The following is a 572,277-nucleotide window of genomic DNA, read 5'->3' on the forward strand; positions in this document are numbered from 1 at the left end:
AGCTCACTATGGGCACAAAGACGAAGCTTTGGGTGAAATCCACGTTCTCAGGCAAAACATAACGTTAGCATTTTAACCCAAAACATGGCTCTCTGAGGTGGATTAATGGGCGTGAACTACTGAAATGCACAGATGTTTGAACTGTATAAGTGCTTTTGGGGGACAGCCATTTTGGTGAGTTCAATCATTTTATCTTTCACATTTATTTATTTTTTAATCTTATGCCATAAATAATATGAAACCAATGATAACCGATGATATTACATTAAAGTGCGTCTGACACCAAAAAGCATGTTTATCTCATATTTAACGCGGTGTTTTATGCTCCTGAATGAAATGGACCGCTTGGATGTGTGTGGAAGCAATCGTTTTATATATTCAATTTTTAAATCCCACCCCATGAAAATGAGTGACGTCCGGCTTCAGTCTCAGGTTTAGGGCGAATGCGAATGTGACGTCACCCTAGCAGAAAAACACGCCGTAATAGGAGGCATGTACGTAGCGGTAATGTGCAAACACGACGAGATGACACACAATATGGCGGCTCCAGTCATGGGGGCGGAGTTGTGACGTCATGTGATTGGGGTCTATAGACCCTCCCCACAAGACGTCACAACTCCGCCCTCCTGACTGGTGCCGCCCAATTGTCCGTCAACACATTGTGTTTACCTGTTACGGCTACGTACATTCCTCCTATTTACGGCGTGTTTTTCTGCTCGTTAACATTAATAATCAAAATGGTGAAGGCGTGTGTGGCGGTCGGTTGCAATAACAGAGAAGATAGACGGAGAGACTTGAAGTTCTACCGGATCCCGAGAGACCCGGAGAGGAGAGAGCGAGATGGGCTGCTGCAATTCGACTGTTAGGTTTTGTGTTTGGTTTCTCCTTGTGTGACTTGTCCCTGTGATTACCCATTGCTCTCACCTGTGTGTGTTTTCCCAGTGTATCCTGCAATCTACATCCACCTGTGTTACCCAGCTGTTCCTCGTCTCGTTACCCCTTGTCTGCGTATATAATGACCCAGTTTCTTGTCACTCCTTGTTGCGTCATTGTCTATGTCAATGTCTGTCTGTGTCAAAGTCAAGACCTCTCCAAGCCTTCGTGTACCAGTCCCTCCGTTTAAGTAAGTTTTGTTTAGAACCTTGCCTTTTGATCCCCAGTCCTTTTGTTTGTACTTTGTGCTTTTGTTAGTTATAATTAAAACCATTTTTTGAGTTCTCTGCCACCTGCCTTGCGTTGTTGTTTCCTTGCATTTGGGTCCACACAACCTGCCTGCCCGTGCGCTCCCTGACAGAATGACGCAACCACTAGTGGACCCAGCGGGAAACAACCGGCACCGGCATGCTCGCCGACGGCTTTCTGCCCGTTCCCCCGATTTTGTGTTCCCTCGGCATATATTTTTGGACTCTGATTCTGACTCCGACCTGGATTTTGATTTCACGCCCCGTTTCCCCTGGTAATTTTTCTTTCCACCCGTCACACTTTGTGTCCCGTTCTGAAATCTTGGCCAAAGACTCCTACCTGGGATCCCGTTGGGCTATCTATCGGGGACCCCCCCGGGGTGGTCTGCAGGGACGCCCAGGCCCACTGCGGCCTAATGGGGCTATTCTGCCGCCCCTGCCACCTGAAGGCACTCAGCAAAAGCCTCGGCGTGGCCGTCAACGCCGACGGCGTGCGGCGGTGCTGACGTCGTGGGTTCCCGAGGCTCCCGCGCCGGCTCCCCGCAGTCAAGTTCCTCCCGCGCCGGCTCCCCGCAGTCAAGCTCCTCCCGCGCCGGCTCCCCGCAGTCAAGCTCCTCCCGCGCCGGCTCCCCGCAGTCAAGCTCCTCCCGCGCCGGCTCCCCGCAGTCAAGTTCCTCCCGCGCCGACTCCCCGCAGTCAAGTTCCTCCCGCGCCGGCTCCCCGCAGTCAAGTTCCTCCAGCGCCGGCTCCCCGCAGTCAAGTTCCGCTCTCGCCGGCTCCCCGCATTCAAGTTCCGCCCTCGCCGGCTCCCCGCAGTCAAGGTCCTCTCGCGCCGGCTCCCCGCAGTCAAGTTCCTCCCGCGCCGGCTCCCCGCAGTCAAGTGGCTCCCGCGCCGGCTCCCCGCAGTCAAGTGGCTCCCGCGCCGGCTCCCCGAAGTCAAGTGGCTACCGCGCCGGCTCCCCGCAGTCAAGTGGCTCCCGCGCCGGCTCCCCGCAGTCAAGTGGCTCCCGCGCCGGCTCCCCGCAGTCAAGTGGCTCCCGCGCCGGCTCCCCGCAGTCAAGTGGCTCCCGCGCCGGCTCCCCGCAGTCAAGTGCCACCCGCGCCGACTCCCCGCAGTCAAGTGCCACCCGCGCCGACTCCCCGCAGTCAAGTGCCACCCGCGCCGACTCCCCGCAGTCTTGTGCTTCCGCCAGCAGACTCCTGCGACTCCGCTGCTGTTCCGCCAGCAGACTCCTGCGACTCCGCTGCTGTTCCGCCAGCAGACTCCTGCGACTCCGCTGCTGTTCCGCCAGCAGACTCCTGCGACTCCGCTGCTGTCCCGCCAGCAGACTCCTGCGACTCCGCTGCTGTCCCGCCAGCAGACTCCTGCGACTCCGCTGCTGTCCCGCCAGCAGACTCTGGCGACTCCGCTGCTGTCCCGCCAGCAGACGACTGCGACTCCGCTGCTGTCCCGCCAGCAGACTCTGGCGACTCCGCTGCTGTCCCGCCAGCAGACGACGACGACTCCGCTGCTGTCCCGCCAGCAGACGACGGCGACTCCGCTGCTGTCACGCCAGCAGACGACGGCGACTCCGCTGCTGTCACGCCAGCAGACGACGGCGACTCCGCTGCTGTCACGCCAGCAGACGACGGCGACTCCGCTGCTGTCACGCCAGCAGACGACGACGACGACTCCGCTGCTGTCACGCCAGCAGACGACGGCGACGACTCCGCTGCTGTCACGCCAGCAGACGACGACGACGACTCCGCTGCTGTCACGCCAGCAGACGACGACGACTCCGCTGCTGTCACGCCAGCAGACGACGACGACGACTCCGCTGCTGTCACGCCAGCAGACGACCCAAAAGCTGTCCCGCCAGCAGACGACCCAAAAGCTGTCCCGCCAGCAGACTACTCCGACTCTGTTCCTGGTCCGCACGACGATTCCGACTCTGTTCCTGGTCCGCACGACGATTCCGACTCCGTTCCTGGTTCGCACAACGACTCCGACTCTGTTCCTGACCCTCCCCCCGACGATGCTGCTCCCCGTTTCCTGCCACAACGTGGCGGTATGGACGACCGAGCACTACCACGTCTGGGACGCCCGCCTGATCTGCCCGTGCGGTCACCCAATGTCTGGCGCCCCGAGCGCCCTCCCGATCGACCCGTGCGATGGGCCCACGTCTGGCGTCCTGGATGCCCGCCTGACTGGCCGTGACGGGCTGGTGTTGCTCCCTCCTCCGAGCAACCTTCTGACTTTTTGTTTCCTCGGGACGTCTGGGATCCGTCCCTTGAGGGGGGGGTATTGTTAGGTTTTGTGTTTGGTTTCTCCTTGTGTGACTTGTCCCTGTGATTACCCATTGCTCTCACCTGTGTGTGTTTTCCCAGTGTATCCTGCAATCTGCATCCACCTGTGTTACCCATCTGTTCCTCGTCTCGTTACCCCTTGTCTGCGTATATAATGACCCAGTTTCTTGTCACTCCTTGTTGCGTCATTGTCTATGTCAATGTCTGTCTGTGTCAAAGTCAAGACCTCTCCAAGCCTTCGTGTACCAGTCCCTCCGTTTAAGTAAGTTTTGTTTAGAACCTTGCCTTTTGATCCCCAGTCCTTTTGTTTGTACTTTGTGCTTTTGTTAGTTATAATTAAAACCATTTTTTGAGTTCTCTGCCACCTGCCTTGCGTTGTTGTTTCCTTCCATTTGGGTCCACACAACCTGCCTGCCCGTGCGCTCCCTGACATCGACGAGAAAACTGGGCTCCAAACGATTACCACAGATTATGTAGTAGTCATTTTATATCTGGTAAGATGCATTTAATATATATTTAGAGGGTTTTGGGCTGACAACCACAATTAAGATCATTGCTAGGGTAATCGCCGACAACATACACGTATGTATGTAGTGAGAGTGCTATCGCTAAAGCATATAAACATTAAAAGCCCTAGCTCCATTGACAAATGACATGAAATACATTAGACTTGACAGTGGATGTTAGCAAGAACAAAAGATTTTGAATTGAAAATTTCGTAACTCACCTTCCGAGCACAAGATTCCTGCCGAATTTTCGTGTACGTGGACCTGTTTCACCCAACCAGCAACGAAGTATTTATAAGCCTCCAAGCTCTTAAAGTTTGTCAAACTTTCGTGAGAATAGGCTGATTTTGTGTGGACAAGATAGTTGTAAATATCAGGGTAGCTAGCAGATGTCAGGCAAAGACGGTGCAGACAGCGGGTCGAAAAACATCGATTTAGGCATCAAATATGGATCTGGCGAATGGATAAACTGAAGCTTTTCCACATAACGCCTTTTATGCAACGCATCCAGTGAGTTTACGGCATCCGAAAGCACCGGGTCTTCCATGAAATGCATTATAAATTACTCGATCAATTGAGACCATTGATAATACAGACACAAAATGACGGACAAGGGGGCGGAACAATACAGTGATCACGTGATTTTGTGACGTCGGTGGGTAGGGTCTATACACAGGCGGCAATCTAGTCCACCAATTGGATGACGTGCTTGCACACCGGGTGCACCAATAAGAACCTCGCGTTGATGTGTCAATCACGGTGCCTCCGCCAGACCCCGGTGACGCTACAATATTCTGACAAAATAGCCAACGACGTCATCAAATCAAAAATCAAATCAAATTTATTTATATAGCCCTTTACAAAACCCGAAAGGTCCCCAAAGTGCTTTACAACAAAGACAAACATGGCACATAGTAAATAAAAGGCAGGAAAGTATTATACAATGACATTAGGAAGAAAAGAAAAGAAAAAAAGAAACGAAACATCGCATCACGATTAGTCAGACAGCAAACAAAACAATAAAACAGATAAAACCCGAAAACATTAAAAACCCTAAGGAAATAAAACCAGGCTAAACTAATCTTGGAGAAAGGCGAGTCTAAAAAGGTGTGTCTTTAAACGAGATTTAAAAAGGCCCAAATTTGTAGTGGTGCGGATCTCCGGGGGAAGACTATTCCATAACCTGGGTGCAGCAACCGCAAAAGATCGGTCTCCCCACTGTTTGAGTTTGGACCTTGGGACTTGCAAATGAAGTTGGCCGGTAGAGCGAAGAGTCCTGCCAGAGTTACGGATGGTTAAAATTTCTGATAAGTAAGAAGGAGCCTGGCCATTAATAGAATTAAAAACAAACAGTAAAAGTTTAAAATCAATTCTAAAATGGACTGGAAGCCAGTGGAGCGATGATAGCACGGGGGTAATATGTTCACGTCTAGGTGTATCTGTTAAAAATCGAGCAGCAGCATTTTGAACAAATTGGAGACGAGAAACTGAGGACTTGGGAAGACCAACATAAAGTGCGTTGCAGTAATCCAGCCTCGAGCTTATAAAAGCGTGAATTGCTTTTTCCAGGTCGTGGCGAGTAAGAAAAGGCTTCACTTTGGCCAAGAGACGGAGCTGGAAAAAACTTGCTCTTACAACAGAACTAATCTGTTTTTCAAAGTTGAGCCTGCAATCGAATATCACTCCGAGATTTTTAACATGTGTTTTAGAAAAGGGAGCCAGAGTGCCAGGGTTGGGCTCAAGGGCATTTAACATAGAAGGTGTGCCAAAAGTAATATATTCAGTTTTGCTTTCGTTAAGATGTAAAAAGTTTTGCGCTAGCCACTGCTTCACATCGGATATGCACTCCATTAATTTAGTGAGAGCAGTTTGTTCGTTGGGTCTCAGGGGGAGATACAGCTGCAGGTCATCAGCATAAAAATGAAAAGAGATATTATGTTTTTTTATAACTGATCCTAAAGGTAGGAGATAAAGTGCAAAGAGAACAGGCCCTAAAATGGAGCCTTGTGGCACCCCACAAGACAGAGAGGTTTGTGAGGAGGAAAATTCCCCAATCATTACTGAGAAGGTCCTATGTTCCAGGTACGATTTAAACCACTGTAGAGCTTTACCACGGATACCTATAAAGTGTTCTAGACGAGATACAAGGACTGTGTGGTCGACTGTATCAAATGCTGCTGTGAGATCTAGTAAAACAAGGATTGCTGGGTTTCCATTATCTACAGAAAGGGAAATGTCGTTGTGCACTTTTAACAGTGCTGACTCAGTGCTATGTCTGGACCTGAAGCCTGATTGAAACTTGTCAAGGATGGAGTTTGTCTCTAGAAATGTTTGCAATTGAATAAAAACAACTTTTTCTAAAACTTTAGAAAGGAAAGACAAGTGGGAGACGGGTCTAAAATTGGACAGCACGGAGGAGTCGAGATGGGGTTTTTTAAGAAGGGGTCTGACTACAGCCTGTTTGAAGGCAGCTGGGACAGAACCGGTACTGAGAGAGTTATTTATAAGAGCCAGCAGACTTGGTCCGAGGCAACTAAAGACTTCCTTTAGAAGGCCAGCTGGAATTATATCTAACGGACAGTTAGTGGGTTTCATGCCACTAACTATTTCAGATAGAGATGACAATGAAAGGAGATCAAATTGTTCAAAAACAGTGAGCAGTTCTGGAGGATGTAGATTATCTGATGAGATACCCGAATTGCAGACATTTTGCCTAACCGAAGAGACTTTGTTTTGAAAGAAAGCGAGAAACTCTTCACAAGTGGCACCTGACACATCAGTTAAGACAGTGGGGTGCGGGTTTAAAACAGAGTCAATTGTGTTAAAAAGCAGTCTTGGATGGCTGGAGCTGTTATTTATAATAGAAGATAAATAATTCGACTTGGCCTGTTTTAGGGCCTCCTGATGCATTAAGAGAGACAATAGCTAATTAATATGCTCACTCGCCACCCTGTGGTCTGGGGTGTGAATTGCAACCTGTCAAAATGACGGACGGACTTCAGTTTTTTCCGTCACCGTTTTAAAAAACCGGTCAACGACGGAAAATATTCGGTTAACGCGACCCCTGTTCCCAACGCAGAGAAGATATATCAATTGGTAGCACTACGCACAGTCATGGTTCCACTTCCCATCATGCATTTGGGCATGGCTACAGTATCATTTACTGAAAGCTCAACAAATACACTAGATGGCAATATTTAGTCACAATATACAAAGTCACAAGTCTTTCTATCCGTGGATCCCTCTCACAGAAAGAATGTTAATAATGTAAATGCCATCTTGAGGATTTATTGTCATAATAAACAAATACAGTCTTATGTACTGTATGTTGAATGTATATATTCGTCCGAGTTGTATTCATTTTTTTTCTTAATGCATTGCTAAAATGTATATGATCGGGAAAAATTATCGGGAATGATTGGAATTGAATCGGGAGCAAAAAAAAAAAAAGCAATCGGATCGGGAAATATCGGGATCGGCAGATACTCAAACTAAAACGATCGGGATCGGATCGGGAGCAACAGAACATGATCGGAACAACCCTACGTATTATTACAATATTTCAATACTGTAGGTCATGTTATAAAGTGGGCCAGTCTGTGGCATGAAACTCCCAAGCTGAAAATGAGTCCCAATCCGGCCCTAAACATAAATACTCTTCACCTCCCCTGCCAGCACTTCCCATGTGTGTGTGCATATGTGTTTAAACAGATTCGTGTTTGAAGGTGAAGCGTCTTCCAGAAGGTCTATCCGTAGCAGATCAGCAATGTGTTATGCTAATGTGCTCCTTTATTCATTTGTATTCATGAGCACCCCGCTAACCCACATGCTTGCGCCCTCTTTATTATTGATTTCTTTCATTCTTCTTCTTTACTTCCTGTCGCTCATTGTCTCTCACGTCCTCTTTTTGTCTTCACAAAGAGACGAATGCGCGCGTGTGAAAGCAGAGAACATTCCTGAGCATTTGCACAAAAGGCAGCGCTCCATTAATCTGACTGTCTGGAAGACCGTTGGGGGTTTAGCGCCCACGCGGGGATGAAGGAAGGTGTGAGCGAAGAATACGCGCTGCAGGTCATGACTCGCAGAGAGAGTCACATGATAGAGATGATGGTCCTTGCTTTCAGTAAACAATGGAAAAGGTGCTGGCTGTCGGCTATTTTAATTTAAGCTTTAATTTGCAGAGTTCTTAGAAGTTTGTGCAATGACCTTTGACCCTGACCTGATAGCTGAGCTGGTCTCCTATGTTCTAGGTGTGACATTTGACCTGCACCCAAATCACACACATTCCACACCCAAGGTCAAACAAGGGCAACTTCCATGTTTTGTCACAGTAACTTGCCTACAACTTTCAAACAACACCTGATTCACTTTCTCTTTCTCACACACACATATGTGTGAGACATCAGTTTTAGTTTCAGCCTCTCAGTGATCAGAGGCGGGTAGAGAAGCCAAAAATTATCACTTCTAAATGAAATTACTCAAGTAAAAGTCATCCAAAAATGTACTCATGTACAAGTAAAAAAGTATTCATTGAAAAGAATACTCAAATAAGGAGTAGTATTGTGAGTAACAGCTTACAATGTCTGATTTTTAAAAATAATTGTGGTTTTTTTCCCAGCAAAACTTCATGGATATGAACTGTTAATATCATTACACTGTACTATAACCTATTACATGACCATTTTAGGCCAAAAAGATGACACAAAAATCTTAAAATTCAGACCACAACAACACAATAGCCCCTTTCACATACACCAAAACACCATTTAAATCAGGTCTTGTATGTGAAATGAATTTCCCGGGTCGACTGACACGGAGATTACGCGGACATTTAACGGCTCGCGTCTTAGTATAATGTCCGGCACTTTCCCAGGACGATTTGTATGTGAAAGCAAGTGTTAAATTCCCAGGTCACAGTGCGATGGCTGATGACGTAAATATCATGGTGGGCCGATTGTCACGTCCTTTCTTCGCAGTACGACGAAAAGCGGTAAACAAACATCGTAATTATCAACATAGCAAGCTGGAAATAACTCAATTAAACTGTAAACATAATGAAATGAAATTGCCACTGGATCGTAGAGCTGAGGAAGAGAGTCCATCTTCCATCTTAGGAAAGTTGTGGTTTATTTTGGTGCCGATTTTAGGGTCTGCAACTGAGGAAGCAAGGCTATATTTCAAAGCAAAAAACAACAGAGGGACGCTTTCGAGGGTTTATTAAATACAAACAAAAATACATACGATCGTGGAAAAGGGGGAATAACACAATGGGTCCATGACGGTAGGGGATAAATAATGCTAACTTAAGCGGTAGGCAGAGAACTGATAAGACAAAACAAATACACTCAATTGTGGCAGACAAACAAGCTAGCCAATGCATGCATTTTGAGAGTGCAAGTGGTTCAACGGCGCCCAGCAAGTTAATATCTCGGCACCGTTCTCTTGGGTCGCCTGAGCTTAAATACAGTCTTGATGAGCTCGAATTGGCTGCAGTTACGATGTCGGGAACGTTCCCACAACCGGCTCTGTAACAAAACAGGATTTGACCAACATTGTGACAGCAGATGCCAACCAAAAATGACGTAATGAGTCATGTGGTTATTGTTGTAACGTCTCATTGGTGAAATTGACATAGCACCCTCGGCATCTCTGGCAAAAACAAAATACAAGTATGCATAAGACAGAGGAAAAATGTAACGATTCTAGTGTAGCCCAAAACAACGGAGTAAGAGTATTGTTTCTTCTTCACAAATCTACACAAGTAAAAGTAAAAAGTATCGCGTGTTTTCTCAAAAAGTTACTGAAGTAAATGTAACAGAGTAAATGTAACGCATTACTACCCACCGATGCAAATGATTGTTGGAAATTGTTGTTACTGTTGCACCGATACCATTTTTTGCTCCGCGAAACCCATTCTGACACCTGGCTGTGTGGTATTGGCTGATGCCGATACTATACCGATACCACATTTTTTGAAAAAATATACAAAGTTTTTTTTTTTTTGGAATACTATATTGCTGCATACTCAAATCTAAAATAATTACGATTGTGGCTTGATCAGACACTGCTTAAAAACCTTTGTGAAAGAAGAAAAAAATATTAACACCAACTTTTCGTATTAAGCAGACATAATGCTATTATACCACATTCATACATTAGCTTAGCTCATGTGCTATTCACTTTTGCTAGGAGACTACACAAATTTGGTAGTCTACATTTAACTTCTTCTGACAAAGCGAAAATCTTTCTACATGCTCTTGTCAATGTCAGTGTTTATAAAACTTCAAATACTGGCTGGTATTACCATTTGCCATGTACATTTACACAACATTTAAACTCTAACAACGAAAAATGACTTCAAAATGTTCTTGGTTAAAAACCCTATCATTTTTCCAAGGGCGTAGGTTTGCATAGGGACAGTAGGGACATAACACTACCAACTTTTCAGGATGCTGAAATTGTCCCCACCAACTTTTAAGCAACCTTATTTCCTTTACATAATCAGTTCAGTTATATAGGTAATTTAGATTGTCTTCCCAAATGTTGTAAGGATAGAATTGATCCTACCATTATTAAGTGAATCATTTTTATTATGTTCAGACTTACATTCACCCCTTTTCACTTGCTGAATGAGCCGGTTCATTCTTCCCCCTCAAACGCACCTTTGATTGGCTAATGACTTGCATTTATTTAAAATGTATTTATTTTTGAAGGGAATAGTAACTCTAACACAAGCCTCTATTATAATCAATCAGGGAATAGTATCTTTTCTCGTATTTACTGTTTGACTGTTTGTATTACTCTAACACACCCAATATAAAATAATCAGCATTTATATCATAGTTTACGAAAAACAAGCATAATATATTTGATATTATGAACAGTTGGACTTGAAATGATTTGAACTTGCAGTGCCAACACAACGGGCAGATAAGTACAGAAAGACACAGGACGCCTTCTGAGCACGGAAGCCCAACGCGCGCATTATGCAGCTGACTGAGCAAGATTGATGCTGAGAACCAGGTGATAGGCAAGACATCTACCAGCCCATGTCTGCACCATCAAATCCCGCAATCAGCTCTTTAGGACAGTCCAGAACAAATGGCGGGACATCTTGTCTTGTCACAAGGAAAATCTGATACGGAGGAACCCGCAACCGAGAAGTGAACACTCAGCACTCACGTGGCGCTGAGGATGGCAAAATTCTTAACTCTCGTTGCCCTGACAACAGTAATGCCCGAATCCTCCTGTCCAATACACAAACAGACAATAATCCTAAACAATGCCTGAACACACACTATTTCCAGACCACAGCCCGCCTCACCAGTGCCTTTAAAAGACTAAATGATTAACTAATCATTGTCATTTTTCTCGGTAATCTTTTGTTGACTTGTGATATGGTGACCCTGGATCTAGTTTGCCTCCTTGCCTGGGTCTCTCTATGCTGTATGATCACTGTCGACCTATATTAAATTGTCAACTGGCGTTTCGAAGCCTTTTCCAGCTTTCTAAATGGAGTCAGTACAAGGGGTTAAGACTAAGACTACGTCTACACTAGGACGGAAAATGGCCTTAAACGTGTAATTAGTTGGACTATACTGCATGTCGGCTACACTAGTATGCCTATTATCCAGATTAGTTGTTAGACGGATAAAGTAGGCGGGTAATGTTACCGCCGCCTACGCGCCACCTAATATGGACTGCTGTCACCGGCATTCGGATACTCGGGAATGGACGTCATGCCGTCACTGTTTTTAGTGCGGCATGACAGCATCGTAAACAATGGTGGGGACGATCACGACGTGGCATTCCTGCTCATTTCTTTTCCACACATTTTTCTTGAACCTTGAAACTACATCTCAATAATATGCTTAAATTCAGTGCCCATTTTGGGTCCTTCCATCGCGGATGAGGTGGAGATGAGCGTTTTTTACAGAGCTCGTCTCCCGAGTTGTTCCCGATCAGCCAGCTGCTGGGCTGGCCCCTCCCAATTCAATGCCGACCGAACATGAGTACTGTATATAAAAATGCATAGAGGAAAATTAAACCCCGAAAAGTACCCTGCTTAGTACCTCCAGTCAAAGAGGGGCGCGATGAGTTTTTTTCCCAGACATTTCTGCCTGTCAAAAGTGTTGCCACTTCCAGGATAGCCACTTTTATGCACAAGCAGTCCTGGTTGCTGCTTCCAGGAAATATACTCAGCGCCATACGATATGCTTCTATTTGTTATTTTCCAAGTGGTGAGAGCGCAATTGAGCATCGATTGTAACATCCCAAATAATGATGTCAGGCTTCCGTGGTTTTATAAAGATTTATTTCGATCACAACACGGTGCCTGCTCGTAAAAGCAGAGCGTGGGCTCCCTTCCACTCTTTCTCCTGTGTGATACGTTCAATTGCGATCACGAAAAAAAAACAGTGATCACAAAGTAATGACAGTCTAGAAGGTGTAGTAATTTTGAAATTTGCCGCGGGCTAGGAATGAGTTTCCGTTTCAGAGGTAAACCGCGCGGGCGATGACGTAACACATGAGGCTTCACCTTTTTACGCATGCGTAGTTTGCGCAAATGCAGGCGTACCTTGCAGAAGCGAGGAGGCCCTTAAATGCACCTTAAACGAAGTGTGGACAGGTATAAAAACAGTCGGCAAAATACCCTGGAGAAAATGATCTGTCCTAGTGTAGACGTAGCCCAAGGTGAATGCGCGGAGTTTGGTCTTTTGGCCGGGTTGTCGGGTTCTGCCGACCCGGGCCATTGGAATTGCGCTAACGTGGTTCCGGCGGTTTGGCTGGCGTGATTCCCACAATCTGGCTGAAAGATCGGATTCCTTCATTTTCTACACTATTTATTTAAAAATATTTATATTTGCAACCTATGCAGATATTTTTTCAGATAATCATACATGAATCATGGTCGAGGTAAAAAAGTTTTTATTTTTTGTTGATTTAAGCTGTGCTTGTGGACAAAAGCAGTAGTTTTACGTAAAGGAAGGCTCCATTTTCATTTTTGTTATACCCTGATTATGAAGTCTTTTCAGTTATATTTATTTATTTATTTATTTAGATAATGTTGTGTGTTGCGTTGGTCTTACGACAACTGTTTATTTTTTGCATTAAAACCCTGGGTAGTTAAGAGATTATGAACAACTGTGTATTCATTGTGCATGTTAATAAAATGTATGTTGAAATATTGCAATTTAATTTGCTAAACAATACAGACATTTATTCTGGAAAATTTCCAAATGTTTTTCAAAGGCTTGATTCAAATGGTGTATCACCTGAACCAATGCACATGAAAGTTAGTACAAGTCAATACAGATTTATTTTGCACTGATCATTTAGCCTATCGATTAATTAGGTCCATATTCTTAAGAAGTGTAGCCCTGACTCCCAATGACTCAATCTGTATGGTCTTTAATTAATGTTCCGTCCCCAGCAAAAAGTGTACATGCAGGTTATGCTGTTATATCGTCTCTACCAATGTTGAGACCAAACCTACGCCCTAGTATTTTTCCATTTAACAAATAAAATATTCACCGACGCTATTTTGTCTACTTTTAGTGCGTTCTTCGTTTTCTTCATTGTATTCTTCAGAGGTGTTTGCAATCTGCAGCCGTCGACAAGCACTGATTCTTTTACGGCAGCATTCGTAACTGGCGGCCATCATGGGGAGGTCAAAAAGTGTTTGGAACTTACATTTCAAAGAGTACATATTGCGCAGCATTGGTGCATTATTTCTTACCACTCGCTGATACCGAAACCTGCATTTTAGTGCCATATTGGGTCCCCTCCCGATACTTGTATCGGTATTGGTGCAACACTAGTGGTCATGGTGTCACCAAGTGAAATGATCATTACTCATTTCAGAAGGGCTCTAAAAAGTCAGTACTTGAGTCAGACCTTGTCATTTCCAAGCTAGCTGGTCGTATGCTAAAAACAGGATAGGGGCTTAAGTTAGTTTGCCCCCTCCACCTTTTGTCTTCTGTGGCAGCCATATTGAGTCAGAGCTCTCAATCAAGTGTAACCAGAGAAAAGGAACTCACCCCATAGAACACCCCTCATTCCCCACGTTAGGCCTTTCTATTATTAGCCCGTCTGCCGCCAGCCCGGCGAGCGACGAAGGACGAACGGACCGACAGCTGAAGACTGTAAAAATAAACACGTTAGGGGGAAGGGGACTTCGGTGACAACACGAGACAAGAATAGAAATCACAGACCGCGCGAGCGAGTCTATGATATGTCAGTGAGTAGGAGTCTGCTCAGTGTTCTGAGTCGCTCGCCGAGTGGCTTCAGACTTCGCCAAGGCTGTTCGCCTAGTGTTTGAGTGTCTATGTATGCGTGTGTGTATGGGCGCGTACGGGTTTGTGAGAACATGTGTCACCGCAGGCCCAGCATGCATTTGTGTGTCACTGGGTGTGTTTCTGCATGCCTGAGTGTGTGTTACTGAGGCACAATAGCTTGTCGTAAAAACACCAACAGGCTGGGAGGCGTTTACGGTCTCAGCTTTTTTTTTTTTTTTTTTTTGCAAACAGATGTTGATCAAACTGCTGCACGCCTTCAGGGTTGTGGGACGGTAGCCGGGATGAGGGGCTATCTGGGGTCGGAGGTCAATACGAAAAAGTCCAGCATCACGCAAACACAATTACGGCTGAATGAAACCAAAAAAAAAAAAAAAAAAAAAAAAAAAAAAAGGACTTTTTGGCATGAGAGCGGCCTTTTTGGCCTCTCTCATTGGAGCATCAGCCCTTTTGGAAATTTGGCCATCTCTGAAATGTGGTCTTTTCATGATCTTTTTTCATTTCTGAGCAGAATGTTTTTTTTCTGACTCTTCGTCAAATCCTTTTGGGCGGGAAAATCCCCTTTCATTTTTTTCCCATTACATTTTCAAAGAGTGTCAAAGATTTGCGGTCTGTCAGGCCCGCGTCCCGTTACTCCACACAACAAGAAAAAAACCTTGAAAGCGGGTTAAATCAAAACCTTTTCCAGTCTCGGTTCTCCGACGCCGTATTTGCGGTAGGCGTCGCAACATGTCAGCTCAACTATCCAACTTGGATCACAAACCGCTCTGACCGCCCAGAAACACGGATCTACTTCGTCTACGGTCTTTTTTACATTTGGCACAACTTTGTATTTCAGGGGATTTAAGCTCTGAAAGCTAGAAGGATCGGAAGCGGTGAGGCGCTGGTTTTTGTTCTCGAACACGAATCGTTCACGTCAATGACAATTTGCATCGTTCGTGGCAGCGTATGGTGACACGCTCTCGTTCGTGAACCCCTGCCTGACCGAGGAGCAACTCATCAAAGGCACGACGTCGCTCGTCGCTTTGGGATGGCTGGAATGCTTTCGGTCGGCCAGCTGCCCCGGGCACAGCAAAGAATCAGAGCATACGCTTTCTTGTCTCCATAGAAAACTGGCATTTCTGTCATACAATGTACATTGAGGGCACTTTAACCCTTTAAGGTCTGGGCCTATTTTGTCTGATTTTGCATGCCTTTGAAGTTGCCTTTATATTTCAAAGACAGAATTGTTTACGATGGCCTGGTTTGGTCCCTTTTTTTGTGACACCTTGAACTTCATGTCCAAACTGTTGTTTCCTTCACTGACCAATTATAAATCATAATTTTGGGCCCAAAAAGACCAAAAATTCCAAAATCGTTTTGTCAAAATTTTTAATATTGATGTCCAATTGACAACCAAACATGCGTAACGAACCGTTTTGAAACTTTGTAATATTTATTCAACATGTTAGGATGAACATTCAACCCAAAAAATTTAGAATAAATAGTCTTTTATTTGACAATTCAACATAAACAACAGGTATAGCCATAGGCGTTTTTTGCATTTATACATGCTCTAGTCAAAACAGGTTATATACAGCAGACCAAACAGTGAAGAACAGTGAAAAAATATACCATCTAACACAAAAAGTGTTTAGAGGCCATCTCTTTATGAGTTTAGGTATTGCGGCCCATCACCTGATGAAAACTATGTACACACAATCAAGCTTCTTGAACACACATTTATATACACAAATTGAGAAGACTGATTGTGGGAAAAAATATATATATATAACATTGGGGAAAAAAGTATTTTCAAAAATATTTACAATAAACAAGTTAAATTCTTTTCAGGCATGCCACTCCGAAAAGCAGTTTCGTCCTGGAATTAGACACAGGGCTACATCACAGCCCACACTTCCATGGGGTGTCGGTCCTCTTTCCACCCTTCCATTTTCATTTCACTTTACTTTCATTGTCACTATAAATGTACATGAAACAAAAGTCAGTATTTATGAAAATAATAAAGTATAAAATAAAAATATATACAGCAATAAATAATAATGGAAATCTATATGTATGACAATAGAAAGAATACCGTAGCTGAATATGTGCTACATCCCTAATCTTCATATAGAAAGAAGACCACAAATTATACTTTGATCTGATATGCACATTTTATTATTACAAACACAAACACGCACTTATATTGCATCAAAATTAACTTTGTCTTGCAATATCAAAAGAAACTTTTACAGCATTAAAAAAATAAATAAATAAATAAAAAAAGTGAGTTGGCTTACCTCTGCTCGTCGATGGCGTCACCCACGTGTTCAAATCCGTCACTATCTTCACTCGAGGACTCTTCCGAAGAAGACGATGATGACGAATTTGGACCACCCTCTTCCTCAAGTTGATCAAAAAGCACAATTGCTTGCGCTAAATTTAGTTTTCCGTTCATCCTCAAAGTCACACAAAGTCGCTCGCCCGCTTGCTTGATTCAAACGGCCGTCGCTCGCCCATCGCTGCGTCAGAACACTCCTGCCTCTCGTTCGGTGGAACCTCGCACGGCAGTTATATTTATAAAAAAAAAAACGCATTTTGTGGTTCCACTGTGACTTCGAAAGGGTTCGTTTGATTTGTGTTTTTTTCATGGAGCTTCCGTTTTGAAAAAGGACAAGAAATGATGGAAATATAGACATAAACAAATGATCCATGCAGCGTTTTAATGTTTTTTTGAGAGGACAATAAAACTATAAAACTTAAATGACAATATCTCACGTTTTAGTTGGTCGATTGACTTCAAATAACAACGAGAGTAAACCGCAACTTCCGCACTTTAAAACGAGACCAACCAACGGCATGTGGGTGACGTAATTAAAACGCGAGGTTGCTTCAAAGACGACGTGCGCTGAGGACGCGCCGGCGCGTCCTTCGACTCTCAAGGGTTAACTCATGAGTGGCCTCATTTTGGTTAGGTTCGTACTGCAGGTCTTAATGCACAATTCTGATTTTTTTAACAAATGTTTTTTTGGCGTGCCTGTTCAGACTGTCTTTGTCCATTTAGCCCATTCAAGTATTACGGATGCGCACTAATTCGCCGTCCGATACCCGCTGCGCAAACCGACCCGCATGCGCAGAAGCATCAAAACAAATAACAACGCACTGTGCATGTATGACACACACACACATAAAGCCTTGTGTGTGTGTCAGTTTTCCCCAACTCGGCCATGTAAGCAATACTGAAAGGCGCACAGTAAAAAAACGAGCTTTATCAGGGTTGTCTTTTTCTTCATTTTATTTTTTTCTGACTGTGGTCAAGCCCGCTCCCTAAGTAGTAAAAGCTGAGTTAACGCTAATGCTTGCCAGCTGCTCTCGCTCTTTGACGACGTAATTGCTGAATGAATTCCGATTTGGGAGACTTGACAGTTCAGACCGCTGCTACATTCTGGAAAAATGTAGCCCAGATTGGATTAAACCACATACGAAAGTGACTCAGATCGGATTTGAAATGGTCCACTTCTATGCGACTCGTCCCGTTCAGACCATCAAGTTAATGCCTCACCCGAGTTCAGGGGCGCTGCCAGGGATTTTGGGCGCCATGAAAAGATATCACTTTGGGCCCCACCACCAGTGCCGGGGACACACACACATTTAGAGTATCAACTACGTAATTTCCTGCATTCTGGTGAATCTTTACACACTAAATTGTACATTTTCTGCATTAATTTAAGATGAAAATATATTTAAGTAAACATACAGCGTATAGAATAATAATGAATAGACTGATATCATCTATAAGAAATGTACTGAAGGTCATCTTTTACAATCTAAATATATTTTTATTACAAATATTCTCAAAGCAAATACTATAATGAATGACTTAGAATAAATATTTTGTTTGAACTTAAAGTTACTACAGTATACAAACAGTATACAGTGTACAACTGTATGAAGAGATTGCCAAGGATTTGCCTGCTGTACAGATTAAATGTAAGTTAAAAGTGGAGCAAACACTAGCTAGCAAACAATTACAGTATTTCATTATGGAGTAGGCTTAGTCTCATCTGGAAATTTGCGATCTCCATTATAGGCTACAGCTCCGAAGCGAGGTCCCTTGTTAACAAACTAAATTCAATTGATGACAAACTAAATTTAATAAATTCTTTGCAAAGTGGATTCAAGCCGATTTAAAAAAAGAACATTTCCACACCAACTTTCAACATCTGTACGATACCAAAAAATGCCGTCATTATTTGGAATTCATGTTTTTGAATAGGTGCATGTCGCTCATTGAGGCCGGCAAAATCCCGGATTTCTTATGGAGTGAGCTCGGACCTCGGTTCGGAGCTCAGATAACAGGTTAATTTTCAGCACTACACTGACACAAGACACCAACCTCCCTTTATGAAGTACTTTGTCACATCATGTTGGCCTATTCTACCCATCTCCTGTTTTGCTTTCTTTCCTTCCCTATTATGAAAACCCGATTTTTGTTTTGAAAACATTTCTACAGTACTATGCTGTGCGCACTTTGAGTCATTGAGTGTTGTAAAAGTAAATGCGCACCACTATGCTCCCGGTCTGATCGAAGGAGGGGCGGACCAAACCATTTAATGAAAATTTGGGGGGAGGGGCCTGGCAATAAATATGCTCTCTAGGTGTTTACTTTTTGCCAAAAACAAAACAAGAAAATGAAACCCTTTATTTTATTCCTATTAAAATGATAATGATTCATATTTAAATTTGCAAACGATTACCTAATGTTCTAATTTTCTTTGTGCCCCCCCCCATCAGGGCATAGGCCCTTAGAATCAGTCTCACTTTTCACACCTATACGGCGCCCCTGCCCAAGTTGGAAAAACACAAAAAAAAATCGGATTCATGCATTAAGACCTGCAGTATGTACCTAGCCTGTGACAGTTTGGAGTTCGGAACACAACACGCATACTGTCAGCCGCAGTTGAAAATAAAGTGATTTCATTGCAGGTAAACAACAAAATTTAACATTATTTTACTCATTAAACCAAATATATCAACAAAAATGCATATTCTAACTGAGGAAAAAGTTAGGACATCCTACCACATAATAGCTAGTGGTAATCCCTTTGGCTGAAATGACTTCAGTGAGACGCTTTTTGTAACCATCTACCAGTCTTTGAAATCAATCTGACTCAACGCAGAATACTTTCAGCTGTGAGCTGTTTGAGGAGTTTCTCGCATGTACAGCCCGCTTCAAGTTACCCCACAGCATCTTAATGAGATTAAGATCTGAGCTTTGACTCGGCCATTCCAGGACTCTCAATTTTTTTCCTTTTCTGGGAAGAAATGATTTACTTGTATGTTTTGGGTCATGGTCATGTCAAGGTCCAGTTTCGCTTCAGCTTTAATTTTTTGACAGATGATCTCACATGTTCTTCAAGCACCTTCTGATACAGGATAGAATTCATGGTGGATTCTATGATGGTGAGCTGGCCAGGTCCTGCTTTAGCAAAACATCCCCAAACCATGACACGTCCACCTCCATGCTTCACAGTTGGTATGAGTTTTTTTTTTTCCTGGAATGCTATATTGGGTTTACGCCTAACGTCCTCTCTTCTGGTGTCCAAATACTTCAATTTTAGATTCAGCTGTCCAAAGAACATTATTCCAGAAGTTCTGGTCTTTGTCTACATTCACTTTGGCAAACTTCAGTCTGACTTTAATGTTCTTCTTGGAGAGCAAAGGTTTTCTTCTTGCACACCTCCCATTAAGGTTAATCGTGTGAAGTCTCTAATTGTAGAGGCAGGCACTTTCACATCAACAGTAGTAAGGGCCTGCTGTAGGTCCCGTAATGACATTTTAGGGTTTTTGGAGACTTCTTTTAGCATCTTGCGATCTGCTCTCGGGGTGAACTTGCTTGGACGGCCAGAGCTGGGCATGTTAGCAGTTGTTTTAAATGTCCTCCACTTGTATGATATTTTCCAGACAGTGGAATGGCTGATTTTACATTCTTTTGAGATCTTTTGAAATCCCTTATGAGACTCATAAGTGTCTACAATCTTCTTCCTGAAGGCCTCAGACAGCTCCTTTGATCTCACCAGCTCCTTTGATCTCACCATGGTGTTTTCTCTCACTTCAACAGTCAGGGGCACACTAAACTAAATGTAAGGTTTAACTTAGGCAAGCCTCCTTCGAAACATTGATTTTAGCCATTTTGAGTGCGACTGAATGTGGGGGTGCCCTAATTTATTCCTCAACAGAAATTGCATTTATTTAAAATGACATTTTACAGAAAGTGTAAAAAAAAAAAAAAAAAAATCTCTTTTCAGTTTGAATTGTTAAGTTGTATTACTTGAATCTCTCAAAATTATTAAAATTGATATTAAATATCCATATGACCAAATGTTAGAAAACACACAGGCTTCCATAGGGAGTTAATTTTTCACATGAATATTTGTTTTCCTATGTGTAACAGTCATTCGTACAAGGGCGTAGGTATGAATTGGGACGGTAGGGACATTACATGACCAACTTTTCAGGATACTCAAATAGTCCCCACCAACTTTTAAGCAACCCTATTGCATGATATAATGACTTCAGTTATGTAGGTAATTTTGATCGTCTTTCCATTTGTAAGGATAAAATTGACCCTACCATTATTAAGTGAATTATTTTCATTATGTTCAGACTTACATTGACCCTTTTTCACTTGCTGAATGTGCCAGTCCATTTTCTTTCTCCCTCAAACACACGTTTGATTGGCTGATGACTTAACACACACACTTACTCACAGCCCCGACAGAAATGCAACATGTCGACAACGTGCCGCTTCCTCCGCCCCTTTCCGAGAGGAGGGATATTTGAAAGTTTTTCTGCCAGCAGCAGCCACTGTAAGTAATGTAAAAAGAAGTCAATGCTGTGGAGTTAGGGAACACACCACTAATTTTGCTACTTAAAGTCTGACCTGCATCAGAATTAGCATAACATTAAACTGTGAACTTGCTAACCTGCAAAATTCAAGTAGGAAGCTGCTTAGAGAAAAGTGTCCTGCTGTATGTGTTTTCTACTATTAACTTTATGTAAATTGTGAGAAATGTAGTGAACCGAGGTTCAGCTTCTTCACACCAATTTTGATTTTTATTTGTCTTAAAGCAGCCCAATTTTATGTTGAGTTTGGCTGTTCCTGTTAACACAAGGAGTAGTGTTTTGCCTGAAAGAAGGCTCCATTTTTATTTATTAATCCATTTATTCTGCAAGTTTTCAAAATGTTTCTTTGGTAGGTTTTTAAAACAAAGGTTGGAATCGAACGGTGCATCACCTGAACCAATACACATGAAAGTTGGTATAAGTCAAATCAGATTTATTTTGCATTGATCATTTAGCCTATCAATTAATTAGGTTCATATTTGGGAGAAATGTAGCCCTGACCCCGATTCACCCAATCTGTTTGGTCTTATTATTGTCCAGTCCCCAGAAAAAGTGTACATTCAGGTTATGCAGTTATATCGTCCCTACCAATTTTGAGACCAAACCTACGCCCTTACTGCTGGTACTATTACAAATGCAAGGGCGTAGGTTTGGTCTCAAAATTGGTAGGGATGATATAACAGCATAACCTGAATGTACACTTTTTCTGGGGACAGGACATTAATAAGACCAAACAGATTGGTTGACTTGGGGTCAGGGCTACATTTCTCACAAATATGAACCTAATTAATTGATAGGCTAAATGATCAATGCAAAATAAATCTGTATTGACTTATACTAACTTACATATGTATTAGTTCAAGTGATAAATCGTTTGATTCAAACCTTTGTTTTCAAAAACTACTAAAGAACCATTTTGAAAACTTTTTTTTGTTTGTTTAGAAAATTTAAATTGCAATATTTGAACAGAATTTAAAATATATTAACATACACAATAATCTCTGAACTCTCCAGGAATGCAAAAAATAAACAATTGTCATAAGACCACTCAACATTGTCTGTCTATAAAAAGAAATTAAATACAACTGAAAAAAATGTCGTAGTTAGTGAATACCAAAAATAAATAAAAATAGGATCTTCATTCAGGTAAAATACTAACGCTTTTGTCCACAAACACAACCAAATTCAACAAAAAAATGAAAGCTCCTTTTGGCTGCTATAAAGACCACATAAATAAAACAAATAAAATGACAATTGGGGTTAAACATTGGTTCACTACATTTCTCACAATTAACGTTAACAGTCTAAAACATACTGAAGGACACGTCTCTCTAAGCAGCTTCCTACTCGAGTTTTGCAGGTTAGCAAATTCATACAGTTTAATGTTATGCTAGCTCTGATGCAGGTCGGACTTTCAGTAGAAAAAATAGTGGTGTGTTCCCCACCTTCACAACATTGACGTCTTTTTACAATAATTACAGTGGTTGCTGCTGCTGGCTGAAATAAAATTCTAATATCCCTCGTCTTCGACGGGGGCGGAGGAGGCGGCATGTTGTCGACATGTATTTCTGTCTTGGCTGTGAGTGCGTGTGTGTGGGTGGGGGTCATGTCATCAGCCAATCAAACGTGTGTTTGAGGGGGAAAAAAGTGAAAAAGTGTCAGCCTGAACATAATGAAAGTCATTCACTTAATAATAGTAGGGTCAATTCTATCCATACAACACATGGAAAGACAATCCCAATTACGTACTGTATGTAACTGACCTCATGACGTAATGCCAGTAAGGTTGCTTAAAAGTTGGTGGGGACAATTTGAGCATTCTGAAAAGTTGCAAGTGTCATGTCCCTACTGTCCCTATGCAAATCTACGCCCTTGACCAGCAATATTTATTAAGGATTTAGTGTAGGTTTTTGGGCTGTGGAACGAATTAATGGAATTACAATATACAGTATTCTTATGGGGAAATCCTACTCGAGTAACTGGACATACGACAATTTCAATTTACAAACAAGGTCTTGGAACGAATTAACTTCACATGTAGAGGTACCACTGTATCCATAAAACGTTAACCTACTAAAAAAAACAGCCACTCTGCCGCCTGTTTCGTGCCAACATCTTTCTTCCAACAACAAAAACACAAGAGCGGCAGACGGAGAATGCCGACGTCATCGCGCGCACGCGGCGTGGAAATCACGACGTGGAAGCGTGAAAAAAAGTGAGGAGGCGAGTGAGAAGAGGGAAGGAGAGGAAAGGAAAAGGTGGGCGGAGCTCCTGGGTGGTGGCCCCTCCCCTTTCTTTTCCTCTCCTCTTCTCTCTTCTCCCCTCCCTGGTTGCTGCCTCTATCTTCAAGCCTCTGCACGTATTGCTCCATTGTGGCCGACGTTCAGAGCGAGCGAGTGAGCCAAGCAGTCGTCGGGAAGCCAGAAGGACAGCGAAAATTCCAAGGGTCGCTGGCGACCGCTCCGACCACGACGCGCGAGCGACGAGACGTGACGTGACGCGACTGCGCGAGCCTTCTTCTTCGAGGGGGGAAAAAAAGCATTCGGCAGGCAACAGCAGCAACGACGTTGACGGCGGTCAGTGGCTATGCGCGCGCGCGTCCCACCGCTGGAAGGCGAGAGCCGTCGTGCACGCGCGCGCCGGCAGGCAGGCAGCCACGGAAGGCGACGTTTAACGGGGAAATTCTTTGAATAAGCGCCCGCCCGCTTGGCCTGTGCGCGTGCACGTCGGACTCCCCGCGCTTGTCTGTCTCGCTTGCCAATTGAACAGGTGCATGGAGGATGCGTGCGCGTGTGCTATTCCTGTCCAGCTATAGGGGCCAACTCGCTGTTTGACCTCGTGCACGCGCGTCACAAGGTGCGTGTGTGTGTTGCTCACCAGCCTGCTTGAGATTTTCTGCGCGTTCACATACACACACAGGTGTGAGGATGACGGTGTTGACCCCCTTGGTAGATCAACACAGCTGAGCACACTGACGTCAACAACTGTTTGTTGATGAAAATATGCAAATCAGGCCGCATTTTAACTCGTTTTGTGCCCATGATAGGGATAAACAATCCATTTGAATCTGGTGGGGGGGAAAGGAGAGGACATCTATGCCCGTTCACTGCCCTCTCTCCGTTGTTTAGATGAGCTGAATTTTCAGTCTTTTTGACCATTTTTGAGGTATTCCCCCAAAAATTTGTTTCAGTTCCGCCCGTCTGCAATGTCCGGGCGACCGGATTCGCTAAGCCCACACGCCGAAGAATTCCGGCGGCGTCCGGCCAGAATGTTCAAGCGTCGGCAGTGAAGGTCGCTCCCGCTGTGGAATGCTGACCTCTTGTCGTTAAATGCTAACACGCTAAACAGCGTGACCGAGAGGTTGTGTTGCCCCATAGACTTAACCCACCCGAAAACCTCCCGAAAATCTCACCATCATCTCAGTGAAACACCTTGATGCGAACAGCTTCTTGAAACTTTTTCAGGGTCAGGTTTCTGCTCACGATAGACATTTAGCGGGTTGCTTTGAAGCAAGATGGCCTAGTGACTTCCAGTCTCTCTTTGGGAAAGGCTGAAACTACTTTTGGGGTTGAATTTTTTGTCGGGATGTCCTGGTTGATTTTTATTCAACTTCCGATCGGATTTTTCCGAGAAATGTTTTGCCGATGGGATTGGATACCAATCCGATTCTGATCTGCTAGGTATATTTTTCTATGAGTAAAAATAATCCAACTGGTGCATGATAAATCCTATTTTTTTTGTATCAAACAGTCTGCTGGTTACAGCATTATACGGTTACTGTAATTTTCAGACCTTAAACCGCTACTTTTTTCCTTTATTTTGAATCCTCCAGTTTATAGTCCAGTGCTGCTTATTTGGTGATTTATTTGGGTAAATTAACACTTTATTTGACAGCGGCGTCATAAGACCGTCATAATTAAGACACAACACTATCATGGGCATTACTGAATGCTTATGTCATCAAGTGTCATCCGGCAAATTATGTGACTAACTCCATTTACATCCAGCTTGGATCTTTTACATCCATTCAAAAGTGATATAATTTGCCAGATAACACTAAATGACATCTGTTATAAGCATTTATTAATGCTCATGACAGTGTCATATCTTAATAATGATTATCTAATGACAGTCTTATGGCACCACTGTTAAATAAAGTGTTACCAAATACCATAACTAGCAATTAATGAAACAACTGGAACAGTAACTGAAGAAATATTTAGCACAGAACATGAGTTTTGATTGTAATATACGTCTGTAGTAAAGATCGATCGTGTCCGATCACGTCATTTTCAAAGTATTGGAATCGGCGAAAAAATATCGGACATGCCTTTCTTTAATATATATATATTTTTTAATTAAATCGTTTTCTAATTGTATTTAATGTTACAGACAAAATGTCTTAAAATCATCCAGTCATTAGTTTTGCTTAAAGTAGGGCTATCAAATTTATCGCGTTAACGGCGGTAATTAATTTTTAAAAAATTAATCACGTTAAAATATTTAACGCAATTAACACATGCGCTGCACGACCCACTCACGCATTGTCGCGTTCAATCTATAATGGCGCCGTTTTACCTATAGATAGAGCTAAAAGGCAGCGTAAAATGAGTAGAGTGAATTTTGGCAATCTTTGGAGCCTTTTTTTAAATGGCTAAAGCCTTACAATCCCTTTCTCAACAATTAGAAATATCGTGGGAAGCAATGTGGGGAAGAAAGGTAGTAGTTGATCTTTTTCTTAACACCCTATGTTATTACACAACGCAGAGAAGATATCAATTGGTGCCCCTACACACAGTCATGGTTGCACTTCCCATCATGCATTTGGGCAGAACAGTTAAATGGCTACAGTATCATTTACTGAAACCTCAACAAATACACTAGATGGCAATATTTAGTCACGATATACAAAGTCACATTTATCCTTTAAGAATTACAAGTCTTTCTATCCGTGGATCCCTCTCACAGAAAGAATGTTAATAATGTAAATGCCATCTTGAGGATTTATAAAAAATACAGTACTTATGTACCGTATGTTGAATGTATATATTCGTCCGAGTTTTATTCATTTTTTTCTTAATGCATTGCCAAAATGTATATGATCGGGAAAAATTATCGGGAATGATTGGAATTGAATCGGGAGCAAAAAAAAAAGCATTCAGATCGGGAAATATCGGGATCGGCAGATACTCGAACTAAAACGATTGGGATCGGATCGGGAGCAAAAAAACATGATCGGAACAACCCTAGTCTGTAGCGCTGCAATGTATGCTAGGAGGCATGTTGAACAATAACAGTGTTGACAGCAGGTGGCAGCAGAGGTTGACTGTCTCCCCCAAGGGAGCAGTGATGGCAAAATAAAGCTTCTTAAAGCAATGAAGCTTTGCAGCCAATTGGTTCAAAGCTTCAAGGTGGTTCATTTGGTCTTATGACAGTCGTATGATGCCGCTGTAAAGTAGAGTTTTACTGGTTAATATCTTTTGGTGTCAATATCCCATATTACAGCGAGGACAGCTGCGGCTTTTAGTCCAGTGCGGCTTATCTATGAACAAATGCTGTTTTCGTGCCACATTTGGTGGGTGCCGGCTTATATTCAGGTGTGCTTTATAGTGCGAAAATTATGGTACTATCATTCGTTTGTAAAGAGAAGTACTGTAGTTCCTCGCAGCGGATGTTTGATTTACTGTAACCGAAAAGCACAACGGTGCTAAAAACACACATGAACACTGAATCTGATCCAATCTCGTGACCAAATCCAGCACTCAGAAAATAGCCGTATTGGGCGCCGATACTGATAATATCGGATCGTAACGCTGCAAATTTTCAGGCCCTAATGGTTTTTGAAAGACTCCTAGAAATGATGTCATTGCGCTTATAATCTCTGTTTGGAACTAAGATGGCAGACTTCCCGTGACTTTATAGCCTCGGCTATTTTTTCCTGGGTCTATTTGTGATGGACGCGCCTACCAAATTTCATTTGGCCAAGTCAAACTGGCTTCGGAGACTACTGAAGCCAGTTTGTTTGATTTACTTTCATCTCAAACAACACGAACAACCAAGTTACGGCAGTACTCGCTTTTACGTGCTTACGGGAACATGAAATTTCCAGAAAAACGAAGAGGGGGTTCGTGTCTAGTGCCAGCCAGCGTGTCGCCATATCCCCCCACTCCCCTGCCTCAATCGTTCAGGTTTCAGCCTGCTAAGGAATGTTTCTGCTCCCTTGCAAACATCCCCAGTCGCCGTGGCGACCACTCCTAAGTCAAATGCTCGCCGACCCGCTGGGACACGCGCGCAAACAAGAAGACGCTCCCTAAAAATCCCATTGGATAGTGCTTATTTGTGTTTGTGCGAGCGTGTTGGGGGAAAGCAAACGAGGAGAGGCGGGAAGTGTGAGACGTTGACCTGTCAAAAGTCACATTCAAACATCGGCAGCTCTGATGTGCGTGTGCAAAACGCGCGTGCCAAGTGGCTGGGGAATGCGCACAGTGGGTGGAGCAAACAGGTGTTTGACAGAGAGCAAGTGAGAGAGAGAGCGAGATGAAGAGGAGACCCAGACAGGCAGCTGTCATTTTGCTTCATGTATTTTTTCTTCTAGGGACACGCACCCACATATGCAGGCATGGGTGGCAGCTGCTGCCACCTTTTTTGCTGGTGGTCCCCATTCTGATGCTATGTGTTGGGAGTTGGGACTACGCTTGTCACCATACTAAAAATTTCAACTTCAAAAACACAATACTCGATACTCTGTTTGATGCTAGACATAGACTTCATAATTTATTGACGGGACACGGGGCGCAGGGCCGATTCACAGGGGGCCTATCTCCATCAAAGCTGACCCAGTGGAAACGCAAAGAGCTTTTTCGGTTGAAAATTCTTGTGAATAAATGCTTAAATCCCTGAATTCTTTATAGATATGGAGGTAAAAGAATATCGATTTTTGGATTAAAAAAAAAACAAAACAAAAAACGTGCAGGTAGCATTTATTTTACGTAAATATTGAGAACTATGAGGCTAGTCAGTAAGGAAATTAGCGGCCGCCATATGTAAACAAAGAGTTTTTTCCATTGAAAATTCTTGTGAATAAATGCTTAAATTCCTGAATTCTTTATAGGTATGGACGTAAAACAGTCTCGATTCTTGGATAAAAGCAAAAAAAACTGCAGGTATCATTTATTTTATGTAAATATTGCGAACTATGAGGCTAGTCAGTAAGGAAATTAGCGACCGCCATATGCAAACAAAGAGCTTTTTCCATTGAAAATTCTTCTGAACAAATGCTTAAATCCCTGAATTCTTTATAGATATGTACGTAAAAGTCTCGATTCTTGGTTAAAAGGCAAAAAAATGTGTAGGTAGCATTTATTTTACGTAAATATTGCGAAGTATAATGCTAATGCTGTAGCGGCTAATTCCTCCCATTGATTTTTTTCACAACATTTCAAAATGCATGCCAGGTACGAAAAATATAATGTTTACCTTGAATCCTCGAACAAATCCCTCCCGAGACAATCCTTCCTGTTTGTATGCAGTACAGCTTTCGTATTTTTTCAACCTAAATCCGGCGTTAGATCGCTGACCAACTCCTAATTAATGAAGCGGAGTGTGGGACGGCCCCCTCAGGGAAGGCGTGACGCAGTGAATGGCGAATGTGTCACGTCAATACATTATGAAGTCTACTGTATGTACTACAGCAATCAAAAGCCCTAAATTAAATGCCATTAACTCTTTCAGTGTTTCTCCGTTGGTGGTCAATATTGACAAAAAAAAATCCTCGAATTGAAGTAACCCAAAATGTACAGGAAGTGACCTGGGAATGCCCCAAAACCAACAAGAAGTGGCCCCAAAATTAACAGAAAGTGACCTAAAATCAACTGGAAGTGACACAGAAATACCCTAAAGTAAACAGGAAATTATCCAAAAATGTACAGGAAGTGACCCAGTAGAAGAAAGTAAGCCAAAATGCTCCCATCAATCCATTTCATTTAAAATGGGAGGAGTGGCTATGAATGCTCACCTCTCACTGCCATTGAGGGCGCTATACATCCAATTAATTTGGACTGAGAGGGGCCAATGAACAAATGTTCTTTACAGCCAATAGCTTAACAAGAAAAATGCCAAAATATCCTCCATTACTTTCAAGAGTGTTGCAAAATCAAATTCACCCCATGACAACAAATTTGACTTGTGCTAGAGTAAAAACAAATCAGTGAGGATTGATACTAGTGCTGCAATGATTAATTGATTACCTTGATTATTCGATTACAAAAAAAGATTCGAATTAATACATTTTGCTGCTTCGAGTATTTGTTTAATTATTGTGGCGTTGTCATGGTTTATTTTGAAAGTGTTTGCAATCAGTTTCATTGATTTGAGTGGATACACGGCCCTCTAGTCTGCCTCATTTCACATAGCTGAATCCAGCTGCTCCATGTTAAGACCAACATAAGCTAAGTTTTTGTTTGCACTACTGTTTTTTTTAATGCAGTTTATGGGTATATTTAGCAGTTTTTTGTGGGAATATGTGTCTGAACCATTTGTTAAGAGCATTGTAAAAAAAAAAAAATTTTTTTTTAAGTTAGTGTTCTATAGCATTTAAGCTAGCGGACTTTTGCTATGTAAGTTAGCCAATTCTTCTTTTGTTGTACATAGAGCCTTATTTCATTGTTTTGTTTTAATACCGTTCGAGGCTCAGCTCAGGTGTTTTAATTTTTCATGTTACTTATCCGATTACTCGTTTATTCGACAAGCTAGTTCATCGATGAATCAACTACTAAAATAATCGATAGCTGCAGCCCTAATTGATACGTTTGCAATCAAATATTGTGTCCGTATACAAGATTTCGGATACAACACTAAGTGTGACAGTAGGACAGGTGATGAGAAAGACAAACACAGCTTAGGTTGTGTTCATCCAGTAGGGAGCGTGATCCCACACATTTAGCCTTCTTTTTGTTTGTTATGGCTAGCAACATGGGTTAGGGTTGGTCAGGGATGTTTGCAAGGGGCGAATCTTGAGCACCTCACCTCACGGGACGGAATAATAAACGGAACTTGCACCTGACGCAACACGACAAATCCGTTCTAGTCTCAAGCTTTTTTTGCCTCCATGATGTTGTTTTTCTAAGGAGGGTCCGTAATGTTCTTCCGACCCCGTTTGAGGAGGCGGGGGTGTCGTCTCCAACAAGGTTGCTAAGGTTACCGGACGGCGTTCGCAGCGTGAGCCTTGGCAGACGTCTTAAGCAGGCCTCCATTGATGTGTAGATCATTTGTGGTGAAAGTAGCTTTGGCTTGCTTAACTAGTCGTTACCAATACGGCACTAAAATGATGTCATTGGTATCGGGGAGAACTATTAAATAACATGCTGATGCTAAGCAATATGTACTTTTCCAGATCCAATTTACAACTGTCGGCCGCCCACTCAAAATGGCTGCTAGCTTCGCATGCAGCCGTAGAATAAGGAGCACTTTTTGCCCCCTCCGCGATGATAGCAGTCCAACTGTGTGGTGTCCAATCCTTCATTTGCTGTTAATGTCAATTATTTTAATACTAGCAGACGTCCAATCCATTTGATGGGGGAGGGTTGGCAGCTACAGAACAAACGTTTATTCGCCAGCAATGGTAACCGCTGAATAAATACCAGATTCTGACCAATAAGATGAGAAATAAACTTGTTATGTCCTAATTTTAATTTCAATGCATTGACTTTGACTGTTTGGGAACGTCACCTAAGGGCGGCCATGTTGGTAGGGGCAATTAAAAGGTCTTTTCATACTTCTGTCATGAATTAAAATGAGTTTATCACTAGGAAACGTCCAATTTGAGTACAGTTAGCAGTAGGGATGCAACAATACATTTAAGTCACGGTTCGGTACGATTTTCAATACGAGGGACACGATTATCGATTCGATTCAATACATTTAATTCCCCGAAACAAAAAATACAAGTGTTATTTATTTTTTTATGTTTTTTTAATTTTGCTTGCAAGCAATAATAACACTGCCATCATATAAACATGCATTTTAGTGGACAATATTTATGTGCTTAGTTCTTACTGATCTTAAGAAATGTTGTATAAAAGTCCTGAAAACAATCTTTACTATTTGTAAAGTGAATCGGAACACAAGTTGATTGCTACAGCTCTCTTAGCAGCTAGGTTTACCACATGAGCAAAATATCGTATTTGTGGTCCGAGTCCATCTGTGTCACGTACTGAATTAACATTATTTGGAGCATTATCTATAGTCACTGGTATGGATTGATTTGGCCTACTTAACTTCCATTCATTCACGGCGGTTTTTAATTCATCAATGTAGTGTATGGACTACGTGTCGCATGATCAGTCTCTGCTCACGCAGCCAATGGCATGGGATCTAACGTAGCACATCTAGGTTGCTATTTGATGATATCTAGTGTGTGCGCGAGTGTTGTCGGAGCATTAAAAAAGTTAAGAAACGCCACAAAGTCACGTCTGCTCATTACTGATCAACACCAGCATATGACAATCGACTTTCATAAACAGGACGAGTTTGAAGTACAGCGCTCTTAATCATTCATTGTACAACAGATCTGTACGACGTTGAAGCTGCCCCCTTAAGCTTTTGTCATTCCTCGCTAGCAATGATCCTCGTGTGCCCTAAACAAAAGCAGCTCCCGCCCAGTTCTGTGGAGGAGGGGAGGGGGCTGCTCGCAGGGAGGAGCTCTTTCTTTCTTTTTTTTAAGGCAAAGTGGACAGCTTGGCCTGCGCGCCGGTTATTATAGCAGTAGCAGGAAAAAAAAAAAAGTTTGGAAAATACATTTCGGGCTTTTCATTTGGATCGAATGTTTTTGCGTATGGAATCGAAGAGGGCGTATTGAACTAGCCTGGTACAACAGACTCACCGGTGTTCCAGCTATTGAGTCTGGCGACTGTTGAGCAAAATTTCCAAGGCGGAGCAAGCCACAGCAAACAGACAGCGGAGTGGACCAGTCGGCGACGGGCGGACGTGACGTTGGTAAAGCGACAAGAAACTAGCGCGAGCGGAGAACGGAGAAGTTTATTCAACATGGCTAGCGCAAGACAGACTGTTGTCAATGGCTTGTGTCGATGTGTTTTTGGTCATTTAAAACTGATTTTACCGCAGATTGGAACATATTCTCGGCTCTCCCGTTCGCCATCTGTGTTGTTATGGAGACGACTTCCGACGCGCAAAAGTGACGTTGCTCGTTAAGGAGACGTCACGCAAATAATCAAATCTGATTGGACGGATTATTTGGTTCGGTTCGAGAGGCCATTAAAGAGCTGGGTCCTAGACTATTCTCACAGTGTTTGAAAAATACATGGAGAACAGTATGGCCGTGCCAGGCAAGTATCGAACGGTTCAATATAAAAACCGAGTATTGTTGCATCCTTAGTTAGCAGCGAATGAATAGAATGGAAAGCCTCGATTGTTTGAGATTGAGAATTAAAGCTTCACCTTAACATGCACTACAAAAGGCTAATATAAAAAAAAAAAAACACTGGTGAACAAACTATGGTGAAATTCGCAGATAATAAATATGGATCCTAATACAGATAAGGAAGTTTGTGGAGTATTTATTAAAAAAGACAACCAAGGGAGAATGCCAGAATGAGCGGATAAAATACAAACAAAAAAGGCACAAATCGATTCGGCAAGAGAACCAAGGGAAAGGCAATAATGGCCAGAAAAGGCAGAACAAATAATAGCAAAGTCCAACAAAAATGCTAGCACAACATCAAAGTGATAACAACGAATACAACGGTAAGCAGGCTGGACAACTCGAGATAACGCACACAGCCGTAAGCGAGCAATAGTCCAATACTTGCAGATGGTTACAGGTGGCAATAATATCGAAAGTGGTATCAAAAAGTGGTATCGGCCAGTGTTGTTTTCATGAACGTTGATGACAACGAAAATATTTCGTCATGAACAATTTTTTCATGGCAATGACGAGCTAAAAAATTGTCAAGGGAGACTAAAACATAACGAGATGGATGCCAGTTTTCGTCCAATGAGATGAGAACGAAATAAAAATTGGCCATTGTTTCCGTCATACATTCACAATGTGTGACATTTTCTTATCGTATGTGTAGTTAGCACGCATTATAGCAGTGTTTCGTTGTGTCACTCGTGTGATGTGCTGCACCCCGCCCAACACGTGTACTTACCGGCCGGTGAATAAGCGTGTGTCCTCTCCAGGCTCCAGACTTTTTGAAACACATGTCAGGTGGTACTCGGTAAATTTAGTTTCCTTACCTTGGCTATATATGCCATGGTCCTTTAGCCTTTAAAGGTCTGTGCTGAGTGATTATCACACACTAAATGTAACTTGTAGTGTTAGCATAGCATTTGCGTTAGCATTTGGCGTGGTTAGTTTCGTCTTAAACTCTTGGGAAACTTTTTTCATACAGTTGGTGGCATCCAGATGAGTTTAATAAATTAAAAATAATGTACTGTTTTACTGGTGTTAGCATGAGTCGATACCACCAGTGGTGCGGGAAGTTTTTTTTTGTGTTAAAAATCAATAAATAAAACATCTCGAAACAAAAGTGTATTTTAACTTTGAGGATAACATATTTACATTGAAAAAGTTTTTTTTTTGTTAATAACATAGTAACCACCTGACACCTTGCTGGTACCAGGTCAAATTGAAGGAGGCGCTATCAGTGTTGTTAATAACAGCGTTAGAATATAACGGCGTTACTAACGGCATTATTTTCTTCAGTAGTGAGTAATCTACCGATGATTAATTACTTTTCTCATCTTGGCAACGCCGTTACCGTTACTGAGGCGGAAAAGCCGTGCGTTACTATGCGTTACGATGTTGGTTGACTGACGTGAGAAAAAACTGAAAAAGACGGGACTCACGGAGACGAGAGAGCAGAGCAGGAGTGGGGAGGAGGCAAGGGAGTGTGACGCCGTTGCAAACGTGATGCTGTTATACTAGGTGGCTCCGAAAATACCTGACTGTAGCCGATAGCCTACAAATTACGCCCACATGATGCTTCGGTAGATATCACATACATACAGAACTAGATGCTAATGACAGACACGGCGGCATTCGCAACATGTATAATAAAGAACTAGATGCGTTAGTAAACAGCCGCCATCTTAAACTTCTCAGGAAAGCTTTGTTGTAGAGAACCTTCCTAGTGAACCTAAGTAACTTTTTACCTAAAATGCTCCTAAATCGGCAAAACTTAAATGATCTTAAATGATCTTTAAATGATGAAACTGTTTTAAAACTTACACACGTCGAAGATAGACAGAAGGTAACTAATGCAATAACGGGAGCAATTTTAACAACTTTAACGGTTGATTCACAACATTAAATGACTTCCACAAATAGCAAAGGTTACTATCTAGTTATCACAATATCCGCAATACCCCTGTGTCTAGTTATGTGTACGGTAAAGAATTGGGCTAAGGCCAATTGTCCCAAAAACCCTTTAAACTTCACATTGTGTGACCTGTTTTTAAATTTTATTTATTTATTTATTTTTTTCTGAGGGAAAAAAACATGAAAATTATCACCAATTACTTTGCCAAGTAACTAATTACTCTAACATTCAGGTAACTGAGTTACTAATGCAATTACTTTTTGGGAGAAGTAATTTGTAACTAATTAATTACTTTTTTAAAGTAAGATTAACAACACTGGGTGCTATTGGAACGGAAAAGTTTGACAAAAACAGCTAAATTTTGAAAAATTTAATTTGAGGTTGAAAATGAAGATGATTATGATAGTTTATAATTGTGCCCAGCAAGGAAAAGTTAGCTGCAGATTTAGACCGTGGAGAACTTCAAGAAGCTTGCATTGTAGCCATAATATTGTTAGTTGTTGCTGTTGAGGTGCCGCCATGCAGAGCGCTGTTGGATATTAGTGTGCAATTTATTTGAATGTTGTGAAAAGTGGTGTCAAACCAACCGAGGCTTATTGGACCTTTTAGTTTTCAAATGTGTTTCTGTGTCATTGCACCACCTAGCTGCAGGGATTTGTATTACAATACACAGGCGCTTTTATTTCCAATACAAAAACTCCAACACACACTGTAGTTGAAATAGAACGCTGTCGTTGTCGTAGCCTAGTAGTAGTAGTAGTGTGTAAACCATCCAGAATGCATGTGTACCGCCATTGTGCACGCCTTGTATGGAGAAGAAGTGCGAGCATGACAAATTTGGACCAAAACGGCTGCTTTTGGATGTGAAAAACAAAATAAGATCCTCAGCGCTCCCTACTGTGAGTGACTTCCAGCGCCCCTGGATACCACACATCCGGGTGTTGGAATCAGTATCGGGAGCCAAAAAATGGTATCGGTTCATGAAGAATTAAAGGGCCATCTTTTGTGTGGCACAAATGCAGAGTTGCCTGTCAGCGCTCGCATCTCAAGTCAGAGTAACAAAGGATTTCGTCCCGAGCGACCTTTCTGTTCGTTCTTCAGTCGACTAGCAGCGTTGCCGTGAGCGCCATTCCCACGACGCCTTAGTGAGCTTAAGTATGTTTGAAGTCCCTCCTGACCGGGAGATTTTTTGCATCTTCTTGTTTTCATGTCAGACAGGCTTACACCCCAGTCCCCCTTTGAGAAAGTGCCGGCCGGCTGGCGGGGTCCCGACCGCGCCCGCCAAATATGTGGCCTCGCCATCCCCCGATAGTGGAATAAAGAAAGGACACCCACAATAACACAGTAGTGAACGGCTGTCGAGCACATCACGGGGGTCAGCCGAGGGGCTTGATTAGCTTCAAATGCCGACAAGTAATCAGATTACTTATTACTAATTCACAGACTTCCCAGCTTTTTTCTTTTGTTGTTTAGATGAGTTTTTGATGAAAAGTGAAGGGGAAAAAAAGACGTGAATATGGAAAGAATGTAGAGGGGGCGGGGCCACGTGGATTAGCCCACAAAGAAGAGCACTCAAAGCTCGGATGAATGAATGCGCCCTTTCCTTTTGTGCGACGCGACAGCGCAGGGGGTTGTGCGCAAGTTCTTGTGTGCCTCTCATTTTATGCTAGGTGTGTGCGTATTCACATTTGTGTGAGAGTATGCATGTCAACATGTGTGGATGTGTACAAAGTTGTCTAGTGTGTGTCATTTTGTGTGCTGCACGTGTGGGTTTGTGCATATATATGGTTGTTTGTGCACAGTAGTGTGTTTGTATGTGTAGGAGTGTAAGAATTTGCCTGTATGCCATGTAGTGGGCAAGTGTGTAAATGTGGCATTTTAGTTTGTGCATATTTGCGTGTGTGTGGGTCTTTCAAAGTTTGTGATATAGTGTGTGAGTGCATTTTTATGTTTGTGTTCAGTGTGTCGCCATACCATTGCCACATTGCCCTGCCTTCTCTGAATCAGCGTGTTGTTCTTTCAGGTTGTGGGCGTCGTCCACCATGACGTCCTGCTGAGTACCCGGAAGTGACACTGTCAAGGGGCGGGGCAAACCGGGACAGAAGAGGAGCCCCTCCCCCCTCGGTGAGAGGATGCCGGATGTGGGCGGACTGGGCGCGTGGGCGGGGCTGATGGCCCTCCTGGCCACGGTGACATCAGGCGGGGCCGATGCGGACACCCCGATCGGCCAACTGGAGGCGTCCATGAGCTCCACCCTTCTCCGAGATTTCCGAGATGCTGACGCTCGCCGCGACTTGCCAGATGCCTGGGTGCCCGTAGGGCGACTTTTCCGGATGAAAGTGCTCGCCGAGATGGATCGACGGGTGCTGGAGGTTAGCCAATGTCCCTTTCAGTCCGTGTTGGTTTTGGTGCTCTGTTAGCCGGTACCCGAGGGACTGAAAACAACTCATTCATCCATTTTTTTGTTTGTTTCTTTTGACTATTTCTTCATCACAGATGCTTGGGAACCCTTAAAAAAATCTTTAAAACCCAATCTTTTCACCCAATCGCAATCTTCTAAAAGTGACATCATCCTGAGATCGGACTGAGGATATCCCTTTTTAATATATATATATATATATATATATATATATATATATATATATATATATATATATATATATATATATATACAGTGCCTTGCAAAAGTATTCGGCCCCCTTGAACCTTGCAACCTTTCGCCACATTTCAGGCTTCAAACATGAAGATATAAAATTTTAATTTTTTGTCAAGAATCAACAACAAGTAGGACACAATCGTGAAGTGGAACAAAATTTATTGGATAATTTAAACTTTTTTAACAAATAAAAAACTGAAAAGTGGGGCATGCAATATTATTCGGCCCCCTTGCGTTAATACTTTGTAGCGCCACCTTTTGCTCCAATTACAGCTGCAAGTCGCTTGGGGTATGTTTCTATCGGTTTTGCACATCGAGAGACTGACATTCTTGCCCATTCTTCCTTGCAAAACAGCTCGAGCTCAGTGAGGTTGGATGGAGAGTGTTTGTGAACAGCAGTCTTCAGCTCTTTCCACAGATTCTCGATTGGATTCAGGTCTGGACTTTGACTTGGCCATTCTAACACCTGGATACGTTTATATTTTAACCATTCCATTGTAGATTTGGCTTTATGTTTTGGATCATTGTCCTGTTGGAAGATAAATCTCCGCCCCAGTCTCAGGTCTTGTGCAGATACCAACAGGTTTTCTTCCAGAATGTTCCTGTATTTGGCTGCATCCATCTTCCCGTCAATTTTAACCATCTTCCCTGTCCCTGCTGAAGAAAAGCAGGCCCAAACCATGATGCTGCCACCACCATGTTTGACAGTGGGGATGGTGTGTTCAGGGTGATGAACTGTGTTGCTTTTACGCCAAACATATCGTTTTGCATTGTGGGCAAAAAGTTCAATTTTGGTTTCATCTGACCAGAACACCTTCTTCCACATGTTTGGTGTGTCTCCCAGGTGGCTTGTGGCAAACTTTAAACGAGACTTTTTATTGATATCTTTGAGAAATGGCTTTCTTCTTGCCACTCTTCCATAAAGGCAGATTTGTGCAGTGTACGACTGATTGTTGTCCTATGGACAGACTCTCCCACCTCAGCTGTAGATCTCTGCAGTTCATCCAGAGTGATCATGGGCCTCTTGGCTGCATCTCTGATCAGTTTTCTCCTTGTTTGAGAAGAAAGTTTGGAAGGACGGCCGGGTCTTGGTAGATTTGCAGTGGTCTGATGCTCCTTCCATTTCAATATGATGGCTTGCACAGTGCTCCTCGAGATGTTTAAAGCTTGGGAAATCTTTTTGTATCCAAATCCGGCTTTAAACTTCTCCACAACAGTATCTCGGACCTGCCTGGTGTGTTCCTTGGTTTCCATAATGCTCTCTGCACTTTAAACAGAACCCTGAGACTATCACAGAGCAGGTGCATTCATACGGAGACTTGATTACACACAGGTGGATTCTATTTATCATCATCGGTCATTTAGGACAACATTGGATCATTCAGAGATCCTCACTGAACTTCTGGAGTGAGTTTGCTGCACTGAAAGTAAAGGGGCCGAATAATATTGCACGCCCCACTTTTCAGTTTTTCATTTGTTAAAAAAGTTTACATTATCCAATAAATGTTGTTCCACTTCACGATTGTGTCCCACTTGTTGTTGATTCTTGATCAAATAAATTAAATTTCATATCTTTATGTTTGAAGCCTGAAATGTGGCGAAAGGTTGCAAGATTCAAGGGGGCCGAATACTTTTGCAAGGCACTGTATATATGTATATGGCGGAAAACACTCAGGTGGCTTGAAGTTCCGCTCTGAGATCTCCAATTTGGCCAAATTTCAAAATTTCAAAAATCGGTAGAAAGCATAAATTTTGAAACATTTTGAGAAGGAGGGCATTTGACAAAAAAAAAAAAAAAAAAAAAAAACCTAAACCCTAACTTGAGGTGAGAGCATGAGAGAGCATAAATAAAGACACCAAGATTTTAACGAGATATTATCGCGTACTTAACCTTATTTCAATCCAAAAACTCGTGTAGCATGTATCACTGTGTGTCAAAACACAGCTGTGAATGACCACAGCCAGATTTTTGGGGGGTTTTATGGGTGAAACACAGTAATATAACAAGGGTTGCAATGCAGAAATTGCAGACATCAAGGAGTGGTCGAGATTTTATTTTTCAAATATTTACCCTTCTAAACGTTTTTTGTTGTTGTTTTTTTTGTTTTTTTGTTTAGATAGATTATTTACCATTTAAAATATTGGGGAAAATGCGACAGTAACCAAAAAAAAATACAATTAAGTGAGGTAGATATCCGTGACCCATTTATAGACACTATGTTTTTCATTGTGACGTAATTTGTTTAAAAGTTTAAAATATGCGAGTGAATAATTTTTTAAAGTCATTTTTTTAACTAAATATCAGATATCAATGAATGATTCTAAGCTTAAAATGATAACCATTTCAAATAATAAATATAAATATTTACCTTCTTTTTATTGCTGGGTTGAGAACAAAAGCGGTTGTGCGGTGTCTGTAAACGGGGGTCTCCAGGGTAAAACGGACAAATTAAAAATAGTTCAGGGGCTTAATGCGCCATTAAAACTGCTATGGCAGCATATTAACATATTGTTCTATCGAACACAACAGTTTTTTTTGTCTTAAAATACAGCAGTATATTTTACAGAGGGGTGCAAGAGCATACACTGCTTTTTCCACCTTGTCTGCGTTTTTTGTGATATACGGTGTGTTTTAGGGATGCCCCATTTGCATATTTTTGCACCGGAGTCAAGAGTCCGAGTCACCTGACTTTGAGAATCTGCCGATTAGAGCTGGGAATCTTTGGGCACCTAACGATTCGATTACGATTACGATTCAGAGGCTCTGATTCGATTATAAAACGATTATTGATGCACCTCCCTCCTTTTTTTTTTTCTCTTCTTTTTTTTAATGTTTTGTACATTAGTTCCAAAATTGTTCAAAAATACTCTCAGGCTAAACCACACTACTATTTCAGTATCAAGTTAACATATAGCAGTAAACAAATATACAAAAATAACATTAAATAAAAAGCTCCAGTCCCCATTCTGTATCAGCAGGTTTAAACTACATTCAATTAATTTAATGTTGTGAATCAACTGTTAAATTTGTTAAAATTGCGCCCGTTATTCCATAATTTCCCTTTTGTCTACTTTCGACATGTGAAAGTTTTAAAACTATTATAAAGATAGATTCAAGTCAATATTTTACCGATTTAGGAGTATTTTAGATAAAAAGTTAATTAGGTTTGCTTGGAAGGTTCGCTACAACAGCCTTGCAGGGAAGTGTACTGCTTTAAGATGGCGGCCGTTTATAACGCCCGCATCTAGCTTTTTGTAGATGTGCTGCTAACACTACCAAATCTATTTTGCATCTAGTCCTATATAAATGATATCCACCGTAACATTATATGGATGTACTTTGTAGCAGCTTTTCGGCAGCAGTCAGGTATGTTGTTGTGTTTTTTTATCTCGTTGCATGAGTTGAGCTAGAGCCGTGAGTTGAGCATTGGCATTACCCGAGGGGCCGGGTAATGGGAAGCATGATGTTTAGCTACTCTCGCTCCGTTCCGTCCCGAAGACTGCGCGGCGCGCTGAGTGTTGTGTACTTCCGCTTTACTTCGCATATTTCAATAATCGGAATTTGGATGTTTGTGAATCGTTCTCGAATCTTCCACGGCCAAATCGCGAATAATCTAAGAATCGGAAATTTTGCACACCTCTACTGCAGATACCAAGTCCCGATCTGATACCGAATAAATTTTATTTGATAAAAAGTTCCAAACATGTTATAGTCCTATAATGTTTATAGTACTTCCTCTTCCGCTTTTTCCGGGAGTGTTTTGGAGTTTAAAATGTATATATTTCTATTTCCTTTGGCAATGCCATAGCATTTATGGATTATTTTGTTACTTTGTGGCCCTTAAAAAGTATTTATTTTTTAGAATTAAAAACCCGATCCTTTTCACTCTGGTTCTCAGAAAAATGGCCCGATTTCCGCGTGATTGGATCGGGGACATCCCTTCGTATGTTTTATACTTAATATTAATACTTGTGAGACAAACAAAATGTCCAGTCACAGCTAAAAATTCATGAAAAATCCCAACCATGATAGCTCAGTTTTATTACGTTATATATATTAACATTATTTTTGAAATGTTTTAAAAAAACATTTTTTTTTAAAATTTAAACATAATTTGTTTGCAACCTTATTGCGTGCCGCACAACAGATTTGCCAAAAAAGGATTTGTGTTTTTTTTTTCTGGTTTGTTGAACCTGTACTAATAACCCCTTTAGATGGATTTAATGTTGGGATAGCTTTGTTCAATTTGGAAAAAATGTTTCCCTCTTAAATACATTTCCGAGGTTTCGGTTCGAGACTTTGCATCGACAGATCCTTAAAATCAGGTGACTTGGACTCACTTGCACACATATGCGATCGGGACATCCCTACTTCTGCCAATGTTTACGTCGGCCTTGTCGGAACAACATCTTCTGCCGGAACCGTTTGAAAGCTTTACTCAGAAGTTTCTATTTTCCAAAGGTAGTAGGTAGCATACAAGTACAAAAGTTCAAGTTACCCTACTTGAAAAGTGGAAAGTTCAGCATGTCTCCGAGTCGCTGGCGAGGCCTCGGGCGTCGGTCTATTGCGTCATCGGGCGGCCGTAAAGCCTGCGACCGCACCGCCATCATTGACCATAATTACATAGCGACTGGTCGCCCCGATTCAATTGCTGAGTGTTTTGGCGCTCCTCGGAATGATGTGATGGCGAGGAGGATTTGTATGGCCGCTTGACATATCGCAGCTTTCCGGCTCGTGTCTTCCGTGACATGGCGGTCGCGTTTTTTGTTGCTTTACATCTGGCTGGAAACATTCACCGCTAACATGTGTGTGTCACTCACCACAGGCACGCATGCATACGGACACATACGCACACTTGTACATACAAACAGAGACTTCTACATGCCGTGACGGGCTCAAACATACATGCTATTAAACAAGCCTCCCTCTTTGCACTCCATTTTCCAGCACAGCCAAGGCCAGGAATCCCCAAGCCCCCCTTCTTCCTTCCTGTTTTTTCCACATGTTCTATTTTCATCTCGTGTTGTTCTTTTCTTTCTTCAACAATCACTCGCTTGTGTGCGTACATCCATAATTGAATGGTTAATGAGGTAAGTGTGCGGGGGCAACTCCGATAAATTGAAAGTCACTCAATGAGTGTTGCACTGATACCATTTTTTGGCTCCTGATACCCATTCCAACATCCAGCTGTGTGGTTTAAGCTGATGTTGAGACTGTTTCAGTACCACATTTTTTGGAAAACATTTACATTTTTTTCTTTTAATAGTAATTCACACTTACTGTAAATGTACAGTAATTGCTATCACGGCGTGGTCAGACACTGCTTCACTTATTGTCTGCTAGTGTTGGCGCTAAACATGCAATCCATTGCAGGGCTCCAGACTAACATTTATTACTAGGAGCACAATGGCCCATAAGCGGATTTTAAGGGGGGGACCAGTGGCCGAAAAGTGTAATAGCATGAAATTGACTTTCCTATATATAAAACTTGTAACGCAATAAAACTGCAACAAAAATGAATGAAATGAACAAAAAGATATATTTTTATAATGGTGTCAAAATTATTTTTCGAACAGATCATGTGAATGGCACCTTAGACGGTCATTTGCTTTGCATATAATTTTCAACAACAACAACAAAAAAAGGGCAATTTTATTTTTTAAATGATTTTTTTCTTTGATTGAAAATATTTTTTTGTGATTTAAGCAACTTTTTGGGGGATTGAATGATTTAGACACAAATGTCCTACCCATAATATGGCCCAAACACAAAAAGGATGGCTTCAAACAAATAAAACTTTTTTCAATGAAAAATCAAGTGTTCTAATGCAAATTTTCAATCTCAAATATTTTTTCGCATTCAAAAACGTTTTCTATGATTGAAATTTTTCTTTTTTTGATTGAAGGTATTTTTCTTTTTGAAAATATTTATTTTTTGAAGCAACTTATTTTTTGACTGAATAAGACAAAAACGTCCAAGCCAAAATGTGGCCCAAACACAAATCAACATTACTTCAATCAAAAAAGTTGCTTAAATCCCCAAAACAATTAAATCACAAGTTTTTTTTGAGTTTCAAATTGATTTTTGCATTCAAACACATTTTTTTGGGTAAAGCGACTTTTTTTTTTTTTTTGATTGAAGATATATATGTATTTTTATTGAAGCAACTTTTTTTGGGGGATTGAATAATAAAGTCACAAATCTACCTCCATATGGCTCCGCCCAGGGAATACAATTTTTGACTGGGGTAACTACATTGGCACGACACTGGCGGCGTACCATATTCAATGGTTGACGATCTTGGTGAAAAGTATTGCCTAAGCAGCCTGATTTAGAATTCCCCTCAAGCATGATGGGAAACAAAAAAACGCTCATTGTCAACTTATTATTCTTGTATGTTAATTTTATTGCTGACACTGCATTTCGGGGTCATCAACATGTTGTTGATGACATCAACAATATGACCATTTGGAGCATCTGGAGCCCTGCATTTGAAGTGGGAGGGTTGGCAGCGAATGATCGGACAAAATGATTGGATGTCTACTAGAAATAAACTCCTTTCAATTGACGGCATAAACATTAAAGTGCCTGTGACACGAAAAAGCATGTTTATTTCATAATACACGCGGTATTTTATGCTCCTGAATGATATGGACCGCTTAGATGTGTGTGGAAGCGATCGCTATATTTATTTAGTTTTTTGAATCCCGCACCAGGAAAATGAGTGACTTCCGGCTTCGGTCTTGCATTAAGGAGGAGGCTGCTGTGACGTGTATGGTAGAAGACGTCCTCTTCACGCTACTGTTGTGTATGAGGACGAAGGATTCAGCTGATTTTGCGGATTAATACGTTTATTTTTCGCATCACGCCAGCCAAACGGCTGCGGAAAAATCATTCTGTATGAGGGAGAGGCGTATGCGCCTTTTTGGAGTTTCAAAAGGTTCCCATTCACCGTGGATATTTACTGTGGGACCATTGGACTTACGATGAAGTGAGTAAACATCTTGTTTTGTATTATGTCAAATACGAATACAGCGATTACAAAGTAAACACTACAAACTTCCTTTAAATGAAGGACTACTTACGTTTGATCGTTGATAGGCATGTAAAAAGCTCTCCTAATGCATTAGCAGCAGCACATTAGCTGCGTTAGCTCCAGCCACCCTCCTCCGGGGAACGAACTGTAAATTGCTCTCCGCCGGGCGGTTTGCCGATCCAATAAGACATTCGACAACCGGGTCGTCATGTCAAATAATCCAGGATAGCTATGTGTGATTTTCCGCTTTGAAGACTTTGAAACATCACTCGGTTCTGGTTAGCATGTCGGCTAGCTGTCACGCCTTCTGGTTTGTTTACATTCTCCGAAGCCGGGGAAGGGAAATGACATATGTCCGATTTAGGTGTCATAAAATATCGTTCGGGAGGTGCGACAGTAAAGGTAAAGTCGACAGTTTTGACCATTATGGAGTAATTTTGCCATGTCGTCCTGAATAAATGCATTTTTAATATTTCATATTCCATTCAGCACAAGACTGTTATTTGTCATGACCATGCCATTTATTTAGCAATTGGGGAAAATACTTGGATAAAAAGAGTATCCTGTAAAAATATTGAAGTAAAGAGACAGAAACAATGACATTTTGCCGCTCTCTTCGTCGCGTTTTCCTCGTTGTGAATAGTTCCCCCTCAACGGGCTGACTGGTCCTTCTCAAGCCGTTTATATAGCTATTGGGGAAAAATACTTGGGTAAAAAGAATATCCTATAAAAATATTGGAGTAGAGAGACTGAAACAATGACATTTTGCGGCTTTCTTCGTCGCGTTTTCCTCGTTCTGAATAATTTCCCCTCAATGGGCTGAATTGTAAAATCGATGAGCCAAGTCTACCGCTGACGTCATCCACCTGTTGGGGACGCTAAAGCCCTATAATGGTAGGCGTGGCTAACCGGCAGATTAAAAGACTAATTTCTCGTCATCTGTGCTTTGCTAAATTGTTGTATATAGTCGAATCGTCTCAAAATATGATTCTAATTCACATAATAATGACATTTTAGACTTTTTTTCTCGTGTCATATGCTCTTTAAAAGACCTTTCATTGCCCCGACCAACATGGCCTCAGGGCAGCCATGTTGGTAGGGGCAGGGACCACGGTCCCATTGAAGTCAAAGTCAGTGTAATGACATTGAAATAAAGTCATAACTAGCCGTTTTGATAATATTATCAATGTAAAAGCTATTTACTCAATGGCTGCCAATGACGTCACCTTACGTCCGATCCCTTTGAAGTGGGAGGGTTGGCAGCAAAAGATTTGTTCGCTGCCAACTCTCCCACTTCAACTGGATTGGACATCTACTGTCGATACATTCATTGAAATTCACAGCAGAAGGATGACTGGACACCACATGGTTGGGCACCTATCATCATCTTTGGACGGGCGATAACTGCTCCTTTTTTTATTGCGGCGTACATTGTTGGTAGCCATCTTGGGTACGGTGACCAGTGATTTGAAACTTGATCTGGAAAAGTACCTGTTGCGCAGCGTTGGCATGTTATTTCTTAGTTTTCCCCGAAACCAAGGATGTCATTTTAGTGTCATATCAGTACCGATACCAGTGCAACACTAAACATAATGAAGCAGTTTGTCTCAAAGTGCCATGGTAGCGAACGATGTTGTCGGTCAAAATAAGCAAGGATGATAATCAAGTCCTCTTTTTTTCAGATGTCCGAGTCCGAAGAGGGCGTCCTTCCGTCTTGGCTGGATTGGGACGCCCCCAGCGGGACACTACAGGGCCTTCCGCTGGAGGAGGACAAAGGCGTCCACTACATCTCGCTAGGCGTCTCTGACGAGTCATCCCCGTGGCGGCGGGACACGTTTTCGGTGGAAGTGGGCCCCCGAGATACTTCGGAAGTAGAGTTTCCCGGGACGTTGTGCGTCGGCCCGCGGGATTGGACATGTGGCCCAGAGGAATCGGTCACCGTGCTGACGGTCGTCCTGGACGCCGACTTGACCAAGATGAGCTCCCACCAGAGGGTGGCACTGCTGGACAAGATGAGTGGCTTCTCGGGGGTGGAGCCCCAGCTCATGATGCTCCTCCCTGTGGTCAACAACAGACTCTTCGACATGTCCGCCTTCATGGCTGGACCAGGGAACGCAAAGAAGGTCGGTCCCGCTTTGTCCTTTCTGTATTTCTATTTCCTTTTTAAATTGTTTTCATTTATAACTGAATTTTGTGTGATGTAAAGCACTTTGAAGTTATCTTGCCTTGTCTTGGGTTCAATCAACATGAAAAATGTCTTCACCTACAAATAGTCCAAGTTAAAGGTCAACCGATATATGGATTTTTTTTTTGATCGGCCAATGGCTGCTGTCACTACTGATATACACGGTCTCGTTGATGATCTTGATTATGATTTTGCACAACCTAGTGGCCAGTGTTACAAAAAGAAGGAGAAGAAGGAAAATTTGACTTTGAATATGTACATTTATAAGTGTTTCAGTTGCCTTTCATTATCAACATGTTCCAAACAAAAGTATATCAGCTTACAAAATCAACTTTAGACATCGGTAATTGGTTGAATTATCATTATTATTATTTCTATTATTATTTTTCGGCCCATATCAGTCGATCTCTGGTCCAAATATTATGCGTGGCAAGCAGCAGTTTGACCCAAACACCTCTCGCTGGAGGAAGGGGGTTTCATTTCTTCAAGCCACGGCATTCTTCGTGGAAAATTGTTTTTTGTCAGGCCCAAGCGAGGGGGCGTCCCTAACGCTGATCCGTGTCTGTCCTCGCAGGTGGTGGAGAATGGCGCACTACTGTCGTGGAAACTGGGCTGCGGACTGGACCCCGGCGGCGTGCCCGACCTGTCTGGCGTCCAGGGTCCAGCCAAGGAGGGCACCATGTCTGCTAAGCTGGGCTACCCAGTGGTGGGCTGGCACGTGGCCAACAAGAAACCCCATGTGGCGAAGCGCGTGCGGCGCCAGTTGAACAACGCGCCCACGCCGGTTCTGACGTCGCTTCCGCCGTCCTCGGTGGCAGAGCCGCCTGCCCGCGCCGTCCCGACGCCGTCATCCCCATCTGTTGCCGAGCCCCCTCAGAGCTCGGCGGCGCCTGCCCGGGGGCCGGTCCCGCTGCCCGTCAGACCCACCGTTCGAGTCCGAGACTCCGTGGGCCGCACGCCCACTCCGGAACCTCCGATACCCACTGAGGTGGCGGGGAGCACCGTCTCCGTGGTGCCCACTGCCACCCGGCCCATCTACGTAGAAGCCACCCCCACACTGACCGCCCCCACGCGAAAACCCACCAAGAAGCCGAAAAGGCCTAAAACAACACCGGCGCCCAGTGAGCCAAAGACCACAGTGGCTGAGCTGCCCCGACGTGCAACCCCTTCACCGGGAATCTTCCCAGATCCGTTCAACGAGAAACCAGTTTTGCGCAATCCTGTCGACCAGGTCAACGCTCTGGTGGGAACGTACTTTGAGGTGAAGATCCCCTCCGACACATTCTTCGACAAAGAGGACGGAACCACCGACAAGCTGCGGCTGAGCTTAAGGAAAAACCTGAACGAAGTGGTGGGAGAATCTTCCTGGATACAGTTTAACAGGTGGTTTAATCTTTTAACTTTGTACTGTACAGTCGTGTTTTTGTTGTCGTCTGACGTTGCGCTCATTCCACAGCACCAGTCAGCTGCTCTATGGGCTCCCTGATGCGCAGCATGCCGGCAAGCACGAGTACTTTGTGCAAGCCAGCGACAAAGGTGGGCTGACTGCCGTTGACGCCATCGAAGTGCGCGTCCGGCGCTGGCCCGCCAACGACAAGAACCCCGTGTTGTTTGCCGCCCGGCTGGAGGGAGACCCACGCCGGCTGGCCAACAACGTTCATGAGAAGATCCTCCTGGTGCGCAAGCTGGCGGCCGCTCTAGGAGACCGCAACAGCAGCGCCATCAGCCTGAGGAACATAAGCGCCGGTTCCATCCTGTTGGAGTGGAGCAACGGCAGCCTTCCTGACTCGCCGTGCCCCAGGGAGGAGGCGGCCGCCCTCAGCCGGATGCTGGGTGATGCCGACGGCCGGCCGACACCGGGCTTCCGCCGCGCTCTAGCGCCCGAATTCAGACCGCTGGGCGTGACGGCCAAAGGCCGCGCCGCCTGCCGGAGCTACTCCTTCATCCCACCGGGCGAGACGGAGCTGGTGCCGCCGCCGGCCGTCACGCCAGCCCCAGGCACTGGACGGCGGAGCGCCGACGAAGTCTACCTACACACTGTGGTCCCGGCCGTGGCGGTGGCAGCCGTCCTGCTGCTGGCGGGCGCGGCGGCCATGATTTGCTACCGGAAGAAGCGCAAGGGCCAGCTGAGCCTGGAGGACCAGGCCACCTTCATCAAGAAGGGGGTCCCCATCATTTTTGCCGATGAGCTGGACGACTCCAAGACGGCCCCCTCCTCCGGCGCCCCCCTGGTCCTGCTTGAAGAGAAGCCACCGCTGCCGCCTCCCGAGTACCCAGAGGCGGGCCCGCCCGAGATGGCGGCGCTCCGAGACGAGGACCCCAACGCACCGCCCTACCAGCCTCCGCCACCCTTTGCTGCACCCCAGGAGGGCAAAGGTTCGCGCCCCAAGAACATGACCCCCTACCGCTCGCCACCGCCTTACGTGCCTCCCTAAGTGCAGCTGGGGGACGGGTGATCGGTACCCGGGGAAGGACTACGGCTGTAGCCGGATGCCAAGTGACCTTCGACCCCACTTTTTAGTTTTTTCCACCTGCATTTTCCACATTTTCTAACCCAGGGGTGTCCAAACTACGGCCTGATGCCAAATTTTGATTGGCCCGCAGCAAATGATGAAAATATCATTGAATATGGCCTGTGGAAGAAGTTTGTGTTCGGCCTACAATGTTGCACTGCTGGGATTCAACACTAGATGGAGCTAATCACTTAAACAGTGCCTCTCCATTTACTCGGGGGTCAAACCCTGACATGTTGAAATCAACGTAGAAAAGTGAGGAATTTCAGTACTGTATTTAGTTTTACATAAATTTGTATAAAAAATAGTCCAATGTGTTAAAATGAGCTATGTTGGTTATGAATTTCTTGACCTTTTTGTCATCTTAGGACATTTTCTCTTTGTTCTGCAAAGTTTCAGTCATGTATATACTAGTATATATTCTAATATCCTCATAGTTGTGGATTATTTTGTTGCTTGTTAACTCATTCACTGCCATTGAGAGTTTTCAACATCAAATCAATTTCAACTAATTATGTTGTACTGCCATTGTCGGCGATAGATGCCCAATCCAAGTTGACTGGAGGGTTGGTAACGATTGCTGCCAGTCCTCCCAGTCAAAATGGGTTTACCATCTACCGCCATCAATAGCGGTCAATGAGTTATTACTTCAAAATAAATAAATTTTCATAATCCAACCTTTCTTATCTGATTCCGATCTTCTGAAAATGACGTGATCAGGCCCCATTTCTCATCATATGATTGGATCAGGGACATCCTAAACATACATATATAATTACATATACAAAACATACATACATACGAGTGCTAACGTCGTTTAACAATTGATTTCAAGTTGCATCCTTTGATTTTTCTGGAAGCTGCCCTCAGAGACAAAAGTTTGGACACCCCTGTTCTAACCAAAACGTACGACGCACTACATACATCGCCTGCCCACGTGTGAATATTCGTTGGCGCGCGTACGCACGTTTGTATGGACTTTTAGCTGCGTGTGAGAAGTGCTCAGGTTGTCTTGGTAACAGCGTGCCTGTCCATCTTAGTTTGAGCAAACTCATGTTTGTCTTTGTTTTCACGTGTGAAGCAATCAATGTTTGTTAAAAAAAAAAGAAAAAGACCTTTGTGCTGAAAAACGGCGACATTGGCAGGTGCTAAAATGCCGGGGTCGGGCTCGGCAAATATTTTTGTAGCAGAAGGGGAGCCTCGGCATTTTTGCTACAAATAGGAGGAGAGCGGTCCACGAGCGCCACAATTGGGAGACTCCTCCAGCTTGGTTTGTCTCTTTTCTTTGGACGACTTTTGCAATAATGATGCTAACCGGCTTCGTTTGCTTTCCACAAGAAATAAAGAATAAAAATATTTTTGCTACCAAGTGCCGACTCGCCCTCCTTTTTCCAAACTTGCGATGTAGAAACTAATGTTGCACTTATACCGATACTAGTACTCAGTGCCGTGCAGAGACCGATGGAGGGGCAGGTGCTCATTGATTAAAAGGGGCACATGAACAAGTATTTAATACACCTTACGAGAACATAACTTCCAGTTAAACCAACTTTACAGTATAATTGGCTATGACTGTGACAGTCTCTAATTGGTAGGGGGGAAAAGGTTAAAAAACTAATAGCTAAATTATATATTTATAGCTACAGTGGGAAGAACAAGTATTTGATATACTGTCAATGGACCATTGCCAGTGTATCAAATACTTGTTCTCCCCACTGTATTTTATGAACATAATACAGACCCATGGACGTGTAGTCCAGTCAATACACACACGCAGTCGGCTATGCGACAAATAAACATGTTTAGAAATTACCATCAATACAATTGTCGTTGACAAATTGTTATTCTCACTCTATTATTATCCTCATTCAATGCTCTAGATTGTACGCTAACACTAAACGAAATAAACTGACAAACAATTCAACCAGCATGTTTTCAAATGCAGCAGTTAAGAACTACATTTCCCATAATGCCTAGCGTGGCTTAGCTCACTGACAGCCACCCTATTAACGAACACCAGTAGCCGAGCTTTGTTTGAGAATTACGCCACGATAAAGCCAATCTGTGACTGCGCACACATGCGCAACTTGGTATCCAAAGTAGGATAAATAAATTTTTGACTTAATTATTCTTTTGGGTACATTAGCATTTGCTTATATACCTGTTGATCTTAATAAAAGTCTTAACAACTGGGCAGGCTCTCTGGGAACACATCACAGGTAGCATAGTATTATGTGCAAAGTGTCAGTCAATTTCAACACAAGCTAATTGGTCCCGTGAAAAATAATGAAAACCCAACATTTTCATGAATTAAAAAAAAAAAAAAAAAAAACGCCGGACGCCATGGACAGGATGTATAAAGTGGACATGTCCGGGCATAAGAAGAAGTTTGGTCACCCTATTAGGCTCGAACGTTTACGTCACAACAGCACGGGATCATGCGAGATTTGCGACAACGCAGCCATATTGGAAGCACGTCTGCATCACGGGACATTTAAACTTAACGGCAAATACAATTCAACTACGAGTGCCAAAGATGGAAAAAAGTAAGGAAAACATGCCAGTTCGATACAGAGACAAACTTGTTACCACGGCGAAGGACAGATATGTGAGCAAACTTAAGGATGTGAACAATCCAAGCAAGGAAGCCGAACACAAATAGAATAAAGACATCGACAAGCTTCCACCACTACGCGAAATGGACATCATGCTGTATTTAGTGTTTGGTGTAAGTTACTACACTCATCAGCAATTCCGAAACTACAAATCGCTACAAAGGTACGAACAGTTTTGCTGCGGATTGGTGCAGGACCTGCACATTATGACCGTAGCAAACGGTAACACCATCGTTCTTGCAAAGGTAGGCAATGTGTGTTTACATTTTCATTGTCATGAACATCTGAATTTGTGCTGTGCTGAGCTGTGATAGTTAAGTGACAAATCAATGCTGTGTTTTAGAAAACAGATTTGTTGCAGACAATGTAGCCTGTGTACAAATTCTTTACCACTATCTCACGGCAACATGTTACAGCTTTTTCATTTTTCAGAAACGACAGGAATTATGTCTTATGAAGACAATGCACATGTATGCATCTAGTTGTTTAGCTGTAGCTATAGCTAACAACAGACCGACTTGGGGCATAAAGTTACTGAAATTTGCGTAGACAAACGAAATTAACTTACCGGAGTGGAGGTGCATAGAGCAAACTCTGTGTGTAACTGGAGAATCAAACGTTATGCCCTTCCTACTGATCGAGGCAACCCATGCCATTCTTGGACGTTTAGTAAGTTCAGATATCAGCTTTCCCTCGCTTTTTCTCCATGTAGGGATCCGGAAGAAACTCAATGGGGTTCCGTCGAGCTGTACATTCTCCTTTCTATTCAATCGGAACCAAACAATCCAAACAATAATTTCCAATCATTTTTAACGAGAGACCTGAGTCGAAATGCCTCACTAGCCACGTTTACATGCTGACTTTTATTCATACCGATTCAAATAATTCTGAATGGAAATTTCAGATCAGCTGTTTACATGTCACTTCATCTATTCCGATCCAGCGTTTACATGTGTCTGCCTTTATTCCGAAAGGACGTTTGACAACTGCCGTCTGACATGCGCAGATTAATCAAAACAAAGCGTCACGTTGCAAAACATGGAGATCGATCGTCAGATCAGCTACTGTTTTAACTTTTCGAGTGGAAACAAAACTTCAGAATGACACGCCGTTCATTTAAAAAGTTGTGTGGACTGGTGGAGGGATTCGTGGATATAAACTTTCCGCCGGACTCCAATTAGGTGCGCTGTGCGTGTGCTTGGAAGCCATGTTGCAAGTGACGTTACTTACGTCACCACGTCAGTACGGAGCATGTGCAGAAAGAACGCAACCAGACACCATTCCGCTTCCCTGTTTACATGATATAATTTTACTTCTAATCGGTTTGGGAAAAGGAATATTCCACCCCTGTGAATCGGAATGAAATTCCATTCAGTTTGGGCCTGTTCATTCCGAATGAGGTGTTTATATGGAACACATTTATTCGGTTTGAACATCTTAACCGATTGTAATTGGAATATTTGGCTCCATGTAAACGTGGCAACTGTTTATGTTTCCCGGAGTTCTGACACCGAACTTCCTGCTTCCAACATGGCGATAGGGGCGGAAACCTCGCGAGTGCCACGTCATACGCTCGAGCCTAATTGTAGCCCAAAGTAGTGGCGTAAGAGAGTAGTGTATCTTCTTCACAAATCTACTCAAGTAAAAAAAAGTATAGCTTAGTAAAACTACTCTTAGAAGTAAATTTTTCTCAAAAAGTTACTCAAGTGTAATGTACCAACCTCTGCTCCCAGAACCGCCCCCCACTTCATTTTTTTTTTTCTTTTAACCTGCCCGCCCCCCACTTCAAATAGACTGTATGTCTAATGTCTTCAATGGCAGCCATTTAGTTAAGCAGTGTCTGACCATCTTATGATGCAAATACTTTACACAAGTATGGAGATATATAATAGTAAAAGGAAAAAAAATAATTGGGAAAAACACAAAGACAACAACAGCAATAAAAGAAGCTGGTTTGACCTGACCTGTGCAATTGCGACTCGTCCCAACGGCAGCAGGATTTGTTTATTGACTTTGGAAGTTCAAAGGATCGTAACTCGGCGGAAGGAAAGCACTGCCCTCTCCTGGCTACTTTGCTAACTAGCGCTCATTTGGTCACTACCGAAATAAATTTCCTCGTGGCGTGAAACTGGACGGTACGGCTTGCTAAGGCATGCCCAAAACAACGGTATCCTTCAATTTTCTGTTTAGGCTTTTCCCAAGGCCCAAACCAACACCAAGGTGCAACGCGAAAGGGAGCCGTCCAGCACCGCTCGCCATCTTGGAACGGAGAAGACAGCGCCATCCGATCAGGGCCACCGGAAGTAAATTATCGCTGTTCTTGGGGACCAGAAGCGACCGAGGGGTGGGGGGGGGGCGCTAAGTTGTGTAAAAAATTTTTTGTATAGTATCAATAAGTGTATATAATTCCGCATAAATTCATTTTATTATACGAACATTATAGTTTGAAACATGTAAATAAATTGAAATAATGTATAAATATTATAAGTACGTATTCATTCTCCCTCATGTGTAGGTGTATACACATACATAGATGTAAATAGTGCACATAAATGTCTTTAGAACTCTTAATAATATATATTTTTTTTACATCTGCCATGCAGTGAGGGTGCAAAAGTTGAGCCGCAAAGTAGCAAGGGATCAATGCATATCAAACTAGCCTGCCTTTCTTACAAACAGGACTTCTCCCCATTATATTTTATATCTTCATCAAAAGCATTCTTATTCATTTTAAAATTAAAAAATAGTAAATCTTTTTTCAATTAGTCCAAAACCAAGTTTCATTGTTAAAAGATTTTTAATGACTTCCTATTTTTTTTTTTTTGTATACATAACATTGAAATTTAAAAAGTCATTTTAAAGTAAAAACGGAACAAACTGTAAAAGCTCTTATTTTTTCGACATTAAAAAAAAAAAAAAAAAAACTCTTCAAATTGTTACATAGCTACTCATCAGATGGATATGACAATATGTTAGAGGACCTGTGTGTTGTAGCGCTTGCTCAGCGTTTTGGGAAGGGGACTGTGACTTCTGGCTGATGAAAATCCAAAAGGAACGAAAAGCAGGTTCAGCTTGGACATTACAAAATAACTCTCCAAAAACTATCAATATAATGAGTCTCATTTTGATTAGGAGGTTAAAGGTTAGAAATTTAGAATGTATATCACATCACAATGTGACACTTGGTGGTATGTGAAACTTATTCAAATTTAAAAGATTGAACCACATTAAATGTTCCAACTTCCGGAATAATGAGACTGCAATTTATCACGTAAAAACTGAACCTGTGGTTTTCAAAATAGGGGCGCAGGGCATGGACACTTTTAAATATTAAGTTACACCAGAAGAATTTTACTAGTGAGCTCCTTAACCCTTTATGGAGCACTCACTGGCTTCCATTGACGGCACTAGACGTCCATTCTGACTGGGAGGGGCGATGAACGTTGGTTTATTTGCACCTGCCAGTCAAAATAGATTGGACGCCTATCGTCGTCAACAGCACTAGAATATGACCATTCACAGCCAAAACACTCGTCATATAAAGGGTTAGAATGACCACCAAGGGAGGGCTGTTAAAAAATGTAAATACAGGAAAACATTTTACTACTAGGATAGACAACTGTGTATGTATTGGGGCAGAAAATGTTTTTGTCTCCTAAAAAGGGACACTTTTTTCTTCCCAGTGTGTGTGTGTGTGGGGGGGGGGGGCACACTTTCGTTCAGTTTTGAGTCTGAAAATGTCATTTCCCAAAGACAAACCAGATGTTGGCTGCGCCTGAAAGCATATTTGCTGTATGTGCACCTGGGACACGTGCAATGATAATTTTATTTTATTTGATAGAGAAAATTTGTGCCTCTGAGCGATTGTATTGCTAATCAATGAGCTGTCAATTTGCATGCAACTTTGTGTGTGTGGTGAAAAAAAGAGAGGGAAGCCGGCATAAAGAGTTCACATTTCTTTTCAACCAGACAAGGACCTTTAAAAGACATAAAAAGAGCATTTGAAAAGGGAAAGGACATTTTGGCCCGAAAGCAAAAACAAGTAGGAAAAGTTCATCGCCATTTTTGTAGTGTGAAAGTCCCAGAGGAGCTGGCGCCTGGTTCAATTGGTGTCGTTGACCACCACCACCACCATGTGCTCCTCGTCCAGACGTGTGGCCGCTTTTTTGGCTGCCTGCAGGAAGCGCAGGGAGAAGTCACCGGGCGGGAAGGCGTACAACATGGCGCCCGGCAGGCTGACCACGCCGGCTGCCTCCTTGTTGCGTAGGTAGGCCACTAGGTGGCGCAGCAGGCGCACCTGCGGGCCCCCTTCGGGGGCGGCCGGACGCGGGGCCGTCGCCGGCCCCTGCAGGGCCAGCAGCACGGCGAAGGCGTCAGGTCGCCCCGCCTTGATGCGGCGTGCCACCTCGTCCAGACGGCTCTGGTCCATGCGCAGGCGCTGCGCGATCTTCAGTGGCTCACCGTTGCGCCGCATGATGGCACCAAAGAAAGGGGCGCCCCCCTCCAGCAGGTAGAGCTGGGCCGGGAAGCTGCTGTTCTTCAGCGCGAAGACGCCGCGCCAAGATTTAGGCAGCGCAGCTGCCGCGAACTCTGACAGCGAGCCGCCGGCAGGGGGCGGGGGCGGCGAGGCCCGGACAGCCGCCTCGCCCCCGCGACGGTGGCTCTCGGCAGGCTTGCGCTGGCGGGCAGGCGGCGACTCGGCCTCTCTGGCATCGGGAGTGTGATCCCGCGGCTCGGTAGTGGAGTCAGGCGCCCGCACGCTGAGCTCGGGCGATGCGCGAGGCCGCCCCCGTGCCTTCTCCCGCTCGGCTGACAGGCTGCGGCTGCGCCCCCTGCGGGCTCGCTTCTCCTCACGCTCCTTTGGCCAACGCTCGCGACTGCGGCTGCGCCCCCGCCTTCCGAAGGCCTCGGCGGCAGCCGCAGACCTCCTCTCCTGAACCCCCCGCGGGGGGCTGGGGGCAAAGGACGGGGACGCGCGGCGCTCTAGGCTGGCTCGGCGGCGTCCGTAGGCCTCGCCCGGCGACTCGTAGTGTGGTGGTGGCGGCGGCTGCGCCAGCGTGAAAGGGCGGCCGGCGCTCTCCTCCACCTTGGCAAAGTCCACGCGTAGGCGGCGCTCGGCCCCGCCCAGATGGAAGCCCCTCATCTGCGTGCAGGCCGCCTGCGCCGCGTCCAAGCTCTCGTACTGCACATAGGCGAAGCTGTCACCTTTGACGTAGTCGATGTTGCGGATGCTGCCAAAGCGATCGAACTCGCGGGCGAGGGCGGGCAGCGAGTTGGTGGGGCCGAGGCCACCCACCCAAAGTCGCGTGGTGGGGTTGGCCTTGCCGTAGCCGATCTTGACGGGGTGGCCGCCCACCAGCCGGCCCTGCATGGCCACCTTGGCGCGGTGGGCCATGTCCAAGTTCTGGAACTTGACAAAAGCGTAGGCGCCGCCCTGGCCCCGTGCCGGCCTCTTGATGACCACGTCCTCGATAGTGCCGTACTTTTCAAAACCGCGCCTCAGCTCAACCTCGGTCACACCGCCGTCCAGGTTGCCAATAAAGAGATTGCTGGTGGCGCGCTGGTCATCCTCGGGTTTGAGGTCGTCAGGCGGTGGCGGTGGGAGCAGGGGCGGGGTGGGCGCAAGACCGTAGGGGCGCCCGCGCTCGTCCAGCATGCCGTAATAGTCCAAGAGGCGCTCGCGGCTCAGGCTCTCCAGCGCGTAGTGGCGGGCGCGCAACTCCCGCAAGCTTAGTGAGGGTGCAGGCGGCGACAGTGACCTCTGGCGGTAGGGCGGGTAGTGCGCCTGCGCGGCGGCAAGGTAACCCGGGTCCGGCGGGGTGACGCTCCTCCGCCGCACATACACCGGCTCGATCTTGAGGGGCCGCTCGGCCAGCAGCAGTCGCGACGTACTTTTGGCGCGGCGCGCCTCCTTGGCATCCTCCGCGTGTCGGAAGTTGACGTAGGCGATGCGGCCCATCTCTGGTGTGTGCGACAGCTTGACGCTCACGTCGCCAAACCTCTTGAATTCGTGGAACAGGGCGTCCTCCAGGTCGTCGTCGGGGACCTGCGGGCCCACGTTGCTGATGAGCAGCGTCTTGTAGTCCCTGGCTGGGGCCCGCAGGCCGGCGGCGGCGGGGGCCCGCAGCCCGGCTGCCACCGCCGCCGCCGAGACGGCCGCCTTCTCCCGCTCCCGTTCCCTCTCCCGGCTGCGGCTCCTCCGCCGATGTCCACGGCCGTCGGCCAGCAGCAGCGCCAGCGGCGGTGCCAACTCGTCCCGGCGGACGCTCTCCCGCTCTCGCTCGCGATCCCGGTCCCGCTCCCGTAGGCGCTTGGCGGCCGCCCTCGGTGGAGGCGGAGGGGAGCTCTCCCTGGCGGCCTGCCGCTTCATGTCGGCCCCGGACGACGTCAACGACAAGAAGAAAGACGAGCGAGCGCGCTCCGGTAATCCTCGGCTCCGCTAAAGTGCCACTTCCGGCCCGCGGCGCCCTGGACGGAGAAGCCAAAAGCGGCTGGAAAAGGAAAACATGTCCGTCCGTCAGCGACGGGCGAGGAGCTACCACGACGCCATCTTGGACAATAGGAATGTGCGCTCTCTGCTCGGGGGCGGAGTCGGCGCCCGCCGTACGTCGTTATGTCATCACGCTTGAGCTGGCCTAACGCGCGCATAGGCGGCCATAAATTTGGGGCTTCCAAACAGCGGAAATGTAGTCACTTTGCCCCCCCCCCCCACACCCCAATTTAAAAGAACTACAACGAATGCCTTTGTTATTTATGTTAAATAAAAAATAATCGAGGAGACAGTTTGCCAAACAACCGACACACTGTAAGTTCAACACCTAGCCCATTTATGGCCTGGCGACAGTCGGATGAAAAGTTACGGTTTCTAATATACCCATTTAGCGGAGGTTTCATAACTTTGGTAAATACTAGGACTGGATACAAATATTGACTGGTTAAATCTATATGGATCAAAACAAGATGTTTTAGTTTTGTTCAAAACATTTATTTTTCATTGCAATGTTTCAGCAACAAAAGCTTCCAAATTGTTTTGAATTTATTGCTGGAAAGGATTTCATCCATACATTACAAAGATCGATGGTCCAAAATGTGTCCCCTACGCAGGATAATATATATTAAAAGCCATTCCTGCAACAAGTCCTATTTTTTGGAATGAACCTTTCCTGTCATTTACCTTAAAAGTGTGCATGGAATTTTTATGGTCCGTAAAAATGATGAATTTTGACCACAATATAATCCCAGGACAACTTGACCAACTTCAGTCCATTTCCAAACAAATGTTTCAGAGTGTGTAGAAAAAAAAAACTTTACTAAACTTGGAACGTTTTTCAGTAATTCAACTCGAGTCAAAAGGACTACATGTGCTAAAGTAACAGCTGGCCACACTGGCCACATGACTAAAAATATTGCTAGGCAAAACATTTTGGATGCCATATTTTTCCTCCAATGACACCCCTCAAAGCAAATGCAGTGTAGTAGCCCCGGAAAAACTGCCCTTTCTCCCCACAGCAAAGTTACAAGAATGGCATATTTATTAAGGTCGTCGTTCTTAGAACTTTCCAAACACCTTTCGTCTCTACAAAAGTGGGACTATACACTCAAAAGATAAAATCTTGGTTGGTTTTCTCAAGGTAAAGACTTTTAAGTAACATTTAAGGAGCAGACGGTTCCTGCTTTTGATTGGGCTAGACTAGTGAGGGAGATGAGTCATTGCTTTTGGATGGTTTATTTGCACCCCTTCCCAAATATACTTAGACTTGTGAAAAAACATTTTACAGACCCGTCAGGGAACCGATGAACTAAGGCTCTTAAAAAAAAAAAAAAAAAAAAAGTGTCTCCAAGAAAAAACAAGTGACACGTGGTCAGTCACGGTAGGCGGAGCCGGGCAATGGTCCACCCGTCTGCCGTAGTCCCAGGCTAGTCAAAGAAACGACATCCCAATGTCGCCCCTCTCACAGGTCCGTCCGCGCGCCGGCGGCAGCGGGGGCATACTTGGGCATCAGCTCGGTGATCTTCCGGATGAAGTCGGACTTTTCAGCGCAGCCTTTGCATGACTCGCCCCATTCTTCCAGAATCTTCTTTAGATCTTTCACCTTCAGCTTCTTTAGATCCACCGAGCTCAAGTCCACTTGCTTGTCTACGCGCAAAAAAGATGAATGGGAAAATGGACTCACTTTGACTTCGTCTCCAACTCATCAGCTGCCGTCGACAGCGATCAAGTTTATTTGAACCAGTAGGCTTGTCAGTGGATAATTTTTACTAGTGTGCCACCATTACTATTTTTTTTTTTAGACTCTTGATTTTTTCCCCCTCTTTTTTGTAGTTGATAACTGCATACACCATTGTGAAATAATCACTATAATGGCCTGGTTAGACAGTGGTTATTAACCCTTTGCACCTACTGGGTATGTTTTTTGTTTCTTTAATATTCATTAAATTTAGTATCAAGCCTTGTATTAAGTCCAGTCATTACATCACTTTAGTACATTAGCTTAGCTCATATGCTAATCACATATAGTAGCAGAGGACAAGTACGCTAGCCAGCTTTTTTCAGGTTTCCCGACTTCTAAACAAAGTTAACATCTTTGTGGATACTCATGTAACTAGCAGCCATCTTGGCAACTTGTGTTTGAAAACAAATATCTCAAAGAGAGCAGCCTCAGCACGTTTTTTCTTAGTATTAGACGGTACCTATGCAGTCATATCCGACCTCCTTTGGGTTAATAGTATCTGTACAACACCAATTTATATGGCACATGAATGAATAAACATATTTGGTGGCAAATTCACCCCGCTCTCCTGCCGGCCAAGACCGACCGGACGTCTTGTCACCGGCTGCCAATTGAGTTCAGAGCAAAAAAAGCTATTGAAAAGGTACCGTATCGAAGTTCGCAGATTTGTCCGTCCTTCTTCTTAAGCTTCTCACAGATTTTGTCAACGGGGACGTGGTAGCTGAGCGGCTTGGACACCTCGTTGATCATCTTTGTGGCGGCGTCGCTGGTGGCCCCAATGTAGTAGCACTGCACGTAAGCGCACGTATTAGAAACTGCGAGAGAGCTAGCAAGCGAACGTTGAGCGGGACTTACGAAGCGGTTTTCTTTGCCTTTAGCAGCAGCGCAGCTCTTAAGGAGCGCCTTCTCCACGGCATCGCTGCTCATGTCGGCCTTCTGCTCCTGAAGGGACGTGTAGAACTTGCCCAAAAACGTCACACACACTGCAACAAATCCAAAGGACAAGCGTTGTGCTTCGCTTGTGTATTCGGCAACATGTTTTTATTTCAAGCATTTAAAAACATTTAGTCATTTCAACCTTATAACCACTTCAACACATATTTATTTCCCGGGGTTTCTAAAATTCAAATTGTTGCTTTGATTAGAATAGAAATGGACAGTGATGTTTTGTTGACACAGAAGCCTCTATAGCCCCTATCACAAACATATCCCGGTAAATTCCCGTGTAAGGTGGCGTAGGAGTTACTCGCATCTTGCTTTCACGCATGTAGAGATATCCCGGGAATGACGCGGGCTGGACACTTTCACAGACTTCATCACGTGTTGCCCTCTGGCACTCTCTGTGCGGGAAAGGGTGCTGGCACTATTTCATTACCCGGACATTACGTCATTTTTGATCGGCATCGGCTGTCACAATGTTGGTCAAATCGTGTTTTGTTACAGAGCTGGTTGTGGAAGCGTTCCCAACGTCACACCTGCAGTCAATTCAAGCTCATCAAGACTGTATTTAAGCCCAGGCGATCCAAGGGAAAGGTGCCGAGATATTAGCTTGCTGGTCGTCATTCGGCACTTTGTATTCTCGACTCTCGTGCATTTGCCAGCTTGTTCGTCTGGCACCCTCGTTTTGAAAAACCCTCCCTTGTGCTGGTATTTGAGTATTTGTTTTGTTGTCTTATCGGCTCTCTGCCTACCGCTTAGGTTAGTATTATTGATCCCCGTCGAACTACTGCCACGGACCCATTATGTTATTCCCCCCTTTTCCGCGATCGCGGGTATTTTTGTTTGTATTTAATAAACACTTGAACACATCCCTCCGTTGTTTTCTGCTTTGATGTACAACCTTGTTTCCGCATGTGCGGACCCTAACATCAGCAATAAAATAAATCACACAAGATGGACAATGGCCCGTCTCTTTGATGCAGTTGCACTTGAATTTCTTTACGTTTTTAGTTAAATTTAGCTATTTCCAGCTTGCTGTGTTAATAATTGCTATGTTTGTTTACCGCTTTTCGTCTTACTGCGAAGAAAGAGGAAGTGATGATCGGCCCACCACAATATTTCGTCATCCGCCAACGAACTGTGACCCGGGAATTTAACGCTTGCTTTCACATACGCCTCGTCCGCAGAAAGTCCCGGACATTATACTAAGACGAAACCCGTTAAATGTCCACGTAATGTTCGTGTCATTCGACCTGGGAAATTGCTTTTACAAGGCCTGCCCCTTTAAATCCTGGGATTTAAACGGTGTTTAGGTGTATGTGTAAGGGGCTCTTGGCTTCTTCTATTCCTATTTTTGGTATATGTGGTTCATCTGCACATGTCAAAATAATTTGTTAGGACTGAAAGTGTGACGCCAGCCCGAGTGTCCATGAAAACAGTGACTCCATTGAGCCAAGCATCCAAAAGTGAAGCAGCTTCCACACCAACAACTCAAGTCAAATGAAAAGCAAGGCATCGAACTATTAGCTCCTGTAGAGGGGCGTCTTGTGTCGTGAGCTTTCCGATGACAACTCGCTGGCTTCGTTACATTGGAAGCTCTCTAGAAGAGGGAAAAAAGCACATTTCCCTTTCTCGGAAGATAATCTGCCACTTTCTGGATTCTTTTCGGAGTGTGATCACTTGACACGAGAACAAACTTCTATTAATGACGTTGCTCGTTTGGGAATGTTTGACGCCGGCGGCTGGCTAGCTTAGGCTAGTCACGGCCAGGGCCACGACTCGACTTACCTTCGCAGTCTCCTTCCCGGAGTGCCTCGCCGGTCGCCACTAGCGCCGCAAGCAGCAGAGCCGCCGCGCCCGCTGCCGGCAGGGCGCCTACACTCCACATGGGGGCCTTTCGGACACGACACTCGAGGAATTTGGGACTCGGAACAGACTGTAAGCAAGGAAGAGCCCGCTTTGCTTCGTTTCCTTCCCACTTGCCGGTAAGCGACGGCAACACGCCTCAGTAGGGCTGCGTCACGGAAAACTCGTTGTTTTATTGGCCGAGAGCAGCGACACTCATCGCCATCCGCCTCGTGCTTTGCGCCCATTGGACGAAGAGCGGACGGCCCGGGGACAAGGTCCAGTTGGCGCCGTGTGATTGGACAAACGGCGTTATACGCCAAACGGCAAACGTCACGGCACGCATGCTTGGTGTGTGGCGTGGCGCCCGCCCTGTGACATTTCACTGACGTCCATTGAATACGACATCACGTTACGATTAGGAAAAGTAATGAATTACAATGGAGGCAGATGTGTGTCTTTATTATTCACCATTAATCTTGAAACATAACATTTGCAAGTAAATAGGCGCTCGGTCCCAGTGGGTTCCAAATGTGGCACAAAGGGGGCGCTAAACGCCCGCCGTCCAAAACTAGAAGAAAAGTCGCGCGCGCGAACAAGACACATGCAGTCACGTGGTAAGTGACGTCGTACTGGCTTGTTTTTGTCCGCCTTACGTCAGCGGCGCAGCAGCTGTAAACGAGCGCAGTCACGGTAAACGTCGACGACACCCTCACTGCGGGCGCCAAGTTCTCATTTAGGACGGTTAATTTCTTCTTTTTATTGCCCTCATACTCCGACGCGAGTAGTTTTGTCCTTTGGAAGCAGCTCTCGAGCTCGTCGTCGTGAGCTTTAGCGTTGTCGGCTAGCCGCCCGCTGCTCGCGCCTTGTCGGCCGACTCTATGCGCGCTCCCGATCCAGACGGCTCGGCGTGGACCTGGTAAAGAAGCGTAAGGGATATTTTTCCTTTTAAAATTTTAAGTCTTTTTAAAATATCTTTCACCTCGTTTGTTAGCCAAAGTGATGGCGACGACGAAGAAACGTGTTTGTTGCCTTCGTTAAAGACAAGTCCACTTCCGGTTGTTAGCACTTGATAAGTTACACCTCTCATTAAAAACGACATCGCAACAGAGTCCTTGATTTTTGGGCTGTCACGAGACTGCTCACCAACTTGTGAAACCACATAAGTTATTCTACGTAGCCTCGGATTCATGAAATGTAACATGAAGCCATGATTGTGCAACGTATCTTTGTGCGACAGCTGGGGGGCGCTCCAGCATGGCGGCAGGAGGTCCCGAGCGCGAGGAGGACGAAGTGCTGCAGACGGCCTTCAAAAAGCTGCGAGTGGATGCCGACAGGTAACGACCCGCCGCCCAACTGATTACCCTGGTGCTGACCTCGCGTCTTCTTCCGTGTTTCGCAGCGCACTTCCGGTGCCCGGAGGTGGGCCCGAGGTTCCTCCGGCAGCGGCGCGGGACACAGGTGCGCCCAAGTCCAAACACAGCGCGTCCAAGGACAACTGGCATGGGTGAGCACCTCACTAAAATCATCTTAATGCAAAATTTCTTCTTCATGACGTGAACGGTCATCTCGGACCCGATCAGATATGATTGACTAATGACAATGCGTGCGGTGATTCCGGGATTTATGGTTACATAGGGATCAGTAACATTGTGCCGTTTTCGTGGCAAAACAGTGTGACGTCATAGACAAGCTCTCGGACATCGAAGTTGTTGGCGTTGGTAAAATTATATATCGTCTGGTGCAATATTTAGCACACCTTTTCGACCGGTGCTGGGCAAACTATTCCACAAAGGGGCACAGGTTTTATTTGAATCGATCGAGAGGAAATTCACATGGTGTCTTCCAAATGTAATCTGTTGATTGCAGTCAGGTGTTGCTTGTTTTAGCGGTAACCTCATTGCTTCAACTATATGCGCTGGATAGTGTCGGAACAAAAACTTGTACCCGGACCTTTGAGGGGCGCTTTACCCAACCATTTTACACCAAGCAAAATACTCAAGTACCATTGTTAAAATTAGGGGTGGGTTCATACAAAGGTGTGCGAAATTTCCCGATTATTCGCGATTCTGCCATGGAAGATTCGAGAACGATTCACAAACATCCATATTCCGATTATTATAATATACCAAGTAAAGCGGGACTAAAACACAGTGCGGTCTTTGGGACGGAGTGAGGAACAGACCGAGAGTAAACAGCATGCTCAACTCATGCCGGTAGATAAAAAACCAATAATACATGACTGCGTCCGACAGTTGTTACAAAATACCCCCACATAATGCTACGGTAGATATCACATGTATAGAGAACTACAGTGGGGCAAATAGTATCTAGTCAACCACCAATTGTGCAAGTTCTCCTACTTGAAAAGATTAGAGACGCCTGTAATTGTCAACATGGGTAAACCTCAACCATGAGAGACAGAATGTGGGGAATAAAAATCACATTGTTTGATTTTTAAAGAATTTATTTCCAAATTAGAGTGGAAAATAAGCATTTGGTCACCTAAAAACAAGCAAGATTTCTGGCTGTCAGTAGGGCTGGGCGATATGGCCTTAAGTACTTATCACGATAAATTGAGCAGATTTACCTCGATAATGATAAATGACTATAAATTTGCCCAAGCGGACTGTTATATAATTTGAATCAATGCATGGAATACAAATTAACCGTTTCTCATTAAATTTATTTACCAGCTTTAAATTTAGCAATTGCACATGCAGTCTAAACATTAAGTATAAAAAAATATTGTAAACAATAAGAATTCTAGTATGAGCATTTATAACAGCTTGTATGACTTGAAAAATGTACAACATTATAAAAATCAATATGACTGTGAAAACATGTAAATGTAACACAAATGACTTGCAGCTTTAACAGTACACTTCAGAAAACTTATTGGTAATGGCTGTTGTGACATAACTATTCAACACACGTGTTTACATCAAGGTTTCAGGTTTTTTTTTTCCCCCTGAACATTTTTTAATACATGCACCCTCCACACAGACACAACCAGATTAAAGCTGTATTGCTCTGATGCCAATGAAACATTTAAGATTTTATGATGGCAGAATAAAGCAAACACATACAGAAAAATAGCTGTGGCCATTAAACTGTCATATTTTATATAGGCTTCACTGTTGGATTATACTTTATGACGAGTGCTTTACCATCATGAAAGCTTTCAGAGAAATCACACAGAGATACCAAATAACGCGACATAATGATTGCTACATGAAGTCCGTGCCCAGTCCACTCATTAATTTCAGCCGTTTCAAGAAGGTTAGAGCCGCTATCCGACTCCATCACATTCATTTGTACTGTTATACATTTGTGCTGTTAGCCGCTAGCTGTGGCTTGGCTGCCAGAAGAAAGCACTAAAAGCATCCTCTCCTGAAATCGTGAGAACCAGAGAGGACAGCGGGTGAAAGCCTGTCTGGAACCTGCCAAGAGTTTACTTAATGTCGGGTGAAAGTTTGGCGAAGCGCCCTTAAGCCCGACTCCATCACATTTACTTGTAGCGTTAGCTGCTTGCGTTAGCCTACTGGGCTTCTGTTTGTTTGGCTTCCTGAAAACCACGTGACTCCATAAGCACACTGACTGCTTTCTTAAAGGGGAGTGAACATAGCCAAACAACACAGAGTCAAAGCGGGATGAAAAGACTATATTTTCTTGTTTTATTAAATTACCCAATTTATGGACATGGTCAAAATTATGTCGGTCATCGTGAAGAATTTCGGTAACGGTAAATTTTCGGTTTACTGCCCTGCTCTACTGTCAAAGAGGTCTAACTTCTTCTAACGAGGCTCCACTCGTTACCTGTATTAATGGCACCTGTTTTAACTCATTATCGGTATAAAAGACACCTGTCCACAATCTGAGTCAGTCACACTCCAAACCCCACTATGGCCAAGACCAAAGAGCTGTCGAAGGACACCAGAGACAAAATTGTAGACCTGCACCAGGCTGGGAAGACTGAATCTGCAGTAGGTAAAATGCTTGGTGTGAAGAAATCAATGGTGGGATCAATTATTAGAAAATGGAAGACATACAAGACCACTGATAATCTCCCTCTATCTCCATGCAAGATCTCACCCCGTGGCGTCAAAATGATAACAAGAACGGTGAGCAAAAATCCCAGAACTACACGGGGGTACCTATTGAGTGACCTACAGAGAGCTGGGACCACAGTAACAAAGGCTACTATCAGTAAAATAATGTGCCGCCAGGGACTCAAATCCTGCACTGCCAGACGTGTCCCCCTACTGAAGAAAGTACACGTCCAGGCCCGTCTGCGTTTCGCTAGAGAGCATTTGGATGGGACTGGGAGAATGTGTTATGGTCAGATGAAACCAAAATGGAACCTTTTGGTAGAAACACAGGTTCTCGTGTTTGGAAGAGAAAGAATACTGAATTGCATCCGAAGAACACCATTCCCACTGTGAAGCATGGGGGTGGAAACATCATGCTTTGGGCCTGTTTTTCTGCAAAGGGACCAGGACGACTGATCTGTGTAAAGGAAAGAATGAATGGAGCCATGTATCGAGAGATCTTGAGTGTAAATCTCCTTCCATCAGCAAGGGCATTGAAGATGAGACGTGGCTGGGTCTTTCAGCATGACAATGATCCCAAACACACAGCCAGGGCACAAAGGAGTGGCTTCGTAAGAAGCATTTAAAGGTCCTGGAGTGGCCTAGACAGTCTCCAGATCTCAACTTCATAGAAAATCTGTGGAAGGAGTTGAAAGTCCGGTTTGCCCAATGACAGCCCCAAAACATCACTGCTCTAGAGGAGATCTGCATGGAGGAATGGGCCAAAATACCAGCAACAGTTAAAAATCAAACAATGTGATTTTCTGTTTTTTTTTTCTTCCACATTCTGTCTTTCATGGTTGAGGTTTACCAATGTTGACAATTACAGGCCTCTCTAATATTTTCAAGTGGGAGAACTTGCATAATTAGTGGTTGACTAAATACTTATTTGCCCCACTGTAAATGCGAAATGACAGACTCAGGGGCGTTAGCACATGTGTAGAAAACTAGATGCGAAATGACACTCGCCGACATTAGTAAACAGCTGCCATCTTAAAGCAGTAGACGTCTCTTGAAGGCTGTTATAGCTGTTATATACCTTCAGAGCGATCCTAGTTAGCTTTTTATCTAAAACACTCCTAAATTGGCAAAATCTTGACTTGAATCTATCTTTAAATGATGAAACAGTTGTACAACTTTCACATGTCGAAAGTAGACAGAAGAGAAATTATGGATTAACAGGAGCTATTTTAACAACTTTAACAGTTGATTCACAACATTAAATTAATTGAATGTAGTTTAAAGCTGCTGTTACAGAATTAGGACTTGAGTATTTTATTTACCGTTTTGAACTGTTAACTCGATAATGAAATAGTACCGTAATTTCTGGACTGTAAGGCGCACCTGACTATAAGCCGCCAGCCACCAAATTTGACATGAAAACGGCATTTGTTCATAGATAAGCCACACTGGACAATAAGCGGCAGTTGTCCTCATTGTATTATGGGATATTTACACCAAAAGATATTAACTGGTAACACTTCATTTGACAATGGCACCATAAGACCGTCATGAGACCAAATGAACCACCATTAAGCTTTGAACCAATTGGCTGCAAAGCCTTACTGTCACTAAAAGCTTCATTTGGCCATCACTGCTTCCTTGGGGTAGACAGTCAACCTCTGCTGCCACCTGCTCTCAACACTGTTGTCATCCAACATTCCTCCTAGCATGCATGGCGGCGCTACAGATGTAAATAACAGTCATGTTCTGTGCTAATTTTTTCTTCAGTTACTGTTCCAGTTTCATTAATTGCTAGTTATGGTATTTGGTAACATTTTCTTGGATAGTGGTGCCATAATACTGTCATAAGACAGTCATAATTATTACATGACACTGTCATAAGCATTAATGAATGCTTGTAATAGATGTCTGTTTGTGTCATCCAGCAAATTATCTCACTTTTGAATGGACGTAAAAGATCTGAACTGGACATAAATGGATTTCGTGACATAATATGCCACATGACCCATATTGACATCTGTTATAAGCATTCAGCAATGCCCATGATAGTGTCATGTCATAATTATGATGTTCTTATGACAGTCTTATGATGCCGCTGTTAGATAAAGTGTTACCCATTAACCCAAATAAATCAACAAATAAGCCACACTGGACTATAAGCCGCAGGACTCAAAATGAAGGAAAAAAGTAGCGGCTTATAATCCGAAAATTAGGGTAGTTAATTTAAGCCCGAGAGGATTTTTGTACAATTTTTGTAACTAAAGTACAAAATATTAAAAGGAGCTAATAGCTGGGGGGCGAGGGGTTGCATCAATAATCCATTTATAATCGAACCGTAGCCTCATAATCGTCAATCGAATCGTTAGGTGCCCCAAGATTCCCACCTCTAATGGTTGACAAACTTCCTGGTCGGAATGAACCAGTTCAAATGGATTGGATATCTAGCACCATCAATTGCAATTGATGAGTTTACACTTTTGTTGTAGATTTCACTAGAAACCTGCCGATTCCTTTATTTAATAGTGACACCCTTTTAAAATTATATCCGTTCTTGGGGCGGGTGCACGTCGATATGGATACAAAGTTTTGTGATATACTGTATCACCATATCGATTTATTATCACACCCATATATGCTTCCTGGCATTCATTCATTGATCCAATATCAATAAGATTAGATTATTTCATGGAAAAAGTTTGTGTCTCGCCAACCTCCATGACCACTTTTGTTTTTCTTGGAACAGCTGCGTGAGGAAAACGGCGCGAGGAGCCAGTCGGACGCCTCGGCGGCGGCGCTCCGAGTCACCTATCCTGCACCCCCCAAGGTTCACCTACTCGGCCCCCGCGGGCGGCTCCGAGCAGCGCACTGAGCCCGCGCCAGAACCTCCCGCCCGAATTTGGACCCTCCACCTTGGTGGGAAAGACGAGGAAAGTTCAGCTGCCGTCAGAGAAAAGGACTGTGCCCGGAGTGATGACTTTGGACTTTTATCCGAGCGGTGCAGCGCGGCGTCGCTGACTACTCGGGCGTACTCCTTCACGGGAGCACGCGACGTGGTCACCGAGCGACGCAAGGGTGCCCCACCCTCTCGGAGTGGTGGTCCCACCCCCCCGTCTGCCTCTCCGCGCTCATGTTCCTCACAGGCACTCGTCTCTGTCGACGACGTCACCATGGACGACCTGGCGGGCTACATGGAGTTCTATCTGTACATACCCAAAAAGATGTCGCACATGGCTGAGATGATGTACACATGAGTCACTTGTTTGCTTCCTTCTAGTCCCGCTCCAATAAAGTTACTTTGAAATTTGTCCTTTTTTGTTGTTCCAAAACAAGATGAAGGAATTTGAAAAACCATAGAATGGTCGCCGGGCAGTCACACATGTTGACTTGCACGCTTAGGAAAATGACATGAAGAGAGAAGTTCCCATGGTTTTGATTGGGACAAACAACATGTTGATGTTGTGGCCACAGCAACACTTGGTTTTGGCCAAAAGTTGCCAGATGGGCGGGTTCCTGAAAATTTTCAACGACTGAGTGGGAGTAACTTGCACTGGCGGCTTGATCAAATTTTGGTAACTTGAAAAATGGCACTTTTTGAAGGAATCGTTTTGATTTTAAATTATGCACCAGGGGTCTCCAAATTATTCTACAATGGTCACAGTGGGTGCTGGATTTCATTCCGACTGAACACCAATCAGGTCTTAAAAGTATAAATCAGTTGACGGCAGTCAGATGCCCTTCTTAAACTGCGGGACCAGTTGGAATAAACACCAGGACCAATAGCGGCCCTTGAGGACCCTTGTGGCATCAATTTGAAAATCGGCTACATTGCTGTACATCAGCATCCATGCTCTAATTATATCTGGCATTTTTGCACTTTACAACTTGTGGAGCTGTGAACTAGGAGTGGGAACCTCTTGGTACCTCACGATAACGATACACGATACAAAACTCAAGCTAACGATATGGCGATACGATTATCGATACATTGGTCAGGAAATCATTCTCGGATATTCCGCGAACAACTAATAAACAGAAAAACAAGCTTCTGATGTGAATTGGAATGAGTTTATCACTAATAGACGTCCAATCCATTTGAACCCACTTCAAACGGATTGAACGTCTATGGCTATCAGTGGCAACCAATGCCAGGCAATGAGGTAATTTTTGGGCCATTTAAGATCATTTACCTGTTGATTTTGGGGTATTTTATGGGTCACTTCCTGTTTATTTCGAGTTACAGAACAGGAAGTTCTGTAACTCAAAATACAGAACAGGAAGTTCTGTAACTTCCTGTTTGAGGTACAGAACAGGAAGTGACCTGGGAATCACCAATATGAATAGGCCGTGACTCAAACTCAACAGAAAATGACCTGTAAATGCCCTGAAATGAACAGCAAGTCGCCTGTAAATGCCCTGAAAATCGGACAGAATGACAGTGAATGCTCCCAGTCTAAATGGATTGGGTGTCGAGCACCATCAATGGCAGCCTTAGGGTTAACTGAGACACTATTATGGTGGAAGAATTTGGTAGCAACTTGTTGGTTCCTTAAAAAAAAAAAACATTGACACCTTTTTAAAACGATATCTCGATTCGAGGCAGGAGCATATCGATAACCTTTTGGGATATGAAGTATCACGATATATCACCATTTCGATATTTTGTCACACCCCTACTGTGAACTACATGTCGTTCGTGATTTGGAGGAACAGTCATAGCCTTGCAAGGACGGTTCTGCATGATTCATTCATCATACAGTATGACATATGAAATGTATTCATTGCAGATATATGGAACAACCAACAATTGTGCCAGGTTAACATGGTCAAATTTTTAAAAATGACGTAATATGTTACATGGTCTTTTTGTTTTTCTGGTTTCAAATCAATTCCTCCTAACGGGTGGATTCTCTTCTGCTTTTGACACCAATCTAGATATAGTTCCCAAAATGCAACTTGACAGATTTCTATTGACAAACATGTATTACTGACATATAGGCTACAGTTCTTAGTGTTTACCGAAATTAAGTTTTCTTTTCTGAGAAGAACTACATCCCCCATGATCCTTATAGGTGAAAAAGCGAGGATTCTTCTAAAATGTGTCCCCCAGTGTTGATTTTTTGTTCTTTTTATAATGTCAAAAATAGATTGAGTTATTTCAGGGAAACATCTCGAATGTGAGATTGTCATTTGGGCGTTTTATTGATCTGGGCTGCTTTTATGCTGCGATTGGGCTGGAGACTTTCTTAACTGGCAACCCTGGCAGTGAGTCATTTGGGCGTTTTATTGATCTTGGAGGCTTTTATGCTGTGACTGGGCTGGAGACTTTCTCAACTGGCAACCCTGGCAGTGAGTCACTAATTTATGCAACAATGCACATGAAAATGGGCTTTCACCCTCTTTACTACTTGAGCAATTTTCTTACTCTCTAGTCATTCTTTGAACCACTATTCTTAATATTTTCTCCACACTAGGATAATAGTACTGCAGTTAACATTGATGTACGGACAGATGTGAATAAACCAAAACTAAAAATGGGGAAAAAAAAAACATTTTTGGGACTTTTAGCCTTATATAAAATGGATGGGGTCATGTTAAAAACAGCATGTTTATTTGAAGTAGTGAAGATTGCATTTTGTGCACAATTTGTTTCCACAATAGACACACAACCTCTGACCTTGAGCATCGAGTCAACAAAAATGGAGGTCCAAGTTGAAAGAGTATGAAAAACAAAACAAAATAAAACGACAGCTGTGACTTTTTCCACCCGACGACAAGCAATTGGAAATATTTGGTTGACGCGTCCGCACGTGCCGATAGTTCCCACAAGTCTACAAAAACAAAGTGGAAGAAAAAAAGTACCGTGTCGCCTGCCCCATCACAAACTAGCGAGGGTAGTGAGAGGAAATGGATGGGGCTGAAAAAGGTCACCCATCTTCAGTCTTCACATGGACACTTACAAGCCCCCACACTTCCCGTTTGGTGGTGCCATTTGTTACGGCCAAGCAGCTAGCCAGCTGAACCCGCCCTTAGCATTAGCATGCTAACTAGTAGCATGAGCAAAAGTGCGCCAGGTAATGTCAAATTGCTCTCCCTTAACGCTGGCAAAGTGTGCGTAGTGTATTTGTGTCGCGTGTAGAGATTAAAGTCCGTTTTCGTCATGACAATTCCACAATGGGAATCGGAAGGAAAAAAATGCTTTACATTTGAACGGGAGACAACGTGTCATCATCTCCGAGGCAACGTCAGCAATACAAAAATAAAAACTATATTCAAGTCGGCGTCACGCCGCTAACATTAGCTTAGTTTGTGTGTAGTGAATAAATAAGGGGAGCGAGGGAGGGAGAAAGGGGTTAGGTTTAGGCATAGATCTCGGCGCTGGGGGCCTTAGTGTAAATGGGTTTTTTGCCTAGCTCGTAGCTCCCTTCGTCTTTCTTCTTCATGCGGTGCAGCAGCAAAAGAACCAGCAGAACGGCCAACGTCAGGCCCACGCCGCCTCCGCAGATGAGAGCTGTCAAAGAAAAGTCACCATGTCAGACCCACGCATGGCAAAAGAAAAGCGCATCACACCTTTACTCACCCGCGAGGACCTCAGTCCTGGCCGGGCTGTCGTCGCGTCCGGCGGCAGCATGAGACATTAGCACGTTGGACGGGGGCTCTGCACCTGCACGGGACGGCGGTCGTCGAATCTCGTTGCCGTTTTGCACCGCGTACGACTCGTCTTGGTCGTCCGTGGCAGATGGAGACGGGCCGGCCCACTCTGGGATCTTGTTGTCCATGTCGGGACCCTGATTGAGCAGACGTAATCTTTGTCACTCGCTTTTGTTGCCAAGGCCAATGACAAGCCAACCTGGGAAAAAAGCCGCACAGCTCACCTGAGGGGGCGATGTCACTTCACGTCCCGGAGAAGAGGGCTCGCTTCCTGTGGGTCAAAACAGGAAAAAACAACAACATTGAGTTCACGCTTCAATTTTTTTGCGTCGCTGTACTAACGTCCACCGACCTGCACCGTGGCCAGACCCCGACACCTCATATTCATTGTCTTCGTCATCGTCATAGTAGAAATAGTCATCATCATCGTAGTCATCGTCGTCGTCCTCCTCTTCTTCGTCTTGGTCATCTGCGAAGCCGAAGTCTCCCGATGACTCGCTGTGCTCGCTCGCAGAGGAAATGGCGTGGACGTCCTTCGGCGGCATCCATGTCTCGGTCTCACGCACCTGCTGGCACATTGGCCGCCGATCATTAGTGCGCATTTTGCTCGCCTGCACAGTGTCATCCTTATGCATGACCCAGACTACACGATTTCAGCCCGATTCTAGCCCAACGGACACGTCGTGGAGTATCAGACATTTCAAGACAATGATACAAGCCTTGGCAAAAATTATGGAATAGCTGGTGTCGGAGAGACAGCTGACTGTGAACAACTAACATTTTTCGCAAAACTGCATGATGATTTACTTTAAGAAGTTTGATAATTAAAAAAATTATGAGGTGATTGTATAGTTTTATCTTTAAAATTGATTCCATAATGTTTTCCTTTAGCTTGGTCTAAAAAAGTAACTGTTACAGACTACCACGTGTTTTTCTAGATTTCTTTTAGTGTTTCTTAGAGCCAGAAAGTTGCCATTTAGAATGACTTTAGTTTTGTGCACTGCATAAACATGCTCCGAGACTGGTGATTCTGTAATTTTTGCCTGGTGTTGTAGACGTCCAATTATGTGATTTCCAATCATCCTTCTGCTGTAAATTGAAATGAGTTTATCACTAGCGAGGTCAATAGCACTGACCAAGTTAAACAGGTTCTGACACCAATGACTTAACATTGATGCAAGAATGCAATAATTTAGTATTAAAATAAAAAATGTGTTTATATTTTTTAAAGAAAACAACAACAACAAAAAACCGCAGCATCAGTACAGTATCGGATCATACTACACAGCCATGTGTATCAGAATCAGAAGCTGGAAAAAATGGTATCGGTGCAGAGCTATTAATCGCAGAACTATAGCCGTGCCATGATTCTTTGACGTGACCTCGTGTAATATAACACCGCATTGTGTGCGGGCGAGCCCCGCCTCCTTCCACCTCTTCCACAGAGAGGTAAAGCGGCCACATGACCGAATGTTGACGACACAGGTGAAAACAAGCTCTTAAGGCACAATTTATCAAGCTCAATAGTGTCCGTTGTACGAGTCGAAAGTCGTAGTCATTCTGACGAGGTCGGTGTTCTTTGTGCGTGGGTGAGGGGGGTGCCCCTCGGGAAAGTGTTCCGGGTCCATTGAGAGGCTCCGCGCAGGTCCATTGAGACTCTTCCAAGTGTGCAAAATTCCCTGGAGGGCCGCTCAAGGTCAACGGAGGTCACATTCCACAGGAAGGAACAAGAAAGACGAGTCACACCCCCCACCAAAAAAAAAAAAAAAAAACCTGGAAAGGGGTAGGAACAGATAGACGGCCGCTTGGAGAGAGCAACAAACACGCATCTCCCTCCCTTCACAGCCACATCGGTCTTCTTTTCCCTTCCTTTCCTTTTAGGTAGCTGACCAACAATAGCATATCCGTCCCACCATTTGACCTACTGCGAACTTTGCTGTTATTCCGTCTTGCACAATGTTTTATTACAGACGAGACGAGATGCAGAAGCTATGAGGAAACCCTGATAAACACCCGACTATAACACACAGGTGGCCACCAACACTAACGCTCCTTCATTCTCAAACAAAGTGACGCACACAGTTAATGGAAACACTCCCAAACAAACGTCAACTGCCATTTTGCACACAGTACAACAACAGGAGAGTGATGAAACTGACTGGCTGTCATTGACTGCGCAAGATGTCTAATCCATTTGAAACGGGAGTTTCGTTCGCTGCCGACTTCCCACTTCAAATGAATTGGACGTCTACTAGCGACATACTCAGTTCAATTCACAGCAGAACCATGAAGATCTTTCATCTACTCCACCAAACATGGCCGCCCCTTAAAGTCCATGTATAGACATTCAAATAAAGTCATGACTACCTTAATTCTCAACTTATTATTTTATCAATGTCAAAGCATCTGCTATTTACTAATTGTGTTCCATTGACGTTAATACACGTCCAATCAATTCGAAGTGCTTCAAATGGATTGAACGTCAACCAGTGATAAACCCATTGGTGGGAGGTTGTATTTTGACCTGAGGAATATCAGATTTTTTTTTTAAACTTGCTGGCTGCCACTGACGGCGCTATACGTCTAATCCGTTTGAAGTGGGAGGACATGTGTTGACTCGCTGCCACCCTCCCACTACATTATGGATTGGGCATCTACTGGTGATAAACTCATTAAAGAAGGATGAAAAGAACTCTATGATTGGACGTCTATCATCGTCAACAATGGCACTGAAGGAGTTACAGAATTGAGTCGGACCCAGCCCGCAACCCCCTCGGGGCCCCTTCCACAATAATAGCAAAAGCGGGCACGCGCACGTCCAAAGAAACATGTCGGAACGAGCAAAAAGTTGTAAAATTGACTTGAGCAAAAGTCCCTCGACACGACGACGGCTAAGTTTACCAAGTCAGGTTAGGCAAGTTACTTAGTTAGATAGCTTGTTTTCGTCAGAAGGTTAGCATGCTAGCAGTTAGCCGGGGGGAAAAGTTTGTCGCGGTTGGGTGAAGTTTCTCGGGCCAGTCGTCGAGGACGAAGACGCGCCAAAAAGGTGTCGAGAGTTTGGGACACCGACCACTTACCGACTCGGAGGCGACCTGTGAGCAAAAAGTGGCCAAAAGTGCCACCAGGACGAAAACCAAAAACTTCGCCGAACTTCCAAAAGGTGACATGTTGCTATCCCAAGACAAAAAAAAAGTTGTGCAACTTGAGCTCGGCGAGTTGCTGAAGCAGAAGAGTCGAAAAGCCGACTTGTTGTTTTCCGTAGGTCCGTGAAAGTCAGACGGTTGTTCGTCTTTTTGCTCTCCTCTCGCTCGTGCCCTCGCTGCTCTCCGCCAATGAGCGGCCGGCACACCGATGATGTCACCAACACATTCCCGTAAATCCGCCACGCCCCTCATGGTCCCTTTACACAATAAAGGCGTTATTTATTATATTTATTTAAACCCTTACAGGGCACTCATACTCATTTAACTCTTTTTCTGCCATTGACGGCGCTAGAAGTCCTATTCATTTGGAGTGGGAAGGGCGACCCTGCCGGTCGAAACGTATTGGACGTCTACCGCCGTCAGTGGCACTAAAACATGAGCATCCACAGCCAGTCCTCTCGGTTTATGCAATGCGACAAATTCTAAGGAAAAAAAAAACCCATAAAGTAAAAATTCACTATAAAAATTATACTCAGCGCCGTAACCTGTGTGTATATTCTGTTTTCATTTAATTTTATTTTAATGTAGTTTCACATAACATTGTAATAATTCCTGTATATTTATAATACATATAAATTAGTGCTGTCAAGCGATTAAAATATTTAATAGCAATTAATTGCATTTTTTCATGTTAACGCGTAGTTAACTCGTATTCTTTTGGGAATTTTTTTCTGGCCCATCATTTTATCAAATTTTAATACTGATGCGTCAAGCGATTAAAATATTGGTCACATGCAGTTAGTAGTTAACTTGCAATTAATCACATTTTGTTTGAATTTTTTTTAAATGCAAAAATGATTATATATTTTAGGTTTTAAACACGCATATTAGCACATGAGTTGACAAATCTGCTTACCTTACATAATTCAAATTTAAAGAGCATACGACACCAGAAAAAAAGTCTTAAATGGCATTATTATGTGAATTAGAATCATATTTTGAGACGATTCGACCATATACAACAATTTAGCAAAGCGCAGATGACGAGAAATTCGTCTTTTAATCTGCCGGTTAGCCACGCCTACAATTATAGGGCTTTAGCGTCCCCAACAGGTGGATGACGTCAGCGGTAGACTAGGCTCATCGGTTTTACTATTCAGCCCATTGAGGGGGAATTGTTCAGAACGAGGAAAACGAGACGAAGAGAGCTGCAAAATGTCATTGTTTCAGTCTCTCTACTCCCAATATTTTTACAGGATATTCTTTTTATCCAAGTATTTTCCCCAATAGCTATATAAATGGCTTGAGAAGGACCCGTCAGCCCGTCGAGGGGGAACTATTCACAATGAGGAAAACGCGACGAAGAGAGCGGCAAAATGTCATTGTTTCTGTCTCTTTACTTCAATATTTTTACAGGATATTCTTTTTATCCAAGTATTTTTCCCCAATAGCTATATAAATGGCTTGAGAAGGACCAGTCAGCCCGTCGAGGGGGAACTATTCACAATGAGGAAAACGCGACGAAGAGAGCGGCAAAATGTCATTGTTTCTGTCTCTTTACTTCAATATTTTTACAGGATATTCTTTTTACCCAAGTACTTTCCCCAATTGCTAAATAAATGGCATGGTCATGACAAATAACTTGTGCTAAATGGAATATAAAATAATAAAAATCCATTTATCCAAGACGACATGGCAAAATTACTCCATAATGGTCAAAACAGTCGACTTTACCTTTACTGTCACACCTGCCGAACGATATTTTATGACACCTAAATCGGACATATGTCATTTCCCTTCCCCGGCTTCGGAGAATGTAAACAGACCAGAAGGAGTGACAGCTAGCCGACATGCTAACCCGAACCGAGGGATGTTTCAAAGTCTTCGAAGTGGAAAATCACACATAACTAGCCTGGATTATTTGACATGACGACCCGGTTGTCGAGTTTCTTTGCGGATCGGCAAACCGCCCGGCGGAGAGCAATTTATTTACAGTTCGTTCCCTGGAGGAGGGTGGCTGGAATTGTTGTGTAGCTAACGTGCTAACAGCTAACTGCTAATGAGCGTGAGGATAGCTTTTCACATGCCTATCAATGATCAAACGTAAGTAGTCCTTTATTTACTTTGTAATCACTGTATTCGTATTTGACATAATACAAAACAAGATGTTTACTCACTTCCTTGTAAGTCCAATGGTCCCACAGTAAATATCCACGGTGAATGGGAACCTTTTGAAACTCCAAAAATGCGCATACGCCTCTCCCGCATACAGAATGATTTTTCTGCAGCCGTTTGGCTGGCGTGATGCAAAAAATAAAAGTATTAATCCGCAAAATCAGCTGAATCCTTCGTCCTCATACACAACAGTACACTGTAGCGTGAAGAGGACGTCTTCTACCGTACACGTCACAGCGCCCTCCTCCTCAATGCGAGACCGAAGCCGGAAGTCACTCATTTTCCTGGCGCGGGATTCAAAAAACTAAATAAATATAGCGATCGCTTCCACACACATCCAAGCGGTCCATATCATTCAGGAGCATAAAATACCGCGTGTATTATGAAATAAACATGCTTTTTCGTGTCACAAGCACTTTAAGCCTCATTAGAAACAAGAGTTGAGCAACTTTAGATGAATTGAACATCCATTTTCCTCAAACAACTCACAAAAAAAGCAGCATGGAGGAAGAATATTTAGTACATCCTTTTACCTTTTTTTGGGTGCAATCTATAACACGGGTATTTTATTGTACATATATTTCTTTTATATGGCTTAAATTTCTATATACATGTATACTTTAATGATATATATCATTTGTTATCATTGTTTTTTACAAAAACACAAATTCCCCAAATAATCTGCAAAATAAGATAAAATGATTAACTCACCAAAATGCTTGTCTTCCATAGCATTTATATAGTTCATCTGTGCATTTTAGGATAGTTTGCACCTGTAAATCCGCCTCTGAGTGCCACATTTCGATTTAAAATGCCAAAGTTATGCTTTGCCTGAGAATGTGCATTTCATCCCTATTCTTTGTGTCCTTGTGGCTAAAAATGGTGGGCTTCGGGCAGCCTGGTGAGGAGCGCGAGCCACCTGGAGCCTCCATGCTGGAGGTTCTCGTGGTGCACGAAAACGTTCACATTCCTTCATTCTGCACATTCATTCAGTTTATTTGCGCATTGCAGCTCAATAAATGACAATAAATACCACAATCCGTCTCAGGGTGCCACATTGTTGGCTAAAAAGCCAAAGATACGCTTCACCTGACACGGGGATTTCACACCGATTTTCTGTGTGCTTTTGCCTGCATGTAGTGTGTCTCGCGCAGCCTGAGAGCTGCGCAGGGCACAAGGTGGTTCATCACTGTATTTTCATCCTAACATGATTAACTGATCGGGTGGCCCATAATTAATAATTGATGACGTCAAAGGGGGGTTTGCATTAACGCCGTTATTCACACGTTAACTGACAGAATTAAAATATATACAGTAACGATTAATAATTATATATAATAATCACGATAATTGGTATTATAAAAACATTTTTAAATGAGCAAAAAATAAGTAGTAGTTACCAATATTCCAGAAAGCGTTCAAGAGGAAAGACAAGCTATTTCTAAATAGAAAATTAAACAATGTTGCATTGTTGCACTGTCGCTGAAAATCTGTAATATACTTTTCTCATCTTCACAAAATCTGAGAATATTTTCCTGCAACATTTCTGTAGATAAACACAGCAACAAAATATTGCAACATTCTTATGAACGAACAAGTGTCTTCCTTAACGCAATGCCTGCCATTGACAAGGATAGACGTCCAGTGCATTTCAACTGGGAGGACTGGTTTTAAATGCCTATGAAGGTGCTGGACATCCAATTCATTTTGGATCGAAATAAACTGGATGTATACTCCTGTCAATGACACTCAAATATGAACCAGTCCTCTGTCTACTGTTGTCAGTGGGGAACAATGAGTTAATTTTGGGTCACTTTCTTTTGGTTTTTGGGTGCTTTGTGCAATTTTTGTTGATTTTAGGTTACTTTCTGATTACTTTCGTCGCATTCCCAGGTCACCTCTCATTAATTTTTGGGTATTTCGGATCACTTTCTTTCGATTTTGTGGTCACTTATGTTTTCACATAGACAAGATTTTTGAAAAAATCCAAGCAAACTGTTGATTCTTTTATTTAAGATTAAAAAATATATATATATATATGTATATATACAGTGGGAACATAAGGATACCCTATCAGGATACCAAGTATCGTAATATGTAGCCCTATTGATATATTTTCACACTGGTACATTCAGGGCTGAAAGAAACACAGATGGAGAGGAAATGTAGAGGAATTCAGCTCCTCTAAAAAGCCTTCCACTCAAACAAAGCCAGTCATGTTAGACTTGTGTGTACTTTGCATGCACTTGCCTTTGAGGGATTACGATCAACAAAGTTTCGCAATATTTCAATTCGTCATCAGTCGTCATGAGTCAGTTGCATTTGCCTCGCGGCCAGTTTTATTTTGGCAGGAGAGCAGCAGATGTCCTACGAGGGGAAATTCCTCAAAGTGACGTCACTTTTTAGTCAAAACTTTCCCTTTTTTTCTTCTCTCTTCTTTGTCTTGTCAGCGATGGAAATAACGGCAAAATTACAATATTTTCATGAGGCAAAAGCGCGAATAGAAACAGTAAATGAGTGTGTTGTTGAATATATCTTTTTTCTTCCTCTTGGGCATTTTGCTTATGTTTTTGTAGGTGAGTCGGTGGAGCAAGAAGAAGAACTGCTGCTTCTTTTTCTTCTTCTTCCTCCTGGGGAAATTCAGGCATCCTAAATGTCAAAAGAAGTGAGCCTTCCTTAAATTGTCAAATTGGATGACTTTCTCCAGTCAGCCAACTTTATTACAGAGACATCTAAATGTGAATGACCAAATTGTCAGATTAAAGTACAAATTTTCCAATTCAGCCATTCAAAATAATGATGAAGGTTAGGGTCATCAACATTAAAATTCACCCCTGCTCAAGGCCAAAATAAATACGAGTGAAGGTAAGTTGGTAACCAAAGGAAAGTCCTTTATGTTCACCAGTAAACATAGAACGTGGCTAAAAAGGACCCTAAGGGGAAGACTTCAATCAATAGGTACAAAATATGTAATGAATGGCAAATTCTTGATTCAATAAAAATAATTCAATGATTCAATAAAAATGAAAGCAAACTCCAAAGTTTCCTGGTCCAGGAAAGGCAACTGACAAGTACAATAACCCGACGAAGCCAGCCAAAAAGGAACCAAGCAACTAAAGCAGTGGTTCTTAACTGGGGTTCGACTGAACCCCAGGGGTTCGGTGAGTAAGCCTCAGGGGTTCGGTGAAGGTTGTGAAAGGCAGAACCCTATTTTGTACGCTGACTAAATCTAGGCAAAGTAGTGTTTTTAGACCAAGTTTTGGACTGGTTTGCCCTCAATTTACAGGGTTTATTCCATTTCTTTCAACAGCTAACCCTCTATCTAATGGGGGGAGAAATCAGTTTGCTCAGTGGAAGGTTGACTGACACTCGGTATGAGGAAGTATAACAGACCTACAGACAGCGTGAACTTAATTTAAAAAACAAAAAAGCGTCATTTTACGTAATGAAAATAGTATGGATGCAAGGATGTGACAATAAAATTAGAATGTAGACATTAAAACAAAAAAAGGAACTGTGTGAAATGAAATTAGTTCCATTTCATTTACCAATGTGAAAATCTGAAGCAAAAGGCAAAATTATTTGTGGTAAATTTGAAATCTGGAAAAAAAATTGGATCAGGAATTCACTTATACGTTAGCTTTTTTATGGCTTTATTATGAAATGCCGAAGGGTTCGGTGAATGCACCTGTGAAACTTGTGTGGTTCGGTAGCTTTAGCAAGGTTAAGAACAGTTGAACTAAAGCAAGGAGAAAACAAGCAATACCTGGGGAACACCAGAGTCAAGGCCAAAGCTCTGCCCCCAAGTGTTTGATTCGTCACTAAGTCTGCAAAAGAGCAGTGTGCATCAACACTCCATTCTAAATGGCACAATTTCACCATCAATAGATTGTAAAAAAAATTAAAAAATTTAAAAAAACACACACACCTACAGTATTTTAATGGTGTGAAGGTATGTCCCGTGAAAAAAATATCATATCTGAGTTGGCCATCTCAGGTAAATGAGGTTGGCTCAAGGTTAGATGTTTAGATATATAGATAGATAGAATGAAACTTTCCATAAAAAATGTTACAATTTCAAGTTTGTATTAGCTAGACTTCTGTAACAGATTACATTTTTCTCCCAAAAAGCTACATTGTGCCTCTATATTGCTGCGTCCCCCATTCCATGTCCAAAACTAGGGGCCCTTTTCTGTTAAAAATGAATAGTGTTGTTTGCTCACTTTGTCATTTCTTCATTTCTAGGTTCACATAGACCACAATCACATAAAAGTTGATCAAATGAAGGTTGTCGACCAGATTTTGGCGAAACCATTTGATACTCTCCTTTACAAAGAGTAAATTACGTAGAATCAAATGTATCAAGTTGAAGGGGTGAGCACATTTAAGAGCCATGAAGTGTATCAGGTTATTAAGAACTTACCAGTTAATAAATCCATAAGTATGGACTCTGCTGAACCTCTAAAGCAGAGGTCCCCAAACTACGGCCCGCCTCCACATTTGGTCTGGCCCCCTGAACAATAACAGAGAGCATTTTGAATTTTTTTTTTTTTTTTTTTTAAATTCTCAATAGTGTTATTTCCTGGCCTTTTTCTGTGAAGAACTCAGAGAGTGTTATTTGGACAGAATGACTGTGAATGCTCATGGATTGGGCGTCGAGCACCGTCAATGCAGCCTTAGTTACTTGAGACTCTATTATGGTGGAAGATTTTGGTAGCAACTTGTTGGTTCATTTTTAGTTTTTTTTTTAGACATTGACACCTTTTCAAAACGATTTGGCGGAAAACACAGGCAAGACTGAAAAAGCAGTTTCTGTTCTTGCACCCCTCTTTAAAATAAACTGCTGTATTTTAAGAAAAAAAGAACTGTTGTGTTTGATAGAACAATATGTCTATATGCTGCCATAGCAGATTCATGGCGCACTAAGCCTCCAAACCATTTTTAATTTGTCCATTTTACCCTGGAAACACCCGTTTACAGACGTCGCGCAATCGCTTTTGTTTCAACCCAGCCATAAAACGAAGGTAACTAATTATATTTATTGTTCAAAATGTCTGTCGTTTTTAGCTTGGAATCATTAATTGATGTCTCATATTTTGTTTAAAAAAACGACTTTAAAAAATTTTTCATTCACATATTTTAAACTTTTAAACAAATTATGTCACAATGAAAAAAATGGCGTCTGTAAAAAAGTCACGGATATCTACCTCATAACTATCGCTTAATTGTATTTTTTTTGTTACTGTCGCATTTTCCCCGATATGTTAGATGATAAATAATCGAGCCGAACAAAAAAAATGGGAAAAAAATGTTTAAAAGGGTAAATATATGAAAAAGAAAATCTTGACCACTCCTTGTTGTCTGCGATTTCTGCATCGCGACCCTTGTTATATTACCATGTTTCACCCATAAAATCCCAAAAAAATCCGGCTGTGGCCATTCACAGCTGTGTCTTGGCACTCAGTGATACATGCTACATGCTAGTTTTTGGATCAAAACAAGGTAAGTATGCGATAATATTTAGTTAAAGTCATGGCGTCTGTAATTCTGCTCTCGCGTGCTCTCACCTCCAGATAGGGTTTTGCTTTTTAAAAAAAAATAAAAAAATAAAAAAAGCCCTCCTGTTGAAATGTTTTCTTCCCCCAGAAAATGGAGATTTTAAGCTTTCAAATGATGTATCACACATACATATCGGGCAATTTTGAAAGTTGGCCAAATTGGGGGTCTCAGAGCGGAACTTCAAGTCACCTGAGTGTTTTCCGCTATAGCTTGATTCTTGGCAGGAGCATATCGATAACCTTTTTAGATACAAAGTATCTCAATATATCGCCATTTCGATATTTTGTCACACCCCTACACTGAAAACAAGGGAATTTAACGTGTTTGAAGGAAGTGTGTTTTTCAGTGTGGAAGTGCTTTCGCAAATATAATGAAACCATTTCATCATTTGTTTACTCAAATTAAAAAAAAAAAATCAATACATCTATGATGGAATGAGCTTCCCCTCTTTATGACCAGCAACCACCCACTGGTTGAATCTAAAGAAAGTCGAGAAAGAAAGCGTGATATTAACGCTCGGCCGGGGCAAGGTGGCGGAACTTTTCTCACGGCGCCCTTCATTTCTGGTCGGAGCAAAGTGCGCGCGAGAGTCCGTCTCTTGACATTGCAAAAGCTAGCCAGCGAGCAACGCACAGTGGCAGTTAGCCTTCGCCTGCGAAAGCCAAGTTTCCGTTTGCCTCAGCTCGGCTCGGCCCGGCCGGCGGGTCATGTGGGCCGTGCGGCTCGCGGCCCGGCGGCCGCTACACATCACCGCCGTCAGAGGAAGAGTCGGAACCGGCAGGACCGACCTCCTCCTACGCCATAAGGTTAGCCTAGCCTAGCTTCGTGACGTAACTGGTTCTCAACCGGTTCATTAAAATCCACAGATTAAAAGACACTAGTCGGATGTCATGAGGTCACCAATTGTGATTTTGATGTAAAATGTAGCCCAATTTTAATCCCAATTTGTCCTCAACCGATGATTGTTGGCATCCTCGTCATTTTCGGAAATGTTCATTGTTGACACCTCTAACTGTAAACCAGTGCTTTTCAAATTTTTTTTTTTTGCAAAGCCTCCCTGGAAAAGGAAAAAAAAAATACTATGCGCCACCCCCGTTCCCCACTGTGACTATAAAAAATTAATATCAACAAAAAATGTAAAAAAAAAAAAAAAAAAAAACCCTAAAATTGTATCATTGTCTCATACACAACTTTAACAAAAGATATAAAGCTAAATAAATCAACTTTCAACAAATATGAACTATATTTTGACACACAGTAAAAACTGTTATAGTGAAAAACAAATTACTTGAACCAAGGGCGTAGGTTTGGACTCAACATTGGCAGGGACGATCTAACCGCTTAACTTGCATATACACTTTTTGCTCGGGGTGGGACATTAATAAAACCAGACAGATTATTGAACTGGAGTCAGGGTTACATTCCTCAGTGATAGGCTAAATTAGGGATGCTCTTTATGTCAATCACGAACAACCAGTAGATCCAGTGGGTAGCTCGCGGCATCAAAAAAAAAAAAAAAAAAAAGTGTACATAGTCACTTTTTTTTTATGTACATAGTTAATTATGATTTTGTTGTGTTGTGTGAGCAACATATGAGTTTATGCAGTGCCCTTCTCTCTCTAAGCAGCTTCTTGCCCATGTTTTTCTGGTTCTATAGTTTCCAGCAGAGTTCACTACATTTCTCACAGTTTAATTAACATTAACAGTAGAAAACACAAACAGAAGGACACTTCTCTCTAAGCAGCTTCCTATTCGAGTTTTGCAAGTTAGCAAGTTCACACAGTTTAATGTTATGCTAACTCTGATGCAGGTCGGACTTTCAGTAGCAAAATTAGTGGTGTTTCCCACCGCCACAACATTGGCGTTTTTTTTTTTTCAATTACTTCCAGTGGCTGCTGATGGCCGGAAAAAAAAACGCTAATATCCCTCGTCTTCGAGGGGAGGGGGGCATGTTGTCGACATGTATTTCTGTCGGGACAGTGTGAGTGTGAGCATGCGTTTGTGTGTCAGGGGTGTGTCAAGACATCAGCCAATCAAACGTGCGTTTGAGGGGGGAAAATGGACCGGCGCATTCAGCAAGTGAAAAGTGGTATATGTAAGTTTGAATAAAATGAAAATAATTGACTTAATAATATTAGGGTCAATTCTTTCCTTACAACATATGGGAAGACAATCTAAATTACCTGTATAACTAAACTCATTGTATAATGCATGTAAGGTTGCTTAAAGGTTGGTGAGGACAATTTGAGCATTCTGAAAAGTTGGTAGTGTTATGTCCCTACCGTCCCTATGCAAACCTACGCCCTTGACTTGAACTTACAAAAATATGTCATTTCTTAGCTCCTCAGCTGTGGCTCTGTTTTTGACATACCAGTATTTACAGATAAGCAAATCCTCACACAGGGAGTTTGTCATGTCAAAATGCACATAAGAGATAAATAAACAGTCTTTGTTGACGCTAAAAGTACTCGCTGGTTTACCTACCAACGTAGTGGCCGCAAAGCGAGATGAAGGTTGGATGTACTCCCCATGTTTTTGCTGGAAAAACTTCAGCGACTTATCAGCGTGTTGGGGATGTAATGTCTGTAGGTGACGTCTTAATTATTTGGCCTCATGCTGTCTGCTGCTAACGCTTTAAGACACAGCAAGCACGCCGGTCTTTCCTCGTGTCCCACTGTATTTACAATAAAATCAAGCGCCAGATAAGCATCGTATCTCCTGATTTTAGCTTTTGGGAGACTCCTTTATATCTCTACCTCCGTCTCTCTCCGTCTTTTCCGTGACTGTTAAATATGTCTTCGTGTTGTATCTCGTGGAGTTTTGTTAGATTGCAATGACAATGGCCTGAGGACAGCTTAATTTTCATATTGCCGATGTCAGTCACCGCTAAAGTGCTGTAAGAAGTTTGACAAGCTTAAGCCTATAGTTGCTGTCCACACCATGCAGTCCCCCATTGACTGGAGGCGCATAACTGCACTACCTGCTGCCATGGATGTTTAATTACTCTATACCTGGCAAAAGCAAAGCCTGTTTCACGGGCGTCATACGCGGGTGCGCCCCACTATTTGAGAAGTACTGCTTTAAACTGTTTCATAAGAATATCAAATTCATAGAAAGAAAGAGGTCGTTAAATGTAAACGTATTGGCACAATTTGGAGTTGTAGCCGATGTTGCTTTTCACAGGGTTTCTCAAAATCAAAATAGTATTATGACGAATACACACACAAATCTGGACATCAGTTTTTTTTTGAAAATGCTGTAAAAATCTAACTTGCATTATGAGAGCCCGGCAGAGGGGAAAAAAGATTTGTTAGTTCATTTCTTGGGAGTGAAATGACAATTTGAAACAAAATCTTGTTCATCTGAAAAATTGCTTGTTTCCCAGCAGATCTCCTCCCTCAGCAGACCTGGTGCGCTCCACTTGACGACTACTTGCCGGCGTACGCTGCACCTGAGCGCGCAGGTGACTCATTTAGCATCCATGTGGGGAGCGACGGTAACGAAAGCTTTGATGCGGCTTGTAAATGGAGGTGACCGTGTCGTGTCAGGTATGCAGCGTGAAGGAGACGCCGGCACCCGCGGAGGAAGAAGTAGGAGGCTTCACCAAACTCATTGAGGCTCTGGGCTTCACCGGACCCCTCAAGTACAACAAATGGGTGAGCGGTGGGTGGGAACGAGCGTGTGTGCGTGCGTGCCTCACCTCGTCCTTGACAAATCAAGCCGTTTTTGCTTGGTGCAGAAAATCAAGATAGCCGCATTGCGCATGTACACTTGCTGCGTCGAGAGGATCAACTACGACGACTTCTTTGACCGTGCGTACATTCTGTCTCAGTGACCGCCAACGGAAAGTGACTTAGCCTAACCGCCCGTGATTTTGTCTCAGGCTGCTCACTGCCAGACACGCTCAACTCCTGGTTCCTGGTGGCGCAGCTGCACGTGTGGTGAGAAGAAGACACAGCTCACAGACTAGAGTGTTACCGCGACTACAAGTTGAATCAGTTCCATGAGCAAGCTTGCTGCACCTGTGTATCAAATTGGTTTTCTCCTGCCTTGCAAATTGATAATTCAAGTCAATTAAAGTCATCAACATGCCCTTTGCCCGAGAAAGTTCACACTTGCTTGGTAGTGGTAAAGCAGTACTTTAGCATCCCCTAAATTTTGACAAATCATTTTATGAATTGTCACTCTTGTGCAAGTTGGAAGTTTGCCTGCCTTGGCTGTGTCCTACCAACACAAAAAAAGTTTTTTTCTTTATTTTGAACTGGAACATGTTGGCACGCGGGAATATTTTAATGGCGGTCTTTGTGGTGTGTGTGTGTGTTTGAGGATGTGCCTGGTGCGGATGCGTCAGGAGGGCCGAGCAGGCAAGTACATGTGTCGCTACATCGTGCACTCCATGTGGGAGGACGTCGAGCAGCGCAGCAAGATCATGGGGGTGAGTCGGGTGCGCATCCCGGGGACACCGTCACCTCGCTCATGGATATGCTCGCTTACTTTTTTGCAGATCGACGCCATCCATCGCAAAGAAGCACTGAAAGCCATGACTGAGACCTTCTACGCGGCATTGTTCGGATACGATGAGGTCCAACTCCCGGCTCGGGCGCATCCTTTCTTGAACACCCGTTGAATTTTGCCTCCGCACAGGGCATCCTTTCGGGCGACATTGTCCTGGCCGCCGCTCTGTGGAGAAACCTCTTCAATTGTCAGTGTGAAGACTCTGCCCAGCTGGAGCTCATGGTGGAGTACGTGCGCAAGCAGGTGACACCCAAAACCCCTTTCCCACCATGACCAATGACTTGACCACTTTGCATAGTCCTGATCTCAAGCCAATAGAATACATTTAGGACAAATGAGAACAAAGGAGAATTGGGACTTTCATTAAATCAGGGGTGTCCAAACTACTGCAAGTTGCCCAGTTTATACTGGCCTGCAACAATTGATGAAAATATTGAATATGGCTCAAACAAGAAATAAATTAAGCCTACATTATTTTGCACTTCTCAGCTTTATTGGTAGGTGGCGCTAATCACTTAAACTGTTGCTCTTCATTTCTGTGGTCAAAACCTTATTAGATGAAGTAATTGTAGGAAACTAGAATTTCAGTATTTTGTTTTAAAATAATAAACTTAGAAAAAAGATCATTCAAAGTGTTAATTGAGCAATCTTACCTTAGGATTAGGGTTGTTCCGATTAAGTTTTTTTGCTCCCAATCCGATCCAGATCGTTTTAGTTTATCTGCCGATCCCGATATTTCCCGATCCAATTGCTTTTTTTGCTCCCGATTCAATTCCAATCATTCCCGATAATTTTTCCCGATCATATACATTTTGGCAATGCATTAAGAAAAAAATGAATAAAACTCGGACGAATATATACATTCAACATACAGTACATAAGTACTGTATTTGTTTATTATGACAATAAATCCTCAAGATGGCATTTACATTATTAACATTCTTTCTGTGAGAGGGATCCACGGATAGAAAGACTTGTGACTTTGTATATTGTGACTAAATATTGCCATCTAGTGTATTTGTTGAGCTTTCAGTAAATGATACTGTAGCCATGCCCAAATGCATGATGGGAAGTGGAACCATGACTGTGCGTAGTGCTACCAATTGATATATCTTCTCTGCGTTGGGAAATAACATAAGGTGTTAAGAAAAAGATATAATGCTACCTTGCTTCCCCACATTGCTTCCCATGATATTTCTAATCGTAGGGAGAGGGATTGTAAGGCTTTAGCTAATTAAAAAAAGGCTCCAAAGGCTGTCAAAATTCACTCTACTCATTTTACGCTGCCTTTTATCTCTCTATATAGGTAAAACGGCGCCATTACAGATTGAGCGCGACAACGCGTGAGTGGGTCGTGCAGCGCATGCATTAATGCGTTAAATATTTTAACGTGATACATTTTTTAAAAAATTAATTACCGCCGTTATCGGGATAAATTTGATAACCCTACCTTAAGCCTAAACTAAAGACTTTGGATGAGTGTAACATATTATGTCTGTAACGTTAAATACAATTACAAAACGATTGAATTAAAAAATATATATTAAAAAAAAAAAAAAAAAAGGCATGGCCGATATTTTTTGCTGATTCCGATACTTTGAAAATAACGTGATCGGACCCAATCGATCGGCAAGGATTCTCTTTTTCCTGTGCTGGACATTTTCTTTTTGTCCTGTTTTAGTAGTAGAAAATATGTTTTGCAATATTCATAAACATCTGATTTAGTTTGGTGCTTGTTGATCCTAACTCATTTATAGCCACTGACAGCAGTAGGCGTTAATCTATTTGAACTGGTATAGCTAGTACTGGATGATCATGTTTCATGATCGAACAATCGCTGCCAACCCTCCCTAGTCGAAATGGATTTGACGTCTCACCGCCAGTGGCAGCCAATGTGTTAAAATTAAGTATATTTTAAAAAGTCGATCTTTTTTTTACCTGATTCTGTTCCTGTGTGTAACCAATGAATATGGAAGGATTTCAAGTTGGTCCTCTCTTGCATCCTTTGATTTTTCTGAAAGTGTTTAAAAGTTTGGACACTTCTGCTCTAATTTCTCAAATGTGAGTTTGAAAAACAAACTGCTAAACCTTGTAAAAAGAATTCCATCCACATTGTTAAATCAATGCCAGTTGCTTCTTGTAACACTTAAAATCCACTTTTTTTTTCTTTACATGCGATGATAGTCGATGTATTGAAGTAGGCCAAATGTAGCACCTGGGGCCAAATGCTGACCGTGTCTGCGATGTTTTTCAGATGCAGTTCATCGACTCCCTGGATGGCGAAGACTTGCTCCTGACCGGTGAAGTCAAGTGGCGTCCTCTACTGGAGGAGAATGCTCAAAGCATCCTGAAAGTGGCCACGCCCACGTACAACGACGCCGGACTGTGAGTTCCTGTCTGCGTGGGAGCACCGACGACAAGCGTCCGTGTTGGTCGGTTATTGAGTTTCCACGCACACTGTGGCATCCTCATACTCACAGGAGTGATGCCATTATGCTGATGTGCTTTTGAAGCCAATTGTATCCTATACTTTTTACCAATCTTTCTTTTGTCTTTCCGATTACTATTATTTACTTGGGAACAGTTGTCATGTGGAATAAAAAGTTCAGCTTTCAATAAACTGTGTGGCTGCCATGTAATCACCTATGTTTAGCCTCATTTGGAACACAAGATTTGAGTTATTTGGAGTCAGAACGAATGCTTATGCTAGCTGACTTTTAAGACTCGCCGCCACTTAATAACCAGACATTAAATGGACTGGTCACCAGTCAGTTACAAAGCACTGAAAGACAAATGGTAAACCGTGAATGACAAGGCACTAAAGTTGTCAGCCTAGACCAGGACTGTCCAAACCACAGCCTTTTGCGCAGTTTTCATTATCCTGCAGGAAATGATGAAAATATCGAATATTGCCCGCGCAGGAAAGGAAGGAAGGTTCAGCCTACATTCTGTTACTTTTGTTCTGTAAAGATTGTTTCAGTAGTATAAAAGTTTATATATTGCATTGTCTTTATTCCTGTGGATAGTTTTGTTGCTTGCAGTGCTTAAAATCCTCACTGCCATTGCCGATCATAAACACTGCTATCGGACAATGTGTGTGTTGGGGGTAGGTGCAAGCGGACATTTTTTTGCTGGCCCTTGGCCGAGATATTTTAACATTTAAAACCAGCTCTGTCAAGTGATTACAATTTATCGCATTTTTTATTTCTGTCCCATTATTTTATCAAATTTTAATTCTATTGCCATCATGCGATTAAAAGATGAAATGCATGCAGCCTGATGTTAACTTGCGATTAATCGCATTTTGTTTTCATATATTTTAAATGCAAAAATTATTATATATTTGAAGTTTTAAATACACACCAATTACATGACGAGTTGACCAATGTGCTTACCTTACATAATTAAAATTTAAGCATCATTAGAAACAAGATGGGCAACTTTACATTTACATTTGTAAAGATGAATTAAACATTCATTTTCTCCAAAATACTTCAAATAAAAGCATGTCGGTGCCGAGATCCAAGGTTCAAACAACATGTCCTGCGTGGAATTTCCATTTTATGTTTTTGGTACAATCTATAACACGTTTATTTTCTATATGTTAATTTTATATACCCTCCATTTCTATAATGAAATATAACATTCGTTGTCATTGGTTTAATCTTATGAAATAAAATTCCCCAAAAACTAAAAAAATAGCTAAAATTAACTCACCAAAATGCTTGTCTTCTAAAGCATTTATTTGCTTAATCTGCATTTAAGAGGGATTTGCGCCTGTCAATCCACATACGAAAACCACATTTTGGGTTTAAACACCAGAGATACATTTTGCCTGAGAATGTGGAATTCACCCCAATCCTCCGTGTCCTCGTGCCGGAAACCCGTGAGTTTCAGGTGGCCGCGAAAGTAGCGTGAACTGCCCAGCACCTCCGTTCTGAAAGTTCTCGTGGTTTCATTCCACATGTTTATTCACAGTTTATCTGCGCATTGCAGCTCAAGAAGCGACAATGTCATAATCTGCCTCAGAGTGCCACATTTTGGGCTAAAACAGCCAAGGTTAGGTTGCGCCTGACAAAGGGGGATCCATCCCGATCCTCTATGTGCTTTTGCCCATGTGTAGTGTGTCTTGGGGGGCCGGAGACCTGCACGCACACTGTCATGAAGTCCAAACTAATGAGTGGCGTGCAAGGCCATAATTTATCACGCGTTTAAAAAATTGACTGTCAAAGGGGGTTCGCGCAATTGCCGTTAATAACCTGTTATCTGACAGCACTACCTAAAACACTATACACTGATCCCTTGCTACTTCGCGCTTGAAACTTCGTGCCCTCAGTCAATCAGTTTTTAAAAAAAATAAAATTAAAAAATACATATGAGCTGTCCCGAGCCAATAATGTAGTCTCTCTCTCCTGCTGTTCTTTTTGGGTAAGGCAGTGCACTAGAGTTGCCTATTAAAGGTAACGATGATTGACAGACGTTTAATGTCTGATCTTCCCACAGATGCTTGGAAGCTGAAGCTTCAAAGCGCCACATGTGTTAATCATCATTTAACTTGTTAACCCTTAAAGACCTGCAACATGAAGCAATTATCAGAGAATCCCAAAATTTGCAAAATAAGGTCCTAATGAAAACTTTTTTTCAAATTTGTAAAAGAAATGTCAAAATTAATATGTGTAATAAACGCTCTAATATCTATAACCCTAGCTAAATCCAGGTTTTTTTTTCTGATGGAACCTGCGGATGCATGTGTTGACTTGCATCCATCTTTTTTTTTTTCAAAAAGAAATGTCAAAATTCTGAATTACTCTCAAAATCATGAAATTTTAGGTGTATCAAATGTGATACATTTGGCAATAAAGGGTTCAACAGTTGCTGCGGCAACTCATTGTGTGTAACTGAGCAGCTTGAGTGGATTTTAGTGGACTCACTCAGTAAAGCATTTAATAAAGACAAAAAATGTTCTACTTGTTTAAAAATAATTCGGTGGTACAGTAACATGTTTAAAAAAGTATAATCATAATTACATTTGAAGTGCTTGAAAACATTTATTAATATATATATAATAGGGCTGTCAAACGATTACAATTTTTAATCGAGTTAATTACAGCTTAAAAATTAATTAATCGTAATTAATCGCAATTAATCGCAATTCAAACCATCTATAAAATATGCCATATTTTTCTGTAAATTATATATCTGTAAAATAAATTGTTGGAATGGAAAGATAAGACACAAGATGGATATATACATTCAACATACGGTACATAAGGACTGTAGTGGGCATTTCACTCTACTGTCATTTAAATCTGTCTATGCTGTCCTCACTCCGAAGCGTCCACTTTTTCCAAAGCTAGACAGCTAGTGAACGACGCCTTAATAATTAGACTTCTTCCTTTTTCATCTGATTTATTAATAAAATGGCCTCAAACCACTGTCCTCTTTAGACCGTCGCAAAACTACAAAATAAAAGTACACAAGCATTGCATTAGCAACAACGTTAGCTTAGCACGCTATACAGGTTCACTAAACATAAACAAAAAGCGTCTCATACAAAAAATCTAACATTTCGCTTACTAACATAATATGTACATTCTTTACAACAACCATACTTACGGACAAATCTTGTCCAAGGATCATATAAGCACAACATTATCAGCCTGAGACGTCGTGCAGCCATAATGAAGAAAGAAAAGAAGAAAATAATAAACCATGTCGCAAAGCGACCACAACAGTTCGCTGTTGGACAGCGCAAAAAGCCTTGCTGTAAAACTTACCAAAAGGCAGAATACTTTCTGAGCGGGACATGTGCGTTAATTGCGTCAAATATTTTAACGTGATTAATTTAAAAAATTAATTACCGCGCGTTAACGCGATAATTTTGACAGCCCTAATTTATATATACATCAAGTTTTTATTTTTTAATTATACTTTGGGGAAAAAAAGTGAAAAAACATGTCTTATATGGATCTCTTCCCAATGCTAAATCTGAATATACACATTGAACACACAATTAATTGGTGGTGGTGGTGGTGGTGGTGGGGGGGGGGGGGTTACTTCGCGGTTTTTCACTTATCGCGGCGGATTCTGCTCATTAACCACAAAAACGAGGGATCACTGTACTACAGCTCTGCATATTATCTTACCTTTCTATTTGGCCCTCCCATCGGCCAACCAAGCCCACTGAAGTCCAGGCCCTGGGTGTGGTCGCACCCCCACCACCGCCCAAGTTCCGCCCATTGTCTAGTTCTGGAGGGCCCCATCCCAGTCAAAAAGTGTTGGACGTCTATCGCTGTCAATGGCAGTCAATGAGTTAATACTTAAAACGTCTTTAGTGATGGATTGTGTTGATTCATAGGCAGTTATATTTATCAAAAACAACAACAAAAAAACTCGAAATATTGGGCCAATTATGTGACGTTTACGTTTTGTGACGCTTGGACGTTGTCGCTCCTGACGCGAAAAGTGCGTCTCATTCCCAGCGTCTAGGGGACGGAGGAAGGCAAGTTGTCACAAAGGAGGAGCGAAGAAGAATTGAAGCCAACGAAGAAGAAATCCAAGCCGGAAGTTGGCTTGTTCTTTCCAATTGTCTATTTTTTTCTTCAATCTTTTACTCGGAGCGCTCCAAATGGTAAGGAATGATGAGCTATCACTTTTAATGCTGCATGTTCATTTCAGTTGTGACGTCACGAGCGCAACTAATATCATTTGTTGTCACGTAAGTGACGTTTTTGTTTGTTGCTGCTTGGGCGTTTCCATGCTAGCTAGCTAGCGCCAAATTAGCATTCAATTGTTAACAAGCAACATCGTTGATTTTATCGTGGCAACCTTTCTACTACAGTACTTTGGACAAGTCGGCCAAAGTCGAATAACGTCATGGCTTGGCTGCTGTTTGTTTTTTAGTTGGCTTGACCCATTTCTCACAAATAAGAAAGCCTGATAGTTTGTACATACAACAGTTTCAAAATGCTTATCACTATGGCGTGAAAGGTGTCCATAAGTCTCGTGTGTCGGTGCTGTGCTTGCACATTTTTTTGTTTTTTTGTTTAATTGTTGTTTAGGCTGAAGTGGAAGAGACGCTGAAGAGAATTTTGGGCCAAAAAGGAGTCCAAGGCCTCATCATCGTCAACTCTGATGGTGAGACAAAGTTCTTTTTTGTTGGCCTGGCCAACAAAGTTAGCATTCTCTCACTCAAAGCTCCCTAGGGCATCTCAATACTTTTTTCCCAGTCGGGATTCATGAAGGATACTGATTATTTTGAATCATTCCTCATTTCTCCACTCCCAGAGCATTTAAGACTTAAACCAGACTGGACTAGAAGAGAATGCCTTTTCTTGCCACACTACAAGGAAATCGGAAGAATCTTCAATATGGACTGTGTAGCTCAAAGGATAAATAAATTCAAGCGGTGCCTTGAGATTGAGTGAAATTTGTTCCATGACCATGCTTTCAAAATGTACCTATCAAAATATGATCATCAAAACTTTTTATTCATTTGGTGCAGTCTGGTTACAAAATAAATAAAAAAATGACCACTGGCTTAAAAGATTAATGGATGCTAATTGGAGTTGGTAATTTCCTTGTGGACCGAAAGGCTAAGCTAAACATTTTTTTTAACTAGCAAGGTGTTATTGTCTGGATTTTCCTTTAAATTTTAGCCGAAACCTATTACAGAAAAATGAACCTGTCCACTGGCACCACACAGCATCCATATCTCAAGTTTTCGCCAGTGAGCCGGTTCGAAATAATTGTCCCGATGACATTCAACCTGCCCTTTTCTCAAGGCTGTGTCTTTTAGGAATTTCCGGTACAGACTGACTTCTGACATTTTTTTTTTTTTTTTTTTGTGCGTGTCAGGAATCCCGATCCGCTCGACTCTGGATAACACCAGCACGGTGCACTACGCCGGTCTGATCCACCAGCTAGTGATGAAGGCACGCAGCACCATACGCGACATCGACCCCCTCAATGACCTGACCTTCCTGCGGCTGCGCTCCAAGAAGAACGAGATCATGATCGCACCAGGTGAGTCGCCGCTCTGTGTCGCAGCCCGCGCTTGGCTTGGGATCAAACTCCCTCCCTCCCTTCTTCTGTGCAGATAAGGACTACTTCATGATCGTCATTCAGAATCCGTCAGACTAAAGACCCATACGTGGGCATGTGCTCGAGCGTCACCACTTCTTTTGCTCATTCCTCCTGTTTTGTGTTGTCAACAATGCCACGCATTGCTAAATTATTGTCAAATCTTTCCAATAAATGTCATTATTGTTAAATGACATGTCTGCTGACCAGCGCTCATTTTTTCATAATGTGGAATAGACTTTTGATATTCAGGCAAAAAAAAAAATCACTATCAGTTGACGAGACCGCTCCTATAGATACTGTGCCACGGCTTCCCATAAGGGGCCGGGTCAGGCACAGCGTTGTGGAAGCTTTCACTGCAATAAACTCAAAATACACACTGCATTCTCGAAACAATTAAAGTTTTAGTGCATACGAGCAGCCAGGAGTGTCTCAACAGTGATTTGGTTGAGGATTCCAGGCAATTATTAGATAAAATATCACCATGCATGCACTTTGAAACATGAAATAGGAAAAAAATTGGCGTAACTTTAGCTTGAAATATTTACATAAAATGAGTAACTGCCTGTTTGTTTTTTTTTTTTTTTTTTTTGGCTTTTAACCAAGAATCTAGACTTTTACATTCATACAGTATCTATAGAAATTCTGGGATTTACGCTTTTTTTTTTTTCCAAGAATTTTCAACTTAAAAATCTGTTTTGTTATGGCCGCCATGTTGGATTTTGTATCCAGTGTTTCCCAACCAGGGGTACGCGTACCCCTAAGGGTACGTGAGAACATTGCAGGGGGTATGTAGAAAAATTAAGAATTTATTTCCAAGATGATAAACATTCTTAGTCATTTCATATGTCCATCAATTAAATGATACGTGTGCGCTATGATTTGTTTCCCTGGGGAGACAATAACCTTTGGCACAGCCATACTAAAATCAAACAGCCGGGAACCTGTTTACCTGCAGGTAAACATGGATAAAAGGCTGAAAAGTCCAGTTGCTGTGGATCCACGAGGGGGAAAAGAGCCCACTGGCAAACGCAAGAAAGATTCCAAACCTAAACCAAGGCAGTATCGTGAAAACTATATTTTATACGGATTCACTTCGACGTCTGCGGACCCACCGCAGCCTCAGTGCTACTTTTGCTGATAAGTCCTGGCTAATAACTCCATGAAGCCAGCCCATTTGGATGGGTGATATGGCGGTTAATATTGTTGGACAAGTGGTGAAACAAATGAAACATGCCGGTCAGTGATTTTAAATAGTATTCTTGTTCAGTGTTTTGTTCGAAAGCCTGTTTAAAGGGGACTTATTCAAAGAAGCTGTTTTGTGCATTTTGTGGTAAATATCATAAAAGTTATAACAAAGGCAGGTTAATTGTTTTGTATTTATTTTTATTTTTTATAATTTCAACTTTTTTTCTTTAATAACAATATAGTAAGAACATATCAGTATTAATAATACAAACATTTACAACAATATTCAGGGGTGCACATAAGTGGTCCGCATGCGCGCATGCGTACTGGACGTAGACAAACGCGCTGGCCCTCAACGGCTTAGATACGCTTTTGCGTACCGATGGCTGACCACTGTATTTGCAGCGGACACGAGAAAATAACTTCTCAAAATGTGGAAGAGGCAGGCCACACTGAGTAATTACTTCCGTGTTCCCCCACCCCCGTCAAAAGACAGACGACAGAGATGTCACCGGAGCTACCGAAAAAAAGGACTTTTGCTGAAAAGTGGCTACAGGATGTACCATGGCTAGAAGCAAATGATGCTCGTACAGAAATGCGGTGCAAAATGCCGTGAGAATCCCAATGTCGCCGATAAGAGCAGCGCATTTTATGTTGGGTCAAAGAATTTCAGCCATCCAAACTTTGAAAAGCACGAAAAAACAGAGCGCATGTGGCAATTACGCAAAATATCGATGTCAAACAGGACCCCACTCGCCCTATGGACAAGTGGCGGAATAAAGGTAATGAACAGCGAAATGCCCTGACAAACGTGTTTTTGCTCGCATTTTACAAAGCTAAACATGCACGTTCAATGAGGTCTTATGAGGAGGACATCCCACTTTTAAAAAGGCTTGGAGTTAATGTGGGAGCCGCATAATGCCCTTTATTTTGAATAGGTGCTTTTTATTTCTTTACATTTCACTTCAAAGTAATGGCAGTTTTGTTGTGCCAGTTGATTTTAATCAAGCATTAATTGTTAATATAATTAAAGTTAATTGGCTCTAAGTGAAGCTTGTCATAAATTTATCGCATCGGGCGGGTCGGCTCTCAAGCTCAATGAGGACCAAGTCACATCTCCAGGTCCTCCTCCGAGAACCTGGGCAAAAAAATTATGTGCACCCCTGACATTATTTCTTATATTTATTTTTTTGCCTTGATGGCAACATAATTTTATGTTTGAGTTAAATAAGAACATAATGCCTGAATATTAATTGTTCAGTTTAAGAAGATGAAATGACTTGCTCTGAATATTCAGTTGTGTTATGTTCTACTTTTGGAAAATCATGAACACATATGAGTTAGGGGGTAGTCAGGGTATGACAAAAAGGCTCAAAGGGTACACGAGACAAAAAAGGTTGGGAACCACTGCCATACACAATAGCGTAACTTTACATTTGAATACCGGTTAATCAGGTCATTTTCGTCCAACTGCCCGTTTTTTGGCAAAAAAACCCCTCGTGATTTAGACATTTCTGCGTCCATTCAAAGAAAAATTCTGCTTTTACCGGTTTTATTTTATGTAACATTTCAATCTAAAGACGACGAGGGCCAGATAGCCGGCAAGACGTGCTGAGGCAATAGTGACATCGGAATTCAACCTAAGTAAGTTGTGATTGTACATAGAAAATTGCAAATTTTGCTTTTGTTGAGTAAAATTAACATGATTCTGCATACTTTCCTCAAGTATAAAGTTTCAAATGTAAAAATTGTGATTTATTAGCTGTTGAAAACCGATGTCGAAATTGCACCAAATTAAAAAAAAAAAAAAAAAAATTGCTATTTCGGGCAAAAACATGTTAAATATTGCTATTGATCCTGAAAATATACTTGTAGATGACTCTGCATTTGGTGATTTTTGTGCATCTAGCGTAAAATCTGAGAACTTTATTGCCATTTTAAGTTTATATAAAAATAATTGGTATTTTATTAGGGAACGCTCATACCCATGGAGACTCATATATGCCTAAGGGAGGTGCCTGTTTTGGTTTTAGGTCGCTTTGGTTGTGAAAATATTTGAAATTTTTAAAAATAGGCCCCCTACAGAGCAGCCCCGTCAACTGATAGTGAAGTCTATGATGCACTCGTTTTTTTGTTGAAGGAATAAGTGAGACGTCGAGGAATACCTGCAGAACTTGTGCCGAGAATGCTTTCATTTTGGGGACGACAAATACTAATACAGTAGCTTTTTGCTTGCATGGAATTTTACTTTTGAGCGTGTGAAGGTGAGCAGGAAGTAAGACTGCCTTTTGAATAATACCAAAAGGCTGACTTTTCTGTTGTATCTAATGTCAGTTCTTTACAAACCAAAAACTTGAAAGATGTGGCCTTGATGTTTAATGTTGTAAATACAATGGTACCTCTACTCACGAACGTCTCTACAAACGTTATTTTCAGGTTACGACACGTTTAAACGGGAAAATATTGCTTCTTGTTAAAGAAATTTCAGGTTATGAGAGGCAACAAAATGCCCTGCTGCCCTGTTGGTCATATTATCCATCCCATCCCCTTCAGTATGCTGCTTTCCTACTGGTCTATTATTGATGGAGTTTAAATTTGTGTGTCACAGTATGATGACACGCAAAGGCGCGACTCTTTTATTGTTGTTACAGCAGTTCGATATCTCATAGGTCTCCTCGCGTTCTTGTGTCACAAAGTGATATAGGCGCTAGGCACCATCGATCTTGTGAAAGAGGACATTGCCTCACTTGAATTGAAAAATGTTTTTGTTTGCATTTTGTTTTATTACGTAATTACAGGTATTAAGGGTTAGGTACATGGAATGATTCAAATTTGTTGGGCTGTTGTTTTACCCATATTATAAAATTTAATGTGATGGGTCAGTAGTGCTTGGAACGGATTAGGGCATTTACATGTAAAACTCGTCTCTATTTACGAAATTTTCGGGTTACGAGACTACTTCCAGAACCAATTAATGTTGCAAGTAGAGCTACCACAGTAGCAACGCAAATGAAAAGTTGTCTTTTTGAACATTTTATTGTCATCTTATGAGGACTTAAAAAGCCTCGGGAGGAGTCTTGACAGTTTGGAGGCGCGTGAAAAAAGGACGTGAAAACAGGTCAGGCGAGACATTTTTCTCACAATCCAAAGTCAGGTCAATAACCTTTAAAACAGCGGATGAGACGGCATCGTGCAACCCAGCCTTGGTATCCCGAGACGACATATCTTCCCGGGCCACGTTGCTTCTGGGTTTGGGTGTGGGGAGCATCTCATCGATCGTCCACGGTGTCGTCATCTTAGGCCATGCTAAACACAAGCACAAGAGCGAGGTCACTTGCGGTTTACCGTTAGCGAGGTGGCGATAGCACGTGCGCGACCTGTCAATGAGTGAATCCCTCATGGCGGTGGTGATGTCGGCAGGCCGCGCTTGATCCCCGAGCCCAAACACGCTTTCAATGACGGACATCTCTGTGCTGGTGGTGTCTAGTCCGCAAAAGGCGCACCAGTCATTGACTGCCAGGCCTGCCGCGATCACCTCGCTACCCCGGTTAACCGTGCCAGTCTGCGAATACGTCGTGTCAGAGAGGCTCTCGAGACGAGGCGGTGGAGTCGACAGCGGCGAGCGCTCACCACCAAGGGGACCTGCAGCAGCGACGAGAGCTCATCCTGGTCCTCCACCGACGTCTTGGGGTGTACCAGGCCGCCCCGGTTGCTGAAGGCGCAGTACGAGCCCACCAGCACGTGATCGGCCACAGTGTGGCGGAACACCTCCACCTTCAGCGTGTCGCTCAGAACCTCCTCTGTCTCCTAGGGGGGACCCAACTGGATCAGCCGGCGAGGAGGCCATGCCAGCGGGCGGGCGCACGTGCGCAATGTCTCACCCTGTCTAAGTCTGGGTGGACCAGCGCTACATAGTCGTTGCAGGCGATGACGTTGCCCAGGGCCGACAGACGCTCTTCCACTCGCTGGATGCCGACCGAAGACGGGAGGCAGTTGCGGATGTGCTGCAGCTCCTGGTCCGTGGTGTTGTTAGGGACCAGAAGCCCGTGGCGATTCCCTGGAGGAAAAAAAAAAATTGAAAGGTCGCGGAAAGTGAGGAGGCTGGGCCCGGCCTGGTCAATCACTTACCCACACACATGCGCCCAATGATGCGACAGCCGGCGATGGAGGCGTGGACCACCGGGATGCTTTCTGACAACTCGCCTTCGAAGACGCTGAGGAGCGACAGGTGACGTCAGCCAGGCAGGCCCGCAAGCTATGACGTCAGTGCTCACCTGTAAAAGTTTTCCGCTCCGCCGATGGCGACCAAACAGTAGGTGTTGGTGAGTTTGGCGAAGCAGCCGATCTCGTTGTTCTTCTCGAAGCACGCCCGGACCGCCATCGCGAGAAGCTTCAAGCGTAAAAAACGGAGAAAAAAAATAGCAACGAGCCAAAAGAAGGCAAAAGTTGAGCGTTGCTAGCTAGTTAGCTAGCTAGCGAGCGTGAAGCGGTGGACGCACACGGCCACGCCAAGTGTTGCGCAGAGGGCTGGCTGAAGAGGACGGACTGGACAAGACAAGACAATAGAAAAACGCACCCGAGAGCCAAAGTCGAGCAAATGTTATGGTTTTCTGGCTTTCTTCCGATTGACGCGCTCGTGCCTTCCGCGACCTCACGTGTTAACTTCCGCCCGACGCCTACGTCGTGACGTACAGACAGTCGCACGTCATGACGTATCATGTCCTTTAAAATCTTTAAAATTTGAATATGTTCCATTTCCTAGAACCCATTCCAAACAAGATTATTGTATTTAAGATTTTAGAATAGCCCTGTATCATTCATTTCTTCCTATCAATTTTAGTGTTTTACTTAAGCCACAAACCCATGATTTCCATCGTCTTCGTCCACCCCTCCTTGCTATCCTATTCAAGACAATATTTTCTGCAAACTCGTCGCCAAACTGGTCTAAAACTAAAAGGCAGCAGGTGACGGTTCGATTTTTGCCTGCCGAGCCCGCCCCCACTCATTCATTGAATCAAAAACTTTATTTAATAAATTAGGTAACCAAAAATTGGACTCAAGTATGAGTAGTGTTAAATCTAAATTACTCAAATAAAAGTAAGTAATCCAAAATTGTACTCAAGTAAAACTGAAAAAGAATACTCGTTGAGTAACATTGTGAGTAACTACTTACTATGTCAGATTTTTAAAAAAATATTTTTTTTTTTCAGCACAACTTCATCAACATAAACTGTTATCATACTGTACTGTAGCTTATTACATACCATATTAGCCCCCCCAAAAAAACACCAAAAATAATGGAATTCAGACGAGAAAAATGAATCATCACCCATCTAAAAAGCATGAGTGCCCTCTAGTGGAGACTAAACATTTTTACCTCTGATTGGAATAATGAGTCATGTATCGTATTTTTCGGACTATAGGTCGCACCTGAGTATACAGTGGGGCAAATAAGTATTTAGTCAACCACCAATTGTGCAAGTTCTCTTACTTGAAAAGATTAGAGAGGCCTGTAATTGTCAACATGGGTAAACCTCAACCATGAGAGACAGAATGTGGGAAAAAAACTGAATATCACATTGTTTGATTTTTAAAGAATTTATTTCAAAATTAGAGTGGAAAATAAGTATTTAGTCACCTACAAACAAGCAAGATTTCTGGCTGTCAAAGAGGTCTAACTTCTTCTAACGAGGTCTAACGAGGCTTCACTCGGTACCTGTATTATTGGCACCTGTTTTAACTCATTATCGGTATAAAAGACCCCTGTCCATAACCTCAGTCAGTCACACTCCAAACTCCACTATGGCCAAGACTAAAGCACTGTCGAAGAACTCCAGAAAGAAAATTGTAGACCTGCATGAGGCTGGGAAGACTGAATCTGCAATAGGTAAAATGCTTGGGGTAAAGAAGTCAACCGTGGGAGCAATTATTAGAAAATGGAAGACATACAAGACCACTGATAATCTCCCTCGATCTGGGGTTCCATGCAAGATCTCACCCCGTGGCTTCAAAGTGATAACAAGAACGGTGAGCAAAAATCCCAGAACCACACAGGGGGACCGAGTGAATGACCTACAGAGAGCTGGGACCACAGTAACGAAGGCTACTATCAGTAACACAATGCACCGGCAGTGACTCAAATCCTGCACTGCCAGACGTGTCCCCCTGCCGAAGAAAGTACACGTCCAGGCCCGTCTGCGGTTCGCTAGAGAGCATTTGGATGATCCAGAAGAGGACTACGAGAATGTGTTATGGTCAGATGAAACCAAAATAGAACTTTCTGGTAGAAACACAAGTTTTTGTGTTTGGAGGGGAAAGAATACTGAATTGCATTAGAAGAACCCCATACCCACTGTGAAGCATGGGGGTGGAAACATCATGCTTTGGGGCTGTTTTTCTGCAAAGGGACCAGGACGACTGTTCTGTGTAAAGGAAAGAATGAATGGGGCCATGTATCGAGAAATCTTGAAAGTAAATCTCCGTCCATCAGCAAGGGCATTGAAGATGAGACGTGGCTGGCTGTTTTTTTTTCCCACATTCTGTCTCTCATGGTTGAGGTTTACCCATGTTGACAATTACAGGCCTCTCTAATATTTTCAAGTGGGAGAACTTGCACAATTAATGGTTGACTAAATACTTATTTGCCCCACCGTAAGTCGCACCAGCCATAAAATGCCCAACGAAAAGGGAAAAAAAACTTATATAAGTCACACCCGGAGTATAAGTTGCATTTTGGGGGGCAATTTACTTGATAAAATCCAACACATAGAACAGATGTGTCCTCTTGAAAGGCAATTTAAAATAAAAATACAATAGAGAACAACATGCTGAATAAGTGTACAGAATGATAATGTTACATGATGCATGAACAACGAAATGCGAACGTGGCCGGTTTGTTAACGTAACATAGCTATTAAGAGTTATTTAAAGCATGAAGAACATCCTAACAAGTTTACCAAACCATCAGTGTCACTCCAATACACCAAAAAAAACATGTGAAATAATATAATGTGTTAATAATTTCAAACATAAGTCGCTCCAAAATATAAGTCGCACCCCGAGCCAAACTATGAAAAAAAACTGTGACTTATAGTTTGAAAAATACGGTAGTCATTGTTGCGATGTCTCATAGGTAAAACTGCGGCAGCTACTGTTGGCATCTCTGACAAAAATAAAGTCAATTTGTAGAATAAAGAGCAAAAATGTAACGATTCTCGTGTAGCTCAAAGTAGCAGGGTAAGAGTAGAGTTTCTTCTTCACAAATCTTCTAAAGATTATTGTGTGGTAAAACTACTCCAAGTACATTTTTCTCAAAAAGTTATTCACTGAGTAAATGTTAAAACACGTTACTAACCACCACTGATTATACAGAACATTATACACATACAAACAGGAAAAATACAAAAGTAGGGCACTGCTGTCAAACCAATTCCATTCAGGGCCAAGCGGGTCCTGGATTTCGTTCTATCCAATGACGAGGACACCTTTTCACCATTCTGATCTATAAGTGTTATCACTTGGTTGCAGTCAGGTACGGCTTATTTCTTCAGAAAATGAATAGGTTAAACGGTCTGCGCTGTATTGGTTGGAACGAAATCCAGGACTCGATAGGCCCTCTGTGGAATTGCTTTGACACCCCATCTCTAGGGGAAATGAAAGTGGGTTCAGGAGGAGCCTTTCTACACATTATAACGTGCACTAACATTTTTTGTCGGCTCTGTCCAACATTTGGAATGTTGCAACAACTACAGTAGTTTGCATGGCAGAAAAGCAGCTGCAGATGGCAGGCCATCCATCGCGGTCCTCACTAAAATTAGAGGCAGGCCAGCCGAACGTCCTCCGTGGCAGACAAGCCAGCATCCCTTCAAGGGCCATCTTGGAAGAGGCCAAGTCAAATTCACTCTTCTTTTGAATTATTTTGCTTCTACAGTGCTTAAAAAAAATCCATAAAAAAAGAATAGCTTTCACATGCATTTTTTGAGTTTCAAATTTATTTTTGCATTCAAACACTTTTTTTTGATTGAAGCAATTTTTTTATTGAAAATATATATTTTGATTGAAGCAAAATTTTTTTTAATTGAAGCAACTTTTTTTGTGATTGAATAATAAAGACACAAATCTACCTCCATATGGCTCCGCCCAGGGGATACAATTTTTGACTGGGGTAACTACATATACATTGGGACGACACCGGTGGGCGTACCATATTCAATGGAAAAGTTTTGCCTAAGCAGCCTGATTTAGAATTCCCCTCAAGAATGATGGTAAACAAAAAACGCTCATTGTCAATTTATTATTATAAATATTCTTGTAAGTTAATTCAATTGCTGACACTGCGTTTCGGGGTCATCAACATGTTGTGCCCCCCATGCCCCAAAAATCAAACTCCGCCTATGTTTAGCATCGTTTGGTGAATAAGGCATAAGCGGATTTTAAGGGGGGGGCAGGCTCCCCTGGTGGCCGAAAAATGTCATTGCATGTAATTGACTTTCCTATATATGTATATATTAGGGCTGTCAAAATTATCGCGTTAACGGGCGTTAATTAATTTTTTAAGTAATAGACAGTGCTATTCAGACCAGCTAACGTCTGCATCCAGTATTCAGTGGCAGTTCTCATAGCCTCATCACACTGTTTGTGTCTAATGCATGCATCGCTTGTGAGTTATATTCCTCCTTTGTTTATATTCATGAGCATTAGATAGTTATTGGTGATGTGTATTTGAATTTGTTCACATATATGGTGAAATGCAGTTACATTGTTAGATGCTTGTGAGCTAATTGGCTAGTGCTACTGCTCAAATGGACACGTGTGTGTACATTTTATGTTATTTTGTGATTTATGCAAGTTATTGACACATTGCCTTGTTTTCAGTTTTACAAAAATACAAGAAACGTGCTCCTGTCAAAAAGATGACTTCAGTAAAGCCCATGCAACTTTGCCACACCGTCTGATTTCTTTTTGGAACTTCTTATGTTCGCTATCTGTCAATTTGTGTACTCACACACATTGAGGACAGAACAGGGCTACTACTTTATTTTTTGCTTGAAAATTTTACAAATTTTATTAAAACGAAAACATTAAGAGGGGTTTTAATATAAAATTTCTCTAACTTGTACTAACATTCATCTTTTAAGAACTACAAGTCTTTCTATCCATGGATCACTTTAACAGAATGTTAATGCCATCTTGTTGATTTATTGTTATAATAAACAAATACAGTCCTTATGTACCGTATGTTGAATGTATATATCCATCTTGTCTTATCTTTCCATTCCAACAATAATTTACAGAAAAATATGGCATATTTTATAGATGGTTTGAATTGCGATTAATTGCGATTAATTATGATTAATTAATTTTTAAGCTGTAATTAACTCGATTAAAAATTTTAATCGTTTGACAGCCCTTATATATATATATATATATATATATATATATATATATAGTATATATATATATATATATTTTTTTTTAAATCGAGTTAATTACAGCTTAAAAATTAATTAATCGTAATTAATCGCAATTAATCGCAATTCAAACCATCTATAAAATATGCCATATTTTTTTTGTAAATTATATATATATTCTGTAAAATAATTTGTTGGAATGGAAAGATAAGACACAAGATGGATATATACATTCAACATACGGTACATAAGGACTGTAGTGGGCATTTCACTCTACTGTCATTTAAATCTGTCTATGCTGTCCTCACTCCGAAGTGTCTACTTTTTCCAAAGCTAGACAGCTAGTGAACGACACCTTAATAATCAGACTTCTTCCTTTTTCATCTGATTTATTAATAAAATGGCCTCAAACCACTGTCCTCTTTAGACCGTAGTGAAACTACAAAAAAAAAAGTACACAAGCATTGCATTAGCAACAACGTTAGCTTAGCACACTATACAGGTTCACTAAACATAAACAAAAAGCGTCTCATACAAAAAATATAACATTTCACTTACTAACATAATATGTACATTGTTTACAACAACCATACTTACGGACAAATCTTGTCCAAGGATCATATAAGCACAACATTACAACGTAGGCGTCAGCCCGAGACGTCGTGCAGCCATAATGAACTGGCAAGAAAGCAATAAACCATGTCGCAAAGCGACCACAAGAGTTCGCTGTTAGACAGCAAAAAAAAAACCTTGCTGTAAAACTTACCAGAAGGCAAAATACTGTCTGAGCGGGACATGTGCGTTAATTGCGTCAAATATTTTAACGTGATTAATTTAAAAAATTAATTACCCCGCGTTAACGCGATAATTTTGACAGCCCTAATATATATATATATATATATATATATATATTATATATATATATACACAGTGCCTTGCAAAAGAATTCGGCCCCCTTGAACCTTGCAACCTTTCGCCACATTTCAGGCTTCAAACATAAAGATATAAAATTTTAATTTTTTGTCAAGAATCAACAACAAGTGGGACACAATCGTGAAGTGGAACAAAATTTATTGGATAATTTAAACTTTTTTAACAAATAAAAAACTGAAAAGTGGGGCGTGCAATATTATTCGGCCCCCTTGCGTTAAGACTTTGTAGCGCCACCTTTTGCTTCAATTACAGCTGCAAGTCGCTTGGGGTATGTTTCTATCAGTTTTGCACATCGAGAGACTGACATTCTTGCCCATTCTTCCTTGCAAAACAGCTCGAGCTCAGTGAGGTTGGATGGAGAGTGTTTGTGAACAGCAGTCTTCAGCTCTTTCCACAGATTCTCGATTGGATTCAGGTCTGGACTTTGACTTGGCCATTCTAACACCTGGATACGTTTATTTTTGAACCATTCCATTGTAGATTTAGCTTTATGTTTTGGATCATTGTCCTGTTGGAAGATAAATCTCCGTCCCAGTCTCAGGTCTTGTGCAGATACAAACAGGTTTTCTTCCAGAATGTTCCTGTATTTTGGCTGCATCCATCTTCCCGTCAATTTTAACCATCTTCCCTGTCCCTGCTGAAGAAAAGCAGGCCCAAACCATGATGCTGCCACCACCATTGGGGATGGTGTGTTCAGGGTGATGAGCTGTGTTGCTTTTACGCCAAATATATCGTTTTGCATTGTGGCCAAAAAGTTCAATTTTGGTTTCATCTGACCAGAGCACCTTCTTCCACATGTTTGGTGTGTCTCCCAGGTGGCTTGTGGCAAACTTTAAACGAGACTTTTTATGGATATCTTTGAGAAATGGCTTTCTTCTTGCCACTCTTCCATAAAGGCCAGATTTGTGCAGTGTACGACTGATTGTTGTCCTATGGACAGACTCTCCCACCTCAGCTGTAGATCAGTTCATCCAGAGTAATCATGGGCCTCTTGGCTGATCAGTTTTCTCCTTGTTTGAGAAGAAAGTTTAGAAGGACGGCCGGGTCTTGGTAGATTTGCAGTGGTCTGATGCTCCTTCCATTTCAATATGATGGCTTGCACAGTGCTCCTTGAGATGTTTAAAGCTTGGGAAATCTTTTTGTATCCAAATCCGGCTTTAAACTTCTCCACAACAGTATCTCGGACCTGCCTGGTGTGTTCCTTGGTTTTCATAATGCTCTCTTTACTTTAAACAGAACCCTGAGACTATCACAGAGCAGGTGCATTTATACGGAGACTTGATTACACACAGGTGGATTCTATTTATCATCATCGGTCATTTAGGACAACGTTGGATCATTCGGAAATCCTCACTGAACTTCCGATTGTGTCCCACTTGTTGTTGACTCTTGACAAAAAATTACAATTTTATATCTTTATGTTTGAAGCCTGAAATGTGGCGAAAGGTTGCAAGGTTCAAGGGGGCCGAATACTTTTGCAAGGCACTGTGTATATATATATATAAGTTGTGAAACAATAAAACTGCAACAAAAATGAAATTAATTAAAAAAAAAAAAAAAAATTATAATTGGTCGAAATTATTTTTCGGGCACCTTAGACATTCATTTGCTTTGCATGTAATTTAATATATATATATATATATATATATATATATATATATATATATATATATATATATATATATATACTGGACTGTCTCAGAAAATTAGAATACACAATATTCTAATTTTTTGAGACAGTCCTGTGTATATATACAGGACCGTCTCAGGAAATTAGAATACACAATATTCTAATTCCCTGACTGTCTCAGGAAATTAGAATATTGTGTATTCTAATTTCCTGAGACAGTCCTGTATATATACACAGGACTGTCTCAAAAAATTAGAATATTGTGTATTCTAATTTCCTGAGACAGTCCAGTATATATATATATGGCGGAAAACGCAGACAAGACTGAAAAAGCAGTTTCTGCTCTTGCACTCCTCTTTAAAAGAAACTGCTGTATTTTAAGCCAAAACAACTGTTGTGTTCGATAGAACAACATGTCCATATGCTGCCATAGCAGATTCATGGCGCATTAAGCCCCCGAACTATTTTTAATATGTCCGTTTTACCGTGAAAACCCCCATTTACAGACGTCGCGCAACCGCTTTTGTTTTAACCTAGCCATAAAAAGAAGGTAAGCAATTATATTTATTATTCGAAATGTCTGTCATTTTTAGCTTAGAATCATTAATTGATGTCTAATATTTAGTTTAAAAAAAGAAAACGACTTTAAAAAATTATTCACTCGCATATTTTAAACTTTTAAACAAATTACGTCACAATGAAAAATTTGGCGTCTGTAAAAAAGTCAAGGATTTCTACCTCATAACTATTTTTTTGTTGTTGTTTTTTCGCATTTTTCCCCGATATGTTAGATGATAAATAATAGATCCAAACAAAGAAAAATTGAAAATTAACGTTTAAAAGGGTAACTACTGTATATGAAAAAGAAAATCTCAACCACTCCTTGTTGTGTGCAATTTCTGCATTGTGACACTTGTTATATCACCATATTTCACCCATAAAATCCCCCCAAAATCTGGCTGTGGCCATTCACAGCTGTGGCTTGACACTCGGTGATACATGCTAAATGGAGTTTTTGGATCGAAACAAGGTAAGTATGTGATAATATCTTGTTAAAATCGTGGTGTCTTTAATTCTGCTCTCGCGTGCTCTCGCCTCCAGTTAGGGATTTGCTGTTAAATTTTTTTTTTTTAAATGCCCTCCTGTTCAAAATTTTTCTTCCCCCAGAAAATTGAGAATTTAAGCTTTCCAATGATGTATCACACATCCATATCGGACAATTTTTAAATTTGGCCAAATTGGGGGTCTCAGAGCGGAACTTCAAGTCACCAGAGTGTTTTCCGCCATATATATATATATATATATATATATATATTTTTTTTTTCCGGTTCCGAAGTGGAACAACCCTTAGTCACCTCCTCTACATGGATGACATCAAGCTGTATGCCAGGAACGAGCGTGACATCGACTCCCAGATCCACCTCACGAGAATATACAGCAATGACATCAGGATGTCTTTCGGACTAGATAAGTGAGGGCGAATGGTATCCAGAAGAGGGAAGGTGATCTCAACTGAATGGGCTGAACTACCTGAAGGTAACATAACAGATGTGCAGGACAGCTACAAGGACCTGGGGATCCCACAGTCAAATGGAAACCATGAGGAAGCAACTAGAAGGACTGCCACAACCAAATACCTACAGAGGGTGAGGCAGGTCCTCAAGAGTCAGCTGAATGGCAAGAATAAGATCCAGGCCATTAACAGCTATGCCCTACCAGTAATCAAATACCCTGCTGGCATCGTATCCTGGCCACTGGAAGAGATGCAGGCTACCGACATAGAGACAAGGAAGCTCCTTACAATGCACGGAGGGTTTCACCCTAAGTCCAGCATCCTGAGGCTCTACACAAAGCGGAAAGAGGGAGGCCGAGGGCTAGTGAGCATCAGAGCCACGATCCAGGAGGAAACTACATCCCTCCAAAAGTATATCATGAAAATGGCCCCCAGTGATGACCTGCTCGGTGAATGCCTCAGGCATCAGAAGCCCAATAAGGAGGAGGAGGACCCTGAGGAGCTATCGTGGATGGACAAGCCCCTGCATGGTGTGTACCGCCGACAAATTGAGGAGGTAGCTGACATGGGAAAAACATTCAAATTTTTTTGATTGAAGTGATTTTTCTTTTTTTTTGAAGCAACTTTTTTTTTTGATTGAATAATAGAGAAAAATGTCCTAGTCAAAATGTGGCCCAAACACAAATCAACATTACTTCAGTCAAAAAGTTGCTTCAATTAAAAAAAAAAACTTCAATCAAAAAAATACATGAAAATAAATAAAAGAAAAATAGCTTTCACGTGCATTTTTTTGAGTTTCAATTTATTTTTGCATTCAAACACTTTTTTTTTTTTGATTGAAGCGACTTTTTTTTTTTGGGATTGAATAATAAAGACACAACTCTACCTCCATATGGCTCCGCCCAGGGAATACAATTTTTGACTGGGGTAACTACATTGGCACGACACAGGCGGTACCAAATTCAATGGATGACGATCTTGGCGAAAAGTATTGCCTAAGCAGCCTGATTTATAATTCCCCTCAAGAATGATGGGAAACAAAAAACGCTTAATGTCAACTTATTATTTTAAATATTCTTGTAAGTTAATTTTATTGCTGACATTGCATTTTGGGGTCATCAACATATTGTGCCCCCCCCAGCCCCAAAAGTCAAACTCCACCTATGGAATAAGGGCCATAGAAATAAATCAACTTGACCAAGTAAAAGAAAGGAGTTAAATTTGCCATTCAAGTTACAAGAAGTCCAAGGACACTCACATTTGATTTTATTCGAAGTAGTACAAAAGCCAAGCAAATACAAAATTTAATTCCCATTCTTTCATTATTTCTGGAGATGGAAATGCAGAGAAATCAAGGTCCAATATCTATATATATATTTTTTTAATACAAAATGAGAATTTTCATTGAAATGTTTTCTATGCTAGTGAAAAGAGCAAATAGAAAAAATGTGGGAATGTTGCCATTTTTTCAAAGATGTTTTTGTATTTAAAAGAAGGTGAGATTTGTAAAAGATGCTCAAATCAAATTAGCTTGGGATAAAAATATCCCCTTTCGAGTCAGCGACACAAATTTCAGTGGCAGCACGGCTCAGGTGGTCATCTCTGACCAAAAAGGTTGCGGGTCATCAGTGGCCAAGTCGGGCGTCAGTTCAACTTGTAGAAAAGCGTTAAGAGTGGAGGAAAGACGGCCATTTTTATCCCACTGAGGACTTAAAGTAGAAATGCATATTTGCATAGAAGCTATATTTGCATATAATACAGCGTAGCAAATATGTATGCGCGACCCCCGCCCGCCCGTGTCAAAGTGCAAGGCCTCTCGTGTGCGGGATTTCCAAAAGGAACTCTTGTCCTTGTGCGAGGCCTCGGCAAAGGTCCGCACCCTTCCGCTACATTTGCTACTAATGGTCAAAACTTCATGCCTGGTACCTACTGTGTAGTAGCAAGAATCCTTGTGAGAACATTTTTGTTTTCAAGGCTGTAAGATGACTCATAGGGGAAACTTGTGCTTTAGGCTTCCAACTGCTTGCTTGGCGCCGGTCGATATTACCGCCTAAATTGGAGACAGGTAGGATTTGGACCAACTTAAGAAATGGATCATTCTCATCCAAACCAAATGGATTCACTTTATAAACCAGAATATTTACTAAGATGATGGTGTATTGTTAAAAAAACATAAATGATAAAATATCACAAATGCGAACACTGCAGGAACGTTTCTAAAAGGAAAGACTCATGCAGACAGGCTAAAGTCTCTTCCTCCACGGTAACCATTCGACTCTGCCCTTCTTCAGAACAAGCTGTCAGAGCAGCAAATCCTTCCTTTTTCCAATTTGAGTTTTAGTAACATACTGTATCAATTCTATATCACATTTCGGCCAGTGCTAGTCGACATTAAAAAAAAAAAATCGTGTAGTCGCTCCTTCAATACACTCCATCATCGTTTTGTCACAGGTGGAAGCATTTGTTGGTGGCAGTTTACATTTTTCACCCTGAAACAACCAGAGTTGACAGTAGAATTTAGTCACAGAATCCCACACACGGATGCCTTCAGTAAATCGGACACCGGGCAGGACCCGGGGTCAGGAGCTTCTGGTCCCATTTGGTGTTTTGCATCCACTGTCGGAAGTCAGCAGGTGTCATTCTGCTGAAAATAATTCCACGGCAAAAGGGCAACGTCATTACATTTGCAAAATGTCTTTGCCGGGTTTGCCCAATTCCTCCGGGGCAAAAAGAATGAGAAATTGACAATTTGAGAAAACTTCCAGGCAGTCGACAGAGTCTGCAAGAGTTCACTGAGAGCTCTTTAGCTCAAAGCGACTGTAAACCTGCTTAGACTTCATCTTGTTGTACTGGTTGACCAGATCTAGCTTGCTGTGGCCCAGAGTCATGCGCTTCTGGTCATGCCGGTTGATTTGCTCATGCTCGCCGGTGCTTTGCTCCCGGCTGCCCGTCAATGGGGGCGGAGGCGGCGCCTGCCGGCTCACGGGTTCGTTCTGGGAGAGGTCGGCCCCCCCCCATGCCACCGTGCTCTGAGGTGAGGCCGACCTAGCCAAGTGGTCTCTGCCCACCGCCGCCGGAGGAATGAAGAAGTCTGGCAGTTTGTGGAGGAACTGATTGGACGAGCTCCTGTGCTTGAGGCCCAGTTTGCCGTCCTGGACCAGTGGGGGCGGGGTGTGGCTCCGGTGCAGGCGTGGCGGCGGCGCCGTGGCGTGGAACATGTGGACTTTATGCTCATACATGCCCAGTTGCTGGAACTTAGACGATGGGCCCACGCGGTGGGACCAGACCCCCTCGACCGGCAGCTTGGACTTGCTTCGATCCAGCCCGTATATCGGAGCGCGTCGCTCCAAGTGTGGGCTGCGATGGGTTCCGCCATTGGAGGAGGGCCGCGGCGTGACCGGCTTCTGGCCCCGGAGGGAGTCTGGCAGCTCGGCTCTCTCTTGGCCCCGGGTCACCTTGTAGACCGGGTTGGAGGTGGCAAGGGGCGCCGCCCTTACACTAGACAAGCTGCTGCCTGATTGGCTGCTAGAGTCATCGGAGGCGGGCCTCTGCCTGTCGGTTAGGAGTGACCAGAAGACAATTATACTCATTGAAGCGACTCAAATTCTCTTTGGTTTCTATTGACAACAATAAATATCCAATTCACTTAAACCGAGAGGACTTGCTGAGAATGCTCATACTTCAGTGGCATTGATGGTGCTAAATGTCCAATACATTTGAAATGTGAGGGTCTACTGAACATCATTCGCCCCTCCCAGTCCAAATTTATTGGACGTCTAGCATCGTCAATTTCGTCAAAATGATTTATTTGGCCAAAAATAAACTGGTCTAGCCTTCATGAGATCCAATTGCCATGAATGTGGCCTGTGAACCAAAATTATTTTGACACCCGTGCTCTTGACGCACTGACAAACAGTACGGTACGCTCACTCTGGAACGGTACCTCGCACGAGAGACCTACTTCTCAGAAAGCAGGTTGGCCTTGACGAGCGGCGCCAAGGGGATCAGCGGTGCCCGGTACGCCGGGAAATTTGGGAGCCCCTCGTCATCTTCGTCGTTGTAAAAACACTCAATGATCTGAGAGTCGGCGTACAAGCAGCGGAACTCGCGGTCGAAGCTCTCTGTGATACAGCCCGAGAAGTGCAGAACCACGTTGCTGTGGACTTGTGACGCCAACCACGTGAAGCTGGGCACACAAACACGCACAATAAGACATTGCGTTCGACATGAGCGGCAAACAATAAACACCCCGCCAAGACAGCGTCAGCATCCAAGCCGCAGCTAAGGTGGCGTCAGCCCTCGGGTCGGGAGCGAGCCTGCGGATATTCTTAGCACTCTTTTTGCGACGTTATCACTTGAACTTTATTAGCCCGCTCAAAGATATTAGCGTGTAACTGTGGCGTCGAGCGGACTGGCCCACTGCCAGCGCTCGTCCGCACCTGGAACAACCGGTAAGGCGATGTGTCAATTTTGGCCCATGCTTCAAATTCTCGAATTGTTCTGGTGATTGCCAGCCAACACAAACTCATTAACTGCAATCTCCATACAGTATTACTACTTTGTATCGAGCCTAGAATAAGACAGCACTTGAACTCAAAAGCTCATAGGTGCTTCTTTTCCGGATGTTTTGACACTGCGGGGCTTGGCAGCAACCGGTCTTCCCAGCCCCAGGCCTATCACGCCGCAGCAGATAAGAAACAGGCTAGCGCAGGGGTGGCCTGTGCTACTGTGGGTCCTGGTTTTTGTTCCAACCAATTAGCGTAGACAGTTGAACCCATGAGGTTTGTGCTGAAAGGAGCAGCACCTGACTGCAATCAACCAATTACACTTAAAGACACCAGATTGGTGAAAAGGAAAATGCGGAATAGGTTGGGCACCCCTGTGCTAACGCTTCCTGGGTAGGGTAGGGAAGGAAAATAAGACCTTAGGCTACAGGTGTCAAACCGATTACATAAAGGGCCAAGTGGGTGCTGGATTTTGTTCCAACCAATAACGCGCAGAGAGTTTAACCAATGAACTTCCTGCTGAAACAAGCAGCACCTGACAAAGTTTGACTGATTACACATGTAAAAGATCTAATTGGTGAAAAGGTGTCCTCTTCATTGGTTGGAAAGCAAACCTGCACCCACTTGGCCCTTTCTGGAATTGGTTTGACACCTGTGCCTTAGGCAGTACATGAGCAGCATAATTAGTGTTGCACCAACACAATTTTCTGCTCCCAATGCCGATGCTGTACCGATGCCACGTTTAAATATATATATGTACAGTAAAAAAAATAAGTATTTAAACACCCTACTATTTTGCAAGTTTTCCCACTTACAAAATCATGGAGGAGTCTGAAATTTTCATTGTAGGTGCATGTCCGCATTGAGATATAATCTTTAAAGAAAAATCCAGAAATCACAATGCATGTTTTTTTAAAATAATTTATTTGTGTGATAAAGCTGGAAATAAGTATTTGAACACCTGTCTATCAGCTATAATTCTGACCCTGAATAACCTGTTAATCCACCAATTAAAAGTCCACCTCCACTCCATGTATTATCCTGAATCAGATGCACTTGTTTGAAGTCGATGGCAGCATAAAGACACCTGTCCACCCCATATACTGTAATCGGTAAGACTCAAATTTATAACATAGTCAAGACCAAAGAGCTGTCCAAAGACACCAGAGACAAAATTGTTTACCTCCACAAGGCTGGAAAGGGTTACGGAGCAATTGCCAAGCAGCTTGGTGAAAAAAGGCCCACTGTTGGAGCAATCGTTCGAAAATGGAAGCTAAACATGACACTCAATCTCAATCGGAGTGGAGCCCCACGTAAGATATCATCTCGGGGGACCTCAGTGATCCTAAAAAAAGGTGAGGAATCAGCCCAGAACTACACGACAGGAGTTGGTAAATGACCTGAAAAGCTGGGACCACCGTTTCAAAGGTTACTGATGGTAAAACACTAGACGTCATGGTTTGAAATCATGCATGGCACGGAAGGTCCCCTGCTTAAACCAGCACATGTCTTAAGTTGGCTTATTACAATTTGGGTCATACAAAGGAGTCATTGGAGCAGGTTAGGTGGTCAGATGAGAGTAAAATAGAACTTTTTGGTCATAATTCCAATAACCGTGTTGGAGGAAGAAGAATGATGAGTACTATCTCAAGAACACCATCCCTACTGTGACGCATGGGGGTGGTAGCATCATGCTTTGGGGGTGTTTTTCTGCGTATGGGACAGGACGAGTGCACTGTATTAAAGAGAGGATGACTGGGGTCCTGTATTGTGAGATTTTGGGGAATAACCTCCTTCCCTCAGTTAGAACATTGGAAATGGGCCATGACTTCAACATGACAATGACCAGAAGCACACAGCAAGGAAAACCAAGGAGTGGCTCCGTAAGAAGCATAACAAGGTTCTAGCACGGCCTAGCCGGTCTCCAGACCTAAACCCAATAGAAAACCTTTGGAGTAAGCTCAAACTGTTTCTTAGTGACAGCCCAGAAACCGGACTGATGGGTGGGCCAACATCCCTACAGGAAACGTTTGACCTCTGTAATTGCAAATAAAAGGCTACTGTACCAAATCTTTACATTTGTTTTCTCAGGTGTTTAAATACTTATTTGCAGCTGTATCAGCAAATAAATTTACAAAAATCATACATAGTGATTTCTGGATTTTTCTTTTTTGATTAATTATCTCTCTCACAGTGGACAAGCACCTACGATGTAAATTTCATTTCCCTCCATGATTTCTAAGTGGGAGAACTTGCAAAATGGCAGGGTGGTCAAGTACTTATGTTCTTCACTGCGTGTGTATGTGTATATATATATTTCGGTACTTGGCGTTTGGTTCGGAACGGGAGTGTACCGAACAAGTTTCTGACGTAATGTAACCCTTACTTTTCGAGGCTGATTCGATCGGGTTACAGTTTCTTTGTGTAGATTATATTTACTCCGTCTTCCCTACTATAATGAGAACCAACACGGTAGGACAGTAAGAAACGTCAACGCCACGAGAACGCGGCCGTTAAAGTTAATCAGCGAATGCACACCAGTCGCAGTGCGGCCGAGTGTTGCGTCCCAGAAGTGGCTCAACGCGATGCATGCGAAAACAACGCCAGAGTTTATTATTTGACACGAGACACGGCCCTCCTGCATCAATACTACTACCGGTAGCAGACCGGGCAGACCGGAAGTCACTCGTGTAAAAATACGGTGGATCCGGTCGATTTTCAAACTAATATGCAATCGTAACCCACTTTTTGAGTCAATCAGATCGCTTGAGTGGTAGATCGGGGCACAGTTGACTTGTCTTTGTTGATTTACAGTTGTCTTCTCTGCTATAATAATAACCAACACGGCACCATATTCAATACAAAACCCTCCTACCACAACAAAACAAGTAGGAACCAATATTCACATAGCAATTAAAGTTATACAACATAAAATATACAATATAAAAGAATACTACATCACATTTGTGAAATACAAACACATAGTAAAATAAATAATAGCCCATTTAAATAAAATAAATTGAAATGAGCTCAAACATCTGTATTTAAATAATAAGAATAATATACAGATCCTGCTTCCACAATTAAATTTATCAATTTCTGTGTGGCGCTTTAACTTGAGAAAATCCACCAATAAAGCTTTTGAGAACCGTTCATAAGGAAAAAAAATTCATTGAGGCATTTCATTTGTAAAATACATGTTAAAATCTTTGTCATTGGGATTGCTTTTCTCTTTAGCACAAGACTTTTTTCTTCTTGCTTTCAGAAAGAAAGCTGACCAATACGCGGGGTCTGAAAGGCAAATTGTTGTTGGATTATTATCTTTAAATACCCGCTACTTTTTGAGCAGAATTCTAACTTTGTATAGGCTACTGTTCCTATTGTTGAAAGCACAAAAGTGTGTAATAAACAACTACCACATTTATATTTTGCATTTTGTTTTCTTACTGTACCGAAAATGAACCGAACCGGGACCTCAAAACCAAGGTACGTACCGAACTGAGATTTTTGTGTACCGTTACACCCCTAATATATACACAGTATATGTATTTAATACTAAATAACTGCATACTCACTTAAATGTAAAATAATTACTATCATGGCTTGGTCAGACACTGCTTAAAACCTCTGTGTATCAGGAACAGACTAGTGCAAACTGTGTGTTCACAGTCAGTGTTATCATTCAACATTAGTATTTACGTTATCTTAGCTCATGTGCTAATCCCTTTTGCTAAGACACTCCACAAAGTCGCTAGCCTACTTTTCCCCATTTTAGAACCGAATCAGGATCAATTTACGTCAAATCAGGAGGCACTGCATTTCAACATTTTCGTAGTAAAAACCCTCATGAAGGTGTCTTAACGTACGGTCTATATGTAGAACACGTTAAGGATGTGAAAGTGATTGACAGCCGCACCCAGCACGTCGAGTTTTACATTCCTGACAGCGTGGAGGAGCCCGGTCGACCTCGCCCTTCATTCCACCAAGCGTAAGTAGCATCGCACCTCGCGAGCTAACTTAAGTCGGCTGCCAAACAGGAAGCGGGCATCTTGCCGGGACAGCACCGCGGTGACCCAAGGCCTCCTGAGCGGAGCTTGCCACAACCGGGACGCTCGCTCGCTTGCATTGCAGCGTCAGCATGTTCAAGACGGGCGTTGTTCCTACAGCTTGGGAGGGCTGTCGCCACGTGAGCCGTACAGACACTTTTACAGATTTGGGCGACGTAATCTCGTGTCGAACGGAGCCGACCCTTGTTATATTTGAATTAGGGGGGGAACCACTGGCTACCTCAAGATACGATGTGATTTGTGATACAAGGCTCATGATAACGATCATCTCAAGATGCAACAATTATCAGGGTCAGGAAATCATTCTATTATATTCTACGATATAACTAATCAACAAAAGCAAACTTTATTCGTTTCATTCTTCTGTGAATTAAAATGAGTTTACCACGAGTAGAGGGACAATCCATTTGAATTGGGAGGGTCGCAGCTCTGCTAAACCTCCGACTTTGAACAGATTTGACATATATGGCCATCAATAACAGCCAAGTAAAGTTAATTGTTGTGGAATTTGAAGTCATTTCCCCTTGATTTTTTGTCACTTCCTGTTGATTTTGGGTTACTGAACAGTAAATGACCCCAAATTAATAGGAAGTGACTCAAAATGAACAAAAAGTGACCTGTAAATGCCCTAAAATGAACAGGAAATAACCTGTAAATTCCACCAAAACCTGGAAGACTAGCGTTGAATTCTGTGGTTTCATTGCCATCAACACCGCAAGACGTCCAATCCATTCTGATTGGGAGGGGTGAATGAACGAATGTACATTCACCCCCCTCCAGTCAAAATGGATTAGATGTCTCGGGCTGTCAATGGCAGCCAATGAGATATTACTGTTCTAGTGGAAAATTTTGGGAGCCCCCCCCCCCCCTTTTTTTTTTTTTTTTTTTTTTTTAAAACAGTGACACCTTTTAAAAATGATATATTGATTTTCAGCTCAAACATATTAATAACCTTCTAAGATACAAAGTATTGCGATACATAGCCATTTCGATATATTGTCACACTCCTAATTTGAACGAAGATACGTTTTAGAAATGACATGCGCTTTCCCTGGAATCCTGCATTATGGCATCGGATTGACACGATATGTATTGATTTTCCAAGGTTGTGGGTTTTGTGGCCCGGTGTCGGTGGATGACCTGTAAGAGCCGGCGATGACCTCCTCGCAGTCAATGATGAGAAACTTTTCCATGACTCGCCCGCTGAACTTCCTGCCGCTCTTGGCGCAGTACGTGTCGCCGCACACGCTGCGGATCCGCATGTTCTATGGAGGCGAGGACCACAAAGTCAAGTGTCTCGTCGCCAAACGCTAAGCTAACGCCGACTGGTGACTTACGCTCAAGTTAACGCTGTGTACGTCGAGGGTGGCACACATGTCCGTGAAGAGGTGAAGCTTCTTGTGGTCCAGGAGGATGTAGACGGGCACTCTGCGCTTGCTGGACGCTTCCATCAAGTCACACAGTAAATCTACGTCGCTGAACTCGTCCATGACTAACGCGATCACCTGCCACAAACGTACTTCTTCAGAAAAAGCCAAATCTTGCTATTCTTCCTATCAATTCAATCTATATTCAAGCACGTTGTGGTTGTATGTGTGTATCATTTTGAAAGTTCCTAGTGTGTATCATTTTGAAAGTTCCTACTGTAGTTTGTTAGGTGCGAAAGATGACCAGTTCATTGAGGTTTTCAATATTTTCTGACAGATGTGGAAAAGGATGGCAAATAACTTCTAGATCAGACGTTAGTGAATGAGAACATTCTACTCACAATGAGTCAAGTTGGGTTTTTCAAATAAAATGTACATTGCAAAAAATAAAAAAAATAAAATTTGGCAGGACTTAAGAAATGTAGTCACTTTAATTTTCAGGTTTTGATGGAAAACTAAAACAACTTATTTAAAATTCTATATTATTTGAGGTCAATGTGACTTCTGTTATCTAGTCAAAAAGGTTTTACAATATTAACTGAGTCGGTATTCCAGATAACAGACAGAATAAACGTTGATTTTCCATCAAAATCACCAGTCTGGTTGACATTGGAATTTTCGACGTCAAGTGATGTTGAAACAGTGTTGTTCTATGGTATGTCAGGCGATGGTTGGGTTAACATTGTTTATAATTGATTAACTAATGTTGACAAATAGTTGATTTACTGTATGATTGACCAGGAAATATGATTGAAAAGTCATTGAATTATGGATGAGCGGGCGTTTTGGTTGAAAACATAACATTGATTCAGCATTTTTCCAATATTATGAATAATCAAAATGACGTTTAGATTTTGTAAGGATTTCAACATTGAAACACCATTAATTGAGGTTGCAAAAGTAACGTTGATTCAACGATATAAGATCGACAGCGGAATGTTGATCCCACATCTTTTCAACGTCGGTTTGCTATCTGGAATAACAAGTTACTTTGAATTCAGAACAATAAATTAAAGAAATTCAGTTAAGTCTACTTCAAATCTTAAATGACTCATGGTTAACTTTGAGTTTTTTACAATGTAGATAAATATTGGTTATAAGTCACACATCTGTGAATGAAAACATTCGTTCGTAGTATTGTTGATATTGCACTCTTTTTGTTATGTTTTGGTGTGACTGTGTCATTATTTGCACTCTTTGTCATGTATTGCTTATTAGGCCTGAACTAATTTGACAACACTTAAGAGACATTTGTCTACGTGCGTGCGTGCGTGCGTGCGTGGTCACCTTTTTGGCCTTATTGATGAGCGAGCGAATTCTGTCTTTGACGTTGACGCTCTTGTCCCGCTGGAAGTAGATCTGAGTTTCCGAGGGCCCGTACCTGAGCGGGGCTTCCGGCCAGCCGAGTTCCAGGACGGGCGGCTCCTCGTCGGTCATGGTCGGGAAGTAGGTCCCGGAGGTCAGCTCTGACACGACGTCGCCGGCGTCGCTTTGACCCGCTTCGGCCTCGGCCTGTAGATCGTCGCGGTCGTCGTCATGACCCTCTGCAGGCAGCAGCGGGCCGCCGGTCCCGCTCGCCCCTCCGATTTCGGCGCCGTTGCTGTCGGGGTCCCGAACCCGCTCCGGGTCCGGGTCTCGGTGACGCGCGATGTAGCCGATCTCGTCCTCCGACAGAAAACTGAGTTCTCGCTCCTCGGTAAGGACGCGGCGGTACTCGACCTCGCCGTGCTCGAGCAAAGCGTCGGTGGCCAGGCGGGCGGCCTCGTTGTGGCTGAGCTCCAGCGACGACACCTGCCTCCACGGACTCTTCAGCTCCTCCAGGCGCGCCGCCAGCTTGCCCAGCGGCTTGCGGCCTGCCGGGGCCGGACGGATACTCTCCGACCAACTCATGCCTCCTCCTCCTTCTGCTGCTTGTGCTTGTGCACCAGCAAACTTTCATCCGACTTCTCCCAAGGCGCAATCCAACCGACAACAGTTCGAGGAAGCAAAAGTAGAAGAATAGCAGACGACTTTCCGGTTATTGCTTGGCCAACAGGTTCCGGATCACCTGTTGATACCTTAGCTGTCACTCAGCTGTCCGGGCCCCGCCCCGTCTTCCGCCCGCGCCCCGCCTCTCGCAACACAAACAAACTCCTCTCCCAAGGGACTTTCACAACAAAAGGCTGCTCGCATTTGCAGAACAATCCATTTGACGAAGCCTAGTCCCATTTATTAGACGCAACCTTCGAAAGAACGTTGGAAAGGCTAAGCCTCGCTTAATTGAGTTCTATTGCTGCCGAGGCGCCAGCGTCTTGCCAAGTTGCCAGCGTCTTTCCATTTGACGAGCGTTCCAATGTTGACGCAGTTCTTGGTGACAAAGCGTGGGCCTTTGCGCAGGGGTTTCAAACCTGCAGCCTGCGGTGGGGTGTAGGCATCATTCTGTGGCCTCTATTTTACTTCAAAGTATATTATTAGTTTGCTCTGTGCATATATTGTGCCGTGAGTATTAAAAAAAAAAAATAATAATAATAATTCATTTGAAAATAAATACATACAGAAATTAACACTTTCATGCACGAAACGTGACTTTTTTTTTTTTTTTTTTTTTTTTTACCCGTACTGGACATTGATTTAACTAAATGGCTGCCATTGAATTTGCTAGACCTTTAATCCAAACCCATCCATCCATTTTGTCAACCCTCCCAGACTCCCAGTTGAAATGGATTGGAATTCTAACACCATCAATGGCATTCAAACGTGAGCATTCATAGCCAATATTCCTGGTTTAACCACATAATGCCTGCAACATGAAGCAATTGTCAGAGAATCCCAAAACTTAAAAAATAATGTCCTAATGTTACTTTTTTCAAATTTGTAGAAAAAGAAAAATCAAAATGAATATGTGTAATAAGCACTTTAATATCTATAACCCTAGCTAAATCCAGATTTTTTTTTTCTCATGGAACCCACAGATGCATGTTTTGACTTGCAAGGCAAGGCAAGGCAAGGCAAATTTATTTATATAGCACAATTCAACACAAGGCAATTCAAAGTGCTTTACATCACATGAAGATCATAAAAATCACATTTAAATCAATACAACGTAAAAACCAAGACAATCAAAATCGGAAATAAACATTATACATAAAGATCGCATTTAATCACAAATAGAATAAAAATAAATAAATAAAACAAAAACTACTACTACTAACAATAATTGAAATCAGCAATGGAGATAAGCACAAGAGGAATAGAAAGCAAGTAGATTGAAATATAAAGACAGTTATGGATATGCAGTGCTAAACAAAAGCGTTTTTAGCCCTGATTTAAAAGAGCTAACAGTTTGAGCATACTTCAGACGTTCAGGTAACTTGTTCCAGAGGTGAGGAGCATAATAACTAACTTAACATAACTTGCATCCATCTTTTTTTTTTTTTTTTTTTTTTTTAATTTAAAAAATCTAAATTAGTCTCAAAATAATGAAATTCTGAGTGTATCAAATGTGATACACTAGGCCAGAACGGGTTTAAATAAATTAGACATCTATTGCTACCAATAGCATAAAATGAAATAGTATGAAAAAATACACAAATAATCAACTTTAGAGTGTTACTTGGAGCTGTAACTTGTGTCTACTAGCAATATGGCCCGGCGTTGCTCAGGTTTGTGTAACGTGAACACAATACAGTGATCCCGTGCTACTTCAAGCTTCAAACTTCGCGCACTCAGTCTATCGCAGATTTTTTTCAATTAAAAAAAATATATATATACAGATGAGCCGTCCCGACCCCACCCCGTCTTGCTGCTCTTTGTTGGTCAGGCAGTGCACTGGAGTTGCTTATTAAAGTTAACGATGATACACACGCGTTCACAGATGAACTCCAACAAAAAGTAAAGCAGTAACAGAAGAACAAACCATTCAATATAAATAAAGGAGCACCACCGCATAGTGGATGTCGCGAGGAACACCATTTAAAGAGTTGACTTACAAGACGTTTAATCTTCGATTTTGCCACAGATGCCTGGAAACCAAAGCTCCAAAGCGCTGCGTGCGTCAATCACCGTTTAACTTTTTAAACAGTTGCTGTAGCAACTCAATGTGTGTAAGATCTGAGATTTGAGTGAACTCACTCAATGAAGCATTTAATAAAGACTAGCATTTTTATACTTTATTCTTGTTTAAAAATAATTTGGTGGGACAATAACATGTTTAAAACGTATAATTATTACATTTGAAGTGCTTAAAAACATTTATAAAAAATATATACCGTATAGGCCTATGCATAATTTTTTAAAAAAATTATACTTTGGGAAAAAAGAGAAAAACTGTCTTATATGTATCTCGTTCCAATTCTAAATCTGACCACAAACAAAAAAAAAAAAAAAAAAATGGGGAGGGGCCTCTACTTCGCGATTTTCACTTATCACATCCCTTGTTTTTCGTGGTTAATGGGGACCGCCCCCCCACATCCCCATCAAAAATTGAAAATCATCAAAGTAAAGGCAGCGTTTTAAAAAATTGTTAGTTTTTTAAGTTTTTAAAAACAACAATAATATAAAAATAATTGCCGATATTTAAGTCTGTTAAACTAGCAAAAATAGTCATTTGCTCCATAAAGGTTTTGAGTGGCAACTTTTGAATAGCTGTCCACTAGTGAACACTGACCCTGAAAGAGTTAAAAGTGGCCCTTTATATTTTGTTTTGTTTATTTCTCTTATTGCCTATTCTATGTCAATCTAAAGATAACCATAATTGATGTTTGTCAACAAATTAGTCAAAGTGATTTAGCAACATTAGTTCTATATTTAGCCTTTATTTCCAGCGGCCCCCTCCGCTTTAAATTGAGTTGGAGACCTCTGGTTTTAGCGGAAGGATAGAAAGCTGAGGGGCAATCGCTATTTCTCCCGAGGTTCCGACACGCCGGCTCGCTAAAACTAGGGCATTTGGGGGGCATGCTAACCATTACGGTGAGGCTCGCTGTCCAGAGTTAGTACGGGAGAAATAACATGCGCAGTAGCTAGTTTGGAAGCAAGGTTTGAAGACCAGATAAGGCTTTCAAGCCAGGTTTAGGCTCCCCCCAGCTGGCCAGCTTCTCCCAATCCTTTTACAATAACTTGCAGCGTGTCTGTTTGCTCTTCTTTGATCATGCAAATGAAGAGTACACGCCAAAATGATGACGATGATGTAAGTCAGCGTTCCTCCTCTTTAGTCAACACTGAGTCAACGATCATAAGGATGTTGACGTCAAAACGCCAGGGTGTCCTACGACAGGCAAACACGTGTAACAACATGTACACAAGCTTAAGGCGTTGAAAGTACTCTGCAAATTATGTTTTAAGTCTGAGCAATGCAATGAAAAGTAGCCCGTCAAAATCAAGTAGAGACTGCCAGGATTGGGATTTCATTGCCATGAAGAGGACTTGAGTTTGGTAGGGAGCAAGTAGATGGAGGATGAGTAAACCATCGTGCAGCGTGGAGTCTTTTCCTGTTTGATTTCCGTATGGCCCTCAGGAACATCCTCACAATCACAGGAAGTCAGCATTGTACTGCTTCCTGGGAACATGCCTAGCGTGTCTACAAACAACAAGAAAAATGCGCTAACACTCAGTGTTTACCTCTTTCATAATTTAAACTTTTTGTCAAGGATGATCCCCCCAGGTCCCTGTGCCCAGGCCTAAAACTCAATCTCGGTCTTGGCCCTAGGCCTGGATGGCAATAGTGAGCTGAATTTATGTCAAGTTATAAACTGTAAATGGACCTCTTTGTTGGAAGAAGAGCAGCAAATACAGATGCCAAGACCACCCACGTACGCGGCCGTTAAAAGAAAGCGTCTTTTCATTTCATGGCCTTTTCCTTCTGTGCATGCTAATTAGATCATAACAATGGCGATGTTACAATTGAATATAAATTATGACGAAAAGTCTTGTGTCACATGTTGTGAATTTAGAATAGGTTTGCGAGTTCTGAAGGTCTTTGTGCGTATTGAACAACGGCATTTGGAATCTAGTCAAAGCAATAAACGTTTGCAGACAAATTGCAAAGAAAAAAACCTGAATCTGTCAAAAAAAAAACTAGTAAATTTTAGGGCTGTCCAATGATTAAAATTTTTAATCGAGTTATTCACAGCTTGAAAATTAATTAATCGTAATTAATCGCAATTCAAACCATCTCTAAAATATGCTATATTTTTCTGTAAATTATTGTTGGAATGGAAAGATAAGACAAGACAGATATATACATTCAACATACTGTACATAAGTACTGTATTTATTTATTATAACAATAAATCCACAAGATGGCATTACCATTATTAACATTCTTTCTGTGAAAGGGATACACGGATAGAAAGACTTGTAATTTCTAAAGGATAAATGTGAGTTTGTATATTGTGACTAAATATTGCCATCTAGTGTATTTGTTGAGCTTTCAGTAAATAATACTGTAGTGACTTAACTGTTCTGCCCAAATGCATGATGGGAAGTGGGGCAACCATGACTGTGTGTGGTGGCTGCATGTTGTATATCTTCTCTGCGTTGGGTACTATACAGGGTGTTAAGAAAATGATCAACTCCTGTCATTACTCCCCACGTCGCTTCCCACAATACTTATAGTTGTGGTGGAAGAGATGTCAAAACTTTAGCCAATTAAGAGCACGGTCCCAATGAATGCTTGTATCTACTCCACTCACTTGACGCTGCCTCTTAGCTCTCTATATAAGTAAAACGCCGCCACTGTAGTCTGTTTGCGGCAATGCGTGAGTGAGTCATTCCGCGCATGCGTTAATTGCGTGAAATATTTTAACGTGATTAATTTAAAAAATTAATTACCGCCCGTTAACGCGACAAATTTGACAGCCCTAGTAAATTTGGATGTGTGCTAGCTAAGAATTCTAGTCCAGTTTTGTTTGTACAATGAGCGCAATCAGCATATTGGATATTATTGACAGTAACATTGACATCATCAAACAATATTGAATTAGAATGCAGCCAAAACATGATGACCGGAGAAGCAAACAATCAAACTGTTCACTATTTTAATGTAAAAACACGAGAAACCTGTCAGTATTCATTTGGCTGGAGAGTATTATCTTCTTTTTTTGACAATCAAATAATCAAGATTGATGGCAACCCCCAGTTTACGTCAATCAACACTAGAATTTGGACCACAATTGACTATTCATTTATTCATTTTCCAAGCCGCTTATCCTCACAAGGGACAAGGAGGTGCTGGAGCCAATCCCAGCTAACTCTGGGCATTAGGCACCTTGATTTAGTTGCCAGCCAATCGCAGGGCACAGGGAAACAAGCAACCATACACGGGCACACACTCATACCTAGCGCCAATTTAGAGTGTTCAATTAGCTTATCATGCATGTTTTGGGGATGTGGGGCGAAACCGGAGTACCCGGAGAAACAAGGGTGTAGATTTGGTCTCAACATTGGTAAGGACGCTATAACAACATAACCTGCATATACACTTTTTGCTGGGGACGTGACATTAATAAGACCAAACAGATTGGGTGAACGGGGGTCAAGGCTACATTTATCAGAAATATGCTGATGTGTTGCCTAAGTAAAAATGAAAAAAGTTAAATTTATTTTCAAGGGGGAAATCCCACCTTCTTCATATCAAGGATATTTAGGGTGGTTGTGTAAGTTGTGTTTTGTGTGTGTTGTTTTTTTAAAGAAATGTCTGCATATGCTGCAAATAAAATAATTTTTCAATGAATGATGGAGAAAATAAATAAATATATTTTAATCAGTGAATCAGGCATGAAAATGGGTCAGGGGTTAAAAAGGTGAGAAAGGTGTGGAGGAAATATGTTCCGGCGTTCTGCCAAAATGTCCTCTGTCGGCGAATTTGACCATTTTAATTTTTCACATAAGGCTTAATATTCAAGCGGGGGTTTAATTAGTTGAAGGAGCTGATTTCAACCACCATTGACTCGCACTAGCTTAGCCACTCCGGACCCCTGAAACTAACAAATAACTGGCAAACTGCACAGAATTTGTTCAAATCAACTCCAACGACTAATTAAACCCCGGCTAACTCAAAGATTAAGCCTAATGTAAAAATTCTGAACTTCCCCTTTAAAATAAAGACCATTGAATATGGCCATTAAAATGTTGTCTATAAAAGTTTTAGAGCAATAAAATAAACAACAAAAATGAATGAAATGAACAAGAATCCTTCAAACTATTTCATAATGGGTCCAAATTATTTTTCGAACAGATCATGTGACTACAGCACCTTAGAGACAGCCGTTTGCATTGCTTAGCCAAAACTACAGCTGAGGAGGCAAGATGGATATTTAGAATTTCTTTAAACCTAAGCTTTCAAAACTTTCAACAACAACTGAGCTTGAAGTGAACCGAGGATTGAGCACGAGCAGTATCAAAAAGTCCTGGCTTTCGTGTTACCTGTTGTGCTGTAATTCCAAGTGGTGCTTGAATTGGATGCTTATAGACGTCGACAGTCTTTTTGAGCCAGCGCAAAGTTCGCAGCGCACGGAGATATTTTTGTCATCTTTACTGGACAAAAATGTGACGTAATGGCTGTGTTTCCAGTGTGCAAATGCAGCCGTTTGTAGTATATCTCCTGCCTATTTCATTGCATCCTGGAGGGGAAGCAAGGCTGTGTTGTTTTGGCCGCAAACTCCCAGCGCTCACGGCTCACGCATCATGGTAATACACGTGACCCTTTTTTTTCCATCCTTGATTAGAAAATGTGACATGTGATGTCACTCCCATGACTACAGTATTCTTCATTCTACATACATTATGGGGCAATAACAAAATAGTAACGCACAGGCATCAAGGAAAGTAATTTTACTCAGATTACTGATTTAGAAAAATGAACGCGTTAGATTGTTCTTTACTGAAAGAAAGTAATCAGATTACAGTTACGCATTACTCACATAACGCGTTACTGACAACACTGCTTTTATATTACCGTTAAATACACAAGCTTGACGCTACCTTAACGGGAGCTATTTTTTCACTGGACGCTCTGGCAGTGTTCATTGCAAGCTGTGACAAACGGCAGTAACTTTGTCATACCGCAAAATATGAAAACGATTAAAACCATTTCTCACCAAATTCAATATGCTGGCGAATGCATTCATCCAAAAAAAAAAATTGGGAGTGAGACCTCACCTCGTCCAGCGAACGTGAATTTGTTCTTAGGACAAGATCATCTGTCGCAATTAGCGATCTTTGACGCTCTTTTTCTCCTCCCCACATACAAACTTGATTCTCTCTCAGCGGCTGTGATTAACCTCAATGAAGTTACACTCCTAAGTAAGCCTTGCCTATCATTCGTCTTTGTAAGTTTTTAGTAACTTTGTGTATTGAATTTGAAAGGAAAATGTGTGTTTTGTTTTTGGCGAACTTTTTCATGAAGCTAAACTGTTGAAGCGACTCACACGTGGAAAAATACGATTGTACAACGTTTTAAATGTATTCATTTGGTATATTTCAGTTACCACGATTTGAGAGATCAATAAATTGAAGAATTTACGCCTTGCGTTTGGAGTTTTTCTTTTTGGGTTTGCTGGAATAGCGTCACTGACACTTGCACCATCAAACAGAGGAAGGGGTAAGTGCTGCCGCGCCAAGCCACTTCTGGCTGCATTTTCGACACATGAAAAATAACGAATACGTACTACTGTATGACGGAAAATTTTAGTGGTTTTGTAACCGCCACGTTTTCATAGCATGGTAAACCGTGAAGGTAACCGGCACATGCCTACACCCGAACCCCCCCCACTCCCCTTAAAAGTTTTCTCCTCGTATCTACACGATTCACGTAGGTCATCCTTTTTTGCTTCAAAACGGCGAATTTCGCCGAAAGGTGAGAGATTTTCATGCCTGAAAATAAATGCACAGTTGAATCAACGGTAACGGTAGAAAACACATACATTACAGGAGAACACTTATCTCTAATTTGCTTCCTACTCGAGTTTTGCAGGTTAGCAAGTTCACACAGTTTAATGTTATGCTGACTGTGATGCAGATTGGACTTTCAGTAGCAAAATTAGTGGCGTGTTCCTAGGGGTGGGCGATATGGCCTTAAACATGTATCACGATAAATGGAGCAGATTTATCTCGATAACGATAAATGACGATAAAGTCGTCCAAGCGGACTGTTATATAATTTGAAAATCTGAATCAATGCATGAAATACAGATTAACAGTTTCTTGTTGATTTAGTTACCAGCATTCAATTTGATATATTTAACAAATGTACATGCAGTCTAGACATTAGGTTTATACAAATGAATTGTAAACAATAAGAATTCAAGTATGAGCATTTATAACAGAGTGTATGGCTTGAACAATGTACATTGTCAAAATCGATATGCCTGTGCAAACATGTCATTGTAACACAAATGACTTGCAGCTCGAACAGTACACTTCAAAAATACAATTTATTGTTAATGGCTGCTGTGACATAATTATTCAATACAAGTGTTTACTTTATGGTTTCAGGGTCTCCCCCCCAGTGCATTTTTTAATAAATGCACACATACATGAACCCCCAAACAGACAGACAGACAGACAGACACACATTAAAGCTATATTGATCTTCTGCAAATGAAACACTTAAGATTTTATGATAGCAATAATGACACAGAATTAAGCACATACAGAAAAATAGCTGGGGCCATTTGTGTTTTATGCTGAATGCTTTACCATCACAAAAGCTATCAGAGAAATCACACACAGTCAGATACAAAATAACGCGACATAGTAATTGCTAGATGCAGTCCATGCCCAATCCACTCATTAAATTCAGCCGTTTCGACAAGCTATCCGACTCCATCACGTTCATTTGTAGCGTTAGCAGCTAGCGTTAGCGACTAGCGTTAGCCTGTGGCCTGGCTACCGGTAGAAAGCACTGAAAGCACCATCTCCGGAAATTGTGAGAACAAGGGAGGACAGCTGGTGAAAGCCCGTCTGGATGCCACCAAGAGTCTATTAAATGTCGGTTGAAAGTTTGGCGAGCCTCCCTTAAGCCACACTCCATCACGTTTTGCTTGTAGCATTAGCTGCTAGCGTTAGCTTACTGGGCTTCTGTTTGATTGGCTTCCTGATGATCACGTGACTCCCTACGTAAGTACATTCACTGCTTTCTTAAAGGGGAATGAGCATAGACGAACAACAGAGTCAAAGCGGGATGAAAAGACTATTTTCTTGTTTTATTAATTTACCGAATTTACCGACATGGTCAAAATTACGTCGGTCATCGTGAAGAATTTCGGTGACGGTAAATTTTCGGTTTACCGCCCAGCTCTACGTGTTCCCCACCTCCACAACATTGACGTCTACTTACAGTGGCTGCTGCTGCAGCTGGCCGAAAAAACATTCTAATTTCCCTCGTCTTTGAAAGGGGTGGAGGAAGCGGCATGTTGACATGTATTTCTGTCGGGGTTGTGTGAGTGTGCGTGCGTGTTAGTTCTAGTCATCAGCCAATCAAACGTGCGTTTGAGGGGGAAAAAATGGACCGGCACATTCAGCAAGTTAAAAGGGGTAAATGTAAGTCTGAACATAATGAAAATACAGTAATTCACTAAATAATGGAGGGGGTCAATTTTATTCTTACAACATATGGGAAGACACTATAAATTATTATCATTAATAATTATCATCACTGCGATTGGCTGGCAACCAGTTCAGGGTGTCCCCTGCCTACTGCCCATGGATAGCTGGGATGGGCTCCAGCACCTCCGCGACCCTCGTGCGGAAAAAAGCAGCATGGAAAATGAATGAATGAATGAATTATCATCAATTATAATCATTATATAATTCAAATAAAGTTGCTCAAAAGTTGGTGGGGACAACTAAAGCATCCGGAAAAGTTGGTAGTGTTATGTCCCTATCGTCCCTATGCAAACCTACGCCCTTGCGGAGAAAACCCACGCAGGCACGAGGAGAACATGGTAACTCCCCACAGGAAGAAGGGGATTGAACCCTTAATTTCAGAACTGTGAGGCGGACGTGTTAACCACTCTGCCACCGTGCTGCCCCTGTGTCTTTATTATTCAATCAAAAAAAAAAAAAAAAAGGTGCTTCAATAAAATAAATAGTTTCTTCAATCAAAATATATATTTTCAATCGAAAAAAAGTCGTTTCAATCAAAAAAAAAAAAAAGTGTTTGAACTGAAAAATAAATTTGAGACTGAAATAGCATTGAAAAATATTTTTCTTTGAAACAACTTTTTGGATTGAAGTAATTTTTTAAGTTTGGGCCACATTTTGGGTTGACACATTTTGTGTCTTTATAATTAAATCAGAAAATAAGTTGCTTCAAACAAAAAAAAAACATATTTCAAAAGAAAAATCACTTTAATCAAAAAAGATTTTTTTCAATCATAGTAAAAGATGTTTCTATGCAAAAAATATTTGAGACCCAAAAATTTGCATTTGAACACAATTTTTCATTGAAAATGTTTTCAATCCTTTTTGGATTTGAGACATATTATGGGTAGGAAATTTGGGTCTAAATCATTAAATCCCCCCCAAAAGTTGCTTCAATCAAAAAAATATTTTCAATCAAAGAAAAAAATCTTATGTAAAAATAAAATTGCCCTCACCTAAAAATAATATTAAATATATATTTTTTGAAAATAATACTTTTATTTGAAATTATATATTTTGAATGAAGTGTTAAAAGTTTTGAACTCCCTTTTTTTCAATTGAAGTGTAAAAACTTTTGAACTCCCTTTTGTTTGATGGAAAAAGAAAGGCTTTTGCTACTTCACAGTTTTCGCCACTCAGGTGAGACGAGGCGCTAGTGCGTTGTATTTTTTTGGTTGAAACCATAGAAGAAGAATTTGCAACGAAGAAGAGAAAGCCGATTCTGAGAGCGGTTTCCTCAAGTGCTGTTTGACTTTTGAAGACAAGATAAACTTTTGGACGAATTTCTCATTATCTTGGAAGACGCGCAAAAAGTTGGTGACGTTGGCAACGATGACGTTTTCTCACATAGGAGCAGTAATTTGTGTTTTGACATTCTCGCAGGCTAGTAGCTAGCTTTGGTGCGGTGCTAAACGCTGTTTTAGTAGAAAAAGTTTTCTTTGCGGCCGACCGGGAGCTCGTCATTCGAGATTTTCAAAATGCCTTTTTTTATTATTATCGTATTTGCATAAGTGATAAGTAGGCAGCGTCTAACGCGACAGCTTAGCATCTCATTTGTCAAGTTGTGACTTTACAGTATCTACTTTGATAGTTTGATCCCTAAACGGCTTCATTCCAAATTGTCCCGCAGCCAGCCAAATAGGGAAAGGGCGCTTACCAATATTGTTGTTTCTTGCTTTAAGTTGTCTTTTCTACTTCCAAAGACACGTTGGCCAGAGCGTTCTCAATGGCCGCCCCGGGGTTGCAGCATCCCGGCTTCCTCCTGGTCAGTTAGATCCCGAATGGATTCTCAAATGCGTTCTCGTCGATTAATCGATCGAATGACTGACTTGATCCATGCTGTTTTTAGGCCAACCTGAAAGTGGACTCGCCCAGCAAAACTTTGACTCAGCGATGTCAAGATCTGGTGAAGATCATTGACGACCATCACGCCAAGGTACAACTTTTGAATGGAGATTGATTGGGAGAAAAAAAGCTAACAGGGCGTTTCTCTTCTGCATCATGGAGGACCTGCACGCTATTTTCTCCTGGTTGACGGAGAACATTTTTGGAAGTCTGGACGGTGTCCTGGGAGGTTGGAACCTGCGCCTCCTTCACTCGCGATGCCCCGACTTTGCCCCTGTGGTGGATTTCCTCATGCCCAGGTGAGCGTTCTTGGCCACTGTTGCTCTGCGTTTGAGCAAAACCGTGAGCTGATGTTGTTTTTTGCCTCGCCAGTGGGCCCGTCATGAAACTTGTGTATAAACTTCAAGCTGAGGAATACAAATACGAAGTACCAGTCAATTATCTACCAGTAAGACGCCTTTGAATCTCTTGCTCCTTTATTGGAGGCTCAGCGTCGATGCGTCGGGCGGCTTTTTTTGACCGACAACGCCTTTGCGCAGGCTCCGGTGAGGACGTGCATTCAGGAAGGCGTCGTCCCCGATTGTCCGCTCTTTCACAACCGGACGCACTTTCCCATGTCAGGCGTGCTGACGCCCAACTTAATGCTGAGTATCCTTTGCGCCTCAGCTAGCCCTCGCCGGCTTTGACACTGGCTCGACTCCAGCCAACTTGGTCTTTTCCTTAATGTTGTGCAGATCCTTTTGAATTCTTCATGTTCTACTTTGCGTCCTGTCTCATTACGCCAAAGGTGAGAGAAGCACATGCCGGCATGCAGGCTAACCCGAAAGCAATGGTGTCAAACAAACGGCCCACGGGCCGGAAGAGGACCACCAGGAGGTCCAATCCGGCTCGTAGGGTTGTTCTGCCTGTAGCTTATTTATACTGTACATATAGAATCACATGCTTTTATTTTGACTTTGGTGCCGTAAAATTGGAGATTTAAGATTTGTGGGCTCGAGTGCATGCACAACTGTCCATAGCTTACTTTTGTGTCAGGAGTCACATTCCTTCATCTGCCCATCCCAGTCAAAATGAATTGGATGTCTAGCGCCATCAATGGCCGCCAGCCAGTAACCCAAAAGGCCCTAAAACAAACAGGGAGTGACCAATGAATTGGAGGATCCTCATAAGTGCCCTAAAATCAAGAAGAGATGACCCAAAATTTACAGGAAGGGACTGGTAAATTACACAATCTAACAAAGTGAGCAAAAATGCCACAAAAACCAGTAGGAAGGGACACGAAATTGAATTGAAAAAAAAAATGTGACCAATAAACGGTAAATAGCCCAGAAAGACCCTAAAATTAACAGGAAATGATCCAGAATATACATTGCGTGACCTGTAAGCACCCTAAAATTACAAAGAAGTGATGCAAAATGAACTGTTTGGCTTCCATTGAAAATGATCGATGTCCAATTCACTTAAACTGGGAGGACTGGCTGTGAATGCTTATTTAAATGCCATTTTGGCCCTCCCAGTAAAAATGGATTGGACGTCTAACGTAGTCAATAGCAGCCAGTGAGTTCACTTATTTGGCCAAAAATAAATTGGTCTAGCACACGAGATCGAAGTTCCATGTATGTGGCCCGCAGAGGTGGATAGAGTAGTCAAAAAAAGTTACTCAAGTAAGAGTAGCGATATTTCAAAATAATAATATTCAAGTAAAAATAAAAGGAGTCATCCCAAAAAAAATCACTCAAAAGTATTCATTGAAAAGAATGAAGTAATGACTACTGTAACTGCTTTCATGTTTTTTTTAATTTTTATTTACAAAAATTTTTTTTAACAAGGTTATACAGTGATCCCTCACTACTTCGCGCCCACATTCCATTGCGGAATTTTTTTTGCAGTTAAAAAAATAAATACAGATGAGCTGTCCCGAGCCGATCGCATACTCTCCCTGTCCCTGCTCTTTGTTGGCAGTGCGCTGGAGTTGCTTAGTAAAGTTAACGATGGTTGACGGAGGTTTAATGCTTGATCTTGTTAGAGAAGCAAACTTCAAAGCGCCGCATGCGTCAATCATTGTTTAACTTGTTAAACAGTTGCTGTGGCAACTCGTGTGTAAGTGATCAGCTTGAGCAGATTTGAGTGGACTCACTCAATTAAGCATTTAATAAAGCCAATATTTTTTTCTGCTGTCTTTATTCTTGTTTAAAAATAATTTGTTGAGACAATAAAATGTTAAAAACTTATCAGAATTATTACATTTGAAGTGCTTAAAAACATTTATTAAAATATATATGTACATAAATGTTTTTTAAATTATACTTTGGGAAAAAATGTGAAAAAGTCTTCTATGTATCTCTTTACAATGCTAAATCTAAATAAATACATTGGACACACTCCCCAAAAAAGTTTTTTGGAGGGGAGGGTTGGGGTGCTACTTTGTGATTTTTCGCTTATCGCGGTGGGTTCTGGTCTCCATTAACCGCGAAAAACGAGGGATCACTGCATATTTTTTCAGGACAACGTCCCTAAAAGCAATTAAATGACCATATGACACCAAAAAAATCCACCCAAACTGAAACATTACCCCTCCCAAGAGCATGAGTACCCTCTAGTGGGTAAAATATTATTACTATGAAATGAAATAAAGATTTTACTATGCGTGCCAAATAAAAACTAGGACAGAATTTGAAATGTGTGCTTTCAAAGCTATATGAAATTGTGTATTTGTGAGGGAACTTTGAAGACGTCGCGTGATTGATCACCGGACTTGGGGTGTCTTGCCATGGCAAACTTTTGTGTGGTCGTGGACTCTATTGTTACATTTGATTGGTATAATAGTCACATGATTGTTGTGGTGACATCTAATGGCGTACCGCAAGCAACACGTCTCTTCCGCCCATTAATATTCATAACGTTAGCTACTGTTGCTAAGGGGGGGGGGGGGGGGACACGCAACCGTTTGTCCCCAATAGGAAATGAATGGAAATCGTGTACGAAGAAGATGTTTCCAGAGCTAAACCTACAAATTCTCTCTGAAAATGATGTCCCTGTTGCCAAATTCACAGGCAGATTTGGAAAAACATAATAATGTTCAGTCAAAGAGATGGCTTGAGTGTCGAGGGCTGAAAAAGGTGGTTAAAAAAAAAAAAAAAGAGCCGACCTAAGCATAGCCTTAGCTTTTTTATCGACACCTTTTTCTTACGCGGCTGACAATGACATTCTCCTGTTTCAACGCCCTATCCTTTACCACCAGCCCAGTCTTTCTTATATATTATATCCTCTGGTTGTCCTACGTCTCTGACCGTTCTTGGGGGTAATTTAGTTAGTTTTGTGTCGCGATCGCAAATGCTTCTCAGTGACAGCCAACGAACACTTTTAATTTTTCATTGATTAAAATTTTAATTTTATAATTTATTTACACTTCCCCCTTACGTTTTTTTTTTTTTTTACAACAGAAAAGGTAACTGGCAGTCAGATACCATTTTAATTCTTTTCAGGTCATTCATTGTCAGACAGAAGCAGTACGGTACAATGTCACGCTAAAAAATAAGTTAAAAATATCCAAATGGCTTGCCTCTTTGTCCTCTGAAAGACCATGCCAACCCAACAAAATGTTTACTGCATATGAAATGTGAATGGGTTCACCGAGCTGCCGTTAAAAGTCCGCGCAAGTTGATTCATTCTTCACATTTTTTTACTTTTTGGTTTCGGGAAACGTATGAAGAAAACATCCTTCATATGTCGAAATGTCTAGTCATTTCTACAAGTTCCAAAAAAGCAATGTGTGATCGGCATATTCGCTTTTGAAAGATTACCAGAGAAAAGTAGTAGAATTAACATCGTTTATATGCAAGGGCGGTTCTATAATGTCCCACTTCTGCTTTACTTCCGCTTTACGATGCGACGTCACGGTTTAAAAATAGCATGCGTGGGGTATGCCATTGGTAAAACTGGTAGAGACACTTTGGGCATTTGGCAAAAATATAGCCACTCTGGTGCAGGCCAAAGTATCTGAGTAAGAGTAGTGTTTCTTCTTCACACATCTACTCAAGTAAAAGTAAAAAGAATGGTTTGGTAAAACTACTCATAGAAGTATATTTTTCTTCAAAAGTTACTCATGTAAATGTAACTCGTTACTACCCATCTCTGGTGGCCTGCTAAGCAAAATGAGTTTGACACTCCTGCTTTAAACCTGACCTGGTCCGGACGATGTTGCAGAGCTTCCCCTCGGGCCAATACGGCGGCACCGCTGACAGCGCCTACTTTGTGTTGGTGGACATGTACCTGAAGTACTTCCTGCCTACCGAAGGGAACGTACCCCCTTCCCCCTTTTCAGACAACAGGGGATCGGTCAGTGCACCTTCTCCGAGGTAAGCGCTCGCACCTGCCTGCCCGTCACCGCTGCACAAAAAAACGCCAGATGTGTCAAGGCGCGGGTTTCGCTGTTATCTGTAGATCGGCCAACATTTCCCTGGCGGCTTACGGCGTCCACAGTCCCAGTTTGCTGAAGCAGCACATATTCCACCAGCCGTCGGTCAACGCCGACCCGGCCGCCCAAGAAATCTGGAGATCGGAAACGTTGCTGCAGGTGACGGACGCAAAACGCCGCTCTAGCCAAGTAAGGGACTCCTTCAAACGTCTTGAGTCTTTGTGCGGCAGATTTTCGTGGAAATGTGGCTGCATCACTACTCTCTAGAGATGTACCAGAAGCTTCAGTCTCCTCAGGTGAAGGTAAGCGGATCTCACCGACTCCTCGTTCACTGCACTCGCCTTCACCAGCCACCTCGGAAACATTGTGCCTTTGTTTCGTCTCCTGCGTCGCGCCTGGTGTTTCCGTCCCTAATTCTAACCTGAAGCTGGCGGCTTTTGGTCCTCCGGCTTTGCCCCGCCTGCACGCGTTGTCGTGCGGTCCAAAGGTCAGCCTGAAGTCATTCTACTTTTCAGAGTGGATCAAACAGTTTGAAGCTGGCCTTTGATCTAAACAGCAGGCCTTAAATGGTGTCCTCTTTCATTTAGCGGATATACAATAATAACCGTAACCAGTGATGTAGCAGTGGTCTGGTTTTAGTGCGGGCCAGATGAAAGTCCAGAGAAGGCTGGCAATCATTGAGGCTGTCCACTGTCAACACGACAAATGATTGTCATCTTTAGCAAATTTTTGTTTGAAAAATGACAAGATGTCAAGATTTGTTTTTTGTCTCCATGTAGCTTTCTTGTGTTGTCCTGATTGTCCCTTCTCTGGCCTCCTGACTGACTCACCTCCTGCTTTTCCTTCTCCTCTTGTCATTCTTTGTGCCGTCCTCCTTCTCCTCGTCCGTCCCGGTCCTATCCCTGGGGGTTTGCGGGTCAACAGCTGGCGCTGCTCCAGTATCGCCTGAGTATGTCCAGCATGCCGTGCCAACCCCACAGCCCACCAGGCTCAGGGACCCTCCACACCTACCAAGTACTTGAACCTTCTCGCTTGCTCGCACGCTCACTCGCCCCTGCCCACTGCAGCCACTTCTGGTCCCGCTTTTCCCTGCCGACCCGAAGGTCCCGCTCGAGGCTAGGGCTGAGTAGTATGGAAACAGGGCCCGCCTCTCGGTCCCAAGTTTCAGTACCTCGAGGATAATGGCGTTAGGGGTTCACGTAATTGCACAAGTGGGATAAATAAACGTGTGAACTCGTGCATCTGTGTTAACATTGAGTAGCGTAACCACACGTCTGTTTTTTTCCTGAAAGAGGGCTGTTAACGTTAACCACAGATTCACCCAAAGTGCTTAGAGATATTGTTTAGCTTTAGCAGGGAGAACTTTAAAAGTACCTTTTCCAGTGTCCCAAAGTTTGGCAAAATTTAATAAACTCCATTTATCAAGGCTTAGTCCTCTGCCTTGTCAGTATACGGCTGCCAAAACAGCAGGTTAGCAAAATGTCCCCTCCCATATTGCCGCCTGCTCTTTCCGCTCTTGTGAAATCATTCGGACTCCTATTCCACTAAAATGATTTATTTATTGCAGTCCTTTGACTATAACACGTAACAGCAAACACATGATAAACCACAATTGATGAGTTTGATGGATAAACGGCTGATGATTGCCGACAGACGACCAGAAGTAAAGCGAAATTAAAAGCCACGTTCAAAGATTACTCGCACAATCGGACGTTTCAATATCAGGCGGAAAACGTCATCCCTTAACTAAATGTCTATATAGTTTAACTAATGTTGTCTTTCTAACTCTCTCTGCTATGAATGTGACAAAATATTGAAATGGTGTGACATTGTGATACTTTGCATTCTAAAAGGTTATCGATACACTCATGCTAAGATTCGAGATATTGTTTTAAAAAGGTGTCAATGTTTAAAAAAAAAAAAAGCAACCATCAAGTAGCTACCAAAATCTTACACCATAATAGTGTCTCAGTTAACTCCGACTGCCATTGACGGTGCCCGACGCCCAATCCATTAAGACTGGGGAGGGCGAATGAGCGTTCATTCATTCCAAATCAGAGCATTCCTAGTCACTCTTTATAATTTTCAGGTCATTTAAAGGTCACTTTCTTTTCATTTAAGGGCATTTACAGGTTTAGTTAGAGTACCTGCCTATTCATTTGGGAGATTCCTGGGACACTTCCTGTTCTGTAACCCAAAATCAACTAAGTGACCCATAAAATGCCCTAAAATCGACAAAAAGTGACTCTGAAAATCAACAGACAATGACCTGAAATGCCCCCAAAATTACCTCGTTGCCTGCCACTTACGGCCATAGACGTCCAATCCATTTTGAACTGTGAGGGTGGCAGCGAATACGTCTACTAGCGATAAACTCGTTCCAATTTACAGCAAAGGTTTTTTTCTGTTTATTGTTTTGTAGATTATTTTAGCATGATTTCCTGACCAATGCATCAATAATCGTTGAATCGCCATATCGTGAGCTTTGTATCGCAAATTGTATCATATAGTGAGGGGTTCCCACCCCTACTCTCTACATTGCGGATTTCACGTACGTAGTGTCGAGCGTTTGGAGACACAAACCAGTCACCTGTTTGCAAATGAACTTTGGCCCAGGAAATTCTTCATTGCCAATTACTTCTGTTGCTCGGGGCAGGAAAATACTCATCTAAAAAATGAAACACAAGATTTTTACTGTAACGTCATTTCCTTTTTGTAGGGGTTGATCTAAAAAATTGGTCTCCAAAGAAATACCGTTCAGGAACTGGTATAGATATTGGTAGCCTTGTGGAATTTTTTTTAAATCAATACCCAGCCCTACTCGAGGCGGTGTCTCGCAGACCTGAAGGTCCCTCTTAAGGCTTCAACTCAGAGACCTAACGGTCCCGTTCACGGCGACGTCTCGGCGACCCAAAGGTTCCACTTGAGGCGGCGTCTCGACGGATCCGAAGGGCTTGCTCGAGTCGATGTCTCGGAGAACCGAAGGTCCCGCCCTTTTTAAGCCATGTCTGGGAGACGCTGAATTTGAGCTTTTGGGATCTGTAAGCCCTAACCAGCAAAATGACAAGAAAAATGAGCTTGAAATCATTCCTTCTGTGACATGAGTCTATACAAAATGTCCCAAAAAATTAAGATATTCCCAACATTTGAATTTATTCCTGACGTGTCCTTGACAATGCAAATGATTGAATGCGCTTTGCTTTGCTTGTGGGTTCATTTGAATGCTGCCTTCTGTCGTGTGAAGCAAAGGCTGGCAAAAAGACGGCGGTGCATCCCCGGCGTCCACCTGCGGCCGGCAGCTTCAAAGCCGTCCGGTTTCGAATGTCTTTGCCAGTGCATGAAGTGGAGCGATGCTATGGCGGGTCACGAAGCGCTGAGGTCCCGCTTTCCTTGAACCGCTCCAGGGTTTTTTTTGGTGTTTTTTTTTTTAATTTCCTAAGAACGATTGGACGGCGTAAGACCTCGGTTCTCCGGCGCTCAGATTCCGTCAGCGGTAGTGAGGCCGCTGTCCATTTAAGCCGGCGCGGTCACCAGTGTCTGACTCTGTCCCTTTTCCCTTTAGGAACCGTTCAGCCCGAGCGAGGAGCACGTCCTGGCGGTGCGCCTGCTGGTCAAACATCTGCACGCCTTCTCCAACAGCTTAAAGCCTGAGCAGCCCACGTCCTCGCCGACCCACTCGCACGCTCACGCTGGCCCCCTTGAGGAATTTAAGAGGTGATCTGTTAGATGAGGATTTGTTCTGGAAAGTTGCCAAAATTTTGCTTCCGACGTCTAAATCTCAGAGGTAGACTTGGGGTCAAAGACTGGCTCGGTCTCGGTAGTTGCAAAAGCTTTACTGAAGATGTGTCAGAAAAATTAGATGGGAGACATTCAAAGGGAGCAAAATGAAAAAGCCGAGGCGCTCCTGGAAATGTATTCATAGTCCAGCGTGACCTGACGTGTGTGACTCAGGGTTGCACTGCAGCGGTTCGTCCAGCAGAAGCTTTTCCTCTTCCTGCAGCACTGCTTCGGCCACTGGCCTCTGGACGCATCCTTCCGAGCGGTATGTCCCGTCTCCTAAACGGTGTCAGGTGGGATTGTCTGCCTTTGAGCCGGCATCTGCTTTGCGCAGGTCCTGGAGACGTGGCTTAGCTTCGTTCAGCCATGGAGATACGCTGACGACAAGGACCGGGGGGCCCGCTGTGGCGGAAGCGACCCAGAAAGATGGTGGGTTACCCCGGCAGCGCTTTTTCTGATACGACCAGTTGGACCCGAACCTAACTTGTAGCGCACTGGCAGGGAGTCCTTTGTTCAGGAGAACCTGCTGGTTTACACCAAACTCTTCCAGGTCTTCCTCAACAGAGCCGTGCGCACCGACCTGGTCAACGCCAAAAATGCCCTGATGCTCTTCAGAGTGGCCAAAGTCTTCTCTCAGCCTGACCTAGCAGACATCATTCACAAGGGTAAGACAGTTGGGGGACGGACACTGTTCGTAAACTAAACAGGTATCAGTCGTCCGTGTCTCTGGTAGCGGATAAACAAGACACTAGCGGTGGTTAGACCGCTTGCTGTGATGGATCCTGCAACCTCAAAATTTTCCTTTTGAGCAGAAAGTCCTCAAGGCGATTGTTTATCCAGTTACTTGTGTTCCGCGGCAGGAAGACCGTCCGGAAGTTATTTCATCATTTCTCTAGCGTGACCTCAACAGGCCCTTCAGGTCTTACTGATTTCAAACAAAATACTTAATTTTATTTGCCGCTGCTAAGGGTGGTCTGACCATCCGAGAAAAGTCCAGCTGCGATCGAATAGGGCTGGGTCATTTTGATGTCTGTTTTTTTCCTTCTTAAGTCTCATGACCACTGATCTAATGTTTACTTGGGCTAATTCTCTCTAATATCTGCATGTGCTTGATTAGCTTACCTTTATTATTTGGGGTATTTAAAAAAACTGCAGCTAATATTGCCAAGCAAATCAATATTAGGATAGATAACCCAAATTGATTAAGTGACGCTGCGGGTTTCGGTATGCAGCGGAGCAGCTGTTCCTGGAGCCAGAGCTGGTTCCGCACCACCGGCAGCCGCGAGGCTACCTTACGCCCGGCCAGGGGGCTGGCTTCCATTCAGCCCGCCAACGCGCTGCAACGGACGCAGTCTTTCGGGTCAAGAGTCACGTATACGCCTTAGAAGGCCAGGACTGCCGCTACAAGCAGATGTTTGGCCCCGAGCTGCGAAGCGAGGTGAGGAACGGCGAGGCGCCAGCCCATCCCTCGCTTAGTCTCCGATCCACCTGACGTGCTTTTTCCTATCCGGCTCAGGTTCTGAAGTTGGTCCAGGTCATTGCGAGAGCCAGACAGACGGCCAAGCGCGTCTCAGACCGGTCTGGTCACGCAGCGGCCAACAAGTCTTTCCTGAGCTGGTTAGCAGCACCGACCTCCGATTCTGACAATGGCCTCTGCGGTGTCGAGACGGACGATGGCAGCGAGTGTCTAAAGAAGACTCACGAGTTCCTGGACCGAGCGCTGGAGAATTTGTGCACTGTTTTCAAGGTCTGTCCAAACGCAGATTGCCCCTAAGCATTAGCGCGCTAAGTTGTCTTTTGAACATTATTGTTCTGGAACCTTTTTCAATTGGTTTGAGAAAAGTTTGGTGGCTGCATGAATTGCTACTTGATGGGAGTGACATTTCCTGTTTTGTTTTGTAGCTGAACCAGGGTCAGCTGACTCAGCTCATCGCCAACGCCACCTCTGATCAGGACGACGGCGAGTCGGAGCGGCTGCCCGATTGTGCCATGGGAGAAAACGGCCCGGTCCTCACAGACTTGGGAAGGATGCAGGTGCCGTCCTAGACTATTTGCTCTTGGTGGGCTCGCTCGTTAGGCAAAGTCATATGTGAAGCTTGGCGTGCCAGACACCAAAGTAGAGCTTCCTCAGCCCTGCGAAGTGCCTTAGGGTTAATATGTCCTGGCCTTGAAGAGTAACTACTGTATGCCAACAAATGTAATTGCTGAAAAATGCAATGTGCGCCACGTCGCCTCTTTCTGTTTTTTTGTACTAGTACTGCTACTTTTTTCAACTGTTTTGACATTTTGACACATGTGATCCGCAGATGATTAACGGCCTGCGCCGTTGGGACGTGACGTACCGAGGCGACCCGGAGCTTCAGCCCATCAGGAGCTACGAGAACGCCTCGCTGGTACGCCTCCTGTACCGGCTGTCTTGTCTGCTCAATGCCAAAGTAAGACTCGTCCCGAAACGGGTCGACCCCGAGCCCAACCGCCCACTTGAACCCCCTTTCTTCAGTTCGAAGGTCAGATGACCGAACTGTGCTCGAGGCCAGATTTGGCCGGCCGTCTGGGGCGGCGCTACCTGGGCGCCGGGAATCCCGCGGTGCGTCGAGCGCGCGTCAGCTTGCGTCCGCTGGCCAGCTATGGAAACATCCTGGCGCTGGGAGCCTGTTATGCCGCTGGCGCCCTCTTGTCCTTGGGCCCAGTGGCCAGCACCTTCCTCATCCTCGGCGCCATCCTCCTTCACGGAGTGGCTGTCACGCTGTGGGAAGACAAGTGGAAAATGCACTAGATAGCGGAAGGAAGGCTGCTTCCTGTCAAAATCTTCTCAATAAAATGTTTTTATTCTTCTTTTGCGGTCCAGTTTTCCTACAGTGCACAGTGAATGTTTGTGCTCATGACAAATCCTGGCGCTCTCAATTTCTGAATCTCCTGGGTGAAATCCCCTTTAGTCGGCGCCTGCTCAGTTGAAATTTTTGACAAATGTTTAAAGCTGCCTTTTTTTCTTCTTCAGCCCGCTGGTTAAAAAGTCAATACAGTACCGCAAATTGGATTAATTAGGGATGTCCCGATCCGATTATGTAATCATAAATCGGGCCATTAAATTGTTTTGGGTTGATTAAGGCACATATGTAGATTAGGGCTGCATGATAACTATTTTGTCTGTACCTTCGAAACACTTCCAGTTCGTATATAATGCTGAATTAAGTGGTTTTTTGTTTGAGCAAGGCACATGTGTAGATTAGGATTGCATGATAATCACTTTGTCTGTACTTCCTAAGCACTTCCAATATGTACACAATGCCGTATTAAGTCGATTTTATTTCAACAATGCACACGTACAGATCAGGGTTGCATGATAATCACTTAGTCTTTAAGAGTCACGCATGTCTCACACTACACATTTCTGTACTGGCGCTCATATCTTTTCTTTTTCTGGGTTATTTGTCTCACCTTTTCCACACCGCTGTTTTCAAACACACACTAAGTACACGCTTTAAAATTTTAATGTTTAGTGATGATGCTACCCATGTATTTAATCCTTCTAACAACGTCTTAATGTCGTGTGAATTATGCCAAGCGGTTTACAAAAAACCTCAAAAGACCTTCATGCAAGAATCACATCTAGCCAAAGCCGAAGAGAAATATCTTAAACACTCAAATTTTAACTTGATCTTTTCAGCCAGCTATAACAGCAGACAAAGAGGAGTATCAATATTAATAAATAAAAGGATCTCATACACATTAAATAGTGCAATTGCAGACCCGGAAGGTAGATTCATAATAGTACAAGCTACCATAAGTAATAAACTGTTCACATTAGTGAACATATATGCCCCAAACAACGAGGATACACAGTTCTTCCACAATATCTTTGGTAAACTGAGTGACATGTCAGTGAACTCAACAATTATTATAGGAGGGGACTTTAACACTACACTTGATCCAAGTATAGATAGCTCCAATTATAAACTCACTAAACAGTCACAAACTGCAAGAACCATTAGGAAATATATGGACGATTTTGGCTTAAGTGACGTCTGGAGAGCAAAACATTTAACAAAAAGGGAATATACCTTTCAATCCCTAGCCCATGGTTCGTGCTCAAGAATTGATTTTTTTCTAGCGAATAATTCCGCTATTAATAATATTTCGCCAAGAATACATCCAATAATCATCAGTGATCATGCACCAATTTCTTTAGCCATTAAAACTGACTCCCGCACGATACCCCACGCAACCTGGCGCTGTAATGATTCCTTATTAGATGACCCAGCATTTGATACATTCGTTAAGAAAGAATGGAAAGACTTTATGGAACTTAACAATTCCCCAAACATCTCACCGTCATTGCTTTGGGAAACAGGAAAATGCGTAATTCGAGGCAAGATTATCTCATATTCATCATATAAAAAAAAACAAGAACAGAAGTTGGAAAACGAATTAGAAATGAAAATCAAACAACTGACGGAGGAATTCGCCAATAATCCCACAGACAATACCACAAAAGAACTTTTCAGCGCTAAAGAACGGCTCAATAGTATTCTGTCTAAAAAAACTCTGTTTCTGTTACAACAACTACGATATACCAATTTTGAGCATAATAACAAATCCGGGAAATATTTAGCAAACCAACTCGAACGTAACAAAGAAAAAACATTAATTACAACAATACAAAATTCAGCCGGCATAATAACACAATCACCAGAAAAAATCAACGAAACTTTCTATAGCTACTACAAAAACTTATACTCGGGGACAAACGGTCATAATGAAGACATTGACCTATTCGTTAATAATCTTGACATCCCCCAAATAACTTTAGAAAGCCAACAATTGCTAGATACCCCACTTACCCTCGCTGAATTATGGAATGCCGTAAAGGACATGCCAATAGGTCGCGCACCGGGGCCCGACGGGTTCTCGACATCATATTTTAAACACTTTTGGAATATGCTGGCACCACTTTTCTATAGAATGGTTCAAGAAATCAGTGCCAAGGGTCAAATTAGAGACAATATGAACACCGCAGTAATCAAACTACTGCCAAAAGAAGGGAAAGACCTAACCCAACCAGCAAACTATAGACCAATATCCTTAATGAATACAGATATTAAAATTATTGCAAAGGCTTTAGCTACTAGATTAGAACAAACTCTTCCCACTATAATTCATAAAGACCAGACCGGCTTTATTAAAGGACGTAACTCTACAAACAATATAAGACGCTTGTTAAATCTTATTAATATTGCACAGAATTATAAACAGAAAGCAATTATCCTCTCTTTGGACGCAGAAAAAGCATTTGACAAAGTCAACTGGTTTTTTCTCTTCAAAGTTTTGGAAAAATTTGGCTTCGGTGAGCCATTTATCCGCTGGATAAAAATATTCTACAACGCCCCAAAAGCCACTGTAAACACAAACGGGGTCATTTCACAAAGTTTCTGTCTTCAAAGGGGAACTCGACAAGGCTGTCCACTCTCACCCCTATTATTCGCTCTATTTATTGAACCATTAGCAATTGCAATAAGACAAAACGCTAATATCAAAGGGATCTGCTCGCACACATCGGAACACAAAATTAACTTATACGCAGACGATATACTTTTATATCTAGAAAAACCAGAATCCTCCCTACATGAGACTTTTGAACTAATAAAGACATTTTCACAAATATCAGATTATGCTATAAATTGGTCAAAATCAATTATAATGCCCTTATCAACAAACTCATGGAATCCTGCAAATCAAAATCACAATATTCCACTAGGGAATATAAAGTATCTTGGAATCAACATTTCACCAAAACTTACAGAATTAACTAAACTAAACCATACACCCCTCCTAGCAAAAATATGTGAAGATTTGACACACTGGAATAATCTACCCATCTCACTTTTGGGCCGGATAGCAACAGTCAAAATGAAAGTATTACCACAAATAAACTACTTGTTCTCAATGATCCCCTTTAAACCCACTCAAAAATGGTTTCAAGACCTAGACTCAGCCGTCACAAAATTCTACTTTAAAAACAAGAAAAACAGAATTAGCCTTGCCAAATTGCAAAGAAATAAACCAGAGGGGGGTCTAGAGGCCCCTAATTTCCAACACTATTATATAGCAAATCAAATACAATATCTTATTAGGTGGTTATGTCTTAACACTGAACAACAGTCATGGCTAGAATTAGAGCAAACAGACTGCAACCAAATACAATTGGCAAACCTCCCCTTTATTAGTTCTAGTATTAAGCACCATAGCTGCTTCAAAAACCCAATGATAGCATGTACCTTGAAAGCCTGGTGGAGAGGTATGGAAATTACGCAATCACAACAAGCCCCGTGTAAATTCTCACCAATCTGGCACAACCCAGACTTTGGAGTTAATAAAATTCCTATTTATTTCAGCACATGGGATGATACGGGAATAAACCAGTTACAGCATTTGTTTAAAGATAATACATTCATGTCATATGAAAAAATATTACAAGATTTCCAGATCAAAGGGGTCAATTTCCTTCAATATAATAAAATCAGGGCAGCCATCAGAAGCAAATTTCCATCACTAACGGGTACGTTAGACCCACCACCTTTCGTAAATAAAATAATAAATATACATCCTCAACAAAAAAAAATACTTTCAAAAGTATACTGTATATAGCCCTCTCATGTAACAACTCTACTTGCCTACCAATCGAAAAATGGAATAACGAACTTTCGGTAACATTAGATAATAACTATTGGTCCAACATCTGTAAAAATGCATTTATAATGACAAAGAATAAGAACTTTCAGCTTATACAGTTCAAAATACTGCACAGATGGCATATTACTCAATCTAAAATGCACAAAATGGGGTTCTCCCAATCCGATAAATGTACAAGCTGCAACGAAGATACTTCAGATACATACTTTCATGCTCTTTGGCAATGTAAACCAATACAAGATTTCTGGGCACAGGTAACGAAGAAACTCTCTTTCCTATTGAACTGCAGGATTCCATTGTCTCCAACTCTTTGTCTGCTTGGCGATCTGAATACAGTGAATATCTCTATCCATCAAACCCGTCCACTACTAGCAAGTCTAACGATAGCCAAAAAAACAATATTGTTGAATTGGAAAAACAAACAAAACATTAGCATTAACCAATGGCTAAATCTAATCATATACATTAGAGAAAATATCTGCCAAACAGACAAATAAAATGGTCAAATACGAACAACAGTGGGAAACGGTCGCAAGAATGATGAACATAGAATAAGGATTCTCTCTCACCTGCGAAGGAATGCCACAAAAATAATAGAAATGTATACATAAATGGATGTATGCGGGGTGTCCAGGGAAGTTGTATGCATCCTTCTGCAAAAATTAATCTAGAAATGCAATGGCATTGCCAAAAGATAAAAAAATATATACGTTTTATAGTCCGCAACACTCCCGGAAAAAGCAGAAGTACTGTAAAAAATACAGTACTGTAAAATGTTTGGAACTTTTATTCAAATAAAAAAAATTGCAGTACCCCCCCCCCCCCCCCCAAAAAAAAAAAAAAAAAAAAAAAGTTTTGCCATACAAAGGAAAAAAGTAAAGATTTTATCCTGGCCATATCTTACTTTCTCAAATGTTAACCCATTCATGCGTGAATAAGCACCTTTATTTTCTATTTATTTTTTAACCCTTACCAGGCGCTCATTTAACTCATTGGCTGTCATTGACGGTGCTATACAAGAACATCACAATACAGTCCACACCTCCAATGCCACTCAAACATGAGCAATCAAAGCCAGTACTCCCATTTGATAGAGTTGGACGTCTATTGCGTTCAATGGCATGCAATGAGTTAAATGCACGGGTGAAGGTGGCTAGAATTTCTTGCCTGGCAAAAAGTTCGCCACGGAGCAAGATTTCTTTTATTCTGGTTTAAGGGGGATGGGGCCAAACCTCCTAAAACCATTGAAATGCAACAGGAAAGAACAGGTTTACACATGCATTATGCTACTGCATTACACTTACAGTAACAAGGCATAAGTGAGAAACCGATTTTCATTCAAAATTGGTATTTTAAATACTATGACGTGAACAAAATAAGGACAAATGACTTAAATTATGCACAGTGAAATTGGATATATTTTGAAGATAACACAAACATTGACTTTTTTATATTTTAAGGAAATAAGTAGCCTAACATAGGTAAATGAACAAAAATAAGTCCAAGTCCTTTTTTCGGGATCAAAACACCGTCCCGCCCTTTTCCGGCGCCAAATCTCTTACCGGAACGACGTTCCAGACCGTTCCGGCCCACTTTCACCCCTGGTTAAATGCTATGAAAAATGTGTTTCTTTGGGCTGTAACGAGAGTGTTTTTGTTTGTCTTTTTTGCAATTTGAATAATTTAGCTTTGATTAACATTGTATTTATAAATGTACGCTATAACAAAAGCTCAGCTCGCTCTGTTTTCTAGCTTTGCGTCCTGGTTTCTTGCCTTGACCGTTTGGTAATGCGATGATTGAAGGCGGTCGGCAGGTGGCGTCCTCCTGCCTTCTCGAAAATTGCAGTTATAACCGAATACTGTTCCAAAGAAAAAAACTACATTAAGACTCAAACTGCAAATGAGTTGGATGCATGACTTATTTTTATTGAACTTAGTTATTTCTGCGCTCACTCCTAAGTGTGACGATGCTTCAAGTGATCTTTTGATTCGGATTCCGAACTATAGGACCCCATACTGAACGTCTACACCCCCCTCAACCTAATTCGCGCTTCTCCCGTTTGTGCGCATGCGGTACAAGCGCGTCCCCGATGATCCTCTTATAGACGGTGCGCGTTCACGTCGACCATCGGGATTGCGTGTTGTTGATAAAGAGGAGGATGAAGATGACTGCTTGCTGGGACCAGAGATCCAAGATGATGACGATGCCTTAACTTTTCATCTTCGCCGCTTTTTCAAGTTCTGGACATATCCTGACGTGTTTTTTTTTTTACGCTTCTTTGAAGACTTGACTACGGTTGGGCTGTGACGTCATGTGGACGCTGACTGAGGACGAGAGGTTGGGAGTGGGTGAGTGCGCTCGCGCGCGTTCTCTGACAAAAGTTTGTGTGGTGCCGTTTGAATGTTAATGCGAGAACATCTTCCTTTACCATGACTTCATAGGCGGATTTTGACTTTTGGGCAGGGGGGACACAAAATGTTGATGACCCCGAAACGCAGTGTTAGCAATAAAATTAAATTACAAGAATATAATAATAAATTGAAAATGAGCGTTTTTTGTTTCCCCATCATTCTTGAGGGGAATTCCAAATCAGGTTGCCTAAGATACACTTTTCGCCAAGATTGTCATCCATTAAATATGCATAGGCGGAGTTTAACTTTTGGGCCAGGGGGAGCACAACATTGTTGATGACCCCAAAACGCAGTGTCAGCATTAAAATGAACTTACAACAATATTTATAATAAGAAGTTGAAAATGAGCGGGTTTTTCCCCCCCCCATCATTCTTGATGGGAATTCTAAGTCAGGCTGCTTAGGACAGCTATACTTTTCGCCAAGATCATCATCCATTGAATATGGTATGCCCGCCGGTGTCGTGCCAATGTAGTTACCCCTGTCAAAAATTGTATCCCCTGGGCGGAGCCATATGGACTTAATTTGTGTCGTCATTATTCGATCAAAAGAAAAAAATGTATTTGACAGCAAAAATAAATTTAAAACTCAAAATAATGCATTAGAAAGCTATTTTTCTTTGAATTTTTTTCTTGATTGAAGTAATGTTTTGCGTTTGGGCCACATTTTGGCTAGGACATTTGTGTCTTTGTTATTCAACCATAAAATAAATTGCTTCAAACAAAAAATATATATTTTCAAACGAAAAATCACTTCAATCAAAAAAAAAAAAAAAAAAATTTCAATCATAGAAAAAGTTTTTGAGTGCGAAAAAATATTTGAGACTCAAATATTTGCATTTGAACACTTAAATTTCAATTTAAAAAGTTTTCTTTGATTTTAGCAATCCTTTTTGTGTTTGGGGTATATTATGGGTAGGACATTTGTGTCTAAACCATTAAATCCCCCCAAAATCAAATCAATCAATCAAATAAAAAAAAATTCAAACAAAGAAAAAAATCATTTGAAAAATAAAATTGCCCTCCCCCAATTTTTTTTTTTTTTTTTGTCTAAGGTGCTAGTCACATGACCTGTTCAAAAATCATTTTGATCCATTATAAAAATATCTTTTTTTGTTCACTTCATTCATTTTTGTAGTTTGCTTTATTGCTTTACAACTTTTATCTATCTATCTATCTATCTATCTATCTATCTATCTATCTATCTATCTATCTATCTATCTATCTATCTATCTATCTATCTATCTATCTATCTATCTATCTATAAAGTCAATTACATGCATTGACCCTTTTCGGCCACCGGGGGGGCTGGCCCCCTGCCCCCCCCTTAAACTCCGCTTATTTAAATATGGTACGCCCACCGGTGTCGTGCCAATGTAGTTACCCCAGTCAAAAATTGTATCCCCTGGGCGGCGCCATAGCGCTGCACTGATTTGCTTGATTTTCGTGTTTTGGTGATGTAGTTATCCTGTATGGAGTTTCTCCAGTTTAATACACGTCGATGTCCGAAATGTATAACTGTAGTTCTTTTCTGGCTAATTGTTTAAGTCGACATAACTCATAACTAATGTGTGTGTGTGCACCCGCGGCCAGGGGACACAATTTTTGACAGGGGTGACTACACTGGCAAGACACCGGTGGTGGCTCTGTTGTACAATTAGTGCCTTTAGTGGGGCAAATTGAAACTCCGCTCACTATTTTCACAGTGGTCTCTTGTGTTCCATGGTCAACATTTTCAATCTTTTGGTTTTTGCTCAGTGGTTGTTGTTGCTTTTGAAAGCTTGAAAAAATTTCGAACATCCATCTTGCCTCTTCGGTCCTCGGGTGGTTTTGGCCAAGCAAAGCAAATGACCGTCTGAGGCGCTAGTCACATGATCTGTTCGAAAAAATAATTTTTACCCATTATAACAATGTCTTTTTTAGTTCATTTGGTTCATTTTTGTTGTTTGTTTTATTGCTCTACAACTTTTATAGACGATATTTTATCGGAAAATTCTTAATTTTAAAATCATATACTGTATAGGAAAATCTATTACATGCAATGACACTTTTTGGCCACCAGGGGAGGCCTGGGCCCCCTGAAAATCCGTTTATGAATTGACTACTATGATCCACTATGTTGTAATGGCCTATTTAAGGTGCGAGGTTTGGTGACGTCATTCTGTCAAGTTGATGGCAACTCTTGAGGAGTGATGGGTAGCTGACATCATCCGTGCAGTCAAATCGCACAAAACTCACTTTCAGGGACGATTGAATGCGTGCATGCCTTAAGAGTGGTCAGAGTCATTCGGAAGCACACATAATAGAAGCCCTGAATGCATCACGCACGCCACTGAATACGAATGAGATGTTCCAATGATGAAACATCTCAAGCGTTGAGCTGCTAGAGCGCAACAACCAAAAGTTGTGCGTGCGTGCGCCTGTGTCCAATTCAGCGGGACGTTTTGTCCGGGTTCTGCTGTTGCTATGGCAACGGACCGACTCCAAAGCCGGCGCGTGAAATTTTGCCTGGCCAAGATGTCTCCAGTCGTGAGGTCACAACGAGTCGGTTGTTTATTTCTCCCTGGAGAAACTTTTCGCAGTGGTGGATGAAGTACTTACTTTTTAAAACATTTTTAAATGTTTTTTAACTTAGGTTAAAGTACAGATACAAGTGTAAAAAAACACTTCAGTAAAAGTACAAAAGTACTTGCTTTAAAATCAACTTCACAAGCAAAAAGTGACATTATTTTCTACTGATGCAAAGATGTAAAAAATATAATATACATACATACAGTGGGGCAATTGTCAACATGGGTAAACCTCAACCATGAGAGACAGAATGTGGAAAAAAAACAGAAATTTTAAAGAGATTTTTAAAGAATTTATTTCCAAATTCGAGTGGAAAATAAGTATTTGGTCACCTTCAAACAAGCAAGATTTCTGGCTGTCAAAGAGGTCCACTATGGCCAAGACCAAAGAACTGTCGAAGGACACCAGAGACAAAATTGTAGACCTGCACCAGACTGGGAAGACTGAATCTGCAATAGGTAAAACGCTTGGTGTAAAGAAATCAACTGTGGGAGCAATTATTAGAAAATGGAAGACATACAAGACCACTGATAATCTCCCTCGATCTGGGGCTCCATGCAAGATCTCACTCCGTGGCGTCAAAATGATAAGAAGAACGGTGAGCAAAAATCCCAGAACCACACGGGAGGACCTAGTGAATGACCTACAGAGAGCTGGGACCACAGTAACAAAGGCTACTATGAGTAACACAATGCGCCACCAGGGACTCAAATCCTGCACTGCAAGACGTATCCCCCTGCTGAAGCTAGTACACGTCCAGGCCCGTCTGCGGTTCGCTAGAGAGCCTTTAGATGATTCAGAAGAGGACTGGGAGAGTGTGTTATGGTCAGATGAAACCAAAATAGAACTTTTTGTTAGGAACACAGGTTCTCCTGTTTGGAGGAGAAAGAATACTGAATTGCATCCGAAGAACACCATACCCACTGGGAACCATGGGGGTGAAAACATCATGCTTTGGGGCTGTTTTTCTGCAAAGGGACCAGGACGACTGATTTGTGTAAAGGAAAGAATGAATGGGGCCATGTATCGAGAGATTTTGAGTGAAAATCTCCTTCCATCAGCATGGGCATTGAAGATGAGACGTGGCTGGGTCTTTCAGCATGACAATGATCCCAAACACACAGCCAGGGCAACAAAGGAGTGGCTTTGTAGGAAGCATTTCAAGGTCCTGGAGTGGCCTAGCCAGTCTCCAGGTCTCAACCCCATAGAAAATCTGCGGAGGGAGTTGAAAGTCCGTGTTGCACAACGACAGCCCCAAAACATCAGTGCTATAGAGGAGATCTACATGGATGAATGGGCCAAAATACCAGCAACAGTTTGTGAAAAGCTTGTGAAGAGTTACAGAAAACGTTTGGCCTCCGTTATTGCCACCAAAGGGTACATAACAAAGTATTGAGATGAACTTTTGGTATTGACCAAATACTTGTTTTCCACCATGATTTGCAAATAAATTCTTTAAAAATCAAACAATGTGATTTTCTGTTTTTTTTCCCCACATTCTGTCTCTAATGGTTGAGGTTTACCCATGTTGACAATTACAGTCCTCTGTAATATTTTCAATTGGGAGAACTTGCACAATTAGTGGTCAACTAAATACTTATTTGCCCCACCGTACACAGAACTAGAGGCAAATGATAGACATTAGCATTAGCAACATGTATAATAAAGAACTAGATGCGTTAGTAAACAGCCGCCATCTTAAAGCAGTAGACCTCTCAGGAAGGCTCTGTTGTAGAGAACCTTCCCAGCGAAGCTAAGTAACTTTTGATCTAAAATGCTCCTAAATTGGCAAAACCTAACTTAAATCCATCTTTAAATGATGAAAGTTTTAAAACTTACACATGTCGAAAATGGACAGATAGGTACTAATGCAATAACGGCAGCAATTTTAACAACTTTAACGGTTGATTCACAACATTAAATGACTTCCACACATAGCAAAGGTTACTATCTAGTTATCGCAATATGCGCAATACCCCTGTGTCTAGTTAAGTTTAGGGTAAAGAACTGGGCTAGGGTCAATTGTCCCAAAAACCTTTTAAACTTCACATTGTGTGACCTTTTTTTTGTGTGTGAAAATTATCACTTGTTACTTTGCAGATTAACTAATTACACTTACATTCAGGTAACTGAGTTACTAACGCAATCACCATAGGCGGATCTACTATTCAGGCGAAGTAGATGATCGCCTTATGCCCCCATCCAGTAGGGGGCCCCCAACCAGCTGCCCTTACCCGAACGAGCAATGGCTTGGGCCACCGGAGCCAGCAGGACCCCCAACTATTCGTCATGTATAATTATGTCTACATACCAAACAAACAAATAACAAAACAAAAAAGAAAGCCATTTGAATGCTGCATTTAGATTATCTCTCCCCCACACACACACACTACAATGGACTGTTCCACGACGACGGACTGAGTATCAGTCGCTTAGCTTCATTTAGCGCCGTTTAGCATCGCTTAGCTCCGCTTAGCTGTTCGTTAGCTTCACTTAGCTCTCCCACGGTTTTCACGCCACTAAGCTCGCTATTTTTACAGCTCACTAGCTAGTTTGCACGTCGGCTATCGTTTATTTCGAACACATGAGCGAACGTGCGCTCCATGAGAGCCAAAGTGCAGTGAGGGAGAAGTTGAGAACAGGCCTCTAATGTTTTTTTAACTTTCTTCTTCTTCTTTTTCACACCGAACATAAAATACATGACGGCACACCCTGTGGCGAAACAATGTAGTACAGTTCCAATCAGTCATACAATAACACTCAACAGCTGGTTAACAGCAAAAGCACGTCATGTTCGTCATATAAATAATGATTTCTGGAGTTAATCCCACATTCTTCAGAATTAATATTATAATATGTTGAGTAAATACTACATAATACAGATTCTACACTAAGAATAGCTTTCAAATGACACTCTTCATAAGAAATATGATTGGCAATGAATAATGATTATAATTATTATACTACTATTATATATAGTAGTACACTATAATAATATTGCTAGAATTCTTTTTTAAGAATCGTTTTGAATAATGTTGGAAAGGCAAAGTCAGTGTTCTGAATCTGTTTACTTTCCATTCTTTTGCACTAGTAAATGCTATCAGCATTTAACCTAATTGTTTATTTGTGATTAATTATTGTTATTTACATGATTATTTGTACTTTAATAAAGAATGTAAGTGTTCCAAAATAGTTTTTCTGAATTAATAAGCATCAACAAAGATTTCATCGCTAAATTAGTAAAAAAGAGAAAATTATTAGATTAGTCGATTAATCGTAAAACTAGTCGGCTGACTAATCAGGAGAAAATTTGTCGTTTAGGACAGCCCTAGTGTACCAGAACATATTTCCTCCACACCCTTTTCACCTTTTTAACCCCTGACCCATGAAGAGGGCCCCTGGATATGTTTGCCTTAGGCCCCAAAATTGCCAAGTCCGGCACTGGCAATTACTTTTTGGGAGAAGTAATTTGTAACTGTAATTTATTACTTTTTTAAAGTAAGATTAACAACACTGCTTGCGAGTCATCATGAAAGCAGAAGCACACTAAAGGGACGCTCTGGTCAGACGTTTAAAACAACTGGCCATAGGGGGCTTAAACTGACGTCGTTGTCTTGCTAGAATATTTCATGCCAAGACTTTGGTCACATTCTTCTGATTGGTGGAATCTTCTGATTTGTTGTCTCCTTCTTCTTCGCGGGTCAATGGTAGTTGGCAAAGCAAGCAAATGGCGTGTTCGGGTGTTCGACTCGAGTTAGGCAATTACCACAACTCGGATCACAGCTGCATGGTGATGGCCGAAAAGGCCCCCTTTCATCCGCTTAAGTAGCGTTTCTCCAGAAAGTCTCATCGAAGTCACTGTCGGAAGGCCCCGTCGTAAGTAATTGTCGTGAGTCGTCGTCTCAAGTCATCGTAGAGAGTTGTAAATTACATTCAGAAGTTACCGTGAGTCACCACCGTTCATCTACTCGTTCCAAGAGATAGTCCTCCTATTCCACATTTGACCTGGAGACGCTTTCATTTGCCTCTTCAATATTTCATCTTTGCGCGTCCTCATCAATATTTCACTTACAGATGTTCTTTGCGCGACATGAATATTTCACTGGGAATGATCAATATTTCACACAGAAACAGAACGACCGCATCAGTATGGTCAGTGATGTCGTGGCAAAAAAAAAAAAAAAAAAAAGGCTGGGTCGCATGTTTCTCGTGGCGTGACTCTTTCGCGCCGTTTTCTTTTTTCTTCATTGACCGACCACTTGTCTGTTTTCAACAGAAGTGCCTTTTTGTCGCTATCCAGATGGTCAGACACTGTGAAAGTAGAGCACTGGGCTAAGCCACTTCAACTCACATTTGTGTGCGCGCGACCCGGCACGTGTCTACAACACAACAAAGTCCTCAGTGAGTCGCTGGAGGGAAGTGTCCATCCCTGTCTGCCACACAACGTATGCGTGCTTCGTTCTTAAGGCAACATCTTACAAGTAGCACAATGAAGGAATTTCAACATATGCTTTTTTTTCTTTCTGCGAGCTAACACACACATCCTCTGTCACGCGCACTCACACAGGCGTATTCAGGTCACTAAGTTGATGTGATTACATTTTTTTAACAGTCGCCTGAAGCGCCCGCTGACTTATTTTTTTCTCTTTGGCTTAGCAGCTGGCAAACAGGATGTTTTTTTCCCCCCTCTTCGCTTTCTCTTCAGATCTCCCCAGAGATGAGCGCACCCTCTAAACCAGGCCAGCTAATGCACACGAGCAGTTGATGCAAAGGCAAGGATAGGCTGTTGGATATACAGCGCGTTTGTTCTAGCGGTTCAAATGCCAGTCTCTCATTTAGGTCGGTGAGACAGTTTGGCCTCTGTAGACTTGATTTGTTGCCCAACAGACATTTTTCTATCATAAAAACATCGGTCTTGTCCATACTATATTATGTGGTGCAAAAAAAAGGTCATTGAATTCACTTTTTGTCTGGCAAAAAATTATGTGGATCACCTCAACAGGTGCATCACCTTAACAAAGAGTTTTCAAACTATGTATAAATTTTCCAATAAATAAATTGGAAAAGTTACATATTCATCTGCTTGATGTGTGATGGCACGGTGTGGATTCTCTGTTAAGCTTGTTCGGACAGAATATTAATTTAAAATGAATGAAAACTAAATACTATTGAATATGTTGAAGCGGTATGCAATGTTAAGAGTCTTGTTCGCTCGAATTGCTGTGTCCAGCCGCTGTAGCTCTGCTGCTCTCTGTGAACTCTCTATTCAAGCCGGAACGCGCGCGGCTGTTATGTGTCTCTGTCACGTGACTGTGTCGTAGCCGCTAACGCGCTCGGCCAAAGGGACACACAAGTACGGAAGGTGAATTATGCCAAACAAAGGGTCACCACAATGTCATTATCATCATTTTAAAAATTTAAGTGACGGGTAAAAATAGATTATGACCGGATTTTTATGACCCTGTCAGTCAAAATGACAGACAACGAAAAAGTCTAGCGCAACCTCTGCTGGACACTGAGATAACACAGATTTTTGCTGCTCGGAAACATGTAGCCTTGTTTTGGATCCAGAATTGTCCCTCCGTCGTCTGTTTTTGCCTTGTTTTTTACCATTGTTGACGAATAACTTGTCAACCTGCTTTCAGCGAGTCTTTTTCAAACTTTTGGAACATGGAGTCAGTACAAAGGGTTAATGTCAGAGAGAACGCGCGAAGTTCTGCCTTCCCGGTTGGCGCGCGCGGGGGCAGCATCGGCAGAGCGGCACTTTGTTCGGCTCTCGCTGTTCCCGTGCGCCTTGGCCGGGGGGGGGCGAATTTCAACATCGGATACACTAATGTGCCTCTTATCCGTGCAAGAATTTACACAGATAAGTTAGCCAGCTAATATTACCAGCCGCTTAATATAGACTAGTATCTCTGTAAAAATGGACAGTAAATAGACAGTACTTATATAGCACATTTATCTACATGTTTACCATGCCCAAAGTGCTTTACATTCGCACACATTTACCCGCTCACGCGCACATTCACACACCAATGGTGCTGCTGCAATGCAAGGCGCTGCCAACCCATTGGGGGCAAATTAGGGCTCATTGCCTTGCCCAACAACTTCGACAGTGGGCAGCCGTAGCCGTGAATCGAACTGCTGACCCTTCGGTCCGAGGACAACTCCACCTGCGCCATGGCCGCCCCTCGGATACAAGGAAGTTATGTCACGGAGCGTGCCATCACCATTTTTAGTGCAGCGGCATGACGGCATTGTAAAGAATGGAGGCGGACGATCAAGACGTGATATTCCTGCTCCTCTATTCTTTTCCACAGACATTGTTTACAGTACATCATCTAGAGCAGTGGTCTCCAAACCAGTCCTCAAAGGCCCACTGTGGGTCGTGGTCTTTGCGCTTTCCCATCCAGCACAGATAGTCTAACCAATGAGGTTTCTGCTACAACTACTGCGGTCAATGCTATTGCTGGAGTGCATGTCAGCCTCGACAAGGCCTGTGATGAACTATTACAGGTGAAGAATGACCTGGCGGCATCCAACACTGCCACAACCGGAATGGTAATGAAACTTACAACGAAGTAGCGGTGTGACAAAATATTGCAATGGTGATATATCGTGATACTTTGTATCCCCAAAGGTTATCGATATGCTCTTGCCAAGAATCGAGATATCGTTTTAAAAAGGTGTCAATGTCAAAAAAAATAAAAATAAAAAGGAAACAACAAGTTGCTACCAAAATCTTCCACTATAATAGTGTCTCAGTTAACTCTAAGGTTGCATTGACGGTGCTTGACGCCCAATCCATTTAGACTAGAAACGTTCGTTCATTCGTTCATTGTTGCTCCAGCCTTCACCGTGTACAGACGCACTCTCTGAGCTCCTGAAGCACTCTTATCTTATCTGATAAGTGCTCAGGGCCAGCAAGCACGACTCCCAGTATGGCTCCAAAAATTTGAAACCTGGAGACTTGGATGAAATAAAATTCTCAATACAGAAGTTGGAGGTCTCCTGGACCACAACTTCTACAATAGCTGGATAACTGTAAATACTACACAGCGGACCAGTATAACAACTCGTGGATGTGGACGGTAAGCTGAAACTTAAACAGCAGGAGTCTCTACAAGAATCTTGAACACATTGAGGATTATCTACTAAAGATAACAAAGGCTCTGACTTTAGTTTACCGAGTATATGGAAAAGATACTGTATAAAACGAGTAATAAGCATGTTTTTCGTTGTCGAGACATTAATCTTGGGATAAAATATGTACAACATATTTGATTTCCTCATACATTCATGTCTGATGAAACTGTTACAGTGATCTTTGAGTGCGCACACTTTAGCAATGTATCCTGTTAAGAGACTTATAAGAAAAGCATTTTGAGTCGCTACTCACACCAGCTGTGATAACACATAATCACTTTTGCCACACACATAGCCACAACAAAATGTTCCCACAGCAAACAGATGCAAAAATGACAGGGACATGACGAAGCCATAACCTTGTACGCCCTGAAATTAATCGAGCTGCTTGACTGGACGCTGAGTTACTAAACCTAAATTGTTGATTGAGTTATTGTACAGTTTTGTGGCCATCTGATGTATGTACCATGTCTGAATGTGCGTCTTTAGTTGTATGGGGACGGGAAACTGATAAGCATATGCTTCCTCCCGTCCCGTCCGCCTTTGTCGTCTTCTTCGGTTCCTTCAGGCAAATTATATCACATTTTGTAATTGTCAATGATTGTCAATGATACAGATGATGATGATGACAATAAAATTTCATTCATTCATTTCATTTCATTCAAAACCACAGCATTTGCAGTCACTCTGTCCGATTTTCAGGGCATTTACAGGTCACTTGCTGTTCATTTTAGGGCATTTACAGGTCATTTACTGTTGAGTTTGAGTCACTGCCTAATCATTTGGGTGATTCCCAGGTCACTTCCTGTTATGTAACTCAAAATAAACAGGAAGTGACCCATAAAATACCCAAAAATCAACAGGAAGTAAGTGAAAATCAGCAGGTAAATGACCTTAAATGGCCCAAAATTTCCTCATTGCCTGGCATTGGCTGCTACTGAAGGGCATAGACGTTCAATCTGTTTGAAGTGGGAGGGATGGCAGCGAGTGAACATTCGTATGATTTCCTGACCAATGTATCGATAATCGTTGTATCGCCATATCGTCAGATCATCGTTATTGTGAGCTTTGTATCGCAAATCGTATCGTATCGTGAGGTACCAAGAGGTCCCCACTCCTACTACGAAGCTGCTTAACCTTGAGATGAATGTTCGTCGGAATGCAGCAAGGAATGGAAACAGCGACGATGATTAAGTCGACGAAAGGGGGGTGGTGGACACGGCCTGCCATCGGTCCTCAGCTATTCCCTATCTTCTGGATCGAATCAACTGAATGAACTAACTTCTGAATTATCAATTAATCTACTGGATTTAATCAACATAACAAGCACATCGCCACGATCGACAATGGACTATTGGGAAAATGAACAATCAATGGGGATGGGAAAAAAAACAAAAAAATCCTTGAAATCACTACGCAATCTGAATGTCAAAAATTTTTATTCGATATTTTCTGCGTCCTTTTCTGCGGGATTCAATAAGCTTCGACTTCTCCCGTCTGCCCTTTTCTTTTCGGGTTGAATTAATTGTAAACACATATACAGTAAATGCTGTATGTGTTAGGTTTTGTGTTTGGTTTCTCCTTGTGTGACTTGTCCCTGTGATTACCCATTGCTCTCACCTGTGTGTGTTTTCCCAGTGTATCCTGCAATCTGCATCCACCTGTGTTACCCAGCTGTTCCTCGTCTCGTTACCCCTTGTCTGCGTATATAATGACCCAGTTTCTTGTCACTCCTTGTTGCGTCATTGTCTATGTCTGTCTTTACCAAAGTCAAGACCCGTCCAAGCCCTCGCGTACCTGTCCATCCGTTTAAGTAAGTTTTGTTGATCCATAGTCCTTTTGTTTGTACTTTGTGATTTTTGTTAGTTATTATTAAAACGTTTTTTGAGTTCACTGCCTTGCTGCCTTTTTTTGTTTCCCTGCATTTGGGTCCACACCACCTGCCTGCCCGCTCATTCCTGACAGTATGTTTGTTTGGATTTGTCATGCCTGAAGGGAAAATAACGAAAGAAAGAAGAAAGAAAACAAGCAGCACCTGACTGCAATCAACTGATTTGACTTGTTAATCACCAGATTGGTGAAAAAGTTTTGTCAATTTTCTGGTTGGAATCAAATCCTGCACCCACAGTGGACCTTTGAGGAACGGGTTGGAGACCACTGATCTAGAGTGTAGAACAAGTGTCGGGATCCTATGTCTTCGTGAGTCATTTCTGGCTCTTTTGATGAGTGCATCTGCCTCTTTGCCACCCATAAATTTAAGTGTGGTACCGACCACTCGCTCGCTGGATTTGAACGAGCTGTGAAGAGCTGATAATGCATTCACACATTTTCTTGAACCTTTAAACGTACGTCGTAATATATGCTTCAATTTAGTGCCCATTGGTGGTCCTCCCCTCGTGGATTACGCAGGAATGAGCGTTTTATTACAGAGCTCGTCTCCCGCGTTAAGTCTCCAATTAGCCATCTGCGCCCCCCCCCCCCCCCCCCAATTCAATGCCGACCGAACCAGAGTATGTAAAATGCGTAGAGGAAAATGAAACCCAGAAAAGTGAAGTGCGTGGTATCCCCAGTCATAGAGGCTCTAGATCAGTTTCAGTTTTGATGACATTTCCACCTGTCAAAACTGTCGCCACTTCCAGGAGCGCCACTGTTATTCAAAAGCCCTCCTGTTTGCGGTTTTCACATCCAGGAAATATACGCAGCGCCACACCATATGTGTCTATTTGTTATTTTCCAAGTGGTGGGAGCGCAACTGAGCATCGATTGTAACATCCCAAGTAACGATGTCAGGATTTCATTGTTGTTTTCGAAAGATTTATTTCAATCACAACTTGCCGACTGCTCGTAAAAGCCGAGCGTGCCCTCCCTTCACGCTCGGGTGATGCGTTCAATTGCTTTCACGAAAAAAAACAGTGATCACAAAACGGAGCTCCCGACCCCTGGCCTAGAAGATATAGTAATTTCAAAATTTCTTACTGGCGAGTAATGAGGATAGCGACCCCCACGGAAAAAATGGATGCAACTCACTGCGGAGATGCATCCATTTTCAAACAGGATATCACTCCAATATTTCTGTATTTTAATACAGGACCAATAGCAGTGTGTAAGATCACCAATTTCTGTCTTACATTTAGGACAAACAGGAGAATTTTCCCCCCTATATTTAGAGAGCCGGTTGGGATCAACATGTGCTCGATGCAAAATATTTAATTGAATCGCTCTTGTTCGGTTACAGACAGTTATTTTTCTTGCGTTTGTCCAAATGTTGTCCCATATTTCCCCAGCTATTTCAACATCAAGTTCCCTCTCCCAGACCCCCCTCAGTGACTCATTTCCCAGAAAGCACATTTTTAATACACTCACAGAATTAATACATTACAAGTTGACAGATTAATCTGCAGTAGTGGAAAAAATCCACCAAAAAGGGGACACAAAGACGATATAGTATCAGTTCTCTCTTATCTCGCTTTCCCTCAGCTGTGTGTGTCTTGATCACAGGATGGTCAGCGCGCGTGCACAGTAAAGCGCACACAGCCCCCAGTAAACATTCGATCACTGTTAGTCTGTAAATGAGCCTAGACGTCGCCAGACAATGTGTTGTCATGTTTCAGCGCGGCCACAGAACGGGAAGACTTTGAAGAAGAAGCTACGTTTTCTCACTCACAACAAGCACAGAAATAAGTCCATGTCCGCTTCACATGACAGACTGAAGACAAATGACCAGTGTTTGACTGACCCCTACGTAAAGTCCCGCCCCAGACTGTAGCTCTGCACTGTTTCGTAAAATCACAACGTTTTTTACAAAGCCATCTTACTTATTTTCCACTCCAGCTTGCTGCAGCTCACAAAGAGATGTGTAAACTGGCTTGTGAGAAGTCCATAACAAATAACTTGGACATGGATATATTTGTGAGAGGTTTTGCAAAGGGAAGTAGGACACTGTTGTTGTAGACTGGAGTGGAGTGGTGTGAAGGAAGGAAGATTTTTTCAACTGTTTGGTTGCTAACAAGAAAAAGCCGAAAAGATGAAAAGATAAAGTGTTCTGTATTTTATATCTGTTGTGTTTTATTAATTAGTTTGAGAAGTATATTTTTTTAAATTATTATTATTCATGAGACTACCTTTCATAGTTGTATTGAGTTAATTTTGTCTACACTTATAGATAAGTTGATTTTTTTATTTTATCCCAGACAATAGTTATAGGGTGTTTTAATTACCTGACATGTTTCAGCGAACACTTCCGCCTTTATGAGAGAGTCACTGGTGTTGGTGTAACGCGTCTTTATCAGCTGATGGATGAAGGCGTGACTCACCTGTCAGAATGACAGGTGAGTCTTCGCGCTCTGCTGACCATTCACTCTTCCAGGATGGTGGTCCAGGTAGTAGAGAGCGTATAAGGCCGCTTGCGGATCTCAATGGCCTACCTGATCCAGCGCTGATCTTTGTTTTCTTCGTTGTGAATGACTCTGGACTTTTCCCAGTTCATAATGTGGTTTTCCATTTTGCAGTGATCGGTGATGACTGACTTGTGATCTTCTGTTGTGGTTGTTCTTTTATTGCCCTTGTATGTCTTATTTTTGTCTCCTTCTCACTATTTTTCTTGTAATAAAGCTCCTCCCTGTCTCCCAGATGTATGATTTATTGCATGATTTGCATGGAATTTCATATATGGAGTTACATTTGTTTTCTGGGTGGATTTTGTCCTTTGGGTGGACCAATATCTTTCGGAGTGTGTGTGGTTTGACCGGTGTGTTTGTTGTATTTTTTCATGACTCTTTGGATACGTTCCGTGACTCCTCTCACGTCACCATATCTCTGTGTTGTTAGCTTTTTCTTTCCCCCCTGTGTTGTGTTTTTTGCCCACTGTAGATACTGACACCTTTTAGTGCATGCTGTATGTTTTTTTCTCCTGTCCTCTGTCATCCGGGTCCGTGATCATTGTCATACGTTCACGTATCAATGACGAAAATGCTGGTACTATAAGCACTGGGTGGGGGGGCATGATGTGTACATATGATGCCTCCTACACATTTCTGACTGCCCCCTCATACATGCCTGCCTACAACTGGCCCTGGTGTGCGACAAAGTCCAGCTGTTGCAGAGAAATCTGTTGTTTTTTTTAAATGGCAAATGATGACATTCCAAACCATGTCATCTGCCGGCCACACCACAACACGCAGAACTTGCTGCCCAACGATTTTGCTTCTTTAGATACTGTTTTAGATGTGAGAAATATGACAAAAGCATTGGGCAGAGTTACTGTGTGATGGATAATCCAATAGGAATTGGGCCTCCCCTGCTCTAATCCGTTTTTTGCCCAAACGGTGGCAGCAGCGGCAGATGCTGCACGCAGATGTGAAAATCAACAATTGAGTGGAAACCTCCCGACAAGGTGCCATCATGTGCCCTCCGATCGCTTGGAGTGGTTAGCTGGGTTAGATTGTAGGTTTCAGTTGAAAAAAAAAAATTGTTCAGTGCATGTATGCAACACGTACAGTGGGGCAAATAAGTATTTAGTCAACCACGAACTGTGCTAGTTCTCCCACTCTAAAATATTAGAGAGGCCTATAATTGTCAACATGGGTAAACCTCAACCATGAGAGACAGCGTGCGGAAAAAAAACTGAAAATCACATTGTTTGATTTTTAAAGAACTTATTTGCAAATCATGGGGGAAAATTAGTATTTGGTCAATACCAAAAGTTCATCTCAATATTTCGTTATGTACCCTTTGTTGGCAATAACGGAGGCCAAACGTTTTCTGTAACTCTTCACAAGCTTTTCACACACTGTTGCTGTTTTTTTGGCCCATTCCTCCATGCAGATCTCCTCTAGAGCAGTGATGTTTTGGGGCTATCGTTGGGCAACATGGACTTTCAACTCCCTCCACAGATTTTCTATGGGGTTGAGATCGGGAGACTGGCTAGGCCACTCCAGGACCTTGAAATGCTTCTTACGAAGCCACTCCTTTGTTGCCCTGGCTGTGTGTTTGGGATCATTGTCATGCTGAAAGACCCAGCCACGTCTCATCTTCAATGCCCTTGCTGATGGAAGGAGATTTTCACGCGAAATCTCTCGATACATGGCCCCATTCATTCTTTCCTTTACACAGATCAGTCGCCTGGTCCCTTTGCAGAAAAACAGCCCAAAGCATGATGTTTCCACACCCATCCTTCACAGTGGGTATGGTGCAGTTCAGTATTCTTTTTTCTCCAAACACGATTTCGGTTTCATCTGACCATAACACATTCTCCCAGTCCTCTTTTGGATCATCCAAATGCTCTCTAGCAAACCGCAGATGGCCTGGACGTGTACTTTATTCAGCAGGGGGACACGTCTGGCACTGCATGATTTGAGTCCCTGTCATTGTGTAAATGTTGTTACTGTGGTCCCAGCTCTCTGTAGGTCATTCATTAGGTCCCCCCGTGTGGTTCTGCTCACCGTTTTTGTTATCATTTTGACGCCACGGGGTGAGGAGGGAGTTGAAAAGTCCGTGTTGCCCAACGATAGCCCCAAAGCATCACTGCTGTAGAGGAGATCTGCATGGAGGAATGGGCCAAAATACCAGCAACCATGTGTGAAAAGCTTGTGAAGAGTTACAGAAAACGTTTGGCCTCCGTTATTGCCAACAAAGGGTACATAACAAAGTACTGAGATGTACTTTTGGTATTGACCAAATACTTATTTTTCACCATGATTTGCAAATAAATTCTTTAAAAATCAAACAATGTGATTTTCTGGGTTTTTATTCCACATTCTGTCTCTCATGGTTGAGGTTTACCCATGTTGACAATTACAGGCCTCTCTAATATTTTCAAGTGGGAGAACTTGGGAGCACAATTAGTTGTTGACTAAATACTTATTTGCCCCACTGTAAATGGCGGGGTATCAAAAAAAAAAAAAAAAAAAAAAGGAATGGGTGCAAGAAAAAGCTATTTAAAATCAAAGCTATTTATTGCCTTATGGGCTGTAGACAAAGCTGCTCTATGTGGGGACAACAACTCACCCCGACCCAAATGGAAAAGACAAAGCCCGCGCACGTTGATTCAATTATTCAAAAGCTAAATATATGAGGATTTGACGTGATCATCATCTTCTCCCTTTGTTCGCAACTCCAACCTTCCTTTGGGGAGGATAGAGTTTGTCCCGGGTGACTGTTTCTACTAAGAGGTGGACCCTTAATGGCTACCGGCTAAGCACATGCTGACAAACGACGGAGTGACGGCCCGCCAGTGGCGCATCCTGGACAAGAATGCATTCCCACGACATTTAGAGAAGGGGGCTGTCAGCTTGCCCCAGCGACCGCATGTCCACCTGTGTAGGCCTCAGGCCTATTCTAAAACGAGCTCCGCAGTGAGATGATTCCATTTTTTTCGTGGGGGTCGCTATCTTAAAAAAGCTATCCAACCGGCTAACTCAGAACCTACAGGCAACATTAAGTCTGTAATTAATTCATGTCATTAATCAGGCCTGAGACAGAAAATAAGAAATTGGGCTCCGAGGATTGATGCGTATTTCCCGAGACTATGTCTACCAAATTCCAATGTGATCTATCTGTAAATAATTGCGTAATTAAAACATTAGAAAGTCAAGGGAGCTTAACCCCGTGGTTATGTTTTCGCGCATGAAGTCATTGGCTCTGAATAAATCTCACCTGTGTGCGTGCATGCGCCTGGAGACGTCACGTTTGTTTCTGTTGAGTCAATTTTCACTGGACGTACATTTATTTGAGAGTCGAAAGAGGTCACTAAACCCCAACGGAAACGTCTTGATATTTCCACCTCGGTACATCTCGACCTCAAAATATGATGACGGCGAGGTCACCCGAGTTTCTAACCGCTGTCACTAGCGGCGTTGATGCTCGCTAAACGGACACCTCTGACTTTACGCTATCTCATGTTCGCTACACAGCCATCTTCACCTTCCGGAGCGGTGTCCCTCACTCCTTGACGTTGGAGCTCGGCGAGAGCGTTCACATCTTGGAGAAATGTGAAGGTAACCACAACAATTTGCATCTGACCTCATGTTGCTACTTGGAACGGAGAAAACATGTCCCTTTTGATGTCTCGTTCAGGATGGTTCCGAGGATTCTCCGGCAGAAGGACAAATGTCAAAGTGAGAAAGTGACAAATAGAAATGAATCCCTCAGGTATTTATTCGCTCATTATTTATTTCCACCATGTGTGCTCTTCTTTTCTCTTGTTGCAGGGAATTTTCCCGTGTAGCTACATTCACGTCAAGAAATGCACCGTCACCAATAAAGGGTATCGTACCACCACTATTACTGTATAGCCAGACTAGCAAGTCACACTAATACCATGACTATCACTACTACGTCTAAACCGATATCGATAACTTCCTGCTCCTCAAAGCCGATACCGATAACCGATAATAAATATATAATTTTGAAAAATGTATAACCTGAGTTTTTGAACACCTGGAGGTTAAAAAAAACAGTGGTGTATTCAACATAGATTTGCCTTTGATCTCATCAGATTTTTTATAATGACATGAACAAAACAGTGCGGTTCACTTCTGCACTGCCCGACAGCCAGCTAAGAATGAATGCACTTCCATAAACCACAAGGCTTGGTCTTTCCTTGCCTTTATGGGAAGACACTCGTCTTAATATTGTGAAAGTATAACAGAAAAATACACATATTCAATACTCAATATACAACAAACTGCACAATAAACTTATATACACAACTATTATATGTATAGCATAGCACACTAGCTTGAGCTACTAAAGCATTGGCTGGCTTCTATAACACAATTTAAAAAGTTCTGTACATATGACCCTTCACCACAGAAGTAAACATATATTGCACATCCATATGTTATAGTAAACATAAAATACTTACATATATTTCCGAGGTGGAAACGTAACAGAAAGCATTCACGACTGTCAATGCTCCCGCTAGACACCGCAATGTGTAAGTGATTGAACCAAACTACTGTTACAAAAAAAAAATAGATGCAGTGAATTATTCTGACCAGCAGGTGGGAGCAATGGCCCGCAAATGGTCAACTGATTTCCCACACTAGAACCTGTAAAGCCAGAACAGTACATATTATCGGTCCTATTATAAATGTTATTGGATTTATCGGGATGATGTCATAATACCAATTATCGGACCGATAAATATCGGACCAATAATTATCGTGCACCAGTAGTTCGTACTATTGCTGCCAGGGAAAAAAAACTTTTTAAAAAAAAAATCTCTTCTGGCCATCTTGTCAAGATCCCAAAAGTGACAGAAATCAAAAGCTATAATATTCCAACAAAGAAATGTGACATGTCACATCACAAGCAACAATACGAGATTTTTAGATTGTCTTGATTTTTGCATGCAAGTCAATCAACTTGCTCCTATTCATTCTTTTCGTCACATTTTCTTCAAGTGTATTTCAAAGGCCTTAAGGGCTTCTCTCTCCTTTTTTTGTTCAGACGGCGGCATGAGTCGGCGGTGCCCGTCGAGGATGCCACGGTGACCGAGGTGACGTCCACGCTTCACGAATGGTCGTCGCTGTGGAAACAACTCTACGTGGTGAGCGCCCCTTTCAAACATTCCTCCGAGGCCTTTTTAAAGCTTTCTTGACACACCGCTCGACTCATCGGCTGCTGTTGACCAACGTTCGTAGACGTCTGATTCATTTGAAACAGGAATTCCGGAATGGATCTGACGTCTACTCATGACCAGAGTTATTTTTGGCAGCCATTTTAATTTTCGTCTTAGTCTTTTGGACAAAAATACTTATTAGTTTTAGCCATATTTAGTCTTTTCGAATGTGTTAGTCTTCGTCTAGTTTTAGTCAACAAAACTCAGACAAATTTCGTCTAGTTTTAGTCGACAATTCTCAAAATGTTTTCGTCTATAAACTTCAAATGTTTTAGTCCATGAATAAATAATTAAAGGTTTCCAACAATTTCGAATTAACATGACAGACGAGCACATAACTGTGTGTTTACAAGGACATCACCATTTTTATAATGATAATACACACGCAGCAAGAAAACAGCACATTATTTGCAATTAATTAAACTCACCTGGATGCCACGGACTGTACAGCGGGTATGAAAAAGTATCTGGACCCTTTCGAATTTCTCCCACTTCTGCATAAAATCACCATCAAATGTGATCTGATATTTGTCAAAATCACACAGATGTAAAAAATGTCTGCTTTTACTAAAACCACCCAAACATTTATAGGTTTTCACATTTTAATGAGGATAGCATGCAAACAATGATAGAAGAGGGAAAAATAAGTAAGTGAACCCTCTGCTTAAGGAGACTTAAAGAGCAATTGAAACCAATTTTTACCAAACATTTTAATGAGTTGTGTAAACCTGCCCTGCCCACTATAAAACACACACCTGGCAAGAATTGTTTTGATGAGAAGCATTGTCTGATGTGCATCATGGCTTGGTCAAAAGAGCTGTCTGAAGACCTGGGATCAAGGATTTTGAAATGTATAAAGCTGGGAAAGGATACAAAACCATCTATTAAAGTGTGGCTGTTCATCATTCGACAGTCAGAGAAGTTGTCTACAAATGGAGAGAGTTTGGCACTGTTGCTTCTCTCCCAAGAGGTGGCCGTCCACCAAAGATGATGCCTAGAGTTCAGTGAAGAATAGTCAGAGAGGTAAAAAAGAACCTTAGAGTGTCTGCTATAGACTTACAGAAATCACTGGCACAGTCCATTATCTCTGTGCACACATCAACTATATGTAAAACTATGGCCTAAAATGGTATTCATGGGAGGACTCCACGGAGGAAGCAACTGCTGTCTAACAAAAACATTGTTGCTCGTTTAATGTTCGCAAAAAGGCACTTGGACACTCCACAGAGGTTTTGTGGACTGATTAAACCAAAGTTGAATTATTTAGGAGCAACACATAACGTCATGTGTGGAGGAAAAATGGAACAGATCACCAACATTAACACCTCATCCCCACCGTGAATCATGGAGGAGGGAGCATCATGATTGGGGGCCGTTTTGGTGCCTCAGGGCCTGGACAACTTGCAATCATTAATGGAAGAATGAATTCAAACGTTTTGCAGGAAAACCCGAGCCCGTCTGTCAGACAGTTGAAGCTAAAAAGAGGATGGATGCTGCATCAAGACAATGATTCAACACACAGAAGTAAATCAACTTCAGAATGGTTTCAGAAGAACAAAATAAACGTTCTGAAGTGGCCAAGTCAAAAATCCAGACTTGAACCCCATTGAGATGCTGTGGCATGACCTAAAGACAGTGATTCATGCCAGACATCCCAGGAATCTGACTGAGCGACAGCAGTTTTGTAGAGAATAATAGGCCAAGATTAGTCATGATCCATGTGGCAGACTGGTCTGCAGCTACAGGAAGCGTCTGGTTGATGTTATTGCTGCCAAAGGGGGGGAGGGGGGGCACAAAATATTAAATGTGATGGTTCACTTACTTATTTTTCCTCCGTCGTTGTTTGCGTGACACGACCAAACACTCCTAAATGCGTTGTAACTACACATACAATAAGAACATATCACTGTGATATCATTGTGAATTTATGACGGAAACTATGGCAAATTTTCAACTCGTTCTCGTGTCGTCAGATGACAACTGGCATCCACCTTGTTATATTTAGTCTCCCAAGACACGTTTTCAGCACGTCATTGTCATGAAAAAATTGTTTGTTGTCGTCATCGTTGACGAAAACAACACTGCTCATGACACATTTCTCTCATTTCTCATGAGCTAGTCGTCAGATAGGAAACCTTCGGGCCGACTTTTCGATTATTAGATTCTTTCAGCCCCGTGTCCGCACGTGGCGTTTTGTTGAATGCGGCGCAAACGTAACAAATACTAAAGACAGACTTTTGTCATGGTTTGTGTTTTGTTCATTCAAGTTTGTGTGTGTTGTCCTTGTGATGACCTACTGACTTCACCTCGTGTTGCCTGCTCCTTGTGCAACTTCCAATCAGCTGCCTCTCGTGTCACCCACCTGCTTTTCATGGTCTCATAACCCCATGTCTGTGTAGTTAACGTCACTGTTGTCACATACTTGTTTTGGTCACTCGAAACAATTTGCACCTATGGCCATCTGCCTCGACTTCCTTGCATATGGGCCAACCCTCCCTAGTTCCTTGCGTGTTCGTACCCGGCTCCCCTGACAACTTTTATGTTGCCTCCGACAGAAAGACAAGGTGGATTTGTTCTTGAAAGTGGCTCACGTGATGTCGGAGCTGATGGAACTCAGGAGGCAACTGACGGTGTCCCAGCTCACGCCGGAACAGAAAGGAGACGTCAAAAGACACGTGACCGCCAGGCTGGACTGGGGGAACGAGTGAGGACCCCCGCCACCTCTCCTCGACAAATTCATTAAGTTAATTGACCTCGTCTATTTGTTCAGACATTTGGGTTTGGACTTGGTGCCCAGAAAAGACTTTGAGATGGTTGACGAAGATCAGATCAGCGTCGTCGATCTTTACAAGATGGTGAGTTAGAGCTGCCGACTTTCACTATAGGCAGGAAAGATACGTGCGTTCATTGAACCCTTTTTTCCACAATAACCTCAGTTAAGCGTTTAAATGACATTTGTTCTGTTCTATTCTCTTTGCATTTACGCAAGGAGCATTGTCGAAGGATATCGCAATGTGTCAATAACGCTGCATGATTTGACTTGAGTGTTTACCAGGATTTTTTCTTCGCAGCATCTCAGCAGCAGAAGCAACGTTCAACACAACTCTCAGGTTTGTCACCTTTGTACAGACATCCTTTCAAAGGAAAAATTGGGACATCAAGGTAAAATGTACTTAAAATGGAAGAGGGTGGCCAAAACACGTAACTCTTTCAAATCACAATGTGCAAAAACCTCAAATCGTCCTTGATTTCCTTGCAAAAAAGTTCATCCATGCACAGTACAGTATGTAAAGATTTAAGAAAAAGACAGTTCAGTGCATTTAGCAGAATTTGTTGGCAAAGTATTATCTGTTAAATAGTCAATTACTATTACTACTACTGTTAAATACTCCAAAAAGCTGGAATGATAACCTCATTCCAGAAATATTCATCTCAGAAAGACGACATTTGGATTGCTGCTGTCGCTTTGAGTTGACATAGGCTCGACTGTCTACAGCAGGGGTGTCCAAACTTTTCGCAAAGGGGGCCAGATTTGGTGTGGTAAAAATGAGGGGGGCCGACCTTGGCTGACGTCCTTTACATAGAACAATATATTTAAGCAAATTTTAGCAAGCCATTATGTGTGTCACATTTTGTTTTTTATTTTTTTTCTAATGAATAATTTCAACAATCTCACAATTAGCCTTTGTGGCATTGTCTTTCGACTCTCGGGCTCTTGCAAAATACTGCTGCTGTGAAATTAAACTAGCTTCAAGTTGCTTCAATTTCTCGCTACGTATCTTCCCTGTAATCTTGTCGTACATGTCAGCGTGTCTTTGGTAATATCGCCTCAAACTGAACTTTTTAAAACAATATCGCCTCAAACTGAACTTTTTAAAAACAGCGACTGTCTCTTTGCAAATGAGGCAGACACAGTTGTTGCGTATTTTAGTGAAGAAATAGTCCAATTTCCACCTATCCTTGAAGCGTCGGCTGTCGCAGTCAACTTTTTGTTGATTGTCGCCATTTTAGAAAATTGGGAGTAAAGGGTAAAATAGGGTAATGTTGCTTAGAGTGCTGCTTCCTTTTAGTGGGTAAATGAGGAGCAGCGTTTAGTGTGTAAGCTACTTCATATGCTGGTAGCAAGACTACTGACCAATTTATAAGTGTGCGGGCCAGACGTTATTGATTTTATGACAGAGGCTGGGGCCCGGATGCAATTTGACCACGGGCCGCATTTGGCCCCCGGGCCGGACTTTGGACATGTCTGGTCTACAGTATCTTGAAGTTTTGCAGATGGGAATATACAGTCATGGACAAAATTATTGGCACCTCTGGATTTTTTCCAGAAAATACAACATTTCTCACAGAAATTAATGCAATTACAACCAGGGTTGGGCATCGAGCATCGATGGGAGCCGGTTCTAACTAGTGTTGCACCGATACCATTTTTAAGGCCCGATACCGATACAGATACCTGGCAGTGCAGTATCGACCGATACCGATACCATTCCGATACCACTCTGTTTGCAAAATAAATAATTTAAATTTAAATAAAAGCTGTCACTAACCACAAAGATGGACAGTTAAAAATTTAAAGGGTATTATAATACGAAGGGGCTGTGAGATATCAATAGAACCGTTATGTGGCAAGATAACAAATATTAATAAAGTTAACAAAAAAATAAATCACATTCATGAGCAATTATCGAAAATAGATCGAAAATTACGAACATTTCCGAAAGTATTCCGGAAACAGCCGAATGTGGCTTTGACGTCACAGAAAGGAAACAAAAGGTCGAGGCAGGTGCCATCGTTGTTTATCGACGAGAGAGTTGCGTTCGTGTTTTATCAAAAAATCGCTAAAATGGTTCAAACCTGTCATGCTATGTGGTGTACAAATAGCCATTTGTCGCAATGTAGTATCCACGAGTTCCCAAACGCGAGAAAAAGAGCTGGACTATGCAGACAATGAGTAAAGTTCGTCCGTGCTAAGAGGGGTAATTTTGCAGACCCAGCCTCCAGCACGGTTTTGTGTGGTGCACATTTTACACCTGAAAGCTATTCGAACTATGGACAAATGAAATCAGGTTTTGCTAAGAAATTTCTGCTGAAAGCAGATGCGTTGCCCACCATACACGCGCAGCCACCTAAATGTCCCGAGATATCAAGAAAGAGGACGATGACTGGTTTTGATGAGACCACCCCACCACCCCAGGCTAAGAGAAGGAGGGAAATGGCCAGAGTGAGTACTCTTTTATAATAAAAAACATATCACGCATTGGATATAGGACTGGACACATGTATAAATTATCGCTCGTAAAATATATACAACAAATCCTCTAATCCCATTCATATTTGTGTCTGTTGGCAGAGCGAAAACCTATGATAGCACAATAAATGATAATTATTCTATACTTTATTTTGCGGTCACGGTGTATCAGCTTCACAAAAAGAAATGCAAAACAAACCATTCGGTGTTTCCCCACACGATCTGTTGCCGGTGTTTCATCAGTGTGATTGCGCCCCTCAATGATCGTTTCATGAGGCTGCATTGGCTTTCGTTTGGGCTCAAATTGATAACCCAAAACACCAAAGAAAGGTTTATAACTCTCCTCGTCACCATTAGAAGAACGTTCGTTACGTCGGATTCGTCGCTGCAATTAGAAACAAAATTGTCAGCTATCATCGCCGCCTTTCAGTACTAAGCACTGAGCCGGGTGTTTCCTTGTTGTGACGTCACACACATAATATGCTAGATTTCCGGGATCTCGGGCGCCGTCTTGACAATTGATCCAAGTTTCTATCAGTTTCTTGGTGTTGCGATGTGTGTAATTATACAAAGTGGCATGATATGAATCCAAAAGGCATGCGTTTATGGATAAATGATGAAATATTACCATTTCCCCAGGTGTTGTAATACTCTTTAAAGAAAAAAAAACATAAGAAAACATTCCAAAGTGAAAATGAAGAAAAATGAGGCTTGACGTAAAAAGAACTGGCTGGGAAGATACCAAAGAGTTCAATAGAATTTACTTTTTCTGAGCTGTGGGAGGAAATAAATGATTTGCGCCGACTAAATTCATCACATGACAGAGGCGCGATGGCACTGCTGTCGAGGCTTGGAGGGTGCCGGCGGCGCACCACCTGCTGGTCAGTCTGAAGAGTTTTACCAATAACAACATCGGTGAGGAAAGCGATATCTTCTTCTGGCTGTACGACTTCAGGGAAGCCAAAAGCATCAGGTTAGTTCCGGCCTCCTTCTGTGACCACCCCGTCTGCAGGAGTGCTGTCTCAAGAGCCGTCTGTCTGTGCCTCGGGTTTTTGCCCATCTCTTTCGCAGTGAAAAGTTTCTGGTGAGACTGGACAAAAACGGAGGGACAAAGAATTCTGGCGACATGGAGGGGCTGAGCGCTCTTTTCACGGTACGTACTTAGTAGTTAGGGTGCACCTCTGCTAACCTCCTGCTCAATCTGGGCCTTTGCGTTCGTATAGGATTTGAGCAACAAAGACATGAAGAGAGATCTGTACATCGTCTCGCAAGTCATTCGCACAGGTAAGAAAATGTCTGTCAAAGGACGGACGCCACGTCAATGACCGTCAACAATTTTCAAGGACACTCTCGCCATCGCAGGGCGAATGTTGCTGAACGACCACAAGAAAGGTCCGGCTCACGTTCGATACAGACGCCCTTACGCCTGCGCCGTTCTGGCCATGAGTGAAGTCCTGCAAACCATTTCCGAAACCAGAGAGGAGAAAGACTTTGTCCTCAAATTCTACACGTGAGTCTCTCTCCGTTACACACATTCGGCTTTAGAGGACACGGATGGGCTAAAGTTCAACCCTCAGGTGTAACAACGAGAGCGAATGGTACCAAATCCATGAAAACATCATCCGTAAGTCCAGTGCCAAATACTCATCGCCTGGAAACAACTACGGTAGGGCAGTCAACTGTCAGACAAATGTTTGTTTTTCTCTGGGGTATGTTAGTCTTGCTCATGTCAATGCGGCGGTTATCGTCTCGCAGGTCTGCTCATTTCCTTGCAGTTACTGCGCGGCGACCTGGAGGAAATCCGGCGGCAAAACAAACGTATGCGGTCCGGAGGCGTGGCCGTGACCCGCAAGCTCGCCTTCCCGGACGTCATTGTGCCAGGTGAGTGTCGTAAAAACGGTCACACCGGCCGACCGCTTCGGTCTCACTTGTCGTTTCTAGGAGATGTGCGCAATGACCTGTACTTGACACTGGAGAGAGGGGAGTTCGAGAGAGGAGGAAAAAGTGTGCAGAAGAACATCGAAGTGGCCGTCTATGTGCTCTATGCTGATGGAGAACCCGTTAAGGTGATCAAGCTTGCTTTTTCGATCTCGTGTCGTGTGTCGTCAAGGACACAAGTTCGATCATCTTAATAACCGGCTGATGTTCTAACTTCTCGACAAAGTTTTCGCTTCATACCTCTGGATTTTTTTGGCTTTAGTCTAAACATCACAATCGTCTTGCACTTTGTACTCTAATCATAAAAAGCAAAAGCGCTACTAACCAATAGGGAAATAATTAGCATTTCAAAACATTACAATGAAGGTGTTAGGCGAAAAAAAAATGATGGTAAAGAGCAAGGAGCCAGATCAATACAGAGAGGAATATCTAGTGGCTAAGCTTAAAGGTAACCACAGACAGAAAGACTTGTAGTTCTTAAAAGATAAATGTTAGTATGAGTTACAATAATTTGATATTCAAACCCTTCTTAATGTTTTCATTGTTATAAAATTTGAAAAATTAGTTTAACGAGTAAGTCGCCATTGTTGTTGACGACACAATGCGCTCTGGGCGGTAGTGTCACTGGGCGGCGCTGCCATACTTCCACATCGTACTTCATATCTCTTTGCTGTGTGCTCTCGTTTGGTTTGGTGGCGCCACTGCCACCCACTGAGTGGATGTGCAATTACCCTTTATCCAAGTACGGCAAAAAAGTATGTTCCCCCAGGTCACATACACCACACCCGGCATTGCTCGGGGGGGCGCCCCACTATTTGACAAGTACTGCGTTAGAGTCATGATTTTCCTCCTAAAACTACCGCAGCCCAACGGCGTTGTCTGTCTCTGAACCTGAAAGGGGGAACGCAACTGAAAAGAAAGTTTGGCTGGCTTGACCGCAGAATTAGAAAACATGGCTCACTTCAGACAGCAAGCAGACAACAATAACATAGGGATTGCGTAAAAGGGTTTATTGAACACACAAAAAAAGGGGAACAAAAAAGGGTCCGTAACAGTAGGTCGGATCAACAACAACAAAAAACGTGGGAAAACCGCGATGAGAGGCAGACAAATGAAAAAACAAGGCAATGATGCAACTAGCAACGAAGGGATATACAAACTGTCAAATGGCAGCAAGTCAATATCTCAGCAAGCCGCCTAGGATCGGTTTAAAGACACTGCTGGTGAGCTGGAATCGGCTGCAGGTACGACGCCGGGAACTCAGCCCACAGCTCTGTAACAAAACAATCTGACCAGCAGCAGAATGAGACAAAATCATGCCAGTTGTCATACTAGCTCCGTTTGCTAGCTAGCACAGCTATTCTCCCAGTCCAGCCCAAGGGCATCATCACCCCCAGCAAGCATTGCAAACATGCAAACATGGTGCCCCCCATAGGTCAAAACATGTACTAAATATTAGCAATTTTTAAATCAATGGCATTAATATGTGTTTCTAATAACATATTTTAGTAAAAGAGAACAATTGTGACTTATTAGAGCCTAAGTTTAAGAGCAGTAAGTTTGCATGTGTGCCTTCCGCTCGAAGGTCAACATCATCCAGTCTTCAATCGTGGCACGGTTAGGACTCAATGAGTCAAGCTCCGTTTATGAGTCTGGCCCTTGACGGCAGGCGGGCGAGTGAATGTGGCGAGTGGCGCTCTGTAGCGAGAGCGGGAATTTTTTAACTTTGAGGCTACGGCGTAGGACTGCGTGAGCCCGGGTTGTGGCGAGCCTGATGCGACTGAGCATCGCTCCTTGGTGCTCTACCACAACAACGGCCCCAGATGGAGCGAGAGCGTCAAAGTCGCCATTCCTGTCGACCGATTCCGAGGATCTCACCTGCGCTTCGAGTTCCGCCATTGCTCCAGTGAGGATCGGCCTGCGTGCCGGCCAACTTTCCACCTGGTCCTTACTTTGTCTTCTGTTTCATCAAGCCAAGGACAAAGGAGACAAGAAACTCTTTGGTTTTTCCTTCACTCCTCTGATGAGGGAAGATGGGAGCACACTGACAGATCAGAGCCACCAACTCTTTGTTTACAAGGTGAGTGTGCAAGCCAGCAAGTTGTCCAAAATCCAGCGCGGCAGGTTTAAATTCTGCATCTGACGCAACTCAGTGTGACGAGGACGGCGGCTTGCGAGAACCTGGCCTTTATCTGGGACTGCCCTGTTGCAAAGAACACCCCGATCCGGGCCTTCTGGACACGACCTTTCAGCGCAGCGCCAGGGAAAACTTCTGGATCTCCACGCAACTGTCGTCCACCAAGCTCACCCAGAACGGTAGGCTACAACTGTTGGCTTTTCTGCGTTCCCGGCGCGGCGTCAAATGTTTCTCCGTCTTCCAGCGGACCTGCTGGCTCTGCTCAAGTGGAAAGCTCATCCTGAGTGGGTCGGCGACATTCTCGCTCGTGTACGCAATGTAAACGGAGAGGAAATCGTAAAGGTCCGTCGATGCCGTCGTTCTCATTCAATTCTGAGATTTGATCAACATTTGTGTCCATTTGGAGATCAATACTGGCAGGTTGACCTATATTTCGGTAATACTAGAACACGTTTTCTCTTTGAAATGCTAAACCGTCAAATAATCAAGCAAAGTATCCTGGGAATAAATATGGACCTAAAAAAAAGGCCAACTGATGAAGCAGCATTAATTGCGCTGTTGTTTATTTCAGTTTCTTCAAGACATTCTGGACACATTGTTTTCTATCCTGGATGACAACACCGATAAATATGGCCCGCTGGTCTTTCAGTCTCTGGTAAGGTGAAAACAAAATCTTACTTTAGACAAGGAAATCAACATTTGCTTATGTATTTGTTTTTGCTCTTAGAAAGTAATTGTCAATCAGAGGTGTTCACATCCTCATTGGTGTTACCTTATGCTTTTCAAAGTGGTCCACTCTTGTGGAAAGTCAAATGTTTACTTTGAAGAAAGGTAGACATGATGCAGATAAAGTGCATGAGGCGAGAATAGAAAAAGGTCATCTGACTGTTTTTTTGGATGCAGGTGGCGTGCTGCCATAGCTTACCTCCTCCTTGATAAGTCTTTGGCTGACAGTCAGTGAATTGTTCGGAGAATATTTCCGGACATTCCAAATGCTACAATTTCTGCTACTAATTCTTATATTCCCTTTTTTCAGGTTTTTGTCATCAATTTGCTGAGGGACAGCAAATATTTCCATTTCCGGGCAGTCATGGACACGTACATTCAAAAACACTTTGCTGGAGCGTTGGCCTACAAGTACGTCTGCACTCCTTTAAAGCGCACATAAGTCGAGCAGTCACATGCGTTGTTGAACTACTCTAACTGTGCCCCAGGGAGCTGATCCGATGTCTCAGGTGGTCTGTGGAGCGTTCCGCCGAGGCGCCGCGACAGGATCACATCCACGATGTTGTGCGAGTAAGGCATGGTTTTTTTCTAGCGCTTCATCCAAATGTATCCTTGGCAAAGGTGCATTCGTTTAAAATGAAGTCATTTTGGATCCACTGATGTATGAACAAATAAAAAGGTGGCAAATACAGTGGGGCAAATCAGTATTTAGTCAACCACTAATTGTGCAACTTCTCCCACTTGAAAATATTAGAGAGGCCTGTAATTGTCAACATGGGTAAACCTTAACCATGAGAGACAGAATGTGGAAAAAAACCAGCAAATCACATTGTTTGATTTTTAAAGAATTTATTTGCAAATTATGGTGGAAAATAAGTATTTAGTCAATACCAAAAGTTCATCTCAATACTTTGTTATGTAACCTTTGTTGGCAATAACGGAGGCCAAACGTTTTCTGTAACTCTTCACAAGCTTTTCACACACTGTTGCTGGTATTTTGGCCCATTCCTCCATACAAATCTCCTCTAGAGCAGTGATGTTTTGGGGCTGTCGTTGGGCAACACGGACTTTCAACTCCCTCCACAGATTTTCTATGGGGTTGAGATCTGGAGACTGGCTAGGCCACTCCAGGACCTTGAAATGCTTCTTACGAAGCCACTCCTTTGTTGCCCTGGCTTGGTGTTTGGGATCATTGTCATGCTGAAAGACCCAGGCACGTCTCATCTTCAATGCCCTTGCTGATGGAAGGAGATTTTCACTCAAAATCTCTCGATACATGGCCCCATTCATTCTTTCCTTTACACAGATCAGTCGTCCTGGTCCCTTTGCAGAAAAACAGCCCCAAAGCATGATGTTTCCACCCCCATGCTTCTCAGTGGGTATGGTGTTCTTCGTATGCAATTCAGTATTCTTTCTCCTCCAAACACGAGAACCTGTGTTTCTACTAAAAAGTTCTATTTTGGTTTCATTTGACTATAACACATTCTCCCAGTCCTCTTCTGGATCATCCAAATGCTCTCTAGCGAACCGCAGACGGGCCTGAACGTGTACTTTGTCAGCAGGGGAGACACGTCTGGCAGTGCAGGATTTGAGTCCCTGGCGGCGCATTGTGTTACTGATAGTAGCCTTTGTTACTGTGGTCCCAGCTCTCTGTAGGTCATTCACTAGGTCCCCCCATGTGGTCTTGGGATTTTTGCTCACCGTTCTTGCTATCATTTTGACGCCAGGGGGTGAGATCTTGCATGGAGCCCCAGATCGAGGGAGATTATCAGTGGTCTTGTATGTCTTCCATTTTCTAATAATTGCTCCCACAGTTGATTTCTTTACACCAAGCGTTTTACAAATTGCAGATTCAGTCTTCCCAGCCTGGTGCAGGTCTACAATTTTGTCTCTGGTGTCCTTCGACAGCTCTTTGGTCTTGGCCATAGTGGAGTTTGGAGTGTGACTGACTTAGATTGTGGACAGGTATCTTTTATACCGATAATGAATTAAAACAGGTGCCATTAATACAGGTAACAAGTGGAGCCTCGTAAGACCTCGTTAGACCTCGTTAGAAGAAGTTAGACCTCTTTGACAGCCAGAAATCTTACTTGTTTGTAGGTGACCAAATACTTATTTTCCACTCTAATTTCAGAAGTAAATTATTTAAAAATCAAACAATGTGATTTTCTGTTTTTTTTCCACATTCTGTCTCTCATGGTTGAGGTTTACCCATGTTCACAATTACAGGGCTCTCTAATCTTTTCAAGTAGGAGAACTTGCACAATTGGTGGTTGACTAAATACTTATTTGCTCCACTGTAGATGACAAAACACCAGATATGCCGTTGTCTTGTCTCTCTCCCTCCCGGCAGGCTCTGGACTATCTGTTCAAGTTCATCGTTCAGTCCCGGAGCCTTTACTCGCGCGCCACCTGCGGAATGGAGGAGGAACAGTTTCGCGCCAGCGTCCAGGAACTCTTTCAGTCCGTCCGCTCGGTTCTAAGTCTAGACCGGCCCAACTGTGAGACCCTCGTCTTTACTCAGGTGGGAAGAACAAAGGGCATAACTTTTCAGAGTGACAACATGGCGCCTGCAGAACTTTGAACGAAAAAGACCTGAAACCTCGACTGCGGATGGCTAAAGACGGCAGATAAAGTTTTGCATCTGCATATCGTCCTAACCTTTTGCAGGTGGCCATTTTAAACTCTTTGCCCGCCGTCTTGGATGAGCTACTGCACCTGTTTTCGGTCCGAGAAGTGGCGGAATTGGCACGCGGTGCTTTGGCCAGTTTGCCGTCCTCGCTTCATATTTCAGGGCATTCCGTGGACAACGTTAAGCTACGCTCCATTGCTCGGACCGTGGACGGCGGCCTCTTTTCTTTTCCAGGTGAACGTCCGGATCGAAAAGCGCACTAATGTGGCTTAACGGGCTCATCATGGTTGATAGCGTGCTCCGTGCTTCCCCAGAGTCTCGAAGGATCCTGCTCCCCGTAGTTCTTCATCACATTCATCTGCACCTGAGGCATCAGAAAGAGCTGCTCACGTGCTCTGGAATTCTCACTTCTCTTTTCTCCATCATCAAGACCAGCTCCTTGGTAACAAGTGCTTGCTCACCCACACATATGCATGCACCAACATTTCGACACGTGAAAATGTCCAATTCTTTTGGAAAAAGTCTAACGCATTACTTTCAGGTGAGGTAGATGACATAACTCTTTGAACAAAACGGGACCGCGTCACTTTTCAGGGACAGAAGAAAAGATGACGTAGTGTGAAATTTTTTTTTTGTCCCAGGACGCGCCAGTGGCGGAGGAGGTGGAGATGATGGTGGAGTCACTGCTGGATGTACTTCTACAGACACTGCTGTCAATCATGAGCAAGAGTCAATCAAAGGAGGCGGTAAGAGGTCACCGCTGCCCGCAGTGCACCGCAGATATCTCTGTTAGTAACTAACCCTTCAAATCTTTTCTTACTAGTTGCTGTCAGTGGGCGGGCGGGCGGAGCAAAATGTGATGCTGTCAAACCAATCAGAATGAACTTTTCCTTCTGGGGAGAAAACAAGTGTAATACCGCCGTATATTGGGCGGTGTATAAGCTATTAGTGTTTTTGTCCTATTTAGTATTCAAATGAAAATGACCATTTTGCGCTGTCCGTCCATCCGTCGCATTTCATCCTAAGCCATTTTGGGCTTCTTCTTTATTTTCCCATGTTAATTTCACTTAATCTGCTTTTGCACTCTATGAGAATGACATGCATGGAAGCCCTCCAGTTACGTTTGGAAACAAAATGTTACTTTTTGATATGTGATCAAGTTACAATAAAAGCCACGCAATGCTAAAACGCTAACTAGCAGTTTCCGTCACGTTATCCACAGCATATCCTGTCCGTCAAGCGCTTCCCGCCGTCCTCGGGTCTGCTGACGGACATTGCGCTGCGTTTTACAGGGGGAGTTTGTGTCCTGCCTTCTATCTCTCCTCCGTCACATGACCGACGCTCACTTTCGACACCTGATGGAGAACTTTCCCAGTAAAGAAGTGCTCAAGGTACATACCAAAATCAAATATTGCCTTACGGAGAACTTTGAAAGATACGTCACCGGTCCTACCGAAACTTGTTTGTGAAAAATCTAGCACAAGAGTTGTGAATGGGTGGCTCGTGAGCCATATCGGGCTCTTTTGACGGGTTAATGTTAGGCACTAAGCAGTAAACCATTAATGCATAATGCCCTTTATTTTGAATTAGTGCTTTTATGTTTATTTCTTTACATTTCACTTCCAGTGTTGTCACGGATTACTTAAAAAAGTAATTTAATTACTGATTACTGATTACACCTGAAAAAAGTAATCTAGTTACTTTACTGATTACTTTATTATCAAAGTAACTAAGTTACTTTAAAAGTAACTTATCAGTTACTTTTTACCAATTTTTTTCCTTTTGCTGCCTCAACATAAAAATAACAGAAAAATGTCATCGCGTGTAATTGAGTTTTTCACATAAGGCTTAATCTTTGAGTTAACGGGGGTTAGTCGACCACCATTGACTCGCCCTTGCTTAGCCATTCCGGAGCCCTAAAACTAACAACTAACTGACAAACTGCACAAAATTTGTTAAAATCAACTCCAACGACTAATTAAACCCCCGCTGACTCCAAGATAAAGCCTAATGTAAAAAAATCTGAACTCCCCCTTTGAAATAAAGACCTAGCCGTTAAAATGTTGTTTCTAAAAGTTGTAAAGCAATAAAACAAACAACAAAAATTAATGAAATGAACAAAAATCCTACAACGTAAAGTTTTCATAATGGGTCAAAATCATTTTTCGAACAGATCATGTGACTATCACCTTGGAGACTATCCTTTGCTTTGCTTAGCCAAAACTACACCAGATGAGGCAAGATGGATATTTAGAATTTCTTTAAACCTAAGCTTTCAAACGCTGCCAACAACAACAACTTGAACAGTTGATTGAACTCGAACAGTGTCAAGATGTGTGTGTATATATATATATATATATATATATATATATATATACAGTGGGGAGAACAAGTATTTGATACACAGTCAATGGGAAAACCCATTGGCATATATTAGGGCTGTCAAAATTATCGCGTTAACGCGCGGTAATTATTCATTCATTCATTTTCCATGCCGCTTTTTCCTCACGAGGGTTGCGGAGGTGCTGGAGCCTATCCCAGCTGACTACGGGCAGTAGGCAGGGGACACCCTGAACTGGTTGCCAGTCAATCGCAGGGCACAAGGAGACGTACAACCATTCACGCACACACTCATACCTACGGACAATTTAGAGTGCTCAATCAGCCTACCATGCATGTTTTTGGGATGTGGGAGGAAACCGGAGTTCCCGGAGGAAACCCACGCAGGCACGGGGAGAACATGCAAACTCCACACAGGAAGGCCGAAGCCCGGGATTGAACCCTTGATCTCATAACTGTGAGGCAGACGTGCTAACCACTCAGCCACCGTGCCGCCGCGCGGTAATTAATTTTTTAAATTAATCACGTTAAAATATTTGACGCAATTAACGCACATGTCCCGCTCAGACAGTATTCTGCCTTTTGGTAAGTTTTACAGCAAGGTTTTTTGTGCTGTCTAACAGCGAACTCTTGTGGTTGCTTTGCGACATGGTTTATTGCTTTCTTGCCAGTTCAATATGGCTGCACGACGTCTCGGGCTGACGCCTACGTTGTAATGTTGTGCTTATATGATCCTTGGACAAGATTTGTCCGTACGTATGGTTGTTGTAAAGAATGTACATATTATGTTAGTAAGCGAAATGCTATATTTTTTTGTATGAGACGCTTTTTGTATATGTTTAGTGAACCTGTACAGCGTGCTAAGCTAACGTTGTTGCTAATGCAATGCTTGTGTACTTTTTTTTTGTAGTTTCACTACGGTCTAAAGAGGACGGTGGTTTGAGGCCATTTTATTAATAAATCAGATGAAAAAGGAAGAAGTCTGATTGTTAAGGCGTCGTTCAATAGCTGTCTAGCTTTGGAAAAAGTAGACGCTTTGGAGTGAGGACAGCATAGACAGATTTAAATGACAGTAGAGTGAAATGCCCACTACAGTCCTTATGTACCGTATGTTGAATGTATATATCCATCTTGTGTCTTACCTTTCCATTCCAACAAATTATTTTACAGAATATATATATATAATTTACAGAAAAATATGGCATATTTTATAGATGGTTTGAATTGCGATTAATTGCGATTAATTACGATTAATTAATTTTTAAGCTGTAATTAACTCGATTAAAAATTTTAATCGTTTGACAGCCCTAATATATATATACATATACATATATATATATATATATATATATATATATATATATATATACATACACACACACACACACACACACAGTATTGGCCAAAAGTTTGGAGACACCTCAAAGGTGGATACTTTGAAGAATGTAGAACACAAAACCTGTTTTCAGTTATTTCACTTTTTTTTTTTGCCATTCCACATGTTCGTTCATAGTTTTTTTTTGCCATTCCACATGTTCGTTCATAGTTTTAAAGTGTGTCCAAACTTTTGACTTTCGTTTCAGTCTTCAACATGCTTCTCCCCCCAGTCCCACAAATGTAAAACTCCACCTATGATTACAAACTCTAAGTATAAAATGTACATAATTACACATATTATAAAGGCTGGTTACAAACTGTAGATGCTGGCTGTCTCGTTACCTGTCGGCTTTTTTTTCGCAACGTTGCTGTAATTCCAAGTGCTTCCTTGTTGAATTGGATGTCGAGTATATAGCGGTCGACAGTCTTTCTGAGCCAGCGCAGAGTTTGCAACGCACGGAGATATTTTTGTCATCTTTACTAGACGGATATGTGAAGTAATGGCTGTAACTCCAGTGAGCAAATGCAGCCGTTTGTTGTATCTCTCCGGCTTCTTTACTATCAGCATCCTGATAGGTAGCCACTAGCCACTATGTTGTTGACCGCCGTGGCAGACGGCGCGCGCACAGGCAGCATGGTATTACACGTGACCCGCCCCCCCCCTCCCCATGAGAAAACGTGAGATGTGATGTCACTCCCAAACTCAAGCGCAGTATTTTCTTTTCAAATGCTCTGCGTACATGACTACAGTATTCTTCATTCTACATACAGTATGGGGCAACAACAAAATAGTAACGCACAGGCACCGAGGAAACTAACTTTAATCAGATTACTGGCTTGGAAAAATAAACTCGTTAGATTTCTCGTTACTGAAAGAAAGTAATCAGATTACTCTAACGCGTTACTTAGTAATGCGTTAATGACAACACTGTTCACTTCAAGTAATGGCAATTTTGTTGTGCCAGTTGATGTTAATCAAGCATTAATTGTTAATATAATTAATTCAAAGTAATTGGCTCTAAGTAAAGCTTATCATAATTTTATCGTATCAGGCGGGTCGGCTCTCAAGCTCAATGAGGACCAAGTCACATCTATAGGTCCTCCTCTGAGAACCTGGGCAAAAAAAATATGTGCACCCCTGATAATAGTAATAATAAACAATTTGGTACCTGTCGAAATCTGCTCGTTCCTCCAAGATTGGCGTTAGAGCTCACCTTCTGGGATGTTTGGTGAGAGCGCTCATAGCTGGCCAGTGGTGGAGCCGATTGGAGTGTATGCTCGGGTCCCAGAGAGCCAGAGTGCGCAACTATTTTAACATTCAACCCCTTCTGTTTACTAAAGCCCCTTTCACATATACCTGAACTCGGGTTAATTCCCGGGATTTAAACGGGTCGCCCTTATGTGTGAAAGCCATTTCCCGGGTCGACTGACACAGAGATGACGCGGACATTGACCGGGTTGTGTCCTAGTGCAGTGTTTTTCAACCTTTTCTGAGTCATGGCACATTTTTACATTGGAAAAAAATCTTGTGGCACACCACAAATCAAAAATATTCCAAAATTACATTCTGTACAGTATATTTATAATTACTCAGTTTGGAACTTGAGCCTGTTTAGATGAACACAAAGCCAATATTCTGACAACAGCTCTCAGTCTCGCTGTTTTAAATTATTATTATTATTTTTTAATAGCAGTTAGGCTTGAAAACCTCAGAATTATCAGACAGGGGGACTCTAGCAATGTTTTTAACCAGATCAGGGCCGAACAGCTCGCTGACAATGGCTTTGCAGGCAGGTAGCATTAATGTCTCTGCCACAGGGTGGGAAGTTTTGGAACTAGCAACAAGGTAACTGGCTTTGAGGGCTTTCTCATTTATCTTTGTGGTTCTTCTCAAAAAAGTTGCCTGTTCCTCTGTGTTTTCAAGAAGGTGAAAAAAATAGTCCATCGACTTGTTTTGAAGCAGCGGGTGTTTTGTTTGGAGATGACTTTTAAGCTTGCTCGTCGCCATGCCGCTGTTGGAGAGCTGCTCGTGTCGCATTCAAGAACTGCTCGGATTTGTAGCCACCGGCCGTCCTCGACAATGTGTTGTAATAAAACACAGGGGGAGGATTGACCGTCGTCACATGTGGATAAAATGGAAAGGAAACTTTTGTGTATATCAGCACTTGACGAGTTAAATGATGTACAGTAGACGAACTGGGGTCCACATTGTCGCAGACGGCAAGGTGGCTGATGGCTAGAAATTTGAGCAGTTCTTGAACACGACACGAGCAATACCTTGCTCATCTGTGCACGACCGCAACCTTCTACTTACTCCTTCCTTCCTACTGCAACTCCACCCGACGACGTAAAAAAAAAAAAAAAAAAAGTGATATTGGATAATTTTTCGCGACACACCTGACGATCTCTCGTGGCATTGGCACACTGGTTGAAAAACACTGTCCTAGTGTAATGTCTGTGACTTGCCCGGGACGCGTTATGTGTGAAAGCAGCTGTTAAATTCCGGGTCACAGCGTGAAGGCTGACGACGTAAATATCATGGCGGGCCGATCGTCATTTCCTCTTATTCTCATAAGATAAAAAGCAGTAAACAAATATCGCATTTATCAACTTGGCGAACTGGAAATTGGAAAATTAAACTGGAAACATAATGAAATTAATTTGCGACTGGATCGTAGAGCCGAGGAAGAGACAGCCTTTCTTTGGAAATCTGTGGTTTATTTTGTTGCAGACCAAAAATGACCTAATGTCTGGGTTATATAATCGCACCAGCTGCCTTCCCGGCACAGAGGACTTTGAGTCGCCATTACGGGAAAAGTCTGAAAGTGTCCGACCCGGGTAATTCCCGGGACATCTCCTCATGTCTGAAGGCCATGACACGTGTAAATCCCACGTCACCTTACACGGGAATTTACTGGGGTATAAATCTGAAAGGTACTTTTTAAGTCAACGCAGGAGAGCTACATGGCAGCGACAACCAAGCGAATTAGCAATATTATATACAGTATACACACACATTGTATGGATCTAGTGGAATCACTTTTTTTTTTTAAATATGGGGGGTTGGCCCGGCTCAAAGTTTCCCAATCCCGCTCGTGGTCTGAGGTAAAAACACATTTAAAAAAATATATTTTTCTTGTCTCAGCAGGAGTTTATGATGAAGATTTGGTGCGTGTTCCGAAACCTGATGAAGCTGAGCATTTTTCCACGAGACTGGAACGTGATGAGACTCCTGACGAGCCAGTAAGAAGTTACGGCCGGCGGAGAAACGGAAAGACGCCGAGGTCTCTTCACCTCACCTCACCTTTGTGCTCTTTAGCATCATCCTGACCACGGTGCAGCGTCTGGCACCCTTTCAGCTCAAGAACTTTGGAGGAGCTGACTTTGACTTTAAGGTACTTATACTGTCTGTACTTTTTCTTTGACTGTCAATTTTTCTTCTTATTCAGAGGGTTCTCACTTAATGGTCCCAGTGAGCCATTCGGCCCATTCGGTGTGGCGCACTGATTAAGTTTAATCCTTCCGGATCTTGGCTTTCGCCGCCTCACAAAAGCTATCTCTGCTAGAAACGCAACCTAGCCTCCAAAGTATCTTTTTGAGTTGGTAGATGGGATGCTGTCAGTTCCCTTGGTCTTGCTCTGCCAATTGTAGCAGGTGGGACAATCATCTTGCATCACTACATTGCGAGCATTGCCAACCACTCGGCAAACATTGGTCAAATTTCAAAACTGTAATCATGAGCCGAAGAGAGAGCGGTCAGCCAAGACTGAGCTTTCTCTTGTCAGGATAGCCACTTCTTCCTCATCGGTGCAAGCCAGTTTTAGACAGCCGAGTGCTTTTCATATCGTGAAGATAAGATGCATTTGTGAGCTTCTGAAAGCAGGGTGTTTTGTCTCAAGCCAAATTGGCTTTACTGCTTAGATTTCATGTTGGCCGCCGTTCCCTTTGGAAATGAGCGCTCAGCCCCACCCGTGACTATGGTCTGCCTAACTGTGTCTCTCCGCAGGTGTGGAGCTCCTACTTCAGTCTGGCAGTTTTATACATCAACCAGCCCAGTTTGCAACTAGAGAACATGAGTCCATCAAAAAGGAAGAAGATCTTTGACAAGTAAGGAATAAGCTTCTGCAACGCCACATCAAAGTTGGCTGTTGAGGTCGTCGTGATTTTCAAGCGACGCTTCCTCTTGCTAACCAAATCATCGAGCACTTGACTTTCTCATTTTGGTTCCTCTAACATAAATGGAATATGTTTGCTCCATACAGTTCCGATTCTGAGCCAAAGGAGAACATGATTATTATGTCTGGCTAAAAGACTTACTCTGTAATGTCTGTGATGAGGTTGAATAACTAGGACACGATAGGGTAATAGAAAACAATGAGACGGATAGACATACCAAGGCATAAATGAATCTATTCCGATGGCGTCCCTTCCAAGTTTGTTCGAGTCATTGGTCCAACCAGTATTCTCCCGTAGCAGAAGTGTGAGACTGATTAGAGCTTTCTATATTTGTCTCCTTCTTCTAAGGAAGGAGAAAGAGAGGAGCCTGAGAAGAGATAGAACATCACTGAGACAAATTAGATGAATTTGAGAAAAGCCTTGTGAAGTAGGAGATAAGGATGGGACAATTAACTCATCTCTTGTTCTTGCTAAGAAGTCATGTAGAATGACATGATCGCAAAATAAGAAAAAATATGAGATGGTGTAATTGGTACCCAAGCAATGACAATATCAGACACGTGATGTCCATTCACTGTGTACAAAACAAGACGAAATGAATGAATGTCGGAGGCTTAAATGCAAAAAAGCGAATCAAATAACGATGCGAAATGTAATTGCAGGTACGGTGATATGAGGGTGACCATGACATCCGAACTCTACAGCATGTGGCAGAACCTGAGTAAGAGATCGCCTAATTGTTACGCTGGACTTCGAGCATTCGATTGAGAAAGTGATCCGTGTACTTCAGACGAAAACAAGATCCATTTTATTCCGGGGATGATCGGTCCATTCCTGGGAGTTACGTTGGTTCCTCAGCCGGAGGTCAGGAATATCATGATACCCATCTTCCACGACATGATGGACTGTGAGCAACGCAAAAACGGAAACTTTAAGCAGGTTGGCTCTGTCCGGCAACTTAAGAACGTAACATTGTCTCTTTCGCTCGCGGAACACTTGTCTGGTGGGTCTTTTAGCAAGCGGGCCACAGCGCTCATTGGCATGATTCCTTTCTGATGTGGCAATGAGGTTGACGCGCCTCTTGAGGATCAAGACAAAGACTCAGGGTTGTCAACAGTCCTCGATTGCGTGGGACATCCTGGAATTTAGGAAGTTCTGATTGGTACCGATGGCGGCGGTAAATTCTGGGTTGTCCCACCCAATCCGCGACTGTTGACTCGTGCTTGACCGTGGTTTGGTACCAACTACCCTTGTGGTTTTGTCGTTGTTGTCTAGGTGGAGGCCGAGCTGATCGACAAGCTGGATGGTTTGGTTTCGGAAGGCAAAGGAGATGAGAACTACAGAGAACTCTTCGGTTTGCTGTAAAGCAAAAATTTTGTCTGATTTCAGTACTTCGTTGTGTGTCTTGAAACGCACGTCAAGCTTTCTTTCTGCACACTAACGCCACTGTTGTGCATTTGCTTTTTTTGCTACGGGGATTAGAACTCAACTATTTGGGCCGTACCCCAGGTAGGAATCAATTAGCGCCTGTACTAACATCTCTTTATTTCTCTGCCTTTACTTGCTCTTTGAATTGTATTCATGCTCAGAAGAAACCACAGAGCAATAGATGCCAACTACAGTAAAAAGCTGTTTTGCGGGGCGGGCGGTTAGAGCTCGGGTACCTAGTCAGGGCTCCACGTGACGTGCCGACGTTTGATGATGTGTGTGTTGTGCATGAAAAACTTGTGCGGGTGATCCGAAGAGTAGAACGGAGGGCTGAATGAGTTCATCAAATCCACTTGTTGTCTCCTTGAAGCCTCTTGGAAAAGATTGAGCAGGAAACGTGGCGAGAGACGGGCATCTCTTTCGTAACTTCTGTCACTCGACTGATGGAGCGGCTCCTGGACTACAGGTGAGACGGGCTGATTCATTCATTGCAGACCTATTGGTCCCTGTGTTGCCTGTAGATTACCAGTTACAGTGGGGCAAATAAGTATTTAGTCAACCACTAATTGTGCAAGTGCTCCCACTTGAAAATATTAGAGAGGCCTGTAATTGTCAACATGGGTAAACCTCAACCATGAGAGACAGAATGTGGAAAAAAAACCCCAGAAAATCACATTGTTTGATTTTTAAAGAATTTATTCATCATGGTGGAAAATAAGTATTTGGTCAATACCAAAGGTTCATCTCAATACTTTGTTATGTACCCTTTGTTGGCAATAACGGAGGCCAAACGTTTTCTGTAACTCTTCACAAGCTTTTCACACACTGTAGCTGGTATTTTTGCCCATTCCTCCATGCAGATCTCCTCTAGAGCAGTGATGTTTGGGGGCTGTTGTTGGGCAACACGGACTTTCAACTTCCTCCACAGATTTTCTATGGGGTTGGGATCTGGAGACTGGCTAGGCCACTCCAGGACCTTGAAATCCTTCTTACGAAGCCACTCCTTTGTTGGCCTGGCTGTGTGTTTGGGATCATTGTCATGCTAAAAGACCCAGCCACATCTCATCTTCAATGCCCTTGCTGATGGAAGGAGATTTTCACTCAAAATCTCTCGATACATGGCCCCATTCACTCTTTCCTTTACACAGATCAGTCGTCCTGGTCCCTTTGCAGAAAAACAGCCCCAAAGCAGGATGTTTCCACCCCCATGCTTCACAGTGCAATTCAGTATTCTTTCTCCTCCACACACGAGAACCTGTGTTTTTGCCAAAAAGTCCTATTTGGTTTCATCTGACCATAACACATTCTCCCAGTCCTCTTCTGGATCATCCAAATGCTCTCAAGCGAACCGCAGATGGGCCTGGCGGCGCATTGTGTTACCTTTATGACTGTGGTCCCAGCTCTATGTAAGTCATTCACTAGGTCTCCCCTGTGTGGTTCTGGGATTTTTGCTCACCGTTCTTGTTATCATTTTGACACCACGGGGTGAGATCTTGCATGGAGCCCCAGATCGAGGGAGATTATCAGTGGTCTTGTACGTCTTCCATTTTCTAATAATTGCTCTCACAGTTGATTTCTTTACAACAAGCGTTTTACCTATTCCAGATTCAGTCTTCCCAGCCTGGTGCAGGTCTACAATTTTGTCTCTGGTGTCCTTCGACAGCTATTTGGTCTTGGCCATAGTGGAGTTTGGAGTGTGACTGACTGAGATTGTGGACAAGTGTCTTTTATACCGATAATGAGTTAAAACAGGTGCCATTAATACAGGTAATGAGTGGTGCCTCGTTAGACCTCGTTAGAAGAAGTTAGACCTCTTTGACAGCCAGAAATCTTGCTTGTTTGTAGTTGACCAAATACTTATTTTCCCCTCTAATTTGGAAATAAATTCTTTAAAAATCAAACAATCTGATTGTCTGTTTTTTTTCCCACATTCTGTCTCTCATGGTTGAGGTTTACCCATGTTGACAATTACAGGCCTCTCTAATCTTTTCAAGAAGGAGAACTTGCACAATTGGTGGTTGACTAAATACTTATTTGCCCCACTGTATTTGTTTTAAGAATCTCCATTGTCATATACGAAACTGCCGTAACCAACTAAAATGCTTTCAATATCACAAGAGTGGAAAGTCCAAAGACAAGTGATGAGATGTGGCCATCTTGTTGTCAGGGATTCTATGAAAGGAGATGAGACAGAGAACAAGAAGATAGGCTGCACGGTCAATCTCTTGGTAAGATGCAGCGGCGTTGAGAATTACCATTGGTAACGCATTCGATGATGGGTAACCCGATGTTGACGCTCAGAACTTCTACAAATCGGAGAGCAACAAAGAGGAAATGTACATCCGCTACCTTCACAAACTGTGTGACATGCATCTGCAGGCAGACAACTACACCGGTACGACTCACGCGCACTCAAATACGTATGCATGCCGAGTTAACTTGGGCATGCGGGTGATGTTTACTTACAGAGGCGGCTTTCGCGCTATTGTTGTATTGGGAGTTGCTGCATTGGGACGAGCGACCTATCAAAGATCTTCTGCATTATCCCGCTCAGTCAGAGTGGCACCGCAAAGAGGCGCTCTGCCGCAAGATCATCCACTATTTCAACAAAGGAAAGGTAAAGGTCATCCAATTTTTGGGTAGGTCGTGCCAATGATCGACATGATCATGACGACGATGCAAAAGCAATTTTATTGAAGGGTTGGGTGACGGCTGGTCTAAATAAGCTTGATGTTAAAGACGTTTGCTCAAAATATTAGGTGGACAGTTTTTTAGGGTCCTCTAAACTCATAGAGAAAATCATGTTTAAACCATACTCGGAGATTAAAGGGGGGCTGGGGAGCGGCATTGCCATCCCCTGGTGGCCATAAATGTCATTGCATGTAATTGAATTTCCAGTTTATTAATTTAGAATTAAGACTTTGCCAGTAAAATATTTTCAATAAAAGTTGTAAAGCAATTAAACAAACAACAAAAATGGATGAAATGAACAAAAGTATTTTTTTTATTATGGGTCAAAATTAATTTTCGAACCGATCATGTGGCTAGTATCTTGGAGACTGTCATTTGCTTTGCTTAGCTAAACCCACCTGAGGACAGAAGAAATAAGATGGCTATACATAATTTTTTTCAAACCTAAGCTTTCAAAAGCGACAACAACGAATGAGCGAGAACCAAAGATTGAAGATGTGGACCATGAAACGCCAGAGAGCACTACCAAAATGGTGAGCGGAGTTTCAGTTTGTCCCACTAAAGACGCTAACTGTACATCAGAGCCACAGCCGGGCATACCGTATTCAGTCGACGACGTCCTTGGCCGAAAGCATAGCTGTCCTAAGCATTTTGATATAGAATTCCCCTAAAAACTGATGGGAAACCAAAAACACTCATTTTCAATGTATGATTAATAACCCTAACCCTATTGAGTCAAAAACGATGCCATATTCTGTTTTGCCTGCCTATGCAAAAATCGGCGTCTACATCTCCCAAAAAAACATACGCTCACACACCCACATAGCTGGGATGCCTTTATTAACGCGCATGGGCTAAGCTACTAACCAAGCATATATCTTGTAAGATAATTTTATTGCTCACACCGCGTTTTGGGGTCATCGACATGTTTTGCCCCCCCGCCACAAAATTCGAACTCCACCAATGGTTTAAACCTCCAAAATTACAAGTGGCTGTGCTTTTTATTTTATTTTATTTTTTTTTTTACATCAGTCATAGCCATGCACGTTTTCTCTTGAACACTTCAAACTCAGGTGGGGGTTGAGGGCACAATCTTTCAAAGTTCATACTCCAGAACTTTCAGTAGGCCTATTGTCATTTCAATTGTGTTTTTATTTTGTGATTTACAGGTAATTATTTCATAGGCCTATTACCCGTATTGGCCCGAATATAAGACAGTGTTTTTTGCACTGAAATAAGACTGAAAAAGTGAGAGTCGTCTTATATTCGGGGTCTAGACATTATACCCATTCACGACGCTAGATGGAGCCAGATATCATTGAAGCGAATGCTGAACTTGAGGAGTAATGTTCTGTCATGTCGGATCTTAGCTACTCTCAAGTTTAACAAGTTTGCATTATTTTATTGCAATGTTTTTCCTTATTCAGATTTGTTTCAAGACTACAGTTACAGTTAGACCTCACTTTGATGGTTAATGCAGTTATTATTGTATATTATATATTATATTATATATTGTGATCGATCGGGTCCGATCACGTCATTTTCAAAGTATCGGAATTGGCAAAAAATATCGGCAATGCCTTTTTTTAAATATATATATATATTTTAATTAAATCGTTTTCTAATTGTATTTAACGTTACAAACATAATATGTTACACTCATCCAGAGTCTTTAGTTTAGGCTTAAGGTAGGGTTATCAAATTGATCCCGATAACGGCGGTAATTAATTTTTTAAAAAAATGTATCACGTTAAAATATTTAACGCAATTAATGCATGCGCTGCATGACCCACCCACGTAATGACGCGCTCAATCTGTAATGGCGCCGTTTTACCTATATAGAGAGATAAAAGGCAGTGTAAAATGAGTAAAGTGAAATTTGGCAGCCTTTGGAGCCTTTTTTTAATTGGTTTAAGCCTTACATTCCCTCTCCCTACGATTAGAAATATCATGAGAAGCAATGTGGGGAAGCAAGGTAGCAAATTATCTTTTTCTTAAGACCTTATATTATTTCCCAACGCAGAGAAGATATATCAATTGATAGCACTACGCACAGTCATGGTTCCACTTCCCATCATGCATTGGGCATGGCTACAGTATCATTTACTGAAAGCCCAACAAATACACTAGATGGCAATATTTAGTCACAAAATACAAAGTCACAAGTCTCTCTATCCGTGGATCCCTCTCGCAGAAAGAATGTTAATAGTGTAAATGCCATCTTGAGGATTTATTGTCATAATAAACAAATACAGTACTTATGTACTGTATGTTGAATGTATATATTCGTCCGAGTTTTATTCATTTTTTTCTTAATGCATTGCCAAAATGTATATGATCGGGAAAAATTATCGAGAATGATTGGAATTTAATTGGGAGCAAAAAAAAGCAATCGGATCGGGAAATATCGGGATCGGCAGATACTCAAACTAAAACGATCGGGATCGGATTGGGAGCAAAAAAACATGATCGAAACAACCCTAGTTATAATCATTTGTTTCAGATGTACTGTAATTATTTTTTGTATAAATATTAATTTGGTGTTCAAAAAGTCTTTTTACAAACTTGAGTCTTGAAAAAGAGGGGGTCGTCTTATAATCAGGGCCGTCTTATATTCGGGCCAATACGGTATCTTTTAAAATCCCCATGATTGTTGTTCTGCTTTAGTTTTGAACTGTAAATGGACTACTGCTCATTTCTTTTTTACCTTGAAGTAAAAATGCTGAATCAACAAAGTGCATAATCAATGCCTACTACTCATTGGTCCCTGTGTCTAGGCTAGATGGTCAAAAAGGCCGTCCACCTTGCCGGTGGTCCCTTGGTCTGAGTCGTACCATTCTATGATACAATAAAGTTGTCAACTATCCTTTCAAGTGTCTCTCTACAGTTACGTTTCAAAGTGTTCAACCAGAAGTTTAAGTAGTCTTTATCTGTGTGTGTATGTGTGTGGGTGTGTTGAGTGTTGGGAGTTTGGGATTCCTCTGTGCAGGGAATTGGCCTTCCAGTACGAATCCTTGTACGACTACCAGAGTCTCAGCTGGATTAGGGTAGGTATGAAAAAGACGGGACGAATTCGGCGTGCCGTTCTGATAAACGTTGTCTTCTTGTGCATTTGAATGCAGAAACTGGAGGCGGCATATTTTGATCACATCATGGAACAACAACGTCTGGAACCGGAATTCTTCAGGGTGGGATTCTACGGAAGAAAATTTCCCTTCTTCCTCAGGGTTAGTTAACCCTTATTCACAATTGTGCTTAGCAGTTGAAGAATGAAGACTTTAGAAGCACGTAAGACCGAACCTGCTCTCTGAGACATGTGCAAATGTTAAGTCTTGGACTTTTGGCTTCATTCCCACCAGAACAAAGAATTTGTGTGTCGCGGTCACGACTATGAAAGACTTGAGGCCTTTCAGCAAAGGATGCTGGGAGAGTTCCCCCAAGCCATCGCCATGCAGCATCCAAACCAGCCTGATGAAGCCATTCTTCAGTGTGATGCTCAATGTATCCTGCTTGTACGTGTGCGCGCAAGCGATGCATGCTGCTTCTTGCGGGCGTTTTCTTTGACGAGCAGCGCCCAGACCTTCAGATTTACGCCGTCACACCAGTTCCCGAAGCAGTCGCCATCCTACAGTCGGACAGAGTCCCTGACAGAATCAAGAGCTTTTACCGCGTCAACAACGTTCGCCGTTTCCGTCACGACCGACCTTTCCATAAAGGACCCAAAGATCGGGACAATGAGTTCAAGGTTATAAAATATATGGAATTTACACATTGTATTGATGTCAAAGTTCAGGTGTGTCATTCTTCAAAAATGGATGTCATCATTTATCAAAGGGTAAGCACTATCCATCACTTTGTTGCGAAATGTCTTCCAGAGTCTTTGGATTGAGAGGACAACTTTGATCCTTGCCCATCCTTTACCCGGAATTTCACGCTGGTTTGAGGTGGAAAAGAGAGAACTGGTGAGAGACTGACTGACAGAATGATTGAATGATGTGCACACGTTGAAATGTATAGTGGTCCTCAACAGGAAATTGGAAGTTCACGGCCAAGTTTTTTTTTTTTGTGTGTTCAGTGTTGATCAGGAGCAAATGTTTGTGTGGTATTCGATCCTAACTGTCAACTTAACCCTTCCAGGTGGAGGTGAGTCCGTTAGAAAATGCCATCAGTGTGGTGGAGAACAAGAATCAGGAACTGCGCACCTTGATCAGTCGCTATCAGCTCAAGCAGCCGCACAACAACATCAACCTTCTCAGCATGACGCTCAACGGGGTCGTCGACGCCGCCGTCAATGGCGGCATTGCCAGATACCAGGAGGTACTAGCAATATTTTCTTTCAAAGACAAAGATGCCTTTAGCATCGTGTACATTATATATAGGTAGATTAGTCCCCCCAGGAATCCATGATTGCCAAATTTACGGTAGTTTTGAACACCATCAGTGGTAATCAAAAGAATGTCAGGCAAATTGCAAATGCCAAAAAGAAAAGAAAGAAAGAAAGTAAACCTCAACCATGAGAGACAGAATGTGGAAAAAAACAGAAAATCACATTGTTTGATTTTTAAAGAATTTATTTCCAAATTAGAGTGGAAAATAAGTATTTGGTCACCTACAAACAAGCAAGATTTCTGGCTGTCAAAGAGGTCTAACTTCTTCTAACGAGTTCTAATGAGGCTCCACTCGTTACCTGTATTAAAAGGTATAAAAGACACCTGTCAGTCACACTCCAAACTCCACTATGGCCAAGACCAAAGAGCTGTCGAAGGACACCATTAACAAAATTGTATTGAATCTGCAATAGGTAAAACGCTTGGTGTAAAGAAATCAACCGTGGGAGCAATTATTAGAAAATGGAAGACATACAAGACCACTGATAATCTCCCTCGATCTGGGGCTCCATGCAAGATCTCACCCCTTGGCGTCAAAATGATAAAAAGAACGGTGAGAGAAAATTTCCAGAACCACACGGGGAGACCTAGTGAATGACCTACAGAGAGCTGGGACCACAGTAACAAAGGCTACTATCAGTAACACAATGCGCCGCCTGGGACTCAAATCCTGTACTGCCAGACGTGTCCCCCTGCTGAAGCCAGTACACGTCCAGGCCCGTCTGCGGTTCGCTAGAGAGCATTTGGATGATCCAGAAGAGGACTGGGAGAATGTGTTATGGTCAGATGAAACCAAAATAGAACTTTTTGGTAGAAACACAGGTTCTCGTGTTTGGAGGAGAAAGAATACTCAATTGCATCCAAAGAACACCATACCCACTGTGAAGCATGGGGGTGGAAACATCATGCTTTGGGGCGGTTTTTCTGCATAGGGCGACTGATCTGTGTAAAGGAAAGAGTGAATGGGGCCATGTATCGAGAGATTTTGAGTGAAAATCTCCTTCCATCAGCAAGGTCATTGAAGATGAGACGCGGCTGGGTCTTTCAGCATGACAATGATCCCAAACACACAGCCATCGCAACAAAGGAGTGGTTTCGTAAGAAGCATTTCAAGGTCCTGGAGTGGCCTAGCCAGTTTCCAGATCTCAACCCCATAGAAAATCTGTGGAGGGAGTTGAAAGTCTGTGTAGCCCAACGACAGCCTCAAAACATCACTGCTCTAGAAGAGATCTGCATGGAGGAATGGGCCAAAATACCAGCAACAGTGTGTGAAAAGCTTGTGAAGAGTTACAGAAAATGTTTGGCCTCCGTTATTGCCAACAAAGGGCACATAACAAAGTATTGAGATGAACTTTTGGTATTGACCAAATACTTATTTTCCAACATGATTTGCAAATAAATTCTTTAAAAATCCAACAATGTGATTTTCTGGTATTTTTTACCACATTCTGTCTCTCATGGTTGAGGTTTACCCATGTTGACAATTACAGGCCTCTTTCAAGTGGGAGAACTTGCACAATTAGTGGTTGACTAAATACTTATTTTTCCCACTGTACAGTATTTGATGTGAAAGACGATATAGAATGGATCACGTAATAACTAGGGCTGTCAAACGATTAAAATTTTTAATCGAGTTAATTACAGCTTAAAAATTAATTAATCGCAATTAATCGCAATTCAAACCATCTATAAAATATGCCATATTTTTCTGTAAATTATATATATATTCTGTAAAATAATTTGTTGGAATGGAAAGATAAGACACAAGATGGATATATACATTCAACATACGGTACATAAGGACTGTAGTGGGCATTTCACTCTACTGTCATTTAAAACTGTCTATGCTGTCCTCACTCCGAAGCGTCTACTTTTTCCAAAGCTAGACAGCTAGTGAACGACACCTTAATAATCAGACTTCTTCCTTTTTCATCTGATTTATTAATAAAATGGCCTCAAACCACTGTCCTCTTTAGACCGTAGTGAAACTACAAAAAAAAAAAGTACACAAGCATTGCATTAGCAACAACGTTAGCTTAGCACGCTATACAGGTTCACTAAACATAAACAAAAAGCGTCTCACACAAAAAATATAACATTTCGCTTACTAACATAATATGTACATTCTTTACAACAACCATACTTACGGACAAATCTTGTCCGAGGATCATATAAGCACAACATTACAACGTAGGCGTCAGCCCGAGACGTCGTGCAGCCATTTTGAACTGGCAAGAAAGCAATAAACCATGTCGCAAAGCGACCACAAGAGTTCGCTGTTAGACAGCACAAAAAACCTTGCTGTAAAACTTACCAAAAGGCAGAATACTGTCTGAGCGGGACATGTGCATTAATTGCGTCAAATATTTTAACGTGATTAATTTAAAAAATTAATTACCGCGCGTTAACGCGATAATTTTGACAGCCCTAGTAATAATAGTATAGAATTACGTTAAAGTACCTGAGTTACTAACTCAATTACTTTTTGGGAGAAGTAATTTGTAACTGTAATTAATTACTTTTTTAAAGTAAGATTAACAACACTGGCAGTGACGTCACATGGTTACACTGCCGGGTTTCCAGAGTATAACTCTAGCGACATAAACATGGCATCTGTTCAACCTTTTCAGTTTGAACCCGAGAGGAATATTAGTGAGCATGACAGCACTGTCGATATTCCACAAAATGAGCAGCAAAAGCAAAATGAACAGGAAAGACAGAATGAGACGAGAGTAGGAAAAAAAACGGTGTTCTGGCAAAATGTGTCAAGGCAGGAGCTATTGATAGAACTGACAGTTCCCTGGGAGGAGCGTATAGAGGAGGCGAATGAGTGGAAGTGGTCAAAGTACCAGGAGCTCATTGAGCAATACCAGAGAGAAGGCTGGAAGGCACACTGTGAGCCCATTGAAGTGGAGTGTAGAGGGTTTGTGGGCCGCTCACTATGCAAGGTGATCGGACTTCTGGGCATCACAGGCGCTAAGAAAAGGAAGACCATCAAGACCACCATGGAGGCAGCAGAGAGAGCCTCTAAGGAGGAGCGAGCTGTGGGCCAATGCAACTGAGACACAAGCCGGGGTCTGATCAACCCTGGTTGGGTCACCTGAGTGAGGGGGTATGATGTTGGAAGACCCGAAAACCCCGTTGATCTCAGGCATATCACTGATGATGTGTCCCAGTGCATACTAGGATGTACAGTATTTTATAATCAGAAAAAGTCATCCACTAGAAATTGTTGTATCACGTTAACTGCGAACATTATTATCCATTAAAGATGGTTGTAGCCCTGATGTTAGCCGCTAACTGCATGCTGCAGCCAGAGTCCTCACAAATACAAGGAAACTGGACCACATAACACCCGTTTTGAAATTGTTACACTGGCTTCCAGTGAGTCAAAGGATAGACTATAAAATACTACTGCTTGTCTACAAAACACTTAATGGCCTTGGACCAAAATACATGCTTGATTTGTTAGATTCCTATGAAACATCTAGACCCCTAAGGTCGTCTGGAACCGGTCTCCTGTATGTTCCAAGAACAATAACCAGGCAGGGTGAGGCAGTATTTAGTTATTATGCTCCTCACCTCTGGAACAAGTTACCTGAAGGTCTGAATTATGCTCAAACTGTTAGCTCGTTTAAATCAGAGCTAAAAACGCTTTTGTTTAGCACTGCATATCCATAGCTGCCTATATATTTCAATCTATTTACTTTCTATTCTTGTTGTGCTTATCTCCATTGCTGATTGCAATTATTATTATTATTAGTAGTAGTAGTATTTGTTTTATTTATTTATTATTTTTTTTTTATTGTTTTATTCTATCCGTGATTAAATGTGGATTTTTATGTATAATTTTATTTCCTATTTCGGTTGTCTTTGTTTTTACGTTCTAATGACTTTAATGTGATTTTTATGATCTTCATGTGATGTAGAGCACTTTGAATTGCCTTGTGTTGAATTTTGCTATATGAATAAATTTGCCTTGCTTCACGTTAGCCAGTCAAACTTAAGTGTGTTCTCGCTTCTGCTGTAAGCAGGGTTTAATGTCTGCAGCCCAATCGCACCGTAAATCCAGCACAGTTCAATAAAAAATAGCCTGAATTACAACCTCCCGTTCAAGATAAGATGTTTCCTTTGTACAACTCTGTGTATATTTTTGTGTGACAATATTAACATTCATTTACATTTTACAGTGTTTTAGTTTTGCATTAATTTGCTTCATAATCGGTTGATTTAGGTTGTTTTTTAAACGCTTGCCGCAAAACAACCTTCAAGCTGCAGAATCAAGAATTGCTCTCTGCAGAATTCAGGATTAGCTATCCTCCGCTGAATCATCACATTTTCGCCGCTGATTCCTGAGGGGGACTGATAGATGAACAATAGTAAAGAAAAGTGTCATGATTTGAATCTGTGTGGCTTGGTCCTCTTTGATTGTCTGTGATCATCAGGCTTTCTTTGGCAAAGATTACGTCGACAGCCACCCTCAGGACAGCGACAAGATCGCGCAGCTGAAACATCTGATGCAAGAGCAGGTGAGAAGGAAAAAAAAGTGCATCAAGTCCAAGTCTTGAGTTGTGTTGGACTGACGTGCCGTGCATGGCTGGAACAAAAGTCCCACGTGTGATGTGGCCAAATCTGCTTTTGTTTCAGCTTCACATCCTGGCGGTTGGCCTGGCTGTGCACGACAAGCTGGTGCATCCTGAAATGCGTCCCCTGCACAAGAAGCTGATGGATCACTTCCAGGTGATGAAGAGTAGCCTCTGCCAAGTAAGAATGTCTGACACACAAAAATGACATCTTGCCATCTCAGCATCTAAACACTTGACAACTTCGCTTTGCATTGAAGTGTCACATTCCAATTACGCAGAAGCACTTTACTGCGGTTCAGGGTCGGAGCGGTTCCATTATTTAGCGAGTGTTGATAAGCATTCAGATGTTCGAGGCAGATGAGAACTTGATTATAAGGTCAACTTGCCACTTCTCCCGCTAACTTTCTGGTTTGTGTGACGTTGTGGTACGGCAGGGCCTGTGCGCTTCTGACCAAGCAAACCCCAGCAGAGGGACGGCCAGTCCCGAGAGCTTCAAAGTGCACCGACGCAGGTTAAAGTTGTCCGCGAACGGCATTCACCACAGTCATGCAGTCACATTTGCCCGTCAACCTTTCTGGTTTATTCTGTACCTCAATAATTTCGCTTCTCTGTTTCCTCGTTTTCTCCCTTCCTTTTATTTGAGTTGCTCCACCATTTTTCTTCTTCTCGCTCCTCCTAACTTGCCTTTTTTGTCTCGTCCTATATCCATCTCCAGCGAGGCGGGAAATGTGGGAAACCTGCTCATCCTGGCTGACACCGAAGAGTTCTACGGTGTTCAGGTCAGGAAAAACAGAAGTCTGTAAAAAACAGCATTCATGAAATGGTGGAAAACGAATGTTTTCACATTGCTCAAATGAATAATAAAACGAAACAGGATTTGGTTTGCGTTTGAGCTCTTTTGATGGAAAAATGGCAACAAAATCTTGACTTTCTTTGTTTTTTCTAAAATATTTGGTTGCAGGCAACACGGTCCTCCACAGTACCCTCTCACTTCATCAGCTCGGCTTTGTCGACACACAAAGGTCGATACTTTGGAAATGGAAAAACAGGCTTTTCATTGTTGGGGTTTGATTTCTGTAAACTATCTTCATCTCCTTCCTCTTGTTGTTTTTTCGTGGCAGAAAAAAGAAACAACAGAGAACTGTTGATGCTGTTGCCACCGCAGCGAGAGCGGCCAAACAGCTTCATGTACCAAAACTTCATTGAGGGCGGACAGGTCAGCAGTTATTCTCTGTATTCCTAACTCAGTACTGTACTGTCAAACAAAGTACAGTGGTAGAACAGAATATAGTCACCCCTCACTCCCCCAAAAAATGTCAATTGTCATGAAAAAGTAAAAGCATACAAGAAATACACTCCCAAGTAAGATCTCTAAATACTTAAAAGGCTCACTGTGAAGTTAGGCATGTGCCGGTTACCGGTTTCAAGGTTTACCGTGGTTTGAAAACGTCATGGTTTCAAAACCACTAAAATTTTCCGTCATACCGTAGTACGGTATGAAGGAATTCGGCCCCCTGACCAAGCCGCGGAAACAGCAACAGCCGAATGAAATGGTGTTCCGCTGGCACCGCTCCTGCAAGTCGGCCGGGAGGGGCCAAAATGCCGCGCGTTCACTCCGGTGTTAACCCTTTGTGCTGACTCCATTTTGAACGGTTTAAAAGAAGCTCACCGAAAACAGGTTGACAATTTATTCGTCAACAATGGTCAAAAACAGGGCAAAAACAGACGACGAAGAAACAATGCTGGATCCAGGGTCGGCAAAACAACGGCTACATAGGAATGTTCCCGGGAGTCGACAGTTGTTATCTAAATGTTCAGTCCTTTTGAAAGCTGTGGTGGAGTGGGCCGGGCGGAAGGCGTGCCGGGGTGTTGTCTTGGGATCATCCCTTTTTGGCAGGTTTGGGCGGTCAAGTTCGTGCGTCATCCTTCATGGCTGGGACGTGGTTGCCACGGCAACTGATGCATGTCTTGACGTCTCAGGCGCCGAGCTATCAACTTGTTATCCTGGTTGGGCGAGGGTGTTCTCCGATGTTACTTGTTTTAGGACAGAGCGCCCTGCTCTTTGTCCCGGAGTTCCCGGGAGAACTGATTGGGAGAGTTGGTGCGTCAGTCTTGCTCATGACGTCCACATTGAGCTTCTGTGATAAGATGGCGTTGTGTATCTTTTATGGCCTCTATTCTGCTTTTCATTAAACTATGGTGTAAGTGCTATTTATTTTATATTAGGTGTGTTAAAGTAATACAAACAGTCCTACAGTAAATATGAGAAATTATACTATTCCCTGATTGATTATATTACGTGTGTTAGAGTAATGCAAACAGTTAGACAATGCCTACGAGAAACGGTACCATCTCCTTCGTCCTGACCCCACCGTGGACTTGATGACGTTTTTTCTTCACTTATCAGTCGAGGGCTGATAAGCCGGTCAACTTTACTGTGTCAAATAGCATGTAGTATCATCTCCCTAACTGCTTTACTATAAGGAATGTGTTAGACTAATGTAGACAGTTATATGGTGTCTGCGAGAAAGGTACCTATTCCCTTCAGGTATTAGCTATTTTTTTATGTCCCAAAAATGGCTTGGAGCGGCAGCGCTCACCCCTCCGGTTGTTGCTGTGTCTGTCAGTGACACTATTCTGTCTGTGCTGTTGCCTAGAGTTGACACAATGGCTGAAAGTGGCAAAACTTCACTTGAGCTTTTACCCCCCTCAAAAAAAAAAAAGTCGCAAGTACTTCGGCTACTGAAAAGAAATAGACGGCTGCGCTAAAAGAGGAAGGACAGCCGACATGCAAGACATGTTTGCGGAGGGTGGTTGCAAGGGGAGAGGCAACACATCAAACATGATTTCACATTTACGTGACCATTATCTGTCATTTTACACAAAATTTAAGGTAAGTAGATGCTGTCATGAACGTTTTCCACCAGCTACTAGAGTTCAATCCAGCTTCTTTAGTGTGTCTAGCGATGGTAAAACAAATACTATAACGTAAGCTTGTTATTTTATTTATTTATTTTAACATTATATTCTTGTTCCAATTTGCATATCTGTTGTGAAAAATCAAAAATCCTCTTCAATGAAAAAAAACCCCATACATCTTAAAATAACACATTTTAGAGCTATAATTGCAATACTGTGATACCCTGAAACCGCAGTATTTTGTATAAGGTTACCAGACTTTCAAAATCTCATACCGGCACATGCCTATACAGTGAAGTATGCACTGTACAATATCCTCAAGCATGGCTAGCGAACTGTTGTCAAATCCAGAAGTTCACAGGTGACAAAGCCATTGTGGGCTGTGCTGTGTCAGGGTATAGAGATGCGTACAGGAGCCTAGTCAGTGACTTTGTTGCCTGGAGTCTTCAGCTTACCACCTCACTAAGGACGAAAATTAGGACGAACAGACTCAGAGACTCTTTTGTGCCCAGCAAAGGTCACAACACTGTATTTGGCAGGAGCGGGAGCAGGAAAAAAGTCACATGAATACTGTGGTGCTTGATTTCCTTGAATAAAATTTGTTCAATTTGCCACTCTTTCCTCCTTCAGAGAGTGTTTCTCCATCAGCTGACCGGTCCAACTTGTAAACCGTGCAGTGACCCCAACCTGTCATTCACCGACAAAGGTAGGTCGCTGGACTGTGACTACGTATGAGTGCTGGGGATGAAGCGGGCAAATATTACAGAGCTCGCTTTGCTTCTAAAGTTGTCACGAGCACGCCCAGCAGTTGGAGTTTGGACAGTGGTAGCCGAGAAGTCGTCCCCGGTCTGTCCACTGGCGATGTCGCGGCGCCTCCCGTTCCGCCGCGAAACGCCCCACCGCAAGGTAAATCTAAACTGAGTGTAAAGTGACCTTTATCTTATTTCTTTCCATCATTCATGAAACACTCAAAAGAAATCCAAGTACAAAAGGATTTGTCTGCTTTGAACAGCCTCGACCCCATCCTAATCCGACCCCCCACCCAGTCCTAGCTCTATCCTCATCATCGAGTTCCTTATTAGCTTTCCTCCTCATGTCCAACTGTTGCCCCCTGTAGGCCAACACCTGTCGATGCACTATGATGCGCTCCACCACAGCGAACTCCCTCCTGCTCTCCCCCTGAGAAAGGTACCTCATCCTCTTCTTCTTGACCCCCTCCTCCTATTCTTATGCTCCACCTCATTCCCATTTTCCCTCTATCCTTGAGCTCCCTACCTCCCAGGACCAGTTTGCCAAGAAAAGGTTGAGCATGTGTAACAGTCGCATTATATACAGTCATACAGTAGACTTCACTATCAGTTGATGAGACAACTCCTACAGACACTGCGCCGTGGCAGCTTTTACTGCGATAAACTCAAACACATGCTACGTTCTAACGCCAGATTTAGGTAAAAACTAAAAACAGGATGAAAGTTTAAGTGCATTCAAGCAGGCGTAAGTGTCTCAAGTGATTTCGTTGAGGATTCAAGGTAAATATTAAATAAAATAGCACCATGCATGCACTTTGAAGCCGTGTGAAAAAAATGAATGGAAAATTAACGTAAAGTGAATGATAACTGCCCGTTTTTTTGCTTTTAACCAAGAATCTAGATTGTTATATGTTGATATCTATAGAAATTCCGGGATTTAAGCATTTTTTTAAGCATTATTTACAAGAATTTTCCATTTAAAGGGGAAAGTTCAGGATTTTTGACATCAGGCTTAATCTTCTAGTTAGCGAGGGTTTAATTAGTTGGTGAAGTTGATTTCAACAAGTTCCGTGTAGTGTAGTGCGTGTAGTGTAGTGTGTTAGTTTCAAGGCCCTGGAGTGGCTAAGCTAGCGCGAGTCAATTGGACCATCCTAGCATGCCAATAAAAAACAACAATATGCACACATGGAAATCATCGATGATCCATGCAATCAATAGTGTTGGCTATGTTTTCAGGATAAAGTTATTTAAACTTTTCCTAAACTAAAAGTTACCAACCTCAGATCTGGAAGAAATATCATTGGAACGCCTCCACTATTTGATCGCTTATGAGATGGCAGGTTTTCTGGAGGTGAAATTGTCTTTTGATGGCCAAAATAAAAAACAACTTGTTGCTGATCTTTGCTGTTTACATTCCCTTGGAACGCTTTGAGTGGCTGAAGCACTCCCCTCAATTGTGGTCGTATTACGCATCTAAAAAATATAGTCCTGCAGAATGAAATGAATAACGGCAGTTTGGTGTGACATTGTTTTGGCCGCGTTGGTATTTTGGAACAATGATCTGTGATTTAAATTCATTTGACTATGTTGGTTCTGTTCATAGATCTGTATCGTATTTTTATTGGCATGCTAGGAAGGTACCATTGACTCGCGCTAGCTTAACCACTCTGGAGCCCTGAAACTGACAAATAACTTGCAAACTGCACGGAATTTGTTGAAATCAACTCCACCAACTAATTAAACCCATGCTAGCTTGAAGATTAAGCCTATTGTCAAAAATTCTGAACTACCGCTTTAAAAAAGCTCTTTGTTTTATGATGGCTGCCATGTTGGATTTTGTATCCATACACAATAGCGGAACTTTACATTCAAATAATCAGGTAATTTTGGACCACCTCCCCGTTTTTTGGCCAAAAACTAGTAATTTAGACATTTCTGCGTCCATACAAAAAAATTGGCTTTTGTGTGTTTTATTTTATGTAACATTTTAATCTAAAAAGGACGAGGGCCAGATAGCCGGCAAGACGTGCTGAGGCAATAGTGACATTGGAATTCAACCTAAATACGTTGTGATTGTATATAGAAAGATGCAAAACTTGCTGTTGTTGAGTAAAATTAAGATGATTCTTCATGCTTTCCTCAAGTATTAAGTTTCTGATGTGAAAAGTAAGTGATTTATTAGCTGTTGAAAACTTCAACTGTCAAAATTACACTAAATAAAAAAAACTAAGTCACTTTTTCGGGCAAAAACTTATATGATATGTTAAATATTGCTATTGGTCCTGAAAATATAGGTGATAATCTCTGTTTTTAGTGATTTTTGTGCATCTAGCGTAAAATCTGAGAATTTTACAGTTAAAAAAGTTTTGTTATACTTACCGTATATAATCGGGATTTTATTCAGGAACGACTTTGAATTTTTTTATGCCTCTGCTCATGGAGACTCATAAATGCCTAAGGAAGGTGCCTGTTATGGTTTTAGGTCTCTAGCGGCTATGATTTTGAAAATATTTTGAATTTTAAGTATTTGAAAATAGGCCCCCTATGGAGCGGCCCCGCGCCCCGTTTCCAGTCAACTGATAGTGACGTCTATGATACAGTACTTGAATGGGAAACCAGTGGGAACAAACAGTGTGACCCCGGGTGCTTCGAATCCATTGTTCGTTTTTGAAAGGGTTTTTATTTTCTGCAAAAGGTGGCAATTATTTGTCCTTTCAGTCTCGCCCGCAGTATACACTTGCCTCGCCCACCGGTCTGGCGAGCATCCCGAATGGCACTAACTATGCCTCGTTGGACGGCGGGGGCTCTGGGGTCTGGTCTCCAAACCAAAGTAACTCAACAGACGCCTCTGAGTCAGCCGGCAACCGCACCAAGCGGGGGGACCCCTTCTCGCCTTTCCAGCGGCTATGTTACAATGTCTCGGACCTGCCGTTTCCGAGCCCCTCCACTCCCTGGCCTCGGCGCTCGGGCGAAGGACGCCCTCCGCGCTGCCGGCATCTCCACTACATCCCCGTGCACTCGCCTCTGGACCGGCCCTCCGAACCACCCCCCGCCATGCCTTCTGTTAGAGAAGGACTCGTCCCAGAGGAAAACCACTGCGTACACATGCCAGGTCACGGGTCACGACCGCCTATTGCTGTCATCGAGCGGGACCAAGCCAGAGCGCCGTGGACATGTGGCATCACTCAGGAGTGACGTCATCTGCTCTTGTCTGAAAAGTGCTGTTTTGCGCCACCGCTGACGATTGGCGAATATAGCCCCCCTCACTACAATGCATTGGATGAGATCAGCTAAAATAACCTTCCAGATTTCTTTGCCACATATGTGTATCTGTTTGTGGAGGATCAGGGTAAATATTTATTGGGAAGTCAAGATTTTTTAGCGCCGTGCACGCCGTGGTGAATAAAAATCTTTAACCTGTAGGATCTCGGTCTCGTGTTCGGACGGACTTTTTCCTGTGCCCAGAACTGAGCACGGCTAGCTGGACCCTGGTGCCCTCGGACCGACTTTCCATCATCTGCCAGAAATAGCGGCTGATTGACTGCTTCAGCAGTGCTAGGTGATTGGAAAAAGGAAGAGAATCATAAAAAGGAAATCAGTTAAGACAATACTGTACTAAGAGTGGATGGGACTCCTCTTCAGCCCTGGAATTTCATGCCACAGACTGGCCCACTTTATATCATGATGTACTGTATTAGAATAATGTAATTGTCACATACATGTTATGTACCATGTTCTCTAAAGCCCTGTGATTCCCCTTTAAAAACAAACAAAAAAATCCAATTCAGTGCAGGTATTGGTTGTTTCACACTATGGATTAATATTTCAACTTGAATGCAGATCACCACCATTATTCTTTGCAAAATAATATCCTTTTCAACAAATTAAAAAAAATATGTAAAATAATACATGAAAAAAATAAAAGTATTGAAAGCACTCCGATGTTTTTCCTACACTGCAGCAAAATGTGCAAAAAATTAGTAGTGATGTAGCTAAAAGCTGCTATTTCACAAATAGACTATATGAATGTCCTTTTCTGCAACAGCAATCTAAAGTCTATGCATCACCCTAATTTGAACCCACTAGGCTGGAAGCACCTTGTATAGCAGCAGCACCATTGGTGTATAAATTAGTACATGAACGGTTGAATGCATGCTAATGTAAAGCGCTTTGGGTATAGTAAAAAAACAAAAAACTAGATAAATGCCCTTTAAAAGTACTTTTAATTTACCATCAAATACCTAGCAAATTAATGCTCACAGATACCTAATTCTTAAACATAAACATATGTAGTTTCAAAGAAACATGGCTAACCCTAAAAAATTGATAAATAGCTGAGCAGTGCACTGGTCTCTGCAACTTTATTTTCGTATCATTGATCAAAAACAAGAGAATTTTTTTTCTCAGTGTACATGAGCATGAAGTTTCTCATGAATCAAAGTGAGAAAGAATCTTTGTGTGGGCATACAAAAGAGCACTATATGCAAGAAATGAGTCACTAAGTGATATGAACAGGCCAGTATGGTGACAGTTGATGAACACCGACAGATCCTCGATATATGATAACGGACCGACAGAACGTTCTAAACTGACATCATGCCCGGCTGAAGCTGACAGAAGATAATCAGCGTTGCACCGACAACAAGAACCACAAACTCTTTTGCCCAATCTGATGACACACCTGGTCAACACCTGGACTGCCCACCCAATCCGACTCCCTGCCTCCCGGCACCTCCAAAACGCTGAACATTTCTGTCAGAAGTCGGCCTTTCTCTGGAATCTGGATGCCTTGGAGCCTGCTGCTAGAATGGGACCTTTGGCCCAGTTTTCTCTCTGTTTTCCTGACAATTTTCCTTGTTGAAAACTTGAAAGGGTAAATGGATTGTTTGTCAGCCACCGTCAATGGCAGCCATCGAGTTAATATTTCGAAATAAATACATTTAAAAAACCCAATCTTTTTAAAAATCTGATTCCACTCCTGTTTAACAAAGAAAGTGGAAGAATTTCAAGTTTTCAACACCTGTGTTAGGCTAACCCTTACCTGTGGGGAAGAAATCTCCAGTGTTGTTTTTGGCAGCCAATTTAATTTTCGTCTTAGTATTTTGGACGAAAATACTTATTATTAATCTTAGTCAAATTTAGTTATTTCAAAATGTGTTAGTCTTCATCTGGTTTTAGACAACAATTCTCAAAATTGAGGAAGAGGGCTCTGCAACGTGTACGGAGGAAGGAGTCCTCTTCACTATACAGCCGTACTATTTTATGAGAATGACTAAGGATTCAGTTGATTTTGCAGATTAATACGTTTATTTTTCGCATTACGCCAGCCAAACGGCTGCAGAAAAATCTTGCTGTACGAGGGAGAGGCGTGTGTGCCTTTTTGGGATTTCAAAAGGTTCCCATTCACCGGTGGATATTGGCCAAAACAAGCCCTACTACTGTGGGACCATGGGACTTACGAGGAAGTGAGTAAACATTGTGTTTTGTATTATTTTGTATTATTATGTATAAATACTGGGATCATTTTAATATGTAGGTGGCTTGCATTTTGTGGCTGACATGCTCCTTGTCCCCTCGGCCGACGACCGATAGCTTGTCGCACATGCCCCGCCGGGAGAGCACTATACTCGGCTTATTGCCCTCTTCATGTGCCGGGTGTTCCGTCAAATTTTCTGACCGATCAGAAATTGGAACTTTGTGTTAAAAATAGCCGCGAATACAACGATTACAAAGTAAACACTACAAACGTTCTTTAAATAAAGGACTACTTACGTTTGATCATGGATGGGCATGTAAAAAGCTCTCCTCATACACATTAGCTGCACATGTTAGCTGCACAACAACTGCAGCCGCTCTCATATGACTCTCTGTTTACGTCTTCGTCGTGTAGTAAAGCATTACTTTGCCATATTTGTGTTGACGATTTGGCAGCTACACGCTCCTCCGACGTCGGCCGGTTTGTTTGGGGGTCATTGTCCAGCTGCTTTCCCGGTGAGCAGGGGAACGAGATGTAAATTGCTCTCCGTTAGGGATTAGGGTCTATAGCCCTATGATGGTAGGCGGGGCTAACTGGCAGATTAAAAGACTAATTTCACGTCATCTGCGCTTTGCTAAGTGGTTGTATATAGTCGAATCGTCTCAAAATATGATTCTAATTCACATAATAATGCTATTTAAGGCTTTTTTTTTCTCCTGTCGTTCACACTTTAAAGGCTAAAGCAACATCTAGCCAGGATAAGAAAGCAAAACTTACCAAGCAGCACATGACACATATGTTTCACAAAAGGATCCTGGAATGGGTACAGCCTTACTTACCAGCATGTGTGTGGGGCCGGGGAAAGGCGCAGTACGTCACACGAGTGACACGGCTAAACACTGCTAAATGCGTGCTCACTACACATACAATAAGAAAATACCACACTTTGTGAATTTATGACGGAAATCATTGCGAATTTTCATCTAGTTCACGTAGTGTCAGACAACAACTGGCATCATCATTGTTAATAAAAACAACACTGCTTAGCTCAAGTGTAACCGTTACAAAAGGAAAGATTTCAAGGTTAAACCTTGGCAACTTTACAATTCGAATTTTCATTCTTAAACCAGAATCACATAGGACATTAGAAGAAGTAGCAGACCACAAATTCAAGGATAAAGAAGAAGAAATAAACGTTTGTGGAGATTAAGATCCTCCCTGATGTTGTAATAATAACTTTGCCAAGCTTGTTTATATTTGACTTTTATTGCAACATTGCCAGAAGGCTGTGATACCACTAGATGTGTTCAGTTGGCAGGCTTGCGGTGGCGGGACCTGCGGCGGTACTCGGGCAGGTGGTGGAGAATCCAGCCTGCCGGTGCAAGCGTGGCCACTGCAAACACCGACATCACCAAAAAACTTTGCTGTCACACAACCACAAAAAAGAAAGCAAACACTTGTTGACTTCCACTTCCAGAGGTCATATTAGGTACATTTTCTCAGTTAAAGGAGCCATACAAAGCTGGTATCAAAATATCAAAGAGTACACCATCTCCTTCCCCTTTGGGTTGCCAGAAAAGCGCTTCGTAATGGAGAATAAAGCTACGTTATCATACCGTTGTTAAAATTTCAATCCGAAAAGACAGAGGTTAAAAAACTACACACTAACGTCTGCAATGAATAAACTGAACATACAGCATTTTAAACCTCCAACCAAAACATATTGAATGAAATAAGTGCATGCTAGTCTTCAAATGTAAAGGTTTAAAATTACACCGGTGTTAAGTTGTTGCATGAAGAAATAACACAAAGGTAAAAGAGGAGAGTTCCAATCTCCAGGTTAGTTTCGATCAACATGACGGGAGGGAGGGCTACTTTGGGAACTACTTTTTTCAATATACTAGTATAAGAACACTGGTAAAGAAATATCCACAAAGACAATTTTACCCCTCAATGCATTTTTAATTTCCTTTACCTTCTAACCGGAGGTGGGTAGTAACGCGTTACATTTACTCTGTTACATTTACTTGAGGAACTTTTAGAGAAAAATTTAAGAATAGTTTTACCAAGCCATATTTTTTACTTTTACTTGAGTAGATATGTGGAAAAGAAATGCTACTCTCACTCCGCTACTTTAGGCTACACTAGTTGTTCCATTTTTCCTCTTTGTCCTACATTTTAGATTTTACTTTTTTTTTTGCCAGAGATGATGCCAACAAAGGCTCTACCAGTTTCACCAATGAGATGTCGCGACAAAAATCACATGACTCCATTACACCAATCAGACTCAAGCTTGCCATTCTATGAAGACGCCGGCCTGTTCAATCAAGTGATATCCCTAAAGCACCGTAAAAAATTAAGTATTTGACTTACAGCCCTGCCGTCAACATGACTCGAAATTGCGGATTTTAAACTCTCTCCCAGTTCTTATTTGGCACCGATTGACCACGGAAAACTGGAAATACGATTCTTTTAATTTCCCAATACGAAACGTTTTCTCCACTAGAGCACTCATGCTCTTTGGACGTATGATGCTTTATTTATGTAGATTTTTTTCTCTCTCACCGGAATTGAATGATTTACTATTTTTTATTTTTTTTTCTCTGGCTTAGTGTGGTTATTAAATAGGTTGCAGTGCAGTATAATAATAACAGATCATATAGATAACTTTGTGCTGAGAGAAGAAATACCATTGTTTAAAAAAATCCTAAGCAGTTACAATGTTACTCATTGCTTGAGTATTCTTTTCAACAAATATTATTTTACATGTACCTGAGTAAATTTTTTGGATGACACTTTTAATTTTGTAATATTATTTTGAAGTAACGCTACTCTTACTAGAGTAAAAAAAATTTTGGCTACTCTACCCACCTCTGATTCCAACATGTGTACACAGGTAAAACGTGCATGTAGCACAAGCATTCTTTGTTCATATTCCAGATGTCAGTTTACCATACGATAAAATAGTATAGCAAAACCCAAAAATACTTGTCAAAGAGAAAGTGTGCAACTTTAGCGTCTGTTGTCAATTTTTTCCTTGTTTTCATATGTACAGTATGTAAGCTTGTTTATTTTGGAGCTTGACAGACCATGCTTACTTAACAATGGTTGCTAGGATGGAGGATTGGTCAATGGCCATTCGGTAGGCGGATGTTTGTGAAAGGTGAATTGGCTGATTGGTGGAGGGCGGGACATCTATGATTAACACAAAATCAAAACAATTACTTTTACAGGCTGACAATTGACTTTTACAATCGGAAAATTTAGGCATTACCATTGAGAGGTATGTTAGAGATATTTGCAAAAAAAAAATTTTTTTTCTTTTTAAATATTAGAGCCTTTTAATGAATAATTGAAGTGCATTTCTTACATATGGCTCCTTTAACCTTTATGGCTAAAACATTAGAATTTTGGATCGATCAATGCTGTGGGTTCTGGTCTTACCGCGGCTCCGACACGGCACCTGGGAGGTTTGCTGCATACGGACGCCACGCTGGCCTTCATCAAAACCGCCTTACGAGCGCCTGCAAAATCCCAGGCCTCCATCTTCGTCGTTGCCATCCTCTTTGTCTTCAGCATCGCCATCCTGCTGCACAGTCGGTGCCACGACAAACAAGTGAAGACAACTTCACTTGATGTTGACAGAACAAGAGGAGGGTAATGGAAGGTGGGGGGGATGCCAGAGTCAACAGAACAGCTGATTGCATTTGGTCCACAGGAAGAAAAAGACATGATGTGATGGAAATGCCTTTGAAGAAGCACACCACACTGAAACAACACGCACATTTCGTAAATCTGATTTACCAATTTGTATTTTTTAAATGAATAAAGCAACCAATACAAACACATACACACATGCAAAACAAAAGATCCAAAACTACATGACACATCAGTAGCTACTAGGGTAGTCAAGTTATGAAAAGTATCAAAATTTAAATTTGTATCCGGGTATGATATTTGATTGCAAATGTGTATATACTCAGTTAATGATGGTAGCTTTGCATGTAATACATTATATAAACAGTGTATCACAAAAGTGAGTACACCCCTCACATTTCTGCAGATATTTAAGTATATCTTTTCATGGGACAACACTGACAAAATCACACTTTGACACAATGAAAAGTAGTCTGTGTGCAGCTAATATAATAAAGTTAATTTATTTTCCCCTCAAAATAACTCAAAATATAGCCATTAATATCTAAACCCCTGGCAACAAAAGTGAGTACACCCCTTTGAAAAAAAGTACATCCCTAAATGTCTAAATTGAGTACTGCTTTACATTTTCTCTCCCTCCCTCTCAGCATTGCTGCAGAGATTGAAGAAGTGGTGGGTCAGCCTGTTAGTGCTCAGACCATACGCCGCACTCTACATCAAATTGGTGCGCATGGCTGTCACCCCAGGAGGAAGCCTCTTCTGACGACAATACACAAGAAAGCCCGCCCGTCTCATCGGACCATAGGACATGGTTCCAGTAATCTATGTGCTTTGTTGACATGTCTTCAGCAAACTGTTTATGGGCTTTCAATCAGGCGTGGTTTTTAATGATGCTCGCACCTTATCGGAAAGCCACAAAAAGACATACAGTGGGGCAAATAAGTATTTAGTCAACCACTAATTGTGCAAGTTCTCCCACTTGAAAACATTAGAGAGGCCTGTAATTGTCAACATGGGTAAACCTCAGCCATGAGAGACAGAATGTGGGAAATAAACCCAGAAAATCATATTGTTCGATTTCTAAAGAATTTATTTGCAAATCATGCTGGAAAATAATTATTTGGTCAAAACCAAAAGTTCATCTCAATACTTTGTTATGTACCCTTTGTTGGCAATAACGGAAGCCAAATGTTTTTCTGTAACTCTTCACAAGCTTTTCACACACTGTTGCTGGTGTTTTGGCCCATTCCTCCATGCAGATCTCCTCTAGAGCAGTGATGTTTTGGGGCTGTCGTTGGGCAACACGGACTTTCAACTCCCTCCACAGATTTTCTATGGGGCTGAGATCTGGAGACTGGCTAGGCCACTCCAGGACCTTGAAATGCTTCTTTCGAAGCCACTGCTTTGTTGCCCTGGCTGTGTGTTTGGGATCATTGTCATGCTGAAAGACCCAGCCACGTCTCATCTTCAATGCCCTTGCTGATGGAAGGAGATTTTCACTCAAAATCTCTCGATACATGGCCCCATTCATTCTTTCTTTTACACGGATGTCGTCCTGGTCCCTTTGCAGAAAAACAGCCCCAAAGCATGATGTTTCCACCCCCATGCTTCACGGTGTGTATGGTGTTCTTTGGATGCAATTCAGTATTCTTTCTCCTCCAAACACGAGAACCTGTGTTTCTACCAAAAAGTTCTATTTTGGTTTCATTTGACCATAACACATTCTGCCAGTCCTCTTCTGGATCCTCAAAATGCTCTCTAGCGAACCGCAGACGGGCCTGGACGTGTACTGGCTTCAGCAGGGGGACACGTCTGGCAGTGCAGGATTTGAGTCCCTGGCGGCGCATTTTGTTTCTGATAGTAGCCTTTGTTACTGTGGTCCCAGCTCTCTGTCGGTCATTCACTTGGTCCCCCCGTGTGGTTGTGGGATTTTTGCTCACCGTTCTTGTTATAATTTGACGCCACGGGGTGAGATCTTGCATGGAGCCCTAGATCGAGGGAGATTAAATGTATTATTATTATTATTATTATTATTATTTTATTCTCAGTCAAAGCAGTCATGCGTTCACATTCTTCAGTAATAATATAAAAAAAAAAAAAAAAATTAAAGCCCACTGCAAATATTAAAATATTATGGTATTAGAATTTAACCCCTACAATTCCCTTGGAAATGTTTTTTCTTTGCACAGATTAAAGTCAAACCAAATCAAAAATTGTATGCAGCAAAGTTATCATTAACTATACAGCTAACTCCCCGTTTAGCCATGTTCATTTACAAAATAAAACACAGGGGCCACAGGGCTAAATTAAATCTACATTTACTCACAGACCAATTTCCTTTATTATTGTACATCCACACACGTCTTAGTGCATGCATATTGATTATCAAAGACTTGAGTAGACAAAGGGGGATCATCTTGAAGCGTTCATTATTATGTTATGTACCAGGATGGGTGTCCAAAACCATTTTTTAAAATGAAAATTTCAAAGGTTTCAAAAATGTCTGTTTTCAGTCACCTGATTTGACCTACTTTTAAGGTGAAAAAAATTGTCCTCCTGTTCAAAAATGTCTCTTATCCCAGAAATGAGATATTTTAAGTTTTCCAATGATGTATCACACATGCATATAGGACAATTTTGAAATTTGGCCAAATTGGGGGTCTCAAAGCGGAACTTCAATTCACCCGAGTGGTTTCCGTCATATATATATCATACGTATATACAGTGCTGGCCAAAAGTATTGGCACCCCTGCAATTCTGTCAGATAATGCTCAATTTCTCCCAGAAAATGATCGCAATTACAAATGCTTTGGTAATAATATCTTCATTTATTTTGCTTGCAATGAAAAAAACACAAAAGAGAATGGGGGGGAAAATTAAATCATTATCATTTTACACAAAACTCACAAAACTGGGCCGGACAAATGTATTTGCACCCTTTGAAAATTCATGTGATGCTTCTCTAATTTGTGTCATTAACAGCACCTGTTACTTTCCTGTGGCCCATAACACATGGTGGCAATAACTAAATCACACTTGCAGCCAGTTGGAATGGATTAAAGTTGACTCAACCGCTGTCCTGTGTCCTTGTGTGTACCACATTGAGCATGGAGGAAAGAAACAAGACCAAAGATTTGTCTGAGGACTTGATAAGCAAAACTGTGAGGAAGCATGGGCAATCTCAAGGCTACAAGTCCATCTCCAAAGACCTGAATGTTCCTGTGTCTACCGTGCGCAGTGCAATAAGTGTAAAGCCCATGGCACTGTGGATAACCTCCTTAGATGTAGACAGAAAAGAAAAATTGACGAGAGATTTCAACAAAAGATTGTGCGGACGGTGAATAAAGAACCTCGACTAACATCCAAACAAGTTCAAGCTGTCTTGCAGTCCGAGGGTACAAAAGTGTCAACCCGTACTATCCGTCGGCATTTGTCCAATACTTTTGGCCAGCAGTGTATATTATATACATATACAGTATATGCACATACGTATTAGACAGGTATTATATATATTTACAGTGCCTTGCAAAAGTAGTCGGCCCCCTTGAACCTTGCAACCTTTCGCCACATTTCAGGCTTCAAACATAAAGATATAAAATTTTAATTTTTTGTCAAGAATCAACAACAAGTGGGACACAATCGTGAAGTGGAACAAAATTTATTGGATAATTTAAACTTTTTTAACAAATAAAAAACTGAAAAGTGGGGCGTGCAATATTATTCGGCCCCCTTGCGTTAATACTTGGAGCGCCACCTTTTGCTCCAATTACAGCTGCAAGTCGCTTGGGGTATGTTTCTATCAGTTTTGCACATCGAGACACTGACATTCTTGCCCATTCTTCCTTGCAAAACAGCTCGAGCTCAGTGAGGTTGGATGGAGAGTGTTTGTGAACAGCAGTCTTCAGCTCTTTCCACAGATTCTCGATTGGATTCAGGTCTGGACTTTGACTTGGCCATTCTAACACCTGAATACGTTTATTTTTTAACCATTCCATTGTAGATTTGGCTTTATGTTTTGGATCATTGTCCTGTTGGAAGATAAATCTCCGTCCCAGTCTCAGGTCTTGTGCAGATACCAACAGGTTTTCTTCCAGAATGTTCCTGTATTTGGCTGCATCCATCTTCCCGTCAATTTTAACTATCTTCCCTGTCCCTGCTGAAGAAAAGCAGGCCCAAACCATGATGCTGCCACCACCATGTTTGACAGTGGGGACGGTGTGTTCAGGGTGATGAGCTGTGTTGCTTTTACGCCAAACATATCGTTTTGCATTGTGGCCAAAAAGTTCAATTTTGGTTTCATCTGACCAGAGCACCTTCTTCCACATGTTTGGTGTGTCTCCCAGGTGGCTTGTGGCAAACTTTAAACGAGACTTTTTATGGATATCTTTGAGAAATGGCTTTCTTCTTGCCACTCTTCCATAAAGGCCAGATTTGTGCAGTGTACGACTGATTGTTGTCCTGTGGACAGACTCTCCCACCTCAGCTGTAGATCTCTGCAGTTCATCCAGAGTGATCATGGGCCTCTTGGCTGCATCTCTGATCACTTTTCTCCTTGTTTGAGAAGAAAGTTTGGAAGGACGGCCGGGTCTTGGTAGATTTGCAGTGGTCTGATGCTCCTTCCATTTCAATATGATGGCTTGCACAGTGCTCCTTGAGATGTTTAAAGCTTGGGAAATCTTTTTGTATCCAAATCCAGCTTTAAACTTCTCCACAACAGTATCTCGGACCTGCCTGGTGTGTTCCTTGGTTTTCATAATGCTCTCTGCACTTTAAACAGAACCCTGAGACTATCACAGAGCAGGTGCATTTATACGGAGACTCGATTACACACAGGTGGATTCTATTTATCATCATCATCGGTCATTTAGGACAACATTGGATCATTCAGAGATCCTCACTGAACTTCTGGAGTGAGTTTGCTGCACTGAAAGTAAAGGGGCCGAATAATATTGCACGCCCCACTGTTCAGTTTTTTATTTGTTAAAAATGTTTAAATTATCCAATAAATGTTGTTCCACTTCACGATTGTGTCCCACTTGTTGTTGATTCTTGACAAAAAAATTAAATTTCATATCTTTATGTTTGAAGCCTGAAATGTGGCGAAAGGTTGCAAGATTCAAGGGGGCCGAATACTTTTGCAAGGCACTGTATTACAAAATTCTTTTCTTTTTATTTTTCAGTTCATTCTGTTGTCACTTCTACATATTCCAAAAATTCATGCCTTGCGGGCTTCTGCTCAGTTTCCCCCCTAAAATTCAGTTCTTCCAATATTTTCACTTTCTTTTACCAAAAAAAAAAAAAAAAAAAAATCAATTGTTTTCACCTGTGGTGCATTAAATATTCCAGCTTCAAAAGCTTCCCGTTTTTTTTAAATGAGTGTGACGGTCCTGGCCGTTTAACTTTTACTTTGAAAAGCCTCTAGTCAGCTGATCGTTACCTCCGTCAGCTGGCTGCCTCCCCTCCCACTGTGATGTAAGCTAATCGACGCCGGACGGACAGACAGTGGATAGTTCATGCGTCATTTCCTTGGCAAAATGCAGCAACAGACATTTTAATCAAGTTGGCAGAAAAGAACGCAATTTTTCTTTATGTTTAAATAGTCTACATATTTTTATCATCATAATAAATGCATGTACACAACGAAATAACGCTGGATAGGTTTGTTAAATATATTTCTGTGTGGGATATTGTGCTCTCATGGACGCACCTCTCTGACAAGGAGAGGAACAGCAGCATATACAAAAATAAACTAAAATACTTTTAAATAACATTCTTTATTTTAATGACTCGCATCAGAACAAACAAAAGAACAACCTGCCTTAAGGAGCACTGAAACAAAATAAGAACATTTTAAAGAACACCACGAAGTCCTGCTTTGCATAAAGAGGTGCGGCCCTCGAAACAAATGACAATAAAGATGTTTGACTAATATCATATCCATATCGAAATTCGAAGAGGAAATATCACGATGCAGAGTTGCAGACTTGCGGAGAGCCCCAGAGCCTTCATGTGCGCAAACAATGCACTGGTTTACTGCGGCTCATGTTTGGGATTACCACAGCGCTCTTTCTCTTTTTTTATCCAGTGTGACCGCACACGAGGTAGGCCTGGCCAGGAAGGAGCTTGAGACGCCAACGTGTCCAACCAAACAGTTCTTTAATCAGAAAAACAGCGGGTTTTCCCCAAAAGAAAAAGGCCGAAATGTGGCACAAACAGTAACACAGTAAACAATCAACTAAAATGTCTCAAAAATGGCAACTTAGGTCTGTTCTCATCAAAATTCTCAAATGTCTTAAAATGGCAACTTAGGTCTGTTCTCAAAATATTTTCTTCCAAATCTCTCTGTCAGTCTCCTTCCGCCCTCCCCTTCGCTTCTTCTGGTCGTCTTTTATCTTGTCCTCCAGGCCAGCTGCAATTAGGTGGCTTAAGCAGCCACACCTGGATGCGTTGTGCGGCATGCTGGGAAGTGTAGTCTTTGGGCTGGCAGCCATTTTGACTTGATTCTTCAGCTCTGCAAAAGGAATGTAACGGCCCTCCACTACCTGTCCCCGCCTGATGTCACACCAGTTTATTTTATTTTATAACAAGTATTCCTTAGTTTGACTTCCATATACAAATATACATTTATTCTAAAAAAAAAAAAAAAAAAGTTAGGGAGAAGAAGTCCGGCCCGACCCGACCCGACCCGAACGTAAATGAGTGACATTTTGGGCCCGACCCGAGCTCAAGATCTAGGCTCTACTTGAAAGAATGATTGCTTTATTTTAGACATTGACATATAAACAAGGAACAAGACACACATTTAATTCATTTTTATTGAGGAAAACTTTCCTAATTTCCAAAGTTTTTGGCTTTAAAACGGTTTCATTTTTTTAGATAGGATTTCTCCTGCTTTTGAAAATAGTCTTTCGCAAGGGACAGATGAGGCCGGGGTACAATGCCTCAACATATATGAAACATACATGAAAAATCAGCAAGCAGACGAAATACATCAAAACGAGGGATACACTGTGTTGTCACAATAATTTACAATATATATTCACACTGGTTATTATAATTTGTACCTTTTTAGGAGGGGACTGCTCAAAATGAGCCCAGACAGGGGATATTCTCTTCTTTTTCAATGTTGGACAGTGCGTCCATTGCAAAACGAATCCGATTGAATTTAGGTTTGAAGATGCGAGCTGGGTGTGTCAGTGTCACCTGTCAGCTCATTGTCGTCTCGGTGCGCCATTTCATTTCGAATCACCGGCGAAACTATGTGTTGGCGATGACGTAGGAAGCCAGTCTCGTGAGGCTTCGGACGTAGCAACGTGCCTTCCGAGGCTTCGGGCGTGGCCACCAGCGTAATCAACACATGCCTCGATGCGCGCTTTGCAGATTTTTTTCCGGTTTGCTCGGCACACGCATCGGAGCCTCGGCACAGTAGGGCACATCACTAATTAATGGATCGTTTTGTTCACCACTGTAAATAAGACCACCGAAGCAGTAGGGGTAAGCCGCCATTTCTGTTCAACCAGTTTTCTCCTGTTTTGTTTAGAGTAGGAAGCTAGGGTAATGGCTGTCTTTTTGTTCTTTCCTTTTTACGATCAGGGTTTAGCTAGCAGGTGGGGTTTAAGTGTACAGTAGTTCCTTTTGTTTGTTGTTTTGACCTGGGCTTAACCTGAAGCCGCGCTTCTTCCGCATTTTGTTTAATGGCGGAAAACACTCAGGTGAGTTGAATTTCTGCTCTGAGACCCCCTATTTGGCCAAATTTTAAAATTGTCCTATATGCATGTGTGATACAGTGCCTTGCAAAAGTATTCGGCCCCCTTGAATCTTGCAACCTTTCGCCACATTTCAGGCTTCAAACATAAAGATATGAAATTTAATTTTTTTGTCAAGAATCAACAACAAGTGGGACACAATCGTGAAGTGGAACAACATTTATTGGATAATTTAAACTTTTTTAACAAATAAAAAACTGAAAAGTGGGGCGTGCAATATTATTCGGCCCCTTTATTTTCAGTGCAGCAAACTCACTCCAGAAGTTCAGTGAGGATCTCTGAATGATCCAATGTTGTCCTAAATGACCGATGATGATAAATAGAATCCCATGTGTGTAATCAAGTCTCCGTATAAATGCACCTGCTCTGTGATAGTCTCAGGGTTCTGTTTAAAGTGCAGAGAGCATTATGAAAACCAAGGAATACACCAGGCAGGTCCGAGATACTGTTGTGGAGAAGTTTAAAGCCGGATTTGGATACAAAAAGATTTCCCAAGCTTTAAACATCTCAAGGAGCACTGTGCAAGCCATCATATTGAAATGGAAGGAGCATCAGACCACTGCAAATCTACCAAGACCTGGCCGTCCTTCCAAACTTTCTTCTCAGACAAGGAGAAAACTGATCAGAGATGCAGCCAAGAGGCCCATGATTACTCTGGATGAACTGCAGAGATCTACAGCTGAGGTGGGAGAGTCTGTCCATAGGACAACAATCAGTCGTACACTGCACAAATCTGGCCTTTATGGAAGAGTGGCAAGAAGAAAGCCATTTCTCAAAGATATCCATAAAAAGTCTCGTTTAAAGTTTGCCACAAGCCACCTGGGAGACACACCAAACATGTGGAAGAAGGTGCTCTTGGTCAGATGAAACCAAAATTGAACTTTTTGGCCACAATGCAAAACGATATGTTTGGCGTAAAAGCAACACAGCTCATCACCCTGAACACACCGTCCCCACTGTCAAACATGGTGGTGGCAGCATCATGGCTTGGGCCTGCTTTTCTTCAGCAGGGACAGGGAAGATGGTTAAAATTTACGGGAAGATGGATGCAGCCAAATACAGGAAGATTCTGGAAGAAAACCTGTTGGTATCTGCACAAGACCTGAGACTGGGACGGAGATTTATCTTCCAACAGGACAATGATCCAAAAAATAAAGCCAAATCTACAATGGAATGGTTAAAAAATAAATGTATCCAGGTGTTAGAATGGCCAAATCAAAGTCCAGACCTGAATCCAATCGAGAATCTGTGGAAAGAGCTGAAGACTGCTGTTCACAAACACTCTCCATCCAACCTCACTGAGCTCGAGCTGTTTTGCAAGGAAGAATGGGCAAGAATGTCAGTCTCTCGATGTGCAAAACTGATAGAAACATACCCCAAGCGACTTGCAGCTGTAATTGGAGCAGAAAAGGTGGCGCTACAAAGTATTAACGCAAGGGGGCCGGATAATATTGCACGCCCCACTTTTCAGTTTTTTATTTGTTAAAAAAGTTTAAATTATCCAATAAATTTTGTTCCACTTTACGATTGTGTCCCACTTGTTGCTGATTCTTGACAAAAAATTAAAATTTTATATCTTTATGTTTGAAGCCTGAAATGTGGCGAAAGGTTGCAAGGTTCAAGGGGGCCGAATACTTTTGCAAGGCACTGTACATCATTGGAAAGCTTAAAATCTCAATTTCCTGGGGGAAGACAAAGTTTGAACAGGAGGGCATTCCTAAAAAAAAATATTTTTTTTTAAACAGCAAAACCCTATCTGGAGGTGAGAGCATGCGAGAGCAGAATTAAAGACGAGATGACTTTAACGAGATATTATCGCATACTTACCTTGTTTCGATCCAAAAACTCCATGTAGCATATATCACGGAGTGTTAAGACACAGCTGTGAATGGCCACAGCTGGATTTTTGGGGGATTTTATGGGTGGAGCAGTGACGTGCGGTCAGGGGAGGCAGGTGAGGCAGAGACTCACCTGTCATCATGACAAAAAAATAATTATAGCATCAAATTTATATTAATATTTGTCCATTGCTCTTTATGTATGACTCATTTCAAACATTTTTTATAGTCAAAATCGCTGAATTTGCCAATTTCCTGTTCAAATAAAGATATGAAACGAGAGGTGCGGCAGCAACGAGTAAAGCCTCACCTCTGATTGCGCAATCCATAACAAACTGGGTTGATACATGGAATTGGAGCGTGCTGGTTGCCGTACATCTGTATGTCGCCATTATAATGTTTCCAGATACGTTTATTTGACCTGATTTTCCACAGTCTGGCTAATGTCTTTAACCCTTAAAGTTTAATGTTTGTTAGCGACATATTTAGTTTTGCTGATGGGAAATAAAACCACAGTGAAAAGGCGCAGGTTGCGGCAGATAGTACTCTGCCGCACTGAAAGGGGGCGTACGTGAAACTGGACTTTCCGTCAAAAGTGGACGCGGTTAACACCACACCGGAGGTAAAAGGTTCGCTTCAAACTGCGGGACAGAAGATAACTCGCGCTTTTCAAACGGACTGGTACACCCTAAAAGACTGGCTATGTGGCTGTCCTTCGAAAAATCGCCTTTGCTGCTTTCCCTGCCTTTTCTTCTCAACTTGTGCCAATGTCTGGACTAACACGATATATTGTGACATTAAAAAACTACCACGAAGCCTCAGCAAACATGAGAGCTCGACCACTCACATTCAAAGCCTGATTGCTTTAAAAACTTTTGGAAGCTCAAGGATCGATTTGGCTTTGACGAACAGCGGAAGCTCAACGGTAGCGGCCACAATGCAAAGGTAAAAGAAAACCGAAGGAGTTTGAAAGACCTCATTAATGCAATCTGTATCCTAGCTAAACAGGAGTTAACATTTCGTGGTAACGATGAGCGTGTAAGCTCTTCTAAACGTGGCATATATGTAGAACGATTACATGGTTTTGCTGAGAAAGATGAAAGGTTAGCTAGACATTTGGACACATCCACTGTGTTTTCTGGCTTGTCAAATAGAACACAGAACAATCTAATTGAAGCAATCCTCTCCATTGAGGTGGAGAGATTTTTTAAAGTAAAGGAAAATAAGGAGGACTTTTACAAAAAGGGCGTAGGTTTGCATAGGGACGGTAGGGACATAACACTACCAACTTTTCAGGATGCTAAAATTGTCCCCACCAACTTTTAAGCAACCTTACCTTTTTTTTTTTTGCATGATATAATGTTCAGTTATATAGAGAATTTAGATCTTTCAATAGTTCCATATCTTGTAAGGATAGAATTGACCCTACCATTATTAAGTGAATTATTTTCATTATGTTTATGTTTGCTAATAAAAACCAGACATTTATTCAGGAAGTTTTCAAAATGTTTCTTTAGTATTTTTTCAAAACAAAGGTTTGAATCGAACAGTGTATCATCTGAACCAATGCACGTAAAAGTTATTATCAGTAGATAAGGATTTATTTTGCATTGATCATTTTGCCTATTAATTAATAAAGTTCATATACATCAGAAATGTGGCCCTTTGCCCCCTTCATCTAATCTGTTTGGTCTTATTAATGTCCCGTACCCAGCAAAAAGTGTACCTATAGGCAGGTTATGCTATTATATCGTCCCTACGAATGTTGAGACCAAACCTATGCCCTTCCAAATTAACGCCGGTTTTTATGGTTATTCTTTGTTTTTCTTTTCACACTTTTTGTTTAGCAATCTGTAATAAACTGATTAAAGTATCAGAATTAAAAGTTTTAAAAACTGAATATTTCACTAAAGGTCAGAATTGAATTCTGTGGTTTTGTACACCACTCTTTACTCTCATTTATGTTGCATGAATATAGAATTGCGACGGCCAACACATTGCGTGTGTAGAGAAAATGCATGTTATTTTCTCACTTTTACATATCAATAATATGTACCGTGTGTGCGTGTTTTGTGAAGAATGCTGATGAGATATGAAATAACCAGTAGCCAATTGAATAAGCTACCCTTTTTGTTTATATATTTGGAAATCTGACACTAAAGGAGTCAGTGCCTCACCAACCATGAACCTCACCGCACGTCACTGGGGTGGAACATGGTAATATAACAAGGGTCGCGATGCAGAAATCGCAGACATCAAGGAGTGGTCGAGATGTTCTTTTTCATATATTAACCATTTTAAATGTTTTTCAATTTTTCTTTGTTTGGATCAATTATTTATCATCTAACATATCAGAGAAAATGTGATACTAACGAAAAAAATACAATTAAGTGATAGTTATGAGGTAGATATCCGTGACTTTTTTACAGACACCATTTTTTCCCATTGTGACGTAATTTGTTTAAAAGTTTAAAAAATGCGAGTAAATAATTTGTTTCTTTTTAAACAAAATATTAGACATCAATTAATGATCCTAAGCTAAAAATGACATTTAAAAAAATGAATTAATTACCTACATTTTATGGATGGGTTGAAACAAAAGCGGTTGCGCGACATCTGCAAACGGGGGTTTGGAGGGTAAAACGGACAAATTAAAAATAGTTCGGGGGCTTAATGCGCCATGAATCTGCTATGGCAGCATATAGCCATATTGTTCTGTCAAACACAAAATTCTTTTGGCTTATAATACAGCAGTTTCTTTTAAAGAGGGGTGCAAGGGTCCAAGAGCAGAAACTGCTTTTTTAGTCTTGTGTTTTCCACCATATATTCATTGCAAGTTTGATTATTGTGAATAAATTTGTGTCCACTTGTAAACTTGTGTGGCTTGTTTTATGTTACGCCCTGCACGAGCCGTCCTTGGGACATAACAATGAGATTCACATGATTCCAACTTCAATATATTCACCAAACCTTTTACATATTTGCTTTGTATTTTTGACCCAAAACTCACAATTTTCACCAAATTCCATTCAAATTACACTGATTTCATTTGATGATTACTTTTTTGGACTCTCGTCATTCTCTTGATGAGCTTCAAGAGGGAGTCAATCACCCAAAATGGTTTTTGACTTCACAGGTATGCCTTTTCAGGGTTGATTAGTGGAATTTATTGCTTTATCAGTGGGGTTGGGACCTTCATTTGTGTTGCATTGAATGAGTTCTGTCCAAACTTTTGGCCTGTACTGTACCAATTTTACAGTATCTATACAGTGGGGCAAATAAGTATTTAGTCAACCACCAATTGTGCAAGTTCTCCTACTTGAAAAGATTAGAGAGGCCAGTAATTGACAACATGAGTAAACCTCAACCATGAGAGAGAGAATGTGGGAAAAAATAACAGAAAATCACCTACAAACAAGCAAGATTTTTGGCGGTCAAAGAGGTCTAACTTCTTCTAACAAGGTCTAACGAGGCTCCACTCGTTACCTGTATTAATGGCACCTGTTTTAACTCATTATCGGTATAAAAGACACCTGTCCACAATCAGTCAGTCACACTCCAAACTCCACTATGGCCAAGACCAAAGAGCAGTCGAAGGACACCAGAGACAAAACTGTAGACCTGCATCAGGCTGGGAAGACTGAATCTGCAATAGGTAAAACGCTTGGTGTAAAGAAATCAACTGTGGGAGCAATTATTAGAAAATGGAAGACATACAAGACCAAAGATAATCTCCCTCGATCTGGGGCTCCATGCAAGATCTGGCGTGGCGTCAAAATTATAACAAGAACGGTGAGCAAAAATCCCAGAACCACACGGGGGGACCTAGTGAATGACCTACAGAAAGCTGGGACCACAGTAACAAAGGCTACTATCAGTAACACAATGCGCCGCCAGGGACTCAAATCCCGCACTGCCAGACGTGTCCCCCTGCTGAAGCCAGTACACATCCAGGCCCGTCTGCGGTTCGCTAGAGATCATTTGGATGATCCAGAAGAGGACTGGGAGAATGTGTTAAGGTCAGATAAAAGCAAAATAGAACTTTTTGGTAGAAACACAGGTTCTCGTGTTTGGAGGAGAAAGAATACTAAATAGCATCCGAAGAACACCATACACACCGTGAAGCATGGGGGTGGAAACATCATGCTTTGGGGCTGTTTTTCTGCAAAGGGAGCAGGACGACTGATCTGTGTAAAGGAAAGAATGAATGGGGCCATGTATCGAGAGATTTTGAGTGAAAATCTCCTTCCACCAGCAAGGGCAAGGAGGATGAGACGTGGCTGGGTCTTTCAGCATGACAATGATCCCAAACACACAGCCAGGGCAACAAAGGAGTGGCTTAGTAGGAAGCATTTCAAGGTCCTGGAGTGGCCTAGCCAGTCTCCAGATCTCAACCCCATAGAAAATCTGTGGAGGGAGTTGAAAGTCCGTGTTGCCCAACGACAGCCCCAAAACATCACTGCTCTAGAGGAGATCTGCCTGGAGGAATGGGCCAAAATACCAGCAACAGCGTGTGAAAAGCTTGTGAAGAGTTACAGAAAATGTTTGGCCTCCATTATTGCCAACAAAGGGTACATAACAAAGTATTGAGATGAACTTTAGGTATTTATTGACCAAATACATATTTTCCACCATGATTTGCAAATAAATTCTTTAAAAATCAAACAATGTGATTTTGTTTTTTTCCCCCCACATTATGTCTCTCATGGTTGAGGTTTACCCATGTTGACAATTACAGGCCTCTCTAATATTTTCAAGTAGGAGAACTTGCACAATTAGTGGTTGACTAAATACTTATTTGCCTCAATGTATATAAACGGTTGTATCTCTTTATTAGGATTTTCTAGTGTTGAAAAGTATTGACTCAGACATGTTGTATTAGGATATGATATTGAATTGCACAAGTATCGATACTCAGTTATTTGTTTTTGTACAACCACAGGTCACCAGAAATTTGGTGTGATGGGGTAAATTAGATTTTACAGTACTCTTGCTCATAAGTCATAATACTAATGAAGGATATTTTTGCATTTCTCCTTGTTAACTCATTGTCTACCATTGATGGTGCTCTGGAGAATTGACAGCTACTGCCACTCTCCCAGTTCAAATGGACTAAATGTCTATTAGTGATTGAATAAAATTCTTTAAATTACTTTTATTTAGTTCTAAAACTCAATGATTAGTATCGAATATTTATATGAGTATTGATATAGAGTTTAAATGTTATATCCCTGCAGCTTATAGTGCTGTACGGCTTATATGTGAATGAATACCGTTTCCCTGTCAAATTTGTTGGGCGCGCTTGTAAACGATCATTTGACAGCAACCGATGAATTCACCCATACATAGAACATCAATAAAATGTTTGTCACTAAACATTTATTTCTGACAAATGGCATAAATTAGAAAGCGCCGATTGGAGCGGGACAGAAACCCTTTTTCGCTCAAAGATTCTACAAAATTGCTTGCCACAAGAATATTAACACTTGGGGGGAGCCGAACGTTGTTTGTCACCACGTCGCAGGTCACTCTCGAGCTCCTTCTGCTTCTGAAGCAAACCCTATGCGCGCACACAAACAAAGTCGCTTTTGAAAACATGTTGGGCCCTTTAGTGCAATTGCGTTGACTTTGTTACCTGTCGTAGTTGCTGCAGGCCTCTGATGATTTCCTGTTGTCGCTGTTGCTTTGTAGCTGCTAAAAGAATGAATGATTATCACCACCGATCCAAAAAAAAAAAAAAAAAAAAAAAAAGTGAAAATTGTGATACTTTAAAAATATTTCTAGCAAGGTTATTTTACAAAGCCGATTTATGATTAACGTATCTGCTACAATCAACTCATAGATTAAGAAATTAACAACAAATTAACCCTTTATAGGGCACGTGACTATTTTCGGTAGTTGGAAAAAAACTTAAGAGACCTTAAACGCCTGGCATTAACAAACGTGGACAACACATTGTGGGATACAATGTTATGATTTGGTATACAAGCGGGGTTTAGGACATGACCCAAAATCAGATGTTTTCATATCGGAACGCATGGTCAAAATTTATATACTACATATTGTATACATAAATAAATCATCACCATTCTGGGCTTTAAATTAGCAATATAGAAGATTTGCATTTTAATTATTCATTAAATAGCCCAACTATTTCAATAGACATTAAAGAAACTTTTTTTTTTTTTTTTTTTTTTAGAAATACTTGTAACCCAGCTTTCAATGGTTAAACAGAGATTTTCCCATTTTAAGAGCTGATTGTCAGCCTGTAAACGTTGTTTTGATTCTGTGTTAACAACAGATGACCCGCCCTCCACTAATCAGCCATTGAAAAGAATGATTCGTGGCAGCCCCAAAGCGTACCTGTGTGGCTGTGAGAAGCGGTGTTGGTGGGGTCCAGGTGGATGACGTCCTCTGTGCGAATATATGGGATAAACTGGAACTGGAGTGAGGGTTGCGTGACAGGAGGAGAGCGCTCCCTAAAGCAGGAGGAGGAGAACATACAGTGAGGTTCCCCAATAGTAACAGAAGTAACTTTAACATGAACCCTTTATAGCACAGGGTGACTCCAAAAAACAGAACTTTTTAAAAGTCCAAAAAAAACCAAGTGTGATTGAAGAAAAATATTTTGTTCATAGTAACTTAAAGTGCATGTGACACGAAAAAGCATGGTTATTTCATAATACACGTGGTATTTTATGCTCCTGAATGATATGGACCGCTTGGATGTGTGTGGAAGCGATCGCTATATTTATTTAGTTTTTTTAATCCCGCGCCATGAAAATGAGTGACTTCCGCCTTCGGTCTTGCATAGAGGAGGAGGGTGCTGTGACGTGTACGGTTGAAGGCGTCCTCTTCACTTTCCAGCCATACTGTTGTGTATGAGGACTAAGGATTCAACTGATTTCGTGGATTAATACGTTTATTTTTCACATCACGCGAAAGAAAAATCTTGCTGTATGAGGGAGAGGCGTGTGCGCCTTTTTGGAGTTTCAAAAGGTTCCCATTCACCGTGGATATTGGCCAAAACAAGCCCGATTACTGTGGGACCATTGGACTTACGAGGAAGTGAATAAACATCTTGTTTTGTATTATGTCAAATACGAATACAGCGATTACAAAGTAAACACTACAAACTTTCTTTAAATAAAGGACTACTTACGTTTGATCATTGATAGGCATGTAAAAAGCTCTCCTCATGCAAATTAGCTGCACGTTAGCTGCACAACAACTGCAGCTGCCCTCCTCCGGGGAATGAGCTGTAAATTGCTCTCCGCCGGGCGATTTGCCGGTCCGCGAAGACAATCGACAACCCAGTCGTCATGTCAAATAATCCGGTCTAGTTATGTGTGATTTTCCGCTTCGAAGACTTTGAAACATCACTCGGTTCGGGTTAGCATGTCGGCTAGCCGTCACGCCTCTTGGTTTGTTTATATTCTCCGAAGCCGGGGAAGGGAAATGACATATGTCCGATTTAGGTGTCATAAAATATCGTTCGGGAGGTGCGACAGTAAAGGTGAAGTCGACAGTTTTGACCATTATGGAGTAATTTTGCCATGTCGTCCTGAATAAGTGCATTTTTATGATTTCATATTCCATTTAGCACAAGACTGTTATTTGTCATGACCATGCCATTTATTTAGCAATTGGGGAAAATACTTGGATAAAAAGAATATCCTGTAAAAATATTGAGGTAAAGAGACAGAAACAATGACATTTTGCAGCTCTCTTCGTCGCGTTTTCCTCGTTGTGAATACTTCCCCCTCGACGGGCTGACTGGTCCTTCTCAAGCCATTTATATAGCTATTGTGGAAAAATACTTGGATAAAAAGAATATCCTGTAAAAATATTTGAGTAGAGAGACTGAAACAATGACATTTTGCGGCTCTCTTCGTCGCATTTTCCTCGTTCTGAATAATTCCCCTCAATGGGCTGAATAGTAAAACCGATGAGCCCAGTCTCCCGCTGACGTCATCCACCTGTTGGGGACGCTCGAGCCTTATAACGGTAGGCGTGGATAACCAGCAGATTAAAAGACTAATTTCTCGTCATCTGCGCTTTGCTAATTTGTTGTATATAGTCGAATCGTCTCAAAATAGGATTCTAATTCACATAATAATGCTATTTAAGACTTTTTTTCTTCTGTCGTATGCTCTTTAAACCTTAAAACATGCTATTAGGCATGTGCCGGTATGAGATTCTGATGGTATGATAACCTTAAGCCAAAATATCCCAGTTTCATGGTATCGCAATTACAGTTTTAAAATGTGTTACTTTGAGATATCTTGGTTAAAAAAAATTAATTGAACAAGATTTTTTTCCCCAAATTATTAGCAAATTGGAACATGAGTATAATGTTAAAATAAATTAAACAGCCATGGCTCAACATTTTTACCATCAGAACAAAATAATTGAATAATTTTCCATAAAAACCACGTGTATATGACTCTTATCATAGTTGTATAGAGTTCATTTTGCCTACACTTATATATTCGTCAAACCATTTCTTTTATCCCAACATCAGTGACCCTCTGAGGAAGGCGGAAGTGCCCGCCGAAACATGTCAGGTAAATAAAACCACCTACTATTGCCTGGGATAAAAGAAAGGGTTTGACGGATGACTCTTATCATGTTTACACTATACACACACTCTCAACAGACAGTTGCCAGAGAGAAAAAACACCACGTTTTACCACCCCTTGACACACTAGAGTTCACTCCCGTAGCTAGGGGGAAACGTTCATGTATGTGTTTACTAACCTTTAATTTTGTATAAATGCGAAATCATATTGGATGCATTTTCTACTCGGCACCCACCCTCCACAAACATGTTTTACATATCGGTTGGCCAAAGCCGCGGACGTCTGTAACTTTTCTGTACCTGAAGTATTCCCATAATAGCTATTTCATTTTCTTCGATGAAGGAAAAAGTTCAGGAGTTTCACCTCCTTCAGCCATCGTGTAGCACAGCTGACTCACTGACACTGAGCAACAACCGGTGGGGGAAGGTTGAGCCTTACAGCTGCAAGCGAGAGGTTTCTCTATGCATTTTTGGGACATAAAATAGCTAATGGCTTAGGGATGGTATGACTGAAAATTTCTGTGGTTTTGAAACCTTGACGTTTTCATACCACGGTATACCTTGAAACCGGTAATCGGCACATGTCTACATGCCATTTTAAAAAATTATGGATTTTTTTTTTTTTTTTAAATGACATTCTTTAAATGGCGTCCTCCTGTACAAATGCATTCTTGAAATCTGCTGTTGAGCTTCCTCATTTACCGCTGGAACATCTGGGATACTGTGAATTTTGTCTTGAATTCACCATGGTTACTAAAATCGCAAAGTGTTTACTTGCCCAAGGGCACTGTGTCGCAGTACTGCCACTTGCTCAGGTCTACAAACATGCACTTTAAATTTCCCGTTTTTTTCAACAGCAGTCAAAAGCTGTTTTCATTCATATCCATTTTTTGAAACCGATACCAATAACTTCCTGCTCCTCAAGGCCGATACCTGTACGATTTAGTGTTGTATCGGTCGCGAACGATTCGTTCTTTTTGAACGAATTGTTTGGGTGAACGAGACCGAACTAATCACCATCTGCACTGATTCGTTCTATGAAGTTGGTGGCGCTTGTTCGCTGCGTGGGAGGGCGTTGAGCAAGCGGCAGCGTCTTCTGACATCGCACACGACCAATCAGACGCCAGCCTCATCGCGGGCAGGGGAGGGAGCGGAAACAGAATCATGGCGTATGTCACTCATTTCCACGTGTGGCCAATAAGCAGCCAGCGTGCAGGCAGGGGGGAAAGACTGAGTTTTGTCACTTCCCGTTCAGTGATTCGGTCCTCCGGTTCCTGACCTAGCTTGCTGCTAACTTGACTTTCCAGTAATGACTATGCGGTGAACGAGTCATAAAATGAAAGGAAACGACTTTGTCACATATTTGTTAACGTGGAGCCTATCAAATGCTGCTCAAAAAGACTAAAACACCACACAAATCTAGCGAGCATGGTTTAGTGTTCTACTTTTCTCAACAGACTCGGGACTGTGCCTATGACGATATACTATCAAATTTACAGTAATTTAAAACACGCGTAGCTACGAGGCAAGCAAAACCTGAGCTGCGGTCGCGTGACGGCAGTGAAGCGGGCAGAGAACTGTCACTATATGGAGGCTTCATGGCAGCGATATGTACCTCATATGTGCACAGAAAAAAAATAATATTTAGTATGATCACCATAATACTGATTTGCAATGAAACTGTATATACATGTCAATTTTTTCCGAGTGTTTTTTTTTTTTTTTTTTCCCGTGTCAGAGGGTGTCGGTTGGTTTGACAAATTATGTCAATCCGTCCATCATGTGCTACTCAAGCGCCCCAAAAACAAAGCGCGCGGACACGGGAGATGTCGCAATATGTCTACATTTTTCTTAGCAGACTAATGAGAGTAGAAAGGCGAAATCATAAAGCAAACAATTATTTCTCGTCAGCATTTGACGATCTGAGATGCGGGGACGACAGGGGAGCTGACCGGATTATTTTATTTATTAATACCAGTGCAAAAATTCAAAACGATCATCTTAATAATAAAAAACAAAAATACAACAGAGCGAGAGGTTAATATGATGTGTTGGCCGTTCCATAATTAGAAATTAAACTTTCGATTTATTTTTATTTTCGTGACAGCAGGCATGCCGCGTTGGCTGTTAGCAGCAGCATTGTATATGTGAGCAAGATCATGCTAAAGAAAGTCCGTGCGCCCCCGACCCCAAACCCCGACTTCCCCCTCAAAAGGAAAATGTTTAACCGTGTCCTAATTCGAAATGCAAGCACGAGCCATGACTTTGAGCCCATAGAACTAGGACAGACGACGCGGAAGTTCTCCCTCGCTTTTGCAGCAGCGGGAGGGAGACGAGGCTGTCTCTGAGAGCAGAATGATATCGCCTGTCACTCATTTCTGAAACTACGACGAGTGGTCAATGTGCAAGAGAGGGAGGGACCAAGCAATGTCACTTCCCGTTCAGTTATACTGCGAAGCGGTCTTTGGTGATTCGTTCGGCAACGTCACTTCCCGTTCACTAACCGAACGATTCATTTGGGTGGGGAGGGAGATGAGGGGGGCGAACGATTCGTTGAACGATTCGTTTGAACGAATCGTTTTACTGAACGAACCGGAATGGATTCGTTTACTCAAGTGAACGACAGATCCCGTCACTAGTACGATTAGAGTTATCAGATAATGGCATTTAAACAGATAACCCGATATTGTCCAACTCCAAAAATCTGTATCAGATATCAAACAGATACCGATGTATGCAGTCGTGAACTTAACATATTATGGCTAATTGTATTGTGATGCCCCACTGCAGTGGTGTCCAACTCCGGTCCTCGAGAGCCCCTAGCCAGCTTGTTTTCTATGTCTCCCTCCTCCAACACACCTGACTCAAATGATCAGGATTGTTAGGATGTCAGGATTGCATAGTTTGCTCATGAGCTGATCATGTGATTCAGGTGTGTTAAAGGAGGGAGACATTGAAAACAAGCTGGATAGGGCATTTTGAGGACCGGAGTAGGATACCCCTGTCCCACTGGGTACTTTAATAATAATGGTGAATATAACAAATTCAAGATTTTCCAATAAACATTCTGTAAAAAAATAAGAACTTCAACTGAAGTTATGGGGAAAAAGTGCCTATATTGCACCAACATATTTATTGTTGAATCAAAACAATGCACCCATCAGTTTTTTGGATCAAGTGCAAGTGCGAAGTGCCAATGAGGCACTGCCATATCACATATGGCTTACACAGTGCTTCTGGCTCAAAATAACAACAAAGGCACCCAGCTTCAGTGCAGTGAATGAGGTATGTAACGAGTTTACAACTAATTATTTTTCAATCATTTATTGCGTATTGAATTTTTGCACCATGTATGGAAATGGTCCACTCACATAACAAAGTCCCAAGCATCTTAGTTTGGAGATATCCAGTAGTCAATAAACATAACTGCTGTGCTAAGCTGTGACCAGACCTTGTACAAAGGCAGAAGGCTTCTACATTCACTTTGAAGGCAACATGCATTTTGGCCTATGCTTTTATCGGCAGATAGTATCGGCTACCCGATAATATCAGACAACTCTATTAAATTACAGTATGTAAAAAAAGTTTTTTAAACCATCGAGCTTACATATTTTTTAATGCCTTGAACATTTGGTTTGAAACTTTTTAAGGCCTAAATTTTGACAAAATCCATTTAATGACTTTTAATGCCACATAAACCCTGATAAATGTTGCTTAAATGGCATGTTTTAATGTTTCAGTTACTATGAAAAAAACATTTTTCTTCCTGGAATCTTAGTTTTATTGGATTGTTAAATAGTTCACCCAATACAAGTGACTATCTTTAGACATAAATAAATAAATAAATAAATAACAACAACCAAATAATGATTTTCCGTCTACGTACGTGGCAGCGCATGATGTCATTACCTCCCACTGATGGCGATAGCTGTCTAATTCATATAAACAAGGTGGAATGGCTTTGAATTTTTCAGTGCCATCTACAGCGCTGGATGTCTAATCCATTTGGACGTCTAGCGCTGTTCATGTCAACCAATGAGTTAAATGACTGCCCTATGGTTAAGGTCAAATACCACCAGAAAAAATGTTGAGTCATGTCTCACCTTTGAGCAGAGGTACTGGCACGCTTCCAGTGGTCCTGTAATCAACCAACAAAAGTCAGGAGAACGTCCCGACGTGGTTAAGAGCACGCCGCGACTTCTCGGCCCTCACTTTCCGCGACTGGCAGTTCCTCTCCTGCAGACCGAGCATTTCCTCCTGCCTCTTGAGACGACTTTCTTGTCTGCTCCTTTGCAGCGTGGCCGGGTAACGCTCCGACGCTGGGATGAAGCGCCGGCCGGGCCTGGCCGATCAAAAAATATATTTGAGGCAAAACGTCGAGAAGCACTTTAACACCAAATCAACATCAACACCATATTTAATTATTTAACTTTCTAAAATTCGACTCTTTTTATTCATTTTACATTTTCAAATTTTTCATTATTCAAATTACTCATTCTTAAGTTTTAAATGTTCATTTAATTTGTGAATGTTTTTAATAAAAACAAATGGAGGGAAAACTGTAAATATTATTTTTCATTTGTTATTAAAATCTAATTGTTCTAACCCGTTATAGGGCACTCATTTAACTCATTGGCTGTTATTGACAACGCTAGACATTCAATACATTTGGACTGGTCGGGGGTGAAACCTGCCATGCAGTCCAAATGCTTCGGACATCTAGCACAATCAATGGCAGCTAATGAGTTAACATTTTTTTTATTTGTGGTCCCCTCTCCTTCAAAACAAGGTGGACTACACGTGGTCTTTTCGATCAACAGGCTTTGCAAGTTTTCAAATTACAGTAATGTGACTTACTGTATATGAGCCATGAAGGGGACTCATGGTCAAAATAATTGATTTTCCAAACAATGGTTTGCATCAACCCTATGGGTCACCTGCGCTTGTTCCAATCGGGCCTCGTCTTCTCAGTCTTGATCTCAGTCTTGGGCGTGGAACCTCCTTTGGCGGCTATGTTCTCCTTGCCAGCTTTGCTCTTGCAGGTCAAAGGAGTCGGATCGGGTGTGTCTGCACGCAACAACGCCAGCATATTAGCAGGTTAGTAAAGATGGTGATATACTAGTACTTTAGTCATTTTTTTAACCTGTCTGCACAGCCATGTCTCTTGTCTTGTCCACGCTCTCCGCCAGATGTGGAACTGCATGACACGCGCGTGTCAGGTAGTAGCACTTGTTAGTCAATGTCTTCTACTCACCACGTATGTCCACCGACTCATTTTTTCCTCCATCCTCAGCGTCACCTTTCGGCTGCTCCTGCGTCATCACAGGTAACATTTTTTATTCGTTTACTTTTTAGGGAAATAAAAAAAGTATACATATATATATATATATATATATATATGAATATATTTACTGTATTTTCCTTCATCTTTTTAAAACATTAGGAAACAAAATAAAAAAAATTCCCCCTTTTCTTATACAAATGAACTATGTTTAATGTTTTTATTCATGAAAGAAGTAAGCTTCATTATGTGCTGGGGTGCTTGAGCCTATCCTAGATAACTATGGGCAGTAGGCAGGGTACACCCTGAATCTGTTGCCAGCCAATTGCAGGGCACGAAATATTACTTTATATAATTTTTAATAAACTTTATTGCTTTTCCCTGTTTATTTTTTAAAATACATTTTAAAATATAAAAGAAAATCAATAAAACAAAACAACTGGTTTCCCTTTCATTTTTAAAAATGCATTAAAAAAAAGATCAATAAAAACTCAACAGAATATTTATGGGTTTTATCTATTTAAAATTAAAATAACCCAGAAATCTTATTCAAACTGAATCCCCATTTTTTTAAAAAAATTAAAATAATGATTTGAGAGAAATACAAATAAGTAAAGATAAAAAACAACAACAACAACAACAACATAGATCTCTAATAATGTTTGTTGTTTTGTGAATAACAAATAATGACACGGGACAATGATTTGATAAACATTTTTTTGGATGGTTGCAAGTACTTTTTGTGCTGACCTTGCATTGGTCCTGTTTCTTGTGCTCCTCCAGCTGGTACCTCTTGCGCAGCACATCCCTTTCCAGTGTGACTTTCCTCTCTTCCTCCTCCTCCTGCTCTCTCCTCCTGGCTTGCTCTTCTCGCCTTTGCTTCTGCTTCTCCTCCACCTGAGCCTGGATGTCCTTCTGTTGCTGCAGCTGCTTGAGCCTCCTCTTCTGCCGTTCTTCCATTTGCACCGGGTCCAGCAGGGCCGTCATGCTCCGACGATAGCTGCCACGTGGGTGAAAATCTTCCTGTTTAATCATAAAAACATTCCTGTTTTTTTTCCTTCAAAAAAGTGGCAGCACCTGCAACTGGATAGATCTTTGGCTCCGGCGGCTGCCGACTGGAGAGCGTTGTGGTCAGTGTCCCCCGTCAGGGAGAAAGCGGGTGATGGCCCTCGTTCAATAGGGGGTGGTAGAGCGGGCGCAGGAGCGTTGCGCTGCAGCGACTCAAACTGCCCAGCCCACTGCTGGTGATCCGCCTCCTGCAAGTGTAGCAGACTTTTCAAGTTGTGCGTCGCGTCCATTGGTGGTGACTTGACTACCTGAGCCAGCAGAATCTTCTCCCGCCTCCTGCGTTGTTTGCTCTCCTCCCTCTGTCGGTCCAAATCCTCCACCCAGAGCCTCCTCTGCTCCTCTCGCTTCTCGGACGCCCACGCCTCGTCCTCGGGAGTCACTGCCTAGTAGGGTTGCCGCAATTAATCGACAGACTAACACCCAATTAATTATCAATTTGCTGTCCCCGTCAAAATGGATTGGCCGTCTACAGCCGTCAAAGGCAGCTAATTAGTTCATCCCAAGTATTCTCTTTTTCATTACTTTTTTAAATGTTTAATAATGTAACATAAAAATTTTGAAAAAGTTCATATTTGCTAGTTCGGTATTTTTTATGTTTAGGTATTATAAAACAAAATTTACAAAAAAAGGGGAAAAAAATCTGTCCTTATTACAATATTTTTTGATTTTCAAAATGTTTGTTTTTGATTATTAAAGACAAAAATGAAATAAATTTCTTTTATAATTTTAAGAACTATAAATTTAAATAAAAACAAAAGGGGAAAACGCAATAAACATAGTTTTTTCCTGATTGTTTATAAAAATATTTGGAATTAAATTAGGGTCTGAAACCCATTTACATATTCATTTGTATATTATTTTAAATTTTAAAACAATGTTTTTTACTTGAATTTAAAAAAAATATAAAATGTTAGTCTCTTGTTTCTTATGTTTTTAATGTCATATTTATGTATTTTTTTGTAATGTGATCTAAAAACGATTTCAAATAAAAACAAAAAAAGGGGCAAAAAAATAATAATACCAAAGAAAATTTGAGAAAAACATTTTTTAATTAAATTTATAAATAAACAAAACAAAAAGGAAAATAAAAGTTTAGGTATATATATACATATATATATATATATAGTGTATATATTTATATAAATATCTATTTTAAGATTTCCTTTTCAGCTGTTTGGACACACAATGGCCTAACCAGCTGAAAAGGACAGGTCGAGAACAAACAATTTTTTTTTTTTAAATAATAAAAAAGTAATAAAAAAACAACTACACCCTTGGTCAAAAGTTTAGAGACAGTTTCTCATCCGATTGAATGGTGAACAGTTCCAAAACATTTGCCCGTGGGTGTACAGAAAATTTCCCGGATTTCTGTAATATAAACAGCAAACAAGGCGATTCATATATGAACTGTTTTGTCCGCTAATGGCAAAAATAGTTGGCAATTATTGGAAGTAAAAAAAAAAATTGTGGCAGTCCCTAAAGTTTGGATCTAAAAAAGAAAAAACCCAAGCGAGTGGAATGAGGAGGTGTCTTTTTACCCCGAGTCTGAGGCTGGACCTGATGGCCGCCGGCTGGTCTCTGTGGTGGCTCCGCAGCTGTAAGGAGTGCACACTTCCTCCTTCATCCTCGGCCTAAACAAGTCAGATGAGTTTGTACGGATAATCATCAGTGCCGAAATCATTTCAAGCAAAATAGAAGGACATGAAGAAAAATATGTAAATGGAAATACAAATTTATACTGGAATAAACAAACATGAAAAATATATGAAAAACTGAAACCAACATCAGAAATAAGTACAAATTGAAATAAATTAATGAAAATGTTTTTAAAAAATACATGTAATCACTGAAAAATACAATAAAAATCAAAATAACTATATAATCTAAATAATAGTTATTTTAAATACCGTATTGGCCCGAATATAAGACGGTGTTTTTTGCATTGAAATCAGATTGAAAAAGCACTGTCGTCTTTTATTCGCGGTCTAGACGTTATACCCATTCACGACACTAGATGACGCCAGATATCATTGAAGCGATTTTCTGTCATGACATCTCAAATATCTAAAGTTTAACCAGTTGGCATTACTTCATTGCAATGTTTTTCCTTATTCAGATTTGTTTCAAGACTACAATTACAGTTAGACTTCACTTTGATGGTAAATGCAGTTATTGCAATTTTGTTGTTTTATCACAATAGATTTTTTTATTTACATTTCAAAAACCAGAAGTCATTCATATACAAATGTGATTCCACACAAGTTTACATATTTAAATGTTCAGATATAAAGATTTGAATGAGGCAAAATAACATGCTTTTTCTCTCAAATATATTGTTATAATCATTTGTTTCGGATGTCCTGTAATTATTTTCTGTATAAAAAATAATTTGGTGTTCAAAAAGTCTTTTTTCAAACTTGAGTATTGAAAAAGAGGGGGTCGTCTTATAATCAGGGTCGTCTTATATTCGGGCCAATACGGTATATAAAAACCGAAATTCTGAAAATAAATCAATATATTTACAAAATATAAAAAAATTTAACTCATTAAAAACTGAAATAAATAAGAATGGAAATAAATAATGAATTGGGAAAAAAATAAAATGAAAAGTAATTGAAGTAAGTAAGTACAAATTGAAAGAATCTTTTGTTTCTGAATCTTGAAACAAAATAAAAAAAAGTCCTGAAAAGTTAACATGCTTAATGACTCATGTAATTATTTAATTATGCTGTCAATTATTTAATATTTTTCATCTTATTTGCAGTCTTACGCAGGATGAACATTGCAGGTGCTGCTGCTTCAGCGCCACCCGGGCATCTATAACACAAGATTAATAATAAACATTTTAGTCCTCCCAAAAAATAATGCAACCACAGTTCAAACCAAGTTGGAACATTGTGTAAAACATATATATATATGTATATAAACTAGGGCTGTCAAATCATTAAAAAATTTTAATCGCGTTAATCACAGTTTAAAAATTTATTAATCGTAATTAAGCGCAATTCAAACCATCTATAAAATATGCCATATTTTTCTGTAAATTATTGTTGGAATGGAAAGATAAGACGCAAGATGGATATATACACAAGTACTGTATTTGTTTATTATAACAATAAATAAACAAGATGGCATTAACATTAACATTCTGTTAAAGTGATCCATGGATAGAAAGACTTGTCGTTCTTATGAGATAAATGTTAGTGCAAGTTATATACATTTTATATTAAAACCCCTCTTAATGCTTTCGTTTTAATAAAATTTGTAAAATTTTTATTCAAAAAAATAAACTAGTAGCTCGCCATTGTTGATGTAAATAATTACACTATGCTCATGGTGCTTAAACCCATAAAATCAGTCGCACCCAGCGCCAGCAGAGGGTGACAAAACACAAAAAAACACAGTTAACAAGTGGCCATTACACTGTGCTGTCATTTTAATGTGTTTGAGCGGGGCATGTGCGTTAATTGCGTCAAATATTTTAACGTGATTAATTTGAAAAATTGCCGCCCGTGAACGCGATAATTTTGACAGCCCTAATATAAACAGAATACAATGATTTGCAGGTCATGTCACTACATTCACAACCCGAGATATTTATTGTTCAAACTTTACTGTGTTTAGGAGTTAGCCAGTACAGGGAAGCCCTCTGTAGGTTAGGAATTTGCCACTAGGAGGCAGCCTTAAGCCTGTATAGCATACTAGCTTTCACATTTAACACTACGTCCCAACTTCATTTGAATTGTGGTTGTAATAAAAGAGAAAGTACTTTGTTGCTGCAGCCGCTGCGATTTTTTTGCTTCCTCGGACACTCTGGCGTTAATGTCATGCTGCTCCAGCCAGCCAAACAGACCTCCGCAAGACCTACAAAGCCATCAATGTTATTAAAGCTGTAGTTCAGAATTTTTTACGTTAGGCTTCAAGTTAGCACGGGTTTAATAAGTTGGTGGAGTTGATTTCAACAAAGTCTGTGCAGTTTGAAAGTTATTTGTTCGTTTCAGGGCTCCGGAGTGGTTAAGCTAGCGCGAGTCAGTGGCACCTTCATATGCCAAAAAAAAAAAAAAAAAACCCCGATACAGATCTATGAATATATCCAACATAGTCAAATAAATTCAAATCACAGATCATTGCTCCAAAACAGCCATGTTGCCTAAACAATGTGACACCAAACTGCCATAAGTAATTTTATTCTGAAGGACTACTTTTTTTAGATGCATAATACGACCACAATATAGAGGAGTATTTCAGCCACTCGTGCGGACGCTGAATTCGAGGAAGGTGGGAAGCCGGACTTATCCCGCTGGAAGGGTACCAGTTGTGACCTCAAAGCGTTTCAAGCGAATGTAACCAGCAAAGCTGGCTGATCACAACAAGTAGTTTTTATTTTGGCCATCAAAAGACATTTTGACCTCCAGCAAACCTGCCTCCTCGTAAGCGATCAAATAGTAGAGGTTTTCCGATTTTTCCAGATCGGAGGTTGGAAACTCTGATTTGCCACCATCCTCGAATGCAGCATCAGTGAGTTAACTGCCAGCTGGCCACATGGCAAAATGTGCATTTAGAGGCTGTGGAAACAAACAGAATACAGTAAATGGGCAAAGGGAAGTTTCCACAAATTCCCTATGAAGAACGAGGAACAATATAAACTGATTACTTGCTGCTGGCAATAAAAAATTAGCAGTGACAAAAAACATTGTGATATCTAGGGGTGTGATAAAATATCGAAATGGTGATATATCGTGATACTTTGTATCCCAAAAGGTTATCGATATGCTCCTGCCAAGAATCGAGATATAATTTTAAAAAGGTGTAAAAAGAATATGGAACCAACAAGTTGCTACCAAAATCTCCCACCATAATAGTGTTTCAGTTAACACTAAGGCTGCATTGATGGTGCTTGACGCCCAATCCATTTAGACTAGGAATGTTCGTTCATTCGAAACCAGAGCATTCACAGTCATTGTGATTTTTAGGGCATTTACAGGTCACTTGCTGTTCATTTTAGGGCATTTACAGCTCATTTCCTATTGAGTTTGAGTCACTGCCTAACCAATGGGTGATTCCCAGATCACTTCCTGTTCTGTAACTCAAAATAAACAGGAAGTGACCTATAAAATACCCCAAAATCATCAGGAAGTAATTGAAAATCAACAGGTAAATGACCTTAAATTGCCCAAAATTACCTCATTGCCTGGCATTGGCTGCCACTGACAACCATGGACGTTCAATCCGTTTTAAGTGGGAGGGATGGCAACGAATGAACGAATCATTCGCTGACACCCTCCCAGTTCAAATGGATTGGACGTCTACTAGTGATAAACTCATTCCAATTCACAGCAGAAGCTAGTTTTTCTTTTTATTAGTCGTTAGTAGAATATCCTAGAATGATTTCCTGACCAATGTATCGATAATAGTTGAATCGCCATATCGTCAGATCGTTATCGTGAGCTTTGTATTGCAAATCATATCGTATCGTGAGGTACCAAGAGGTTCCCACTCCTAGTGATATCACACCGCCCTGCTCCTCTGCAGAGCTTCTGGATTACAAATGTTGCTGTTCATATTGCAATTATTGACATGCAATGGTAAATTTTAATAACTTTATCCTGAAAACATAGCCAACACTATTGATTGCATGGGTATCGATGATTTTAATGTATGCATATGTTTTTTTTTTTTTATTGGCATGCTAAGATGGTCCAATTGACTCATGTTAGCTTAGCCAACTGACAAACTACACGGAATTTGTTAAAAACAACTCCACCGACTAATTAAACCCTCGCTATCTCGAAGATTAAGCCTGATGTCAAAAATCCTGAACTTCCTCTTTAAGTCACTGGCCGCTAATGACACCAATGGACGTACAATCTATTTGAACTGGGTGGGTTGGCAAACCACGTTATTTACAGATCATCAAGGACTAAAAAAATCATATTAACTGGTCTCCCAATTTTAATTCATTTTAATTAAAAATACAAATTTAGTAAAAAAATATCTTTTTTTCCCCTTTTTTAAAATATATTTTTTTCAATAAATGAAAAAGATTATTTGAAGGTACACTGAAACAATGTTTTCCACTTTTTAGTTAGAATATTAGAAAATAAAAGACATATTTAAAAATACAAAAAGAAAACTTTACCTTTTCCTGATTCTTTACATATACTGTAATTTCTGGACTATAAGGCACACATGACTATAAGCTGCCACCCACCAAATTTGACATGAAAACGGCATTTGTTCATAGATAAACCATACTGGACTATAAACCGCAGTTGTCCTCATTGTATTATGGGATATTTACACCAAAAGATATTAACTGGTAACACTTCATTTGACAATGGCATCATAAGACTGTCATGAGACCAAATGAACCACCATTAAGCTTTGAACCAATTGGGTGCAAAGCCTTATTGTTTCTAAAAGCTTCATTTGGCCATCACTGCTCCCTTGGGGGAGACAGTCAACCTCTGCTGCCACCTGCTTTCAACACTGCTGTCATCCAACATTCCTCCTAGCATGCATTGCGGTGCTACAGATGTAAATAGCAATCAAAATTCATGTTCTGTGCTAATTATTTCTTCAGTTACTGTTCCAGTTGTTTCATTAATTGCTAGTTATGGTATTTGGTAACATTTTCTTGGATAGTGGTGCCATAACACTGTCATATGACAGTCATAATTATTACATGACAAGGTCATAAAGCATTAATGAATGCTTATAATAGAGGTCAGTTAGTGTCATCCAGCAAATGATCTCACTTTTGAATGGCCGTAAAAGATCTGAGCTGGACATAAATGGAGTTAGCGAAATAATATGCCACATGACACATATTGACATCTGTCATAAGCATTCAGTAATGTCCATGATAGTGTCATGTCATAATTATGATGTTCTTATGACAGTCTTATGATGCCGCTGTCAAATAAAGTGTTACCTATTAACCCAAATAAATCAACAAATAAGCCGCACTGGACTATAAGCCGCCGGATTCAAAATAAGGGAAAAAAGTAGCGGCTTATAGTCCAAAAATTAGGGTAATTTTTAATTACAAAAAAAAGTGAAAAGCTCCTCCACTCACTTCGACACAGTTTCTTGGGTTGATATCCCATTTTTTGTTGTTCCGTCATCTCCTTCTGCTACTTCTTCAACTGCGTGATGTACAAACACTCAAATCAAAAGTGATAAAATGGCTACTCAAAAGTTTTTGTTTGTTTGTTTTTAGTCTTACTCACAATGAAGACTTGACTCTCCAGGCTCCTCTGGGGTGTCCTGGATGTCACGCAGCTCCTGCTCACCACTAAAACATGCCGCCAAGTCTCTCGCTTGGTCGACACCTAGCGAATTTGACAGTCCAGAAGTTATGACAGATTGTGAAGATGTTTCCTGAGGTGGTATCCCATTTTTTGTTGTTCTGTCATGTCCTTCTACTGCATGATGTACAAAAAACACTCATATCAAAAGTGATAAAATGGCCACTCAAAGTGTTTTCTTTGTTTGTTTTTGGTCTTTACTCACCATGAAGACTTGACTCTCCAGGCTCCTCTAGGGTGTCCTGGACGTCGCGCAGCTCCTGCTCGCCACTTGAACAGGCCGCCAAGGCTCTCACTTGGTAGACGCCGAGTGAATTTGACGGTCCAGAAGTTATGACGGATTGTGAAGATGTTCCCTTGGCAGATGTGCAGCTGCCTTTCTGGTGCTCTGACTTAAGCTCCAATACAAAAATGTAACGTCACTTGTTACTAGGGCTGCCTTGTTTCGACAGTCATCGGATCACCAATTATTTTGGTCACGAGTCTTCTTTTAAATCAATCACTTTTCACCGTCTCTTTTTTTGGTTGCGCGATAGACGACATCGTCAATTCCAACTTTGTACAACTTGTAGCAACCCTGGTTTAAGTAGCCTACAGATTACTGAGCTCTGGCAACCTCGATGCAGACACGGAACAGATCTCATAATTGGCTGATTGCTAGTAGGCGGGACATCTGTTGTACACACAGAATCCAAACAATAACTCTAACGCACTGAGGACAGACTTTTAAAATGGGAAAATCTAGGCTTTACCATTGAGAACCATGTGAGGATTATTTTCAAAAAACATTTTTGTTTAATGTCTAATGTTAGGGCCAATAAATGAATAATTGAAGTGAATTTCTTACATATAGGTTATTTAATTCTTTCAAACGATCTAAACTCACCTTTGTTGCAGATTTAGCTGCGGGTGCTAGAGCAGGACGCTCCCATATTTTGAGAGACGTTTGACTGCCTCGTATTCTGGCCGCTGTCCCGCTGGACCTATAGGAGGTTCCGCTCTCTTCCATTTGGGTCTTGGCACCTCTAGGTCGAGGCCTACGGCAATTCTGCGGGAAAAAGGAAACTGAACAGTTTCCTCTTGTCTTTTCAATTTGTCTATATACTAGTATATGTTCATACTAAAGATACACGATAATATCGGCTACCGATAATTATCGGCCGATAATTGCAATTATGACGTCACACAGATAATACAGATAATAAAAAAATCAACCGATAATGCAATCCGATAATTATATACTTGATTTAGCCTCCAAATGTGCGCACCCAAGCAGTTTTCTCCACTTCTTCACTGCCGCCTGCTCAACCCCTCCCCTCTCCGAAGCACCTGTGGGAGGAGGGGTTTAGGAGTACGGCATCATAGAGGAGGCGGTGTTACACATCAGTGTTGAGGCGCGCTCACTAGCGTGCGTTGCTTTTCCCGTGTGTGAAATGAAATAAACGACGCTCTCGCCATCTACAAAACAGTTCCTCAAGGCCTAAAGAAAGCGTCCTCATTGAACACCACTAGCACTAACCCAGCAGCCATTTAAAACTGCATCACAATGATTTTTGGAACGAATATGAGGCTGCTGCTAGCACGAATGCTAAAGCTACTGTTAACAAATAAACTATAAAGGAAGCTACGGGGCTTGTGACGATACAGAGACGCTGCGGTCCTCCCGGAGTCGGGGTGTTTGGGAATGCAGCCCAAAGCGAGTGGTAAACTCCCATCTATGGCTAAACACCTCACGAGATCGATAGTTGACAAGTAGCTGTCTTCCGACGGAGCCCGCCGGTCCGGCAGGCCGCCGCCTCGCCCTAGGCGGTTAGAGCATGAGAGCAGAGCCATGCACCGAATGCGCCGCAGCGAGCCGGCCGGGGCGGGCGGATATCCGGTACGAACTTAGCTGCCGCCGCCACTCCGGTTCAAGACAGAGGCCTGGCGCGGGTGCTAATTTGGCAGCCGGGTGGACTGAAGGGCACAGGCGGGAGGAAATTCCCGAAATGACCCGATAGCCAAACCCCTGGATAAAAAAATAATGCAGTTTATACGACCACGATTCTTCGTGAAAGACATGCCGATCACATCAGTTTTACCACGGACATTTACACAGGTGATGTCAACAAACCATGTTTATCATGACGGCACAGTGGTTAGTTGATAATTGTAACATGCACCAAACGACACAAAGAAGTCATCCAGTCAGTAATGCATTCAGTACGCTTTAAATTTATGACGTCTTAATCAGATCATTCTTCTTAAATCTAGTCAAATAATTTTCCCCATCTTGTTTGAGTGTTGAAGACTAGTTGAATGCGCCAGATTATTCCACTTACTTGAACTAAATATTGCAATTTGTTCTTATTAAGCCCAAACATCTAAAAAATAAATAATAATAAGTATAAGTAATAATAATAAGTAAGTAATAATAATAAAATATTTTTAACCTAAATCAAGAAAAAATTGCTTTCACATAATGTTTTGAACCATACATATACTTGAATAAAGAACATTTCTGACTAGTTTTTTTTTTTTTGGGGGGGGGGGATTATGTATAATAATTTATTGCTCAAAATAAGGCTGTTAATCTTATTTTCAGCTGGCCATTTTTCTTCAAGAAATCTGAGTGAAATATACTTGAAGTGCTGGCAGTTAATTTAACTTATTTCCAATAGATTTACACTGAAAACAAGGGACTTTAACTAGTCTTAAGGAGCTGTGTTTTTGCTGTGTAGTAATGTTATACTTTAGGAATGGCATACTTTTAAAGCCATTTTTGTGCAACTTATGTATTTACTCTGTAAGTAATTGTTGCCAAAAGTTTACCATTACACAATGTCAGACAATCTGTCTTTATTTAGACGTTGGAATTTACTACTACTACTACTACTTGTTCACATTTGATGTTGAAAAAAAAGAGCAATATTATTTTTGCACAGCAATATTTTCTCTTGTGTATACTTTAAAATTTTACATAAATCTTTAATAAAATTATTGGCTTGACATTATCGGTTATCGGTTGGAACGAGGAGGAAATTATCGGTTATCGGTATCGGCTGAAAAATGCATTATCGTGCATCACTAGTTCATACTAGGGATGTCCCGATCGTATATTTTTTCACCCAAGTCCGATCACCTGATTTTGAGAATCTACAGATACATAGTCCCGATCCAATACCGAAAAAAAAAAGTTTTTTTCTAAAGTGAACAAAAGTTCCAGTCATGTTGCAGTACTGTTCTCTTTACACTACTTCCTCTACAGCTTGTTCCGGGAGTGATGCAGAGTATATAACGTTTATATTTTTGTTTCTCTTGGCAATGCCATTGTATTTCTAGGTTATATTGTTACTTTTAAGCCCTTAAAAATAAAAATTATTATTATTTTTTAAAAAAAAGTAAAAACCCTCACCTAAGTTTCCTCACACCAGGCCAGTGCAATAGCCTTTATTACCCTACTTGCGAGGTGCATGATTTTACTTAATTGGAAAAAAAACTGAGCCTCCATCTTTTAAGCGCCTGATTGAAGAAGTTATGTCTAATCTAAAACTGGAACACCAAAGACAGGGGCGCCCAAGACCGGTCCTCGAGAGCCCCTATCCAGCTTGTTTTCCATGTCTCCCTCCTTGAACACGCGTTAATCAAATGATCAGCTCATCAGCAAGCTCTGCAGGAGCCTGATAATGATCCTGATTATTTGAGTCAGGTGTGTTGGAGGAGGGAGAAATGGAAAACAAGCTGGATAGGGGCTCTCGAGGACTGGACTTGAGCACCCCTGACCTAAGACATGTTGTAATTGGCCCTCTCTAGACATACACAAAAACATGGCAGCCATTTATAACCTTTTTTGAGACCTGATGTAAAACATAGCTTCTATTAGTATCTATGCTGCTACAGCCTCATCCTCCCTTCCTTTATTCTTCTTCATTTTAGTCCGATTTCTTTCTTGTAAACAATGCTGAAGTTGTATCCCCCTTGTGAAATACGCTCAGGTGTTATCGTTTTACCTTCCTACAGAGCATATTAATTTGTCCCCCTTGAATCTTTGCGACTCTGGAGTAGAAATATCAAATTAAGTAGCCATCTTTTTCATCCCAGACTACGTATTTGTGACTACGTCTGCCTATGTTGTTTTTCCCCGTCATTGAATGTGTGCACCAACTGCTGCTTCCATGACACTTTGTGGATGTCGTTCATATCGTTTGTATATTGTTGTGTGTTGTTTTACTATGATAAAACCAATAAAAAAGAGTTGAACAATAAAATTAAAAACCTGATCCTTTTCACCTGATTCCAATCCTTTGAAGAATGGCAGATTTCCTGTCACATGATCGGATAGGGGACATCCCTAGTTCATACTTGTTAAAAATTACTAGAAACATTAAAGGGTGTGTAAGTTTTTGTTGTTTTTTTGGCTGTATTATGAAACAACTGTCTCATTTTGAAACTAAATTCACAATTTAGTGTGTGAAAAAAACGTGAAAGTTGTTGTTTCAGAGCAAAGTACAGTATGTGCTCGTTCTTGAGGGTTCTTACCTTGACGTGATTTCCACCTGTGGTAGAGAAAAGATGAGGCTGTTAAAGTTATTGCAAAATAAAAGTGCAATGAAGGGGGAGAAGATCCTTACCTTGGTTGAGGACAATCAACTTGGGTTTTCCATTTTGCAGTTCAAACAGCAGGCCGTCTCTGTTCACAAACAAACACACTTAAGAGAAAAGATCTATTTTTCATCCTACTTTGGCACATTAATTTTATTCCATTCTTATTCAATCCACTGTGAAACACGCAGACAACATGCTAGGTGAGCTAAACTCATCTCAAAACAAACCTACCCGAGATACATGGCAGCATACGATAACCATAAAAAAAAAAAAAAAATAATAATAATAATAATCTTCCACCCCAAAAATTATTGCAGTGGCGTGTTCGGTTTAGACACACAAATTAAAAAAAAGCGCAAAATGCTGTTCTTTTTCGCCTTTTGAGTTGGTCCGGGAGGCTTCCTAGTTGCTAAATTATCCACGCTGGTGGATGACAAGACCAAAACGTGCTCACCGATTGGCTAATATAGATGAGACTTTCGAATATACAGCCAATCACGTCGATTTGCGTTCTGTGCCTCATCCGTTAATGCGATGTTGCATTTGAAGACAACTCGGAAATAATGTATTCTTTATATCTCCTCAGCAAAATTAATGTGTAAAATTAAGTTTCTCGCATGTGCATATGTATTGTTTTATCGATTAGGATATTTAAAGTATGAGGGAAACAACGACATGTAAATTGTTAAACGTAAGTATCCTGTACTATCCATAAATATCACATATGAAGAACGCTAAATGCAAAAAGTCGGAGTCGGTGCGTTAAAAACTAGCGGCCATCTTATAACTGTGGATTTGTTCGCAAGCCCTTTTGCAGGGTAACTCAGGTGGGCGATTTTCTCAACTACAAACCAATTTTCAAACGGGTTGGTTTACACCAAACAGTATTAATGTGGCTATTATCCAGGCAAGTTTTTAGAAAAGGATAAATAATTGTCTCTAAAACGTGGTGTTAATTTACTGCATTTCTGACTTTAATGAAAAATTAAGCCGTCTGAGAATCGGCAGTAAACTGAGGAATTGATAGACACTTCAAAGTCAACTATGATTCTGTTTGTCAAACGGTACTGACACAAAATGGCCGACAGCCAACGATGGCCGTTCGAATTCGCTTACAGCGCTTATTTGTCATCTAGCGCTTTTACAACAATGCTAACCAAGGCACCCCGGAAAATGAAGCAGTTTAAACCAATTTAAAATAAATTTTACTATTATTATATTCATACTTAATTTTAAATAATCATGTAATTACAGATAATACAGTTAATAATAAATATGGAAGAATCGAAGCCGCCGAGAAAACGTTTCGATCCATGCAGCTCTGGAAATAACCTATAGGAGGCGTCAAATCCCCACATCGGCACATAACAAATATAAAAAGCCAAACAGTTTACTGTCATGACGTTAGCCTGATGCTGGATGTTTTCGCTGACACGCTCACCGTCGCTCTCATATTTGAGCGAAGCAGAATTCTGACATTTCTTCCCCAGTGTCCCGAGCACCTTTACCACTCAAGTCCACCTCGCGGTTGTCGGGTAAGTCGTATCTTGTCGTCGTTTGCGTCCACAAAAGCGGAGGAGGGTGCTTGAGCAGTTAGCCACTTAGCTCGTCGTTAGCCAGGCACAGGATCTGTTCAAAGCAAGTCAACCGAAATGACGTCAGCCAGCGGCTACCCCGGCGGATAATCAGGCTTAAACCACCACTGCTTCGATTCCGAAGAGTTAAAATCACCTATCTTTTTGAAAATAGTGTGATTTTTAAAACAAAGCGGAGGACGTGTTAGCCTGAGTGCTAGCGTGTTGCCAGGCTAAGGTCAACAAGCTTGGACAGTATTGCCAGCGAAGTTGACTGAAAACGCAAACGCCACCAAAGTGTCTCCTGGTGGATGGCAACAATTTGGGAATTGTGTCGAAATGTGATTTTCGGAAGCCAAACAAGGACGTTGTTCCAAAGTTTCCTGCTAAGTGTGGTTAGCCTTGCCATCTGTGGATGTTGGAGACCAAGACTCCACAGAAATTGTGATAAATCGCCCACAAGCAACAGCCAAGAACTAAATCGCTGCACTTGACTGCGATAAACGTCGAATCCTTGTTATTGGAGTGCGTTAACGCGTTCGCAGCGATAGATGTTTGCAAATATCCTGTTTGAAATATCCTAGCTGCATATATTGAGGTCGACGGTTAACAAAATAGTATTTCCCTCCTTTCTTGTTCTGATAATTTAAGGAATTGACGAGTGTATCGATTTGCATTTTTTTCCCTTCACATTTTAAGTATTTTTGATGGATGCAAAAAGCAATACAATAGAAATAAATGTACTGTTTTGCTTTTATTTTTTAAAGTTAAAAATAACCATATAAAGATACATATTTAAAAAATAAAAAAAATAGGGAATAGTTTTATTTTTAAATTTAATTTTTCCTAAATTTAATAAAATGTATAAAATGTTTTTAATTTAATACATATATTAATAAAAGATTATTATTAAACCCGATTTGATTTAACCCTTTTTTTAGACATACATTTTTTTCCCTAACATAAGATGTTTAATGTCAACAACAAAAAAATACAAAATAATACAAAATGCATAAAAAGAATTGACTGTTAAACCTAAAATATATATATATATATTTTTTTTGTTCAACAATGTCTCAAAACGATTCATTCACTTTCCAAAAAGTCATAGATTCATGTGATCATCCATTAGTTGTCGATTCATTGTGGCAACCCCATTGCTTATCCACACTGAAAAGTTTGAATAACGTGTAGCAGTCTTGAAGACAATCATCTGAGAATGAGCTCACCTTCTAATTTTGTTAAAGCATCAAACGCCGTGAGGAAGTGGGAGCCTTCCTCACGATCATTAGCTCCTCTTCCTCACTGCAGCCTCTGGAAAATGTCCTGTCGTGTTTGAAAGCCGCCAGAGGAAACATTAACGTGAAGGACACCTTCCTTTTAGTGACCAGCCTCTGACGTTACACCAGCTCAGCTGCCGCTAAATATATCTGGAAAAAATGTCCTGAAGATCATCATGAAGAAAAACTCCAATCAAATCAAGAATTCATTCTAAATGCGGTTGCCACGATGAATGGACTAATCGACAACTGATCGACTATCAAATTAGACGACAACCATTTGGATAGTTGTTGCTGACCTCAAACTTCTCCAAATCCCGGGCGGTGAGAAGAAACGGTACATTTATAGCTATATTTTTATTATATACACGAGTGTCAGTCAATAAGTGTCTTCACTCCATTTTTATTATTTCATACAAATATACACAAGTTACATTTTTATTTTTCAATAGTCACCCAGCTTTTCAATACACACGCCATCGTTACTTTTTCTTTCTGATAGCCTCCCGACAAAGTTTTTGGTTGAGAAACAATGGCCCCTTAAAGCATCTTTAGTGGAGTTTGTTATGCACAATTTCATATGTAGAACCATGACCAATGGGCATATGTTTTGCCATGTCATCAATACCACTGGTCTACAAGAAAAATGCTTCCTGGATAAAAGTAGTCAGACTTTACTAAATTTGCGTCACTAAAAAAGAATTTTAGTCATAGTGTGAAGTTTGAGTTGGAATATTGGGCCGACATGTTAAAATACAAGCAATTTAAGCGAAAATTTGTATTAATTAAAATAGAAATGGTTATTTCTGGGTGAACATATGTACCTAAAAAAAATATCTACCATTTCATAATATAATTATGTAGACAAGAGCTTTTACATAATATGACGTTTTCAATATATTGCATAAATCCTGGTGTTTTGCAAGTAGACAAAATACATTAATGTCGATACATTTCCTAAGCGGTGGCACACACTGATATAACCATTTCATGTCAAATGTAGCAATTTGTAAAATGGATATAATTACACTAATGCATCTTTGTAATCAAACTTCAACATCTTGAATTCTTTAGCCAACCAGCACTAAAATCCTTTATTTTCCAATCCATGTCACCACAGCAATTACCATTTAGCCATTTTTATCCGTCATTTCTCTCTGATGTTTTCCAAAATTTTGTAGACCAGTGTAGTGAGTTGTTGGTTATTCAGAATCTGAACAGGGACTTGTTCAATGTTTGGTAACTTTTTCAATACAATACTCCTAAATCGGCAAAATCTTGACTTGAATCTATCTTTAAATGATGAACCAGAAAATTATTGAATAACGGGTGCAATTTTAACAACTTTAACGGTTGATTCACAACATTAAATTGAATGTAGTTAAAAGCTGATATAGAATGGGGACTTAAGCCTGAGTTATGCTCCCGTGTTGCGGTGACGGTGCAGCAACTGCGGTGTCATTTGACATTCGATGGTTCTCAGTCCAGGTGACGCGTTGCTCTGTTATTCACCGGCAAACCACTAGAGGGGTGTGGCGTTATGTTTGTACGGTTTTGGGGCAAGCTTGTTGACTTCCTCTTGTCTAGTTTAACGGTGCAAGATGGAAAGCTTGAATGTGGATCTTCAGCTCATCAACATTAAATAAATGTTGATCATACAAATGTTGAGGCGTAGGCGACGCAGAAGACTATTTTGAGGCGGTCTGTCCAACTTTTGATGCGGCAGATTTCTAGCCTCTGGCGGAAACCAGTTAGCTGTAGCAGCTAGCTTCAAACTGGCGTTGAGCACTGCGTCCGGCGTTTTGTCCGAGGTCTGCAAAGCCCTCGAGCCAAATTTGTTTGCCGTGACCTACAAACACCCAGTGGGAAGCCATAGCAGATTTCTGGCGTCTATGGAATTTCCCAAACTGCGTTAGAAGCCTTGATGTTAACGGTATCATAAAAGCACCGAGGCACTCTCAAGCAGTGATGATGCATCGTGTGTGAACTGTCTGTTGTTGGAAATGAAACATCAAAACAACTCTTTTGACACCAAACCTGTGCTTTATTCTTCATATACTTGAAGTGTGACACGTAAATAAGTCACAGACTTACAGCAAACATATTACACAATAAATGATGAAGTGCCCTGACAAAAAATACGACATAAAGTGATAAAAAGCTGGCAGTTTTTGGCCGACTGGGTCGCCGCTTCGAGTGGCCATTCGATTTCGAACACACATACTGTACTTGTCTCGGTGGTTCTACCATTTTTTTTTTTTTTTTAATTCAATCGCTGGCTGACCACCAGCCCCGTATTTTCAGTAATCTCCTCCCACGAATTGCTTGCCATTTGGCAATCTTCATAATGTCTTGACGAGACATTGTAGAAGTTGTCGTACTTGCTCTTCGTTGATACTCTTGTCGGCTTGGTCCATTTTTGCGTGTAGAAAAATAATTTTTGAGAATGGCGGTGATTTCACGCTGAACCGGAAACAACAGTCTGAGCGGACCAATCATAGTCCATTTCCACCACGTCACACGCGTTGACGTGACGCTTAAGTCGGGGGGGGGGGGAAAGAAGGACCCAGAGAGGCTACGGCACAGGGTCGTAAATTGGGTCTTCATTTACGGCGCAGGTCTGACGCCGAAGTATGACTCGGCCTTTATGGGGTTACCTTGATACTGAAATAGTAGTTTATTTAAGCCTGAGAGGATTTTTGTACTATTTTTGTAACTAATGTACCAAACATTACAAGCAGCTAATAGCGGAGGGGGGCTGTGGATCAATAATTGAATCGTAGCCTTTGAATCGTAATCGAATCGTTAGGTACCCCAAGATTCCCACCTCTAGTAGCTATTAGGTTGAACTGTTCAATCCACTGGTAAATACTAAGCTTGAGAACGATAAACCGATACGACCGGATATACGGTTTTACAGGTGAGAGATACAGCTGTATCGATAGTAAAGTTACCATTCGACAGTAATTAGCCATTAAATATTCAATGAACCGATAGTAAGATAGAATTCGGCTATCGCGAGCACAAGAATCGGCTTCTAATGCCTAGTTTAATGCATTGCTTAATAGAGGCGTGCAAAATTTCCGATTCTTAGATTATTCGTGATTCGGCCGTGGAAGATTCGAGCACGATTCACAAACATCCAAATTCCAATTATTGAATTATACCAGGTAAAGCGGAAATAAAACACAGTCAGCGCGGTCTTCAGGACACAATGAGGAACGGACCGAGAGTAAATATCATGTTCAACTCATGCCGCTAGAAAAAAAAACAAAAAAACAGTAATACCTGACTACGGCTGTCAGCCGCTACAAACAGCGCCCAGTTGCTAGTTGCTACAAACATACGGTAGATATATTCTATATCTAGAACTAGATGTGAAATGACAGATGACGGCCGTGTTAGATAATATACCAAGAACTAGATGCGAAATGACAAAATTTCCCGCGCTAGTAAACGGGCGCCATCTTAAAGCAGTAGACTTCGCTAGAAGGCTCTGTTGTAGCGAACCTAATTACTTTTTATCTTAAAAAAAAAAAACAAAAAAAAAACAAAAATCTTGACTTGAATCTATTTTTAAATGATGAAACAGTTTTAAAACTTTCACGTCAAAAGTAGACAGATGGGAAATTATGGAATAACGGGAGTAATTTTAACAACTTCAACAGTTGATTCACAACATTAAATTAATTGAATGTAGTTCAAAGCTGCTGATACAGAATGGGGACTTGAGTATTTTATGTACTGTTTTTAACGGTTAACTTGATACTGAAATAGTAGTTTGTTTAGCCTGAGAGGATTTTTGAACAATTTTTAGAACAACTGTAAAAAAAATTAATGGGGGGGTGTTTGTGGTGCATCAATAATTGATTTATAATCGAATCGGAGCCTCCGAATTGTAATCGAATCGCTATTTGCCCAAAGATTCCCACCTCTATTGCTTAATACGATAATAATTTAGCTTTTACCTCACATGCTGCGCTTGAGTCACTCACTACACAGTGCACTTAGATTGTGACCGCCATCGTTGTTTCCTCAACTTCCCATTCGTTTCGGCAGAACCGCTAGTATTCGCCGGCATTACCCGATCGTCACGGGCGTGTCATAACAACGCAAGAGCTAACAAAACCACTGTAACGCACGCTCCGTAGCATTTTCTTCACAGCCCAAAACGAAACTAGTAGTGGCAACGAAGCAACATGCTAAAACAATAGACAGTTTGCGCACTACGCCAGCGACGTGCAGCGATTGATTTTCAACGCACCCAGGAAAACAAAAGTCGGACTTCGAAGTGATGAAGGCAGCCAGATCAGTTAGCATGGGACAGAGCTAGTGTGAAGCGGTACAGAGATCGTGATTTTTTAACCCTAAAAATTAACCCACTACAATGGTGGAAAGGGCGGCATATTGTTTCCACGAAATGCAGTGTACTTAAACATGAACATGTGGATCAGTTGATCTTCCTCAAGAAAAATCAGCCCTTCAAAAAAGATAATAGACAGTGATGAGGAATAAAAAAAATGTGGAAGCACAGGCATAAGTGAATGACTTTGCTCTGTATAAGGTTAAAGTAATGATTATAGACCTGTCTGTCTAAAATGCCATGTTTCTTATTCCCCCAGTTATACCAGTGGTAAAGCATAATTTATTATTTTTATTTATGATAACACTAGCAGGTTTATTTTTGTTTCGAGAGCTGCTGCATATAATTAACATTTTTTGCTTGTAAGATGTCTAATTTGAAAGTTTGCACTGAAATTACTTACCTATTGTGTTCAAAACACCAGGAAATACGGTAATTAAATTACTGCACTTTATCGTTGTCTGTCACTGGCGTTATATTTTATTTTCAATCCCATCCAACAAAATGACGGTCATATAGTAAGCTTTTTTTTTTTTCCCCATTAAAAAAAAAACATAACATTGGTATGAAATTTTTTTGTTTAATTTAATCTTTAATCTTTTTTTATATGTTTAAAATACTGTATGAACACACACAACAAATGTTTACTATCGTATCGTTTTCACTCTGTATTGAACCGTATCGTTCTTAAACTATCGAATCGCTCGGCCTTAAAAATGCATCGTTTTTTTTTTTTTTTTAATCAAATCATAACCTGTGTATCTGGATACATATCGAATCGGCTTCATGGCCCAGAGATTCCCAACCCTAGTAAATACGGTACTATGCCGTGGTTAAACATTGCCCCCAATATTGTACTGAAAGTGTTCTATGGATTTCTTCTCCTGGCACATCTTTCGACCACAAAAAAACATCACATATCACTGTTCTTCTTTGGTCCAAATTGAGAGTGGAGCCGGCATCTTTACTTCCCAGCAACGCAAAGCACAATGTGGTGATGACGCATAAACTTGCCACGAGCAAGGAGGGTGGCGCCATCTAGAAGCTGAGATGGCATGCAACACCATGCAGCCAATTTACAAGGAATTATAACGAAAGGCCAAATACTTCAAGTATATATACCTAAAGTAACATTCTCTACTTAATAAATTAATACGGTACATATTCCCTGATTTTTATAATATAAACAGTAAAAAACATAGTTTCTGTTCTACACATTGTTGACCTCAGAATTTTCCAAATCTTTTTTGAGCTTCATAGCAAGCATTCTCATATTTATTTTAAAACAATTTTCAGGGTTTTTGATTGGAGGGGGGGCCAAGAGTGCACAAGATTGTATATAGTTTATTTTAAACATTCAATTTACCTAAGTAAATACAGTGAATATTCTTTATATAAATATCCCCCCCCCCCAAAAAAAAATCTTTTTTACATAGATATAAATATTCCCTTTTAATGTATGTATATATTCCTTTGATGAAAGCAGAGATTTGTATATGAGCCAATGGGTGGATTTATGGCAAAAATAATAGGTGGTTATTAACAGAACGGTTCGAGGCAGCCCTAGTCGTGGTTAAATGCGCTTGTTTTCATTTCCCATCAGATCCATTGCTGCATCCCGACTGATGAGACGAGATAAGAGCCCTCCTCCTGACGTGACTCGGCGTCTCGTCTGATGTGAGTCTGCTCTGCGGACAGCTGCCAGCTTCTGGACGTGCTCTTCCTAAATCAAATTGGTTAAAGAATATACGCTGTGAAGATGGGATTATGGCCTGAATATAATGTTTGGAGTTTGGGTTTGAAATTCTTAATTTGGACTGTCATGTTTAATCAACTAATTGATTTGGAACTTCATCAACTATTTTAAGTCGATCGCCTGATTTTTGCATCTGAATTTTGAATTAGAAAAATTAAATACTTAAAAAAATATATTTTAATAATGAAAAATGATTATAAAATGATCAAAAACGGTTGATTCCCTTTTTGTTTTGTAATTTTTAAATTTAATATAAATAAATGTATATACTGAATATTTAAAATCAAAACCAGAGCAGGACAACAACTAAATACTCTCGGTGTATTTTTATTTAAAAAAAATAAATAAATAAAGGGGGGGGGGGGGTCCAATTTTTTTAAAAACAAGAAACCAGTAAATAATTTTAAACCTGACATAGCAAATATTCTCTTGTTCTATTTGAACAAGAAAGGGAAAAACTACATAATTTAAAAATATTTCTTTAATTGAAGAAAAAACAGGAAGTATCCACTCTTTTTGTTTTCAAATCAAAATCATTCACTTACTCTAAAGTGATTTTAAAATGTTTTCTTTTTAAAATATTTTAAAGGAAAAGACTGATCTTCTCTTTTATTCATTAAATTATTTTTAATTTGAAAAAATCCTTATTTAATTTTAAAATGTACAATTTTTTTCAATCAAAAACAAAAAAGTATTCTTCAGTCCTTGAATTCTAAAGACTATCTTTGTATTGAATCCGAATGAGACATTTACATAAAGTAAAAAAATTACAGTGATACCTCTACTTACAAAATTAATTGCTTCTGGAATTAGTTTTGTAAACTGAAAATTCTGTAAGTAGAGCCGCGTTTTCCATGTAAATGCCCTAATCCGTTCCAAGCCTCCCAAAATTCAGACATAAATCTTTTATGAAGGATGAAAATGAATCAAAACATGTAACAAATACATGTTACAATTGATTATTGCACAATAAACATAAAATGAGAGTTGTGCATAATGTAAAAAATAAAGAATAAAACTTATTACTCGCGTAAAGCTGCCGAGGGGAAAATGAAGAGGACGCTGGGATACACTATATATATATACATCTACAGTAGAGGTCCCTCTTAGCCAACTGGATGCCAGAAAGATGCTATGCAATAGCCACTGGCAGAGCAGTTATAACTGTTACGATCAGTTAACTCTGGTAGCTGCGAGTAGCAGCCAATACGGTGTTTTTGGCCTTTCGTATCCTGAGGCAATATTTTCCCGTTGAGGCATATTGTAACCTGAAAATTTCGTATGTAAAGGTACCACTCTAACAATAATAATAATCTAAAGTCCCTTATGAGAAAACATGTTGGAACGAGCAGCAAGCAATGTTGACCGTTTCCTGTCCCCGCAGGAACCGCTGACCCTTGCGACCGTGAGCGGCGGAGCGGAGCGCTCGCCGATCGGAGTACTTGCCAGCTGGTTGTTCGGTCTGGCGCCGCCTCCCCCCGGGGCCGGCGTGCGCTCCCAGCAGCCTGTGGTGCCCTGTGCCCCGCCCTCACCGTCACTGCCCGCCAGAGTCCATGTGCCGGGTCAGGACACGTCTGAGCGAGGGCTGCCACCGATTATCCATTACTGTTTGGTGGTCGATGAATCGTTTAATGACGTTGAGCTCAAAATCTTTTTTGGCATTTAAACTTTTTTAGTGCTGTTCGTCCAATGTAGGGGTGCATATGGCTCTTTTCATGCTTCCACTGTGAATTTAGGTTAGGCTTAAGAGATCTATCACTGTCCATTCCATGTCCTATGGAGGACCAAATGGGACTGAATGAAATGTCTAAATACATCTTTAACTAAATACTTAAATGTGTCATTAATTAATTAAATTGGGAAATAATAATGTGTCATTAATTAAAATACTAGCTTATTTAATGTAAAAGCATTATTTCACTAATGAATTATTTTATGGACGCGTGTTGCAGCAATTCTTTATTTTATCTGTCAAACCCATCAAAGTCAGTGGGCGGAACTATTGCTGATCTAAGTAATCGATTGCTGTCATCTGAAGTAATTCAAAACATGGAGGATATACTTTGTTTCTCTTGATTTGGTTAGAGATATTTTAGACCTTGCGAATGATTTTGAAGTTGGGCTTCCTGACCAAGAACATGTGCAAAGGAGAGGCATTTATTGAAGTTGTTGGCGCCATTTCGGCTCTTCGTTCCAGCACCTCATGAATTTATAAGCATAACTTGCTGTCACTCCCGTGACGCTCTCACGTCCTCCACCTGTTTGAGCCGAGTAAAGGAAACGCCACCTAGTGTGTCAGAATATGTTTACTGGCCCTGCATCAGTCGGTTATCTTAAATCGACCCTTCTTGGCTTGATGTGCTGAGTAACTAATCAGGTTTTAGTCATGCCCACTGTTTTTGATAGGTGAGTTTGACACATTAAATAAATTAATGAAGTCCTACAACACATGTCCATGAAATAATTGAATAAGGAAATAATTGTTTCTAGATTCAATGAGCGGTTATTTGAATGAATTATTGACACATCTAATGACACTTTTATTCATTTACTTCCTGTTAATGTCACATTTAAGTTTTCATATAAAGATTTATACATTTCATTCTGTCCCATTTGGGCCTCCGTAATGTCCAGCCATTGAGTTAAAAATGAGTATTCCATCGTTTATGAGTTTAGAGTAAATATTTTTTATTTTTAACATTTTTATTTTCTTTCTTTGGGATTTTAAAAAAAGGGGACAAAATGAAATATTCCCTTTCATAGATTAGACATCTTTCACTTTCCGTTTACTTTGGATTATTCTAAATTTAAAAAACTAGGACAGTAAATATTCTTTATGGATTGCACATCTATCACTGTTCATGACAGCCAGTGAGTTGAGTAAATGTCTATTAAATATGTTAATTAAGAATATGCTTTTATTTCGTTTTTTAATTCACAAAAGATGGTAAATAATATTTCTTTTAAATGAAAAAAAACTAAACATTTTGAATATTTAAAAAAAGAAGCGTAAATATATTATAAAAAATATATTTTAAATTGTAAAAAAAACAAAAGTAAATATTGTCTTTAAATATTTGTTATAATATGTATTTATTTATTTGCATACCTGCTTTTTACATTGGAAAACAATTCACTTAAGTACAATGTTCGATAATATTCAGTCCAATTTTTCTCAGCACGTCTATTTTGGCTCCAATGCACATTTCCAGTTATAAAAAGCCTGTAATAATGCAACAAGAAATGATTAATGCATCAAGTGATTGCAAAAATATTCAAAGACTAGTTGACCATCAAAATAATCTGTTGCAGCCCGAGTCAGTTATGTTAATATTTCAGACTTTTTTTTTTTCTCCCAATGGTTGGCTTCATAACAGCATTCTCGTCCGCAGGAGAAGGAACAGTTCCTCCGCCAGGAGCCATGTGCCTCCCGCACACCAACAGCATGGACAACAAGCTGCAGGGGGCGGGGCCAGCGGGCGGCGCGTCACTTCGATCCCGAGGAGGCGGCGTTGCACTTGAACCCTTTATGCATCAGGTCCGGGCGATGATGTCAAAATCTTAAGTAGAAAGATTTTATTGCTCAAAATATTTTCATCACCAAGATTAACACTGTCCTGTCACAAGTTCCTGTGGTGTTTTCATAGTTATTCTGAAAGCACAAAATCAAGGTCGCTAGAATTACCAAGAAAAAAAACAACTTCCACTTCACCTTGACTTCTTTAAATCCCTGTAGTACTTGATGAACTCTGGGCCGATGGCTGTCACAGGGTACAGTGTATCACAAAAGTGAGTACACCCCTTGCATTTCTGCAGATATTTATATGTTTTCATGGGGCAACACTGACAAAATGACACTTTGACACAATGAAAAGTAGTCTGCGTGCAGCTTATAAGAGTTAATTTATTTTCCCCTCAAAATATAGCAATTAATAGCTAAACCCCTGGCAACAAAAGTGATTACACCCCTTGGTGAAAGTTGTCAATATTAATATACAATAGAGGTGTGCATCGGCACTGCCCTCACGATTCGATTCGATCACGATTCGGAGAGCCACGATTCGATTCGATCAGATTCGATCCGATTCAGAGGGTCACGATTCGATTCGGTTCGATTCGGCAATGCATCGCGATGCATCAAAGCCTGGGATGCATTAAAACTCTAAAGCAAAGCATATTTTTCGTGAATCATGAGGCAACCCAAGCGATCAGACATTAAAAAAAAATTTATTGGCTCTTGTGTCACTCCTGGTTGAAGTCAAATGAAAATAGTATATTTTCAGATATATATATATATATATATATATATATATATATATATATATATATATAAACCAGATCACAGCATTTAATTAGCGCTTTGAATGAGACCAGGGCTTTCTCTTTTTTTTACACACAGTAGCAGCCTTTCACACAGTGCAACATCTGAACTCCTGTGCAAAGTCGGTAATAACAGTCACTGTATTTTAGTCATAACGACCCATCAATAAAAATATTCAAGTAAATATTAAAACGACAAAGAAAATATTGTAGTGCAGCAGCATCTTTATCGCAATATCAATCCAGGGAATGGGGGGGGGGGGGGGGGGGGTTCGGGCTCGGGCCTACAAATAAAACGTAAAATTTCGGGCTCGGCCTTTAATACATGGGGCCGGGTCAGGTCGGGCTGGATTTTTTAGGCCCGAACTAAGCTCTAATTCAAGAGAGCAGAGAGATAGGACATAACATAACAATGGCTGAAGCAGAGAAAGTGGGAGCGAGAAAGATTATTGATGCACCTAACACATTGAAAGCAGACATCTGGAGACATTTTGGCGTCTACGAGATTGGTGGGAAACTTGACCAGAGTTATGCGGTGTGTAAAAAAAATTAAACATGAGAACAATAATACACACGGGGAAACCAAATCCGTTGCATCACCGGAATTGCACAGGGAAGATTTTTGAACGTACTTATATATTTTCAAATGCGCTGAATCGATTCGGCTTGTTGCCCGCATCGAATCGAATCGCCCATGCCCCGCATCGGGATGCATCGCCGCATCGATTATTGTTGACACCCTTAATATACAACATGTCAACTGTCAATAGTTTGTGTGGCCACCACTATTATCCAGAACTGCCTTTACTCTCCTGGGCATGGAGTTGACCAGAGCTTCACAAGTTGCCACTGGAATGCTCTTCCACTCCTTCATGACGACTTTGCGGAGCTGCCGGATATTTGAGACTGTGTACCTACACCTTCCGCTTGAGGATCCCCCAAAGATGTTCTATTAGGTTCAAGTTTGTGCACCTCAACCTTCCACTTGAGGATCCCCCAAAGATGTTCTATTGGGTTCAAATCTGGAGACGTGTTTGGCCAGTCCATCACCTTTACCCTCAGTCTCTTCAGTAAAGCAGTGGTCATCTTGGAGTTGTGTTTGGGGTCATTGTCATGCTGGAACACTGCCCTCCGACCCAGTTTCTGGAAGGAGGGGATCATGCTCTGCTGCAGTATTTTACGGTACATGTTGGAGTTCATGTTTCACTCAATAGAATGTAACTCTCCAACAGCAGCACTCATGCAGCCCCAGACCATGACATTCCCACCACCATGCTTGACTGTAGGCATGACACGCTTCTCTTTGTACTCCTCACCTGGTCGCCGCCACACATGCATGAGACCATCGGAACCAAACAAATTAATATTCGTCTCATCAGACCATAGGACATGGTTCCAGTAGTCCATGTGCTTTGTTGACATGTCTTCAGCAAACTGTTTGCGGGCTTTCTTGTGTACCGTCTTCAGAAGAGGCTTCCTCCTGGGGTGACAGCCATGCACACCAATTTGATGTAGAGTGCGGCGTATGGTCTGAGCACAGGCTGACCCCCCACCTCTTCAATATATGCAGCAATGCTGACAGCACTCCTGCGACGATCTTTCAAAGAAAGCATTTGGATGTGACGCTCAACAAATGCGCTCAGCTTCTTTGGACGACCAACCCGAGGCCTGTTCTGAGTGGACCCTGCTCTTTTAAAACGCTGGATGAGCTAAGCAACTGTGCTGCAGCTCAGTTTCAGAGTGTTGGCAATCTTCTTGTAGCCTTGGCCATCTTCATGTAGCGCAACAATACGTCTTCTAGGATCCTCAGAGAGTTCTTTGACATGTGGTGCCATGTTGGAAACTTTCAGTGACCAGTATGAGAGTGTGTGAGAGCTGCACTACAAATTTGAACACACCTGCTCCCTATGCACACCTAGACCAAATAACACTAACGACTCACATGACATTTTGGAGTGAAAATGACGAGCAGTACTCAATTTGGACATATATGGATGTAGTTTCTAAGGGGTGCACTCACTTTTGTTGCCAGGGTTTAGATATTAATGGCTATATTTTGGGTAATTTGAGGAGAAAATAAATTAACTCTTACTGTATAAGCTGCACACAGACTACTTTTCGTTGTGTCAAAGTGTCATTTTGTCAGTGTTGTCCCATGAAAAGATATACTTAAATATCTGCAGAAATGCGAGGGCTGTACTCACTTTTGTGACACACTGTACGTTTACACTATGGTTTACATAAGTAGTTTTCCTCATTTCGATTGAAATCAATCATTAAGTGAATAGGATTTGATATGTATCCATGAAGTATAAGAGATTCACATGCAATCAGCGTTTGGATGGCCCCAGCTGAGTCCGATTGTATTCTTTTTGACATGCGCATTACGTTACTTTCTGCGACTACCTGTAATGTGTAATGCTGCCTTCACATGCTCTGAGAAAGATGATCCTTTCCACTTGCTAAACGGTAGTTACGAGTGCGTCCTGTTCGTGTGCTTTTGCTGTGGTAGCGGGCAAAAAAAAACAGCTGACACGAATTTCATTTAGGTTTGTTGCGTGGGCAAAACTGTTTTACCTATTAATTCATCAACTACAATAAGAAATTGCATCAAAATGCAAACGGTAAGTTTTTCTTTATAACTGAACGTTTTAGCAACCACTCGGTTAAAAAAATGTTTTATAAATGTGAACACTATGTCTTGTAGCTGGTGTAAAAAAGAAAAAAAAAAGGAAATTGCCGATAAATCTTCTTAAACTTATTTCCTTACCATTCACAACTTCTTGTTTGCGCTCCGCCATTTTGAGAAGTAAACGGTTGTCCTATCTTGGAAACTTGGGTATCATAATAAAATCACAGTTTTCCAGTCGAAAATACTACTTGAGGGGGCATTCACATCCAATCCAAGTTATTAGATAGTTGTCCACTCTCTAATTGAATGTGGGTTTTTTTTTTTCTTTTTTTTTTTTTTTTAGGTGGGCGGTCACACCAGCATGATGCGCTACGACGACCACACGGTGTGCAAGCCTCTGATCAGCAGAGAGCAGCGCTTCTATGAATCTCTGCCTCCTGAGATGAAAGAGTTCACCCCTGAGTACAAAGGTGACATTGACCAAAGATGCGCAATGAATTATTTCTACAGTGCCTTGCAAAAGTATTCGGCCCCCTTGAATCTTGCAACCTTTCGCCACATTTCAGGCTTCAAACATAAAGATATGAAATTTAATTTTTTTGTCAAGAATCAACAACAAGTGGGACACAATCGTGAAGTGGAACAACATTTATTGGATAATTTAAACTTTTTTAACAAATAAAAAACTGAAAAGTGGGGCGTGCAATATTATTCGGCCCCTTTACTTTCAGTGCAGCAAACTCACTCCAGAAGTTCAGTGAGGATCTCTGAATGATCCAATGTTGTCCTAAATGACCAATGATGATAAATAGAACCCACCTGTGTGTAATCAAGTCTCCGTATAAATGCACCTGCTCTGTGATAGTCTCAGGGTTCTGTTTAAAGTGCAGAGAGCATTATGAAAACCAAGGAACACACCAGGCAGGTCTGAGATACTGTTGTGGAGAAGTTTAAACCCGGATTTGGATACAAAAAGATTTCCCAAGCTTTAAACATCTCAAGGAGCACTGTGCAAGCCATCATATTGAAATGGAAGGAGCATCAGACCACTGCAAATCTACCAAGACCCGGCCGTCCTTCCAAACTTTCTTCTCAAACAAGGAAAAAAACTGATCAGAGATGCAGCCAAGAGGCCCATGATCACTCTGGATGAACTGCAGAGATCTACAGCTGAGGTGGGAGAGTCTATCCATAGAACAACAATCAGTCGTACACTGCACAAATCTGGCCTTTATGGAAGAGTGGCAAGAAGAAAGCCATTTCTCAAAGATATTAATAAAAAGTCTCGTTTAAAGTTTGCCACAAGCCACCTGGGAGACACACCAAACATGTGGAAGAAGGTGCTCTGGTCAGATGAAACCAAAATTGAACTTTTTGGCCACAATGCAAAACGATATGTTTGGCGTAAAAGCAACACAGCTCATCACCCTGAACACACCATCCCCACTGTCAAACATGGTGGTGGCAGCATCATGGTTTGGGCCTGCTTTTCTTTAGCAGGGACAGGGAAGATGGTTAAAATTGACGGGAAGATGGATGCAGCCAAATACAGGAACATTCTGGAAGAAAACCTGTTGGTATCTGCACAAGACCTGAGACTGGGACGGAGATTTATCTTCCAACAGGACAATGATCCAAAACATAAAGCCAAATCTACAATGGAATGGTTCAAAAATAAACGTATCCAGGTGTTAGAATGGCCAAGTCAAAGTCCAGACCTGAATCCAATCGAGAATCTGTGGAAAGAGCTGAAGACTGCTGTTCACAAACACTCTCCATCCAACCTCACTGAGCTCGAGCTGTTTTGCAAGAAAGAATGGGCAAGAATGTCAGTCTCTCGATGTGCAAAACTGATAGAAACATACCCCAAGCGACTTGCAGCTGTAATTGGAGCCAAAGGTGGCGCTACAAAGTATTAACGCAAGGGGGCCAAATAATATTGCACGCCCAGTTTTTCAGTTTTTTATTTGTTAAAAAAGTTTAAATTATCCAATAAATTTTGTTCCACTTCACGATTGTGTCCCACTTGTTGTTGATTCTTGACAAAAAATTAAAATTTTATATCTTTGTTTGAAGCCTGAAATGTGGCGAAAGGTTGCAAGGTTCAAGGGGGCCGAATACCTTTGCAAGGCACTGTAAGAAATAATGGGGTGAAATGTCCAGATATACTATATATTAGGGGCGAGAACATAGGTGGACGGAGTTTGACTTTGGGGGGGGGGGGGGGGCACAGCATGTTGATGACCCCAAAACGTATTGTCTGCAATGAAATTAACTTACAAGAATATTTATAATAATAAGTTGAAAATTTGCGGTTTTGTGTTTCCCATAATTTTTTAGGGGAATTCTAAATCAGGCTGTTTAGGACAGCTATACTTTTCACCAAGATCCTCATCGATTGAATATGGTATGCCCGCCAGTGTCATGCCAATGTAGTTACCCCCGTCAAAAATTGTATTCCCTGGGTGGAGCCACTGTGCTGCACTGATTTCCTTGATTTCTGTGTTTTGGTGATGTAGTTATCTGCAAGGTTTTAAAACATGGCCAATCCATCAAAAAAAAAAATTTTTTTTGTTTTTTTTCTTTCGTATAACATACGTACTGATGTAAAAAGGGCAATGTTTTATTGTTTTACTCATAGGATGACCTACAATTGTTATTACTGTAATTCACGTCCTGTATGGAGTTTCTCCACTTTAATAAACGTTGATGTCCAAAATGTATAACTGTGATTCTTTTCTGGCTTCAATTAATTAAGTGATCATAACTCATAACTAATGTGTGTGCGTTCCCGTGGCCATGGGATACAATTTTTGACGGGGGTAACTACATTGGCAAGACACCAGTGGTGGGTCTGTTGTACAATTAAGCCCCTTTCACACACTCTGAAAAACCGTGATTTCACGGGTCGCGTCTATGTATGAATGTCCGGGACTTTCCCGGGAAGCGGTGCGTATGAAAGCAGGCGTTAAATTCCCGGGTCACAGCACGTTGGCTGATGACGTAATTATCATGGCGGGCCGATCGTCACTTCCTCCCTGTTCGCGGTAAGACGAAAAGCAGTAAACTAACATCAAACACAATACTGACCTAAGCGGTAAGTGAGAGCCGATAAGACAACAAAACAAAGCCAGCGGGATTCTTCCTTCCCAAGACTGTGGTATTCTTCCTTCCACCCTTCTCTTGGTTCGCCTGGGCTTAAATTAAAAATAAGATCTTAATACCGAACCCGACCCCGGTCGGACCCAAAATGTCAATAATTACGGCCGGGTCTCTCTCGCTAACCTTTTAAAATAGATTACATTTGTATATTAAAATGATCTGTGGATATTAAACTAAGGAATACCTGTTATAAAATGAATGAATTGGATAAACAAGAGAAGGCGCTGTATGGCAATTGAAAACAGGAGCCACAGCCAGACCATGCCATGCGCAATCTTTTTAATCTTCCCCTCTGCGAGTCCGCAAAACCGTATCTATTACATATTTTTGACTTTGTATTTCAATATGGAGCAGCAAGAAGTTAAAAACAAACTAAAGACGGGGGAATTGAAAAGACAAACACGCACCTTGAGGTGTGGAAAGGCTTCAAATTGTGAGTGTAACGAATGTGGCGCTTTGCTCTCATATGAGAAATATATGTAACAAACTTTTCCAGCATTATTTCATTGTGTAAATGCTTTTACAATGATCATAAAAATATGTAGACTATTTAAACATTAAGAAGACTTCGAATTTGTTACAAAAGACAGGCTTTAATTTGTTATTATTATGCACAGGCATAGTTCCAAATGTGATCACACAAAACGCAACCAGTCCGTTTTCCCAAGCAGCAAGCAGTGCTCTGTCCAGTTCTGACTGGCGCATCCTCTCCCTTTCCTCCTTCTCCTGAGTCCTCACAAATAAAACTTAAAATTTTGGGAGGTGGGTGGGTGGGGGAGGGGGGTTCTTATCTCGGGCGAAAAAATAAAATATAACATTTTGTTGTTTTTTCCGGGATCGGGCCTACAAACAAAACATCAAATTTTTGGTTATTTTCGGGCTCGGCCTGCAAATCAAGTTAATTGATCGGGGCGGGGCGGGCATAAATACCTGCGGACCCGGGTCGGGTCGGGCTGGATTTTTTAGGCCGGATCTTACCTCTAGCTTAAATACTAGTCCTTCTCAAAAAGAAAAGCATATTGTGATAAAGTTAATTATTTTCTGTAATGTACTGATAAACATTAGACTTTGTTATATTTTAGATTCATTACACACAACTGAAGTCGTTCAAGCCTTTTATTGTTTTAATATTGATGATTTTGGCAAAAAAGTCAAGAAAAAACCAAAAATCCCAAACCCAAAAATTAGCATATTTCATCCAACTAATACATTTTTATTTATTTTTTTTTAATACAAAAAAAGTCAACCTTCAATTATTTTTATCAGCTATGCACACAATACTTGGTTGAGAATCATTTTGCAGAAATGACTGCTTCAATGCGGCGTGGCATGGAGGCAATCAGCCTGTGGCACTGCTGAGGTGTTATGGAGGCCCAGGGTGCTTCGATAGCAGCTCATCCACAGTGTTGGGTCTGGTGTCTCTCAGCTTCCTCTTCACAATATCCCACAGATTCTGTATGGGGTTCAGGTCAGGAGAGTTGGCAGGCCAATTGAACACAGTAATGCCATGGTCAGTAAACCTGATTATGGCCAGGCCGTGCTGAAAAATGAAATCTTCATCTCCATAAAGCTTTTCAGTAGATGGAAGCATGAAGTGCTCAAAAATCTCCTGATAGCTATCTGCATTGACCCTGCCCTTGATAAAACACTGTAGACCAGGAGGCATGAATTAAAAATCCTCTGGGTCCGAAATTAAAAAATAAAAACAATCTCGGGTCCGGAAATATTTTTAATGCTTTTTTTCCCAAAAATCCAAACGTATTTTTACGTGGCCATGCTGATAATTACAACATTCAAAAATGTAAATAAAATATAAAAGGTGCATAAAACTAAAAACGTGCTTTAATTGAATCATTAAATAGCAACATAAGAGCATGTTCAAGACTTTTTTTTTTTAATTGTGGATGCTGACAGGGGGATTTGCTTTATTTTTTGACAAACCTCTTCCTTTTGCTTTCCATCAACAAAGTTTCAGCAACTACACTCATACAATCTTTGACAATCGGTGCGTCACTGAAACTTTTTGTTTTGACCCAATATCCACGCTATTCTGGGGGAGAATTCATTTGCGCGTTGCTGTGCAGTGAATAAATGAATCATGAGCCTTGAGGTGCGATCATATTGAGCCCTTAATTCCGCATTTTTTTTTAGAACAGATGGCAGAGTTCATAGGGAAACTTTGCAAAAAAAAAAAAAACAAAAAAAAAAAGCTGCGTGCTTCGTCTCATAGTGCATTTTCAAATTGCTGCTTTTTACAAGCTCTACCGTCTCTGAATGAGTCTCAGATGAGGCATAGCGGTCTTGTGCTGCCGCCAGGTAAAATGAACAAAAATGACACTGGGCCTCAGGCATTTTGGAATTTCCTTCTCCCCAGTCTTCCTCCAAACTCTGGCACCTGGATGAATGACATGCAAAATTTGCTTTCATTTGAAAAAAGTACTTTGGACCACTGAGCGACAGTCTGGTGCTGCTTCTGTGTAGCCCAGGTCAGGTGCTTCTGCCATTTCAAGCACACGCCTGTGCATGGTGGCACTGGATGTTTCTACTCCAGACTCAGTCCACTGTTTCTGCAGGTCCCCCAAGGTCTGGAATCGGCCCTTCTCCACAATCTTTCTCAGGGTGCGGTCCCCTCTTCTGATTGTGCAGCTTTTCCTGCCACACTTTTTCCTTCCCACAGACTTCCCACTGAGATGCCTTGATACAGCACTCTGGGAAAAGCCTATTCGTGCAGAAATTTCTTTCTTTGTCTTAGACTCTTGCTTGAGGGAGTCAATGATGGCCTTCTGGACAGCAGTCAGGTCGGCAGTCTTGCCCATGATTGCGGTTTTGAGTAATGAACCAGGCTGGGAGTTTTTAAAGGCCTCAGGAATCTTTCGCAGGGGTTTTGAGTTAATTTATTGATTCAGATGATTAGGTTAGTAACTTATTTAGAGTACCTTTTCATAATATGCTAATTTTTTGAGATAGGGATTTTTGTTTTTGCTTGATTTTTTTTTTTTTTTTTTTTTTTGCCAGTATCGTCAATATTAAAACAATAAAAGGCTTGAACTACTTCAGTTGTGTGTAATGAATCTAAAATATATGAAAATCTAATGTTTATTAGTACATTACAGAAAATAATGAACTTTATCACAATATGCTAATTTTTTTAGAAGGACTAGTACACTCCTGATGAGCTTGAATTGGCTGCAGTTACGATGTCGGGAACGCTCCCGCCGGAACAAAACACAATTTGACCAACATTGTGACAGCCAATGCCGACCAAAAATGACGTAATGTCCGGGTTATAAAATCGCACCAGCAGCCCACCCTGCACACAGAGCGCCAGCGGACAACACGTGACAAGTCTGTGAAAGTGTCCAACCTGCGTCATTCTCGGGACATCTCTACATGCGTGAAAGCAATGACGCAAGTAAATCCCGCGTCACCTTACACGGGAATTTCCCTGGATATGTGAGTGGAAAGGGCTTTAGTGTCTTTAGTGGGGCAAATTGAAACTCCGCTCACTATTTCGGCAGTGCTCTCTGGCATTTCATGGTCCACATTTCCAATCCTTGGTTCTTGCTCAGTAGTTGTTGTCGCTTTTGAAAGCTTAGGTTTGAAAAAATGACGTATATCCATCTTGCTTCTTCTCTCCTTGGATGGTTTTGGCTAGACAAAGCAAATGATCGTCTAAGGTGCAAGTCACATGGTCTGTTCGAAAAATAATTTTGACCCATTATTAAAATATATTTTTTTGTTCATTTCATTCATTTTTGTTGTTTGTTTAATTGCTTTACAACTTTTAAAGATGATATTTTACCAGAAAACTCAATTTTAAAATCATATATAGGAAAGTCAATTACAAGCAAGGACACTTTTTGGCCCCCCGGCCCCGCCTTAAACTCTGCGTATGGGCGTATATACAAGGCTCACAATAACGATTATCTCACAGTATGGCGATACAACAATTATTGATTCATTAGTCAGGAAATCATTCTACGTCATACAAAATATTGATTTTTTTTTTTTTTGGTTCACTTTCTATTGATTTTGGGGCATTTGTGAGTCATTTCCTATTGATTTTTGGGCATTTGCGGATCACTTCCTGTTGATTTTGGGTTCCTGAATAGGAAGTGACCCAGGAATTTCCCCAAATGAATGGAAGGGAACCTGTAAATGCCCCTAAAACTGGGAAGACTGACTGTGAATGTTCCATTTCGGTGCTGTTGATGGCACTTAACGTCCAATCTATTATTGACCCTGGCAGTCAAAATGAATTGGACGTCTCGCACCATCAACGGCAGCCATTGAGCTAATACCTTTTTTTTTTTTTTTTTTTTTTTTTTTAAATAAACGGTGACAACTTTTTAAAACGATATATCAATTATTGGCAGGAATATCAATAGCCTTTTGGGATACTAAATATTGCGGTACATCACCATTTCGATATATATATTGTCACACCCATACTATACACCATATTGTTGGTTGTTGCTCTTTAAAGGAAAGGGAAGGTTTAATTACATGACCTTCAATAGTTTACTCAAATTTGTGTCACTGACAAATTAGCTAACTCCCAGTAGCTTACGTAACGTTAGCAGGACATCAGTATAGTGAACGTCTTTTTTGGAATGTTTATATTTTGAATTGCTTGTGAACAAATCCGATTATGATGTTTTTGGTGTGGCAGGTGTGGTGTTGGTGTGCTTCGAGGGTGACTCTGACGGCTACATTAACTTGGTAGCCTACCCTTACGGGGAGAGCCACAACGCGAGCGAGGCGGGGACCGGCGAGCACGAGGATCGCGAGCCGGTCGAGCGCGAGCAGCCACGGCGAAAGCACTCCCGCCGTAGCCTCCACCGCTCATCCTCATCCTCGGAACACAAGGAGGAGCGCGCTGAGCGTCGTGACGCAAACGATGCCGACTGCTCCGATAAGTACGCTCATGACACTTACACCGTACGCCCGTGCAAGATTGCAACAGTTCAATAAGTATGTAGATCATAATTTGACGTGTCATTAACCCCTTTATGCGTTTACATTTAGAAACTACAACAAAAAGCATTGGGGAGTACAATAGATATATTATAGAAAATTACATTGAAAAATTCAAAAAATCAAAATTAAAAAAAAAATGAAATTACATAAAATGGCAGACATAAAATAACATAAAAAAATTCATTTTTATTTTTAAAATACAGAAATATAGGACTGTTTGCATTTCTTTGATTTGACCATTTTTAAATAATATATTATTTTTAATTTATTATTTTATTATATTTAGTCTTTTTTTAATCAATACTATTTTTTATTATTTGTCCAATGCTTTGTGTATTTTTATTAACTTTGACATTGACTGCACAATAAATAAATACTAACTTTGACATTGACGGCACAATAAATAATTAAAAACTGACATAAAACATAAGAAAATATATAACACATAAATGTGTATAATATGTATTAGGCCTGTCCTAAACGACTAATTTTTTCCCGATTAGTTAGCCGACTATTTTTATGAATAGTCGAGTAATCTAATACTTTTTCTTTTTTTTTTTTTTTTTTTTTTTTTTTTAAAGCTAATTTAATAATGAATTCTTTTAAGCTCGTTAATTCACAAAAAAAAACATTTTGGAACACTTACATTCTTTATTAACGTATAAATAATAAACATAAATATCAATAAGAAATAACAAACAATGAGGTCAAATGCTGCTGGCATTAACTAGTGCAAAAAAAAAAAAAAGTAAACGGAAACACTTTGACTTCACCTTTTTAACAGAACTCTCTTTGTGGTATGTCGATATTGTTCTATGGTAAATGTTAAAATGAACTGCAATCTGCCTCATGTCCCGGACAATCAATTTCAGAATACTTCGTGTGAGTTCAGATGCGCTTTCTGGTGTGCATTCCGCATTTTTGGGGGAGGGGAAAAAACTGTTCAACTTTTGTTTGTTTTAACCTGAAAATAGATCAAGCAGAAGGCATACTGAAATATTACCACAATTATTTAGAATCAAAGGCACAGATAGTCATAGTAACAAACATTAAATGTATTAATTTTAGACTCTTATATGTACAGTGGGGAGAACAAGTATTTGATACACTGCCGATTTTTCTGGTTTTCCCACTTGCAAAGCATGTAGAGGTCTGTAATTTGTATAAGTTCTCTTCAACTGTGAGGGACGGAATCTAATACAAAAAAACAGAAAATCACGTTGTATGATTTTTAAATAATAAATTTGCATTTGATTGCATGAAATAAGTATTTGATACATCACAAAAATCGAACTTAATATTTGGTACAGAAACTTTTGTTTGCTATTAGAGATACCAAACGTTTCCTGTAGTCCTTGACAAGGTTTGCACACACTGCAGCAGGGATTTTGGTCCACTCTTCCATGCAGATCTTCTCCAGAGCCTTCAGGTTTCGGGGCTGCTGAAGGGCAACACGGACTTTCAGCTCCCTCCATAGATTTTCTATCGGGTTCAGATCTGGTGACTGGCTAGGCCACTCCAGGACCTTAAGATGCTTCTTACGGAGCCACTCTTTAGTTGCCTTTAGCTGTATGCTTTGGGTCGTTGTCATGCTGGAAGACCCAGCCACGACCCATCTTCAGGGCTCTCACTGAAGGAAGGAGGTTCCTCTATCCTTCTTTTTCCTCCAAACACGACGAGCCGAGTTTAGACCACAAAGTCATCCAGATGGTCAGTGGCAAACTTCAGACGTGTCTGGACATGGACTGGCTTCAGCAGTGGAACCTTGCGTGCGCTGTAGGATTTTAATCTATGACGGCGTAATGTGTTTCCGATGGTTTTCTTTGAGACTGTGGTTCCAGCTCTCTTCAGGTCATTGACCAGGTCCTGCCGTGTAGTTCTGGGCTGATCCCTCACCTTCCTCATGATCAGTGATGCCCCACGAGGTGAGATCTTACATGGAGCCCCAGAACGAGGCAGATTGACCATCAACATGAACTTCTTCCATTTTCTAATAATCGCTCCAACAGTTGTTACCTTCTCACCAAGCTGCTTGCTTATTTTCCTGTAGCCCATCCCAGCCTTGTGCAGATCTATTATTTTATCCCTGATGTCCTTACACAGCTCTTTGGGCTTTGCCATTGTGGAGAGGTTGGAGTTTGTTTGTTTGAGCATGTGAACAGGTGTCTTTTATACAGGTAACGAGTTCAAACAGGTGCAGTTACTTCCGGTAATGAGTGAAGAACAGGAGGAGTTCTTAAAAAAGAACTAAGAGCCGAAATATTTACTAGTTGGTAATGTATCAAATACTTATTTCATGCAGTTAAATACAAATTTATTATTTAAAAATTATACATTGTGATTTTCTGGATTTTGTATTAGATTGCCTCCCTCACAATTGAAGAGAACTTATGATACAAATTACAGACCTCTACATGGCTTGCAAGTGGGGAAAACCAGCAAAATCGGCAGTGTATCAAATACTTGTTTTCCCCACTGTATATACACAATAATACTTTATAATTAAAGTAATTAACATTAGTGCAGTCATGGATTATAGTAAGCAGGCCAGCACTGTGTTTCCATATATATTTTTACTATATTATGTGTACAGGACTGTCTCAGGAAATTAGAATATTGTGATAAAGTTCTTTACTCTCTGTAATGCAATTAAAAAAACAAAAATGTCATACATTCTGGATTCATTACACATCAACTGAACTATTTCAAGCCTTTTATTATTTGAATATTGCTGATTTTGGCTTACAGCTTAAGAAACCTCAAAAATCCTATATCAAAAAATTAGAATACTTCCTCAGACCAAGTAAAAAAATAATTTTATAACAGCAAAACTAAATCAAACATTTGAAAATGTCCATTGATGCACTCAGTACTTGGTTGGGAATCCTTTTGCACGGATTACTGCATCAATCCGGCGTGGCATGGAGGCAATCAGCCTGTGGCATTGCTGAGGTGTTATTGATGCCCAGGATGCTTCGATAGCGGCCTTCAGCTCATTTGCATTTGTAGGTCTGGTGTCTTTCATCTTCTTCTTAACTATACCCCACAAATTCTCGATGGGGTTCAGGTCAGGGGAATTAGCAGGCCAATCAAGGACAGTGATGCCATGGTCAGTGCACCAGTTACTGGTGGTTTTGGCACTGTGGGCAGGTGCCAGATCATGCTGGAAAATGAAATCCTCATCTCCATAGAGCTTTTCAGCAGATGGAAGCATGTAGTGCTCTAAAATCTCTTGGTACACAGTTGCATTTACTCTGGACTTGATGAAACACAATGGACCAACACCAGCAGCTGACATGGCTCCCCAAACCATTGCTGACTGTGGGAACTTCACACTGGATTTCAAGCAACTTGGATTTTGCTCCTCTCCAGCCTTTCTCCAGACTCTGGCGCCTTGACTTCCAAATGAAATGCAAAACTTGCTTTCGTCTGAAAAGGGGACTTTGGACCACTCTGCAACTGTCCAGTGCTTCTTCTCCATAGCCCAAGTCAGACGCTTCTTGCGTTGTCTTGAGTTCAGAAGTGGCTTGACCATGGGAATACGGCTATTGTAGCCCATTTCCCGGACACGTCTGTGAACTGTGGCTTTTGATACCTGGACTCCAGCTTCAGCCCACTGTCTTTGAAGCTCCCCCAAATTCTGGAAGCCGCTCTTCTTCACAATTTTGTTAAGGCTGCGGTCATCTCTCTTGGTTGTGCAGCGTTTCCGGCCACATTTTTCCCTTCCAACAGACTTTTTGTGGATATGCTTTGAAACTGCACTCTGTGAACAGCCTGCTCTTTGAGAAATTTCTTTTTGTGTCTTACCCTCCTGATGGAGGGTATCAATGATGGTCCTCTGGACAGCAGTCAGATCAGCAGTCTTCCCCATACTTGTGATTTAGTTTACTGAACCAAGCTGAGTGTTTTTAAGGCTCAGGAAACCCTCGCAGGTGTTTCGAGTTAATTAGATGATTCAGGTGATTAGTTGAATAGCCTACTTGTATACTTTTTCATGATATTCTAATATTTTGAGATAGGATTTTTGAGTTTTCTTAAGCTGTGAGCCAAATTCAGCAATATTAAAATAATAAAAGGCTTGAAATAGTTCAGTTGATGTGTAATGAATCCAGAATGTATGACATTTTTGTTTTTTTAATTGCATTACAGAAAGTAAAGAACTTTATCACAATATTCTAATTATCTGAGACAGTCCTGTATGTGTATTATTTTTTTTTTTTCCCCCAAATGGGAACTTCCATGATCCTAATAAAAACAATCTGCATGCTGTGCACAGAGATGTCGAGATCTACAGCTTTCGGGAGAAGCTGCAGAGTAGATTAAAAATGTGAAGTACGTGGGGGGGAAAATGATGCATGTTGATACGACGCACATAAAGGCAACTTCAATTTTTTTAAAAATCGTTAGAAAGTTGTATATGGTGTTAAATGGTGTTATACTTGTATAGCGCTTTCCCACCTTTCAAGGTGCTCAAAGCGCTTTACACTACATTGCCATCTACCTCCTGGTGACGCAGCACCAGGAGCAATGTTACGATCCGCTAGTTTGTTTGTTTCTTCTCGCCTTCCAAAATTGCTGTGTGACGGCGCTTCAAGTGTTCGTTCATAGCCGACGTGCTACCGTGGTATGCGAGCTCAGCTTGGCAAAGAGACACACAGTGGCACCCTTCATATTTTCCTTGAAATAATTCCAGGCTCTGGCCATTCTGGTCTGCTTTTTTGGCTTATGCCGCTTTCACCACTTGCATGGCGAGCGTCTGCCATTCTAAACTTTATCCGCATGTAATTTTTTTTTTTTAACCCGTCATTACCCATCGACGGTATGTTGTGCCTGTCGAAGCATTTACGTCATCAATGACGTCGGCTAGTCGGGACAGCTCTAATATGTATACGTATTGCCCTGCGATTGGCTCGCAACCGATTCGACCTGCATAGTGCCCATAGTTAGCTGGGATAGGCTCCAGCAACCCTGCAACCCTCGTGAGGATAAGCGGCGTGGAAAATGAATGAATGAATGAATGTATATGTATATTATACAATATGTTTATGTAAATGATACATAAAAATTAAAATGCTGAAATAAATGAAAATTGAAATAAATGTTGAAGTATATAAATCTAAATGAATAAATCATGTCTCCTTGCATGGCAGTAACTTGGCTGAGCTGAAGAGTCCCAGGTCAGAGCAGAAGATCCACATGGACCTGCCCTTCCAAATGCTGGACTGGAACAGCGAACTGAGCACGGAGAAGATCAGCCACAACCCCTGGAGCCTCCGGTGCCATAAACAGCAGCTCAGCCGCATGCGATCAGAGTCAAAGGATCGCAAACTCTTCAGTATCCTTCTCCTCGTTGTTAAAACAGAGTTGGAGAATTATTTGAATATTCAGCCCCTGAAGCCAGTTTGACCTAGTGTAAACGGTCCAGGTCAGGACTCGCACCCCCGCCGCATGGCAGGCGAGCGCGACAGCCACTAAGCCGGGGGTCAGCAACCTGCGGCTCCCTAGAGCTTTTCCAAAAATGTTTGGAAATGGAAAAATATGGGGGAGGTAAATATATGTTTAGTTTTAATATGGTTTCTGTAGGAGGACCAACATGATTCTAATTCATTAACATTATAATGAAGTTAAACTTGAGGCGGCATCGTACAACAGAGTTGTCACGTGGTGTGTCATTCTCTGTAGGATGCACTGCAGGTAAAATAAACATTTAATTATGAGGGCTCATTATGTATTTGTAGCAAAGTTACTGGACAGCATCAGTCTCGTTTGGGCCCGCCACAGTCTCGAGAGCGCGCGCGGGTAGTAGAGTAGCATTTTAGAGTAGTATTTTATTTATTTACTTAAGAGACGCAAGGGGAACGAGTAGGAAGAATGGGAGAACGAGCGAGATAGCGAGAGATAGCGGTCGCATGTCTTAGCAGCACGCTGTTATTTTGTTATTGTTTTTCTGTATTATTGTTACCACAATCAAGTGGGTAAGCAAATACAGACTTCTCTCCTTCTTCCCCATATCCGGGGCATTACAATAGTTTGGATCGGACTTTTCGGCGAAAGTGAGCGGTGGACGGCCGTCTTGGACGTAAAGCAAACTTTGATTGAACTTGCGCGTAGAGGCGGGGCCCAAAATAAAGCCTTGCTCTATTTTCAGAGCGTTGGTCACAGTAAAATATTTATTAGTTCAAGCAGAGTAAAATGATACATATTCACGGTAAAAGAACGTCGTTTCCGTGTCCATCGATTGGTAAGAAAAGGCTGTTTGTACGAGTGACGCGTGGGCGCTCCCGTCAGGGGGGGACATTTCGCTTGGAGTGGCTATTTTTCGGCACAACACCGGCGCGCCAACTTCAGACAAATACCGGCTGACGAAACTTTGATAAATGCCCCCCCCCCCCCCCCCCCCCCCCCCCCCCCCCAATTTCGCGAGCTCTGGGACACTCGAAAAATGACTCTCATACCTCTCCTTGCTAAGTTAATGGTACCTCGATGTGTGTTTGTGTGGAAATTTAGTTCACGAACAACGGGGAAAAAACTATTCACCTTCTCACCGAATCAAGTAAAACTCTTTACACGGCTATTAGAATTCCCCCAGTCCTGTAAATGGGTCAGTTGACAGAAGGACTGTTAATGTTGTGGTAATGTAGTACTTACGAGGGTCAAATAAAAAGGAAAAAGGAGGACTACGACGGCGGTCTGAAACCCGCGGCTCTCGGGCTGCATGTGGCTCTTTAGCGCTGCTTTTTTTTTTTTTTATGGAAAAAGATGGGGGAGGGAAATATATTTTTTGTTTTAATAGGATTTCTAGGAGGACAAACATGACACAAACATTCTTTCAATTCATTAATATTGTAATGAAGATAAACTTGTGGTGGCATTGTACAACAGAGTAGTCACGTGGTGCGCTATAGGATCCACTGCAGGGAAAATAAACATTTAATCATGAAGGCTAATTATGTATTTCTAGCCAACTTAGTCATTTTTATAGTAGGCTAATATAGCTAGTATTGATAATTATAAGGCTTGTACAGGGCTTTGAATTTTTTGCTGCTCCAGACATACTGTATCAGTTTTGTTTTTTTGGGGGGGGGTCAAATATGGCTCTTTCAACAGTTTGGGTTGCCAACCCTGAGTCACTACGAGATGTAAGTCGTACTATTGCTACGAGAAAAAAAGTCGCATTATTACATAGGGTAACGTAGCTGTAATCAGCTATGCATTTTACATACATTTACCGTAGCTGAGAGCTATAACATTAGCCTAGCTAATGAAATATTTCAAATATATCTTTGTTATGGTTCTTCTTGGGGGGAAAAAAATAATGAAGAAAAAAAAAAAAAATTCGCCGTGGCACGACATGGTGAGGCTGTCCGACTCCGATGCAGCCCACCACCACAGTTTCAAAAAATCCTATGGGAAACACTGCAGCATACATTTCATAGTATGCTAATATAGCTGATATGGATACATACAGCATGTGTTGCCTTAATTAGAAGGCTTTTAATTTTTTGCGGCTCCAGACATATGTTTTTGTGGTCCAATATGGCTCTTTCAACATTTCGGGTTGCCGTCCCTTGCGCTAAGCCAAAAGCCTAGGCTAGCAGCTTTAGCCGCTAGCACGCACACTTGAAGGAATCGGGAGGGAGGTTTCTATACACCGCACACAACGGACCTGCGTGCACCTGTTAGACCAGACATGTCCAAAGTCCGGCCCGGGGGCCAAATGTGGCCCGTGGTCAAATTTCATCCGGCCCCCAGCCTCTGTCATAAAATCAATAACATCTGGCCCGCACACAGACTTAATAAATTGGTCGGCAGTACTGCAACCAGCATATGAAGTAGCTTCCACACGAAATGCTGCTCCTCATTTACCCACTAAAAGGCAGCAGCACTTTAACCCTTTATTGCCAAATGTATCGCATTTGATACACCTAAAATTTTATGATTTTCAGACTAATTTAGAATTTTGACATTTGTTTTTGAAAAAAAAAATGATGGATGCAAGTCGACACATGCATCTGCAGGTTCCATGAGGAAACAAAACATGATTTAGCATGGGTTATACGTAGATGTTAGAGCGCTTATTACACATGTTCATTTTGACTTTTCACAAATTTGAAAAATAGGTTTCATTAGGACCTTATTTTTCAAATTTTGGGATTCTCTTCATGTTGCAAGTATTTAAGGGCTAAGCAACATTACGCCGTGTGACCCTCTACTTCCAATTTTCTATAATGGCGACAATCAACAAAAAAAAGTTGACTGTGACAGCCGACGCTTCAAGGATAGGTGGAAATTGGACTATTTCTTCACTAAAATACGTAACAACTGTGTCTTGCCTCATTTGCAAAGAGACAGTCGCTGTTTTTAAAGGATTTAAATGTGAGGCGATATTACCAAACAAGACACGCTGACATGTACGACAAGATTACAGGGAAGATGCGCAGCGAGAAATTGAAGCAACTTGAAGCTAGTTTAATTTCACAGCAGTAGTATTTCGTAAGAGCCCGAGAGTCGAAAGAGAACGCCGCAAAGGCTAGTTGCGAGATTGTTGAAATTAATAATTTAAAAAAATAATAAAGCAAATGTGACACACTGCATGGCTTGCTAAATTTTGCTTAAATATATTGTTCTACGTAAAGGACGTCATCCAAGGTCGGCCCACCACATTTTTACCACTCCAAATCTGGCCCCCTTTGCAAAAAAGTTTGGACACCCCTGCGTTAGACTCACAACATTGAAATTGTAGCCTTGGCTATCATCAGTTGACTCTAGGGCTGTCCCAAACGACTAATTTTCTCCCGATTAGTCAGCCGACTATTTTTATGATTAGTCGACTAATAATTACATTTTTTTTTTTTTTTTTACTAATTTAGCAATGAAATTTTTGTTGACGCTTATCAATTCACAAAAAACATATTGGAACACTCAAATTATTTATTAAAGTACAAATAAACACATAAATAACAATAATAAATCACAAATAAACAATGAGTTCAAATGCTGATAGAATTAACTAGTGTAGCATCCCGATTGAAAATATGGTCTCTTAAACTGATGGTTACAACTTTTATTCCATCCTTGATGTAAACACACTGTAAGAGCTACGGTGCACACAAATAAAGCAACACAATTAGAAATTAACAAAAACTTTTCACCTTTTTCCTTTTAAACCTTATTTATATATCAATGAATTGCCTATATGAATTGCCTTTACCTTAATTTATTACCTTATTATTGACAATCTCTCCCTTGAGTGCAATCACTGTATATACTGTATATATTTATGACCTTTTAACCATATATAATTTTCTATACCATAAAATAAACCATAACATGAAATAAACCTTTCAATTAGCATTAAGAACAATACTAATAGCACTTATAGGCCCATTGTTAATGAAACATTATTATTTAGTAAGGCGACAGCACCCTCTGGTGTACAAAAAATGAAAAAAAAAAAATAAAATTACAAACTGCGTGAAGGCACTTGAGGTGTTTATTCACAGCCGACGTGCAGCCAAGCTTGGCATTGAAGAGACAGGACAGAAAAGTGTACTCGCCTTTGTTTCTTTGAAATAAGGCAATGTTTTGGACACTCTGGTGCGCTTTTTTTGGCTTTGTGCCGCTTTCCCCGCTTGCAAACAGAGCATCCGACATTCTAACTTTCCACGCATATATTTTTTTAACCCCTCATTAACCGTCGACGGGATGTTGTGCTCGTCGACGGATTTACGTCATCGATGACGTCGACTATGTCGACTAGTCGGGACAGCTCTAGTTGACTCACCAAAAAGTATCAAGAAGCCATGCCATAAAGGACGCTGGAAGTGGTAAATATCAAGGGTCCCTTAATCAAACTCTTTCTAGCATTTTTTTAAGTAAGATTGGTTCCCAAAGCCAGTTTGATCTAGCAACATGAAGTTTGGTAGGCTTGTCTGTCATGAGTTGACTCACTTCAAAGTCTCATGAAACAGTGCCTGAAAAGACACAGGAAATTTCTATTTTGTCAGCCATTCGACGGTTCTTTTGATTTTTGAAAATTCTTCCCACAAAACCTTTAGGCATAATAAATTTAGGAAGACTTCTCCATCATGACTAGACCCATAAAAAAGTCTCAAGAAGCCATCCGTGAAAAGATGCAGGAAGTGGCAGCCATTTTAGTGTTCTTCTGGACTTAACTTTCCTTAACATCACGTCCCACCCAGAGTTCCTCTTGCTGGAAAATGTGGTCCACCACTTTTCATACCCGTGTATCCTGGACCTAAAGATGGGCACACGGCAGCACGGTGACGACGCCTCTGAGGAGAAGGCGGCCAGGCAGATGAAGAAATGTGAGCAGAGCACCTCTGCGACGCTGGGGGTGCGACTGTGCGGCATGCAGGTAAAAATTCTTCTTCGGTCCTGTACACGGTTCTACCGCGCAATTCTTGATTTGTCGCGAATCTAACTTATGCGCAGGTGTACCAGCTGAACACGGGCCACTACCTCTGTAGGAACAAGTACTACGGGCGCGGCCTGTCCGCCGAGGGTTTCGGCCAGGCTCTGCAGCAGTACATGCACAATGGGTGGGGCCTGAGGCGGGACCTCTTTGAGCCCATCCTCCATAAGCTGCACAGCCTGAAAACGGTGTTGGAACGACAGGCGTCATACCGCTTCTACTCATCCTCACTCCTTATAATCTATGAGGGAAAGGTGTGTTGTGGGGGTTGAACTCTTTGAGTGCCAGCCATTGACAAGGATAGACGTCCAATTCATTTAAAATGAGGACTGGCTGTGAGTGCTCATGTTTAACTGGCATTTTGACTGGTAGGGGCAAATTAACGAATTAGTTTGACACTTTAAAATAGGTCAAATTATGTGAGCAAAAAATTGTCATTTTTGAGACCTTTGAAATATTAGAATTAAGTTTTGGCTTTTCCAGATAAAAAAAAAAAAAGAATACTCTTTTGAGTGACAAACTATGTGAATTGAGTTTTGGGTTTAAGGTAATTTATTGTTGTGCTCATGTTTTGCTGTGTTCACTCAGAAATCTGAAGCTTTCGCTGGTTTGGTCAGCAAGCAGAAGACTCCCGAGGAAGCCCACTGCTGTCTTCCTGAGCCCCTCGCAGCCCCGCCCCCCACTCTGGCTGGCCACACACCGCACGTCGAGGACCCTCTGCCCCATCCGGATTCCTCCTCCGCCTCGACCCCCATCCCAACACCCCGTACGGCCCCTTCCCCCCAGCAGCAGGAGCATCCCCCCCTGGTGGACGTTCGCATGATCGACTTCGCCCACTCCACTTTCAAGGGTTTCCGTGGGGACACGGCGGTCCACGATGGGCCCGACCGGGGCTACGTTTTGGGCCTGGAGAGCCTTATCCGCATCCTGGAGGGTCTGCGGGCTGAAAGCCTGCTGTGAACACTCGGGCGCAAATGCGAAACTTGAAGTATTCCGCCATTTGCCTGTGTCACCACGGCAACAGCCAGGAGGCAGGATACACCCTCTCACACAATCAAGAAGACCCCTTTTCCCTGTAAAAGTGACGTAGGTTGGAATTGGTCGCCTAAAAAAGGGAATGTTGGTATGACAAGTTTTACACCCAACACTGCACTTCACCTGTTGGGTCACCCTTCGTTTCTGTGGGGTTTGTTTGAAGGCAATATTTTGGCCAACCAGCACTGGTCTGGCAGTTTTCCACTGAAATTTGATCAACTGTCGCAAATTTCCTAGTAGTAGTGAAGATTTTAAACGGAATGCCGGCAAGTTTTAATTTTTTTAGAATGTGGAAAATATTGGAATCTTCTGTTACAACTCTACCATTTTTATGTGGGGAAAGAAAACAACCAATTTCCTGTCTTTTGTGTTCGTACCAACTGCAAAATGGCAGCTTTGTGAAAGGAGACAGCAGAAAACCCGGAAACGAGAGTGAAATTTTACACCCGATACTTGATTTATCCCACTTGTTAATCGCTCCAGCGATGATGTCATGGAATCGTCGAAATACAGGTTAGATTTTGAATGCGTAAAAGGGCCGTGAAGGATGGTACCAAAGGAAGAAGGTCACATCTGCGGGATGTTTTCCGCCATTTTGCCAATCTCAGCATGAAACAGCGGTCAGTGCTGTCAGTCAAACGCCTTTGGCCGCATCTTTGAAAGCAATAGACTTCTTTTTCTTCTGGCTTATTCCTCATCAGGGACGGAGGGCAACAAGACACAGGTGCACGCAAGGAGAATTTCTGTGCTTTGTGCTCCATTTAAAAAACGAACACTTCCAGTATTCCGTATCCTGCGTACACTGATGTGCACTAGTTTAGTATTCCCTACTGCCACATGTTATTTTAGTCATTAGTGCAGTCATTTCCTCATTTTACACAAGAGGGGGGGAAGGCACTTTCCAGTGTAAAGACCTCTTTAACTCATTGGCTGCCACTGATGGCGATAGATGTGTGTTCCATTGTGACTGGGAGGGCTAGATATGAGGTCATTGTTTTTGCCGTGAGGTGACCTCAATTTCCACTTTACTGTTCTCATTTTGCCCCAAGCAAGTTAATTCATCAGCCGTGTGTGAGTTAACGTGAACGATCGCTGCCAAGCTCTTCCAGATGAAATTAATTGGACATCTATCGCCGTCAGTCACACCTCTACTCGACATTGTTTGCTACTGGCGGCGATGGACATTCGTCTGGAAGGGCTAGAAGCGAGTCAACAAGTTAACTCTTTTTGCACTGAGTGAACTCATTTGCCCCCACTCCCCTCCCCAAGTGAGTTAAATCATTCACCATGTGTGAGTCAATTTGAATGATTGCTGCCAAGTCCTCCCAATCAAATGAATTGGACGTCTTTTGCCGTCAATGACACGGAACCCTATCACACCCTGCTTGAAAGGACGCACTTCCTGGTTCCCTGTGACATCACCACGCACTCGTCTCCGGGACCAATCGGTGAGCATCCGAGGCCATAAAAAGTGCTCTCCGGCTCAAAAAATGGGGGCAAATGTTTTATTTTTGGCGGTTTATTGAGGTGATAATTTATTTTTTTATTGTACCTTTTACCTGCCTGGGTAAATGTCTTCTACGTTTCTCTCCCAAAATGTAAAAAAAAAAAAAGTCTAAAAAGAGATTATATGCTCATAGAGTGACATTTCAGGGGAATATTTAGCAGTATTTTACAAGTACTCGTCTGACACTCCAGCCAAACCGCGTGTGTCACAATTGTAGGGCAGGTGTTGCATGCACCCAGTCCAAAATTCTAGACCCCTTAGCTGTGCTCCCCTACATATGTGTATGTTGTCATGACTATTACTTGCATTTATTTTCTACATCTGACACATCCCCAACTGTTTGGTAGAACAGTGACCGTGAGATTAAAAACTTTCCAGGTTGTTTTGGCCTCCTGTTGTACTTTGCTTTTGTTGTCAGTTTTAAAGGTTTGCATTGTGCTATATGATTGGAAAGCCTTCACCTTGATGATGTACTTTGCACTGAATTGATTTTTAGCTGTGTTACAACTCAAAGTTGACACTAAAACATTTTTGTAGTAGTTCTGGTAAGCCCACATGTTCGTCTTTTATTTGCGGGTATTGATATCTGCACAGTTTTGAATGGATTTTTTGCCTTACATTACAAGTCAAATTTGACACAAGCTTTTCGGGTTACTACTGCATAATATGAAGTGAAATCAGCATCTAGTTAGAGAGCCATAAAGCACCCTATATGAAATTTTATTTGCGGTATTACTTGCAGTGCTTTGTCATAGATTGATTTTTGACCTGCTTTGTATTCAACTTTGTCACACAAAAAAATGGGTCATTACTTAATCATATTCATTGAGGAATAGTGACAAAATTAGTATAGACCTGTAAATTATCACCATGACCTTTCCTTGTAAATTTCAAACTACTTAGTTGAAAAAAAAAAAAAAAAAAACAGTAATAGTCAGCATTATACCCCATCTCAAAAAATGAAAAAAAAAAAAAAAAAAACACAGGAGAGATTGGTGACCTAATAATAATGATGTATCTGGAAAGCCCTCATGAAGACTTTCAAGTGAAAGTATCACTCACTGTAATTTGTTGAAAAATAATGTTTGACTCTTGTTACGAGTCAAATTTACACTCGCACCCTCCCTACACACACATACAAACATATTTCTAGTCAATATTTAACTTCCAGAGGGTTTGGTGACCTAGTAATGACATATCTGGAAATCCCAAATCAAGACACTTAGGCCATGTCTACACGTAGCAGGGTATTTGGCAAAAAACATTTTCTACGCTTTGGCCTATCATCCACACGCACATTTAAACGAAGGTTCTTAAAAACTGCGCCCAAAGTGAAGATTTGCGAATTCTGTGTTTGTGGCGCCATCTTGTGGAAGCTGATAACCAAAGACTTAACTGGAAAAGTCACTGACAGCGGCAAACTTTGAAAAACACATGCGAAGGATGGTGGCAAAATCACGTGTGCTCATTGTTGAGTTTGCCACGCAGATCGTACTCGCGGTACCGAATGTAGTCCTTCAGCGGCGGCGGCAGAGGCAAGAAGCTCATGAAAACGGGCGAGCGCAGACGCAGACGGCCCAGGCAGCTGCGGATGCGCAGACGGCACAGATGCTGCAGGCAGCGGGCATTCTCTGCAGGACCACAACTGCTCAATGATCGTGTTTCTGCGGCTAGCCGAGGCAATGATGATGCTACAGTTCACCTTGCAGCCTGCAGATGTCACTCCACTGCTGATGCTCCATGACAGCCGCCTTCAGTTTACTGCACAGGCTTACATGATCCACGTAGTCCAACAGAACCCGGACCACGTGACCGGACAGGTGCTTGAGCCACGACACCGTGATCACCTCGCAGAACTGACGCACACGCATGTTTTAATTGACAATAAACCAAGCCAACAGACTATAGAGCTGCCTAAAATGATTACTTCCATAGCCCATTTTCTATAATAAGTACTACAGAAATTAGTGAATAGCTTTTTTACAGTTTTTAAATTTTGTTTTTATTTATAGTATTTTGGAACGAAACGAATAATAGCGCTGTCAATGGTATTGAAAGTTGTGCATTCACAGCTTGTCCTTGCAGTTTTAGTGAATTGGAGGTCTATCGTTGGGAACGGCAGACAGTGTTAATATAAAATGGCAATATACAGAGTGATTAAAAAAAGATGCCATAATCATAAAGCATTTATTCATTTTAGAATAATTGAAATAGACTGGATTATTAATTATTAAGTTAATTCATTGAAATTAATAATTTAATAAGAATTCAAATTATTTTTAACAAGTAACTAATTTTAACAAATTAAAAGTCATATTGGCTTCATGTTGTCCGTGCCGCTGGTGGTGCTCACATTGAGCACTTGTAAAGCATGAAATAAAAACTTGAAATCATATACAATACTTGTATCCAGTTGGTTATTGTTTTTTTTGTTTTGTTTGTTTTTTTGTTTTTAAACATATACACCGCAATGGTTTTGGCACATTCTTTTTGAATCGCCCTGTATAAAATAATAATTAAAAATCAAAGTCAGTATAACCTGTTATTCTGTTTTTTGCTTTTGATTAAAAAAAAATTAATAGGAAATAGATTTCTTTTTTATGTTTAAATTTTGAAAATAAAGTGTTTTTTCCCTTTTTTATTTTTGTAAAGTAAAAATAGTTACGGTTTCCTTTTTGTTTTTACATAAAATATTTATAAAATAAAGAAATTATTTTTTTTTATTCTTTCAATCAAAAATGAAAATATTGACAGTGGACTATATTTTTTTAAAAATCGTTTTAATCTTTTAAAAATTAAAAGTAGAATATTGTTCTAAATAAAATAAACTAAAAGAGAATACATTTTTTTGAAACTGGTTTTCATTTGATGCTGCATTTAAAAAGTAGGGAAATGAAATGAGAGAATACTTACTGTTTTTTCACATTTGTTTTTTAATTAAAACATGTAAATCAAAGTTCTGTTATGTTACTGTCCTCCCCCCATTTTTTTTGTATTTCTATTTGAAAAAAATGTCATAGGAAATTAGAGAGCATTTACTACTAACCAGCTCATAAAAATTGATAAAAACAATAAAAGTCAGCAATATCTCTAAACAGCAATTAACTATCAAAATACTTGTCGATTAACTCATTGGCTGCCATAGACAGTGATGGACATCCAAATCAGTCAAAATGCATTGGACTTCTATCACAGTTAATGACTGTTTTTATTATAAAGTTTAATAACTACCACAGCACATGCTTTGTAAATACTGTACATAAACCTGGGCTGGCGGCGATTCTTTGTCAAGTAATAAAGGCAGCTCTACTGCAAACCTACCATAGTGTCTTTGATGACAGTGTTGCTCCAGCCTTCATAGTCCTCAGGAACATGCGACCCGTTGCCATAGGGACAGTCAAAGCAACGTTCCACGTGGTAACCATAGTTACATAGCATCCTCATAACCACCTGACGTACACGCACATAACACACATCAATCTCGTCCACGCCAAAATGGGGACGACCGGAATCAGACCTCGTCGTTGAGTGCATACTGCAGCGCCGAGGGGAAGTGCGTGGTGTTGATGCGGGAATAAAAGTTGACGTTGGCACCGTACCGCAGCAATATGTTGATTAACTCATAGTTGCCGAGACGCAGTGCCACCTATAAAGGCGAGAAATAAAAGAACAGTTCAGTCATCAATTAAGTTTATTGTCTGAAAAGCTTACCGTACATCATGGTCTTTAATTATATGTATCACTCAATATACTTTCCTGCATATTGATTGGTGACCCCAATGCAAGTCAGCATGGCATACAATATAATTTTTTTTCACTCTGTCATAATATGTTTAGATAGCCACACTATAATAATAGTGTTAAAACGTTCTCATCATAGCCTCTAATTTGATGTATCACTCAATATACTTAACAGCAAATTATTGTTTAACCTGCTTACAAGTCAATTACAACACAAAAACATTCCTTCTGGTCATTTGTTCATCATATGAGTTTACAGCCACAACATGATAAATCTGTAAAGCCCTCATCAAGGCTTTAATTTGTGGTGTTTCTCTATGTACTCTGTTCTAAAAGATCATATTTAACCATACACGGAGATTAAGGGGAGTGGCCAGTGGCCGAAAATGTCACTGCATGGAATTGACTTTCCTATATATATTTCCTAGCACCTTAGAGACGGTCATTTGCTTTGCTTAGCCATAACCACCTGAGGACAGAAAAGGCAAGATGGATATAGGTCATTTTTTCAGACTTAAGCCTCCAAAAGCGACAACAGCTACTGAGTGAGAACCAAGGATTGAAAATGTGCACCATGAAACGCCGGAGATCACCGCCAAAATGGAGAGCGGAGTTTCAGTTTGCCCCACTAAAGACGTTAATTGTACAACAATGCCACTGCATTCAATGGACGATGATCTTGGCCAAAAATACGTTTATCTTGCTTTTAATCTAATTTTATGATTTTTTGTTGTTATTGTTGTTGAGCTACTGTGTTCCCATCTTTCTTTTGACGCGTCTTTGCGTGTCATGAAAAGCGCTCTATAAATAAAATGTATTATTATAAGCAAACCTGTCCTAAGCTGCCTGATTTAGAATTCCCCTAAAAATTGATGGGAAACAAACAAACAAACAAACAAACAAAAAAAAAATGCTGATTTTCAACGCATTATTATAAATATTCCTGGCTGGAATAATCAGTCAAAAACGATGCGGCGTCAACTTCTCCACTAGGTAAGACAGAAAAACGTGCGCTCACACACGCAAGCACAAAAACAGCTGGGATGCCTGTATGTACGAGCATGGGCTAAGCTACTATCTAAGTATATATCTTGTAAGTTTACTTTAATGCTGACTCTGCGTTTCAGGGCTATCAACATGTTTTGCCCCCCCGCCACAAAAGTCAAACTCCGCCTATGTATTTAACACAGTTTTGGCTTTAATGTGTATTTCCAAAATAATCTGAAAAGTACTTGTCATTGCCTTTAATTTAAGGTATCACTCCATATACTTTGCTGAAAAATGATGTGCGGGTATTATTTGTCAACTATAACAAAACATTTTTTTTTTTGGGTCATTACTTCATTACGTGAGTAGATATCGCCATTATTATATGTATGGAAAGCTCGCATCGTGTCCTTTAATTTGAGCTATCACTAATTTACTTTGCTGCAAAAGCTTATGTGATTCTGTCACTTGACGATGAGAACAGAAAACATTTTGGATAATTTTTTCATTGTATGAGTACATACTAGCCAGATACTTATACATCTGGAAAGCTATCGTCATGAGCTTTAATTTGAGGTATCATTCTATATACTTTACTGTAAAATAATTGGTAACACTGTCACTTGTCAAATACTGTATGACAATACATTTTTGGTTATTACTTCATCTCATGAGTACATGTTTCGTGAAAATAATTATACACCTGGAAAGCTCTCACGGCTTTCATCAGCCGTGTCACTCCAAATACTTGAATATGGAATCAGATTTGTGTCAAAAAAGATTCGAACTACACTTCTGGCATTAAAAAAAAAAACATCCTAATTTGCAACCGAAAAATAAGACGAAAGAACGTGAATTGTAAACATTGTGTGACTTTGTTTGCTTGACTTCCATTGTTTTGCTTTCCTTAAAGTCTTACATTTTGGTTGCAAATTCGGAGGCTTTGTATCAGGGGTGTTACCAGGTGAGGGCAGGGGTGGGCAGTGCCTAACCACAGACACGCTCAGCCCACCCAAAGAAAACTGGATGTAGTGCTAACGGCAGTCTGGGCACCGTGTATGGTATCCCATTAATATTGTACTGATGTGTTCTAAGTTTTAACATTTGCGTTGTTACCTCCTCTTTCACCTTAAAAAAAAAAAAAAACAAATGAAATGAAATGGTTTTGTTCCTACGGGGCACTGCACACATTTACGCATATGCTGTATATATTTTACTTTTTATCAAGGTTTTCACCAGTGTTCACCTGGCTGTTGAGTTTGGTGAGTTATGACGCATTCTGAGGGGGTCAAAGTAGAGCTCAAAGTGTCGGCGGGACAAAGAATGACTGCTAGGGGGCGCTACATAGTGTATTTGGAATTTTGTGTCTACACGGTATTAAAGATTGCACCTGTCTTGACCTGCCTGCCGATTTTGGTGCATTTTGAAGCATTCTAAGGGGGTCAGATTGAGCTCAAAGGGGCTGGGGAACAAAGAATAACTATAAAAATAATAATAAAACCGAGGAACCACAATAGGTTACCTAAAAAAAAAATGTCACCTGCATGTCCATACTGTTCAGTTATGGATGTGTTCTAAGTCAAATAAAATCAAATCAACTTTCATTTTTTTAGACCAAATCAGAACAAGTTATCTCAAGGAGAAAACAAAACACGTTTTAAGGTGCCCCCCACCCTCCAGGTAAGACTAATGCCCACCCACACCTGGCATCCTCTGCTTTGTATTATGCCACAAGTTTTGTTTGAATCAGTTTTAACACAAATCCGATTCCATAGGGTTAGGGTTAGGATTGAATACCTATCCTGTAATACCTGCAGACACTTGACGGGGTCCTGGTTGGTCATGGCGCCTGCTTCCAAAAGCAGGCGCACTGATGGGATGTCGTTATTGGACACGGCAAAGAACAGCGCCGATTTCCTCTCATCGTCGTAGCCGCGACGCACGCACGGATGTAGCATGTAGTTTGGGTCGAAACCCGCGCCCAGAAGAGCCTTGTGAAAAGCACAGTTGGGAGTTTCACACATACACATCTGAAACCACTTTTACACACCTTGATGCAGTGTGCGTGTCCCCCTGCAGCAGCGCAGTGCAACGGACTCATTCCGCTGTTGTACACGTCTTCCATGGAAGTTAACGGAATCAGCAGCATCAGAATTCTGTGAGCGCAAACACACAGAATGATGTCACAATTCTAATTGCTACACGGGAATGTATTTGTCCTACTCCAGGTGGCCCCTGTGGGCAGCACGGTGGATTGGTAGGTGCCCGCTCTGCTTGGCCACGTTGGCGTCGGCGCCGTACTCCAATAGCAGCGCTGTCACCGATGCGTCGCCACCGGCGCACGACTCGTACAGCACCGATGCCTCATCCTTAGCCTGTGAATGCACATCCGCTCCTAGAGCCGCAACGACAAAAACAGCTGCTATTCAATTGCTTCTAGCCCTCCCAATTCAAATGGATCGGACGTCTATTGCAGTCAATGGCAACCAGTGAGTTATCACAATATTATTTTCCACTACACCAAAAGGTTTGTGTTTATTCACTCATTGGCTGCCATTAATGGCACTAGACGTCCAATTCATTTTGACCTTGAGGGATCCTCCTAAGCAAAATGACTATTTCACACATTGAAATTGAATTGGACAGCTGTCATTGTAAATGGCAGGCAATGAGTTGGACATTCATTTGTTTACTATAATACTGCAATAATATAGTGTTGCTTTATTTATTTCCAGAAATGTTGCAGTGAAACATTCTCATTGTCTGTTAAAGACTGTCTGCCACAGTGCAAAAAATAGGCATTATTTATTAATTAATTATATTATTATTATTATTTGTTAAATAACCCCTTTTTCGATGTTCTATATAGAAATTGCTCGTTTTCATCTTCAATAGTTGTATAATATAGAATATCGTAATGATTTGCTTGCCCTTGTATGACAGCTGTTATATTGTGAGATAATCATTATCATGAGCTTCGTATCGTTAATCGTTTTGAGAGGTGCAGAGGTTCCCACCAATGGATTGGAGCGTCAATGGCAGCCAAAGTAGTGCTTGTGCATTCCCATCCATTTGTTTCCATAAGTCTGACCTTTCCTGAGAAGAAGCTCCACCACGTCCAAGTGTCCGGCCTGCGAGGCCAAGGCCAGCGGCGTGAGGCCGAAGCGACTGCGGGCGTCGATGGTGGCCCCGGCCTCCAGTAGCAGGCCGGCAAGCTCCGCGCTGCCCAGCCGCGAGGCCTCATGTAGTGGTCGACGCTCGTGGAGGCCCGCCTGGTCTGCTGCCGCGCCTCTTCGGAGCAGGAGCCGAACCAGTTTCGGGCTACCCAAGCGGACCGCTGCGATCGGAGTCTGTTTTCAGTTTAATTGCTCATTTTTGCACATATTCCCATTGTTTTTAGCCTACCTACGTGCAGCGGCGAGTCATGCTCTTGGTTCTGTGCGTCAGGCTTGGCCCCGCGTCCCAGTAGAAAGTTGACATTGTCTGTGAGGTCTCGCTCAACGGCCAGGAAGAGCGGCGTCTCGCCTCGCGCTGTCCGACGCTCCACCGCATCATCGCCGGACGCTAAAGAAGATTTCACGTTAGATTTGTCAAAAGGTTTTATTATTTTTTTGTATAATACACAGTATATATACAGTGGGCGAGTTAACGCAGATGACAGTACACCTAAACTACAAGTGTACTCAATACTGAATACTTCTTTAGAATTAATTACTGTACAGAATTTGATTAATCGCAATTACGGTAATCTGACAGTTAATCATTTTAGCTGTGCATCTTTGTGTCCCCTTGACAGTGATGAACATCTAATCCATTTGAACTGGTCGAACTACCAGCTCAAATGGATTGGAAGTCTATCACCGTCAATGACAGCTAACGAGTTAATATAAATTATTTCATTATTACGACAGTACATTTAAACATAACGTAGAGGTTGACCGATTTATTGGCCGGCCGATGTATCGGGCTGATATATGGACATCATCCAACATCAGTCGATAAACAAAAAACAAACAAACAAAAAAAGCCGATAAAAAAGGATTTTTATCAGGCAACTCTGGCAACCGCTGACTGACGGTAGGACCCCAGAAGGACCCTGCAACAGCTTGAAGGTTGGCTGCTATAGGAAGATTCAGACTTGCCTGGTTTTTAAATATTTTAAGTTTTTTTTTTTTTTTTATCTTGCATAAGAGAATATGCAATGTTACTTTAGCTTTTTAAGGTGTTTATTGACTGATCCTTGTACTCTAAATGTAACTCCTAGCAATAATGTAGCATTTGCATTAGCACTAGCTTTAACATGGCAAGCATCCTCTTAAACTCTCACCTATTTACATCTTGTCGGGTTGTTCTGTTTGGTTTATTTATTTGAAAATAATTAACTGTTCTTGTTGAGTGTGTATAATCATAAAGAGAAGTGCTGCGTTTGTTGGTTTGGTAGCACTAGACCGAATGAATCCTTTAGTCTCATGCCATCATTGTAAATTGGAAACTGTTGAAGCAATTAAAAAAATGTCTTTCATAATCTACATGCTTAAAAAAAGTATATTGGCCTCAAATATCGGTTTACAAAATCGGACTTTAGGATATCGGATTTTAGTTTTTTTTTTTTTTAGATATCATCAGCATTTGAAAATCCCATACCAGTCGACATCCACATACAGTGGGACAAATAAGTATTTAGTCAACCACCGATTGTGCAAGTTCTCCTACTTGAAAAGATTAGAGAGGCCTGTAATTGTCAACATGGGTAAACCTCAACCATGAGAGACAGGATGCGGAAAGAAAACAGAAAATCGCATTGTTTGATTTATAAATAATTTATTTCCAAATTAGAGTGGAAAATAAGTATTTGGTCATCTACAAACAAGCAAGACTTCTGGCTGTCAAAAAGGGCTAACTTCTTCTAACGAGGTCTCACGAGGCTTCACTCGTTACCTGTATTAATGGCACCTGTTTTAACTCATTATTGGTATAAAAGACACCTGTCCACAACTCAGTCAGTCACACTCCAAACTCCACTATGGCAAAGACTAAAGAGCTGTCGAAGGACACCAGAGACAAAATTGTAGACCTGCACCAGGCTGGGAAGACTGAATCTGCAATAAGTGAAACGCTTGGTGTAAAGAAATCATCTGTGGGAGAAATTATTAGAAAATGGATGACATACAAGACCACTGATAATCTCCCTCGATCTGCGGCTCAGATCGGATGAAATCCGAAATCAGATCGTCAGATGAAACCAAAATAGAACTTTTTGGTAGAAACACAGGTTCTCGTGTTTGGAGGAGAAAGAATACTGAATTGCATCTGAAGAACACCATACCCACTGTGAAGCATGGGGTGGAAACATCATACTTTGGGGCTGTTTTTCTGCAAAGGGACCAGGACGACTGATCCGTGTAAAGGAAAGAATGAATGGGGCCATGTATCTAGAGATTTTGAGTGAAAATCTCCTTCCATCTGCAAGGGCATTGAAGATGAGACGCGGCTGGGTCTTTCAGCATGACAATGATCCCAAACACACAGCCAGGGCAACAAAGGAGTGGCTTCGTAAGAAGCATTTCAAGGTCCTAGAGTGGCCTAGCCAGTCTCCAGATCTCAACCCCATAGAAAATCTGTGGATGGAGTTGAAAGTCCCTGTTGCCCAATGACAGCCCCAAAACATCACTGCTCTAGAGGAGATCTGCATGGAGCAATGGACCAAAATACCAGCAACAGTGTCTGAAAAGCTTGTGAAGAGTTACAGAAAACGTTTGGCCTCCGTTATTGCCAACAAAGGGTACATAACAAAGTATTGAGATGAACTTTTGGTATTGACCAAATACTTATTTTCCACCATGATTTGCAAATTAATTCTTTAAAAATCAAACAATGACAGCCCCAAAACATCACTGCTCTAGAGGAGATCTGCATGGAGCAATGGGCCAAAATACCAGCAACAGTGTCTGAAAAGCTTGTGAAGAGTTACAGAAAACGGTTGGCCTCCGTTATTGCCATCAAAGGGTACATAACAAAGTATTGAGATGAACTTTTGGTATTGACCAAATACTTATTTTCCACCATGATTTGCAAATTAATTCTTTAAAAATCAAACAATGTGATTTTCTGCCCCCCCCCCCCACACATTCTGTCTCTCATGGTTGAGGTTTACCCATGTTGACAATTACAGGCCTCTCTAATATTTTCAAGTGGGAGAACTTGCACAATTAGTGGTTCACTAAATACTTATTTGCCCCACTGTAAAAGAATGCTAATGACCTCTTTTGAATTCATTATTTTACAGAATGCGATCAATCGCAATTAATCTTGTGCGATTAATCGCGATTAACATTAATTACAATTGATCAGCCCTTCTTGCCAGTTGACTGTTTCTTTGAAGGATGGGTATGATCCGGACCTGCGTAAGTGAGCTCCAGGATGGTTGGGTTGCTCTGGGCAGAGGCCTCGTGGAGGGCCGTCCATCCTCTACTGTCCGTCTGGAGGAAGACCTCTTTACATTTGATGCTCAGATCCTTCACCAGCTTTAAGTGTCCTGAATGATGATACAAACAAACCAGATCGCGATCTTACCATGGGTTAAAGTTGCATTGTGATACATTTGATACTACTGGGGAAAATATCTTGCTAGTAGCAACCTAAACAATATTGATATCATCATTATAGGTATTAGAGATTTTCATTTTACATACTGTTAAGTATTTAAAACTTTATCATTTAAATTAAAAAAAAAATACATAATAAAGTAGAGTGATCACGTTTACTTTTTCATTTATGATTTTTCCATTGACAAATACAAAAATTATGAATTAAAGTAGGTTTTTTTCCATTTAGTTTTTATTTAAAAAGTTTTTTTTTTTTTTTTTAGTAAAACAAAAAAGTGTTTTTGTTCGTCCTGTTTTAGTTTTAATTTTGAAATGTAAAAAAAAGGAATTGAAAAAGGAAAATATTTACTGATAAACCTTTCCTAAAAAAAAGTTAATCCCAAAAAACATCAACAATTTGATATCGTCGCACCTTGTCGAATAGCAGTGAAGATGGAGACGTGGTCTGCATCCTCAGACCTGCAAAATTTTCCGATTAATATCATTTTGATCAATGCGTATATCGGAGTGATATGCGGACTTGCCTGTGTTTGGTAGTGTCCAGCAAACTTTGTTGAATTGAATACTGCATGGCGGCGTCTTCGTCATCTTCCTCGTCCTTCATTGCCCACGTTGAAGGACGCAATTTACTCTTTGACTACAGGACTATGCCACAAACACTTAATGAATAGTCAAATAACCACTCATTGTTTATTTTTTTTTCTATTGAAAAAAGACTTTAACGAGAATATTTTCTATATGTTTTCTTTAAAATAAACTTTTTCTGCCTTTTTTTTTGTTTTTATTTAAAACATTCTTGTGATACATATTGTAGCGTTTGCTTAGCGGAAGTTTGGTCGCGAAAAACAGCACACGAGCCTCAGCGCCTTTTTTCTCTTTTTATTCACTTCCCGCCACCCTACCAATGCCAAAAACAACAACAACTATATACACTGACGTAATCCAGTCCACCAATCCGAGCGTCGCGCCGGTGCACCAGCACACCAACGACAGTCCCGTGCTGGTGCATAAATTAACCCATTGATGACAGTCCCGGCGACGCTACACAGCCCCCACCTAGCCGGTTAGTTGTCCCCAGCAACCGTAGCGTCCAGAATGTAATCCTGTAACCGGAAAGGAAGTCTGCGGTGCCGCCGAGGACGCCCCGTCTCTACTCCAGCCGGCGTTGGAGGTGCCCGAGAGTTCTCAGCCCGTTCCTCCAGACTGGCCTCCGTCTCTGGAGTTGCCCGGGGTTGATAAGGGGCGAGCCGGTCCCGATGGAGGACGACCACCCGGTTCCTCCTCAATGTCTGTACTCGATACACCACGTCCGACAGTTTCTCCAGAACAGTGCACGGTCCCACCCAGTGGCTCATGAGTTTTGGGGACAATCCCCGCTTTCGCTCTGGGCTGTAGATCCAAACCTGTGCGCCAACAGCGAAGTCTTCCCCTCTACAGCGGACGTCATATGCCCTCTTCTGGCGAACGCCAGCCTGGCTGAGGGTCTGTCGGGCTACGTCGTGAACCTCTCGTAGTCTGTCTCGCAGATGGCCATAGTAATCCATTCCGGCCTCGCCCACCACCTCTGGCTCAGGAGGGGATCCAAACACCAGGTCAACAGGAGTGCGGAGCTCTCGCCCGAACATGAGAGCCGCGGGAGTGCATTTAGTGGACTCCTGAACCGCCGAGCGATATGCCCATAGGACCAGAGGTAGATGTAAGTCCCAATCACGTTGCTGACGGCTGGTCAAGATGGCAAGTTGAGTGGCCAGAGTGCGGTTAAAACGTTCCACCAAACCATCACTCTGGGGGTGCAGTGGCGTAGTACGGGTCTTCTTGATTCCGAGTCGCTTGCAGACCTCACTGAAGACCTTAGCCTCGAAGTTCCGCCCCTGGTCACTATGCAATTCCTCTGGGGCACCAAATCTGCAGAACATCTCATTGACCAGATGTTCGGCTGTAGTGATGGCGCTCTGGTCAGGGACAGCATAGGCTTCAGGCCATTTGGTAAAATAGTCCATGGCCACCAAGACATATCGATTTCCTCGTTCGGTGACTGGAAAGGGGCCCAGGATGTCAACGGCCACACGCTCCATGGGTGCCCCCACCTGGTACTGTTGCAGGGGGGCATGCGAGCGTTGGCCTGGCCCCTTCTGTGCTGTGCAAGTGTCACAGCGGTGCACATGGAGTTCAACATCTTGCCGACATCCTGGCCAGTAGAATCGGGAACGGAGGCGCAGCAGGGTCTTGGTGACGCCGAAGTGACCCGTTCCGGCCGAGCCATGGACGAGCTGGAGGACTTGCATCCTCAGGTTACGAGGCACCAGGAGTTGGAGGATATCACGGGTGCCAGCAGGATTCTTCCAGCGACGGTAGAGAAGGTTGTCACGGATGACAAGGCCAGCCCACTGCGAGTGGAGTGCCTTAGTCTCTTGGTCGAGCATAGCGATGGCTGCCCATGCTGGACGCTGGTCGGCCTCCAGCCATCCTCGAACACGGCTAAGAACGGAGTCCCCTTCTTGGGCGTGTCGTAACGCCACCAGGTCAACTTCAACCATGTTGGGAGCCGTCGCTGTCGCTCGGTCGTTTGCCCCACCCCGGCCGAGAGTATTCTCTTCGGCCGCGGCTGCTTCTGGATGTGCCGCTGCCACTGTGGCCACCGGTTCTCGTTCCTCCTGGCGTTGGCAGTGTCGGCAGTCATTGCAGGGCCGCCGTGACAGGGCATCAGCGTTGGTGTGTTGACGCCCTGGACGATGATGGATTTCGTAGTCGTAGTCCTGCAGCGTCTCCATCCACCGAGCGAGCTGTCCCTCGGGCTCCCGGAAAGTGAGAAGCCAGGTGAGCGAGGCGTGGTCAGTGCGCAGGAGGAATTTTTGCCCATACAAATATGGCCGGAACCGGCGCAGTGCCAAGATCACAGCCAGCAGTTCCCTCCGTGTGACACAGTAATTTCGTTCAGGCCGGCTGAGGGCACGACTATAGTATGCGACGACTTGCTCACCGTGCTCGCCTTCTTGTGACAACACCGCCCCTATGCCAACGTTACTAGCATCAGTGTCCACTATAAATGGTCGCTGGAGGTCGGGGTAGGCCAACACTGGAGCTTCAATTAAGGCTCTCTTGAGTCTGGTGAAGGCCCGGCCACAGTCCTCAGTCCACTGAAACACTTGCCCCTTTTGCGTCAATTTGTGCAGAGGGCTGGCAATGGAGGCGAAGTCCCGAATGAATCGACGGTAGTAGGACGCCAGGCCCAAAAAACTGCGCAGCTCACTGACATTCCCCGGCACCGGCCAGTCTTTCACGGCCGCTGTCTTAGCTGGGTCGGTGGCCACCCCCGCCGCATTGATGACGTGGCCCAAGAATGACGTCTCTCGTCTAAACAGGTTGCACTTCTTGGGGTGGAGACGAAGCCCAGCTTGTCTGATGGCGTCGAACACCTCCCGTAGGTGGCTCAGCGCGCTCTGGAAGTTAGCTGCATGGACTAGAAGGTCATCCAAGTAGACAACACAGCGGCTGCGTGGAATGTCAACGAGCACTTTCTCCATCAGACGCTCAAAGGTGGCTGGAGCATTGCAAAGTCCAAATGGCATAACTCTGAACTGCCATAATCCTTGTCCCAGGGAGAATGCAGTCTTTGGTCGTGCCTCTGGGGCTAGTTCCACCTGCCAATATCCGCTCCGCAGGTCAAGAGAGCTGAACCAGCAGGAGCCGGCGATGTAGTCAAGGGCATCGTCAATACGCGGCAGGGGGTAAGAGTCCTTGCGTGTAACTTTATTGAGCCGCCGATAGTCTACACAGAATCGCCAAGTGCCATCTTTTTTCTTGACCAGAACTACTGGGGCTGCCCATGGGCTGGACGATGCCTCGATTACTCCCGCCTCCAACATCTCTTGAATTTGTTTTTCGGCTGTAGCACGCTTGGCGAAGGGAAGGCGCCGAGGCCGAAGGCGAATGGGGCTTGCATCCCCGGTATCTATCTCGTGCTGAACCAAGCCGGTGTGCGTGCAGTCTTTGTCTTTGGCGGCAAAGATGTCAGCAAAACAGTCCAACAGCTCCTTCAACTGATGACGCTGGCCGCTTTCTAAACCATCACTGCTCCGTCGGTACAGCTCCTCGATGGCTTGCTTGGTCTCAGCGGATGGTGGTTGTGGATTCGGTCTCGTGGCTTGTGGTCCATCGTGCCTTCTCATCGCCGATGGCATGGACGTGTGTCGCAGTCCTTTTCCGCCAGCCGTTTGCAGGGGAATCACCTCCGAGTCCAATTTTAGTGCAGTACTGGCTACGTCCACCACTGCTTTCCATTTTGAGAGCAAGTCTAGCCCAATGATGCAGGGATCTTGTATTTGGGCCAACCAGAACTGGTGGTCCACCCGTTGTCCAGCCACGGTCACAGTGAGAGTCTTAACGCCCCACATCTTGGCTCGTTCTCCTGTGACAGTCATTATGTGCAGTTTGGTGCGTTTCCATCCTTGGGGTTTTTGGGCCGTGGTACCAGGCAGGGTACCAGGGCAGATGAGGGAGATGGTGGACCCTGTGTCCACCAAAGCCTTACACAGGGTCCCATTTATGCAGCAGTCCAAGTATAATCCATGTGCTTGCCCGAGGCGACCCAGTCGTAGCAAATTCGTGTGGGAGGACGAGATCGGTGGCAGTTCTCCCGCTGTGCCACCTCTCTTTAGTTTAACTGCTGGTCAGCGAGTGTTTTCGGTGCCGGAGCTGGACAATGGCGTGCGACGTGCCCGGGTTCACCGCACCGGAAGCACTTCTCTTTGTCTTTGTTGCGACGCCACTTCGGCCGGTGCTGGGGTGCGGTGGCGGCTTGGCAAACCACTTCGTCGTCGTGGCCAGCTTCGTAGTCTCCTAGATCAACACGGTGAGCTCTGTGCCTTGGCCCACAGTCTGCCCTGCTGTCACACAGTATGTGTTCGACACGCTCAGCCTCACCGAGCGCACTGGCCAATGTCTTTGGTGCGCACAAACGAACATGTTGTTGAAGCTGCTGTGGACGAAGACCCCGAATGAAGGCTTGCAGGGCCAGTTCTTCCTGCGCCATGGAACTGAAAGTGCTGTAACCTTGTCTTGCATGAAGCTGGAGGTCTGCTGCATAAGCGCCCAAACACTCATTTCCTTTTCGATGACGGTTGAACAGCTTGTCCCTTGAATCATCAGCGTAGTTGCGGTGTCCAAAACGTTGACGCAGAGCTCCCTCTAGTGCTTGCCAACAAAGCCGTTCTTGTGGCCGAAGATCAGTGAGGATCTGCAGGGCATTTCCTTCCAATGCAAGGGCAACTTGGACCGCCGTCTCTTCATTTGACCAACCATTAAATTGTGCCGCCATTTGAACTTGGATGAGGTAAGTCTCCAGCGGTCCCTCACCATTGTAACGTGGCAGTTTGGTCATCACTTTTTGCCTCGGCATCTCCACAGTTCCACTTGCTGCTTGCACACTGCTTCCCATGTTATATTCATGGCATTTGGGAATGCTTGATGTCGCATAATGGCGCCCTCCATGGCAAGGACGGGGATCGATCCTCATCCCATCAAAGCCCTCCCCCTCGTTACTCGCCTCCACTCGCTGATCTTGAGCGCGGCACTCGCTTGTTCCCTCAGAGTAGCGTAGTTGCTTTGGCTTGCTCTGATAAGGGAGGGGGGTGCACGCCGTCTCGTAAAGCCGCCCCCTCTCATTACTTGCTTCAGCTCGTCGTTCTGGGGAGCGACGCTCGCTCGCTCCGTCAGGGTGGCGTTGTGCTTTCGGTTTGCTCCGATTCGCCAAACTCCCGTGCTCCACTTGCAAGCGTGAAATGAAATCTTCAATCTCCTCAATTGTGGTCGCCATCCTGCAATCCCACTTCTGACACCAAATGTAGCGTTTGCTTAGCGGAAGTTTGGTCGCGAAAAACAGCACACGAGCCTCAGCGCCTTTTTTCTCTTTTTATTCACTTCCCGCCACCCTACCAATGCCAAAAACAACAACAACTATATACACTGACGTAATCCAGTCCACCAATCCGAGCGTCGCGCCGGTGCACCAGCACACCAACGACAGTCCCGTGCTGGTGCATAAATTAACCCATTGATGACAGTCCCGGCGACGCTACAATATTTCAAAATAAATGAAAACTGATCGTCAATTAATAAACCATTAGTGGCAATTTTGTTGGAAAATATTTTAAACTTAAACTAGAAACTGCAATTTCTGAAGAAATTACGATGGGGCTTTGCTGTGGTACATACAGATCTTTCAGGTAACTTCCTGTCAAATTGTGGTCACGCCCTGTTGATATCGGGTCACTTCCTGTTGATTTGGGGACATTTGGGGGACACGTCCTGTTGATATTGTGTCACTTCCTGTTTATTTGGGGACATTTCAGGGACAATATCAGGTCACTTCCTGTTGATTTGAGGACATTTCGGAGACAAAAAATTCTAACTACAACTTTTATGTCCCTTACTGCCCTTGAATTTTTTTATGTGTAAATTATGAAATTTGGTCAAAAATGTGTAGGACTAGATGCATTTTGATTTAAAAAAATTTTTTTATCAACTCTTACGGGCGAACGGAAAATTTTGGGGGGTCATTTGAAAAATTATCTGCGTCGCGAGACAATTCCTGTCATTTTGATATTTCACCGGTGATGTACGCTCAAACAGTTTGAGCTGTGCTGCGCGCCGAAGAAATGCCATTCAAAAAAAAAATTTACTATTTAGGCCTTTGCCTTGCAAAGCCCCATATAAATAAATATCTGCGTTATTTTTTATAATAAAATTGATAGTTAATTGCTCAATATTTGCATTTAAAAAAAAATAAAATATTTTCTAAAAATTCATGTAAAAATAAGAATATTTATCTACCTTGTTTTCATTTAAAATAATTTAAATATGGATTTCATTCATCTTATGAACAGCTTAAAAATACACAGTAATAACAATCACTGTCACCCTTCCATTCAAAATTGAATGAACGTCTATCGTTAATGGCAGGGAATCAGTTAAATGTAAATTCAAACATCAAAAATCTGTTTTTTTCCATGCATTACTTTGGCAAATACATTTTCTGCTCAATTTTTGCTCTAATGAAAAAAAATCCATCCAGGACAAATATTTAGCAATATGAATACATTAAAGAGGTCAAAAGCAAAACTACAATAAAGTTGCAAAACAGCATTACCTTGTTCTTTCCTTCGGAAAGACCCAGGTAAAAATGTTGTTACCGGGTGAATAGTCGAGTTGCTTCTTTCCAAGGGCAGTGCGACCATTCACTTTCATTGAAATAGCTGTGTAAAATGATTTCAAATGTTGAGTGCAGCCATGTTAGTGCCTCTGTGTTGTGAAAAGTACGTGTAGTGTTACTATTTTTAAGTAAGCGGTGACTGGTCATGTTACTCAAAGTAAAACTGGGTCAACTCCACTTTTGATATGGTACTTTTCACTAGGACCGCTGCTCAGTTGTTTTATTAACCTGCAGCAAATTATAAAAGTATCATTCAATGCACAAAAAGCTTAAATTCAGCTTACATTCTGTTGCATTTCTTCTGCTTTAACACTAGATATAAGTAGTCACTTAAACAGTACTTCTCCGTTGGCTCAAGGATTTAAAAAAAATTTGAAATGTAAGAAGCTACATGGTGTAAGAGTGCGTTTTGCGGCAATTACACCCTCAATTCTCCGATGTATTGATTCATACAACTTGTGAATTATTTTCAAAGGAATTTTAAGCCATTCTTCAATTCGAATTTTTATTTTTAGAGACAATGTCGGTGGAAATCGATTTAATTTGAATCTCTAAAACGGACCATGAACGCTCACTAATTTGGAGGTCTGGGGATTGTCACTCATACGAGGTGCTCAAATCATTATAAGGTTCCTCATGCCATCCTTTTAACAATTCTGTTCAATGCCAAAATGTTTGGCGTTTCCATTATTTTGTCCAAACCCAGTGTATTTCTGTATTTTCTTTAAATAATCCAATGTGATAAATTTAGCTATGCAGGGTTTTTTTTCTGCCGCAGGACATTTCCTTCGTTTTGCAGTTTTATTTAATTGGTTTAATAAAAAATGTCTCTTCATAATCTTGGGAATTTTGTTTTTAGCCCTAAACTCATTCACTCCCATTGAAAGTTAAAGGCATCAAATCAATTTCAACTGGGAATGCTAGCATTTAGCGATCATGTTATCATTTGGTTGCTGCCAGCGCACCCAGTCCAAATAGATTGAACGTTGCCTTCAATACCAGCCTATGAGCTAATATTAAGATATTGTGCCAACGTTTTTAACTCTTATCAGTGCCACTGACAATGATGCTCTTTTCATCAACGTTTAATATCTTGATATCACTGATATGACTGATGTCATATTCAGTCACTGATGAGTGACTGAATGTCACTGATAGACATTCAATCCACTTGAACTTTTCCAATATTAGTTTACGCTGAATTTAGGAAAAAACAGACAAGAAAATCTGAACAGATAACATTTATTTCCTTTTCCCCAAGATCCCTTTTTAGGACCTGGGTCTCTCCTTTTTGCCTTTGTAGAGTGCCAGCAGCGAGACGTTGGCTACTTTGACCACCTTGAAGCGAACTCCGGGGATGTCGCCCACGGCGTGTCCCTTACGACCGAAACCGGCCACCAGGACCTCGTCATTCTCCTCGATGAAGTTGAGACAGCCGTCGTTGGGGACGAAAGCGGTGATCTTCTTGCCGTTCTTGATCAGCTGCACTCTCACGCACTTGCGGATGGCAGAGTTGGGCTGCTTAGCTTCCACGCCGCTGCAAAGATGAAAAGACTAAGTACATACTATTTCAGCCATCTTTTTTTTTTTTTTTGACCTACACTTTCTCCAGCACGATGCCTTTGGCGTGTGAGGCGCCTCCGAAGGGGTTGGCCTTCAGGGCGGTGCCCAGGTGGGCTTTCTTGTAATGCTTGTCATGCCATTTCTGCTCACGCCGGTGATTGCGGAGCTTTCTGGCTGTGCGCAGACCACGACACTTTCCTGCACCAGATAAACATGCGAGTTGGAATACATGGGAAAACCAAAATATAATAAACGTGGGTAGCCTAGCTCAGGGTTCACTAAATCCAGACTTTGGTCCTGTCGTGTTTTCCAACTCTTTCTCCCCTAACACACCTGAATCAAATGATTATGTCATCAGCAACCTCTCCAGAAGCCTAATAATGATCCTGATTATTTTGATTCAGGTGTGTTGGAGGAAGGAGACATGGAAAACACGACAGGAAAAGTGGCACCGAGGTCTGGATTTAGTGAACCCTGGCCTAGATCATGGCAAAACATTTCAACAATGAATGGACAACTAGTTGGTAGTTGAATTACTTGAGACACAAGTTGACCTAAAAATTGTTTGCATCCTCTTTTGTAAGCCTCTTCATAGGAAATATCCAGTTTTAAAATTTGTGTTATTTATGAAAGTATTCTTTTCTTTGACATTACCAATTTCTGAATGGTTATTTTTAAAATCTTTTAAAAACGACACAGTTACCCATTTTAAAATTGTATTTCTTTAAACTTTGCCCTTATTTTTAGTCATTTATTTTCTTTTTTAAACAAAATAAACTTCATATACCACTATAGTTAATTCTAATATAGAAAACAAAGGAAAAGGACAAACACATATAGAGTATTCAGATTTTTGTGGTCCTACTGAGATGTGCAAATAGCTTTAGAAAATCATTTTCCATAATATTCATTAGCTAACTTCAACACGTTGCTTTGGTTCTAATGCAAATCTACAGCCAAAATGTCGGGATCTAACAATATATATATCGTGATTTATATATATATATATATATATATAAATAAAAAAATTGACTAATCACAAACTTGATAATCGACCGTCCATATTTGCGGCAGCCTTACGTGACTTTCACGGGAAAAAAAACTGCCATTTAAATTTCATTCTACTGTAATCTGAAGTGAATCATTTCAACGACAATGACTTTATTTTGAATGATATACACGAGTGTTTTGAATAATAATAAAAAAAACATTGTCGGTCATTTCCTCGTTTTTTGACATTGTTTTCCTGAGCTAAGAATTGAATTTCTTCTAAGACCAGTGTGAAAGATGACTATCACAACGCAATTGTCGGTGATCTACAGCACCACGTTGCAATACACCTGAAACCCTAAATAATAACTTATTCATTCGAATTGTTTCAATTTAACACCAAATATTTGCGCTAGTCGTGCTAAGCTAAAATGCTAACCTGCTGAACGAACGCGTCATGGCTGCCCCACGTTGCGGAATCGCGAACAAGCAAATAGCTCCGGTTTTAAGCCATGTTAAAACGTTTTATTGCTCATAAATATATCTAATTTAGCGCATAAAGCGATTATGTCTCGAGTCGTTGTGACGAATGGACAAAATAACGTTGATATGGGGGTAAAAAAGGAAAACATTGAACCGTACCCATGATTGCAGAAGCGAGTCTGGGATGGAAAGGAAAGACCCAAAATGCACCGCGGCGAAAAGACCGATCTGAGGACCCCGGAAAAGGCGTCCAAGAAGAACGCCGTATTCAATTCACCCCCTCATATTTTTTTCTTTTTGTTTTAACTATGCAGACAATTTAGTAATGACTGACTGTACATGTTCAATACATACAAAAAAAAAAAAAATCGCATTTGACAATTTTTCCACGTGTATGACTTTACAAGTAAGTTTTTCCCTAAATGTGTTTTGTTTATTACAGCTGGACAAGCAAAATCATATAATGCAACTGAATGTTTTTAGTTTCAAGAGTTTTAACTGTTTTGATTTAGCTTAGAGTATATTTGATTGGGTTGCATGTTGGCGTTTCTCTGTGAATAAGAGTAAATATTTTCGACTGAACAATGAAATGCTACTACATTTTGAATACAAATGCATGATCGTGTATTCATTCATTGGCTGCCATTAAGGGTGATAAAAAATTAAGAAAAAAATTAATGAAAATTAAATTTTATAGAAATGTGAATGTTAATTATAAACACACAACAGATATTTTTCAAATTGTGATATAAAAAATATACTCCATCCATCCATCCATCCATCCATCCATCCATCCATCCATCCATCCATCCATCCATCCATCCATCCATTATCTTCCGCTTATTCCGGGGTCGGGTCGTGATAAAAAATATACTTAATTAATAAAATACTAGACATAGGTTTTTCTTACATTTTAGAAATAATACACCCCTCCAAAAAAGCAAGCAGCAATGAAAAAAATAAATCATTAAAAATTAATATATTTTTGAACTAGGAGGACTGGCAGCCTGATCAGGTCTTATCAACTCATTGGGGTGATAGCAAGGGCGTAGGTTTGGTCTCAACATTGGTAGGGACGATATAACAGCATAACTTGCATGTACACTTTTATCTGGGGACGAGACTTTAATAAGACAGATTTGGTAAACGGGGGTCAGGGCTACATTGGTCACGAATATGCACCTATTTAATCTATAGGCTAAATGATCAATGCAAAATAAATCTGTATTGACTTATACTAACTTACCTGTGTATTTGTTCAAGTGATACACTGTCCGATTCAACTGTTTTTTTTTTTTTTTTTTTTTTTAACTATTAAAGAAACATTTTGAAAATTTACAGAATAAATGTCTGCATTTTATTAGAGAATTTCAATAGCAGCATTTAACTTAAATTTTATGAACACACACAATAATTACAAACTTTTTAATAACCTCTTAACTATTTAGGAATGCAAGAAATAAATATTTGTCTTAAGAACACTCAACATTGTCTGTCTAAATAAAGAAATGAAATATAACTGAAAAAAACGTCTTAGTCAGGGAATAACAAAAATAAATAAAAATGGAGCCTTCCTGCAGGAAAACCTTACTGCTTTTGTCCACAAGCACAGCCAAACTCAACAAAAAAATGACAGCTACTTTGGGCTGCTTTAAGACCACATAAATAAAATAAAAATGACAATTGGGAAGAAGGGGGCAAACCTCAGTTCACTACATTTCTCACTGTTTAATTAATGTTAAAAGTACAAAACACAAACAGGAGGACACTTCTCTCTAAGCAGCTTCCTATTCGAGTTTTGCAGGTTAGAAAATTCAGAGTTTAATGTTATGCGAACTCTGATGCAGGTCGGATTTTCAGTAGCAAAATTTGTGGTATGTTCCCCACTTCCACAACATTGACGTCTTTATATATTACTTGCTGGGGCTGCTCGCCGAAAAAAAAAAAGTCTACTATTCCTTCTATACGAAGGGGGCTTAGGAGGCAGCATGTTGTCGACATGTTGTATCAGCCAAAATAAAATAAAAAATAAAAAAGCAGGTTACAAACACACAAAGTAGATATATATTTTTGATATATCTACAAAACAGGCAGCTAAAAAGTAGAGTAATAACTAGCATAAAAATTAATTTTAAACCAGAATTTGGTTTAATTTGGCTTAACCTCAGTCCTTGTCAGACAATAGATTACTGGACATACAGCAATTTATTGAATTCTTTAATTTAAATATTCATCTTCTATGCTAAAATGTATTTGACGATGAATAATTATATAATAAATGATATGCAGTTTGCTAAAAAAGAATGAACACACTAAACTGAAATTTGGTGCGCCAAAGCAATGGAAATGCTGCTTTTTGATTGGTCGTTTGGTGAGTCTGTCAAGGGGGGTTTAAGTAGATTAGAGCTGGCGTGTGTGTGCTGGCATCACAGCACGGCAAAGCAATGGCTCCCAAATCTTCAACTGCCTCCCTCAGCATCCTCTTCTTCTTCAGCGCTCCTTTTCTTCTTTTTCAGCCGCCATCATCGATGGCTGACCCACTTCCTGCCGACAGGTAGACGAGGACACGCAATGCCTCCGTCAACATTTATTTGATCTTTGACTTTGAGCTGTATTGTCCTCGATTTGCCTTCTTTTAAGTGACTCTGTGAAGTAGCTTGTTCTTTTTCAACAATAGAATGGTTGATTTTTTTTTCTAAATTGGGCTGGCATGAGTAATCGATTACTAATTGATTATCAAATAAATTGACAACTATTCGATAATCCATGAATTGCTCAGAGACCATGTTGATTTAGTAATTGGTCATATACTCTTTTTGACTGATTTATTTACTTATTTTAAAAAATATTTTTAGTGATTTTTAAAGAAAAAAACACTTTTATTAAATGCATATATATATATAAAGTATACTGTATATCCTTATATTTATTTTTAAATTAATATTTATTTTTGTATTGAAAATGTATTTCCAATTATTCACAATGTTATTTACATTTAAAAATGCATTAAAATCTATTAAAAAGTCCTACCCCCATAATAAGGGATATTAGCTACTTTAATTGAATTGAATTTGCACAGCGACCTTGAGTGACCTGAAAGTAGCCTTTGAATACAATGAATTAATGTAGATTTTTAAAAATTATTATCATAAAGAACACTATACCATTGTAGTGTTATTTGTAACGTAAATTTGAAATTTTCTGAATTTTCTTAATGTTTTCAATAATAAATAAAAAAGCAGGAGAAGGGCAGATTTGACCCAAATCAATTGCGGCTGTGTGGACTAAAACAGATTGATTACTATGAAACCCAGATGCATTTCGGGTGATGAACTAAATAGCGCTTGTCCTCTTGTTACAGTGGGGCTACTTCTCCAGTGAATGGTGAGTACCGTTACATGCATTTAACGTTGCTTGCCATTGACGGTGATAGACTTCCAGGACCAGGAAGGTTTGACTGTGGCCAGTGTTATTATTTCAAGATGTATTTATTTATGTTAAGATTTCTTTATACATATACACATATAATGTTGATTGAAATATTTTAACAACCTGTTTTGATGATTGTGTATTCATTATGAAATTTATTCCAATTGTTTTTATTTATTTCAGATATTATTCATCAATTTAAAAAAAATAATTTTCAATTCTTTTAATAATATTATTTTAAAAGTATGAATTAAAAGTAGGACTAAATATTGAAATTAAGATACTGTAATTTTCACCTGACCTAAGCCGCCACCCATCAAAGTTGGCCCGAAAATGGGATTTATTCATAGGTAAGCCGCACTGGACTATAAGCCGCAGCTGTCTTCACAGTATTCTGCGATATTTGATTAAAATATATTAACCGGTAACACTTTATTTGACAGCAGCATCATACGACTGTCATATGACTAAATGAACCACCGTGAAGCTTTGAACCAATTGGCTGCAAAGCTTCATTGCTTTAAGAAGCTTCATTTGGCCATCACTGCTCCCTTAGGGGAGACAGTCAACCTCTGCTGCCACCTGCTGTCAACACTGTTGTTGTCAAACTTGTCTCCTAGCATGCATTGCAGCGCTACAGATGTAAATAACCATCAAAATTCATGTTCTGTGCTATTTCTTAAGTTACTGTTCCAGTTGTTGTAAAAGATCCGAGTTGGACATAAATGGAGTTAGTGACCATAGTGCCATGTCCTAATTATGAAAGTCTTATGACAATCTTATAATGCTGCTGTCAAATAAAGTGTTACCTATTAACCAAAATAAATCAACAAATAAGCCGCACTGGACTATAAACCGCAGGATTCAAAATGAAGGAAAAAAGTAGTGGCTTATAGTTCGAAAATTACGGTATACTTAAATAATAACATACTTAACACATTTGATGATTTAACTATGAATTAGTTTCACTTTATATATCTTTCCCCCATTTTTATTTATACCAAATATTTTAAATTTATTTATTACAACTATTAGTTACTTCCATTTTCATGTACCGTAATTTTCGGACTATAAGCCGCTACTTTTTTCCTTCGTTTTGATACCTGTGGCTTATAGTCAAATGCGGCTTATTTGTGGATTTATTTGGGTTAATATGTAACACTTCATTTGACAGTGGTGTCATAAGACTGTCATATGATCGTCATAATTGTGTCATGACACTATCATGGGCATTAATAAATGCTTGTGACAGATGTCATTTAGTATCATCTGGCAAATTATGTCACTAACTCCATTTAATTCCAACTTGGATCTTTTACATCCTTTCAAAAGTGAAATAGTTGGCCGGTTAACACTAAATGACATCTGTTATAAGCATTCATTAATGCTTTGGACAGTGTCATTTCAAAATTATGATTGTCTAATGACAGTCTTATGTCACCACTGTCAAATAAAGTGTTACCAAATACCATAACTAGCAATTAATGAAAAAACTGGAACAGTAACTAAAGAAATGTTTAGCACAGAATATGATTTTTTTTTTTTTTTTTTTTTTACTGATAAAGAGGATTTTTTACTATTTTTTTAATTATTTACATCCGTAGCACTGCAGTGTATGCTAGGAGGCATGTTGGACAACAACAGTGTTGACAGCAGGTGGCAGCAGAGGTTGCCTGTCTCCTCCAAGGCAGCGGTGATGGCCAAATAAAGTTTCTTGAAGTGTTGAAGCTTTGCAGCCAATTGGTTCAAAGTTTCATGCTGGTTCATTTGGTCTTATGACAGTCATATGATGCCGCTGTCAAATAAAGTAGGGTTGTTCCAATCATGTTTTTTTGCTCCTGATCCGATCGTTTTAGTTTGAGTATCTGCCGATCCCGATATTTCCTGGTCCGATTGCTTTTTTTTGCTCCCGATTCAATTCCAATCATTCCCGATAATTTTTCCCGATCATATACATTTTGACAATGTATTAAGAAAAAAATGAATAAAACTCGGACGAATATATACATTCAACATACAGTACATAAGTACTGTATTTGTTTATTATGACAATAAATCCTCAAGATGGCATTTACATTATTAACATTCTTTCTGTGAGAGGGATCCACGGATAGAAAGACTTGTGACTTTGTATATTGTGACTAAATATTGCCATCTAGTGTATTTTTTGAGCTTTCAGTAAATGATACTGTAGCCATGCCAAATGCATGATGGGAAATGGAACCATGACTGTGCGTAGTACTACCAATTGATATAGCTTCTCTGCATTGGGAAATAACATAAGGTGTTAAGAAAAAGATCAATTGCTACCTTGCTTCCCCACATTGCTTCCCATGATATTTCCAACCATAGGGAGAGGGATAGTAAGGCTTTAGCCAATTAAAAAAAGGCTCCAAAGGCTGCCAAAATTCACTCTACTCATTTTCCTCTGCCTTTTATCTCTCTATATAGGTAAAACGGCGCCATTACAGATTGAGCGCGACAATGCGTGAGTGGGTCGTGCAGCGCATGTGTTAATTGCGTTAAATATTTAAACGTGATACATTTTTTAAAAAATTAATTACCGCCGTTATCGGGATAAATTTGATAACCCTACCTTAAGCCTAAACTAAAGACTCTGGTGAGTGTAACATATTATGTCTGTAACGTTAAATACAATTAGAAAACGATTTAATTAAAAAAAATATATACTGTATATATATTAAAAAAAGGCATAGCCGATATTTTTTTGCCGATTCCGATACTTTAAAAATGACGTGATCGGACCCGATTGATCGGCATCGCTAAAATAAAGTGTTGCCGGTTCATATCTTTTGGTGTAAATATCCCATAATACAGTGAAAACCGCTGCGGCTTATAGTCCAGTGCGGCCTATCTATGAACAAATTCTGTTTTCGTGCCAAATTTGGTGGGCGGCGGCTTATAGTCAGGTGCGTCTTATAGTGCGAAAATTAGGGTATTTTTTAAAGAAAAGTTACATAGATAAAAATTGAAATATATGAATAAGTATTACATTTACTTTAGAAAATTAAATAGTAATATGTTTGATGAATGACATGTTCGATTCTCATTTCCCAGTTTTTATATATTCATTTCAACATGTATTCAATTATACTTTTATTTTTAAAATGAACAAAATAAAACATAAATAAATCCTGAAACAATTACACATACAAGCTTTGTATTCAATGCCACATTTATTTATTTATTTTGATTTTGGCACTCCTGATCCTTCATATTCTGTTTAGATATTTTCCAAAATATCTGATGCGTTTGTGCAGAGAGAGCGATATCGGCGGTCGACGTCACCAAAGGAAGGAAGTTACTGCAGACGGCGGGAGCCGCACTTCCTTTCCCTCCCCTCCAGGTGGCGAGTATACTGTCAAAGCCAGTTAGAAGGCTTCCACCAGTAACTTGAGCATCCGTCTGTCAGGTGTCAGCCAATGGGAGGCCGTGCGTCATGTTCCAGGCCAGAAAGTTGGCGCTACGCTACGAGAGGCGCAAGCAAGTGGACCTGACTGAGCGAGCCTTCTCACCTCGAAAGTCCGTTGACACCAGCCAGTCACTGTGCCGTCACGACATGGCCACGTATGTACTTAATCCATTTTTACAGGCTGAAGGCCACTAGGTTGTTGTTGTTGTTCTTATAGACACTAACTTGGAAGTTGTACTCCTCCGTCATTTGCCAACCAGTCATCTTGAAACATGGTAACTATGTAGCAATGTCCAGTATCTATCAATCCTCAGAGCTTGATCTTTATTTTTTTGTATCAGGGTTGATTAATTAATTACGGATTAATTATGACGGAAGGTTCGGAGTTAGCCAGTAGAGGGCAGTGCAGACTTAAGAAGCAAGGGTGTGCAGCAGCAAACTGACAGGCTGAAAGATGTGAAACCCATTTCAGCTGGCATGACTGGTATTGAGTGATCATCATTCACTGCCACTGACGGCGATAGACGTCCAATCCAATTTGACTGGGGGCAAACGCTCCCAGTCAAAATGACATGGACACTTATCGCTGTCAAGGAGTTAATGTTAGGATATATGCTAAAAATAGTATTTTTTTCTACCTTGCACAGGCTGGTGATGACGTTTGGAGATGTGGATGATTTGCGAGGCCTGTCCATTAGGTAATAAGTGCGCTGTCAATCATTCCTATAATAAAAAAATAAAACAGCAACTCCATTAAGACCTGGCATCCACAGATGTGGACATCACATGTTGGGTCGTGTAGGCGACAAGATTAACATTTGGTGTGGCCCACGTGACCCAAAAAATCATTTTAGCATACAGTATGTGGACGCTAGGTCTCAATTATAATTATACTGGGTTTTTTTTATGTTCGCTTATTAATTCATCATTATTTTTATACATGGCGGAAAACACTCAGGTAACTTGAAGTTCTGCTCTGAGACCCCCAATTTGACCAAATTTCAAAATTGTCCTATTTGTATGTGTGATATATAATTGGAAAGCTTAAAATCTCTATTTTCTGGGGGAAGAAAATTTTTGAACAGGAGGGCATTTTTAAAAAAACAAAATTTTTTTAAACAGCAAAACCCTAACTGGAGGCGAGAGCACGCGAGAGCAGAATTAAAGACGCCATGATTTTAACGAGATATTATCGTGTACTTACCTTGTTTCGATCCAAAAACTCTATGTAGCATGTATCAACGGGTGTCAAGACACAGAAGTGAATGGCCACAGCCGGATTTTTGGGGGATTTTATGGGTGAAACATGGTCATATCACAAGGGTCGTGATGCAGAAATCGCAGACATCAATGAGAGGTTGAGATGTTCTTTTTCATATATTTACCCTTTTAAACTTTTTTTTCTTCTTCAAATTTTCTTTGTTTGGATCGTTTATTTATCATCTAACATATTGGGGAAAATGCGACAGTAACAAAAAAAATACAATTCATCGTTAGTTTAGAGGTAGATATCTGTGACAGTTTTACAGACGCCATTTTTTTCATTGTGACGTAATTTGTTTAAAAGTTTAAAATATGCGAGTGAATAATTTTTTAAAGCCGTTTTTTTTTTAAAACGAAATATTAGACATCAATTAATGATTCTAAACTAAAAATGACAGACATTTTGATTAGTACATATAATTACTTCTTTTTATGGCTGGGTTGAAACAAAAGCCGTTGCGCGACGTCTGTAAACGGGGGTTTCCAGCATAAAAGGTACAAATTAGAAATAGTTCGGGGGCTTAATCTGCCATGAATTTGCTATGGCAGCATATAGACATATTGTTCTATCAAACACAACAGTTCTTTTGGCTTAAAATACAGCAGTTTATTTTAAAGAGGGGGTGCAAGAGAATGAGAAAATATTTATTGTTAATTCTTAAAATTCAATTGATGGCGCAAGACAATTCATTTTGACTCCTAGTGAAAATGGATGGATTGGGTGTCTGGCGTCGCCAATGGCAGCTAATACCTTAAATGAGTTCCCTAAAAAAGATCAATTCTGTCACCATTTTTTCCCCCCAGAATGCATCTGTCCAATACCTTCTACGAGTCTTCAGGCCAGTGGTGGTTCTCGGTGGACAGTGTGTCATTGCTCTACAACAGCTCGCAGGAAGCTGTCTTCAACGCCAGCGAAGTCTATGCGCCGTCCTCGTCCTCATACCACTGCTCGCACGTTAGCAGCCTGGAGCGCCACAGCGCCCTCCTCAGGCCTGGCAGCGACCGCGCCCGCCGCTGGACGCTGACCTTTACCGACTTCCAGGTGACCATTCAGCCGCTCGCCCCTGAATGCGTCGCGGCATCATCACCTTTTGCCCTCGTCCGCAGATTCAGGCTTTTAACGTGACGTCCGGCGGCTTTTCCCCGGCCAGCGACTGCGCCGCCTTCTTGACGCCAGCCATCTTGATGGGGTTGGTGACATCGCTCATTCTGCTACTGGTTCTGGCCTACGCGATGCATCTGCTCGTGCACCTCAACCGCATCGAGAACGAGCGCGAGCGCAAGGCGCACGCACGCTACCTCTACGATCATGAACAGCTAGAACGCTGCTGTGCCGAAAATGCGGACGATAAAGAGGCTTCCTAGGGACCAAAGTCCGTTTTTTTTGCTAGCAATAGATTTGAATAAATATTTTTTACCTATATATTTTTATGGATTTATTTTCTTCATTAATCTTTTTAATTACATTTTTTAAATGTTTTTTGTTTATTTTAACCTGTCCTGTTCAGCTGCTTGACACGGAGAATGGAGATCTGAGTGTCCGATTGGTCTAAACAGTTTTAATGTGTTGCATTGTGATCATTCAGTGTACCTCATTAGGAGAAAGCAGCGAACAGGAAAGGGTTATGGGGGAACAGAAGAAAAGAAGGAGAAATAGAAGAAGCACAAACAACAACAAATACATTGAACGCCTACACTAACCATGAATATGATGGTGCTATTGTTAGCTAGTTATACTTCCGGTTGATACCATGTGTGGGGCCTGATGACCAAGGAAAGAGGGGCAGGGTCTGAAAGATAAGTGATTGGGAGGGGTGGAGTGTACACAAATCAGCCATGTGGTTTAGAACCCAGTATTTGTGTGAATCCCTTGTGAGTGTATGTTGGCATCTTATTCTATGCTGTCTCATCGCTAATCCTGACACAGAGGTTTCCTACTTGAGTGTGTCTAATTGCACCTAGTCATGCATGAATCCCATCAGACTGTGATAGTCCCGCAGACGAGTGGAGATGCTGCTGGGCGGGTGTCGCCTCATGGCCATGGCCATGGGGGGCGAGCCAGGGCAGCCCATTCCTCCTCCCATCGTCATCCCCCCGGGATCCAGGGTGGTCCCCCGGGCCATCTGCTCCCCCATCAACCGGCCTTCAGGGATGGGATATGGGGACGCGCCACCACCCTCTATGCCCCCGCCCCATTTTGTTTCTTTAGAAAAGACTTTTTTTTAATTGAATAATATTTTTGAAAAATGGCAATTAATATTTATAGATATCTGTTTTGTACTTTAACAAAAATTTGATTTTTCTGAGTGAATTATTTTATTAGAATTTTTATTTTGGAGGTTTTTGACATTTTCCCACTTTTTTGCAGCGTATTATTTGAAAGTGTCTCGAAAGTGCAAAACTTTGTACGTTAACTTAAAAAAAAAAAAAAAAAAAAAAAAAAAAAAAAAAAAAATACTTACGAATTTAATTGTGGAATGGTATAAACTAGGGTTGTCCCGATCATGTTTTTTTGCTCCCGATCCGATCGTTTTAGTTTGAGTATCTGTCGATCCCGATATTTCCCGATCCGATTGCTTTTTTTTGCTCCCAATTCAATTCCAATCATTCCCGATAATTTTTCCCGACCATATACATTTTGGCAATGCATTAAGAAAAAAATGAATAAAACTGACAAATATATACATTCAACATACAGTACATACTGTAAGTACTGTATTTGGTTATTATGACAATAAATCCTCAAGATGGCATTTAAATTATGAACATTCTTTCTGTGAAAGGGATCCACGGATAGAAAGACTTGTAATTCTTAAAGGATAAATGTGACTTTGTATATTGTGACTAAATATTGCCATCTAGTGTATTTGTTTGTTGTAGCTTTCAGTAAATGATACTGTAGCCATTTACCTGTTCTGCCCAAATGCATGATGGGAAGTGCAACCATGACTGTGCGTGGTGGTACCAATTGATATATCGTGTTAAGAAAAAGATCAATTATTACCTTTCTTCCCCACATTGCTTCTCACGATATTACTAATCGTAGAGAGAGGAATTGTAAGGCTTTAGCCAATTAAAAAAAGGCTCCACAGGCTGCCAAAAGCCACTCTACTCATTTTGCGCTGCCTTTTAGCTCTATATATAGGTAAAACGGCGCCATTACAGATTGAACGCGACAATGCGTGTGTGGGTCGTGCAGCGCATGCGTTAAATATTTTAACGTGATAAATTTTTTAAAAAATTACCGCCGTTAACGGGATAAATTTGATAACCCTACCTTAAGCCTAAACTAAAGACTCTGGTGAGTGTAACATATTATGTTTGTAACGTTAAATACAATTAGAAAACGATTTAATAAAAAAAAATATATATATATACTGTATATATATTAAAAAAAGGCATGGCCGATATTTTTTTGCCGATTCCAATACTTTGAAAATGACGTGATCGGACCCGATTGATCGGCATCCCGACATATATAAACATTTTTCAGTTTTCAACTTTTTATCTTGAAAAATGTTTTGATTGAAAAATTACGACTCGTGACCTAATATTACTTTAAAAAAATACAAACATACAAAATATTTAATTATAATTTTCCTTTAGGAATAAATAGGACTCTCTGTTTCTTGCACCAAATTTCAACGGTCTTAAAAAAAGACAGTATATTAACATGATTTAAATTCAAATTTTTTTTTTTCTAACAAAATTAATTAGGTCAGAATACTGTAAAGTATTCCGATGATTTCCAAACCCCAGTAGAGGGCAGTAAAATTCATAACGTGCTGGTCACGTTACAGAAGAAGATCACCATCTCCAACTTTTACATACAATCACATGTCTTTGACTATCGTCATATGACGCTGCTACTAATGTTTTAAAAAGTTTTGTTGGTGAGATGGTTTATTTTAACCTCTGTGAATTCCCCAAGTAATGCACTGGCTCCCACCATCGCCAGTTGGCGATACCAGGAAGTAGACAGCCCCATTTGCGGTGGTGTCTTTCTAGTTCCGGGGCACTTGACTCGCGTTTAGCCCCGGCTTTGGAGTCACGGCGGCGGGCTTCATGATCAACAAGCTTGCCGCTGCCCTGCTTCCATTTCACCGACGCCTGCTTTCTGCCTCGTCGTCGGCGGCTTGGACCCAGGCTCGCCGCCGCTTCGGCAGCATGGAGACGGCCGCGGTGAGATGCGTCGCCGGGGAGCCCCAGCTGACCATCTCGTTCCGCATGGACGGCAGCCAGAAACACATGCAGCGGGAGCAGGACGAGCCGCTGGGGAAGGTCCTGTCCCGCATCGCCTGCAATTTCGCCAAGGGCAAAAACAAGGCGAAGAAGAAAAAGAGGAGCGCCCCGGAACCCGCAGCGGAGCCCGCCGTGGTCAAGCTATACGTGGACGGTGGCGAAGTTCCTGGGACGGTGCTCAACGTGGAGGCGTGGCGTGATGGAGCAGTACTGCAGGTGGGCGACGTTCGCTACTCGGTTCGCCGGAACGAGCCCACCTTCACTACCGCCGAGCTGCCGCTTTCGCTGCTGGCCGGCTTCCCCGTGTGTCCCAAGCTGGAAGTGGAGTTCGGAGAGTTGGACCACTGCGAGTTTACGTGGTATAAGGAGACGGAGCCAATCCAGAAGTAAGTTTTTTTTATTTATTATTTCTATATATATGGAAAAAAAAAGAGTGCGCTATAGAGCCTACCCACGTACCACGTGCTCGCTGTATGGTTCCGCCCACTTGTCCGTCATTTTGACTCTGTATTAGCATTGTTTTCAATTGATGGCGGAATTTAAAATGCATTTCATGGAAGACCCGGTGCTTTCTGATGCCGCAAACTCACTGGATCTGTTGCATAAAAGGCGTTATGAGGAAAAGCTTCGTTCTATACAGTCGCCAGATCCATATTTGATGCCCAAATCGATGTTTTTCGACCCACTGTCTTCGCCCTGTCTGCCTGACATCTGCTACGCATATATTTACAATTATCTTGTCCACACTAAATCAGCCTATTCTCACGAAAATATGAAAAACTTCAAGAGCTTGGAGGCTTATAAATACTTCGTTGCTGGTTGGGTGAAACAGGTCCTCGTCCACGAAAATTCGGCAGGAATCTATCTTGTGCTTGGAAAGGTGAGTTACGAAATTTTCAATTCAAAATCTTTTGTTATTGCTAACATCCACTGTCAAGTCTAATGTATTTCATGTCGTTTGTCAATGGAGTTAAGGCTTTTAATGTTTATATGGTTTAGCGATAGCATTCTCACTACATACATACGTGTATGTTGTCGGCGATTAGCCTAGCAATGATCTTAATTGTGGTTATTTGTCAGCCCCGTAGACGAGGCCAGTTTCTTTCACTTGGTACCAGCTAAATATTATTCAAAAAATAACGATGGTGGAAGAAAGGGAAGTCACAAACATCTTGAATTTGAAACTATGTCGTACTACGTCGTATGTTGTCGGCGATTAGCCTAGCAATGATCTTAATTGTGGTTGTCAGGCCAAAACCCTCTAAATATATATTAAATGCATCTTACCGGATATAAAATGACTACTACATAGTCTGTGGTGATTTTTTGGTGTCCAGTTTTCACGTCGAATTGCAGACGTCCATTTCGCTCTCCTCTTTGGATCCCTCGGAATACGGTAAAACTTCAAGTCTCTCCTTCCATCTTCTCTGTTAGTGCAACCAACAGCCACACACGCCTTCACCATTTTGATTATTAATGTTAAGGAGCAGAAAAACACGCCGTAAATAGGAGAAATGTACGTAGCCGTAACAGGTTAACACTATGTTTTGACGGACAAGTGGGCGGAACCATACAGCGAGCACGTGGTACGTGGGTAGGCTCTATATAACTTAGCCCTTGGCCGGCCATTTACGGTGATAAGGAACCAGAGTTGCTTAATCCAATTCATTTGGACTTGTTGGGTGGAAAATCAGTCGACAAATCAGATTCGTTTATTTGCGTGACGTGTTCTTAACGAGCAACGTCACTCTTGCGCGTCGAAAGTCGTCTCCACAACACAGATGGTGGACGGGAGAGCCGAGAATATGTTCCAATCCACGGTAAAATCAGTTTTAAATGACCAAAAACACATCGACACGAGTCATTGACAACAGTCTGTCTCGCGCTAGCCATGTTGAATAAACTCCGCTCTCTTCCTATGTTTACTTCCGTGCGCAAGTCCCTCGTCCTTCCCTCGTCATTTTACTAACGTCACGTCTGCCCGTCTCTGATTGGTCCACTCCGCTGTCTGTTTGCTGTGGCTTGCTCCGCCCTGGAAATTGTATCCGCGGGAATGGTGGCCAGACTCAATATACCCTACTCACGTGGCGTCACAGCCACGCCCCCGCGCCATGTTGTCCGTCTACTCGTCATGTTAATGCATTAGCGCTTCGTAAATTCCTCCTATTATGGCGTGTTTTTCTGCTCGTTAACATTAATAATCAAAATGGTGAAGTCGTGTGTGGCGGTCGGTTGCAAAAACAGAGAAGATAGTCGGAGAGACTTGAAGTTTTACCGTATTCCGAGAGACCCGGAGAGGAAAGCGAGATGGACTGCTGCAATTCGACGAGAAAACTGGGCTCCAAACGACTACCACAGATTATGTAGTAGTCATTTTATATCTGGTAAGATGCATTTAATATATATTTAGAGGGTTTTGGGCTGACAACCACAATTAAGATCATTGCCAGGCTAATCGCCGACAACATACACTCAGACGTTGTGAATGAACTACCTGAAAATATATAATTGTAAGGGGATAATTAGACAGTTGTCATACAATTAATTTACAATTTCACTATTGAGGTCAAAAGCCAAAAAATAAATTCAACTAGGGACAATCTGGAGTAGTGCTATCGCACTTCATATTTATTACATATTATATATGTATGTAGTGAGAGTGCTATCGCTAAACCATATAAACATTAAAAGCCCTAGCTCCATTGACAAATGACATGAAATACATTAGACTTGACAGTGGATGACAAAAGATTTTGAATTGAAAATTTCGTAACTCACCTTCCCGAGCACAAGATAGATTCCTGCCGAATTTTCGTGGACGAGGACCTGTTTCACCCAACCAGTAACGAAGTATTTATAAGCCTCCAAGCTCTTAAAGTTTTTCAAACTTTCGTGAGAATAGGCTGATTTTGTGTGGACAAGATAGTTGTAAATATCAGGGTAGCAGATGTCAGGCAAAGACGGCGAAGACAGCGGGTCGAAAAACATCGATTTAGGCATCAAATATGGATCTGGCGAATGGATAAACTGAAGCTTTTCCACATAATGCCTTTTATGCAACGCATCCAATGAGTTTACAGCGTCAGATAACACCGGGGCTTCCATGAATTGCTCTATAACTTGCACGACTAATTGAAAACAATGAGAATAGGTCTAAAAAATACGGACAATATGGCGGCCGGATACAGCAACACGTCATTTTGTGACGTAGGTGAGTAGGGTCTATAGCTGGAACAGCGGTGAGTCTGGTGTACCAGGCAAGGTGGACAGCGATTGAACGATGGAATTTTTTTTTCATTTTATTATGTTGCAGCAATATATCTATTTTCAAAAATTCTGCCCATTATTCTATTTTTAAGGAAAGTTTGTCAATTTAAAAATCAGCTATGAACGAAATAAATTCAATCCAATTTTTATTTGAAAAAAAAAAAAAGTACAATTAAAAAAAATAAAAAATAATTTCAAATGTTTTTTTTTCAGGATATTTTTTCATCTTATTTTCTTTAGAAAAAATATTTAAAAAATCTATAAAAATTTAAATTCCAATTTGTATTTAGTTGTTTTTATTCATTATTTCAACTAGTGTTTCAATATTTTTATTTGTATTAAATTTGATTTATTAATTCCGTGTAGTTATTTCGATTTCAATTTTTTTCCAGTTTTTATTCATTTATTTGAACTTAAAAAAAATTACATGTAATGCAAATTGCATTTATTTCATATTATATATATATATATATATATATATATACATATATATATATATATATACATACATACAGTGCCTTGCAAAAGTATTCGGCCCCCTTGAATCTTGCAACCTTTCGCCACATTTCAGGCTTCAAACATAAAGATATGAAATTTAATTTTTTTGTCAAGAATCAACAACAAGTGGGACACAATCGTGAAGTGGAACAACATTTATTGGATAATTTAAACTTTTTTAACAAATAAAAAACTGAAAAGTGGGGCGTGCAATATTATTCGGCCCCTTTACTTTCAGTGCAGCAAACTCACTCCAGAAGTTCAGTGAGGATCACTGAATGATCCAGTGTTGTCCTAAATGACCGATGATGATAAATAGAATCCACCTGTGTGTAATCAAGTCTCCGTATAAATGCACCTCCTCTGATAGTCTCAGGGTTCTGTTTAAAGTGCAGAGAGCATTATGAAAACCAAGGAACACACCAGGCAGGTCCGAGATACTGTTGTGGAGAAGTTTAAAGCCGGATTTGGATACAAAAACATTTCCCAAGCTTTAAACATCTCGAGGAGCACTGTGCAAGCCATCATATTGAAATGGAAGGAGCATCAGACCACTGCAAATCTACCAAGACCCGGCCGTCCTTCCAAACTTTCTTCTCAAACAAGGAGAAAACTGATCAGAGATTCAGCCAAGAGGCCCATGATCACTCTGGATGAACTGCAGAGATCTACAGATGTGGTGGGAGAGTCTGTCCATAGGACATCAATCAGTCGTACACTGCACAAATCTGGCCTTTATGGAAGAGTGGCAAGAAGAAAGCCATTTCTCAAAAGATATCCATAAAAAGTCTCGTTTAAAGTTTGCCACAAGCCACCTGGGAGACACACCAAACATGTGGAAGAAGGTGCTCTGGTCAGATGAAACCAAAATTGAACTTTTTGGCCACAATGCAAAACAATATGTTTGGCGTAAAAGGAACACAGCTCATCACCCTGAACACACCATCCCCACTGTCAAACATGGTGGTGGCAGCATCATGGTTTGGGCCTGCTTTTCTTCAGCAGGGACAGGGAAGATGGTTAAAATTGACGGGAAGATGGATGCAGCCAAATACAGGAACATTCTGGAAGAAAACCTGTTGGTATCTGCACAAGACCTGAGACTGGGACGGAGATTTATCTTCCAACAGGACAATGATCCAAAACATAAAGCCAAATCTACAATGGAATGGTTCAAAAATAAATGTATCCAGGTGTTAGAATGGCCAAGTCAAAGTCCAGACCTGAATCCAATCGAGAATCTGTGGAAAGAGCTGAAGACTGCTTTTCACAAACACTCTCCATCCAACCTCACTGAGCTCGAGCTGTGTTGCAAGGAAGAATGGGCAAGAATGTCAGTCTCTCGATGTGCAAAACTGATAGAAATATACCCCAAGCGACTTGCAGCTGTAATTGGAGCAAAAGGTGGCGCTACAAAGTATTAACGGAAGGGGGCCGAATAATATTGCATGCCCCACTTTTCAGTTTTTAATTTGTTAAAAAAGTTTAAATTATCCAATAAATTTTGTTCCACTTCACGATTGTGTCCCACTTGTTGTTGATTCTTGACAAAAAATTAAAATTTTCTATCTTTATATTTGAAGCCTGAAATGTGGCGAAAGGTTGCCAGGTTCAAGGGGGCCGAATACTTTTGCAAGGCACTGTATATATATATATATATATATATATATATATATATATATATATATATATATATATATACGGTGCCCTCCATAATTATTGGCACCCCTGAAAAAGATGTGTTTTTTTTTAGCTTCTAATATATATATATTTTTAATTCAAATAATATGGGACCTTAATGGAAAAAAAGAGAAATCCAACCTTCAATACAAGTGCATTCATTCAGTAGGGAAAAAATCCCACATAAAGAAAAAATTATTTGATATCAAATAATGTGTGTCACAATTATTAGCACAACTGGTGTTAATACTTTGTACAACCCCCTTTTGGCGGGACCGTTTGTATTTTTGTGTGAGACCAAGATTGAGCTTTTTGGCAACAAACACTCTAAGTGGGTCTGGCGTGCCACGAAAGATGCGCATGCTGAAAAGCACCTCATACCCACTGTGAAGTATGGGGGTGGGTCAGTGATGCTGTGGGGCTGTTTCGCTTCCAAAGGCCTTGGGAACCTTGTTAGGGTGCATGGCATCATGAATGCTTTGAAATACCAGGACATTTTAAATCAAAATCTGTTGCCCTCTGCCTGAAAGCTGAAGATGGGTCATCACTGGGTCTTTCAGCAAGACAATGACCCTAAACATATGGCCAAATCTACACAGAAATGGTTCACCAGACACAAAATCAAGCTCCTCCCATGGCCATCTCAGTCTCCAGACCTTGTCTTGTTGGCAAAAGGGGGTTGTACAAAGTATTAACACCAGGGGTGCTAATAATTGTGACACACATTATTTGATGTCAAATAATTTTTTCTTTATGTAGGATTTTTTCCCCACTGAATAAATGCACTTGTATTGAAGGTTGGACTTTTCTCTTTGTTTCCATTAAGGTCCCATATTATTTGAATAAAAAAAAAATATTAGAAGCTAAAAAACACATTGTTTTCAGGGGTGCCAATAATTATGGAGGGCACCGTATCAATATTGATATCAACATGCACATAGTAATTTGGATTTTATTTTAATTTCTCAATTTTTGTCATGTTCATTTTTTTCACCTTTTAAATTCCTAGCAGTGTGGAGGGTGCCGGGGACGCGGACTCTCCGGACCGGTCCTGGACCGAATCGGGGCGCTCCCGCGTCTACGTTCCCTCCAACCACGACATTGGGCGGCGGCTAAAGCTGCGCTGCACACCCAAAGACGGGGACGGGCGCGCAGGGCCACCCACCGAGCTCTTCTCAGCCGGCTCGGTGGAGGCCGGGCCGGGCGTGTGCACCTTCGACGAGCGCCACGCCTACACGGCTGAGGAGGCAATGTGGCCGCAGCTGCGGACCGTGTCCTACAACATCCTGGCCGACGTCTATGCGCAGACAGAGCTGTCCAAGACGGTGCTTTACCCTTACTGCCCCCCCTATGCCCTGCATCTGGATTACAGGCAGAACTTGATCAAGAAGGAACTGGCCGGGTATCGCGCTGATGTGGTCTGTCTGCAGGAAGTGGACAAAGGTGAGTATTAGAAAACTTATTTGTACAGCACAATTTAACACAAGGTTATTTGAAATGGTTTACATCATATGTAAAAAACGCAGAAATATAAAAAGAAATATAAATACAAAGGATACATTATAAGTCACGTTAAATTGCTAAGACCGTTAAAGCAGGAAACACAAATACAAACACACATAAATGTATAAAAAGTACGGTAAGTTATTCAATTAGGTATTTGAACAATAAAGGCACTTATGAATGTGCTTTATGTAGTAAACAATAGCATTTTTAACCTTGATTTAAAGGGTTCCAGAGGTGAGGAGCTTAATAACTGAATTCTGCCTCACTCTGCTTGGTTCTTGTTCCTGAAACACATAGCAAACCTGTTCCAGATGAGCTAAGCGGTCGAGATGGATCGTCAAGCAAATAGAGCATGTATTTTGGTCCAAGGCTAATAAGTGTTTTGTAGACCAGCAGTAAGATTTATATTCTGTTCTTTGAATCACAGGAAGCCAGTGCAATGATTTCATGACTAGTGAATTAATGTCCAGTTTCTTCGTGTTTGTAAGGACTCTGGGAGCCGCATTCTGGATTAGCTGTAGCTTCCTGATGGATTTTTTTGTTAAAACACAGAAATGCAACTTTTTTTCCTCACTAAAGTAACATTTCTGTAGTCGTCAATAACGATCGAGGAAAATAAAAACAGATTAACAACTTTTAAAAAATGAACATAGTCCTTTTTTTGTAAAAAAAAAACAAAACAAAACAAAAAAAAACAACAATAAAATAAGACATTAATTAACAAGGGGGATTTTGCTTAATGGTAATTTTGATGAGGAAAAAAAGGATTATGGTAAAATAAATTTTAAGGACATGGTAATTTTTAAAGTTTGTGATGGTTTTTATTCTATTTGGTCTGAATTCTTGTGTTTTAAAATCTATTTTTTGCGCACGTTTTCAGGAGTGTTTTCAGACAGCCTGATTCCTGCTCTTGATGCCTTTGGCATGGACGGTGTTTTTAAGATTAAAGACAAGCAACACGAAGGGTTGGCCACTTTCTACCGCAGGTTTGTTTTCTTTAACTCATTTTCAGTTTCAGTTTATTCACACATATCAAGGTACACACAACAACATGGTCACTCATTCCCATTACATTTAAACATGTATGTAATTTTTGTGTGTGTATTTTTTCTCTTTAGGACAAGATTCAAACTGTTGAGTCGCCACGACATCACTCTAAGCGAGGCGCTGACATTGGACCCGCTCCACACAGAGTTACTGGAGAAAGTCTCGACAGACGATGCCCTAAAAGAAAAGATCCTGAAGCGCTCCACTGCCTTGCAGGTACCGAACCCGCTTCCGTTCTGAAGTAGCAATTCAGGCTGGCACGAATAATCGACAACTCTCTCAATGATTTATTTTTTTTACTTTATATTTTTTTAAATACTTTATATTTTTTATATGTAAATTATAATGAACAGTAAATATCCCTTTTTATTTATGAAGTTTATATTGCATTGATTAATGTACAAAATAATTGTATTTTTTAAATATCTAATAATAAACATGTTTTTCCCCCCTTTTTCTCATATTTTATTTTATTTGAATAAAAGCAAAAAAGAAAAAAAATAAATGTTATTTTTTTTTGTTCTCTTAAAGAAACAGTAAATATCCCTATTCAGTTAATTATTTAAAAAACTCGTAATAATTTGTTATTTAAAATGTAATCGTAATTATTTTTTATTTAAAAAAAATAATCCTAATTGTTTTTTTTTTTTTTTTTTAAGATACAAAAAAAATATATATATATCTAATATATAATATAATAATATATAATATAATAATAATTTATCATTGAAAAAATAAGTATTTTCTATATAGTTTATGGATTTATTTAAAAATAATAATACTATTTATATACTGTAATAAAAAAATATTTCTTTTAATAATAAACAAAATGTCAATATTAGGTTTTTATTTAATTTTCTTATGGGAAAAAAATTCTCAGAATTCTGTAGTCCGCATGGAAAGCAGATAAATATCATAATAACCAATCAAAATGAGATATTTACCATCATCTTCTTCTGCAACGAGCGTAATATAATGTAACATCAAATTACATGATTAATAAACTAAAGGCAAAAATTAAAAGGTGATTAGTCATCTCTCAACGCCTTCTATTTTGCTTTCTTGTTGGCTTCTCTTGGTAGGTTAGCGTTTTGGAAGACCTCCAAGCAGGCAGAAAGGTGTGCGTGGCCAACACACATCTTTATTGGCACCCTAAAGGTACACTTGAATGACAAATCCTCTTTATCTTGACTTGCTCTAGCACTAGCATGGCAAACCACTCGTATCTAACCTTAAAGTGTTCTTCTGTAATGGCACCATTAATGTTTAACGTAGCCTTCTTCGCCTATAAAATACCTAACGAACTTGGCCAGCAGTCTGCTCGCGAAACTGGGACGTATTGTGCTAGTAAGTCACTGCCATTGACGGTGATAGACATCCAATTCTTTTGAACTGGGTGGCCTGGCAGCAAATTAAGTAATTTTCGTTCGCTACTAGACCTCCCAGTTACAAATGGATAGGATGTCTGCCAGTGAAAAACATATTTACAGTTAACCCAATCCAAATGAAGTTGTGATTTGCTGATCATATTCAAACTATATTCAATTGAGTACATGAAAAAGACAAGATCATGTTAAACAAGTTAATATTAAACTTGTTAAAAACAAGCGGGTGGGTGTGTATCTCCCCCCCCCTTTAGTGGATGAGTGGGTGTGCACATCTTTCAATGGCACAACTTGAAATAAATATGACAAGTTAGTTTGCCATGAGGGCATGAGGGCAGGGGGCAGTCACGTACAGTATAAGCAAAATAAAATTGCATGCAGCTCGAATATTAATGCTATGGTTGAGCAGAGATGCAGACAAAAAAAAATCCTTTTCTGCCTTCAAAGGAGGGAATGTGCGTTTGGTCCAGATGGCCGTGGCTCTGCGGCACCTGAGTCACGTGATCGGCCAGCTCCAATCGGGAGCTCCGTTGCTCTTCTGCGGTGACTTCAACTCCTCGCCCAACTCTGGTAACAACCACTCCAAAAACACTCGAGTGTATATGGTGTATAACATCAGTAAAAAAAAAATTAAGCATTTATTCACAAGAATTTTCACCAGAAAAGCTCCGTCTAAATATGGCGGCCGCCAGATTGACTGACGACAGACTAGCATAATACTTCGACATATTTACGTAAAATACTGTAAATGCTAACTGCATGGTTTTTTTGCTTTTAGCCAAGAATCGAGACTGTTTTACGTCCATATCTATAAAGAATTCAGGGATTTAAGCATTATTCACAAGAATTTTCACCGAAAAGCTGCGTTTACATGTCGGCCACCACATTGACTGACAGACTAGCATTGTACTTCCACATATTTACGTAAAATAAATGCTAACTGCACGTTTTTTTTCTTTTGCTTTTAACCAAGAATCGAGACTGTTTTACGTCCACATCCATAAAAAATTCAGGGATTTAAGCATTTATTCTCAAGAATTTTCAGCGAAAAAAGCTCTTTGTCTGTGATTCCACTCTGTCAGCTTTGATGGCCATGCCAGCAATGCAGGGCCCCTATTAACCCTTTAACACCGAACGTGTCGGCAGCGACGCGTTTACGCATATCATCTTTGAAGCTTCGTCACGCTGTAATTACATCACCCACGTGCTGCTGGTTGGTCTCGTTTGAAAGTGCGGAAGTTGATGTCCACACCAGTTTTTATTTGAAGTCAATCGGCCAAGAAAAACGGGAGATAATGTCATTTGAGTCTTGTAGTTTTATTGCACTCATAAATATGCAATAAAACGCTGCATGGACCATGTATCCATCTCCATATTTCCATCATTTCTTGTCCTTTTTCAAAAGCGAAAGCAGCACAAAAGACTACTTATCCCAAGAGTCGTTGTGATATCAGGAAGGACGAACCGGATGTGATCATTTTTAATAAATTTCCGAGCGAGGCGCCAACTATTGAAAGGGAGGCATGCGAAGCAAGCAGCGGCCGGTGTCGTGCCGAAAAATGCACAACACCGGTTGGTTTGAACGAGCGACTTTGAAACGTGCAGAATGAATCTAAAACTACATTTAGCACAAGCTAATGCATTATTTCATCAACTCAACGAAGAAGATGAGTCGTATTTGTCGTTGTTTTCCTCTGATGAATCGGCGTCTCGGCGAGTAGAAGTGACAGTAGAGCGCAAACGTCGAAAAAGTAGGCTGTGTGACGTTGTGTGTGACGCAGCTCCGTGACCTGTTCAAGACGAAGCTTTATTGAGTGCGCAAAAAAAATAAAAAATAAAAAAAACCTTTATTGGGTCGCATGCCTGAAAAATTTGAATTGAACTTCTTGTCAATATTTTTTAAAATACTTTATTTCAATGTTATATATTTTTTTTCTTCACTATAGTCTTTTTAATTTTTATGTAGATGTGTGTGCGAGAAGCTTGATCGCATGTACGTATATACTTTTGATAAGGTGATGGGTACAACACCTAACTTCACAAAGCCATATCTTCCTAACCCTTTTTGTGTTAGATGATATATATAAACTTTTTTCTCACTATTTTGCACACTATATAGACTGTTTTGACCATAGTATGTGTAAAAGCCAAGAACGACTATGACCATACCTGCTGTTTGTGTTGAATTGTCAAACATAAAACTATTCAATCTTATTTTTTTCTATTGAATGTTTATCCTAACAAGTTGAATAAATATTATCAAGCTTCAAAACAGTTGGTCGAGCATGTTTGGTTGTCAATGGGACGTCAACATTACAAATTTTGAAAAAAGATTTTGGGATTGTTTTGTCGTTTTGGGTCCAAAATGTGGATTATAATTGGTCAGTGAAGAAAACAACAGTTTAGACATGAAGTTCAAGGTGTCCTGAAAAAAGGGACCCAATTTGGCCATTGTAAACAATTTTTTCTTTGAAATATAAAGGCAACATCAAATGCATGCAAATTCGGCCAAAATAGGCTTAGGTGTTAAAGGGTTAATCGGCTCCCTGTCCTGTCAATATCATTATGAAGTCTATGGTCGAATGTAGAAATATTTATGAATATATATTTTTTATTTTTTTTGTTGTTCCATTTGATTTTTAAAATAAATCAATAATAGTTTATAAATAATTACTGCTTTTCTTTTTTAATGTAAAAAATATAGCTTTGAAAAATTAAAAATACATTATTTTTACCACCTTTTTTTTTGAATATGTAAAATATAGAATAATATAACATCAAAAATGTAAGTTAATAAAAACACTCAACTTATTGGCTGCCATTGACAGTGATCGATTTCTAACCCATTTTGCCTGGGCGGATTGGCAGCGAGCATGTTATCAATCAAAATGGACTGGATGTCTATCGCTGTCAATGGCTGCCCATGAGTTAAGAGGTTGAAGAGAGGCTTTTAAGAGGAATTTCTATTCCATATTCCATTTCTAGCTCAACATAATATTGTAACGATTCATCAACTGTCAAAATATTTTAATTCACCATTACCAACCCACCAATTCTTCTTGTCCTCCCTCAGGCGTCCTCCAGCTGGTCACCGAGGCGGCGGTCTCCCGTCACCACGCCGACTGGCATGGCTCAGAGGAGGATTCGCCGGCATCTCCGTGGGCTGCTGACTTGACTTCACCGTTCCCGCCGCTGCTGAGCGCGTGCGGGCCACTGGCCTACACCAACTATGTGGGCGGCTTTCAAGGCTGCCTGGACTACATCTTCATCCAGCCGCCGAGCATGCGGGTGGAGCGGGTGGTCCCCATGCCGGACCACCGCTTGGTCACCGCCTACACGGCGCTGCCCAGCGTGGCTCATCCGTCGGATCACATCGCGCTGGTTTGTGACCTCCGCTGGGAATGACAGATCGCTGATAAGTCATGCCATTTTTGATTGCTTTTGTTTATTTATGGTTTTCTTGTGCAACATACGGGATATGGAAACTTATTGCATTCAGTGAAAGAAAAAAAAAAAGCCAGACAGTTTTTTCTGAACTTATTTTGGGATGTTTTTTTTTTCCTCATTTTTCTGCCATCTTTTTCTGGTTTTCTGAATTTTTGTCCCAGATTATTATTATTTAAAAAAAATATTTTTCCAAATATCTCTGTTATACCCCGTCTCCTGCCCGTTGTTACCTGGGATAGTTCCAGAACTCCTGTAATGAGGACAAGCGGTTCAGAAGATGAATGAATGAATCTTCTAAACTATTGTTTTGCCGTTTTTTTTTTTTTTTTTTTTTGGCTTTTTCCAAGAAATTCTTGTCTTTTTCCTGACTAATTTTTTAGTTTTTCTGACTGACTGAATTTCCGATCTCTTTTTTTCTATTTTTATGAATGTTTTTATTTTTCTGAGTTCAGTAAAAATATCAAGGTTTTAAAGATTATTAAAATGGGGGAGATTCTCTAGAAACAGTACAAACCAGTACAGAAAAATCTAAAGAATACACTACACAAAATAGAGAAAAATTATAGAATATTTTTGGGGAGGAGGAGTGGGAAGAAATATATACTTCAACTAAGAAAACCCCCAAAATGAATTATGCAAAAAAATCTGCTTAGATTTATCAAAGTGGATTCTGTGATCATAAAAAATCATGTTTTTTTTCAAGTGTAATTATTTTAGTTTTTTAATTAACTGAGTTAATAAAGATATTATCAAGGTGTATTTTTTGCAGTCTTTTTTTTTAATTGTTTCCACTGTATTTAAAAAATGTATATGGGATGTACATCTGTATATATAACGGACAGACCCCACCACAACAGTGGCTTCATATTTATCAAACAAATACAGGACAAAAATACTAATTTAATAGTTTTCATTTTCGCTCAACACAATTTTCTCAAAGTGAATAATCTCTTGGTATTTGTGTAGTAAATTAGTACAGTATTTATGATCTCAGGAATGCCTTAAACGGATCCACGGATAGAAAGTCATGTAGTTCTTAATAGACAAATATTATTATGAGTTAAAATAATTTGATATTGAAACCCCTCTTGATGTTTTCGTTTTTATATAATTTATAGAATTAGTTTAACTAGTAGGACGGTGACCAACTACGTCATCACCCTGAGCGTCCATTGCAGGTATATAAACATGGCGCCCTCTGTAGGTCAAAACATGTACTAAATATTATAGATTTTAAATCAATGGCCACATTTTATGTGTTTCTAATAACATACTTTAGTAAAAGAGAACAATTGTGGCTTATTAGGGCCTTCAAGTCTTTAAATCCAAGGTTCCCTTTAAGAAGTCACGTGGTTGAGACCGGCCTTTCGCTGCCCTGGTGTTTACATCCTATTGGTCGAAAGTCATGAAGAGGCGAAGCAAGAGCGTACCATCTGCTTGCATTAAAAGGGTTGAATTACAAGTGGTGCTGACTGCTTGGTCAAATTTATTTTTTAAATTCTATTTTAAACTTACGCTTTGGACTAATTTTACTTTTTGACTACATTTGAGAGAAAAAAAATAGAACAATTCCGACACCTTCACTTCACCGACTCAACATGCACCGTTAAATTATTCACATTTTTACAGGAAGTAATATCACGTTAAAAAATAAAAATGTGGATGAAAAACTTCCAACGTTTTTGTTTGGCTGATAAATTATATAAATAGAAATAAACGACCCGCTGTTCTTTTGGAACAAATTTAATCGTTGTTTTCTTGCTTACGTTAAATAAATTCAATGAAGAGTCAAGTTTATGCTACGTCATGCTTTGACTTTGAAATCCATAACAGGACAGACTGGTTGTGGGATTCCCGTACTTGACGCATGGTCGACAATCCGGAAGGCAAACAAGGAGCTGGGATTTGAACGCAATTACGTGTCACTCCTCACATTTACACCAATGAGAATGTCTACGTAAATCAGCCACAAGTCGTGGAAACGTAAGTTTTTGTATATTTTTAACACTTTTACCAACTATAGCAACGTGAGGACGAAATATGGTCACGCCAAAACAACAAGAAGCGTGTTAGTCTAGCTAACATGAGCTCCCTTTACAGTGTATGTACAACTGGAGTCCGGATTCAAACGCGTTTATTTATAGTTGCCCAAGGAGAAAAAATTCCGCAGTGAAATTATTTTATATATATATAGTAATATTGGGGGGGGGGGGGGGGGGGTAAATGTTGGAATGTAACCTGTTTTTGCTGCTACTTAGCTAAACTCATTGACTGCCTTTGACAGTGATTGACGATCCAGAGCTGCTTTAAAAATGGGTTATTTTTAAATTGACTGCAATTTACCAAGTTCAATCTCTAACTAAAGAAACAGATCAATACACTCCCTACTGTTATTTCAAAAATCAACTCATTGGCTGCCATTGACAGCGATAGACCACTAATCAGAGTTGCCCTAAAATGAACTGTTTTTACATTGACCACAGTAATTCTGGCTTTTTAGCATTTACAAAAATCAAAATAAGGAAACAGATCAACAATGGATTCAATGATGTTTCATGAATTAACAATGGCAGACATTAACAGCGATAAACGTCCAATCCGTGTGGACTGGGAACGGATGGTAAAGATTGTGATTTTCAAGGGGGGAATGTAGTTTTCAGTAAATAAAACAAAACATGAAATTGGAAAAATTGACTTTTCACTAGAAAAATGACTTCCAGGGACGAAAAAGGAAAAAACAGCTAATAACACTTTTTCTTTTTTGTTTGCCAGATTTTTTTTCACTCAACATGGTTTTTCTTTTGAAAACAAATTATTGACTTGAACAATTTGACGGTTTTGGGGAAATGACTATAAAATAAAAACATTTGGAGAAGTCTTTTAAAAATAAATTCTAGACTTTAATTTTCTCTAATAACCAAAGTTTATTACTAAACTTTAACAAATCAATCTAACAAACAATATTTACCCTTTTAAACGTTTTTTTCTTTTTCAATATTTCTTTGTTTGGACCGATTATTTATCATCTAAAATATCGTGGAAAATGCGACAGTAACAAAAAAAAAATTCAATTAAGCGTTATGAGGTAGATTTTCGTGACCTATTTACAGACACTATTTTTTTCATTGTGACGTAATTTGTTTAAAATATGCGAGTGAATAATATCTTGAAGTTGTTTTTTTTTAAGCTAAATATTATACATCAGTTAATGATTCTAAGCTAAAAATGCTAGACATTTCGAATAATAAATTTAATTACTTCTTTTTATAGCTGGGTTGAAACAAAAGCGGTTGCGCAGTGTCTGTAAACGGGGGTCTTTAGGGTAAAGCGGACAAATTAAAAATAGTCTGTGGGTGTAATGTGCCATGAAACTGCTATGGCAGCATATAGATATATTGTTTGATCAAACACAACAGTTCTTTTGGCTTAAAATAGAGCAGTTTATTTTAAAGAGTGGTGCAAGAGCAGAAATCACTTTTTCAGCCTTGTGTGTGCGCGATTCCGCCATATATTAAAATTTTATTTAAAACATCTGTGTTGCTACTTAAAAAAAAAAAATATTCAGGGAAAATCTGCAGCCAAATTGTAATTTTCAGAAAAAAATGAATTTGAAATTTTTGGATATTGCCATTTCATATGGAAAAAAATGACTTTCAGGAAATTCATCGTGACAGAAAGTAAAAACAAAGTGAATTTTTTTCATCAAAAATTATGTTGTTGTGTCAACAAATGATTTTCCTTTAAAATATGAACTTCTGATGAGATATGACTAGCAAAAATAACATTTGGGGAAAAGTTGTAATCATTATATATATAAAATATATATAAATATTTAAAAAAATCTTGACTTTTAATTTTTTTTCTTCCGAATATTGAATTTTTTAAGAACAAAAGCATGTTTTAAAAAAACTTTTTCATTTCAACACTTTAGCATTTTGGCAGAGTTGTAATTTTTACAGAAAAAGTACAGTGTCACCTCCTATCGTTTTGATTGCAAGGCTAACTACAATCTATACATTTTCAGAAATACCCAAAGAGAAGAGACGCGTGGAAAGGGTCGTTTTTGAGCCCACATTTCTGCGGTCAAACCCGCCGAAGCCATCGGTAAATATGAAGGCCTTGATCCTCGTGGGGGGTTACGGCACACGCCTGAGACCGCTCACTTTGAGCGTGCCCAAGCCGCTGGTTGACTTCTGCAACAAGCCCATCTTGCTGCACCAGGTGGAGGCGTTGGTTAAGGTAGGCACGACCTTCCTTTTGTCAGTAGGGGGCGCCGGTAGCATTAAAGTGCTTGTGACACGAAAAAGCATGTTTATTTCATAATACACGCGGTATTTTATGCTCCTGAATGATATGGACCGCTTGGATGTGTGTGGAAGCGATCGCTATATTTATTTAGTTTTTTGAATCCCGCGCCAGGAAAATGAGTGACTTCCGGCTTCGGTCTCGCATTGAGGAGGAGGGCGCTGTGACGTGTACGGTAGAAGACGTCCTCTTCACGCTACAGTGTACTGTTGTGTATGAGGACGAAGGATTCAGCTGATTTTGCGGATTAATACTTTTATTTTTTGCATCACGCCAGCCAAACGGCTGCAGAAAAATCATTCTTTATGCGGGAGAGGCGTATGCGCCTTTTTGGAGTTTCAAAAGGTTCCCATTCACCGTGGATATTTACTGTGGGACCATTGGACTTACAAGGAAGTGAGTAAACATCTTGTTTTGTATTATGTCAAATACGAATACAGTGATTACAAAGTAAACACTATAAAATTCCTTTAAATAAAGGACTACTTACGTTTGATCATTAATAGGCATGTAAAAAGCTATCCTCATGCTCATTAGCAGTTAGCTGTTAGCGCGTTAGCTACACAACAATTCCAGCCACCCTCCTCCAGGGAACGAACTGTAAATTGCTCTCCGCCGGGCGGTTTGCCGATCCGCAAAGAAACTCGACAACCGGGTCGTCATGTCAAATAATCCAGGCTAGTTATGTGTGATTTTCCACTTCGAAGACTTTGAAACATCCCTCGGTTCGGGTTAGCATGTCGGCTAGCTGTCACTCCTTCTGGTCTGTTTACATTCTCCGAAGCCGGGGAAGGGAAATGACATATGTCCGATTTAGGTGTCATAAAATATCGTTCGGCAGGTGTGACAGTAAAGGTAAAGTCGACTGTTTTGACCATTATGGAGTAATTTTGCCATGTCGTCTTGGATAAATGGATTTTTATTATTTTATATTCCATTTAGCACAAGTTATTTGTCATGACCATGCCATTTATTTAGCAATTGGGGAAAGTACTTGGGTAAAAAGAATATCCTGTAAAAATATTGAAGTAAAGAGACAGAAACAATGACATTTTGCCGCTCTCTTCGTCGCGTTTTCCTCATTGTGAATAGTTCCCCCTCGACGGGCTGACTGGTCCTTCTCAAGCCATTTATATAGCTATTGGGGAAAAATACTTGGATAAAAAGAATATCCTGTAAAAATATTGAAGTAAAGAGACAGAAACAATGACATTTTGCCGCTCTCTTCGTCGCGTTTTCCTCATTGTGAATAGTTCCCCCTCGACGGGCTGACGGGTCCTTCTCAAGCCATTTATATAGCTATTGGGGAAAATACTTGGATAAAAAGAATATCCTGTAAAAATATTGGGAGTAGAGAGACTGAAACAATGACATTTTGCAGCTCTCTTCGTCTCGTTTTCCTCGTTCTGAACAATTCCCCCTCAATGGGCTGAATAGTAAAACCGATGAGCCTAGTCTACCGCTGACGTCATCCACCTGTTGGGGACGCTAAAGCCCTATAATTGTAGGCGTGGCTAACCGGCAGATTAAAAGACTCATTTCTCGTCATCTGCGCTTTGCTAAATTGTTGTATATGGTCGAATCGTCTCAAAATATGATTCTAATTCACATAATAATGCCATTTAAGACTTTTTTTCTGGTGTCGTATGCTCTTTAACGTGTATGTGTGTTTTTTGTCTGTCCAGGCTGGTGTGAAACATGTCGTTTTGGCGGTGAGCTACATGTCGGAACTGCTGGAGCGAGAAATGCGGGTCCAAGAACAGAGAGTAAGTGCAACACACCATGACAAACATCGATTTTCAGTCGTTATCGTCGGAGAGGTTTTAAATGGAAAGACAACACCTTTAGCATTTCTGTCCTACTGGAAATAATCTGGTTTGATAAATTGAAAATAAACACAGAATTACATTTTTCAGATGTCACACTAAAATCCAACTGTAAGACAGTGCAAGACTGCCGTTTGATGAGCAAGCCACATCTCTATTGACAAAAATGCAGTATTTTCTCTGGTGTCTTTTCCAAATCGTGCAACCTTTGAGCTCTTTTGCTTTCTCTTGTATTTACTTGCCCCATTTCTGCAAATAGTGGCAGATGGAATTTATTGACTCAACCTCAGACGAGTGAGCTATTAAGCTAATTCCGTTCCTAAGCTGTTTTTTTTTTTTTTTTTTTGGTTCTGCTCCTTAGCTTGGAATTCGTATTTCGCTCTCACACGAGAAGGAACCTCTAGGAACGGGTGAGTAATGCTACATTTTGTGTTTACAGCTTAAGGTTTACACAGAAAGTGTGGGAATGAGATTGAGCCTTGAGGAACTCCACCTAAGTTCTGAATCAATTGCCAAAATAATTTTGTGAGTTTATTGCCAAGTCAAATCAACTTGACCACATTTGTCTTGATCTCTGGAACTAGCGGGTCCTCTGGCGCTGGCCCGCAAGCTGCTGGATGTTGACAATGAGCCCTTTTTCGTCCTCAACTCGGACGTCATATGTGACTTTCCCTTCCAAGATATGCTCAAGTTTCACTGCGACCACGGCAAGGAGGGCACTATTGTGGTGAGTGAGACAATCATGTGCAATTGTAGTTGATGTAAAATGGATCCTCATAGATATTGATGTGAAAGGTGACCCGCGTGGAAGAGCCGTCCAAGTATGGCGTGGTGGTGTTCGAGGCGGAAAGCGGTAGGATCCATCGCTTCGTAGAGAAGCCACAGGTGTTCGTGTCCAACAAGATCAACGCTGGCATGTACATCTTCAATTCCACCATGCTCGGTAGAATCCAGGTCGGGGAAAACCCCCACTCGACATGAAACTTTGCGCTTCCTTAAGTTGTAACGGTTGCTTGATGTCTTTGTGCAGTTGAGACCGACGTCCATAGAGAAAGAGATTTTCCCTATCATGGCTGAAGAAGGACAGTTGTACGCTATGGAGCTGCAGGGTAACTATGACTAATGAAGTAGTGGAATGGGTTGAAAAGTGGAAAACCTGAAATTTTACCCCAAAGCTAATATTCCAAACTTTTACACATTTGCGTTGTTTTGATTTCCTCAGCTCACGGCTCCACAAGACGTAAGTTGTTTTTGTTAAATCCAACCAGAAGCCCTTGACACAAAGCACAGATACCAAAATTTTGAACCAAATGTTGGAATGGATGAGAATCAGACATACCTCATGCAGGGTTCTGCAATCTATGGCACACTAGATCACCCCTCCCAATCTCCTAGTTTTACTAGAACCTACCTGTAGTTGTACATTCTTCGTCAAAGACCTGCAGGAACAGACTTTTCCCGAAGGACAAATAGCCAGATCAGGCTTTGAGATTAAGAGGATCAAAACAGACTAAAAGACCAAAATTGGAGCGCGATACCAGAGACCGTCAGATTCAGTCACCTGGACCTAAGTCAAAGACTCAGATTGTAGTAAAAGATCACAGACTAATACTTGGACCGGGGTCAAATTCCTGGACCAGGTTCTTAAACTTGGACCACTGTGAAAGATTTAGACTAAGAAAATACCTACAGCAAAGTTTGATGCCAAAATTAAAGCACTCAATGACATTCTGAAGCTTAGGTTAAGACTCAGATTGTAGGTGAAGACCTACACTACTGACTAATATCTGGACTGGGGTCAAAATCTTGGACCAGCTTTACAAACTTATACCTTTGTAAAAGTTTTAGAAAACATAGAGGGTGAATGCAGAATCAAAGATCAAGATCACACTCAGCATTCGGCACCTGTGCCGAAGTTAAAACTCATCACCATAAAAGACCTGTGACTGATACACATGGGTGAAAATGGGCCAGAACACCGTTCCGGTATAAGATTTGGTGCCGGAACAGGGCGGAACCGTGCTTTGATCCCGAAAATTTGACGGCAACTGTCAAAACCCTATGTAAAAAAAAAAAAAAAAAACTGCCAGGCTGCCACACACATTTCATCTCTAAGAAGAAAACATTCTACCAACGTCATTTACATCAACAACTAGCATGAAAAGGTGCTTGTGTAGCGTAATCCGTTTCCACCGATATTCATTATTTATGGACAGACAACACGGAACGAAGCAAAGCAAACTGCCTTGGACACAGTTATCCGTTCAATTGGCTGACATACTGAGATGTGATCAGCAGGGATAGTTAGCTCTGATTGGTTCAAATGCACGTTTTTTGGAACAGCAAGAAAAAAAGAACAAACTTGTTGAATTGATGCGATAAAAAAGGGCAATGCAACAGAAAATTGATCAGATCTTTAAGAGACAGGAAAGAGTTGAATAGAAGAGACTTATTTGTTATTTGCTTTGATGGGGATGTTCAGAACATCTTCCCTGTCAATGTGCACTTTGGACTAATTTTTGTTCATTTATGTTAGGGTACTTATTTAATTCTTTATGATAAAAAAAAAGTTAATTCTGTGATCTTCAAAATATATTCCTTTTCACAGTGCATAAGTCATTCGTACTTTTTATGAATGTAAGTTACGTATGTCTAAATTATTTAAAAAACGAAAAGTAAATGTTTACATTAGCTTCAATTTTAATTTGCATCCAATGTTCTTAAGTAGTCAAAATTGAGGTTTTGCATTTTGGTGTGAGGAAATGAGGGAAAATAAAAATTAGATGCGAATTGGGGTTACTGTTGTTTTTAACTTTTATTTTGTATGTGTTATAGGAATAATGGTTCCGAAAGCAGTTTTATTTGCATTTCAGTGGTTTTAGGAGGTTTGACCCTAACCTCCCGCACCCCTAAAAAACTCCAAAACAAAACAAAATTCTGAACACTCTGTGGCAACCTTCATGTCAGGGAATTCCAGCAAGAAATGCTATCTGTTTTCAGCCCTGCTGATACCTAGACTGGAATCAAAGTTCTGAATCAACTTTATAAACTTGAACCTTTGTACAAGATCTGGACCATAAGAAAATACCTATATTAAAGATTGATGTACCAGAATCAAAGATCTACATACAATTCAGACACAAGAAACTCATGTCAAGACTCAGACAACAGTAAAAGAGGTAGAACAATGACTGATACTTGGACTGCAGTCAAGGTCTGGACCAGGATTTTTTAACTATGAACTGTGTGAAAGACTCAAAACACACTAAAAGACCCAAGCATCTGATTCCAAGATTTGAACGCTAATTCAGAATAAAACACCTGTCCCAGAGTCAAACATTTGAATCACTGCCCATGACATGACTTCAGTCCATGTCTTTTACTTTTGTCCAGATTTTTGCCTTAAGGATAAGACCTGTTTTTTTATAAATGGGTCAAGGTCTCTGACTTTTCAAAGCCTTGAATAGACTTTTACTTTGTATTTGACTTCAATTGTGTGATTTTTTTTGTTTGTTCCCCATACACCTAGCAGATAGCCACATCCCCAAATCAGATTGTTTGTTTCTAGTATAGATTGTTTGACTTAACACGTGTTGAACTGCTGGCAAAGACAGAGCATCCTGATGATCCTTTGTAGATCCCAGAACGAACTATTTGCCTCATCGTTTTAGGTTTCTGGATGGACATTGGGCAACCCAAAGACTTCCTTACGGGAATGTGCATGTACCTGCAGTCGCTACGTCAACACGCACCTGAAAGGCTACACACCGGGCCTGGTTTCCTTGGCAACGTTTTAGTGGTGAGTCCGTCGTCTGAAATTAGAGAAATTTTATTCGGTCCTCACGCGTTCTCCGCCGCAAAGGACCCGACGGCTCAGATTGGCAAGAACTGCACCATCGGGCCCAATGTAACCATCGGTGCTGGCGTGGTGGTGGAGGACGGCGTACGGGTCAAGCGCTGCACGGTTCTGAAGGGGGCCCGGGTACGCTCGCATTCTTGGCTTGAGAGCTGTATCGTCGGATGGAGTTCCTCTGTGGGGCAGTGGGTACGTGAACGCTAGAACCCGGGTCACTCAAGTCTCTAATTTGACTCAGTGGGCTAAAACTGATTAACTCAAGTCATTTCCATTGAAGGCGATGCACGTCCAATACATTTTGACTGGACGACTTTGACTATTGAACTTTAAGTTTCAAGACAAAAATCACGAGTTTTTTTATTTCTCTGAAGTTATATTATGCTTGATGAACAATATATATTACTAAATTTATAATTTTCTTAAAAAAATAAAAAGGTGAGAAAAGAGGCAATCGGTCCATCTTTTCCCTCCAGGTCCGCATGGAGAACGTGACGGTCCTGGGTGAGGACGTGCTGGTCAATGACGAGCTCTACCTGAACGGTGCCAATGTCCTGCCGCATAAGTCCATCAGCGAGTCAGTCCCTGAACCGCGCATCATCATGTAATCCCGAAAATTGGACCTGCTTTTTCTCTGAACTACTCAACAACCGAACTGTGCCCCTGAGTCTAAAGTCGGCGGAACAAGACAAACCTTTTCTCTCTTCCTGGACACCAATGTTTTTTTCCACCTGGATGCCAGTGAGGACCGCGCTTCCTGAGAAATGTTCACCTTGACCACTTGAGGGCAGCAAAACACTTGAACCTCCATAGTCCAGCCGTGATTTACTATTTGTTTGTTCATCAGAAAATGTTGCTTTTTTTGTACAGCTGCTCTCTGAATAAACACAACACAAACAAACACAATGGGAGTACACTAAATTCCCATTTGGCAAGTTAAAACTTAAGAAGAGGAAAAAAAATCCCGCCTCTGTTGGTTAAATCATTCTCTGCCATTGACGGCACTAATCGTCCAATCCATTTGAATTGGGAGGGGCTGGCAACGATGGAATGCAAAAAAAAAAAAAAAAAAAAAAAAACCCTCAAAAAATGGAAATTTTCTCCCCAAAATGTAATTTTTCAAAAACATTTGAGAACCTTCATTTGTTTGGAGGACTGACTTTGAATTAATGAACGGCCCTTTCCAGTCGAAATAAATTGCATGTCTCGTGCCATCAATGGGAACCTATGAGTTAATTTTAGTTTGTAGCTTTAAAAAAATGTACCTAATTAACTAATTTCATTTTGTTGCCTGTAAAGATCTGCATTTTGACTATTTATTATTAAACTACTAATCTAACAGTAACAGCAATTTTGTCTAATCCACACGTTTTTGTATCAAATCAAAAGATATTTCCTGCATTTTCTTTTAAGATGCCATTAACAGCAATAGACGTCCAATCCATTTGAAGTGCAGGACTGAAAGCCTCAGTTATTTTAAGTATTGGATTTTGGATTGTAATTACTGTTAGCCAGGCTATGACAAGTTGATGTCGAGGGGTGGAAATGTTTTTTTTTAGCCTGACAGTCAATTATGTTTTCCCCCCTGATAACTTTATTGGTGCATTATTTAAAAAAAAAAGCTCAACAATTTAGTTTTTCTCAATTGCTTTTGTACGTTTCTCACTTAAAATTCTTAAAAACTACTTATTCAATCATCAAAACATTGCATCACTAGTGAACATCAAAAATGCAGTTTCTCATTTCTTTAAACAAGTTGCAGTTTTTTTTTCATACATCCATGCAAATTATTTGTACAATTCTCTGCTGTTTCCCACATTATCAGCTGCATTTGTCATGATGGTCGAAATGGATTACCATGGGTCTCTATTGAAGTCTCACCACCCACTACATGAGTCATCAGTTCACTGCATAAATCTTTACATTCAAAATGGATTAACATGTCAGAATATGTCAACGTGTGTGCTTATTTCTAAGCATTTTTGTTACTTATTTTACGTTACTTATTCTAACCTGCCAAAATTTGTTAACAGTTTGTGACAATGTGAGTTTCCACTATGCCAACATAATCCGGGAACGGATTGCAACCCACAACAGAATGGTAATGAAATTCCTACCAGTATACTCCCCATTCCTCAATCCCATAGAAGAATTTTCTTCACATGGAGATGGCAAGTGTATGATCGCCAGCCTCACAATCAGATGACTCTCTGGATGCCATGAATATAGCATGCAGTGACATCGCAGCAGATGCCTGCAAAGGCTGGATAAGGCATTCAAGAAGATTCTTTCCACGCTGTGTAGCAAGAGAGGACATCCATTGTGACGTGAATGGAAATTCGTGGTCCAACAGAAGAATGTCAAGATGTGTAGAAAAAATGGGGGGAAAAAATCGCGACAGCACTCAAAGTTTAGTTCTGCCGTTTGTCTTATGTTCACATTTCTAATTTTGCTTTTGTTTTTTCTTTGTGATATTCAGTGTTGTCTTTTGCTCTCTGCGTCGCAATGACGTGGTCTGTCAAGAGACATTGTAAAAAAAAGTAAAAGTGTAAACTGAATCTTGTTCAGTCCCTTGCAATCAATCTCCCAGACACAAAGTTGTAACTTGCAATTTTCATCAAAACTTACGTAAACCCTCTTCAGCATCAGAGCCTTCCACCAGAGCAACTGTTCAATTAAGAGCATGACTAAGCAATTTGACTGTCTTGTCGGCACACAATGAAACAAGGACTTGTCATTCTGACAACACTGACATGTTCATTGACACAGAAATGTAATTTTAAGCGATAGACAAAGTATTTTGCACAGAAAACTGGCCTCTGCATGTAATCCATGTTGTTTAGCTAATTGTGCGACATGTTGTGAGGATTGAACAAGTAGTTTTGAAAATTTCAATTCTGATCTGAGAAATGTACCAAAGCAATTGAGAAAAACGGTAAATGCTTCCTTGAGTGAGTCCGCTCAAGCTGCTAATTTACACGCAATGAGTTGCGACAGCAACTGTTTAACAAGTTAAATGATGGTTGACGCATGCGGCGCTTTGAAGTCCACTTCTCTGGCAAGTTCAAACATTAAACATCTGTGAGTGCACTCACTGCCTAACCAACAGAGAGCAGGTAGAGGGATGGAGGGAGCGAGAGTGAGACTACGCAATTGGCTCGGGACAGCTCATCTTTATTATTATTATTTTTTTAAACTGAAAAAAATCTGGGATGGACTGAGGGCGCGAAGTAGCGAGGGATCACTGTATTGGATTTTGGATTGTAATTACTGTCAGCCAGACTATGACAAGTTGATGTCAAGGGGTGGAAAAATGTGTTTTTCTCAGCCTAAAATGAAGATCAGTCAATTATGTTTCTCCCCCTGAAAACTTTATTGGTACATTATTTAAAAAAAAAAAAATCGTTCACCAATTCAACATTAAAGAAATTCCAAACATGAAATGAGAAAGGTCGTCACAAACGTCCAACACATTCTTAATCAATCACTTGACTCGACTTGTGGGCTGCTGTGGTGACGTCATTGATGAACGACGACTTGTTCATCCCTTGCTGTAGGATGAAAATAAAAATACGTTTAACTGCTGCAGAAGGCATCATCTCCAACCTGTGCTGCTGCATTCCTGGAAACTTAATCCAGGGAGCTGTGGTTTACAAATGCCACTGCAAGGCGTGGGAGCTGACTCACCTTCTTCAGGAGGCTTTGGATGTCCTTGTCAGACCACAAATGGTAAAGAAACGCAGATGCTGACTTGCTGGATTTGGGGAAGTATCTACAAACAACAGGAGAGGTTACCACAACAGAGTATAATTAGGACCTCACGAAGAAAGGGGAAAAAATAGAACTATGAGAATAAAGTCATAGTATTACGAGATTAAAATTTTCAACTTTTCATACATTGTGATGCCACAAGTAATATGAATAGAATGAAGTCAATAGTTGTATTACGAGATTAAAATCACAATACGAAAAAAAGGCGTAATACAACGTAACTTTATGTAATACTACGTGAAAAAAGTAATATTACCAAAGTCATACATTGTTATATCACAAGATTAAAATTGTAAAACAGGAAAAAAGCCCTAATACTATGTAACTACCATATTGGCCCGAATATAAGACGGTGTTTTTTGCATTGAAATAAGACTGAAAAAGAGGGGGTTGTCTTATATACGCGGTTTAGATGTTATACCCATTCACGACACTAGATGGCGCCAGATATCATTGAAGCGATGTTGTCATGACAGATCTCAGCTACTCTCAAGTTTAACAAGTTTGCATTATTTTATTGCAATGTTTTTCCTTATTCAGATTTGTTTCAAGGCTACAGTTACAGTTAGACTTCACTTTGATGGTTAATGCAGTTATTGCAATGTCATTGTTTTATCACAATTGATTGGTTTATTTACATTTCAAAAACCAGAAGCCATTCATTTACGAATGTGATTGCACTTTAGTTTACATATTTAAATGTTCGGATATTAAGATTTGAATGAGGCAAAATAACATGCTTTTTCTCTGAAATATTTTGTTATAATCATTTGTTTCGGATGTACTGTATTTTCTGTATAAAAATTAATTTGGTGTTCAAAAAGTCTTTTTTTCAAGTGTTTTGAGTTTAAGAAAAAGAGGGGGTCGTATGATAATCAGGGCCGTCTTATTTTCGGGCCAAATAGAATTGCATTTTGTGGATGACCATGCTCGCCGCTGGATGCTGGCTGGTAAAGGTGAGCATGGCCTTCATCGTCCAGCGTCCATGGCGTGTGACGAGTCGGGCGCTCGCTTGCTGCGGGACGGCGGCTGGTATGTCTGACTAGAGTGCTCTATTTTCAGTTTAGACTTGCGCTGTTCCCCACAGTCACCATGCTTCTCGCGTCACCGCCTAGAATGCGCTATTTTCGGCTTGGGCTTGTGCCTTCACCACCAGTTCTCGCGTGTCCGCCGAGAGTGCACAATTTTCGGCTCGGACGCTGGCGTGCTCGCCTAGGCCACAGCAGATGACTACTACGGCTCTTGTCATTCCCCTGTGGCCTCAGCGAGCATTCCCAATGGACGCTCGCCGACACTGGCTTGGGTCCAGCGGGACTGATTGCCGAGGTTGCAGCAGGGGCATGAAAAAACTGTCGTTATCCGCTGAAAATGCAAGATGGAGGCGCCGGAGCGCTATGATGACAGGAGGAGATAAACGGCAGGCTTAAAGACACATTTCTCTTTATTCGCACTATGCCCAATTGTTTATATAGTTGACTCGTCTCAATGTTTGATTTTAATTTCAATAACAATGCTATTTAAGATTTCATTTATCATGTCATGCACACTTTAAAGTCATAATATTACGAGAAAAAAAACGCAGTATTAGGAGATTAAACTAAGAATTAAGAGCATTAAGTCATTTATGAAATCAATTCTAAAATAGCTTATCGAGATGCTCTCAATATTGTTCATTTTAATGGAGGTGGCGAAGCACCACGGTAAGTTCTAGTACTACTACGTACTACTGCTAATTTAGCTAAATTACATACGTATTATGAAAAAATACATAATATTACAAATTTAATCTTGTATTAATTTTTTTCTAATAATTAAATGTACAATTATGTAACCTTACTTTTTTTTAACTTACCGTGTTGGCCCGAATATAAGACGGCCCTGATTATAAGACGACCCCCTCTTTTTCAAGACTCAAGTTTGAAAAAAAGACTTTTTGAACACCAAATTAATTTTTATACAGAAAATAATTACAGTAAATCCGAAGCAAATGATTAGAACAATATATTTTAGAGAAAAAGCATGTTATTTTGCCTCATTTAAATCTTAATATCTGAACATTTGAATATATAAAAACTAAAGTGCAATCACATTCGTAAGTGAATGGCTTCTGGTTTTTGAAATGTAAATAAACCAATCTATTGTGATAAAACAACAAAATTGCAATAACTGCATTAACCATCAAAGTGAAGTCTAACTGTAACTGTAGTCTTGAAACAAATCTGAATAAGGAAAAACCTTGCAATAAAATAATGCAAACTGGTTAAACTTGAGAGTAGCCGAGCTCATGACAGAACATCGCTTCAATGATATCTGGCGCCATCTAGCATCGTGAATGGGTATAATGTCTAGACCTTGAATATAAGACGACCTCCACTTTTTCAGTCTTATTTCAATGCAAAAAACACCGTCTTATATTCGGGCCAATATGGTACTTTTTTCTCATATTACATAAAGTTACATAGTATTACGACTTTAATCCCTCCTTTTTCTTGTAATATTATGACTTTAATCTTGCAATATTACGACTAGGAACCTCTTGGTACCTCACGATACGATATGATACAAAGCTCATGATAACGATTTCACGACAAGGCAATACAACGATTATTGATACATTGGTCAGGAAATCATTCTAGGATGTTCCACAAAACAACTAATAAACAGAAAAACAAGCTGTTTTCATCCTGCTGCTGTGAATTTGAATGAGTTTATCACCAATAGACGCCCAATCCGTTTGAGTTGGGAGGGTGGCAGCGAATGAACATGTGGCAACTAATAAGTTTAATTTGAGCTGATTTCAGGCCATTTGCTGTTGATTTTCAGTCACTCCCTGTTGATTTTGGGGCATTTATGGATCAGTTCCTGTTTGTTTTGCGTTCCAGAACAGTGAAGTGACCCAGGAATCTCCCCAAATGAAAAAGCAGTGACTCTGACTCAACAGGAAGTGACCTGTAAATGCCCAAAACGGCACAAAAATTTAACCTCTAAACTCGCCCGAAATCGGAAAGACTAGCTGCGAATGCTCTAGTTTTGAATGAACCGAATGAATAAATGTTTTTGGAATTTATTCGCCCCTCCCGGACTGAATAGATTGGGCGTCCGTTGCCGTCAATGGCAGCCATAGAGTTAACAGAAACACAGTTATGGTGGATGATTTTGGTAGCACCTTGTTGATTCCTTTTGATTTTTAAATGTTGTCACCTTTTTAAAATGATATATCGATTCTTGGCAGGAGCGTATCGATAACATTTTGGGATAGAGAGTATCATGATATGTCACCATTTCGATATTTTGTCCCAGCCCTAATTACGATCCATGACTTTCTTCTCGTATTAAGGAGATAAAGACTTAATATTTAAAACTTAGTTCTTGTAGGTCTATTTTTTTTTCTTTGTGTGACCCTAATGCTACCTTCATGTATGTCTGTCTCTGTTCAACTCACCTGTTTTGGCTGAGCTCTTTGAGTGAGTTGATCAAGCCGCCGTTTAGCAGGCGCTTGCCGCTTTCGGGTTCTTTGGCCAACAGGAAATTGGCCGTCTGGCACGCCATGGCCAGCGTGTCATCCGACTCGTTGCCGGCCTCGGTGCCCGCGCTCAGAATGCCCAGTAGCTCGGGCAACACCTTACGAGCTGCGACGACAAAAGGGCAGCAATACATCAGTTGTGTTCGTTATGTTTAATTCTTTTTAAAACTTTTCAGGATGTTCAAATTGTCCCCACCAACTTTAGCAACCCTATTTGCATTACATTATTAATTCAGTTATATAATAATAATAATTATATTTATATAATATGATAAAAATTTAGATTATCTTCACATATGTTGTTAGGATTGAAATTGGCTTTACCATTATTAAGTGAATAATTTTAATTATGTTCAAACTTAGATTTTTCACTTGCTGAATGTACCGGTTTATTTTCCCCCCTCAAACGCACGTTTGATTGGCTGATGAACACACACACACACACCCTCCCGCCACACAGACACACACGCACACTCACGCAACCCCGACAGATTCATGCTGACAACATGCCGTGTCCTCCGCCCCCTCAAAAGAGGAGGGATATTAGAATTTTTTTTCAGCCAGCAGCAGCCACTGTAAGTAATGTAAAAAGACGTCAATGTTGTGGAGGTGGGGAACACACCACTAATTTTGCTACTGAAAATCGGACCAGCATCAGAGTTGGCATAACATTAAACTGTGTGAACTTGCTAACCTGCAAAATGACTGCCGTCAAGCCAGCCTCCGCAAGGAACAACGAAGTCAAGCTAGCCATCTCTCATTTGGATCATTATTTGCATTACGTGCATCACGGTAATACAACAAGGTAGCTTCACAGTGCAAGTCCCTTTATTTAACCCTTAGATGCATAAGTGGGTCAAAAATGACCCGATGAGGTTGTTTTATTGAAATATCTTCGGAATGAAAAATTGTTATCAATTCATATTCCAGGTATTCCTCAAAAAACATGTCTTTGATATAATGCCATTCAGATTTTTGATGAACTTTTTATACATTTGAAGAAATTGTCATTTTTGTATTACTACCCTAAGCTTCCACAAGTGGGTCAAAAATGACCCACATGCATTTTCTATGGAATCCAATGGGAATCTTTCATTCTTAACAACTTTGGCTGTCAGGAATAAATTTACCGTGGACCACACAGACTAGGTATGTAAAAAGTGACATCCCTTAAGAAGATTATTTTACACAGCAAGAGCTGAGATGTGTACTGTAAGTATTATGTCCATATAGTATTTTGTGTGTCTGTCTTTCATGACTCTTTATTATTATTTATCAACAAATTAACGTACTTCATAACTACCTAGCTAACTAAGGCTAGGTTCATACTGCAGGTCCTAATGCACAATTCCGATTTTTGTCATATGTTTTTTTGGCGTATCCGTTCAGACTGCCCTTGTCCATTGAGCCTGTTCAAGTATGACACATGTGCTCTAATTCGCAGTCCGAAATGCGCTGAGCAAACTGACCCGCATGCGCAGGAGCATTGGAGCAGAGAGAAAACCGAGCATTGTCAGGCTTATTCTCAACCCATTTTATTTTTCTATGACTGCTGTCAAGCCCGTTCCTTCCCCATAAGCCGCGTTCAAGCTAGGCGCTAACGCTAATGCACAGCTGCACCGTTACCGTAGCACCCTGTCTCTTTCGCTCCTTGCTGATGTTAATTGCTGCATGAATTCCAATTTGGGGGACTTGACAGTTCGGACCGCAGCCACATTCTGGAAAAATTTGGCCCGGATGGGATTTTAACCACATACAAAAGTGACCTGGATCGAATTTGAAAATGGTCCACTTTTATGCGACTTTTCCCGTTCAGTCGAGTCGGAAGAACGTGAAAAAATCGGATTTGTGCTGGATTTACAGCTGAAATGGTCCTACAGATGTTGAATGATGGAGAGGCAGTGACTCAAGTTGGACTCAAGTGTCCGAAATTTCTGATGATGAGGACCCAGACGATTGTTCAGGTGGCAGTGGCAGTTGTCCACCTGGAAATCCAACTGAACAGCATCAATCTGACTCATAAGATTCCACTCATGTGTCCTCTGAAGAATAAAGTGTCCAAATCATGGCCAACAGAATGAATTGGTGGGGCTCTTACTAGAGAGAATTACCTCCCACCCAGGGCAGAACACAGAGCCACAATACCCTCAGAAATCGGTCAGTGCCTCCACAAGGGCTTCGCACCGCTGTCTCACCAAAAAGATGCATGGGAGCTCGTCATCATTGATGATAAAATACAAGGAAGGACAAAGTCTATTGCTGTTCTGTTTTTTTTTTTTTTTTCCAAAAAATGTTAATTGAATAATAAAGATATTTCAAGCATGAAATCATTCTTGTGTGGCCCTAAATATCATACTAATTAATATAGAAGTGATTATTCTTCACCAAAATGACATAAAAACACATTGGTTCAAATATGGGTCATTTTTGACTCACTTATGGAAGAGTTTAGGGTCCAGTAACTTGTGCATCTAAGGGTTAAAGTCTTGGAGTAGTCTAGTATGGGTCAGATGTACATCGGTCCTTGGACATCTCATATTTTTTTTCATTGATTTTTTTCCCAAATCACATTTATGTTACAATAATTTAGTTGGAGTCTTGGGGTGCTCTAGTGTCCCCCAAAAGTGGACCCATTCTTGGATAGTTCCCCGTTTTTTCCATAAAGGGACTTGCACTTCAAATGGTTCTTTAGTAGTTTTTGAAAACAAAGGATTGAACTGACCGTTTTCACCTAAATCAATAAGCATGAAATATTTGTAAGAAATGTAGCCCTGACCCCTGTTCAATAATCTGTTTGGTCTTATTAATGTCCCGTCCCCAGCAAAAAGTGTACATGCAGTTTATGCTGCTGTATCGTCCCTACCAGTGTAGTTACAAGAATCCGACTACATTATGGTATATTTTTACTAATGCTACAGTGTTTCACAGTACACCCCTCGCACTTCTGCAGATATTTAAGTATATCTTTTCATGGGACATCACTGACAAAATGACACTTTGACACAATGAAAAGTAGTCTGTGTGCAGCTTATATAATAGAGGTCATTTATTTTCCCCTCAAAATAACTCAAAATATAGCCATTAATATCTAAACCCCTGGCAACAAAAGTGAGTACACCCCTTTGAAAAAACGTACATCCCTAAATGTCCAAATTGAGTACTGCTTGTCATTTTCCCTCCAAAATGTCATGTGACTCGTTACAGGAATGCTATCAGCATTGCTGCAGAGATAGAAGAGGTGGGGGTCAGCCTGTTAGTGCTCAGACCATACGCCACACTCTACATCAAATTGGTGTGCATGACTGTCACCCCAGGAGGAAGCCTCTTCTGAAGATGGTACACAAGAAAGCCCGATAACAGTTTGCTGAAGACATGTCAACAAAGCACATGGATTACTGGAACCATGTTCTATGGTCTGATGAGACGGGCAGGCTTTCTTGTGTACCGACTACCGAGTCACATGACATTTTGGAGGGAAAATGACAAGCAGTACGCAATTTAGACATTTAGGGATGTACGGTTTTTCGATGGGGTGTACTCACTTTTGTAGCCAGAGGTTTATATATCAATGGCTATATTTCGAGTTATTTTGAGGGGAAAATAAATTAACTCTATTATATAAGCTGCACACACACTACTTTTCATTGTGTCAAAGTGTCATTTTGTCACTGTTGTCCCATGAAAAGATATACTTAAATATCTGCAGAAACGCGAGGGGTGTACTCACTTTTGTCATACACTGTATTTCTTACCCAAGATGCCTTGCAGATTTGGGTTCTTGCTGAAGTTCCGTATCAAGGCCACCGCATTCCTCTGTAGGGTCACTTTGTTAGACTTCAAAAGCGGTGTGATGACATGCAGGCCCTCCAGCTTCTGGACCATTGTCTGGCTCATCACATTGGAAACCTGAATATGTTAAATTAACCCATAATTAAACAAAAAAAAAAACATATTCAATGGTAGCAGGGGAAAATACCGTATTTTTGGACTACAAGTCACACCTGAGTATGAGTCGAACCAGCTAAGAAATGCACAAAGAGGAAAACATATATAAATTGCATTTTTGAGTGTTTCTGTAATTGTAACATTAGTGTGATTCATAAAACTACAGCCTAAAGAACACAAAATAAAATAACTTGTTTACCAAACTCTTGATATCACTCCAAATCAATTTAAGTCATCATTTTCAGTATGACTTCTGGACAACTCTGCCAACTATGTAAGTCAAGGGGACACTTAGAGAGTACATATAAGTCGCACGTGAGTATAAGTCTCTGGCCAGCCAAATTATAAAGAAAAGGTGCAATTTATAGTCCAGAAAATGTGATAGACATAATGCAGCAGGAGAAAAAGGTCAATCGTACGATGCCCTCCTGCGCGGTGAGGTTCTGCAGAGCTCCGCAGCAGGCCTCCTGAGTTTCCTCTCGATGACTTGAGTCCAATAAGGACAAGTAGTTCTGCAGGGTTTTGGAGTGGATAAGCCAACCGGCCCCCGCCGGGTTTGGGTCCTCCACCACCGGGAAGTCAAAGTACCGCTATAATCAGACGAGGAAAATTGTCAACAGATAATATTGCATCGCCGGTGAAGCTAAAACAAAGCAGTCTTACCTTTTTATCGGAGCCTTTTCCAGTAGGAGCAAAGCAACCAATAGGCCCGGTGTCACCCTGACTATCCTGCGAGCCGACCGGGTTGGCTAGTGTTCTGATACGGTTGAACAATGCCGGGGACTCGGCCTCGAGCTCGAAGGTGAGGTTGTGAAGGATGCACGCGCAGTTCTCTGCACACTGTTTGGAAAATGCTTTTTAAATTGGAAGCTAGTGATAATTATCTACCTTAATTTTGTTGTGACTAATCAATGACAAACTTACCTTATCATCGGTCCTGCCGTTATCCACGCAGTCTTGAAGGTAAGCCACCAAAGAATCCACTAAACCTCGACATTTCCTCATTGTCTGCCGGTTACCCTGCTTCGCGCTACTTAAGTTTCTGTCACAAAGTGGGGAAAATAAATTCATTCATCACATTCAAATACTTGGAATGGAACCTCCTACATATTTGCTCCAGTGTTATTATGTTTATCATAGACTCCACCCTCAGTTGACAAGACAGCTCCCACAGACATTGTGCCACGCCTTCCCGTAGGGGGCCGACCCAGGCAGAATGTTGAGTTGGCCTTCACTGTGATAAACTCAAACACACGCTGCGTTCTAATGCAGGATTTATGTGGAAACTAGACGAATGTTTTACTGCGTACAAGCAGGCAGGAGTGTCTCAAGAGTGATTTGGTCAAGGGTCAAGGTTATTATATTAAATAGCACTTTGAAATGTTGTAAAAAAAAAAGAAAAAAAATCAATGGATAAAATTTGTGTAATTCTGTCTTGAAATATTTACATAAAATGAATGATTACTGCCCGTTTTTCTGCTTTTGACCAAGAATCTAGACTGTTTTAGTTAACTATAGTAATTCCATGATTTAAGCATTTATTTACAATAATTTTCAACCTAAAAAGCTCTGTTTCGTGACGGCCGCAATGTTGACTTACACAATACCATAACTTTTGGTTAAAATATTTACGTAACATGAAAGATAACCTTTTTTTGCTTTTAACCAAGAATCTAGACTGTTTTATGTTCATATCTATAGAAATTCCGCAATTTAAGCATTTTTTTACAACAACATTTAAGTTAAAAAGCTCTTTGTTTTGCGACAGCTGCCATGTTGGATTTTGTATCTCTATACATAACATTTAAGTTGCTATTTCTGGCAAAAACTTGATATGTTAAATGAATATTTAATCTATTGATATATATATATTGATCCTGAAAATATAGGTATTCTCTCTGCATTTGGTGATTTTTATGCATCTAGCCTAAAATCTGAGAATTTTATAGCCATTTTAAGTTTTGTTATACTTATATGACAAATAGTTCATCAGGATTTTATTGTGGAATGACTTTGAATTTTTTGATGCTGCTGCTCATGGAGAGTCATATACAGTGGGGAGAACAAGTATTTGATACACAGTCAATGGGAAAACCCATTGGCAGTGTATCAAATACTTGTTCTCCCCACTGTATGCATAAGGGAGGTGCCTCTTTCGGTTTTAGGTCGCTAGTGACTTTAGATTTGAAAATCTTCGAATTTTTTAAAAATAGGCCCTGTACGGATCGGCCCCGAGCCTTCTGTCCCGTCAACTTATAGTGAAGTCTATGATGTTTATGGGAAATTGCATCAAAGCATGAACCGGACTTGTGCGAATTTGCAATAATAATATTCCCAATTGGGTTTATATAACATTTGGACCAAAAGTTTTTTGGGTGGCAATTTTTTGTATGTGTGTGTGTTTTTTAAGTGTTTACAAAGATACCTTCAGACAACCCAAGGATGAACCAGACTTGTTCAAGTTCACAATTCTAACATTGCAAACAGATTGAATTAGTTCATTTGATATTTAGACTAAAATGCTTTTAGGCAAATTGTTTCATGCAATCTCAAAAAGACAAACAAAAAATGTAATTAAAGTGACCCTTAAGGCAGGGGTCCCCAACCAATGGGCCAGGGACCTGTAACAGTTTGCGGTGCATATGCTACCTGGCTGCACAGATTTAAAAAAATAATTGATTAACAACCGCATACTGGCGTGTGCCTCTTGACACACCAATCTGCCTGCTTACTCTATTGACTAATCTGAGTACAGATATGTGGACGTCGCCCTCTAGTGGTGGCCGCCATTACTGGGGTGTTTACACACCTCAGTAGTAGCCCAGTGTCAGTCAATGTAAACAATAATGTTAGCTGCCTGCTGCTGGCTGTGTGCTGTAGGCGGCACACCTCAGCAATGGCGGACGGGGTACTTCCGGTCGTTTTGCTTGGATTAGTCAATAGATATAATTATTAAACTGGATAGGATATCATCATAGAAATCAACTGGAGCGAGCATCTATTTTTTTATATGTGCACTTGTCCTCGATAATGACATAGGCGCGTCAGATTTGTTCCCGGAAATAATGAGCCCAAATGGTAGCGAAGATGACGAGGCAATGGAGTCCTAAAAGCTGCTTCGGCACATAGAGACTAAGCACCCTTGAATAATGGATGAGCCTTTGGAATTGTTTAAACACAAAAGCGCAAGCACGAAGGACAGAAACAATTAGTGCGGGCCACCACATCAACAAAAGCGAATGCACTGAAAGCATCATACGTCGTCGCGAACCGTAATGCTAAAGCCAAGAAACATTTCACGATTGGAGAAGAATTTATTACGCCTGCGACCAAGGATATTTGCCTTCAAGTTTTAGGGGAGGCCACTGTTAAAAAGGTAACTAACCATATGTTGAATCACATTTTCCCTTAACTTAATGTTTGTTTTTAGCCCCGTCGTGTTATTTTATATTTACTGTAATTTTCAGCCACACATTGCCGGTCCGGGAAAAAAAAAAACACATCACACCGGTCCGTGGTGAAAAAAAGTTTGGGGACCACTGCCTTAGGGCATCCGAAAATTGCACCCAAGTAAGAACCATATATGTGGGGAAGTTTGCAGTTCTCATATTAAACAGATTAAATTGATCCATCTGAAATTTGGAGTAACATTTTTGTAGGGGAAATGTGTTCATTTGAAATAGAATGCTTTATTTTTGTTGGAAATTGTTTTACCGCAGACAGCTAGTGGCGTGAAGGAAGGCTTCGTGATCTGGCCCGCTAGGGGATCCCCGCTCCAGGCTGGTGGTGTAAGGTAGGATCACGTGCTCCATCAGAACGGGCAGCGTGCTCTTGAGCAAGTCCGTCTTCAAGCTGTTGGCGGATGACAGATTCCACAGAAGACCTGGAAGAACACACGAGGTACATCACCGATTGCCTTCAAAGGGCTGGATTAACTGTATCTTTTACCTGTGAGCTGCTTCTGGATCTCAGGGGAGTCGGTTTCGCGGAGCAGGGCAACGGTTGACGCGATGCCGCCGCAGCGTTGGATTTCCTCCTTGTTGTCGTTGTTTTTGAAGGAGATGTTGCGCAGAGCGGCCGAGGCTGTCTGGCTGAGGGACGCGTTGGGGCTATGCAACAGCGCTACCAGCGGAGCAATTCCGTTGCACTTTCGCACCTGCAAAACAAGACTAACTCACAGGTTGTCTTTGAAAGCGATATGCATTCAGTACATTAAACTGTGATGGCTGGTAATGAATAAGCATGCTTCGGTGCTATGATGCCGATAAATGTCCAACCCATTTTAGCTGGGAAGGTTAGCAGCGACCATTTGCCACCTACACATGCCGGCATAAAAAACAGAAACGGTTTTTGCCCTTCACAAGCTGATGATAGATGACTAATCGTTTGGTACCCAACCATTGACCATGATAGGAATAACTACATTCAATTGCGTGTGCAGTATTTCAGTATTAAGAGGATTTTTTTTTTTTTTTTTTTCCAAAAAACATGTCATCGATACAGTAACGGCATCTCCCAATATCACACAGGAATGGGTATCGGGAGCAGAAAAATGGTATCGATGCAACACTAGTCGCGTTATGCGGATATGCGTTTATATTGCAAATATTTTTTTAATCCATGTATCAATGAGCCCATGTCTGAAAAATCAAAATTTGTTAACACTCAGTGACTCTTCTAGGACTTTTCTGAAATAGGGGCCAAGAAGCAGCCAGATGTAACCCTCAGGGGCCAAGTGTCGCTGCCATCCTTTGTTCAGTGTTTGGTTTAATTAACAAGGCAATATGTTGATTGTCCTGCATGTGGCGGTAAAAACATCTTTGCTTGACACTGTCAAGCAGAGATGAACCAGTAAAATTGTAACAATTCATATTTAATCACACTGTGTGCAGGTATGGATACAATACATGGAACAATAATTTTAATCAGTTTTTTGAAAAGCCATTTTAAACACCAAAAGCAGCATTTATATATAACATACTGTACTCTAGATTAGGACTGAACGATATTGAAAAAAACCTATCAATGTGATTTTTGGGGGGGTTTGCGATATACAGTGATCCTTGGTTTTTCGTGGTTGATGGGGAACAGAACCCACCGAAAACTCCGATGTAGTTTTTTTGTGTGTGTGTGTGTTTAATGTATTTATTCACATTTGGCGTTCGAAAGAGATACATGTAAGACATGTTTTTTCACTTTTCTCCCCAAAGTCTGATAAAAAAACGCTTGTTTGTTGTTAATTTTTTCCAATATCGTTCAGGCCTATCCCAAACAGAGCTATTCAAGTTAACAGGTGAAAATTGTTCCACTTTTAATATCGCAATATAATATTGCAATGCAGTGATCCCTCATTACTCCGCGCTTCAAACTTCGCGCTCTTAGTCCATCGTGGATTTCTTTGCAATAAAATAAAAAAATTAATAAATGCAGTGTTTTATCGAGCTGTCTTGATCCGATCACGTTGTCTCTCACTCTTGCTCCTGTCGCTTTTCTTGGTCAGTCAGTGCAATGGAGTTGCTTATTAAAGTTCACGATGACTGACAGACGTTAAGGTTTGGTCTTGCCAGAGAGCCGAAACTTCAACGCGCCGCATGCCTCAATCATCGTTTAGCTGGTATTTAGTTGCTGTGGCAACTCATTGTGTGTAAGTGAGCAGCTTGAGCGAATTTGAGTGGACTCACTCAATGAAGCTTTTAACAAAGACTATTATTAAGACTAATAAATAAATACATAAATAAATAAATAAGACTAATAAATAATAAAGCATTTTTTCTACTTTATCCTTGTTTAAAAATAATTCGGTGGGATAGGAACATGTTTCAAACTTTTATTGTATATAATTGTTACATTTAAAGTGCTTAACAAATTTATTAATATGCATTTTTTTTTTATATACACTATATCATACATACATTATACATACGTATATATCAGGGGTCGCGTTAACCGAATATTTTCCGTCGTTGACCGATTTTTAAAAACGGTGACGGAAAAAACTGAAGTCCATCTGTCATTTTGACAGGTTGCAATTCACACCCCAGACCACAGGGTGGCGAGGGAGCATATTAATTAGCTATTGCCTCTCTTGATGCATGATGTCGTTGGCCTTACTCTGAAAAATGTCAAGGCAACTGAGTGTCCGAAGTTTCTTCAAAAATCCCCAAAACGACGATGGTGTTGATAAAAGAGGTGAAAAAAGAGGGACTGCACAAGCGGGCACGCAATTCAAGTCCATGCGCACCAGGAGGAAAGTGTGAGACCGCATTCAGGCCACAGCAGGTGAACTGTTAATTTCATTGTTCCATATGTAACCTCATCTGCTTGATGTGTGATGATGGCACGGTGTGGATTCTCTGTTAAGCTTGTTCGGACAGAATATTAATTTAAAATAAATGAAAACTAAATACTATTGAATATGTTGAAGCGGTATGCAATGTTAAGAGTCTTGTTAGCTCGAATTGCTGTGTCCAGCCGCTGTAGCTCTGCTGCTCTCTGTGAACTTTTGTACATGTCTTTACATGATCAAACTTAAGTAAATGTTCCTTTCTTTAAAGGAAGTTTGTAGTGTTTACTTTGGAATCGCTGCATTCGCGGCCATTTTTAACGTCACGCGCATGCGCAAAACCGCAAGATAGCAATTTTTGATGGGTTGCAAAACTTGTCAGAACACCGGAACGCGCGCGGCTCTTAAGTGTCTCTGTCACGTGACTGTGTCGTAGCCGGTAACGCGCTCGGCCAAATGGACACACAAGTACGGAAGATGAATTATGCCAAACAAAGGGTCACCACAATGTCATTGTCATCATTTTAAAAAGTTAAGTGACGGGTAAATATAGATTATGACCGGATTTTTATGACCCTGTCAGTCAAAACGACCGACAACGAAAAAGTCTAGCGCAACCTCTGGTATAGATATATATATATATATATTAGGGCTGTCAAACGATTAAAATTTTTAATCGAGTTAATTACAGCTTAAAAATTAATTAATCGTAATTAATGGCAATTAATCGCAATTCAAACCATCTATGAAATATGCCATATTTTTCTGTAAATTATATATATATTCTGTAAAATAAATAGTTGGAATGGAAAGATAAGACACAAGATGGATATTTACATTCAACATACGGTACATAAGGACTGTAGTGGGCATTTCACTCTACTGTCATTTAAATCTGTCTATGCGGTCCTCACTCCGAAGCGTCTACTTTTTCCAAAGCTAGACAGCTAGTGAACGACGCCTTAATAATTAGACTTCTTCCTTTTTCATCTGATTTATTAATAAAATGGCCTCAAACCATTGTCCTCTTTAGACCGTCGTAAAACTACAAAATAAAAGTACACAAGCATTGCATTAGCAACAACGTTAGCTTAGCACGCTATACAGGTTCACTAAACATAAACAAAAAGCGTCTCATACAAAAAATATAACATTTCGCTTACTAACATAATATGTACATTCTTTACAACAACCATACTTACGGACAAATCTTGTCCAAGGATCATATAAGCACATTATCAGCCCGAGACATAATGAAGAAAGAAAAGAAGAAAATAATAAACCATGTCGCAAAGCGACCACAAGAGTTCGCTGTTGGACAGCGCAAAAAGTCTTGCTGTAAAACTTACCAAAAGGCAGAATACTTTCTGAGCGGGACATGTGCGTTAATTGCGTCAAATATTTTTACGTGATTAATTAAAAAAATTAATTACCGCGCGTTAACGCGATAATTTTGACAGCCCTAATATATATATATTTTTTTTAAATATATATCATACATACATTATACATACGTATATACAGTATATTGCCAAGGCTCCACACTTACTTTTGCATTGGTTGCACTGGTGTGCCTAACTTTTTTCCTAAGGTGCACCAGCACAAATTTAGGCGCACCCACATCACTCTTCATAACATTCATATAATTCATTCATTCATTTATCTCCTGAACCGCTTATCCTCACGAGGGTCGCGGGGTGCTGGAGCCTATCATGGCTAACTCCAGGCAGAAGGCGGGGTACACCCTGAACTGGTTGCCAGCTAGTAACAGGGTTCATATAGACACACAACCATTCACAGACACGCTTACACCTACAGACAATTTGGAGTGTTCAATCATCATAACGTGCGCATTTTTTTGGGAACACCCACACACGCAGCCTTCATAATGAGAATTATTTTAAAACAAGAATAACGTAGAAAAATGCTTGTCTTTATGAAATGCTTCAATGAGTCAGTCCACTCAAGTTCACTCACGCTTTGACGCTCATGCTGCCGACAACAGCCTCACACTCAGTCTCACTTACGCAATGAATGAGTTGCCACAGCACACTTTAACCTGGACTGCAAGTTTAACGATGATTAACACATTTGTGCTTTGACCGTAGAGCTACCAGTCTTCTCTGGCCAGATCAAGCTCCAAACCTGTCAATCATCGTTAACTTTAAGTACCAAATGCCAGCTGCACTGATGACCAAGAAAAACAGTTTGGTTGCACTGCTTAGCAGGAGGGAGGGTGGGAAGCTCTGGCGCTGTACGACCATGAAGCAGAAAAACAAGTTTGCATGTTCCAAAAAATAAAATATTGCACGTCCTTGCGATGCGAGTATTGTACATCCGCACAACGCAATGACCATGTCCAAACGATGTATCGATTAGGCCTATTCTAAAAACAACATTCTCTCTCACGTCAGAAAAGAAGGATTCACCGATTGCCATGCTAGAATGAGAACAGGGGCCATTCAAATTAGTGGTGGGGCCAGTGCCCCTGTGGCTCCATCCCTAAAAATGCCACTGTTCACACTGCGCTGAAAAAAAAATTAGATACATCTGGCATAGGGGCAAAGAAATTGGAATTGACCAGTAAGACTTGAACTTGTAACTGAACCAGACCTTATACTGGTCCGACGTGTACCCATAAGCACACATTCTACACTTACCACCTTCATTTACTATGTGAACTTTGAAGCAATAGCGCTAATCTCTTTGCTGGCCAGATAACTCACCTCCTCCTTGGCCTTGTCATCAATGAAGGTGTTGTGCTGGATGTAGGAAGCGCCGCAGTGCTGGAATTTGACATCCTCGTTGGAGAGGAACTCCACGGCTTCCTTCATGGTGATATCTGCATCTGTGCTGTTCTCAATGAACCTGCGAATACAATATATGGATGTTGATGAGCAATAGTGAAGAACATCCCTTAGTTATCCTTTCTTACCCAGAATCCTCTTTGCCAGTAAACTTGTTTTGCTTGGTTAGTGTATCCAAAGCAGTAGGCTTGGACTGCTTTTTGCTAATGTCAAGCGGCCTGTTAACCAAGTGCTGATTATTGCTTGCATATTGACTGCTGCTGCTGAGTAGATGTGTCTTGTAGGTGTTGCGGTTGGAGAGGAGCCTCTGCGGAGGCTCGCGCCATTTGGAAAGGGAAAGTGAACGATGCCCTTCGCGGTTGGGTGGCACCCAGCCCACGGGGGTGTAGCCGAACTCGTAGCGACGGGTGTAGGCGCTGTTGCTTTTTAGTGTGGCATTTGCTGTGCTGTTGAACAAATGGCGGTTGGTGATTTTCTCAAGGGTGTTCTGCGGAGACAAAATCAATCAGGCGTGTCCATCTTTTTTGTCCGGGGGCTTCTTTCAGAAAAATCAAAGGACGCTAAGGCCAACTTCAAATCCTTCCACTGTCATTTGTTAAACAGAGGATCAGAATCAGGTAAAAAAGATCTGGTTTTCAAATGTGTTTAGTTTCAAGGGTTATGTCATTGGTTGCCATTAATGCAGATAGACGTCCAATCTATTTTGACTGCTCTCCAGTCAAATTGGATCGGACGTCTATTGCGGTCAATGGCAGTGAAACTTAATTACGGAATGCCACCCTCCCCAGTTGAAATGGATTTAACGTCTGTAACTGTCAATGGCAGTAAATGAGTTAAGGGCTACAAGCAGCAACATATACAAGAGGAATAAGGATATTGCAAATTATATTTACTGTATATTTATTTACTGTATACTACTGAAACAAGCTGCTTCAAAAAGAGAATAACTACAAGAAAAGCAAAATTAAAATAAATAAATAAATAAAAATCACAAACAAGATGAGGATTATATTTTTTATTACTGTAATTTTCGAACTATAAGTCACACCTGACTATAAGCTGCCACCCACCAAATTTGGAACAAAAACAGCATTAGTTCATAGATACTGTAAGCCCCACTGGAGTAGCTGCTGTCCTCCCTGTATGGGATATTTACAATAAAAGATATTAACAGGTAACACTTTATTTGACAGCGGCATCATGAGACTGTCATAAGACCAAATGAACCACTATGAAGCTTTGAACCAATTGGCTGCAAAGCTTCATTGCATCATGAAGCTTCATTTGGTAATCACTGCTCCCTTGGGGGGAAAGTCAACCTTCTGCTGTCAACACTGTTGTCATCCAACATGCCTCCTAGCATGCATTGCAGCGCTACAGATGTGAAACAATCTAAATTTATGTTCTGTGCATTGCAGCAGTGGCGCCAGGTGGCGCCACTAGGGGGTGGCGCCACTGGCCACCTCGCTTGCCAGTACTGTATACCGTTAGATTGTTGTAGCATCAGTTATGCATTTAATATACGTTATAGCCTGGTAATCTGATGATCCCTGTTAGGAAGTACTTTTTATGTTTTTTTCATTCAGTAATAATTATTATTGTGTCACATTAACATTGTGTTGGGAAATATCCAGTTAAGATATGATTGCCTCTGTACTTGTTTTTATTTGTATCTGCCAGCACCTGCTTTTCCCCAGTAATTATTTTGTTTTGTTAAATGTACACCTTATGCCTCATGTATACATAACACAATAAAACAGAATTGTTGTGGAAATAAAAATGTTGACTGGACAGTTAAGGACTATGCACATTAAATCATTAGTAACATCAAATATTACACAATAGAACTAAGTATATCAGTAGCCGTGTCCTTAAGTCTTTCTGATAGTTTTCCCCTGACCTTATTACTGCAATAATATAATGAAAACCTGAAATTATGGCTTTAGTTTTGGTGTGCCACCCCAAGATTTTAAGTGGCCCCATCTGGCCACCCCTATGAAAAATTTCTGGAGGCGCCACTGCATTGCAGCGCTACAGATGTAAATAACAATCAAAATTCATGTTCTGTGCAAATTATTTCTTCAGTTACTGTTCCAGTTGTTTAATTAATTGCTAGTTATGGTGTTTGGTAACAGTGGTGCTATAAAACAATCATAATTTTGACATGACACTGCCATAAGCATTAATGAATGCTTATAAAAGATGGAATTTAGTGTCATCTGGCAAATTATCTCACTTTTAAATGGATGTAAAAGATCCGAGCTGGACATACTGTAAATGGAGTTAGTGGCATAATTTGCCGGATAAAAACGGAATGACATCTTCATAAACATTCATTAATGCCCATTCTAGTGTCATGTCATAATTATGGCTGTCTTATGACAGTCTTATGATGCCGCTGTCAAATAAAGGGTTACATATTAACCCAAATAAATCAACAAATAAGCCGCACTGGACTATAAATCACAGAATGCAAAATGAGGGAAAAAAGTATGGGCTTATAGTGTGGAAATTACGGTTATTTATTTAGGTAAAACAAAATACTGAAATTCTACAGCGTTTCCTACATTGATTTCAACATGTCAGGTTTTGATCCCTGGGCTAATGGAGAGTCACTGTTTAAGTAACTCGCTCCTGTTGAAGGGCAACAGTGAAGTGCAATGTGCCTATAAAAACTGTCCCTTAAAAAACTTAAATGGATCTGAAACTTAAAATGAATCTGACGTCTATTGACATCAATGGCAGCTGAAAAGTTAAGCGATGTGAGGCCACAAAACAAAATATAAAATTTCCAGAGCTACATTTAGGGGAAAAAACAACAACATAATTCGTGCATGACTGGTTTGAAGTAAGATGCCCTCACAAATATTCCTTATTAAAACCCTTAGTACTATACCTAAAGTTGCCAAAATACTCACAGTTTTCGAATAACCATTCCCAAAGAAGACATTTCCATTAGAAACACTGGACTCAAATATGACGTCATTCAAAGGGCCTAGAGAGACACAGAAAAAAAAACAGGTTGTTATCTTTGGAATGACAAGATTGCAGATGCGGATTCAATACCTTTCAATAATTATCGCACTTATTCCCACAGACCGAGTGGTAACTGATCTGTGGTTTAAAATCGTTGAAGTGTATCAGAACAACAACATTCCTAAAAGGGAGAACTAGCAGTGGAGGCCATGTTTTAAAGTGTTTATATCCAAAAATATGGGTGTGTACAGTTCAAAAGGTGGCTAGTATTTTAATGAGGTAGCAATTAGTGAAACCTGTTTGTTGATTGTTACACTGTCTGATTTAACAATAAAAAACTGCGACATAGTCCACAATGCTGTTATTATTACAGACTATTCATTCTCACAAGCGTGTATTGAAAGCTTACATAAGATTACAACAACTTGATAGTAGCCATAGTATTAAGAGTTTATGATATAATTTTATGGGCCACACCTTTGATACACTAACAGCGTTGAACTATGATCAGACGTGCAAAATTTGTTTGACTCAGGGGCATTCGCCGGAACGTAGTAAAATATGACACTTATTAACCCTAAAACTAACAATGCTGTGCCATAAAATACTGCTTGCTGAAAATGACAGCACTGTAAAATGTTTGAATAATATAATAACATACGGAAAGAGTAATGTAGTGTTTACGTAGGGAGAACATCTTATAAAACCGTAAAAATAATAAGGCCTAAGTGAGTTACCCAACATATTAATAGTTCAATATTTTAACTGCACATTAACTCATTGTCTAATTGTGAGGTAACATAGATTCAAACCTAAATTGTGCTAAATAGCTACGTCTTTTGATTGATTAATTGTGATTACTCACGTTCTGTATAATCTCATATTTAAGAATTTTAACTGTGCATCCTTGTCTCCAATTAAATGATCGCTAATTTGTCACTGGTGGGCAATCCATTTGAACTGGAAATTTGAAACTTGAAGTGAATGAACATTTGCTCATTTATTGCCATCCCTCCCACTTAAAATGGATTGAATCTCCATCAATGGCAGTCAGCTATTTAATATAGATTATTATTTCATTACTAGGAGTGGGAACCTCTTGGTACCTCACGATACGATACGATTTGCGATACAAAGCTCACGATAACGATGATCTGACGATATGGCGATACAATGATTATTGATACATTGGTACAATGGTCTAGGATTTTCCACAAAACAACTAATAAACAGAAGAACAAGTTTCTGCTCTGAATTGGATTGAGTTTATCACTAGTAGACGTCCAATCCATTTGAACTGGGAGGGTGGCAGCGAATGAATATTCATTCGCTGCCATCCCTCCCACTTCAAACGGATTGAACGTCTATGGCCGTCAGTGGCAGCCAATGCAGCAATGAGGTAATTTTGGGCCATTATGGTCATTTACCTGTTGATTTTTAGTTACTTCCTGTTGGTTTTGGGGTATTTTATGGGCCACTTCCTGTTTATTTTAAGTTACAGGACAGGAAGTGACCTGGGAATCACCAAAATGAATAGGCCACGACTTAAACTCAACAGGAAATTAACTGTAAATGCCCTAAAATGAACAGCAAGTGACCTGTAAATGCCCTGAAAATCGGACCAGATGACTCTGAATTCTCTGGTTTTGAATGAACGAACGTTCTCAGTCTAAATGGATTGGGCATCGAGCACCGTCAGTGGCAGCCTTAGAGTTAAGTGAGACACTATTATAGCAACTTGATGGTCCCCCCCCCCCCCCCTTTTTTTAAACATTGACAGCTTTTTAAAACAATATTTCGATTCTTGACAGGAGCATATCGCTCATATCGATAACCTTTTGGGATATAAAGTATCACGATATATCACCATTTTGATATTTTGTCACACCCCTATTCATTATATTGGCTTTACATTTAAAAGTGTGCTAATTACTATACTTTCTAATTTGTTGTTAGAATGGGATTATCGTGATTGTTTAATGATTGCCCAGTTCGAGTAACTGATAATACATATACCGTATTGGCCCGAATATAAGACGGTGTTTTTTGCATTGAAATAAGACTGAAAAAGTGGGGGTCCTCTTATATTCGCGGTTTAGACGTTATACCCATTCACAACGCTCGATGGCGCCAGATATCATTGAAGCGATGTTCTGCCATGACAGATCTCAGCTACTCTCAAGTTTTAACCAGTTTGCATTATTTTATTGCGATGTTTTTCCTTATTCAGATTTGTTTCAAGACTACAGTTACAGTTAGACTTCACTTTGATGGTTAATGCAGTTATTGCAATTTTGTTGTTTTATCACAATTGATTGGTTTAGTTACATTTCAAAAACCAGAGGCCATTCATTTACGAATGTGATTGCACTTTTACACAGTTTACATATTTAAATGTTCAGATATTAAGATTTGAATGAAGCAAAAGAACATGCTTTTTCTCTCAAATATAGTGTTATAATCATTTGTTTCAGATATACTGTAATTATTTTCTGTTAAAAAATTAATTTGGTGTTCAAAAAGGTCTTTTTTTCAAATTTTAATCTTGAAAAAGAGGGGGTCGTCTTATAATCAAGGCCGTCTTATATTCGGGCCAATACGGTAATTAAAGATAAAATTGAAATTACAGGCAAAAGCAGATTGGAAAAAATATGTATAATATAAACAGCATTTAAATAATAATTTAAAAAAAAACATCTACTCTCTAGTTCTACAAGCTAAAATGTTCCTTTTTAAAATAAAATTAGTTATACTCTTAACTAATCAAATATTACATTTTAAAGGGAAAATCTTAAAAAGACTGACACAAATCACATAGTTCGTATATATATATATGTATATATAAAAAAAGGAACTTTAGACAGGCTGAGCTGTGTAGTTAATCCATTAGCTGCCATTGACTGGGGGGTTAGCAGCGATCGAATACTGTCAGCCCTCACAGTCAAAACTGATTGGACGTCTATCGCCGTCAATGGCACTGAAACACAATTAGGGTCAATCATCTCAGGTAAAAAAAATATCGGAGAATCGCCATCCATGGGAGCAAATGAGTCAATATCTTACTAGTCGGGGAGAGAGACGTGGAGGCAGTCCTTCCGCTGCTGGAGTGCCGGGAGCGGGTCCTCTGCAAGCTCTTCACCTGCTCCAGCACGCGCTGCTCCCCGGAGCAGTGCTGCCGGTGGCCCGAGGGCAAGGCCAGCGAGGTGTCTTCCACGGTGGTGGCGAGGGACAAGGCCGATCTGAGCGGCTGGGCGCCGGCCATGTCGCGCAAGTTTCCAGGCTCTCGCGACGGCAGATGAATGAGTCTGTTCGGACCAGGGAGTGAGGGATCGAAGGATGGCGCACCTTGGACACAACCCGCCCTGATTTAACTGAGTGAAGAGTGCACTTTTTTTTTTTGCTTTGGGTGTGTCTTCAGTAGACTAAATGGTGAACCTGGTTGACCTGTTTCACCTGCTGGAATACAAGTGCACAACAATCAAGTATGGTTGTACTTCGGCTAAGTATTATATTATCTGTGTATTTGTATTTTTTTTTTTTAACCCAAAAAAAAAAAAAAAAAAAAAACAAAACAAAAAAAAAAAAAGCTAAATGCTCATTGTCGTAGTTTTTTGTTCGATTCAAACATGTGGTGCAGCCAAAATTTGACAAAAATCTCCTCATACAACAGCCACAAAAACGTTTCCATTCACTCATTGATTTTCTGACAAGCAAAAAATAAAACAAAATCGAAAGGCAGGTATTACAGTGGTATCGCCCAAACTTTTGCATACCACTGTATTTTCGACAAAAAAAAAATAAAAACAGATTTGTGGACAACTCTAAAAATAAACATCACATTACTAAAAATGTCAAACTAGTAATCATGTTAAAGCAAAACTTAATAACAGGGCAGTCTGATAATGACTTTTTAACCGATAACCGATATCCCAATATTGTCCAACTCCATAAATCTGATACCTATTTGAAACCGATATCGATATAAGTGGCCGTGGACTTAACATATTATGGCTAATTGTATTGTGATGCCCCCACTGGATGCTTTACCAATGATAAATGTAACCACTTCAAGCTTCTCCAAATAAAGATTATGAAAAATAAGAGAACAACTTCAACTGAAGTTATGGGAAATGTGCCTATATTGCGCCACTATATTTATTGTTGAAATCAGTTTTTTGGATCAAGTGCAAGTACAAAGTGCCAAAAAGGCACCTATTCTGTCCTAATTGTGTGTGTGGGTTAACAAATCCACAGATAGCGAACAATTCAGGCTCTAAAGAGAAGTCAGATGCTGGAGTAAAGTTCAATTGGCTGTGGTCATCTTTCTCTTGACAAGAGCACTGATACTTTTTTCGTAAAATTGAAAACAACAAAACGTATCTACAATATGCAATAGTCACAAAATAAAGCAAAGTATACACCGCGTGTCAGTTTGACTAGCAACTGTAACCGCATTTTAGCACAAATCCAAACAAAACAAAATATACATATCTCCAATGTACTAAACAACACTCATGAATATAAAACAAAGGAAGAATATAATTTACAAGCAATGTTTGTATAAGGCACAGACAATGCGGTGAGGTGGCAAGAACTGCTGTGGTGCAATAGCTGCAGATGTTAGCACATCCATTTATCTCTCTCTATTTGCAATGAGCTCGTGTTGATGTGATTACATCAGTAGAATGTGCTGGAACTTATCTAAAGTAATTCAACTTCAGCCACCAGAAGGGTGCGAAAAAAAAAAAAAAAAAAAAAAAAACGCCCAAAACACAGGCAGGCAGGCAAAAATGACAGCAATGTCATATACGTACATATTGGCCCAAAAACGATCAGGAAAAATTGATGTCAATATTTATCTGATTTCATTTTAAAATGCTTTTGCCGGCTGATATTATCGGCTACCTGAAAATATCGGACAACTGTACTTAATAACTGTTTTCTGTAAATTTGGACAAAAGCGGTAGTGTTTTGCCAATACATAAGAGACCGGAAAGATCACACATGGGGACCTGTGCAAGTGTCGTGAAGTCCTGATCTCCCGACCACCTGCAGTTGGACTGAACTACATTTGTGTTTCCTGCGCGAGAATGAACATCGATGAGCTAATGAATCTAATTGTGGCTAAACAATTTCATATGACAATGTAATGAATGGGGAAAGGGGGAAGTGGCGTATGCCGTAAAGCAGGCAGTACATTTGTAGTTTTTTTTTGAATGGCAGGGTTCCTATCCCCCTCTTCAAAGTTTCTTAGTGCCAGTGACAGTGGTACAGACCCCTAGGGCCCTGACAGAGGTGTTATTCAACTACTGGTAGTTGATGTTTAATCACAAACGTTAAGAATATGTTTAATGAAGGTTGAAAATTTATTAAGTGTTGTTTAAAAAAAACAAAAAAAAAAAGTCACTTGCCACGAAGGCAATATACCAAGATAGCAGACAGACGTTGAAAAGATGTTGGATCAACATTCCGCTGTCGATCTTATATCGTTGAATCAACGTCACTTTTGCACCCTCAATCAATGTTTCAATGTTGAAATCATTACAAAACCTAAATGTCATTTCGATTATTAATAATACTGGAACAACGCTGAATCGCTGTGTTCAACCAAAACGCCCGCTCATCGATAATTCAGTGACTTTTCAATCATATTTCCCGGTCAATCATAAATCGACTATTTGTCAACATTAGTTCATCAACTATAAAACAATGTTAACCCAACCATTGCCTGACATACCATAGAACAACGTTGCTTCAACGTCACTTTGACGTCGAAAATTTTGATGTCAACCATACAGATGATTTTGATAGAAAATCAACGCTTATTCAATGTCGGTCTGCTATCTGGGATATTAGTCAAGTAAAAATCTCCACAAAACACGATTCTGTATAAGCAATGATTATATCTTAATTAATCAAATTTACCCACAATTTGCCAATTTTTCCTTCTGATGTTAATTTATTTTGTCATTAGTAGGCATCTGATCCATTTTAACTGGCAGGCTTGGCACTGCCCACCCAGTTCACACGGATTGGACGTCTACCGCCGTCATTGGCAGCAAATGGGTTGAAAGTAAATATTTTCAAAATGCACAAAAATACTATATTGGACACAAAAACATGAACATTTTAAATAAAAACAAACACGTTTTGTGCTCTAATTCTTCATTTCATAGCAAAAATGTTGACAGTACAGTATAATAACGATCAGTGGTGTCACTGCTCGTGTTGAGGCTGCCCTCAAGTGGTGACTCAGCAAACAAATCATTTCACGTACATGTATTGTGCGTGCATTCAATATCATGCAAAGAACAGGATAACGCTGGAATGAATCTCATTTAAGGTGAGGGTTAACGCAAAAAAAAATAAAAATAATAAAAATAAAAAAAATCATAATGCCCTGAAATCTATAAAACACAAATTAGTTTCAGTGAAGTCTGGCTCAGCCAGGTGCACTATGAAGGAGTGCCTACAGAAATACATTCATCACAATTATAAACTAAGTGCACTGCACGCTAATGATCAATTTAAATAAGACAAACATATTTTCACATATTTCAAGGATGAATTCAAAGAATTTACATTATGCAATAAAATCATGTGTTTTCTAAACAGTACTTTGACAAAATGGTTTGAAATGTTACGGGCAAGAAAGTTATCGTGTATCTTGGAGTGCGCCATGAGTGAAAGTTCAAGTATATTTGTAAACGTAGCTGTATGCAGTTGGAATACATTCTGCGCGTGTGGTCCTCCTTTACGAACTGGGCGGGTGGAATGAATGTTACATTGATGGTCTTTAAAAACGACTATAGAATAGTCCCATAATGGTAAAATGCCTTTCAAACAAATAGCAGGGCCTCATAGTCGTTAGTCGTAGTTGAGTTGACATTTTTCTATACATTGAAAATTTCTTTCTCTTACAATTGTATAACAAATGTTTTAATAATTTGAAAAGTAGCGTAATCACATACTACTAATTGAGTATTTTCCCCTAATTTACAATAAGCAAAGGCCAAATTATTGGATGCTGTTGATAATTTTTCAACATTAAACATGCTCAATACTGACAAATTCAAATACTTGTGTGTGGTCAAACATTAAGTCTTAGGAATGACCCCCTCCCAGGTGTACAAAGACCATCATAAACCTTAATTTGTTCAATATTTTTTTCAATCAAAATTACTTTTGTGTCAACTCTTTAATAATTTATTCAATATTCACAAGTCTTGAGTGACTCATTCGCTGACAAGCACCTCTCTGTCAAATGAATTAATCTGAATTCTTACTTTGAGAAAATTAATAAATGATAAGACATATGTGATAATTTCAGATCCGCGGGGGCTCTAAGATTTAGCCCTGTGGAATGCCTGTTCACATACTGGCTGCGATTGATTGATCATTCACTGCCAGTTGCTCCCAGTTGAAATGGATTGGACGTCTATCACTGTCAAGTGTCAATTTGTGCTGTGAGATATGGAAAAAAAAAATCTATCACGGTACGAGCCATTTTATATCAAAATATTGATTTGCCACGGTTAAAAAAGCTTCTTTAAATTACAGTGTATCACAAAAGTGAGTACACCCCTCGCATTTCTGCAGATATTTAAGTATATATTTTCATGGGACAACACTGACAAAATGACACTTTGACACAAGTAGAAAAAAAAGTAGTCTGTGTGCAGCTTATATAATAGAGTTAATTTATTTTCCCCTCAAAAAAACTCAAAATATACCCATTAATATCTAAACCCGTGGCAACAAAAGTATGAAAAAATGAACATTCCTAACTGTTCAAATTGAGTACTGCTGGTCATTTTCCCTCTAAAATGTCATGTAACTCATTACAGGAGTGCTGTCAGCATTGCTGCAGAGATTGAAGAGGTGGGGGGAAAGCCCACAAACAGCTTGCTGATGACATGTCAACAAAGCATATGGATTACTTGAACCATGTCCTATGGTCTGATGAAATGGGCGGGCTTTCTTGTGTACCGTCTTCAGAAGAGGCTTCCTCCTGGGGTGACACTCATGCACACCAATTTGATGTAGAGTGCGGCGTATGATCTGAGCAGTAACAGGCTGACCCCCCTCCGCTTCAATCTCTGCAGCAATGCTGACAGCACTCCTGTAACGAGCCACATGAAATTTTGAAGGGAAAATGACAAGCAGTACCCAATTTGGACATTTAGGGATATACGTTTTTCACAGGGGTGCACTCACTTTTGTTGTCAGGGGTTTAGATATTAATGGCTATATTTTGAGTTATTTTGAGGGGAACATAAATTAACTCTATTATATAAGCTGCACACAGACGACTTTTCATTGTGTCAAAGTGTCATTTTGTCAGTGTTGTACCATGAAAAGATATACTTAAATATCTGCAGAAATGCGAGGAGTGTACTCACTTTTGTGATACACTGTTTTGGTGAAAAATTATGCAATAACTATGACAACTTCCCTCCCATTCACTTAATCTTAGAATTTACATTAAACTGACCAGCTACACATGTTAAATGTATCAAGTAATGCTGCAATCTAACATCCAATGTAAAGAGAAGCAGCACGATTGCGTACATATTTTTGCTCAAATGTAAAGATATCGAATAATCTACCAATATTTGGGACTAGTGGTTTTGACTTTTAATATGCTGGATCTTAAGTTAGCATAATATCATTAATAAGATACTAATCAATATTGAAATTGAAACAAATTGTGTTGTCTGTGTGTGATTTTTATGTTGCCATTTTCAATTGTTTTGCATGCATTACTCACATGCAGTTGGCAGGGAGAGCCATTTAGCTCACTACTGAGTGGTACTACTATGGCGTATACCAGGGGTGCCCAAGTCAGGTCTTTGAGAGCCCCTATCCAGCTTGTTTTCCATGTTTCCCTCCTTTAACACACCTTAATTAAATGATCAGCTCACCAGCAAGCTCTACAGGAGCCTGATAACAATCCAGATTATTTGGAAAACAAACTGGATAAAGGCTCTCAAGCACCCGACTTGGGCACCACTGCCATATGTAACCCTAAAATGTAGCAAATCAGCACAAATTGGGCATCTTCTGCTGGACAAAATATTCATTGCAGGAGCAAGTCTATATATGGCCATAATGACGATAGACATGTCAAATTTCGAGCGATAATGACGATAGCCATGTCAAATTTCGAAGTTTTATATTGTTTTAGCGATATATATCGTCATATCGTATAGCACTACAGTCAATGGCACTGAAACATTCAGCTTTCAGCGCAAAGTTCAGCTTCCCCATATTAGATAACTGGTTTGGAAACGGATGGATAAGACTTCTCATGCTCATTATTTCCCCAAACGTTCCTGTTGCTCCACCACAGGGAATCCCCTCAACTTCTCCTGCAGGGCCCCCACCGCTAACCTCATCTGGTCCTCAGTACCCTGCAGGGACTTGAGCTCCATGGTGTAGAAAACATAGAGCAACGAAGTGCACAGCAGGATGGCGAAACACAGTGCCGCCAGCAGGTAGAAAGAGGTAAGCGGGAACGGGAAGGTCTGCTGGGTGCCCAGTGCCAACCAAGGGACAGCGGCAATGGCCAACTCCAGAAGGAGTAAAGCCAAGCCCATGACGCCCGTGCGGGTTGCCGTTTCACGCATTCGTTTGGCGCAATGGACCCCGACTTTTACCTCAGTGCGTGCCTCTGTTAAGATATCCACCAGTTGGGCCACCTCCTCTGAATACCAGAGGAACACATTTTAAGTTAGCACAGTAAATGACAAAAAGATTCCTCAACTGTTATCACAAAAATACCTTCAGCACAGTTGCAGCTCCTTGCCCGAAAATCTCCGTAGGCCTCACTTGGAGCTAGCATGTCGAAGTGGAGTTCAGCCGTAAGCGCCTCATGGTCCGAGTAGGGGAAAGGCCGACCCGGAATGGATCCTTTGGTTGTGTACATAGATGCACATTGGATGTCAGCTGTGCAAGAACCCTGCATTTGGGGAGAGACAAACTGAAATTTCGATTGAGAACTTTTACTGCATTTTGGTTATTACGATATTAGTATTGGATTTTTAACTCTTTCATGCACATATTAATATCGTTACTGTATTTTTATAATTTTTTTTAAAATTACTTTTTTCCTCATATGTTTGTATTACATTCATATAGGATGGGGTCTAGAGCTAGTCAATTAAACAATACTTTAACCTAGGAGTCAAAACCTGACAACATTTTGAATCAATGTAGGAAACGGCTTCGAATTTCAGTATTTTGTTTTACATAAATGTATATTAAAAAAATAATCTAATACAATAATTGCAATATCTTGGTTGTGATTTTCTTGAACTTTAGCTGTCACTGGACTATATATACAGTGGGGCAAATAAGTATTTAGTCAACCACCAATTATGCAAGTTCTCCTACTTGAAAAGATTAGAGAGGCCTGTAATTGTCAACATGGGTAGACCTCAACCATGAGAGACGGAATGTGGGAAAAAAAACCAGAAAATCGCATTGTTTGATTTTTAAAGAATTTATTTCCAAATTAGAGTGAAAAATAAGTATTTGGTCACCTACAAACAAGCAAGATTTCTGGCTGTCAAAGAGGTCTAACTTCTTCTAACGAGGTCTAACGAGGCTCCACTCGTTACCTGTATTAATGGCACCTGTTTTAACTCATTATCGGTATAAAAGACACCTGTCCGCAACCTCAGTCAGTCACACTCCAAACTCTACTATGGGCAAGAACCAAAGAGCTGTCAAAGGACACCAGAGACAAAATTGTAGACCTGCACCAGGCTGGGAAGACTGAATCTGCACTAGGTAAAAGTAGTGGTAGTGGTAGCATACTGTATTTATTTCACTTTTATATTTAATTTTATGTTTTTAAATCCTTTTTACTCGAGCACTTTTTTACTATCCTGCACCTTACACTTTTATCTTTGTTACTGTGTTGTTATGGGCGCTGGAAACCAATTTCCCTGAGGGAACTCTCCCATGGGATGAATAACGTTTATTGAATTGAATTGAATAAAACACTTGGTGTAAAATCAATTATTAGAAAATGGAAGACATACAACTGATAATCTCCCTCGATCTGGGGCTCCATGCAAGATCTCACCCCGTAGCGTCAAAATGATAAAAAGAACGGTGAGCAAAAATTCCAGAACCACACGGGGGGTGAATGACCTACAGAGAGCTGGGACCACAGTAACAAAGGCTACTATCAGTAACACGATGCGCTGCCAGGAACTCAAATCCTGCACTGCCAGACGTGTCCCCCTGCTGAAGAACGTTCACGTCCAGGCCCGTCTGCAGTTTGCTAGAGAGCATTTGGATGATCCACAAGAGGACTGGGAGAACGTGTTATGGTCATATGAAACCAAAATAGAACTTTTTGGTAGAAACATAGGTTCTCGTGTTTGGAGGAAAAAGAATACTGAAATGCATCTGAAGAACACCATACCCACTGTGAAGCATGGGGGTGGAAACATCATGCTTTGGGGATGTTTTTTCTGCAAAAGGGACCAGGGCGACTGATCTGTGTAAAGAATGAATGGGGCCACGTATAGAGAGATTGAGTGAAAATCTCCTTCCATCAGCAAGGGCATTGAAGATGAGACGTGGCTGGGTCTTTCAGCATGACAATGATCCCAAACACACAGCCAGGGCAACAAATGAGTGGCTTCGTAAGAAGCATTTCAAGGTCTTGGAGTGGCCTAGCCAGTCTCCAGATCTCAAACCCATAGAAAATCTGCGGAGGGAGTTGAAAGTCCGTGTTGCCCAACGACAGCCCCAAAACATCACTGCTCTAGAGGAGATCTGCATGGAGGAATGGGCCAAAATACCAGCAACAGTGTGTGAAAAGCTTGTGAAGAGTTACAGAAAACGTTTGGACTCTGTTATTGCCAACAAAGGGTACATAACAAAGTATAGAGATTAACTTTTGGTATTGACCAAATACTTATTTTCCACCATGATTTTCAAATTAATTCATTAAAAATCAAACAATGTGATTTTTCTGTGTTTTTTCCACATGATCTCATGGTTGAGGTTTACCCATGTTGACAATTACAGGCCTCTAACATTTTCAAGTGGGAGAACTTGCACAATTAGTGGTTGACTAAATACTTACAGTGGCCTCCATAATTATTGGCACCCCTGGTTAAGATGTGTTATTTAGCTTCTAATAATTTTTTAAAAATTCAAATAATATGGGAAAAAAAAGAGAAAAATCCAGCCTTCAATACAAGTGCATTTGTTCAGTGGGAAAAAAAATCCCACATATAGAAATAATTATTTGACATCCAATAATATGTGTCACAATAATTAGCACCCCTGGTGTTAATACTTTGTACAACCCCCTTTTGCCAACAAAACAAGGTCTGGGGACTGAGATGGCCATGGGAGGAGCTTGATTTTGTGTCTGGTGAACCATTTCTGTGTAGATTTGGCCATATGTTTAGGGTCATTGTCTTGCAGAAAGACCCAGTGACGACCCATCTTCAGCTTTCAGGCAGAGGGCAACAGATTTTAATTTAAAATGTCCTGGTATTTCAAAGCATTCATGATGCCATGCACCCTAACAAGGTTCCCAAGGCCTTTGGAAGCGAAACAGCCCCACAGCATCACTGACCCACGCCTATACTTCACAGTGGGTATGAGGTGCTTTTCAGCATGCGCATCTTTCGTTGCACACCAGACCCACTTTGAGTGTTTGGTTCCAAAAAGCTCAATCTTGGTCTCATCTGACCAAAGCACACTGTCCCATTTAAAGCCTGGGGTCGTGTGCTTTGGGGTCTGGGGATCTTGGGTCTAAGTGGGTCTGGCGTGCCACGAAAGATGCACATGCTGAAAAGCACCTCATACCCACTGTGAAGTATGGGGGTGGGTCAGTGATGCTGTTTCGCTTCCAAAGGCCCTGGGAACCTTGTTAGGGTGCATGGCATCATGAATGCTTTGTAATACCAGGACATTTTAAATCAAAATCTGTTGCCCTCTGCCTGAAAGCTGAAGATGGGTCGTCACTGGGTCTTTCAGCAAGACAATGACCCTAAACATGGCCAAATCTACACAGAAATGGTGCACCAGACACAAAATCAAGCTCCTCCCATGGCCATCTCAGTCACCAGAAGTTGTTTTGTTGGCAAAAGGGGGTTGTACAAAGTATTATCACCAGGGGTGCTAATAATTGTGACACACATTATTTGATGTCAAATTCTTTATGTGGGATTTTTTCCCCCCGCTCAATAAATGCACTTGTATTGAAGGTTGGATTTTTCTTTTTTTTCCCCATTAAGGTCCCATATTACTCGAATTAAAAAAGAAAATTTAGAAGCTGAAAAACACATCTTAACCAGGGGTGCCAATAGTTATGGAGGGCACTGTTTTTGCCCCACTGTGTATACATATTTATTACGGCTGTCAAATGATTAAAAATTTTAATCAAGTTAATCCCATCTTAAAAACAAAACAATCATAATTAATTATTTAATCATAATTGATCGCAATTCAAGCCATCTCTAAAATATGCCATATTTTTCTGTAAATTATTGTTGGAATGGAAAGATAAGACAGATCTATACATTCAACATACAGTACATAAGTACTGTGTTTTTTATAACAATAAATCCACAAGATGGCATTAACATTATTAACAATCTTTCTGTTAAACGGATCCAAGGATATAAAAGATAAATGTTGGTACAATTTATAGTAATTTTATATTTAAAAAACCCTCCTAATATTATCGTTTTGATAAAATTTGTCAAATTTTCAATCAAAAAATAAACTAGTAGCTCGCCATTGTTGACGTCGCCGAGAAGTGACGTCACACTGGCTCCCTGCCATTCTTCCACAGTGTCTTTAACTACGTAACTTAGTGACAAATACACCACAAGGTGTAAATGGCGAGTTTTAAATTACTTAGAAATCAAGCCAATGAGTGTGTTTTGTCCCTCGACTGACATCGTACTTCCCTGTTTACTGGGTCCATCCATTCCATTGTACTTCACGGTCATTTGAGTGCTGGCTTCACAACGTACGAGACCTCTGATAGTGTATTGTGACTAAATATTGCCATCCAGTGTATTTGTTGAGCTAAACAAAATATTTGAATAGAGTTTGACCAAAGTCTAAGTTTTATGTGTATTTTGCATAGCTATTTTGATTGGGAATGCCAGTTCTCTTTTCTTTTTGTGAACATTTTTTTGAGACATAATATTATTTTTGTTGTGCTTTCACAAAATGATACTTATGTTTGTTGTGAAGGAGTTCCCAAAGCTTATGCCAATAAACGGCGCGGTCCAATAAACGCCTGTGTCCACTCGCCTTTCTCTGCCGCTTAGCTCTCAATGTGCAAAAAAACGGCATCATTGTAATCTGTTTGAGGCAATGCATGAGCGGGTCATTCCGCGCATGTGTTTAATGCGTCAAATATTTTAACGTGATTTTAAAAAATGAATTACTGCCCGTTAACGTGATAAATTTGAAAGCACTTATACTCAGTGTAATATATATATCTCGATTGCTGCTAGTCCTCCCAGTCAAAATGGATTGGACGTCTATTGCCGTCAAATGGGAGCCAGTTAAACTGGGGAACATTGAAAAAATATAAAACAAGCACATATGCTAAGTGCAGTATTTTTCATTTTTAAGAAAATGAAGATCAAAAGTTATGAGTTAGCAATCAGATTTACTGTAACACTCCATAAATTGTGCTCCACAGTGTATACTGTCAATGTTGAAGCCACCTTGAAGAGGATGTAGTCGATCCTGATTCCTTTCTCGAAGGGAGCGATCACCTTTTGACTGATGAAAGGATTTTCAAGTATGAGAGTAAGACCGTCTTCACATCCCTGAAAGAGAATCTGGCAATAAGCTTCTCTTTTTGAGAAGGAATGTTCTTGTTGTTCGTTTACCATGTTTAAAGACCTTACTTCAAAATGATTGGCTTCGGTGTAAGCGTCCCGCAATCCCGTGTAAGAAGTCAGAAGCCTGTTTCCTAGGTCCTGAGGGTGCATGTTGAGGTCGCCACCAAGGACCACTGCGTCGGCGCCGGCGGACGTGTGTCTGGACACACGACATTCTGATAAACTTCACCACACTTGATAATTAGGGATTGGAAGATGGGACTGTACCGGATAAATTGCTGTAGTTCCCAGGCTTGAACAACCCTGTGAGGCAAATAAGCATCTTTCTCCCGGGAATACTCGGCGTGTAACTGCAATGACAGATGTCTGTTAACTCACCTGACGCTGGCGTACATTCAGACATTATGGTGCCACCTACGTGAGTCAGATAGAAGTTTGCAGTCAATGTGCCAATGTTCACGACAGCCAGACCCACAGCTTTGCCTCCAAACCAGTCGCCATGGTGAGCCTGTGAATGATTAGACTTTTAAAACCTGAGGGGTCTGTCACACTGAATTGCAAATACACAGTATACGCATAATTAAAATAATAATTGAAACAAATTTATGGCATCAAAAGATGCACCAATTGCTGAGGTGGAAAAGGGAAAACGAGGGTAGATGAGGGGAAAAAACACTTAGGCCTTGGTTTATGGAGCTATGTACGTATATTTAATGTAAACACAATGTGAATAATTAAATTCACATGGAATCAAGAGCGCGTGCCGATTGCTTAAGTGGAAAAGGAAAACGAGGGAGGATGAGAGAAAAAAACACTCAGATCCTGGGGTCTTGTGTTGCATATATACAGTATATACAGAATGTGAATAATAATTTTAAACAAATTATACGGCAATACTCAGCAACGAAGGTGGAAAAGGGAAAACAAGGGTGGATTGGGGGAAGGGGGGATCCGAGGTGATAGTGTATTGTATTCCATATATTCAATAAACACATGGTGTGAATGATAATTAAATTTATTACAATTACTTTTTTTTTTTTTTTTTTTTTTTTAATAAACATGGCATTAGCCCCAATTGCTTAGGTAGAAAAGGGAAAACAACAGTGGGGAACACTTTCAAGCCCTAATGGTGTGCAATATGGGAAAATCTTGTATCATGATACGAGCTATATCATATCACAATAGCAATATGCCACGATACCATGTTATATATACAGTATTATACGTACACACACACACACACACACACACACACACACACACACACACACACACACACACACACACACACACACACACACACATACACACACATATATATATATATATTAGAGCTGTCCCGACATAGTCGACGTCATCGATGACGTAAATCCGTCGACGAGCACAACATCCCGTCGACGGTTAATGAAGGGTTAAAAAAATGTATGCGTGGAAAGTTAGAATGTCGGATGCTCTTGTTTGCAAGCGGGGAAAGCGGCACAAAGCCAAAAAAAAAGCGCACCAGAGTGTCCAAAACATTGCCTTATTTCAAAGAAACAAAGGAGAGTACACTCTTCTGTCCTGTCTCTTCAATTCCAAGCTTGGCTGCACGTCGGCCGTGAATAAACACCTCAAGCGCCTTCACGCAGTTTGTAATTTTTTTTTTCTCATTTTTTGTACACCAGAGGGTGCTGTCGCCTTACTAAATAATAATGTTTCATTGACAATGGGCCTTATAAGTGCTATTAGTATTGTTCTTAATGCTAATTGAAAGGTTTATTTCATGTTATGGTTTATTTTATGGTATAGAAAATTATATAAGGTTAAAAGGTCATAAATATATACAGTATATACAGTGATTGCACTCAAGGGAGAGATTGTCAATGATAAGGTAATAAATTAAGGTAAAGGCAATTCATATAGGCAATTCATTGATATATAAATAAGGTTTAAAAGGAAAAAGGTGAAACGTTTTTGTTAATTTTTAATTGTGTTGCTTTATTTGTGTGCACCGTAGCTCTTACAGTGTGTTTACATCAAGGATGGAATAAAAGTTGTAAACCATCAGTTTAAGAGGCCATCTTTTCAATCGGGATGCTACACTAGTTAATTCTATCAGCATTTGAACTCATTGTTTACTTGTGATTTATTATTGTTATTTACGTGTTTATTTGTACTTTAATAAATAATTTGAGTGTTCCAATATGTTTTTTGTGAATTGATAAGTGTCAACAAAAATTTCATTGCTAAATTAGTAAAAAAAAAAAAAAAAAAAAAAAAAAAAAAAAATTAATTATTAGATTAGTCGACTAATCGTAAAAATAGTCGGCTGACTAATCGGGAGAAAATTAGTCGTTTGGGACAGCCCTAATATATATATATATATATATATATATATATATATATATATATATATAAATGTATGTGTATAGGCGGCACGGTGGTAGAGGGGTTAGCACATCCGCCTCACAGTTCTGAGATTGCGATTGGCTGGCAACCGATACAGGGTGTACCCCGTCTATAGTTATCTGGGATGGGCTCCAGCACTCCCGCGACCGTCTTGAGGATAAGCGGCTCGGAAAATGAATGAATATACATATATATTTTAATCATTTTATGCAAAAAAAAAAAAAAAAAAATCCCACATACTATGACAGCCGCCCAACTTTTATCATTCTTATTTGCCACATAGATAAAACAAGTGCATGCATGTTGACAACATTATCAAAATACTATCTAAAGCTAGTTTAACTTACCATGTATGGGTACCCATTTAGTGAATAGCGGAAAAGAAGTGTGTCTTGGATTCTGTGTTTGGAGAAAATTGCCAACCCGCTACCAATGACGCCGCTGAGAGGGAGGACAGAAAAAGAAAAAAGGATGTTTCAATGGACTTCTTCCTAGCGCGACGTGACACTACATCTTTAAAGGGATCCTCGATCTTAAAGACATGTAGGCTCTAATAAACCCCAATTTTTCTCTTGTACTAAAATATGTTGTTAGAAACGCATAAAATGCTAAATCAGTGGCAATATTTTATAATACTTAGTACATATTTTGATAGTTGGCGCCATGTTTTGAGGGCTAGGAGTGATGACGTAATTGGGACGTTTCCAATTGTGTACAACAATTATTGCTGCCTAAACTCTCTAAGTAAAATACCACGATGTGCTGCTTTTGGATGCAATTTCCAGTCAAATGGAAACAAGGGGAGTGATGCGTGTCTCCACAGATTTCCTTTTGACAAGAAGAGAAGAAAGGTTTGGGGAAAATGGCTGTAGACTGACAAGACTTCCTAAAGACCCAAGGCTTTGTTCTCGCCATTTTTCTCCTACCGCGTTCGAGGCTGTTAGTCGATGACAACTTATGAAAGAGCTCGCCGGAGCGGCTGGATATAAGCGGAGACTAAAATCAAATGCTGTTCCAACTATTTTCCCACACAAAAAGCCTCAACGCGCTCAGATAGCGAGTGAAATGCGCGCAATAAAGCGCCAAAGACTAGAAACTGCTCGCCGCTCTCTTTAGCAGGCAAGCAACTCCTGTCGCTACAGCGGTAGGCGAAACTTCTGGCTTACTGCTAATCACAGAGGAAGCTAATTATTCACCTCTACTGTCAGTTCATCGGGCAGTAAGTGTGTCTGTTCAGTATTCACCTGAGTGATGCTGCCACTCAAACTGATCCAAACACGTCCGATGCAGCGATACAATGGCCAGATGATGCGCGCCGAGCACTTAATATGGACCACCCTTACGTAGCTAAACGTGAGTTGGATGTACAAGACATGGAGGACACTTGATCCAGATGACAAATTTAATGAGGACAGTCAGCCACGACAAGACTCTGATCCTGACTATCACACGTGTGCATTCATAGTTTTCTTACCTTCAGTGAGAGTTTATAATGACAATAGTCATGAAAATACACTAATGACAAGGTGTGTTCAAACTTTTGGCCTGTACTATATGTAAAGCACAAGACAGCTCTGGATGCTAACAATCTACATAATTATTTTGGAATAAGTTTGATCACACAATAGCTCAACTTGAAGATCTGCTAACAAAAACCGGAGTTCTAAACAGCATTCACTCTCTCGCTCCGTTGTCATTGAGACGCACTTGCCGCGGGTACATCACCAGTTTTGCCCAACTCTTGTCTTATCAGGCATTTTACCTTTGCTGCTCATCTTGTGAACGACCGACAGTGCTTTCCTGCTCTTCACTTTTCCGCTCTGGTTCAAATTGGAAGGGCAGAACTGACGATATGTTGGGGTACCTAAAAATTGACACGCTGGAAGTTTGGCAACGGGCCCGGTGATGGGCACTGCGACATCAACAAGAATGGCGACCTATCGCTTAAAATAATTTTACAAACTTTATTAAAACGAAAACATTAAGAGGAATTTTAATATCAAGTTATTATAACTCATACTAACATTTATCTTTTAAGAATTACTTGTCTTTAAGATCGAGGATCCCTTTAAGATTTTTATGCTGGTAGATGAAATTCAATTCTTGTGACTAAGTAGGCAGGTCAGGAGGGAATTAAAAGCTGTTAATCCTTGAGTCTGTTGCATTTATCAGGTGACTCAAAGCGCTCCTGCAGATCAGAGGCCTTTTGGGCATTTTGCAAAATGATTAACCCTCTAAGGTTGGTGGACGCGCCAGCGCGTCCTGTGCGCATGCCCTCTTACAAGCCTCGTAACTTGGTGATCACTTCACCCACGCGCCTCATTCAAAACTGCGGAAGTTGAGTTTCATCCTAACTTTTCTTGAAGTCAGTAGACCAAGTGAAACGGGAGGTAATGCTCTTCGTGTTTCACTGCCCTCATGAATAAGCATTAAAACGCTGCATGGATCACGTGTTTATGACCATATTTTTGTCATTTCTTGTCCGTTTTCCAATCGGAAAGCACCGTGGAGAACTATATAATTGTATTCTGATGTCACACCGGAAATGACAACTGTCATACGCAAGGTAGATGGGCGTGTTTGCGCGAGCGACTTTGGAGAGTTTATTTGGAGAAGATGATCCGTAAACTGATTTTTTATTTTTATTTTTTTACAACTTGATGAAGAGGTTGACTCAGATGTGCCAACTTCTTTGGATGAGTCTGAAAGTGATCATTTTTATATAAATATGTGTGTTCGAGAAGCTTGATTGCATGTATATCCTTTCGAGGCCCAGAATGGAAAAGATGAGGTGATGGGTGCCAAAACAAACCTCACCCTCACATAATGTCTTTCAATCACTTTTTGTGTTAGATGGTGTATTGTATTTTTGTAATATATTTTCGTATAAAGGACCAAAACGCCTGAAACCATACCTGCTGATTCTGTTGAATTATCAAATATAAAACCATTTGGTCTCATTTTTCCTGTTGAATGTTCATTTTAACAAGTTCAGTAAGTATCATCAAGCTTCAAAAGAGTTTGTTGAGCATGTTTGGTTGTCAATAGGACATCATAATACAAATTTGACAAACAAATTTAGGATATTTTTGTCTTCATGGGCCCAAAATGTTGAATATAATTGGTCGGAGTGTTTGCACATGAAGGTTAAGTTGTCCTGAAAAAATGGACCTTACCAGGCCATTGTGAACAATTCTTTACAATTTAAAGGCACCATCAAAGGCATGCAAAATAGGACAAAACGGGCCCACACTTTAAAGGGTTAATGATTAGAATTTGAAACACATTACCTCTTAAAGTAATGTGAGTGAATGTGGCTGGATGCCAGTTTCTTTTTCAGGAACAGGTAGTCTTTTTCACTCCACACCTGCACAATGATGAGCAGAATACAGTTAAGAAGATCAAAATGGCAGCTGTTCATTTTTAATGCTGTAAAAGTTAGTTATTGTTCTACAGTTTGACGATAAAGGATGCGGCATGTTTAATTTCAATGAATGATACTATAATTAAAATATGAAAAGTAGAACATTGATTGTGACAAGTATAAAATACTTAAATGTGTGATACAATTTGACCAAACTCTGGCGAGTTAAGAACTCATTATTGACATATTAAGAGGCAATTCTTAATTTCACAATAACCAAAAATAAACAAGCAATGTGCTACAATTAACATAATTTAGAACTGAAATGTGTGTTTTTTTAAAATTCAAATTGTAATGAGGTAAGCAGGTAAATTAGACAAATGATGTGACCAATTTATTTTCTACTGTCTAATCATAAACACTACATTAAAAAATGAAAAATAAAAAATAGATTAATTATGAGTTTTGTGAGCTATTAATTAAATTGAATAATCTTAACTTTTTCTAAAATGATTTTTATTTGCTTAAAATGTGATATTATAAACAAAAAACATGGTGAGGATCGAAACTTTGTGTCTTTTAAAAAAAATTTCACATAACAAAACATTACATTTATTAAAAAAAAAAAAATCGACGAGTCCAGCAGAAAATATTACATGCTAAATCTATTTGTAGAGTAGAATAATATTGTGTAATCTACCACATTACGTGACTTGGATTTTGCACCCACTCACTTCTTGCAGAAGGACCACATCGTGCTTTTCTTCGTGTAGCATGTCTGCGATCATAGCGTAGCGCTCGGCGCAATGTTTGCTAAGGTAGCGCACTCCCCTAGAACAAAAACACAGGCAGAATGTCGAATATGTACTTCCTGAAACAACAGGTGACGCCGAGTATGACTGTGTATGCACAAACCAGCAATTGAGAGAGAACACTCTGATGCTGCTCACAGAGTCCTTGTGATCCATGATGCAGGCACATAGGAGCCTAATAGAGAAGTAAAGTTAAACATAGATCAAGTCTATGTGGGTTTCTGTTTGCTGCGGTGGACATGTGATAACAATGCATGATTGTATGCGTGCGTCTGTGTGTAACAAGCTGACTAGGCACTCTAGATCACGCGTGGTTTACATAGAAATAGAAGAAAAGCGGTTGTGCAGAACAAACAAAAAAAGATGAAAATGCTAGTCCCGTGTGAGGTGGAAATAAGTAGGTGAAAAGTGATTTTGTGTGTGTCTGTTATGAGTTTAACTCATTCCTGTCAGCTCATGTAACAGAGTATTTTTTGTGGTAGTTAGTAAAAGGGGGAAACTGATATTGAAAACCTCTACCGACAGAAATAGATGTCCAATACATTTCAACTGGGAGGGGCTGGAAGCGATCAGTCTTCCAGTTGAAATGGATTGGACATCTATTGCCGTCAGTGGCAGCCAAAGAGTTAAACTACATAGACGTGAATCAAAAAAAAAAAAAAAAAAAAAAAAAAAAATCCAAACCTATTTGTAATTTACTGGGGTTCATAAGTATTTGTACCCCTGAGAGTCAGCAGTAAGTATGACACTCAAGGAGTAGTCAGTCTACCTTAAAAAAAAAAAAGTCCACCTTTACCCCACGAGTAACAACTCACTCACCACCCGTTTGAGCTCATTATTGTCACCTGTGCACCCCACAGTCAGTCTTCATCGAACTGCTACCATGGGCAAGACCATAAAGCTGTCCAAAGACACCAAAGACAGAATTGTAGACCTCTACAAGGCTGGACTGGGTTACGGGGCAATTGCCAAGCAGCTTGGTGATACAAGATCCACCGTTGGAGCAATTATTAGAAAATGGAAGAAGTTAAACATGACTGTCAATCTCTCTCACACTGGGGCTCCATGCAAGATTTACCTCGTAGGGTCTCAATGATCCTAAGAATTTGTGAGGAATCAGCCAAGAACTACACAGGAGGAGCTGGTCAATCGCCTGAAAGGAGCTGGGACCACCATTTCCAAGGTTACTGTTGGTAACGGTCATTTAAAATCATACATGGCACGAAAGGTTCCCTTGTTTAAACCAGCACATGTCCTGGCACGTTAAGTTTGCCAGTGACTATTTGGATGATCCAGAGGAGTCATGGGAGAAAGTCATGTGGTCATATGTGATCAAAACTTTTTGGTCTTAGTTCCACTCATAGTGTTTGGATGTAGAAGAATGATGAGTGTCACCCCAAGAACACCGTCACTACTGTGAATGGGGGTGTTTTTCTGCATATGAGACTAGACGACTGCATTGTATTAAGGAGAGGATGACTGTATTGTGAGATTTATGGGAATAACCTCCTTCCCTCAGTGAAAACATTGAAAATAGGTCGTGACTGGGTCTTCCAACATGAATGGCTCGAAGCAGACAGGCCAAAATAACCAGGGATTGGCTTCGTAAAAAGCATATCAAGGTTCAGGAGTGGCCTAGCCAGTATCCAGACGTCAATTCAATAGAAAATCTTTGGATGGAGCAGCTGAAACGTCGTGTTTCTCTACGACAGCCCCGAAACCTGACAAATCTAGAGAAGATCTGTGTGGAGAAATGGGCCAAAATCCCCGTTTCCATATGTGAAAACCTGGTGAAGAACAACAGAAAGCGTCTGACCTCTATAATTGCAAACAAAGGCTTTTGCACTAAATATTAGCACTGATTTTCTCAGAAGTACAAATACTTATGAACCCCAGTAAATTACAAATTAATTATTTAAAAATCATACAATGCGAGTTCCGGATTTTATTTTATAGATGACGGTATGTCTCTATAAGAGGAAATGCTTGTATGAAAGAAATTTTAGACCTCTATTTCCTAAGTGGGTGAACTTGCAAAATCACAAGGGGTGCAAATACTTCTGCTTATCACTGTATGTGAGGTCACTCAGCAAAATACACATGCACACAAATGCAATTAAAAAATGCAACTTCTGAAAAAATAATAAAGCCTAGAACCAGGTATGAATGCAAGCATTCCCTGGAGCTGAGCCTTCTCTGATTATGTACAAGTACAAATATTACCTCTTCTCACACACTTATTAACACTTATTTGAATTAATATATTACAATTTGTTTGAATTTATTTTATGAAGTATTCATTTACAGTACACTCACCGGCCACTTTATTAGGTACACCTGTCCAAGTGCTCGTTAACACTTAATTTCTAATCAGCCAATCACATGGCAGCAACTCAGTGCATTTAGGCATGTAGACATGGTTTAAGACAATCTCCTGCAGTTCAAACCGAGCATCAGTATAGGGAAGAAAGGTGATTTGAGTGACTTTGAACGTGGCATGGTTGTTGGTGCCAGAAGGGCTAGTCTGAGTATTTCAGAAACTGCTGATCTACTGGGATTTTCACGCACAACCATCTCTAGGGTTTACAGAGAATGGTCCGAAAAAGAAAAAAATATCCAGTGAGCCGCAGTTCTGTGGGCGGAAATGCCTTGCTGATGCCAGAGGTCAGAGGAGAATGGTTCGAGCTGATAGAAAGGCAACAGTGACTCAAATAACCACCCGTTACAACCAAGGTAGGCAGAAGAGCATCTCTGAACGCACAGTAGGTCGAACTTTGAGGCAGATGGGCTACAGCAGCAGAAGACCACGCCGGGTGCCACTCCTTTCAGCTAAGAACAGGGAACTGAGGCTACAATTTGCACAAGCTCATCGAAATTGGACAATAGAAGATTGGAAAAATGTTGCCTGGTCTGATGAGTCTCGATTTCTGCTGCGACATTCGGATGGTAGGGTGAGAATTTGGCGTCAACAACATGAAAGCATGGATCCATCCTGCCTTGTATCAACGGTTCAGGGTGGTGGTGTAATGGTGTTGGGAATAGTTTCTTGGCACTCTTTGGGCCCTTTGGTACCAATTGAGCATCGTTGGAACGCCACAGCCTACCTGAGTATTGTTGCTGACCATGTCCATCCCTTTATGACCACAATATACCAAACTTCTGATGGCTACTTTCAGCAGGACAATGCGCCATGTCATAAAGCTGGAATCATCTCAGACTGGTTTCTTGAACATGACAATGAGTCCACTGTACTCAAATGGCCTCCACAGTCACCAGATCTCAATCCAATAAAGCATCTTTGGGATGTGGTGGAACGGGAGATTCGCATCATGGATGTGCAGCCGACAAATCTGCAACTGTGTGATGCCATCATGTCAATATGGACCAAACTCTCTGAGGAATGCTTCCAGCACCTTGTTGAATCTATGCCACGAAGAATTGAGGCAGTTTTGAAGGCAAAAGGGGGTCCAACCCGTTACTAGCATGGTGTACCTAATAAAGTGGCCGGTGAATGTATAAGCAGAAACTATTTTTTAGGTATCTACAAATTCAGTGGCAGTCAACAACAACAACAACAAAAAATCCAATTTTCATTTTCATTTTTTTATAGTTAAAAATAACACAAATCTGCGTATATCTCTAAAACACTTCTATTGCATACATGGTTGTTTATTTTATAATAGGGTGAACATATTTTGATTTCCAAAAAAGGACACTCGGCCTGGCCTTGAGATACTTGAATTTTACTCGAAGTTCACTCAAAGATTCCTATATCATTTTAATATGTTTAAAGCGTGCCTCCTCCGTATGGACAGAAAAATTCAGTTTTATTTAGAAAAAAAAAATATTGCCATACATTATGTACTATATGGAAATAAGTTTTTACTCAACAGGCTTTATTCTTACTAAAACATAATCAAACAATAAAAACGCAAAAAAAAAAAACAAAAAAACAAAAAAAAAAAAAACCCAAATGAAATAATCACAAAAAATATTATGCAGACCCATGGAAATATAGTGACTATACTATATTTCCACGGGTCTACACATACAGACACACAGTAGGCTATGTGCCACATAAACATGTTTATAAATTACTATCACGACAATTGTCGTTGAGAAATAGTTATTCCCACTCAATTTTTGTTCTCATTCAATGTTCTAGATTGCATGCAAACAATAAAATAAACTGGCAAACTATTCAACCAGCATGTTTCCAAACGCAGTAGTTCAAAACTACGTTTCCCATTATGCCTAGCGCGGCTTAGCTCACTGATAGCTACCCTATTAGCGAATACCGGGAGACGAGGCAAAATCAAACTTTGCTATAAAAGCTTACAATTATCGGCAGCGCAACAATGCGACACCAAATGGGATTTTACAGATCACGCCAGTACAAAGCTCCGACAGAAGTCAACAGTTGCCATTATATAAGTTTATTATATAAGTTTTTATCGTAAAAAAAACTTACCTACTTAGAATACTAACATTCAACCAAATACACGAACGCAGAACAATTAACACAAGACTAATACAACATACTGCATCTCTTTGTACATGTATTAACCCAATATAAAACAGAAGACACATGAGCGACATTAACAGGAGATAAACTTACAGAAAGGTGTACAGAGCACTATAAACATCTCTTAGAACTACTCCTTATTGTGGTCTGTAACTGCCTGTTCTCCTGCCAAACCGTCAACCGAGTAGATGGTGGTAATACCCCATAATACAATGGGTTAACTGTACTCTTCTCCCGCACCTACTTGTAGGAGTAGAGCTGTCCCGACTAGTCGACGGTGTCGACGTGATCGATGACGTAAATGTGTCGACGGGCAAAACATACCCTCGACGGGTAATGACGGGTTAAAAAAAAAAATTACATGCGGATAAAGTTTAGAATGGCGGGCGCTCGCGATGCAAGCGGTTGTTACTGGCATCCTCAAGGGGGCCGCTGTTATTTCAATGTGACCGGCATTGTCAGATCGAGCAAATAGGAAGAAAGTGGGCAAGCGAGAGAGGGAGCGAGATCGGTGAGTTGGAAAAGTTCGCAGGTAGTGCGGAGTTGAGTGGCTGCATCCCCCACGCTTTTGTCTTGGTCAATAAAAGTATCTATAAAGAGCCATCCGACGCCTCTCTGTGTTTTTATGCACGCCGCCGCCTTCCTGAAAACGAAATCGGACGAACCGACGACAACGAGCCAAGTGAATCGCTGGTTCACTCCTCACTACGGCGAGGAGTTGAAACACCGCCAATTACCAAAAAGGGCAGAATTGGTAACACATGAAAGCGGCATAAAGCCAAAAAAGCGGACCAGAATAGCCAGAGCCTGGAATTGTTTCAAGGGAAATATGGAGGGTGCCACAGTGTGTACTCTTTGCTAAGCTTAGCTCGCATACCACGGTAGCACGTCGGCTATGAACGAACACTTGAAGCGCCGTCACCCAAGTGTAATTTTAAGAAACAACAAGCTAGCGGATTGTAAATCCATACAATTTTTTAAATGGAAGTTGCCTCTATGTGCGTCGTATCAACGTGCATTTTAATTTAATAAAATAATTCATATATATATATAATTGTATAACATTTTTTAAAAAGTATTATTAAATTTATTAGGATTATGGAAGCTCCCACTTGGGGAAAAACATATCCTGTATATACATAATGTAATAAAAATATATATGGAAACAGCACTGGCCTGCTTACTGTAATCCATGACTGCACTTATGTTAGTTACTTTATATTATAAAGTATTATTGTGTACATACATATAGTAGTATACTATAAAATTAATACTATATATTTCATTTTTGTTACTGTGAGTATGTGTGCCTTTCATTCAAAATAATTGTGGTAATATTTCAGTGTGCCCTCTACTTGATCTATTTTCAGGTTAAAACAAACAAAAGTTGAACAGTTTTTCCCCTCCCTTAAAAATGCACACCAGAAAAAGCGTCTCAACTCACACAAAGTATTCTGAAAATGGTTGTCCGGGACATTGCAAACCATTTTAACATTTAGAACAATATAGACAATGACATACCACAAAAAGAGTAAGAATTGTTTTGACTCCTTTTAAAGAGGTGAAGTCAGTGTTTCCGTTTACATTTTTTTTTTTTGCTCTAGTTAATGCCAGCAGCATTTGACCTCATTGTTTGTGATTTATTATTGATATTTATGTTATGTATTTATACGTTAATAAAGAAATTAGGTGTTCCAAAATGTTTTTGTGGATTAATAAGCTTCAACAAAAAAAAAATCATTAATAAAGTAGTAAAAAACAATTTATTTTTTTTTTTTTTTAAATTATTAGATTAGTCGACTAATCGTAAAAATAGTCGGCTGACTAATTGGGAAGAAATTAGTCGTTTGGGACAGCCCTAAGTAGGAGCCACGTCAACGCAGGCAAGCGCTGCCCCCTAGCGGCCGGAGGGATTCGCTTCAAATTGGTCCCGTGAAAAATCATAAATACCGGACATTTTCATGAATTTATAAAACCCGGCCGGATGACGAGGACACGACGTGAAAGGTGGACATGTCCGGGCAAAAGAGGACGTTTGGTCACCCTATTTTATATTAGTAGCACAGTATGAATGACCCAAAAAGCCTCACAAAAACACTATTACAAATGGATGACAATTATGGTTTACACGCAAGCATGCCAGTTTTCTGAAGATTACCTGGGATTAAAACAAGTTGTTTTCAACAACTATTAACAGTTTTATATTGGAAAAAAAATACTTCACTCACCTGGACAAACCGTTTGAAATTAGACAAGCGGGGCTCAGTCGAAAAGTCGCTTGGGTCCAGACTACTTCCTGGCATTAGCGACCAGCTAAGCCGAATGAAAGCGTCCCACGACGTTGTCAAAGTTGTTGCTTTGACCCCGTGACGGTAAAAAGCGCGACATTGAAGTCCCTCGAGTGCACAGTACGCGTTAACGCTGTCGAAGTGAAACCAGAGCAAGTAAAATAGACATGTATGAATAATACTAACGTCATTGAGGCTAACGGTAACTTCCTAACATCCGATACGATTTATCGCTTTCAAAACAAAGTGCACACCTGACATTGCTTCAAATTTGAAAACGCATTATATGTTATACTAGTGTAAGATAACAACTGCTCAAAATAAATAAAAAGCATACATTTCAAGTTTAATTTTAGGTAAACTTCTCGCCGACTTCCGTATTTTTTCTGCTCCCTTGGAACTTTGGGAAATGAAGTTCTCAAAGCGAGATAATCCCAAAACAAGTTTTGTGTTCATTCATTTTCCGAACCGTTTATCCTCGCGGGGGGGCTGCCTGGTGCCTATCTCAGCTAACAATGGGCAGGAGGCAGGTTACACCCTGAATTTGTCGCCAGTCAGTCTTACACAGTGCTGGCTAAAAGTTTGGCACCCCTGCAATTCTGTCAGATAATGCTCAATTTCTCCCAGAAAATGATTGCAATTACAAATGCGTTGATAGTAATATCATAATTTATTTTACTTGCAATTAAAAACACAAAAGAGAATGAAAAACAATGAAATAATTATCATTTGACAAAAAACTCCCAAAAATGAGCCAGACAAAAGTATTGGCACCCTCAGCCTAATACTTGGTACCACAACCTTTAGACGAAATAACTGCGAACAACACCTTCCGGTGTCCATCAATGAGTTTCTTACAATGCTCTGCTGGAATTTTAGAGCGTTCTTCTTTGGCCAACTGCTCCAGGTCTGAGATTTGAAGGGTGCCTTCTCCAAACTGCCATTTTCAGATATCTCCACAGGTGTTCTATGGGATTCAGGTCTAGACTAATTCCTGGCCACTTTAGAACCACCTCTGAGGGAGACCCAGTTTTTTCACACTACATGATGCTGCAAATTTTTTTGGTAGTCTTCAGACTTGATAATGGCGTACACATGGTCAATCAATCTAGTGCCAGAGGTAGCAAAGCAACCCCAAAACATCAGGGAACCTCTGCTATGTTTGACTGCGGGGACCGTGTTCTTTTCTTTGAAGGCCTCATTTTCGACCCTGTAAACTCTATGTTGATACCTTTTCCCAAAAAGCTCTACTTTTGTCTCATCTGACCAGAGAACATTCTTCCAAAACGTTTTTGGCTTTCTCAGGTAAGTTTTGGCAAGCTCGAGCCTGGGTTTTTTATGTCTCTGGGTCAGAAGTGGGGTTTTCTTGGGTATCATACCATAGAATACCTTTTCATTCAGACGCCGACGGATAGTGCGGGTTGACACTGTTGTACCCTTGGACTGCAGGACAGCTTGAACTTGTTTGGATGTTAGTTGAGGGTCTTTATCCAACATTCGCACAATCTTTCGTTGAAATCTCTCGACAATTTTTCTTTTCCGTCCACATCTAGGGAGGTTAGCCACAGTGCCGTGGGCTTTACACTTATTGATGAAACTGCGCACGGTAGACACAGGAACATTCAGGTTTTTGGAGATAGACTTGTAGCCTTGCGATTGCCCATGCTTCCTCACAATTTTGCTTCTCAAGTTCTCAGACAGTTCTTTGGTCTTTTCTTTTCTCCATGCTCAATGTGGTACACACAAGGACATAGGACAGAGGTTGGGTCAACTTTAATCCATTTTAACTAGCTGCACATGTGACACCACCTGTTATGTGCCACAGGTAAGTAACAGCTGCTGTTAATTACACAAATTAAAGAAGCATCACATGATTTTTCAAAGGGTGCCAATACTTTTGTTCAGCCCATTTTTGGAGTTTTGTGTATAACGATAATGATTTAATTCCCCCCCCCCCATTCTCTTTTGTGTTTTCTCATTGCAAGCAAAATAAATGAAGATATTACTACCAAAGCATTTGTAATTGCAATCAATTTCTGGGAGAAATTGAGCATTATCTGCTATTAATTGCAGGGGTGCCAATACTTTTGGCAAGCAGTGTAGTCACACATGTTTATTGACTTGATTAAGTGTTAAATGTATATCCAAATAATAGTTTAGTGAATATTGAAAAATTTCTATGCATCTTTATTTTTCGGCTGAATAAATGCACTGTTTAGCGTATTTGTACATATATTTTTGATAGGCGAGAAGTTACTAAATGTGTACTCAATTTTGAATTTGATACTTTGAAGTTAAAACAGTAGTTTTCAAATTTATCTCTCAAAAGTACCAACAAATGAATGTTTTGTATTTTTTTTAAGTATCTTAATGTAAGCCTAACATAAGGAGAGAAGGAATTACACAGCATGTCATGGGGAAAATGGCCCCCAAAGGCAACATGTGTCTTTTATTGTTAGGTACATTGGTTTGATTACATAGTCCAACCTCTATTTGGAAGTATAAAATTGCAATTCACAATTGTGGCAAAAAAAACAAAAAAACAATAGCAAACCACCTTAAACCAAAAACAATAAACACCTTCCCACACCATTCAGAATATGATACATTAGATATCTTATTATCAACATCACACATTATTTTCAGTGAGGCAAAACACTCACAGTCAAAAGGACGACAATCAAAACAAGGACAAATGTTGGTAATGGCAAGAAAACAATATAAAAGATAAACTGAGCTAGGAGCGTTATTATTTTGTGTGTGTTGCAAAATACGACATTCAATTCAGGTGGCCACTTTAGTCAAAATGGGTCCATTTTTATTAAAAAAAAAAAAAAATCCAGCAAATCACACACACATACACACGCTTTTTGTTTAACCATCTCCAAATCAATGGAAAAATGATCCACAAGTAGAACCCCACATGGCCCTTATTATTAGTATCTGCTTTCCAACCCTATAAATAACAATCAATGGCCACATCCCACGCAGCACAGAGACAACAGGTCAGGTATGTCGATTGCATGTCTTAAATATGAACAACTGAAGCTTCTCACAGCATGCAATTTCTTTCTTAAACAAAAGAAACTGTGATGTCAATTGGCCCACTCCTCTCTGTGCTGGCTTACTTGATCTCTAATAAACCTCCCTTCCCCTCCTCTGAATAAAAATACTCCTATGTAACACATATTTGTTTAAGATCCACTTGACTCACAGTACAGAAAAAATGTTCTTTTCATTTATGGCTACATACACGTCAAGGCAGAAAAAAGAAAACACTGCTATCACTGTGTTTCTACCGCCCCACTTCTGAAAAAGCAATGTAACAAGGGGGTGAGGTGGGTGAGTGCTGGCTTTTTCTTTTAAAAAAGACGAGTGATATTAACAGTAAAAATACGATGGAGTTTTAGGGTGAAACAAGGAAAAAAAATGGGACTATGAGAATAAAGGAAAAATATTACGCGATTAGAGTGAAAGATTACAACAATAAATTCGTACGTTGTAATACTGTGAGAAAAAAGTCACAATATAACAAAAAATGTCATAATATTACGAGAAAAAAGTAATTACGAAGTTTGTAATATTACGAGAAAAGTCATTATATAATGAGAAAGAAAATCGGGATCAAAGTCTTAATACTACTACTTTCTACCAATAAAGTTACGAGAAATATATCATAATGCTAGGTAATTTTAAATAATATAACCAGAAAAAGTCGTTATATTACGTATCTTTAGGTTACGTACTTTTGCATTGACTTCATTTTCGTAGTATTACGTTTGAAATTATTCTCGTAATATTATGACTTTAATCTTGCAATCGAATGACTGTATTCTAATAGTCCCATTTCTTCTTCTTTCCCAATCTTTGTTTGTTTAGCTGTAATACTCCATTGTATAATAGGCCTCTCGTGTCCAAAACTCATTGTAATACGGGTAACACACGTATCGAGAAATGATCATTTCTGATTGTCAGATGTCTCTTAAAGACGACCCTGAGTTTTGGGGTGTATAGGGAATATTCAGACAAAGGTTTTCACCAAAATTTACCAAACCCTATAAGAGCAGTAATAACATATGATGGGTTTTTATTTTTAAAAAATGGGCTATTAAACAGTATTTTTTTAAGTACCAGAACTTGAAATTTCAACTTAAAAGAAAAAAAAGTTAAGTACTTTGAACTCAAGATTTTAACTAAACTGGACTAGTTTAAGTAATTATTGTTTTCTAAAAGCAAAAACAAATATTTGGATCCATCTTTTTTTGATTATTTTCAAAGATAATCAGTCTGCTTTTATAAAAGACTACAGAAATCAGAGAAAATTTGCTTTTGGGAGGCTCAAACAGAGGATTTGGTCTTTTTTTTCTTGGTAAAATAATGTCTGTATACAATTAACCAATGATCAAAATTGTTGTTGATTAATTTGATAATTAATCATTCTTGGCAATCCTGACGTGTAGACCATTTAAGACGAGATTTAAAAACACACAGGTAGTACCAGAATAAGGCAAAATGTGATAAATGTTGATGTTTAAAGGCTGAAGGGCTTTTTTTCCCCAATTGATTATGATGCTCAATCATTTGAGAAAAAAAAAAAAGAGAGGTAGTACAAAAGGCAATTCAAAGTGACAGGCAATTTCTTTGGAGAAAAAAAGGCACTTTACTTTCCTAACACAATCTACCGCAATACAACGTCCACTTCCTCTTCATCAGTGGTCCAATTCTTTTGCTCCAAATGATCTACTCATTCAAAACCTTCTCGTTCCCTCAAGCGCCTTGGCGTACCTCCACTTCATGGAAAGCTACCGGTCTGAAAAATGCACGTGATGATTGTTTTTGTCTTCCTAATGTGTGCCTGCGTGAGTTAGTTCACTAGCGTCATTTTCTGGTTTTGCTGACTGAAGAGAGGGGGACGGCGTGTTTTCACTTTTGTTTTTGTTTAGTCCTTCACAAGTCTGTAGACATGATACTGGGCACCGTGTTCGCTCGTGGACACCTCAAACACAAACGCGATGCACAGCAACGTCTCCTGGGTGTCGCGGTTCGTTACGACCTTCAGGAGGAAAAAGAGAATGTGATACATTCAAGGGGTGGGACTGACAAGACGTCGTAAGGCACCCCGAATACATTACAAGTCATATGTGATCGGGCATAGCAAAATGAGTCTGGAGTCACACAGAGATTCGAAGATAAAAATGACAAATGTCTTACTAAGTTAAAATGTTTAAAATTGAGATTTCTGTATCAAATGTTCCCAAAACACCTCTTTTAATGATTAAGATTTCCATTATAATTGGGAAGACAGCCTTCAAAAGCCATTTTGAAAATGGTGCATCAGAAATTGTTTTTTAAAAAAGGCACAGCAAACGTCTAGTGCTTTACCGTTTTTGTAAACATCTACACAGAAATGCCCAATTTACGATGAAAATACCCTTGCGTTAATATCATACCCATTTTAACAAATCTACGTCATTAGCTAAAATTAGCTAGTGTATGTGTAAAGAAATTCCATAATACAATAAATAACAACTAGACACATACTGGTACATAACTGCTAGATCCATGATGATGAGGACAGTAATGGTTCAGCAATGGATATTAACCAATCAATAGAAAGCCCTTGCTTGTTGGTGAGGTTCAATAATACTTTCACAATGAATTTTAAAAGGGAAATTAAATACATTCAAGCCATTATTTCATGGCTGAAATCTAAAATAAAAGAGTTCCTCAATCTGTTTTTGAATGTGTGTCCAACCCAACTAACATGCACATTGTTAATGACAAGTGAAGGTTTGTAAAATGATTAGCTTACGATTTTTCTTATTTTGATGAAACGCTGAGAATCTGTCATAGACTTCATAATGATATTGACGGGACACTGGGCCAATTAATAGGGGGCCTGCATTGTTGGTGTGGCCGTCAAAGCTGACGGAGTGGAATCACAGACAAAGAGCTTTTTTTGTTGAAAATTCTTGTGAATAAATGCTTAAATCCCTGAATTCTTCATGATATGGAATATGCAAAACAGTCTCGATTCTTTTATTAAAAGCAAAAACCCCCCCCCCCCCCCCAAAAAACGTGCTGTTAGCATTTATACTGCGTGAATATGTCAAAGTACGATGCTAGTCTGTTAGTCAATGTTGCGGCCACCATATGGAAACAGAGCTTTTTTTCACGTTTCAAAATGCACGCATGGTACGAAAAATATAATAATTACCTTGAAACCTCGAACCAATCACTCCTGAGACAATCCTTCCTGTTTGTATGCCGTAGAGCTGTCGTACTTTTTCAACCTAAATCCGGCGTTGGATTGCTGCATGTGTTAACTAACTGCGACCGACAGCGAATAACTAAAGCGGACTGTAGGACGGCCCCCTACTTGAAGGCGTTGCGCAGTGGCTGACAGATATGACCCGTCAATACAATTATGAAATCTATGTCTCAGTTTAGAAAAATCGTTCACTGTGACTCATTTTTCTGTCACCTCTAAGTACACATACAGGTTGTATGGATGTGTGTACCTGCAGGATGGTGAAGTTTTCAAGAACACTGTTCATCATGTACTTTTCGGGCAAATGTTTGAGCTTGTGGATAAAGTTGATCATGTACTCGCACATGGGCGAGCGGTGAATCCTGTAAACGCACTTGCCACCCTCCAGTCGGGCATACTCGGTCTTCAGCGAGAAGTGAACACACAGAGATTTAGACACGCAAACTGTACATTTGGGAGGTAATGGAGCACAGCGACAGTGTTGTTACCTCAACTTTTTCCACCACCTGCTTCCCAAAGGAGCAGACTTTGGTCGAAACAGTGATGGTCATGTTCTCGGCGCTACTGTACTGACTGGTGACACCATAGAAAGAACCGGGGCCGTCCTGCATCCCGCTGCTGTTCAAGTCGGCCTGGAAAAAGCAGAAATAATGGAAAAGGCTTTTTATAAATCTTGTTTAAAAATCATGTGTCCATTGGAGTGCACGAATTGACTAGAAATTTTTCACCGGGGAGAACAAAATCATTGAGCATGTTTACATTCACTGCCAATGACGGCGATAAACATCCGATCCATTTCATCTGAGAGGCTAGCAGTGAAGGATCACTTCCAGACCTGCCAGTTGTAATGGATCAAACATCTAACGGCATTAGTGGGAGCCAAATTAATTAAATAAATTCAGATTACACACCCAAAATTTCACCAGAAAAAACGCGTTTTGAGGGCCTTTCTCGTAAAGCTCTTTGAGACCACCCTTCTTTTCGGGGAACTTGTCGTAGATCTGCCGGATGTCCACAGCCTCCAGGAGGGGGTCGCTATACGACGGATTGGTTTGTCCTATGTGGACAAACAGGTGTTTGCTGTACTGTAAAACAGACAAAAAAGGACAGAATGTTGATAAACCTATGTACAGTAACATTAGAAAATCAGAAGGAAAGCTGCTAATTCAGAAAACATGGCTGTTATAAATAGTGCCCTATAGTGGCTGCAACCAAATGATAAAACAGTAACAGTGCTTCTTAATTATTTTCTTTAACACTCCGTTGAAAAAAAAACTCCAACAAATTCTGAGCGTAATTGGCAGAAAATGCCTGCAAATGACGCCTTCATTTTTTTTAGCTTAATGCTGTCATCTGCTAACATTGTTAGACAAAGTAACCACATCAGTCTTTCCTCAATAGTCACAGTGAAGTAAAGCGCTACACAATAGGGCTGAAAATCAGCAATTTCCTGACAGTACAATATGATATGAATTTCGGATAAATATTGGACGGGACGATACAACGATATTAGCTTATATCACAAAGTCTGATTCAAGTGTATTCGATGGATTTGTTGCTGAAACATTATTTATACCTTGGGAGAGTTCCCTCGGGGAAATTAGTTTCCAGTGCCCATAACAACACAGCAGCAAAGATAAATGGATAAGGTGCAAGATAGTAAAAAAGTGCTAGAGCAGTTGTTCTTAACCTTGCTAAAGGTACCTAACCCCACAAATTTCTCACGTGCATTCACCGAACCATTCGGAATGTAAAAATGAAGCCTTTTTTGTGTGTGTTTTTTTGTGTCGAATTCAAAACCAAACCATTCAAAACTAAGCTAGTAAGCAAATTCCCGTTGAAATTTATAATTTGGTATTTTGCAGGTAATTTTCACGTTGGAAAAAATTTAATGTCTACATTCTTTTATTTATTTATTAATGTCACATTTAACCTGTCCTGTTCAGCTGCCTCTATATGGAGAATAGGAATCTGAGTGTCCCTGTGGTCTGAAAAACTTTTATGTATCACATGGGAGTTTGATATACTCCCATTGTGGTTGTTTATCATGTCTACTTTCTCATTTTATGGTCACATCCTTATATCATATACTATTTTCATGGCGTAAAATGTGACGCAAATGTTTGTTTTTAATTATCTGCGCAGTGCATTTTGCCTACAGGTCTGTTATGCTTCCTCATACCAAGTGTGAGTCAACCTTCCACTGAGCAAACCAGTTTCTCCTCCCATTAGACATAGAGCTAGGAGTTGAAAGAAATTGAATAAAGCCTGTAAATTGGAGGCAACCTAGTCTAAAACAAAACTTGGCCTTTAGTCAGAGTAAGAATTACGGCCCTGTGTGTCTTAACCTTTACCAAACCCCTTAGACTTACTCACCGAACCCATGGGGTTCAATCGAACCCAGGTTAAGAACCACTGTGCTACAATAAAAAAGATGAAAAAAACATAAAATTAAATTTAAAAATGAAATAAATACAATATGCTACTACTTAAGAAGTACAACAAATAGAACCCTAAGTAATTCGCATAACCGAAGTTAGTTATGGAAATGCCCGAATTAAAAAAAAAAAAAAAAAAACCTCACTGTGTCTGGGTCCCTCTGAACCTCCATAAAGGCCGAGTACTCCAACATGCGCAGCTTGGAGGAGGCGATGGTCCGATCCTGCCACACTGGCACCGCTGTGGCTGTGGGCGCGGGGGGCGGAGCCAAGGGCTCGTAACCTGTACGCAAAAATGTTCGATTTGTCAGGTATGCTCAGTCATGTTGTTGCATGGAAACTATGAAAACCAACCAAAAAGGTCAATAAAAAGTCACATTTATAGTAAAATACCGGCAGCTAGAATTATACAGTTAAAAAGGTAGAAAAATGTACAGTTTACATTCAAATTAGCAACAAATTATTTAAAAAAAAATAAAAATAAAAAGCCGGTCTGATGGTGGTGGTGTCACTGCTCTTTTTCATTCTCTCCTCTCCAAACGGGGTTTGAATCCACATTGCCAGTTGAGCGTGTTGTATACTGAGCCAATAAGCCCAGTCTAGTTTCAGCTGCCGGTACACACTTTTAAGTTCTCAGGAAGTTTTCCTAACATTCTAAATGAAAAGTAATTTTGCCCACAGCTTTCTATTAGTTCAGTAGTCAGAACGCACGACAGCCAAGATGATGATGGTATTGGTTTGAATACCGTTTGGAACAGGAGGTGGGTGGATCACAGCATTTTTTTTCTACCAAAATTTTCAGTCAGAAAAAATCTACAAAAACCTACCACAAGATTTACAGTTACTGAAGCACTACACAGTTTTTATTTATAGTTAAAAAAAAAAAAAAGTATCTACAAATTCCTACTTACTTGGTATGGACTGCGTTACCGGACCTGATAGGCTCGGGTAGGGGGGCTGTGCAAAAGGTTTGATACTAGAAGAAAACAAATGACAAAAAAAAAAAAAAAAAAAAAGAAAAATTGAAATAAATGCACTGCTCACTCTTTTCCAGTTAACCCATTGGCTACCATTGATGGCAATGGCCGTCCAATCCATTTGGACTAGGATGGAAAGACTTTCCATACGGCCCTCCTTGTCCAAATGGATTTGACATCCACGTCAATGGCAGCCAATGAGTAAATTGTCGTTTTGTATTCGTGTCAGCATGTATGGCTGCACCAGCGAAGCGTAAGTCCACCTGCTTCAATTAGATAAACACAATTTGCACCGAACCCTGATTTTTTTTTTTTTTTTTTTTAAATTTAATTCAATTTTGAAGTCAATTTGGTGCAGGAAACATACAAGAAAAAAGGAGTGTGGGAGTTAGTAGCGGTGCTTGCTAGCTATCATGGCGAACTTACACTTGGCTGGTACGACCGAGCCCAGGAGTCCTTCCCGGGTTGAGATCTAGAACCAGCCTGATGTGCAAAAACGGCACGCGTTAAATATGCTTTGTAATAGCGCTTATTTATGCTTCTACCGTCAGACATTCATGCGTCCCACACCTCTTATCCCGAGTTTGAGAGAGGTCTACTTACTCCTGAGAGGGTCCAGGTTGTCCCGGAATCTGCGCGTGCCAGAACTAGAGAATGATATTTTTTTTAGCAGGAATTATTGGACAAAGCATGACTATTTGAGGGTGGGCTGGCTCACTCTGCCTGGCTGGTAGGCGGCGGGGGGCATTGGTGGAATATGACTCTTGATCATGCTCGGTGAGACGATCTGTGCTGACGATAGCGCCGCCATGTTCTGCAGGGCTTTATCTTTGGACGCCTGATCCTAAAGTGACGGCACAGGGAAAGGAGGCCGGTCAAACACAAGGGGGTGCCACAATGAGAACGTCACTCTGACGGTGGGTACACACATACTGTTTTGATAAGTGCGGGTATGTTGAGAGTGATTTTTAGCTCAAACACAACTGGAAGATGTGAATCTTGAAGTGGAAGTTTCTGAGGTGAGTATTTATTTATAAATCACAAATTTGCTCCAGAGGGTATTATATCTCACATTGACCTTGTGTGTGAGAAATTCTGGTTTCGGTGGGATGGTTCACATATTTTAGTATTATAAGCATGAACTCATTCACTGCCATTGACAGCAATAAATGACAAATCAATTTGAACTCATAAGCTGCCAGAGTTGCTCTTAAAATGAGTTGTTTTTACATTGACTACACAGCAACTTTGTCAAATTACCAATACTAAAACTACTGAAAGAGATCAACAATCACCGCCTCATTGACTGACAGACTAGCATCATGCTTTGACGTATTTCCTTAAAATAACGTTTTTTTGTTTGTTTTGTTTTTGTTTTGCTTTTAACCAAGAATTGAGACTGTTTTACTTCCATATCTATAAAGAACTCAGGAATTTCAGCATTTACGTATTCACAAAAATTTTCGCCAAAAAAGCTCTGTTTACATACGGCGACCGCCACATTGACTGACGGACTAGCACAGCACTTCGACATATTTACATAAAATAAATGCCGTCTGCACGTTTTTTTGTTGTTGCTTTTAACCAAGCATCGAGATGTTTTACGTACATAGCTATAAAGAATTCAGGGATTTAAGCATTTATTCACAAGAATTTTCACCGGAAAACCTCTGTCTACATATGGCTGCTGCCACATTGACTGACAGACTAGCATCATGCTTTGACATTTTTACGTAAAATAAACTTTTTTTCAGGGATTTAAGCATTTATATACAAGAATTTTCGACGGAAAAAGCTCTTTGTCTGTGATTCTACTCGGTCAGCTTTGATGGCCACGCCAACAATGCAGGCCTCCTATTAATCGGCTCCGCGCCCTGTCAATATAATTATGAAATCTATGGTGTTTTGTATAAATAAATTAAATTAATCAATAAGATGGTAATTAAACAAACAATTTAAAAAAAATTCAACAAAAACAAATAATGCTTAGATTAAAATATATATATATAATCATAGTAATTAAATTACTGCCCTATAAAGCATTAACCCTTGGTAGGGCAAGTGACTAATTTTGCTAATTTAACTCATTGGCTGCCATTAACAGCGCTAGAGCCGGCAGCAATCATTCGCTGGCAGCCCTCCCAGTCAAAATTAATTGGACGTCTAGAACTGTCAACAGCACTGAAAGATCAGCATTCAGGGCACATTTTAATTTGTTTAGCACAAGATTATATTGAGCGATTGCACGTTTGTTGGGTTGTTCCACTTCAGTGTGCATATGTGTGTACCCTGCTTGACTAGCTCTCTAGTGATAGTTATACAATACATATGCATTAGTGTTGAGAAAGAAAATGAAGGTTCCACTTGTTATATAGGCTTTAGTAAGCCAATCAAAGCAGAGCATTTTTGCGGTCACTGAGAAAAGCAGACAAGAGCAGCGTTACACTGATGAACAGTTGACATAAAAAACATTTGAAATGAATGCCGCCGATTCCTGTAGTAAAATGCATGAAAAATAACGTACAGTTTCCAAATGTGCACGTTTATTTTGATGTTTTAATTAAGTTTTAATTTCTATTCAACTCGTTATGTCTTTCAAGCTTTCAAGAGTCGAGAGCCCGAAAAACAACAAAGCATCACCTCAGCGAAGCAAGCGAGGATGCAAAAGCGAGGCCGTTTCCTAAGCGCCACCCCCATTATGGGATAGCGTAGTAGGTGAACCGCGGGGTGGGGCGAGGGATGCCATGCCAGCAGAAGGCCATTAGGAGGCGCGCTGATGCCGATAATGCGAGTAGCGGAAGCACAGCGTACGGCACGAATGAGATTCACTTACCAAATTCATCGCCTGAAGCAAAACAAAAAGAGAAAAGAACCATTAGTCCGATGCATTTAAGCCGTACGAGGAATTTTTGAGCCATTAACTGCCATTGACAACTTATAGACTTTTCGGTTGAACTGAAAGTGTCAAAATCAATTGGAAATCTCTTTTCATCAATGGCAAATAATGAGTTAATTGGTCCAAAACCTTTTATTGATTTACTACATATGTTGCTTGTAGCTCAATAAGTTTGGAAGAGGTTGTTTCGTATTGCTATCCAATGAAATATTGACCAAAAAAGTTTGATAGTACAGGTGAAGATATTTTAAAATAATGAGTCAGTTGATTATTTCTGAACAATTTTACCGCATGGGTGAATCCCTCTCAGTTGAGTGCATACCAGACACGACTAATTAACAATCGAGTCCACGCAGGATTCTTTACGGAATCCAATACTTTGCAAAGAGTGAAAAGACAATGCATATTTACAGCTAAAATTCCAAATGAAAAAACATTATTTCGGTTTTCATTCATCAATTGTTAATTTCTCCAAATGTCCTAAGATATTTTACGTTTCATTTTATGTGGTTAGAAAATGCACTTTTTGTAATGGCTTGTGTGCATACACTGTAAAAACTATGATCAGGTTTTGATAATATTTACGAAATAAATAAAAGTAGACTATACATAATAAAAATGACTGTGTGCAGTTTGCAATCAAAGTGAGCAGAATTTACCAATTTTTAATCATTTATTAATAGCATTTTAATTAGTATTTTTTAAATATAAAACCAACTTAAAATCAGTGAGTAGAATTTATTTATTTTTATAAGCAAAGTCAAAACTGCAGAAAATTGATAAATTTTACTCATTGGAAGGTCTTATTTTCCCGCCCAAGGCATTTTTCATCACACAACAGCAAGTCAGCCACCATTTCACAGACCGTTGGCTTAAAGGTAAGAGCTGTTTAATTGTTCTTAGGTAACGACCCCAGTGTCTGTATCAGTTAAACATTGCTTTGTGTTACTACAAATTGCTAAACGTGCCAACTTTACTGTACTTTCAGTCAAAATTAAGTTCTAGTGTTACTGACTGAAGTCAGTTTGTGTCGTCTTTGATTCAACTAAAGCATTGCAATGATTGAAAAAGTTTGGTTCGACTAAAAGCATTGCAATGATTGAAAAAGTAGTGTGAATTTCACAATTTAATGTGTTTTACCGAGTATAGCGTAATACTGTTATATAATGGATGTAAAGTACAAACTATTCTTTTTTTATTTAATTTAGCGTCCTGGCTCCTGGCCACGGTCAAGTTAACCTCCCCTCCCCCCACCTTAACAAGCCAGCACACCAACACGGAGGAGCACACTTGTGTCTCACTGGTGAGTATAATCAATTTAGGAGTTTTATCTGAAGTTACTGCATTTAGTTTTCACAATAGAATTGTATTCGTAAAATTTTTACTCAAGTAGCGTGTTAAATGCAGAATTCTTGTCGCATTTTCACTGGTTCGTCTGTTAATGTGTTTTGAGCACAATGGCTGTTTTGCGAAATGCTAGGTTCTGGGGGGTATATCACAAAGCGAGATTAATGGGTTAGCGAGCTATATGTTGAGTCCAAAGCTAGGAAAACGCCACATGGAAAACGACCAGAATACGTTTTCTTGTATAACTAATATACCCTATAATGTTGGGTTAGCTGATAGTCTACCTCAGGTGAGGAGGATTTCTCAGACTAGCAGGTAAGTTAATGATTTGTACATACTTTTCCACTGCTGTGACATTAATCAATAATAATTATGTCCTGTAATAATGTGACAGCAAAAATGTTTATTGTGGACATTCTTAAGGGATAATCCTTTTTTTTTTTTTTTTTTTTTTTTTTTTTCACATTAGTACATGGCATAGCGTCTGTACCAGTATAAATGTCATTGGGAACACACTGGTGCAGGTAAGACACTAACTATGGATAAATACCTTATAAAATCCCACTTCAATAAAAGGAACCTTTAGGATGTCTGACAAAAATATAAAACCAATTCTAAGGTAATATGCATATCAACAAATGACAAATGATAAATATTAAAAGGCGCACAGTCTCTTACATATAATTGTATATTATAGGGTTGAACGATTTATAAAACAAATATCTAATTGTTATATTTTCAATTAATTATATTTAATATAATTATATACATATTATATATATATATATATATATATATATATATATATATATATATATATATATATATATTTTGCATTATTGTTCTCATTTTCTTTGAAAAACACGACCGTAATTTTCGGACTATAAGGCGCACCTGACTGTAAGCCGCAACCCACCAAATTTGACACGAAAATTGCATTTTTTAATTGATAAGCCGCACTGGACTATAAGCTGCAGCGGTCCTCACTCTATTAAGGAATATTTACACCAAAAGTTATGAACCGGTAACACTTTATATGAGTATATGATATACTTGAGGATTTAAAACTGGTTTTATGATTTGTCTTTCAGATCCAGGATGAGTTTTATCGAATAACAATGGTTCATCTTGAATCAAAGTTCATGTCCAAGCTGGACGAATTTACGCCTCAACTATTAAAACTCTTCCATACCAAGGGCGGAAGCATGGGGCTGCAGTTGCAGGCTATCTTACTCAAGGTACCCTTCATTGAGCATTATGTTTGCTAATACAGTGTTCTAGGAATATCAACTTTAGAGGAGGTAATGTTATCCTGTGATGAAATAATTGCATGAGAATTTGTTTCATTAGTATTTCCTTATTCAGGTCCCAGAGACGGCATAGGAAGGATCGTTGATAGGGCCTTATTAACAGTAATATAAAACACCTTGTGTTTATTTTTCCATTTCAGACTCCAAGCAACCCAAATATCCACATGAAGAGAGAGATTGTCATTAGATGTTCGATGAAGTTCCTCGGGGAATCGTCAGAGCAACTCTTAAGAGAGTACGATGTAAGTTGAATTACATGTTAAAATAAAAGAAGGTCATCACTCTCATCTCTTTGACTTAATATGTTTTGGGGAAGTCAAATCACAAAATAGCTTTAACTGTATTTCTCCCAGTAGGTCTTGGCAAACTACATCATTGTCCTCTATTAAGTGTTTAAAAGTGTTTATTTTCCATCATGGAACTTTTAAGTGCAAGTGCATAAATAGGAGGTGTTATTTGATTGCACCAATTAGCAGAATTTAAAAGTTTTAAAGTCTTAATAATTGGTGCCTAAGAAGTACCTAAGAAATGCTGGCCAAAGAGCTGCTTTGTGAATACAAATACATTTTTACAGAGACTGAGGCAACTTAATAATAAGTAAATGAGAGCAAAGTTGAACCAATTGCTGTGGAAAATTTATAAATTTTATAGCGTCAGGAATGAACTTACAGTGCCACAACTTTTGTTACCACTATCAGTATGGTACAATACGGATTAGTATGTTAATAGTTTGGATTGGATTAATCACAACAGTCCCAGGTAAAAAAGATGTAATGGATTGATTTCATTTACATATATTTACTACTGTAACTGCTAAAACCTTGATGGTGTGATTGAATTGTTTTGATTTGTGGTAAACTGATGAGATCATTTAAAATTTACCTGGTATGAAAAAATGATTTTATGCATATTTTTAAGTGTTATGTAAGATTTGTTTAAAACACTGACATAAATGGAGTGCAATAGGAACAATAGCTATGACAAACTCCAGTTTTTCTTGTCCAAACAGTTGAAGCAATTTGGGAAATAGTGCCTCCCTTGGGTTTATTGTCTGATATGCGCAATGTTCTTGCTATTACAGGATGCTGATGAGGACCGAATACTCCAAGATCTTGCACTTCAAACATTGAAGATCTACATCAAACCGAACCCATCAGAGGCACCAGACATCGGTATTGTGGTGGAGGGCGTCAAAGTGCTGACTGGTCTGGAAAATCTTCCGAGGGCTTGCTCCCTTCTGGTTGGGATTGCTTATGTGTTGAATCTCGCATATCCAAAGGAACTCAAGAACACATTTGAAGTGTTTCAAAAACTTTTCCTTGGCCTCGATGATACAAAGCTCTCCCCAAAAATCAATAGCTTGAAGAACAGGCTACTGGCCTAACAGAAGAGACCTTTGTTGTGAAATTGTTAATAGTTTAACAACAAAGGAAAATTCAACAGATTAACATGTTAATCTGTTGAATTTTCCTTTGTTGTTAATTTACAATGTTGTTCAGTTCTTCGTGTTGTTAAAATATGTTCATATGTTGAATTTTTTCTTGGTTGCTTCAATGTTTTCTTGTGAATTATTAAAAGTATGTTAATATGTTAAATTTTCTAGTTTTTCAAATAAATGTTTTATGTTGTTTAATGCATTGAAATCTGTTGATGTTTCTTGATGCCACATTTTACTTAATTTTGGTCAGGATATTGGGTGAATTAGACCCATAAAAATTATGGCAACAAAGTGACACTCAATATTATTGAGTAGAATAAAATCCCGTCATACAAATTAAAACAAAAAATTAGACAATTATTTTAGGTACAGAAAAATAAAAACAACAGTGTAAATGTGTTGAATTAAGCAACAATGTGCTAGAATATGAGTTGATATAACTTACTTTATTTACTTAATCCAAATAATTTTTATGCATATACTTAGCAAATGTGAATCAATTTCACCCATGTAATTAACAAAGATAACTCAATTTCAACTAGATTATCAATAAATATGAATCAGTTTCCTCCAGATATTCAGTGAATGTAAATTATTTTTGCTCGAGAGTCTTAGTTAACATAAATCAGCTTTCCTTGTGAAATTGAGTAAGATTTACTCAATATTTTTTGGTGATATAACTCATCATGTGTTGTCTATTAGTACATCCAACACATTTCTGCTGTTGCTTTTATTAACATGTATTTAATTTTTTGGGTTTAAATTAAGTTAATGTATTCAATACTTTTTAATCAAAATTATAGCGCTTTAAATCTATTCAATTATATTGAGTGTCACTTTGTTGCCACAATTTTTTTGAGTAACCTTGGGTCAAATTTTTTAGAGTGTATGAAAATGGTTAATGATGAGACCTTGGCCATGTAAACTGCTAAAATGAGCAGGAATTATTTTATTTTTAACCATTGATTTTATGGGTCAAATTGACCCATTTTGTGTACATCATTGTATCAAGAGGGTTATACAGTGTATCACAAAAGTGAGTACACCCCTCACATTTCTGCAGACATTTTACTATATATTTTCATGGGACAACACTGACAAAATGACACTTTGACACAATGAAAAGTAGTCTGTGTGCAGCTTATATAATAGAGTTAATTTAATTTCCCCTCAAAATAACTCAAAATATTGCCATTAATATCTAAACCCCTGGCAACAAAAGTGAGAACACCCCTAAGTAAATACGTACATCCCTAAATGTCCAAATACAGCTTGTCATTTTCCCTCCAAAATATCATGTGACTCGTTACAGGAGTGCTGTCAGCATTGCTGCAGAGATCGAAGAGGTGGGGGGGTCAGCCTGCTCGTGCTCAGACCATACGTGGTGTGCATGGCTGTCACCCCAGGAGGAAGCCTCTTATGAAGACGGTACACAAGAAAGCCCGCCCGTCTCATCAGACCATAGGACATGGCTCCAGTAATCCATGTACTATGTTGACATGTCTTTAGCAAACTTTGCGGGCTTTCTTGTGTGCCGTCCTCAGAAGAGGCTTCCTCCTGGGGTGACAGCCATGCACACCAATTTGATGTAGAGTGTGCGTATGGTCTGAGCACTAATAGGCTGACCCCCTACCTCTTCAATCTCTGCAGCAATGCTGACAGCACTCCTGTAACGAGTCACATGACATTTTGGAGGGAAAATGAGAAGCAGTACTCAATTTGGACATTTAGTGATGTACGTAGTTTCTATGGGGTGTAGTCACTTTTGTTGCCAGGGGTTTAGATATTAATGGCTATATTTTGAGTTATTTTGAGGGAAAATAAATTAACTCTATTATATAAGCTGCAAACAGACTACTTTTCATTGTGTCAAAGTGTCATTTTGTCAGTGTTGTCCCATGAAAAGATATACTTAAATATCTGCAGAAATGCGAGTGGTGTACTCACTTTTGTGATACACTGTATATATGTTTAAACGACATACAATACATAAAATGTACTGCACATTTAAAAAAAACAACCTAATTTGTATTGTTGTTTTTTATTTGCGTTTCTATATCATAATTTACTGGTAAATACCGGTACATTAAGAAAATATATTACATTGAAAGTATAATGCAAACATGTATACTGACTAAGAGGAGTCAACTGAAACCCTATCTGTCTGAAACCCAAATGTCTTCAGTATACAACAAAAACAAAGGAATTGAGCTGTTACAATACGTTTGGAGGTGACTGTATTTTCCCGTTGAAAGAATACATTTTTTCGGTTTAAATTTTGATTGGTCGTCTATGTTCTATTTTGGCACTTCCAGGAGTTCAAATGTATATTTTCCATATTTTTTTTTACAATAAGGGTTTTAAGTAGGGAAGAAATGTTTATCTTTAAAATACCACTGGAAATGCACATTTTTAAGATAGCAAATATTACATACCGGTACTTACTCCCATTCAGTTTACTCTATATTGTCCAAAATGTGCAAATATATCCAGACACATATTTTTATTTACTAAAATATGTGAATGATTCTCATAGTTCCACTCTATCATAAAATAAAGGTGTTTTTTGATGGTTATAGTATGGTTTTCCACTTAGCATTTTACACATTAACTGCCACTACTGTATTCGTGAACAGTAAGACATTAATCTTACAAAACTACTTTTTGTGTGCACATGATGTGAATGTGATTTTGCATTGAAAAACAACAAGGGTATTTTTTTTTAGGCTGCCATTTGGACGTAACAGAGTGGACACTAACAGAGGGGACATTTTGTGCTAAAGTTAGCCCGCAGCCTAGTGTTGCTAGCATAATAGCCAGTTGTGTTAATACTGGTGATAGCGTATAACAGCGTTTCTAATGATGTTATTTTTTTCAGTTGGGAGTAATCTAATTAATTACTTTTCCCATCAAGCAAGGCCGTTACCATTAATGAGGATGTGAAGGGGCGCGTTACTACAATTTGGTTGAATGAAGCGCCTGGGGGAGAGCAGAGCGGGAGTGGGGTAGAAGGGAAGAGGGGGTGACGCCAATGATGATTGGCTAGGTGGGCAGACCATGCCCTGCTCACTCGCGCTCTCTCACTGCACGCTCTGGCATATACAACAAGACAGCGATAATGGAGATGGGCCAGGGAATTTCAAAGGTAGCGGTCTCAAACTACTTTAAATATTTATTATTCTTACTTTACGGACTATTTAAGGATAGTGTTCTGCTTATGATGCAGTAGGCCTAATACAGTTTCAGAGATTTGCACTGATTAATGGTGAATTTACATTTGTGTTTTCTTAATCGACTAATATTCCGCCTTTTGGTAAATTCACAGCAGGTTTTTTTTTGTGCTGTCCTACAGCACCTACTTTTGGTCGCTTTGCAACATGTCTTGTTTTTTGTATTCTTGCCAATTCAATATGGCTCCACGACGTCTGAGGCTGACACCTTCGTTATAATGTTGTGCTTACATGATCCCTGGGCAAGATTTGTCCGTAAGTATGGTTGTGTAAAAGAATGTACATAATCTGTTATGGCGAGAAATATTATATTTTTTGTATAAGATGTTTTTTGTTTATGTTTAGCAAGCTTGTCTGGTGAGCTATTGTTGTTGCTAATGCTACGTTGTGCACTTTTTTTTTTTTTGTAGTTTTACGACGGTCTTAAGAGAACAATGGTTTAAGGCCATTCTTTCAATCACAACAAAAAGGACAAAGTATGATTATGAGCGCGTCGTTCACTAGCTGTCTAGCTTGGGAAAATGTAGACTCTTCGAAGTAAAGACAGCAAACTAATATATTTGATCCAAATAAATACCAGATGTTCTAAAGTACTGTATATAGTGTTTTTAGTTTATATAGACACATTTTATGTGAAAGGGTTTAGTATTTAGATGTTATAGAATGTAGAATTTAATAAGTTGTAGAAAATGAAAAGTGACGTCTTACAATGAGCTAACTGAGTTATGAACTCAATTACTTTTTGGGAGAAGTAATTTGTAACTGTAACTAATTACTTTTATAAAGTAAGATTAACAACGCTGATAATAGCTAACATGACTTTGGATACTTGATGAGAAATCCATAATTTTACAAATAAACCTTTTGAAACGGTTTAGTCCAATAAATTTCTTTAAACATATAGCTTTAAGAAAGTTGACGTATTATTATCAACCTCACCAAATGTACTTCATAAAACTGCACAATCTGATTTTTTATTTTATTTTATAAAAAATAAAATTGCTCGCCACAGTTGAATTTCCTGCCACTGGTGGGATGTTATCCCAGAAGACAGATATCATTAATAAATGGGGAATTTTCTTAAAGGGACACTAACACAACTTAACAGACCTTGGAAATGAAAAAAAAAACAACAACTTAAATTTTTTTTTTTTTTTTTAAATCTAATTTAAAAACAACACATGATTAAATACAGTATAATTTATACAAGACAATAAAATCATAAAAATTCTTTGGAATTTTTTTCTACTTATATTAGTTATTTTAAAGACTGAATATGAATAAAACACAATGGGGACATACAGTAGCCAAATTCCATAACAAACTTTTACCAGAAGTAAATTCAATTAAAAAAAAAAAAAAATTTAGAAGCCTGTACCCTTGAATTGATAGTAGACGGCAATTGATAAAACACAAAAATAAGTTGAATGTGTATTTGGCCAACTTCAGAGAAAATACAACTTAATTTATACTGGGGACACAAATGGCATCCTATAAAAAATGGCCCACAAACAATAAAAATTAGGAGAGACCAGAGGAAGTATTTTGTATGTGCATCTTTAGAAACAGGACATGACAAACTAGAATGAACGAGAGGAGCTAAAGGGGTCAGAGAAGAGGGCAGGTAGATAAGTGTCACAGGTTGAAGAGCATGCTGCACAAGCGTGAAAGACTAAAGCGTCTCACGGGCTCCTTGTAACAGCTTGTGTTGCAATCCCTTGCTTTAAAGGAGACATTTGGAGGCAATCAAAGCAGTTCCTCTCATTCCCTTTAACTCATTGGCTGCCATTGACGGCAATGGATGTGGCTTCCAATCATCATTCTGATGTGATTTGAAAGAGTTTATCACTAATTTATTACAAATAGATATCCAATCCATTTGAACTGGGATGCTGGCGGCGAATGAACATTCATTCATTCGTTGCCACCAAAGTAGACTTTGAGTCTAGACAACGTTGAGTTGAAATTGCCCAAAAGGGTCTATGAATTGAAAACGGATGTCTACTTTATCGCAAAATAGCTTGGCAAGGAATGTATAGCTTTTTGGTCCATCTTGTATTTAAAAATCGTGGAATTATTTCTGTACTTCCAGTATGTGGTCTTTACCAGGTACTCCTGCATTCTGATTTCATTTTACCTATCAAGTTATGTTGGCAATATCGGAACGCAACAAAAAAAGTAAATTTTAAATATGTCCCCTTTAAAAACAGTCTGTTACACGTACTGTAGACGTTAAAAGAACGCCATATTTCTGACAGCAGCATGCAAGCAAATTTTCTTTCTGATATTCCTCCTGAAAGCTCAATAACTTAAGTCTATATCCAAATTTTTCTCAGCCAAGCTCGCGTCTAACGATAATGAAATGGTTAATGCAAAGCCAAGCCGTTTGGTCCAGCCCCGGTTGAGCCCGCTGTGAAGCGCATACCTTTAGCTTTGACTGGATCTCGCGAGATTTTCTCCGGGCGAGAACCTGCAAGTGGCTAGAAACCTGCACAGAAGAATAGCCAAAAGGGAGGGAAGGAGGGAAAGGAGCGAGAAGAAAAGAAGAAGGGAAGAGAGAAGCCGTAACCAAAAGAGGAAAGAGACGCCCAGTCAGTGTCGCCAGAAGGGCGGGGAAGCTTGCTAGCACCTACCTTGATACCCGCCTGGTATTCGCGCACTTTCTTCCGTGCTAACACCTGTATGTGACTAGACACCTAAGGGGGTGTGAAAGAGTTTTTGAGCACAAAAACACAACATGCATTAGGATGCATGCACACACACACACACATACATATTCCCCCCCAACACACACACAGATGTGTTACTTCAACTACTCAGCTGTCACTGACAGCCATAGATGTCCAATTCATTTGCACTAGAAGGGGCTGGCAGCAATCGAATGAATTTGTCACTAGTAGATGAACGAATAGTCGCTATCAACCCTCCCAGTTCAAATGGATTAGACGTCTATCAACGTCAGTAGTAGTGTATGAGTTAATAATTGTTAGATGTTTTACATTGCTGAATTGTCACATAAGAGGCAGTTTACTAATTGAAAGAGTTGTCCTTAATCCTTTTAACTTTAAATAAGTGATGTCATTCATTACAGTCAGTGTTTCCTCCCCGTTCCTTCGGATTTTTTTTTGTTTTAATTAACTGTTGACGCATCACGCATTATTTTTTTAACCATGTTGACAAACTACTACTAGCTATAGTGGAAGCTTGGAGGTCTCGTCTTGAGTTTTATTGTAATGTTCTTTCTATGCCATTCACACGTTCTACTTTCCCCTAGAGCAGACATGTCCAAAGTCCGGCCCGGGGGCCGAATGCGGCCCGCGGTCAAATTTCATCCTCATTTCAGCCTCTGTCATAAAATTAATTACGTCTGGCCCGCACACAGACTTAATACCGTATTGGCCCGAATATAAGACTGTGTTTTTTGCATTGAAATAAGACTGAAAAAGTGGGGGTCGTCTTATATTCGCGGTCTAGACATTAAACCCATTCAAAACGCTAGATGGCACCAGATATCATTGAAGCGATGTTCTGTCATGACAGATCTTAGCTACTCTCAAGTTTAACCAGTTTGCATCATTTTATTGCAATGTTTTTCCTTATTCAGATTTGTTTCAAGACTACAGTTAGACTTCACTTTGATGGTTTATGCAGTTATTGCAATGTTGTTGTTTTATCACAATAGATTGGTTTATTTACATTTCAAAAACCAGAAGTCATTCATTTACAAATGTGATTGCACTTTAGTTTACATATTCAAATGTTCAGATATTAAGATCTGAATGAGGCAAAATAACATGCTTTTTCTCTCAAATATATTGTTAGAATCATTTGTTTCAGATGTACTGTAATTATTTTCTGTATGAAAATTAATTTGGTGTTCAAAAAGTCTTTTTTTCAAACTTGAGTCTTGAAAAAGATGGGGTCGTCTTATAATCAGGGCCGTCTTATATTCGGGCCAATATGGTAAATTGGTCAGCAGTGCTGCTACCAGCATATGAAGTTGCTTACACACTAAATGCTGCTCCTCATTTACCCAATAAAGGCGGCAGCACTCTAGGCAACACTACCCCGTGTGACCCTTTACTTCCAATTTTCTAAAATGGCGACAATCAACAACAACAAAAGCTGACTGCGACAGCTGACACGTCAAGGATAGCTGGAAATTGGACTATTTCTTAACTAAAATACGCAACAACTCTGTCTGACTCATTTGCAAAGAGACAGTAGCTGTTTTTAAAAAGTTCAATGTGAGGCGATAATACCAAACAAGACACGCTGACATGTACGACAAGATTATAGGGAAGATACGCACCGAGAAATTGAAGCAAGTTGAAGCCAGTTTAATTTCACAGCAGCAGTATTTCGCAAGAGCCAGAGTCAAAAGAGAACGCCAAAAAGGCTAGTTGCGAGATTGTTTAAATTATTAATTAAAAAAAAAATAAAGCAAACGTGACACACATAATGGCTTGCTAAAATTTGCTTAAATATATTGTTCTATGTAAAGGACTTCAGCCAAGGTCGGCCCCCCACATTTTTACCACCCCAAATCTGGCCCTCTTTGCAAAAAGTTTGGACACCCCTGCCCTAGAGACAGGTTTCCGAGATAATTCCGCTTTACTTCCTAATGTCTGCTAACAACTTTCGCTTTAGAATTTCTCCATCCGAAACAACAGTGGAGCTGGAGTAACATTACTCATCATAATCCCTTAAAAAAGACAAATTTGAAATACTGCATCCATCTGCCATCATCATGACAGGGGAGGACAACTTGTTCATAAAGGCAGATGTGGAACCAAGTTCGTGCCACCACAAAGACCGGGTGTTTTTGTAGACATGTTGCCACTGTGTTATGGAAGGTATGTTTTTCCTATCCCTGCATTGTCATGTGTCCGGTGCTCAAAAAATACTAAAGCTAAAATTTTGCGCATGAAATGACTTGTTGCCTTTGATGTTATTACAATGTTGATATAATTAATAATTAGTGATGAGAATTCCGGCTCTTTTTAGAGAGCCGGTTCTTTTGGCTCGGCTCACTAAAAAGAGCCAGTTCTTTCAGCTCCCAAATGACTCCTCAGTTTTATTGTTGCTTAAATTAATTTACTACCAAAAATAATGTAAAATTATGTGTAAAATGAATTACTAATGTAAAAAATATATGAACTTATGAACATGCTCAACATGGAGTACAACATGGAGTGCTACAAAAAAAATGAATTATAAAATACAAAAACAAAGACCCATCTCAAAACAAGGTAAACATAAAGTTCCAATCTCTGATTGTGTATATTTATAAGCTTTTAACTATTTATAGTAAAACAACATAAGTAAGCTTTGATTACCACACAACAAATTATAAATTAAAATTTGTAAAACAAAAAGAAAAAAGCAGCATCCAGGTAAAAGTTTTAGCTAGTCTTTAGCGAAGATTGGCATTAAGAAAAACCATATCATAACCATATATTATCTAAGTATCTTATGTGTGTATATATATATATAGATTAGTATATATCTAACCCCTCCCCCTTCTCCTTACTACAGCGTGTGTGTGTAACCTTCCCCTCCCTCTTCTACCACGGATCTTGACCAATCATGTGGGGCATTAACCGAAGGGAGGAAAAAACAGGAGAAAAGAAAAAGTTGGCTACTATTAGGAGCCGTTGTTCACTTCAAATAGCCGGCTTAGAGCCGGTTCGTTCGCGAACAACACATCACTATTAATAATGTATTTATGATGATCTTAAATAGTATTTACTACAACGGCCCGAGGGTGGCCAAGAGGCTGGGACAGACGGTGGCTCACCCCGCGGGGGACCGTCAGTTCGATCCCGAGATCCAACTACGAGCGTTTTAACTGCAGCAATACCCTACTGGAGCTGGAATTACCGAAGACAGCAGGAGAAAGCCCGTAAGTAGGCCGCCGAGGGTACATACCTTGTAGTATTTCCTTGCAACAACAAAATCCGTGTCAGCCCTTATGCATTCGGCAAATGTAATATAATTTGTAATTTCACCTCATTTTGGGCACTCAAGTGGCTGGCGTATCAATCTATACCTCACGACAACACAGGCTGACAGGTTGTTATAATTTTGTCCACAAATGATCAAAGAAGTGATAAGAACAATCATACAATCTCATCAACGTCTTATCTACGTCGTGCTGAATCCATTTGTGGAGATGCCGTGGGTTCCTCTGGCTTGATTTTGCAGTTTTAACTTTTTCAACACAATGCTTACTTCAACTGCAATTCATGTTGTACTTTCTAAACCGGAAGTTCAGAGCAGACATTTTTCAAGATGGCGCCACCCATATTTCGCTCAGGAAACTTGTCTATAGTCTGAGAGAATATTGGCCAACTGCGGTGGCAAGTCGTGCGGAGTATAAATTCTGCAAAATGCACGCTTGCTGGTCTTGGTTTTAAGTCAAAATGACCTTTAAAATATATTGACCCGTTGTGTGTTATGTTATTTATCGGTAGTTTAAGCTAATTTGGCCAGTTGGGAATGCAGTGTCGCTAATTTGAGTGAACTAATTGATAGCATCAGGCTAACAATAATATCTACATGCTATTATGTAACTGAGTGTTTCAGAAGATGAATGAGTGAATGAATACTATGTAACCGCAGACTGCATTTTTCAGATGAGCTTATTGAAATATTTCGCACAGAAGTGAAATATTGAGATGATGCTAGTCAGTTATCGTTAGCTTTGTACTGGCTCTTGGCTCTTTCAACCAGATAATGGTGTGTGTTTTTTAACCTTTTCTTTTTCCTTTATTTTATTTTTGAATATTATACTTGATGCTATTATTTCTGTTCAATAAAATAAATAATTCTGAAATAAATAAAATATTTATAAAGAAATATAATTTAGTGCATATATCATATTTATAATATGAATATGGCGTCACGGTGGCTGAGTGGTTAGCACGTCCGCCTCACAGCTCTGAGATCAAGGGTTCAATCTGTGTTGAGTTTGTATGTTCTCCCTACACCTGTGTGGGTTTTTTCCGGGGTCTCTGGTTTCCTCCCACATCCAAAAAACATGCATGGTAGGCTGATTGAACACTCTAAATTGTCCATGGGTATGAGTATGTGCTTGAATGGTTGTATGTCTCATTGTGCCCTGCGACTGGCTAGCAACCAATTGAGGGTGTACCCTGCCTAATGCCCGGAGTTATCTGGCATAGGCTCCAGTACCCCCGCGAACTTCGTGAGGAAAAGCGGCATGGAAAATGAATGACTGAATAATATGAATATTTTACAATAACTTTTATATTTATATTGATGTATTTATTTACATTTATTTAAGCTCCCGCTGCTGAAACAAATCCTAGAGGAAACACTGAGCGGTTTTTGCTTACATACAAAAAACAATAATCTAAATATGTCTCATGCAGTATAAAACTAATGCAGTTTAAAACTTGAATAATACATGTTACAATACAAAACTTATATAAGAATTTGCTACATGAGAATTGTACAGTGGTGCTTTGAAATGCATAATATTGTTTGGACATTTTTTTTTTCTTTCTTTTTCTTGTGAGTAAAATTTTAAGATACAAGCAGGGCCGCCAAATATCTTTATGATTCGTCGAGTAATCATAATGAGAGATTCTTTTAAAAATGTTTCAAGGTTGTTTTGTTGCCACTCCTAGTCAAATGTTTACTGTCAAATTTTGATTGTGTGTTTTGATGTTTTTCGACTTATTTCAGTTAGTGTAAGATAATTTTAGACTTTAATCAAACTTACATCTCAAGGCACCACTGTATATGTGTTTGACTTTTGAATTTGCAACAATTAAATAGACAAACTTTCATACTCAAAATGATGTTATGCCAAAACTAAAAATAAGTAAAGTAAGAAAAAAAAATGATTATAATGTTACTCATTCATTACTAATTGGTGATTTTGCATCTTTGGTGCTGTTTCATGTTTGGGTTTAATAGAAAGACATCATGCATTCAACATCATTATACTGATCAAGTCAAAGCTGTGAAACACTCAAACAAGAAGTATAATTATTCACCTGTTTCCTTGTACGAGTTTTCCCCGTCCTCAGCTTGATGTAGCGTGCAATCAATTCGTTGCGACCTGTGGAGAAAACTATGTTTAAAAATATGACAGTATCCAACATTGAACAGGAGGTGGCGCCGTTGTCATTTTAAAAACATCATGCCAAGAAGCGATTTGACCTTTCTCAGAGCACATGGTAAGCAAACGAGGTCAAAGGTCACAATAACACCTCAGTTTCCCACTTATTTCAAAGCCCTTTTGCAGAAATTAAGCACACATGTATTAAAAGTGAACGTCAGTCAGCAGAATCTCACTTCAACGTCTGCGGCCTAATTACCGAGATGGAGAACAGAACAGACATAACATCCACTCGCGACATTCTGCACAAACTGTTTGCGCGGCTATTTTGGGCACGAGCGGTTCTCCTTATGTTTCTGCCGCATGAGAAACACTAAAAACATGATCCTAAAAGTTTGTCTAATCTTTGTGTTTTTTGACAGTGAGGCCGGAGGTGGGGACAAATTGCTAAGGAGGAAAACACTTTTTAGTTATTATTTTCTTGTATGTGACTGCTGCTCTCCACAGGGGCTAAGGAACTGACAATACCCAAACTGGTTGGTTGAGTTAAACGACAGTAAAGCACTCATCAGACAAAGCAATTAAGTTGAGGAGACTCTCTTCTTTTACCAAAAGAAAAAAAAAAACAATTTACCGTAATTCATTCTTCTGTAATCAGCAGTAGCATATATGCTGATTTGATCGAAAACACAAGTTTATGATCTGCAAGCATTTCGTGAAAAGAAACAGAAGAATGACTACCGGTGATTCATTATTCTTTTGTGACACTAAAACTGTAAAACTACGAAAACGAGACTGTGAAACATCTTTTGAGGGCAAAATATCTTATTTTACAGCTAACAAAGCAAGTTGTCACGATGCTGACTCACCACATTGCTCGGCACAATCATGACACACACTTAATCAAATTTTAATCTGGTGAATCACACTTCTGAATTCTGATTGATCACAAGGAAATACTTGCAGATTTTAAAATATTTTTTAACAGAAATGTATTATATTTATTATTTATATTGATCATAGTTTGAAAGTCATACACAGAATTTAAAAAAATGCCTCGATTTATGTCATTTATTCGCTCAATACCTTACTTCATGAAAGCAAAATACGAACTATGTGTACATTTTAAAGAATTCTGCAATGATATTTCGTATAACCAAGCGCTGTTGTATACTAATAATATTCTATACCAGGGGTGTCAAACTCATTCTTGACGTGGGCCACATCATAGTGTTGGTTTCCTTCGGACAGGCATTCATTCTGCAAACTAGCACTGCCACGATTACTGCTGCAATACTAATTGCTATTAAACTATTTTTATTGTAATGACTAATGAATCATTTACTGTTGAGAATTCTCTGTTTTTGAGCATCTTAATTGCAATTTTTTGTACTTTTTGTATTTCTTTACATTTTCATTTCAAATTTGGGGGGAAAATTGTAAAATTTCTATGATAAATAAATAAATACATACATTTTAATAGCTGTAATTTTCGCACCATAAGGCGCACCTGACTATAAGCCGCCACCCAACAAATTTAGCACGAAAATGGCATTTGTTCATAGATAAGCCGCACTGGACTATAAGCCGTAGCTGTCCTCACTGTATTATGGAATATTTACACCAAAAGATATTAACCTGTAACACTTTATTTGACAGCGGCATCATATAACAGTCATAAGACCAAATAAACCACCATGAAGCTTTGAACCAATTGGCTGCAAAGCTTCATTGCTTCAAAAAGCTTCATTTGGCCATCACTGCTCCTTTGGGGGAGACAGTGAACCTCTTCTGCTACCCGCTGTCAACACTGTTGTTGTCCAACATGAATCGTAGCATGCACTGCAGCTCTAAGGTTGTAAATAACAAAATTCATGTTCTGTGCTAATTATTTCTTCAGTTACTGTTCCAGTTGTTTCATTAATTGCTAGTTATGATATTTGGTAACACTTTATTTGATAGTGGCGCCATAAGACTGTCATCTTTGAATGGATGTAAAAGATCCAAGCTGAACATAAATGGAGTTAGTGACAGAATTTGCCGGGTGACACTTAATGACATCTGTCATAATCATTCAGTAATGCCCATTATATGGTCATGTCATATTTATGACGGTCTTATGACAGTCTTATGATGCCACTGTCAAATAAAGTGTTACCTATTAACCCAAACAAATCAACAAATAAGTTGCACTGTAGTATAAGCCGCAGGATTCAAAATGAAGGAAAAAAGCAGCGGCTTATAGTCCGAAAATTACGGAAATCAGTGTTGATTCATTTTTTAATTAAAACAAAACAAAAAAAAGTAAATATCCTATTCTATTCTGTTCAACTTATTTTTCAATGCTTCATTTTTTAAATTAGAGAACGAAAAAAGTAAATACAGCAAATATAGTTTTTAATTTTAAAAAAATTATTGTACAATTCAATTATTTTTAAAAAAATATATATTTAAAAAAAAAAAAAGGGGGGGAATTTTTTTCCCCCTTGAACTTTCATTCCTCCAACATTTTTGGAAATATTTATTTTAGCAAAAGATATGAAGTCGATTCAAATGACTGTACTTTCACGGGCCACACAGAATGATGTGGCCGGCCTGATAAGGCCCCGGGCCGCAAATTTGACACCCGTACAAATGTAATTCATTAACATAATGCAGCCACCCCAAAGTAATTATGATTACTTACCAAGGCCCTCATAAACAATTCTTGTTTTGAGACGGTGTTTTGAACTTGTTATTTAATTGGTTTGATTGCAGTTTACAAATATAATGGTTCATAAAAGTGAAGCAGTCAAGTCCCAATCCTCTTATTTCAGACTAAATATACATTTTGATTTCTTAAATCCTGCATAGTAGCATTCAAATTGTCATTGCATTCAAGTCAAACAAGACATTCATGGACAACCTGGATTTAACAAAACTGATCAACATCTTTGCCCATTTTCCGGCATGTTTTTAATCAAACACTAATCCATTTCTTCCCACGAGTAACCGTGCTCTATTTGTAATGAGAAAATTATCTGAAGATCGCCCAAACTTCAAAACATGAGACTGGGACCAATCATTACCGAATGCATTCCTGAATTTCATCACCAGAATAAGCGCAAACAAAACGCTAATTAATAATCAGTCCAGTCAACCGTAATATATCTCAAAGATTAAGCCATGCAAGTCTAAGTACAGTGAAAATGTGAATGGCTCATTACAATCAATGGTTCCTTTAATCGCTCTGCTGCTACTTGGATAACAAGGCAATTCTAAAGGGAATAAAAATTCTTAATGAAAAACCTCTTTTAAAGAAAACCCTGAGTATGTACAAGTCGTTAACTGCTAATTTAACATTTCAGTTGTACTGCCTGTTTGAATTTGGTTAAAATGCCTTTAACTCATTCACTCCCAGCCATTTTCACCGGAGCAAGGCCCTTCGCTCCCGGCCGTTTTGCTGGATTTTGACTGATTTTGGCCCACAGAAAATTCTGTTCTATTGCTATATGAACATGGAACCCACCAAAAGAAAGATTTCACTCTCTTCTTTCAGCAGAAAAAAAAGTAAGTTCATATCTTTTTCCATTCTTTAGAACTCGCCATTATAAAATAGCTTAGTTTGAGCAATTTTCCAATTTCTGATGAAAAAAAGGAGAAAATGAGCTTTTTGTAAACGCAAAAATTTCAAACATAACTTTGACTTTAACACGGCTATTTTTTGCTTCAGTTACATCCCAAACATCTGAATAATGTTTTCCTTTTACAAAATAACATGAACAACCAGCCAAATAGAGCTTTTGATAGCAAAGTAACAATTTATTCACACTTACCTAACTGAGGGATGACGTTTGGTGGCTGCGACAGCGGTTAAACTTTTCCCTCATTGCCGACTGTCTCGTAAAGATGGATTTTTTAAAAGTCTTTTTGTTGTTGTTGTGGTGACTAATGTCTCGTTCACCTAGGGAACTTGTGTTCCTGGGGGGGGAACTGGTTTGGCCGTGCGCGTTTACGTGCAGGACACTCGAGCGTGCGGGGGACCTGAGCATCAAGCCTGCGGAGGGGCTCTGCTAACTTACTAGCACGGTCAATGCAAAGTTGTACTGGTTGAATCCTGTTGGGGGGGTCTTACCAAATGCGCTACTGCCCTCCAGTGGCCAGTTTTATTGCTTTAAAATTGGTTTTGAGGCTTGTTTTTTGTTTCGGAGATGGATCGCAAGCTATAGATTCTTGTTAAAAAAAAAAAAAAAACGCAAAAAACGTATAAATACGTTTTTGGGACAATGAAGCATTTAAAAATAGAACATATTTATACGTTTCTGGGAGCAAATGAGTTAATTACAAACGATATTGAAGAAAATTTGTTGGAAAACTGGTAGTGTGTTCGAACAACTGTGTACTTGTACTTGATGATACATATTGCTATAACGATATAAAACTTCCTATCGACATTTTATGTCTATTGTCATTATCGCCACAAAGAGATCTGTTCCTGCAATGCACGTTTTGGCCAGCAGATGGTGCCCAATTTGTGCTGATTTGCTGAAACTAACACAAGCAGTTCCATTATACATACAACAATGAAAAATGCTAAGAAATTTGTATGTTTTTGTCAATATTGTTGCTAAAACATTTCATTATATCATTAATAATAAACTAGTAAATATTGATTTTTGAATGAATTGTGTTGTCTGTGTTCCGTGTGGATTTTATACGTCGTTATTTTCAATTGTCTTGCATCTATTGCTCACGTACAGTTGGCTGAGGGAGCCAATTGGATAACTATTGAGTGGAGAGTGAATATCTTGAGGCCGATTGGTGGCAGCCTACTAATAGGGCGTATGGAATATATTTAGCAAGTCAGAAAAAAATTGGGGCGCCATCTGCTTGCTTATTGGCTGCCATTGATGTCAATACATAACGTATCTATTTTCTCTAAATGACAGCCCTCACACTTTAAATGGATTTAATGTCTCATTACGAGTAAACGAGTTAATATCGTCATGTTTTAGAGATGAAATGTTGTTAAAATGAAAGGTTTTCTTTCAGATGTATGAAATGTTTCAGCATTGATATTAGGGCTGCATCTATCGCTTATTTTAGTTGTAGAATCCACGATGTAAAGTCTTTCTATCTGACACTAGCCTCTTGTCTTCCTCCTCACCGCGCCGGTCAGCGAGCCAAGAAACACTCTCACATCGCTCCTTACGCCATTTCTTTAATGCAACAAAAATTAATCCACGGCTTGACATCAAATACAAACAAATAGAGCAACTGAGATCTAAGGAAAAGGAGGTACATATAAAGAACATAGGTCCAAAAAAATTATACAAGTATAAGCTCTATCCTTAATACTTCCTGCCGTCACGCCGACTTACTACCCATCCAAAACAGCCCCTGCTGCCCACTCATATCATACAGGACGTCACAAACCACTAAACTTGAATAAAAAAATAGCAATTCTGTCATATTTAACCAAATAAGAATCAACAACTTGTTTTAGAGAACCAAATAAATTATTTACAATTAACCTAAATACTTATCCAAATGTTATTTAGGCAATTACATTAGTAGTTGATTAATCGATGAAATAGTTAGTTCGAATAATTGAGTAATCGGATAAGGAACATAAACTCAAATGGGGTAAAAAAATTAAATGAGGATTTATGTACAACAAAAGAACAATTGGCTAAATTACATAGCAAACGTCCGCTATCTTAAATACTATAAAATGCTAACTAATGCCAATATAGGGCAGTGTATCCACCCTAAGCTACAAAAAATAAATGCAAACACTTTCAAAACAAACCATCACAGCACCACTTTAATTACACAAATACTCGAAGCGGCTAAATTTAATTCTTAATTTTTTTTCTAATCAAATTACTCGAGTTAATCGATTAATTGTTGCAGCACTAAACGATATTGTCAAAATGATAAAAAATGTTTTGTTTTGTTTTAAATTTTTGATTGTTTTAGGTGAAATGGAACTGATTGTTAATGTATACATAATATTGTATTAATCAATCTAAAACTTTGAATCGAATCAAATCAAATCAAATCAAATCAAATCGTGCCAGACTTCAAAATATCTGCAAATATCGTATCGTTGTCGAAAGAATCAATATCATATCTTCGTGAAATGGATCATTTATACAATGACCGCTTAAAGAAGAGGGCTTCTTGTTTTCATACTTCTTTTTTTGACAAATTTACAATGTTAAGCAAAAAAAATGTCTTGCTCCATCTAGTGGTTAAGAGTGTAGTTAACCACAAAAGTGCAATTTGAACTTATTACTACTGTATTACCATTCATTTCATCATTCAAGGAAAGATTATTTGAAATATAACTTTTTTGAGTTACGAGCATGGTCAGAATGATTTGAACTAATGTGTATGTCAAGACACTACTGTACTTGGTATTAGTGACTTCTCAAAACTTTCAAAAGTAAGTACCTGCATTTATACATGGTCTTAAAAAACGTATTCCAACTAAAAAAGAGTTAGTCATGCAATGTTAAAAAAAATGATTTTTTAAAATACCATTGGAATAAAATGAATATACTTTGATCACCTTTGAAAGATAATACTCAAATTTGAAAGCTCCTATTCTGTCTTCAAAAAAAGTGGTATAAGTGCATTTGGTGATGCATTGTTCACAGGCCCTCCATACAGAGTCATAATGACAGGAAAAGGGTCATGTTTTTGCACCCCCTTTTTTAGCACTCGGCCTCCAGAGGTACCCGCGCCTCGCAGTGACCATAAAAGTACAGCAGGGCTTTCACGGACTGGCCTGCCCGATACCCGACAAGCGCCTCCCCGTTTGCGCCCGGGGCCAAAGGATGGACACGCCTGCTCTGGCGCCTCCGCATTCTTTGCATTCCTCCGAGCCTGACACATCTGTGCGAGCCAGTCTGATTGGCCCAGGCCTGCAAACGCGCGCGCACATACTCGCGGCAGCCCAGAGAGAGAAGGGGTTACATCAGGGGTTGCGGTCAGGGTGGAAGGTTGACGCTTGAGGGTTGCGAGGGGGCAAAAGGGGCAGCTGATGCTGTAACTCTTGGAGGCAGCACAAAGCCATCAGTGTCTGTGCCAACAACTGCCACCTGGCTGCAGGGGGGAGGCACATGGGGGCGCACCCACCCCACTCCCAAAACAACACCGCTGTGTGACCCGGCACGGAGCAGACAGCAACACCTGCTGCCGACCATCCCGGGAGAGGATGGCAGAGAGAGAACAATGCCAAGCCCGACAACTGTCAGCCTCAATCTCTTCAGTGTCCAAACTGCTGAGTTTATCTCACTGTGCGCCTTAGGGAGTCAAAAAGCAGGTTTGCTTAAAGCAACTGTACTGCGTGCTGTTTGGAACTGACCAAAGTATAGCCAGTACAAGTGGTAAAAGTACATTTTTTTTTACCACTTCCACGAGATGGTTGTTTTAGAGATATATAGATCAACATGGATTTCTGTATTTGACTTTTACAGGAGGTGCAGCAACACATGTACGCAACATAACTATTAATTTGTGTTCTACTTTATCATATTCTTACACGTTCATGTTTCAGTGCCATTGACGGCAATTGACGTCCAAATCCACGCTGAACTAATGAGTTCACCACAGTTTTACAAGTATCATAATTTATTTGATCAATATTGTTGTATACAGTATATTGTTTAAGTTATTAGTCATTTGCCCCTCCCAACTGAAATAGATTTGGATGTCTACCACCGTCTGTGGCATTGACTGAGTCAAGTATTATTGTAAAATACTATTTATGTATTAGGGGTATGACAATATATCGAAATGGTGATATATCGAGATACTTTTGTATCCCAAAAGGTTATCGATATGCTCCTGCCAAGAATCGAGATATCATTTTAAAAAGGTGTCACTGTTAAAAAAAAAAATAGAACCAACAAGTTGCTACCAAAATCTTCCACCATAATAGTGTCTCAGTTAACTATAAGGCTGCATTGATGTTGCTCGACGCCCAATCTTTTAGACTGGGAACGTTTGTTCATCTGAAACATTTACAGTTGTACTGTCCCATTTTCAGGGCATTTAAAGGTCACTTGCTGTTCATTTTGGGGCATTTACAGGTCATTTTCTGTTGAGTTTGAGTCACTGCCTACTGATTCGGGTCACCTCCTGTTCTATAACTCAAAATAAACAGGAAGTGACCCATAAAATACCACAAAATCAACAGGAAGTAACTGAAAATCAACAGGTTAATGACCTTAAATGGCCCAAAATTACCTCATTGCCTGGCATTGGCTGCCAATGACGGCCATAGACGTTCAATCGGTTTGAAGTGGGAGGGATGGCAGCCACCCTCCCAGTTCAAATGGATTGGACGTCTACAAGTGATAAACTCATTCCAATTCACAAAAGAAGCTTGTTTTTCTGTTTATTAGTTGTTTGTAGAATATCCTAGAATGATTTCCTGACCAATGTATCGATATTCATTGTATCGCCATATTGTCAGATCATCGTTATCGTGAGCTTTGTATGGCAAATCGTATCGTATCGTGAAGCCCAAAGAGCTTCCCACTCCTATTATGTATGCTGTACAAATGACCCTGTAATTGATGCTTGTTGAAAATAAGAACATACGTACATTAGAACATGGTTCACCTTTATCCATGTCCAAATTCAAGCACTTTTTAAGGACTTATATAGGAAAGGTTTGAGATATTAAAACTAGAAGAACTTTCACCAGATGAGTTGAATAGCTCTGCTTGGGAAGGCTTTGCTTGACTCACGATGACTATGTATTCATCTAATACAATATGTGTTCTTACTATTTATATTAATAATTGCTGTTGGAGTGAAAAACACAGCATTAAATAAATCATCTATTTTGTGCAGAGATGTGGCCTCCTGGATCCCTTTTATATACAGCAATCTTCATCATTCACAGATGAACCCCCTTAGCTTGGATTAAAGGGTATTATACGAATACAATGTGGTAATGGTGAGTCAAGCAAAGTCTTCCCAAACAAAGCTATTTAAGTCATCTGGTAAAAATTCTTCCAGTTTTAATATCGTAATATATATCGCAATTAGGGCTGCAACTCACAATTATTCTATAATCTGTTAATCGGACAATTAATTAAAATGATAAATCGGATAAATGTCGCTTTTTTTCAATTACCTTCACAATTTAACTTGAAGGTTTTTAAGGCATGTTGTAAGTAACAAAGACGAAAAAATTGATGACGATTTCCTTCAAAAATAATAATTTCTTACAACTTCCTGACTTAACGATACATAAAACTTATTAAAGTTTTTAATAAAACTTAAAACATAAAAAGAATTTTTCAGTACCCAAATCTGACAAAAGTCCTGGTCATTCAAATTTAAAAAAAAGTGCTGCTGATCGACTTTTTTTTTCTCGTGGGTAAGGCGCTGATATATATTGTTTCAATAACTTATTTATTTTCTTTAAACAAAATCGAATAAGGATGGAGGCAGACAGTTATGAATAAGTTTTCTTTATCAAACAGTTGTTCATAAATACAATCCAAATCCAATTTCAAAGCACACTCTCTTGTATGACAGCTTACATTTAGAATGGGAGTTTTTGTTGAAAGGAGACTCTAAGCCGTTATATGTGTCACGTTCCGCTCATGGTCAGATTTTGTGTTGTTACAGAGCCGTCTGTGGGGGCGTTTCTGACATCGCACCTGCAGCTAATTCCTGCTCATCAACAATACTATAAAGACGCAGGCGATCCATTGGAAGGGTGCCAAGATATTTCCTTGCTGGTCGCCATTCGATATCTTTGTCGTTCAAGTAAATTTCTATTTTGGTAATTTCGCCCCTGCCATGGGTTTTGGTCATCAGTCGCTTTAGTTTTGTATGCCTCAACCTTGTGCAGGTATGTGAGTGTATTTTAGTTGTTTTATTGGCTCTCTGCCTACAACCTTGGTTTACCCTCGCGTTTGTATATTGATCCCCGTCGACCTCCTGTCATGGACCCGTTTTGTTATTTCCCCTTTTTACCGCGATCGCTTGTGTTTTTGTTTTGTATTTAATAAACCCTGGTATGCTTCCCTCAGTCGTTTGTTTTCTGTTGTGAGGTCCAACCTTGTTTCCGCGTTCGCGGACCCTGACAATATGAAAGGATGTACAGTATGTGTGTGGTTTCTATATAAAAATATATGAGACAACTTTACTATCTTACAATAACTCAAGTGCTAATATGCTTCTCCATGGGCATCGCCAGACATATTTCACTGGGGCACGTGCCCCTGTATTGATCTGCAGTGCTCTCGTATAAAAAAAAATAAAATAAAAAAAACTTTTGAGTTTTAGGTCTACATAGCATTATCTACAGAATGTGCCTATTTAATACGGTCATATTACTCTATTCACTCAATATACACAAGCTGCACTTGGCTCCTTAATATGGTAATTTATGCACGTAACTTTGGCTGTGATAGTCATATGAGTTTGACATTTCCGCGAAGCACCTTCGGAAGATATGCTGCGTTCAAATCTGTCGGGAGATCTGACTTCCCAAGTTGGAAAGTCATGATGGGGGATAAAACATGGTTGCTACAAAGACAAGCAGCCTATTTTAATGCTCCAACAATACATCAAAAGTTGAGTGACTGTTTGGCACTTTTTACAGAAACCATGTAATAGAGAATCATTTTTTTCGATTCCTCCAACAACACGTAAATGCAGCATCAATATTACGTGTGTGTATGCAAATCATACAGCCGACGGTGCAAATCTTTCCACATGCTTTACAGGTAAGTGACGGATAAACTACCCATCCTTGTTGTTCGATTTTACCCATGTGTTGATGTTTGTTTGGTCGCCTATTCCCATGAACTGCGAATTTAAATGGTTCAAATTTACTCTCTATGCAACAGGCAGTTGCTGCTGTAAACTACTGTGGTCGCAAATTGTAGTACCAGATTAGCTGCTATCTTTTAGCTAACAGGCTATGAATACACTGACAATTAAATGCGATTTTAGTCAGAGGCCCTAACCCAGTACTTCTCAAATAGTGGGGCGGGCCCCCCCAGGGAGGGCACAGAGCGATGCTGGGGGTGGCGCATGTGACCTTGGGGAACATACTTTTTTACCGTACTAGAATAAAGTGTATTTGCACATCCACTCAGTGGGTGGCAGTGCCGCTCTGATTTTCAGCGTGTGCGCAATATTTTTGAACCAAACAAGAGCACACAGCAAAGAGCACTGGAGATATGAAAAGCTAAGACAAGGAAATATGACAAAGTGTATGTAGCATTTGGCTTTTGGCTTTGACTTTTAGTACAGTGGGAGACTAGGAAAGACCAGTCTGTTTACTTTGTCTAAAAGTGTTTGTAGTGGACAGCTGGAATTATTTTTTTCACCGAAAACGTGCTGAATATTGCCAACAATCAGCAAACCAGCGAGCACTGTCAGCATCATATAAGGTGGCATACCAAGTTGCTCGGTGCAAAATAACCCCAGACCATAGGAAAGCTGATACTGCCCGCAGCAAAAAAAAAACAACAACCTTTCCCTCTGTTCAGTGACACTGTCGTTTATGTCCTATTAAAATTTTTTTTTTCGGTCTAATTGTTTGACATATTGTCCTCGTGAGTTAATGTTGCTAATCAATTTGAATTTATTATTACTTATTGATTTTATTAAATTTTATTTTTCAGTATCAAATGGTCAAAAAAATCTATCTTGAGTATTTTTACAGTACGGATGTTTTATTTATTTATTTATTTTTTACACTTTATTGTAAGTTGATCTATATTACTTTTTTCTTTAATATTGAAAAGACTACAATGTTATGCAGAGGTGTACTTATAATAATAAAAATTTTATATACAAAGGATACTACAGTATATTTACAGTGGCGGCAAAGATTTGGGGGGGCGCGGAACGTTTACGTCTTCCTGGGGGCGCATAACAGAAAATAATTGAGAAGCACTGCTCTAACCCAAGAGCTTTGTCTAATATTGTGTTAATATGATATGCGGTATTTGAACTGTATCAATACGGATGCTATTTATTGTTATTTGTTTATATGACCAAAATGAATAGAATCACTCGGTATGAATTAACTGTCTATCTTTGGGATATAACTTCTAACATTTTTTTATGTGTGCTTATCATAATTTCCGGCTGTTTTACAAGCATTTAACTTGTTACTGCAGTCCCTTTAATCTGTTACAATTTTTTTATTTCTAATGGACTCAAACAGCATTACTCTTGCAAATGGCTATTAGAAAGTTATTTGCTCTCAGCAAGGGTAAATCAGCAAGGAGGAATGAGAGAGGTAAGCTAGGTAACCTACCTAGGAAACTGAAACCACTTTTAGGTCACAACCTACCAGTTGAGAAACACTGAATAATTACTGAACACTTAAAGTGATATTACAACATTTCTGTCCAGACAAAGTAGAGCAGCAGAGTGCGGGAAAAGGTGAACGAGAGATGGAAGTTGATGAGCATAGGCAGAGGTGAATTAACTATCAACAAGGCATGTCCCAAATCTTATTTTGAATACTGATGGATGAATATTGAAAACATGACATTTTTACAGAAACATGTATTTTTGTTTGATTATACAGTTTAAAGCGCTAGTTCTGACATTTTATGATATGTACAGGTAAGTCCTAAAAAATTTTTTGCCCGCTTGCCAGTGCCCCGCTGTGCCCCAGTATTGTATTAAGTGTAGTGATGCCCCCCCCCCGCTTATCCAAAACACAATACAAATGGACACTCAAGACACTGCAAAATTGCTCACTAGCTTGCTAAGTAGTAACATCTCATCAACATAGAATACAAACAATACAATTGGCTTCATTTACTCAACTCTGTTGGAGGCACACTGTATCTAACAACGCAAAAGACAATTTAACTCTTGACACTTCGTAATACAGGACTACTGACACTCCCAACCTGAGTGTAGCAGTGAACTCTCTCTTGTTCTAATCACTAGCGCGCGCAGCCTCACATTCGACAAACAAGGACCCAAACGGAACTGCTCATAGCTGCTGGCAAAAATTGATGATCAAATTCGTTGGCAACTAATTTATTAATCGATTTTAATCGGTTAGTTGTTGCAGCCTTAATCGCAACATATTACAACCCCCCCAAAAATTGCTATGTTAGTTTTTTCTAATATCATTCAACCCTAATTTTTGAAAATGTATACATCCTACAATGTGGTAATCATTTGTTATTGACAACCTGAACAATAAGCAGCATTACAGTGACACATGCGGGAGGAAAGAGGGTGGGGAAGCTGCCAGTGAAACTTTCCCTACTGGCGTCCTGATTTCTTAGATAGAAAAGGGAAAACAAGTACCAAAAAATAAGAAAACTTTCACATTATACAGAATTCAATACACCAGTATTCTTTCCCGATTTTTATGTATTTTTGATCTTCGCAACAGTCTCTAACACCCCTCACAATCTGGGGATTGCTGCCATTTCAAAGAAGAAACTAATCAATTCGAAGAAATCCCCTCAACAAAAAAAAAAACAAAACAAAAACCATAATGTTCACCCTTACTTCACAGTCACCTTTAATTAACAAGTTTTTACTTGGCCCAACTTCCAACACCTCCACCAAGTTCCATGGAAATAAAGTTGCATGATTAGTTATGCAATCCACTCAACAAAACACCAATAAAAACACAATGTCCTCAGTGGAGGCTCAAAAAAGAAGCGTGTAGACCATTTGAGGAGTACAAACAGTACAAGGAGATAATCATGAATGAATCACCTGGTGCCGTCAGAACAATGAGCCAGTAAGACCGGTTCTATGAGTATTTTCTGCCAGAACTGACATTAAACGTGGTGGTGGGGGGGGGCGGCACAGCGGGAGCGCACGCACAGGGGTGCCCCTTCCGTGCCTTTTTTGCGATCCCCTCAACATCCTCCAGCTTCTTTTCCCAACAAGCCACGCCCCCATTTTTGTCAACCGCAGCGCTGCTGGAATTTTCCACTTCCACACTAAGATAGTCAGCAAAAAGGTAATCTCTTTTCACGCCGTGCTACAACCGTCTCTCCTCCCCACCACTGCCCCTTCTCTCATGACATTGAGGTAATCCTAAATTGCCAGCATACTGCTCTGCAATGACTGAAAACATTCCTAACATCTCAGCAAGGAACTGACAGGGAAGCACCCGTCATGCATTGTCACCACTCTAACTCAATTTTTTTCCCACTGCCATTGACGGCAATGGATGTCTAATCCATTTTGACTGGGAGGGTTGGCATCGATCATGAGTTAATACTTGAAAAAGGAAAATGAATAAACACATTTTAAAAAGTAAATTTTTTTGACTCGACTCCGATCCTGTGAAAACGATGTAATCGGGCCCGATTTTCGGTCACGTGATCTTATTGGGGACATCCCTACTTCTCACAGGGTTTGGTTGTCACACTTGCTATAACATGACCACCAGAGAGTGGTTTTACGTGATATCATTGAAATGATCAGGATTGTGCTGATAAAAAAAAAAAAAAAAAAAACGAAACCGTACAGTACATTTTCAAGACCTATTTAAATTTTTTTTTTAGGTCTTTAACCTTTTTATGGGCATTTATGAATGTGTTAGCATTAAAAAGTATGACGACAATGCTATAGTTTTGATTCACATTCCCTACCAGCCAGTTGCTTACTAGCTTTTCATTTAGCGTTTAGCCAAAAACACGTGATGTTGTTGGTTGTCACGATTTGGATAGCCCACTCCGATGAAGATTTTCTTTCGAATGAGAGGGGTTTGTTTCTATGGATTTATAATCCAACCAACCCTATTCATCCCTACATGCTGATGTTGCACAGGTAAATTGTCAAAAGTGACACATGCTTGTCCCCAGCGCAAATAGCTATTTTTTTTAGAACCCAGAATACTTTCCTGAAATGACAGCTGCACAGGATAAACTGTATGTGCTTGCCACACCTGACGCCCAAAAAACCACATGTGAACGATAGCACTGAAGAAAAACAAGACAGGTGACATTTTTTGAACACGCTTATGAACACCGTAGCCGTGTAAACTTGTGTGACGACAGAAACAAATGCGTCCAAGTGTTTTCGCTTTGGTAATCCTCGAAATATGTGCTACGGCCACAAGGGAAGTGATTTTTCAGGACTATAAATCTTACAATGTTAAAAGGGAAAAGAACGACAATGACACTAGGAAATGCTGACTCAACAGGATTATTTTAGACACGCGGAGGATATGATTGAAGTGAACATTGTTCAAGAATATGTTGTTTTTATTTTAGTTTGTAAGTATAGTGAGGTTCCATTACAGCTTTATTAGGAGAAAAGAGTTGTTCGTGACATAAATATCTTTATGTATAAAGGCGGAGTCAGTGGCGTAAGTAACTGGCGGCCATCTTGTTTTGGGAGACGTTTTTGGCGGGCTCTATTGTAGAGGACTTAAGGTGAGTAATTTTCAACAATTAAAAAACTCTTTAACTTTCTGATTTCTTGAATGGTTTACAAACACTTTGGTTCATAACAAACCCTATTAACGTAGCTGTGATTCAGGTTTCACGTTAAAAAAAAAAAAAAAAAAAGCAGTTTGTTTTATGTCTGATGCTTGAAAAAAATCGCTTTTCAGAAACTAATAATGAAAATTAAAATAAACCAATCTCATCCTCATTTCATATTCACATAAACGTAAAGACACTATTAAAATTATTTGCTAAAACAGCAATAACACCTAGAAAAAACGGTTAGCATGCATTAGCTAGCATTCGCACATCATCCAAAAGAACTACATAACTCACTTTAAGTGTCCAATTAAAGAGCAAAAATACACAAAACACAATATAAAACATGGTAAATACAAGTGTTGCCTCTGCAGATGTTTTACAAGCATCAAAAGGCTGCTAAAACAGCATGAAACACCTAGAAAAAATGGTTAGCATGCATTGGCTAGCATTCGCACATCATCCAAAACAACTACATAACTCACTTTAAGTGTCCAATAATGAATGAAAACACAAAAAACACAATATAAAACATGGTAAATACAAGCGTTTCCTCTGCAGATGTTTTACAAGCATCAAACGGCACACGTAGGCTTGATGCGGTATTTTTTTCTTTCTTATTCACTCGGCTACGTGACTTCTTTGCGTGCATAACTGTGTTCTTCTTGTGCATAAATGCGTTGTGTACAGAAGTCTAACGTAGAGTTGTCCGATAATATCGGCCGATAAAAGCATTTTAAGATTATATTGGATAATATCGACATCGTTTTTTTCATTATTGGTTTTGGACCAATATGCATATGGCAGTGCTGTCATGTCCACTTATTGCCTGGCTGTGTTTCTGGTATTTCTGGCGCTAAGGTGTCATCACTTTTGCTAAGGTCCAGCACGTTCTGATAACGTCATCATATGTCGACACGAGCTCATTGTGAATAGAGAGAGCTAAATGGATGAGCTAACGTCTGAAACCAGGGTACCATAGCAGTTCTTGCCATCTCACCACGTTGTTTGTGCCTTATACAACTATCGCTTGTAAGTTATATTCTTACTTTGTTTTATATTCATGAGTGTTGTATAGTATACAGTATTGGAGATGTGTATATGTGATTTAGTTTGTGGTAAAATTTGGTTACATTATTTCATTGCTTGCAAGCTGTCCTACAAACTGCTATTTAAATCGACACATGTTGTATACTTTCCTTTATTTTGTGACTTTATTTCATATTATTGACAAAATATTTTGTTGTTTTCAGTTTTACAAAAAATAGCTGTCTTGTCAAGAGAAAAATAACCACAGCAAAGCCAATTCAACTTTACTTCAGCGCCCTACCTCTCTTTAGAGCCTGATTTGTCCGCTATCTGTCAATTTGTGTACCCCCACACATTGAGGACAGAATAAGTGAGCTATTGGCACTTTGCACATGTGCTTGATCCAAAAACTGATGTTTGCACTATTTTGATTTCAACAATAAATATAGTTCCGCAATATAGGCACTTTTCCAATAACGTAAGTTGAAGTTGTTCTTATTTTTCACAGAATGTTTATTTGGAAAACCTTGAAGTTGTTACATTTATCATTATTAAAGCATTGAGTGAGGCATCACAATTAGCCATAATTTGTTACGTCCATGACCGCACATATTGGTATTAGTTTGATATCGGGATAGGATTTTTGGAGTTGGACAATATCGGGATATCAGTTGAAAAGTCATTAGTGGACAACTCTAGTCTAAAGCATTACCTGCTCTAAATGGCTTGTGTCGAAGGAAAAACCATGGCTGACCATATTTTCGCTAAAAGAGCACCAGTCTCCTCTCATTTTTTGCCACACAAAGTTTTTGCACCCATTTTCGTTTTTTTTTCTTTTTGGCATTATTTTCAATTATTTACAGGTATTAAAGGCTAGGTTAGGAGTATTGTATGATTGACATTTATTTGGCTATCTAACATTTAAATATCAACTCTTTGCTTATGAAGCCCTTCGCAATAAACGTGATGACGTGATTTTCAAAGTAATTATTCCAGTTTCAATACAATAGCCGTTACACTAGGAAGGAACAAATGTAGGGAATCGTCCTACCTCTGGCTGGTTTATACCTGACGCATCCGCATGGAAGCAGAAAAATGACGTAATCTCTGCGACCACGCCTTTTCGTGCGGTGCACGAATGCGTCAAATTTCCGCACCGCATATCCACTGAAATTTTTGAACCACACGGACGTTTCCACATTGAGACACATGGCGTATGAGCATAGGCGGATCTACTATTCAGGCAAAGTAGGCGATCGTCTTAGGCCCCCAACCAGTAGGGGGCCCACAACCAGCTGCCCATCTCCCAACGAGCAAGGGCTTGGGCCACCGGAGCCAGCAGCCAACTATTCATCATGTATAATTATGTCAGCATACCAAACAAACAAATAACAAAACAAAAAAGAAAGCCATTTGAATGTTGCATTTATATTCTCTCCCCCACACACACGCACTACAATGGGCTGTTCCACGACGACAAACTGAGTATCAGTCGTTTAGCTTCATCTAGCGCCATTTAGCTTCGCTTAGCTCCGTTTAGCATCGCTTAGCTCCGCTTGGCTGTTCGTTAGCTTCACTAAGCTCTCCCGCGTTTTTCACGCCACTAAGCTCGCTATTTTTACAGCTCACTTGCTACTTTGCACGTCTGCTATCGTTCATTTCAAACACATGAGCGAATGTGCTCTCCACGAGAGCCAAAGTGCAGTGAAGTAGACGTTGAGAACAGGCCGCTAATGCCTCTTTTAACTTTCTTGTTCTTCACACCGAACTTAAAATACACGACAGCACACCCTTTGGCGAAACAATGTAGTACAGTTACAATCAGTCATACAATAACACTCAACAGCTGGTTAACAACATTTGCTAACGAAAAAAATAATTAAATCTATTAGTGACACCACAAGCAATGACAAAGAATGTTTTTTACGGAGGTTAGCGGAGTAGCGAACGTACCTCCGGTGAAAAGCACATCATGTTCGTCATATAAATAACGATTTCTGGAGTTAATCCCACATACTTCAGAATTAATATTATAATATGTAGAGTTAATACTACAGAATACAGATTCTACACAAAGAATAGCTTTCAAATGACACTCTTTATGACAAATATGATTGGCAATGAATAATTATTATAATTATTATACTACTATTATATATAGTAGTATACTATAATGATAATGCTAGAATTTTTTTTTAAGAATTGTTTTGAATAATGTTGGAAAGGCAAACTCAGTATTCTGAATCTGTTTACTTTCCATTGTTTTGCACTCGTAAATGCTATCAGCATTTAACCTCATTGTTTATTTGTGATTACTTATTGTTATTTACATGATTATTTGTACTTTAATAAAGAATTTAAGTGTTCCAAAATTGTTTTGTCAATTTATAAGCGTCAACAAAAATTTCATTGCTAAATTAGTAATAAAAAAAAGAAAAAAAAAAGAAAATTATTAGATTAGTCGACTAATCGTAAAACTAGTCGGCTGACTGATCAGGAAAAAAATTGTCGTTTAGGACAGCCCTAGTGTACTGGAACATATTTCCTCCACACCCTTCTCACCTTTTTAATCGCTGACCCATGAAGAGGGCCCCTGGATATGTTCGCCTTAGGCCCCCCAATTGCCAAGTCCGCCACTGCGTCTGAGCTGCTATTGGTATTGTTTAATGAAACGGTAGTGGTGAGTGGAAAGGGGTGAGAGGAATTATCTACTCCTGTGGAAAAACACGGCCATCAAGCTACTAAGACGTGCAGAGGTTTGCAAGTGCAAACATTTGTATGAGGATCATTGGAATGAGAATGCCATCAAACAACAAAGAAATTGTTCCTTCTTGATGAGAGCTGCGAGCATCCCATCTTCATGTTGGAGAAAAATGCATTCTCGACTTCTGTAGGTTGAAAAGTCACTATAATTGTTAACCCTGTCTTTTTTTTTTTTGCTTTCTCACTCGAATAGTCTCAGCTGAGAATCGTTCATGTGGCGTTATTATAAACACATGTGACTTATTATATTGCAGAGCCAGCCAATGTTATGGAAATGACTGGCGATGCTACTGGGGAGTCTAGACGGCAGCGTGGAGTCGAATCAACCCTTCTTGATAAGGAAATGGAAATTCGAAGGCATTCCCACCGAGTGAGAGGCGTCCGAGCAGAATGTCTGGAATTCCCGACGGTCGCGGATGACTAGCGCGCATTTGGAGGCCGTTGGGAGAGAGTGAGACTGCAAAAAAAAAAAAAAAACGCGGTAGTTGTTAACATTCCCGTAAGCTAACGTCACCGCAGCTTTTAGCCGTCTGAGGTCATTACCTCACGAGGGGGTTTCAAACGGATCATGCCTCCCTCGGATGACTTGGTGTAAATGGAGATCGTCTCCAGGAGGGGTTTGACAGTTTGTCACTAAAGAGGTCTTTGTCAACGCACCATTGCACAATATAGACACAACACTGCCTTGCTAAACAAGCGCTATGAGAGTCATTAAACCCCACTTTTCTAGGTTTGAATTGAACACCAAAAGGTGAAAAAAATATCATAGTCAGCTGAAATTCTCCCAAAGCTAACTGGCCTTTTTTCAGGAAACTTGAGCAGAATCAGCAGAAATGTCTACTTCACTGAACACAAGGCAGCATGATGAACGACCATGTCAAAATCAACCGTTGAGTTACAGTATGATGAAGAGACAGCAAACGACATGAGAGCATCTGCCTCACAGTTCTGAGGTTCTTGGTTCAAATCTCTGTTCAGTCTTCATTCTTGGATTTTCAGCAAGTATCTTCTCATTTCAGCAGTTCTCCAGCTGCCATTTTTCTCTTCCAAGGACTTTCAATTTTCAATTCAATTGAAATTTGCTAGAACACTGCACGAGCCTATAAATTTTCTACATTTCCCTCTAAACGGAGCAAAAGACAAACTACAGCGCAGGTGTCAAACTCAAGGTCTGTGGGCCAGATCAGACCTAACATGTCATTTTGTGTGGCCCGCAAAAGAAAATTACGTGCATCGATGTCATGTTTTTCACAAAAATTAAGTTTAGAAAAAAAAAGAACTATTTTGTTATGAAAGTTTCTTTCCAGGAGCTGTCACCATACTCAACTCAAGTTTGCACTGAAATGTTATTGTACTGTACATGCCACAACATTGTCACTACATAATATGTTCTCAGAAGTCTGCCTCAATGTGGGTACTGCAAAATCTGGGTGCTGTAAATGCAATATTTGCACAGTTACGTTATAGTATTTTTGCACTGTTACATCAATGTCTATGCACAAACTGTCATTTGCCCTATCATACCAAGTCAGCCTCCTACAGTGAGTACTGTAAATTGTTATATACATACGCACTGTTACATTCCCACTACCTCACCACTTGCTTCTAGTCACTTATTAACTTTATTCCAAATCTCTGTAGCCTATAATCTGTGTTTTTATATTAGCCTTATTGTACATTTGGTTAATGTGGTGCATGCTATGGCGAAGCTTTAAATTTCATTGTACTCTATATAATGACAATAAAAGCTTTATATTCTACTTCATAGCCATATTCTAGTCTATTCTAATTCAAATGGATTGGATGTCTATCGCCGTCAATGGCAGCCAACAATTCAAACTAACAGAGTTGGCGATTCCTTTTATAACCCATTAATTGTTAATCAGTCGATTATCCATAACTACAATGTGGCCCGCGTCAAAGATGAATTCGACAGCCCTGGACTACACCCTAGACTGGTTGTTAATCAATCACAGTAATAATCATGATAATGATACTGTAATAATAATACAGTTCTGCCCAACCAAAAAAAGCCATAAAATGCGACATCATCAGTTGAAAAGCCACCCAAAAGTGATAAAATGAAAACTAATGTCTCTAAAATACAGGCTCTGTCAATTGAAATTGATGGTCTTTACGGCTGCATCGATCTAAACGTTTTGGGACTTGATGGACAATAATTAAAAGGCAGGGAAAAGATTCACAAAGCTTCACTGGAAGGGGGTTGAAGTCATACATTTCATTGGTGAAAATAACTTTCCAAAATGGACAGAGCCAGAGTGTACTTCCTGTCACTCGACATTCGTCAATGCTCGACAACCACAGAGTGAGACATCGGAATAATTCGAGACTGATGCTTTTAATCCTACACACCTGGACTTGCCAAAACGAATCCATCTGGAGTTCTGCGGAACGTTAAGGGCACAACACCTGCAGTTTAATGAACAAACTGCAGGAAACAGCTCTAGACAAGCATGTGTGTGAGTCTTCAGTTCCCATGTCCTGAATTCAACTGTGATAAAATGACACACTTCATTCGAATTCAGGGCTCAATCTGTAGCAGCAGTAGAAGAAGAAGGGGGCAGGTGGAAGTCGAGCAAAGAGATGCTCTTAGAACAGCAACAACCTGCTCCAGGTGCCGGTGCAACTGGAACAACCTGCCTCGGGCTTACAGCACAACATGCACAGACTTGTCGTAAAAGTAAAACTGGCTCTCGTGTTGGAACTGTGACATGAGAAGCAGCCGAAGAAATAGTTTCGAGATTTGCTTTTGGTTAACAAATAAGTCTAAATTTTCTCAGTACTTGTCTGATTTTGCTACTTTTACTTTGCACGCAGATTGAAACCGGACTTTGATTTATATTTGGTAACAACTGAACAAAGTCTCATTGCGGGTCATTCAATCGACTCACCGTACATCTTGCCCTCGTCCGACAGGATGATTTTCCTACGGCCGCACGGCGGATAGATGGCGAGGGCCTCCTGAAAACTCTGCTCAATATCCGGGCTCCAAACCCCCTCAGCGTCGCCGTCGATGGCTTTGTCCTCATTGTCCGCGCCATCAAGCCCATCTTCTGGGCTTCCGTTGGCGCTCCAATCGTGGGACGCAATGGTGGCGGCTCCCCCTGGGCCCGACCCCGAGCCCCAAAATGAAAGGATCGGGAGGAGTACTGTAAAAACAGAACAAAGAGAAGCACTTAGTTTGGACCACATTTTTAAAAAAGGAAAAGTTTTGCGTGATTCTCCACAAGAGCCTAATGAAAGTCCTCATTTATTTATTTACAGACAGCCAGACCGCAAAAGAAATGTTAATGCGAGAACACATGGTCCCAAGATGTTGCGACGTATGAGATGTTAACAAGAGAATTGCAGCATCAAAACAAAGCTGAAGGCAGCCAAAAACAAATGTTTAATGTCAATAACAAAAACACCTGAAAGTACAATGAAGATTTCTTGTTAATGTATTATGTACAATATTTTGCTCTAATCTGGTAATCTCAATTTATCCAGTACAGAGATCCCAGAGATAGTGTTGAGCGCAAGGCGCAGCCAAGACATGTCCAAAATCAGGAATCGCTGAAAGTCAAGAGCAAGATTTTTAGGAGTTAGGACAAGGAGACCAAGACCAAGACAAGTCTTTTGGAATTTAAATCCGCTATGAGAAAGACCTTCAAAATTTGCCCTAAACTGGTCTGGTCTGAGGTTTACACCAGACCCAGAGATGATACACCAAGATACAGACTAAACCAAGAGTGAGTCTTTTGGGAATATTATCCAAAACCGGATAAAACCCTTCAAATTTTGCAACCCAGCGATGATACCTCAGGGAAATTATTTCACATATTTTGCGCCTTCGCATTGATTGAATGCAAATAAAATATAAGTTAAACCATGCAACGAACTGTAAAAGGCCGCACTAATCAGGGCTGGCCTCGGAGAATATCTGTGGTCTGGGAACTGTAGGAACTGTGTCTCAATGCGGTTGGATAACGGCTGATGGCTAACAGAAATCTAAAGTGTTTTTCAAGCTGCCTCCGCAGCCTCGCATTGTCTTCCAGGAGGAGATTTATCAAATAACCACCATCTGAATGTAAATCACAGTATTCCTTGCTTTTGTGACGCTTCAGAATTCAGTCATTTTACTCGGGATTATTGATGAGGGAAAACACAGAAAGAAACAAACAATTTTAAGACTTCAATGAAACTGGCATATTTGTTTTTGCAGTGTGGAAGGAAGCTGAAATATCCCAAGGAAACCTGTCAAACATGCAACAGTTCCATACGGAAAACTAGATCTGAGATTCAATCCCAGAACCTCCAAACTGTGAGGTAGACATGCTTCCCAACTGGCAATCAGACAAACAACTTTCCAATGATTCACAATAATGCAATTTCCGCTCCACACCATTTAATCTCATACATGTACCACTTCAAATGTCTTCAGCAGCAGACAATGAACTCTATACACCCCACCGGTTCCCACTGGCTGGATATAAAAAAAAAAAAACCCTGTCTGCAAGAAATCCCACTTGCAGGCTTTAAAAAGCATAACGACGCAACAGGTGGCGGCGCTGTAACCCCAATCCGCAGGACGTCGGAGCCGATCGGTACCGAGACGAAAGAAGCTTCCGGGAATAGGCACCGGAATTTTGATTAATTTAGGTTATAAGTGGCACACAATCAACTAGGTTACGAAACGGTAGAGGAATACATTATAATAGGAGTGGTAACCTCTTGGTACCTCACGATACGATACGATTTGCGATACACAGCTTACGATAACGATGATCTGACGATATGGCGATACCACGATTATCGATACACTGGTCAGGAAATCATTCTAGGATATTCTACAAACAACTAATTAACAGAAAAACAAGCTTCTGCTGTGAATTGGAATGAGTACATCACTAGTAGACATCCAATCTAGGGCTGCAGCTATCGAATATTTTAGTATTAATTAATCGAGTAATCGGATAAAATTTTTTTTTTTAGGTAAAAAGCAATTATAAATATACATGAGAAAAAAAGACATTTAATCCAATATTGAACCATTTTCAGTCAATCAATGTCTTTATTTTCAATGTACATTGTTGAAAACAGCCAACAATTGCATCTAAGACGTGACTAGAAAAAAAAATTCACTGCTTTCACTCAAAAAACTTCTAGATCTTATAAAAAAAGAACATATTTCTTACCTAAAAATGTAATTACGCTTGATAACACACATCACTTGAAAGCTATGTGTTTTTCCCACGTGTTTCAATTTAATTTCCATTTCTGTCAAGCAATTTTTAAGTTCTAGTTAAGTTTTAAGTTAGTCTAAACTGTAAGTACTGATAGGAGTTTGAGTTTTTGCAGTGTTCAAAATAAATGTATGATACCTGCTGTATTGGAGCACATTAGGGACCAGTGCTACTTGGTGTTTTATTCAGCAATGACTACTGAGCTAAAACTGACAGTTAGCTTTATTATGTTTTAATTTTACACCCTCATCACTCTACAGCGCTGTGTTTTTACAGATTAAATAAAGCCTGTATGTAAGACACGTTAGCCACGCATCGACAGTGGTCATAAACAATAGAAACCTAGCCCTACGAAGGGCTAACGTTACGTGAGCAAGTGACAGTAACGTTATATGTATTAGCGATGAGAAGTCTACTGCTTAAAGATGACGCCTGTTTACTAACGCTGCCCAGACACGGCCGAGTCTGTCATTTCGCATCTAGTCCTGAATGCATGTGATATCTATGAGACGCATCGGACACTACCTGCTACCACGCTAGAATCATGCGGGCGTAGTTTTTAGCAATGTCGGCGTAGTTTGTAGCGGCTGTCGTCTGCGGAAAGTTTTTTTTCTTTTTTCAAAATTGCTTCTTCCTCTACGGACGTGACGTCAGCGCGTTGTCCTGCATTAAAAGTAGTCCGGGCAAAACGTGATGCTTAGAGCAGGCAAAATTAAACGATTCCTCGAGGTGAATAAAATTACTGAGATCTGTTTTTAAACTCGAGTTACTCGAGTTGCTCGAGTATTCGTTTCAGCTGTTGTCCAATCCATTTGAACTGGGAGGGTGGCAGCGAATGAACGAATGCCATGCCTCCCATTTCAAACGGATTGACCGTCTATGACCCTCAGTGGGAGCCATTGCCAGGCGATGAGGTAATGTTGGGCCATTTAAGGTCATTTAACTGTTAATTTTCAGTTTATTCCTGTTGATTTTGGGGTATTTTATGGGTCACTTTCTGTTTATTTTGAGTTACAGAACAGGAAGTGACCTGGGAATCACCCAAATGAATAGGCAGTGACTCAAACTCAACAGGCAATGACCTGTAAATACCCTAAAATTAACTGCAAGTGACCTGTAAATGCCCTAAAACTCGGACAGAATGACGGTGAATGCTCAGGTTTCGTATGAATGAACGTTCCCAGTCTAAATGGACTGGGCGTCGTGCACCATCAATGCAGCCTTAGCGTTAACTGAGACACTATTATGGTGGAAGATTTTGGTAGCAACTTGTTGGTTCCTTTTTATTTTAAATTGTTTTCGACATCGACACCTTTTTAAAACGTTATCTCGATTCTTGGCAGGAGCATATCGATAACCTTTTGGGATACAAAGTATCACGATTAATCACCATTTCGATATTTTGTCACACCCCTACTTAATAATGTGTCAAAGGAAGGCACTTAGCTGTCATCGTTTTTTAGTTTATTGGTTGACATTCACTGAAATTAAGTGGTGTTCATACAAATATTTACAGTGTTACAAATTTACTAGCATGATGGCATTGGATACTTGCTCGTTATGAATGCAATTATAACAAATTCTTTGTAGGGATGTCCTGATCACGAGTATTTTGTACCCGAGTCACCTGATTTTGAAGGTCTACCAATACTGATTGTCTGATTCCTTAGCCGGTACATCCGCAATGTTGAGGGAGGAAATCAAATCCAAATGTAAAGCATTTCCATACTGCAGACAAGATCACTCTTTTTTCTACCCACCTGCGACGGCTACCCGAACGACGGTGTTAACTTCTGATTCCGCTGTTCCTGAAGATTCGCCCCTCCCAGTCAAAATGGATTTAAAATCTAAGCCTTCATTGGCACTGAATAATGAGTGTTCGCAACTAGTCCTCCTAGTTTCAATAAATTGGACGCCTGTCACTGTCATTGAGAGGCAATGAGTTAAAAAAGCCAATTTTTTTTTTTTTACCGGATTCCGATGCTCTGAAAATGATGTGATAGTGCTCAATTTCCGATCACATGATGATATCGGGGACATCCCCAATTTTTTTGTTTTACTTTTAGGTTTATAATGCTTACCATTAAACTGCATTAGAACTGCATTGGAAGTTCACTCGTGGACAACAGGCCAAAAATGGCGATAGGAGAGGTATTAAGCAAGATTGCCGAAGAGGGGATTTACTTTGCCCTCGAGTGATATCGCCAAATCCCCAACTACAAAGTAGAGTTTGACAAATAACCACGCGTCAGGCTGATAAATTTAGCAGGCGAGGCCACGGTGGACCCAGTTAGGCAGAGTCGTAGTGTTAGAATTCATCGCTTGCAAGTTGGTGTGCTGTATCTGTAAAAATAACAATAATATTGAAGTGGTGAGCGCTGGTTGGGGCAGCTAAAAGAAAAATGTCCCCAACTGAGAGGGCACCAGTTGGAAGAACAACATGCAGATTCGATCTGGTTGAAGTGAGGTGCTTTGCTGAGAGTGCGGCCTGAATTCCAGACATGTCCTTATTAAGAAAGAGCTGCTGCTTACTGTTTCTCCTCCTGCCTCCCTTGTGTCAAACCGACGCCCCCGGCCCAAACTCCCTCCTTTCCCTTTCAAAACTCCCCACCCAGCGTTGGGAGCGTCTCTATCCAAATAAGGACAGGAGACCAGTGGATAGGAGGAGTGTGGTAGTTGTGGCCGGGCCTGATAGTTGGTTTGTTTGTCGGGAGAGCGAAAAGGGAAGGGGGCCAATGGGGGGGTTGTCCAATTTTGGCTTCCACTTTGGGGTTTGGAAAACAGAGTGATTGTTTGAGGCAGAATGCAACATCAGCACAGTGAAGGGGTGGGGAGATTGGAAGTGCTGCTACCATTTGTTTCAGTGTATCATTTGGTTGGTTACCGTGCTCTCATTGGTCTTGACATGACATTAGCAGTTAAACCTAAAAATTACCAGTTTCATAATCATTTAGAGGCATTGTTTTTTAAGTATAGTATCCCAGTTTTCTAAAAACAAACAAACAAACAAAAAACTGCTGTACTGAGCTCATTAGCTGCCACTGACGGAGCAAAAAGTCTAATCCACTCTGACAAGGAGGCTGTCAGCGATTGAATGTTTGCTGCCAACCCTCACAGTCAAATTGGATTGGACGTCTAGCACCGTCAATGGCAGTGGCACATGATCACTCAATTCTAGCCATCCCAGTTCAAATGGATTTAATGTCTATCACAGTTCAAATTAATTGGATATCTTCTATTAAAAAACTCTTTAAATTTATGGCAGAGGAATGAAAAGAGCTACAAGATTGGATGTTTTTCATCATCAATCGAACAAAAAAAAAAAAAAAAGAAAAAAGACTTAAAAAATCACTTGACCTCAGTAAAGTAGTTTAAACTCAATATTTAAGTATAGAGGACTTCATTTTGTCCCTTTCAACTGCTTAGACATGGAGAATGATAAATATAAGTGTCTTTAAAGGCTGGAAGAGTTTTATTGTGCCACATGGGAGTTTCTTGTACTTCTGTTGTGGTTGTTTATATTGTGTTGTTTACTCAGAGATTGCAGCTGGACAGAAAAAAATGTTAGGGTGGTCAGGGAAAAAGACAGAACAGAGGAAATCGTCATCCAAAAATCATGATTGAATACACAGTACATGCTTCCTAATGCAAGTAGACCTGCTACGTCGATATTATTCTTACTCAGGGGAGACCATGCTGGAGGGGATACTGAAGGATAAGAAGAGGAGATAGGTCAAATAGGACTGTGATAGGGTAAAAAAAATGTGAAAGCAATGTTAGTAATCTGTACACCCTTAGTCAAATGTTTTGAGACGCTTTCTCATTCAACTAAATGGTGAAGTATGTTAAAACATTTGACTAAGGGCGTAGTAAGTTGAATGAACTGGACTTTCGTTATGTAGATTGAACTAAAAATTTTAAGTAAACTGGACTTCAGATTAAGAAAATATAAAATAAGTAACTTGAAGTAACTCCAGGCGTTGAATTTGGGCCACTGCAGTGGCAGAGGGGTGCACAGACCAATGAGCTAAGCACACTGGCTGACTGCCCATTTGCTAGCGCGCTCTTTTAAAGGCATCGATAATAATGATAAGACTCACACAATTTATCATTTTAGGTTCAGTTTTCTCAGGAATTGAAGTATTGCCCACAAACTTCAACATGCAAGTTAATTCATCTCATGTACTCAAATTCACAATATCAACTTGATAAAATGAATGAGGAATACTCAAATGAAACAAGTTACAAACGGGAACTTAAGAATTATCTTGAGTTATGAGTTATGTCTACTCAAAACCTTGAGTTCGTCTTTTGAACAGTGTATATAATAGGAGTAAATAAGTCAGAAAAAACAACCTTCAAACTTGAATTTACTAGTATTTTTGTTTGTGAGACCAAAACAATATATCTGACAATACAAGACAGTAACGACTATCTTGAAAAAAGAATCCCCACAATGTGACTTTATGACACACAATGAAACACTTGAACTTGACACACAACTCACGCAACACTCCTCCCGCTTTCTGGGAGTCGGGCCACGGGACACCCAGACCAACATGCAAGAAAATTCCAATGTGCAGCAGGAATGTAAATAGCGCTGCTGCATGTGCACGTTTCATTCAAACGCCGCCATTCATGCCCAGTGTGCGCAATCCTTCTTTCCTCTGACTGCGGCCGTCGCGCTACTTCCTGTTCCGCGCAATCAGATTACTTCAGTCGCAAGTCTCGCTGGCAACCTGCCGGCGTTTATTGCCCCGTTTCCTTTCTTCTTTGGTGAAAGAATGGTGCGAGCGTTGAAATATGCCACTGAAATCCAGACATTACTATTGAGTCACTCGCAGGGCTGTTGGGTCATATGGCGGGAAGCAGCTGGTGAAGCAGGAAAAAAGGGTTTCCATTGCAGGGAGTTTGTACAAGACATGAAGAAAGTAGGAAAATTAAAAAAAAAAAAAAAAAAAAAATGCTAAAATAAATTTCAGACTATGATACGCTACCTTTTTCCTCCACTTGGAACCTGGCTTATAGTCCAGTGCTGCTTATACAGTGAGGCAAATAATTATTTAGTCAACCACTAATTGTGCAAGTTCTCCCACTTGAAAATATTACAGAGGGCTGTAATTGTCAACATGGGTAAATCTCAACCATGAGAGACAGAATGTGAAAGAAAAAAAAAAAAACAGAAAATCACATTGTTTGATTTTTAAAGAATTTATTTGCAAATCATGGTGGAAAATAGGTATTTGGTCAATACCAAAAGTTAATCACAATACTTTGTTATGTACACTTTGTTGGCAATAACGGAGGCCAAACGTTTTCTGTAACTCTTCACAAGCTTTTCACACACTGTTGCTGGTATTTTTGCCCATTTCTCCATGCAGATCTCCTCTAGAGCAGTGATGTTTTGGGGCTGTCGTTGGGCAACACGGACTTTTAACTCCCTCCACAGTTTTACTCTGGGGTTGAGATCTGGAGACTGGCTCGGCCACTCCGACACCTTGACACCACTCCTTTGTTGCCCTGGCTGTGTGTTTGGGATTATTGTCATGCTGAAAGACCCAGCCACGTCTCATCTTCAATGCCCTTGCTGATGGAAGGAGATTTTCACTTAAAAAAATCTCGATACATGGCCCCATTCATTCTTTCCTTTACACAGATCAGTCGTCCTGGTCCCTTTGCAGAAAAACAGCCCCAAAGCATGATGTTTCCACCCCATGCTTCATAGTGGGTATGGTGTTCTTCGGATGCAATTCGGTATTCTTTCTCCTCCAAACACGAGAACCTGTGTTTCTACCAAAAAGTTCTATTTTGGTTTCATCTGACCATAACACATTCTCCCAGTCCTCTTCTGGATCATCCAAATGCTCTTTAGCGAACCGCAGACGGGCCTGGACGTGTAATGGCTTCAACAGGGGGACACGTCTGGCAGTGCAGGATTTGAGTCCCTGACGGCGCATTGTGTTACTGATAATAGCCTTTGTTCCTGTAGTCCCAGCTCTCTGTGGATCATTCACTAGGTCCCCCCTGGGATTTTTGCTCACCGTTCTTGTTATCATTTTGACGCCACGGGGTGAGATCTTGCATGGAGCCCCAGATCGAGGGAGATTATAAGTGGTCTTGTATGTCTTCGATTTTCTAATAATTGCTCCCTCAGTTGATTTCTTTACACCAAGCGTTTTACCTATTGCAGATTCAGTCTTCCCAGCCTGGTGCAGGTCTACAATTTTGTCTCTGGTGCTCTTTGGTCTTGGCCATAGTGCAGTTTGGAGTGTGACTGACTGAAGTTGTGGACAGGTGTCTTTTATACCGATAATGAGTTAAAACTGTTGCCATTAATACAAGAAACGAGTGGAGCCTCGTTAGACCTCGTTAGAAGAAGTTAGACCACAGTCAGAAATCTTGCTTGTTTGTAGGTGACCAAATACTTATTTTACTCTCTAATTTGGAAATAATTTCTTTAAAAATCAAACAATGTGAATTTCTGCTTTTTTCCCCACATTCTGTCTCTCATGGTTAAGGTTTACCCATGTTGAGAATTACAGGCCTTTCTAATCTTTTCAAGTAGGAGAACTTGCACAATTTGTGGTTGACGAAATACTTATTTGCCCCACTGTATGTAGGGGTGGGAATCGAGCATCGAAGGGATCTGGGACTAACACTCCGATGCTCCCGGAACATGTTCGGAAGCTGCCGAACACCACGAAGAAGCCACATGAAGCGTGTGTTTGTGCATTGCAACTTGATTTCAACCATGGACACGGTGCAGCAGTGCTCAGAAGTTTGGCTCAACTTAACAAAGAGAAATGACCCGTCAGCTCAGTGCAACATTTGCAACACAGCTATATCATGCAAAGGTGGTTGCACGACCAATATGATTAAACACCTCCGGCTTCATGGAATAAAATGATCAAGTAGTGCAGAGCTGAGTGCCCCGTATTTGACACGCTGCGCCGGTCTTCTAACAAGTCAGAACCAGATAAGTAAAACAATAAATCACGTCTGTCTTCTGCTGCCCCCGCAACCCGACCTCGGTTTAAGCGGTAGATGATGGATGGATGGATGGATGGATGGAATAGTATGAGAATAAGTCGTATTATTAGATTGGGCTAATGTAGCTACAGTACATAAGCAGCTATTACGTACTTTCATAGCGCATTGCCACCTCTCTTAAAATGAACAGTAATAAAAGCATCTTTTGTTTTAGAATCAGTTTTACAAATCAGGAAATCATTACTTCGCCTCATCTACATCAAATTATAATCAATAGAATAATTTATTCTAATGCTTCGTCGTAGCTCCCAACTAAGGTACACGAATGTAAAGTGCGAAGCGACCCTCAGCTACCTTACCCCTACGTAATATTTGCGACATTTTCTCGCTTCCTCATATTTATGCATTTGTTCAAGCTTCATCCACACCCAGTGAACGTGTGTTCTCCACTGCAGCAGACACTCGTCACTGTCCAGAACGCTCACACTTACTGCCTGAGAAGGCAGGTATGATCATTTTCCTCAACAAGAACTGTTTCTGATTTTATACTGTACCCAGTGCTAATCTTTTTTTAGCACTGGGTTTTACAAGTTTTTTGTTTGTTTGTTAGATATTCTCCACCCATTAGTGGGAGCTCAATATCATACTAATATCAATATCAAGACACTCAAAACATAGGCAAAAGAATATGTGTAAATGTTTTCTCCATGAGCTTTTGAAAAATAAACGTCTTTGTGAAAGTGCACTCTTGTGGAATCTTCATTGTATTCAAGTTCAAAGACTGATATTTACATACAAGTTAAAAATAGGTCATTTAAAGTTCAGATAATTTACAAAATAATCGAGAAGTTAAGAAATTATGTGAACTAAGCGATTTTTTTTACCCTGCCAATTAAAAGAATTGGAATCGAGAATTGTTTAGAACCAGAATTGAAATGTGGAATCGGAATCGCAACAGCCCAACCCTACTAATATGTACATTTTTATTGGCTGTATGTCTTTATTAGGGTTGTCAAAAGTATCAAATTGTCGATACGGAAATGCTGTATCCGTAAACGATATTTGATTACAAAATTATCGATACTAAGTTATTTATTTGTTTTTTGCACGACCACATGGAGGATATTTTTGCATTTTCCTTGTTAACTCAATGGCTGCCATTGCCGGCACTAGACGACCAATGCATTTTAAGTGTGAGGGATGGCAGAGCTGTCACCATTCCACTTCAAATGGATTGGACGTCTACTAGTGAGATCTCATTTAAAGATTACTGTCCATCTATCAACGTCAATGACATTGAAAGGGCTCATAAAAAACATTTTTAATTTCTTTTTAAAAATTTAAATAGTAACAAAAACAGCATTGAGTATTTTTTTGAGTCACGATATCAAGTTGAAAACTTTACTATTTTGAAAATAGTAATCTTTACGTGTGAATTTCCCTGCGGCTTGTAGTCCAGTGCGGCTTATCCATGAATAAATACTGTTTACTTGTCAGATAGTCAAGGGTGCCTTATAGTAAAAAAAAAATTAAAGTAATTTATTCATTCGCCTTCAACCCTCCAACTTCGAATGGATTGGACGCCTATCGTCTTCAATAGCAGCCAATGAGTTAAACCCTGATTCACTTTTCCTCCCCACAAACACATGTTCCCAACACATTTTCATCAAATTCATTTCTTTTCATTCTACATTGTGTTTAAACTTAAATGTTTGGCCTCTAAGTGCAAGACCACAAGCTCTAAAGCACGATTTCGAGCTGTACAAGAGCCCTTCACTCCTAAAACACACACCCGCACGCGCACACACACTTGACAGGGGAAACAACAGGACTTGGCAGGCAAAAGGAGCAGCTGCTCTCAAAGGTCGTATTACAGGAGAAAGAAAACATTTCAGCTAGCTGTTCTGTGACAAGAACATGACATTAGCCCCTTTCCTTCCACTTATTTCCAAAATAATATGCAAATATTTCAGCCGCACTGCTCACTGCTGCTCACGAGTCCTAATAAATTTGCTGCAGCTCCTTCGATAACTTCCTCCTACTTCCTCTCTGGCGCAAGAGTCAGGAAACAATCAGAGCTGAGAGTGAGAGACACATACATGCATGTGGGTGTGCAAGCCAACATTTGCTCTGTGATACCAGTTAAAAGAAAAACAATAAAGTTCAGAGTAAAATTTTATTATTTTTGAGTTTAGTGTAAAATCTCCCTTTTTTCATTCTTTTTCATTTATCACACATGTTACTTTTGAAGTAAGTTTTAAAAAATGGAAGGTAAAGTTACATTTAACAACCAAAAGTGAAAATATAGCCCGAACCGAGTGTGCTTTCACACGTCCCGCCATGAGATAATTAGATGACGTCATCGTCTGTTGTGACAGCTGCTGTCAACACAACAGGTTGGAAGAAGCCAGTCTCGAATGTGCAGTTTCATACCCCTGAAAGGTGAAAAATTGCCAGGACAACTGTATTATCTGTTTTGTTTCTGAACAAAAATAGCGAAGAGCAAGGTGGAAAAAAAAGAATCGATTTTCAACTTTTACTGTTTGTTTTTAATTCTACCCTCCCTATTTGTCTGAAATATTGACCTCCCGTAACCCTGACAGGGCTCTTCGTTCCTCCGGTCAGGTTCTTCTACAAGTTCCAAGGTCGAGACTTAAACAGTGTGGTGATCGAGCTTTTGCAGTTATTGCCCCCAGGTTGTGGAATAGCCTGCCCCCTTACATCCGCATCATCACTAGTCTAGGCATTTTTAAATCTAGGTTACTGACCCACTTCGTTAGACTAGCTTTTTTTCCTGACTAGGGTAGCCTGGTTTTCAGGGTTTTAATGTGCTCAGATGTAGTGAACTGAATCGTACTTTGCTGCCTTTTATTTATCATGTACTATATTTTGCTTTGTTGTAAAGCGCGCTGACGACTATATAAATAAATTAGATTTCTGTTTATAAAAAAAAAAAAGAAAGCCTGGTTAAACCATCACCATTTTAGAGGTAAGATTGGGCCTAAAAATTCAAGCCCGACCCAACCCGTATTAAAGCCCGATCCGGCTGATAAATTAACTTGATTTGCAGGCCTACGCCTAAAAAAACCTAAAATTTTATGTTTATTTGTAGGCCAGAGTGCGAAACCCCCCTGAAATTTTATGTATTATTTGTAGGCCCAATTCAATGCAATTCCTGTTTGGAATTACCATACAGCGCCAGTATGTAATGGCGTTATTTATAACGGCATTATTCCCAAAACTGTTCATAAGTACAGATAATGTACACGACAGGGGAAACTTTTTACTTGGCTTACGTAACGTCAGTAACGTGGGTAACACTCGTACAATAACTAAGATGATTTTCAGAGGATCGGAATCTGGTGAAGACGATCGATGTATGAAATATTTTTATTTTTAAAATTTTGAAGGAGATGAAGCAATAAAAACATTTAATTTTAGGGTAACTGTTACGGGAAGCTAATGCTAAGATGGTATCTTGCAAGAATTATACCCTCTGCTGCATGGAAATATTTTACATTTGGACGCTATTTTTTTCACCCTTGTAATACAGTGTACAAAATTTCAGATAATCTCAGGACTCAGTATCGGCAGATCCTCAAAATCAGGTGACTTAGACTTAAACTCAATTTAAAGCAATTCATTTACTTCGAGAAATGGCTGTAAATGGCTCACGTTTCAGTGCCATTGATGGTGCAAGACGTCCAATTCATTTTTAAAGGGAAGGGTGAACGAAGGAATGTTCATTCTTCAATCTGGACATCTATCGCTGTCAATTGCAGCTAATGATATAGTATGATTAACACTCTTCGAACACATTTTTAAACACAATATGAGAAATGTAAGTAAGCAAGAAAGACTGTTCATCAATTTCATCACATTTTCCAAGTGGAAGAGAGAGTTGTCCAACAAGGGTAATGAACACACTTTGATCGCTTTCCAGTTGTCGTCCACCATGTGAGAATTAATCATTATTGCATCTGGAAAGGAAAGACTGGGCAGCGAGGCGAGCGGCGCACCAGATTTGCTACTGCCAGCCCCCCCGCCGAAAGCCTGAATCAGCACATTTTGGGAGAAAAAAAAATCGGATTCTTTCCAGAGAATTTTGCAAAGGGAAACCAATCTTGCATGGATTGGTCATTTTGTGGTGAGGAACAGTTACGAGTCATAATCTGCTTCAGGCTGTGCATGGCCTTGCAGTAAGCAAAGTAATTTCAACATCAAAATTGCTGCATAGAAAACATGATTCAACGCTGCCAAGGCTTATGCTTTTTAGCCAACATTGCACGGGACTATTCATAATCACTCAGACAATAAGAGCAAGTCAAATGAATACCTCAGACCAGAAGAGGGAGATCATCCCCCAACCCAAACAGCTTGATCGCAGGGATTAAAGTGCTTTCACATGAGTGCCCTTAGGTCACTAGAACTGGAGTGTGACACATTGTAAGTTTGTAGCCATTTATTCCCCTTGTTCCTTTTTTTTTCAAAAGTTACTTTCATGTGGAACGTCACTGGGAAGGGCGAGCAAGGAGAAGGGCGACAAAAACAAAGACGACAGTGTTCCCCAATCGTCCCCTACTCCGCCTCAGGAGCTTATCAGGGAAAAGCTCAGGGTCTGGAGGAGATGTAAACCTGGGCTGAGTAGTCTTGTCAAGACAGTGACAATGGACCGGACGTTCTTTCGTGACTATTTGAAACCCTTTTCGGGAAATAGACAAAATACCCGTCAAAATTTGGTTTAAAAAAAAAAAAAAAAAAACTAGTAGCTGATTGACTGATGCCTAATATACATTTTTTCCTCATAAAATTAATGACTAGCAAAATCTAAAGTGACCACTACACGTACAAACAATTCCATCAATAGTAATAATCTCAATATTATTGATAGTTTGCTGTTTGCTCTACACCCACGGTGTCCATACTATGGTCCACGGGCAAACTCCGGCCCACTCCCCAGTTTTTATGGGCCTACAACAAATTATGGAAAATATCATTGAGTCTGGCACGCACAATAAGCTTAAATTCATTCCAACATCTGAGCTTTAACACTTGATGGATTAGTGGACTAATTACTTAAGTCCACCTTGCCTCTCCATTAGCTCAGGGGTTGAAACCTGGCATGTTGAAATCTAAGTAAGAAACTGTAGAATTTCAGTATTTTGTTTTACTACAGTATACATAAAAATGAATCCAATATAATAAATTGGATTATCTTGACTTTGATTTTCTTGACGTTTTTGCCATCACTAGACATTTGCTCTTTGTTCTGTAAAGTTAATACATATAAATATTTTTCAGTATCCTTTTACTTCTGGATTATTTTGTTGCTTGTTGTAGCCCTTCAATCATTCACTACCATTGTACCGTAATTTCCCGAATACAACGCGCACTTTTTTTTCCCCAAAATCAACTTGTAAAATCATGGTGCGCATTATAAACGGGTACATGGATGGAGACAGAAATATATATATATTACTTATATATATATATAAACCGATTTTTTTTTATTGACACGGCCACGTTGTGTTGAAGAAACGTATGCGGCGACCCGTTGCCGACCATTACGGTACGTGACGTCACCATTTTGTTTCGGTAATACTTCACTCTAATCGGCCGAATGATTTCGTCTGTGTTAAATTCTGCTTTTTTTACTCTTCATAAAGCACGGAATTTAGTTTCTTGAACTCATTTGAGTCAACGTTTATTGCAGCTCCGCAACTCTGACCATAATGTAAGCACACAGACTTCCTGTGTCCGTCAACTATAACTGTCCCTCAGGAAACTCAATCCCAAATAACAATAGTTCCTATTACTGTCGTGGTCATAGCGATGAGCTCTCACGGATTTCCGACTTACGTTCTCACTTTCATTTTACCGTATCAATCCATGGAAGAAACATTTATTCATTATGATGAAACGAGCAAGTTATACAGCAGCCTTTAAAAGAAAAGTCACATCTGTTTTGTTTTCTCCTAGATTCTGGTAAGCTGGAGAAGTTGTCAAATCGTATTATTACCGTAAATATTGTCAGTTTACGGTAATGTTTTGAACTACCAATATGCTATGCTTGTGCTGTGTTTCACCAGTCAGTAAAATGACATTTCTGTATCTGTACACGAGCTGTTTTCTTGTATTCTTCTATTTATTGGTGCTAAAATTAGGGTGCGCGTTACAAACGGGTACAATATTTTTCCCTTGATTTTACAAGTAAATTTGGGGTGCGCATTATACACGGGTGCGCCTTATATTCGGGAAATTACGGAAATTGACATCAAACAGGAGGACATTTACTGGCAGCCCTCCCAGTGAAAATGGATTGGACATCTATCGCCGTCAATGACAGTCGATGAGTTAGTCCTTAAAAATAAATAACTTTTAGGAATTTGATGTTTATTACCTGATTTAGATCCTCTGTTTAACAAATGATAGTAAGACGATTTCAAATTGGCCCTTACATTCTATGATTTTTCTGAAAGTGGCTCTGGGTGGGTCTACCTTGAGCTGACAAATACTCAAAAAGTTTTAATCAGTAAAAATAAAAAAGTATTAGTTTAAATTTGTCGGCCGTTTACATGGTGACTCTGCGACACCAAGACGCAACAATTATGTTGTGGAATGGCCTCGCTTTTAGATGGTGACAAACTTTTCATTCCGGCCTCCAAAGCGGAACAATTCGATTGCGGGGATTGCACTACAAACATATGAATGAAACGCTCGCGCTCCGATGACGTCGGCACTCGCACACGTCACTTTAGGAATGTGCAATCGCTGCTAGTACACATTCAAAACAGAGCAAACATCGCAGAACGGCAGTTTTAAAATTTTTATTTCAGGTTTTTAACAACAACAAACAAAAAACGCATTGACGCCATTGCTTGCTTGTTGTCAAGGAAGTAATTCATTGACTGTCGCCTTGTAAAACTGCATTGCCCTCTAGCGCCTGGCATGAATACTACATCGTTTTCACACTGAATAAGGACATTGTTCAAATGGAGACGGAACCATGCAAATGCAAACATGAAATTTGTCGTCTTGGAGCATCACCATGTGCACGGCCCTGTAGTCTGTAAAACACCCACACATCTATACTGTATACAGTATGCTGTTCCTACGAACATGTGCACGATGACCTTGGGCAAAATATCATGGAATTGCGATTACCGCTCCAAAATGTATTATTCTTATACACTTAGGCAAATAAATGGTAAAGCGGTTTGAGGCAGAAGTGATATTGGATGAAATATTTAAACAAAGTGGAAGGCATCCACTGAACTTTGATATTGTAAACAGACAGAAAGCAGCAGAAAAAAAACCTCAAGTGCAGAATATTGCATTAAACAAACCAATTAAAACTAGGTACATATAAATTATCCACTCGTTTTATAAAAGTCACAGCTGACTGCTGACAAAAACGTAAAAATGCAGTCAGGCATTTATGCAGTTTCTTTTCCGTTTCTGGCATGTGCTATTTAACTAAGGGATCTAGTGGCTGTGATGAAAACTACAGGTAAAATGCAATATTCTGCACCTCGCCCTGTATTCTGCAAACTGTTTTGATTTCAGCGGAAGACGTTAAAATTTGCAATAAATTCCATAATAGCAGAGTTGCAGATTCCTGCGGGTACTCTAAACAGGCAAACGTTATATTTTAGTCATCCAAGACACGTATTTAGCTTGTTGTCGTCAACTAAATATTTTCGTTATTGCTAGTGTTAACAAAAACAACCGTTAAGGATGAATACATTACTTCAGATGCACAAACGCACATTATCGCCAACAACTGGGCTTACATGTTTAGTAGGGATGTTCCGATCGCATATTTTTGCACGCGATTCCGAGTCAGCCGATACAGAGTTCGGATCTGATTCAAAAGAAGTTAAAAAAACAACAACAAAAATTTAAACATGTTACTGTCCCACTGAATTATTTTTAAACAAGATTAACGTAGAAAAATACTTTATAATTAATACGATTAATACTTTATTAAATGCTTCATTAAGTGAGTCCACTCAAATTCGCTCACGCTGTTGAGAACACTTACACACACACAATGAATGTCCACTCACACTACCGCTAACAAGCTCTACGATGTGTTAATCATCGTTGAGCTTGCTAAACATGCGGCCTCTTTCATGTATAGACCCTACTCACCAACGTCACAAAATGACGTGTCGCTGTATCCGGCCGCCATATTGTCCGTCATTGTTTATCCCTATTCTCAATGGTTTCAATTAGTCGTGCAATTTATAGAGCAATTCATGGAAGCCCTGGTGCTTTCAGACGCTGTAAACTCATTGGATGCGTTGCATAAAAGGCGTTATGTGGAAAAGCTTCAGTTTATCCATTCGCCAGATCCATATTTGATGCCTAAATCAATATTTTTCGACCCACTGTCTTCGCCGTCTCTGCCTGACATCTGCTACCCTGATATCTACAACTATCTTGTCCACAGAAACTCAGCCTATTCTCACGAAACTTTGAAAAACTTTAAGAGCAGCACTCAAAGCAACATTACCCCGTGTGACCCTTTACTTTTAATTTTCTAAAATGGCGGCAATCAATAAAAAAAAAAAGTTGACTGCGATGGCCGACGCTTCAAGGATATGTGGATATTGGACTATTTCTTCAATACAATACGCAACAACTGTGACTGCCTCATTTGCAAAGAGACAGTCGATGTTTTCAAAGACACGCTGACATGTACGACAACATTACAAGGAAGATACGCAGCGAGAAATTATAGCAACTTGAAGCTAGTTTAATTTCACAGCAGCAGTATTTCGCAAGAGCCCGAGTGTCGAAAGAGAACGCCACAAAGGCGAGATTGTTGAAATTATGAATTAAAAAAAATAATAATAAAGCAAATGTGACACACAGAAGGGCTTGCTAAAAATTGTTTAAATATATTGTTCTACGTAAATCAGCCAAGGTAGCCCCCCACATTTTTACCACACCAAATCTGGCCCCCTTTGCAAAAAGTTTGGACATCCCTGTTTAACTGATGATCCGTAGACGAGGCCAGCTTCTTTCACTTGGTACCAGCTAAGTATTATTCAAAAAATAATGACGGCGGAAGAAATAAACATCTTGAATTTGAAACTGTATGTTGTCGGCGGTTAGCCTCGCAATGATCTTAATTGTGGTTGTCAGCCCAAAACCCTCTAAATATATATTAAATGCCTCTTACCAGGTATAAAATGACTACTACATAGTCTGTGGTGATCGTTTGGTGCCCAGTTTTCTCGTCGAATTGCAGCAGTCCATCTCGCTCTCCTCTCCGGGTCTCTCGGAATATGGTAGAACTTTAAGTCTCTCCGTCTATCTTCTCTGTTATTGCAACCAACCGCCACACACGCCTTCACCATTTTGATTATTAATGTTAACGAGCAGAAAAACACGCCATAATAGGAGGAATTTACGTATCGGTAATGCGTAAACAAGACGAGCTGACAGACAATATGGCGCGGAGGCGTGGTTGTGACGTCATGTGAGTAGGGTCTATAGCACTCCCAGACTTCTCTTGCAGCATCAAAGCTTCCCCGGCTGTCACTCATCGTTAACTTTAACAAGCAATGCCAGTTGCACTGGTGAGCAAGAAAAGCAGTAGGAGGTAAAGTAGAGTGAAGGCTGTACGCGCATGAAATACAGAAAAAACACTATATTTCTTTAATTAAAAACCCGATTCCTTTTCGGCCGATTCCCTTGCTCCGAAAAATGGCGCGATCGTCCTGATTTCCGATCTCGTGATCGGATTGGGACACCTCTGATTTTTACAGCAGAGGTTTGTTAGCCAAAATAAAAAATAATAATGATTTTAAAAAGTTTAAACCTGCTATTTTCTAAATTAGAAGCCAGTAAAATTGTGGGCCAAACAAAATTATGTGGCAGGCTGGATCCAGGCCCTGCCCCTTGAGTTTGACACCTGTTCACTAAGTTAATGAAGCAGCCTCAAAGTACACGACAAGAACATGCTAATGAATTGAAGGCAGGGAAGTAAACAGTTGGTGACATACTGCATAACAGACTCCATAATGGAATTAAATTTTGAAGTGTTTGCTTGCTCAAGAAGACTCAAGACAATGGGTTGTGGCCAAATGAATTCAAAGTCGAACTATTTGGCATCAACTTGACCTGCTGTTTTTGGAGAATGAGAAATTGTGAGTGTGACCCAAAGAAACCTTTCGACCTGTCCCTGATAACATCTCACCCCTAAGCAATGAGAATTGTAAGAATGACGTGTTTTCCACAACTTTTGTTAACTTGTAACCTTTGTTTTGTTTAGTTATTTTTCACAAATAATCAGGTGTTATTCCAACTGATTGAAATTAATATAAAAATGTAAAAAAAAAGCTAAACATTAAAAAAAAAAAAAAAGTTGTTAAAGAAGCTAAATTTTTCCGTTTTCTGTGTCAAGTTAAAAAACAACAACATTTTTTAAAATTATTACTCCTGCTAAAATCATGTAACCAAAAGTTTTAACATGTAAAATATTTTAAATTGGGCCCTAAATAACTTATTACAAAATAATGCACTTTGGTTCAAGTGCTACGTGAATAATTCCCTGCCAACGTAAAGTTTTGTATGATTTAAGTTTCAAGTTTAATACATTTGAACTCATTTTTAAGATTAAAAAAAATAATTAGGTGCAAATGTAATTCATTCCCCCAAAAATAAAATTTTGGCATAAATAGTTTAGACTTTAACTTGTAAAATTACAGATTTTGAACTTATTCTTATCAATTACAAATGTTTTAATGCCAGATCATTACTTTTGTAGTTCAATTTCAACTTTTTCACCCTCTGTTAAAATAGCATATTTCTCATTGTTTAACCTCGGAATAATTATTTCTTATATTCCTGATGTCTAACTTTATTCCTATTAATCTTGGCATGTTTTTTTTAAACATAATATCACAATGAATTTTATTTCCTATTGTTGTTAAATCTCAAAATACAGTGCATATGTGAGGATTTAGAATTTTCCACTTAACATTTGGACTTTATTCTTTGAAAACGATAGTTTTTCTAGCAATATTACAACTTTAGGCCAACTTTGCGCCTGTATCCGTGGTCATTATATTAACTCATTGGCTCCCATTAAGGGTGACCGATGTTCAATCTATTTCAACAAGGGGGTGGGGGGTTGCAGCATACATTTACATTTACCAGAAATTTTGGAATATAAGCCGCTACTTTTTCCCCTAATTTTGAATCCTGCAGCTTATAGACCAGTGCAGTTTATTTGTTGATATATTTGGGTTAATAGGTAAGACTTTGTCTGACAGCAGCACTATAAGACTGTCATAATTATGACATGACACTATCATGGGAATTATTTAATGCTTATGACAGATTTCATGAAGTGTCATCTGGCAAAGCATGTCACTAACTCCATTTATGCCAGTTTGGATTTTGACATTCATTCAAAAGTGAGATAATTTCCCAGATGACACTGAATAACATCTGTTAAAAGCACTCATTAATGTTTATGACAGTGTCATGTCATAATTATGATTGTCTTATGACAGTGTTATGGTTCCACTGTCACTGGAACACTAACAGAAGAAATAATTAGCACAGAACATGAATTTTGTCTTTACCGCCGCAATGCATGCTAGGAGGCAGGTTGGACGATAACAGTGTTGACAGCAATTGGCAGCAGAGGTTGACTGTCCACTCCAAGGATACAGTGGTGGCCAAAAGATGTTTCTTGAAGCAATGAAGCTTTGCAGCCAATTGGTTCAATTGGCACCACCATGAAGCTGTGAACCAATTGGCTGCAAAGCCTCATGGTGGTCCATTTGGTCTTAGGACAGTCTCATGATGCCGCTGTCAAGTAAAGTGTTATCGGTTAATATCTTTTGGTGTAAATATCCCAGAATACTGTGAGGAAAGCGGCGGCTTATCTATGAACAAATGCCGTTTTTGTGTCAAATTTGGTGGGTGGCGGCTTATAGTCAGGTGCACCTTATAGTCCGAAAATTACGGGATGTGTTTAAAAAGGCAAGGTGAGATTGTTCATAAACAACTATAAAAAGGGGGATTGTTGAATCATACATTTTATTACCATGCATTCATCATCATGGTATTTAACAATTAGAAATGCTGTTTAATCATATTACACAACATTAGTTTCAAAGATGTGATACATTCACAAGCACACAAGGTTGAGGGTCACCGCACGTACCACAATCTGTGGCGGTGTCCATGAAGCTACATATTGTCCTGCGTAATTGTCATGAATGTCCTTCTGCTGAGAACCTTACGCTTCACTGTGAGGCCCGCTGTGTGTGCTCATCACACACACATACGCACACAAGTGGTATTTGTTTCAGTCTGGCTGGACAGAAGGGCAAGTGTCCACCATTTGGGCCGTGCAACCACTACTGTGTCTGCTGCTAAAAAGGCCAAAAGCAAGCTGCACACAAATGGGGACTCCAGTACTCATTAAGCCCTTCACACAAATGGGCCAAGCCTCTGACAAACGGTCATCAGCCCATCATCCAAAACAAATAAAAGGACACACTTGAGGCTCTTGATTCCACGAAATCAAAATGAGACACGTTCCCTTTATTTCTGGCGGTCTTCAAGAGAAAACATGCCCTGTATGCAGCTGATAAACATCCTGAAGGAACACAGCTGGGGACAGCGAGGAAGGAGGGGGGGAGGAAAATAGACAATTTATGAGGATCGAAAACTCCCAAGTAATCTAATTGACCTCAATGACATGGCTCCAGTTGAAAAACTTTGCCACGAGCTAAATCTGCAGCAATTGAGAAACACGGGGAGGCCCGATACATTCGCACCGTTAGAGAACAATGGAGAGAATCTGTCGGAGCAGCAAAATGGTAATCCCTTCCAGATTTTCCCTCCCCGACAGTATCTATTATAAAGCATCTTCTTGACGTGTCACGCTTTACCCGGGACAACAATGTTTGGCTAGGCTTGTTTGCGTTTAAGAACATCACTTCCACATGTTGCGAGACACTCACTCATCGGGTCACAACACGCTAAATGAGTTTACACACACACACATATATGTGCCTGGTTTAAACATCTATACCCACTTGAAGAACATTGGACTGTTCTGCTCCTATTTAGTGCTCAAGTCTGGCGTAGTACCAAAACTGACATGCTGGAGGCAACGTGGTGCCACAGAACATCCAGAATGCCGAAAAGTACAAAGACAAAGGAGTAGCAGTCAAGAAGAAACGGAGGCTGTTTGCGAGTGACATTTAACTTTTACGTTTTTTTCCCCCCTCATCTACTCTCGTTTTTCCTAAATGAATTTCCCAACTGTGAGATCAGACAAAACTGGGTGAAAAATGAGAAGTCATTCACTGCCAATCCATGTGCTTTTATCTATTTCTGAGGTCCCCCCCCCTCCCATTCCACCCTCTTGTTTTCCCTTTCCCACCTAAAGAGTGAATTTCCCCACACTGGAATCAATTAAGTCTATACCGTACAAAACCAGGTAAAAAAAAAAAAAAAAAAAAACTCACCCACTCCCAATCCATGTACTGTAGATTTATCTGTTTTGTAAGCATTTGTTTATCCCCTCATCCATCCCTTTTTCCACTTAAAAAATGAGGTCCCCCACTGCGGGATGAACAATTTTTATACTATAAAAAGAAATATCATTCACACACCTACACATGTTCAGTGGTACCTCTACTCACAAACGGGAAAATATTGCCTCTTGTAAAGGAAGAAATTTCAGGCTATGAGGGGCAAAAATAATAGACAGTTTTGCAAAAGATATGTACCGTATTTTTCGGACTATAAGTCGCACCTGAATATAAGTTGCACCAGCCAAAAATTCCCAACGAAGAGGAAAAAAAAAAAAATATATATATATATATATATATATATAACTCGCACCGGAGTATATGTCGCATTTTTGGGGAAAATTTACTTGATAAAATCCAACACATAGAACAGATATGTCATGTTGAAAAGAAATTTAAAATAAAAATACAATAGAAAAACAACATGATGAATAAGTGTACAGTATGATTATGTTACATAATCCATGAACAACGAAATTCGAACGTGGCCGGTATGTTAACGTAACATAGCTGTTAAGAGTTATTCAGATAACTATTGCATAAAGAACATGCTAACAAGTTTACCAAACCATCAGTGTCACTCCAAAATAAAATGTAAAATGATATAACAATATGTTAATAATTTCACACATAAGGCGCTTCAGACAGGGCCGGCCCAGGCCATTTGAGGGCCCTAAGCAAAATAATGCAAAGGGGCCCATATTTTTGGCCCACCATTTCATCACAGTGTACTGTGAAACCCATACATGCAATCAAACCCATACGTCCATATTTTGTATATTAATCAGATTTTATTACACTGCATACTTCAAACTTCTCACTCCAAATGATTGTCAGTACTTACAGTAGATAGCGCCAAACCTTTCTCTAAAAGAGGAAAGAAAGAAGTTAAGGAAGAACTTTTATTATTTTAAGCTTGTAATCAAGTATCAAAACTCATAAAAGTCAAATAACACAAACTGTAGTAAACAAAATAGAATATAAATTAAACAACTGCCAGATTGGGGGCCCCTAGTGGTCAGGGGCCCTAAGCAGCTGCATAGTCTGCGTATAGGCTGGGCCGGCCCTGGCTTCAGAGTATAAATCGCACCCCCATCCAAACTATGAAAAAAACTGCGACTTATTGTCCGAAAAATACGGTATGTACTTCCTGCTTTATACTTTTAAATGTCGCGCCATAAGATCCTGCTGCCCTATTGGTCTTAATTTTGCCCATCAGGCATCAGTAATGCAATTCTGGTCTATTGGCCTATTGTTGATGACATTTCTATTTGGGTGTCACAGTATGATGATGTGCCTGGTCGACGTCTTTGTCAAGAGAGCACAAGTCTCCGATTGTTTTTGCCGCACGAAGAATTTTTTTTAAGCCCACCACGGTTCACTACATTAGCAGCACATTCGAGCACAGGTCTCCTTACGTTTTTGTGTCACGAAGAGTGAAATAGACAATACGCACCATTGGTCTCGGGAAAAAGGTAATTGCCTCACTCAAAAGGTAAGATATATATTTTTTTCTTTTTTCATTTGCACTATGTTCTACAGTGGTATGAAAAGGTATCTGAACCTTTTGGAGTTTCTCACATTTCTGCATAAAATCACCATCAAATATGATCTGACCTCTGTCAAAATCACACACATGTAAAACCAGTGTCTGCTTCAAGTAAAACTACCCATACATTTATAGGTTTTCATATTTTAATGCGGATAGCATGTAAACAATGACAGAAGGAGGAAAACTAAGAAACTAAACCCTCTTCCTAAGGAGACTTAAAGAGCAATTGAAACCAAATTTTACCAAACAATTTAAGTCACCGATGAGTCGTTTAAAGCTGCCCTGCCCACTATAAAACACAAACCTGGTAAGAATTGACTTGATAAGAAGCATTGTCTCATATGCATCATGGCTCGGTCAAAAGAGCTGTTTGAAGACCTGCGATCAAAGATTGTTGATTTGCATAAAGCTGGGAAAAGGATACAAAACCATTTCTAAAAGTCTGGATATTCATCAATCCAGTCAGAGAAGCTGTGTACAAATGGAGAGAGTTTGGCACAGTTGCTTCTCTCCCAAGGAGTGGCTGTCCACCAAAGATGACTCCATGAGTTCAGTGTAGAATACTGAGTGGGGAAAAAAAAACCTAGAGTGTCTGCTAAACACTTACAGAATTCACTTGCAATATATCAATTCCAATATCTCTCTGCACACATCAACTATATGCAAAACTATGGCCAAGAATGGTATTCATGGGAAGACTCCATAGAGAAAGCCATTGCTGTCTAAAAAAACATTGATACTTGTTTAATGTTCGCAAAATGCCACTTGGACACTCCACATACGTTTTGGCAAAATATTTTGTGGACTGGTGAAACCAAGGTTTGATTGATTGGGAGTAACATACAACGTCATGTGTGGAGGAAAAATGGAACAGCTTACCAACATCAACACCTTATCCCCGCCCTGAAGCATAGTGGAGGGAGCTTCATGATTTGGGGCTGCTTTGCTACCCCAGGGCCTGGACAAGTTGCAATTATTAATGGCAGAATGAATTCAAAAGTTTATCAGGATGTTTTGCAGGAAAAGCTGAGGCTGTCTTGAAGTTGAAGCTAAAAAGAGGATGGAAGCTGCAACAAGATAGTGATCCAAAACACAGAAGTAAATTAACTTCAGAATGGTTTCAAAAGAACAAAATACACATTCTGGAGTGGCCAAGTCAAAGTCCAGACTTGAACCCCATTGAGATGCTGTGGCATGACCTAAAGGTAGCGATTCTTGCCAGACATTCCAGGAATCTGACTGAACTACAGGAGTTTTGTAGAGAAGAATGGGCCAAGATTAGTCCTGCTCGATGTGCCGACTGATCTGCAGCTACAGGAAGCATCTGGTTGAAGTTATTGTTGCCAAAGGCAACAAAATATAAATATAAAATAAAATAAATATACTATGATATAATATAAAATATAAATAGTTGACAAAATATTAAATGTGATGGTTCACTGACTTATTTTTCCCCTTTCTCTCATTGTTTGCATACTATCCTCATTAAAATATGAAAACCTATAAATGTTTGGGTGGTTTTAGTTAAAGCAGACACTCTTTTTTTTATCTGTTTGATTTTGAAAAAGATCAGATCACATTTGATGGTGAATTTATACAGAAATTCGAAAAGGTTCAGATACTTTTTCATACCACTGCATTATCTACTTCATTGCAGGTATTAACGATTATGTTAGGTATATGGAATGATTCCAGTGTGTTTGGCTGTTGTTTTATTTCGGTTTTACCCTGATTATATAATTCAATGTGGCGTTTCAGTAGTGGAACGGATGAGGGCATTTCTATGCAAAATCTTTTGCATGTAAAACGTTTAACTTTACGAGACTACTTTCAGAACCAATTAACGTTGTAAGTAGAGGTACCACTTTATACGTATCTGTTTTGTGAGTTTAAAAAAAAAAAAAATTTTTTTATCTTTTTCATCCCCTCATACACCCTCGTTTTCCCTTTTCAACCAAAAAAAAGTAATTTCTCCATTATAGGGTAAATAAATGGCACTGAAACATTCTTATAATTTGATTAAATAGTATGTAAAGAATGGCACAAATATGTTGTGTGTCTATATCTGTTGCTGCACCCCCCCACTAAATTTTAAATACAGAAATCCATATTAATACTCAACTATATTTCTAGTGTTAAAAACAAAAGCATGAACTAAGGATCACAAATGAGACGGGTCAAATTTGGTGCAATTGTAATTACAAAGTAAGTGGGATCATAAAGGAGAAGGACAAAATTTGGCCCAATTGTAATTAAAATGTAACACCTTGAAAATTGTACTTATCGTATTCACGGTGACGCAAATTTTCAGGGAAAATGGACCTCAAAAGTTTTACTAAAAACATAGGTTGGCAGACAGTGAACATGTGTTTGTTTCAACCTTGACCTTTAACGATTATATAAATAATATACCTATACAAAAAACTGAAACAACAACCCTCACACAATCCCGCAAACTAACTAACAAAGACAAGGTGACAAGATAATTAGTTTGCAACAACGAAGCAGTCAAACTGAAAGATTAACAGGTTCTTCTGCTCTTCTGCCGCCAACCAGACAAACTGCATTCTACACTTTGAGTCAAACCTGTGATTTCAACTGCAAACCAAGAAAAACGCACCCAACAACAAACTATCCAGGCTTACATTTGGCTGGCATCAAAGACGTCTCAACAAGACAAAAAGCAACAAGTTGCTCTTGGCTTTAAGTGGCACTCCTGGCTGTCATTATATAATTAGCTGAGTACACTCTAGTATGGCTAGTCACTAGGTGGTACCCTTAAAAGTGTCTGCTTTTGCACGCTTGACCCTTAAACTTAGACACTTTTACAGCTCAGGATCACACAAGTACCAATTTTGCATTGCACAAAAAAAGATGAGGGTACGTTGAAGCTCAGTAATTAGCACCATGGCGTAACATTAATGTAGTGATGGAGCCAACTTCTGAGACAGAAAAAATAAATAGCAAAACTGCCACAAACAATTATTTTGATAGTTTATTAATCACTAAATGTTTTCGCGATTAGTTGACAAATCAGTACATATAGAAACAACATTATTTACTGTCATTTTACTCCGTTCTTAACATTTTAGCTGTGAATGTGCACTGGATCAAAACAATATGCGCGTATAAAAGTTGGACTAAGACTATGTAACTTTTTTTAAAGAAGGAAATACAGAATTTTTCAAATATCTTATTCAGATTAATCTAAAATATCATCACCCTGCTTTACTGAGAACTAGAGAGATGAATTTTTAATTTCTTTTTCCCTTGTGTACTTGTTGAATGAAAAATTAATTTGAAAAAAATAAATCAAAGAGATGTTTTTCTTTTTTTAATATCTTCATATACATATGGCGGAAAACAGACAAGACTGAAAAAAAAACAGTTTCTGCTCTTGCACCCCTCTTTAAAATAAACTGCTGTATTTTAAGCCAAAATAACTGTTGTGTTTGATAGATAAATATTTCTATATGCTGCCATAGCAGATTCATGGCGTATTAAGTCCCTGAACTATTTTAATTTGTCCGTTTTACCCTAGAAATCCCCATTTACAGACATCGCGCAACCGCTTTTGTTTCAACCCACCCATAAAAAGAAGGTAAGTAATTATATTTATGATTCAAACTTTCTGCCATTTTTAGCTTAGAATCATTAATTGATGCCTAATATTTCGTTTAAAAAAAAAAAACGACTTAAAAAAATTATTCACTCGCATATTTTAAACTTTTAAACAAATTACGTCACAATGAAAAAAATAGTGTCTATAAATAAGTCACAGATACCTACCTCATAGCTATCGCTTAATTATATTTTAAAATTTGGTTACTGTCGCATTTTCTCCAATATGTTAGATGATAAATAATCGATCCAAACAAAGAAAAATTGAAAAAAAATGTTTTATAGGGTAAGTAATTGTATATGAAAAAGAACATTTCGACCACTCCTTGATGTCTGTGATTTCTGCATCGTGACCCTTGTCATATTATTATGTTTAACCCATAAGATCCTCCCAAAATCTGGCTGTGGCCATTCACATCTGTGTCTTGACCCGCGAAACAAGGTAAATACGCAATAACATCTTGTTAAAATTGTGGCGTCTTTAATTCTGCTCTCTCATGCTCTCACCTCCAGTTAGGGTTTTGCTGTTTAAAAAAAATTATTATTACTTTTTTTAAACGCCCTCCTGTTCAAAAATTTTCTTCCCTCAGAAAATTGAGATTTTAAGCTTTCCAATGATGTATCTATCACACGTGCATATCGGACAATTTTGAAATTTGGCCAAATTGGGGGTCTCAACTTTAAGTCACCTGAGTGTTTTCGCCATATGTATATATATGTATGTATCTTTTAAAATAAAGTTTACATTTACTTAAAACTATGAGGTCAACAATGTCTTGAAATGATTAATCGACTATCAAAATAGTTGTCGATTAATTTTATGGTTGATTAATTGTTGAGTATTCTGTTAATAAATCTGTGTAGATAGATAGATAGATAGATAGATAGATAGATAGATAGATAGATAGATAGATAGATAGATAGATAGATAGATAGATAGATAGATAGATAGATAGATAGATAGATAGATAGATAGACAGACAGACAAACCAATGTAAATCATTGTCAAACGGTCTAATTTGGACAAACATTTTATGCTCAGAAACTATCATGAAACCAAATTCAAACCTGATCTCATCCAATTTGAACAGCGTTAATCCCATTAAACAAGAACACACTCATCAAAAATACAAGATAATTCAACTGAAGACGGAATATGAAACCAATGTATCGATAAACTAAGTTTCAGTCATATGAATTAAACAGTCAGGCCCTTAATCCGGTATCAATGAAACCAAATTTAATTGTAATTGTAATAGTCATTCAAAAGATAGAATTGCTAAGCATTAAGTATCATTCAAAGTGTTTAGTACTCTTCCAGGCATGTTGATGTTCTACAAAAAAAAAAAAAGTTTCTCTTACCTCAGCAAATGCAGAGTTCTGAACCAGATTCAAGCCGTATAATCGCTCCAAAATGGTTCTGCTCAGCTGTTCTGGGGGACCCGCTACGTGGAACAACACACATAAAGCATACATGTCGGTGTGATTGTTCGCTGTCAAACCACCAACAGGTCTTTTTTTGGTGTATGTGGCTTTTTGTCCCCCCTCTCCTAAACGGTTCTTCCCGGGGACCACCAGCACCAGCCTCCCCGCCGAAGACATCCCACTCCCAGTTTAAAAAAGGAGTCCCGACACTATCGTGTGAGCAACACCAGCGTGTTTCCTTCCTTCCTCCCTTGCCTTGCCTCCCGCTCCGCGGAAAAATGTCAAAAATGACAATGATCCGAAAACTTCACGGAGGGAGAGCAGCGAGCGGCTGAGCGTGGAGGGAGAAAAAAACGAAACGTCGGCGGCGAGAAGAAGCATTTTGCCTAGAACTTACCTTGTTGAAATTCGCTCTTCCAGCCACACAAACTTGCTCAATATGCCGACTTTTGGCCAAATTTCGGCGCCCTTGTTTTGCCTTAATATTTTCTCCGGAGGTTTGACAGTATAAGTGGAATGTTAAGTATGACTTTGGTATGAAATCAACGCACTACACTGGGAAGACGAAGGGGGGAGGGAGAGAGAGAAAGAAAGAAAGAAAAAAAAGACGTCCGCCGAGGAGCCATTGGTGAGCGTCAATCAACAAACTACGGGGCGGGACTCGGGCGAGACTGCAGCGGTTGAGGTTGCTCTGCTTGGTGCAAAAAAAAAACAACAAAAAACTTCCTTATCAGTTTCCCCCCCTACTGAACTAATTTACCGCCATTGACGGTGGACGTCTATCGCCGTCATTGGCAGACAAGTTCATTCATGAAATAACTTTAGAGGTGCTATGAAATACTACAGCAATTGACTTGAAAATCATAGCAGGCAATATTTGAGTCCAGTCACTGGTGTCGTTAGGGGTGTTTTTGGGGTCTTCAGCCCCTCTAAAATATTCTTAAGACCCCCTAAATAATTTGGTGTTGTTTTATTTAGAATAAAAAAAAATACAAAAATGCTGATGTATTCACTATGAAGTTGCCATAATATTAGTTTGTTGGTAACCACTATCTTTGGGGTGACTTCCTTCTGGTGCATCAGCTGTGTTTCTCACTTTATGCCGATAAGTACATGAGCTGAGCTCATTCACGTATGATTAGCATCAGTGGATAGTCATAATAATACACTAATAATAATTACGGTTGTTCCGATCATGTTTTTTGCTCCCGATCCGATTGTTTTAGTTCCCGATTCAATTCCAATCATTCCCGATAATTTTTCCCGATCATATACATTTTGGCAATGCATTAAGAAAAAAATGAATAAAACTCGGACAAATATATACATTCAACATACAGTACATAAGTACTGTATTTGTTTATTATGACAATAAATCCTCAAGATGGCATTTACATTATTAACATTCTTTCTGTGAGAGGGATCCACAGATAGAAAGACTTGTGACTTTGTATATTGTGACTAAATATTGCCATCTAGTGTATTTGTTGAACTTTCAGTAAATGATACTGTAGGCATGCCCAAATGCATGATGGGAAGTGGAACCATGACTGTGCGTAGTGCTACCAATTGATATATCTTCTCTGTGTTGGGAAATGACTTAAGGTGTTAAGAAAAAGATGAATTGCTTCCCATGATATTTTTAATCACAGGGAGAGGGATTGTAAGGCTTTAGCCAATTTAAAAAAGGCTCCAAAGGCTGCCAAAATTCACTCTACTCATTACACACTTTCTTTTACCTCTCTATATAGACCCTACCCACGTGACGTCACAACTCCTTCCTCCTGACTGGTGCCGCCCAATTGTCCGTCAACACATCATGTTTCCCTGTTACGGTTACGTACATTCCTCCTATTTACGACGTGTTTTTCTGCTCGTTAACATTAATAATCAAAATGGTGAAGGCGTGTGTGGCGGTCGGTTGCAATAACAGAGAAGATAGACGGAGAAGACGGAGAGACTTGAAGTTCTACCGGATTCCGAGAGACCCGGAGAGAAGAGAGCGAGATGGGCTGCTGCAATTCGACGAGAAAACTGGGCTCCAAACGATTACCACAGATTATGTAGTAGTCATTTTATATCTGGTAAGATGCATTTAATATATATTTAGAGGGTTTTGGGCTGACAACCACAATTAAGATCATTGCTAGGCTAATCGCCGACAACATACACGTATGTATGTAGTGAGAGTGCTATCGCTAAACCATATAAACATTAAAAGCCCTAACTCCATTGACAAACGACATGAAATACATTAGACTTGACAGTGGATGTTAGCAATAACAAAAGGTTTTGAATTGAAAATTTCGTAACTCACCTTTCCAAGCACAAGATAGATTCCTGCCGAATTTTCGTGGACGAGGACCTGTTTCACCCAACCAGCAAAGAAGCATTTATATGCCTCCAAGCTCTTAAAGTTTTTCAAACTTTCGTGAGAATAGGCTGATTTTGTGTGGACAAGATAGTTGTACAGTTCAGGGTAGCTAGCAGATGTCAGGCAAATACGGCGGAGACAGCGGGTCGAAAAACATCGGTTTAGGCATCAAATATGGATCTGGCGAATGGATAAACTGAAGCTTTTCCACATAACGCCTTTTATGCAACGCATCAAGTGAGTTTACGGCATCCGAAAGCACCGGGTCTTCCATGAAATGCATTATAAATTGCTCGATCAATTGAGACCATTGATAATACAGACACAAAATTGGGCAAGTGGGCGGAACCATACAGCGAGCACGTGATTTTGTGACGTCGGTGGGTAGGGTCTATAGGTAAAACGGCGCCATTACAGATTGAGCGCGACAATGCGTGAGTGGGTCCTGCAGCGCATGCATTAATTGCGTTAAATATTTTAACGTGATACATTTTTAAAAATAAATTAATTACCGCCATTATTGGAATAAATTTGATAACCCTACCTTAAGCCTAAACTAAAGACTCTGGATGAGTGTAACATATTATGTCTGTAACGTTAAATACAATTACAAAACGATTTAATTAAAAATATATGTATATATTAAAAAAAGGCATGGCCGATATTTTTTTGCCGATTCCGAAACTTTGAAAATGACGTGATCGGACCCGTTCGATCAGGATGCCGAGTGATCGGGACATCTTTAATAATAATCACTCCACCACCTTTATTCACCTGTAGCAGTCAGAGCAGAGGAGACAAGAGGGAGACAGTGGAGGGACCTCTACTTAAAAGGTGAGTAAGAGAGTAATGATTAGAAAGTGGCGGAGTTGGACTTTTAGGGGGGGGGTGCGCACAACATGTTGATGACCCCAAAACGCAGTGTCAGCAATAAAATTAATTTACAAGAATATTATAATAATATAATAATAATTTTTTGTTTCCCATCATTCTTGAGGGGAATTCTAAATCAGGCTGCTTAGGCAATACTTGTCGCCAAGATCGTCATCCATTGAATTTGGTACGCGCGCCGGTGTCGTGCCAATGTAGTTACCCCAGTCAAAAATTGTATCCCCTGGGCGAACCATATGGAGGTAGATTATATTTATAATATATATTTTCAACTAAAAAAAAGTCGCTTCATCAAAAAAAGTGTTTGAAGTGAAACTCAAAAAACTGCATGTGCAAGCTATTTTTCTTTGATTAATCAAAAAAAAAAAAAAAAAATTTGGGCCAGGACATTTTTCTGTATTATTCAATCAAAAAGTAAGTTGCTTCAAAAAAAACATAGATTTATATAGTATATACAGTAAATATATATATATATATATATATATATATATATATATATATATATATACATATATATATATATATATATATATATATATATATATATATATATATATATATATAATATATACACACACACACACACACACACACACAGAGTATATATATATGTCATATAAAAATGTTGCTTGTTCATTTCATTCATTGCAGTTTTATTGCTTATATATATACAGTGGGGAGAACAAGTATTTGATACACTGCCAGTGGGAAAACCCATTGGCAGTGTATCAAATACTTGTTCTCCCCACTGTACATTCAACATACGGTACATAAGGACTGTAGTGGGCATTTCACTCTACTGTCATTTAAATCTGTCTATGCTGTCCTCACTCCGAAGCGTCTACTTTTTCCAAAGCTAGACAGCTAGTGAACGACGCCTTAATAATCAGACTTCTTCCTTTTTCATCTGATTTATTAATAACATAGCCTCCAACCATTGTCCTCTTTAGATCGTCATAAAACTACAAAAAAAAGGTACACAAGCATTGCATTAGCAACAATGTTAGCTTAGCACGCTATACAGGTTCACTAAACATAACAAAAAGCGTCTCATACAAAAAATAGAACATTTCGCTTACTAACATAATATGTACATTCTTTACAACAACCATACTTACGGACAAATCTTGTCCAAGGATGATATAAGCACAACATTACAACGTAGGCGTCAGCCCGAGACGTCGTGCAGCCATATTGAACTGGCAAGAAGACAATAAACCATGTCGCAAAGCGACCACAAGAGTTCGCTGTTAGACAGCACAAAAAGCCTTGCTGTAAAACTTACCAAAAGGCAGAATACTGTCTGAGCGGGACATGTGCGTTAATTGCGTCAAATATTTTAACGTGATTGATTTAAAAAATTAATTACCGCGCGTTAACGCGATAATTTTGACAGCCCTAATATATGTATATATGTATATATATATATATATATATATATATATATATATATGTGTGTGTGTATATATATATATATATACACACACACACAGTATATATATATATATATATATGTCATATAAAAATGTTGTTTGTTCATTTCATTCATGGCAGTTTTATTGCTTATATATATATACAGTGGGGAGAACAAGTATTTGATACACTGCCAATGGGAAAACCCATTGGCAATGTATCAAATAAAACTATGAATGAAAAATTCTCACTGAAGGCAATACAACTATGAATGACCAGGTGTGGAATTATGTACTTAGCAAAAAAAAAGGTGAAAAAACTAAAAATATGATATATGTAATAATAAATTCCAGTCTCTTCAAAGTAGCCAACCTTTGCTCTGATGACTTTTTTTGGACACTCTTGCCATTCTCTCAAAGAGCTTCAAGAAGGAGTCACCTAAAATGGTTTTTGACTTCACAGGTATAGCTTTTCAGGGTTCATTTGTGGAATTTATTGCTTTATCAATGGGTTTGGGACCTTCATTTGTGTTGCATTCAATGAGGTGTGTCCAAACTTTAGGGCCTGTACTGTACATTTGCCCATGTATAGTATGGTATGAATAATTTTTGGATATATGTTTGTGTGCATGTGTGTGTGTGTAAGGCAAATTAGCCTGATACAGCCTGATAACCAGATATTGCTTAAATTAAATTAATTAGTAGTGTATTTCAGGGTTTGAAATTACAGCCATTTTTGTTACATATGTGCCCAAAATGTAATATGTGTGATTTACAAATATTACAAATATATAAATAATAAGACTTTGTTAGCTGTTTGTGAAATTTTGTTTGTACGCTACGTTTATTTACATCCTGTGTAACTCCTGGGGGCTAAGCCCCCCGGTTCTTAAAACTTAGTCACGACCCTGAGTCCAGTTATATAGGTAATTTTGTCTTCCCAAATGCTGTGAGGACAGAATTGACCCTACCATTATTCAGTTCAGACTATGTTAAGACTTACATTTACCTCTTTTCACTTGCTGAATGTGCCGGTCCATTTTTCCCCCTCAAATGCACGTTTGATTGGCCGATGACTTGCATTTATTTCAAATGTATTTTTTTTATTTTCTACATTTATATATATATATATATATATATATATATATATATATATATATATATATATATATATATATATATATATATATATATATATATATATATATATTAATTTGCAGCCTATGCAGACATTTTTCAGATAATCATACATTAACATACATTAATTATAGTCGAGGTAAAGAGCAAAGGCGTAGGTTTGGTCTCAACATTGGTAGGGACGATATAACAGAATAACCTGCATGTACACTTTTTGCTGGGGAAGGGACATTTACAAGCCCAAACAGACTGGGTGAACGGAGGTCAGGGCTAAATTTCTAACCAATATGAACTTAATTAATTGATAGGCTACATGAACAATGCTGTATTGACTTAAGCTAACTTTCATGTGTACTGATTCAGGTGATACACCGTTCGATTCAAACCTTTGTTTTCAAAACTAATAGAGAATCATTTTGAAAACTTCCAGAATTAATGTCTGAATTTTATTATCAAATTTAAATTTGAATATTTGAACACAAATTATATTAACATACACAAGAAATACAAACCTGTTAATCATCAATTAACTATCTCTAAGGGGGTAATCCTTAGTTGACTACATTTCTAACAGTTTAATTAACGTTAACAGAAAGCATACAGGAGGATATTTCTCTCAACACAGCTTTCAGCTCGAGTTTGAGAACTTTACACAGATTAATGTTATGCTAACTCTGATGCAGGTCGGACTTTCAGTAGCAAAATTAGTGTTGTTTTCCCCACATACACAGCATTGACGTTTTTTTACATTACTTACAGTGGCTGCTGCTGGCAGAAAAAAAACCCTCCTAGAGTCCCTCTTCTTCGAGGGGGGCGGAGTTGTATTTCTGTTCGGCTGTGAATGCATGTCTGTGTGTGTGGGGGGCAGTGTTGTTAATCTTACTGAAAAAAAGTAATTAATTATAGTTACAAATTACTTCTCCCAAAAAGTAATTGCGTTAGTAACTCAATTACCTGAATGTAAGAGTAATTAGTTACTTGGCAAAGTAATTGGTGATAATTACTTTTTTTTTTTCCCCTCAAAAAAAAAAAAAAAAAAAAAAAAAAAAAAATTTGGCCACACTATGTGAAGTTTTTTGTGAAGGTTTTTGGTACAATTGGCCCGAGCCCAATTCTTTACCCTAATTTACCCTTTACCCTGAATCAACTGTTAAAAGTTGTTAAAATTGCTCCCATTATTGCATTTGTTCCCTTCTCTCTACTTTCGACATATGAAAGTTTTAAAACTGTTTCATCATTTAAAGATAGATTGAAGTCAAGATTTTGCCGATTTAGAAGTATTTTAGATAAAAAGTTACTTAGGTTCGCTAGGAAGGTTCTCTACAACAGAGCCGTCCTAAAAAGTCTACTGCTTTAAGATGGCGGCTGTCTACTAACGCATTTAGTGCCATGCAGTGTTGTTAATTTTACTTTAAAAAAGTAATTAATTACAGTTACAAATTACTTCTCCCAAAAAGTAATTGCGTTAGTAACTCAGTTACCTGAATGTAAGAGTAATTAGTTACTTGGCAAAGTAACTAGTGATATATTTTTTTTTTTCTCAAAAAAAAAAAAAAAAAACAGGTCACACAATGTGAAGCTTAAAGGGTTTGGGGGACAATTGGCCCTAGCCCAATTCTTTACCCTCAACTTAACTAGACACAAGGGTATTGCGATAACTAGCTAGTAACCTTTGCTATGTGTGGAAGTCATTTAAAGTTGTGAATCAATCGTTAAAGTTGTTAAAATTTCTCCTGTTATTGCATTAGTTCCCTTCTGTCTACTTTAAACATGTGTAAGTTTTAAAACTGTTTCATCATTTAAAGATAGATTTAAGTTAAGATTTTGCCGATTTAGGAGCATTTTAGATTTTTTAAAAATTACTTAGGTTCGCTAGGAAGGATCTCTACATCAGGGCCTTCCTGAGAGGTCTACTGCTTTAAGATGGCGGCTGTTTACAAACGCATGTAGTCCTTAAAACATGTTGGCAATGCAGCAGTGTCTGTCATTTGCATCTAGTTCTATAATATGATATCTACCGTGTCTTGTGGGTTAGTGACGGGATCTGTCGTTCACTTGAGTAAACGAATCCATTCCGGATCGTTCAGTAAAAAGATTTGTTCAAACAAATCGTTCAACGAATCGTTCGCCCCCCTCATCTCCCTCCCCGCCCAAATGAATCGTTCGGTTAGTGAACGGGAAGTGACGTTGCCGAACGAATCACCAAAGACCGCTTCGCAGTATAACTGAACGGGAAGTGACATTCTTGGTCCTTCCCTCTCTCTTGCACACAGGCTCCTCATTGACCGCTCGTCGTAGTTTCAGTAATGAGTGACAGGCAATATCATTCTGCTTTCACAGACAGCCTCGTCTCCCTCCCGCTGCAGCAAAAGCGAGGGAGAACTTCCGCGTCGTCTGTCCTAGTTCTATGGGCTCAAAGTCATGGCTCGTGCTTGCATTTCGATTGAGGACACGGTTAAACATTTTCCTTTTGTGGGGGGAGCGGGGGGTTGGGGTCGGGGGCGCACGGACTTTCTTTAGCATGTTCTTGATCACATTTACAATGCTTGCTGTCACGAAAATAAAAATAAATCGAAAGTTTAATTTCAAAATATGGAATGACAAACACATCATATTTACCTCTCGCTCTGTTGTATTTTTGTTTTTATGCTCATCACTATTATTTTTAGTTACTATTGTTAAAACTATAAGTGTAAATAGCTAGTTGTCGAATGTGCTTCTCTGAAATAAAGGCAATACTACATTTTGATATTTGACAGTTTAATTGCAAATCAGTATTAAAATGATCGTATTGAATTTTTGCACTGGTATTAATAAATAAAATAATCCGGTCAACTCCCCTGTCGTCCCCGCATTTCAGATCGTCAAATGCTGACGAGAAATGATTGCTTGCTCTTTACGATGTCGCCTTTCTACCCTCGTTAGTCTGTTAAGAAAAATGTAGACATATTGCGACATCTCCCGTGTCTGCGTGCGTTGTTTTGGGGCGCTTGAGTAGCGCATGATGGACGGATTGACATAATTTGTCAAGCCAACCGACACGCTCTGACACGAAAAAAAAAAAAAAAACACTCGGAAAAAATTGACATGTATTTACAGTTTCATTGCAAATCAGTATTATGGTGATCGTATTGATTTATGCACTGGTATTAATAAATAAAATAATCCGGTCAGCTCCCCTGTCGTCCCCGCATCTTAGATCGTCAAATGCTGACAAGAAATAATTGTTTGCTCTTTACGATATCGCCTTTCTACTCTCATTAGTCTGTTAAGAAAAATGTAGACATATTGCGACATCTCCCGTGTCCATGTGCGTTGTTTTGGGGCGCTTGAGTAACACATGATGGACGGATTGACATAATTTGTCAAACCAACCAACACCTGACACGAAAAAAAAAAAAAAATAAAACACTTGGAAAAAATGGACATGTATATACCATTTCATTGCAAATCAGTATTATGGTGATCATACTAAATATTTTTTTCTGTGCACATATGAGGTAAATATCGCTGCCATGAAGCCTCCTTATAGTGACAGTTCTTTGCCCCCTTCATTGCCGTCACGCGACCGCAGCTCAGCTTTTGCTTGCCTCGTAGCTACCCGTGTTTTAACTTACTGTAAATTTGATAGTATGTGGTAATAGGTAGTCGCGAGTCTGTTGAGAAAAGTAGTACACTAAACCATGCTCGCTAGATTTGTGTGGTGTTTTTGTCTTTTTGAGCTGCATTTGATAGGCTCCACGTTAACAAATATGTGACAAAGTCCTTTCCTTTCATTTTTTGATTCGTTCACCGCATAGTCATTACTGGAAAGTCAAGTTAGCAGCAAGCTAGGTCAGGAACCGGAGGACCGAGTCACTGAACGGGAAGTGACAAAACTCAGTCTTGCCCCCCTGCCTGCACGCTGGCTGCTCATTGGCCACACGTGGAAGTGAGTGACATACGCCCAGATTCTGTTTCCGGTCCCTCCCCTGCCCGCGATGAGGCTGGCGTCTGATTGGTCGTGTGCGATGTCAGAAGACGCTGCCGCTTGCTCAACGCCCTCCCACGCAGTGAACAAGCACTAACTTCATAGAACGAATCAGTGCAGATGGTGATTAGTTCGGTCTCGTTCACCCAAACAATTCGTTCAAAAAAAACGAATCGTTCGCGACCGATACAACACTAGCACCAACTTCATAGAACGAATCAGTGCAGATGGTGATTAGTTCGGTCTCGTTCACCCAAACAATTCGTTCAAAAAGAACGAATCGTTCGCGACCGATCAAACACAAATGTGGGTGTAGTTTGTCGGCTATGGCTGCAGTCAGGTATTATTGGAGCCACCTAGCATCGCGGTTGCAACGGCGTCTTCCCCACTCCTGCTCTGCTCTCGTCCCCGTGAGTCCGTTTTTCTGACTTTTTTTTATTCAACCAACTTAGTAACGCATAGTAACGCACGCCTTTCCAGCCTCAGTAACGGTAACGGCGTTGCCAAGATGAGAAAAGTAATTAATTAGATTACTCATTATTGAAAAAAATAACGCCGTTAGTGACGCCGTTATATTGTAACGCCGTTATTAACAACACTGGTGGGGGGGGGGGGGGGGGGTCAAGCCATCAGCCAATCAAACATGGGTTTGAGAGAAAAAATGGACTGGCACACGCACATTCAGCGAGTGAAAAGGGGTCAATGTAAGTCTGAACGCAATGAAAGTACTGTAATTCACTTAATAATGGTCGGGTCAATTCTATCCTTACAACATATGCGAAGACAATCTAAATGACCTATATACTGTAACTTAAGTCATTACATAATGTAAATAAGGCTGCTTAAAAATTGGTGGGGACAATTTGAACATCCTGAAAAATTGGTAGTGTTATGTCCCTACCGTCCCTATGCCCTTGGTAAAAACTATGTATATAAGTATGTTAATATAATTTATTTTACACTACATTACATTACATTACACTTCATATGCACTACAAAGATAGACATGATCACCAATTGTGGTTGTGATGTCACAATCAGACTTGCTGAAAAAAGTAGGCCTTCCCCGATACATATTTTTTGGGTGGAATAACTAGGACATGATTTAAAAAAAAATCCAGATTTGAGTGCAAAATCCATTTTGTACATGTAAAATTACATTACTGCAGTTTTCAATTTTTGACATGGTCACCAGCCCTTTTGTAGCACCTTTAAATGTTTTACAACATTAGGAAGGTTGTTGATGTGTTTCCTTAGTTTGAATGCTGTACGTATCAAAATTCTAAAGTTACTGGGTGGTCAATGTAAAAACACCTCATTTTGGTTCGTCTATCACTGTCAGCATAGGCGGATCTACTATTCAGGCGAAGTAGGCGATCGCCTTAGGCCCCCAACCAGTAGGGGGCCCCCAACCAGCTGCCCTTGCCCCGACGAGCAAGGGCTTGGGCCACCGGAGCCAGCTGCACCCCCAACTATTCGTCATGTATAATCATTTCAGCATACCAAACAAACAAATAACAAAACAAAAAAGAAAGCCATTTGAATGCTGCATTTATATTCCCCCCCCCCACGCACTACAATGGACTGTTCCACGTCGACGGACCTCGTATCAATTGCTTAGCCTCATTTAGCGCCGTTTAGCTTCGCTTAGCTCCGTTTAGCATCGCTTAGCTGTTCGTTAGCTTCACTTAGCTCTACCGCGTTTTTCACGCCACTAAGCTCACTATTTTTATAGCTCACTTGCTACCTTGCACTTCGGCTATCATTTTGAACACATGAGCAAACGTGCTCTCAATGAGAGCCAAAGTGCAGTGAGGGAGTAGTTGAGAACAGGCCGCTAATGCCTCTTTTAAGTTTCTTCTTCTTCACACCGAACATAAAATACACAACAGCACACCCTGTGGCGAAACAATGCAGCACAGTTCCAATCAGTCATACAATAACACTCAACAGCTGATTAACAGCATTTGCTAACGAAAAAAATAAAAATCTATTAGTGACACCACAAGCAATGACGATTAATGTTTTTTTTACGGAGTGTAAAGCTTTCGGTTAGCGGTTTAGTGAACGTACCTCCGGTGAACATTTCAAAATAAAAGCATGTCATGTTCGTCATATAAATAATGATTTCTGGAGTTAATCCCACATACTTCAGAATTAATATAATATGTAGAGTAAATACTACAGAATACAGATTCTACACTAAGAATAGCTTGAAATGACACTCTTTATATCAACTATGATTGGCAATGAATCAATATAATTATTATACTACTATTATAGTGTATATAGTAGTATACTATAATAATAATGCTTTAATGCCAATTTTTTTTAAAGAATTGTTTTGAATATTGTTGGAAAGTCAAAGTCAGTGTTCTGAATCTGTTTACTATTGTTTTGTACTAGTAAATGCTATCAGCATTTAACCTCATTGTTTATTTGTGATTAATTATTGTTATTTACATTATTATTTTTACTTTAATAAAGAATTTAAGTGTTCCAAAATGGTTTTGTGAATTAATAAGCGTCAACAAAAAATTCATTGCTAAATTAGTAAAAAAAAAATTTTTAAAAAATTATTAGTCGACTAATCATAAAACTAGTCGGCTGACTAATCAGGAGAAAATTTGTCAATTAGGACAGCCCTAGTGTACCGGAACATATTTCCTCCACACCCTTCTCACCTTTTTAACCCCTGATCCATGAAGAGGGCCTTTGGATATGTTCGCCTTAGGCCCCAAAATTGCCTAGTCCGCCTCTGACTGTCAATGGCATCCAGTGAGTCAACTGGACTACAGTACTGCCTTGTTATAAGAGTTAAACTAACTCTTAATTTTAAACATTTATATCTGAAATTGTCTTACCAAATTGAAACTACAAAATATATATATAATTTTTGGAGAAATTGCATGAGGATGCTCGCGCTTCTGGTCTGTACACTTGCGTTGGTTACCTCCTGTTGATTTTGAGGGATTTACAGGTCACTTCCAGTTAATTTTGGGCCATTTACGCATCACATCTTGTTGATTTTGCGACCTTTACAGTTCACATCCTGTTGCTTCTGGGCCACTTCCTTTTAAACCCTTAAAGTCCTGAGCATTTATTGGCTGTTTTTAAGCCATATTAAAAAAAATTTTTTTTTTCAATTTTGTCTCTATATTCCATATATAATTGTTTAACATTCCATGTCCCAAGACTCATACAGGTGTTGACATATTTTCTACCATCAAATTAAAGCAACCATATATACATTTTTCCGTGGTTCCAAATACATACTGGGAGAGCATTTGAAATATGATGCCATGTGATTGATCATGCCAGCGTGATAATCGGTCTCAGAGGGGTAATTTTGGGATGTTTATGGGAGGGCGATAATTCGCTGCCAATGCCCCTCCCAGTTCCAGTTAATCGGATTTGACGCCACTACAATTTGATCATGTACCGATAACATTATATTTAATAGGAATGTAAACTATGAAAACAGAATTAAAATTATGTTGTTTTTCTACATGTGTTGCTTCAACCCTCTAAATTTCTAGTACAAAAATCCACATTGAGACCCTAACTATATTTCTATAGCACTTAAAAAACAACAACAACTAATTAAGTGGCCAAAAATGTACACATTCACCAGTATAATGATAGTTATTCACAAAATGTTTCGTTTTATACATTTTTTTTTTCATGTAATATATGTGATTTGGGCATATCCCACAAACTGCTCTGCTGTTTACAGTGTGTAATAAGTGGTTTAAAAATACTTAAAAAAAAAAAAAAAAAAAGTAGGGCAACATTCCCTGCATTTGATAGTCATGAGTGAAGTCTCCACCAACCAGTATGAGGGTGTGTAAAGTCAAACTTGTAATCTCAGCGCTCATGATGTCAGAGCCAACAATGTTGCATGTAAATTAAACATGTATCTTTTTTAAGCAGCCGGTAAAGCCAGCAAGTAACCTCACATTTTCCATAACAATCAATGTAAGGAATAAATCAAATCTTCAAAATATTGAAAAAAATGCAACAGCTAGCCTCAAAAAATAAGTCACTAGCATGTATTCTTTATCTTCTGCGAAGAAAACACATATGAGACGACAGCATATTGCGCAGCTGTGATTTTCTTGTCATCTGTTTGTTTATCTTATACTGCCACCTTGTGGCTGCCCAATGACGGTATGAAATCACAAGACAAACTTTTTCATGACACTAACAAATCTCAGTCTGCGCTTCAAGAGAGTGTTTGTTAGTCAATAAGAAATTTGTGAGCATTCCTACGGGAACACATCCTTAAAACACAACATAGAAGTGATAAACATCAAATGTGTGTTGTTGGAAATCGCAGAGCGGAAGTGCTTCCTTTTTGAGTGCATCCATCCTGAAAAGGTGCTCGTTTAAGGCTTTACTGAACCTGCGAGTTTGGACAACTGCCTGAGCAGGTCGAGGCAGAACACACCTTTCTCTCACTTAGCCTTCAACCTGTCACCTCAAACAGGTTTTTCATTTGTAGCGCAGCTTCGAGGCGACTCAAACCTGTCGGATGATCTGCAAAGCATAAATTGGCAGTAAAACTTCATATAAATCTAACACGTCAAATTAGACTGCAGGGCATGAACTCAATATAGTACGCGACATGCTTGGATTTGCTTTTTTCTATACAAAGTCTATAATTACCATTTAGTCACAGTGATAAAAATTTGTGAGAGATTTGACATTTTATTGCTAATTTATCCAGTCTACCATTAACTTTTGGAAGTGAGTAAAATAATGTTATAGAACAACAATGACTTTCAACCACTCCGAAATGGCAAATTTCACTTAATTGGACTAAATAATATTATTTTCAACAAATAATAAAGTCTTTGTTTATCAGTCAATGCTAGCAACGTATAGTGACAGGCAAAACAATCACTTTTCCAGTAAATGTCAGATGATTATCCAATTATAGTACTGTAATTGATGCAAAAAATCGTAATGAATGAACAATGAAACTAGAGCACTCTGAAAGCGCAGATTTAATGCATAAGCAGCCAAATTCACAGGGTCTGTGACCTTTGACCTTATTGCCTCCAAATTGAATCACCACTTCTATTTCATATGATAAACATATACTGCAAGTTTATTAATATGTAATCCTTTTATTTGTTCTTGAATTATCTTGAACTCAAACATACAGACACAGTGAACTGAATACATAATCACCGCCTTCGGTAGGTTTCACCTTCTGGCGGAGGTAGATTCGAACAAAAAAAATATGTGCATATTTATATTGGTTCAATACTTAGTGTTTAAATTAGAACGGAAGAAAGTGAAGAAAAAAATGGCTGGCAGGATTCTCACTTTTAAAGTGAGAATTCTGACTTTACTTGCCGAATTTAAAATTTAAAGTCATAATTCTCAGTTTAGAGTCAGAATTCGGCCTTTTTTCCCCCAAAAGTCAGAATTCTGACGTTGAAATGAGAATCCCGACTTTAAAGTCAAATTCTGAGAATAAAGTCAGAAAATCATCACTTTAAAGTGCAAATTCTGACTTAAAGTGCCTATGACAGCAAAAAGCATGTTTATTTCATATTTCACGTGGTATTTTATGCTCCTGAATAAAATGGACGACTTGGACGTGTGTGGAAGCGATCGATTTATATATTAAATTTTTTGAATCCCACGCCATCAAAATGAGTGCCTTCCTAGACTAAGGAGGAATGTTAATGTGACGTCACCCAGGTCAGCATCTCAAAATACAGCATTACTTTACAGCAGGCAGATGGACTGCGGATTCAGCTGATTTTGAGGATTAATTCGTTTGTTTTTCGCATCACGCCAGCCAGTTGTGCTGCAGCTTTTTGTTACTGCACCAGGAAGAGGCGTGTGAGCCTTTTTGGGCTTCTAAAAGTTCCCGTTCACCCCGGAGATTGGCCCAAACAAGTCCGACAAATGTGGGAGCAATGGACTTACGAGGAAGTGAGTAACTAGGTGTTGTGTATTATGTCAAATACCGGGATCATGGTGCACATTTTAAGGAGGTGGCTTGCATTTTGTGGCTGATTGTCCACTGAGAAGGCCACTCGGCCGACGACCAACAGCTTGTCGCACACCCCCTCGGTCCTCTTTGCGTGCCCACCGAGAGAACGCTATACTCTGCTTCTGCTCGTGAAGCCACCCGCTCTCGTCTGCGGTTCACCATATTGTCCAGACTTCCAGCCACCTCTGCCCTCTTCGTGTGGCCGGCAATAGACCACTATCCTCGGGGTTGGGCTCGGGCAGCCACGCGCTCCTCCGACGTCAGCTGGTTTTTCCCGCGGTCATTCTCCAGCTGCTTCCCCCTCAACAAGCATTCCTGCCCGCAGCAGGGGGACGACGAGCTTGCTCGTCGCCAATCGGTGAAGGCTGTCACCCTCCCTGCCATGTGTGACATGAGTTGGGGTAGTTTTGTGCTTTTTTTTCATTTTTGAAAGGCGAAAGAGATTGAAAAAGCAGCTCGGCGGCTATTCTCCAGCTGCTTCCCCCTCAACGAACACTCCGGAACGCAGCAGGGGAACGACGAGCTGTAACTTGCTCGCCGCAAGCTGTCGGTGAAGACAGTCAACTCCTCCGCCGTGTGACATGATCCGGGGTAGTTTTGTGTGCTTTTCGTTTTCAAAAGGCATGAATAAGACTTGGAAACGCCGCTCGTTTCGGGTTGGCATGTCGGCTAGCTTTCACGCCTCCTGCTTTGTTTACACTCTTTCTTCAGTCTCCAAAGCCGGGGCAGGCAAATGACAAAAGCAGGACTAACTCCGGTGGCAGAAAATACAGTTCGGGAGGTGCAAGAAGTCGACAGTTTTGACCATTATACAGTAATTTTGCCCTGTCGTACTGAATAAATGCATTTTAAATATTTCATATTCCTTTTAGGGCAAGACTGTTATTTGTTATGACCATACCATTTATTTCGCAATCGGGGAAAAATACTTGGATAAAAAAAATATCCTGTAAAAATATTGGAGTAGAGAGATTGAAACAATGATGACATTTTGCTGTTCTGTGTCGTATTTTCCTTGTTCTGCATCTTCCCTTTCAATGAGTTGAATTCTAAATCAACTGAAATCGTGACCCTGCCGACGTCATCCTCCAGTTGAGCTAGAGTGCGATAATGACAGGCGTGGCTAAAAGGCAGGTTAAAAGACTAATTTCTCATCATGTGCGCTTTGCTAAATTGTCTATAGTCAAATCGTCTCAAAATATGATTGTAATTCACATAATAATGCTATTTAAGTTTTTTTTTATGCTGTCGCAGGCACCTTAAAGTTACAATTATGAGAATGAAGTAAGAATTCTGACTGACCAGTATTTTTTTTCTACTTAGCTGGCCCTAAACCTATTCTGAAATTTTTTTGGGGGGAGGGAATGACACGACTAAAAAACAGTGGCAAAGTGGCAGTAGGTATAGTCACTTTGTCACTGTCATCTGTTATTGGCGCAGATTGCTTAAAACTAGGGCTGTCAAAATTATCGCGTTAACGCGCGGTAATTAATTTTTTAAATCAATCACGTTAAAATATTTGACGCAATTAACGCACAGGTCCCGCTCAGACAGTATTCTGCCTTTTTGGTAAGTTTTACAGCAAGGCTTTTTGTGCTGCCTAACAGCGAACTCTTGTGGTCGCTTTGCGACATGGTTTATTGATGTCTTGCCAGTTAAATATGGCTGCAGGACATCTCGGGCTGACGCCTTAGTTGTAATGTTGTGCTTATATGATCCTTGGACAAGATTTGTCCGTAAGTATGGATGTTGTAAATAATGCACATATTATGTTAGTAAGCGAAATGTTATATTTTTTGTATGAGACGCTTTTTGTTTATGTTTTGTGAACCTGTATAGCGTGCTAAGCTAACGTTGTTGCTAATGCAATGCTTGTGTACTATTTTTTTGTAGTTTTACGACGGTCTAAAGAGGACAATGGTTTGAGGCTATTCTATTAATAAATCAGATGAAAAAGAAAGAAGTCTGATTATTATGGCGTCGTTCACTAGCTGTCTAGCTTTGGAAAAAGTAGACGCTTCGGAGTGAGGACAGCATAGACAGATTTAAATGACAGTAGAGTGAAATGCCCACTACAGTCTTTATGTACCGTATGTTGAATGTATATATCCATCTTGTGTCTTATCTTTCCATTCCAACAATTTATTTTACAGAATATATATATAATTTACGGAAAAATATGGCATATTTTATAAATGGTTTGAATTGCGATTAATTGCGATTAATTAATTTTTAAGCTGTAATTAACTCGATTAAAAATTTTAATCGTTTGACAGCCCTACTTAAAACACAACATTTTACGGCGTATTCAAAGGCCTGTGTTGGTCTGACAGGTGTGTATGTGAGTGCAACCTATGAGGCAACAAACTGAATTTATTCGCAGGCGATTTTCCCATCGAAACTAGAGAGCGCGATGGCGAAGGCCTGCACTGCGCATATGGGGTACTTGTAATCCAGTGTGAATATGTCGTCAGCTATTCGTCCAAACTGCATCACGATGTAGTCCACTGAAAGATAACAATGACCAAATTTAAGGTCAGGAGAAAGTTGTGTACATTTCTTTGGTAGCTCGACTCACGATCTTTGCTGTGGACAATTTGGAAGTTCTTGATGGAGGCCTGAGTGACCCTGCCATTAAAGTTGAGCACATGTGACGACGTTTCCTCGTTCCACACGGGCGTCTTATTGTGAAGCTCGATCAGATTCTCCAGCCTTCTGTTCTGGTGTCGCATCAATAGGCCGTCATATTCCTGGAAAGATGCCGGACACGAAAAACATGAAAGTTTAACCCTTTCATTCACAAATTATTATTATCATTTTTTTACCCTCACAGAAAACTCATCAAACTTACTGGTCGACATTGATGGCGATAGACCGCCAATCCATTTTGATTAGGAGGCAAAGGATCATTCCCTCCTCTCCTTCTAGTTTCAATGAATTGGGTCCCTATCGTTGTCAATGGCGGGCCATGAGTTAATATTCTATCTCTTCCTTGTTAATTTTAGGGTACTTACAGGTAGGTCACTTTCTATTGATTTTTGTTACTTCCTGCTCATTTGGGGGATTCTGGGGTCATTTCCTGTACATTTTGGATCATTTCGTGTTTATTTTAGGGTATTTCTGGGTCACGTCCTGTAGACTTTGGGGTTTTATAGGGTAACTTCCTGTGTATATAGGGTCACCCCACCCACCATTTTTCATCCTAAATGAATGGGGCCAAAGTGGGTTAAAGGGTTAAAATTTTGGGGAAAACTACAAAACTATTGTGTGTGTTGTGAATTGGATAATGTAGGATGGGATACATTTACATTTAAAAAAAAAATTGAAACATTTTTGCCATTGGAAATGAATGAGGCGTTTTGGTCGCAACCTTCAAAGTTAGGGGCAGAATCGAACGAGACTATGTTGTGTGAATTTTTGGAATATTTCAAAGTTGGAACGGTGAGAATCAGTCAAGGCATACAGTGTATCACAAAAGTGAGTACACCCCTCGCATTTCTGCAGATATTTAAGTATATCTTTTCATGGGACAACACTGACAAAATGACACTTTGACACAATGAAAAGTAGTCTGTGTGCATCTTATATAATAGAGTTGATTTATTTTCCCCTCAAAATAACTCAAAATATAGCCATTAATATCTAAACCCCGGGCAGCAAAAGTGAGTACATCCCTTAGAAACTACGTACATCCCTAAATGTCCAAATTGAGTACTGGTTGTCATTTTCCCTCCAAAATGTCATGTGACTCGTTACAGGAGTGCTGTCAGCATTGCTGCAGAGATTGAAGAGGTGGGGGGGTCAGCCTGTTAGTGCTCACGTGTGCATGGCTGTCACCCCAGGAGGAAGCCTCTTCTGAAGACGGTACACAAGAAAGCCCGCAAACAGTTTGCTGAAGACATGCCAACAAAGCACATGGATTACTGGAACCATGTCCTATGGTCTGATGAGACAAAGATTAATTTGTTTGGTTCCGATGGTCTCAAGCATGTGTGGCGGCGACCAGGTGAGGAGTACAAAGATAAGTGTGTCATGCCTACAGTCAAGCATGGTGGTGGGAATGTCATGGTCTGGGGTTGCATGAGTGCTGCAGGTGTTGGAGAGTTACATTCCATTGAGGGAAACTCCAACATGTACTGTGAAATACTGCAGCAGAGCATGATCCCCCCCCTCCAGAAACTGGGTCGCAGGGCAGGCACAAGAAAGCCCGCCCGTCTCATCAGACCATAGGACATGGTTCCAATAATCCATGTGCTTTGTTTACATGTCTTCAGCAAACTGTTTGCGGGCTTTCTTGTGTACAGTCTTCAGAAGAGGCTTCCTCTAGGGGTGACAGCCATGCACACCAATTTGATGTAGAGTGCGGCATATGGTCTGAGCACTAACAGGCTGACCCCCCGCCTCCTCAATCTCTGCAGCAATGCTGACAGCACTCCTGTAACGAGTCACATGACATTTTTGGAGGGAAAATTACAAGCATCACTCAAAATTTGTTTTTTTTTTTTTTTTTAAATTTGTTTTTTATTATTTTCCAGTCACATGTTAAATTGAGCATCCATTTCTAAGCAGTGGAATCAAACTAGCAAACTATGTGACAATGTATAAAGAATAATACCCCCTCAAAACAGAAAATACAAATCAAACCATACATGCAAACACAAAAAAAATCATACTTAAACACACAAACAGTACCTCGTCGGTCTTAAGATATACTGTATATTAGCATCCTGTCTCCGCAGTTCAGCAGCAGCATTTAGTCCCACACAGTGCTCCCCAAAAATCAGAATCCAATGCTGTATACATAGAAATATATGAACCTTTGGGTCCAGCAGAAGGAGCAGTCTCATACCGTACGTCACTAACCGAAACGGATTTTTTAAATTTTATTTTATTTTTTTTTAAATAACGCACTCAACAGCAAAAATAAGCTAAACATTATTCTGGAATCTGAGGGAAATTCAAGGCTCCCACATACACCAGAAAAGGGGTCCACCTTGCATAAAATTTGTTTTCGTAGCCGCCGAGCGTACACCGGATTTTTTCTAGATGGACACAATTTAAGATTGATTTTATCCAGACCGTGTGAGAGGGTGAGCTGGGAGATTTCCACGCGAGTAGAATCAGTCGTCTTGCCAAAAGGGTGACAAAGGCAATTCTATCCTGGTCCATCTTGGATAATTTTAAAACAGACGAGGATGTTCCAAACAGCGCTATGCTGGGGTCAGGACTTTTTTGTGCGCTGCATATTGCTGAAATTGTGTTAAAAACCTCCAGCCAAAACTTATATAAAGACGGGACCAGATATAAAGACCAGAACATGTGGGTATGATTAGCTGGTGAACGGTTACATCGTGCACAGGTAGGGGCAACATCCTTATAAATCCTGGATAACCTGTCCTTAGTCCAGTGTGCTCTGTGAATAATTTTGCACTGAATAAGACCATGCCGTGCACAAATTGATGAAGAATGAACTCTTTTCAGTGCAGCCTCCCATACTTCCTCCGAAATCATAACACCGATTTCTTGCTCCCACAGTGCTTTAATTGGTGCCAATGAGACATTTTGTAGACTACAAATTTGGCTGTAAATATTCGATAAACTGCCTTTAAGTGAAGGTAAAGGTGTTAGAAAGGTATCCAAAGCATTCTCCTCTGGCAAAGCAGGGAAACAGGCGTTCAAACTGCTAATAAAACTGCGCACTTGCAAAAATCAAAAGAAATTATTCCGAGGAATACCAAATTTTGTCACCAGTTGTTCAAAAGTCGCAAATGTATTATCGATGTAAAGCATCACTCAATTTGGACATTTAGGGATGTATCTAGTTTCTAAGGGGTGTACTCACTTTTGTTGCTGGGGATTTAGATATTAATGGCTATATTTTGAGGGGAAAACAAATTAATCCTATTATATAAGCTGGACACGGACTACTTTTCATTGTGTCAAAGTGTCATTTTGTCAGTGTTGTCCCATGAAAAGATATACTTAAATATCTGCAGAAATGCAAGGGGTGTACTCACTTTTGTGATACACTGTATATGCTGTGCGATGTGCCGAAAAAGTAGACAGGAAAAAAAAAAAAAAAAAAAAAAAAACGAATATTATATGTGGGGAGCTTTGCTTTGCAAAGCGTCCCCACACTAATAGAAAAATAATGTAAAAAAATACAATAATGACTAATAATAGAAAGAAATATATATAATAATAGCTAAAACTATTTTTAACGACCAAAAATAGTCACTTGGTTAAGGGTTAAAGGTCTTAAGTGCCAACTTTTGATTACGTAGCTTAAGTTAAGACTAACAGGGGGTTTAAGATTAGGCCCTGTGGGACACCGCTGACGTGCTTAATATGGATATTTAATGTTCAAAGCCATCAAAGGCAAAGAATGTTTAAAACGTAGATATCCAGGTGCTAAGCACCGCCCTCTGGCGGTCAGGAGGAATTAAATACAACAATAATTTAAAAATACTATAGTTCTATATGGTCTACTTAGTTACACTCACACTTCTGGGTCGGAGAGGTACTCGTTCATTGTTCTTATCCATGCCTGGAATGATAACAGACATCCTTCTGGGTCCCTTCATCCCCAAGACATTTGTTTCCTAATGCGAGTCAGTAGAGTGCCCAATTTTAGTGTGACAAAAATATACAGCTTTCAAAAATCTTGGCCTGTCTTACATAGATAATGGCTGCCAACTCCTGCCGTGCATTAGACATGTCCGGAAGGGCTCTTTCTGGATTTAGAGCATTGTCAAAGACAGTGAACTTTGTGCCCATTAAATTGGACCTAGAAGAAATGCAAGAAGTTGAATCAATATTTGCACATATATTAAATTTATACTGCATAGTTCAAGTAACAGGTGAACTCAGTGGTTGAACTGCAGTGTAAATCTGATTGATTGAATGAATGACCGCAGTACCTCAGCTTTCCAACGAAGTTATTACCACCTCTTGACAAATCTGTGGCGTCAATGGAGATGAGATAGTTTGATGTTGCACTTTTCTTTCTCTTCCTGCCAGCTAACAAAAATGTCTAGAAAAGAATATGAATGAGAATCATCTTTGTTGACTAAGTATGTTAGAATGCACATGAAATTAATTTTGCAGTTTTAAATGATTAATAAATACACAAAGGGATGAGAAACGTGAAAACATAGATAGGAATTGGGAAAAACAACTCCCAACTATGCCTGATTGTTTTAAACATATTGGTGTTACCGTTGTCATATTTGGAATTCAAAATTTTCATAAAAATAAATCTGTTCCAGTGGTTGTCTAACTTTTTGGATCAAGAAAAAACCTACCTTGTGTAGTCCTAAACGAACTTGGAATTTAAAAGATATTTTTGACAACAAAGCCGTAATGTTGTATTAAAGTATTGAATTTCAAAGATGTATTTTTACTAGGGCAGGGATGCGGTAAAAAAAAAGGATTAATTAATATTGATTACCGTATTTTCCGCAGTATAGGTCGTACCTAAAAGCCTTCGATTTCCTCAAAAGCAGACAGTGCGCCTTACAATCCAATTAGGGCTGCAACTACCGATTATTTTCATAATCGATTAAGTGGACGATTAATCGGATAAATGTCTCTTCTTTCAATTACCTTCAAAATTTACCTTGAAGTTGTTTTCGGCATGTTGTAGGTAGCAATAATGACCAAATGGATGACTATTTTCTTCAACTGTATCGATTATCAAATTAGTTTGCAACTAATTTATTAATCGATTCAATCGATTAGTTGTTGCAACTTTATTAGGAAGCTATTTTAGAGAGTAACATGTCCAAATATTGGCAACAATGTGGATTGCTGTTTTCCCCCCAAATAAGGCAGATTTTTGTTCATGTCGTATTTTGACTTAACAAAAATATAATTAGAAATCTGATAATATTTACAACTGAGAAGTTATATATGGCGGAAAACGCTCAGGTGACTCGAAGTTCTGCTCTGCGACCCCCAATTTGGCCAAATTTCAAATTTGTCCTATATGCATGTGTGATACATCATTAGAAAGCTTAAAATCTCAATTTTCTGGGGGAAGAAAAATTTTGAACAGGAGGGCATTAAAAAAAAAAAAAAAAAATTAAACAGCAAAACTCTAACTGGAGGTGAGAGCACACGAGAGCAGAATTAAAGACGCCATGATTTTAACGAGATATTATCGCGCACTTACCTCTTTTCGATTCAAAAACTCCATGTAGCATGTATCACCGTGTGTCAATACACAGCTGTGAATGACTACAGCCGGATTTTGGGGGGATTTTATGGTTGAAACATGGTAATATAACTGTGGTCGTGATGCAGAAATCGCAGACATCAAGGAGTGGTCGAGATTTTTATTTTCATAAGTTTACCCATTTAAACGATTTTTTTTCAATTTTTCCTTTTTTGGATCAATTATCATCTAAAATATTGGGGAAAATCCAACAGTAACGAAAACATACAATTAAGCGATAGTTACGAGGTAGATATCTGTGACTTATTTACAGACACTAATTTTTTCATTGTGACGTAATTTGTTTAAAAGTTTAAAATATGCGAGTTAATAATTTTTCAAAGTTTTCTTTTTTTTTAAAACTAAATATTAGACATCAATTAATGATTCTAAGTTAAAAATGACAGACATTTTGAATAATGAATACGATTACTTACCTTCTTTTTATGGCTAGGTTGAAACAAAAGCATTTGCGCGACGTCTGTAAATGGGGGTTGCCAGGGTAAAACGGACAAATTAAAAATAGTTCGGGGGCTTAATGCGCCATGAATCTGCTAGTGCAGCATACAGACATATTGTTCTATCAAACACAACAGTTCTTTTGTCTTAAAATACAGCAGTTTATTTTAAAGACGGGTGCAAGAGCAGAAACTGCTTTTTCAGCCTTGTCTGTGTTTTCCGCCATATATGTCATTAACTCAGTTAAAGGTGAAGAAGGTCCTAAACGATTAATCGGTTATCAAAATAGCTGTCGATTAATTTGCTTAGCGATTGTCAATTAATCCATTAATTGTTGCACCCCTAAATCCAAAGTGCCTTATATATTGGTCAATACATGTAGTCCCCGGGTTGCGACGTACGTGACTTACGTGATTTCAACTTTACGACGCTGAATTCTCGTTTTTTTCTCTATAATGTCAACTTTTGCTTTGTGATGCATGCTTTTGTCTTGCTGCAGGGAGTGTAGAGCAGTACTAATGGTACACAAGTAAGAGCGTGTGTAGTATTTGTGCACACGAAAAAGAGCATACTGGTATGTGCACACACGAGAAAGAGCGCATTTGTTACTACGATTATATCATGCAGCCGAGTGAGAGATAAAGGGGAAAGCCTGCGCGCACATTTGTCGCTTGTGAAGCATCTACAGAGGCAACACCTGTATGTAAAACCTTTTATACTGTTTATTGTGAGTTTTCAATTGTGGTCGAATACTTGGGGCGAGTTTATGTGATATGTGTTTTTGATGATGTGCGGACACTAACTGACAGATGCTAATCGTTTGTGTGGATTGGTATTGCTGTATCAGCAGCCAATTATAAACGCAAATTTGAATTGCTGTTATTGAAGATGAAACCGATTTAATTTCATTTTTATTTTTGTTGAATTCTGCAAGTGTTGATGACATCAGCAGCTGAATAAAGTCAGCAAACCGCCCGGACATCTGACATCGTCATTTCAGAGCTTAGCTTGCTGTCTAGCTAGGACTTAGCGCCAACATCTTGGCAAGAACAGTACAATAATGTATAATACATGTTTTTGGATTGTTATTTTGAGATTTAGGGGGTACTTAAGGGGTACTTAAAGGGTTAATTCCGATTTACGCAGAAATTTGGGTTACGTGGCCAGAGTAGGAACGGAACTCGTTCGTAACCTGGGGACGTAACCTGCTTAGTCATGGCATGACATTCCCTTTAGCGCAGCACCATCTAGTGGATGTATAGACCCTACTCACGTGACGTCACAGCCACGCCCCCGCACCATGTTGTCCATATACTCGTCATGTTAATGCATTAGCGCTTCGTAAATTCCTCCTATTATGGCGTGTTTTTCTGCACGTTAACATTAATAATCAAAATGGTGAAGTCGTGTGTGGCGGTCGGTTGCAAAAACAGAGAAGATAGACGGAGAGACTTGAAGTTTTACCGTATTCCGAGAGACCCGAAGAGGAGACCGAGATTGACTGCTGCAATTCGACGAGAAAACTGGGCTCCAAACGACTACCACAGATTATGATATAGTCATTTTATATCTGGTAAGATGCATTTAATATATATTTAGAGGGTTTTGGGCTGACAACCACAATTAAGATCATTGCTAGGCTAATCGCCGACAACATACACTCAGACGTTGTGAATCAATGAACTACCTGAAAATATATAATTATAAGGGGATAATCAGACAGTTGTCATACAATTAATTTACAATTTCACTATTGAGGTCAAAAGCCAAAAAATAAATTCAACTAGGGACAATCTGGAGTAGTGCTATCGCACTTCATATTTATTACATATTATATATGTATGTAGTGAGAGTGCTATCGCTAAACCATATAAACATTAAAAGCCCAAGCTCCATTGACAATGACATGAAATACATTAGACTTGACAGTGGATGTTAGCAAGAACAAAAGATTTTGAATTAAAAATTTCGTAACTCACCTTCCGAGCACAAGATTCCTGCCGAATTTTCGTGTACGAGGACCTGTTTCACCCAACCAGCAACGTAGCATTTATAAACCTCCAAGCTCTTAAAGTTTTTCAAACTTTCGTGAGAATAGGCTTATTTTGTGTGGACAAGATAGTTGTAAATATCAGGATAGCAGATGTCAGGCAAAGACGGCAAAGCCAGCGGGTCGAAAAACATTGATTTAGGCATCAAATACGGATCTGGCGAATGGATAAACTGAAGCTTTTCCACGTAACGCCTTTTATGCAACGCATCCAATGAGTTTACAGCGTCAGATAACACCATGAATTGCTCTATAACTTGCTCGACTAATTGAAAACAATGAGATTAGGTCTAAAAAATAGGTACAATATGGCGGCCGGAAACAGCGACACGCCCATTTTGTGACGTAGGTGAGTAGGGTCTATAGCACTACCCCAACCACTACTATTACTACTGGGCCTTATATTGCGGTGCGGCCAATATATGAAATTCGTTTTAAAACAGGCCATTAATTGACGGTTATACTGTGATGCGCCTTAAAGTGCGGAAAATACGATAATCACATCTTAATTACATAGCAATAGATCTCCCAAAAAGCTACTTTTTTAATGTGTAAGAGATTTTAGTATGCAATTACTTTAGCTGCATTTTAATACAAAACAGTACAAAAGCAATTATATGGGCAAAACTCTAAAAGAGCTGACGTTCATGTGTCATTTTACTGTAAATGGAAAAATCAATGGATGAGTACAGTAAAGTGCACATATTGCTTCCATAAATTATCATTCGAGAGACATAAAACTTCAAATAACCTTAGCAGAAAATATTTTGCACTTTTGGTTGTCCTCAAGCTTTTTTCACCAGTGATTGATTTGATTTGAAGACATATTTTGACGTACCTTTTCAACAGCCAGGCTATAGTTTCATTGGGAAATTATGTAATTTACCCACGTAATGTAATTATGTATGTATATATTATACATATATTGATATATACTGTATAATTTTTTTTTTTTTTTTGCACAAACCTACATTTTTCGTGTCCCGGAAATTATAAGTGTTGTTTTAAAGTCCGGGATTGGAATGCAACCTGCGATTGAAATGCATAAAGTCTTTAACTCACTACTTATTTTGTAATTATATGTAATCAAAAATTACCGTCCTACCCCTATTTTTTACATTTACAAAAATCCATCCATTTACTCTGCAAGAGGCGTTTTAATGCCAACTGTTGTTTTCGCTACTTTTTGGATTCAACCTACTTTTCAGTTGTTAGTAAAAACTTGCTTGTTGCCTCAATTTCGGATTAATAAATAATAAAAAAAATTTAAAAAATCATTTTTAAGGAGTTGAATAAAAACTAAAAGTTGTAATATAAGAGAACAATATACTAGAAATAAACTACGGTATGTTAAATTGAGTTGATGCGCTTCATTTGAGCAAATGCAATTCTTTGCTGCCATCTTGTTTCATCTATTGGCCAATATAAACATATTTATCTACCGCACACTGTGCATCACATCCATTTGAATGTTTCAGTGCCATTGACGACAATAATCTATACCAACAGTTGAAATGGATAGGACATCTATCATCGTCAATAGCTGCTAATGAGTTAATGAAGTAAACCAAATTCCAACAGACCTTCTTCTCATTGTCAAGATGAAGGTAGTACAGAGGATACATGCTCTTATCCATCCCCCGTTGGTCCCGAGTCACTCTGCATTTGACAGTCGCGCCTTGAGGCGCAGGTTCCATCACAAACTTTTCCAAGTTGTCAAACTCAATCTCAGGTGACGGCGCTCTTTCCTGCCCACAAAGGGTTCATTATTGCTGGCACAATACGAGAAAGACACTTAAGACTCCCTGAGGTTATGTTCACACTTGTGCTTCAACAATCTTGTTCATTATTGCTGGCACAATACGAGAAAGACACTTAAGACTCCCTGAGGTTATGTTCACACTTGTGCTTCAACAATCTTGGTCATTCATGTCAAATATTTAGGATTGTGTGTGGTCATTTAAAAAAGCTTAAGAAGTGAAAATACCTTTTTCTTTTTTCCTTTGCCTTTCTTCTTTTTGGATTTTTCTTCTCTTTCTGAATCCGAGTCATCGCTCTCTTCTGCTTTGGCTGAAGTAAAAGCAAGATGTTTTGGAATTTGTGGTTAAAATTGTGGAGTAAGCATGTGGTAAGCTTGCCTTTCTTCTTTGTTTTCTTTTCTTTGTCTTTGTCTCCTGTCGTTTGGAATAAAGACGATGTGGAGCTCGCGGCGGATTTCTTTTTGGACTTAGTCGACTTGGTCTCCTCTTCACTGTCGTCGCTCTCTGATTTGGAGGCTGCCGAGATTGGGTGTACAAATGTACATCAATTACGGTGATTGACATGCACTGACTTTACGGTTTTTTTGTTATGATGAAAACGATCTGTGAATCGCTGAAAAACTACTCAGGCGTTCTTTCGTAATGACTTTTTTAATCACCTTTCTTCTTGCTCTTCGAGTCCTTGTCACCGTTTATCTGGAACAAGGATGCAGCTTCCCTCTTTTTGTCTTTCTCTTTTGACTTTGATTTCTTCTCCTTTCCGTCAGAATCCTTGTCTTCTATGCAAAGAAAAAAAAAAGTTGTTTGTATGTTATGTAACTTATTCACTGCAATTGATGGGGATAGACGTCCAATACATTTTGACTGGGAGAGGCTGGCAGCGATCATGGATGTTGATCCGCGTTAATAGCAGCCAGTAAGTCAATTTATTGTTACGATAGTAGGAAGGCTGTTGATCTGTTCCCTTAATTTCAGTGTTGTGAGTAGTAAAATGCCCAAGTTGCTGTAAAGTCTAAGTGAAAACACTTCATTTTTGGCACAGATCTGTTTGGTCGATCACCACCAATTGCAGACAATAAGTTAAGCCATTTTAGTACATTGTTTGGGAAGTTTAAGAATATCAATTGAGTGGTGGTGAAACCCATCCTGCTCCTCTCTCATCCAAAGCCACAGCAAATCTGGCCTTAAATCATATTTTGTGACAATACTAAAAAAATACAACCAGGGCTCTAAAATTGACCCCTGTGGAACGTGCTTAAAGGGACAAATGAGCCATAGCATGAATTAATTTTTAATTATGGTAACTAGTATGTTTCTTAGAACTCAGATAATGGAGAAAATAACAATTAAACACAAAGTAGGGATGGGAATTGATACGATTTTTACGATTCCGATTCCATTATCGATATTGCTTAACGATTCAATTCTTTATCGATTCTAATTTGGGGAAAAAGGAGAACAAACGTTGTGATTGGCATCGAGTTTGTTTAATCAGAAGTCACAACCTAACAAACTTACAACGAGGTCAAAAGAGGCCCAAAGCCTCATTGTTAACTGTGGCAAAGAGTGGCAAATGCACAAGAATGTGTAACATTTTACTGAAACATTTTTCTAATAGAAATAAAAAATATTGCTATATATTGGCATATAGGTCGTTGCTCTGCCTTTGGCAATATGTGTTAAAGTGTATTATTTACTATTATTTGAAATGCATGCCTTTTAGTTTTTATGGTGCTTTCACGCTCAAGTGGGGGCGCCCTTGCGCTTCCTCACGCGAAGAAGAACGAGCTCATGTGAAGAAGAGCGCGCTTAAACACGAAGAAGTGCCGCATCAAAGCGAGAGAGCGAGTTCGTGAGAGAGGGAAACACTGCTACGAGCCTACATTCTTTGTTAATGTTTGTAAAATATCTACAGAGGCAACGCCTGTATGTATCATCTTTTGTGTTGTTGTTGTGTGTTTCCACTTGCGATCGGACACTTAAATCCAGTTGTGTAGTGGTTTGAACGATGTGCTAATGCTAGCGAACGCTTGCTAACTGTATTATTACTGTATTAGCAGCTAATCATCGCTGATTTACGCTGATGCAAACCTGTTTGTTATTGGGGACGAAATTGATTTGTTTCATTTCTATTTTTAGTTTCACTCTTCAAGTGATGGTAGAATAAAGTCAACAAATTATACCATCGTCTTCTGCATCGTCATTTGGGAGTTTAGCTAGCTGTATAGCCAGGACTGAGCCTGCGTCTCGGTGAGGACAGTGCAGTCGTATTCCCTCCCGATGCAGTTATCTCCACCTTGCAATGACTGCTTTGTTGTAATTTTTCCTCGTGAAGTAAAGACACACTTTCGAGTGTTTGAACCTTCGTGCTGTCATTGTTATGTTTACGTCTGCAATGCTTGTGCTAAACCATCGTAACCTTTCATTTTCACCCTCTTTCCTGGTGAAGTGTAGCAAAACTTTGGAGCGAGTGGTTCTTGGCGCCATGCTAGTTTGATGCGTCTGGACAACAAGACACGTCACGGCGCAATATGCGTCTTTAGGAATCGTTAAAGCTTTTTCATTGTGATGTCGAGGCCTCGAAACATTAGGAATGGTTCGGAATTGGAATCGGATTTCGATTCCCATCCCTACTATGAAGTGCTGCCGTTTTGTGACAACAATTATGTGATAAAACTAGCCATTTTAGCATTCTTTAACTTTTTAACAAATGCAATATTACGATACAAATTTGGACGCTGATGTCAAATTTCAAGTTTTTCCCCGTATTCTTTAGTTTTCATACAATCTGCATTTTTGAAATAATTATAGTTGTGGTACCTAACACAGATCCTGCAACTATTTTCACCCAATACCATTTTAACTTTTAATTGCTTTACATTGTTACCTCTCTATATATTTTTCTAAATCTTTGTTAACAGTACCTTGTCATGGCTGAACACAGATTGGAGCACTGTAGCAGTGCAGTTTGATCGCGTCCTGTGTTTTGCAGTTGTCTAAAATATGCCATAAGAGGATTGCACACAAAATTACTTCTTGATATGTAAAAATTAGCCAACAAGCAACCAAGGGCTTACAGAAAAAAAACTAGTCATTTTTAGATTCAACAAGTGTTTGCATGAATGCAACACAGTTTTTGTTGACCAGTATACCGAAAATGAATACAGGATAAAGAAGAACGGCGTGCAATCTGGACTCCTCACATATGATTGGCTAGGCAACAATTCCCTGGAAATATTAGCTTTGATTTTTCTCCTTTGTTACACATCAGAGAAATGATATTCTGTTTTTTTCCCCCAAAATGCTGACTCTGTGTTTTAAAATCCTGGATGCTTTTTAACAGTGACAGTTAACAAAAAAAGGACAAAATTGAAGACTAGAATAACATTCGAGCATGCGATCCTACTTTCTTTCCAGGTGCTTTTCAACTTTTTTTCTCTGGTAGAGCGATTAAGCACGAGTTGCTCACATCTGTCAAAAAAGTTAACGCCAGCTCCTTTCCACCTTCAGCTGAAACGTGTAAGAGGCTGAGGTTGAACTGCTGACAAAGCGCTTTCTTATGACTGTCGTGGCGAGCAGATGTTCATGAGGTAAAGCGGCTAACTTTGACGGCGATAGACGTCCAATCCATTTAAAGTGGGAGGGTGGCAGCAAATGAACTCATTTACATTCACAGCAAAAGTATCAAAAGTGCCACATGATTAGATGTCTATCATTGTCAACTCAGCTGTAAAGTCACATTAAATTGTCTCTGTCTGGCGCACCTTTCGATCTAGACTTCTTTTCTTTGGCGGCGCTTGGTGATGGCGAGCTGTCTTTGATTGTCTTCTTTTTGGTTTTCTTTTTTGGAGTCTCTTCCTCCTCCTCCTCCTCCTCCTCGTCCTCGTCAGTGACGGAGCCTGCTGCTTAATTAGATCGGGTAATTAGATGATGCGTTGAGCTGCAAAGCACATTTAAAGTTACGAAAGGCTCACCTTTCTTCTTTTTGGGGGCACTTTTGGTTTTCTTTTTGCTGTCTTTTTCTTTTTCCTTATCTTTGTCTAGTTCTTTATTTTTGTCGAGCTTCTTTTTCTTCACCTTTTTCTCATCTGTAATGATGTCAGAAAGGAAAAAGTTAACACTATTGCCCCCCCCAAAAGAAAAACAGGGCTTTCTTTCTTTACTTTGCAACTCTGAAGCCTCTTCGTTCTTTTTTGTTTTGATCTTTTTTATCTTGGCTTCGCCGTTCAGTTTGGCCTCGTTTGTGCTGTTGGCCTCCTCCTTCTTCTTCTTGGGCTTCTTTTAGTGGAGTTTTCTGGCACAGATTTGCAAAAGGAAATTGTTAAAAATGAGATCCCAGCGAGAACTGAGCCCCAATAATTCCTGCATCCAAAACGATTAGTAAAACTAGTTACTAGTCATGAGTAAAGGTAGAAAATAATGTAGATAAATAATACACATGTACACTATATACTACTATCTTAAAAAAAACTACTACTAAAATAATAATCATTGAATTAAAAAGTGATTCTCTCCTGAAATTTAATGTGTGTAATACATTTACTTGCAAAATTATTCTATTCATTCCAAATAATTAAAAAAAACACACACACGCACACACAAAACAACATTAAAATTGTGTGTAATTAAAGGATTAATTTGAAATTACTGCACACATTATGTAATAATAATAATAAAAAATACATAATGATGTGGGGGTGAGCGAAAAGTTATTTTCTTACACAGATAAATAAAAATTTTTTAAAAAAGAATCCAGAAAAAAAGTTAAAATATGGATAAATGAGCAATGATATAACCATAAAAAAAAAAAAATTATAACAGTACAGTGCTCCTTCGTTTTTTGCCAGTTAAGTGAGTTTTAAACATGTTATTGTCCCACCAAATTATTTTAAAAAAAGAACAAAGTAGTAGAAAAATGCTTGGCTTTATTAGATACTTCATTGAGTGAGTCCACTCAAATCCGCTCCAGCTGCTCACTTCCACATATTTAGTTGCCACAGCAACTGTTTAACAATTTAAACGATGATTGACGCATGCGGCACTTTGAAGTTTCTGTCTCTGACATCATCAAACTGTCATTCAATCATCCTTAACTTTAATAGGCAACTCCAGTGCACGCCTGACAAAGAGCAGGTAGACTACCAGACTACGGGTTTGGCTCGGGACAGCTCATCTGTAGTTTTTTTTTTTTTTTTTTTTTAAATTGAAAAAAAAAATCTGCGATGGACTAAGGGCGCGAAGTTTGAAGAATGAAGTAGCGAGGCATCACTGTAATAACAATCATTACTATGATTTGAGTTTTAATTAAACGTTAATTACCTTTAGTAGAAGTAGTAATTACAAATTAAATATAACAACAACAATAAGATTATTATTTTGATCATTACAAATCGTTTTATATACAGTGTGTATCTTAAACAAAAAAGACAACAAATACCAATAAACATAATAATCATGATACTGATGATAAAAAAATGAATGAATGAATGTGTATTTGTGACAATAACTCACCCATCAAAACAACCATTGCAGGGAATGCAAGGGGGAAAAAAGTTACATTATCAACACAGGAAGTCATTATAATGATTATCTGGTCAAACACCAAACGATAGAAAAATGTGCATTTATATCTGATTATATGCAGTTGACACTTGACAATCACATGACAATTAGTTAGTCATACCAACGTTTGCTTTCAAAGTACTGTACTTTCAAAATCACTTTGGAGTCTCTTTAGTGAAAACTACAAAGCAAAATTTTCAAAGAGCGCCATAGTGACAACCGTGTCACAGGAAAGGAGGTCAGTGAAGACAGGATGTAATCCTATTAGATTATTCGACATCCTGCATAGACGCGTCAGGCTTATTTAAGAGAGTCCTCGTGCTCCGACACTCCACCATGTTACGACACGGCTTTCTTGACATAACTACAGTACATGCAAAGGTAAACAAACTGGTTCTTTTCAGAATAAATGACAATGTCAGAGAAAACTTGACTTGTTCCACTCTAAAAATGGGCAGTCTACATAACCTGGTTCAAATGCGTAAAAATTTTTCATACATTTCAAGTAATAGGTTGTGAGTCAATACTAGTCAATAAATTAAAAGATTTCTTTATCTGCTGCTCTTAACAAATTAGAATAATATATACTTTAAGTAAAAATAGTTTTGAATATTACTTAGGGATTGGCCTTTTTAGAAGTATCTTTATGTATAAGATACAAATGTCACTCTTTAAACTGAACTTCAGAGCTAAATGAGTCAGTCATACTAAGATCTTTTAAATGACTGAAATGTTGCTCTAAATGTGAGAAATTTTCTCATTTTTAATTCTTGTTCAAAGTAAACAAATTGGTAAAATAACATGATGTATAGGGGCGTTTTTGTCCTTTATGAGAGTGCCTCTACTCTTGACATCAAGGACGTCAACGTTTAAAAATAAAATACTCAAAATTTACACTCCTTTGGATTGTCTTATATATTTCCCGTGGCTTTTACAAAAACTCCAATATTGAAAATCCATAAAATTTTAATACATTTTAGTCGGACAATCGCAGTACCTGAAATTTATGTGGTAAGGGTCACATTCTGCATCCGGGAAGCTATTCAAAATACTTTTAATCTCACTTTTCTATTAAAGGACAAAACATGGCAAATCAAAAGGCATAAAGTGCCCCTTTACCTTCTCTGCAGACATGTTGCGGAGACCTCTGAAGGCTTCTTTGTAGTAGTTATAAAATACAAAAACAACCAAGAAAAACAAGTGGCTTGAAGGAGATAATGAAAGAGCGAGAAAGCGCCCTGTGTTCAGCACGTCTCCATGGACCGAAAGTTGTTAATAGGATTTATGTGTGAAGCCATCTGCTGTGTGGAAACACGTCAACGGGTAAGACCACGAGGGCCTAATGGCGGGGAGGGCTAGTGGTTAGCACGTCTGCCTCACAGTTCTGAAGTTCGGGCGTACATGGAGTTTTTAATGTTCTCCAGTTTACAAAAACATGCATGGAGAATCTGTATTGTCTGAATGTGTGAATTGCTGTTTGTCTATATGTCCCTTGCTTTTGGCTGGTGACCAATCCAGGTCAAGGCTTTGAAAATTCAAGATAAATCGTTACTTACCTTAGTTGATGCTTTTGGGGATGAGTCCCAATTTTCCTTTTCCAGATCACTGTTGAAGAAAAGAGTACAAAAAGGAGTGTGATTGTCCAATCTTAAGCAAGCCATCGATTAAATTTTCGATTTTTAAATTAAATTGTGAATTCTTATGTAACTAAATTATGTTGACCCTCTTCAATATTTTCATCAATTGTTTTGCATTTGTATGGGTATTTTAAAATATTATTGACCATTTAATTTGTTTCAAGCTTTTATTCAATTATTTAATGACATTGGGAGATGTAACATTTATCATGCCCATCCCAGAGGAAATAATCATGTTTAATAAATTGAAAAAGCACTGCAATAGTGCAGAAAAAAAGTCTAGAAAAGCCGTTATTTTCAGGAAGTTGCCGCCCATGATGAGGGCAGACATTTTATCCATGCCGGCATTATTTCAGCCAATCAAATGTGAGTATCTCAACTTACCCGCCCTTTCTTGTTATGTCATTAATACCTATTAACATAGGGGTCTCCAACCTATTCCACAAAAGCCCGCTGTGGGTGCAGGAGTTAATTTCCAACCAAACAAGATGACACCTTTTCACTAATCTGGTGTTTTGCAAGTACAATCAGTTGATTGCAGTCAGGTGTTACTTGTTTGAGCAGAAACTTCATTGGTTCAACTGTCCACAGCGGGCCTTGAGGACAGGTTTGGAGACCCCTGCATTAATGCATTCAACTGTGATCAAGCGGGATATTACAAAATGGCTTCACCCATGAATTATCTGTTTTTTTTTTTTTAATTTAAGCATCCTTTTTCCATTATCAAGGCCGAAGAACTTAAATACTTTCAACTGTTGTTTATACTAGGTTTTGTCTTGCGCTTTAAATCATTTCTTGAACTGTTTTAATAAGAATGGGTTCATCTCAACTCAACAATTTTATTTTTTGTACTATGTCTGAATTATAGTTTTCATGGCCTTTTAAAGCACATTAAAGGCATTCCACAGGGCTCAATCTTCGAGCCCCTGGTGGTCTAAAACTATCATCTATCCACCAGTTTCCTCATAACAAACAAACAAACAAACACTGAAACATGATCATTCACTGACAACCCTTCTAACTCAATCTTATCACTGTCAATATCCTTAAATGAGGTTATGTTTTCAATTATTTAATGCTTTGCATTTAAATTGTATCCTTAAATATTTAATGACATAGTTATTTATTCAATGAATGACCTTTTCTTTCAGCACGCAGCAGTTAGAGGCATCATTAAAAGGCTAGAGGAATATAATGGGAGAAAAAAAATGAAAATGATGGTTTAAGTGTCCTGGTCTGTGGCCTTTCAATGACCAGGTCAGCGTGTGAAACTGGAGCAAGTTCCGTAAGTCGGTTTGCGTGGCAGCAACAGGAAAAGATTTTCTTTCACCGCTTATTGGTTTAACACTACTTGGCGAATTGTGTTGGAAAGTGGTGTGGTGTAAATAACATTGAGGGGTAATTAAACGAAACACACAGAATAAGGATGCACACATAAAAACATCTTCAGTAGGACAAATAATACATCAACCAAGTGCAGTATACAGTACATAAAAAGTTTAAATGACGACTAAGGGCAAATTGTTGACTTGGCACCAACCCATCTGTGGAAATCAGAATTTGGGTCAGGTTCTAAGAGACCAAATATTTCACTCAGGAATTTATGTATACATTTTATATGTTTTTCACGTCATCAATTACCAGAATCAAGAACCAACAATAAACTTGACGGTCTTTAATTTCTAGTGAGTGAGGAGTATTTATAATTTCAGCAGGGGGTCCAGAATACCTAACTATATATCAAGCAATACAAGTATACAGTAGCTGTTATTTAATTACATACCTGTCATGTTTCCAGGCCTCTCTTACAGAGTGACGGTGGACCGACATGGCCGATGAAGATGCCAAAATGGACCCCGGTATGAATGTGCCCGCTCTGCCTGGAAGGCACCGCCGTAAACATTGTCACATGACCTAGGCTTTAAGAGCATCATCCTCCACCTCCCAATCAAGGTTCGATCCTTCTGGCTTTTGTCTGGATTACGCTAATCAGCCACTTGCCATCTTATATCATGAGTACTGTTTATCAAAGGGGAGCAGCTCAAAATACAATTGTTCTTCAGAGGATTTTGTGAGGCATGAAGCAGTTGAGACAGCAGGGAGCACTGTTGAGACACTAAACAATGATACCACACTTGGATGAAGTAAATAAGATATATGACCACATATTTGTCCACAAATGCACATATGTGTCTGATTACATGTATTAGTGAAAATGACACATCATTTTCTGAAGGCCAGTTTCAACATTTACTCATTGGTTGCCACTGATAGCAAATGATAATGATCAATCACAGCCAAGCCTCCCATTTAGAACTGATTGGATGTTTATCAATGGCACCAGATGACTTTAAAATCTTGAGATAATTTGGAAAATGTTGTATATTAATAAAAAATACCTAAAAAAAAGTTAAACTCAAAATATTTCGTTTTGTGTATTGAATGTGAATACAGTGTATCTAAAAAAAGGCCACACAGGCCCTGTTCAAATGCCAGCTTTTTGTGATGAGACCATCTGTTCTCTTACAGCGTAAAAAAACAAAAAGCATGTCACTTGTCTTGACTTTTTTTTTTTTCCGTCCACTAGATGCTGCTGTAGCCAAAGACACAAACAATACACAGGAGGTAAATGAGGCCACATAGAGGTACTGCATTTTCAAGTTAATTTTTAAAGTACATTTATGTGGATTAAGCAGAAGTGAACATGTTTTGTATTCATTTTTGCACTGTATATAAGAGACAGGAGCCACACATATTTTTGAAAATACAGATAAGGTCACTTGGTTAACTGCGTATCAGGCCCAATTTCACTGAAAAGACACTTGCGATGACCTGACCTGGCTCACTCTCTAACTTTGTTGTGAATCATCAACTTACAGACAGCCAAGACAAACAATAAACACGCAACAGGAAGCATCACTGTTTGCTGAATGCACAGTTTACCCAAAGAGAAGGCTTGTTTGATAGGGAACATGCCTGGGCAGTGGCGAGACACTAGACAAGATACGACAAGACAACTCAACGTCTTCTGACTGATATATGTCTGATATTAAACATTAATTTCAGAAAAATTAAGGACAGATGTGTTTACAATTGTCAATATTAACTCTTTGACACCGATAGACATCCGGTCATCATTCAAAGATGTCTTTATTTGAGATTTGGATAGGCGCCAATACATCAAACGATATGAAAGCAACCCAGGATGCAGCCCTTTTTATGCCCCGTACATCCTGTTGACTCTCAATATAGTCACACATACTGAAAAACTCTGCCCGTTTACGTTCTCACTAAACGAATAAGGTTATTTTTGTATAAGGGTGGCAGATGTGCTCACATGTTTCTGTTTGTCTCATCTGGTCTTCAGTGGACCATCAGGTTTGATTTGGCAAGCAAAAAAGTTCCCCTCTGAGGCGCCATCATGTTAGAAACGGCTGTTTCTGGTTTTAGAAACAATGGTGATAGCGTTGTGTCTGAATGAAGCACATTACATGCTTTACTTGCCCTTGTTGACAGAAGATTTGGATCTCCTGTAACAGCCATTGGCTTTTGATTTTAAACAGATTCCAGCTATATACAAATACTTTTGTAAAGGGATTCAGTTTGTAGAAGATACCTAAGCAGGCACGTTTTGCTTATGGTCTGAGATACAAATAAATTAAGAGTTACATGCTCACTCAATAACTAATCAAGTGTGTATGTCAAGGTTTTGCCAAATACGCAACAGCCGCCACTTGATAGCAGTATTCTCATAACTTTAGCGATCAGGTGCGAAATGGGCTTTGTGATCGGTCCTAAAAAAGACCCCCCAACTCCTAATTTTTTTCTCTCTCAAATCGTTCGATCTTTAATCTTTTTTTAAGGGTTCATTTTTCTTTTTGAATTCGTGTTTGTTGTTTTTAACTGGTAGTGTGGTGTCTACCCTAGTATATTCGCATTAAGCTACCGGGTGCTCAAGAAATGAAATGTATTTTGTATTTTACTGCACAATATGTGAAATTTTCTTAGTTATATGCATTTAGTTTTATAGTTTGCATCACCTGGAGTGTAACAAATTGCGTAAAAATCCATCAACATTGGACTCAAAATCTGCCAAACTAGTCAGTTCTGCATCTGCACATTTTCCCGGCAATGTTTGATCTTAAAATCATCCAAAAATTACAGTACATTCGCTGTTCGGATGAAAAATGGTTAAACCTCTCCAATATCCTGCCTCTTGGGTGCAGCCATTTTTTTCTGGGATGGAGAGGCAGATACCACAACAGATCAGTAAAATGAAAATGGTTCTTTGCTCCCATCTGCTGGCTGCCTTGCTTTGTTCACCTTGTCTTAATTTTGGGATTAACAGTAAAGCTGCATAATGTATAGCACTCTTTCACTAGGAACGAGATAATGGGAAAAATGCAAAAAAACAAACAAACAAACAAACAAAAAACATAAAAATATATCTTCGGCACAGAATGTTGAAATACTCTCAAATGTCCCAAGGACGATTTTACACTTTATGAGTTTTTTTTTTCCAGACATTCTGAATTAAGCTAAAATGGCAAGAGCGTAATAGAAACACTGTTTTCACTCGAATTTATACTCCATAAGACATGACATACCCAGTCACGCGGTCATTTGTCTATGTACATGCAACAGTTATTAAGTGTCCATTTTCCTTCAGTAAAATCTTGTAGGATGAAAATTCACGAGAGTTGCAAGGCTTTTTCGAAAAACAGCCTTCAATACAAACATACCTAACTCATTGCCTGCAATCGACAATGTCAGACGTCCAATTCATTTAAATTGAGAGCATTAGCTGTGAATGCCATAGACGGCACTAGACGTCCAGTTCCTTTCTGACTGGGAATAGCAAATAAACGAATGTCGTCAATGTCAGACATTGTATTATGCAGTGTCTGACCAAGCCATGAAGGCAAATACTTTACATTCAAGTGAGTATGCAGTCATTTTAGTACATAAAGAATGTAGAGTGGTACCTCAACATACGATCGCATCGACATACAATCCTTTCGACATCCGACGTAAAATTTGACTTGTCATTTGTCTCGACATATGACGACATGCTGGAAATACGATGGTTTTAAGACAGCACTGTAATTTCATTGTTTTCCTGCAAGACGGTCGCACGACGGATTTTTTTGGGAGACATGGGTCCGAAAAAGGTGCAGGTGGTGATAAAAAAGGATAAAGATGACACTTAGAAGCCTGAGTTATGCTACTGCGTTGCGGTGACGGGGAAACGACTACGGCGTCAATGAGCATTCGATAGTTCTGTGGCGTTGCTCTGCAATTCTCCGCCAAGCCACTAGAGGGGTGTGGCATTGTGTTTGTAGGGTTTTGGGGGACTATTGACGATTTCTAGTTTTCTTCTGGTTACACCGCTATGCTAATATGCTAACGGAGATAAAACGCTTGAATGTAGATCTTCAGCTCATCAGCAATGAACAACAAATGTTGATCATACAAATAAATGTTAAGGCGCAGGCAACGCAGATGACTGTTTTGGAGGTGGTCTGTTGATGTGGTCACATTACGAATTCTAGCCTCGGGTGGAAGCCAGCAAGGTGTGGCGGCTAGCTTCAAACTGGCGTCGATCACTGTGTCTAGCGTTTTGTCCGAGGTCTGCAAAGAATTGTGGACAGCCCTCCAGCCCGATTTTTTTGGTGTGTCCTACAACCAGCCAGTGGGAAGCCATAGTAGATTTCTGGTGGCTATGGAAGTTCCCAAACTGCGTTGGAAGCCTTGATGGTAAACACGTTATCATAAAAGCACCTAGCACTCTCAATCAGTGACGATGTATCAAGTGTGCGAACTGTCTAGTTGAAAATTAAACATCAAAACAACTCTTTTGACACCAATCCTGTGCTTTATTCTTCATATACTTGAAGTGTGACACGTAAATAAGTCACAGACTCACAACAAACAGATGTACACAATAAATATGAAGTGTACCAACTAAAAATACGTCATAAAGTGATAAAAAGCTGGCAGTTTTTGGCCGACTGCGTCACCGCTTCGTGTGGCCATTCGATTCCGAACACACACATACTTGTCTCTGTAGTTCTTCCATTTTTTATTCAATCGCTGCCTGACCTCCAACTCCGCATTTCCAGCAATCTCCTCCCACGAATTGCTTGCCATTTGGCAATCTTCATAATGTCTTGATGAGACATTTTAGAAGTTGTTGTACTTGCTCTTCGTTGGCTTGGTCCATTTTTGCGTGGCGCAAGATAATCTTTGACAATGGCGGTGATTTCTCGCTGAACCTGAAACTACAGTCTGAGCCGACCAATCGCAGTCCATTTCCACCACGTCACACGCGGTGACGCGAAGCAAAGTCGGAAAATTGGGAAGGAACATGAAAGGCTACAGCGGAGGGTCGTAAATCGGCTCTGCCTTGACGGCGCAGGTCTGCCGTAGAAGCATAATTCAGCCTTTACCATTGATATTAAGAAGGAAATGATAGAAAAATATGAGCGTGCTGTGCATGTGAGTGAACTGGCTCGACAATATGGCCGGTCTCCTCTGACATCCGTTCAACAATCTATATAGGTTAAGGTGATAGTAAAAACGCTTTTTTATTTCCTGATTTATTATCATTGTTATAACATCGGCAAGGAAGTCGCCAGCTTCGTCAGGTTTTTAATCATTCATTTCAGAATTTGTGGAACACAACACGGCTAGTGTGCGCCGTAGCCGTCAACATGAAAAGAACGGAAAAACCTCTCTCACTATCTCGTCAGTCACACGGTGCATTCAGGAACAGCATGCAAAACACAACCGCCACATTAGAACCCAATTTGTTACATTATTACTATTATCATTATATTATTCTAATTTGTATTTATAATTTGTTTGTTTTGCTTTGTGTAATTGCTATTTGTAATTTTACCACCAGTATTTATTAAGGATTTAGCGTAGGTTTTTGGGCTGTGGAACGAATCAATCAAATTATAATGTATTCTTATGAGAAAATCCCGTTCGACATACAACCATTTTGACTTACATACCAGATTCTGGAACAAATTAAATTCGTATGTAGAGGTACCACAGTATATGTTTTGATAAAACTTAGTATCGGTACATCGGCCGATACCACACAGCCTGGTGATGGAATTGGTATCGGGAGCCAAAAAAGTCAAATGATTAATATACAGTACAAATATTGATCATGAAGTGCTCCAAATGCCACACCTGTGTGCTGTATAATTGTGCTTTTGTAAACTCTTGATGGCTTCCATAATGTGATTGTCGTGGCATTTAAAGGTGGACTAGGACGGGGAATTCCGCGATGAAGGCCCAGTTGCCAGTTGCATGGACCGTCACTGCTCAACACCCTGCAGCTGTAGCAGGGTTGCTTATCTGGTGACTGCAAAACGAATGCCGGGCAGCCCGGAAACAAGAACCTCGACGTAAACGCAAAGCTGACGCCCGCCAGGAAGTTGAGCTAGTCGTGTGTACTTCCTTTTACCGCCGGCGCTCTGTGACAAAGTCCCCGAGAGTGAGCGGTCACTTCCCGGCATCCCTAAGAGAGAAAAAAAGGAGGACTGGAGAGCAAGAGAGAGCTGCCTCGTCAACCCTGTTCCTCCTAAATAAGCAGTGATATGTTGAACGGCTGCCAACGGAGGCTGGCCCAAACCCTTGCAGCGCAACTTTTACAAGCCGAGCCTTCGCCAGCAGGAAGGCAAAAAGACACAGAGCCCAGACTTGTGAGAGAGGAGGGAGTTTGCTCCTCTACTTTCTTCCTTTTTGTGGTTAAAAAAAATGAAGCTTTCAATCGAGGACGAAGGGAGGATTTTTTAAGATGACGTCACAGAGAAAGCTGTCTTAGATATCGCCTGAGGAAAGACGAGTGACACATGGTGGACACTCTTCCAGTACAAAAAAAGGAGTCCTGATAGTATTCCCTTTTTTCTACTCTCTCGAATGAGTTGCTTTTATTCTTTCTTGGTATGATCTAGAAAACCTTGTTGACACTAAACAGCGGATTAAATGGTTCGCCCTTGTCCTCGATTGACTCCGCAGTCAGGAAATCCCGGACAAAAGAACACCCAGGCAGGTGCAGGACGACTAAAAAGACGACTTGTCGAGAATGGGATCCGCCAGGCATGGACTACCTGGGAAGGATGCCAAGATCTGACAAAAGCTGACGCGGGGAACAAGTCGTTTCGGGAAAGCGTTTGGACGGCTTCATCCGGAACGAACCTCGTCGGCGTCGCTTCAAGCCTGCCTGTAAGTACTCACTCTGGATTCTTTTAAGCTGCCTTTCCTCGTCTCGCTCTATCCCGTAATCCCGCAAACAAACGAGACGTCTTTGTGAGGACACGGCAGCCCTAAGCCGAGACCCCTTTTGAAGTCAGTCGCTCGCTCGGGAAGAGAATCTGCTGTAAGGGTACAACGCCAGCCGTGTTGTGATACTTGTGACTTCTTCCCTCCTGGCGCCAGATGAAGAATAGACTTCAACTGCCTGGCCTCGAAAAGCGTAAAAGAATTCCAGCCCGTTATGAGTTTGGCGACATCGTGGCCTCATTTTTCTAGTTAGCTTGCAATATTTTTGCTTTTATCGCAATCTCAAAATTTCTCTTTTCTGTCGCCGAGCTTGGGTTGTGCTCTTCATAGCAATGGCTACCTTCACGTTTCCGTCATGCGTGATATTTTAAGAGTGTGGAGTTTTATTTTTTTTTAAAATGGCCTACACAGCTTTTAAAATAATCTAAGAAATGCAACTGGAGTTGAAACACTGCCTTAAATACCAATTCTTACATTAAAATTGTTGTTGAATGACACTTGGGTAGCATATATGCTTGAATTAGCACAGCTGCTAGTTTGTCGAATGTGCCCAATTCAGATCTAATGGGCAGGCAATCAGAGAATTTCCACGATGTTGAGAAGAGCGTTTATTCTGCTGATATGTGAGAACAAATTTGTGGCCTGATCTACATCTAGATATCTGATTTAAATATATGTATATTTATATGTATATACATACATATATTTAAACTTCCATCACACATTACTTAAATGTCTCAATGTCCCTTAAACATGCGGTGCAAAATTGCATACAAAAGTCACGAATTACACTTTTGTCATTTCGCCAATTAAATCATCAGCTGTCGTGACACTGTGTATTGTAATATTTGATAACAATATATTTGCAAAAAAGTAAAAAAACAAAAACAAAAAAAAACACACAATAATCTATAATATATGAAATTAAAAGACACATTGGGATTTTTGTCCTGTAAAAAGAACGAACTACAAAAATCCCAAAATTAGCTATTAGCACACCTGCCTGTGAATTTTAGGCGTCACAAACAATATTGTTGTCAATATACACCGTGAATACATTATGTAATAGAATCAAGTAAAAATGGACGGTCATTAAAATCTTCATGCCAAACAATGTTAACTGTTTTTAGCAGTGCACGATACAACGGTTGTGCTTCCAAACCCACATGAACCCAATCTGGATGGAACCAGAAATCCTTGTTTGCAGCATGAAGGGGCATGTAATGAAATGTAAGATTGCAGCAGCTTGTGTGTGTCAAATTTTTGGCTTCTTTTTTTTCTCAACGCACACGCTTTGGTTTGCGCATGTTTTTCATGTTGCCACAGTGTATGTATGTTAAGGATGCAGTTTGCTTCTCCTGGCGTGAACCCGCCGTTTCCCATGACACTAAGCCGAGACCGTGGGGATCAAAGTCTCCTTTTTGGGCTTTTTATCAGAAGATACACACATACACCCACATGCATAAACACAAACTGGTCTTCCTGTTTGTTAGCCTGGCTGATTTACAGCCAATAAACAGCGTTTGATCGTCCTCCTCGGACTCGAGCCACTCTCCAGCGATGACCACTTTAAACAGCAATGAGCAACCAATTACCAAACGTAGAAAGTGAAAAAAAAGGACATTCTCACTGCTTGTGTGTGCGTGTTAGCCATGTGAAATCCATCTTGAGATTAACATCTGGATGGTCCAGATGTCCTCTTAATGTCTGCACATTTGTCTGAACCTCTGCAGATTTCCTGTGAGTGTAACTGAGCATTTAAGAAATTAAATGCTGAAAAAACATTTTCGGGGTCTTTTTTGGAGCAGCATCCATCATTGTGTCATATGCCTAGTGGTGTAGGCCAAATTTATAAAAGACTGTCCACTTAAGAATGCAAACGAAAGTATTTTGATGCATTTCCACATACATTCTCAGATGAAAAAGTTATGTCGTAACCCATAAACATAACAGGCTACTTTCTGATTCATGGAGAAACCCAAGTAATGCTAGGTGCAAAGACGATATATATCACAAAATCGATAGTAAATTATGTATTGCCACTATCGTCAATTTAAATAAAACATTATAGAAATGAATTGGCTGCAACAGACAGTAATACACGTCCAATACGTTTGAACTGAGAGGGTTGGTAGAGAATATTCATTGTAACCGTAGAGGGCTAGTCGGCCCTCCCGTTCAAAAGGGTTGGACATATATCACCATCACTGGCAAAAAATGAGTTAATGAACGTGAACACACATAGACGATACCACTCAGTTTACAAAAACTTAATTGTTAATAATTTTATTACTTTTATATTTTTAACCAAATAACAAAAAATGTAGTAAACAGTGGCATATCAGTATTTTGATATAAAATGGCCCATATCGTGATGGATTGCCCCCACCACAAAGCCTAAGTATAGTGCACCAAAAATTTAACAGTATGATGGATCGTGAAAAGTTAAATTTGAATTGAATTGAAAATAAAGTTTTTTGTTAAATGTTCTTGTATAATAGCTGGTCAAAACATTGTCAAAATAAGACAATAATAGAATCACGACCTTTTTATTTTTAGCATTTTGACTAAAATATAATTGGCTTAAAATTCTTTAAAAAAATCTTTTTGAACATTCCAGTTACACAAAACGACAAGTGATTTTTTTAAAAGCCTGTTTTTTTTTTCTAGCTCAGAAGCTAGTTATATGTGAGTTAGAGCAGACACTAGAATGAGGGCGTCAAACTCGAGGTCCGGGTGCCAGGTCTTTGACCTGCGAAAGTAAATCAAGTGTATCGACTTCATGTTTGTTGCTAAAATAAAATCTAAAGCAGAATTTCTGTATTCCTCCATGAAAGATAAAAGATTACAGAAATCTGAAAATTGTTAGTTTTTCCTTTTTTTGAAATTTAAAAAAACAAACTCTTTTTGAAAGCCATAAATACTATTTCTTTATTGTTCTTCAATTATATAAAAAAGATCAATTAAAAAAGAGATTATGAACTGTTTTCCCCTTTTTTGTTTTGTTTAAGTAAAAAATATAAATAAAAACAACTCATGAAAACTAAATAATAAATAAATAAAGAATGTTTACTGGTTTCCTTGTTTCTATTTTTAAAGTGAAAATGTAATAGTAAAAAAAAAATTTTTTTTAAAGAGAATATTGGTTAGAGTTTAAAAAAAAGAGCATTTGAGCAAATTTCAGGTAAAAAATGTGTCTATACCAGTGTTTTACAACCAGTGTGCCGCGCCACACTAGTGTGCCGTGAGAGATTCAGGTGTGCCGCGATAAATTATCCAATGTCTCATAATGTCGTTGCAGTAGGAAGGAAGGAGTAGGTAGAAAGTTCTCGGTCGTGTTCAGATGAGCGAGGTAGGAGCAGCAGGAACTGCTCGGATTTCTAGCCATCAGCAACCTTGCTGTTGTGACAATGTGGACCCCAGCACATCTATTGCATATCATTTGGTTAAACTCACCATGTGTTGACAGACTCGGAAGTGTCCTTTTTACTTTATCAATATGTGACGACTGTCAATCCTCCCCCTGTGTTTTATTCCAACACAGTGTTGAGAACAGCAAGGTGGCTAATGGCTAAAAATCCGAGCAGTTATTGAACACGACACGAGCAGCTATCCAACAGCACCATGGTGCCAAGCAAGTTTAAACGTCATCTCCAAACGAAACAGCTGTCGCTTCAAAACAAGTCGATGGACTATTTTGTTCGCCTTCGTGAAACAGAGATTAAGGCAACTTTTTTGAGAAAAACTGCTGCTGAACTTGTTGCTAAATCCAAAAAGTTCCACACTGTGACAGACATTAATACTACCTGCCTGCAAAGCCACTGTCTGCGAGATGCTCGGCCCTAATGTGGTTAAAGACATTGCTCAAGTCCCCTTATCTGATAATTCTGAGTATTTTCAAGCCTAAAGAGAGCTGAAGAATAAGGATATTGGCTTTGTGTACATCTAAACAGGCTCGTTTCACAATGAGTATGTATACATACTGAGAATTAAAAAAAATAAATAAATAAATATACTGTACAGAAAATAATTTTGGAACATTTTTGGTTTGTGGTGTGGCATGAGATTTTTTCCAATGTAGAAACGTACCGTGACTCAAAAAAGGTTGAAAAACTCTGATCTGTACGATTTATTCGTCGGCAATCAAAATAGTCCTCAATTCTTTTGACACTCAAGTGTCAATTAATTGTAGCATCCCTAGTTGGTAGACATAATGGCCCTCTGAAGGGAATCAAAACTACGATGTGTCCCATATTACAGATGAGTTAGACACTCCTACATTAGAAAGACTAGATTCTTGAATGTACAGTATATAAACATGCAAATTGGAAAAAATTGATAAAAGTGGTTTATCTTAGTTTGGCAAATTTCCACATGTTAAATAATGACATAAGTTTGTTCACAGACTGAACTGTGCTATTTGCATTCTGTTGTGGAACCTAGAGGAAAAACAGTTTTCTTGGTTCTCATGAGGTCGAGTGATGCCAAGAAACGGTCATTGTCCGCATGCCAACCCGCATGTCAATGAGGCAAAGTAAAGGGCTTGGAAGAGGGGGTACCAAGGGTACAGGGTCGCACAATAAGGCTGCCAGATGCTCCTCGTAATGTCTGAAGCTGGCACTTGTTAGCGGAACGTCCACACAATGGACCGTCGCTTTAGTCATCATCTGGTCTGCAGAAGTCTATGTCCATCCAAAAAGAAGAAGACAATGCTTTGGGCGGGGTTACACCTTACTCAAAAGGATATAAGAGGGCAAGCAGGTTATTTGTTTACGTTCTAGTTAGGAGTGTACCAGTCTCCCATGCCCTAATGCCTTGTTTCTTTCTCCCCCCTCTACCCCCGCAATACTGACATGTCCCGCCACCACCGCCAAAACATTTCAATCACTGTCGCCACGAATTGGGCCAAAGTGGAATCCGGGACAATAACTAACGACCCAGACGCTTTTCAGCCACTGCTGTTCACATGCTAATTTATGCAAAGAGTCCAAAGACCTTCACGCCGGTGCACCGCGAGCCTACCGTTCCCACATTGATTTAGTCGACACCCTTACAGTTGGAACCAAAAAATATTTCAATCCCCGTTCTATCAAACAAACTCATTTTGCTTTTCTTTTTCCTTTGCCACAGGTTAACAGCGTACCATTTCCTCCCTTCCACTTCCTCTGTCCTTTGGGCTGAGGTAGTAGATTGAATAGTTGTGGGGTTCCTGTCCCCTCTGAGATAACTATACAATCTACTGTCTTTGCCCGTGAGACAGCTCCCTCGCCGAATGGCCAAAAATACCTGCCGATCATCTCTGCATTAAACTCAATTGTGAGTGGAGCCCAGCGAGTTGAGGTAGTAGGTTGTATAGTTTGTGGGATGCGGCCAGTCCTCCCAAGAGTTGATAACTATACAGTCTATTACCTTCCTCGAGGGGCACAAAGTGAAGCTCATTCTACACTACCATCAATGGAACAAATATTGATTTTGTGGGGTCTTTATGGTAATCATGTGCATGATTTCTGATGATAATTGTGTTGCGCAATAATGTGAACCTGGCAATGTTCTTGAGTATATAAAATAAAGTTGGCTATTTGGTTTCAAAAATGCATTTTAAAAAAAAATACACCAACACAATGTGTTTTTTTGCTTGTTGGTATGTGTTGAGAGGAAATTAGAGCTCTATTTTGACCGCAAAAATGCACACATGCAATCATGACAGAGCCCAAAAAATGAGGAAGCCCTGTCAAATATGCACTATACTATTTCAAAATTACCGTAACTAAATGTCTTCTATGAGCACGCCACACTGTGACTTTGGTCATCACAAGTGCTTGACCAGAATCTTTTTTTTTTTTGTTCTGTTTCACACACCAAAGTTCCAGTTCTTCCAGAGTTCATAAAATAGAAACCTCAGCTTTGGATTAATCTTATATGTACAATGTAAGTAATAGTGAAAGTAATTTTGCAAGGCATGAGACGTGCTTAATGGAGAAGTGTAACAAGAAGAGAAGCCAACATGAGATGTGAAAGTTGGCACTTGAACACATGTGGAAGTTGACGTATTCTTTTTGTCTGCAAAATCTGCCCAGACACAAGAAAAAAACGCATGTCTTTTCATAAATTTGATCACATGAGACATTAAAAAAAAAGCGTACAATTGATGTCTATGAACATTTGTGGTCTTTTGCTGAGCATTCACCTGGAACACATCAAAGATGACAAAACAGCCGCATAAGAGATGAAAGGTGGCAAAACAGCCACCAAGAAATCAATGGTGTTAAAGCAGCCATAAAAAGGTAGTTTCTGAAAAGTTCATCCAGACATGCAGAGAACAATCAGCAAGGGATGGTGCAGAAAAAGACAGCAAAATAGAAGAAAGCAGGAGCAGGAGTATTGGACTCTTAACCACTGCTGAATGTTTGAGCAGAAGGCGCACATGTAAATTATATCATTGTGAATATATTTTTTGTACAGTATTTGTATTTTCTGTATTTCCACCGTAGTTTTCACTGTGGTTTGTCAGTAGTAGTTTAGCAGCGCTGGTCAAAATAAAGCCCGGCAAAACATCAATTGGAGCCTAGTGTATTGTAGTAAGTGTAGCTCATTTGCTATTATTGACGTCGAACTCATTTCTGAATGGGAGTTCAGCCGATGGGTTTAACACATAATTTCGTTCCCAGGATGTGAAAACAAACTTGATTTACGGCAAATATCTTCAATTACACTGAAGGGGAAAGGGGCATGTTCCTACCAAGTTTGCATTGTACAATTGTTCAACCGGTGTTATATTTACATTGACCAGTCATCATGCTTTTGGTCAGTGGTCTTTTTTCACTGCATGTTCTGGACAGCCTGTACATACGCAGCATGTGGCTTGTAAAATACATTTGCTTGCTCCATAGCGGCTTTAATCTGTGTAAGAGTGTTGTCCCTCAGAAACAGTGGCGCCACCACGGGGTGGCCAGGGGAGGCCACGGCCCCCCTTATAAATTTGTTGGCCACCCTACTGGCCACCCTGCTTGCCAGTATATCGTTAGATTGTTGTAGTTATGTAGTTATGTTATGTAGTTATGCATTTCATCCCAAATGCACATTATGCATTTCATCCCAAATGCACAGCCAGGATTATGGACTATGCACATTAAATCATTAGTAACATCAAATATTACACAATACACCAAAGTATATCAGTAGCCGTGTGTCCTTTCGGTCTTCCTGATAGTTTTCTCCTGACCTTTTTACTGCAATAATATAATGAAAACCTGAAATTATGGCTTTTAGTTTTGGTGTGCAACCCCAAGATTTTAATGGCCCAATCTGGCCACCCCTATGAAAAATTTCTGGAGGTGCCACTGATCAGAAACCCCTCATGAGTCCAATGATCGAGTGGGTGTCATCATGTCGTCCTGTCGAGTTTGCCTTGCAATATTCTACTACTACTACAGCTAATGAATTGGACAGCGATCGTCAGTGGTAGGTAATGAGTTACACATTATGGAATTAAAAAAAATAAAAGTTCAATTTTAGAGATATTGGTGTATTTCTGTTTTTATTCATTTTATATTTTTTAAAATAATATTTGATTAATAATTTGATTTAAAGTATTAATTAGAAGAAAAAAAAAAAGAATGACGATAATAAAAAATAATGAGATTTGGCATCCACATACTGTATGTCAGGGGTCTCCAACCTATTCAACAAAGGGTCACAGTGGGTGTGGGATTTCATTTCAACCAAATGGGAGGACAGCTTCTCATCAATCTAGAACAGGGGTGGGCAAACTATTTCACAAAGGGCCGCAGTGGGTGCGGGTTTTTGTTGCAACCCATTAAGAGGACACCTTTTCACCAATCTGCTGTTTTACAAGTGCAATCAGTCGATTGTAGTCAGGTGCTTCTCATTCCTGCTGAACCCACATTGGTTAAACTATCTGTGCTGGGTCAGTTGGAACAAAGACCAGGACCCACTACGGCCCTCGCGGACCGGTTTGCCCACCCCTGATCTAGAGTTTTACAAGCGTTTTAATTTGATTGCAGTCAGGTGCTGCTTATTTCAGCAGAACCCTCATTGGTTAAAACTGTATGTGCAGGATCGGTTCCATCAAAGACCAGGACCTACAGCTACCATTGTGGATCAGTTTGGAGACCCACTACGTTTTGAGTCATGTGGTAGGTCACACCAAATGTTAATATTATGAGATACATGACTGCAAATGTGATGGCCACTTATGAGGACTCTAGGTCTTTGAGAAATTTTATTACCAAAAATATTATTTTGTGGTATGAATAGCCTTAAGTGTTGTATGTATAAACAACTGGTAAGAGAAAAGTTCTCTAAACTTGACAACACAGGGAAGACTGTCACCATGCCAAAGTTATGATTGAAAAAATTTTTTTTTTAAATCCATCTAATAATTCAATAATAAGTTATTTTAGCTTTGCCATGTTTTACATAACGTCATTAAACATCTACAACATTTTTTTTTTAACATAAAAGCAGACGTATCATGTTTTGATTTTGGCAGTTTGCTGTTAATAGAAATATTGTTGCTACTCGACTAATTCATTATCTTAGGGGTAATATTTCGCTGACCCCTTTGCTTATGGTTTTGATGCATCTTAGCACTCATTTGAAGAAAAATACTGCTAATGAACTCCTCTTCCTGACGCTGCACATTCTCTATACAGAGTCAGTGTCAATCTTAACAGGAATAGAAAGAAGCACTCTTGACTTCCTCTCACAAAGCCTGAGATGAATGACTGAGTGTCGCCGTGCAGAGGCACACAATGCATGCGAGCGATGCAGTCTATGCCTCGTTGGAGGCACTAATAGCCGTTTGCTGCTGCTTGGGCAACGCTCTGGTCATCGTAGCTGTGTGGACGACCAAAAGCATCGGGCAGCCCACTTTCTGTTTGATCATTTCGCTGGCAGTAGCCGATTGTGCGGTGGGCCTAGTGGCCATCCCGTTGGCTGTGCTGGTGGACGGCAGGGCTCACACGTCCTTTATCGCTTGCCTTTTTATCAGCTGCGTGGTCATCCTCTTGACCCTGGTGTCCATTTTGTCCCTCATGGCCATCACAGTGGACCGCTTTCTTCGTGTCTACATTCCTCTCAGGTAAAGGCTTCTTTGAAATTAATCTTAGTCGGACTTATGAACAATTTTTGCAGGTTTAGTGTAAGAAATTTTCAAATCAACCCAAAAATTTAGTATAGTGCTCCAAAGTAGTTATATTCCCTCGTGCAGGCATAAATCTGTAATGCATAATACTGACAGCTGTTTTGAATATGTTGGTTGTTTCATTTAGCCCTTTTGGAACCACATTTTTTTTTGTGTTGAAATGTCTAGATATGTTTGAAATTAAATATTGTTCAACCACAAAGACTTCCTTTGAAAAATCAACATGCAAAAAACAAAAAAACAAAAACAAAAGCACTGTAGCCCATTGGTAACTCAGGACCACCAGTGAGGAGCTGGACAAAGTGAATCTCAAGGAGCAAAGTTGGCAGTCCCACCATTATTCCGCTCAAGTTTATTTTTTTGCCCTTATCTCATCTAAGGAATCAGGGTGCCTCACTGTGATCTGTCAGTTCTCCTTACTCTTTCCTCCCGCTGTATGTATCTTGTTTTAATGTTCCTTGTGTGGGTTCAAATTGAGAATAACCTTTTTGTGTTCCCTTTTGTGGCTTCACAACGGCGGAAGAAACCAAATAAAACATGTGTCCCGCCTCGTTTTTAGGTACAAAAGAACAGTAACTCAGAGACATTCGTGGTCCGCAGTTGCAGCGTGTTGGCTCGTCGCTCTGCCTCTGAGTTTCACACCTATGCTCGGTTGGCACAATAAAGACCCTTCTTCCCACGGGTCCTCCAATGCCACGTTCACATGCCAGTTCATCACCGTGATACCCATGTCTTACCTGGTCTACTTCAACTTTTTCCTCTGCACTCTGACGCCATTGCTAGTCATGTCAGTGCTATACGGCTACATCTTCTGCGTCATTCGCGGGAACCTTCGAGAAAAACCAGGCAACGGAGCCCAGGCCAGATCTGACATCTACCTGAAGAAAGAGAAGCAGTTGGCGGGATCTCTCGCATTGGTCTTGGCTCTCTTCGCCTTCTCCTGGATCCCGCTGCACGTGCTGAACTGTGTCGCATATTTTGAATTGGCCGAAGTGACGGCGAGCGCTTTTCATGCGGGCATCCTGTTGTCTCACGCAAACTCTGCTGTAAACCCGGTGGTGTACGCCTTTAGGATCCGCAAGATCAGGATGGCCTACCGGAAGATGTGGAGGAGATGCCTAACATGCGGGAACGAGCTTCAAGTCTCTCAGTCCAGCCAGACCACGGACAACAACCAAAGCAACAGTATGGACAATGTGACCTTGCATGCTTAAAAGGGAACTCAGTGGCAATGGTATATGACAGTAATTAGTGTTCAAAATATACTGCACTGTGTATAACATATAAGATAATGCGTAAAATAAAATTGAACTGCTCATTGACATCAGCGACACCAAAGAAGAAGGTAAAACATTTTTTTTGTGCCTCATCTGAGTCTAATTCATAAAAGATTCAACTGTAAAAAGTGTGCCTTTATACAGAGCAGAACCCAACATACAGTCCATTAAAGTGATGGCCAAGAAATTGCATGCGTAATGTTATAATTGTGTTGGCATTTTTTAAAGAACATAAATTACCAATATGGCAGCACCTAAAGTGTGCTGTGTTTGTGGATTGTGTGTAGTAGCAATCTGATTGATCACAATATATTCTGATTCACGTTTTTTTATCCTACATTTTGATTTTATACAGCATTAGTTTGAGTATAGAATTGATAGTGACAACTTTGAATGTCCACTTCTTATAAGGAATGTTGTGTGTTCATGCAGGACGTTGTAACAAGAATCCACAGCTCGACTGCGCCCTGGTGGTTATTCTGTGTTATCACAGCTGGGGAAAAAAAAGTATATTTCACATGACGTTAACCTTGCAGGACAAAATGGTAGGGTAGGCCGATCCTCCCACAATATACCGTAGGCATAACAAGTAGTTGTGACTATAAGCTCTATACTTTGATTTTTTTTCTTTTACATTAATCAAGAGTCCTGTCATAATGGTTGCAACATATTAATGTTTATCTATTTAGGGCCCGAGCACTAAGCGTGCGAAGGCCCTATTGTTTTGCAAAGGATTTTTTTTTTTTTTTTTCCCCAGGGCAAATGAAAACAGCCGATTTGGAGGCCTGAACATGCATGAAAAGGCACCAAAATTTGCACATACATGCGGAAAATTGTAAATTTCGATAATTTTGCAACGTTGCAAAAAAATTTAACAAAATGGCTCAGTGGCGCCCCCTTGAAATTTTAAAATTGGCCTATAACATTAGGGTCTGTCAGCGTAGAGCGATGAAATTTGGGGAGTCTATACCTTGTCAAAAACCGCTCCAAAAAAGCATTTACACCCATATTCCAAACCCAACAGGAAATCAGTTATTTTGGATCGAATATGAAATTTTTATCGATTTACAGGGTGCACATTTGAGACCTTTTCACCGATGGAGTTAGTTGGATCATCTTCAAAATTGGTGAGACTGTTCAGGAGACATATGAGATCTTAAGTTTTTAAAATGGTGCGTTTTCATTCACGGGTCTGACCTGGGCGTGGTGCCAAAGTCGGCCATTTTTTCGGCAAAATGACAAATTCAGTAAATGACTAATAGTTCCTTGACACAACGTTCAATCTTTTTCATATCTGGCATGTATGTGCGGTATCCCACCCTTAACACGAGTGCATTGAAATATTACCCATTAGGCCTAGCGCCCCCTAGTCAGAACAGGAAATGACATTTTTTACGAGACAGGTTCCTCCTCCAAGGGAAAAAAATCTGTTGACCTCAAACCTGCATCAGGGGAGCCTTAAGGCCTGTGTTCAGGTGCCTGATGAAAAATATTGAGGTTTCGTTGAAGCGGAGGGGTCCAAACAGGAAAGTGAAAATGACCGTCAAAAATTTGTCTCGCAAAAAACTTTGAACAGTTATAACTCAGCAGATGTACAACATATCTGCGCCACACTTCCCGTGCTTGTTGAGAGTCATACCCTGAAGGGTCTTGTAAGGGTCCTTTGCATCAACTCAACAGTGCTAACTAGTGGCGACAGAAAGGAGTTTTAAAACAGGCCTTTCCTATTGGGTTTTTTCAACGTAGAGCAATGAAATTTGGGGAGTCCATACCTTATGCAAAACTGTTCCAAAAAGTCTCTTGCACCCATTTTCCAAATCCAACAGATAATCGGGTATTTTGCATCGAATGTGAAATTTTTATCCATTTGTAGTATAGTTTACATTTGGAGGCCTGAACATGCACGAAAATTTACCAAATTTTGCACATACATGCGGCTTTGCATGGATTTCGATAATCTTGCGACGTTACAAAAAAATGTAACAAAATGGCTCAGTTGCGCCCCCTTGAAATTTTCAAAAAGGCGTTTCCTATTAGGTTTTTTTAACGTAGAGCAATGAAATTTCGGGAGTCGATACCTTGTGCAGAACTGCTCCAAAAAGTCTATTGAACCCATATTCCAAACCCAACAGGAAATCGGGTATTTTGGATCGAATGTGAACTTTTTATCAATTAACAGTGTGCACATTTGAGACCTTGTCACAGAGGGAGTTAGTTGGATCATCTTCAAAATTGGTGAGAACTATTCAGGAGACATAGGAGATCTTAAATTTTCAAAATGGTGCGTTTTCATTCATGGGTCTGACCTGGGCGTTGTGCCAAAGTCGGCCATTTTTTTGGCAAAATGACAAATTCAGCAAAAGACTAATAGCTACTTAACACAACGTTCAATTTTTTTCATATTTGGCATGTATGTGCAGGATCCCACTCTTAACACGAGTGCATTATAACATTACCCATTAGGCCTAGCGCCCCCTAGTGGGAACAGGAAATGCCTTTTTTTTACTAAACAGGCTCCTCCTCCAAGGAAAAAAATATATTCACCTGAAACCTGCATCAGGGGAGCCATAAGACGTGTTCAGGTGCCTGATGAAAAATACTGAGGTTTGGTTGAAGCAAAAGAGTCCAACAGGAGAAGTGAAAATGACTGAAGCCATTTTGTCTCGCCACAAGTTTTGAACAGTCATAACTTCTACAACATATCTGCGCCAAACATCTCGTGATTGTTGAGTCATACTCTGAAGGGTCCTGTAGGGGTCATTTGCATCAACCCTACAGCGCCAACTAGTGGCAATAGAAAGTCACTCATTTTTCTAATACAGTGGTACCTCTACATACGATCACTTCGACACACGATCTTTTCGACATCCGACGTAAAATTTGAGCCGCCATTTGTTTCTACATCCGGCGAGTTGCTCGAAATACGACGACATGACAGCACTGCAAACGAACGCACGGTGGATTTTCTTGTGTGAGAAATCAACACAGTTTTCAAAAAAAGTTGATACAGTTGGAGAAACAAGGAAAAAAGTGATGCTTACCTTTGAAATGAAGATGCAAGTTATAGAAAAATATGAGCTTGGGGTGCGCGTCCCTGAACTGGCTCAACAATACAGCTCCATGGTCCTCTTCCGACCACCGTTCGCCACTATTTATAAGTTAAGGTGACAATTATTATTGTGGTAACATTGCCAAGGAAATCGCCAGCTTCGTCACGTTTTTATCATTTATTTAAGAACTTATCCAACACAAAACGCCCATTGTCTTAAGCAGTTGACCGCTCTCAAGAAAACGAAAGTATTATCTCTACCGCACCGACCTATCTCACTGAGACGTCACCTTCGCGGTGCGTTCAGGGACAGTAAAAAGTGTCCGCCATATTAGAATCCGATTCGTTACATTATTTACAGGAATAATTATTAATTATTCTTCTTATTATTATATTATTCTGAATTATTTATTTATAACTTATTTGTTTTTCTATGTTTAATTGCCATTTGTAACAGTGCCAGCAGTATTTATTAAGAATTTAGTGTATGTTTTTAGGCTTTGGAACGAATTAATGGAATTATAATGTATTCCTATGGGAAAATCCTGCTCGACATACGACCATTTCGACTTACAAACAAGGTCCTGGAACGAATTAAATTCGTATGTAGAGGTACCACTGTATATGTCCAGTTCTTTTCAGGTTGGTCATTGTAGTTTCAAGACCTTTTGAAATACTTATTTTACAGCCCATGTCCACATGTCTGTTGCAGTGACAACCCTATATTTGCTCCTTTTTTGTAGTACTCTCTCCAATGGGGTTTTTTATCTCTTAGGTGTGTGAATGTAAAGAGGCAACTTTCGAGCATGTTAGGTTCTAATGAGATGATTAGAGAGGACAATCTGCCACCACCCTGACCTGCACACTGTCCGAGTTGCGTGACGTCCGAGTTGCGCTAGATTGCGAAGGCCCGTTCAGTCCTGCTTGCAGGCCTAGTTTAATATTGTTCCTTGATTTATAATTAATTAAGAAGATTAGAATCATTATTCACTTTACTTATGCTTCAGGTAACATTTTACTTTTCCGAAGTGTCAAACAAGTGTAAAGTAAGCAAAGCAAGGTAATATAAAAAGAGAGTGAATCGACTCCCCTTCTAAAGCTGTGTGAAACACTGGATGCTGTTTGCATTAACACCTTGTGGCTCAATAACATGCTCAGATCCCTCTACGAAAACAGTAAAGTGGTTTGACAAACATCGCAGTGGTATCTTAACTGCATCACAGTTGACACCAAGTGTATATTAGGTCCCCGTTAGATACTCATCAGATTCAGGAGGATAATGGAGCCCCCAAGCCAAGTCAACATTATTGGATCCATCAAAGAAATAGCGTGGTGCCTTGACATACGACTTTTGTTTGTTTCGTGACAGAACTCCTAACTCAAACAACCAACCAGTTTATCATAATAAATCAAAATCTATTTTCATCATTTGTGGATTCATTTTTTATTTTTGAAGATGACAATAAATTCCTTGACATTGCCTCGCTTACTTATCGTGACGGCAATCAGCGCTAATGCATCCATTTCCAATTACAGTTATATTCAAAAAGCCTTGCCAAAAAGCATCCTTCCCGTAATTACACTGAGACCACATCCTTTGAAAACACACACTCACACACACACGGAGTTCTAACTACTACTGCAGAAAACAGCGTCACTCCCCTCAATCACTGAACTGCATTCACAGACTAGAAGAGAGGGAGAGAGAGCTGCTGAGTCTGAACAGGCGGCATTTGGCATCTTCATCTCAGGGTGAACACGATGGATGGTAGTAAAGTGGAGGCCAGAAGTTTTCTCAGTTTCCATCCATAGGGGTTAATCATGTCTTCCCATCCGGGAGTGAAGGTACGAGAGAATCTGGACACGGTGTACGTCTCGGTGGAGGCGGCCATCGCCCTCGCGTCAGTGGTGGGCAACGTGCTGGTAGTGCTGGTGGTGTGCGTGAACCGCGCCTTGCGGAACACCACTTTTTGCTTCATTGTGTCCCTGGCGGTGGCCGACATTGCTGTGGGTGTTTTGGTGATTCCGCTAGCCGTCACCATCAGCTTGGGGATCAGTACACAATTCTACACGTGCCTGTTCCTGTCCTGTCTGCTGGTGATCATCACTCAGGGTTCCATTTTGTCACTGCTCGCCATTGCTGTTGACCGATACTTGAGGGTCAAGATACCCACCAGGTGAAAAAAACATCTTTTGCTCTTTTCTCTGTATTTTGGTTTCCAATTAAGTCCACTGGCCTAACCCTTGCTTTTAAGTTTAACATCAGATCCTAATTCAGTAAAAGTCATTTAAAACCTTATTTCTTGTTTAATATACCTGGCCCAAGTTGGAAACTCATTTGAAACTGTGTCTTGAAATTCTAACTGAATCCCTAATATTGATTTGAAACCTATAGCCAACTGTGTACACATTATTGCTGCCAAATTTAAAGCATTACCTATAACGTCCAGAGTTGAAGTTTTAACATTTAACTTAATCCGAAACCTGAAACAGAGTTGAAGTCCTATTTGAATTCTTGTGTCTAAATTAGGGCTGTCAAAATTATCGCGTTAACGGGCGGTAATTAATTTTTAAAATTAATCACGTTAAAATATTTGACGCAATTAACCACATGCCCTGCTCAGACAGATTTAAATGATAGTAGTGACATGCCCACTTGTTAATTGTGTTTTATGGAGTTTTGCCGCCCTCTGCTGGTGCTTGGGTGCGACTGATTTTATAGGCTTCAGCACCCATGAGCATTGCGTAAGTAATTATTGACATCAACAATGGTGGGCTACTAGTTTATTTTTTTTATTGTAAATTTTACAAATTTTATTAAAACGAAAACATTAAGAGGGGTTTTAATATAAAAATTCTATAACTTGTACTAACATTTATCTTTTAAGAACTACAAGTCTTTCTATCCATGGATCGCTTTAACAGAATGTTAATAATGTTAATGCCATCTTGTTGATTTATTGTTATAATATACAAATACAGTCCTTATGTACCGTATGTTGAATGTATATATCCATCTTGTGTCTTATCTTTCCAACAATAACTTACAGAAAAATATGGCATATTTTATAGATGGTTTGAATTGCGATTAATTGCAATTAATTACGATTAATTAATTTTTAAGCTGTAATTAACTCGATTAAAAAATTTAATCGTTTGACAGCCCTAGTCTAAATCTACATTTAAATAATACTTTTAAAATGCTGCCTTTTACACTGTCATAAAAATGTTGGTTGAACTTGAATTTTAAAGTCAACCAATTTAATGTTTTCAAATTTAGATGTAAAACTCAATTATTGAAGTTACTGCTTTGAGGTCAACATTTTAAGTAAATACAACTTCAGATAAAGTAGTTTGAACTCAACATTTTAAGTATATTGGACTTCGGTTAAAGTAAATATGTGATATTTTGTTCCCACTGGGATTGAACCCACTCCGCCGCCATGGCAGCAATGAGCTAAACACCTAACAAGTTACTTTTAATATACCTGAATAATGTGACTTATACGTAAAATCCTTAGTTAGCCTGATTTAGGGCACTTTCACATTAGACCAAGAGGACCAGGGTCCGGTTGGAAAGCTACTTCATAACAACACTTGTTGAAAAGGTTCAGTATTCATATTGTGCCGACCGATCTTTTCGAGTAGCATCATGTGGTTGAAAGGCGCACTCACTGATTGGAATAGAAGAGGAAATATCTCCCTCTTGGGAGGGGAGGGAGCGTGGAGTGCTTAATGTAGCATAAAGTCGCCACTCGCCCAGCGGTGGGGTCGGCTCCTCCTGACTTGAGGCCGAGCGAACTGGAGTATATGAAAAATGCATAGGAGAAAATTAAACCAAGAAAGGGAACCGCGTGGTACCCCAAGTCACACAGACGCGCATTCACTTTAGTGACTTTTTGGACTGTCAAATTGTCGCCACTTCCAGGAGAGCGAGACTCACGAAACGGCCCCTCCGAGAGGCACCGCCTGTCTCGGCCACTGTTATAAGTGCAGCTTGCTCCGCTTGCATTCAAAAGCGAAGCCGGGTGTGCTTAAAGCAGACCGATACCCACGATTTTGAGCAGACCAGAGTTCGTTTGTTTGGTTCAAACTTGAGTTCGGATGCGCGTTCACATTTACAAAATGAAGTGAACTGAGAAAAAGAATTGTGGTCCGTTTAAAAAGGGCCAAACAGTACCTAGTGTGAAAGGGCTTTAATATGAAGTTTTATTTCTTTGTTGTGTAATATTATTTTAAAACTGACGGCTTTTCGAAACACCAACATGAAACAAAACACTAACCAAGGCTTGATTCCCTGACTCAGACCTCCAACTTGGGCTGGGAAATCAAGATGAAAAAAGTACTTTTCTTGCCATTTAGTCTATGGTTTTACAATCGATTGTTATCTTCACTCCAAGCCAATGCGACCGCACTCATTTTGTCTTCATTTCAACATCGCAAAAGCAATCCTCAGCTAATTCTGCTGAGATGTTCAATGGAGAGGAAGTTGACTCCTGTTGTTTACGCCTTCCATAGAACCATATATCCTTTGGCTGATCAATGCACTGTACATTGCAGGCTTTCAGCAAAATTAAAATGTCTGACAAATTAACTGACATAGGCAGGACTCTGTTATATGGCAGCAGCTGTCTTTTTACATTCCCCCATATCTCACTTGATACTTTTATTTGTCATTGACTTGGTTTTCACAAGGTACAGCACCATCGTGACGCAGAGGCGTGCGTACGTGGCCGTTTGCTTGTGCTGGGTGGTCTCCTTTCTGGTGGGCCTGGTGCCAATGGTGGGCTGGAACAACCGCCAAGTTCTGGGCAACCTGAGCAACTCCGACTACATGGTGTGCCAATTTACTGCTGTCATGCGAATGGACTACATGGTCTACTTCAACTTTTTTGGTTGGGTGGTAGCACCCCTAGCTGTCATGATCGCGTTGTATGCCGAGATCTTCCGTGTCATCCGCCGGCAGCTCAACCGGCGGGCCGAAGCCACGTCAGATGGCGACCGCTACTACCGGAAAGAGCTCAAGCTAGCCAAGTCGCTGGCGTTGGTGGTGTTGCTATTCGCCGTGTGCTGGCTGCCGCTTCACATCGTCAACTGTGTCGACTTTTTCCACCCTGGTCGCCCCACGCCAAAGATGGCCGTGTACACCGGAATTTTTATGTCGCACGTCAACTCTGCTCTCAACCCGCTTGTGTATGCCTTTCGGATTAAGCGATTTCGGGTCACGCTAGTGGAGGTAGCGCGGGGATGCTTGGCGTGCCGTGGATGCGCGGTGGCCAGCCCGTATCCGGGTTGCCCACCACCAGCGCTAGCTGAAAAAGCTGATGCAGGCTTGACGCAAGGTCGTGGAGAAGAAGTTAAATGAGACGCTAGTATCTTAGAACCCGTTGAGAGCTGTTTCTGAAACTGAGTATGTGAGCCCTTGCTTGGGGGTCTTCAAAATACAGTGATGCCTTGACATACTACGAGTAACCCAAATCTGAGATACAAGCTAAGACGATTTTGCTTTGACTTGTGAGTAAAAATTTAAATACAAGCGCAAACAGATGTGCATTAACACATGTACGAGACAAATTAACAACAATAATGAATATTTTATGTTACCCATCCTCTGTGGAAAACGACAAATACTGAATTAAAACATGGTGTTTCCACTCCTTCTATTGGAGAAACCAGATTTGATATAGAAATGTTATAATGGTTGGTCACAGAGTAGATTTAGTCTAGACACCACTGGAATTTTCAATACGTAATGATGTCATTTCATGTAAAATATAAAAACCACAAAAACAAAGCTAAAAAAGAAGAAAAAAAATCAAGAAATGAGGAATACATTAATGATACAAAGGCCTTACAAAAAAAAAAAAATTGAACACATTTCTATTTGTTATTTTAAGCCAAACCCGATTCACAATAACTCTGAGCCAGTTAAAGGCTCTATTATGACTTTGACATCAGGCATATGTGGTATAGTTTATGGAAAACAGCGAAAAAGGCACTTTTTGTGTTTTAACTAAGTTCAACAGTTGTCAGGCAGACACTCTCAGTTGCTCCCCAATCATCCACCATTCCCATCATCTGTATGGTCATTATTTTAAAGGATTTTTCTTTACTTGATTCACATTGAATTGCAAAACTTGCAGAACATGTGCACTCTTATTACATTCCATATGGGGAATAAAATGTTACTGAAATAAAGAAAATGTTGCATTACCATCACTCTGTTGTATCATTTCAGAGAAATATGAGCTTGGGTGACAGAATTCGGTATTTTAATGCATGTTAACTCTTTCACTGGCAGCCTCTGTGATGCACAGTATGTGTCTTGGTAGTTAGTAAAAGTAGAAGAATATGCACAGTACAGGTCAAAAGTTTGGACACACCTCATTCAACGTAACACAAATGAAGGTCCCAATTTTGATAAAGTGATAAATTCCACTAATCAACCCTGAAAAGGCATACCTGTGTCAAAAACCATTTTAGGGCACTCCCTCTTGAAGCTCATCGAGAGAATGGCACAAGTGTGCAAAAAAGTAATCAGAGCAAAGAGTGGCTACTTTAAAGATACTTGAATATTATACATGTTTTTAGTTAGTTCACCTTTTTTTGGTAAGTACTGTACATAATTCCACACGTGTTCATTCATAGTTACCTTCAGTGAGAATTTACAAAGTAAATAGTCATGAAAATAAAGAAAACGCACGAATGAGAAGGTGTGTCCAAACCTGTGACCTGTACTGTATATTAAAAACACCCTTTAATGGCAATAAACTAAAAATAAAACCAATCCATTTTAACTGGGAAAGGGAGACAGCAATTGGCAGTGAATTATCGCTGCCAGCCTTCAAAACACATTGGATGTTTATCGCTGTCAAGGGCAGCCAAAGAGTTGACCCATTAACAGCCATAGTCATTGGACATACAGTGGGGCAAATTAGTATTTAGTCAACCACCAATTGTGCAAGTTCTCCAACTTGAAAAGATTAGAGAGGCCTGTAATTGTCAACATGGGTAAACCTCAACCATGAGAGACAGAATGTGGAAAAACAAAAACAGAAAATCACATTGTTTGATTTTTAAAGAATTTATTTCCAAATTAGAGTGGAAAATAAGTATTTGGTTACCTACAAACAAGCAAGATTTCTGGCTGTCAAAGAGGTCTAACTTCTTCTAACGAGGTCTAACGAGGCTCCACTCGTTACCTGTATTAATGGCATCTGTTTTAAGTCATTATCAGTATAAAAGACAACTGTCCACAAGCTCAGTCAGTCACACTCCAAACGCCACTATGGCCAAGACCAAAGAGCTGTCGAAGGACACCAGAGACAAAATTGTAGACCTGCACCAGGCTGGGAAGACTGAATCTGCAATAGGTAAAACGCTTGGTGTAAAGAAATCAACTGTGGGAGCAATTATTAGAAAATGGAAGACATACAAGACCACTGATAATCTCCCTCGATCTCGGGCTCCATGCAAGATCTCACCCCGTGGCGTCAAAATGATAACAAGAATGGTGAGCAAAAATCCCAGAGCCACACGGGGGGACCTAATGAATGACCTACGGAGAGCTGGGACCACAGTAACAAAGGCTACATTCAGCAACACAATGCGCCACCAGGGACTCAAATCCTGCACTGCCAGACGTGTCCCCCTGCCGTAGAAAGTACACATCCAGGCCCGTCTGCGGCTCGCTAGAGAGCATTTGGATGATCCAGAAGAGGACTGGGAGAATGTGTTATGGTCAGATGAAACCAAAATAGAACTTTTTGGTAGAAACACAGGTTCTCGTGTTTGGAGGAGAAAGAATACTGAATTGCATCCAAAGAACACCATACCCACTGTGAAGCATGGAGGTGGAAACCTCATGCTTTGGGGCTGTTTTTCTGCAAAGTGACCAGGACGACTGATGTGTGTAAAGGAAAGAATGAATGGGGCCATGTATCGAGAGATTTTGAGTGAAAATCTCCTTCCATTAGCAAAGGCATTGAAGATGAGACGTGGCTGGGTCTTTCAGCATGACAATGATCCCAAACACACAGCCAGGGCAACAAAGGAGTGGCTTCGTAAGAAGCATTTCAAGGTCCTGGAGTGGCCTAGCCAGTCATCAGATCTCAACCCTATAGAAAATCTTTGGAGAGGTTGAAAGTCCAGGTTGCCCAACGACAGCACCAAAACATCACTGCTCTAGAGGAGAAATGGGCTGCAAGGAGAAATGGGCCAAAATACCAGCAACAGTGTGTGAAAAGCTTGTGAAGAGTTACAGAAAACGTTTGGCCTCCGTTATTGCCAACAAAGGGTACATAACAAAGTATTGAGATGAACTTTTGGCATTGACCAAATATTTATTTTGCACAATGAGTTGCAAATAAATTCTTTAAAAATCAAACAGTGTGATTTTCTGCCCCCCCCCCCCCAATTAGTACAATTGGGGAGTCCATACCTTATGCACAATTAGTGGTTGACTAAATACTTATTTGCCCCACTGTATATGCCTAACCTAATTTCTAAAGCAGTGCTTGAAAGTGCCGTCATACCTATTAGCGCTAACTGTCCTTGCTAACTGTGGCTGGTGGTTAAAACAGCTCGGATGCCTTTGAGTAAAGCTACAGCAGCACTGCATTGCATGATGAAATAACTTGAAACCCTAACTCTTGTTTGAAACCATAATTTGAAACCCAAACTTGATTGAGTAGCAGGCCTTTGCTTCAAAGTCTAATTTGAAATCATAACCCCAGTTATTTTGGGACAGATCTCTTTCCAACTTTTTAATATTGTCTGTATAAAAATTACCCTCACAATGACACTGCTGCTTATAAAGTGTCACCATCTGCTGCCTTCTACCTTGATGAGGGATTTCAAAAGTGCTGAGTCTGTTCTAATCCTCAGCCTTCATCTTAGCAAGGCTTGTCGTCTTCTTCCATGCATTGCCTCACATCACTCTATACAGAAGTGGCCTAAACTTTGGTTTAATTTGTCGTCCTTGCAACTAATCGGGTAAGATCATTCTTTGTGCGCAATTTTGAGTATTCTTTCCTAATGAGCTTTGATTGTGGTTATCAGACGAGAAAAACTCTGTAATGTCTGACACACATGGAGTCGGCGGAGATCATCAAGTGGAATCTCCCGAATCGGATACAGACGAAGCGGAAGCAGCCTTGCTGCACTTTGGAAAATACAACGAAGTCCGGCGGGCGCGTCCGTGGCAGCAGTGGAGCTTCAGAGAGAAGGCCACATATTATGTCGACCGCTTTTTCTTCGGCTTCCTTGTCATTTTCCTGATTGTGCTACTGACCGAGTGTGCGTACAAAATGTGGTATGTGACCAACGTGAGGAGGATTGTGGAGTATGCGTCTGACGCCATTGTCTTTCTCTTTGACTGGCTCCATGCTCAGGAGGGACACAAAGAGCTGGCTGAACTCTGAATTAAATTTAAGCTATTTTCCACAAGTTTCTAGGGTTATAGGAAATCAATAAATGGCAAATTCATTTTGTTATTCATATCTAATGTCAAGTTATGTCTGCTTGTCATTTAAGGGAAATAAATATGTACTCTAGAAATTGGGTTAAAATGTGTATTTTCATGAATCAAATGCAAAATAATCAGCTGTAAGATTAAAAAGTACTGATAAAAGTAGCCTATTTTGTATAGGTACATGATAATTATTGGTCCGATAATTATCGGTCCGATAATAGGAATTATGACGTCATCCCAATAAATACAATAACATTACTAATAGGCCCAATAATACACAGTACAATATTTTTGGCACAGTGTCGGTGGATTAGGATGTGTGCGTTCGTTTCACCCCGTTTCGCCAGTACAATGAATCAGTGACTGTGTGTGGTTTAGAAAGAGGGAGTTGTACCACAAATCAAGCGCTCCCTTTTGTGACATAACGCTCAAACGACGGCAGTGTGCAGAAAGAAAAGCACGGAGTCGGCATTGTGGGATCTTTTCAAAATCTCAGTGGAAAACGCTTCACTCGCAATTTGTAACAAATGCAGAGCCGAAGTTCCACGAGAAGGGAAAACAGTGTTGAGCTACAACACATCTCAATAAGCCACCGAAAAGATCACAATTGATTCGATGGTGTTTTAAAAGAGTACGAGGACGCGCGAGCTGTGAATGAAGTGCCGATCCAATTCCAAAGCCAGCTAAGAAAGCCGGGGTTGTACCATTTAACAAGGACTTTGAAAAGTTTCACAAAGATGACCGAGGGCTATAGCGATCACAGAAATGATGACGCTAGACAACCAACCCTTTTCCCTCGTCGAAGACATAGGATTCAGCCGGCTACTTCGTCATTTGGAGCCCTGGTTCATCATTCCAAGCCGAATGTTTACCGGCAAAGTATGATGAGTTTGCTACACGCTTCCATACTTCAATCGACAACCATGCACGTGCCCACCTATGGACATATGGACATACAGTATGGACGTGTAATGTTAGTCCTGTCAGCATGCTTTGTATGACGGCGCAGTTGCTGGACAAGTGTTTCGTACTGTGCAGAGAAGAAACCTCATGCTTTATTGAAAATGGGTTCAATCACTGCCGTTTATATGGATTATTATAAGGCAAGCTATTAATCCTCTTTGTTCTACCAAATTTTTGATGATAAGGAATGAGTGATGAACCTTACTATAATAAATGTTTGCTTTTTACAGTGTCAGTTATTCGTAAATTATTGAGGGGCCTTTTGGGTTAATGATAGGCTTGCTGTCCCAGTGTTTCCCCTCGAATTTTTTGAAGCTGTGGTGGTGGGCTGCATCGGAGTCGGACAGCCTTACCATGTCGTGCCATGGCGAATTTTTTTTTTCCATTATTTTTTTCCCTTAATAAGAACCACAACGAAGATATATTTGAAATATTTCATTAGCTAGGCTAATGTCGTAGCTCTCAGCTACGGTACATGTACGTAAAATGCGTAGCTGATTACAGCTACTTTACCCTACGTAATAATACGACTTTTTTTCTCGTAGCAATAGTACGACTTGCATCTCGTAGTGACTCAGGGGTTGGCAACCCAAAATGTTGAAAGAGCCATATTTGACCAAAAAATAAAAGATAAAAAACTGATACAGTATGTCGGGAGCCGCAAAAAATTAAAAGCCTTGTATAAGCCTTATAATGATAGCAACACTGGCTGTATGTATTGATACTAGCTTTATTAGCTTACTATCGAAATGACTAAATTGGCTAGAAATACAAAATTAGCCTTCAAGATTAAATGTTTATTTTCCCTGCAGTGGATCCTATAGAGCACAGGTGTCAAACCAATTCTAGAAAGGGCCTAGTGGGTGCTGGATTTTGTTCCAACCGATAACGTGCAGAGAGTTTAACCAATGAACTTCCTGCTGAAACAAGCAGCACCTGACAAAGTTTAACTGATTACACATGTAAAAGATCTAATTGGTGAAAAGGTGTCATCTTCATTGGTTGGAAAGCAAACCTGCATCCACTAGGCCCTTTCTGGAATCGGTTTGACACCTGTGCTATAGAGAATGATGCACCACGTGAATACTCTGTTGTACGATGCCACTACAAGTTTAACTTCATTACAATATTAATAACCGAAAGAATGTTTGTGTCATGTTTGTCCTCCTAGAAATCCTATTAAAACAAAAAATATATTTCCCTCTCCCATCTTTTTCCATTTTCAAAAAAAACAACCTCTGAAGCAGCGCTTAAGAGCCGCACGCGGCCCTAGAGCCACGGGTTGCAGACCACCGTCTTAGTCCTTCTTTTTCCTTTTATTTGGCCCTTATAAGTACTACATTACCACAACAATAACAGTCCTTCTGCCAACGGACCCATTTCAAGGGGTGGGGGATTCTAATAGCCGTGCAAAGAGTTTTACTAGATTCGGTGAGAAGGTGAATAGTTTTTTTTCAATGTTCGTGAACTAAATTTCCACACAAACGCACATCGAGGTACCATTAACTTAGCAAGGAGAGGTATGAGAGTCATTTTTCGAGTGTCCCAGAGCTCGCAAAACTTGAAAAAAAAGCGCATTTATCAAAGTTTCGTCAACCATAATTGCGTATATCCGTCAGCCGAAACAGCACAGATAAAGTACACCTGCCCCTCGTTGTCGAAGTTGGCGCGCCGGTGTTGTATCGAAAAATAGCCACTCCGCGTGAAATGTTCCCCCTAACGGGAGCGCCTGCACGTCACTCGTACACACAGCTTTTTCTTACCAATCGGTGGACAGGGAAACGACTTTCTTGTACCGTGAATATGTATCATTTTACTCTGCTTGAACTAATAAATCTTGTACTGTGACCGGCGCTCTGAAAATAGAGCAAGGCTTCATTATGGGCCCCACCTCTCCGCACAAATTCAGTCAAACTTTGCTTTCTGTCCAAGACGGCCATCCACCACCCACTTTCGCCGAAAAGTCTGATCCAAACTATTGTAATGCGCCGGATATGGGGAAGAAGGAGAGAAGTCTGTATTGGCTTACCCACTTTATTATGGTAACAATAATAAAGAAAAACGATAACAAAATACCAGCGGGCTGCCACGACAGGCGACCTCTATCTCTCGCTATCTCGCTCATTCTCTCAATCTTCCTACTCGTTCCCCTTGCGTCACAGCTCCCCAGGCCGATTGTCAAATGAGTTAAGGTGGCCCCGCATAGTTACGAACATTACAATACACAATGAATAGGTTTCCGCTGAACTCTTCACACTCGGCTGCTGCTAGTTTGAAACAGCCTTAAAAAATTTAAATAAATAAATAAAATGCATCTCATTTGTAAGGCGTAAATGTAGGGGAATCCCTGCTGTCCTATAATTGCCAGGTTAAGAAATTAACATGACCACAACAGTCTCCTCTCCTGTAGCATCAAATGTTTTTGTCTGATGACAAAGCACAATACCTGTTGGGTTTTGGGTTTTAGTTCAGTGCTCATTGTTCAGGGATTACATCTTTAATGACATTGACTAATTGATTGTGATTGACTCAAATTATATTTATTTGAAAAAAATAAGTATTGGCACTTTATTTGCAGTCGAGACTGTTCTTGTCTTTGTTTTGTTCATTATAATAATGTTCATGTCATCATAAAAAAACTGGTTAGGCCAAAGGCAAATCTATGTTGAAGCCACCACTAGTTTTTTTTAAACCCTTTAACACCTAAGCCTATTTTGGCTGAATTTGCATGCCTTTGATGTTGCCTTTATATTTCAAAGAAAAAACTGTTCACAATGGCCAAGTTGGGTCCCTTTTTTCAGGATACCTTGAACTTCATGTCCAAACTGTTGTTTTCTTCACTGACCAACTTTAATCCACATTTTGGACCCAAAAAGACAAAAAAATCCCAAAATCTTTTTTCAAAATTTGTAATGTTGAAGTCCAACTGACAACCAAACATGCTCGACCAACCGCTTTGAAGCTTGATAATATTTATTTAACTTGCTAGGATAAACATTCAATAGAAAAAAATAAGATTGAATAGTTTTATGTTTGACAATTCAACACAAACAGCAGCTATGGTCATTGACGTTTTTGGCCTTTACACATACTATGGTCAAAACATGTTATATACAGTGCAAAATAGTGAGAATTTTTTTTTTATATCTATTATCCAACACAAAAAAGGGTTTGGAGGATATCTCTTTGTGAAGTTAGGTATTGTACTCATCACCTTATGAAAGGTATATATGTACATGCAATCAAGCTTCTTGAACACACATCTATATAAAAATTGAAAAGATTCAAAAAATAACAAACATTGAAAAAAAAGTATTTTCAAAAATATTGACAAGTAGTTCAGTTCAATTTAAATTTTTTTTTGGCATGCGACCCAATAAAGTTTTTTTTTTTTTGCGCACTCAATAAAGTTTGTTTTTGAACATGTCACTAAGCTGCGTCACATACAACGTCACACAGCCTACTCATCCGCCGTTTGCCCGCTGCAGTCACTTCTACTCGCCGAGACGCCAACTGATCCGAGGAAAACAATGACAAATAGAGCTCATTCTATTCCTTGAGTTGATGAAATAATGCATTAGCTTGCGCTAAATTTAGTTTTCGATTCATTCTGCACGTTTCAAAGTCGCTCGCTCAGTCCAACCAGCCGTTGCTTGCTATGTGTGTCTCCTTTCCCTTAGTTGGCGCCTTGCTCGTCAATTTATTAAAAATGTTCACGTTAGGTTCGTCCTTCTTGACATCACAACGGCTCTTGGGATACGTAGTCTTTTGTGCTGCTTTCGGTTTTGAAAAAAGGACAAGAAATGATGGAAATATGGAGATAGACACATGGTACATGCAGCGTGTCAATGCATATTTATGAGTGCAATGAAACTATAAAACTCAAATGACATTATCTCCCGTTTTACTTGGTCGATTGACTTCAAATAAAAACGGGTGTGGACATCAACATCCGTACTTTCAAACGAGAGCAACCAGGGGCACGTGGATGACGTAATTACAGCGTTACGAGGCTTCAAAGATGATATGCGTAAACGTGTCGCATCCGACACGTTCGGTGTTAAAGGGTTAACCTCCAGGTGTTCAAAAACTCAGGTGAATATGCATTTTAAAATTATATATTTATTATCGGTTATATTGGTTTCAAAAAATGGATATCATGCACCCCTACTATTTTGGTACAGTACTTAAAAGAACAGGTTTGTGTTTTTTTTTATTTTTTAGTTTCACTCCTTTTAACGAGGAGTGTAGATGCCCCTTACTAGCTCCTACCATACAGCCAAAAATAGTCCCCAATTAATTACTTCAGGCTTTGAGCACTGATGCGTGTACATCCCTAGAATATACGTACCAAATTTCAAAGGGATGCGTACATAAATTACGAAGGAATATATTTTTTAAAAAACGATAGTGTACCTACCCCCAACAACAACTTGAGTGGCGATTTGACAGGCCTTCCATCCTGAAAAAAATATTTATATATATTATATATATAGCAATGACAGCAACAGTTTTAGAGGACCAAATGGCGTTATTTTAAGAAAACAGATGGGGTATACATAGTGAGGCATTTTTTTTTACACAGGTATCTGTTCTTAAGTAGTGTATTAGCATTTTAGCCATCTCTGCAATGCATGAAAATTATAATGATCACCTCTCACTTTTATCCAAGGGGAGTGACAAAAACACGTTGAAAACATACTAGTCTGTACTGTAGTAAATTTAAAATTGCTTGTGCAGGTATGACTAATTAAATGTCTGCTCTTATAACTTAGTGAAAACAACAACAAACTCAATGAAAAATAAATTTGTATTGTTGTACAGTACACAAAGAACTTACAAGTTAAAATAACCATTTTGAATATTAGCAACAAACACAACTGGACTTACAAGCGTTTACCGTCAATGCGCATGCGTGCATTTGTTCTCCCAAAACGGAAGTGATGGAAACACTGAAATGATGACGTAGTGACTGTCAACAAACTAAACCAATGGCATCGCAGTTTCTCATTCTTACATGTTCCAGACACGCCCCCTCTTCCCTCTCTCTTTCGGATTTCCGAGCGTGACCGACGTTTCGTGTCTGTTTAGACTTAAAGTAAGTCAAAACCACCAATAACTGGCTTGTGTAGAATAGCTATTTGCACAATGATAGTAAAAGAAAAGCGCCTAGCCATTCAATTTTCTCATGGTCGGTAGATAAGGTTTTAACGAGGTACGATGCCCGCTTGTGTTTTGTCTCCAATGGAGGACGGGAAAGACTTTCGGGCGCCATGCTGCTTTTCTTCCGCTTACATATTGACACATTTTTTCCCCCGACTGTAACATACTCTCTTCTGGTATGTTCACCAAACGATAATTCGGCTTAACCTACCTGGTTTCCCTCTCAATCGTTCTTTATAAGAATGCCGTTGTAAGGCGGTTGCTAACGAGCCAAGCTAGGCTAGCTTGCTATTCAAAATGTCCGTAGCTATTATTCAAATAAAATTCAAATATTTTAGTACTTTTCAACAGCTAGATGGAACACAAGGTGCTTCGTATATTGTATTTTAATCATATTTGCGTTCACAACTTGAGTCTAATAGTTTTTTTTTTTTTTTTTTTAATTATTTTAAATTATTTTTTGTGTGTGACGGCAATCCAAAAAAATGACATCTGAATGGTAGCCCATCATAGGCGATTATGTATTGTATAATGTATTGAGGACAAAAGTAAGAAAAAAATAAAAGTGGGAATACGTATGTAACATGATCTATGAATTTTTGTTCCCTCTGACAAAGTAAAGCCAGGTGGGGAAAATCAATGCCTGTCAGCATCGTTTATTTTTCAGTTCAGTTTTGAAAATTCTGATCTAAATCTTATACAATTAATTATTGGGATGACTGGTGTAAATATTCTAAAATACTACTCCTAGTAAGTAGCTACTCCTCTCCTGAAATGTCACTTTATGGGCAGAGATAGTCTGGAAAAGTTGCTCATAGGTGCTTTGAATTAAGTAACTGGTGCTTTTAACTAAGTAACTAATGTTTTGCTGATCCTGGAAATTGGTAAAACTTGAGTACAAATCTTAATCTTCAAAATGGATGTGCGTGAAGGAATACGACAACTAAAGTGTAACGTGTGTCTACAGAATGCGTTACGTGGCCGCTTACCTGTTGGCTGTGCTCGGTGGGAACAACAGCCCCACGGCGAAGGACATCAAGGCCATTTTGGGCAGTGTAGGGATCGAGGCTGTTGATGAACGCGTAAACAAGGTTTGTAATCATTTAGCAGTATACACTACACGTGCTATTTGTAAAATTAGTTTAATGACATCTTGATTTACTTTTTTTGGTTGTTCCGTAACCTCAGTTGTATTTCTGGGCAGGTCATAAGTGAGCTGCAAGGAAAAAACATCAATGAAGTCATGAATTCAGGTCAGTGTTCTGGATCTTAAAATATTTTTAAATGTTGCCCCAGGAAATGCTAAGTTTTTGCATTTATTTTGAAGGCCTCGCTAAGTTATCCTCCGTACCAGCTGGTGGTGCTGTTGCAGCGCCTGCTGCTACTGGCGGGGCTGCCAGCGCTGGGGCTGCGCCTGCTGCTGGTATGTACGCGTTACTGCGTAACTACTCTTTATACATTGAAGGATTGTAGGAAATACGGCTATAAATAGTCCTGACTACTAATTTTTTTTTTTCAACAGCGGAAGAGAAAAAGGAGGAGAAGAAGGAAGAATCAGAAGAGTCAGATGAAGACATGGGTTTTGGACTCTTTGATTAATCTGCCTTTGTTTCTAAAAAGCAATAAAAATGTAAAAGGTTTACACTGAATACAGTTTGGCCCTCTTTTCATTTCTTTCTTATGTTTATAAACTAAAGTCATACCCACAATGCCTGTAAATGCACATCTCAATACAGGGCTTTTGTAGTACCACGACTGACCTTTAAGAGGCATTATAGCACAGAATATGAGATGCCCTAAACCATAAAAAATGAGTCCGATAGTCGAGCCTTTGCTGACTGCATGAAACACATTTAAATTAGGAAAGTTGACTAGTTGGTTACACTGCTCTGTTATTTTAAGATACTTTCAACACATTACTCAAATTTGGGTCTTCCTCCATGGTACCTATGTTTGCAAGAATACATGCATTATTGCAATAAATTCATATTTACGGAATTGGTTCAATAGCTCATGTCAAATCTTACGATCTTCCGGGTCATGTTATGATTTATCTAGTGATTATGTTTCTCAAGTAACCCTTTGTTTTTTAATAGGAAGTTGTGTCACTCCACATATCTCCAATTACACAATTTTTTCCTGTTCATTTATGCACTTCCTTTTTCACTTTAAAGAAAAATGAAGTTAAATGTTTACCAATGAAAGAAAATATTAGTATTATATGTGAAATATAAACATTACAGTGCAGTTGTTTACGTTCAAGTCACCGTCACTGCTAATCTGAGGCATAATCTAGTCAGTGAAGTTTGTTTTGCTTATGTGGTGGTAGACTGAAGGGAGGACGTGCACAGACAGAACTGTTGCAGTCTGGTAGATCAAACAAATATGTTTTCAGTCTAGTAATAAAAGATTAAACCATGAGTTTAGATTCTTTTTATGAGGAAAAAAATGCAAATTTTTTACTTTATTAATTAATATGGAAAAGCCGCTTCCATTTTCGATTTTTTCTTTTTAAAATCTGATTCTCAGTCGCAGCTTTGTAGATAAGTAACGAAATAGTATTTACAAATTTTGTAAACTAATCGCACTCGGATCACGATGTGAAGAATTATTTTTCCTTAGAAACTTGCAATGTTTCATTCCTCCCCCCATATTTTGATATTGTCATTGTCCATTAATGCATGCATCTTCAGAAAACTAGAATTTTTAAAAATTGGATAAAATTATAAAAAGTTTCTTTTTTTTTGTGACTTCAATATTGACCCCCCCCACTCCCATAAATCACATTTTGTGTTCCATATTTTATAGCATTTCTATTTTATTCAAAAATATATATTTTTAACACAAAACTCCATAGTCTATATGAATGATGAGTACAAAAAGTAAGTTACCTAAGTTCAATGTATTACAGTAAATGTTTTTCATTTGACAAAAATTCCATCCAATCAAAGACACGCATTTCAATGTTGTCCCCAAGTTTTTACAATTTTCAGTCAAAACAAGAAAATGACCACATAATTTTTTGGGAGTGCATAGAAATAGTTACTTCTTTTTTTATTTATATGCAGAATGAGAATGTTTCATGAAGTATGACTTTGAAAGTACACATACTGTAAGTACACTTCACTCACATTCTCCAGTAGACAAAGTACCATCTATACATAGCTTCTCCTAGTACTACCATTATGATGTTAAAATAAATTGGTTTCATATAGTCTCGAGTGATCACTGAAAGAGACAGAGGTCAATCAGGTGACTCGCATGCGATAGGACAGTAAGGTGTTCCTCGCCAGCCTGCAGGGACGGACCTGTTCCTCAGGTGGGATCCATCATTGCACGCTTCGACCTGGCTGCTGACAGGCTGCCACATTCCATCTCTTAATTACACGCTCGCATTGAGCCAAGACGGGGTGTGGTGTTACATAATGCAATGCCGAATGTTTCTAAAAGTATGGACATGTTGGCATTTCCGTGGCGCATTTCACATGCTTCTACGTTGTTGTTTCAACAAGTCAGTAAGTAAGTTGACAAAAGGTGTGGCGCTTGTTTGACTTTCCACAATTGGCCTAATATGCTTGGCATAGGCCAGGGGTGTCCAACTCATTTTTGTCGCGGACCACATTTTAGTTACGTTTCAGTTTGCTTTGAAGAGGCATAATGTTGGCCAACCTATATAAATATTCTACACATTTGACTGCCATTGACGGCAAAAAAAACCCCACCTGGGCAACAGTTTTTTTTTTTTTTTTTAAAAAGAAAAAACAAATACTCTCTTTTAATATATTTATTCATTTATTATAACATTTTTATCTTTTATAATATTCAATTAAACAAAGGGTGGGAGATTTGGTAAACATTCTCTTTTTTTCCATTTTTAGATTTAAATAATAATAAAGATTTAAATAATTTTTTAATCTGGTAAAAAAAAAAGAGGGAAAAAACCCTGTAAATACTCTCCGATTTCTGTACAACATAAATTTGACAAATTTTATATTAGCGAAAAACATGAACAGTTTTATTCTTTTTTTCCACCTTTGTTTTTCTGAGTGTTTTACACTCTTACCTTGCTTTTAATTTTTTTTTGTTATTTCTTCATTATTTTTGGGGGCGGGCGGGGGGCTAATACTAAGTTACTTTTGATTCATCAGTAAGTGAAAAGAGCCCCTTCTTCAGAGCAATAAACGCATTCAAACTTATTTTCTGCCATTACTCTTTCTTTACTTGAGTTTTTTTAAAAATAAACAAATGTATTTATTTATTTATTTTTTACCTTTTATTTTTTATCTGTTTCATACACTTTTTGGGTGAATTTTTTTCATTTGGTCAAGCCAGGGGAAAATGGTTAACATACAGTGCCTTGCAAAAGTATTCGGCCCCCTTGAACCTTGCAACCTTTCGCCACATTTCAGGCTTCAAACATAAAGATATAAAATTTTAATTTTTTGTCAAGAATCAACAACAAGTGGGACACAATTGTGAAGTGGAACAAAATTTATTGGATAATTTAAACTTTTTTAACAAATAAAAAACTGAAAAGTGGGGCGTGCAATATTATTCGGCCCCCTTGCGTTAATACATTGTAGCGCCACCTTTTGCTCCAATTACAGCTGCAAGTCGCTTGGGGTATGTTTCTATCAGTTTTGCACATCGAGAGACTGACATTCTTGCCCATTCTTCCTTGCAAAACAGCTCGAGCTCAGTGAGGTTGGATGGAGAGTGTTTGTGAACAGCAGTCTTCAGCTCTTTCCACAGATTCTCGATTGGATTCAGGTCTGGACTTTGACTTGGCCATTCTAACACCTGGATACGTTTATTTTTGAACCATTCCATTGTAGATTTGGCTTTATGTTTTGGATCATTGTCCTGTTGGAAGATAAATCTCCGTCCCAGTCTCAGGTCTTGTGCAGATACCAACAGGTTTTCTTCCAGAATGTTCCTGTATTTGGCTGCATCCATCTTCCCGTCAATTTTAACCATCTTCCCTGTCCCTGCTGAAGAAAAGCAGGCCCAAACCATGATGCTGCCACCACCATGTTTGACAGTGGGGATGGTGTGTTCAGGGTGATGAGCTGTGTTGCTTTTACGCCAAACATATCGTTTTGCATTGTGGCCAAAAAGTTCAATTTTGGTTTCATCTGACCAGAGCACCTTCTTCCACATGTTTGGTGTGTCTCCCAGGTGGCTTGTGGCAAACTTTAAACGAGACTTTTTATGGATATCTTTGAGAAATGGCTTTCTTCTTGCCACTCTTCCATAAAGGCCAGATTTGTGCAGTGTACGACTGATTGTTGTCCTATGGACAGACTCTCCCACCTCAGCTGTAGATCTCTGCAGTTCATCCAGAGTGATCATGGGCCTCTTGGCTGCATGTCTGATCAGTTTTCGCCTTGTTTGAGAAGAAAGTTTGGAAGGACGGCCGGGTCTTGGTAGATTTGCAGTGGTCTGATGCTCCTTCCATTTCAATATGATGGCTTGCACAGTGCTCCTTGAGATGTTTAAAGCTTGGGAAATCTTTTTGTATCCAAATCCGGCTTTAAACTTCTCCACAACAGTATCTCGGACCTGCCTGGTGTGTTCCTTGGTTTTCATAATGCTCTCTGCACTTTAAACAGAACCCTGAGACTATCACAGAGCAGGTGCATTTATACGGAGACTTGATTACACACAGGTGGATTCTATTTATCATCATCGGTCATTTAGGACAACATTGGATCATTCAGAGAACTTCTGGAGTGAGTTTGCTGCACTGAAAGTAAAGGGGCCGAATAATGTTGCACGCCCCACTTTTCAGTTTTTTATTTGTTAAAAAAGTTTAAATTATCCAGTTAATGTTGTTCCACTTCACGATTGTGTCCCACTTGTTGTTGATTCTTGACAAAAAAATTAAATTTCATATCTTTATGTTTGAAGCCTGAAATGTGGCGAAAGGTTGCAAGATTCAAGGGGGCCGAATACTTTTGCAAGGCACTGTACTCAGATTTCTGGACTATGTAAATTATACATTAATTTTAGTTTACTGAAAAACAAAGTGTATATGATTTACTTTCGTGTGCCACACAAAATGATGTGGTGGGGCCGGATCTGGCCCTCCGGCCGCCAGCTTGACACCCCTTTCATTTGCAATTACAATATGTGCTAGAAAGGATTGTCTTGAACAACCAAAAAATAAATGACAGCTTTCGTTGATATGACAATTTTATTTTCAAGAATGCCTGCATTCACATTAAAAATATGTCACATTCTATTTGAGCTTATAATAAATACAAAAACGTTCTGAGTTGTGGTATTATAAACAATATTGCACAAGGTTGTTTCACAACAAAACCAACATATCACAAGACTAGTTTTCACTGAAATCAGTACATTTGGTTTGTTAGTATTTTCCATGATTTCAGATTCTAACCTGAATTAAAATGAAATGCTGGGACAACCGTGAGTACGTAATACACAAAACATGTGATTAAACAGTTCTGTTATTTTCACAGTTATAACAGCTCTGTAAGGGAAACCAAAACGTGCGTCAGTGATGTGACTGAAACTTAGTTTCTACTTTAGTGTTTCAATGTTCATTTCAGGAAAGGCATGCTCTCAGGCTGTCTTTACAACGACATGAAAAAACCCACCGCTGCTCAGTTATCATTTGAAAAGCAACACATGAATCAACATGGATGTAAACAATAAAAAATTAACATAAATAATTACGTTACGTGAACCTGCAGTGTTAAAATTAATGAATTCTCTTAGACCAAAGGGTGTCCACACTTTTTTTCCCAAAGGCTGCTTTCAGAAAAATCAATGGAACAAGGGCCAACTTCAAATTCTTCACTTTCATTTGTTAAAAAGAAGATCGTAATCAGGTCCAAGTTTTCTTTAATTGTATCTGGTTTTAAGTGTTAACTAATTGGCTGCCATTGACTACGATAGACGTCCAATCCAATTCGACTGAGGGGCTGGCAGGGATCACTGTCAGTGGCAGTGAAACATCACTTAATGCTCCTGGTTTAAACGTTCTCTTATTCCCCATTCATTAAATTAAGAGCCACATAGACCACACGTTCCAATTGTGGTACAAAAAAACCAAATCTGAATTGTATGATGAGAACCCTGTAGTGTGAATCCATCCCGAACAGAAGCAGCTGAAGTTGAAGGTGTAGTTCACTTAGGAATCTCTCCAAAGTCTCTGCGTCAGCAGATTATGCTCTTGCAGCATAATTAACATGAATGAGTCGAACTGGAAATCTTAAATCGTGTCCTCATTTTAATGCCACTTGCGGAAATGTTTTCACCCACACAACTGCCTCTCCCTTATCAGGGATGCTCTGAACATGCCTGGAAGAGACCGCAGATTGATTAAAAAAAATAAATAAATCACAAAATATGCAATCAATATCTACAAGACTGAAATGATCTTAATGTCTCACTTGTTTGTACTCAAATCGGTCTTGCAGGTAGCGGTTGCCCAGGCCGGTGATGTGCCCAACGTTTTGGCGAGAGAGGCCTGCGATTCGAGCTGTGAAGTCCAACGTGAAGGCCAACTTGACCAACTCAGGGGCCGTTGGCAGCACGGCGGGCGGGGTTGGCGGCGCCTCCTTCTCTAGGTAGGCGTCAGCCAGCTTCTGGAAAGACGTGTATGACATCCCCTTGAAGAAGTTACTCAGGGTGGAATTGTCTTTAATCTGCAAGGAAAACCAGGTAATAGATAAGTTAAAATATATTTTCACACAACTTTTTTATATGCTTGAGTTCTACTTAAACTGTTGCGTTTTTAGCATCTGTGCTAGTCTTTATAGGGTTGACTATTAAGCTTTCAAATCAGCTGTTCTATATCTACCTGAAACTTGTAAAATAGCAGTACGTGACGCTAGATGTTAGACTAAATAATAACACGCAAGCATTTTGAAATTTGTACTTTGTGATTACTTATCACCTTGTTAATGATACAGCTACTCACTCATGACAATGTTTGATGTTCTATCTAGCTTACAACCTAGTGACTACCAATTTACACAGTTATGAGCCAGACGCTAAATCTTAATACTTGACCTGGTGGTCAATCAGTTATGTGTCTTTGAATTACATGTATTTGTAAAGTTTGGATTTGGGTGATGGCCGCTGATTTTACCTTGTCATCGATTGCGTCTCCCTGCTCCTTTGTCAAAGCAATGATCCGGTTGATGACTTCCTCTGGAGGAATCAAAAACGAACAAGAGGTTGAGTTGATCTGTCTGACAGCTACCATCCATCTATGTCGTCATCTACTAACAAATCTACCAACACATTTACCTACCTAACCTACCCATAAGTCTGACCCATTTAACCAGCAATCTTACCTAACCCAGGGATGTCCAAACTACGGCCCAGTGCTCATTGGCCCACTGCAAATGATGAAAATATCATAGAAAAGGGCCTGCTCAGGAAGCTTGAGTTCAATGTGTTACACTTCTCAGCTTCAGAATTTGATGAAGCTGGTCACTTAAATAGTGCCTCTCAAATAGCCCAGGGGTCAAAACCTGACATGTTGAAATCATTTTCCAATAATAAAATTAATTGATAATAATAATTTTTTTAATTGATAATATTAATTATAATAAAAATGAATCAGTTTGAAACATAAATGTATATACGAAAAAAAAAAAAAAAATCCAATATGATAAATAAAGATATGTTTTGCAATATCCTTATAGCTTTGGATTAGTTTGTTGCTCATAGCTCTTAACTCATTCACTGCCATTGACAGTTATAGACATCAAATCCATTTCATCTGCAAAGGGTAGAATTGAGTGATTATGTTTCATTGCTATTGATAGCAATAGACGTCCAATCCAATTTTACTGACAGCGTTCCCTGTCAGCCCCCAGTCAAATTGGATTGGACATCTATCGCAGCCAATGAGTTAATACTTGAAAATAAATATATTTTAAATCCCCTATCTTTTTTATCCGATCTTCGTTTAACAAATTAAAGTGGAAGGATTTCAAGTTCGCCCTTGCATCCTTTGATTTTAATGAAAGAGGCCACTTAGAGAAAAAAGTTTGGACACCACTGACCTAACCCCAAAATTGTAACCAACATTATGAAAACAAAGCAACAATTCACAATATCCTTACCATCCGACATGGCCACCACCTCTTCCTTTTCCTTAACCTCATGAAGAATCTTCTCCAGTTCCTCGGACACTTTCTCATAGTAGGAGATGGTCGGTTCCACACTCACCACAGCTGCAAATCAACAACTGGACATTAGTGAAGGACGGCAAACCTTTTGAAAAGATTCAGATTCCCAAACAGTGTAGGTTAGGGTTAGCCAAGCCTCAGTCTGATGTTGGGCTTGTTTTAAGTGGTTTAGGTCTTGATCTTGACTCTCAATAGTTTCTCATTCCAGTCAAGTCCTGGTCATATCTTCACCTTATTTTGGACTTTTGGTGTTTTTTTTCCCCCCATTCTTTTCTTTTTCTAAGCTGTCCTGTTCAGCTGTTTGGACATGGAGAATAGAAATCTAAAAGTCTTTCTAAAATGAACAGTTTTAATGTGCCACGTGGGAGTTTGGTGTTCTCTCATTGTGGTTGTTTATATGGGGTTGTTTATTCAGAGAAAGCAGCTGGATAGAAAGAGTTTTGGACTTGGTATTGATGATCCAAAGTCATGATCTTGATATGGTCTCAGTGATTTTTTGTTTTGGGCAAGTCTCAGTCCGGTTTTGGTCTTGACTCCCTAAAGTCTTCATTTTAGAATAGAATAGAATAGAATAGAATAGAATAGAATAGAATAGAATAGAATAGAATAGAATAGAATAGAATAGAATAGAATTTTAGGAAAGTCTTGGTCTGGTAATGGTCTATCTCTTGTTTCAGACTTGATCTTGCACTTCACTCTGTAAAGCAGGAGTGGGCAAACCGGTCCTCAAGTGCCGTCGTGGGTCCTGGTCTTTGTTCCAACTGATCCAGCACAGACAGTTTAAGCATAGAGGTTTCTGCTGAAATTAGGTTCTCCTGACCGTGAACAACTTATTGTTGCTTGCAAGACACCAGCTTGGTGAAAAGGTTTCCTCTTGATAGGTTGGAACGGAAACCTGCCCCCACTGCGGCCCTTTGTGGAATAGTTTGCACACCCCTGCCCTTAAGTCTTCATTATGACCCAGTCTCCTTGATTTCAGGCATGTTTTGGTCTGGTCTTGTTTGTGGTCTGGATTACAACACTACTAAAATGAACTTTTACAAATGAACTCAATTTGCTTTCCATTAATTGTTCTAATGCACATGTCGAACAGTTCAGTATTTTAGCACTTTTACTTATATCATAAATAGCAGAAAGACAATTTTTTTCTGAAATCATACCTTCTACTACAGTGATATCTGGTGGATTCAACTCCTCCCGCTTATTGATCTTAATAAGAGACAGACGTCTCTTGGAGAACCTTCTCTTCAAAGTCAATCTTCTTGATGGCTTCTTTGGTGAGGGGGTCGGCGTCGGGGCAGGCAGGCACGCGGCGGTTTGATCTGAGTCGTCTTCCGACCCCTCCGGAATATCGGGTGGACATTCCTGCTCCTCGTCCTTTTCTTCACTGCCCCGCCGCGAGAACAGACCCAGGAAGTTCTTCCACAAGGAGGGCTTTTTGTTCTTCTTGGACTTCTTGCTCACCTTGTCGTCCGGTGGTATCTCTGGGGGAAGTTCAGCAGGAGCGGGTGACTTGAACTCTGTGTCATCCAAGCCCTTGGCCAGGTGAATGGAGGGGTCACTGGAATGTCTCCTGTGCCTCTTAGGGATGGTCACCCACTTGAGTTTTCGCTCGGACCGCTTGATTCCCAGTGACTCGTCGTTGAGGCTGAGGCTGCGTTTAACGTAGACTTCCAGAAGACGGCGCGTGTCGTTGGGCGCGACTGAAATCACAGGACTGTATTCTGTCCAACGCTGTGCTTTCTGGTGTTCCATGATGGGGCAACTGCAAAAACTAAAGAATGAATGACACACTTTCAGTTCATGCTACTATATGATTGTGATTGTGAACGTACTGTGAATGATTCACACTTGTGGTTCACAACAGAACGTACAATGTTGCATTAGAAACGTGTTGTTGCTCAATAATTCCTCTTTTTTTCCTATTGTGTATCAGCAAGTAACATATACTGACTCAATCAAAAGTGAAAACAGATCTTGCATGAGAGGCAATAAACACAGTGATGTAACACCTCCCCCCTTAATTTTTTAAAAAATTTTTTGAGTGCCCTACACTTTTTCTTAATTTTGTAGTAGCTGTTTCTTGTTTTTAGTTTTTTTTTTTTCATAATTACAGTACTTTCATTTTTAAGTTTTTGTAATGCTGCCAGCTTTCTTGACTGAACTGAAAACATTTCACTCTGCATTGTATTCACGATATAACACTTTTTCTGAACAAAACCATTGGAATAGGTACAGGTTGGAATACATACAAAAACTTATTTTCAATCAGTACTCTTTCTGAGTACTTTTTTCTAATATAATGTATTGTTTACCTTTTATTTGTCTTTTCTTCAGTTGTTTTTTTAATGCTTTGTTTAACTTATTAATTGCTCTTGCTTGGCAATCCTTTGGATATTTGTATGTCAAAATATATATTCCCTGTGCTCCTGCTTTTTTGTGTTTGGTTTTTACTTCAGATAGTGTATTGCGCTATCTGCAAGTACAAGAGTGATACACAAGTTATACTCCTTTACTGTGTATTTTCTTTTCAATTAAGTTCCATTTGAATCTATATTAATTGCAAATGACTTTTGCCATGTATTTACATTCATATATATATATATATATATATATATATATATATATATATATATATATATATATATATATATATATATATATATATATATATGTATATATATATATATATATATATATATACACATACACACATACATATATATATATATATACACATACATATTTATATATATACACATACATATATATATTTATATGTATAAAAAGCTAACCAGCTAAACTAAGTGCTGTCTCTTTAACGATAACATCCTCTATCTCAAACAATGACAAAATCTTGCATGCAGTAATGATATTGCTGCTAACAAAAGATCAAATGTGAGGACTCACCAAGGTTAACGGGTAGTAAGCGACGCTCAACTGTGTAAAAATGACTTTGTATCTCTCTTTGCGTGCGGGTTGGAAAGAGGAACTTCCCTCTTCTACTGCTTCTTGTTTTTTGCTAGTCGTCTCAGTGCTTCACTTCCTCACCTGAGCTCATGTGACGTCAATTCCTACGTCCTCTCAGAGGGCGGGGATGGAAACTCCTCTCACTCACCTGCGCCATCCAGGTTATGACTGCATTGAGCAACATTTCCATGTTTGGCACTGGCTTACTCGCACCACATGACTGACCTACTTCCTTATCTTTTCCTTATTTTCCCCATGACATTAAGAATAGCATACAAGCTGCTAAACCGAATTCTAACTATTATATTTTGCTATACAGTATTGTTTAATTACTCTTCTGTTAGAATATATATTTAAAAATAACAAAATGTTCATGTATTGAGTCGTAACTGAAACCCACTTATGCAAATTCTAAGATTTAATCCAGTAAACAGAAATTTCCAAGAAATAATTTAATTGGAATGGTATACAGTTTCACATAAACTCTCTTCATTTTAACTAATTGGCTGCTCTTGATGACAATAGATGTCCAATCCATTTGGACTGTAATGAGCATCCTGAAATGAAAAGGTCTGCTGGAGTAGAGCTAATTACTACAAGAAACTAATTACTACTAGTGATAATAGTAGCTACTACTATATTACTTACAGTGGGGTAAATAAGTATTTAGTCAACCACTAATTGTGCAAGTTCTCCCACTTGAAAATATTAGAAAAGGCCTGTAACTGTCAACATGGGTAAACCTCAACCACGAGAGACAGAATGTGGGGGAAAAAAAAAAACAGAAAATCACATTGTTTGATTTTAAAAGAATTTATTTGCAAATCATGGTGGAAAATAAGTATTTGGTCAATACCAAAACTTCATCTCAATACTTTGTTATGTACCCTTTCTTGGCAATAACGGAGGCCAAACGTTTTCTGTAACTCTTCACAAGCTTTTCACACACTGTTGCTGGTATTTTGGCCCATTCCTCCATGCAGATCTCCTCTAGAGCAGTGATGTTTTGGGGCTGTCGTTGGGCAACCTGGACTTTCAACTCCCTCCTCACCCCGTGGCGTCAAAATGATAACAAGAACGGTGAGCAAAAATCCCAGAAGCACACGGGGGCACCAAGTGAATGACCTACAGAGAGCTGGGACCACAGTAACAAAGGCTACTATCAGTAACACAATGCGCCGCCAGGGACTCAAATCCTGCACTGTCAAACGTGTCCCCCTGCTGAAGAAATTACATGTCGAGGCCAGTCTGCGGTTCACTAGAGAGCATTTGGATGATCCAGAAGAGGACTGGGAGAATGTGTTAAGGTCAGATGAAACCAAAATAGAACTTTTTGGTAGAAACACAGGTTCTCGTGTTTGGAGGAAAAACAATACTGAATTGCACCATACCCACTGTGAAGCATGGGGGTGGAAACATCATGATTTGGGGCTGTTTTTCTGCATAGGGACCAGGACGACTGATCTGTGTAAAGGAAAGAATGAATGGGGCCATGTATCGAGAGATTTTGAGTGAAAATATCCTTCCATCAGCAAGGGCATTAAAGATGAGACGTGGCTGGGTCTTTCAGCATGACAATGATCCCAAACACACAGCCAGGGCAACAAAGGAGTGCCTTCGCAAGAAGCATTTCAAGGTCCTGGAGTGGCCTAGCCAGTCTCCAGATCTCAACCCCATAGAAAATCTGTGGAGGGAGTTGAAAGTCCAGGTTGCCCAACGACAGCCCCAAAACATCACTCCTCTAGAGGAGATCTGCATGGAGGAATGGGTCAAAACACCAGCAACAGTGAGTGAAAAGCTTGTAAAGAGTTACAGAAAATGTTTGGGCTCTGTTATTGCCAAGAAAGGGTATATAACAAAGTATTGAGATGAACTTTTGGTATTGACCAAATACTTATTTTCCACAATGATTTGCAAATAAATTCTTTAAAAATCAAACAATGTGATTTTCTGTTTTTTTTCTTCTTTCCACATGGTTGAGGTTTACCCATGTCCACAATTACAGGCCTCTCTAATATTTTCAAGTGGGAGAACTTGCACAATTAGTGATTGACTAAATAGTTATTTGCCCCACTGTATCTACTCGATTCTACTCAAATAAATGAATGATACAGAGCGAAAAACTGATATCCCGTAACATTTTTATCTCTTATTTTCTCATTAATGGCCCCAGTTGCATATGAAAACTGTGGGTTATGAAGGAACATTTTCAGGACCTTAGGTATCCTAGATCAAGGTGTCACTTTTTATTTTAAATGAAGTTTCTGAAATTATTTTTTCAAATAGCCATGTCGTCGATACCGTGACTTGGCTCTCTTGCACTTTGCACGTTTTCTGTTACTTTTTCTGTGTTTAAATGAGAAGCACTCATGTAATGTTTCTTTACAATAGAAATATCGGCTGTATTAGGATTAATAAAATAATACCAAAAAGTTTGTTAAAGTTTGTTGTTTGTACACCATAATATGTGAATTCAGGCATCATTGACAGAGGATCAAGACTACATGCCTGAAAATAGAGTTGTCTAATCAGTCTACCAACTGTTTCTGCTAGAATTAAAAAAAAAAAAAAAAAAAGCTGTTATTAATACACCTGGAAGGATTTTTAATTGTGAAAGAAAAACAACGTTGTATTATATGTCCAGGATCTTTCTTTGTCCTTCCAGGCTGATTTTCAGGAAGTGCTGCTCTTTCTTCCAAAGTCACCGCCCCTCTCTGTTTACAATGATCTCATCTTGACTTTGTGAGTCAACAGTCGTCCGAGTTATTTCCCCAACTCTGTGCATGAAACAAAAACGCATAACTTTACAAAAAAACAAGCCATGTTTATGACATATATCAACATCGAATCACTCCATAGTTTTGTTAATCAATGTGGTCAAGTGAGCCCAAAATGTTTGCACCATATATCAGCGTGCAGCACTACTCACATAGACAGAAGATTGTACACCTTTAACACATTATTAACTCTGTATCACTTTTGCCACTGTTAGTGACAGTGCTAGACGTTCAATCTATTTGAAATGGGAAAGGATGCCAACCAATGATGATGAGGATGAATAACCAAATGGATTGGATGTCATTTGCTGTCAATGGCAGCCAATGAGTTAACTATAGAGCATATCTCTGCCTTAACAGCCAAATTAGATTTGCCTATGTGACCTTTGACTTCAGTATCCCAAAATATTATCATCCCTTCCGTTCATATTACACAGATATCTTGCGGGTTTGATAATAATGCCTTTATTTGTTCTTTAACTACAGTATCCTGAACACGAGCATATATATGAAACTCTTTGACCTTTGACTTACTTGTGTTAGGGATCCGCGAATGCGGAGAAACGACTGGACCCAAAACAGACAACAAAGAGGATGCGTTCGGGGATTTATTAATCACAAATTTAAAAAACACGTGAACGCGGTAACAAGGGAATAACAAAAGGGGTCCGTGACAAAATAGGTCGACGGGGATCAAAAAACGCGAAAACTGAGCGGAGGGCAGAGCGCCAAAAGACAAACAAAAATACACTCAATACCTGCACAAGGTAGAGGATCACAGAACTAAGACGTCAGACGAACCAGAGAGCAAATACAACGCGACTCGAAAGCAGTATATGTGGATGGCGACCAGCAAGAAAAATATCTCGGCGTTCTTCTCTTGGATGGCCTGCGTTTATATACTATCGCTGATGAGCAGGGATTAGCTGCAGGTGCGACGCCGGCACGCCCCCACAGCCGGCTCTGCAACAAAACAAATTCTGACCAGCGGCGGAACGTGACAACTTGGACAAAAACATAAAGACAAATTGATTAAGACCCTGTTAACTTTGACCTTATTACCCCCAAATTTAATCACCCATTCCAATGCATATTACAAACCTATCCAACAAGATTGATAATGATGCCTTTGTTCGTTTTTTTAATTATTCTGAACACGAACATACATATGAACCTCTTTGACCTTTGACCTTATTACCATAAAATTCAATAACCTATTCTGTTTTGTATTGCAAACATATCCTGCAAGTTTTGTCACAATCCATTTATTCGTTCTTAGAGTTATGTTGAACACAAACATATAGAAAAACAAACCTCTTTGACCTTTTTTCCTCGTGACTCCAAAATTCATCTCTTCTGTTTCATACTGCAAAAATATCCTACACTTTTCATACTTATCCTTTTCTTCGTTTATGAGTTAGTTGAACACAAACATGAAGACAAATCGATTATGGCCCTGTTAACTTATGACCTTATGACCACCACGATGATAAATTTAATCACCTCTTCCATTGCATATTACAGTACAAACATATCCAACAAGTGTAATAATAATCCCTATCTTCTTCTGAAGTATCTTGAACACAAAAATAGACAAACAGACTTATGGAACCGAAAACATAACCTCCACTTTTGTAGCTTTCATCAAATTGTGGAGGTAAAAATGGATCAATACTGTGATCCCAAGTTTTTCGCGTTTAATGAGAGACAGCGAGAAACAAAAGTGGTATTTGCCATGTAGCAAAATGGATTTTAGCATGTGGCATTTTTTTTGCCATGTGACAAAATGGATTTTGCCATGTGGTATTTTTTTTTGCCATGTAGTAAAATTGATTTTGCCATGTGGAATTTTTTTTGCCATGTGGCATTTTTTCTTTGCTATGTGGCAGAATTGATTATGCCATGTGGCATTTTTTTTTCCATGTGGCAAAATGTATTTTGACTTGTGGCAGTTTTCTTTGCCATGTGGCATTTTTGGGGGGTATATGGCATTTCTGCAGGCCATGCATGTCCATGCCTTGACGGCTATGCACGTCCAAATTTTCCATTCATTTTAAATGGCAGAAAAACATGTGTGGCTGTGATTTTTGACTATACACTTACCATTAGAGCGCACTGACATTCAACTAGCACCCAAGTAGGGCTATGCCATTTACGGCTTTGCACGTCCAAATTTCCCATTCATTTTAAATGGCAAAAAAAAAAAGCGTGGTTGTGATTTTTAACTATACACTTACCATTAGAACGCATTGGCATTCAACTAACACCCAAGTAAGTCTATGCCATTGACGGCTATGTACGTCCAAATTTCCCATTTATTTTAAATGGCAGAAAAACATGTGTCAAAACATTTTTTGACTATACACTTACAGTGTATCACAAAAGTGAGTATACCCCTCACATTTTGGCAGATATTTAAGTATATCTTTTCATGGGAAAACACTGACAAAATGTCACTTTGACACAATGAAAAGTAGTCTGTGTGCAGCTTATATAATAGAGTTAATTTATTTTCCCCTCAAAATAACTCAAAATATAGCCATTAATATCTACAACCCCTGGCAAAAAAGTGAGCACACCCCTTAGAAACTACATCCCTAAATGTCCAAATTGAGTACTGCTTGTCACTTTCCCTCCAAAATTTTATGTGACTCGTTAGTGTTACTAGGTCCAGGTGGGAATACGGATCAGGTGTGTTGAAATTTGTAGTGCAGCTCTCACATTCTCTCATACTGGTCACTGAAAGTTCCAACATGGCACCACATGGCAAAGAACTCTCTGATGATCTTAAAAGATGTATTGTTGCGCTACATGAAGATGGCCAAGGCTACAAGAAGATTGCCAACACCCTCAAACTTAGCTGCAGCACAGTGGCTAAGATCATCCAGTGTTTTAAAAGAGCAGGGTCCCCTCAGAACAGCCCTCGGGTTGGTCGTCCAAAGAAGCTGAGTGGATGTGCTGAGCGTCAGATCCAAATGCTTTCTTTGAAAGATCGTCGCAGGAGTGCTGTCAGCATTGCTGCAGAGATTGAAGAGGTGGGAGGTCAGCCTGTTAGTGCTCAGACCATACGCCGCACTCTACATCAAATTAGTGTGCATGGCTGTCACCCCAGGAGGAAGCCTCTTCTGAAGACGGTACACAAGAAAGCCCGCAAACAGTTTGCTGAAGACATGCCAAAAAAAAAAGCACATGGATTACTGGAACCATGCCCTATGGTCTGATGAGACGAATATTAATTTGTTTGGTTCCGATGGTCTCAAGCATGTGTGGCGGCGACCAGGTGAGGCGTACACAGATAAGTGTGTCATGCCTACAGTCAAGCACGGTGGTGGGAATGTCATGGTCTGGGGCTGCATGAGTGCTGCAGGTGTTGGAGAGTTACATTCCATTGAGGGAAATATGAACTCCAACATGTACTGTGAAATACTGCAGCAGAGCATGATCCCCTCCCTCCAGAAACTGGGTCACAGGGCAGTGTTCCAGCATGACAATGACCCCAAACACACCTCCAAGATGACCACTGCTTTACTGAAGAGGCTGAGGGTAAAAGTGATTGACTGGCCAAGCATGTCTCCAGACCTGAACCCAATAGAACATCTTTGGGGATCCTCAAACGGAAGGTGGAGGTGCGCAAAGTCTCAAATATCTGGCAGCTCCGCAACATTGTCATGGAGGAGTGGAAGAGCATTCCAGTGGCAACCTGTGAAGCTCTGGTCAACTCCATGCCCAGGAGAGTAAAGGCAGATCTGGATAATAGTGGTGGCCACACAAAATATTGACAGTCGACATGTGGTATGTTAATATTGACAACTTTCGTTAAGGGGTGTACTGACATATTTTGAGTTACTTTGAGGGGAAAATAAAGTAACTCTATCATATAAGCTGCACACAGACTACTTTTCATTGTGTCAAAGTGTCATTTTGTCAGTGCTGTCCCATGAAAAGTTATACTTAAATATCTGCAGAAATGTGAGGGGTGTACTCACGTTTGTGATACACTGTACAATTGGAGCGCATTCCATATACCACATGGCAAAAAAATGCCACATGGCAAAATCCATTTTGCCACATGGCAAATATCACTTTTTGTTCTCGGCCCTGCTAGAGAGGGGACCAGAACCTGTCGCGATAAGTGAAAATTTGTGTCTTTAATGTACGTAAGAGATACGTACGTAGAGATATCTGTCTGTCTGTCTGTCCGTCCGTCTATGTATATATATAATTTTTAATAAATGGTGTTTAACACTTCAACTGTAATAACTGTGCTGTTTTAAACATGTTACTGTCCCACCAAATTATTTTCAAACAGGAAAAAAAGTAAACACCCAATCCATTTAAAAAAAAAAGTTGAAAAATGCTTGTCTTTATTAAATGCTTCATTGAGTGAGTCCACTCAAATCCACTGAAGCTGCTCACTTACACACAATGAGTTGCCGCAGCAACTGTTTACCAAGTGAAATGACGTTGACGCATGCGGTGCTTTGAAGTTTCGGCTTACAAGCGTCTCTGGCAAGATCAAACCTTAACTATCTCTCAGTTATCGTTAACTTTAATAAGCAACTCCAGTGCACTGCCTGACCAAGAAAAGCAGCAGGAGCGAGAGTGAGAGACTACGTGATTGGATCTGGAAAACTATAAAATACTGCATTTATTTATTTACTTTTAATTGAAAAAAAAATCTGCGATGGACTGAGGGCGTGAAATTTGAAGCACGATGTAGCGAGAAATCACTGTACTGTATATCAAGGTTTAATCATGCATTGGAACCAAAAATAATAAAAAGCTTTTAATGCAACAGTGCCATCTGCTGTTTCTGTTCGGGCACACCTCCACCTGCCCCAACATGTAAATTGACACCTATTCAAAGGCAGTTTTAGTTTACATTTTGCATTTTTTTCCCCTTTGAATTGAAAGTCTACGTCCTTGTCAGCAGTCAGTGCACTAAATCGACTTGCTGGAGTACGTCGCCGATCAATAAGACACGGTGGATCTAAGATGCTCGTGTTGCGAACAAGGTCAGTTTGACCGTCGGTGAGTTGCATTCTTAACTCAGACGCTGAACTTTGGCGCTTGCTTTACATGCAGCGCATAATAAGTTTGCTGAGTAAGCATGAAGCAGACATGCTGATATACGACTTGCCTTTCGTGCACGT

The 572,277-nt window shown here is 40.3% G+C and overlaps 26 protein-coding genes and 1 long non-coding RNA gene across 45 annotated transcripts; 14 read left to right on the top strand and 13 right to left on the bottom strand.

Annotated features, from left to right (window-relative positions):
* The first annotated feature begins 23,496 nt into the window (after positions 1–23,496).
* LOC130922219 (dystroglycan 1-like) lies at positions 23,497–50,412 on the top strand. The gene is made up of 5 exons (XM_057846837.1): positions 23,497–23,732; positions 36,520–36,868; positions 45,872–46,312; positions 46,949–47,757; positions 47,831–50,412. Exons 2-5 carry the CDS (start codon positions 36,629–36,631, stop codon positions 48,807–48,809), a joined length of 2,469 nt encoding a protein of 822 aa, XP_057702820.1. The 5' UTR covers positions 23,497–23,732; positions 36,520–36,628; the 3' UTR covers positions 48,810–50,412.
* Positions 50,413–54,334: 3,922 nt separating this feature from the next.
* On the bottom strand, positions 54,335–58,135 carry rbm15b (RNA binding motif protein 15B). The gene has a single exon (XM_057845965.1). The coding sequence runs from the start codon at positions 57,870–57,872 to the stop codon at positions 55,605–55,607; it is 2,268 nt and encodes a 755-aa protein (XP_057701948.1). The 5' UTR covers positions 57,873–58,135; the 3' UTR covers positions 54,335–55,604.
* Positions 58,136–59,212: 1,077 nt separating this feature from the next.
* Positions 59,213–62,670, bottom strand: manf (mesencephalic astrocyte-derived neurotrophic factor). Its single transcript, XM_057845970.1, has 4 exons — positions 62,461–62,670; positions 60,589–60,716; positions 60,381–60,522; positions 59,213–59,639 (listed from the first exon to the last, which is right to left on the bottom strand). The coding sequence occupies exons 1-4, from the start codon at positions 62,558–62,560 to the stop codon at positions 59,455–59,457; spliced, it is 555 nt and encodes a 184-aa protein (XP_057701953.1). The 5' UTR covers positions 62,561–62,670; the 3' UTR covers positions 59,213–59,454.
* Positions 62,671–63,134: 464 nt separating this feature from the next.
* oser1 (oxidative stress responsive serine-rich 1) lies at positions 63,135–69,877 on the top strand. The gene is made up of 4 exons (XM_057845969.1): positions 63,135–63,446; positions 63,758–63,854; positions 63,920–64,024; positions 69,316–69,877. The coding sequence occupies exons 2-4, from the start codon at positions 63,775–63,777 to the stop codon at positions 69,821–69,823; spliced, it is 693 nt and encodes a 230-aa protein (XP_057701952.1). The 5' UTR covers positions 63,135–63,446; positions 63,758–63,774; the 3' UTR covers positions 69,824–69,877.
* A 2,281-nt stretch (positions 69,878–72,158) lies between these two features.
* Positions 72,159–76,616, bottom strand: sdc4 (syndecan 4). Of its 2 annotated transcripts, none has more exons than XM_057845968.1 (5): positions 76,298–76,616; positions 73,573–73,786; positions 73,445–73,491; positions 73,150–73,357; positions 72,159–73,080 (listed from the first exon to the last, which is right to left on the bottom strand). In XM_057845968.1, exons 1-5 carry the CDS (start codon positions 76,613–76,615, stop codon positions 72,929–72,931), a joined length of 939 nt encoding a protein of 312 aa, XP_057701951.1. In that variant the 5' UTR covers position 76,616; the 3' UTR covers positions 72,159–72,928. The 2 variants fall into 2 exon arrangements, with proteins under 2 accessions (XP_057701951.1, XP_057701949.1); XM_057845966.1 differs by having other exon boundaries at positions 73,573–73,789.
* An 8,039-nt stretch (positions 76,617–84,655) lies between these two features.
* On the top strand, positions 84,656–91,414 carry LOC130921793 (ubiquinol-cytochrome-c reductase complex assembly factor 1). 2 transcript variants are annotated; one of them, XM_057846073.1, is made up of 9 exons: positions 84,656–84,903; positions 87,483–87,560; positions 87,646–87,753; positions 87,837–87,909; positions 87,981–88,038; positions 88,424–88,532; positions 88,602–88,679; positions 88,742–88,855; positions 90,867–91,414. In XM_057846073.1, exons 1-9 carry the CDS (start codon positions 84,805–84,807, stop codon positions 90,999–91,001), a joined length of 852 nt encoding a protein of 283 aa, XP_057702056.1. In that variant the 5' UTR covers positions 84,656–84,804; the 3' UTR covers positions 91,002–91,414. The 2 variants fall into 2 exon arrangements, with proteins under 2 accessions (XP_057702056.1, XP_057702057.1); XM_057846074.1 differs by having other exon boundaries at positions 87,486–87,560; positions 90,867–91,265.
* A 3,681-nt stretch (positions 91,415–95,095) lies between these two features.
* Positions 95,096–96,888, top strand: LOC130922361 (dynein light chain roadblock-type 1). Its single transcript, XM_057847104.1, has 4 exons — positions 95,096–95,243; positions 95,674–95,749; positions 96,470–96,637; positions 96,711–96,888. The coding sequence occupies exons 1-4, from the start codon at positions 95,241–95,243 to the stop codon at positions 96,752–96,754; spliced, it is 291 nt and encodes a 96-aa protein (XP_057703087.1). The 5' UTR covers positions 95,096–95,240; the 3' UTR covers positions 96,755–96,888.
* Positions 96,889–99,498: 2,610 nt separating this feature from the next.
* Positions 99,499–102,613, bottom strand: eif6 (eukaryotic translation initiation factor 6). Of its 2 annotated transcripts, XM_057847103.1 has the most exons (7): positions 102,459–102,613; positions 102,157–102,272; positions 102,011–102,096; positions 101,764–101,939; positions 101,513–101,689; positions 101,260–101,444; positions 99,499–101,188 (listed from the first exon to the last, which is right to left on the bottom strand). In XM_057847103.1, the coding sequence occupies exons 2-7, from the start codon at positions 102,261–102,263 to the stop codon at positions 101,179–101,181; spliced, it is 741 nt and encodes a 246-aa protein (XP_057703086.1). In that variant the 5' UTR covers positions 102,264–102,272; positions 102,459–102,613; the 3' UTR covers positions 99,499–101,178. The 2 variants fall into 2 exon arrangements, with proteins under 2 accessions (XP_057703086.1, XP_057703085.1); XM_057847102.1 differs by having other exon boundaries at positions 102,157–102,578.
* Positions 102,614–112,222: 9,609 nt separating this feature from the next.
* On the bottom strand, positions 112,223–123,478 carry fam83c (family with sequence similarity 83 member C). Its single transcript, XM_057844846.1, has 5 exons — positions 122,655–123,478; positions 121,278–121,445; positions 121,081–121,205; positions 115,330–115,554; positions 112,223–114,920 (listed from the first exon to the last, which is right to left on the bottom strand). The coding sequence occupies exons 1-5, from the start codon at positions 123,255–123,257 to the stop codon at positions 114,158–114,160; spliced, it is 1,884 nt and encodes a 627-aa protein (XP_057700829.1). The 5' UTR covers positions 123,258–123,478; the 3' UTR covers positions 112,223–114,157.
* Positions 123,479–134,157: 10,679 nt separating this feature from the next.
* On the top strand, positions 134,158–145,871 carry smpd4 (sphingomyelin phosphodiesterase 4). 3 transcript variants are annotated; one of them, XM_057847004.1, is made up of 20 exons: positions 134,158–134,299; positions 134,690–134,751; positions 134,836–134,922; positions 134,994–135,130; positions 135,204–135,279; positions 135,371–135,479; positions 135,566–135,618; positions 139,038–139,189; positions 139,275–139,407; positions 139,479–139,544; positions 140,173–140,262; positions 142,811–142,962; positions 143,200–143,290; positions 143,360–143,454; positions 143,527–143,690; positions 144,258–144,463; positions 144,542–144,772; positions 144,928–145,059; positions 145,332–145,460; positions 145,526–145,871. In XM_057847004.1, exons 2-20 carry the CDS (start codon positions 134,713–134,715, stop codon positions 145,799–145,801), a joined length of 2,418 nt encoding a protein of 805 aa, XP_057702987.1. In that variant the 5' UTR covers positions 134,158–134,299; positions 134,690–134,712; the 3' UTR covers positions 145,802–145,871. The 3 variants fall into 3 exon arrangements, with proteins under 3 accessions (XP_057702987.1, XP_057702986.1, XP_057702988.1); XM_057847003.1 differs by having other exon boundaries at positions 139,479–139,550; positions 145,526–145,870; XM_057847005.1 differs by lacking the exon at positions 140,173–140,262 and having other exon boundaries at positions 139,479–139,550; positions 145,526–145,868.
* A 5,947-nt stretch (positions 145,872–151,818) lies between these two features.
* LOC130921341 (dedicator of cytokinesis protein 3-like) lies at positions 151,819–213,577 on the top strand. Of its 3 annotated transcripts, none has more exons than XM_057845096.1 (54): positions 151,819–152,063; positions 169,752–169,835; positions 169,915–169,955; positions 170,049–170,104; positions 171,292–171,391; positions 174,019–174,167; positions 174,234–174,318; positions 174,535–174,573; positions 177,539–177,687; positions 177,786–177,867; positions 177,938–177,998; positions 178,077–178,224; positions 178,292–178,380; positions 178,470–178,595; positions 178,656–178,780; positions 180,396–180,558; positions 180,626–180,732; positions 180,806–180,968; positions 181,034–181,131; positions 181,361–181,444; positions 181,826–181,926; positions 182,004–182,085; positions 183,869–184,039; positions 184,186–184,381; positions 184,462–184,589; positions 184,789–184,935; positions 185,440–185,538; positions 191,010–191,107; positions 191,184–191,259; positions 191,871–191,971; positions 192,703–192,761; positions 192,831–192,979; positions 193,316–193,401; positions 193,523–193,549; positions 193,839–193,934; positions 195,636–195,696; positions 195,770–195,863; positions 195,937–196,085; positions 199,120–199,206; positions 199,282–199,386; positions 199,519–199,660; positions 199,738–199,904; positions 200,035–200,121; positions 200,297–200,476; positions 204,993–205,076; positions 205,195–205,311; positions 205,568–205,644; positions 205,849–205,912; positions 206,095–206,155; positions 206,255–206,349; positions 208,683–208,758; positions 208,839–208,958; positions 209,170–209,240; positions 211,520–213,577. In XM_057845096.1, exons 1-54 carry the CDS (start codon positions 152,027–152,029, stop codon positions 211,994–211,996), a joined length of 5,916 nt encoding a protein of 1,971 aa, XP_057701079.1. In that variant the 5' UTR covers positions 151,819–152,026; the 3' UTR covers positions 211,997–213,577. The 3 variants fall into 3 exon arrangements, with proteins under 3 accessions (XP_057701079.1, XP_057701082.1, XP_057701081.1); XM_057845099.1 differs by having other exon boundaries at positions 184,789–184,893; XM_057845098.1 differs by having other exon boundaries at positions 191,013–191,107; positions 211,520–213,576.
* A 19,321-nt stretch (positions 213,578–232,898) lies between these two features.
* Positions 232,899–254,777, bottom strand: ccdc66 (coiled-coil domain containing 66). 3 transcript variants are annotated; one of them, XM_057845102.1, is made up of 21 exons: positions 254,594–254,777; positions 254,389–254,447; positions 254,297–254,313; positions 250,665–250,826; positions 249,984–250,176; positions 249,701–249,895; positions 249,547–249,616; positions 246,238–246,332; positions 245,239–245,285; positions 244,007–244,099; positions 242,717–242,851; positions 242,478–242,656; positions 242,151–242,400; positions 241,374–241,431; positions 241,263–241,316; positions 241,057–241,186; positions 240,332–240,461; positions 240,223–240,257; positions 233,902–234,017; positions 233,174–233,229; positions 232,899–233,098 (listed from the first exon to the last, which is right to left on the bottom strand). In XM_057845102.1, exons 1-21 carry the CDS (start codon positions 254,602–254,604, stop codon positions 233,018–233,020), a joined length of 2,166 nt encoding a protein of 721 aa, XP_057701085.1. In that variant the 5' UTR covers positions 254,605–254,777; the 3' UTR covers positions 232,899–233,017. The 3 variants fall into 3 exon arrangements, with proteins under 3 accessions (XP_057701085.1, XP_057701084.1, XP_057701083.1); XM_057845101.1 differs by having other exon boundaries at positions 232,900–233,098; positions 233,174–233,232; positions 249,701–249,892; XM_057845100.1 differs by having other exon boundaries at positions 232,900–233,098; positions 233,174–233,232; positions 254,594–254,776.
* A 115-nt stretch (positions 254,778–254,892) lies between these two features.
* ip6k1 (inositol hexakisphosphate kinase 1) lies at positions 254,893–291,788 on the top strand. 2 transcript variants are annotated; one of them, XM_057845106.1, is made up of 10 exons: positions 254,893–255,053; positions 263,183–263,256; positions 264,720–264,897; positions 266,728–266,873; positions 270,631–270,757; positions 278,122–278,368; positions 283,580–283,764; positions 288,632–288,807; positions 288,885–289,118; positions 289,453–291,788. In XM_057845106.1, exons 4-10 carry the CDS (start codon positions 266,757–266,759, stop codon positions 289,822–289,824), a joined length of 1,458 nt encoding a protein of 485 aa, XP_057701089.1. In that variant the 5' UTR covers positions 254,893–255,053; positions 263,183–263,256; positions 264,720–264,897; positions 266,728–266,756; the 3' UTR covers positions 289,825–291,788. The 2 variants fall into 2 exon arrangements, with proteins under 2 accessions (XP_057701089.1, XP_057701088.1); XM_057845105.1 differs by lacking the exon at positions 254,893–255,053 and adding an exon at positions 255,717–255,897.
* A 567-nt stretch (positions 291,789–292,355) lies between these two features.
* LOC130921343 (dynein axonemal heavy chain 12-like) lies at positions 292,356–310,035 on the bottom strand. Of its 2 annotated transcripts, XM_057845103.1 has the most exons (13): positions 309,887–310,035; positions 303,264–303,384; positions 303,152–303,198; positions 302,535–302,669; positions 299,540–299,698; positions 299,226–299,471; positions 298,358–298,529; positions 298,185–298,290; positions 297,946–298,125; positions 294,924–295,052; positions 294,728–294,856; positions 293,109–293,262; positions 292,356–293,037 (listed from the first exon to the last, which is right to left on the bottom strand). In XM_057845103.1, exons 2-13 carry the CDS (start codon positions 303,341–303,343, stop codon positions 292,862–292,864), a joined length of 1,713 nt encoding a protein of 570 aa, XP_057701086.1. In that variant the 5' UTR covers positions 303,344–303,384; positions 309,887–310,035; the 3' UTR covers positions 292,356–292,861. The 2 variants fall into 2 exon arrangements, with proteins under 2 accessions (XP_057701086.1, XP_057701087.1); XM_057845104.1 differs by lacking the exons at positions 303,152–303,198; positions 303,264–303,384 and having other exon boundaries at positions 309,887–310,029.
* A 1,140-nt stretch (positions 310,036–311,175) lies between these two features.
* Positions 311,176–313,241, bottom strand: rps23 (ribosomal protein S23). Its single transcript, XM_057846124.1, has 3 exons — positions 313,145–313,241; positions 311,551–311,710; positions 311,176–311,486 (listed from the first exon to the last, which is right to left on the bottom strand). Exons 1-3 carry the CDS (start codon positions 313,146–313,148, stop codon positions 311,219–311,221), a joined length of 432 nt encoding a protein of 143 aa, XP_057702107.1. The 5' UTR covers positions 313,149–313,241; the 3' UTR covers positions 311,176–311,218.
* On the top strand, positions 313,194–323,357 carry LOC130921823 (V-type proton ATPase subunit S1-like). 2 transcript variants are annotated; one of them, XM_057846122.1, is made up of 8 exons: positions 313,194–313,391; positions 315,502–315,539; positions 316,347–316,369; positions 319,696–319,781; positions 319,848–320,002; positions 320,495–320,545; positions 321,915–322,152; positions 322,218–323,357. In XM_057846122.1, exons 1-8 carry the CDS (start codon positions 313,311–313,313, stop codon positions 322,473–322,475), a joined length of 930 nt encoding a protein of 309 aa, XP_057702105.1. In that variant the 5' UTR covers positions 313,194–313,310; the 3' UTR covers positions 322,476–323,357. The 2 variants fall into 2 exon arrangements, with proteins under 2 accessions (XP_057702105.1, XP_057702106.1); XM_057846123.1 differs by lacking the exon at positions 313,194–313,391 and having other exon boundaries at positions 315,396–315,539.
* Positions 323,358–324,884: 1,527 nt separating this feature from the next.
* On the top strand, positions 324,885–338,933 carry pde12 (phosphodiesterase 12). The gene is made up of 7 exons (XM_057844918.1): positions 324,885–325,738; positions 331,807–332,240; positions 333,184–333,289; positions 333,422–333,566; positions 334,433–334,508; positions 335,183–335,305; positions 337,809–338,933. The coding sequence occupies exons 1-7, from the start codon at positions 325,176–325,178 to the stop codon at positions 338,138–338,140; spliced, it is 1,779 nt and encodes a 592-aa protein (XP_057700901.1). The 5' UTR covers positions 324,885–325,175; the 3' UTR covers positions 338,141–338,933.
* Positions 338,934–339,968: 1,035 nt separating this feature from the next.
* On the top strand, positions 339,969–351,775 carry gmppb (GDP-mannose pyrophosphorylase B). Its single transcript, XM_057846722.1, has 10 exons — positions 339,969–340,165; positions 342,207–342,421; positions 344,173–344,253; positions 344,675–344,723; positions 344,898–345,040; positions 345,109–345,267; positions 345,344–345,422; positions 347,985–348,112; positions 348,176–348,358; positions 348,643–351,775. The coding sequence occupies exons 2-10, from the start codon at positions 342,293–342,295 to the stop codon at positions 348,772–348,774; spliced, it is 1,083 nt and encodes a 360-aa protein (XP_057702705.1). The 5' UTR covers positions 339,969–340,165; positions 342,207–342,292; the 3' UTR covers positions 348,775–351,775.
* On the bottom strand, positions 351,497–374,872 carry pkp1b (plakophilin 1b). The gene is made up of 13 exons (XM_057846721.1): positions 374,535–374,872; positions 371,414–371,490; positions 368,624–368,982; positions 368,415–368,556; positions 363,354–363,561; positions 363,120–363,288; positions 360,330–360,447; positions 360,069–360,245; positions 359,825–359,995; positions 359,213–359,366; positions 355,380–355,566; positions 351,854–351,938; positions 351,497–351,717 (listed from the first exon to the last, which is right to left on the bottom strand). The coding sequence occupies exons 1-13, from the start codon at positions 374,731–374,733 to the stop codon at positions 351,643–351,645; spliced, it is 2,121 nt and encodes a 706-aa protein (XP_057702704.1). The 5' UTR covers positions 374,734–374,872; the 3' UTR covers positions 351,497–351,642.
* A 4,762-nt stretch (positions 374,873–379,634) lies between these two features.
* On the bottom strand, positions 379,635–400,164 carry smpd2b (sphingomyelin phosphodiesterase 2b). The gene is made up of 12 exons (XM_057844865.1): positions 400,029–400,164; positions 399,632–399,824; positions 392,982–393,053; positions 392,801–392,897; positions 391,993–392,069; positions 389,050–389,143; positions 386,733–386,822; positions 386,582–386,664; positions 386,381–386,513; positions 386,195–386,299; positions 381,255–381,432; positions 379,635–381,177 (listed from the first exon to the last, which is right to left on the bottom strand). The coding sequence occupies exons 3-12, from the start codon at positions 393,032–393,034 to the stop codon at positions 380,789–380,791; spliced, it is 1,299 nt and encodes a 432-aa protein (XP_057700848.1). The 5' UTR covers positions 393,035–393,053; positions 399,632–399,824; positions 400,029–400,164; the 3' UTR covers positions 379,635–380,788.
* On the top strand, positions 382,166–387,221 carry LOC130921223 (uncharacterized). Its single transcript, XR_009064311.1, has 3 exons — positions 382,166–382,265; positions 386,170–386,279; positions 386,450–387,221. It is a non-coding gene; the product is annotated as an uncharacterized LOC130921223 (long non-coding RNA).
* A 1,938-nt stretch (positions 400,165–402,102) lies between the features above and the next one.
* On the bottom strand, positions 402,103–479,975 carry tead3b (TEA domain family member 3 b). 7 transcript variants are annotated; one of them, XM_057846016.1, is made up of 16 exons: positions 479,734–479,975; positions 479,274–479,356; positions 449,844–450,101; positions 427,626–427,690; positions 422,232–422,294; positions 422,024–422,086; positions 412,211–412,222; positions 410,096–410,221; positions 409,981–410,024; positions 409,804–409,860; positions 409,312–409,376; positions 408,547–408,683; positions 406,874–407,047; positions 406,451–406,594; positions 406,213–406,365; positions 402,103–404,744 (listed from the first exon to the last, which is right to left on the bottom strand). In XM_057846016.1, the coding sequence occupies exons 3-16, from the start codon at positions 449,848–449,850 to the stop codon at positions 404,631–404,633; spliced, it is 1,224 nt and encodes a 407-aa protein (XP_057701999.1). In that variant the 5' UTR covers positions 449,851–450,101; positions 479,274–479,356; positions 479,734–479,975; the 3' UTR covers positions 402,103–404,630. The 7 variants fall into 7 exon arrangements, with proteins under 7 accessions (XP_057701999.1, XP_057702003.1, XP_057702000.1 ...); XM_057846020.1 differs by lacking the exon at positions 422,024–422,086; XM_057846017.1 differs by lacking the exon at positions 412,211–412,222.
* Positions 479,976–491,558: 11,583 nt separating this feature from the next.
* On the bottom strand, positions 491,559–516,877 carry LOC130921604 (tubby-related protein 1-like). The gene is given in 14 exon segments (XM_057845683.1): positions 491,559–497,640; positions 497,712–497,883; positions 501,637–501,735; positions 501,812–501,920; positions 502,054–502,166; positions 507,441–507,605; positions 507,845–507,933; positions 507,936–508,133; positions 508,277–508,396; positions 511,382–511,519; positions 511,592–511,705; positions 511,781–511,895; positions 514,736–514,784; positions 516,600–516,877. Coding segments are annotated over 14 exon segments (1,662 nt in total). The 5' UTR covers positions 516,647–516,877; the 3' UTR covers positions 491,559–497,506.
* LOC130921607 (adenosine receptor A1) lies at positions 513,022–534,097 on the top strand. Its single transcript, XM_057845685.1, has 6 exons — positions 513,022–513,560; positions 516,615–516,769; positions 517,404–517,461; positions 517,696–523,057; positions 528,245–532,217; positions 532,840–534,097. The coding sequence occupies exons 5-6, from the start codon at positions 531,889–531,891 to the stop codon at positions 533,492–533,494; spliced, it is 984 nt and encodes a 327-aa protein (XP_057701668.1). The 5' UTR covers positions 513,022–513,560; positions 516,615–516,769; positions 517,404–517,461; positions 517,696–523,057; positions 528,245–531,888; the 3' UTR covers positions 533,495–534,097.
* A 3,572-nt stretch (positions 534,098–537,669) lies between these two features.
* On the top strand, positions 537,670–543,084 carry LOC130921605 (adenosine receptor A1-like). The gene is made up of 2 exons (XM_057845684.1): positions 537,670–538,783; positions 541,302–543,084. The coding sequence occupies exons 1-2, from the start codon at positions 538,428–538,430 to the stop codon at positions 541,969–541,971; spliced, it is 1,026 nt and encodes a 341-aa protein (XP_057701667.1). The 5' UTR covers positions 537,670–538,427; the 3' UTR covers positions 541,972–543,084.
* An 8,926-nt stretch (positions 543,085–552,010) lies between these two features.
* rplp2 (ribosomal protein, large P2) lies at positions 552,011–553,853 on the top strand. Its single transcript, XM_057846294.1, has 5 exons — positions 552,011–552,139; positions 553,172–553,295; positions 553,409–553,457; positions 553,532–553,627; positions 553,727–553,853. Exons 2-5 carry the CDS (start codon positions 553,173–553,175, stop codon positions 553,801–553,803), a joined length of 345 nt encoding a protein of 114 aa, XP_057702277.1. The 5' UTR covers positions 552,011–552,139; position 553,172; the 3' UTR covers positions 553,804–553,853.
* Positions 553,854–558,429: 4,576 nt separating this feature from the next.
* Positions 558,430–564,436, bottom strand: LOC130921988 (uncharacterized). The gene is made up of 6 exons (XM_057846398.1): positions 564,288–564,436; positions 562,538–563,151; positions 561,312–561,422; positions 560,327–560,388; positions 559,626–559,880; positions 558,430–559,533 (listed from the first exon to the last, which is right to left on the bottom strand). Exons 2-6 carry the CDS (start codon positions 563,130–563,132, stop codon positions 559,513–559,515), a joined length of 1,044 nt encoding a protein of 347 aa, XP_057702381.1. The 5' UTR covers positions 563,133–563,151; positions 564,288–564,436; the 3' UTR covers positions 558,430–559,512.
* Positions 564,437–572,277: the final 7,841 nt, after the last annotated feature.

This window comes from Corythoichthys intestinalis, chromosome 9 (assembly GCF_030265065.1).
Source record: "Corythoichthys intestinalis isolate RoL2023-P3 chromosome 9, ASM3026506v1, whole genome shotgun sequence".
Taxonomy (NCBI): domain Eukaryota; kingdom Metazoa; phylum Chordata; class Actinopteri; order Syngnathiformes; family Syngnathidae; genus Corythoichthys; species Corythoichthys intestinalis.

Excerpts from the sequence above, each read along its gene's own strand:
- rbm15b (XM_057845965.1), bottom strand. The coding sequence starts at position 57,872 with ATGAAGCGGCAGGCCGCCAGGGAGAGCTCCCCTCCGCCTCCACCGAGG.
- oser1 (XM_057845969.1), top strand. The coding sequence starts at position 63,775 with ATGGCGGCAGGAGGTCCCGAGCGCGAGGAGGACGAAGTGCTGCAGACG. Across the intron at positions 63,855-63,919 it reads CTGCGAGTGGATGCCGACAG|CGCACTTCCGGTGCCCGGAG; the intron begins GTAACGACCCGC and ends CGTGTTTCGCAG. Across the intron at positions 64,025-69,315 it reads TCCAAGGACAACTGGCATGG|CTGCGTGAGGAAAACGGCGC; the intron begins GTGAGCACCTCA and ends TTCTTGGAACAG.
- eif6 (XM_057847103.1), bottom strand. The coding sequence starts at position 102,263 with ATGGCGGTCCGGGCGTGCTTCGAGAAGAACAACGAGATCGGCTGCTTC. Across the intron at positions 101,690-101,763 it reads TCCACCCAGACTTAGACAGG|GAGACAGAGGAGGTTCTGAG; the intron begins GTGAGACATTGC and ends GGTCCCCCCTAG. Across the intron at positions 101,445-101,512 it reads TGCTGCAGGTCCCCTTGGTG|ACTGGCACGGTTAACCGGGG; the intron begins GTGAGCGCTCGC and ends ACGTATTCGCAG.
- LOC130921343 (XM_057845103.1), bottom strand. The coding sequence starts at position 303,343 with ATGAAGGACGAGGAAGATGACGAAGACGCCGCCATGCAGTATTCAATT. Across the intron at positions 298,530-299,225 it reads GGAGCTTCTTCTCAGGAAAG|GAGCGGATGTGCATTCACAG; the intron begins GTCAGACTTATG and ends TTGCGGCTCTAG. Across the intron at positions 293,038-293,108 it reads TGACATCTGCAGGCTGCAAG|AGAATGCCCGCTGCCTGCAG; the intron begins GTGAACTGTAGC and ends GTGGTCCTGCAG.
- LOC130921988 (XM_057846398.1), bottom strand. The coding sequence starts at position 563,132 with ATGGAACACCAGAAAGCACAGCGTTGGACAGAATACAGTCCTGTGATT. Across the intron at positions 559,881-560,326 it reads GAGACGCAATCGATGACAAG|ATTAAAGACAATTCCACCCT; the intron begins GTAAAATCAGCG and ends TTTTCCTTGCAG. Across the intron at positions 559,534-559,625 it reads ACCGATTTGAGTACAAACAA|GCATGTTCAGAGCATCCCTG; the intron begins GTGAGACATTAA and ends GGTCTCTTCCAG.
- LOC130922361 (XM_057847104.1), top strand. Across the intron at positions 95,750-96,469 it reads CATCATCGTCAACTCTGATG|GAATCCCGATCCGCTCGACT; the intron begins GTGAGACAAAGT and ends TGTGCGTGTCAG. Across the intron at positions 96,638-96,710 it reads CGAGATCATGATCGCACCAG|ATAAGGACTACTTCATGATC; the intron begins GTGAGTCGCCGC and ends TCTTCTGTGCAG.
- LOC130922219 (XM_057846837.1), top strand. The coding sequence starts at position 36,629 with ATGCCGGATGTGGGCGGACTGGGCGCGTGGGCGGGGCTGATGGCCCTC. Across the intron at positions 46,313-46,948 it reads GACCAGGGAACGCAAAGAAG|GTGGTGGAGAATGGCGCACT; the intron begins GTCGGTCCCGCT and ends CTGTCCTCGCAG. Across the intron at positions 47,758-47,830 it reads TCCTGGATACAGTTTAACAG|CACCAGTCAGCTGCTCTATG; the intron begins GTGGTTTAATCT and ends CTCATTCCACAG.
- fam83c (XM_057844846.1), bottom strand. The coding sequence starts at position 123,257 with ATGAGTTGGTCGGAGAGTATCCGTCCGGCCCCGGCAGGCCGCAAGCCG. Across the intron at positions 115,555-121,080 it reads GTCATCGCCGGCTCTTACAG|CTTCACGTGGTTGGCGTCAC; the intron begins GTCATCCACCGA and ends TTGTGTGCCCAG. Across the intron at positions 114,921-115,329 it reads GCCAACCTGCTTTCTGAGAA|GCAGAGGCCCGCCTCCGATG; the intron begins GTAGGTCTCTCG and ends CCTAACCGACAG.
- gmppb (XM_057846722.1), top strand. The coding sequence starts at position 342,293 with ATGAAGGCCTTGATCCTCGTGGGGGGTTACGGCACACGCCTGAGACCG. Across the intron at positions 342,422-344,172 it reads AGGTGGAGGCGTTGGTTAAG|GCTGGTGTGAAACATGTCGT; the intron begins GTAGGCACGACC and ends TTGTCTGTCCAG. Across the intron at positions 345,041-345,108 it reads GCAAGGAGGGCACTATTGTG|GTGACCCGCGTGGAAGAGCC; the intron begins GTGAGTGAGACA and ends TTGATGTGAAAG.
- LOC130921607 (XM_057845685.1), top strand. The coding sequence starts at position 531,889 with ATGCATGCGAGCGATGCAGTCTATGCCTCGTTGGAGGCACTAATAGCC. Across the intron at positions 532,218-532,839 it reads CGTGTCTACATTCCTCTCAG|GTACAAAAGAACAGTAACTC; the intron begins GTAAAGGCTTCT and ends CCTCGTTTTTAG.
- rplp2 (XM_057846294.1), top strand. The coding sequence starts at position 553,173 with ATGCGTTACGTGGCCGCTTACCTGTTGGCTGTGCTCGGTGGGAACAAC. Across the intron at positions 553,296-553,408 it reads TTGATGAACGCGTAAACAAG|GTCATAAGTGAGCTGCAAGG; the intron begins GTTTGTAATCAT and ends ATTTCTGGGCAG. Across the intron at positions 553,628-553,726 it reads TGGGGCTGCGCCTGCTGCTG|CGGAAGAGAAAAAGGAGGAG; the intron begins GTATGTACGCGT and ends TTTTTTCAACAG.
- pde12 (XM_057844918.1), top strand. The coding sequence starts at position 325,176 with ATGATCAACAAGCTTGCCGCTGCCCTGCTTCCATTTCACCGACGCCTG. Across the intron at positions 333,290-333,421 it reads TTGGCCACTTTCTACCGCAG|GACAAGATTCAAACTGTTGA; the intron begins GTTTGTTTTCTT and ends TTTTCTCTTTAG. Across the intron at positions 335,306-337,808 it reads CAACTCCTCGCCCAACTCTG|GCGTCCTCCAGCTGGTCACC; the intron begins GTAACAACCACT and ends GTCCTCCCTCAG.
- manf (XM_057845970.1), bottom strand. The coding sequence starts at position 62,560 with ATGTGGAGTGTAGGCGCCCTGCCGGCAGCGGGCGCGGCGGCTCTGCTG. Across the intron at positions 60,717-62,460 it reads CCGGGAAGGAGACTGCGAAG|TGTGTGTGACGTTTTTGGGC; the intron begins GTAAGTCGAGTC and ends GATTTGTTGCAG. Across the intron at positions 59,640-60,380 it reads AATCTGCGAACTTCGATACG|ACAAGCAAGTGGACTTGAGC; the intron begins GTACCTTTTCAA and ends TTTTGCGCGTAG.
- rps23 (XM_057846124.1), bottom strand. Across the intron at positions 311,487-311,550 it reads GGCATCGTGCTGGAGAAAGT|CGGCGTGGAAGCTAAGCAGC; the intron begins GTAGGTCAAAAA and ends TCATCTTTGCAG.
- LOC130921605 (XM_057845684.1), top strand. The coding sequence starts at position 538,428 with ATGTCTTCCCATCCGGGAGTGAAGGTACGAGAGAATCTGGACACGGTG. Across the intron at positions 538,784-541,301 it reads AGGGTCAAGATACCCACCAG|GTACAGCACCATCGTGACGC; the intron begins GTGAAAAAAACA and ends GGTTTTCACAAG.
- sdc4 (XM_057845966.1), bottom strand. The coding sequence starts at position 76,615 with ATGAGGGGCGTGGCGGATTTACGGGAATGTGTTGGTGACATCATCGGT. Across the intron at positions 73,790-76,297 it reads CACAGGTCGCCTCCGAGTCG|CAGGTGCGTGAGACCGAGAC; the intron begins GTAAGTGGTCGG and ends CCAATGTGCCAG. Across the intron at positions 73,081-73,149 it reads CAGGACTGAGGTCCTCGCGG|CTCTCATCTGCGGAGGCGGC; the intron begins GTGAGTAAAGGT and ends TTTCTTTGACAG.
- pkp1b (XM_057846721.1), bottom strand. The coding sequence starts at position 374,733 with ATGGCCGGCGCCCAGCCGCTCAGATCGGCCTTGTCCCTCGCCACCACC. Across the intron at positions 368,557-368,623 it reads ACTGGCAAAGAGGATTCTGG|GTTCATTGAGAACAGCACAG; the intron begins GTAAGAAAGGAT and ends TTGTATTCGCAG. Across the intron at positions 360,448-363,119 it reads CACGCCACTAGCTGTCTGCG|AAACTTAAGTAGCGCGAAGC; the intron begins GTAAAACAATTT and ends ACTTTGTGACAG.
- LOC130921793 (XM_057846073.1), top strand. The coding sequence starts at position 84,805 with ATGTGGGCCGTGCGGCTCGCGGCCCGGCGGCCGCTACACATCACCGCC. Across the intron at positions 84,904-87,482 it reads ACCTCCTCCTACGCCATAAG|CAGATCTCCTCCCTCAGCAG; the intron begins GTTAGCCTAGCC and ends CTTGTTTCCCAG. Across the intron at positions 88,680-88,741 it reads CATTGTTCGGATACGATGAG|GGCATCCTTTCGGGCGACAT; the intron begins GTCCAACTCCCG and ends GCCTCCGCACAG.
- LOC130921823 (XM_057846122.1), top strand. The coding sequence starts at position 313,311 with ATGACTGACTGTACATGTTCAATACATACAAAAAAAAAAAAAATCGCA. Across the intron at positions 320,003-320,494 it reads TGCCGTCACGACATGGCCAC|GCTGGTGATGACGTTTGGAG; the intron begins GTATGTACTTAA and ends TACCTTGCACAG. Across the intron at positions 320,546-321,914 it reads TTGCGAGGCCTGTCCATTAG|AATGCATCTGTCCAATACCT; the intron begins GTAATAAGTGCG and ends TTTTCCCCCCAG.
- tead3b (XM_057846016.1), bottom strand. Across the intron at positions 408,684-409,311 it reads GGTAACGCAGTCCATACCAA|GTTACGAGCCCTTGGCTCCG; the intron begins GTAAGTAGGAAT and ends TTTTGCGTACAG. Across the intron at positions 404,745-406,212 it reads AAAACTTCACCATCCTGCAG|GTCGTAACGAACCGCGACAC; the intron begins GTACACACATCC and ends TTCCTCCTGAAG.
- smpd4 (XM_057847003.1), top strand. The coding sequence starts at position 134,713 with ATGGCCGCCCCGGGGTTGCAGCATCCCGGCTTCCTCCTG. Across the intron at positions 135,480-135,565 it reads GACGCCCAACTTAATGCTGA|ATCCTTTTGAATTCTTCATG; the intron begins GTATCCTTTGCG and ends AATGTTGTGCAG. Across the intron at positions 139,551-140,172 it reads TTCAGTCTCCTCAGGTGAAG|CTGGCGCTGCTCCAGTATCG; the intron begins GTAAGCGGATCT and ends GCGGGTCAACAG.
- ip6k1 (XM_057845106.1), top strand. The coding sequence starts at position 266,757 with ATGTGCCTCCCGCACACCAACAGCATGGACAACAAGCTGCAGGGGGCG. Across the intron at positions 266,874-270,630 it reads TTGAACCCTTTATGCATCAG|GTGGGCGGTCACACCAGCAT; the intron begins GTCCGGGCGATG and ends TTTTTTTTTTAG. Across the intron at positions 289,119-289,452 it reads TTATAATCTATGAGGGAAAG|AAATCTGAAGCTTTCGCTGG; the intron begins GTGTGTTGTGGG and ends GTGTTCACTCAG.
- smpd2b (XM_057844865.1), bottom strand. The coding sequence starts at position 393,034 with ATGGATCACAAGGACTCTGTGAGCAGCATCAGAGTGTTCTCTCTCAAT. Across the intron at positions 386,665-386,732 it reads CAAACTTCTATCTGACTCAC|TTACACGCCGAGTATTCCCG; the intron begins GTAGGTGGCACC and ends CTGTCATTGCAG. Across the intron at positions 381,433-386,194 it reads TCGACTACATCCTCTTCAAG|GGTTCTTGCACAGCTGACAT; the intron begins GTGGCTTCAACA and ends CCCCAAATGCAG.
- LOC130921341 (XM_057845096.1), top strand. The coding sequence starts at position 152,027 with ATGTGGACGCTGACTGAGGACGAGAGGTTGGGAGTGG. Across the intron at positions 205,913-206,094 it reads AAGAGTTCTACGGTGTTCAG|GCAACACGGTCCTCCACAGT; the intron begins GTCAGGAAAAAC and ends ATTTGGTTGCAG. Across the intron at positions 208,759-208,838 it reads CCTGTCATTCACCGACAAAG|TTGTCACGAGCACGCCCAGC; the intron begins GTAGGTCGCTGG and ends TTGCTTCTAAAG.
- ccdc66 (XM_057845100.1), bottom strand. Across the intron at positions 245,286-246,237 it reads GCAGCGGCTGCAGCAACAAA|ATGCCCGGGTGGCGCTGAAG; the intron begins GTACTTTCTCTT and ends CTTGTGTTATAG. Across the intron at positions 241,432-242,150 it reads AGAAACAGGACCAATGCAAG|GAGCAGCCGAAAGGTGACGC; the intron begins GTCAGCACAAAA and ends GTGATGACGCAG.